This window comes from Saccopteryx bilineata, chromosome 7 (genome assembly GCF_036850765.1).
Source record: "Saccopteryx bilineata isolate mSacBil1 chromosome 7, mSacBil1_pri_phased_curated, whole genome shotgun sequence".
Lineage (NCBI taxonomy): Eukaryota > Metazoa > Chordata > Mammalia > Chiroptera > Emballonuridae > Saccopteryx > Saccopteryx bilineata.
In genome coordinates, this window is record NC_089496.1 from 4,551,321 (window position 1) to 5,128,036 (window position 576,716).

At 35.3% G+C, this 576,716-nt stretch overlaps 1 protein-coding gene, 2 non-coding genes and 1 pseudogene across 4 annotated transcripts; 2 read left to right on the forward strand and 2 right to left on the reverse strand.

The window, feature by feature from the left end:
- The first annotated feature begins 86,908 nt into the window (after positions 1-86,908).
- SEMA3A (semaphorin 3A) lies at positions 86,909-479,374 on the forward strand. Of its 2 annotated transcripts, none has more exons than XM_066239698.1 (18): positions 86,909-86,966; positions 228,050-228,243; positions 290,854-291,011; positions 304,447-304,509; positions 323,924-324,043; positions 376,334-376,427; positions 386,562-386,681; positions 430,400-430,542; positions 432,321-432,435; positions 432,531-432,600; positions 435,049-435,193; positions 440,516-440,735; positions 443,964-444,055; positions 454,331-454,372; positions 459,990-460,147; positions 463,440-463,504; positions 476,602-476,744; positions 478,000-479,374. In XM_066239698.1, exons 2-18 carry the CDS (start codon positions 228,132-228,134, stop codon positions 478,453-478,455), a joined length of 2,316 nt encoding a protein of 771 aa, XP_066095795.1. In that variant the 5' UTR covers positions 86,909-86,966; positions 228,050-228,131; the 3' UTR covers positions 478,456-479,374. The 2 variants fall into 2 exon arrangements, with proteins under 2 accessions (XP_066095795.1, XP_066095794.1); XM_066239697.1 differs by lacking the exon at positions 86,909-86,966 and adding an exon at positions 227,560-227,610.
- Positions 88,985-89,060, reverse strand: TRNAI-GAU (transfer RNA isoleucine (anticodon GAU)). The gene has a single exon. It is a non-coding gene; the product is annotated as a tRNA-Ile (tRNA).
- Positions 380,452-380,527, reverse strand: TRNAT-CGU (transfer RNA threonine (anticodon CGU)). Its single transcript has one exon. It is a non-coding gene; the product is annotated as a tRNA-Thr (tRNA).
- Positions 479,375-516,155: 36,781 nt separating the features above from the next.
- LOC136310951 (heterogeneous nuclear ribonucleoprotein A1-like) lies at positions 516,156-517,046 on the forward strand (annotated as a pseudogene).
- Positions 517,047-576,716: the final 59,670 nt, after the last annotated feature.

The window sequence follows — 576,716 nt, forward strand, 5'->3', positions numbered from 1 at the left end:
TGCCCCGGGCGCTAAAAATAGCTTGGTTGCAAGCATGGCCCCAGATGGGCAGGGCATTGGCCCCAGATGGGGGTTGTGGGTGGATCCTAGTCAGAGTGATGCAGGAATATGTCTCTGTATTACCCCTCTTCTCACTTGGAAAAAGAAGAAAAAAATGCATTTAAAGTCTACTTTTAAATGTCTATATATATTCATAGATATTTCTTATTTTATTTAAAGTTGTATCTGTTGAACTGTGATTTATCAAAGAAATATATACATACAGTATTGACATGTGTACACACATTTCTAATTCTCTGATAATGCTTTGAAACTGTGGAGCCTGCATACTACAGTGTGAAGATAAAATATCTGAATTGCAGTTTGCATATTTTATCACATTTAATCTTCGTACATTCTTAAATGCAAATTTCATCATTGCATGCTATGCTCAAACCTGCAATGTCTACCTTTGCCTGCATAGCACATTACTAACTAGTTTTTTAGATTGTTATTCCAGGGTCTCAATCTGGCGACAATTACCTTTTCTAAGATTATCTTCTACTTCTGTTCAATGAAATTCTGTGCTTGAGTCAGACCAGTGTATTCATTCTACCCACAACTCTGCAGACAGCACCCTCACCTGTATATTTGCAGCTTCCTTTCCCATCCGAGATGGGTTTTCACCTTGGACAAAGATTATACATCCGATATCCTTCATATAAAAGGTTTACCTTCTACCTGGTAGTATTTTTGGATAATCCCAGGCTGTGATTATCCACCAGAGTCATCTGAAAAAGTAATATCTTTATTATTAGTCAAAATTATTAATTTACTTATTAATAAAAAATTTGATGTTTTTTCTTAGTAAAGATTTAATTGTATAATAAAATAAGTGTTATAAAACAGGCTATTAGGTTGATTAATTATAAATTTTTATGAAGTAATAAAGTATTCTCTGAGTTATCTTATAATGTTATTTTTTCTCTATATATGTATAATATGAAAAATGAAAACAAAGTCAAATACTATATTATGACTTGCGGGAAGGTGGTATTATGATTTCTTATAACTACCAGTGCTAGCTACATCAAAGCCTCTGAATATCAGGAACTCAGGAGAAAGCTCTTTGCTGTTCAAATACTAATGGTTAAGACTGACATGTAACTGTATGGATCTTTTATACAAATTTAATATACCATTTTTCAATACCTCTACTTTTCTTTATTCCATTTAAGAACTATGATCTCTTACCTTGAATAGATGGGTTTCACTTTTGCCCCTACAGTTTAGTCTCCCCCAACAGCCAGAATAATCATATTAAATGTCGATATGATCATTTAATTTTATTGTTCAAACACTCCAATGACATCGTGTCATAGTTTAAGATAAAATCCAAACTTCTTGTTTATGACCATCATGTTTGAACTAGACTACCTCTGACCACTCCTCCTGCTGTTCATTTCACCTGAACAAGGCCAGCCTCCGGTTACTTCCACCAGAGCTATCAGCCTTGCTCATCAGTCATCTCTCACCACACATCCCCACATCCTAGAAAAACCTCCCTTAATCACCTCAGGGAGTACATCTCCATCATTTGCTATTCACTCACACTGCTTTGTTTGTCACTGTGACATTATTACTACCTATCATGATATTTTACATTTATTATGTCTTGGTAACTATTTTAGTCACAACACTGAAGTTACCATCTAGCGCAGGGGTCCCCAAACTACGGCCCCCTGAGGCTATTTATCCGGCCCCCGCCGCACTTCCAGAAGGGGCACCTCTTTCATTGGTGGTCAGTGAGAGGAGCATAGTTCCTATTGAAATACTGGTCAGTTTGTTGATTTAAATTTACTTGTTCTTTATTTTAAATATTGTATTTGTTCCCGTTTTGTTTTTTTACTTTAAAATAAGATATGTGCAGTGTGCATAGGGATTTGTTCATAGTTTTTTTGTTTTGTTTTGTTTTTGTGTATTTTTCTGAAGCTAGAAACAGGAAGAGACAGTCAGACAGACTCCCGCATGCGCCCGACCGGGATACACCCGGCACACCCACCAGCTCTGCCCACCAGGGGGCAAAGCTCTGCCCCTCTGGGGCATCGCTCTGCTGTGACCAGAGCCACTCTAGCGCCTGGGGCAGAGGCCAAGGAGCCATCCCCAGCGCCTGGGCCATCTCTGCTCCAACGGAACCTCTGCTGCGGGAGGGGAAGAGAAAGACAGAGAGGAAGGAGAGGGGGAGGGGTGGAGAAGCAGATGGGCGCTTCTCCTGTGTGCCCGGGCTGGGAATCAAACCCGGGACTTCTGCATGCCAGGCCGACGCTCTACCACTGAGCCAACTGGCCAGGGCCTCAAAGTTTTTTTTTATAGTCCAGCCCTCCAACGGTCTGAGGGACAGTGAACTGGCCCCCTGTATAAAAAGTTTGGGGACCCCTGATCTAGCATATACAACATATGTTCAGTTAACCTATTTTGAATAAGTGAATTAATCTTTTCAAACACCTAGATTAGAAATATACACATGTCCCTTTTAGTTTACAAAATTAGGATGTTGACTATGATATTTTTTAAAATGACTGCCTGGTCTAATATCCAAAGATGAGACTTCTCTTTGGTCTCAGGGCTGCAGCTTCATGCCACATCTCAGCATCTGTTTATGAAACAGTTGTAAATATTACTTGCTTTTTTCCTTGTCACTTGGGGTTATGAAGCTGATGAGAAAAATACTCTAAATACTGAGTCATTTTTTAGCAGCACATTATTATTATTTCTTGGGCATGACTAAAAACATGATTATTCTATTTAATTCCAAAGAATAATGATAGTGTACATTTGGTAAAAATCTCCTAGAAATAAGTTTATACAGAACACAGGATATTAAAATACATTTTTTTAAAAAGTTGCCAGACATACTAAACTTGTAAAATGTCTGGCTCTAAGCTGGTTTGAGGTTTTGCTTAGACTCCAAATATAGGCTGGTGAGTTTCATGTGTCCATCTCTATAATTACTGATTTCCATGGGGATGCAATTTTGGCAAAGTAGGTTTATTGTTTTCAGTGAGAACAACAATAATATTTTAAATAAGATGCATTAACATTGTACTCTAGTGATAGCTTCAATTTCATGGCTGGATACACATTTAAAGACTAAATTTAGTACATATCATTGAAATAAAAGCCAGTCACTGGGTAGACACAAGCATACACACAAAAAAGAAACAGAGAAATTTCCTATATATTAACCAAGGTAAGAACAATATAAACCAAAAAATATATAAACTTGAACAACAATAAACACCTTGTCATAATGGTTAACAGTTTCTAAAAAAAATAGTATAATTAACATAAATACTTTCTATTATTATCCTTTGGCCACATTTCTGAGATAAGAATGGATTCAATGAGCCTGACCAGGCAGTGATGCAGTGGACAGAGTGTCGAACTGGAATGCAGAGGACCCAGGTCACCCTTGAGACCCTGAGGTCACCAGCTTGAGCGTGGGCTCATCTGATTTGAGCAAAAAGCTCACCAGTTTGGACCCAAGGTCTCTGGCTTGAGCAAGGGGTTGCTTGGTCTGCTGAAGGCCCACAGTCAAGGCACATATGAGAAAGCAATCAATGAACAACTAAAGTATCGCAACAAAAAACTGATGATTGATGCTTCTCATCTCTCTCCGTTCCTGTCTGCCTGTCTGTCTGTCCCTATCTATCGCTCTCTCTGACTCTCTCTCTGTCTCTGTAAAAAAAAAAGAAAAAAAGAATTGATTCAATGATTTGAGTAACAAAACATCTCCAAATATAATTGCTGGATTTTTTATTTGTCACAGGTTGTGAACATATGATGTAACTTTGGGACACTGCCCATAACAACAACAACAAAAGTATAAAATGAATAAATCCCCCCCAAAATTTGTCCCAGCCTTGTTATATTTAAGTGATTGACAAAACAACTTCCTTGGTTATTTTCTTTTTATCCACATATTCCTCATTACAAAGGTAAATAACATACTTTAATCATAATTTATAAAAAACAATGATTTAATTCTATAAATAAGCTTTAAAAAAATAAAGGATTACATATAATGAAAAAATACTGGGTCCTAGTCAGAAATTCACTTTTTTGGTAAATTCACTAAAACTATAATGAAAAAAAATTTAATCTATTACTTAAGTTGTAAAGAAAAATAGACATTTTTTGGTTGCTCATCACTGACCTCTCATCATACATATTATACCCTTTTAAAAAAAAGTATTATAAAGTATCTGTAAATAAGCTTAAATTCTTTATGTGTTTAAGTTTTTCATAACACCTTTAATATTATTTCATGCTACTTTATTTGCTTGACTAAAACCATAAAGTCTCTGGGAGCATTTACTCTGCCTTAGTTGTTTTTATTTCCAGTACTACGAATAGATTACTACAGATTAGTTAAATGTATTACTAAGGTCCTAAAATTTTTAGAGACCCCTTTAAATAAACAAGATTGTAAATTTGGCTAAGGAAAAATGTATGGCTCCCAGAAAATTAAGCCAAATCTTTTTAGTCTAATCTGTTATTCATACTTGATTTCAACCCACATTTCTAACCTGATTTCTGCTTATTTATACATAGATCTTCTCATTATTTCAATGTATGTCATATAAACATTGTATTGTCATATAGACAATGTATGTCATATATATATATATATATATATATATATATATTTTTTTTTTTTTTTTTTTCCCATTTCATTTTTCCTGTCTGGAATGTTGCTTTTTCTCCACTGGTCTTATTGAAAGCTTAGACTCTATTAAACCTTAATTCAAAACCAGTCTTCTGAAATAACTAGAATAACAGCAGATAGCTAGACTAGATCAGTATCTATTTGGACCATCTATAGCAAATGTATAACCCACAGACATTTTTAGCAAAGTTACTATTTAGAAGTAATATTCTAAGAGGCTGTTCTTTATTTATGCACATACCTTAGCTCTTTAAGATTCTTAAATACATAAAGAAACATTACATAGATTATTTCAGAAAGTTTACACGCATACTTTAAGGACACTTCTTTTTAAAGCAGTTGTATATAACCTAATAAACCAACTGGAATTTATTAGCCTGTTTCTATAGATAGAAAATTAAGTATTAGATTAAATTATGAAAAAATCTTCATCACTGGTAATTACACACAGAGCCTATACATTTATTTATTATTAAAAACATCTTTTACTTACTTACTATCCACTGCTCTTAGAGGGGTTTTGGAGGATGCTTTCTGTGCCCTGTGTGGGTGTGGTCTGAACAGGAAGAAATAGAGAACAGTGCTAGTAAATGCATAGATGTAATTAACAGAGTTATTTTCAAGATCTTAGACAAGTTTCTTAAATTCGCAGGACCTCAATTTCTTCAGAAATTAAACTTGGAATGAGATGAGCCTCCCTTATAAGTTTTGTTTTGTTTTCTGTTTTGCAGGTTAAATGGATATATGTACACTATTTAGAACACTGGCCTGCTTAAGAACAAACTCTCCATTATTTTCAGCCATCAGTAAATAAGAACACAATGAAAACTCCTATATAACCAGGCAAAAAATTAAATCATCATTTTTGATAGGTTAGTTTTAGAATAACAATTTACTTGCTAGTGTGCCTGTCATTCTAAATTTCCTGGAAAGTGACATGTGAATTATCCTTGAGCAGAAAGACCTTTTCCGTTGTTGTTTATGGATGAAACCAGGGAATCTCTTGAGGGATCCTGAAGTAACTCTGCCTCGGAAAGCTCATCTGTTGAGGCAGAAAGAATACATGTACCATGCTCTGTACTGACTGAGCATGAAGCGTGGTTGCAGCCCACAGTCATACAAGGTAACATCAGAGATACATCTTCAACTAGTTCTCAGAACTCACAATTAAAAGTGTGGTTACCAACATGGCTAAGCATATCAGTAGAAACAATCACAGTATAAGATAGGCAAATTTAGTTCGGGAAAGAGGAATCTTCGCCAGTGTGGGGGACTGGTTTAGGGAATAATTTTTGGAGGCTAAGAGATAATGATTTGAAGCCAGATTTACCACTCTAGAGCTCTGTGATTTGGAGCAAGTTACTCTATCTCTTTTTGAACTATGAACTGGGCATAATTGTAATAAGTATAGAGAACACAAACCCAGTGCTATCAAATGGCGACTGCTTTGAACCATAAAGTCAACAAAATATTACTCTGGTAATTTTTAAAATTCTAGTCAGAATAATCTTATTATATTGGTTCCAAACTAATCACAGTCAAGCACCTCACATGGATGTTTCGGTAAATGACGGACTACATTTATGATGGTGTCCCATAAGATTATAATGGAGCTGAGAAACTTCTATCACCTGGTGATGTAGCTGTCATACTGTGAAGCAAAACATATTACTCACAAGTTTGTGGTGATGGCAGTGTAGACAACTCTATTTTGCTGCCGGTTATATAGAAATGTGGCACATTCACTTATGCAGAGTACATAATATCTGATCATGACAATAAATGATTATGCTACCAGTTTATGTATTTACTATGCTATACTTTTATTGTTATTTTAGAATATACTCTTTCTGGTTATAAAAAAATAGTTTGCTGTAAAATAGTACGTGATGAGGAGGCTCATACATCTCATGTTCACCATGTCTTTTGATAGCATCATTTTTCTCTTTTGCTTGATTTAATCTCATGTTTTATATAATAGCATGTTATACAGGTTTGTAGCCTAGGAGAAATAGATTGTACCAAACAACCTAGGTGTGTAGTAGGATATACCCATATAGGTTTATGTAAATGTCCTCAATGATGAAATTACCTAATGACAATTTCTCAGAACACATCCTGGTCCTTAAGTGGCACATGTCTATGGGAGGGGCTCCTTTCTGAGCATGAGTGTTTTGGTAAATTGAGCAAGACAATGTTTTCTGGCATGCAAGCTAGAGGGAACTCTCTGCTACATATTCTTTCCTGTCATGTCATTTATTTTCCTGTGAAACAAACCCCATCCGACACCCCTCGGATCTCCCAGCAGGGTTGAACCAACTCTTTCACCTCTCTCTCTATTCCTAATTATTATTACATAATTGTCATATGCTTTTATGCTTTTCATTCCTTTTGTAGTTCCATAACCAGAGGTAGTGATAAGTCAAGATACTATTGCTGGCCAGTGGGAATAGAATTAGTGCACCGGGGAGCTTTGATCAAGAATTATAATTCTACTTGGTTGAAGGCATTCTGTGTTTTTAAAGGCTCTCAGTTTGCATTCTTCCAGTTAAAAGAATGCAAACAATTCTACAGTCCCATCTCTTTTATTCCCCCTTATTCTGTTTTTTTTTGTTTTGTTTTGTTTGTTTGTTTTTCCCTCTTCCTCTTCAAGATCCCTCTGTGTACTTAGGGCCTGCCTGACTGAAACAGTTTATTCAGAATTTACTAAATTCTTTTGATTCCAAAAGTTACTCTTGATGCTGTTTTCTTTTTCTTATATAATAAATTTTGCTTCAAAGCCATAATTACTTAAAAACAAAAGGTTAAAAAAACAAAAACCAGCGGAGTGGTGGATAGAAAATTGTTTTTTTCAATTTGAAAAGATAAACACATAGGTTCTTCTTCTTCTTTTTTTTTTTTTTTACACAGACAGAGAGGGAGTCAGAGAAAGGGATAGACAGGGACAGATAGACAGGGACAGAGAGAGAGATGAGAGGCATCAATCATCAGTTTTTCATTGCTACACCTTAGTTGTTCATTGATTGCTTTCTCATATGTGCTTTGACCGCGGGCCTTCAGCAGACCCAGTAATCCCCTGCTCGAGCCAGTGACCTTGGGTCCAAGCTGGTGAGCTTTGCTCAAACCAGAGGAGCCTGCGCTCAAGCTGGCAACCTTGGGATCTCGAACCTGGGTCCTCGGCATCCCAGTCTGACGCTCTATCCACTGCGCCACCGCCGGGTCAGGCAACACTTAGGTTCTTATACCACACAACAAAATTAATCTTAGCATATAAAATACTTTGTTTTTTTATACCATACAACTATATTACATTTTTCTGCGACTAAAATGCAAATAAATAAAACATTAGAAACAAAATAAATAAATATATCTATAATTTAAAAATGTGATAGATTTCTAAGCTGAAATGGTAAGAAACATTTATAAAGAAAGAGGTGAATACTTGATAACAGAAAATTAAAATTTTTATTTAAAAACAATTTTTACATATTTAATCTCTAAATTTCTTATCTTTATTTAAATAGTTTTGATGTGCAAAGTAGAAATTAAGTAAAGTGTTTTCAGAAAATATTACAAAAGGTTATGTTAACATATTAAACTTTTTTATTTCAGGACTTTATTATATTTATTTAAATTATTTAGGACCTTAAAATATTATGTTTATATTTATCTATATAAAGTATAATAAAATTATAACAAAGACATTAAAATATGTATATATTACTTCATTTTAAGTTGTAATAAACTAATCACATGTTAACACAAAATATACTTCAATGAAAATATATTTCCGAAGCAAATAATTGAGAATTGATTTGTTTTCTATTTTTGTGCATTTGCTTAATAACTGGCCTAGCATCTGGGTTCTTGTATCTGCAATTATGTTTATTTTTTGGTGACAACATCCACCTGTAGCCTCTGGAAAACTGCAGTGTATACTCACCAGCAAACAAGAATGGAAGAGGCAAATTATATCTTCATATTATTGTAAAAGCAGCTTTGAGCTTGCAGAGCACCTGAAAAGTTTTGAGGAACATATGGTTCTTTAGATCAAGTTCTGAGAACTGTTATGCTAGGACAATTAGGGCCATACCACGAGGTGGGATTAATGACAGTATCACAAAAACAGCATAATTGCTGTATAATTAAGTAGAACTAGAATAGGTATGAAAATGACAGTTGCAAAGTCCTCTAACCAATGATTTTCTACATTTTCATACATGGGAACTGGTGAAAATAAAATTATTTCTGGGACTGCTAAGGTAGAAATCACTCTGAGCATAAGGAAATTCGACTGAGATCATTGGGTCTATAATCCTCGCACAACATGAAAGTGGCTAACTCTTTCATGAACCAGCATGAAATTTCTGACAGACCTGTCTCTGGATTGGAAGTTGAAAAACATTGTTCTAAATCAAAGTTTATTGTTATAGAGCCATTCAAAAAGGTTAACCACCTTAATGAAATGGAAATGTTTACATTATAAATTTAAGTATAAAAAGATACAAATTATATCCTTAAAATATCTACAGATACATCTATTAAATGGCTGGAATTTAGATCTAAATAAAGCCATTAAAACTTTTTTTAAAAAAGTTCTATAAAATAAACAAGAAGAAAATGCGCCCAGAATTATCAGTGATTGCCTTTGGGACATGGATGTGTATTTCCAAATGTCCAATAAAAGTAAGAATCCAGTCTCCGTCTCCTGGGCTATCATGGAATTTTAGGCCAGTGAACCCTTTCCTCCCAGGGTTCCTATTTCTCTCACTTAATGAATCAATTCTTTCTTGGTTAGAATTAAGTCCAGAGAGTCATTTCCCAAATAATTCATTTCCTTTATCTTTGATGAATGGAATTTTCAATAAGGTGTGTCAGAAACTTGTCGTATGATGTGACTTTGCTGAAAGAGAATTTCAGCAGATGTCTATAGAGAAACTCTCCCTTTGCTACTTTGTTTGACTTTGATGATCTGTGGCAGGACATGTCATCCATTTCCTTCCTCCAGCTGTTGCTCAGTAGTACACTCCCACACTACTGTTCAGTTTGTAACTTTACCATTTTTTCCTCATCCATTTGCCCTACAGTATGTTTCTTACCTAGATTAATGAATGAGCCTCTATTTCTGCAGGCATCGTGTGGGGCTCTGTCTGCTCAGTCATTGTAGTAACCCACAGTCCAGTATTTGAGTTTCAAAGAGTCTTTTTATGACACCTGGTAGGTTTTTATAGAAGAGTCTGCAGACAAATTGATTGCTTTTGAAGAAACACATTTGAAGCAAATCTGTACACAATGTATAAGGTTTGAATATAGAAATTAATTTGATTTTTTTATAGGAGTCTCGTGATATTCTAATTGTTATATTCTTTTTATGTGTGTGTGACAGAGACAGAGAGAGTCAGAGAGAGGAAAAGATAGGGACAGACAGACAGGAAGGGAGATAGATAAGAAGCATCAATTCTTCGATGCGGCACCTTAGTTGTTCATTGATTGCTTTCTCATATGTACCTTAACTGGGGGCTACAGCACAGCAAGTGACCCCTTGCTCGAGTCATCAACCTTGGCCTCAAGCTGGTGAGCTTTGCTCAAACCAGATGAGCCTGCACTCAAGCTGGTGACTTTGGGGTCTCAAACCTGGGTTCTCGGCATCTCAGTCTGACGCTCTATCCACTGAGCTACCACCTACCTGGTCAGGCTAATTGTTATATTCTTAAAATATGTTCACTGTACTACTGAATTAGTTACCTTGCCTCAGCTAACATTCATTTATAGTATAGTTTATTTCAATTAACCCATCTTTGTGTACTTAGACATGAAATGTTTGCATTACATTTTAATCTTTATTGGGTCACATTGTTATATGCATCCCTAATATAAAAAAATAGATAAATATATTGCAGTAGTTGTTGGAAAATAAAATTACCAATGAAGATATAACAGTTCCATGAAAGTATGCAAATATTAATAGTTAACAGAATTCTATTATAAATAGAGAAAGGAATTCCATATATGCTGGGCCATGTGAAACTTCAAGTGCATGGTATTTTATAAGAAGCCTTAACTGAAAGTTAAGGCTAAGAAATTTGATAAGAACGATCTTACAATGATATAGTTGCCCTCGGTAACCATCATATTCATTTTTATTTGATCCTGTCAACTAGTGTTCTGGTTCGTTCTGATAGTTTTAAAACAAATGGTCAAATGTGACTTTAATACTATTGATGGACCCAGAAAAGCCTGGAATAATGATAGTAAAATTAACATTTGTTAAGTATTTATTATGTGATTGTGATTGAGAATTCTTTACTTTAATTCTCTCTACTCCCCTGTGAGGTAGGTCTGATTATTACTTTATTTTATATAGATGGTAACTGATTCTTGGAGAGACTAAGTTATTTATTTAAGGCCATTCAGTTTAGTATGGAAGGAAGCACAATTATCTTAAAGATCACCCTCAGACCCCCCATTCTTTTTTTTTTTTTTTTTTTGTATTTTTCTGAAGCTGGAAACGGGGAGAGACAGTCAGACAGACTCCCGCATGCACCCAACCGGGATCCACCCGGCACGCCCACCAGGGGCAACGCTCTGCCCACCAGGGGGCAATGCTCTGCCCCTCCAGGGCATTGCTCTGCCATGACCAGAGCCACTCTAGTGCCTGGGGTAGAGGCCAAGGAGCCATCCCCAGCACCCAGGCCATCTTTGCTCCAATGGAGCCTTGGCTGCGGGAGGGGAAGAGAGAGACAGAGAGGAAGGAGGGGAGGGTGGAGAAGCAAATGGGCGCTTCTCCTATGTGCCCTGGCCGAGAATCGAACCCGGGTCCCCCACACGCCAGGCCGATGCTCTACCGCTGAGCCAACCAGCCAGGGCAGACCCCCCATTCTGAATCACTAATTATACCCTCCAAAACTTCGTGAGAATCATTTTAAAAAGTGAAAGTTAAATTATTTCCAAGAACTAATAAAATTATTTTAAAAATTGAAGAATGGAGAGCCTAGAGCCAAGTTCACCTTCCAGTTTTCTTTGCCTTGGAAGCATAGAAAGAAAAGAGCCTCTGTTAAACTTCAAGGGTTCTCCTCTGACTCTTTTGATAATGTTATTTGCATCCACGTAATTTAGCAATATGAAGTTTTTTTAGAGGATTTTCCTTGTTGTTCAGTCTACTCTTTCAGGAGGCTTATTTTCCTGCTCAGTGTCATGAGATTCATCATTATTGTGGCATTGTCATTATTAGTAGCAGAGTCTTTCTTTGATTCTATTTCCTACAAATCCTTCTCTCTAATGATGCCTATTTATTATTTTTTCTTTGAATATAGGGTATTGCTTCATATCTATAAGACCTAACTTTGAAGGTAGATATATTTATTTGTATATATGCATATTTTCATTGCTTTAGTGGTAGAATCTCTTCTACTATATCATAGCTTTTCATTTCTATTTTTCTGTTTTGCTATTCTTATTTGTTCCTCTCTTCCATTTCAGAATAGTGTAATTACTGGCTTCCATTTTGTATCACTTCTCAATTCAATAGGAATATTCTTTCTTCCAAGTTGTAAAAGTTCCTTAAGTCATTTAGTTAGACTCCTTCAAAACAAATTAAGCACTTCATGAGAATATATTTCTAGTTAGTTTGTTTCTCCTTTGCATAATCACTGCCAGTGGAACTCTGTGCCATGGTGGTTCTCCTTAATAACTACTTTAGAAATTATGGAAAACACCTTATTTCTTCCCTAGATCTAGTTATTCCAAGCTCTAAGAGTTCCTGATTATTATTAGTGATTTTTTTTCCTAGTTTCTCATATCCACCAGGAACCAATTAACAGTTATGATATTAACATGAGTTTTTGAAAGTCAATTAGTTGTGAAACACCCAAAAATAGAGTACAAGATCTTTAAAAATTATACAAAATTAATTAATCTCACCTTCCATGAAAATAAAGTCTTGGTTCCTGTAAAGCCAGTAGCCAGGGCTACCATCACAGCAGCCCAGCCCATGCAGGTTCGCATTGGATTCGGACAGTTGGTAAAGAAACAACGGAGCCAAAAGCTGATGGACCATCATATTTAATCCTAGCTTGCACCCGGCGGGCAAGTAAAAACACACACTGGGCTCCAAAACCCACTCACATTCAGTGCTCACAAAGCTACTGACTTAGCTGAATTTCCTAGAATCAAAGGTTTCTAGCTCACCAGACTTATTCACCTCTGTTCCCCATCTCCTTCCTTCTCCCTGCACAAACTCTGCACAAATTGGCTTCTCACTCAACACTCCGCCATCTTGGCTGCTTCTCCTGGCCTCCTCCACGTGGCCTTTCTCTGCTCTCTGCTCTGCTCGCTCTGCTCTCTCTGCTCTCTCATGCTAATCTCAGGAACCAAGAGAGCAAGCTCCTGTTCTGCCCCCATTTTATAGTGTAGATTCATAACCTTTAATCCAATATACAAAATAGGGAAGTTTCTAATACAAAGTCACTTATCTGGGGCATGATGGGATTGTACCACCCCACATCAAAATGGGTGGGAAAGGCTTAATCCTAAAACCAAGCCCCAGGCTACAAGGATCCTGCCTGCCCACAGCCCACAGAGATACACATTAATATCATCTGGGCAATGGCCTCCACGTGGGCAGCAGCATCATTAACAAAGTGAGCATAATATATTTTATCTGCTCAACAGTTCCTGTCAAATCTAGTAAGTTTCTATAATAGAATTGAGATCTTACAGTTTCTTCTGCTTCTGTGGTTTGACCACCCTGCCAAAAAAATAAATTATATAGATTGTACTCTTTGTATAGCTATCTCATTATCTCTGAGATGAATAAGTAAATTTCTTCATAATTAACATTTTGATTAATTTATTATATTAATGTGTGTAAGGCCAGTAGCTGGACCACCATCACAGCACCTGGCTCATGCAGGTTCGCATTTGATTCGGACAGACGGTAATGAAACAACAGAGCCAAACACTTCTTTTTCCATTCAGAGCTCCCAAAGCCACTGACTGATCCGAGTTTCCTAGAGTCAAAGGTTTCTAACCTCACCAGTCTCATTCACCTCTGTTCCCCATTCCTTCTCCTAATCCACCTGGCTGCCTCCTCCATGTGACTTTCCTGCCCTGACTCCATGGACTCTTTCTAGAATGTAATCAGTCTTCCCCGGAACAACGTGATCTCTCCTCCTTTTAAAACCTTTTGACCCAAAAGCCCTCCCCCAACACACATTAGTATAATCACGCCCATCCCAAGCAAGAAGGGCAACTAATACTGCCCTTCCTGCAGCCATGTGGGCAACACCATCTTACCAAAGTGAGCACAATATATTTTAACTGCCCAACAGTGTGGAAAAGGTTTCTGTTTCCTAAATTTATATATCTTTTTTACCATCTTTTAGTCCTGGATAATGGTTTAGTCACTGAAATAAAAGGATCACAGAAATTTCTTTTGCCCATCTGTAGTACTCTCTAGCCTGCTGGGAGCTACCAGTGTCATGTGGAAGAAACCCACTCAAGACACAAACTTATGTCAAGAGGAAGAGAGGGAGATCTGCCAAGAGAGGCAAAGAAGACCTCCTGAATCTCCTTCTCTCTTAGCTTTTATTGATCAGAAGCAGAACAGAGGTAACAGGATCACAAGGGTGGGAGGCCAGGTGATAAGGGGAAGAATGATTAATGGTCATTTGATGACATGGAGAAAGGGTCAGTATACTCTTTTTCTTTTGCTATTAACAAGCAAAACGGAAGGGGCAATCTAGATCCTCTAGACCAGGGGTCTCAAACTCGCGGCCCGCGGGCCGCATGCGGCCCGCCGAACAATTTTGTGCAGCCCGCAGACTAATCAATGAAGTTCAAAATATTTTGGATAAAATTAAGTAAGCCTAGGGGCCTACTTGTATTTTTCATTTCTCTAGCATCCTAGCTAGATATTAGCTTAGTTAACAGCAGTTGTGATGCGAACTACAGTTTCTGGTCGTTTTGTGACACTGAGTAAACTGCATGTACGATTGTGCTTGTTGTACTGATTTTTTTTGTTTTCAACTGCAGTGAGAAAAGTGTTGCGTAACAGTTGCCTTTTGTAGACCTAGTGCGGCCCGCCGAAAGGTTGTGATCTTGCTCTGCGGCCCACATGCTGAGTTGAGTTTGAGACCCCTGCTCTAGACTAATTTTCTAAAGCCCGTTCACATGCATTTGTGTCTGCACAGAGATCAGCCACTTGTTAATCCAAATTCGGAGGGACCTCAATTATGGAAGACAGAAGCAAGGTCCGTCGTTTACACATTAAAGCTTTATTGTCTAGCTTGGCCAAGCGGCGGGAACTCCAACAGAAATCTGACGGAGAGCGCGCCGGCCCTTTGTTCTACTTAGTTTTTATAGTTTTGTAAGTGGGAAGTACAGAAGCAAAAATTGCAATTAGGAGCCCCTTACCGCTATTGGTTATAGTCATATGTCCTTTAACATGATAGGACCACGTTCAATTTGCAAGCTGTACATTATTTTGGGGAAAACAAAGTTTACAAGCCAACACAATGGTAGAAAGATGTCTCTTTACATATTAAAGGCATTCCTATATTATCTAGTGTTTATCTGCTATCTCTCTGTCCAGAGTCACACACACATTTACATAGGAGAGGTAGTTTCGGTGGGGACAAATGCCCGCAAATGACTCATTGCTATAAGAAAAGGTTTATTTTGGCTTTTCTCTTCCTGCACCTGGCTAGCCATTCACCCCTTTCCCCACAGGTGTGGTGGAATGTCAGGGAATCCATGCTTCCTTCCCTTTTCATTTACAATACAATGGCAAGAGCCATCCTAGTTATGCTAATCACACAGCACAGAGACTATTCTCACAATTTCTCTTAACCCAAATTAATAAAATGTTCTCCAAGCCTCCTAAAATATTAATATTAATTCTGTAGCCTTTGGTACTTTACAACACCTGTGGGTGAAATGGCTCAGTGGCTCCTCACACTCACACAGCTTCTTGGTGTTTGCATCCAAGAGATACTCACTTGGGGCTTTTAACTAAAGTTCCCCAATCCAAGTCAGAGAGGGTTCAAGGTTAAATGGGAGATTCCATGCACCCTTCCTGTCAGTGCTAGGCCCAATACCTATTTTCTGTTTTCCCTCATTTTCATCATTGTTCTTTTCTTCTTTGATAGATTGCACATTTGTTTACATCAGTCCTCATGTCTCAAAATTTATTTTCAATTACACTTGATGTGGGAAAGAATGAAGACAGCCCTGTTCTAATTTTGTTTTTAATTATTTAATTTCATTACATTACTGCTGAGGAGATGGCAACTAACTGTGAATACCCTGTTTTACCTCATTCTTTTATTGTTTCTCTTCTGATTTATCATATTTTTATAGCAAAAATTAAGTATACTTATACAGGTTAATCTGGACTGCTGGAAACATTTCTCACAATAAAGTTTGTGATAAACATATAAAGTTGAACAACATTTTCAAGTATTCATGTGTAAGGACAAAATAGAAAAACAGTATTAAACTCTCAATTTCTGGTAAAATTTTAAAAAGATCTTTATAGATATACAATATAGTATAGGGCCAGAGGCCACTGCCATCATGGCCATTCCCATGCAGGTTCCCATTAGATTTGGGCAGATGATAAAGAAACAGTGGAGCCCAAAACTAGTAGGCCATTGTTGGTCAAGTAAGTTTATAAATATGATATATAGGTTTGCTCGCTTATAGTTTGTATTGGGGGTGGGGGACAGGCTGTAAGCAGGCAGGGTTGTTATACACTAAGGTCGTGATGGTGAACCTTTTTATAAAAACCGCCCATTTTCATGGTGGGCCAATTGTGGCGCTGTTTGGTTGCTCTGCTACTGCCCACCATGAAAGCTGGAACGTCCACTAGTGGGTGGGAGGGACCAGGTTGAGCAGCAATGCAAAAGTGGGTGGTTTTTATAAAAAGGTTCACCATCATGGCCCTAAGGCTTAGTTTTAAGAATAGGCCTTTCCCACCCTAAGTGACTTTATATCAGAGACTTCCTTGTTTTTATACTGGATTAAAGGTTTTGATTTCTACACTATAAAATGGGGCAGACCCGGAGCTTGCTCTCTCTCGGTTCCTGAGATTAGCATTGGAGGAGAGAGCAGAGAAAGGAAAGCAGAGAAAGGCCATGTGGAGGAGGCCAGGAGAAGCAGCCAAGATGGCGGAGTGTTGAGTGAGAAGCCAGTTTGTGCAGTTTGTGAGGGATAAGGAAGGAGATGGGGAACAGAGGTGAATAAGTCTGGTGAGCTAGAAACCTTGATTCTAGGAAACTCGGATAAGTCAGTAGCTTTGTGAGCACTGAATGCGAGTGGGTTTTGGAGCCCAGTGTGTGTTTTTTACTTGCCCACCAGGTGCAAGCTAGGATTAAAGCTAATGGCCCACCAGTTTTTGGCTCCGTTGTTTCTTTACCGACTGTCCGAATCCAATGTGAACCTGCATGAGCCGGGCAGCCCTGACTACTGGCTTTCCAAAGAGAGAGCAAAGAAAGGAGAGTAGAGAAATGCCACGTGGAGGAGATAAAAAGCAGCCAAGATGGTGGAGTGCTGTAAAGCTAGAAGCCAGGGCCACTACTACAGCTGCCTGGCCCATGCAGGTTCGTATTGGATTCAGACAGTCGGCAAAGAAACAATGGAGCCACAAACTGGTGGGCCATCATTTTTAATCCTAGCTTGCAAGCTAGGCAAGTAAAAACACACACTGGGCTCCAAAACCCACTCACATTCAGTGCTCACAAAGCTACTGACTTATCTGAGTTTCCTAGAATCAAAGGTTTCTAGCTCACCAGATTTATTCACCTCTGTTCCCCATCTCCTTCCTTCTCCCTGCACAAACTCTGCACAAACGGGCTTCTCACTTAACATTCCACTATCTTGGCTGCTTCTCCACTTGGCCTTTCTCTGCTCTCCTTTGCTCTCTCTGCACTCTCCTCTAATGCTAATCTCAGGAATGGAGAGAGCAATCTCCTGTTCTGCCCCTATTTTATAGTGTAGAAATCCAAACCTTTAATCCACTATACAAAATAGGGAAGTCTCTAATACAAAGTCACTTATCTGAGACATAATGGGATTGTACCACCCCACATTAAAAAGGGTGGAAAAGGCTTAATCCCAAAACCAAGCCCCAGGCTACAAGGATTCTCAACACACATTAATATCACCTGGGTGACAGCCTCCTTGTGGGCAGCATAATCTTTAACAAAGTGAGCATAATACATTTTATCTGCCCAACAATATATTTCTTGCCCTCTGGGTGCAAGCTAAGATAAAGATGATGGCCCACCATGTTTTGGCTTCGTTGTTTCATTACTGTCTGTCTGAATCAAATGCGAACCTGTATGGGACAGGCTGCTGTGGTGGTGGTCATGGATACTGGCCTTACAGCCCTTCCTTTATTAAAGTCTCGCACCAGCCGACAAGCAAACACACAGGAAAAACACTTCCCTTTTATTCACTGAGAGCTACCAAAGCCCTGACACAGTCTCTGGTTCCACAACCAGGAGAATCTTCTCTGGTTCCTCCTAGAATCAAAGGTCTCACCGGTCTCAGTGGAGCTCGCAAAGCCCCTCATGTCTGGTTCCCCATCTGCACACCTTCTCTTTCCCTGCCAAATGAAGGAGAATGGCTTCTCCTTTATCACTCTGCATTCTCTTCTCTCTCACTCTGCAAACATGGCTTCTTTCTGCCTCTCCTCCTTCTTCTCTCTATTTTCAAAAACTTTCTGGCTCTGGAAAACCTCTCCTCCAGCACACATTAGCAAAACAATGGCCCTTCCCAAGCAGGAAGTTAATTTGCAATTTCACAGACCACACATACCTGGCGCTACCCAGCCCCCAATGCAACTTTTAGCAAGCAAAAATAATATTTTACAAGTTTGTTTGACCAACATACATTTTAAAATTTTAGTTTTAATTATTAATAAGAGAATATTTAAAGGGTTATTTAAACTTTAAAATTTTTAAAAAAAGTGCTATAGATAATGATAGCCAGCCAAAAACTGTGGTTTATTTTGTTGATCTTTGACATTAAGATAATTCCATTACATGCTCCAAGTAAACTTGCACAAATAAAAAATATCTTGTAAAGCCAGTGGCCAGGGCTGCCATCACAGCAGCCCGGCCCATGCAGGCTCGCATTGGATTCGGACAGTCGGTAAAGAAACAACGGAGCCACAAACTGGTGGGCCATTTTCTTTAATTCTAGCTTGCACCCGGCAGGCAAGTAAAAACACACATTGGGCTCCAAAACCCACTCACATTCAGTGCTCACAAAGCTACTGACTTAGCCGAGTTTCCTAGAATCAAAGGTTTCTAGCTCACCAGCCTTATTCTCCTCAGTTCCCCATCTCCTTCCTTATCCCAGATACAAACTCTGCACAAACTGGCATCTCACTCAGCACTCCGCCATCTTGGCTGCTTCTCCTGGCCACATGGCTTCTTTCTGCTCTCTTCTCTCTGCTCTCTCCTCTAATGATAATCTCAGGAACCAAGAGCGCAAGCTCCTATTCTGCCCCTATTTTATAGTGTAGAAATCCAAACCTTTAATCCAATATACATAATAGGGAAATCTCTAATACAAAGTCACTTCTCTGAGGCATGATAGGATTGTACCACCTCACACCAAAAAGGGTGGGACAGGCTTAATCCCAAAACCAAGGCTACAAGGATTCTGCCTGCCTACAGCCCGCCCCCAACACATTGATATCACCTGGGCGATGGCCTCCACATGGGCAGCACCATTTTTAACAAAGTGAGCATAATACATTTTATCTGCCCAACATATCTCTTATAATAATCTCTTTCAATGTAAAACCTTTTAAATCTAGCAAAACAGGGATTCTGAAGTTGTTTATCTGTTTAGGAATTAATTTGTCAACATGAAATTTATAAAAAATTATCATATAATTTACCTTTCTGTTTCTCAGTTAGGCTTAATCAACATTAACCTGCTTTGTGTGATTACTGAAGGTTGTGTAATTACTTTTTATTAACTTGTAGCACAACATCCATACCTGAAATTTCAGAGCCTATCATTTCCCCCAACATTATTTAAAAAGCTTAAATATAATTGTGCAGGCTTATCAGAGCTAATTTATTTTATCATTTTAAAACTTTTTTAGTCAAGTAATTCTATTTCTTATATTTTTAAAATTGAGGACATTTCAAAACTCAAAAGAAATAAAGAGTCAGAATAAATGACCCAAATGAAATTCTTTTATAGTTAGACTTTCATCAGGTGCAAAGCTTACTTTATATGGAAAAAAGAATTGCAGACTTTTCAAACTGCATATATTTTTCTCATTAAAATACATGTTGTATAAGTCTTGATTTCATAATGATTTAGTTTTACTTTATGGAATTTGTTAGGATCCATGGGAGTCCAAAAAGACCAGAGTAACAGGCTTTATTGAAAGGAAGAAAGGAACCCTGCCAGGCACTTCTCTGGAGAGAAGAGCACTATTACAAGCTAGGGGGACAAATGTTATAGGGTAAGGAAGAATTTTGAGTATGTGGGTGTTGAGTCAAAAATCCTGGTATGTCCGTGGCTCCTCCTTGGGGCAGTTTGCCAGCTTCTTGGAATTCCTCTGTCTCAGGGACAATAGTCCAGTAAGGGTGAGGTCTGACAGATAAGTGGAACATCAAGAGGGCAGTTTAGAATTCCTGGTAAATTCACATATCTATTATTTCTCAACTCTGTGGTTACATATAAAAGAAAGGCAGTTATTAATTTTATAATATATGGTGAGGGGTGATGAGGAGAAAGAGGAGAAAAAATTGGAAAATTATTCCTTCTTCTGGAGAGAACTCAAGAAAAGAACCTTGCTAAGCCAAGTTCCCCATCCAGTTAAGGAGGTCATCAATTTCCATGTTGTAAGATCTGAACCAGGCGACGTTTTCAAAAACCTGACTGAGGAAGTAAAAAAAATTTGCAAGGTAATAATTGTTAGTTGCTTGCTGCGAGTGCTGAGTGGACAGAGTGACATGGTGATACATGTTCTCCAAGATGAGCCTCATGAGACGTGCTGGTCTGGTTCCTCTTGAATGGGAGGACATGTGGAGATTTTTAGAGACAGGGAACCTGTTGGTGTAAGTTTTAGAAGGACTGAATATACGTGGTTTAAAAGAAAGGGGGTTTGGAGAACATTCAGGAGGGAACTTCTCAGGCTGAGGGGTGGCTTCTTCCTGCTGTCATCCCTACCTATTTGATATTTCCCTTGTGAAGTTCCCCTTGGGGTATTGGAGAATAGGAGTGTAGGAGCATTTGATTGTAAGTAATCCTAGAGATTTCTCTCATCTGGGCCTATAGGAACTTGATAAGGAAGGAGGCAAACATTAAAATTAGGTACAAAATTAGGATTGTTCCTATAATTGATGCTGGTATTGAGAATAAGAGGTTTATCCACCATTGTTCATAGTAGGGGTCAGTACCAGCCTGGCCACTGTGGATTTGTTCTTGAAGTTTTTGGAGAGAGTTGATATTCTCCTTGACCAGGCCAGACTCGTTAATGTAGTAGCAACACTGTTCCTGTAAAAAAGAGGCAAGTACTGCCCTTCTCTGCTGTTAGTAGATCTAAAGTCCCCTCATTTTGTAGGGCAGTCTGAGCTAGAGAGGTCAGTTTTCTCTGGAGGGAGGCTAGAGAGGTGGCTGAATTATCGAGGGCCTGTTCTAGGTCTGCCTTTAGTTGGTTAGTAGTCCATATACTATGGCCTAAGCCAGCCCCGCCTATCCCTTTAGCTGCTATAGAGGTGACAAGGGTAAGGCCAAGGAGGACCGGGAGAAAGGCAGCCCGTTTATTCCTGCTTGTTCTCAGCTGGTTTGAAAATTCTTCCTCTCCATAATATGTTAGCTGTGGTGCAACTATTACCGGGACACAAGGGAGGGGGGAGAGGTGTTTAAGGTTTTAGAATGGTTTCATTGCACCAGAAATGAGTTCTGTTGGGGCTGGTTAGAGAAGTTTTGATTGGAATAGTCTTATTACATAATGAGGTAGGCTGATTGATGTAGCAAATTGAGAGGGTTGAGGTGGGGTCTTTTTGGAAAGGAAGAACTCCAGAGAGAGAAAAAGGGTCTGGATTTTTGGTGATGTTGAGTGGGTGGGGTAAAGGAAAAACAGAGATGGGAGGCTTGTTTAAAAAGGCACAGAGAAAGCAGTGAGAAGTGTTGTATACAGAAGTGAGGCTGAGAACTTCGATGCCCTGCTTGATGAGTCCTAGCCATGAGAAAGGTCAGGAGCAGGGATGTACTTATAGGGTTTCAGATTCTTCTGTTTTGTGAGGGCAGGTTTCAGGGTTGGTGTGTAGGGTTAGGTAGATTTTTCCAATTTTCTGATTGGCAAAGGTCTGCATGAGGTTCTGAAAGAAACTAGTGAACAAATGTAAAAGGCAGGGTCCAAAATTTAGAAAAATAAAAGGAGAGTGAGTGGACCAGTGAAAGGCAATAGTCAAGTCACCCAGTTTGTGCGAAACCACTGATTCAATGCTTACGAATTTGCTGGGCTCAAAGAGAGAGAGAGAGAGAGAGAGAGAGAGAGGAAATAAGACAGGGCAGTGGCCAGTCCCCCTGCCCCTAGACCTATTTTTATAGAAATTCTTAAAGTAACAAGAAAAGGAATTACCTGTATAACTCATTTGGTCCTTAGATTGACAGTTAATGTATTAGGAATTGAAAGAGGCTTATGGGGTGGGATTAGGTTGATATTTGGGGTGAGATAGATTAGGGTACAAGTTTCTGTCCAATTATTAGGGAGACACATATAGGTGTTGGTTCCACACAAGTGGAAAGCCCCCGATTGGTTGATACAGGATGAGAGGTGGATAGAGAATAGAAGGACAAGGGGTCAGTTTTGTTTCTCTGTTTCTGAGCTCCAGATGGTCAGGGTAGAGGAAAGAGTTGCCTCAATAAGTAGGGAGAGTAGAGGATTGTTAGCTAGGGTGGCATTAAATATTCTTTGAAAACCAGTTTTCTGATTGTTCAAATACTTTTTTATCTGTACAAATCTCCTACAACCTACAGATACCTTCTACAAATTACATAAACCTTCAGCTTTCATGCACTTTCTTATCCTGAAATAACTGGCCTTCATAACAACTTGCTTTTCCTTTTTCTTTCAAAAGTATTTCTATACATTATACCTTCTATTATTAAAACCATACAATTCCTTTCTAGTTAGAACCCTTGATTTAAAAATCTTTAACCTTTAGTGACAATTAAGTTGACTTTCTTTTTACCCTAGTTTCCCTTTTCCCAAAGTCTGATTAGAAAAGTTCTTAGTTTTTCATATATTTGGCATACAGAGACCAACCAGCTTCAGGTTCATGGTTGGAGTAAGGCATGCCATTTTTCTACTTTAGCAGCAGTGGGAATTGTCAGGATGATGGTGTGTGGACTTGTCCACGTAAAAGTCAGTCCTTGGGTGATGTACTGCTGGAAGTGCCTTTTGGACAGTCTTTGAATAGTTTGCTGAGTAACCTGTAAATCCTGCAAGTACTTAGAGAAAGGGTGGTTACATTTCTACACTTTGCAGCTAGAGTTTAAGTCCTAGTGACTACTGCTTCTAGCTGGAATTAGCAGCAGGTCCCAGCCTACAATAGGCATGGGGCATTGAGACAAGAGAAATAAAGGAATAAATAAAGCAACAAAGTGAGACTGTCAATACCCACAGTAGAGATCTTTCGAGGGATAAATAAAATTCAAATATTCAGGCAAGGCATTGTAGATGGCTCTTGTGTTCACAAGAAATGAGATTAGTTTATCTGCTACTTGGAAGAAATACCTTAGGATCATGAACAATGTCCTTGGGCCTTCAGTGGCAAATCCCAGCATGCTGGGCAAGGTCAGGTCACAGGTAGCTGGAGCAGAATTAGAAGAGACTGAACCCTCCCTCCATGAAGCAAGGAGGAAGCTTATCTTCTCGTGTCCCTCATTCCACAGCAATGATGTGTCCCTTGATGGGGCCGGGAAGCCTGGCAGGCTTCAGTTCAATGACCTTTCTTTCCACTCTGGAGCAGGGCCCTGATGAAACCCTATGAAGCCCTTCAGGGTGCTGGAGCCTTTAAGAACATATGCCAAAAGCTGATATTTCCTGACTTCTTTGGGGCCTTATTTGCCTTTTCTGTTACTTCCTTGGTCATTATAGACCTTAAAAAGCCATGCTCAGAAGATCTCACTGAGGGGCTTGACTAAGAAAGCAAAATTGGGAATCCAGTGTTTAAAGAACCCTATTAGATGGAGGAAAGAAAGGATTTGATCTGTGGTGGTAGATGCTTAGAGACTGTGGAGGATCTGAGTTCAAATTAGGGTGAGACCTCCAGTGGTGGAGGTGAATGAGAAAACAGAATCCTGCGAAGAAAGGGGGCTTTCTGGAGGGAAGAGACTCAAGTTGAAAAGATTTGCAGAGGGACCAGAGAGGGGTCCCAAGAGAGGGTTACCCCCAGGGGTCAGGCAGGAGGGGGAGAGAGTTGGGAGTCCGCGGAGAAGGAAAGATTAGGAGCAGAGGTTTTAGGTGAGGTTTCTCCGGCCAAAAATGGCCTACGTGTAGAACAAGCAGCACAGAAATTAATGACAGGAGCAAAGGTAGAAGGAAGCCTGCACGTAAGGAATTTCAGAAGGCTTTCTTGTCTGGTGGCAAAGATGATCTAGATCTCTCAGAATGTTGAAATCAAAGGTCCCATTTTCAGGCCACTGGGAGTCATTGTCTAGTTTATATTGTGGCCAGGCAGTATTGCAAAGGAAAATGAGTAGAAGACAGCCCAACAGGGTTTGGTCAGACAGCGTTAACTCTGAAGAGCCTATTGTGGAGATTAGTGATCTAGAGAGGGCGTCCCCCCTTCAATCACAATCTCAAAGGACAAAGCTCTCCTGGGAATGTGGAGTCATCCTGCTTGGGGGTCATCACTGCCCAAGAAGGAGCTCAAAGAGAATGTGGAGGGATTTGTCTAAGTGCTTAGACTTTTGGAATGTGCTGTCTCTTGAGACAGAAAAATGGCAAACCCCTCAAAATATGAGGCTGACCAGAGAAAACCATCTGACGATGGATTAGAGACTTATGGATTGAATTAAAGCCAACCAGGTGAGGGAAGAGAGAAACTCCTTACCTTTCTGGTTCAGCAGGGGTTCAGGACAGGGACAGATCGACGGCCAATCAACCTACAATTACATATCCAAACAGAATCAAAGAGTAAGCCCAGGACAAGCTACCACTTCCCATTGATTCCCTGGTTGTAAGTTTGGACAGCAAAGAGGGATCGTCCAGGCGGTTAGTACCCTGTCCCGGGTTTCAGCACCAAATGTTGGAATGCATGGGAGTCTGAAAAAACCAGAGTAACAGGCTTTTATTGAAAGGAAGAAAGGAACCCTGCCAGGCACTTCTCCGGGAAGAAGGGCACCAGTACAAGCTAGGGGGACAAATGTTATAGGGTAAGGAAGAATTTTGAGTATGTGGGTGTTGAATCAAAAGTCCTGGTATGTCCTGAATACTCCTCCTTGGGCAGCTTGCTAGCTTCTTGGAATTCCTCTGCCTCAGGGGCGATAGTCCAGTAAGCGTGAGGTCTGACAGATAAGCAGAACATCAAGAGGGCAGTTTGGAATTCCTGGTAAATTCACATATGTATCAGAATTCAATTTACATTCATTTAATAGGCATCTACTAAATCACTGGTTATAACTTAAAAACATATTTCAGAATCTTTCAAATTTAAAGATGTGTTTAAGATAACTTGTATTAAGATCCAAGGCATTTTATAATAATATGGGCTATTTTAAAAGTACAATGCTGTTTACACTCTTGGAACTAACATAAATACTAGTGATTAAGGTTTGCTTTTGAATTTGATTATGGCATATAATAGAAGTAAAATTAATGAGCAATGAGGTACAATAAGTTAAAAGATTATCTTACCTCTCAATTATTTTTAAAAGATTATGTTAAACTCATAGTGCATGTACTATAACATCAATGTGACTTAAAATTTACCCACTTTTAAAATATTAAAATAATTTTTAAAAAACAGTATTTTTAATATTTAAAGATCTATGGTTTTACTGTGCATAATAATTAAGTAAGGTCTGTAAAACCTAATCTATAAGTCCAAAATGTAAAAAAGATTTGTGTAGCATTGCCATGTCTTGTTAAAACCACTTTTGGAAACTTTTTATAAGCTATTTCCTTTCATTCTAGAATATTTCCATTTACCTTCATTTGTAACATGAAGGCCATGGGCACTTTAGACTGACTAGTTCTTTCATTTATGTTTTATTTACTAGGAAATATACATTAATAAATTATACTTTGAAATACTTACATATCAGTTTCTTTGTTAAAAAAAATTTGGCTCCCATATTTTTTAACTTTTTAAATTTCCTCCTTAGTTTTGTTATTCTCAATTAAGCAGACAGAATTTTTTTCCAAATGGTAACAATATGATATAAACCCTTAAGCAGAATAAAAAAATTTAATATTATATTGACAAACCTCTGGTAAGAGTAATTCAAAAGTTAGTCATTGATTGAATAAATTGAGGATTTTTGGAAAACATTTAGGTAGGTGTTGGGCAGATAAAATATATTATCCTCGCTTTGTTAAAGATGGCGCTACCCATGTGGAAGCCCATTGCCAGGTGATTGCTTGGGATGGGTGAGATTTTATTAATATGTATTGGGGGCGGGCTATGGGCAAGCAGGATCCTTGTAGCCTGGGGTTTGGTTTTAGGACTAAGCCTTTACCACCTTTTTTGATGTGGAGTGGTGCACTCTCATGAGGAATCCCATTATGCCTCAGATAAGTGACTTTGTATCAGAGACTTCCTTGTTTGCATATCGGATTAAACATTTTGGTTTCTACACTATAAAGTGGGGCAGACTGGGAGCTTGCTCTCTCTCGGTTCCTGAGATTAACATTAGAGGAGAGAGCAGAGAGGACAGCAGAGACAGGCCATGTGGAGGAGGCCAGGAGAGGCAGCCAAGATGGTGGAGTGTTGAGTGAGAAGCCAGTTTGTGCAGTTTGTGCAGGGAGAAGGAAGGAGATGTGGAACAGAGGTTAATGAGTCTGGTGAGCTAGAAACCTTTGATTCTAGGAAACTCGGATAAGTCATTAGCTTTGTGAGAACTGAATGAATGGGTTTTGTAGCCCAGTGTGTGTTTTTACTTCCCTGCTGGGTGCAAGCTAGAATTAAAGATGATGGCCCACCAGTTGTTGGCTCCATTGTTTCTTTACTGACTGTCCGAATCTACTGCAAACCTGCATGGGCCAGGCAGCTGTGATAGTGACCGTGGCTACTGGCTTTATAGTAGGCTTGGAATATCCAATATTTACAGAATTAATATACATACATATAGTATATATCTATACTTAAATATATTATAACTTTCTAGTTTATAAATGAATGACATTATTTTATCCTACCAAGCAGCTGAGAAATTGAACAAACACAAGAAGTTCAAAAGCAATTTTATTTTTGTTATACCAAACTTGAGAAAGAAATATTGAAAAACTTGGTTTCTGGTCAAAAGAGTTGTTTCTATTCTCATCTTGTGGCCATTCTAATTTAGGGCATTCCATTCTGTATACTTAATTTCCCTGAGAATCTGAACTGGAAATGATCTGTGTTGTCCCCTTCCAGTCATGAAAGTCTGGTATGCAGATGCTGTGTTCCATTTTAATGAAACTACAGTGGTCGATAACTTGATTTCGTGACTTGGTTGAAAGAATAAAATTTGCTATGATAAAAAGAATAAAAGGCCATATTTTTATGCCATTTGTGGAGGAATTACCTGAAGGTAGTGAGTCTAAGTTATTTTTATTTCTTTCATTTCCCTACCAAATACTAATTGTACATTTACTTGTTTATTGTGGTGATGTACACATAACACATGGACTCATAATATATAACATTTGTGAATAACCACATTGAAAATAGGCAGCACCAAATTCTTCTTTCACAAACAAGAATAAAATAAAACCATGTAATTGACAGAGAAGTTTCAATCCTCCTGCCCCAAAGGCTGGAAGACCCAGCAGTACTCTTTTTTTTTTTTTTGTCTCTATCAGTGTTTGGCAGAATTAAACCTATTGTGTATATGATTTACCATTCATTTACTGTGGCTTGCTTATATATTCTTTGTTTTAGAAAAATCTCTTAAAAAAAAACTCTATCCAAAATGTTGACAACTAATGGGGGGATAAAGAAAATGATAGAAATGGGAGGAAAGTAGAACTTAAATGAGTTGATAATGGTGCAGATATGGTCCTTCCTACAGTTAGTAGTACAATCTATTTTAAAATGCTGCATCTTTCTTGTGTAAAAAATGAAATAAGAAATGGTTTATTTGCTTATTTAAAGAGTAAGTTTAGAGTCATCTTACAACTTAAGGAACTAGCATCTTTTGAATTGAACACAAATCTTTGGTCTAAATTTTCTTAGCTCTATAGATCAAATGAAGAGTAAGCAATGACTTTATATAACGGGTAATACATTGCCAATGCTCTTTAGCATAGCCTTTCATGTTCAAGACCTCTGTGAATTTATTACATCATTATGTTTTGCTTTAAGTTTTAAATGTTTATAATATTATTTTGATGAAATTTTATTTTCAGCTAGGACATGGTGACATTTTTATTTATTTATTTTTTCAGAGCAGTAGGCTTATAGTGTATGACTTGAGAGTAAGCATTAGTGTGTCAAGATAGCATATGTTCTCAATAGGTAACTGACACATAAAAGAAGAAAAATGTGATTTAATGAAGCAGTTTAAGTATTTATAACTTAACATATGGTTTAAGAAGAGGATAAAATTGATAAATAATGTGGACCTAAAAGCTCACAGTCAAAACTACTTCTTAAGTAAGATTCCATGTTTTATGATATTTTAATGTTGTGATCATCAGGCTTTTAAATTCTCTTCCAAAATTATATTATGGGAGAAAACAACAATTCAAAATTTAATTTTAATTTTTTTTTTTCTGAAGCTGGAAACAAGGAGAGACAGACAGACTCCCGCATGCGACCGACCAGGATCCACCCAGCACGCCCACCAGGGGCGACGCTCTGCCCCTCCAGGGCATCGCTCTGCCGCGACCAGAGCCACTCTAGCGCCTGGGGCAGAGGCCAAGGAGCCATCCCCAGCGCCCGGGCCATCTTTGCTCCAATGGAGCCTTGGCTGCGGGAGGGGAAGAGAGAGACAGAGAGGAAGGAGGGGGGGGTTGGAGAAGCAAATGGGCGCTTCTCCTATGTGCCCTGGCCGGGAATCAAACCCGGGTCCCCCGCACGCCAGGCCAACGCTCTACCGCTGAGCCAACGGGCGAGGGCTAATTTTAATTTTTAAATAGCATAGCATGTCAATTTCTATTCTAAGATGACAAAAAGAAAATATTTTCTTTATATTTCATATTAACTTACTCATCTATGTTGAACTGTGCTTTACCCATCTGAGTCTTTATGTCCACGTATATGTTATGTAGGATCACATAACTATATTAAGCGTTTAGAAAATATACAAAGAGATCATTTATCTCATAGAGAAGAGTCACCCATGGTGCCTCATTATTTATAGATAATTTTTTTAATATCAAGATATTCTGAGAACTAATATAACTGATAACCATACTTCTAAAACACCTGTTATGATAAAAAAGAAAGCAAGATATATCCATGTTTCCGTATGTGTATGTTGGGCAGATAAAATATATTATGCTCACTTTGTTAAAGATGGCACTGCCCACGTGGAAGCCCATCACCCAAGTGATGGTACTGGTTGCCCTTCTTGCTTGGGATGGGCTTGGTTTTGGTACTAAGCCTTTCCCACCCTTTTTGATGTGGGGTGGTGCACTCTCATGAGGAATCCCATTATGCCTCAGATAAGTGACTTTGTATCAGAGACTTCCTTGTTTGCATATTGGATTAAACATTTTGGTTTCTACACAATAAAGTGGGGCAGACTGGGAGCTTGCTCTCTCTTGGTTCCTGAGATTAGCATTAGAGGAGAGAGCAGGGAGGAGAGCAGAGAGAGGCCACATGGAGGAGGCCAGGAGAAGCAGCCAAGATGGTGGGGTGTTGGAAGAGAAGCCAGCTTGTGCAGAGTTTGTGCAGAGAGAAGGAGATGGGGAACAGAGGTAAATAAGTCTGGTGAGCTAGAAACCTTTGATTCTAGGAAACTCAAATAAGTCAGTAGCTTTGTGAGCACTGAATGAGTGGGTTTTGGAGTCCAGTTGTGTTTTTATTTCCCCGCCGGGTGCAAGTTAGGGTTAAAGCTAATGGCCCACCAGTTTTTGATTCTGTTGTTTCATTACTGTCTGTCTGAATCTAATGCGAACCTGCACTTTCTAGGCAGCTGTGATGGTGGCCCTGGCTACTGGCTTCACAGTGTATATGTAACATATTAAATATATATTATGTATAATGCATATTTGTTATGATTCATTTGATACTTGTTCTTACCAATCGAAACTTTCTTACCTATTAGCTGCCCATATGACACATAATTCACCACTTATCTAATTTCAAAAAATATTTTTGGATATAATGAATGTAAATGAACAATGTGGCTGTCTGTCTCCAATCTGCTTACTTTCTGATAATTGCAGATTTTTTCAGGATGCAATAGCATATTGTTACAAAAATGTATCCTCCTTCCCCCACACTATATAGCACTATAGCCATTTTGCATAACCAAGTCGGTGAGACATCCCATATATCATCATGTCAAGCTCAGTCATAGCCCTTTAGTATGTCAGCATGAGCAAGCAGCTTCCTGTCTTACTGTAGAAAGGGGTCTACTTTAAGAGTCTTATTGAATTTTTTAAGATTTGTTGTATCTTCTGAAATAGAGGCAAAAAGATATCATAGTGAGTCATATGAAAGATCACAAAACCCTAAATTTATAATGTAGTGTTTGAAAAATGAAATATAGTGAATTTACAGTGCTATCTTTCAGAGCCCTATCTAAGATGTGATATCGCTAGAGACTGAACAAGAGTAAGTCCATGTGCAAATGTGAAAATGGATATTACATATAGCAAGGATGAGATGGAGTTTTCAAGGTCATCTAAATCATTAGTAGTGCTGACTTTGACTTTATATGATATAAGGACTATGAATACATGTTTGTCCTATACAAGCATCTGATAGCTGACCATCTAAAAACTACTTTTTAATGTGTTACTTTAAGTTGTGTCTGTGTGCATGCACATATGCTTTTCTGAGTTCACATAACTGTATAGATAGTTACATTATACATTAGTTGTAGTTATACAACTAATCTCTCTTGAAAATAATCTGGTTTCCAAGGAAGTTCACAAAATACACACAACCCATTATATCTTACTCTTTATCAATGACTAATCATTCTTCAAGGGTGCCAAGTGTTATGACTGATTAAGTTGGCTACATTTCAAAGGCTACTTAAAAATATTTTAAAACAATAAATGAAATAAAGATAATTCAGAAATAGAAATATGAAAATAAAATAAAAAACATGGTAATTAAGGATTTAAGAGCCTGTTGGAACTATTGTGCTCCAAATTATTATTTGGTTACTAAGAAGCATTGTGAATAATGTTTTCTAAGAATCCTTAATTTAGATTTTAACTATAAAGTATAATAGACGCTGTATTTTTAAACAAGAAATGAACTATGAGGATGAATTTATTCATTTTTACTAGCAAATACATCTCTAATATGTGGAAAATACAGAATCAGTGACCCCCCAAACAATGACTATATCAGTTTAATTTGGGCCATCGGTTTATGATTTTCATAGGGTACAAATCATAAAAAAATAGTCTTCCAGTTTTTAAAGAAATGAAGCTACTGTCCTAGCCAGGAGGCTCAGTGGATAAAGTGTCAACTTGGTGTGCCAGAAGTCATGGGTTCAATTTCTAGTCAGAGCACATATAAGAACTAATCAATGAGTACACAAGTAAATGGAACAACTATGTGAAACAACAAATTAATGCCTCTCTCTCAAGTCAATGAGAAAATTTTAAAAAATAAAACATAAATAATAAAATTACTAAATATACAAAATTTTTGTTGGATTAAAAATATATCATAGCCTAACCAGGCAGTGGCACAGTGGAGAGAATGTTAGACTGGGATGCAGGTTCAAAACCCTAAGGTCACTGGCTTGAGCACAAGTTCACCAGCTTAAAAGGAAGGTCACTGGCTTGAGCATGAGATCATAGATATGACCCCATTGTGGCTGGCTTGAAGCCCAAGGTCGCTGGCTTGAGCCAAGGTCACTGGCTTAAACAAGGGATCACAGGCTCACCTGGAGCCCCCTGGTCAAAGCATATATGAGGAAGCAATCAATGAACAACCAAGGTGTCTCAGTGACAAATTGATGCTTCTCATCTCTCTCCCTTCCTGTCTGTCTGACCCTATCTGTCCCTCTCTGTATCTCTGTCATACACACACACACAAAATATATATAGATATAGATATATATCAATATAGATGATATAGATAGATAGATATAGATTAGATATAAATATAGTTATAGATAAATATATCATAAGTGTATTGCTTATTTTTAGTGAAAATTTAATGTTGTATGTATGGTTGCAAGGAAACTCCTACTTCACCCCCCACGCACAGAAAGCACTTGATCAGGTAGTGTAAAATATCAGGAACTGTGAAAAATTACTGGCTAACATATTTGGGCACTATGAACAGGGTTTTGAGAATAAAAAGAGAAAGTACAGACTGACATGAAGGACATTGTAGTGAACAACAGAGTCTACATGGATAAACTGAAAGGTCCTGGAAATATATTGATGTGGAATATAGAAAAAAAAAAAAAAAAAGATGTCTAGGTTTCTGGCTTGTGTGACAAAACAGATGTTCCCTGTTTTAACAGGAAACACCAGTAGCACTATTTGGGGGACTCAAGGCAACAAGAATATATTTTCGATTAGGATATATTGATACTCCTGGAGATGTCAGAAAGGCAGACAGGGATCTCAATCTAAAACTCACAGAGCAGTCTGACCTACAGATGTCAGTATTTATTATTTTTTATTTATTATTTTAATTTATTGTGTTTACATAGAATCAAGTGTTCCACCGAATATATCTCCACTCACCCCCATATTCCCTCTCGCCCCCCCATGCCCGTTCCCCCCAATGCCTTCCCCTTTCCCTCCAGGATTTGCTGTCCTGTTCTCTATAATTCTGTGTTATGTATATATAATTTCACTAATCTCTATCCCTTCTCTGATCCCATCTTCTCTTCCACTTTCCATCTCTCTGCTTTCCCTCTGGTCCCTTTGATCCCGCCTCTGCCTCTGTTCCATTCCTCAGTTCACATTATTCATTAGATTCTTCAAATGAATGAGGTCATATGATATTTTTCTTTCTCTGACTGGCTTATTTCACTTAGCATGATAGTTTTAAGGTCCATCCAAGTTGTTGCAAAAGGTAAGATTTCCTTATTTTCATGGCCGCGTAGCATTCCACTGAGTATACGTACCACAGCCTTTTAATCCACTCATCTACTGAGGGACACTTTGACTGTTTCCAGGTCTTGGCTATTGTAAACAATGCTGCAATAAACATAGGGATGCATTTCTTCTTTTGAATCAGTGATTTGGTATTTTTTGTTGCAATAGTGAAGGGGATTGTTTTCTTAATTTTCTTTTAAACAGTTCATTGTTGGTGTATAAAAATGCCCCTGATTTCTGAATATTGATTTTATATCTTGCCACCGTGCTGAATTCATTTATCAGGTCCAGTAGTTTTTTGAATGAGACTTTAGGGTTTTCTTTCTACAGTATCTTATCATCAGCAAATAATGATAGTTTTACTTCTTTTCCAATTTAAATACCATTTATCTCTTCTTCTTGTCTGATTGCTGTGGCTAGGTCTTCCAGAACTATATTGAATATGAGTGGTGGAAGGGGGTACCCCCTGCCTTGTTCCTAATCTTAAGGGGATTGCTTTTAATTTTTTCCCATTGAGTGTGATGTTGCCTTTTGGGTTGTCATAGATGGTCTTTATCATGTTGAGGTATGATCCCTGTATCCCCATTTTACTGAGAGTTTTGATTATAAATGAATGCTAGATTTTATCAAATGCTTTTTCTTCATCTATTGAAATTATCATGTGATTTTTGTTCTTTCTTTTGTTTATATGTTGAATCACATTGATTTGTGAATATTGTACCAGTCCTGCCTCACCAGAATAAATCCCACATGATCATGGTGTATGATTTTATTAATGTATTTCTGGATCCGGTTTGCTAATATTTTGTTGAGAATTTTAGCATCTAAGTTCATCAGGCATATTGACCTATAGTTTTATTTCTTTGTGTAGTCTTTTCCTAGTTTTGCAATCAGTATTATGCTTGCCTCATAAAAGGAGCTTGGAAGTCATCTCTTCTCTTGAATTTTTTTTAAAAAGCTTGAGAAGAATAGAAGCGAGTTCTCCCCTGAATATTTGGTAAAATTCACCTGTGAAGCTATCTGGCACAGGACTTTTGTTTGTTGGGAATTTTTTTCTTTATTTTTTTTGCCTATTCGTTTGTGGACATCGTGTATTTTTTTAAATTAATTTTAATGGGGTGACATTGATAAATCAGGGGAAATAAGTTCAGAGAAAATTTGACTTTTGCTTATGCTGCATTCCCATCACCCAAAGTCCAATTGTCTTCCGTCACTTTCTAACTGGTTTTAATTGTACCCCTCCCCCAGCCCCCTTCCTCTACTCCCACTACCCCGTAACTCCCACACTCTTGTCCATGTCTCTGAGTCTCATTTTTATGTCCCACCTATGTATGGAATCATACAGTTCTTAGTTTTTTCTGATTTACTTATTGTGCTCAGTATAATGTTATCAAGGTCCATCCATGTTATTGTAAATGATTCGATGTCATCATTTCTTATGGCTGAGTAGTGTTCCATAGTATATATGTACCAAAGCTTTTTAATCCACTCATCTACTGATGGACACTTGGGCTGTTTCCAGATCTTCGCTATTGTGCAACAATGCTGCCATAAACATAGGGGTGCATTTCTTCTTTTCAAACAATGCTATGGTGTTCTTGGAGTACATTCCTAAAAGTGGTATAGCTGGATCAAAAGGCAGTTTGATTTTTAATTTCTTGAGAAATCTCCATACTGTTTTTTACAGTGGCTGCACCAGTCTGCATTCCCACCAGCAGTGCAGGAGGGTTCCCTTTTCTCCACATCCTCGCCAGCACTTATTCTGTGTTGTTTTGTTGATGAGCGCCATTCTGACTGGTATGAGGTGATATCTCATTGTGGTTTAATTTGCATTTCTCTAATGATTAGTGATGTTGAGCATTTTTTCATATGCCTATTGGCCATCTGTATGTCCTCTTTGGAGAAGTGTCTATTCATTTCTTTTGCCCATTTTATGATTGGATTGTTTGTCTTTTTGGTATTGAGTTTTACATGTTCTTTATAAATTTTGGTTATTAACCCCTTATCAGATGTATTGTCAAATATATTCTCCCATTGTGTAGTTTGTCTTTTTATTCTATTCTTATTGTCTTTAGGTGTGCAGAAGCTTTTTAGTTTGATATAGTCCCATTTGTTTATCCTGTCTTTTATTTCACTTGCCCTTGGAGATAAATCGGCAAATATATTGCTGCGAAAGATGTCAGAGAGCTTACTGCCTATGTTTTCTTCTAAGATAATTATGGTTTCACAGCTTAAATTTAAGTCTTTTATCCATTTTGAGTTTTTTTTTGTGAATGGTGTAAGTTGCTGGTCTAGTTTCACTTTTTTTCAGGTAGCTGTTCAATTTTCCCAACACCATTTATTAAAGAGGCTGTCTTTACTCTGTTGTATGCTCTTACCTCCTTTGTCAAATATCAGTTGTCCATTGAGCTGTGGGTTTATTTCTGGGTTCTTTGTTCTGTTCCATTGATTCATATACCTGTTCTTGTGCCAGTACCAGGCTGTTTTGAGTACAATGGCCTTGTAGTATAAGTTGATATCTGGAAGTGTGATACCTCCCGCTTTATTCTTCCATATCAAGATTGCTGAGGCTATTCATGTTCTCTTTTGGTTCCATATAAATTTCTGGAATATGTGAGCTATATCTTTGAAGTATGTCATTGGTATTTTAATTGGTATTGCATTGAATTTATAAATTGCTTTGGGTAATATAGACATTTTAATGATGTTTATTCTTCCTAACCATGAGCACAGTATATGCTTCCTCTTGTTTCTATATTTCCTGATTTCTTTTATCAATGTTTTATAATTTTCCTAGTACAATTTTTAATCTCCCTGGTTAAATTTATTCCTAGGTACTTTATATTTTTGGTTGCAATAGGAAAGGGGATTGCTTCCTTAATTTCTCTTTCTGACAGTACATTGTTAGTGTATAAAAATGCCTCTGAATTCTGAGTATTAATTTTATATCCTGCCACCTTGCTGAATTCATTTATCATGTCTAGTAGTTTTTTTTACTGAGATTTTAGGTTATCTATATACAATATCATATCATCTGCAAATAATGATAGCTTTACTTCTTCTTTTCCAATTTGGATGCCTTTTATTTCTTTTTGTTGTCTGATTGATGTGGCTAGGACTTCCAGAACTATGTTGAAAAAGAGTGGTGAAAAGGGATACCCCTGCCTTTTTCCTGATCTTAAGGAGATTGCTTTTAATTTTTGCCCAATGAGTATGATATTGGCTGTGGGTTTGTCATAGATGGCCTTTATCATGTTGAGGTATGTTCCTTGTATTCCCACTTTGCTCAGAGTATTGATCATGAATTGCTGCTGGATTTTATCAAATGCTTTTTCTGCATCTATTGAAATTATCATGTGGTTTTTCTCCTTCCTTTTGTTTATGTGAAGAATCACATTAATTGATTTGTGAATATTGTACCAGCTTTGCCTTACAAGAATGAATCCCACTTGATCATGGTATATGATTTTTTTCATATATTGCTGGATCCAGTTTGCTAATATTTTGTTGAGGATTTTAGCATTTAAATTCATCAAGGATATTGGCCTATAATTTTCTTTCTTTGTGTTGTCTTTGCCTGGTTTTGGAAGCAGAATCATACTCATCTAATAAAAGAAGCTTGAAAGTCTTCCTTCCTCTTGAATTTTTTGAAATAGCTTGAGAAGGATAAAAATTAGTTCTTCTTAGAATATTTGGTAGAATTCACTTCCATCCGGCCCAGGATGTTTCTTTTCTGGGAGTTTTTTTTATAACTGTTTCAATCTCATTTGTTGTAATTGGTCTGTTTAGGTTTTCTGATTCTTCCAGATTAATTTTTGGAAGATTATATGTTTCATGGAATTTGTCCATTTCATCTAGGTTGTCTAGCTTTTTCGGCATACAGTTCTTCATAGTCTTTTCTTACAATATTTTGTATTTCTGTTGTTTTAGTTGTTATTTCTCCAATCTCATTTCTAATTTTATTTATTTGAGTCTTCTCTCTTTTTTTCATGGTGAGTCTGGTTAAAGGTTCATCGATCTTGTTTACCTTTTCAAAGAACGAGCTCCTGGTTTCATTGATCCTCTGTATTGTTTCTTTAGCCTCTATGTCATTTATTTCTGCTGTGATCTTTATTATTTCTTTCTTTCTACTAGCTCTGGACTTTACTTGCTGTTCTTTTTCTAGTTCTTTTAGATGCAGGGTCAACTTGTTTATTTGAGCTTTTTTTAGCTTCTTGAGGTATGCCTGTAATGCTATGAACTTCTTCTCAGGACTGCTTTTGCTGTGTCCCATAAATTTTAAGATGATATGTACTCATTATCATTTGTTTCTAAGAATTTTTTAATTTCTTCTTTGATATCACTGTTAACCCATTTGTTATTTAATAACATGCTATTTAGTTTCCAAGTGTTTGAGTATTTTTCAGTTTTTCTGTTGTGGTTGATTTCTAGTTTCATGACATTATGATCAGAGAAAGTGCTTGATATGATTTCAATCTTCTTAAATTTGTTGAGGCCGCTTTTGTGTCCTAACATGTGGTCTATCCTAGAGAATGTACCATGAGCACTTGAAAAGAATGTATATTCTTCTGCTTTAGGGTGAAAGGTTCTGAAGATATCTATTAAATCGAGTTGATCTAGTATGTCCTTTAAGTCTGCTGTTTCTTTGTTAATTTTCTTTCTTGAAGATCTATCTAGTGATGTTAGTGGGGTATTGAAATCCCCTACTATTATAGTATTGCTGTTGATCTCGCCCTTTAAATCCATCAAAGTCTGCTTTACATATATATTTAGGTGCTCCTATATTAGGTGCGTAATATTTATAACGGTTATATCTTCCTGTTGTATTGCTCCCTTTATCATTATGCAGTGACCTTCTTTATCTCTTAATATAGTCTTTGTTTTAAAGTCCATTTTGTCTGATATAAGTATTGCTACCCCAGCTTTGTTTTCATTTCCATTTGCGTGAAATATTTTTTTTCGTCCTTTTATCTTCAGTCTATGTGCCTCTTTTGTTTTAAGGTGTGTCTCTTGTAGACAGCATAAATGGATCCTATTTTCTTATCCACATAGCTACATTGTGTCTTTTGATTAGAACATTTAATCCATTTACATTTAAGCTTATTATTGATATGTAATTGTTTATTGCCATTTTATTCTTTAAAGTTGTATTCTTCTTTTGCTATATTCTTTTTCTCCTTTGATCTGTTTACAACAGGCCCCTTAGCATTTCTTGCCACCTTGGTTTGGTTGTAGTGAATTCCTTGTGTTTTTTTGGGGTTTTTTTTTTGTCTGGAAAGCTTTTTATTTCTCCTTCAATTTTAAATAATAGCCTTGCTGGATAAAGTAGTCTTGATTGTAGGCTCTTGTTTTACATTACTTTGAATATTTCTTGCCATTCCATTCTGGCCTCAAGTGTTTCTGTTGAGAAATCAGAAGTCATCCTTATGGGGGTCTCTTTGTAGGTGGTCATCTTTTTTTCCCTAGCAGCTTTTAATATTTTCTCTTTATCACTTAGCTTTGTTATTTTAATTATGATATGTCTTGGTTTAGATTTCCTTGAGTTTCTCTTTAATGTAGTTCTCTGTGCTTCTTGTACTTGTGAGATGTTTTTCTGCTTAAATTGAGGGTAGTTTTCTGCTATGATATGTTTGAACAAAGTCTCTATCCCTTGTTCTTTCTCTTCTTCTTCAGGAACTCCTATGATGCAGATATTATTTCTTTTCATGTTGTCACAGAGCTCTCTTAGAGTTTCTTTAGACTTTTTGGGTCTCTTTTCTTTTTTCTGCTCCACTTCCATGCCTTTATTTATCTTGTCCTTTATCTCGCTGATTCGATTTTCAGCTTCATCCATCCTGCTTTTAATTCCTTCCATTGTATTCTCATTTCTGATACTGTATTTGTCATTTCTGTCTGATTCTTTTTTATTATTTCAATGTCCTTTTTTATATTGGCTCTTTATTTAGGTGTTTGTAATAACTATCTATTGTTGTTCTGATATCTTTGAGCATCCTAACAATTATTATTTTAAACTCTGCATCTGGTAATTTGGTTTTATCTGACACATTCAGGTCCTTTTCTGGGAATTTCTCTTGACTCATTTGTGTTGCATTTCTCTGCTTTCTTGTTTTGTTTTTGTAAAAGAAGGTTTTGGACACTGGAGTTTACTGTTTGTGTCCTCTGTGTTCCCTAGGTTTGGTCTGTCTGCAGGCCCTACACCCCCTCTACTGTTGCTGCCTAGGGCGTTCGGGTTTGGGCGTTGCCGGTGCCTGCCAACTGGGGCTGTTGCTGTGGTTCTGCCTCTCCTTCACGGGAGTGGCTGTGATCATGTGCTCGGTTATACAAGCATCATCGGAGGATTTGGCCTTCACCCCACCCTTCGGGTGGCCTTATGCTTGGCCCTGAGGGCAGCGGTGAGCACCTTTGTTTAGCTGGGAGTCTCCGCCTGTTTCTTGGCTTTCGCCCTGCCCTTGCAGGAGGAGCCCGCTTGTGCGATGGCTGCAAGCCTTGGCTCCACAGGCAAGCCAGGACTGTGTGCCCATGCTCAGTAGCGGGACTCTGCCTATCCTGGGCTTTTGGTTTCACTCCCGTGGGAGGAGCCAGCTCCCAAGCAGGCCACAAGCCTCGGTTCCACGGGAGGGGTAGGGCTGTGCTTCTGCGCCCTTGCTCAAGGGCAGGTCTCCACTCCTTTCAGGGCACCTGCCCTTCCCTGTTGGGAGTTTTTTGATAACTGTTTCAATATCATTTGATAAAATTTGTTTGTTTAGGTTTTCTAATACTTCTATATTGATTTTTGAAAGACTGTGTTTTGAGAAATTTGTCCATTATGCCTAGGTTATCTAATTTTATGTCATACAGTTCTTCATAGTATTTTCTTACAATCCTTTGTATTTCTGCTGTGTCAGTTGTTACTTCTCCTCTCTCATTTTTAATTTTATTTATTTGAGTCCTCTATCTTTTTTCCTGGTGAGTGTGGTTAAAGGTTCATCTATCTTGTTTACCTTTTCAAAGAACCAGCGCTGGGTTTCATTAATCATCTCTGTTGTTTTTTTTAGCCTTATGTCATTTATTACTGCTCTGATCTTTAGTATTTCCTTCCTTCTACTTCCTGTGGGTTTTACTTGCTGTTCTTTTTCTATTTCTTTTAGATGCAGGGTTAAATTGTTTATTTGAGCTTTTTCTAGCTTCTTAAGGTATGCCTGTATAGTGCTATAAACTTCCTTCTCAAGACTGCTTTTGCTGTGTCCCATAAATGTTGAGTTGTTGTATGTTCATTTTCATTTGTTTCAAGGAAATTTTGGTTTCTTCCTTGATTTCATTATTAATCCATTCATTATTTAATAACATCCAATTTAGTTTCCAAGTGTTTGAGTGTTTTTCAGTTTTTCTATTGTACTTGATTTCTAGTTTTATGCCATTGTGATCAGAGAAGATGCTTGATATGATTTCAATCTTTTAAAATTTATTGAAACTCATTTTGTGTCCTAGCATGTGTTCTATCCTAGAAAATGTACCATCAGCACTTGAAAAGAATGTATATTCTGCTGGCTTTGGGTGAAAAGTTCTGAAGATATCTATTAAATCCAGTTGATCTAGTGTGTTCTTTAAGTCCACTGTTTCATTGTTAATTTTCTTTCTTGAGGATTTATTCAGTAATGTTATGGGATATTAAATTCCCCTACTATTATAATATTGCTGTTGATCTCGCCCTTTACATCCATCAAAATCTGCTTTATATATTTATATATTAGGTGCATAGATATTTATAATAGTTATATCTAACTGTTGAATTTACCAATTTATCATTATTTACTGACCTTCTTTATCCCTTACTATAGCTTCTTTGTTTTAAAGTCTATTTTGTCAGATATAAATATTGCTATCCCAGCTTTTTTTTTTTCATTTCTATTTGCATGAAATACTTTTTTCCATCCTTTTACTTTCATTCTATGTGTATGTTTTGTTTTGAGGTGGATCTCTTGTAGGCAACATATGTATGGGTCCTGTTTTCTTATCCATTCAGCTACCCTATGACTTTTGATTAGAGCATTTAATCCATTTACATTTAAGGTTATTATTGATATGTAGTTGTTTATTGCCATTGTATTCTTTAAATTTACATTCCTCTCTTACTAAATTTTTTCCCCCTTTGTTCTGTTTACAGCCGACCTCTTAATATTTCTTGCAGCATTGCTTTGGTTGTAATGAATTCCTTGAGTTTTTTTTTTTTTTTTTGTCTGGGAAGCTTCTTATTTCTCCTTCAATGTTAAATGATAGCCTTGCTGGATAAAGAAGTCTTGATTGTAGGCTTCTGTTTTGCATTACTTTGAATATTTCTTGCCATTCCCTTATGGCCTTTCATGTTTCTGTTGAGAAGTCTGATGTCATCTTTATGGGGGCATCTTTGTATGTAATTGACTGCTTTTTTCGTATAGCTTATAGTATTCTTTCTTTACCTCTTAATTTTTATATTTTAATTATGATGTGTCTTGGTGTGGGCCTCTTTGGGTTCATCCTTAATGGGACTCTCTGTGCTTCTTGAACTTGTGTGACCTTTTCCTTCTCAATTTAGGAATTTTCAGCTATGATTTCTTCAATCAGATTTTCTATCCCTTGATCTTTCTCTTCTCTTTCAGGAATCCCTATGATGCAAATGTTATTTCTCTTCATGTTGTCAGAGAACTCTCTTAGAGTTTCCTCATACTTTCTGAGCCTCTTTTCTTCTTGCTGTTCTGCTTCCATGCCTTTGTTTATCTTGTCCTCTAAATCGCTGATTCAATCCTCAGCTTCATCCATCCTGCTTTTAATTCTTTCTAGTATGTTTTTCATTTCTGATCTTGTATTTGTCACTTCTGACTGATTCTTTTTTATTATTTCAATGTCCTTTGTTATACTTGCTATCTGTTTATTTGTGTGTTCATTATGTTCATCTATTGTTGTTCTAAGATCTTTGAGCATCCTAACAATCATTATTTTAAACTCTGAACCTGGTAATTTGCTTATATCTGACTCATTCAAGTCCTTTTCTGTGGATTTCTCTTGATTCAGTTGGGTTACATTTCTCTGCCTTCCCATTTTGTCTGTGTATAGATGGGTGTGGCCTCTGTGTTTCCTAGGTGTGGTCTGTCTGCAATTCCCCACCCCCTCTGCTGCTGCATTGGACATTCGGGTATAGGTGTTGCTGTTGCTTGCCATCTGCTGTGATCACTGTGGCTTCTGCCTCACCTCCGCAGACAGGACTGTGTTTGTGTTCCTGGGCTGCAATCCCTGGCTGGCCTCTGATCTCTGCCCGGCCCCCGAAGGCAGGACTGCATTCCCTCTTCTATGCTGCAAGCCTTGGCCAGCCTCCGCCCTTTTCCCATGGACAGGACTGTGCTGGTGCCCCTGGTCCGTAAGCCTAAGCCCCATGGGCAGGGCTGCGCTCTTGCACCCCATCTGCAGCCACAGCCAGCCCCCCAGCTTTCACCCCCATGGGTGGGACAGTGCTTGCACCAGGGTTGTGTCTGTGGCCAGCCCCTGGTTCTGCCCCAGCAGGCTGGATTTTGCTCGTGCACATGAGCCGCCTCTGTGGCCGTGGTGGTGGCCAGCCCCCACCTTCTGTCCTTGTCCAAAGGACCACGCTTCCACATCCTGCCACTTCCCACCCTCCACCGAGCACTCAGCAGTGTTGGGGTGGCAATGTAGCTCAGATCTCAGCACTCAATACAGTGTCCCTGATGGCTCCCTGCTTCTAAATGATTCTGCTCTAAGTGCAGCAGGAGAGCTTCTGTTTGACTGGTGACCTGCTTCCCTTTGCTGGTTTTGCTGGTTTAAGGAAAAATATTCACTTTAGATTTGGGGATTGACTCATCCCATGAGTTAGGATTGCTTTCCCTCAAAGTGTTTCTCCCTGCACCTCCTAAATTACACTCTCTTTCTGCTACTCTGGTCTTCTCCTCTCTCCCTGTCTCCTGGAGCCCCAGGTGTGTGGTTGTGAAAAAGGTTTTCTGCGTGGTCCCTTTAAGATGAATCCTGGGTCTGAGAAATCTGTTTCTTTCTTGTTTCACAGCTAAATACTGTCTTTATGCCTTTTCTAGGCTCTGGGGCTGAAGGCTGGGGCTTCAGTCCTGGGGCCCAGGATCCTCCCCTCTCCGCTAAACTCACTTCCCACCATGCGAGTCTCTCTGGGCTGCCACTCGCTCCCAAAGCGGAACTCTTTGGGTTTCTGCTTTTCTTACCAGTATCACTTTGGCTTCTTTGGTGATTTATAGATTCCTCTTGGTTTAGCCCAAGTTGTTTTTTCCAGATGATTGGTCTTAAAATTAAGTTGTAATCCACTTTGGTTCTGGGAGGTGGAAGTTGGAATGTCCACCTACTCCATCACCATCTTGCTGCCTTGAGATGTCACTGTTTAATATGATAATAAATACATACAAGACTGGAGATTACAGAGAAAAAAGAAAAGAGAGCTGAAACAAATTCAGGAGAAAATATTAATAAAGTCTAATGCTATTAAGATATTATGCTTATTTATTCAGAAAATTTTTTTGAACTTATATTCTAGTTCAAGTCTTCATATTATACACTTTTATAGGGCTATTTATTATTCTTCAATTTATGTTTGTTTTAAAATAATATTAGTCTGATTTTTTATAATTTAATATTTATAAGAGCAGGATTACAACTTATCTTACAGTTATTTTGCATTCCCAACATATAGCACATTTTGGGATATTGTGAGGGTTTAAAAAATATTTTTATTGAGAAAAAGGGAGGTGATAGAAAAGAAACATGAAAGTGTTACAAAAAGGAAAAGAGCTGTTGAAGCTCTAAAGTTTTATTCGCTAAGGAAACAAATGAACAAGAAGCCAACAGGAAAAAATTAAGTAGAAAAAATATTAAGTAGATCATGTAACTCCTATACAGAAAAAAAAAAAAAACCCTCAACATTTAAATACAGAATACATGAACTATGTGAATAATTCTTAATTATAAAACTTGAATTTTATAACTTTATATGCATGCAGATACACAAACACATGCACACACTTAGCCACGATGGAGATAAATATATAGTTCAGAAATATATAAAGGATTCTTTATGCCAGTAGTTTTGAGATAATATTCTATCAAATAAAACCAGCTGTCTGACTTTTGTCACTAGATTTAGTTTCTCCTTTCCTTAAATTCATACAAATGGGAACATGCTGCATGTACTTTTGGAGTATGGCCTTTACTTATAAATATGAAATATATTTTGATTATTATTTCTATATATAGTAATCAACTATAAATTTCAAAATGCCTTCAGAAATTTTAAATTATTATTAAAAATATTTTTATAGCCAAAGAGGAAAATAGAAATCCCAGTTAATGCTGAATAAATTTATATTCTGCAATGTATGTGGAAGAACTAATTTTAACTTTCATACATGTTAAGAAATATTTAACATTTTCTTTTATATATAGTAGCCCCTCAAAAATAATTCTTTTGATTAAAAATCTTATAAATTTTATTTATCTACTTCTTTTATAATACTAAAGTGTTAAGACTTTAGCAAAATCACATTATTATTATTATTATTTTCAAAGTGAGGGGAGGAGAGATAGACAGACTCCTTCATGTGCCCCAACCAGAATCTACCCAGAAAACCCCATTTTGGGCTGATGCTTAAATCTAAGCTATTTTTAGCACCTGAGGCTAACACTCTGGGACCAACCAAGCCATCTTCAGTGCCCAGGGCCAATGCTGGGACCAACTGAGCCACTGGCAGCAGGAAGGGAAGTGGGAGAGAAAGGGGGAGGGAAGAGGTGGAGAAGCAGATGGTCACTTCTCTTGTGTGCCCTAATCAAGAATTAAATCTGGGACATCCATACACTGGGCTGATGCTCTCTCCACTGAGCCACCAGCCAGGGTCCACATTATTGTTTTTTCATGGTGAAATTTAACTTTTAGCAGTATTTTTTTTGACATTAAAGAAGATAAATTCATTTTTTAGAGCAATTTTAGGTTCAGAGCAAGATAAATGAAAAGTGCAGAGTTCCTATAATTACCCTGCCCCAAACATATCCATATTAATTTTTAAAATCAGCTTTATTGAGGTATAATATGCAAATAATAAAATTTGCCAATTTTAAGTGTTAATTTTATGAGTTTTAACAAATGTATACAATTATGTAGCCACCACCACAATCATGATATGAAACATTTCCAACATCCCATTGGCCATCAATTCTAAACACTGGCAATCCAAAGCTTGGCATTTTCTAGGATTTCATTAAAATGGCAATGTAGTATATTCTCTTTTTGCTGGATTCTTCTCCTTAGAAAATGTTTTTAAGAATCAGTTTGGGGTCACACATAGTCTGTTCCTATTTTTGCTAAGTAGTTTTCTATTATATGGATATACTATTATTTGTTTAGCTAGTCACCAGTCGATGGAAATTTGTTTTGTTTTTAATTTTTGCCTACTAAGGGTTCAGCTATTATAAATTTTGAATAAACATTTGGATCAATGTGTCTTTTCATTACTTTTTGGTATATACCTAGCATAGACTGCTGTGTTGTATGAAAGTACTGTGTTTATAAGAAACTGCTGACATGTTTTTCTGAGTAGGCATATAATTATGAATTCTCAAAAATAACACAGGAGAATTTCACATCCTCATTTATATTTGGTGTTATTAGTATCTTTAGTAGTATCCATAAAATAATGTGTAGTGGTAGCTCAATGTGTTGATATTTTGCTTTTCCTTAATGACTAACGGTCCTGAGCCTCTTTCCCATTATTTTCAATCACATTTCTCTTTGGCAAAATGTCTATGCATATGATGTACACATTGTTTAAATAGAGTTGTTTACCTATTATAATTGAGTTGTAGAAGTTCTTTATATATTCTGGCTATGTTTTTTTTTCAGTTATTTGTTTTGAAAATACTATATCCCAGTATATATCTCCCCTCCCCTCTGGTTTTTCTTAACAGTTTCTTTCAAAGAGCAAAAGTTTTTGAGTAAGTTTAAGGATTCTACCTGGTACTTCATGTCCTATGAAGCCATTTCACTATGTATGATGGAAACGTGAACTATAACCCATTAGCTCTATGTATTTTTCTGTCTACTCCTCTTTAAAGTGATTTTTTTCTCCTTCCTGGTGTAAGCTTCTGTCATTCATTGGTAGATCACCAGTCAGTCCACAAAGACCTAAATAGACCCCTCTGCAGATATACAGGGGTCTCTGTTCTCCTATCAGTAGTTTTTTCTAGGACTATGACCAGCAAAATCTAACATCACTAGCCTTTCAGAACTTGGTTCTTTGTAACTTCAATTTGAAAAAAATTTTGTTCTGTGCTTGAGTCCTCTCCCCCTTTCTGCACTAAAGTCCAATATACTGCTCTCATGCACTAAGTTGATGCAGTTTTAGAACTTACTTTGTTAATTTTTCTCCTCTGAAAGACTACAGTCCTGGACCACCTGTTGTGCAATGTCTTCAAGCCATTATTTTATGTGTTTTGTGTTTTATTTTTCTAGTTGTTTAAGGCAGAAGGGTAAATCTGGTCCCTGCTATTCCACATTGGCCAGAAACATTAGTTTTTATCTTGCAAAATATTGAAAATATTGTAAAATATCCATATTGAGTGGATTAACAAATATTTCCATTTGAATAAATGTTAATGCCAGAAATCTGTTTATTCCAAAATATTCTAATGAATACTTTGCAAAAGTGTTAATGTCTTTTCCTAAAGTCAGATTATTTTTCTTAAATAATTTATATGTTTAGATTTTCAACTTTCTATTTGTATCCTGCATGATATCCTCTTCCCTGATTCCTACTGTTAACTTTTTATTGACAACTCCACTTGGCTGCCCCATAAACACAGCAGCTCTTTCTCAATGCCAGATTATCCTCAACAGACAAGTGTTTCCTTAGAGAGTCAGTTTTTGGCAGAGAATGAGGTAGGATTCAATAATCACTCTAGAGGGTTTAGTTTGAGTAAGACTGAATTAAATTACTTTTAAGTATCCTAGCTTCCCAGCTCAGTTCTAAGCAATTTAATGTAGTCATAGATAATTTAATCAATCCACCTTTATTAATCTTCCATATGTTCCACCATAGAAATCTTTTAAAAATTACATTGGATCATATAATCCTCCTGCTTTCAACCCTTTTAGTGTTTCAACCCTTAGTGCCTGGAGGACAAAGCTTAAAATTTTAAATATGGCATCCAACACCCTTCACAATCTGACTACAGGTTATAATTCCCTACTTAGTCTCTACCTCTGCTCCGACAGAGTAGTATTAGCTTGTGGTTAAGTTTGTGGGCTCCAGACTTCAGATGTTTTTTCTTAGATACACATTAACATGAAATTTATCAAAGTGCTGTAATACTGACTTTGGCGTAGTTAGGTATAGAAATCTTGGTAGGTACAGGAATGCCTACATTACACACTTATGAGAATTAAATAAGAGTGTATTTTTCATAACATATTATATGATGTCTGGAATACTTCTTCTTTTTATTATTCATTTACAATTATAAGAATTATGTTACAGAAAAAAATTTTATAACTATTTTTTACCAACGTCACTAGATTGTGTGCTCATTCAAAAGATAGGGAAAACTTATAACTACGAAGAGTCTACTTAAAGATCTTTTATGTTACTTGAAATGTTTATGTAGGTGAAATATAGAATTAGAAGATCTGTACTCTTTCTAAAAATATAATTTTTTTTAAAATTTTCTATTTAATGTATTAAACAGACCAGATTCTTGTGCTCATGACATTAAAAATGTAGGAGCTAAATGAGTTATCCTCAAAAATGTAATTACATATGTTGATAAGTATTCCAAAGAAAAGTAATAAAGTTTCTAAGGTAGCCAAGAATAAGTGAATCTGATTTAAGAGTTTAGGAAAGGCCTCCCTGAGATGGTAAATTATAAGATGGTATGTGAAGAACGAGTAGAAATTAATTTGTTTGGTGGTGGGAAGGTAAGACATTGTGGACAAAGGTTGTAAAGTGTGAGGGAGAGTAAACCTCAAAGCCCACAATAGATGCTTTTAGTTAAAGGAGTGTCTTTGGAATTATATTGACACTTTCCAGTCTTTAAATGGGTGATGAGCTGGAGATTACATTGATGGGAAGCTAGAGTTAATGAAAGAATTAAGGGGGTTATTTCAGCTATCCTGGCTTGAGATAATGGTGGCTTGGATGAGTGCTGTCAGTGGAGATGGACAGAAGTAAAAAGAATAAAGCTATACAGAAGGCATTATCTGTGGGACCTGCTGACAGACTAAATGTGGGCTGCAAAAGACTAAATAATGACTCTGAGATATCAGGCGCATAGATTTATTAACTCTAACTTGTGCAAGAATTGTCAAATTTTGCCTTAAAATATTCTTTGAAGATTGATAAAACAAATATACATACCAATATTTGAAGCAATATTTAAATCTCTAATATTATATATTTAGAAATTGCTTAATAAATGGGTGCTGGATGTAAATATTAAAGTTAGACACATGATTATGTTAACTGCAGGGAAAACAGAGTATATGTGCTTCCTGGTTGATATTGTGGTATTTCATGTCTAGATGAAATTAAATGAAGATTTTACTTCTCAGATCATTCCAATAATTATGGTCAAAGACCTAATTATTCAAGTGATCCTCTTATTCTTTTGAAATGGCCTCACTTCTCTATTTTACTTTGTACATGGAGCTATAACTTCCATAAAGATTAAGTTAAGAAACCTAACTAATATATAAAATATATATATTAAATATAATGTATAAAAAACTATCAGTTTTTATATATCATATAAATATATACATATAAAATTTATACATATAAACTATCAATATTATAGTTGACCTGACCCAAATATTTCTAATATATATATATACATTTAGATAAATTCACCTTGAATTTATTATAATCTATGGCATATAATCTGAATGCCCTAACTAGGATATAAAATTGCTAGAGTTAAAAAGTACTCTTCAATTACAAATGTTATTCTCAATAGGTAATAGATATCTTATTAGATTATTAATATATATTAACACATTGCTTAAAAGTTACCCAGCAGAATGTCACTTTACTGCATTTCCTCTTAAGAACATTGAGAATTCATAATTTATAATTATATTCACATAAATATTCAATTAAATAGACATTTAAATGATTCACTTTAATAATATCATCTAGAAATTATAAAAATATATTCACTAAATATTAATTTTTCTTTACTATATATAAACAATCTGAAAATAAAAATTTTTATATAGCATCATGTCAATTTTGAAAATGTTTTCTGTACAAAGTAAAATCCATTGAAGTTACTTTCTAAAGTGATTTTTTTTAATCCTTCCTGATTTTTTTCTCTTTAAAATGACTTTAAATATTTTAAGTGATGACTTGAATATTAGAATTATTTTTTCCTCCTAATTAATGCATGTAGGGATATAGTTCCTCAGAATGTGGAAAAATTTTTTTCAGAAATACTACCATTAATATGTTCTTTAAAGACGTTGTAGTATAAATGGTCATGTGAAGGCTTTGAAACTGCTATTGAAATCGAGAAAATAGAATATGCTTTAAACCAATTTCACGACATTCTTCTGTTTGCTGTACTTACAAAATATAGGTACAGTCTCAGAATATTTCCCCCTCATGTCAGTTATATGAATGGGACTCAAATGCCCCAATAAAAATTACCATCCTTATATTTTTGACTCCATACTTCATGTGTTCAGAACCACAACTATGGGAAAAGTTATACAAACATTCTTTAGATCACCAAACCCTTTCCACAGTTCTTGCCAAAATTCTACACAGTAGGAACTATAAAACCAGTGCCAAACCCTCACGTTCCTCATATAGCTTCTAACAGCTGCAAACCCTTAAGCTTCAAGAGCAGCTGCCTTGAGTAGAACTAGTGGAGGGACCCACAAAGGCAGATACACAGATTACATATGTTCAATAACTTGAAAGAATATGTGGTTGTATTAAGGCCATTAGACAAGGAAGAAATTGCACAAGCAGTCTCTAATTGACCTCGCAGGGAGAGTCTGATCTCCCTTATTGTGCCTGCATTAGTCCCCAAATCATCTACTTGTGTTTGGATTATGTATTCTTTCAACACACAAACCCACACAAAACAGAGTGCAATTACATTGCTTCAGTTAATGCCCACTCTCTGATTTGTAATTTTTCAAGGGAGCACTGTTTGAACAGTTAATTCCTGAAAAGTCTAAAGCAATCCATGGCACCAAATTATAACTAGGGACTCAATAAATATTTGATATATATACCAACATGGAGAATGAAACCTACCACAGACATTTGAGCATCCCATATAAAAACAAAGAGTAAGTTTAAGTAAAAACCCCACATCTGAGAGAAATAATTTAAACCATGTTACTCTTCCAATTTTTAAAAAGTAGACTTGATCTTTGTTCCCAATGATTAAAACAAGTTAAATTAATACTATAAATTTTATTCCATTTTGTTTGTGAAGTACTCATTGATTCTTTTAGTTTATAATTCATCTTATATAGTTGAATAAATACAATTAAGCAGGTCCATGTGAAGACAGAAATTGGCATCAAAAGATATTTTCATGGGGGGATGGACAAGCAGAATCCCTTTCTCTGCCAATTTATTGCATTACATTAATTTATGCCTAGTCTCTCTGTTTAAACTTTTCCATTTCTTCAAACATTCATTTATCCTTAGAGGCAAAGAAATAGTCCTTGAGTTAGAAATATACAAATTCATAGGGTAATGTAAATGTGAGGTGTGGCTAAAGTGTGTTGAAACTCTTGGGCATCATAAATTATAATTTATAAAATGTGAAAGAAAATAACATTTAATAATTCATTATTATTACTTATTCTAAGGCAAAATGGACATAGTGTTAAAATTTGAAAGGGAGACATAATTTTAAACAATTATTTTATGGTTTAATTTCACCTACCACTTAAACCTTAGCTATAGTTCAAAGGATCAGATTGTTTCTGTAGCTTCCTTAATGGATGTTCTTTACTCTCTTGTGCTCTATGCAAGCACTTATTTTCATTTATATTATATTTACTTAACTGCTTACCCACTACTGAACTATGTAGAACATTTTCCACTGTTACCTATCAAAACACATATGTAAACATAAATGATATATATATATGTATATCTACATATATAAAACACTATAATGAATATCTTTGTGAATAAGCTCTTGTTAAAGCTTTGCTAAGATCAGTATTTCTGAATGGTGGGGTTCATCATTCAATTTCTGCTTAAATTTTCTGTTACTAGAGTCTCACTCCTTCCTGATTCATTGTGGGGAAACATTACTTGCTGAGCGGCTCTGTATGCTTTTCTTTGCTCTCTCTCTCTTTTTGACAGTGGTTTGCATGCTATATATAGATTGAGATGAATATGGGCCAAGCCTCCTTTCCCATCCATTCTAAATGTAGTGAGAAGTGCTGTATGAACTCAAATCCTATCTACACAAGGCATTTAAGGATCTAGGGAGGTACTTTATCAAGAAGTTTCCAATGCTCAAAAAATGCAAGGTGAAGGGATTAAGCAAAAGCCAACAAAAACAAAAAGCATAGACACAGACAACAGTATGGTAATTACCAGAGGGAAAAGGGGTGAAGGGAAGTAGAAGAATGTAAAGGGGAGATGAATTAGTAACAGAAGAGGCTCGATTTGAAGTGTTGAACACACAATACAATACACAGATGATGTATTATGGAATTGTTCACTTGAAACCCATATAATTTTATTAACCACAGTCACCTCAATAAATTCAATAAAAATTATTTTTTTAAAAAAGAATACAAGCTTCCTTGATTCAGATCTCAACACAATGTTCTCTCCATCTAAACCCTTTTATATTAAATTGAATTTGAATCCATTCCTTGTTGAACTTGAATCTTGCACTAAAAATAACTTACTACTCCTCAGTCTTGGTAATTCTCTGTAGTTTAGATTCTGGTTTGAAGAATTGTCAGCTGGAGGTAGAGATGTGGCACACAGAGGAGTATGGGCAGAACAGCATTTGGGGAGATAAGATGAGAAGAGCTACCTGTCTTCTTTGGTGATAACTTCTCTAGATTTTCTTAAAATGCCATTTTAAGGGATGTAAAATATAAATCCAGATTTGAGCATGAGTCTGTGTCTTTTATTTGTGCATACATGTTTCAACAGAAATGTGCTGGACACAATATAACTCAATTTTAGTATTTTTCTTGACAACTATTTTGAAATTTAATCACATCTGGCCTAAAACATTCAAAATTTGCTCTTGAATTTCATAAAAATGTGAATTACTAAAATACATTACTGCTAACTACAATATATGCCAATCACCTCCACTTTCTTTCTGTTAACCCACATATCAATGCTTGGAAGTGGCACAATTTTGTCCTGCTTTGCAGGTGAATCAACTGAAGCTGAAAAAGTGTAAGTCACTTCTCATAAGTCATCTGGTGAGCTAGAATTCACACTCAGGCAATCTGCATAACAATCCTGGTTGCTAACCAAAACACTGACCCACTTCTATAGCAAACATAATTTTAAGTCTAGAGGAGGTGTTGGCTTAATATAACAGCTCGATATCCTTAGAAAATTTGTATTTTGGTTAGAATTGTTGAAGAAAATTAAGATGGTATATAACTTTTCATACTTTATCCTGGGTGAACTATGTTACAAGACCTCAAGGCACATTGTATATATGTGAGTGAGTATACTTATAGAAGGGTAACACTTACCATTCTCTCACAGGCCTGCCCTACTGGATTCTCCTCACGGAAGCCCCGGTTTCTGTGTCCGTGTTGATGACAAGGCCTCCTTGGCGTTCTGGTTCCTCTTCCACGGGAACTTTTCTCCTAACACTCCTAGAACACTGCCCTAATGTATGTTGATAAAACGGAGGTTGTGAAATGCAGTTCATGTCTTCATTCTTTCTTTGACTGAACATCTGCTCACTCAAGCCCAGCGTGTTCTAGTTCTATCTACTCATTACTATGGTTACCATAGTATATACTTCTCTATTTTAGGCCTGTGTCTATTGGCCTGTGCCCATTCTCTCTGGGAGGAAATAAAAAAGTTTACAGAGCCAAACTGGCCTTCTATTCCGTAAATATAGTAACTTTAGCCTGTGCTAAGTTTCCTCCCTTCCCCTCTCCTTTTATATTTGGTGTTCTTCTCTTTGGAAAGGATCTTTCTCTCCAACTTTTTTGGGTGGATTGAACTACACATTTTCTACCTAATTACTCCCTCTGTTTTGAAACGTTTCCCCGTAATTGTATTCATATAAGGTTTGTTTCTAGTTATTGTGATATTTCAAAGTGACAGTTGCCGCTTAATTAATTCTAAATATGGTATCTAGGAAGAAAAAGCTCTAATATTTCTTGAGATCATGTTCTTATTAGATTTTAACCATGCTATAGACTTGAGCTGTACAATGGGATAGAGAGCCAGTAGGCTTGTGTGGCAACTGACTTCTTGAATGGTGTTAGCATTAGTGGAGTTTTGTGGATATGAAGACTTAGTAAGAAAAAAAGAATGTATAATTTCTCAGTAATTTTGCATTGATTACATGTTGCTTACATGTAATAGTATTCATTTTATTATAGGTAAAATGTAATATATTATTAAACTAATTTTAGTATTTAGATATTTCATTCTTAAATGTGACTACTAGGAAATTTAAAATTAAATATGTGGCTCATATTATATTTTATTTAGACTTTGCTGCTTTAAACTACTTCTGAATGTGGTAAATAAAATGTCAGTATATAAAAAACAATAATTAGTTTATTATTTGGGGTTATGTTTGCATTTTTATTATAAAAATAATCATTCATTTGCCTAAATATATGTCTCCATAGTTAGTACGGTGTTTAATTTAAAATATGTTTAGTTTCCAAAAAAATGTGAGTCACTTTAATGTTTACTTTCCAGCAAATTCTAAACAATGTGTTTACATGGGTGTGCAAATGGAGATTTTTTTATATTGATACAATATCTCAATTGAATGAAAAAATTATTATCCCTCACAATTATAACCTATATTTACAAATACAAAAATACAATTTTTAGCAAGAGTAAACCTTCTTAATCAGAATATACATACAAAATAACTGAGAAATTAAGACATAAAATTCATGCATTTTATTATGAAAGAGAAGTGGCCCATTATCACATTAAAAACAATTTAAAAATTTTGTACAAATATAAATATATTTATTTCATAGCCTATTATATTAGGTTCTATATACAACCAGTATTAACAATAAGTTTGTAGTGAGAGAAAAGAAATAGTAAATAATCATATAAATTTAAAAAATCTTTTTCAGTTTATATATTTATAGAATAGACCCAAAATATTTCAGATAGTTGAAGTATATGTAAAAGGGTGAATCTGAGTCAGTAAAATTATTAAGAAATATTTATAAAAAGAATTATATACACTGTATTAGAAATTGAAAGACTTTTATCCAAAAGGATCAAAATAAATCAAACATTATAAACTATCTTTATTTAATTGTTTATCTATTTTAATTATGTTTTTAATTATAAATTGTAAATAAAATTTTATTTTCTGAAAGATTTTCTTAACTATAAAACATCATTTTATGTAAAAAATAAATTTTTCTAGAATTGATTATAAAATGCCTTTGATATTACTATGAAATGCATATAACATAAATATATTAATTAATATAAATAAAATTTATTAACAGTAAATGTATAAATAGCAAACATGTTTGTATGTCCAAAATAAAGATTTACTCTTAATAAAGATCAGTCTAGACCACTGGAATCAAGTAGACAGAACTTAAAGTGATTTGAGTTTAGTCTCTTTGATTTTATTTTTTTGCTACCTTTTAGTTTATATAACTTTTAAAAAGAAACTATTCCTTTTGGTACTTAGTCAAATGTATGAAAAAACAAGAATTAATATTTGCTATTTTTTTCAGTACACAAGGTTGACTTTAGATATCTACCAAAACCTATTAAATAAGGGAGCTAATACTGTTCAGAATGTGAAAATTATCTCTTCAGACATAAAGTTTAAATTTCTGATGAGACACAATGTATTTTGGAAAATTTAAAAGTTATTTCTCTTATGCACCAAAGCTTAAAAGTCTCTGTATGTGTATGTATGTATAAAATCTGTTTCTGAATGTGTACATATATATGTAAATATCTATCTATATATAAAATCTTGATAAACGTTACTAACTGAAAACATAAGCATGCCAATATATAGGCATTGCATTTTGAAACTTTTCTTTCTTTAAAACATTTCAAATTAGCATACTTACCAAACTATTGTCTGACTTTAAGTTAGCACACTTACCAAACTATATATCTTCTGAGATTCTGGCCTTGGCACTAAATTGTCTCATCTGAATTTCTTCTTTGGAGGGTGGGTATATCATGGCAAGCAAAAAGATTTTTACATTTTGAAACAGGAATAAATGTTCTTTCTATAACTTTACAATTATTAGAGGCAACTATCTCTCCTCATAAAAAAAAATTTTTTTATGAGTGCTGAATTTTTCAATAAATAAGCAAGTGAGGAGTATACAGAGTATAGAATCACTGATGTGGATAAAGTTCAACATCACCATTTTAAAGCTAGGATGTTATTGAGATTGAATATTAACAAGTAGAGTATTCCTTCCTTGTGTTATATTTCTACAATCTGGAAGTGTAAACACCAGATTAGGGACAATCTAGTGTGGTCTGATATGTGTTTGTGATAAGGAGCATGATATTAATTTCAACTGAGCATTTTGGAAGATTGTGTTTTTATATGTATTTCTTTTATTTTTTATTAAGTGAGAGGCATGGAGGTAGGGAGGCGGAGAGACAGGCTCCTGTCTGCACCCCAATGGGGGTTCACCCAGCAAACCCCATAGAGTGTCTTTATTATGGCATAAGCATGGCTTAGGTTCATATTTTTTAACTTTAAGTTTATATCTTTTATACTGGCTTGCAACTGAAAAACAGAGAGATTAGTTTCTTTATTTTAAGCCCATTTTAACTGATCTTTAAGAAGAAATTTTAGCCTTTGGATGCTGACTCCCAATTAAGCCCAGGATTTAATATACTTAATTTAGGATTTAATAGCTCTACCTTGTCTAGATTTCTATAAACTATTGCCCAGGACAACCTAAACTAGAATTAAAGACATCTCTTTTCATTGACATTGCAACTAATATGTGTACAATTTAAAAAAAAGAAAAAAAAGGAGGTAGGAACATCACTATGAAAAAAAATTCAGTTATTTACAATCACAGTTGATCACATTTTCATGTGCAGTGGATATAATGTCATTTCTTTCTTCTGGAAATGAGTCACTGGGACTTCAAATTTTGGGTTTATTTGTAATATCCTGCTGGGAACATCTGTTAGAAGCCACTTGTAAAAGTCATAATGCCACAACAATTCTCATTTTAGCGTTTTGCATGACTCAATGACCTATGCAGTTTGTGAATCCTTTGTCAGAACACTTTCTGAAAGAGTAGTAAGTAAAGAAGTAATGAGTTAGGCTAAAAACAAGTTAGTCAATGAAAAAGGAAGACAACTGATTCCTTCCTGTTTATGATCATTTTGTGAATAAACTGAAAAGATGCTACTAAGCCGTAGAGTTTATTTATTTACTTTTTCATCCTAAACATTTATTCACACAAATTAAATTCTCCCCATTTTGCCAGAATGTGTCATTAATAGCAGGGAAATACCTCATTGCCAGTGAGGTTGAACAGGTTCTGATCCACATTCCTGTTTTATTTCAGCAGGATGGAATCCCTGACTTCCATTTCTCCTCTTTGGCCACTAAGGGAGCATGCACACACACACACAGCAGACCTCATTCTCTTTTTACTTGCCAGCTGCCTGCCTGAAATGCCAAGCTCCAAAATGTGTTTTTTTCAGAACCTCAGCAGCAGCAACATCTGGATCTTTGCAACTTTAATCTTGGCCGGTTTCCTTCTTTTTCTTTCTAGCCTTCCAGGCACCTGTGAATGTCCTGTACATACACAATGAAATCAAACCATAGCTGGAAATCTGATTCTTTTGGTATGATGAACAATGATTAGTTAGGAACATATAAAACCACAAACTGCAAGTAATAAAGAACAAGTTCAGTGCATTATAGATAAGGGACAATGAAAACTTAACTTAAAAATTAAGTGAATTTAAACAGTTAATGAAAATTAGAGTACCTGACTCTTTCATTTTCAAAGTTTATTTAAAAATCATAGTCTGGGATGAAAAGCAGAAACACACCTTTTGTCTAAGGGGGAAAGCTCTTGTCATAAAATATTAAGACCTGAATTAAAGCGAAAAGAACTTTGGAAGGAAGCCAAAAAATTTTTCCAACCACCCCTGGCAAATTTCTTAATTATCTTAGATACTTCTGCTTTTTTTTTTTTTTTTTTTTTAATAACTCTAAGTTTCTGATGTCATTTTGAACTCCAAATTGAAAGACTGCAAAGTGAGATTTGGAAATTTTTCAGAAAAATAATAAATAATTACAAAAAGAAAAGCATGTCTGTCATGGACATTGACTGCTTGAAACCCTATTCTACATAGGTCATAGCATTCAAATATAAAACCTGAGAAACAGACTTTGATCTATAAAACCCAAAAGTGTATGATTCTGGTCTTTCTTTCCATGGCAAGGGCTCATCAGTTTATGTTTTGAATGCCTTGGCTAACTAACCTCAGATATAAATATCAAAGGGACAGATATAGGACAAAATCCATTCCAATACATTTAAGCCTCTTTGATTTAATACAATCTAAACCATTCTTATCTCAGAATATATTATAAAAGGAAAACCGCTGTAGTTGTTAGCATGAGCTCATGGAAGAATTGGATGAAACTTTGTGCTTGTAAAATTCTAAAAGATCCAGTCATTTTGAGTTTCCAAAAAATAAATTGCATTTCCCCTCCCTGCCCTGAATACCACAGGAAAAAAAAGATAATGTGATAGAAAATAAGTAGTACAACGAGTGGCAGGTGACTATCGTGGGTGGTAAGGAAAAATAAATTAAGTTATATCCTTTCAGTGTTAAGTACATGAAAGGGAACGTATCTTTTTCTCACTTTACTTCCTCACAGACTGTCCTTGCTTGAAAATGTTAGGTCATGATGTTTACCTAAACAAATTATCTTCCTTGGAAGCATTTAAATATCAGTACATCTTATTTCTTAATGTATACAATGTTTTGTTATATACATTTTCATTTTTTTAGATTTCAATATTTAGATATTAGGTTTTCTCATTGTTCAGCTACATTTAAAAAAGTTATTTATCTTATAGTCTGTATTTTTGATATTAATATTGTCATCCTATATTGTGAATTATGCTCTAAAATATTGAAGAACATGGCTTATATCATATTAATATTATAAAAATGATTTCCAGACTAAATTTGATTTCCCAAGAAAGAGTACTTTTTTAAAGATTTTGTTTATTAATTTTTTAGAGATAGGAGAGAGAGAGAAGGGGAGAATAGAAGGAGTGAGAAACATCAACTCATAATAGTTCCTTGCTGTATGTGCCATGACAGGCAAGCACATGGTTTTGAACTGGCAACTTCAGCATCGCAGGTCAGTGCTTTTTTCACTGCATCGCCACTAGTCAAGCTCAGTTAAGTGTACTTTTAACCCTTTGAGTAGTGCAAATGTTCACGTACATCCTGTGCCTCCTGACCATCCAGAGTATGATCGGATATGTACGTCTTTAAACTTTTTTAAACTTTTATTTTAAAAATATGTAAGGCAACATTTAAAAAAGACAAATGTATGTTCTTCTTGTTTTTATAAGTTGATTATTAAACAAATATGATTTTAAGTAAATAAAATTGTAACTGAAACTAATTTCATTTTTTGAAAAAAAAACCCTCACTCCTGGAGGTCAGCAAGCATGAAAAAAACTCATTACTCACTACTCAAAGAGTGAATAGACGAACCACAAAAGAGATCAATGCAGCTTATGTCCAGTATAAAATATGTATTCTTGCTTAATTTGAACCAGTGATAATGTAAAATAAACTGAATATTACTGCCTTCGTATTTGTTTCCCCACTGTAGTTACTTATGAGAATCTGTGTTTTCTATATCAAATCTTTTATCTGTAGCCATTAGGTAAGAATAGGGGTATCTGATACCAGTCACTATGCTTGGCCCCAAATAAATTATATATTAAGGCCCATTTTTGAAACTAGCAACTGCAAGCTCTAAATATGACAGAGAGATAATAACATAAAATTTTTGTAAGGTAGGACAGTAATTCATTTAAAGGCACTAAGACCCCATGTAAAAACACAGAGGAGGCCCTGGCCAGTTGGCTCAGCGGTAGAGCGTCGGCCTGACGTGCAGGAGTCCCGGGTTCGATTCCCAGCCAGGGCACACAGGAGAAGCACCCATCTACTTCTCCACCCCTCCCCCTCTCCTTCTTCTCTGTCTCTCTCTTCCCCTCCCGCAGCCAAGGCTCCATTGGAGCAAAGTTGGCCCGGGCGCTGAGGATGGCTCTGTGGCCTCTGCCTCAGGCGCTAAAATGGCTCTGGATGCAACAGAGCAATGCCCCAGAGGGGCAGAGCATTGCCCCCTGGTGGGCATGCTGGGTGGATCCTGGTCGGGTGCATGTGGAAGTCGCTCTGACTGCCTCCCCATTTCCAGCTTCAGAAAAATGAAAAAAAAAAACCCACAGAGGAGTGAAAACGTCACATAAAATAACACAACTTTCAGAATTACAAATAATATTTTTTATGAAACCATGTAATATATTGTTTATTTTAATTATTGTTGTTTAGAGAAATAGAGGATAATGTCATACTTCATAAGGGTTTGGTAAACAAAGATATAACCCCTATGTTATTCCAGATTCTCCTCATTATTCACATGGACCAATACAGTAGTGACCTAATCTAATTTAGTCTCTCTTCTAGGTTTCTGGGAGAGTGCTCTTCCTAAAATGATGCTCTTTATCTGTCTCTACCTACCAATTAAAATCTTCCCAAATCATTATTTATGACAGCCTCTCAAACCTCATCTTTCGTCCACTTGTTTCATTAAAACGTATGTTTTGAAACACAAACCTACATGCAATTCTTTGAAAATTCAACATGTTACTGCTGCACTCCTTTATAAATACTATGGCCTCTGCCTAGAACACTCTTATTGTTATATAACCCTGTTTCACTGCTTCTCACAAGCCTGGCACAATCTGATCAAAATTCTTCAAATATAAATGAAGATGAAATACATTTGAGACAACATGGATCTTGAGAGTATCTATCATGCTAAGCAAAATCAGACAGAAAAAGTCAAGAACCATATGATTTTACTTATATGTAGGATATCAAACTTAAAGCAGCAAAATGAACAAACAAGAAAAACAAAAACTCATAGACAAGACAATAGTATGCTGGGTACCAGAAGGATGGGGTCATGGGCGGTGAAGGGTAAGGGTGTTTAACGTACAATGAAAGAAGACAATTTGACTGGTTTGTGGGCACACAATGCAACATACAGATGATGTATCATAGAAATGTACACTTAAAACATATAATTTTATTAAACAATGCCACCCCAATAAATTTAATTAAAAATACAAATAATAAAAAATAAAAAGTAAAAAATACTTTCCTCCAGGAAATCTTTTGTGAACCTGGGTGAGAATTATTCACCTCATCCCACCTCTGTATCTTTGGTTTAGACACATTTTTGCACCCCTTTCTCTAATGAATTTACATTTTGTCTTCCTGTGGGATTTCGAGTCCCTTTAGGGCTAGAACCACAGGATATGTACACTTGTGTTTTCTGTGTCTAGTAGAGTGCCTACATACTTAATAACTGTTTATTAAATGAGCAAAGAAAAGTGAATGGGTCAAAATGAGGAAAAATCAATATAATAAAGAATATTTTAATTCTTTATAAACTCGACATAGGTCATTGAAATAATTCAATTGATAGAGCCTGGATAAGGGCCTATCTCATCATCTCTCTAAAAAAGAAACTTTGAAATTTTATGTATATCAAGTAATGTTTCCTTTTTCACAAATATAGACACTTTTACATATAAAGGCTTCTTATCCTAAAAATAACAATCTATTTTTCCTCTCTCTCCCTACTCCCCCTTTGTTGTCTTCTTTCTCTCTCATTCTTCTAAGAACTAAACTATTATTACATGCCAGAAACTCTTCTAGTACATGATGTTAAATGGGTCATTACTGTTTATTTATAGTTATCCAACTCCCTTGTGATGGTGCAAATGAGATTTCAAAGTGTTAAGATGGGGACACTAAAATATTTTTTCCACATAGACTGCCATAAAAATTAAGTGGCCTCTATTCTGTCTATTCCTTATTCACTTGACTCATTTCCGATTCTCTGAGTAATGTTCCTAAAGATTATACAGGCTTTTTTATTTCTTAGTAATTTATAAAACTACTTATTTGTATAAAAGGAATTATTTGCAATATAATAAAAACAGACTGTTTAAAAATAAATAGATTCACCCACCAATTAAAGATTTAATTTATAAAACTCAAAACTGTAATCAATCAACCATCACCCTAACAAATTAGAAAATGCCAGGAATGATCTTTGGGGTTTTGTGGTAAATGCATGAAAATAGTATGTTGTTGCCACTAATCCAGTTTTGAATTTTATCATAGGCTGAAAGGCCTTGCAAAAGGAAAAACAGCCTTGAGGGTTGTCCATTCATCAGAAAGTCTATGTACCATAGCTGCTTTTCTATACTGAAGGTTGCTCTATTTGCATGCTTTTAGGCTTGAAATTTGTGATTAAATGTTACATTCTTTACATTACCTAGCAGTGGTAAAAGTTATGATCCTGGGCCTAGTTCTAAACAAAACTACTTTGAAAAAATAAACTCATATTTTTAAAATGACAGTTATAATATGCAAATAACGATCTCATACACTTTAAAAAGATCTCTCTTATAGAAGTATTCTGCTAGCTTTCATAGGAATCAAGAGGATTATTACATATCATGCTTCCTCTGGTAGTAATTATGTATGGTCTTTGATACTACTTTGACTATATGCAAATGTACTTAGTACAATTCTTGGCATACATCAGGGGCTCAGTGTTTCCCTATTTTCTTTGCCTGCCTGCTTGTCTTTCTCCCTTCCTCCTTTTCCCTCTTTCCTCTCTCTACTCATCTAAACTACTACATGTAAACAAAGCCTTCCCTGATTATTCCAGTTGAAAGGGAACACCTGCTTCCTGCCTTTGAAAATGCCTAGACTTAAAAGTTATGAATTTTATTTGGAAAAAACCTTCTGAAATTTTCTCATATATTAATGTTTGCCTCCCTGGAAGTAATGTAAATCTATTGAGGGCAAAGATCAACATATTAGCAGATTTTGCAATTTCCTACTAGCTACATTTTGAAATAGGTCTAAAATATTGTGCCTATAACAGCCTCTGAAACTAGTTCAACACAAAAATAAAATGTGCATGTCATATAAAGTATCACAAAATGGAATACAAATTAATCAAATACCTATACATAAAACATTTAATAGAAACATAATCATAAATCCCATTTTTATTCTCATGAGGAAATTTTACAAAAAAGAATTAAATATATTGTACTTTTCCACTACCATCACTGTGACTTATGAATTGCCTAAAAGTTTTACTTACCTATATATCCCAAGCTAAATTAAGTCACAAGCGGATAATTCAAGAAAATACTTGTTGCCTGACCAGGTGGTGATACTGAGCACAGAGTGTTGGCCTGGGACACTGAGGACCCAAGTTTAAATCCAAGGTCACCAGACGGACTCATCAGTTTGAACACAAGGTTGCTGGCTTGAGCATGGGATCGTAGGCATGACTCCATTGTTGCTGTCTTGAGCCCAAACATCACTTGCTTAAAGCCCAAGGTTGCTGGCTTGACCCCAAGGTCGCTAACTTGACTCCAAGGTCACTGGCTTGCACCAGGAATCACTGGCTTGGCTGGAGCCCCTTCCCCTCATCAAGGCACATATGAGAAAGCAATCAATGAACAACTAAAGTGCCGCAACTATGAGTTGATGCTTCTAATCTCCATCCTTTCCTGTCTATCGGTCTCTCTCTCTCATTTTCTCACAAAAAGAAAAAAATTGTTGTTTATAGTTTATTAAAGCTTAATTTTAATTTATATTTTTCCTTGAATTATAGATTACCCTGTTTAGAATTTGGCCAGAAAATTTTATTTAACTCTTACCACTATAACTTATTTAACTCTTACCTTCATAGGCAACCAACATCTTTCCTGTGAATACTGTGATAAGTCTAAATGATTGCAATGACTGTATAGGAAGATCCCACAGTCCCTCATCTGCCAAGATGCCATTGTAGTCTTATAAAGTATGCCAGGTCATATCACTGCATTGCTCAAAACCTTCTGTTTACTAATAAGCTCCCTGTGGCCTGTCAAGTCTTTCAGAGTTCACAGGCTTCCTTATACATCTCTTACTTCATGTACCTCTAGGCCCCTCACTCCGGCCACTGAAGCCTCCTTGCTGTTCCTGAAATGCTTTCAACCTGTATTGATTCTCTGCAGATTATTTGCACAGCTACCTTGTGCTGACTTTCTTCCTAAATTCAGATCTCTGTGAAACTGTGACCTTATTAGAGAAGCTCTTCTTGACCTTCCAATCTAGAACAGCACCAGTCACCATTCTTTCTATCCTTTGCCTCATTTTGGTTGTTTGTTTTTATATCATATTTTAATGTATTTGTTCATTTATTTATTGTCTGTTTATTCTCCCGGGAATATAAGTTTTATAAGGCCAAGAATTTGTGTGTCCTTTGTCATAGCTCCAAAGTCTGGAAGTATGCTTGCCCCATAGTTGACACCATATATATATTCTGGTGTTATAAGTCTGTAGGTTTATTAAAGAAAACAATAGCAAATATAAATTATTACATATAAAGCATTTATTATATTAGCTACGATGCTCCTTTTCATAATCTTTAATTGGAAGTAAATATCTTTTTTTTCTTTTCACTCAAATATAAGCCCTTTAAAGGAAGTGGTTGGTTATGTCTACTTAATTTTAACATTTCCTGAAATACTGAATGCATGTTTTGTACATTTAATCAAAAATAATAATAATTATCTATTAAATGTTGAAAAAATATTTTTTTGCAAGAGAGACAGAGACAGGGAGAGACAGACAGAGAGAGGGACAGATAGGGACAAGGAGACAGAAAGGGAGAGAGATGAGGAGCATCAGTTCTTCATTGTGGCACCTTAGTTGTTCATTGATTGCTTTCTCATATATGCCTTGAATGGAGGGCATATATGAGTGACCAGCACAGTGAGTGACCCCTAGCTCAACCCAGTGACCTTTGGGTTCAAGCCAGTGAACATGGGGTCATGTCTATAATTTCATGCTCAAGCCAGCAACCCCATGCTGAAGCTGGATGAGCCCACGCTCAAGCTGGGGACCTCAGAGTTTTGAACCTGTGTCCTCTGTGTCCCAGGCCAATGCTCTATCCACTGTGCTACTGGCCTGGTCAAGGTAAAGAACATTATTTTTGTGATTGAGAAATATAATGTAGTGAGTGATATTGTGACTCTTCTTACTATTTTTACTTATATTGTAGTCTATTTAGCTAGTTATATTTAGCTATATACTTTATTTTTCATAAAAATAAAGAATGATATTAAGACCACACACTTTATGATAAAGTTCAATCTTTTTGAAAAAAATAAATGCAGGTATAATTTTTGAAAATTTTTGCTAAAGATAATTAATTACATATTTTCTTATTTAGAATTCTAACTTGCTAAAATATGATTTCCAGCATATAAAATAATCATCATCTTTTGGTTTAAGTATCAGCCAAAAAAATTTGCTTTGTTTCAACCATATGTTCTTTTCTTTTCTCTTGTAACAATCTTGTTTTTGTTCATTCATTAGAGCTGGCAGATAACTCTAAGGGTTTGAATTCCAAAGCCAATTCAGCATTAACTTTATATCCATGACCAATGTCAAATCTGAATTCTATCTAATAGAAATATCACGTAATCTCATGTTAATCTACTCCATGTACTAGTTCTGACTAGCACTAATTAACAAGGTTTGACTGAAAACCCCAGTAGATTACTATCATCCTATAGAGTTTGATCTTGCAAGAAATAGCTCTACAGATGTATCCCACCCACCTAAAGCAGGCTCCTGTGGCTCAACAATATTCAAAAAATCTTCATACACCCTATAATTAAAGAAATCCTTGAGTCATGGTGCCAGAATGTAGATGGTTCAACCATCAGCATACTACTAAAGACTAGCTTTCCAGATCATTTTATTGATTTAAACACTTAACATTATGTTGATTATCATTTTAAAAATTAGGCATGGTAATACATAATTAAAAACTTTAAAATAATTTACTTTAAACCACATTTAAAAATGAAAATGTACTACTCTCTTGTAGAAAATAAACAGACCATGCATGGTTTTAAAGTCACATTTAAAATTAAAATATTTGATATAAATATATTTTATTATGTAAATGTGCTCTAACAAAGAAAAATTCATAAGATATTACTTTTAGTCTAATACCGAAGACATGAAATGTTGAATTATAAAATAAAATTCTTAGCCTGTGTTGCATAAACCTTGAATGGTGGTAATCAACCATGATGCGTGACTAAGGCATACATCTGTCCACATGATTTATGACAATACAATCAGAGAATAGGCTTTCCATTTCTTAAAAAACTATAGTTCATTGTAAAAGTGGATCATGTTTGTTATAGTAGCATGGCAATATGTTTTATTTATAGTATTTTTGTATGCTTCTTTCTCTTTTCCCCCTCAAATTTATTCTTTTTACTCATTGCATGTTGCAAGTACCCCATGTGAACTTCCACTCAGGAAATGACATGATTTCTTCTCATAAGAGAAGTGTTTTCTTAAAAAGAAGCAAGTAATACTTATGTTCGGCTTTAGCTGAAGGTGGTCTGTCTGTCATACTTGGCATGCTTGATTTTGTGGTGATTAATGCCAAAAGAGCATGTAGAGTAAGAGCCCTACTAAAATGAATATTATCAAACTTAGCAACCATACTACAGTGAATTTTATCTTTGGAAGGAAGGATTCAAGCTCTCTTGAGTATTGATGCTTATATTAACATAACTATTACAGTATAGAGAAAATGCACCATTAGTTTAATGTGAATCTGTTGGTAAATAACCTTCAAAAATCATTTTAAAAAAAGGCTTATAATTGTTGTTAACACTTATTAAGCATTTGTTATGTTTAATTACATTCAGTATTTGAGAACCCTTATTTAAAGATCTATTTAATACTTATTAAAACTTGACAGGAGTCCTTCTCTTTCTAGGTTCAGAATCAAGCTAGAGTTATGGTCATTGTTAAAGACTGCCCCATGAGTGAAATAGTGGAGTCAAGTTTGTAATCTAGGTGGAGTGATTCTGTTGGACATGTTCAGAACTGCTATGCTACTCTACCTGAGTGTTAGGAACAGAGCTTCACTTCCCAAATAACATCTCCTGCAGGAAGCCCTACTGAGTTTAAATGTGACAGATGTGATTTCAAAGACATGTTTTTTTAAAAATACATATATTTGCCTTGAATATCATTAAAATATAAATGATAATGATGTTGAGATAATGATAGTATTTTATTGAAAGGTTTTATTTTTGACTGGCTTTTTAATATAAGTATTAACTCATTTATTGTCATACTATGAGGTAGTTGGTAATACTGTCCAAATTTTACACATGATAAAACTAAGGTCACACAGCTAGTTACTTATAGAGCAATTATTTGAACACAGGCAGTCTGATTTCAGATCATGTGTCTTAAAAGTTATTGTGTTATCACTATTGCTCAATTGTATTGTGGAGAAAGTTGGTACTTTACTTTGGCTCTGAAGCACTTTTACAAAGTAGTATCTAGATTATTGTTATTAATTTTTATTGAATATATTGAGGTTATATTAGTTAATAGTATTATGTAGGTTTCAGGTGTACACTTTTATAATAAACACCTTTACATTGCATTTTGTGTTTTCTCCCCCGCCAAGTCCCCTCCATCACCATCTATCCCCCTGACCCTCCTCCACTTCCTCCATGCCAAGTCCCCTCCATCACCATCTATCCCCCTGACCCTCCTCCACTTCCTCCATGCCAAGTCCCCTCCATCACCATCTATCCCCCTGACCCTCCTCCACTTCCTCCCCGCCAAGTCCCCTCCATCACCATCTATCCCCCTGACCCTCCTCCACTTCCTCCCCCTTTCCCTCCTGCATCCCCACACTGCTGTCTCCAGATTTTTTAAAATTATCACATTTTAATTTTAGTGATAATAAATTCCATTTGGTTTCAAAAATCATGTAAATATTATAAGAAAAACATACAATAAGGGGTGCTTTTATTAATTAAAATATTTCTTGAATTAAATGTATAATAATGCGATTAGAGTAACAATAATATAAAAGATAAAGATTATGAGATGAGATTAGAATTATCAGTTAGAATTGGCCTTAAAAACTATGGGTTCTCCATAGATTACAACTTGGTTTTGTATAGGTAAACTTGGTTTTATTTTGGAAATATGACTATAATCACAATTGTTATTATCAAAATAGCACCCTAATTCTTAAAATCCAGAATGAAAAGTGAAATTTAGCTAAATACATACTTGACTAATGTTAGGTAACTCAGCACTATTGATGGTCATTATGTATTTAGCACATCTGTGTTGCCAATATTTTCATGTCTTCACATTTAATCTTCTCAATCATCTTGAATGGCAATCATAATTATACTCCATCTTGCAGAAGAAAAAATGGAGGCAAAGATATATTAAATAACCTGCACTAGGGAATGCAGCAAATAAATGAGAAAAGTTCATCTGATATAGAAACTCCTGTGATATCACAACACTTCATCCTGAATAACACATACAAGTAAATAATTGTACATAGTTTATCTTTTTACTCTGAAATATAACTGCAATTGCCCAGGTCTTAATTTTTAAATGTAACTGAGTGACAACTACGAAGGTCAATGCCACTGAAAGAACAGTTTAAATTGCAGTTCCCCTAGTACTAGAAACATGCGCTCTACACAGGCCACAGAGGAACACCAAGACTTCTTGGTCAGAAGAAAGAAACAGGAGGGAAGGGAGAGCCTTAGAACAATGTTTTTTAAAGTTATTATTAAGTCTGATTGTGTGACATTGGTTAATATCGTCATATAGGTTCCAGATATACATCTCTATGATACATGAACTGTATGTCGTTTTGCGCGTCCATCACTCAAAGTCAAACCATCTTCCATCACCATATATCTGGCCCCCTTTACCTGCTGCAACAACCCCCACCCCTTCCCTATGGTAACCACCATACTATTGTCTGTATCTATGAGTCCAAGGTTTTTTTGGTTCTTTTTTTTAGATTTTATTTATTCATTCTAATAGAGAGAGAACAGGGGGAGGAGCAAGAAGCATCGACTCCCATATGTGCCTTGACCAGGCAAGCCCAGCTTTTGAACCAGCGACCTCAGCATTCCAGGTCGATGCTTTATCCACTGCGCCACCACAGGTCAGGCCTGAGTCCAAGGTTTTAATGGTGTTTCTACAGCTCAATAATACGGGCCAGAGTAAGAAGTTTAGGCTAGGCTAATTTGAATAATACTGGCAGGCTTCAGCCTATAGGAATAGTCTCTAGTTATCTGATACCTGGCCCTGGGTTTATTCAGAGCAGAAGAGATGTTGATTTTATGTGTGAGAGACAGATAAGAAAGCAGGTGAGTGTGAGGATCTGTAGTCTGGTGTAAATACTGTGTTCTAGGCAAGCTGTCCACCACCCCCAGGAATCAGCCAGCCCTGGGAGGGTCAGTCTCTCCCTGACTGTAAGACTCACACAAGATGTCAAAATATTAAGATAGAGAAATTTTAAAATGACAGTTATTACAGTAATGCCCATACACAAAAATCATAACTAATACTTTTAAAGTATGTAATATACTTTTCTTTTATGAAATGTAATAAAGACAACTCAACTGTTTGTGTTGCAGATAAAACTGTATGTTCCTTTTACTTTTTACAAATAATTCCATATATCCAAGTACTTGTAATTAATATAAGTAGCTGATGCCAGCAACATGAAATTTATAATATTGCTAACAATAAGAAACAACTTATTTTTAAAAAATGTTTTAAGTGAGAAATGGGGAGGCAGAGAGACATACTCCCACATGTGCCCCAACTGGGATCCACCTAGCAAACCCCCTATGGAGTGGTGCTCTGCCCATCTGGGGCCATTGCTCCATTACCCAGCAACCAAGCTATTTTAGCACCTGAGGTGAGGCCATGGAGCCATCTTCAGCGCCCAGGGTCAACTTGCATTGGCCAACTGATCCATTGCTGTGGGAGAGAGAGAGAGAGAGAAAGAGAGAGAGAGAGAGATATAAAGGAGAGTGGGAGAGGTGGAGAAGCAGATGGTTGCTTCTTCTGTGTTCCACAATCAGAATCGAACCCAGGACATCCATATGCCAAGCGATGCTCTACCACTGAGTCAACCAGCCAGGACCAAGAAACAATTTTAATTTGTTTAATATAACTTTAGGAATTCTGCTTGGGCAGAATTTCTGGTATAACTTTGCAATTTTTTTAGTTTACTGAATGGATCATATAATTTTTCTTGTGTGCAGACTCGTTAAGCACAAAATCTATACATAATACCCAGAAACAACAAATTATTTTCTTATGGGAACAAGAGGATTTAAATGTTTATCTCTAAGCATTGTTGGGACTAAAGCTATAATACTCGTTACCACATTGATGTCTGGGAGAGTCATCAGTGATTCATAATCTTAATACTAGCACAGGTGCAGGAGAGAAGAAAGAGAATAGAGGCGAGGTGATGTCACAAGGTAACAGAGAAGTGTTCTGACATTCTTGCTGCTGACTGAGCTTCCGGTGGGCTCGCCTGCTGTGGAGCTTCACCACTTTCAAGTCTTCAGCAGTCAGGTGAAGTCTATGAACTATTTCTTGCAATGGTTTTATTTATTTATTTATTTTTTAGATACTGATTACTTTATCTGTTCTTGTTAATTTTTTTATTATTATTATTCATTTTAGGGAGGAGAGGGAGAGACAGAGAGAGAGAAGGGAGACAGAGAGAGAAGGGGGGAGGAGCTGGAAGCATCAACTCCCATATGTGCCTTAACCAGGCAAGCCCAGGGTTTTGAACCGGCGACCTCAGCATTTCCAGGTCGACGCTTTATCCACTGTGCCACCATAGGTCAGGCCTCTTGCAATGGTTTTAAACACGGAAATCAAAGTACAATTTACCCTTGGCCAACACATGTTTAAACTCTATGGATTTTTTCAATACACACTACATATATTTCCTCTTTCTTATGATTTTCTTAATAAAATATTTTCTCTGGATTACCTTATTGTAAGAGTGCAGTTCTTAATACATGCAACATATGGATTAATTGACCATTTCTGTTGTTCATAAAGCTTCTGTGCAGCAGTCGACTCAGAGCAGTTAAATTTTTGGAGATTCAATGGTTATACACAGATTTTCAACTGCATGGGGTTGGTGCATCTAAATCCCACACTATTCAAGCGTTACAAAGAAAAGCAATTATATTAAAAATATAAGATATTAAAAATACTATATTTATGACTTAGTAATATACACCTTGTTAATTAAAGCATAAAAGAAGAGAATCTAGTGGAAAACCTAATAATATCGCAATTTGAAAGTAATTATGAATTAATGTCACTAAAATTTCTAAAAGAAATGATATGATATAAAAATCTTTGCTTGCTTCTGGTGATATAGTCACAAGTATTGCTAATACCACTGTGGTTTATTACCTAACTTCATAAATAAAGGAAATATTAAATTTCAGTTAAAAGTTTTTAAAATATATATATTTTTTTCAATACAAGTTTATTAATCAGCTGAATTTGGTACTAGATTCTTTGTGTTCTGTGAACTCCTGGTAAAGAAGCTTTGAGATTCTGAGAAATCTTTTTAATCATGTCAGTTGAGTATGTCTTTGACACCATCTTCTTTTGTTTTTATTACTGTTCCTCCATCCAGAAGTGGGTTTAATGGCAGGTGCACCAGGTGCGCGCCCTGGGCCCTGATTTCTGAAGGGTCCCACAAAACCCCAAGTTTACACTTTTTTCTAATGATACCAAAGTTTGGTTTCATATGTGCAATTTTAACATTAATGGTACATAATATTTTTTATTTATTTAAAAATATGGTCAACATGTATTTTTATTTTTCCTGTCTCTCTCTTCTTTTTAAGAGGCCCAATATTTTCTTCTGTGCCCGGGACCTCAACCGACCTTAATCCACCTCTGCCCCCATCCCTTCCCCTTTGGTAACCATCAACTTGTTCTATATCTCTATGAGTCTGTTTCTATTTTATTTTGTTTATTCATTTATTTTGTTTGTTTTCAATTTCACATATAAGTGAGATCTGGCATTTGTCTTTCTGTCTGATTTATTTCACTTAACATAATACCCTTATGTCTCTCCATGTTGTCAAAAATGGCAAGATTTTATTACTTCTATTGCTGAACAGTATTTTGTTCTCTTCTTCTTTACATGCTGCCCTATTCCAGCTCGTTGCTCCCTCTGCTTACTTGCTGCAGAAAAACCAATTAGATCTGTATTTTTTTCCCCACAAAAATTGCAAAATAGTTTGTCAGCAGTGAACATTTGTGTCAGAGCCTGAGCATTCCTGTTCTATTTGCACTACCAGCTTCCCTTCTTCTACAAAATATTGATTCTCATCAAAATATTGATGCTAAAAGACCACAGAGCCTAATAACTAAATCACTGCAATCAGATCAAATAATCTAATATCAGTCACTAATTATCTTGCTCATAGAGTTTCTTTCCCTCAATTTTCTTACTTATAAAATGCATTAAAAACTCAATTATTATCAGAATTAACATAGCTAATTGATAGAAAGTGCTTTGAGAAGACTTTGGATTATAGTACATGTCTAATAATAGTAGCTACTGTTATACTGACTTCTGGGATTTAGTGACTGATATATGATAATTTACTATACTAATCAGCATGTACATGGTAGATAATTCTTTGAAATTAGGATTAATGGTTAATGCTTAATTCAGCCTGATTCATTTTAAATATCTGGTGAGTGTGTAACATTTGTAATAATAATTATTTGCATAAATATATTTAAGCACTACATATTTTATTGATTTCCAAGTGGCTAGATTTCAAGCAAATTGATTTTGTTGATATCTGGGTCTAGTGGTATTGTATTTTATTACACAATTCATATACAAAAGTGATAAAGGTAGCTATATGAAAAACTGTACTGAGAAATGTAATGATACATGAGAGTCAATTTATGCCACCTGAACCATTTATTCTATTCTACATATTTTATTGAATATAAAAATAAATATTATAATTTATTCACACAATAAGTGATAAATACAGAGCTTCAAGTAATTTCTTTATTTAAACTATGCTTCAAAATTGTAAGAACAAATGATTTTTATTACAATTAGTTGGTCATTTTCACTTTGTCATTAACATTTAATAGCTACAGAAAATAGGGAACTAAATATGGAAAATTCATATTTATATATTTTTTAACTATTACCAGCATTTAAAAGCATAGAAAGGTGGTGGTGCATTGAATAGAGCATCAGACTGGGACACGGAGAACCCAGGTCTGAAACCCTGAGGTCACTGGCTTGAGCACGAGCTCATTTGGCTTAAGCACGGGCTCACCAACTTCAGCACAGGGTTGCTGGTTTGAGCGTAGGATCATAGACTTGACCCCATGGTCACTAGTTTGAGCCCAAAGGTCACTGGCTGGAAGCCCAAGGTTGCTGGCCTGAACTCAAGGTTGCTGGCTTGAGCAAGGAGTCACTCAATCTACTGTAGCCCCCCAGTCAAGGCACATATGAGAAAGCAATCAGTGAACAACTAAGATGACGCAACAAAGAATTGACGCTTCTCATCTCTCTCCCTTTCTGTCTGTCCCCCTCTCTGACTCTGACAAAAAAAAAAAAAAGGGCATAGCAATTTAAAAAAAAATTTATATTAGTTTATTGTGTTTACATGGTTTCAAGTGCCCTATTCAATATAACACCCTCTATACACCACATCATGCCCCTATGCCCCCTGCCCATGCACAGTCTTCTTCTACCCCCATATTTTCTCCTTTGACCCCCCACACCCTACCTCCACCTGCCCTTTCTTTCTGGCTATTGCTAACCAGTTCTTTGTATATATGTGTTATGTATATATGATTTTGGCTAATCCCTTCCCCTTGTTTGATCCAGTCTCCTCTTCCCCCTTCCCTCTGACAGCAGTCTATCAGTTCCCTCTGACCCTGTCTTTGTTTCTATTTTGTGAAAAAAATAGCAATTTTATAGTAAAATGCCTAAGAACTAGTTATCACTTATTCATTTTAATAGATGAGGAAAGGGAGTCTCAGATATGACCTAAATAAAAATGTAGCAAATATTACTAGATTTTTAAGAAACAAAGTATCTTTTAAAATATTTATTTCAATGCTTATTTGGAAACTAGGCATTTTTAATACAATTTTTCAGTTTCAGGATTTCCTGAAGTAATTGCATTTTCATGGAATTTTTCCTATGAAATACTGTCTACTAGAGAACACTTATTTCAGTTAAATAATTTATTGGCAACTCAGAGACCATAATAACTGATGAAATATGTTGAGACAAGCCATAATCAAGTGTGGTAAATGTGAAATGTACTACAAATTATAGAATAAAAAAAGCATATGCCCAAAACAATGAAGAACAATAGCTATCAAATAATAACAAATAATAAGATTATATTTGTATTTAATATTTTAAATTAAAAAATAATGATATTTAGGTAAAGATCCATTTTGTTAAAATGTAAGTTAAAACTAAAAGAGTAAAAGCTATGCCATGACAAAGCTCTATGCAAAAAAAAAAAAAAAAAAAAAAGGTAGTAGCTTATAACATTTAACACCTAGATAGAATGAATGGCAAAAATAAATGAAATGTGATAGAGTATGCTGTCACTGAATACATAATATCATGGGCAACTATCATATCACCCATATTAAATTTCTATACACAGTACACATATCTCTAGAAAATTAGGTAAAACTAAGGAAAATAAATCAAGAGGAAGAAATAAAATTCATGCTTAGATTTACCGTTTTAACAATCACCACCAACAACCCAGTGTCTGTCTTTTTCCCTTCCAAGGAAAGAATTTATACATTATTTCCACAAGTTTTGTGTAAAAGTCCCTCAAGGCTGCATGTGACTAATGCTTCTTTAGGACAAATGTAGCCCGAGGGATGGAAAGAGATTTTTACGGTCCAAAAGCTGAATCTCACATTAAGATGGAGAAATATCCTATTAGGTTGATGGGTACCAGCTAATAGTAGAACTTCATAATGTGTGAAAAAAAAAATTGCTGGTATCACGAGCTTCATGCTGGGTATACTAGTATATTTGGAGCCTGCTACTTGTGAAAGCTTCACTTTTTCCATTTTTAGAAAATGTGAGGCAGCAAAAAGGTTTTTGACAAACTGCAGACCCGGCACTGTTTAATCAACTTGATCGCGAACACTCCACCATTTCTTCTGGTCTCTTATTTTGTTTGACTACTCGCCATTTCATAATTTTTTCTACTACTGGATGATAATTTTAAAACAAAGTTCAAAAAATTGATTCTGGAAGATTAAAATTACGCTTTATAAAAAATCAGCAGGAAGTCAAAGGAAGATTCATACAATCTCCAAAATGGTAACTCATTCTCTTTCTGTACATCTCAGTGTTTGTATGTGTACTTTTAATAAACAGACTTAGAACAACTATTTTATCTTGTTCATGATTGACATGATATGTAGTAAAGTATTCTGTGTGATGAAAAAACAAGAAAGGCTTTTGTACGTTAGTGGATTTTTAGTTTGCATGCCTGCATTCTGTATGTTGTGAAATAAGTCATTTTCTCAGTTTAAGGACTTAAATGTATGATTATTTGAAAATACTGAGTACTTCCAAATCCTTTTTCATATTAGTGCTTAATTTTGGTTTTAGTTTGGTTACAATGATACTGAAAATTAAGAAAGGTATATAAACTTAAGGCAGGGGTCTCTAATTAGAACAATTTCATCTTAGTTAACTTTTTTCAATGCAACTTTGCTATTATCAGTAGACCTACTTTTGTATTATTTATGTTAAAGATAAACTGTGAGAAAAAAACTTTAATCACCAAAAATTGCTACATAATTGTTTAAGAATGAGATAAACTACTGCAAGACTGGTTTTAACTGAGACAATACAGATGATTTTCCATTATTTGTTTCTATCCTATTGTTTAAACAATTCAAATTGTATCAATTATTGTTACCCCCAATCCAAGGAGAATAGAAAGTGTATAGACTTTAATATCTTGGGAATCTTTCTTCCATGGACCTTGTGTCTAGCAATGGGGTGATTATAAAACCAAGATCTTCAAAATTTAAAACTATGTGGGGAAGAATAATTCACATCCAATCCAGCCTAATGATCTACATTAGCTGAAAAAATTGCCCATTGTATTTATCAATCTTTAAATTACAACTTGATATAATGTTTTAGAGTCTTTTGCTGTATGGCTGATTACCCGTTTGGAAATGAATGACTTCTGATCTGATCCCACCAGCTAGAAGAGTCAGTGTAAAATTATTTATAACAAACAAAAAATTTCTCCAAATAATATTTTTTGCAGTTCATTATTTATTTATTTATCGTAATTCTACAATAATGTAACAGATTTATTATAAGATTAAAATAATTCAAACTACTGTTTCCATTAGTGTTACACAGTTGTTTTTATATTCAGAGAAAACCAACTTTTACTCAGAAAAATGGCTTTGTGACCAAGTCTTGTGTGCCAGTCCCTGGCATTCCTGCTGTACTAAGGCAGACAGGGCATAAAGCAAGTCCTTTCTAAAGCAGGCATTGTTTGCCTGAGCAAAAGTGACTATTGTCTTTGACATGCTGTTTTCTCTACACCTTTCGCTTCTGTGCACTTTCTATTCAATCAGTGAAGCTGCGCTAAGTTGTGCTATGGCTAGAAAAAAACTGATCTCAACATCTAGGTGCCTGTATAATATCAGAGTTTATTTATTGCACATGCAAGATGTCTACCATGGGACACTTTAGGTTCTGTTCTATCATTCTAAAATGAAAAAGCAGGTCCTATCTGAGACATATATGTGTTACAGCAAAAGGGGAAAAAAGCAAAGCCAGAACCAAGAGCTGAGTTTTAAAGCTTCTGCTTAGATGTTGGACACTTTGGTTGCAGTCATAGGCCATTGCCAAAAGCAAGTCATATATCTATGAATAAAGTTAATGACACTGGAAGTCTAGTCCTCCTGCAGGGACTGGCCCAGTGGGGAGCAATGACACATAGTTGATAATAATATAATCTACCAAAATCTAGTCACAAATATTCAACTTCATTCTTTACATTCACCAAATTCCCATCGAGACACAGTTTCAGTTGCAACGTCTGGAACCTCATGATAGACCAGATGAGGTTCTTAATCTGGAGAACTAGGAATTTAGAGGACTTTTTATATACTCTATTCTCCCAATCCTCACACCTACACATATTTCTAATATTCTGAGGCGGAAAGCAAGAAATGTTTATTCAGAAAGAGGAAGGAGCACAAAGCAGTCACCCTATAGATCGCAGCACATCTGAAATTATAATGGGCATGACCCTTTCCTGGAGTGTTTCCTGATATGTCTCCAGTTCTGATGCCTGCCCCAAACTGCTTAGCCTACTACTCTCCACAGCTCTAGCTCTGCCCTCTGCAGATACTTTTCTGTATTCCTTGGCATTATCTGTAAAGGTCACTGTCAAATATCGCTCCCCCCCCTTTCCTGTAGGATAAACAGCTTTCTTAGCCTAATTTTATTGCCACTAGAAGTTCGAGAAGCCTAAAGTTAATGTTTGAAATCTCAAACACTCACATTCTCTTTTATTTCAGGCTGATGGCTCATGTGGCAGTACTACATTCTCCAAACATAGTAGGATTGTTATTTCTAGTATTTTATTTTATTCTCAACCATGTACCAATAGCCACATACTGATTTTCTTTCTAAACTTAGGTCCCTTGAGTTTACAGGGCTTCCAGAAGACTTGTACCCTTTTTTATTCTACTTTCTCTTAGCCATCCTGCTCAATGGAAAGTATTTACTGGCTTCTACCCTATTTAATGCAGATATTTTATATTTTTATTGATTTTATTGGACTCACATTGATTAATAATTTTATGTAGGTTTCAGGTATACAGTTCTATGATATACATCAACTGTGTATGGTATTGTGTGTTTACCACCTCATCAAGTCTTCCACCACCATTTATCTTCCTTACCCTCTCCTGCCTTCCCCCTTTCTTACTGTAATCATCATACTGTTGTTTGTGTCTGAGCTTTTTTTCTTTGCTTAATTCCTTTACCTTTTTCAACCAGTCCACCAAATCCTATTCCCTCTGACAGTTGTCAGTCTGTTTTCGATGTCTGCCAGTCTGTTTCTATTTTGTTATTTTGTATTGTTCATTAGATTCCACACGAGTGAAATCATCTGGTACTTGTCTTTCTCTGACTGATTTATTTTACTTAGCATAATACTCTCCAGGTCCATCCATGTTTAGTACATTGATACAATGTGATACTACTCAGCTGTAAAAAGGAAGGAAACTTATCTTTGGTGACAGTGCTGATATTCTAATGAAGAGTGAAAAATCACACCCTTGATTTGCTCTTTGCTAAGAGGTTGAATTGTAATTAGCTTTCATGACTCAAAGCTTTCAACAATTTTCTCTTTTACTGATTGGTGATAAGAAACAACATCTTTCAATGCTGCAGGACCTGAAATTTCAAGATGCTTTCTGTTTCTCTTTTTCTGTGCTTGCAAACTAGCCAGTACCAATTGAGGCGTGACCATAACTTGAAGCCACAGCTAATTTGGAACATTTTCCCCTTCCCAAAGAATTGCAGCTTACACTATTACCAAATGTTTTTCTGTTTCATTAATAAGTTGCCATCTTTCCACCTCCAATAAATTTTTTTATCACCAACTGCTTGATCTCAAATCTGATATTATGTAATTTAGATTTTTGTTACTGTAATACATTATTTCTAAACATCGAATTCCATATCAATTAGCATAGGCTATGTTATCCTGAGGTAATCAATGGCCTTACAATGACAATAAAGATTTTTCTTATATCATTCACATTATATATATTTAGTGTACTGGTTTCAGTTCTGTTCCAATATTTTTTACCCAGACTTAAGAATTAGCTTGTATCCCAGAAAAAAAGGTGATTGGCAGAAACACACTGTGGCCTCTACAACTTCTGCTCAGAAATAGCCATGTCATTTCCCACACATTTTATTTGCCAAGGCAAGTTACATTGTCAAACTAGAAGTCAAAGGAGTGTGAATTATAATCTTCCCAATAAGGAGGCACATGGTGGAGAAGGGATGTAATTATTTTGATAATAAATCAATCTTAAATATTTGTTTTTCAAGAGACAAACCTTGAAAATACATAGAAGTTGGAGTTATGTGACTGTGAACTGTTGCTTATTGAGTGAACAACATATCAGTTGCTTGATATTTTGGGGTAATCTTTTTTTCTAGTGGAGTTAAATAATGTTGATACAGTTTATAATATTTGACTTATTGCTATTACTAAAATGAGCATAACATAGATACCTGCTTTGTTCATATAATACTAGATAATCACTGGAGAAAAAGTGGAGTTTCTTATAATATGCGATGTACAAGGTTCCCAAATGTGCGTCTTTAATTTTTTATGTCCCTAATGTTTTCAAGGAATTAAATCAAAATGTATATCAATCTGTGTCTTAAATAAAGTTTTACCTCTTTATCTAATTGTAAAACTATTTACTGAGTGAATTAGGAGGGTTACTATTATTGCTCTACTGTTGTCGCTGTTTTATATATATAGACATAAGACTATTAAAATGTCTTAGGACAAGGGTAGGTCTAGAGTAATCTTGAGAAGCTATGGGACACACACATGAAGGGCAGAAAAGTTGAGTGTTATATTCATAAAATAAGATTATCTATTTTCACTCACTATAAACACCTATCTGGAAATACAACATACATTTCTAGGTCTTTCTATCATAAACTCATTTAACAAACATAGTTTTACTTATTATAATAAGTCTAAAATTGAATATGGTGCTATTCAATTTAAAAAGAAAAAAATACTTTCTTAGGTAATTTAAAGAATAAAAGTCTATTGTTAAGATGTTTAAACTACAATATAATTAAATTGATTCAAATAACTGTGAATCAATACTTTTGTTTATACAGAATTATAAAATAAATAGCTTAAGTAAAAGAAATTACAGACCTATAGTTTTGTTGTCTTTATAAATTCTATTGTTTTACTTTGAAAACTGGATTCTATTGATTTGGCTGGCAATAGAATTTCAAAGAAAATAAGTATTTAAAAGTATATCACAGCTGATCCTCCCAAAAAATAATGATTATATTAGAGCATGGTTTGATTAGAGACAAGTGGTTAATGTGGTCAAAAAGATCTGATATATTATTCACAATTTTTTAAAGTAAAAATAAATCTATATTGCAAATAACTTTAGATATAACAAATATATTAAATTGTGCCATTCAAAATGTTTGTGCCAGCACTGTTTATAAATATGACTAAGCAATAGTAGAAAGATTCAAAGCCTTGTTAGAAATAGTATCTATTCTACATAAGGTATTATATGTATTTAGAATAAAGAAACACATATAATAGGAAAGAAATAGCAATTCCAGAAATTTTGTTCATACTAATCAATTGGATGATTTAAGTTTAAAGTTTATCTAATAGAAGCATAAATTATGTACAACTCATAGAACGTTTCTGCAAGTAATGTGTGTGTGTGAGAGAGCACATATATGCATGTATATGCATGTGTTATATATAATGCTATATTTTTATCTAGTGCATATGAATGTAAATGGTGTGAATATATGATGAGATACATATGAGTTAAAGTTTACACAGTAGCATTATTAACTATGAGTAAACTCAAGTATTTAATCTGTATGTAATAATTCTGTAATAGTTTATAGAATTTGTTTATTTTCTAAGGTGAAAATTGTTTTCAGTGTAATATATATTTTTTAAGTTTTAGGAATAACATGTTACCATTGGGATAGTTTTGTAATCTGATTGAAATATAAAAATGATGAAAATTTTAGTTTCAAGTCTCTATTCTACACTTGAGAAGACCAATTAAATTTTGAAGTTTAGAAATTGCTTACTAAAAAGATAAATTTCATGTAAATATTTTAATCAAATTATATTTATTTTCAGCCTATGTCAGAACAAGTATAAGAGAGGTTATATGGCCTGTTTCAGATCTTATGAAGCCCAAGGTGTCATTTTTTTGTTTTGTGGAGGGGAGGGCTTCACTTCATAGTATTTGTCCCACGTTAAGCATTTCTTTGTTTTACCAATTTGAAAATATTTAATAAATATATCCTTTCATTGAATTAACATTTTCTGTGATTTTATTTGTTTGTTTGCTTGTTGATTCAGTGAGAGAAGGGGAGGCAGAGATAGACTCCTGTGTGTGCCCTGACCAAGATCCACTGTCAAGCCCACTAGGGGGTAAATGTTCTGCCCATCTAGGACATTGCTCTGTTGCTCAGCAACTGAGCTCTGCTTAGCACCTAACGTCCAAGTTGAGGCCATGGAGCTATCCTTATTGCCTGGGGTCAACTCGCTCTAATTGAAGCATGGCTGCAGGAGAGAAAGAGAGAGAGAAAAAAAGTGAGAGGGGAAGGAGTGGAGAAGCAGATGGGTAGTTCTCCTGTGTTCCCTGACCAGAAATCAAACCAGGATATCCATACACCCAGCCGACTCTCTACCACTGAGCCACCCAACCAGGGCCGATTTTTTTTTTTTACCTATGCATATCCAGTGATACTTGCAGAATGAGAGAACCTTAAGTATAAAATGTTTACAATGAAATAATACTGTTGAGAGGTGAAATTTAATAGGCATTTATTTAAATAGTCCTTAATTTTTTATTTGCATCTTTTTTCATAATTGCATATTTTTCTGAGACCTTGAAAAGTGTGTATTTTACCCAAGCAATTGGTTATAGTGACTAATGTTATGTCACCCCAGATATATATTCTCTGAATTTTGATTATGCACCTTTAATTCTTCATTCACAGACTTGGAGCATTCAGTACATATAACCATCATTATATTCATCACATTGGACTGTAATCACTAATTTATTGATAGTTGTTTGAATCTCAGTAAAAAGAAAGGAGATGGAATACACTTATTCATTTACTTAAATATGTACATTCACTTATATATACATTTATTTAAAATAGATACTCATTATTATATATATTTAAATGTTGGTCAAAGCTGGGCACTGTTCTATTAGGGGATGTAGCAGCAAGTAAAAGGCAAGTCCCTACTCCCTGGAGGTTCTATGTTAGCTTCATGCCTCATTTAATTTTGTATCTAAAACTCTGCCTGACATATTAGGTGTTTATTAAGTATTTAAAAATTATTAGTACATAAATAAAATACAGAAATTTTATAATTAAACCTAAGAGTGTTTGAAGTTACATAAATTTACACGCTTGAGTAAATTTAAATAACCAGGACAACACATATCTCAAAGGTATTTGACATGTATGTACTAATTCTAATCAAAGTCACTTGAAATTCTGCATTATAAATTAAATTAAACATCAATGGATTGGTTTTTAATTTATTCATATCCATTTCCCAAATTACCTTGCTTTCCCGTTCTCTCATGAGAAACAGACAAAAGGAGAGAGAGAGAGAGGGAAGAAGAATACAGAGAAAGAGATTTTAAATTTGTAATGTACTTTCCTAGAAATATTAATGCAATTTTAAGTCTTTCTAATACACTAACTGTTATTTTTAAAGAAAATGGCCAATGTAACTTTCAATTCAGCTAACTCCTAGTAAATTATTGTTTAATGTAAACAAGTACAGCAGAAAGTAGAGTATTTCATTTGTTCTTGTACATCCCTGTCGTCAGATTTATCAAAGCTATGACTTCTTTGGAGTTTTCAAGAGAACACCAGAATCAAAGAAAAGAAATAGATAAGATAAAAAATTACAATTTATTTTCAATGGGAGTTTCCCATTTAAGTTTCATTTGTTATTATCACTTTAAAGCAAGTTGAAAGTATGCTGGGCAGGCATCATTATCTGACACTAATGGAACCTTTTGTGACATATTTTTTTTTGTTGAATAATTATATGGTGTGAATTGAAAGAAAAAAACTGTCAGGTATGATCAGATATTTTGTGTCTGCAGGTGCCAACTTGGCTCATAATCTTCCCAACGATAGGTGGAAAATTTTATATGTGCCAGAAGTTTGTCTACATTATCAGTGAATATGAATATTTAATTTGGTCAAAGTATATTTTAATTATAGTTGTAACAATTATTAAATTAAACATCATTCTATGTGCTAGAATAAAATATTTTGATCAACATACTGGTTTCATTGTGGTCAATTTAATATAGAGATTAAGTGAAGTTCTGAAATTTTCAATGTTTAAGCTCTTTTAATTATACTGTCCATATCTATTTGTTCTTTTGTTTTGTTTTTTACAATATTTTGATTTGACCAATATACTGTTTTTAACTAAGAAATCATGTTTATGGTATAGGTTTTACCACTGTTTGCAGTTAAGGACCTGATTATATCAAATTTGTATATAGTTACAATTATATTATTTTTTGCCCCTTCAACTCCCTCCCATCACCCTTCCCTCACTCATTACTCACTGACTATATCACTGTTTCTTTAACAAACTATGCCCGATCTTGCCTCAGGGGCTCTAAATTTACTGCTCCTTTGTCTTGAATTTTCTTTCCCAAGATATCCACATGTTTTTTTTTTTTTTTCCTATAGACCTTGGGTAAAATGTCATCAACTCACAGAGGGCTTCCCTGACCATAACAAACAAATTCTTACCCAGCCTTTCAATCCTCTCATTTTATAGCCCTATCATTGCTTGACCTTGTATTATAAATTTGTATATTATTTAGTTAACTATTTGCATAAAATTTAAGTGCCTTATAGCCAGGCACTTCAATGACTTCTCACTGCTATCTAAAATAGTATCTGGCACATAGTAAATTATAAATATTTTCTGAATTACTAATAAATATCTACATTAGTTATAAATAATTATGATAGTGAAATTTCATGAAGCTCTTCATGAAATAATAAGAACATTCATCATATCATAATAAGAGAAAATTTAAACATAAAACATGGAAGCCCTTATATTTGTAACAAAACTTCTCTTTCTTTAGTCTTTCAGTAGCAGAAGTCAAGAGAAGGTCAGGATGCTAGCATATGCTGATGACCACACTGGAGATTCTTAGGCCTACCTACACAGGAGATTCAGAAACATGGTAGGATTGAGGCTACCATCCAGGGCTCAGAAGATTGATTATGCACTTGGTATAAGCTGACTGGCCATAGGATGCCTTCTGTGTAAATCAAAAGGAAGCCCACATTTAGTGTATGCTCCTCACCTTCAAACCATCACTGATGGAGATCAGGGGGGAAAAAAACCTCTTGTGTTAACTTGAATGTGTCCATCAGATGTGAAAAAGAATTCACATGTCTTTAGCTGGGTGAAAGAGCACTAGCACCAAGAGTCAAATGGACACCCCAAATCCCTAAACACTCTGACAAGACCCACACCACCTCTCTGGAAAAATCAGAATTGGATTCAGTCAGCTCATGTCCTCATTTCATGTCAATGACCAAAAAAACAAAAAAACTTGGAACTTCCGAGTCATTCTTCTTTCTTTTTAAATTTTTATTTATTGATTTTAGTGAAAGAGGAAGGGAGAGAGAGAGAGACAGGAACATTAATGTGTTCCTGTATGTGCCCTGACTGGGGCCCAAACTGGCAGCCTCTGCACTTTAGGGCAAAGCTCTAACGAACCGAACCAACCAACCAACTTATCTGGCCAGAGCTTCCAAGTCATTCTTTGTTTTACAGAGACAGAGAGAGTCAGAGAGAGGGATAGATAGGGACAGACAGACAGGAACAGAGAGATGAGAAGCATCAATCATTAGTTTTTCGTTACACGTTGCGACACCTTAGTTGTTCCTTGATTGCTTTCTCATATGTGCCGTTACCGTGGGCCTTCAGCAGACCAAGTAACCCCTTGCTTTATCCAGCGACCTTGGGTCCAAGTTGGTGAGCTTTGCTCAAACAAAATGAGCCTGCGCTTAAGCTGACGACCTGGGGTCTTGAACCTGGGTCCTCCGCATCCCAGTCCGACACTCTATCTACTGTGCCACCGCGTGGTCAGGCCCAAGTCATTCTTGATTCTAACATCTTGAAACCTCATCCTCTAATCCAGTGGTTTTCAATGACAGGTCCACAAACCAGCACCAGTCTGCCAGAAATTTCTTGTCAGTCTATAAAAGAGTTAATCATCCAGATGGAATCCGCAGACCTGTGGTTAAAAACCACTGCTCTCATCCTTTTCTGCCTCCTTTCACCATGTTTTCTAGAACTCACCAATAAAGCCCCTTTATTTTCAACCACTTTACATTTTTCACCTTATCTTCCTTCTAAATAAAGCCTGGTTCTACTTTGTTGACTCTGCATCTCATGCTAACTTCTAAGAGATTGCTATTTCCCTACTGCCCCACTGAAACCACTGATGTTGGAGATTGGGCAGTGTTTCCTTTGTTCCTCAGTGTCTCTTCTAGTGTAGTCTGCTTGCTCCTTTCCACACATCCTAGCTGTGATCTCATGACATCTACCTGCTATTCCTCTTTACACAAGTCTTCCAGCAACTTCTGGCCACTTCCCCTCTTCCATTAAGATTTCAGTTTTATCTCATTGTCGGGCTGTCCAACAACCTTGTCATCATATAGTCTGGTAATTTCAATATTCTACATAGATGAGTCTTCACAAATGTTAGTCTCTGAATTATGTGACTCCTCAATCCCAAAAATCTTGTTTCCTATCTTATTACTGCTGTGAATTAATTTCACCATCTTGTGATACATACATTTAATGAATATTTCACATGTTATTGTCATTTGAGTTTCAATATTGGCGTGTGCTCTTGAGTTAATGAATTATTTGTTTATTTTTACATATAACCTTGCATAAATGTTTTACTTAAATTAATTTTTTACATTATTTCTAATCCCATTACATAGTAAAGGATTAAAAAACATATTGTGGCCCTGGCCGGTTGGCTCAGCGGTAGAGTGTCGACCTGGCGTGCGGGGGACCCGGGTTCGATTCCCGGCCAGGGCGCATAGGAGAAGCGCCCATTTGCTTCTCCACCCCCACCCCCTCCTTCCTCTCTGTCTCTCTCTTCCCCTCCCGCAGCCAAGGCTCCATTGGAGCAAGGATGGCCCCGGCGCTGGGGATGGCTCCTTGGCCTCCGCCCCAGTTGCTAGAGTGGCTCTGGTCCCGGCAGAGCGACCCCCCGGAGGGGCAGAGCATCGCCCCCTGGTGGGCAGAGCATCGCCCTTGGTGGGCGTGCCGGGTGGATCCCGGTCCGGCGCATGCGGGAGTCTGTCTGACTGTCTCTCCCCGTTTCCAGCTTCAGAAAAATACAAAAAAACAAAAAAAAAACAAAACAAAACATATTGTGTAAATGCATGTAGGATAATATAGTCTATATTTCTCAAAAATATTGTAATGTTCAATAGTCAATATTTCTTAAAAATGTACAGTAAAAAATAGATTAAGAATAAATGTAAGAGAAATACTACTTCAGAACTTCTATTACTATAGTGTTTATTGACTAAAATAAGATTCATATTATTTAATAAGGTTAATACTTAGCTAATGAATTTCCATTGCATACATTTTTTTTTGTTTTTACCAAATTATATTTTTTCCCAAATGATAATATTAAGTCTTTGGCCCAGATTTTAATTGTCATTATTTTGTTTACAAAATTGTTTTTACTAATTATTCAAATATGAAATAGTATATGATTGATATGATTGATGTTACAAAGCAAATGTTAGAAAGCATCTATTTTAGTAAAAAAAAACATTTAAAGCATGTTTTAATATTATGTTTAAAGAGATTCAGTTATTTAAAATTTTTATTTACTTTTCATATATAATGTATTTTCTTTATTCATGAAAAAGAAAAGCTTTTGTTAAAATGAAATCTGGTTAGTTGTTAGCAGCTCCATGAAATTACTGCTTAGCTGGTTTGTCAGTGTAAGCCTTGCATCATCAGTAGTGAAAAATGTGAATGACATCATAGCATTATGGACAAATCAATAGAGCATGTTAGAGTTTCAACTGATTCTCAAATAAATTAGCTATTCTTTGACAGAGCAGAGCCTAAATAATGAATTATTTTTAAATCCCATTAGTGATTACAAATTGTAATTGTTTGAAGGTGCAAGAAATGAATGTAAAATATTTGTCACATTTGGTATCTGCTTCCCATAGTACATTCTTCTTTTCTTCTCTACATTTCCTTATGAAAGGTATTGAAGTTGTTTAAAGAAATTTAATTTAGAGAAGTCCCTGTTAATTTATTACTAATTGTTTGATTTTCATTGAATTCTAAGAATGGACTTGTTTATTTTTATAGGGTGCATAAAATAACCAGTTGGACTGAACAATTATATCTCAGAAATTAAGAATATTTCCTGGAAAGAGGTAAGAGATATTAAAATATACATATTTGTATATTATTGTTTTGGTAAATATTTTGCTTTGCTCATACAGTTCCTTGGCATATAATATAAAATATAATTTATAAATTTTAAAAATGAAGAGCACTTTCTGTTTTTACTTATATAGCCTTCTATGGTGTAGAATGATTTAGAAAATGGGAGGGTTCCAATATTAGGAAAAAACCCTGTTTTGTAAGAAAGCCACATTGTCTCTTCAAATAGTCAAGATCTGGATTGCTACTGTATTGTCTTGAATCTTCATATTTAGTAATTAGACATGTTCCCCAGGAGCCACAGAGCAGAGGTAGTTGGTTTGTGGGCAGATTGCCATCCAGGAAGATCCTTTGACAAGCCTTCCCCTTCTGCATTTCCTGGACCACGTATGGTTCCTATCAGCTCGAATCCATTCAAAGGCTTGAGTGTCAAGCACAAAGGGAGGAGTTCGTTTTTCATGTATTAAGCTATATTAATTTTGATCTAAGATGTAATACTGAAATATTACCCTTAAACTCAAATACAGTTAAGAAATCAAAATGCATGTTTATTATTTTTAAACCTCTTTATAACTGTTTCTCAAGATTCATTTGATTGTAAGAAATAGGAGGAAAATTTAGCAGCATTAAGCCTACTATTCTACTGGTATCTATATCTATCTATATCTATATATTCTGTTGTTATGAGAAGAAATGAACAAAGGAACTCAAACTTATGATTAAAATTTTATGAGTAGTCTATGGGACTGGTAGAAAAATATAAAACAATTATAAATATTTTTTTTTCCATTTATGGGTCTTCAAGTGAAATGAAAATTTTTATTAATTTTATTCTTTTATTTTTATTTCAGTAAAACTAAAGAGTTCCCAATTTTATCGGGTCCTTTGTATTTAATTATATTATTGTTCCTATTTAAAGTGAACAAATGCATTTTTATACTTTTCATATTTAATATTAAAATGATTTTTAATGAAAATTATATTATAATTATTTAATGGAAGCTCATTTACATTTGAAAAACATTTATCACATGTGAGAATTCACTGACTTGGGATGTACAGTGAAACTGCTAAGTTAAAATCAAATTAAAATTTTGAATTTTTTTACAGGATATATCTTAATATTTAGTATCAGTATAGAATAAAGCCTTCAAAATATGACTTGTATTGCCAGTTCTCTAATATATGTATATACATACATACATATTTATATATACAAGCATATTATACATATTATATATATTTCTTTTGGGCTAGATTTTTAGCCTCCCACAATACAGCCATTATTCAGTAATACATTATGCACACAAATACTAAAAATATGCTTTGCTTTAGCAAACAATAACCTTTTAATTTTCCAATTATAATTTTTCATAGACCATTACTATAGGAGGCAAGGTTCACAAAGTGAATTACCTGGGTATTAATTAAATACTGTTCTGCCCTGTCCAGATAGCTTGTAGAGCTCAGTTGGTTAGAGCATTCTCCTGAAGAGAAGAGGTTGTTGGTTTGTCTCTTATTAGACAGGGCACATACAGGAGCAGATCAGTCTTCCTGCTTCTCTCTCTCTCTCTCCTCCTTCTCTCACTAAACAATAAATAAATGAAAATAATAATAATAATTAAAGCCTGTTTCAAATTTATGAAGGCTAAAGTCATACATAGACTTGTTTTCAATGTCATTGCCATCATTACCTTCTAATGTATAATTATTATTATTATTTATTTATTTATTTATTTATTTTGTATTTTTCTGAAGCTGGAAACGGGGAGAGACAGTCAGACAGACTCCCGCATGCGCCCGACCGGGATCCACCCGGCACGCCCACCAGGGGGCAATGCTCTGCCCCTCCGGGGCCACTCCAGTGCCTGGGGCAGAGGCCAACGAGCCATCCCCAGCACCGGGGCCATCTTTGCTCCAATAGAGCCTTGGCTGCGGGAGGGGAAGAGAGAGACAGACAGGAAGGAGAGGGGGAGGGGTGGAGAAGCAGATGGGCACCTCTCCTGTGTGCCCTGGCTGGGAATCGAACCCAGGACTTCTGCACATCAGGCCGACGCTCTACCACTGAGCCAACCAGCCAGGTCCTAATGTATAATTAAAGGGTAAGCAAGTTTTTTTCAAAATTAACTTATTAAAACATCAACAATCCATTTGAATGAGTCTTAAATCACTGAATACAATTAACAAGATATACATTGAATTGAAATGGCATAGTGAAAGCTAGACAACTAATGAATATTTATAAAGGTCAGAGAAGCAAATTTAATTAAAATCTGTAAAATTTACTTCCAGATGTTGCATCTAATAGAACCACTTGAAGAATTTTATTTATGATTTAGGCTTTCAGTGATACAAATATAAATGAAGGTTGATAAATATCAGTGTGTTGAAAATGTGATGTGTCCATCAGAATTAGAGTCCCTGAACTTGTTTTATAATAATGTCCATATCAGTGGCCCCCTAATTTCTCCCCTTTTTAAACAAAAGTAAACTTGAAGAATTATGGACATCTCAAATGCATTATAACATATTGAATATAAATAATTATTTATATAGTAGACAATATATTTTGTTTGCCTTGCTAATTTTATTACTTTTTGGCTTATTTGCTTATGGAATGCCAATATAGCAAGATCTATGACACATTTTCTCTTCTGAATCAGAGGATAATTCTGCAATTATTGACTGTTCTCTAGACGTGGCTTTCCATATGTTTTGTTCTAAGCAAATTCTAGATTAAATATATACCAATACCATATGAGAAAGCTCATGATAAAGATATCAGTATCAAGATTTTTTTTTTTTTAAACAAGTCAATTAAAGGAGACTATAGTTAAGAAAAAGATTTACTGATTTTGGATGAAAGAAAGAGGTAAAATTTCACATTAACTAAAAACAAAAATTGAAATTATGTAAATGAGATAAAAGATACAAATCAGAATGTTAAGAAGATTAAGAGTAGTATATATAATTTGTTATTCTATTTGAAGTTCATTCTTATATGAATATCAAATAACTTTGGTCTGTTTTGTAGGGAAGTAGTTTTATATAGTAGAATGAAATTATACTTCTGATTCACATATCTGTGGATTTATAAGCTGAATCACAATGTCAACTTGAGAAAAATACTTTGCCTTATTTAACTTTCTCATTTACACATTGAGACTAGCAATACATAATTTTAGTTGCTTACAATTTTTACATATTATTAAAATAATTTATTTTTTAAAATTGGATTTTGAAGTATATATTTTCCTTATTATGAATAATTTTTAAACTATTGTTAATTTATTTTATTTTTCAAAATGGTTGTCTTATGTTTTCATTCTAGATTGTAAGTTTTTTAAAGGGAAAATGTTTTTCTTTTTTATGCTTGCTCCCCACCTGTAAGATTAAGGAACAGACAATATTTATTTAGTGAGTCATATTAAGAAAGACTAAGAATCATTTTTTAAGATACATTGTTTGTGAATTGAGTTAAAACAAAACTATTTAAAAGGTTTATAATGCATGCTTGCTTCGGCAGCACCTATACTAAACATTCATAATGCTCAAAAGGATGTCAATATTTAAAAGATAGGCCTGGGCCAGTTGGCTCAGTGGTAGAGCATCGGCCCAGTGTGTGGAAGTCGCCAGTTCAATTCCCGGCCAGGGCACACAGGAGAAGTGCCCATCTGCTTCTCCACTCTTCCCCCTCTCCTTCTTCTCGGTCTCTCTCTTCCCCTCCTGCAGCCAAGGCTCCATTGGAGCAAAGTCGGCCCAAGAGCTGAGGATGGCTCCATGGCATCCGCCACAGGCACTAGAATGGCTCTGGTTGCAACCACACATCGCCTCATATGGGCAGAGCATCGCCCCCCTGGCGGGCATGCTGAGTGGATCTCAGTCTGGCACATGTGGGAGTCTGTCTGCTGCTCCCGCTTCTCACTTTGGAAAAATACAAAAAAAATATTTAAGAGATAAAAACTTTTTTTTTAAATGAAAAGTTTTTTGATACAAAATGTTCCCCTATTAATTTAGCTTTTATTTAAGTTTGATTTTAAATAGGTTTTTTGAGTTTTTAGTTTATTATTATTTCAGTCTGCTTTGTAACCACTTCTGATATTTTCCAAGGAACTTGAATATCTTGTCCTTAACACAGAATTCTTTAAACATTTTTTAAAGACAGAGAAAAAGTTAGATAGCTGAGGGGTGCTAAGAAAATTATGCTGGAATCTAGCTCACATTCAGATATAATAACAGAAAACCTTGGTGACTTTGGCAACCAGCAAGCTCTTACCTCATGGCCTTGGCTGAATATTAGCACCCACAAGATCAGAAAGAGTGCTTGTAGATATGGCTTTGCTCCTAAAATAATTTAGCATATGCCTAACCTCCATAACAAGTGAGGGTGAGATGGGAGTGACCATGAGTAGAAGGGGAATGTTTCCTACCTTTGACAAAATTTATTGTCTGTATGTTTTCCCCAAAATTACCAATGATTCAGATTGAATCATTTATTTATTTTTCTCAAACAGTTATTTAATTAATTAATTAACTTACTTATTTATTTATTTATTTATTATTTTTATTCACTGAGAAGAGGGAAAGCAGAGAGACAGACTCCCGCATGCACCACTACCGGGATACATCTGGCTATCTCACTAGGGAGAGATGCTCTGCCCATCTGGGCCATTGCTCCATTGCCCAGCAACTGAGCTCTTCTCAGCACCTGAGGTAGAGGCCATGAAACCATCCTCAGTGCCCAGCGCCAACTAGTTCCAATTGAGTCATGGCTGCAAGAGGAGAGAAGAGAGAGAGGAAAAGAAAGAGAGAAGGGCGAAGGGGAGAAATGGAGAAGCAAATGGGTATTTCTCCTCTGTGCCCTGACTGGGAATAAAACCTAGGACAACCACATGCCAGGCCAATGCTCTACCACTGAGCTAACCAGCCAGGGTCAGGCAGTTCTTTTATTTTTCTTCTATCTTTTATAATCTGGGTTAAATATTTTACTCCACAGAAGTTTTGAGCCGAAAATATTAAAATATTATTCCATTGTTAACATAAAGAAACTAAGGGCAAAGTAAATTTCAAACATCTTAAAGAGACCAAGAACCCAAATCCCAAATACTAATTCTAGTGTTCTTTTCTTTGTATCACAGATCTTGCTCCAAAAATACTACTTTTCCCACAATACTCGTCTCCTTTAAAACATATACCTTGCTTTAAAAATACTCCTTTTTATCATTGATCTTGCTTCCAAGCCATTTCTATATTATATACTTTAGAATAATTTGTGGACAATTTCCATTATTTAGCAGTATTGCCTTCAAGTGCAATTTATTTTTTTAAATTTAATTTAGAAAATTAATTTTAACATGGTGATATTGAACAATAACAGTGCATAGGTTTCAGATAAACATTTCTATAGCATTTGAACTGTTGATTATGTTATATACCCATCACCCAAAGTCAAATATTTTCTGTCACCACATATTTGTTCATCTTTATACCTTTCCCCCTCCCCCACATCCACATTGCCCTGAGAACCACTTCACATTTATCTATGTCCATGAATCTCAGTTTTATATAACATCTATGTGTGAAATCATACAGTTCTTAGCTTTTTGTGATTTACTTAATTCATTCAGTATAACATCTCAAGGTCCATCCATGTTGTTGTAAATGTCACTATGTTATTTCTTATGGCTGAGTAGTATTCCATTATATACATGTACCACATCTTCTTTTATCCAATCCTCTATTGAGGAACACTTTGGTTGTTTCCATGTCTTGGTCACTGTGAATAATGCTGCAATAAACCTGGGGGTGCATATGTCTTTATGTACCAATTTTTTTGAGTTTAGGGGGTATATAACAGGTAGAGCAGAGGTTGGGAACCTTTTTGGCTGAGAGAGCCATGAATACCACATATTTTAAAATGTAATACTGTGAGAGCCATACAATATGTTTAACATTAAATACGAGTAAATGTGTGCATTTTATGTAAGAACAACACTTTTAAAGTACAATAAATCTCTGGATTCTTTTTAATAACACTGTTATGCCGTTGCTAACTATTGATGAATAAAGTACTTCTTACCATTAATGCGACTTCTGGTACTGCATGGTTTTGCTGATGGCTTTGTAGTCTGGTTGATATGTGGTGAGGTTAAGCTTCATGCAGGCGTTGAGACTTCCATCCGTTAAATGTGATCATAGGTTGGTCTTAACATTCTTTAGATGTGAGAAAGACTGCTCACAGGCATACCTAGAGCCAAACATTGTCAGTACAGCAATACTCACACGCTGCAGTGTGTGGTATGTGACGGGAAGCGCATTCCAAGTTTTGACAATCAGCTGGTCCGCGGGTTGAAGTTTTTTCATTTCTCCCCACTTGTGTTTGCTCGCCAACTCTGCTTGCAGTCTCTGTGCTAGTCTTTTTTTTTTTTTTCTGAAGCTGGAAACGGGGAGGCAGTCAGACAGACTCCCACATATGCCCGACGAGGATCCACCCAGCTTGCCCACCAGGGGGTGATGCTCTGCCCATCCGGGGCGTTGCTCTGTTGTGACCAGAGCCATTCTAGCACCTGAGGCAGAGGCCATGGAGCCATCCTCAGCGCCCAGGCCATCTTTGCTCCAATGGAGCCTTGGCTGCGGGAGGGGAAGAGACAGACAGAGAGGAAGGAGAGGGGGAGGGTGGAGAAACAGATGGATGCTTCTCCTGTGTGCCCTGACCGGGAATCGAACTCGGTACTCCTGCATGCCAGGCCGATGCTCTATCACTGAGCCAACCGGCCAGGGCCTGTTGTGCAAGTCTTTCCAAGTCTTCATTCAGTGACTTGAACTTATTCACCCACATGTCTGAGGCCTTCAGTTCAGCAACATGTAGCTCAAAATCTCTGACTGAGACACACCGGGGATGTAACTCAGGTTGGCGCTGTCCACTGCACACTGGTGTGGATGGGTGATGAACTTAAAAAGATGAGTGTGCTCACAAAATTCATGAAGCATGCTTTGAATGACAGCAAGAGGTTAGATGTGAAGCCCTCTAGCTGCTGGAGAGCAAAATGTTGGGCAGGGTCACTTGCTGTGCATGTATCTTTAAACTCTCCCAGTTTTTCAAAGTGTAGTAAGCGACTTGTTTCAATGTCAGCAATGAGGAGTTCCAGCTTGTTTCCAAATGCAAACACTGCTTGTTGAAGGGATAAGACTGTATTTCCAATGCCTTGCATTTTCACATTGAGCTGGTTCAGATGTTCAGTCATGTCCACGAGATAGTAGAACTTCAAGAGCCACTCAGTGTTAGCTAACTCAGGATGCTCAACATTTTTTATTTCAAGAAAAGTCATGAACAGACACTTCTCCCAGGAAGAAATACAAATGGCCAACAGATATATGAAAAGATGCTCAGCTTCATTAGTTATTAGAGAAATGCAAATCAAAACTACAATGAGATACCACCTCACCCCTGTTAGATTAGCTATTATCAACAAGACGGGTATTAGCAAATGTTGGAGAGGCTGTGGAGAAAAAGGAACCCTCATACACTGTTGGTGGGAATGTAAAGTAGTACAACCATTATGGAGGAAAGTATGGTGGTTCCTCAAAAAACTGCAAATAGAACTACCTTATGACCCAGCAATCCCTCTACTGGGTATATACCCCAAAACCTCAGAATCATTGATACGTAAAGACACATGTAGCCCCATGTTCATTGCAGCACTGTTCACAGTGGCTAAGACATGGAAACAACCAAAAAGCCCTCCAATAGAAGACTGGATAAAGAAGATGTGGCACATATACACTATGGAATACTACTCAGCCATAAGAAATGATGACATCAGATCATTTACAGCAAAATGGTGGGATCTTGATAACATTATACAGAGTGAAATAAGTAAATCAGAAAAAAACAAGAACTACATGATTCCATACATTGGTGGAACATAAAAACGAGACTAAGAGACATGGACAAGAGAGTGGTGGTTACCAGGGGTGGGGGGAGGGAGGACACAGGAGGGAGGGAGGGAGAGAGTTAGGGGGAGGGGGAGGGGCACAGAGAAAACTAGACAGAGGGTGACGGAGGACAATCTGACTCTGGGTGAGGGGTATGCAACATAATTTAATGACAAGATAACCTAGACATGTTTTCTTTGAATATATGTACCCTGAATTATTAATGTCATCCCATCAACATTAATAAAAATTTATAATAAAAAAAAAAAAAGAAAAGTCCAGGTTTCGCTCAGACAAGCTGCGAAACGGCTGAGCACCTTCCCTCTTGACAACCAATGCACATTGCTGTGCAGAAGCAGACCAGGATAATTATTCCCAACTTCATCCAACAGTGTTTTAAATTGGCAATCATTTAAAACTTGGGCAACAATAAAGTTTACCACCTGACTGACCAGCAACATCACCTCACCAAGCTGCTCACCACACATCTGAGCACAAAGCGCCTCCTGATGTAGGATGCAGTGAAAACTTAGGATGGGTCTCTTTTCACATTCACAAAGAAGTTCTGTGAATCCTCTGTTTTTCCCCACCATGCATGGAGCACCATCAGTACACACTAAAAATCCAACGGTAGATTTTTTTCTTTAGCAAACTCAGTGAAGGACTTGAATAAATCCTCCCCTCTTGTTGTCTCTTTCATAGGCAAAAATAGCAAGACTTTCCTCACACAGTAAGTCACCGGCAGCATACCTTGCAATCACGCTGAACTGGGATAAATAGCTTACGTCTGTTGACTCATCCTAAGCAAGAGAAAAGAATGGTGCTGCATTTATGTCCTTCACTTGTGTTGCTTCAGTTTGACTTGCCATCATGATCATATGATCATGAACAGTTCTTGCCTACAGAAGCATGTCTTTTATTCATTTGACTATCTTGTCTTTATCCAAAAAGTCATCAAATGTTCATTGGCAACATCAAGCATGAATGTTTTGGCATACTCCCTATCTGTGAATGGCTTTTCGCTTCTCACAATTGCTAAAGACAAGCAAAGCTAGCCAAATTCCAGTCACCTTGTTGGGTCCAAACACAGAGTTGTTGCTGACTAGCTTGCACTCTGCACAGTAGCTCCTGGCACGCTTTCTTTCTGCTGTCCCCCACTGGATATTGCAATGCAAATGTAGTGTGGCATGTGTTAAAGTGCCACTTTATATATATTTGACTGTTTCATCAATGCAATTTTATCATTGCATATTAGACATACTGCAGAACCTGCTCTCTCCACAAAGGCGAATTTCTTTGTCCATTCCTGCTGAAAAGTATGATACTCCTCATCTTTTTTTCTTTTAGCCATCTTCTTCATCAAAAAGGTTTCTGCAATTAGCTAGCTGACTACTTGATTAAAAGGAGGGAAGTTTACTTCCTGACCTCACAATGACCCACGTTACGCATTATCCAATAAAAATTTGGTGTTGTCCCAGAGGACAGCTGTGATTGGCTCCAGCCACCCACAACCGTGAACATGAGCGGTAGTAAATGAATGGATTGTAATACATGAGAATGTTTTATATTTTTAACGTTATTATTTTTTTAATTAAAGATTTATCTGCGAGCCAGATGCAGCCATCAAAAGAGTCACATTTGGCTTGCAAGCCACAGGTTCCCGAACCCTGCAGTAGAGGGATTGCTGGGTCATAAGGTAGTTCTATTCTTAATATTTTGAGGAACCACCATACTTTCTTCCATAATGGTTGCACTAATTTGCATTCTCACTGCAGTAAATGAGGGTTCTTTTTTCTCCACAGCCTCTCCAACACTTGTTATTACCTGTCTTGTTGATAATAGCTTATCTAACAGGTAGTAGGTGGTATCTCATTATAGTTTTGATTTGCAATTCTCAAATAGCTATTGAACATGAGCATCTTTTCATATATCTGTTGGTGATTTGTATGTCCTCTTGGGATAAGTATCTGTTCAGGTTCTCCCCATTTTTTTATTGGATTGTTTGCTTGTTTGTTGCTGGGCTTTGTGAGTTCTTTGTATTATTTTGGATATTAACCCCTTATTGGAGCTATTGTTTGCAAGTATCATCTCCCATTTAGTTGTCTGCCTATTTGCTTTGTTGTCAGTTCTTTTGCTGTGCAAAAACTTTTTAGTCTGATACAGTCTCATTTATTTATTTTTGCCCTTCTTTTGACTTTGGGGTCAAATTCATAAATTGTTCTCTATGGCCAAGGTCCATGAGCTTAGTACCTATATTTTTTCTATGTAATTTATTGTTTCAGATTTTATATATAGGTCTTTGATCCATTTTGAATTAATTGTTGTGCAAGAGGAAACACTGTAGTCAAGTTTCATTCTTTTGCATGTGGTTTTCCAATTTTCTCAGCACCATTTATTGAAGAAGCTTTCTTTTCTCCATTGTGTGTTTTTGGCTGCTTTGTCAAAGATAATTTGTCCATTTATATATGGTTTTATTTGTGGGCTCTCAATTCTGTCCCACTGATCTGTATGTCTGTTTTTCTAAAAATACCATGCTGTTTTGATTATTGTGGCTTTACAGTATAATTTGAAGTTAGGTAATGTGATACCTCCAGCTTCATTCTTTTTCCTCAGGATCGTTTTGGCTATTTGGGGCTTTTAATGGTTCCATAAAAACCTGGTAATTCTTTGTTCCATTTCTTTATAAATGACATTGCAATTTTGATGGGGATTGCATTAAATTTGTAGATTGGTTTAGGTAATATGGCCATTTTTGATTCTTCCAATTTATAACCATGGAATATTTTTTTATTTCATTGTGTCTTTCAATTTCTTTCAATAATGTTTTGTAGTCTTTAGTATATAGGTCCTTCATATCCTTTATTAGGTTTATTGCTAGGTATTTTTTGTTTTTGTTGCAATTGTAAAAGAAATTGTTGTTGTTTTTTTAGTTTACTTTCCGATGTTTAATCATTGATGTATAGGAAAGCAGTGGACTTCTATATATTAATTTTGTATACTGTGAGTTTACTGCATTGGTTTATTGTTTCTAATACTTTTTTGGTGGAGTCTTTGGGGTTTTCTATATACAGGATCATGGCCCCCACAAAAAGTGATAACTTTACTTCTTCTTTCCCAATATGGATGCTTTTCTTTCTTTCTGTTGCCTGATTGCTCTGGCTAAAACTTCCAGGACTATGTTTAATAAGAGTGGAGAGAGTGAGCCGCCTTATCTTGTTCCTGATTTTAAAGGAAAAGCCATCATTTTTTTCATCATTTAGTATGATATTAGCTAATGGTTTGTCATATATGGCCTTTATTATGTTGAGGTACTTTCTATTCTGATTTTAGTGAGTGTTTTACACATAAAGAGATGTTGTATCTTATCAAATAACTTTTCTGCATCTATTGATAAGATCTTACACATTTTTGTTCTTTCTTTGATGTGGTGTATTATATTAATCAATTTTCGTATGTCGAATCATTCTTGTGCTTGTGGAATGAATCCCACTTGATTGTGATGTATTATTTTTTAAATGTATTGTAGTATTTCGACTTGCTAGTATTATGTTTAGGCTTTTGTGTCTATATTCACTAGAGATATTGGTCTGTAGTTTTCTTTTTTTGTGTTGTCCTTGACAAGTTTTGGTGGAAGGGTTATGTTGGCCTCATAAAATGTTTTGAGTACTTTGCTGCTTCTTCTATTTTTTGGAAAACTTTGAGAAGGATACGTACCAAATCTTTTTTGAATGTTTGGTAGAATTCACCAGTATAGCAATCTGGTACTGGATTTTTGTTTTGAGGAGGTATTTGAGAGTTGTTTCTATTTCCTCTCTGCTTCTAGGTCTATTTAGGTTTTCTACCTCTTTGTGACTCAGTCTAGGAAGATTGGGTAGTTCTAAGAATTTATCGATTTCATCTAGGTTGTTGAATTTGATTGGCATATAATCTTTTATAATATTCTACTATGATCCATTATATATCTATGATGTCTAAGGTAATTTCTCCTCTTTCACTTTGAATTTTGTTTATATGAGTCATTCCTCTTTTTTCCTTATTGAGTCTAGTGAGTGGTTTTTTTATTTATTGATCTTTTCAAAGAACTAGTTCTCTGTTATATTAACTTTTTTTATAATTTAATTTTTTTATCTGTTTCATTTAGTTCTGTTCTATTTTTTACTATTTTCTTTCTTCTGCTGACTTTTGGTTGCCTTTGTTCTTTTTCTAGTTACTTAAGTTGTGATGTTAGGTTGTTTACTTGGGATCTCTCTTGTAATAATAAAAACTTCCGTCTTTTTACTGCTTTAGCTGCATCCCCAAAATTTTGATATGTTGTGTAGTCATTTTCATTTGTCTGTATATATCTTTTGATCTCTGCTTTTATTTCTTTTTTGTCCCTGCCATTTTTTAGAAGTATGTTGTTTAATTTCCCCATTTTTGTGAGTTTCTTTACTTCCTTTTTACAGTTGAATTTCAATCTTCCTAAATTTGTTGATGTTAGTTCTATGGCCCAACATATGGTCTACCCTTGAGAATGTTTCATGCATACTGGTGAAGAATGTATGATCAGATGTTTTGGGATGAAATTCCCTATAAATATTTCTTATGGCCTGACCAGGTGATGGCACACTGGATAGTGTCTGAATGGGATGCGGAGGACCCAGGTTCGAAACTTCAAGGTTGCCAGCTTGAGCACAGGCTCATTCTGCTTGAATGTGGACTCACCAACTTGAGCACAGGGTCACTGGCTTGAGCATGGAATCAAAGACATGACCCTATGGTTGCTGGCTTGAGCCCAAGGTTGCTGGTTTGAGCAAGGGGTCACTGGCTCTGCTGTAGTCCCCCAGTCAGAGCACATATGAGAAAGCAATCAATGAACAACTAAGGAGCTACAGTGAAGAAGTGATGCTTCTTATCTATCTCCCTTCCTGTCTGTCTGTCCCTATCTGTCCCTCTCTCTTTCTCTCTGTCTCTATTGTAAGGTATTTTTCCCCACCAAGAAAGAAGGAAGAGGCCAGAGCCACGAAGTGTGGAATAATAAAAAGCTTTATTGAGTACAGAGCACATTCCACCCAATGAGGTTCCCTAGCCCCAGGAACAGAGGCTAGGCAAGTCACAAGGATTAAACCGCATGAGGGATATTTAAAGGGTCCTTAGGGTGGGTGAGCTAATATGATGTGGTGAAATCTCACTGGCTGGCAGATGGTCGCTTTTTTCCAGAAGGCTCTTGGGAAGTTTCTTTTGGTGCACTTAGTTGTGGGAAGTCCTAGCCAAAGTTCCCAGGCCTGACCTTTCTCTATTATCTACTGATTTTACATCTATCACACAAAAAATGTTTATTATGTCCATTTAGTCTGGAGTATCATTTAAGATCAATAGTTCTTCACTGATTTTATTTGGATGATCTATCTTAAGGTGTCAATAGTGTGTTAAAATCTCCAAGTATGATTGTGTTTTTGTTTGCTTCTATTTTTAGATCATTTAGTAGATGCCTTATATATTTTGCTGCTCCCTGGTTCAGTGCATTTATATTAAAAAGTATTATTTTTTTGGTACAATGTCCCCTTTATCATTATGAAATGTCCATCTTTGTCTCTGGTTACCTTTGTTGCCTTGAAGTCAGCATTGTCAGTTATGAATATGGCTACACCTGCTTTTCTTTGGATATTATTTGCTTGGAGAATCATTTTCCAACCTTTCACTTTGAATTTGCTTTTGTCCTCGAAGCTTAAATGTGTTTCTTGAAGGCAACATATGGTTGGGTTTTGTTTTTTGATCCAATCTGCTACTCTGTACCTCTTAATTGATGAGTTCAGTCCAATTACATTTAGGGTCATTATTGACACTTGAGGATTTCCAATAGCCATTTTACATTTTGTTTTTTGGTAGCTCTGTGTCTTGTTTTGTTTGTCTCTTTTTTGTTTCTGACAGTTGTTTTTGTTTGGTAGTGTTCCATACTTCTTTCCCCTGTTTCTTCTTTTTTTAAGCTGTGTGTTTCAGTAGTGGCTTTTTTGTCAGTGGTTACCATTAGGTTAAGAAAAAAATGTTCATATGTACAAGAGTCCTTTGTCTTATGAATGCTTCTATACTCCGTCTTTCTTTACTACTGAAAATATTTATCCTCACCCCTTTTATGTTATTACTGTCACAGATTATACTTGTTTTAATTGTGACCTTGTTGGAGCTTTTACTTGTAGTTTTCATTTGTTTTGTTCTTTGTATCTGGTTGGATAACTCCTTTTGTATTTCCCACAGTGAGTGTTATCTGGTGATAAATTCCCTCAGCTTTTCTATGTCTATAAATGTTTTTATTTCTCCTTCATATTTGAAGGATAGCTTTAATGGATATAGTATTTTTGGCTGGTAATTCCTCTCTTTAGTACTTTTAATGTTGGGGTCTACTTTCTTCTGGCTTGTAGAGTTTCTGCTGAGAAATTTGATGATAACCTAATGGGCCTTCCTTTATATGTTATATTCTTCTTTTCCCTAGCTGCCTTGAAGATTCTTTCATTGTCATTGATCTGTGATTATTTTATTATGATGTGCCTTAGAGTAGGTCTGTTTGGGTTGAGGTAACTTGGTGTTCTGTTTGCTTCTTGGATTCAAAGCTCTAACTCTTTCCACAGTCATGGGAAGTTCTCATCAGTTATTTGTTTGAATACATTCTCTATTCCCTTTTCCCTATCTTCTTCTTCTGATATACCCATTATTCTTATATTTCTTTTTCTGATAGAGTCAGAAAATTCTTGTAGAGCTCTCTCAGTTTTTTTTTTAATTTGTGAGTCTCTCTACTCTCCATAGCATCTCTAGGTTCCTGTCTTCGATGTTACTGATTCTTTCTGCTATCTGGTTTGTCCTATTGCTAAACTTGCTACCTCAGTCCTCAATTCATGTACTAAACTATTCATCCCTGTTTTTAAAGTTTTAATCTCATTGATGAGGTATTCATTTTGTTCATTAATTTGTTTTCTGAGTTCATTGAGTTGCTTATGGGTGTCTTCCCATATCTTGTTGAGTATTTCAGACATTTAATTTTGAATTTTCTATCATTTAGTTCCCAGATTTCCATGTAATTGAGATTTTTTCTGGAGATTTAAATTTTTTTTTCTGAACTATGTCTCTGTCTTGTGTAGGTATTATATTTGATTTCTTCTTTCTTGATGGCATTTGAGAGTGGTATTGTTAAGAATCCTAATAAAAAATGCAACTTTGAAAATGAAAAATTAAAATAAAAAATACAATGAAAATATAAAAATTTAAAATATTATGACAAGAAAAACCACAGATAAAAAGAGCAAAAGCAATCAAAAAATTCAAAAACAGCCCTGGCCGGTTGGCTCAGCGGTAGAGCATTGGCCTGGCGTGCAGGGGACCCGGGTTCGATTCCTGGCCAGGGCACATAGGAGAAGCGCCCATTTGCTTCTCCATCCCGCCCCCTCCTTCCTCTCTGTCTCTCTTTTCCCCTCCCGCAGCCAAGACTCCATTGGAGCAAAGATGGCCCGGGCACTGGGGATGGCTTCTTGGCCTCTGCCCCAGGCGCTAGAGTGGCTCTGGTCGCGGCAGAGCGACCCCCCGGAGGGGCAGAGCATCGCCCCCTGGTGGTCAGAGCGGCGCCCCTGGTGGGCGTGCCAGGTGGATCCCGGTCGGGCACATGTGGGAGTCTGTCTGACTGTCTCTCCCCGTTTCCAGCTTCAGAAAAATAAAAAAAAAAAAAAGTGAAAAAAAAATTCAAAAACAAAACACCACAAAAAAGAATAAAAAGTGTAAAATTTAAAAAAGATAAAATTCAAAAGAGAAAAAAAATAAGGGAAAAAAAGAAAAAGTAAATTTTAATTTTAAGAGGTTTCTTCCAGTAGGTGTTGCTATATTACAACTTTTACCTCTGTGAAGGTCCCGTTCTGTCCACCGCTGAGATGTTTCTATCCCAATGATGTAGGTGGGGCCACAACTGCATTTGTAGATGGACCATGTTTTGAAGGCTTTATGGCTTTATGGCTTTAGCACAGGCAACCTCAGGCTTCTGAGTACTCCTTCCCATGTATGTAGAGATCTGGGGACCAAATATGGAGCACCTCTTTTCTTCAGGGGAGAAATTTGCTCTGCAGAGCTAGCCTCTCTGTATTGCAAGGTGAGGGAGGTGGGATTTAGGAGGCTGGGGGGCCACACTTTAACTTTCTCTGTCTCTGCTGAGTGCATGCTTCAGGCAGACTACAGGGACACTGGCTGTGACCCAGCACTCTGGCTGCTTTGATTTATCTTTCCCTCTGCCCCTCTATCTTATAGCTCCTCCCAGCAGAAGGAGACCAGTCACTCTGTTTCCTTCTCCATACCCCTCAGACAAAATCCAGAGAGCTAGAGCTTCCCTTCTCCTCATAGTGCAGCAGAAAAACAAACAAACAAACCATTCGTCCCAGGTTTGTCTTCTCTCCAACTCAGAGCTCACTGCAAATGCATTTTATTTTCTGCCCCTTTTGCACCTCATCCCACCTTTAGTCCATTCAGTGCATGGATCTTTTAGGTGTGCCTGCGAGCCCACCTGATGTTATTTTGCTGCATTATACTTGTTCAATTTGTTGACATTTCAAGGGGAGAGATCAGGAGTATATCACACAACTGCCATTACTCTTAGCCTTACTTTACATACAATGTATATTTGTGTAAACAGAATAAAAAGATGGCATCCTCTTCTTTCCTACACATACACACACACAAGCTTATCAGTGGATAAAAATGATTAAGAATAAAAGATTCAGAAGTAAGAGACAGACATACATATTACATTATTTCAGGGAACAACCCTGTTGGGAAAATGACATTTTATGACTGACTAAATTTACCTGTTGATATATATATATCAACACAGAAGGCAAAACATTGAATAAGAATTTTGTCTTTATTAAACTCTGTAAGATGTGTGTAGTTTCTTTGGGACAACTCTTTATATATTTTTTCTGCTAATTTTACTAAGGTCAATTTAGTTAATATAAACTTCATTATTTGAAAGGGCTCAATTCTGTGAGTTTTGATAGTGGTATATTTCCAGGAAACAACCATCATAAGCAAGATACAGAATATTGCCATACCCCAATAAGATTCATTTTGACCATTTATTTTTTATACTATGCATTAGTTTGCATTTATATAAATGGAAATATATAACTATATATTTTATATATGCTATATATCACTTATTATATATTTTAAGTGGAATCATATAACTAAATATATTTTTCACCTACCATAATGATTTATTTATATACTTATATTTATCAGTATTTTATTTCTTTTTATATCTAAGTAGTACTCCATTAAGTAGCTATGTTACATTTATTTCTTCATTTAAGTTGATGAGTATTTACTTGTTTCCATCTTTTGTGTTTTGTGAATTAATTTTATATGAGCATCTATACACAAATCTTTATGTGGACATTTGATTTTATTTTTCTTGGAAAATTCTATGGGATTCGAACATCAGGGTCATTTGTTGAACTTTTTAAGAAATTACAGTTTTCTAAAGTGGTTGTACTATTTGACATTCACCTGAGTAGTGTATAAGAGTTCCTGTTGTTATACATCAGGGATCTGAAAACTATAGGTCTAGAGCCAAATTTAGCATTATTTGTAAAGAAATGGTGTTTAGAACACAGCCACACTTATTTGTTTATGAATGAGCTGCTTTTATGCCACAAAAGCTGAGTTAGATAATTGTGACAAAGACCATGAGCACTCAAAGCTTAAAATACTATCTACCCCTTTAAATAAAAAGTTTTCTGATCCCTACTCTGCACACTTACAGAATTTCATGTTGTCAATTTTCTCTATTTATTCATTTTAATGTGTGTGTGTGTGTGTATATATATATATGTATATATATATATATCTATATGTAAGACTTTTTGTCTTATTATTTTTGAGTTATAATAACATTTTATATATTCAAGATACAAGTCCTTTGGGAGATATAGTGGTGTGTGAATAACTTCCCAAATTTAATGGTTTTATTTTTCAGTTTTAAGGTTTTTTTGGTAGCAGTTTGTTTATATTGATAAAGTGCCATATGTCATTTTTCTTATTTTTTTCTTCATTTATAATTTTTTCTGTGTGTGACAGAGACAGAGAAAGTCAGGGAGACAGGGACAGATAAGAACAGACAGACAGGAAGAAAGAGATGAGAAGCATCAACTCTTTATTGTGGTACCTTAGTTGTTCATTGATTGCTTTATCATATGTGCCTTGAGTGACCCCTTTCTCGAGCCAGCAACTTTGGGCTCAGGTTGGTGAGCCTTGCTCAAACTAGATGAGCTTGTGCTCAAGCTGGCAACCTCAAGGCCTTGAACTTGGGTCCTCTGCATCCAGTCTGATGCTCTCTCCACTGCACCACTACTTGGTCAGGCTTCGTTTATAATTTTTACCATTGGGTACTAAGAAATGTTTGCTAACCTCAACATTAAACTGTTTCTTCAATATTTTCCTGTAAGAGCTTTATTGTTCTTATTTTGAAATATTATGATCCATTTTGATAAGTTTTTTCAGGTATTTAGAGGTAAGTGTTGAGATTAATCTCTTTTTTTTTATTGTCAATGTCTAGTTGTCCTAGAATCATTTATTGAAAAAACATTTATTTCCCCATTCTTCCCTTAGGAACTTTGTAAAAAATCAGTGGCTTAGTTCTGGACTCTAATTACATTGGATTATGTTTACCTTTTTGCCAATAACATGATGCCTTGATTTTTGTAGATTTACACTAAATCTCAAAATCAAATTATATGAGATAACCAATTCAGCTGTTGGTACTTCTTTGGTACTTCTAGGGTGTTGTCTTCTCATATAATTCCTTCCCTCTTACAAAAAAATTTCCTAATATTTAGATTTGGACTTGTTGAATCTATAAATTTATTTATGCTTTTCTAGATATCAATTAATTTTTATTTTAAATCTATTGTGGTCAGAGAACATAGTGTGATGTAAATTATTTAAAACTTACAGAAAGTTGTTTTAAGTTCCAATGTATGTGCTGTATAGTGTTCTTTAGATCCACTCTGTGTTTACTGATTTATTTTTGCTTTGTTGTCTTAATATAGTCCTTCCTATGATCATGGAATTACAGTTTTCTTTCTTTAATTCTGTCAATTTTGACTTCTTATACTTTGTTGTTCTTTTATAGGCTCATACACATTTATGCTTAGTATATCTTCCTGCTGAATTGATCCTTTTATGTACTGTTTCTTTTTATCCTTGGTAGTGCTTTTGCTTTGACATCTATTTTCACTGACATTAATATAGTCATTACAACAGTCTTATGCTTAATATTTGCATCGATTCACTTTCATGTCATCTGTTTAATGCTGCAATTGAGCATTTAATGCATTCTAATCTCTGTTCCTTTGTAACATGTATCTCTTCCCACCAAGAAAAGGTTTTAAAATCTTATTTTGTTCTTGCCATTTTTGAATGTAGTAATGTTAGACACTTAAGGATGCGTTTTACTTTGTTATCATTGCTTTGAGTGATAAACAGCCCTTTTAATACAAAGTGTCACACCCTTCATTTATGAGACATTTTCTTGGTAGACATATAGGTAGATATAGGTATAGGAAGAGATATACCAACATATACATGAAATATATATCCAGATATAGATAGATATGCACAAGAATTTCTTTCCCGAGTATCCTGTCTTTCCATTAGTATGGTCCCCAAAATATCATATTTGACTACTTAATCCATTAATTTATATATTTTTTACTCTTCCATTTCATGTTATTACTGATTTATTTTGTGGCAATATTTCTTGACTCTGTCTGCTAACTCTCCTATTGAAGTTGTTATTTCAATTATCACTGTTATAATTGCGAAGAGCACTTTCTGATTCTCTGTTTCTCTTTCTTATAGTCTTATTTATTTACATGTTTGTTTCTAACAGATTAAATATCTTTTCTTATTTCTAGAGAATGTTCAATATTGTTTTGATATTTTTTTCCATGTCCTTCATTGTCTTTGTTTTCTTCAGGTTCTTTCAGTTGGTGATTCTGAGTAATTTTTTGTTTCTCATTAATGTGATCAGCTTTCCTCACACATCAAGTTATTCTGGGCTGTCCATTAGTATTTATTAGTGAGATATGAAACCATATGTGTAAGCACTGTCTAGAATGGAATTGAGTTAATAGAAAGTTTAAAGCATATTTTGTGAATCGTTAGACTATGCTTTATATTTACCAATAAACAAATTAGTCTTTTCACAGTAGACCACCAGGGGATAATATGTGGGGTACTTTCTCCAGTGCTATTTAGTATCTCTAGTAATTGGCAGAGGGAAAATACCTGCTGATAGCTAATATTTTGGGAATTAAGAGGTAGAAATCATGGCCTCCTAATCTTTTCTTCTAGTGCTGATCATCTCACAGTTTCCTTAGGGTGAGCAGGTTTGCTTGTCCTGAAAGGTCCTCTATTCCTTTTCCAAGTCAAATAAGTTTATATAAATTTAGCATCTCCAAAGTTTTTTGAAATCTTACATGGTGGTAACCATTTTATTATTCTCTTGGTCCTAGTGGTTTAGTACATTTCTGTTCATCCATTTTTTTTTTTGTTTCAGTTCTCTCATTATATCTTCAATAGGGTTAAGGGAGGGGAAGATGAAATTAGTATGTAAAATCTTCCTCACTTATTTAGTATTCACATATATTCTTAACAAATAAACTTAAATTGTTTAAGTATGTTGATTTAACTTAAATACTATTATGGGTGATATGGGTTATGGTGATATGTTTCCAAAGGTTTGACAGGCAGAAGGAAAATTTTCTTTGAGTTTTTCAGGAGCAGGTATCTAGACCAAATGATTAATCAGCTTTCCCTACCCCTACCTTGTGGCTTGGCCATATTTTCAGGTTTGGTTTATAATTTATTGATACCTTTGCCACAGGAAGAGAAGAAAACTCACATTAGTTTACACAATTAATGCCAAGATGTTCTAGAAAGAAGTTTTTTAGAGAAGGGAGTGGAAATTATTAGCTAAAATAATACTGTAGATTATCTGTAGATTTCATTATTCATGTTCTTTCTGTCCTTTTATTACAATAGTAATTGACTATAGTTTAAGTGGAAGTATATGCTGAAATTCAGTTGCAGCTCATCTGAGTTTCATCAAAAGCATATCCCTTTTGTGCCAAAACTAGACTTTGAAACAACTTATGTCTGGAAGTGCTACCAACAGTCATTAAGGATTTGCCTGAGGTCTTAGACAGTTACTATAGAAACTGTTCCACACAACTCTTCTTTAGTGAAACCTTAACCAACAGCAGTTTGCCAGAACTGAAAATAACAATAGGTGAAAAAAATAAGCATAAAGAAACAGAGAATTAACAATAGTTGGATTTGTACAGTATTATACATAGACATGTAGATTAGCTATTTTGAATGGAATTTCTGGAACAAATTAATCTACACTGCAAAAATGGAGACTCAGATGCTGAAGTTTTAATCCGATTTTATTCTAAATATGTGGTCAGAAGTACTCTTGAGCTTTCTTTATCAAGTGCAATTTAGTTTTGTTTCTAAAACAGAGAAATTAAAAAAAATCTTAGACCAAACCATAAAATTATTTTTATTCAGCAGAACACAGGAGTTCATATAAAATTCATAGCAGCCTGTATTTTAAGTAGTGATTTCCCAAATATTAATAGTAATCTCAGAAGGTTTCAAGCAGTATTCAGAAAACCATATTATTGAATAATATGACAAAACTGACACAATCTATAGTGGTATTAAAGTTTTAAATAATTGTCATATAGCGTCTTCAAACTCTAAATTTTTGCAGGGCAGATGGCAATATGTAGTGAAAAGATCTTTAAAAAGATTTAACATCTTATAGAATTTTTACTCATAATATTAAGTTCTCCTTGAATATTGATTAGAAAGCTATCACAAGCAGTATAGAGATACAAAGATGAATACAATAAAAGGCTATGTGATTATAAAAGATTCCTTTGATACCTAGGATCTACATGTTTATATAAATAGAAAATCAATTGAAGTTTTATAATTCTTTAAAGAACACCCTAAATATCTCTGTTAAATGGTAGAGAAGACTTTTTTGTGTAATCTAAAGAACACAATAAACAGAGGAACAAAATAGACACAGAGACAGGGTCATAGGGAACAGATGGAAATCTGTTAGAGGGAAAGGGGAAGAAGGGATGAAATCAAAGAAGGTGAAGGGATCAGCCAAAAATGTATATGCATAACACATATATACAGACAATAGGGTATCAACAGCCAGAGGGAAAGGGGAAGTTAAAGGGGTAGGAGTGGAAAGAGACTTTGCATGGGACATAAAGGGGACTGATGCAGTTTGTAGAGGGTGTTATATTGAATGGAATACTTGAAACCATGTCAATACAATAAATTAAAAATAACAAATTAAAAATATTATTATGTTGTACACCAAAAGAGAAGAAAAAGAAAACCCTCGGTACAATGACTATTCTACCTTAATATACAGACTGTTACTCTGCCAGTCTTACTAGATTCAGCTGGTAAAGAAACAATAATCAAATGGATTGAGACACTCACATTTTTGTTACCAGATAGTATGAAAAACATATGCATTTCTAACCATGAATCTGATCCAAATAGTAGATGAGTATGTTACTTGAAATCATAACTAAAAAGCAGGCACACTTGTTGAAGTGACCATATTAAAGAAAATACATTAAATGGTTGTATCAATTGGTCTGCCAAAATGCCCAATTTAAATCACATCCACTCATCAGCTAACTACATATAGTCCTTCACATCTCAATTAAACATTACTTTCACAATAAAAGTCTTAATATTTTCCATTACTTGTCACATTTATAACTTCTTGTTCAATGTTTGTCTCCTATAAATTATATTTTCTATTAAGTTGAAGATTGTGATTCTCTTTTTATTAGCTATTTTACTTACTAGATGTTGCTCAATTAATATATTGATTGCTTGATTACATATAGATTTTGCTTAATTATTTTATGGTATTTTACTGCTTTTATTAAAATATGCCAAAAGCCCAGAACAGGCAGAGTCCCACTACTGAGTGTGGACTGTGGAGTGAAGGCTTGCAGCAGTTCCATGAGTGAGCTCTTACTTCAGTGGCAGGATGAAAGACCGGAATCAGGGGGAGACCCACAGATGAGCAAAGGTACTCACGCCTGCCCTCAGGGCCAAGCATAACACCACCCATGGAGGCAAGGCGAAGGCCAAGGCCACTGAAGCTTGGAAACACAAGCATGTGATCTAAGCCACTCTTGTGAAGTAGAGGCGAAACCACAACAACAGCCCGAGTGGGCAGGCACTAGCAAGGCCCATACCTGAACACCCTAGGCAGCAACAGTGGAGAGGGGTGGGCCGGCAAACAGACCACACCTAGGAAACACAGAGGCCAAACCCAGTGGACTCCAGTTGGCAAAACCTTCTTTTACACAGACAAAATGAGAAGGCAGAGAAATGCAACACAAATGAATCAAGAAAAATCCCCAGAAAAGACCTGAGTGAGTCAGATATAATCAAATTACCAGATGCAGAGTTTAAAATAACGATTGTTAGGATGCTCAAAGATATTAGAACAACAATAAATGGTCATTACAAACACCTAAATAAAGAGATAGCAGATATAAAAAAGGACATTGCTATAATAAAAGAGAATCAGTCAGAAATGACAAATACAATATCAGAAATGAAGAACACAATGGAAGAAATTAAAAGCAGGAAGGATGAAGCTGAGAATCGAATCAGCAAGTTAGAGGACAAGATAAATAAAGGCAAGGAAGCAGAACATAAAAAAGAAAAGAGACCAAAAAGTCTGAGAAAATTCTAAGAGACATCTCTGACAACATGAAGAGAAATAACATCTGCATCATAAGGGCTCCGAAAGAAGAAGAGAAAGAACAAGGGATAGAGACTTTGTTCAAATATATTATAGCTGAAAACTTCCCTCAGTTAAGGCAGGGAAATGTCTCACAAGTTCAAGAAGCACAGAGAACTCCATTAAAGAGAAACCCAAGAAATCAACACCAAGACACATCAAAATTAAAATACCAAAGCAAAGTGATCAAGAGAAAATATTAAAAGCTGCTAGGGAAAAAAAAAAAGAATATCATCTACAAAGGAGCCCCCATAAGGATGACTTCTGACTTCTCAAAAGAAACACCTGAGGCCAGAAGGGAATGACAAGAGATATTCCAAGTAATGCAAAACAAGAGCCTACAACCAAGACTACTTTATCCAGCAAGGCTATTCTTTAAAATTGAAGGAGAAATAAAAAGCTTTCCAGACATAAAAAAACCTCAAGGAATTCACTACAACCAAACCAATGCTGCAAGAAATGCTAAGGGACCTGTTGTAAAAAAGATCAAAGGGAAAAAAGAATATAGCAAAAAAGGAATAGAATTTTAAAGAATAAAATGGCAATAAACAACTACATATCAATAATAACCTTAAATGTAAATGGATTAAATGATCTGATCAAAAGACATAGGGTAGCTGCATGGATAAGAAAACAGGACCCATACATATGCTGTCTACAAGAGACACACCTTAAAACAAAGGATGCACATAGACTGAAGATAAAAGGATGGAAAAAAAATTACTTCATGCAAATAGAAGTGAAAAAAAGCTGGGGTAGCAATATTTATATCAGACAAAATGGACTTTAAAACAAAGGCTATATACTAAGAGATAAAAAAGGCCACTACATAATGATAAAGGGAGCAAACAGGAAGATATAACCATTATAAATATCTATGCACCTATTATAGGAGCACCTAAATATATAAAGCAGACTTTGATGGACTTAAAGGGTGAGATCAACAGCAATACTATAATAGTAAGGGATTTTAATACCCCACTAACATCACTAGATAGATCCTCAAGAAAGAAAATTAACAAAGAAACAGCAGACTTAAAGGACATACTAGATTAACTCGATTTATTAAATATCTTTAGAACCTTTCACCATAAAGTAGCAGAATATACATTCTTTTCAAGTGCTCATGGTACATTCTCTAGGATAGACCACATGTTAGGGCACAAAAGCGGTCTCAACAAATTTAAGAAGATTAAAATCATATTGAGCACTTTCTCTGATCACAATGGCATGAAACTGGAAATCAACCACAAAAGAAAAACTGAAAAATACTCAAACACTTGGAAACTAAATAAGACAATAAGATCAAACAATGAGATCAAAGAAGAAATTCAAAAATTCCTAGAAACAAACAATAATGAGCATACAACAACTCAAAATTTATGGGACACAGCAAAAGCAGTCCTAAGAGGGAAGTTCATAGCATTACAGGCAAATGTCAAGAAGCTAGAAAAAGCTCAAATAAACAACTCGACCCTGCATCTAAAACAACTAGAAAAAGAACAGCAAGTAAAGCCCAGAGGTAGTAGAAAGAAGGAAATAATAAAGATCAGAACAGAAATAAATGACGTAGAGGCTAAAGAAACAATACAGAGGAATAATGAAACCAGGAGCCGGTTGTTTGAAAAGGTAAACAAGATCGATGAACCTTTAACAAGACTCACCAAGAAAAAAAGAGAGAGGACTCAAATAAATAAAATTAGAAATGAGAGTGAAGAAATAACAACTGATACAACAGAAATACAAAATATTGTAAGAAAATACTATGAAGAACTGTATCCCAAAAAAGCTAGACAACCTAGATGAAATGGACAAAATTGTTGAAACATAATGTTCCAAAAATTAATCTGGATGAATCATAAAACCTAAGCAGACCAATCACAACAAATGGGATTGAAACAGTTATCAACCCTCCCCCCCCTAAAAAAAAAGTCCTGGGCCTGATGGCATAACAAGTGAATTCTACTAAATATTCAAAGAAGAACTAACTCCTATCCTTCTCAAGTTATTTCAAAAAATTCTAGAAAAAGGAAGACTTCCAAGCTCCTTTTATGAGGCGAGCATAATTCTGATTCCAAAACCAGGCAAAAACAACACAAAAAAAGAAAATTATAGGCCAATATCCCTGATGAATTTAAATGCTAAAATCCTCAACAAAATATTAGCAAACCGGATCTAGCAACATATGAAAAAAAATCATACACCATGATCAAGTGGGATTTATTTTTGTAAGGCAAGCCTGGTACAATTTTCCAAATCAATCAATGTGATTCATCACGTAAACAAAAGGAAGGAGAAAAACCACATGATAATCTCAATAGATGCAGAAAAAGCATTTGATAAAATCCAGCAGCAATTCATGATCAAAACTCTCAGCAAAGTGGGAATACAGGGAACATACCTCAACATGATAAAGGCCATCTATGATAAAACCACAGCCAACAGCATATTCAATGGGCAAAAATAAAAGCAGTCCCCTTAAGATCAGGAAAAAGGCAGGGGTGCCCCCTTTCACCACTCTTATTCAACATAGTTCTGGAAGTCCTAGCCACAGCAATCAGACAAGAAAAAGAAATAAAAAGTATCCAAATTGGAAAAGAAGAAGTAAAACTATCACTATTTGCAGATGATACGATATTATACATAGAAAACCCTAAAGTCTCAATTAAAAGACTACTGGAAGGCCCTAGCTGGTTGGCTCAGTGGTAGAGCGTTGGCTTGGCGTGCAGGAGTCCCAGGTTTGATTCCCGGCCAGGGCACACAGGAGAAGTGCCCATCTGCTTCTCCACCCCTCCCCCTCTCCTTCCTCTCTGTCTCTCTCTTCCCCTCCCTCAGCCAAGGCTCCATTGGAACAAAAAGTTGCCCTGGGTGCTGAGGATGGCTCCATGGCCTCTGCCTCAGGCGCTAGAATGGCTCTGGTTGTTGCAGAGCAACAACCCAGATGAGCAGAGCATCGCTCCCTGGGGGGCGTGCTGGGTGGATCCCGGTCAGGTGCATTCGGGAGTCTGTCTGACTGCCTCCCCATTTCTAACTTCAGAAAAATACAAAAAAAAAAAACAAATAAAAAAAAAACTACTGGACCTGATAAATGAATTCAGCAAGGTGGCAGGATATAAAAGTAATACTCAGAAATCAGAGGATTTTTATACACTAACAATGAACTGTCAGAAAGAGAAATTAAGGAAACAATCCTCTTCACCATTGCAACCAAAAAAATAAGGTACCTAGGAATAAATTTACCCAGGAAGATTAAAGACTTGTACTCAGAAAATTATAAAACATTGATAAAAGAAATCAGGGAAAATACAAACAAGTGGAAATATATATCATGCTTATGGTTAGGAAGAATAAACAACATTAAAATGTCTATATTACCCAAAGCAATTTATAAATTCAATGCAATACCAATTAAAATATCAATGACTTACTTCAAAGATATAGAACACATATTCCTAAAAATTATATGGAACCAAAAGAGAACACAAATAGCCTCAGCAATCTTGAAAGGACAAACAAAGTGGGAGCTATCACACTTCCGGATATCAAGTTATACTACAAGGCCATTGTACTCAAAACAGCCTGTTACTGTCATAAGAACAAGCATATAAATCAATGGAATAGAACTGAGAACCCAGAAATAAACCCACACTTTTATGGACAACTGATATTTGACAAAGGAGGTAAGAGCATACATTGGAGTAAAGAAAGCCTCTTCAACAAATGGTGTTGGGAAAATTGGACAGCTACCTGCCAAAAAAATAAAACTAGACCACCAACTTACACCATTCAAAAAAATAAACTCAAAATGGTTAAAAGACTTAAATGTAAGCCATAAAACCTTAAGCATCTTAGAATAAAACATAGGCAATAAGCTCTCTGACATCTCTCACAGCAATATATTTGCAGATTTATCTCCATGGGCAAGTGAAATAAAAGACAGGATAAACAAATGGGACTATATCAAACTAAAAAGCTTTTGCACAGCTAAAGACAATAAGAACAGAATAAAAAGACAAACTACACAATGGAAGAATATATTTGACAATGCGTCTGATAAGGGGTTAATAACCAAAATTTATAAAGAACTTGTAAAACTCAACACCAAAAAGACAAACAATCCAATCAAAAAATGGGCGAAAGAAATGAATAGACTCTTCTCTAAAGAGGACATACAGATGGCCAACAGACATATGAAAAAATGCTCAACATCACTATTCATTAGAGAAATGCAAATTAAAACCACAATGAGATATCACCTCACACCAGTCAGAATGGCGCTCATCAACAAAACAACACATAACAAGTGCTGGCAAGAATGTGGAGAAAAGGGAACCCTCCTGCACTGCTGGTGGGAATGCAGACTGGTGCAGCCACTGTGGAAAACAGTATGGAGATTCCTCAAGAAATTAAAAATCGAACTGCCTTTTGACCCAGCTATACCACTTTTAGGAATATACCGCAAGAACACCATAGCACTGTTTGAAAAGAAGAAATGCATCCCATATTTATGGCAGCATTGTTCACAATAGGAAAGATCTGGAAATAGCCCAAGTGTTCATCAGTGGACAAGTGGATTAAAAAGCTTTGGTACATATATACTATGGAATTCTATTCAGCCATAAGAAATGATGACATCGGATCATTTACAACAGGGGTCCCCAAACTACGGCCTGCGGGCCACATCGGCCCCCTGAGGCCATTTATCCGGCCCTCGCAGCACTTCCGGAAGGGGCACCTCTTTCATTGGTGGTCAGTGAGAGGAGCATAGTTCCCATTGAAATACTGGTCAGTTTGTTGATTTAAATTTACTTGTTCTTTATTTTAAATATTGTATTTGTTCCCGTTTTGTTTTTTACTTTAAAATAAGATATGTGCAGTGTGCATAGGGATTTGTTCATAGTTGTTTTTTTTTATAGTCCAGCCCTCCAACCGTCTGAGGGACAGTGAACTGGCCCCCTGTGTAAAAAGTTTGGGGACCCCTGATTTACAACAACATGGATGGGCCTTGATAACATTATACTGAGCGCAATAAGTAAATCAGAAAAAACTAAGAACTATATGATTCCATACATAGGTGGGACATAAAAATGAGACTCAGAGACTTGGACAAGAGTGTAGGGGTTATAGGGTGGGGAGGAGGAGAGGGGATTGTGGGAGGGGAGGGGCACCAATAAAACGAGTTAGAAGGTGACGGAAGACAATTGGACCTCGGGTGATGGGAATGAGCATAATCAAATGTCAAAATAACTTAGTGATGTTTTCTCTGAACATATGTACCCTGATTTATCAATGTCACCCCATTAAAATTAACTTTAAAAATATGCAAATATTAACTATAAAAGTGATTTTAATATGTGCATTTATAGCTATAAAACCCAATTATGGTAATAGATGTTATGTATACAAAGATTATTCTTATTCTCAGTGTGTTGGTTGACTTATCTTCAGAATCATAATGAATTTCTTGATTATAATTAAGAGTTAAGTGCAACCGAGACACGATGCACTATAGAATAAAAAAAGTATTATCTAAAACTTTGGCTTGATTATCCATCAGAGGGCATAATTATAAATTAGTTGACTTATAGTTGAATTATTTTACCTAAGAGAGCAAAGTTATTACAAGAAGAGTTTTAGAGATAATTCTGTGAAATTAATTTAAGTATAAGAATGAAAAAGGAAGGAGAGAAAAACAAAATGGTTTTTCCTAAATAAACGCAATTGATAGAATGCCTAGAAATAATAATTTTTAAAAGCTATAAAGACCCTTTTTCTACTGCAAGCACATGGACTCTATTTTAGATATATTCTGCCTGAAAACATGTATTCCTTTGAAGAGTTTTGCCTCAGGAAAAAATAAATTACAGTATACCAGTCACATTTTGTGAATGAATGAAATCTCAACCTATTGACTTAGTGTAAGAAAATCCAATAAAAATAACTATCCTAATATCACTGATTTAATAACAATATGATATTGTCTGCATTTTGATTAATATCTATTTTCAATCAAGAGACCATTGTCTTATAGAAATATTCTTAGACCAATTGTGAGTCTAGACTCTGAAGTTAGGTGGAGGTGCCTTCTACATTAAGTACTTTCATATCTCACAGGCTGAGGTCAAGCACATCTGAGATGTGTTAGATGAAATTCCACACAATACTCAACTGCCAAGTTTGGATGAAATGAATATAATACTAAAAGTAAGAAAACTAAGCAAAATTAACATCCTGAAATGTATACAATACTAAATCTTACAGAAAGCAGTAAGAAGTGAAAGGCCCCTAGCATTCTACACTCACAGATGTAAACTTAAAGCTCTGGGGTGGAACTGTGAATGTAGGGAAAAGGGTTTCAAGATTGAGCAACCAAAAGTATATTGTCACATAGAGAAACACAAATACTATATGATATTCTTATATATAAAATCTAAAACAGCTACACTCATAGAAAACAGAGTAGAATGTTGGTTTCCAGGGTTGGAGGTGGGAAAATAAAAAGATTATAGGTACAGGGTCCAAACTTTCAGTTACAAGATGAATAAGTTATGGGGTCTAATGTTCAGCATGATAACTACAGTTAACAATATTGTATTAAATCCTCTAAAGTTGATAAGTAAATAGATCTTAAATATTCTCATCACAGAGACACAGGATGGTATTTATGTGAGGTGATGAATATGTCAACTAACCTTATTGTGGTAATCATTTTGTTATACTACATACATATACTGCTCACAAAAATTAGGGGCATTTCAAAATAAATATAAAGCTATAAAATATCCCCTAATTTTTGTGAGCCATGTATATTAGAACAGTAGGTTGTACACTTTAAATTTACACAATATTTTATGTCAATTATACCTCACTAAAGCTAAAAAAGAGATTGAGCAATCAATTAAGAAGTTTTTTTTTTTTTTTCTGAACAGCTTCCTGTTGGGAATACACAGATATGAAATATGATTCCTTCCTTCAACATTTGGCAGTTTGATCAAAAATGTTCTCTTCTAATTGTTTTAAGAGCTTAACTTTTACTTCTGGTGTACGTAGAGTTTACCAGGTATTATGATAAAATAGAATTAAAAATAAGTGCCCTACAATCAAAAGAATGTCATTAGGGAAGCAATATAGTAAAATTTTCAATAAACTATATTAAGTACTTAATGGTAGGGTGCTTACTTCTCAGTTTTTTCTTAGCCTTTGTATAGCTCCCAAGAGAAGAACATAGAAATTTAATTTATTTAATTATGATGATAAATATAGACAAATAACCTAATATAAAACTGGCTGAAGCATATAAACGGGGAACTGCAACAGACCAACCTGTAAAGTGCAGCAAACATATGAAACAATGCCAAGCTTACTAGTAGGGGACTTCCAACCATAGCAATAATTAGATATCATTTTTCTTCCATTAGCTTGGTGATAATTAAAAAGAGCAAAGTTGGTCAATGTTTTCTAGGATGTCTGGAAGTGTGCATACTCATTGCTGGAGGGAATCCAAATGGCCATGAATTCATGATAAGCAATCAAGAAATATCAAGTGCAATAAAAATACATACATTTTAATAAAATAACAACTAGCAAGCAGCTAAGACAAATAAACAATGACAAAGTAAATACCCTATCAGCATGAGTATCCAAATGTTTACTGGGGATGAGTTAAGTCATGTGGTTTTAATCCATACTGTTGAATATTACATGTTAAGTAACAGCATGGGTCAGAGCTACACATTCAGCTAGAGGCTTATTTGTGATGTATGTTTCATGAAAAAAACACTCTACAAAACAATATTTATATTGTTACATTTTTTCCAAAAAATTACAAAATTTAATCTATGATATATATGTGCATATGTTTTCATCATATGAAGAAAGATGTAGAATATGTCTGATAGGGACTAATAACCAAAAATTATAAAGAACTTCTAATACTCAACACCAGGGAGGTAAACAATCCAATCAAAAAATGGGCAAAAGAACTGAATAGACACTTCTCCAAAGAGGACATACAGATGGCCAATAGGGATATGAAAAATGTTCAATGTCATTAATTATCAGAGAAATGCAAATTAAATCCACAATGAGATATCACTTCACACCAGTCAGAATGGTGCTCATCAACAAAACAACACATAATAAGTGCTGGTGAGGATGTGGAAAAAAGGTAACCCTCCTGCACTGCTGGTGGTAGTGCAGACTGGTGCAGCCACTGTGGAAAACAGTATGGAGATTCCTCAAAAAATTAAAAGTGGAATAGCCTTTAGACCCATCTATCCCACTTTTAGGAATATATCCTAAGAATACCAAATTACTGATACAAAAAAAGATATGCACCCCCATGTTTGTTGCAGCATTGTTTACAATAGCCAAGATCTGGAAACAGCCCAAGGGTCCATTAGTAAATGAATGGATTACATAGCAGTGGTATATATACACAATGGAATACTACAAGGCTGTAAAAAAGAAGAAAATCTTACCTTTTGCAACAGCATGGATGGATCTGTTAATTATTATGCTACGTGAAATAAGCCAGGCAGAGAAAGTCAAACATTATATGATCTCACTTATATGTGGAATCTAATGAACAAAGTGAACTGAGGAGCAGAAGGCAGGGTCACAGGGAGCAGAGGGATACCTGTTACAGGGAAGGGGGGTGAGGGGATGGAATCAGAGGTGAAGAGATCAGTGAAATTATATATACATAACACATAGATACAGATAACAGGATAGCAAATCCCAGAGGGAAAGGAGGAGTGAGTTTGGCAGAGGGGAATTAAGGGGGGATATTGGGGAGCAATAGGGTGGGAGTGAAAAAGATATTGAGTGGAACACTTGAATACATGTTAACACAATAAATTAAAATTAATAAAAGAAAAGAAAGATGTGAAAGAAGCTGTTGTTGACTTTAGAAACCTGAGGCATGAGGAAAGGATTTAATATAGGGAATTTAATTTTAATTTTTCCCTTTATGTAGCTTATTATATGTTCACTACTTGAGGTAAACACATACTGATTATGTTTGAAAATACTGATTATAACAAAACATACAGATATTCTAGAAAATAATATGAATGTACTTAAATTCATAGGCTTTTCCCTATTCATTGTATAAGTATTCAAGAAATTGATAATGTTACCTTAAATTTAAGATATTTTAAAGAAAATATAATGTTTTTGTCTTGGGATTTTTTTTTTCATCTGTGAATTAATTTGTTATATTTCATCCACCTTCTGGTAGATAGGTTGGAATAGGTATTATTGTGTCATTTTTCAAATAACTTTCCCTAGTTCACACAACAAATATAAGAAACTATATTGGTTGATGTACAGAAGGAAGCCATGACATACCTACATGAGTTAAAACTGTGAGAAAGCAACTCCAACTCCTCTGAGAAGATATTCTTTCAAGAAATTGAAGTGCTGCTAGCGTGGCCCTGAGTAAGTAATTATGTCAGTCCATTGCCAGTGCACTACCAGCACACCAGCTAACATGAGGCTTCACAGAAAAAACTGGTCCAGATGTTTGAGTTTAGATTATGTTTGATATGGAAACATTCAAAACTATGTGCTTTAATTATAGATGTGGAAATAATTGTTTTTCTGCCTCATCCATCTCCCTGCCAACACTGAGATTTTTGTAACTACTGCTTTGTCCAATGCCTTTGTAAACAGACATTCCACAATTTTGCTGGAATTCTTTTCAAATTGCTACTTGTATATTGTTTTCTTCAAAAAATATGTAAATGAATATACCCTTACATGCATTAATATATTTACCAGTTAGGTTTCTATGAGCTGGTTCTCATGAAAAATTTTCAGAGAACCAGGCAAGATTTTTTCACAAAATAAATAACCTACAATACAGGCAATAAACATTCACTTTTAAACTGTATTGAAGGGCTCTTGAAAGTTACAACTATTGATAGTTATAATTTTAATAGAAAACAATGCAAGTCAGTATTATTTTTATACTTTTTTTATTGATGCAGTCTTGCAACGACCAAATATTGTGAATCAGAAAGTCACTACTGTCACCTGTGATAGTTTCTTGAGAAGTTACTGATAGGTTTTGGTTGATTCTAATTATGTGTTTAATGCCTCCTACATATTTTTTACATGATATTGACTTCACTTAAATAAACTACTGTATTGATCATTGCCTTTATTTTTCCATTAGGTTTTCTCTTAATGTTTTGAGTTTTATCTACAAAGGTGATTAAACTGGATCCAGGGTTTTCACCAAGGTATAGCTACCTGAATATTGTAGTTATGAGTAATTTTTTTGATTCAGTATACTTCAGTCTGAATAAATTACTTACAAGAAATTAATTATATTACCCATATTGATAGCAGCAATTCTAAAATCAAATCGTAGTTAAACCTTGTATCATTCTCAGCACATAGTCTACTCTCCCCCCTTACCTTCAAAATGAGCACCAACAATTACGCAGCATTTTGTATTTATCATGCTTATCTTCACAGCTGCAGTGGCACTAAAAGGTGGCGAAGAATAACAAGAGGAGTTTTTTGTAGAGTTAGAAAGAAAGGGCAATAGTGATTGATTCTCCTTTGCTTATCCAGGCTTGGAGGGAGATAAGCGGATTTGTAGTGAGGTCATCAGTCACAATTGGATGGTAATTTGAAAATGGATTAGCCTAGAAGTAGCAATTTCTGCTCCACGGGTTTCAGTGAAAAAAGTCTGCTTAATTCTTTAAGAGACCTCATAAACTGGCAGAGATCAATGCCTACCTAATGTGCCATTATGCACTGGGCACACGCCAGTGATTACAGCACAGCTGTGGCTGGGGTGGGCTTGATACTTCTTTAGCACTTGCACCACAGGTGCCCCAGGATTATTTTGCCCAGAGGAGTAAACTCCTTAGGAAATTAAAATGGAAGAGAGGCTTTTCCTTCCTAAGAAGCTTTTCATTTTTAAACTGAAGAATGAACAGTGTCAGATGTCAGCAATGTCAGCCTGTTAACAAATAAAGACTAAACAGCTTAACAAGAAGGAAATAATCATCCATTAATACTGAGATCACATTTCAGATGTGTAAAATTTTATGACCTAAGACTGTTTGCTATTATTACTTGAAACAACATGGTTATATAAATTCCAAAATTGTAAATAGTCAATGTTTTAAAGAGTATAGTTTCATATTAATATTTAAGAGAGAGCATTAACTAATACTTACATTTTTTAGCTATTCTTATGGGCCTTGCAAATTACTTGGCAATAAAGAATAAAAAAGAATGGTCAAATGAATTGACAACAAGAATTAAATTTGAGAGACTCCATTGATAATTCTTAGATTCTGATGCTCCCTAGATTTCTTCACTGTTGCTTGCAAATCTTATGTGGAGAAACAATGAAGAAAATATTAAGGACAGGTAAAATAATTTTAAATTCAAATTTATACATTGTAAATTAATACAATATGCTTTATACTTTTCAACAAAGGAATATGGGTAATATTATTCATCTGAATATTTTTATTTCATAGCTCTTTAAATTTGACATGATATATAATGCAGTGGTATGAACAACATTCTAGGGCAGTGGTTCTCAAAGTGTGTGTCCTAAAAGATTTCCAGGTGCGTCCCATGGTATTCTAGAGAAATATGTGCCTGTTGTGGACCAAAAAACCAAGAGAGTTTTTGGAGTTTAGATTTTTGGTGGATAGAGGTGTGGGGAATTGGCTGTAAACTGGTAGTCTGCCCAACCCCCCACCTCACTTACCTGATTAGGTTGCAAAAGGCTGTTAAACTGTGGTGCTGGATTGTTTACACTACTCCCCATGTTCCCTGGAAAGACTGGAGGCAAGTTTCTTCTATCCTTTGTTTGGATTAAAGTTAAGATGATATGTATGGTGGGGGTTTTCTGCACTCAACACAATTCAGAGTTAAAAGAGAGGAATTCTTCAATGTATTGACGAGGAAATGAGAGTTTGCCTTTCAAATATATGCCCAAACATTGAAGAAATTGCTAGGACACATCAGGCTCATGATTCTCAAAAACACAAGAATGAAAAAACTTAACACATTCAGGCCGGGACCTGATAAATTTACTAAATCTTACAAAGAATGTATCTATATATATATAAAAATATAATGTTTTTGTCTTTTTTTATTTTTTAACCCCTCATTTTTATGAATTCTAAAAAGCATATCTCAAAAATGTAACATGAAAATGTTTTTTATGTCAGAATAAATTTAATTTTGTCATATTTATTTTGTTTAATTACCATAAAAGCATGCTTGGACTTAATATTTTTTTCTTTAATATTTGACTTAATTATTATAACATTTTTCTCAGAAGTTTGTATATAGTGTGCCTACAATTACTTGTAGAATTTTAAATGTGCCCCGACTTTAAAAAGTTTGAGAACCACTGTTCTAGAATATAATGCTATACATAGAAAGAAAATTATGGAAAATAAATTTTAATTCCTTGTCTAAACTATATCTGGCATATTGTTCTAAATCCTTTGACGTTTTTATTTTTTTTCTTTTATGTAAGATAGATGAGGTGTTTATAGGAAATAACCAAATTTATCAGCAATATCATATTTAATTCTGCTGCCTGACCTGTTCCTGGCAAAAGGACTACAACACAATTAGCTAAACAATACTCCTTATGATTCTGAGAGCAAAGAAAAGGGTTTTCCATCCCAAATAATTGCTCAATCCCCTCATGTAAAATCTTTTCAGGAAGGGACATTTATCTAAACCACAGTTAAAAGTTACTCTCTAAATGAAATACTCTTAGTAGAAATAACATACTACCTTGAAGAATTTTATGTAGCAAGGATGGTGAAAGTCCTATTTAATACATCCAAAACATTATGTTCATACTTCAAACAAGTAATTTTTTTTTTTTTTTTTTTTTTTTTTTTTTTAGTGAGAGATAGGAAGAGGAAGAGATGAGAAGAATCAACTCATAGTTGCAGCACTTTAGTTGTTCATCAATTGCTTTCTCGTATATGCCTTGACTGGGGTTCTTCAGCTGAGCCAATGACCCTTTGCTCAAGCCAGTGACCTTGGGCTCAAACCAGAGACCTCAGTGTTTTGAAGTTGAGTCCTCAGCTTCCTAGGTCAACATTCTACCAACTGAACTACTGCCTGGTCAGGCCAAATATTAAATTTTAAAAAGGGCTTAAAGCAGAAAATACCTGTTACCACAGTATCAGAAAAAGAAAAACAAAATTCACTGAGACAATTAGAGAAAAGAGTCAATTCAAAGGCTATCATATGAAGGAAGGTGAGGCTTTGCTAATCTATTAAGGAATACTCATATACTTTGGCTCCTTAAACACAATTTAGATAAATAGGAAGGATAACTTTTTAGCTAATAGAACAATCTAAAAATGAGCTATCTTGAAGTTATTACACAAGGCTGCCCTTCTCCAGTGATATGGAGTTCCTAAAAGAGATCCTTGAGTTCTGGACTAGCCAGGGAAACAGACACATTCTTTAATATTCTCATATATAATTTTTTTAATTTATAAAATTAGTGGATTAGACAATCTTCCATGTCCCATTTTAAAATGATAAAATTTACTCCATAGGCACCAGTTACTAGATATATTGGGTAACCTAATTTATGATTTAAAAAAATTAAATACTTTAAAAGTAAAATTTTGATTACATTTGCTTAAAATTATATAAATAGATAAACATTTTATAATATATTTAAAAATAATCAAGATGGAAAAAATGGGAATAACCTGAATTATAGGAAATCAGACTCCACACATGTTTGTGTATGGGGGTGATGATTTTCAAAGACACTGGAATACAGAAGGTAACTTTTATTTCTATTTTTATAAAGCCAGCATTGTTCCTTATTATCATTTTTATACATTGTCTTAAGTTTAATAAAGTTAATTAAGTTAAAAAATCATTCTTACTGTCTTATAATAGTTTTCTATTCAAGACACACCTTAAGACATAATGTGAGCTCGCAGATATTATGACAAACCTGTTGTGAACAATGGGCATTTGAAGTGCTCATTGTAGTTCGTTTGCACAATGGCACACGGAACAGATACTAGAGGTTCTAGTTTTTCCAAACTTGCCTCCATTTAATACACATACCCATAAATCTGCAGTAATTATTTTTGGCCTACCTTTCAAGGTAAATAAATATATATACAAAGATTAGTATAAATAACTTTTAGAAAATGTTATAAAATATAGTAAATCAAATGCAGATTTGCATTATTTGAGAAGTAAGAGCTTCTGTTAAAATGATGACCAGAGTTGACAGTTCCTCAAAATTTATTCATAGGACGACTTCTCAAAGACAGGCACTTTTGAAATTATTAAAAAATGGAAAAGAAATACTTCATATTTAAATCCAATGGAATACCACCTAAAAGAAAGCAAAATAATAATAATAACAAATGTAGCAAGCACAACAAGAGTTTTCAAAAACCAATTTATCTGGGAAATTGCAATGAAGAACATAAAGGAATCAATCCTGGTAATAGAGGAATAATTTTGGAGTGATATATCCAGCAGAATAAATTTAAAAATACATCTTGTGAGTAAAGTTTGGATTAAGAGAATGATAAAAGAAAAAGAGATGATGGTGTATTAGGAAAAGAACCAAAACAGATGGTTCTTTTCAGCTTTAAAAATTCTATGATTATAAGTTTTAGATGATTTGGAATGAAAAATTGAGAGATCTTGGCAAGTTATTCATACTGAACTAAGTAGTATAAACTTTTTGTGTTTTTATTTTTATTGAGATATAAAAGTAACATGTTGATAATTTAGATGAATAGAATCTAGGATGATGCCTATGTTGATGGGCTCAGTCATTTTTTTAATGAAATTGTTCCATTAATTTTAGTATGTACTGAGTTGAACACATAAGGAACTTCTTTTCTCTTCTATGTGAGTTACAGAAAATAAATATATTTTTAAAAAATTGCATAAGTATGCATTATATATGTGGATTCTTTTAAATATTAAATATAGATTATTGATCATGGCTTTGGCCAGTTGGCTCAGTGGTAGAGTATTGGACCAGTGTGTTGATGTCCCAGGCTCATTCTCAGTCAAGGCACACAGGAGAGGTGACCATCTGCTTCTCCAACCCTCTACTCCCCCTTCTCTCTCTTTCACTCACTCTCTTCCCCTCGCAGCCATGGCTTTATTGGTTGGAGCGTGTTGGCCCTGGGTGCTGAAAATGGCTCCATGGAGCCTCTACCTCAGGCGCTAAAAATAGCTCAGTTGCAATTATGGTCCCATATGAGCAGAGCAATGGCCCCAGCTGGGAGTGGCCACGTGGATCCTGGTTAGAGTGCATGTGGGAGTCTGTCTATCTCCCCTCCTCTCATCTGGAAAAGAAGAAAAAAATAGATTATTGATTATATGAATGATATTGAATATTAAGATCCTTGAACATATTATTTCAATTTCAAAGGACACAAATGTATTTCCTTACATTTAAAATATCAAAGATAGTCAGGAATCTAAAACAATATAGCATAGCATTGAAGAATAAGAGCTCTGGGGCAGGGGGTTCATGGAGAAGGGGATCAAAAGTTGCCCACCATTGAACTCTGGATATTTGAATTCTGCCTGCTATTTTATTAAACTTTGCTCAAATTCTCTAAGCGCAATTTTCATAAAATGAGAAAAAATAGTAGTTTATGTATCAAGGAGCTATTCTGAGGATAAATTGGTTAAAATATTAACATATTCTTTGAGAAATGTTAGCTCTTGATCTAATAAAATGAGAATTCAGTCAAACTAAAATTAGTGAGAGAACTTATAATAATACCCTTTTCTTTTTTCTCTCCTTGAAATTCATATTTGTTACTTATTTTTTAATCAGTGGACTTTTGTAAATAGAGCTCTTTCAAAAATTCCTGAATGATTTCTTTAAAAAATGAAAGGTATTATACATCAAAATGAAATTCTAAACCCAATCCTTCCTTTATCTACCTTCCTCCCTATCTGTCCCACATTCATTCACTGTTTGGCCCTGAATTCAATGCTACTTCAAGATGTGAATAAAAGAGTTTGATTTGGATGAATGTCAAACCAAAGTCACCACTGCAGTAGGAGGTACCTCATATTTCTTTTTTCCTCCCTTAAAGTAACAAATCCACAGCTCTGCAATTTTTTTTCAGCTTTTCAGCTGAGGTAAGGGAGGAAATGAATTAAAACATTTTTACAAAGTTTAACATGCCAGGACAAATCATTATAATGTATGCATATATAAGGGCTATGCTTTTACTAATGTAAATAGCTATTTGTTTTTCTTTTTCAACAAGTTGTCTGTTATTGTCTATTATCAAAGAAAATATTGTATGCATATTCTTGTATGAGAACCATCTTCACAGTTAAAGGAAACAAAACATTCAGTGCAATTCTTAGAAAATAAAACATTTTATGCTAGCAATTATATAAGCCACTTAAAATTGTTGGTATCACCAGCCTTTATATCTTAATATTTAGTTGAAAAGAAATATAACTTTCCTATTAAGTGAATTGGTTTATTACTTGCTCTTGCCACAAACACACATTTTAGGGATTCAACTGTGTGTGAATCTGTGTATGTACACACACACAGTTATTTCTTTGACACTTTTGTTATATCTATATTGCTTTCCTTTCCTGGAAAAAACCTTCAGTAGAATATATATGGTCAGAATTCTTTGGATTTGCTTTTCCTTTAATGTCTTCTTACAGATTTTCAGGCACCTGCTATAATGTCTTCTGTATTTAAATAGTGAAGGAAATAGTCTCAATACAGAGGAAAATTTCATTTTCTTCCCTACACCTACCTAAGAACTATAGATACACAATATATAAAATGGGAGAAAAAAATTTTGGTTCCACCATAACCAAAATAAAGTTTGGTTACATTGTCAATCAAAAGTGTACAAGAGAATAGCAGAGTGTGCCCCATCAAGCACACACTTTGAACTGCTGTTTTCCCTGTTGGTGTCCACCTGGCTTTCATTTACATCTAATTGTAAGAAAACACAAACATTGGCAAAAGCTTCACTGGGTGTTTGGTGAGCCCACTGTGTTAAATAGGACTTGAATTTGAAGTGCCTGAAGACAACCTCTGTATGATGTGTTTGTTTGGCTTTTATTCCCAGAAACTTAATAGGTCCATCAATCACAAAAGAAACATCATCTAGAAAATTGGAAAAGAGTTTTGATAGGGAGATTAAAAAATAAACATATTTGCCTTCCTCCTGACCTTTACTATTAATAAGCTTGAAAAAGTCATTTCATTCATAGGACACAATGACTTAAGGGACCCAGTATTCTGATTGAATTGCTCAATACCCTGCAGAGTAGGCCACTCAAGTGGAGGGTAAAGAGTTGTTTACATTTTTGATGAGTGTGGGGAAATGAAACATTTGACCATCCTGAGGTTAGTTATCTACCTAGCCTTTTTGGCTCTCACCTCAAAATTTTATCGGTTAAGTTCAATGATATTAGGTGGTGATATTGTCAATTATGATAAATTTAGGGCTGTGTCTTCTAGTTTGTCTGTGGTTCAATATCTCAGAGACTATTTTTCAGACACTCCCTGAAATGTAATACTCAAAAGAAGAGAAAATATAATAATGAGATGGTGGTAAGAGAAACTAGTCTCTAACAATCAAAAAAACCAGTTTAAATATTCCCTTAGCAGATGGTCCTTTCACTGTTACTAATAATCAGGGTCAGCCAGCAGTTAAAGCAAACACCTGCTCAAAGACAGGTACATACAGTGTTTACTTTAGAAGAGAATGCAGGTGCTCAAATATCACTTAAAAGTGGATTTTACTATAAATCAATTATCTGTTTCCTTGTATAATGCAAATAGAATTTTTAAAAGGAAAATATTCTTATTTTTAGAATTGATATAAAATCTCATTTAAATATTTTGAATGCACTTTTGCATTAATTTCTTCTCAAAATCTAGAATAGTTAGAGATAGATTACTGCCATATCCCACCATTGGCCAAATTTTTTATATTCTCCTCTAAAATGTTATATTTTTCCTGTAATTATATTTTCATCAATAACAGCTTTCTGTAGACCCTTTGCACCTTTCACTTAATATAATAGCACTCTAAAATTATTTTGTGCATTTCCTGGTATTTTAAGCCTGGGAAGATAGTGCATGACATTAAGACTAATAGTGAAGGCAGAAAAATTGAAAATAAAATGAACTTAGTTTTGACCAGATTCCATTTGATATATTCATTTAGAAATAGCAATATATAGTTTAATACATGCAGGTATTTGTATTTGCATATCATGGAAATAGTCAGCATGTGTTTATTTGTATGCTGATACTAGAATGGTACAATCTAATAATCTTTAGTGTTCTGAGAACAAAGATTTAAGTGTTTAGCTAGGTTTGGAGGACAAGCTACCATTGTAATTCATGAACTTTATATACACACACAATTTTTGAAGATGAACAAGTTGTATTAACATATTAAAAACTATGTAGTTTTACTATTTTATTTACATAATTTTGATCACTATTTGCAAAATGTATTTTGTTATGGTAGTTTATTTTATATTATTTATTTTTTTTTTTATTCAGTGAGAGGAGAGGGGGCAGAGAGACAGAATCCTGCATGCACCCCAACCCATATCAACCTGGCAAGCCCACTAGGGGGCATGCTCTGCCCATCTGGGGTGTTGCTTCATTGCTCAGCAACCAGGCTCTTCTTAGTGTCTGAGGTGGAGGCCATGGAGCCATCCTTAGTATCCAGGGCCACCTCAATTCAATCAAGCCATGGCTGCAGGAGGAGAGGGGATAAAGAGAGAGAGAGAAGTGAGAGGGGGAGGAGTGGAGAAGCAAGCAAATAGGTGCTTCTCCTGTGTTCCCTGACCAGGAATTGAACTCAAGACATCCGCACACCAGGCCAATGCTCTTCTACTGAACATACCGCCCAGGGTCATATATTATTTTTTAAAAGAGAGAGAGAGCAACTGTTACTACATAGAAATAAAATCATTTTTCTTTTAGGAAATACTGGTTAAAGGTTACCTAGTGAGTAGAGAAGGCAGCAAAAAAGAATTAGAGAAGATATCTCCAAGCTTTAAGGGTAGGAAGATGACAGGAGATATTTTAGGAAGGAAGACTTAATTTTGCTTGTTAATAAATGGAGAAAGTCAATAGAGACCATGAAATTTCAAAAACTTATGAGGATGAGAAAAAGATCATGAAGATGGTTATAATAGAAAATATCAGTTTAATCCGAAATGTGAAAATGAGTTTAAGAAGCTTTTGGAGGGGTGCTCTTCTGGAGGTTGGCAAAATGAAGTGCCAAGTTTAACCTGATTGGGAGTATTTTAAAACAATCACAACTGGAAATGCAACAAGCAGTCTACTAGGAAATTAAGGGTACAGAAAAGAATTATAAATCAGCTTCAAGAGTCTAGCAGTGATTTAAAAATGTGAATTTACTGTGGAATTAATTAAAAGTGGTGGACTTATTGTAGAAAAGGATAATGCACTGATGTGGGCATGATAGAGGTTTCTCTACGTGTCACCTTTGGCATTGCAAGGTGGGGGTAGTCAAGGACTCAAATGAGTTTGAATGTTGTGAAAAAGATGATTTAAAACAAATAATTAAAATTTTTCACTTCAATACTAGTTTTTCGGTAGCAGCTGAATGACAACCTGTGTTTGGTTAAATATCCAAGGAGATACAAAAGTAAAAGAAAATGGCTCAATGCTATCGAAAAGCATTGTAATAAGAACAGTGAACATTTATTGAGTTCTGATATGTAAGCCCAGCATAGACATATGTATTGACTCAATTTATCTTTGCAAATGTTTTATTGTAATCCATAAATTATCCCCATTTGAGAAAAATACTCTAGGTTGCAGACTTAGTGAACAAGAGTTGACATTTGAACTTAGTATGTGTAGCTACAAAGTCTAGTCTTTTAGATACGAAATTATATTGTTTAATATCAAAATTTATGAGAAATTGGTAATAATTTCTAGTTGGAACAAACTGATAAAAATACAGTTTAAACAGAGAAATCCAGGCTTTTGTTGATTATCTAAACTGTTTATCCCTTTTTCTGGGAGAGAGGACTAGGTCATCCCCATCTAGTCCCATCCAAGTAGAGCCCACGTGTGATGTAACTTGATTGTCAACTACTTTCAGATCTTGACTAACCTTCCCACAGCTGCTATGAGACATCCAGGGACTAGAATGGGACATGTGCAGCAGTCTCCCCAGGCTGCCTCCTCTTTTCAAGTGGTCATTCTAGGGATGGCCCCTTCTTCTAGCACTGCACACTTCTATGAGTAACTATACCAATCTCACCTTCTTCAGTCCAACTCATAGTAATGGACATGCAAGGAGCAATGAGAGTATAATTTTATATCATAATTGACATGCAATCCAAGAGATAAAACTTACTGTCAACAAATAGAAAAAATGGTAGTGATTTTAAAAATACTTATAAAAACTTAAGAGAAATTACTGGCAAATTTTAAATATGGCACCCATCTTCTTACATATCAGAGAATTTGAAATCAAATTAAAATAGCCCATACACCAAAACTACAGGGAATGTTAAGGATGCATGGGATTAATAAAAAAGACAAAGAAGTATACCAGTTATAATAATAAAGTGAGAAAATTCCCTCTTAAAATGTAGTCTCTCATTTAGGGTAAAAAACTGAATTCAGTTATATGCTGTTTGGAAGATCAAACCCTAAAATAATGTATGATAAAAATTTTGTTTAATTTCTTTTCCAGCTTCCTGGTCTTCCTCCAAAGAATTCTTTCATTAACAAAAATGAAAAGCCAAATAATAGGTAAACAACAGTGCAATTTTATGATTTCTATGTAAACATTTTGACAACAATAAAAAAGGTTAGATGGGACAATGAGTTAGTTTTACATTAATAAAAATATAAAATTTACTTTGTGGATGAAATGTAACTAACTATGCCAGGCATTACAATGTTATAGTGTGATATTTTGCAATAAAATGCTTACCTCAAGAGCTCAGATCTGACCTTAACAAACAGTAAGATTCATGCTGACAGAATTATACACAGAAGGCTCAGGCAATATTGAGATGATTTTCATTAGAAATAAACTACATAAGTATGAGATTGCTTGTCAATATACAAAAGAGAAAGATATAACCATGAAGAGTATGCAACAGACCAGTATTAAACATTCTTTGTGAGCACACTGGCTTCACATTATGATATATTTGACTAACTGCAAAAAGTTAGTATCATCTATTGTTTCATATTATTTTTAAAAAATGGCTCTTTGGTTTTTTTTACCTATTTATTAAAAGTAATTTTACTTGGAAAAAATTAGACTTATCAAAAAATTACAAGAACACAAAGAGCTGCACATACCCTTTACCCATCATTTATTTTTGTCAACTGCTGAGGAAATTCTCCAAACTGAACCTCACCAGGGGTGGTCTTTGTACTCTGTGGTATATCATTCTTGTCCCTTTTAGTGAGAGCAAATTCTCAGTTTTCCCTTGACTTTCACAACGTTGACATTTTTAAAGATTATAGGTCATTTTTCTTATTTTTTTTTAGTGAGAGAGAGACAGAGAGAGGGACAGATAGGGACAAGGAGACAGGGAGGGAGAGAGATGAGAAGCATCAATTCTTCATTGCAGCTCCTTAGTTATTCATTGACTGCTTTCTCATATGTGCCTTGACCTGGGGGGCTACAGCAGACCAAGTGACCCCTTGCTCAAGCCAGCAACCTTGGGCTCAAGCCAGCAATGTTGTGCTTCAAGCCAGGGACCCTGCTCTCAAGCTGGTGAGCCCACACTTAAACCAGACGAGCCCATGCTCAAGCTGGGGACCTCAGGGGCTTAAAACTTGGGTCCCCAGAATCCCAGGTTAATGCTCTACCCACTGCACCACCACCTGGTCATGCTAGGTCATTTGTTTTTTAGAATGTCACTTGATGAGGGATTGTCCAGTTTCTTCAAGAATAAACCTAATTTATGCATTTTTGGAAGGAATATACAGCAGTGATGCTGTGTCCTCATTGCATCTGATCGGTTAGCATATGAAATTGATGTGTCCCATTATTGGTTTTGGTTACTTTGATAACTTGATTATTGTGGTTACTGCCTGTGGACAAGGCCCGCCAGGGGTGAGGATGATGGAGACGCAAAGACCTGACTCCAGGGACCAGGTTCAGTGATGCAGATCTGATTTATTCAGGAAGTAAGCTAGCTTATATACACAGGTTCAGCCTATAGGGTATTACAGCGTGTTCTTCAAAGCCAATGGCTAAAAAGATCAGAGAGCTGCGTGGTTGGCACTGAGTCCCTTATAGCGAGGGAGCAAGCGAGCTCCTGGGTATGCCTAGGAGGGTTTTAGGTGCTGGAGTGTTCTCACAGCAGTGCATCAGCCACAGCTGCTAGGAATGCGCTCTGCGCTCCACCTGCAACTGCTAGGTGTCTCCACTACAAAGTTATATTCCTTTTTTTTTCTTTATAATCAATAAGAACTTTGGAAGGAGATATTTGGAGTATAAATAAATATCCTCTTACTTATCTCACTTCATTCATTTTAGAAACTGTTGATATTTCTTTCTATATTATAATTTTGATGATTGTTTTCTAATTTCGGTTACCTCAGTGCATTTGTTAGTTGTCATTTTCTGTAAGGAAAAGATTTGTATTCTCTCAATTTATTTATTTATTTATAAAGATGTGAAGTAATGGATTCTAATGTTATTCGGTGTGTTATAATCATTGATATAATTGTCCAGATTTGGTCAGCAAGAATCTTTCAATCTAATCTTTATTATTTTGATATGCCCAAATGATTCTTTTAATACTAAATTACTTTCTTGCACAGCACTTGTGCTAGAATCATCTTTGTCTTTCTCTGCTGCATCCCAGCTATCTAACATTTCTTCAAGGAACCCTGTTCTTTGAAAATGAAAAATAGTACGTAGAAACCAAGATATGAGTCCTAGCTGTGTTTTGTTATTGGGATTTTACTATTCACAACCTCTTTCAGTGGACAGAGTTAAGAAATATATGCATTCACACACTAACACACACACAACTTTACATCTATATATCTGTAACTATATTTATATCTATATATTAAACCATGACTCATGACTTTATACTAATAGATTCATTTTTTTACTTTATTATTTAGAGAAAATTTATATTCACAGGAAAATTGAAAAGAAGGTACAGATTCTCCATGCACTTCCTACCCTACATGTAGAACCTTCCCATTATCAACATCCCCCACAATAAAAAGTGGAACATTTATTGCACCGATTAAGCTATATTAAAACATCATGGGCCTGACCTGTGGTGGTGCAGTGGATAAAGCGTCAACCTGGAAATGCTGAGGTTGCTGGTTCAAAACCCTGGGCTAGCCTGGTCAAGGCACATATGGGAGTTGATGCTCCTGCTCCTCCCCCCTTCTCTCTCTCTTGGTCTTTCTCTCCTCTCTCTCTGTATCTCTCCCTCTCTCTCTCCTTTCTAAAATAAATTAAAAAAAAACAGCAAAAAACCCCGAAAACATCATGACCACCCAAATTTCCAAGATCACTCATATAGATTGTGTCTTTGGAGTTTTATTGCCATTTCCAAAGTCATCTAGGTTTTCTCCTATATTATTTTTTTCAGAGTTTTATACTTTGAATTATACATTTATGTCTGTGATCTATTTTGGGTTGGGTTTTGTGATGAGTATAGATCTATGTCCAGGTTCGTTTTTTTGCATGTGGTTGTACAGCCGTTCCAGCCCCACTTGTTGAAAATGCCACCTTTTCTCCATTGTATTCCCTTTTCCCCATTTGTCAAAGATCAGTTGACTATATTTATGGGGGAGGGTATTTTTGCTTCTCCTGTTCCATAGGTCCATCTGTCTATTCTTTCACTAGTACCACACCTTTTTTGATTACTATAATTTTATATGAAGTCTTAAAGTCAGGTAGTTTCAGTCCTCCAACTTTGTCTTTCTCCTTCCATATTGCAATTAACTATTCTGGGTCTTTTAGCTTTTTTTAATGATGGGTATGCAACATAATTGAATGACAAGATAACCTGGACATGTTTTCTTTGAATATATGTATCCTGATTTATTGATGTCACCCCATTAAAAAAATAAAATTATAAAATAAAAAAAAAATTTTAAAAACTTTAAAATCAGTTTTGCAAAATTTATAAAATTACTTGCTGATATTTTTATTAGATTGCATTGATTCTATAAATCAAATGACATCTTGACAATATAGAGTCATCCTATCCTTAAACATGGAATATTTCTCCATTTACTTAGTTTTCTAATTTTGTTCATTAGAGTTTTGTCATTTTTCTTATATAAATCTTGTGCATATTTTGTTAGACTTATATCTAAGTAGTTAATTTTTAGAGGGTACTAATGTAAATGGTATTATGTTTAATTTCAAATTTCACTTGTTCATTGCTGTAAATTGATTGATTTTTGTATATTAACTTTGTATGCTGCAACCTTGCTAAAATAACAATTGTTTCAGGAGATTTTTGTTGATTTTTTTTTTATTTTCTACATAAAAAAAGCTTTGAGTTTTTCATTATTCAGCATAATGTTAGCTATAGGATGTTTTGTTTGCTTGCTTTTTTGTTGTTGTTGTTGTTGATTACTTTATAAAGTTGAAGAGGATCCCGCTATTTCTAATTTACTGAGAGTTTTTATTGTGAATGGATGTTGAAGTTTGTCAAATGCTTTTTCTGCATCTGTTGACGTGATCATGTTACTTTTCTTCTTTAGCCTATTGATTTGATTGATTTTCAAATGTTCAACAAGCCTGTCATATTTGGAATAAATCCCACATGATCATGATATCTAATTAATTTTATACATTGTTAGATTAGATTTGTTAAAATTTGGTTGAGGATTTTTGCATTTAGAATCATGAGAGATATTGATCTATAGTTGTCTTTTTATTTCCTTATAATGTCTTTGTGTGGTTTCTGTATTAGGTAAATGCTACTCAAGTAAAATAAATTAGAAAGTGTTCCTTTTGTTTCTCTCCTATGAAAGAGATTGGAAAAGTGATATATATACTTTCTTAAATGTTTTGTTGAATTCATGAGTGAATCTATCCTGGCCTATTGCTATTTTGAAAGTTTATTAATTATTGATTAAATTTACATATTGTCTATTTTTTTCTTGTATGAGTTTTGGCAAATGTGTCTTTCAGTGAATTGGTCTGTTTCAGCTAGGTTATAAAGTTTATATACATAAAGTTGCTTATAATATTTTTATTATATTTTTGTATCTTTAAGATATATAAAATAGATAAATTTTAATATATTATTAGTCATGCAATGACTTTTGAACAGACGTGAAGAGAGAGATGAAAAATGAAAGAAAAAAATTAAAAAGTCTGTCTTTACTTAATTTTTCAAGAATTCATCATCATCTCCAAATATTCATTGACTTTTAAGCAATGAAAGAATGTCATTTTATATTTACTTACTAAAAAAGAAATAAAATGACTAAAAATTCATATTTATTGGAGGACTGCTATAAACTGGGCATTATGTCATGGATTGAATCCTTCAAACTTTTCAACAAAAACATGCAGGTAATTAAAAATCCATTTTACTAGTGGGGAGACCAGAAATTAATTGCTTAAGGTCTAATTAGATTATAAGGTATGGCTCAAATTTTACTGAATTGACTCTAAGTCAGCTGAGAATAATAATACCTCACTACATAAGGTATTTGTAATAACAGAAGAAGAGCTGAAGTGAGTTGTGCTCAATTGCAATCAAATTAAAATAATCATTAATTTAAAAAATAAATTAGATCTTGTGAGTGACTGATGTTTAAAATTTTTTTACCATTTTATTTGTGAAATAATTATTAATCCACATACAAATTGGTTTAGTAAGCCCTTATTAACTGCTACAAATTGTTCTTTAAATAAAAGATATACTGATGATTAAATTATACCATCTAAGACTTAACAACTTATATGTGGAAAAACATATTGTTAGTACAATATATGATATATTAGGCATAATATAAGAAAATAATTTTTTGTGAATTACATACAAAATAATATAGAAATACAGATTATGGAGCCAGCAGGTACTTTCAAAAAAGAGAGGGATGTAAAAAATAAAACATTTTTTCTTTGGTAAAATGAGAAGAGTTAGTTAGAAACAATATGTTTAATAAAGTTAGGCCATATCTATCCTTTGCCCTGTTATACCCTCATTACCAACTAGTATTACCTGGTACAAAATAGATACTCAATAAGTGTTTATTGAATAAAAAATGTAAATGAAAGAATAGATGTTGAGTGAACGTAAAATAGAAGCATAGCCTGACCAGGCAACAGCATAGTGCATAGAGCATCAGCTTGGGATGCTGAAGACCCAGGTTCAAAACCCCAAGGTTGCTGCCTTGAATGCTGGTTCACCAGCTTGAGTGCAGGGTCACTGGCTTGAGGGTGGGATCATGACATGACCCCATGATCACGGGCTTGAACCACAAGGTCACTGGCTTGAGCAAGGGGTCACTGGCTCGGCTGGAACCCCACAGTCAAAACGTATATGAGAAAACAATCAGTGAACAACTAAGGTGCCGCAACTATGAGTTGATACTTTTCATCTCTTTTCCTTCCTGTCTGTCTTTCCCTGTCTGTCCTTTTCGCTTGCTCTCTTACTTAAAATAAATAAATAAAATAGCATCATATATCTGAAACTTAGGGCATAGAATGGGGAATGATGCAGGCAAATATTAATTAAGGCACATGGTAAATGTTTTCACTGTCCTATTTAACATAATCAGGTCATTATTCTGTGATCCGGAGCAGTGGTATCCAATAGAAATACAATGTGAGACAAACAATTTAAATTTTCTGGTAGTTATAGGAAACATTAAAGCATCTATACTCTATATTAAAAAGTATATGTAATAGGGGTCAAGATTATCAATGTAGCATATTGATATTGAAAGTGTTTATTAAATATTTTACATCTTATTTGTACTGTCTTTAATATCTGATATGTATTTTACATTTACAGTAAATCTGGACTTACATTAGTAACAGTTTAAATGCTTAACAGCAACATGTGGCTAATGGTTACTGTATTAAACAAAACAGAACTGGAATTATTGTGGTCCTTATATCAGCAACACTTGAAAAGTTGGTAGAAATGTAGAATCCTGAGCCACACTCCCGGCAACATATATCATAGCCTGCATTTACTCAAGAACTTCAGCTAGTTAGTTGTGTGTATGAGGCAGTTTGAGAAGCACTGGTCTAGGTAAAAAGCTCTAACATCGGGTGTGTAACTTTCATGCCATACTAGGGATACATGCTATTGGAGTTCAAAAAAATTACTATTATTTATATTAATTTTTTGCTAATTACATCTTAAAAGTACAAAATAAATTAAACTTTACATATATTTAATATAATATTCATACTGGTGCCTTTATTTTGTGCAAATTTCTGATTGTCTTGTCATTAATATCTGGTAACCTTAGGTAACAGTTAAACTTCCACAAAGAGGAACAGTATATAGTTTCTATGATCTATTCCTGGTAAATGGATTTAGGGATTTGATCATTTATTATGTTTCCTAGCATTAATTAAACTAACAAAAACGGACACTATAGAATATTTTTGAAAATCCTTTTTTGCAAATATAAGAAAAAAAAAAAAAGGAAGATTTAACCCTTCTAATTCTTATAGAAAATCTTCCTCAGTGTCCATAATAGGTAAAAAATAATGATGATTCACTCATTATTATTAAGTAATCAGATTTGCCAACTAGGGAAGAAAAACTTCTAAAATTATCCAAGTATCTCCTTGAAGTATTGATTAACATATCCATCGCTAACAGTGAATTTTGCTTGCAATGTATATTGCCCTGCTTATCACGTGCACTTACGTGTCTTTTGGGTACTTTACGATGTATATCATGCAGAAGTACAGTAAGTAGAACACATACATAATTTTAAAATGGATGATCCTATATTCTGGTAAAGATTTCTTTTACTGATTTATTTATTTTTGGTTATGTTGGAAATCACACGGTGAAGGCCTGACCTGCGGAAAGCTGGAATGTTTCCCAGGTTCGCTGTTAACCCCGTGCCTAATTGTTCTCGGCAGCCCTTTTCAGGCCGGGAGTACGTGTTCCCTCTCAGGCTGATGCAAAGTGACAGTCTAAGCAGAACTGTGTATTTTTCTCTACCCTCTCTCTCTCTACTACTCCTCCTAATTGTGGGAAGAGGGTAAATAGTGGTTAGGAATTCCAGAGGCCCTTCCTGCAAGGCTGATCGTTACTGACCAAAGGAAAGACAGCAACTTCAGGGAATCCAGTGAACTGCAAAGTGAGTCAATCACTAATGGTTCATTTGGAATACGTTAAAGACACTCCGGAAATGGGAATATTTTTGTGTAAGCAGAAACAAGTAAAAATTAAATTTAAATGTTTAAACATGAGCCCCGATGTCAATAACTGATGCTTATCTAATCTCCTAAAAACTTTTGGAGCTCCAAGGATCTATATTAAGCAAATAAAGTTTGCATAGATGTATTTTTCCATTTCATGTAAATATACTACTTTAACATATAAACTGAAGAGACTAGATTTAATAAATTTGGGCCTGACCAGGCAGCAGCACAGTGGTTCAAGAGTCAGCCTGGGTTACTGAGGACCCAAGATTGAAACCCTGAGGTTGCCAGCTTAAGTGTGGTCTTGCCAGCTTGAGTGAAGGGTTGATGGTGTGAGTGTGGGATCACAGACATGACCCCATGGTCCATAGCTTGAAACCCAAGGTCACTGTCTTGAGCAAGGGGTCACTGGCTCGGCTGGAGCCCCCCAGTCAAGGCACATATGAGAAAGCAGTCAATGAACAACTAAGGTGCCTCAACTATGAGTTGATGCTTCTCATCTCTCTCCCTTCTTGTCTGTCTGTCTCTCTTTCTCTCTCTCAAAAAAAAATTAAAAATGTGTGATGAAATTTGAGTGGCCCATAAATGAAACAGAGAAGACATTTGTGAAGGAGACACCTGAACTAGCAATTATATGCCCCTGAAATGTGGCAAAGAAATGTAAGGTTATCTATTAAACAGAACTCTTTTAGATTTATGCTTATAAATATATATATATATATATTATATAATACATAATATATTTTAAAAATATAAATATATAATATATATATTTAGAAAATACCTAATCATAATCAATTGCTCCCTCAGCATCCTCAGCACTATCTATAACAGGTTTTGTTATTTTTCACATAATATTGTTTAAATGTAAACAACTTTTCTCAAAGAATATTCCTTAGAACACTTGTTTTTCCAATATGCCTTGAACAAAAATGCACCACATTCAAGTAAAAATAAGAAAATTTTCACATTCTGTTACTGTCCTAAAATTCACAATGCACGTCTACATAATTAATGATTTTAAAGTTCTTTGAAGGACCTAAATTAGTTGTTAAACTTTGTTTATTTGACTACTTAAGCATCTTAAAATTTCAGAAACTTTACTGTAGTGACATCTATTAATATTACAGGAATCTAGTGTCCTGCACAAAACATTTGGGGAATTGCTAGCCTGGAGGAACATTGCTGGGCGTTGCTGTTCTTAACATACTGTTGGCCTTGATTACAAATGCCTAAGTTTAAAGAACATCAAAGATAATATTGAAAAAGCATTTAAAAAGGTTTTATTTGAATTTGGATTTCCAAAGCTCAATTATTTTTAACCTTTCTTATGTTATTTTCACTCTTCTTTGTTGTTGCTGTCAATTTTATTGATTGATTTTTAGAAAGAGGACAGAGAGAAAGGTGGGGGAGGAGCAGAAAGCAACACCTCTTGGAAGTTGCTTCTCTGTGCGCCTCTGCATTCCAGGTCAACCTTGATCCACAGCTCCACCACAGACTCGGCTATTTTCACTCTTACATTAATGTATCAGCAAAGGACCTGGCTTACAAAGAGCCTGACAAATAATATTGAAATATTCTCAAGTATGAAACCTGTAATTTTATAATGGCTAGGTATTTCTGAAATAAGATAGACATACCCTCATTAGTACAATGTAAAAAATCATCATTGCTGCTCTTTGGATGATATAAATACTGTTTGAAAATAGTTGCATTTACATTTCAGCTCAAAATTATTATTTATTTCTTAAGGCGAAAAAGAAAGCTGGGCTGGAAAAACAGAAAATTCTCTAAAGAATTTTTTGTAGGTTTCTGGGCACAAAATAGTGTAAGTTTTCCAGATGCTCAGAGATAATGGTGTAACCTGACCTGCCTAGACTAGGTCGAAGTGTGGGAAAATATCTTTCAGCACTAGACTTTGTAATCCTCTCTCATTTATAATCAATATAAATGTACAGCTTGAAGAATAAAGTAAAGTATTGATGAAGGAAGTGATATTTAAAATATTCCAAGACATTGTTAGCAATACGATCATATTTTGTTGCCTAGTTCCTCAGGAAAATTCTTTTAGCCAAAATCATTTAACGTATGTGAACTAAAAAACAGTTATATTTATGTTATTACTGTTATTTCTCAGCTAATTTAGTATTAATTACTTATAATAATGTATATAAGAAGTCTCTCATATAATAATAAAGTTAAAATAATTGGGGTAACAACCTGTAGAGAAGCAAATAGAGAAGTATAATGTCTTTAATTGTCACAAAAAAAAGAAAAGTAGATTTTAATTTCCATAAAATCTGCAACAGGTGCATGTGAAATTACCTCAGAACAGATCTTGATTTCTTTTTACAGTTTCTATATATTCTGTGGATTTTCAGTCTTTTTCTGTAATTCTAATACAAGCTATGATATTGATTTTACCATGCTAATGAAATATTTTGCTTCAGTTATTTTATTCATTCATTCCAACAAATGTTCAATTTGTGGCAGCCAGGAAACTATACATGCTGTGTATATCTATCAATAAACCATGGTACCTGCTATAAAGAAGCTTAGAAACTGTTAAGAAATGCAATGACAAGTACACAGACTAAGTAATAGCATATTGTAATTGAGTGGAGTGCTATGAATTACAACATATTATTATCTCACATCAAGGACAAAGGTTGAATTTTTAGAAGCATGTTATTAAAATCGTACATTTGCATTCTTAGTGTGTTTTCCTGAATTTCTGAATGTATTAAAATGGTACATGACCTTTGAATAGTGTTGACAGATTTGTGTTCACTCCACCTGGCCCTCCTGTATCTGTCAGGGTTAAAGTTAAAGGTGAGGACTGTTCTGTAAATTAAAGGACCATCAATGGCTTCTGTAAGTTTGTTTATAATTGTGTTTGTTAGTATCTGCTCACATATCAGAATTACCTGAATATTTGACACAATAAGTTTATAATAATACTCAGATACCAGATAAAATGTTTCTATAAGGCTGATGACATATCTAATTTTTTCTTTATTCACATTTATGTCTCTATTTAAGATGTAATGAAAGCAATTGCCCAGAAGTTATAATTCTGATTTGAGAGAAGCAATTCTGACTAGAGTGAAAACTGCTGAAACACTTTTGTTTTGGAGGTCTGTTTTCTCAGTAGCTTCAAATGTATGTGTTTTGGAGTCTGAAATCATACACTTCAGAGGAGGTAACTAAAAAATAAACAGAGAAAAAAGGAGAAAAGAGAAATCAGAATGCTATTAGTAAGAAAGATGATAGGGGAGTCAAGAGGGACTAGTATACAGTGATGTAAAATGATTTGACCTTGGCTGATGGGCACACAACACACTCAACAGTTCAAATGTTACAGAGAAATTTACCTAAAACCTACCTATGTCCTCTTATTAATCAATGTCACTCCATAAAATTAAATTTTCTAAGTAACATATTTTTAAAAAGAAAGATGATATTATCTGCAATATAGAGTATGCAAAACACAGCTTATTCTTATTTTCCTATTTATTAATTATTACATTATTTTTCATATGAACAACTGTAAACATAATTTTGCCCCACCCTGTACACACTCTCTATATATTTGCTACAAAAGTTAACAATCTTTAAATTCGTCCAATAGCAATGTGAATGTGAATGAATGTGAATAAAGAATAGCAGCAGAGAAATTGGATACACAAGTCTAAAAAATACCAACCTATTTCCAGCTGACTTAGTGAACCCCAGTGATTAAGAGAAGCAATCTACCTAAAAGTGCATTTTATAGAAATTTTCCTGTTGCTAGAAGTCATGAAATAAAATTTCTGTTTATAACCTATGATTCTCCCATTTTTCTTTTTAACTTTTTTCTGTTAATAGACTTTTAAGGTTTAATATATTCAAGTTTTTTATTCACCTAAAAATAACATGGTCTTAATGTATCCCTAAAATTTAACAAACAGGCAAGCAAACCCAAACAATAAAGGATGCATGAATATAAGATTAGAAGCAAAAAAATAATTATGGTTCAAACCCCCAAAACAGCACAGTACATCCAAACCAGTTGGAGCTGTTCAAACCCGCTGGGAGTAACTAAGAGAATGAGATTTATTTCTCCATTTTGTCTTCTTCCCTTGGTTCACCCCCTTCAGTTGTATCCTCTTGCACAGCCGGTCAAATAAAGGTCTGATTGTGGGATAGGCTGCAAAGATTCTGCAGGCACAAGACTCGTATTTGGCACACAGGTGTTTGAATCTTTTTTTTTCCTGTCATGCCAAGAGCACATTTTTAAAGGAAAATAATTTATGAAAATTCTTCTAACTAGTCTGCAGAATCAAGCCCACCCAAGCTGAAGAGTAAACTAAGAGTGCCACCTGGGCTGTCTTGGCTGGTCAGACAAGCAGGTAAACCATTTGAGAAGATTTCCAAGCTTAATTCTTTGAAAACTGATCTTACCTCAGGGGAATACCAAATCATGTTCTCCATCTAAATACTCCTGCTTTAAACCACACTTGCTCAACAAGTTTTGTAGGGGAGAAAAATGTTTTTGTTTTGAAGCCCTGTGAATGCATTATAAAGAAAATGTTTTATCTGTATTTTCAGAAGCTAAATTGTGCTGCCTTGAAAATATTGCTTTTTACTCTGACATGATTACTATAATGTGCTTGAATTCTATGCAAGTTGATAAAGAAAAGCACACATCTTTTCATAGACACTAATGTAAATATATTAGCCCAAAGATTTTTCTGCTAGAGGAAAATAGCAATGAAAAAGCAAACAATCAACTTTTTTCTTTTAAAGAAAGTAAAATCCCACATGGATAGGCTTGTGCAAACTTTAATAATATTAATAACAATAATGTAATATTTCCTTAACATTATTTTAGACTGTAACATAAAACATGATACAGAAGCAAGTTAACTTGTGAGATATGTGTCCCCAATTCTGACCTGTACTCTGCCATCAATTAGCAGTTTTATTTTAAGAAAATCCCTTAACATCTCTTGATTTAAATTCAATTATTTTTACAATTGGAGATTTCAAGTAGATCCCTGGAAGCTCAAAAATCTCTATAATGCTGAAAGTCCAACCTCACATAATTCCAATCTCCATCAGTTCAGGTCCCTCTCTCTGGACCAGTTGTGATCAGGGTTCATATGAACTAATGACATGGGTATTGTGTCCAGAGATAAATTACTTCAAAGCTAGGCTTCACTTCTTAGGTTGTCTTTAAATGTGTTTTAAAATTTATGTGTCAAATAATTAGCATTTTAACTCCAAAAATTAATCCAATTAAGAATAAAGTGTTCTGGCATGTAGGACAATAAAGATTGCTAAACAATTAAGGATGGATGTCTGTATACATGATGTATGTGTGCATGTGTGTACATATATAACCAGTGACATTTTCAGGCTGTTTAATGATCCAGAATGCCAGAAGGAATAAGGAAGAATTTTCAAAAATATGAGAGGGAGAGAGGGCAGAGGGAGTGAAGGAGGCTCAGGGAGAGTAAGAAAAGCCTTTTACTTACTGGTTGTACACTAAAGCCCCCTTTGTTAGCAAGAGGAGTCACTGATGCTGCTTATTGATTAGCCATGTGTTTCAGTACAAATTAAAGCCATTCATTTCTCTTGAGCTGGTGTCACAATTCTCGAGTGGTGTGGAAACACTGATGGGTTATGATTAGTTGGAGGTGAATTTCCAGTAATTTGATATTTCTCACAAGAGCAAACTTTGCAAAGGATTTTCTTTAAAGTAAATCAGAACACTTTTAGGTTAAGCCTATAATAATTACCCCTTTGTTTCCATTCAGACATTCTACCTGGAAAGGAAAGAAAAGATAGAATAATAAGGACTGTAAATTGTTCATAACTCTGATAGTGAATGCTTGTCTAGCTAAGAAAGTCAAGGACACTTTTGGGTTAAAAGTACACAAACCAACGTCTACTTACCCTAAAGATATAGGCAAAATACAGGAAAGGAGGACAGAAGTTTGTCTCAAACTTGATGGAAGCAGGCACTCAAGTATCCCTTTGAATTTTTCTTCCTCGTTTTCACCTGGCCCATCTGGGGTTCACTCCTGTACTGCAGACCATGTAGTCCCCAAGCTGGTAGGAAAGCAAACAAACTTCACAATTAGCTGATCCCAGCTTGGGGCTCTAAAAGGAAGAATAGAGTTTACTCTCTCAGCAAATGTATAATATGTAAATATTTAATAAAAAAATTAAATATTAACATATATCTAATACTTACAATTTCTTGGGTTGGGTAAAGGATTTAGTTTATTACTATTTACTAACAAATATACTCAGTGTTAGGCAAAAGGACTAAGTCCTGGGAATTTAAAAAATTAACGATTCTTATCATTGGAAAGTTGAAAATCACACATTTGTGTGTGTGTGCGTGTGTGTGTGCGCATATATGAAGGGGAGTCGGATAGAAATAAAAGTGTTTTGAAAACATACTATTTTAAAAGGTGCCATTATACCTTTGCTAAAGCTGAAATTCATTGGATAGGCATTTTTACTCAATATATTAAAAATCTAATTAAAGAATATGAAATAAATTTCTTAAATTTAACTATAATTTACTTAAAATATCTGTTATTTCTATGTGTATGATAAACAATCTGTAACTGAGATTTAATAGGCACATTAATAATTAAGTGATGCTTCTATTTAAGGTTGTAAATGCTCTCAATAAACTCTTATTCTCAATAAAGATAATATTCACCACATTCCTGAAGTGTTCTGACAAGACTTGTGGTGACCAAGTCTCAGCTAATTCATCATTCTTATTTTTTCACTCACCAGCCAAAGCAGTTTCCTCCAGTGTGTGTGCCAGTTGGCACTTTACGTTTCTTTTCAATTATGTCTCTTAATTTCTGAGTTGTATTTGGCCTCCCACTTCATTTCAATTTCAGGTAATACCTCTTTCTCACTAGATGATCCATAAGTCATTCTTTTTTTTCCCATTGTTCTTAACTCAAAAACCTAAATTCCCCAAATTGCCAAAATATAATGATTTCATATCCCACAGTTACAGACTCACACCAAAGCGGTTTAATTTTCAGTCACTTCTCATGTCTATTCCCACCTGTACTCAGTAATACTGCAATGACCTTTTGCTTTTCCTGCTACTGTGATACTACATACTAGAATGTGTTTGATAAAACACTACTTTGACCTATCCAAAACTAATTAAATTATGTTCAAGTCTTAGTCTAGCCTTTAAGAAAAATCATTGATGCCTTGATCCATCAATTCTATAGCAATATTTTTACTACTTAGTATATATAGCTTATACGTCAATTATATCTGTGCATTAAACATGTGGGTGTTGCTTGCTTGTAGGATGCAAAATGGTAAGAGTTTGGGACAGGAAGATGGTTAGGGAGGTGACAAAGAAAAGACCAATTACTAGTATAGATTACTATGCTGAAGTGATTAGTGCAGACAGAGCCATGTGAAGGGAAGTTTTCAACTAAGTAGGCACAGTTATCTGTTAACAGAGTAATATGGCCCTCAATGCCTAAAGGAAAGAACAATACATGGTAGCAGTATATTCATGTTAAGTTAAAGATCAAGTTTTAGGCAGTGTCTAAGGGGGATCCCATGGGTTGCAGAGCTCCATTCTGGGGTTAGGCTTAGAAGACTGTCTTCTTTTATTCATGTACAGAGAGACACAGCTAGAGCAAATCCAATAGGACAGAGAATATGTACAGGGACTTTAGAATTAAATGAATATGATTAGATGTCATTATAAACTCAGCTTTACTGTTTATCAATCCTCATTTCTGGGGTAGTTCTTAAAATTTCTAAGAAATAGTTAAAGTTTTGAAAACTCCAAAACAAAACTCAAAATCTTAAACTATGGAGAAATCTTGAACTTTGGGCTTGGAACTGGGTGCTATTTGGTGGGGACATCAGCAGAGCCTTACGATTGCTAGGGAGATGAGCATGTAGGCTGATGGCTGACATAGAAACTCAAAATAAAGGCCACATAAAAAAACTGGTTAAAAAAATTGGGAGAGGACCTTGGACAACTTCAACTCTTATAAGAACCTAGGAACAAGCTAGTCAAGATGGAGATTCTATGACCCAAGGCAACTTACCAGAGACACTGTCTTGGTATCTAAATTTCCACTGCAGAGTGAAACAAAGATGGAGAAGACTGAGTGTGTCCTGGCTCCAGTGAGTCAGTGTTCCACAGTCTAAAGAAGAGCTCCTATAGCCTCCCCACTGCAAATGAAAAACTGGGTTTGGGGTTGTTTGTAGGCATGACTGTGGCTCATTCTCATAATGAATAATGCTCCAGGGCACTAGAGTTCAGTTTGGTTAGGATGAGCATCTCAGATCTTTGCACATGAATGCATTTTATCTGAACCACATGGATCCACAATTGAGTTAGAAATTTAATGAAAATACGTTATCTTAATATATCTGATATTCCTGAATTTATTGCTGTTACAGGAGCCAGCAAAAAACCACAGGAGTAACTTTTCCTGTAGAAGTTTGGCTCTTCTACTGGCATCTTTAGCCAAAAGCAAAATGCATCACTATTCAGAAAAATGAAAAAGAACAGGGCAAAGAGTTATTCAAATTGTTGTAGGCCCCCCAAGTAGTTTGTTTGAGGTTATTATTTAATCAAGTCAAATATTTACATTCTTCCTAACACATTTTGAAATCATTACACAGAATTCAGTATTCCATCTATGTGAAGATTTTTGAAGATATTAGTAAGTTTACATTGGCAGGAAGACAGATGAATGAACATGTAAAATATTCATTATCTGATTAAAACAAAAATGAAGACTAAATTAATACAAGAAAAAGAAAAAATAGTATAATGTCATCAACAGTAGTTGAGGGTCAATCATTCATGTTTTTCTTTAGTGGAAGTGGTGATAATGTTTACTCATTTATAATTTGTTTATGACTTTCATTTAAAAAGAAATTAGTTTATGCTATGTTTTACATTTATGATACATTTCAGATATGTCAGATTTTGTTTTCATTATTCACTGTCAGTTCTAACACTATTCAAAAAAAAGTTCACTGTTAATTAGTTTATATTGGAATGCCTTATTTCTCTTTTAGAACCAAGATTCATAATTATTATTATTGTATATATCTAACATGCATTCTCTTTTTAATAAACACTAAAGAGATGTAGGATTGATTACCTGCTTTCAAATACTGTAAGAAAATACTGATGCAAAAAATAAGAAGTATGGAACATTATTTCTAGAGATAACTATTAAAGGCTGTGTGTGTGTGTGTGTGTGTGTGTGTGAGAGAGAGAGAGAGAGAGAGAGAGAGAGAGAAAGAGAGAGAGAGAGAGAGGTAGAGAGAAATAACAATAAACACATGTCCCAGTCATGTTATAAATGTTTTATATATTAACTAGTTTAATCCTCACAACAAACCAGGGGTGGGATTCAGCCAGTTAACACCGGCTCAGCGGAACTGACACATAATTTTTTGTTGAAGTTAGTGAACCAGTTGCTAAAATGGCACTTATATTCAGGTTCTCTCTAAGTTGGGTGACTGGGCAGCCACCCAGTGTGGAAATCACAAATTTACATTCCTTACTCTTTTTTAACATTCATCTGCACAACAGCATATTCTAAGTATCTGTAATTGTTAATCCTAATCCGGAGGGACCCAAAACATTGAAGACATGAACAAAGTCCGTCGTTACACACCAAAGCTTTATTGTCTAGCTTGCAAGTGGTGGCAACTCCAAACAGGAACCTGAGGGAGAGCACGCCGGCCCTTTGTTCTACCTAGTTTTTATAGTTTTGTAAATGGGAAGTACAGAAGCAAAAATTGTAATTAGGAGCCCTTTACCACTATTGGTTATAGTCATATGTCCTTAACATGATAGGACCATGTTCAATTTGCAAGCCATACATTATTTTGGAGAAAACAAAATTTACAAGTCAACACAATGGCAGAAAGATATCTTTTACATATTAAAAGGCATTCCTATATTATCTAGTGTTTATCTGCTATCTCTCTGTCCAGAGTCACACGTGTTAACCACACGCATTTACATAGGAGAGGTAGTTTCCATGGGGACAAATGCCCACAAATGGTTCATTGCTATAAGAAAAGGTTTATTTTGGATTTTTTCTCCTTGTGCCTGGCTAGCCATTCACCCCTTTCCCCACAGGTGTGGTGGAATGTCTGGGGATCCATGTTTTCCTCCCCTTTGCATTTACAATACAATGCCAAGGGCCATCCTGACTATGCCAATCACACAGTACAGAGACTATTCTCACAATTTCTCTGCACACCTTAACCCAAATTAATAAAATATTCTCCAAGCCTCTTAAAATATTAATATTAATTCTATAGTTTTTGGTACCTTACAACACCTGCGGGTGAAGTAGCTCAGTGGCTCCTCAGTAATAACATTCATTCCGTCCATAGGTGAAAAAAATAATTGCAGTAGCAGACACCAATCAAGAAGCAATATGAAAATATCTTAAACAACAGTTTGATTGTTTTTGTTAGGTATTATTTAATATTTTTTCATTAATATTTTAAAACATTTTCTTGTAACAATACAGTTTTGTGTACCTCTTTTATTATTCTTATACTAGAAAGCCCGGAGGTCATACAAAATGTCCGCTGTTCTAGATATTATATATTGTAATTAAAATGATTTGTGCAAAGGTGTCTGCTAATTCAAACTGAATTACCCAGGGCAGGCAGCGAGGATGCCCTTTTGCTTACTGCCCCACGGGGTTTCCCCCTTCTACTTGCTTAATTGCTTAAAGTAGAGTGCAATGAAGGAAACCACTGGCGGTATATTTCTTAAGAGCCACCACTAGCTCAATAAATAAAGGTGATTTAAATAATAAAATGTTAATTCACATGTCAAAGATCTCTTTGTACACATTTCTTGTGTAGATCTTTCCATCATTTTTAAGCTTGCCTTGCAGAGGACCATCAATTATTTTTAATTTTACGTCTGTTCTTTCATGAACTCTTGAACAAGCAACATAAAGTTGACCGTGTCCAAATGCAGGCTCAGGTAAAAAAATGCCAACACGCTTAAGCGTTTGGCCCTGAGACTTATTGATGGTCATAGCAAAGGCAAGTTTTACAGGAAATGGTCTACGTCTCAATTGAAATGGCAACCCTGTTTGAGATGGAGCCAAATCAATTCTTGGAATGACATGTATTTCACCTTTAGAGGAGCCAGTCAAAGATTTAGCTATTATGACATTATTTTTCAATTGGAGAACCTCTAGTCTTGTACCATTGCAAAGACCCCTTCTGGTGTTAAGATTTCTTAACAGCATAATAATTGCTCTAATCTTTAACCTCAGTTTGTGAGGTGGCATGCCAGAAGGTGGGACTATTTAAATGCCGTGGCAACTTCACCCCATTGGCTAGTACAGTTATGCAAGCAACCAATAAGCTATCGGCAACAAACAGACACTTAAGCCGCATATAATAAAGATAAGTATTAAATGCATGAAATAATAAACTACCTTTCAGTATATCTTTTTTTATACTTATAAACAGTCATTAGGGCAGAGAACTGGTGTTAAATTATTTGAATCCCACTACTGCAACAAACTATGTATTAAATACTTTAATTAGACCCATTTTATAGCTACAGAGGCACACATGGTATGAACTATCCCAACAAGGGAAGCAAAACATAACTCAAAGACAGTAAAATACCACATATCTTATTGCCAACATTAAAATGAAAGGCTCTCATTTCTTTTGCCCATTTTTTTCATTGGATTGTTTGTCTTCCTGGTGTTGAGATTTACAAGTTCTTTATAAATTTTAGTTATTAATCCCTTATCAGAAATACTGTCAAATATGTTCTTCCAGTGTGTAGATGGCCCATAGGCATATGAAAAAATGTTCAACATCATTAATCATTAGAGAAATGCAAATTAAAACCACAAGGGGAGGAAGGAGAGGGGGGGAGGTGGAGAAGTAGATGGGCACTTCTTCTGTGTGTTCTGACTGGGAATCGAACCCGGGAATCCTGCACACCAGGCCGATGCTCTACCACTGAGCCAACTGGCCAGGGCCTAGGAATGCCCTTGTTGAGCAAGCTACCCAAAAGAAAATTATATGGAGCAACCATGACAGACCAAGCAAGTCAGTCTCATACTATTCATCACCAGAATGCTGCAGCCCCGTGTAAACAGTTTCAACTTTCTTGGGAAGCAGCATGGCAGATTGGGAAATCCTGTCCAAGGGGTCCTATACTGCCCCTTCATTTGGAGTTAACCCTCAAGGACCCCTACCAGGACAACTTTGGCAGATGGATGTAACTCATATACCTTCATCTGGTAAACAGTCGTATGTCCACATTATAGTGGATACATATTCCAGATCTATAGTAACCTCTGTCAGAACAGGAGAGGCTGCTAAGCATGCTATAGCTCATTGTCTGTATGCATTGTTCTATTATTGGATTTCCTAAACTGGCTAAACTGAAAATGCTCCTGCATATGGAGCAAAAGCATTCACTGTATTTTGTCATGCTTACAATCTTTAAAGTTAAGGTATTATTAAAGTGTACTCATCAAACATTTTAAGGTCAATTTAAAAAAAAATTAAGAGGGGGTAGTCATATCCTGGAAATCCTACGGGTCTACCATATCATGTCTTTTACTAAAAAAAAAAAAAATTACATTTCTTTGGAATGCTGATGAACAGGAGACACCAAATCTTTTTCGCCTGCAAACTACTACCCTCTTTATTAGATCCAGCTAATAACACTGTTTTGTCTCTTTCCAAATAGCTCCAGATATATGGAAAAGATTTATATAGGCGGATGGGGATCCTCAAACCCCTCAGCGAGATCTTCTGAGCATGGCTTTTAAGATACCTAGAGGCAGAAAAAGCCCAATAGAGATCAGGGGAACTACCAGCTTTTAGGATACACCCTTAAAAGCTCCAACGCCCCAAAGGGATCTCATAAGATACCATCTGGGTCCTGCTTCAATAGTGGAAAGGAAGGTCATTGAGCTAAAGCCTGCCAGACTTACATGCCTCTGCTGTGTGAAAACAGGGACACTGGAAGGTAGGCTTCCCCCTCGCTCCTTTAAGGGAGGGTTCAGTCTCTTCCAGCCCTGCTCCAGCCACCTATGACCTAACCTTGCTCAGAAAGCTGGGGTTAGCCACTGAAGGCTGAAGGTGCCCAGGGCCGTCAGCCCCATCTGTGACACTGTGGACGAGCCTAGGGTATTTCTTCCAAGAAGCAGCTAAACTGATCTCATTTGCACAAGGGCCACTTAACTATGTTTTGCCTGAATAGTCAGGTTTTTTATTCTTCCCTCAAAGATCTCTGTTGTAGGTGTTGATAGTCCTATTTTCTGCTGCTTTGCTTAATATATAGTGTTTCCTTTATCCCTCCTACCTCAATGCCCCACTTATATTTCAGGCTGGGACCTACTCCTAATTTAGAGCTCTCTTTTCCCCTTTTGCCAACTTCTATTATGAATCTACCTTTGCCACCCAGCTTAGTGTATCCCAAGGTTCTCTTTACCATGCCACAGTCACAGAGCTCCAGGGAAAAGCAACCTGGTCTCATCTCTCCAGGCAGAGGAGAACAGAAGCTCCATATCCATGCATGCTGCAAATGTCTTTTCCAGTCTACCTGAACCATTACCAGCTAGAAGCAGTGGTCATTGGGACTTGGACATGAGCTGCAAAGTATAGAATGGTAACAACAATTTCAGTGCCATGAGGACTTTTCCTGGATGTGGACTTTTCCTGGACTCCTGCTCCCTGTGACAGCTCCTAACAGACTGAACTGTGGTTGGGTTCCATTTTTCAGGGATTTGGCATGGTGATGGGGCCAACTTGGACTTGGTGAACATGTTAAGGACACTACTCTTTTATGGATTCTTGCTGTATTGGCCAAGAGTTTGCTTAAAGGCTTTTAATCACTGTAAAAAAAAAAATAGAAGACTGGATAAAGAAGATGGGGCACATATACACCATGGTATACTATTTAGCTAGAAGAAATGATGACATCAGATCACTTACAGCAGAATGGTGGAATCTTGATAACATTATGCGGAGTGAAATAAGTGAATCAGAAAAAAACAAGAACTACAGGATTCCATACAATGGTGGGACATAAAAGTGAGACTAAGAGACATGGACAGGAGAGTGGTGGTTACGGGGGGTGGGGGGAGGGTGGAGGGATACGGGGAGGGGTACAAAGAAAACTGAATAGAGGGTGACGGAGGATGATCTCTCTTTGGGTGATGGGTATGCAACAGAACTAAATGACAAGATAACCTGGAAATGTTTTCTTTGAATATATGTACCCTGATTTATTGATGTCACCCCATTAAAATAAAAATTTATTTATAAATTAAAAAAAAAACCACAATGAGATATCACCTCACACCGGTTAGGATGGTGCTCATCAACAAAACAACACAGAATAAGTGCTGGCAAGGATGTGGAGAAAAGGGAACCCTCCTGCATTGCTGGTGGGAATGCAGACTGGTGCAGCCTCTGTGGAAAACAGTATGGAGATTCCTCAAAAAATTGAAAATCGAACTGCCTTTTGACCCAGCCATCCCACTTTTAGGAATATACCCCAAGGACACTATAGAATGGTTCCAGAAGGAGAAATGCAACCCCATGTTTATAGCAGCATTGTTCACAATAGCGAAGATCTGGAAACAGCCCAAGTGTCCGTCAGAGGACGAATGGATTAAAAAGCTTTGGTACATATATACTATGGAATACTACTCAGCCATAAGAAATGATGACATCGGATCATTTACAATAACATGGATGGGCCTTGATAACATTATACGGAGTGAAATAAGTAAATCAGAAAAAAACTAAGAACTATATGAACCCATGCATAGATGGGATATAAAAATGAGACTCAGAGACATGGACAAGAATGTGATGGTAACAGGGAGTGGGGTGGAGGGGTGGGGAGGGGATGATGAAGGAGAGGGAGAGAGTGGGGGGAGGGTAGGGGCACAAAGAAAACCAGATAAAGGTGACAGAGAACAATTTAACTTTGAGTGAGGGGTATGCAGCATAATCAAAGGTCAAAATAATCTGGAGATGTTTTCTCGGAACATATGAACCCTGATTTATCAATGTCACTGCATTAAAATTAATAAAAATAAGATTTAAAAAAATGAAAGGCTCTCGAGCCTTGTATTTTCTAATTTTGAGGCAAGTGGTCCTGACCTTGTATTCTGCCCTAAGTATAATATTTTCTAAGTGGAAATGACTGGGACTTCCAGATTTCTGCCTGCAACTGCCTCTTGGGGTCCACGAGATTAGGTAAAAAGCACACATTTCATCACATATTTTATAATATATTATATTTTAAAATTAAGGGATATCCTTAAAAAATTCGAATCAGTTGGAAAATAATGTTGCCCAAGAGCTAATAAAAAGGGAAGATACTATAAGTAATTAAAAAGTTTCTTTTGCTAAAGTGTATAGTTGCCATAATTTATTTATGCTAAATCTTCAAATACCTGTATCTTTATAACTTATATGTAAATAGTGTATCTTCTTAAAGACAGTCCCTTTCATTTCTTCCACAATTAAACACGTTTTTCTCTTTCCATGCATCATCAATGAGATTCTTTTCTCTCTGTAATCTTGACCTGGACACTCTGAATAAACCCTTGGAGAGAATCTATATACTCTTAGTCTATAGCTTGTGAGATATCATCTGACTAGTAAGACTGATGGAATATAAACAGGAAAAAATAATTTAGATGTTTTTCATCCATTAAGCCAATCTACCGGGATTGTGAATTTAAAAATTGGTTTAAGATTAAAAGTTACTACTGTTTATACTTTAAAAAGATTGTTTCATCACTTATATAGTTGTAGACAAATATATTTCTAAATAGATTTACAGATATAGCTTAAGGTACTGATATGAATATAGATTTTTTCCTCTTCTTCTTAGAAAAATAATTTAATGCAAAAGAGTAACCATGTTTTTAAAATGTTGAATGTATTTCGCTGAATACATAAATTAGTATAATTATATACTGAAAATATAGCTGTCCTGAAAAGTGTGATGGTTGTTATGTAAAAAGCATATTTACTATGGTTTTTTAGTTAATATAAAGCCATAGAGATATATAACAGAGTTAAATATATAAGCATATCATGATTGAAGTACCATTAACTTAGAGATGATCTCTTATCTACGTGTGCAAAGTCTTCATAGGAAGACTCAGAAACATGGATCTTTGTTCTCATAAATGCTATTGGATCAAGGGATCTTGCATATCTATAAAAAGAAGAGCTCTTCTGTTAAAAGAAGCTTACGATATTTACTTTAATGAATGACAAGATTATAAAAAATATTAATATTATATTGTTACATCTTCTATAGTGTCTGGTACAGATTATTTATTAAACATATGTGACTATTATTTTCACTATGGGGAGAATTATATTTTATATATCATGTTTTCCCATGAAACTCTTAAAGATATGCTAAACTTAAAGGTTTCATTCTCATATCTTTTTATTCATTTACTATGTTTTTAATTCACTTGTTCACTTAACACATATTTATTGACTACCAACTAAATCTTAGGCTCCATTCTATTTTTTGTAGACGCAGTAAAGTATAAAAAAAGACTTTGAAGAAAATTTAAACAGATGATGACATAGAGCATTAAAAACTTTTGCAGTGTTTTCACATCCTCAGTGAGCTTTGATCTAAAGTACTCCCACCAGAATCAACAGGGGGCCTTGCCCTCATTTTATGGCATATACTTTCAAGTATTTCACTTCCTTTGTTACTGGGCTAATCTCTCAGTTCTTCACTTACAGCTTCCTTTAATGTCTTGTCCTAACTAATATCCTCATTTATGGCATCTTCTCCTCCTGGACACTTGACCTTTGCAAATAAAGATTACATTTCTTTCCCAGCACCAAAATATTGCTGGGTTTTTTTTTTAAATAAGTTACTGGGATTTAGAACAGGACAATTAAATAAAAATTGTTTATTTTCATGCTCTTCTTTTTTTCTGAGTAGCATATTCAGGTCACAATTTTCCAAAACCTCCCCAGACTTTTCCTCTCCCATCTCCCTAATACACATATAACACACATGCATATCTCAAATACCTTTCACCTGAGAAATCAATCTGGCATAACTGTAGGAAATAAATTTCTGTTTTCAGAATAAATAGGGTGGGGTAGGAAATTGGCCCATCTCCTAGGTGGCAATTTATTCTGGAGAGGGTATACTGTCCAGATCAAATCCATAACAAACTCTCTTTTAAAATTAGACATGTTGCATAGAATTAATAGAAAAACAGAATAGTGTTCCAAATAACCTATCCTGTGTTGTATATATAAACTGAGTAAGAAATATTGCTGGTGATCATTACTGATGAGTTAGAAATACAGTGTTGTTTCTAAATGTTTAAATGCTTTATTTTAAACTTCTTGAAAAAACCAATTCATTTGAAAATGAGTAAAATGCAGGTATCTGAATATTGAGATGATCTGTGAGATCATCATAAGATATCCTATTTCTTTGCCAGAACTTTAGTTTCTTGGTCATAAAAACCAGTTTTGTGCAACAAGGGAAATATAATAAATGGCAAAGCCACAGCTCAGAAAAGAAAAAAATAATCACCCCTTATGGTTTAGATAATCCCTAGAGTTTTGCTTTTGAAATAAGACTAGTTTCCTATAGCAGAAAGAAGAATGAGGTTTTGATTGGAATTTATGACTAGAATCAAGGAATCCTAGCTTGTAATTTAGGCTGTAGCATTTATTCATTGTCTCTGGAGAAGTTAAATGGCACTGATTAATAAATAAATATTGACTAACTGTTTCTAAGGCTCTGTAAAAAGCATACTAAGTAAGAATTCATTGTCCCCAGAAATATTTAAAATATCATTATTGAATTATCAGATGGCAGAAAAAGGAAACATGGAAGAGATTATTTTCATCAATCTGAAACTATGTAAAATCTGATAGAAATCAAGAGTAATTGTCTGGTTTGTTTTTTTTTTTTCTCACAAGGTTGAGAGAATTATATTGAAAAGAGTAGAATTATCTTCTCAAACTACAGCATATAAATCTTTCTTTGGATTACTATGTCACATTTTCTCTTTCTCTTGAACTTTTAAATGGTGGAAAAGAATTCCTCAAGTGTTCTATAGAAACATCACATTACTAAACCTCCATTTATGAATACCCATTGTACATGGGAAGTGAGGTGAATTTAATAAAACAGTCAAAACTAAGAAAGAGCAATAGTTGACCTTTGGAAAGAGGAGCTTATAGTCAGAAGTTTAGTTTGGGAACCTGAAGTTCTCATTGGCCTATTGACCTCCAGGAAGAAACAACCTAATGAAGTGCTGGATGTGAATCTAGATGATGAAAGAGGTGGAACCAGTCGTGCTCTGACCCTGTGTAAGGAAGTGTTGTCAGAAGAAAGCTAGAAAACAGTGCTTTGAACACAAAAACTTGAGCTCAGAGCTTTCATGTGAAAGGCTGTTCTCTTTTGGGTCAGATAAATCAGGAATCACTGCAATTGCTTTTGAGTTGTCACAGAAATGGTGCAAGCACACAAGAAGTGAAGTACCATTCTATTTAATATGTCTAAAATAAGACAGGCAATTTTGATCATATTTTATCTGATTTTTATCTGCAGGCTTTCTTTATTATGCTTAGTCATGACATTTATTCCATCTAAATCATGATCTTTAAATTTATGACTATAAACACACACATTTGTTTTCACCAGAATGAAGCACTAGCAAAAATTAGTGTCTTTTTTAAATTGTGTGCTGGGTCTTTATCACTTTTAAGTTTCGTTTATGAGAGCCAATGCACACACTGTTGATGAATCAGATTAGGAACTCTCACAGCAGGCACAGTTCAATTTCTACTGGGAAGCCCTGGCTATACCCAGTGAGGATTAGTGTTTCATAGCACTTGTCCTAAAACAAATGGTTTGAGTAATGCCAGTGCTGTATGTTTACACATCTTGGTACTTTAAGTGGTACTTGATTACATTGTATGAAATTCTAAATATATACCCAGGAAAATGAAAGGGAATAGAGATCTATATTTCAGAATATATTATGGCCCCAGTTCATAATGCCCTGTTGGAAAGATGAAAGTTTTAAACAGGTAACATGGTAAACTAGCTTTACAGTAGATTTGAACTACAGATGGGTTACTTGTTACAAGTTCAAAGAATTCCAATAAGACTAAAATAAAAATTAAAAAAATTTAAATGCCCAGCCTGTTTTGAAGAGTGTTTGACATTTATTACTTCCTTTGGCTTTTTTTTTTTTTTGAAAAATCTTGTGTGATTTAAGAGGACCAAACTTCTAACTGCTATAAAGTCAGAAATCAAATTAGTCAGAAAATGATATTCCCTTGTTACCAAATTTGATTCATGGAAAATTGTGGAGACACTCCCTTTCCCCAAATGATTTTTGACAGTTTTCTAAATCCGCTTTCAACTATCTTAGCTCTGAAGGTCTGGAATAGCTATGCCATGGGAAAACTCAGAAGGGAAAAAAGAAGAGCAAAGTATAATATATTACCCTTCAGCTTTTGGTTTCTCAAGCATCCATTCCTGCTTCACTAGGGAAGGAAAAACGTGTCAGATAGTCAGCCAGGAAGAGGTAGTGTTTGGCCCCTCACGATCAAGTTCCCACTCAGGGAGAAATGTCATTATAGGGTTTAGAATACATTTTATTTATGCCTCATAAACAAGTTTAAAAATAACACCAATAAAGAATGTTAACCTTATGCCGTCTCACAGTTTGTGACTAAAGGGGATAAGGTTACCAAAGCTACCTCAAGCCCTTTGAACTTGAGAGCCAGTGTGCATTTTTCTTTTCATTGTACAGTACAATAAACAGTAACCCCTTCCTTGCTACTCTAGAGTGTGTGGTAAGCTCCCTTTGTACTAGAATACTTTCAAACATATACTTACATTCACTAGGCTTTTGTTTTTCTTATTTGCCTTTAAAAAAATACTTTTAGAAAAACCATGATTGTAAAATCACAGGTTAAAGAATGTCCAAAGGATTTTTAGAAGTCAGAACAGTGATCAGATATCAGGAATTTTAAGAACTTTAACAATAGATTCATTATTAGAAATGAACAAGTTAAAGTAAATCATTACTTTTAAATAACAGCACAACTTTTATTATTATAGGGCATGTAACACAGCCACCCATACTGCCTTCATTTCACAAAGTTACATATCATTTATCAAGTCCTAAATACGGTGGAACAACATTCTTCAGTCTACCTTAACATGTTATTTCTTGTAAAAGAGAGTCACATTTATTGATTTTACTCTACATTTTGTATATATTTAAGTAGGTAAAGGGACTGCAAGTTTACAAAACCGCCATACAGAGGCTTCAGTCTGGATGTGATGTTGCCATCATCACATCATCACTGTCACCCCCCCCCCCAAACCACATGGTATTCTAATAACTCAAATGCTGACTACATGTTGCATTTTATTCCTGTGCTTTGTGAAAGGATTATAGATCTCTAGATACTCCACAAAGCTAAATAAAAAGTGATGGAAGCAGGGTTGTTTCATTGGCCATCATAATAAAAAGGACATTACAATTTTAAAAGTCTTGCCTATTTTACCAGTTGGCAAGGATCAGAAAATGGCAGTATAGCATTGCAGAATGCTTCTGGTTTTATTTTGAGCAAATAATTTTGTTATGGCTACTAAACTCTACACCATCTCTCTCTTTCTCATTCACATAATGAGACTGATAATGAATGTGACGTCAGAATAAAATCATAGGAGTTTTGCAATCAATGGAAATCACACAAGGACACAGAGGAGATCAGCCACTGAAGTTTTCTAGATTAGACCAAAGAGAAGGAAGAATGTAGACCTTAGAAATAGTCACAAAAAACTATCAATTTAAGTAATCATTCAGGTTTCAAATTTCAACAGAGTTGCTATGGTGTAACAGATGTGTTCCTGTACATTTTTAGTTAGAAATCAACAAGCTTTGCAAAAATGTCAAGGTTCAGGGTAGAAAGAGCTTGGCCATGAGTGTTGCCTTTGAGTGCAGATGATTTGGACGGAAATCCTAGGTGGAGACAGGTATAAGCTTTCCACAGTCTCACTTCTTTGTGCCTCAGTATAAATGTCAGCTATAATGGGGGCAAAAGACCCCCATTTTGACCTTACAAAATGGTTGTGAAGGTAAAGGAGCTGATTTATCTGCAGCTATTAAAAGAATATCTGTATTATGATAAATGATCAAAAATATTATTTCTACTTGCTGTATTCTTATGCACCTTTGAGCCAAGTCTTGTCCATGCCAGGACCATAATGTTCATGGGTCCTTCACTTCATGATGGTGATCTACTTTTAGGTTAAATGTTTAGAACTTCATCTGCATTCTGTCGATCCTTCCCTTAGATTTTGTATCCAGCAGTCAGAAATAGATCTGGGCAGGTTACCTTGCCAAATTTTACTTCATTAAAATTTGAAGAAAGCTATTAGAAATAATGCTGTCATGAATGTCATATAAATGTCTTTTGCTACATATGTGTAAGCCAGAAGACACAATCAAACTATTCATGATAGGCACGCAAAAATGAAGAGTTAATCCATGCTAATAAAAGCAGATTAGTATGGGTAAGTAATGACTGGGAGGGAGCATAGAACAAGCTTCTGAATATTGATAATCTTGTATATCTTGACTGGGTGGTGGTTATCTGATGTATCCATTTTATAAAGATTTATCAACTGACACAAAATGTGTACACTTTACAATTGTCAAACTAAAATAAAAGTGTTTTTAAAATGTTTGAAGAGATATCTAGAAGAAAGGATTTTCATAAAATACATATTATTTAAAATTCACATTGAGATATTATGAGCCATTTTTCTCTGAGTTCAGTGCTCAGAGAAGTCCCTAAGCCATTGTACCTCAACTGTCAGGTATAAGCCCCTCTAGATGAGGCCATGCAGTCAGCTCTATCTTCTTCATTCTTTTGTCTAGTTAGTTTCACTGACCTTCAAATTATTTCTTAATATTTACTGAAAACTTTAGTACTCATCTCATCTTTTCTTTCTTTATTACCCACTCAAATTCTATTGCAGTCCTATGTAAATTCAATGACTTTGTGTTTGCTCAGCTGACAACCTGCCCTTTCAATTCCTTTGTCTCATCTCCATTTGACTGGACTTCAGTGACTAAATTTCATAGTCACATTTGGGCCTTGTCATCACCAGGAGGGGTTTGGAATAAAAAACTGAGACAACTAAATCAATGACAGCCTCCTTCCTTCTGGCCTCTCATTCGGCTATTCCCAGTACAGCAGTTCAGTTGTTTTATTCTCATCCACATACCTGAGAGCCTGATGTTTCTATTTTCTCAATTGTTATCATTTATTTTTTCATTTCTTTACAATTTCCTTGTTTAGTTTATAATTCACTTTCAGGATTAATACCTCATTTTCCCAGACCAATTGAATTCCTTTGCATCTTTCTGCCAGACCCCAGTCTTGGAAAATCTGAACCACCTGTCATCTCCATGCTTCCACCAGAACTACTAGAGAAAATCACAAAAGGATGAAAGTTTATAACAGTACACTTTCACAATGGCCAACATCCTCAGGGCCTGATGCTTCCCCGTGATCCTTGGCTTTCCTCATCCTCATTCTCTGCAGTCCTCTATATAATTATTTCAAAGTGTGCTTACCTTTCTCACTGACAGCCTTTCTCAGCCTTTATTTCTCCCTCTCAAAGAAAATTTAACCACCTACTGCAGTGAAGAAAGTAATAACCATTGAATGAAAACTATCCCAACTTTTTGCCACCTAATGGATAAATGTAACTATCTCATCAACTATAATTTTCATTTTCTCTCTTGTTATAGAAGATGTTTACTTACTCCTATTCGAAGTGCATTCTGGACGTCATTTTCTATTTCCTTCTGTCGCTCTCACTCTAGTTTATATATCTTCACTCTCATAACTTTAACTCTCATTTCTGTATTGTATAATTCTTACAGTTATTCTACAAAAACTATCCTCCATACAAAATATCTTCTATCCCACACCCTTTTCTAGCTACTTCCCTCCTTTTTTAGCTCTTCCTTTCACAGTAAATATCTATATATCCATCTATATCTATATATATATATAATGTACATATATGCATACATGTATTTATATATAAAACATGTATAATACATATAGGCATGTATAACACATACAGTGTACATCCATATCTAACTATAATGTGTAATATATATGCATATATATAATACATAAATTATATGTCTATGTCTTACACACTTTTTGTCTGTGTAAAACTGATTTTACAAAGTTGCAGATAAGTAAAAACTAGGTAACCTAATCTCATAGACACTTTGCAAACCTTATTATACTTTATTGGGGTTTTGAACATTCTCTCTACCAGACTAGGAACTCTGCAAGGTGTGAGGGCTGGAGCTAGACATGTCTTTCTCCTTCTGTATTTCCAAACCTCTCGTGGTAGATGTTCAGTAAATATTTACTGCAGGGTTTAATTAATGTTATAAAATTCATTTCATGTTCTTTACCAGAACTTGCATTTATAAATATATTGACCTTTGTAGAAAGTATAATTCTAAGTTACATAAGCATGAAGGAAATATTTACTAAAGCTCTGAGAGCCACACTTTCCGATTCAACTTCTCACCTTTAGCATTCGAAAGTAAGCTGTTGAGTTTATATAATGCAACTTTTGAAAATGGGTAGGAGAGTAAAATAATGTATTTTATAATATCCAAAATATCTTGATTCTTTATAACAGAAGCCCTCAATATTTGAATGTTATCCTAAATAACTCAGGAGATGAGCACTCGTTTCTTTAAATGTATGGGGAAATATGGTTTTTAAAAATGATTAATATTCTTCAAGAATTAAAGAAACATCTTAGGTAAGCAGTAACTCTTTTGGCAGGTACATAACTATGAAGAAGAAACTGTTTTCGGCAATAGATCTAATATGTGTAACCTATTTTGTTGTATATGCTACAACAGATTCAATTTACCACATCTGGAAAAATGATCTTATTTTTTTCTTTGTTATTCTGAGGTTTCCCTTTATATGGATGTCAGTATTCTTCTACTTGGGTATGAATGGTTTTTCCATCTTTCATCTTTCACTAATGATTATCAATCCTACCTCTCCATGTCTGACTATTAAATTATATAACAGTATATGTTACAGAAACAGAATCACTGCCTACCAGGTAACAGTCAAGTGGTCTAATGCTGATCTTACTCCTACTTGATAATTTCCAAAATCTCTGCAGAGAGCAATGACATTCAAGAAAAATAATTGCTTTAAATATTTTATTTCCATCCATTCTAGCATCTAATCTTAGATTAATCTGAATACCAAAATAGTTACATAGCATTCTGTTTCTTTATAGGGTATTCTTTTTGCATTATAAAATACTTTTAAAGCCATATTTTTCTTAGAACTTTATTTATTTTAAGAATACTTAAAATCAAATTTTTCAGGTGATAACACAAAAATCTCTCTATTTTCAAAACTAAAAACAAGTATTTGATATGTTCTCTGCAATTGGTTTATTTTATTTTGCGGAACTTGATTCACATTTTTTATTATATTAACTCATTGTCTAAGTAGCAGCTCACAGTAGGATGGAAAGAAAGTCTAGGTTCTTTTGTTGTTCTAGATGAGAAGAGAGCCCCTATTTCTCGCAAGAATCCTATAGAGGAAGCAACCCAGGAAATTTTACCAGTTGCTCTGAGGATTTAAAAAAAAAAAACTAAACAAAATTGATTTTACTGCTTAGGAGAAGCCCAGCATGTGGTGAGGCTAGTTGAGTCACTTAATAATAAGTTTTGTTTAAAGAGTACTGGGGCAGTCACTAGATGTGTAGCATGGTTTCTGTGGGACTTCTGCTCCAAGGATAGCCTTTCAAGCTATAAAGAAATATAGTTTTCTTGAGTCAGCCTTCTGGCTCAAAAACAGTCTCCCTGTCTTCACTTAAGCATAGATGTCCTCACTTAAGGATAAATGAGAACAAACTGCTTTTCCTGGAGTCAGTTCTTCTGACCATGTGTACTGGCTTTCAGTCCTCTTGTCCATTTGGAAACAGAATCTTGGCTCCCAATCATGTAAATCAGCCCTCCTGGTTTCTAACCTGTTGTTTCTCAGTCAGAAGTCCAACCCAGATGCTCTGCTGATTACTTAACAAAGCATAGTACCTTATATCAGCAAATGATACTTTCCATTTTAACCAAAGCTCCTGTAAACCCCAAAAATCATAAACATGATAAAATTAAAGATAACCAGTTGCATAGCATAAAGAAAACCACAGTGTTATTGAAGCCATTGTATGTTAATATTTGACACACATTTCTCTTGTTGCTTAAATGACTTAAAAGACATCAGTTATATTTGAACCTGTTTATATTGTTACATTCTTATGATAAGAAAAGCACTATAGGAAGAGTAAACTCTATGAATTAGTTATGGTAATCTCATCTCCATTTCTTAAGAAGTCTTTAACTCTTCAGATTAGCTCACATCTGGCCATGGGTGTTTTTGTCAAATTAAACAGAAAACAAAAATAAAAACCAAATATCCCATAATCAACAAGTAAGAATTAATTCCTAATAGATTTGTAGCAAGTGATGAAATCAGAACAGCATACCATAACTCTGGAATTTTTCCATCATTACATATTTTTAAAATAACCTATTGGTAGAGGTAGGCATTTGAAGAAAGGTTCCAAACTTAGAAATAGTGAACTGTCAACTTATATTGAATTGTGAAAACAGATTAAAATGAAAATATAAAGTGCCAAGCTTGTTTTAGAGTTAAAAAAATAATACTGGCCTGTGGCCAAAATATTTGCTTCCAAATGTCATCTTTAGAACAATTTTTTAAACCCACTGTGATTGCCTCTCCCTCCTCTCAATTCCCAGCAGGCTAAAGCAGACCTCACATAGCCCTACGCAGATGTAGACAGAGAAACTGCTCATTATCAATCAACGAACACAAACAAGTTGAAGACTGCTCAGTTCCCCCTGTTAAAGGTAAAGAGGCTTAAAGCCTCCGAAGAGTTTATTATTCTGGGACTGAGATCGTCAAAGTCATTTGATTTTTGACTTGCACAGTAGCTACAAAGGTTAAATTGGGGTTAAATTTCCCAAACAAAATGGAAGCAATTAAACAGTTAAATAATGTTGCTTTATTTTTTGTTCGTTTTTAACACAGGTACCAAAAAAAAAAAGTATTAATGTCATCAAAATGTGATTTTTAAAAATATCTCTAACAAAAGTTATATATCAACAAATGCCTTTTGTTTTTAATTATGTTTTTACATACAATTTTTCACTAAAATTAACATCAGAATAGTATGAGAATATTCAGCCAATAATTTTATAAGTATTTTCTCTTTATAAGAAGATGGCTAAGGACCTCTGAAGTTTATAATTCTTGATTAGGTTGGAAAAACTTAGGCTTGTTGAATAAGATAATAATATTTGTTATGTTTGAATATGGTCAGTTGGAAAGAAAACCAGTCATAGAGTGAGAAGACCTGGATGTAATATGTTATACCAATTATTTCACATTCATTATCTCACTTGATTTCTAAGTAGAGGTAATGTACGTAATGTAGAGGGACATTTGACAAATGACAATTAAAAAAAACATAGATTATGTGATTTGCCCTATGACCACATATTTAGTAAGAGTTGGAGTCAGGCTCAAATTCACTTTCATTTCCATATATTACATGAAATCAGAACTAGAATTATGTTTTCTTAAGTAATATGGTATATTTGGCTTTATTGCTAATTTAAAAAATATTTTGATCGCATTATTAAAGAATAGTATTTTAGGACTAGAAACAAGTTGACATACTATCTGCTGAATCTTGTGTATCTGAAAAGAAGTGTCTTAACCCATCACCATGGGAAACAGAAGATCTGAATATTATGCCTGTATTTGAATATATTGACAATTTTTTTTTAATTTTACTATGACTAACGTAAGTCCCCTCCTCACTAAATCCTTTTCCAGATTGGTCTTAATTGCTATTCTGTGAACAGATACTCCCCTGCCTTAAGTTAATTTAATCAAAAAGAGTTTCAATGTGGAGGGTTAATAAAACAGGAAGAGTGGGTTAGAAGCATGGCTCCTTCTGATTCCCTCGAGAATTGGAACTCTACAGGTATCGAAGCAGGAAAGGGTTCCTTAAAGCAGTGGTCCCCAACATGTTTTGGGCCACGGTTCCGTTTAGTGTCAGAAAATATTTTCATGGACCAGCCTTTAGGATGGGATGGATAAATGCACAAAATAAAACTATGCGACCAGTGTTAAAAACTGTGGTATTTTTAAATATAATTGTTGAACTTACGATATTTATTAGACTAAGTTAAAGGAGGAACGAGCATGTCTACATTATTCAGGCTGTATTTAAATTTGTTATTCTGACAACGTTTCATGTCTGACATCAGTATGTAATATGATAGGTTCAGGCTCGCTACCAATCATGAATCTACGACAATAAAAATAAACATGAATCCACTGTGTACTCATATGCAACTTTATTAGAAGCGTCCTCTTAACATCACACCAATAACATAACATGAGTAACATCCTCTCTGCCTCCAAACACTTTCCAGTCACTATGGTAATGTTTAAACATGCCTTAAAAATAAGATACAACACAAAACCAAATATAAAATGAATGAAAAATACAACTCACCATTGTTATGAATATTGTAAGTTAAGGGTTATTTATTATAATTATATAGAATGAGAGATAGTAGCCTATTTCTCAACAACCATAACGCTAAATCAGTGGGAGCCCTGAGCTTGTTTCTCTGCAACGAGGCGGTCCCATCTAGGGGTAATGGGAAACATTGACACCGAAGTGTGTTGCTTATGTCCAGTCTATTCCATAATTTTGTTTTGGTTGCTGTCACTGCAGAAAATCCTGCTTCACGAAATAGGATGTCGGAATGGCAACAGGGTTTTTAGTGCTTTTGTGGCGATCTTGGGGTATTCTGCCATGACTTTAATCCAGAACACCGGCAGAGTTGTAGTCTCAAACATATTTTTAAGGCCGTTGTCATTTGCGATCTCCAGTAGTTGATCCTCTTCTCGCATAGACACGCTGGATTCACCTGGTTTGTTGACAAACCAGGTAGTTGGGAAGTAGCATTCAAACTCTTTTAAAAGCAAATACAGGTGATCATGCACCAGCTGGGACAATGAAGGCTTGGGCTCAGTCTCTTTCAAAATTCCCGCGAATATTTGAAATGTCAAATATACCCCTGTTCACGCGTCGTCCCCACACATCCAGTTTGGCTTTAAATGCAGCTACTTTATGTGCCAACTTGAAGACAGTTGTCATTTTCCTCTGAAGTGACCCATTGAGTTCATTGAGGAGGTTAAATATGTTGCACAAGTAAGCAAGTTTTGTGACCCGTTCCTCCTCACTGATGTGCTGCTAGCAGTGACTTTTTTCTGAGATAAATCTCTGCAGAGGCTCTCATAATTCAAACACACTGGCCAGGGACCTCCCTTGGGATAACCATTTATTTCTGTGTATAAGAGAAGGTGTCTGTGCTCCGCATTCAGTTCCTCACAAAGCTGCTTGAACAAGCGCAAGTGAAGGGCGTGTGCTTTGATGTGGTTAATAACTTTAACGACATCATTCAATATACTGTTAAGTTCCAGTGGTATATTTCAGCTAGTCAGCATTTCCCTGTGAATGATACAATGCGTAGACTTACATTCAGATGCAACCTCCTTAATCCGAGTAGTTAAACCAGATATACTTCCGGTCATGGCAGCAGCTCCATCTGTGCATATGCTGACACAAAAAGACCATTTCAGTTTTCCTGATATATAGTCATCCAGCGATTTATCAATAAATAGTTCTACGTCTGTGGTTTTGGTTGGCAATGATAGTGCACATAACATATCCTCATGCACATCCTCTTGATAAAGATAATGCACGTAAACAAGTAGCATTGCCTTGTTATCAATATCTGTAGATTTGTCAACCTGGAGAGCGTACCACGATGATTTATTAATCCTTTCCAACAATTGTGATTCAATGTCCTCTGCTACTTCCTCAATACGCCATGTGACGGTGGTAGCCGAAAGCGGCATCTGTGCTATCTTTTTAACCGCAGCCTCTCCTAGAAGTTCACGACAAATGTCTTTAGTGGCTGGAAGGATCAATTCTTCACCAATGGTGAGTGGCTTCTTAGCCTTAGCAATATGATTAGCCACCAAGTATGATGCTCTCAGTGTACTCACATTTATTGATGTAGTGGCCACCAGTAATTGTTTCTGTCCTTCTTGTTCATGCTTTTTTCTTTCGAAATACTAGAAGGCTTGTCTTTTAAAGTAGGGTGCTTGGTCTCCAAGTGGCGAAGCAGTTTTGAAGGCTTCATTGCCTCATTACTTAGCTGGTCACCACATATTATGCAGAGTGGCTTTGGTGCGCAAGAATCACCAGTTGCGATAAATCCATACTCCAAGTAGGACTCCTGGTATTGTCTGTTAAATAAAGCCTTCTTTTTCTCCGAGGTCATAGGTTCCTCTTCTGTCTCCTCACTGGCCCTTTTCCACTTCGCAAAAAACTTACGATGGAATTTTGTTTTTCACTGATTTTGCTAGTTTAAGGGTTTAATTTTAGCGGCAACATATCACATGACTGAGACAAGCATCAAGAGTGAGTCTTAGACGGATTTAACAGAGGGAATCTAGTCATTTTTAAAAAATAAAACATCATTCAGACTTAAATATAAATAAAACAAAAATAATATAAGTTATTTATTCTTTATCTGCAGACCAGTACCAAATGGCCCATGGACCAGTACTGGTCTGCGGCCCGGGGATAGGGGACCACTGCCTTAGAGGACCCTCAAGACTGGCACTCAGTCAAGTATAGAGAAGCACACTATTCCTGAGAAATAGGAAACAGAAAATAACAGCTACGTAAACTGTTACATATGATTTGCTAATATAGACACACCCAGGTTTCCTATTCCACATGAGGTTAGACCCTGCATTACACATGGCCAGATGTGGTGTTGCTCTGAACCAGATCATGCCATGAGGAAAGGACCAGTTACTCTGAGAAGCAGTTCTTTTTCTGTCTTTTTCTTAAGCCCTACTCTTCCTTACAGTGGGAACCCTGCACTATTAGACTATAAGTCTTAAGGAACCTGTTTCTGTGTCTCCTAGGTGAAGACCCTCCCAACCCACACTGTGTAATAAAAACAACCAAACAAAAAACAAAACATCAAAGAGTGAGATATTTTTAGGTGATATGTTTAAAGAAAATCTTTACCACTATAAACAATTATTGACATGCTGTTTATTGAAATGTGTTTGGAAGAATATGTCAACTCTTGTAGATAATTAAGTTAAGAATGCAGTTTTTATCTTTAGGCAGAATAACTAAAGACAAATTCTAGGGTAGTAACCTAAATTTACATCTGTTGACTCATAAAAAGACAAGTGAGGCTTCAGTTTATGTGAAAATATTTGCTTGGCTGGTGCCACAACCTCCCAGCAAAAGATTACACTTTTTCAGTTTCCTTCTGTTGTTGTGAAGTATTTGCTCACTGGAGGATGCTAGTCAAACACATGAGTGATGCAGAATGTGTTCATACTTCATTTGTCAGATGGTTTGGTCAAGAATTGAATGTTATTTATTTATTTTTAAAGATTTTATTTATTCATTATAGAGAGGGGAGAGAGAGAGAGAGACAGAGAGAGAGAGAGAGAGAGAGAAGGGGGAGGAGGAAGAAGCATCAACTCTCATATGTGCCTTGACCAGGCAAGCCCAGGGTATTGAACTGGCAACCTCAGCGTTTCCAGGTTGACGCTTTATCCACTGTGCCACCACAGGTCAGGCCTTATTTATTTTTTTTAACAGAGACAGAGGGAGTCAGAGAGAAGGATAGACAGGGACAGACAGACAGGAACGAAGAGATGAGAAGCATCAATCATTAGTTTTTTGTTGCGTATTGTGGCACCTTAGTTGTTCATTGACTGCTTTCTCATATGTGCCTTGACCATGAACCTTCAGCAGACCAAGTAACCCCTTGCTCAAGCCAGCAACCTTGGGTTCAAGCTGGTGAGCTTTTTCTCAAACCAGATGAGCCCACGCTCAAGCTGGCAACCTCAGGGTCTCGAACCTGGGTCCTCGGCATCCCAATCCAACACTCTATCCACTGCGCCATTTCCTGGTCAGGCTTATGTTCTTTTTAATTCCATTTAAATAATTTTCTCTCAAACAAAACATTAATAGCCTTTAAAGAAACAAGCTATAAATTAAAGAGAAAGGAGAGAAATGGATGGGGGAAATGGATATCAAAAAACAAGGGTTAATTATATTTATTAAGTGCTAGTTATATCTGTCATTTACCAGAAAAGAGACCACAAATTCCAGTTTGTATCTTTATTTTTATTTATTTTTTTGATAGAGACAGAGGGAGAATCAGAGAGAGAGAGAGATAGGGACAGACATACAGGAAGGGAGAGAGATGAGAAGCATCAATTTTTTTTGTTGTTGTTGTGTCACCTTAGTTGTTCAATGATTGCTTTCTCATATGTGCCTTGACCATGGGGCTACAGCAGAGCGAGTGACCCCTTGCTCGAGCCAGTGACCTTGGGTCCAAGCCAGTGAGCTTTGCTCAAACCAGATGAACCCACGCTCAAGCTGGCGACCTCAGGGTCTCGAACCTGGGTCCTCTGCATCACAGTCTGATGCTTTATCCATGGCGCCACTGCCTGGTCAAGGTCCAGTTTGTATCTTGAAGTGACAAAGATAGATAGCATGTAAGGTTATTTATCAGATGATGGCAAGGACATAACTATACTGTCCAATACAAATTAGAAAGTAGTTCATTGCATCACTTTGTTTTCCCAAGTGTAAATGTGCAAGATAGTCAATTTGGGTAGATGCAATCCAGAAGATAAATCATGTCTATTTCTATCATGTTGAAGAAATAATTTAAACTCAACACATATTTCACCTTCTACACACTGAGTTAGTAACCATCTGCAGTTTTTCAGTTATTCTAAAACTTGGACATTCTGAGCAGCCGCACTCTCTTGTGAAGAGCTACCTGGAGGCAGAGCGGTGGGTAATGTGGTCAGAAGTTTGGTGGCTCTCTGAGTTTATTCAAAGAATTTAGGGGCAGAAAAACTATTTATTCAACAGCTTGCAGATATTTCCCTGCTGTCCTTCCGCTGTTGATGAGCCAGTCAAGATATTTTGCTGTTTGTTAGAAAACTTTATCACTCTTTATTGTCTTACCTCTTCTTAATTAAAGGGTTTTGTTATCGAAATGTATTTTGTTTGAAAATCAGATAACTTTCACCACAATTACAAATGTTATACACACCAACTTTGGTATATCTGTTAATTCTAGAAACAGAAAATGAAAGAAATAGTTGCTACTTTGTTATATACTTACTTTTTCCACTGTTCTAAAATCTAAAATATGACAGCAAGGGCAGGAGCAGATATGTCAAGATGTTAAGGTTGGTTTAATCTTAATGGTGGCTATCTGAGTGCATGCTATATATAATTTTTTCTGTAAAGTTAAAATACTTATATTTTAAAACTTTTTAAATCCAAAAATCTCATTTTGCAACACCTGGACATTAAAAACATAACAACTAATTCACTTAATATAGGTGCCATTCAGAAGTACTTTAAAACTTTGAGACTAAGTCATTTTATGTTTCCTTTTAAAATAAACATTGCTTCTATTATTCTTTTTGGGGTTTATTTTGTATTTTTCCAAAGTTAGAAGCTGGGAGGCAGACAGACTCCTGCATGCACCTGACTGGGATCCACCCGGCATGCCCACCAGGGAACGATGCTTTGCCTCTGGGGCGTGGCTGCATTGTGGCCAGAGCCATTCTAGCGCCTGAGGCGGAGGCCATGGAGCCATCCTCAGTGCCCCGGCCAACTTTGCTCCAATGGAACCTTGACTGCAGGAGGGGAAGAGAGATACAGAGAGGAAGGAGAGGGGGAAGGGTGGAGAAGCAGATGGGCGCTTCTCCTGTGTGCCTTGACCAGGAATCAAACCTGGGACTTCCACATGCCAGGTCGATGTTCTACTACTGAGCCAATCGGCCAGGGCCTGACATCTATTTTTGCTGGATTGTTTTACTTTTTACAAAATTTTTATACATTGTACAATTTGATATTTTAGTCATTTTTTTCCTTAAACTTTCATGTCACCAAATTTTGCCACCATAATAATTTATGATGTCATTAATTATACTTAAAATCATAATGTATAATTATATTATATTGTATCATTTTATAATAATTATAGATCTAGTCTCCTATTATTGACATAAACATTAGTTTCAATCATTTTCTACTAAAAACAGCACTGTGATAAATAACTTTTTCAAAACCATCCTGATAACTTCTTGAAGACAATTTTAGACATTAAATTACAGGGTCAAACACAATACACACTTACAGTTCTTGTACATATAAAGTTGTTTTCTAGGATGTTATAATTTCTCCTCTGAGAAGATTTTGATAGTACTTAACTTAGCACACTCTACTAAACTAAGAAAAATAAGTAGTGTTTGAGATTTTTGTCAACTTAGAGTTAAAATATTAGCTCACTTTTATTTACATTTATTTCATTGCTTTTCAGGATGAAGATTAAAATTAATTTTGTATTGTTTGGTTCCTTGAATTTCTTATTTTAGAAATATCTTTGCTATAATCCAAGTGTTATTAATTTATATATGGATTATTAACTCTATGTTATATTTGTAACAAAGCAATGTTAACAATTCTTATTTTATTTTATTTTTGGCATAAATAAATATAAGATATGTAAGTAATGTTTGCTTGTTTGTTTTTACCACTTTTTCTTTGTTTTTGTCCTTTGGAAGTATTTGTGTTAGGTCACACTTCTTTTAGAGGTTTTAGGAAAGAATCCATTCATTGCCTTTAAAATTTGTTGGAGCTGTCTTCCTTGGCTCATGGTCATTTCTTTCATTTTCAAAACCAGAAATGTAACATCTTCACATCTCTCTTCTACCTCCAGCTTCACATGGCCATCGGCCTTCAGAGTGTGCCAAATCTCCCCAGCCTCTCTTTTATAAGGACTCTACTGATGGCACTTAAAGTTCACCTGGGTTAACTCAGGGACTCTCCTCATCTCAAGGTCTTGAATCACATCTGCAATGCTTTGACCACATAAGGTGACATTCACAGTTAGGACCTGGTATCTTATGATATCTTTGAGTGACCCTGATTCAGACTATTATAATCCTCTTTTAAAAACTATTTTTAATGAGCTGAATATTTATTTCTATATTTTGGGGGGCCTCATAATTCTCTCTCTTTGAATCTGATATATTTAGACTAGCTTTGGTGTTTGTCTTATAATATTCACAACAAATACTACTATTTATTTTTGGATACTGCGTATTTACTACTTACGTGTAAAAAGGTTATTTAAAACATTTGAGAATCTATATGACATATTTTTATTATAGTACATGTACTATTTTTAATTAAACACTTATTATTAAGATTAATAATACTATTAGGAAAAAACATGAGTTCTTTCCAAAAAAATTTTAGAAAAAGTAACTATTCTACCATATGGTATCAAACCTTAATATTTACTTGGAGACTGTAAATGTTTCTATAACTTTTTTTTAAAATCAGAATAGTCTTTCTCTAGACTCATAATGATGAATATACTGACTGTGTAAGGATCTGTGTCATGTGTGGAAACAAATTCATCCAAAGGTGGATTCACAAGATGATGGAAGTCAATAACGTTCTGTCTTTCATTCTAACTCATTGGATTTAGTGACTCAAATCTCATTATATTTCTAAAAATATATTAAAAAATACTATATAACCACAGTTATTGTTTTTGATGACCCAATATTTAAAATATGAAAAGAACCTTCTACCTATAAAATATAATTGACATTGTATTTTTCATCAGAATTATAATCAGATACTTCAAAAAGGTGAATTTATTATACAAGATTCTCAAAACTTATTCTGTAATTATTTGATCAAGTAACAGTTTTAACATTTAAAATATGTTATTAATTATCCATGTCTAACATTTTCATTCAGTGTTTGAGTGTAAAATGAGTGTATGACGTGGCTACATAGAATGGATTACTTTTAGTGATTAAAATTGCCTCTGGACAGAAGAGTATAACTTATTTGCAAAAGTCTTTTGCTGAAATTATTCAGATAAAATGTCTAGTGTTTCATAAATTAAAAAAATAACGTTTTTGTTTTACCTAAACAAAATATTTGTAATTGTATTATTTTGGGATTGAGCAGAGTATTCTGAAATATGTTCTTAATATTATTATCCTAATACTTTCCTTAGTCTGCATTCTTTAAGTTCTTGACATTGAAAAATACCTTAAATCATAGTTTTCACAGATAGTTAAAAAAGACAGATTCCATAGTATGTACTTTTTAAAATATGCTTATATATGTGGTAAAATATTTAAAATATTTTTGAAATACAGAATTAGCATATAAAAGCTCTGCATTTCTATTTTTACTTTTAAAAATTGTTATTTAGTATTACATATGAATGAAAACCAGTAATCTATTCATAAGCTTTACCACAAACCAAGGGATTTGAGGCAGCTGATTGAAATATATGAATACAAATTACACAGTGGAGAAAAATGAAAGTGTTAGTTTAAAGTGGTTAGTAGTATGTATTAGTAGAAGTGACTCTACAGTTGTTTACCTGAAATAGTATGCTGAACATGACAATTTAATGGAGGTGTGATAACAGAGACAACTAGACTAAAAATCATAAAATACTAAGATTAGTTGATATATTAATAACTACTGAAAGATATAGATAGATAGGCAAAAATATAACTGATACATAGAAAGGTATAGATATACAGATATAGATATCTAGAATAATACACTGATATATAGGAATAGCAACAGTGTATAAGTCAAAGTGAAAAATATGGTTACTGCTGTTGTACAATTCAATACTGTATTTTTAACAAAGCACAATTTGTACTATATTTGTTAATTATTCCCAGTGTAATATGAATAGTTAGTTGATTTTTAAATATTTTAATATAAAATTAGCATTTGCATTTCAAGTGTTCTTTTAAAATATGCTTCATAGCGTTTATAGTATTTAGATTTAACATAGTATTTTCAAATATGTTAGAACCTGATTCACAGGAAGTATTTTTCTTTATCAGGATACTATAAAAAAAAAACCATTGCCCTGGCCGGTTGGCTCAGTGGCAGAGTGTCAGCCTGGCGTGCAGAAGTGCCGGATTCGATTCCCGGCCAGGGCACACAGGAGAAGCGCCCATTTGCTTCTCCACCCCTCCCCCTCTCCTTCCTCTCTGTCTCTCTCTTCCCCTCCCACAGCGAGGCTCCGGGAGCTGGGGATGGCTCCTTGGCCTCTGCCCCAGGCGCTAGAGTGGCTCTGGTCGCAACAGAGTGATGCCCTGGAGGGGCAGAGCATCGCCCCCCCCCCATGGGCGTGCTGGGTGGATCCCAGTCGGGCACATGCGGGAGTCTGTCTGTCTCTCCCCGTTTCCAGCTTAAGAAAAAAAAAAAAAAAAAAACCAGATAATTCAGTTTACTTTCAACTCAGTCATTACTCCACTAAATAATTCACTTGACTAAAAAGTTACTCTGACTTTTAGAGATATCTTACCACTAAAGTGGTACATAGTCCAGTATTTCACATTTTTCTAATATGAATCACATAATGATGGATTTTCTATTATTACATAAATCAAAAAGAAAATGAAGCATGCTTAGCCTTGCTCATAGCTGCATTAAACAGGTTATACCTGTTAAACTGATGAGAAAAACAAGACGGAATGATAATAATTGACTTGTCTTTTGTCATATAGCCAATTAGGAATGATGGAAAACTGGAACTTCAATTTCTGCCTTTAGGTCACATAATTAGTAAGCAGTGGGCCAGTTTTAAACCCATATTATTTGCCTTAAAATCCAGACCATTTAGTCTCTGACATGCTTTTATTATTAGATCTTGTAAAAACTCAGATGTCCAGAAAGCATAGAGCTAAATAGTCAACCAATTTGTGGGGAATAAATTTTAAAGTTGGTTGAAGCATATTTCAACATACAAATTAGAGGCATTAGACCTGTTTGACCAGGTGGTGGCACACTGGATAGAGCATTGACCTGGGTTGTTGAGGACCCAGGTTCAAACCCAGAGGTCACCCACTTGAGCGTGGGTTCACTAGATTGAGTGCGGGATCATTGGCTTGAGCAAACAGTCACTGCCTCCGCTGGAGCCCCCTGGTCAAGGCATATATGAGAAAGTAATCAATGAACACCAAAGTGCTAAAACAAAGAATTGATGTTTCTCATCTCTCTACCTCTCTCTCTCTCTCTCTCTCTCTCTAAAGAAAGAAAAAAAGATATGACTCAAAATGGCCCATTTATTTTTAGTTTCCAGTTTCTTTAATCACACCAAAAACATGTTAGCATATAAATTAATATTTTAATAATTATACTTTCATTTGCCTGTTGTGGGAAAAACAGCTATATTTGGCTTGCTCGCTTGTGTACTGGCTAAAAGCACTTTGCTTAATTAGTGCCCGAGGACACGGCAGAGGTACGTGTGCATATCCGTAGGCTGTGGGTGCTTGTGCTCAGGGGAGACTGTGGATGGCGGACTTCCTGCCTGCCACTGTAAGGAGTTGTTTTTGCTGTTCGTTTGCCTGAGAGGCAGTTTCCCCTGCTTGTTTGTTTGTCCACCATTGCAACACTGTATTAAATGGGAATGGCCCAATGCTTTCTGGCTCTGAAGATTCTCTACCATCTGCCGGAATCCAATGTGGACCTGCCTGGCCTTGGCCACCAGCATTACACCTGTATAATGGTTATTCTTGTTCTCAATAATCAGCTTTCAGAGAAATATTAATCAGTGCTATCTAACAAATCATTGCCTCCTCACTTCTTCTAAAAAACCCATTTATACTATTATCTGTCCCTAATGGTATATAGAGTTTTCTGTTGCTACTCTATAGGGTGGGGCAAAAGTAGTTTTACAGTTGTGTATATTCAAAACAATTTATTCTTGTATTATTTATTAATTACTATATTATTTTTATATGAACAACTGTATACCTACTTTTGCCCCACCCTGTAGATTACCCACTGTTCTGTACTCAAAAACAATTGAAAACATGATCAACAAGCCTCTGAAGCACTCAAACCTACCTGACCCAGAAAAATCACCTACGCTCCACCACACCTGACTTCACCATACAGTCCTGCTATTTGTTCATCTAGTGACTTGTGATATCACTGTCTTCTTTTTATGAATGTGTTTTCTTATAATATTCTTAGCCCCATTGCCATTGAAATTTTAAAAGAATCCCAAAAGCCAGTTTTTATTAATTGTATGTGGGTCTCAGTGTTTTAACTGTAAGGTACACCATAGTAACTAAAGGCATAGACTTTGGAACATGACAATCATGAGAATAGTGAAAAATTAATAAGAATTTATATTCCAAGTGAATACCAATCTCCTTATCTTGGTCAAATTAATATCACAGTTGGAAAAATCCAGGTATTTTAGAATAATGTGGCTCTTTAGTTGTGGCTAGTAGAGTATTGAGGAGATGAATATAACTTGTGAACGAAATATGAAGTTTCAAGGGAAGGTGAAAATGACAGCTTGGAGAAAAGGCATGGAATGTCAAGATAGTAATATTCTTCCTTTCTTGCAAAAGGAGGCCATCACAATCAGAACTTTTGCAACTTAAAGTTGACTATGTGACTGAAGGAAAAGAGAGCTAGAAATCTCTGGTAGGTGACAATTTTAGATATCTTGTAGAGAGGTGGCCATATAGGCCAATATAATTGGAAATGTAAAGGAAATAAATAGCACATCATACAAAACTGACTTCATTTGTCCATTGACAAATTTGTGATAGGCATATAATCAACACAGATATGGTGACTAGCTATGAAGCATCAGGAAGTAGAAGTTCAAGAAGTCTGAAGTTTTAAATCCAAAGCAAATAGAGGATAGTGATACAATTTAAAACTGAAGAAATAGAAGAATGAAGTAGTAGATAGTTTCTATACATTTAATCTTCACAATAACCCTATGAAGTAAGTACTCTTCTGCATTTCTTTATGGAAAAAATAAATACAGAGAGGTTGTATAAGTAGTGAAAATCATACCCAGTAGGAATGTGGGTTTTGAGTTGAAGACATGTTTAAAAGCATTTCTGCTTGCTAGAGTATCCACCAGAAACGTAATTTTTATCCAAGATAATATATGCATGCAAGATAAGTTTTGTTCTTGACCAATGAGTATTTTTTTTTGTTTTTTTTTTTTTGTTTGTTTGTTTTTGCATTTCTCTGAAGCTGGAAACAGGGAGAGACAGTCAGACAGACTCCAGCATGTGCCCGACCGGGATCCACCCGGCACGCCCACCAGGGGCGACGCTCTGCCCCTCCGGGGAGTCGCTCTGCCGCAACCAGAGCCACTCCAGCACCTGGGGCAGAGGCCAAGGAGCCATCCCCAGCGCCCGGGCCATCCTTGCTCCAATGGAGCCCCGGCTGCGGGAGGGGAAGAGAGAGACAGAGAGGAAGGAGAGGGGAAGGGGTGGAGAAGCAAATGGGCGCTTCTCCTGTGTGCCCTGGCCGGGAATCGAACCCGGGTCCTCCGCACACTAGGCCAAGGCTCTACTGCTGAGCCAACCGGCCAGGGCCCGAATGAGTGTTTTGACGATTAAAAAGAGAATAGATAACTGAAGAAAGTGTCGTATGGTTGAGAAATTTCACATTGCCCTGCCTTTTATCTTTTGGTCAGACCAAGTCTTTAGGTCAGCAAATAGGACAAAGAAGTTCTAATCAATTATTGAAATAACCTGAAAAAAAGAGTAGAGGAACTCCAAGAGCATTTCATCTTAATAACTTGTCATTTTCCTGTTTTAAACAATGTTCTACATTAAATTCATTCTTTGTTACTTAGTATACCTAAGAAGGGCTTTGACAAATATCAAAAGCCATGGATCCTACTCTAAGGATAGGGCTGGCCCTTGGCACAGACTGCTGGCAATAATCTGAGGTGATGTTGAGAAAGGAAAGCACCTAGAACAGCAGAGATGACTAAATGTTTGTGAAACAGGAACCTGTGTTTGTGTAAAGCATTCTTTTACATTTAAACAGAACTTGGAGGCATTTCAAGAAAATGAATGAAAATGCAAACATCAAATGAGTTTTGTAAGAAAATTAAAAAGAAAAAAAATAAGAAGGAAAATTTGTCTCTCGGCCAAGTTCTGCAGGGTTGAATGCGGTGGTTTCCTAGGTACTGGGGTTTAAATGAAGAACATTTTAAAAGAAGGGATAGTATTGCTCTTGCAAGAGTATATTTGTGGGGTACAAGCTTGTTATTTTTGTTGCTCAAATCTATATATTTACAGATAATGTGTGTGTGTTAGTGTCTGAACAATATATCACAGAGATGTGCTCAAATCTGTAATTCTTGTCATGAATTCTTACATTTCTGCTTGGAAAACTGGATGTTGTAGCTTTCTATACTTTGAAACAATACTCTCAATTGGACACAAATTTAAAAATATTATATTTATTGAACTGAATATTTTGCAATATTTGGTAAACCTTCTTAAGTGATGCTTTTTAATTTTTATTTTGTCAGATACCAAAAAGTTATGCCAGCTTTCTTTTAATAAGTATTTTATTTAATGATAGCATACATATATACATACATATATTTATAGTCTTTTGTTTTCAACACTTTTCCATCTGTCTTTCTTTCTCTCTTTCTCTGTCTTCTCTATTAAGAATCAAGGCTAAGAACCAAGACTAGGAATTCCATTAAACCCCTATGGGAAAAGTATTTTTCTATTTCCCAAAGTGACAGCATCACTTTTCAGGATCGGAGGTGATTTCCTACAAAACCTGGCCTTGACTTTGTCTCCTGTCCCGTACGCTCAACCCATTAAATGCATACTCCTACTTAGCGAGCACAGGCTGATGTTCCCAGGGCGCTAATTTATCTCACAGGATTTAGACTTTCCAGTCCTTTCTGGCCTCAAATGTTTTCTCATTCTGTCCACAACATTTTTGTCAATCTATCACACTGGAAACTTTCCTAGGACATCTGGTATGTCTTATTAATTAGCATTTAAATAGTGTAATAATTCTCTTCTTAAAAATTAAATGAAGAAGATGAAATCTCATCTTATTTTAGAGTTGGAAGCTATAAACACTTTGTTTGTTATTTTCACTCCTTGAAAAATTATCATCTAAGCATTCCTCTTCCTTCTGATCATCTTCCATTTGACAGCGACTTATCTCGAACTAGCCTCATGGATTCTTACTCATGGCCTACATTGTGTACTATTACAAGATTGTAATCTGTCTTCTTTCTATATTCTCATACTCTGTGGATAGACACATATTTATTGAATACCTCTATGATCTAGGAACTGTGCTTGGAACTGAAGTAATAAGACCACTAAATCACATTTTGATGTTTAAGAACATCAAAAGATATTTGGATAATAATATGTTAAATTAACCATTTCAGTAAAGTGAGATATGTGCAAACAAATATATTTAGTTGCACCATGGTTGGTGTGATTCCCTGACTTTGAGATTGAGGGATGGGCTCAGGGAAGAAGTATCAGGTAAAAAGATTTTGAAGTATAATTAAGGCTTCTCAGTCAGAACCAGAACAATATGGAAGTCCTGCCAAATGGTTAGATTGTTCAGAAATGCTACACTGTGGTACTCTAAGATTTGGGGTAAATTATAAATATGTTGAAATAACTGGAGCAGACCACTAATGAAAAATATTAAAGAATAAAATTAAAAACAATGACAAGAGCCAGATTATTAAAGACTTTCTTAGAAGGCTAATGAAGAAAGCAGTAAAAGACTTTGGGTAAGAAAATAATTATAAATTTTCTTTTTAATCAGATAATTGTTTAATCAAGGCTACAATATCTGAAGTTATTGTAAAAGTGTAACCTGAGATTGCTAAATCAAGGCAATGGTAAAGGATAGGAGCAATGCCACACAGAGTATGGTTAGACAATGAAATCAGAAGAAAATGGTGATTGATTCGGTAAACTATATTGAGACAATTAAGAACTAAGATAACTGAAAGGATATGATGACTTGGGATTATTATGCACCTTAGTTAAAGGTACAAGTGAAAGAGGAGTGCTTTATTTGGCATAATAATCAATTAAAATTTGCCCCTTTTGAAATTGAGTCCCATAGAAGGTATCTTTGTGAATATGTCTCCAAAGCAGCTACAAATATGAGTTTTGGAGTTTGAATGAGAGGCCATAAGATTCCATTATGATAATTACCAGGAAGTAAAAAATATTTTAAAGAGGATCCAACTGGGAAACTAAAGTCTGTTGAGTGACATATGATGTAAATCAGCAATCCAAGATTAAATTTGATTGATAATAAAACTGAAGGAAAAGAGTATTTTATCTATGATATTCTAGTAACTGTCATTTCACTAACTGTGTATAAAAGAAAAATTACTCATAGGCCTTAATTTTTAAATTTTATTTATTATTTTAGTGATATTAAACTTCTAAAAAATGGCATATAATTATCTGCGCTAATAAATTTCTGAGTTATAGTGCTCTTTCTTATTCTCAAGATAACTCAGGAGATACATTCCAAGATCCCCAGTGTATGCTTGGAACCACTGATAGTGCTAAACCTTATATATACTACTATTTTTCTTGTACATACATATCTTTGACATAGTATAATTTATAAAATAGTCAGTGAATAACAATTAATAATAAAATAAAAAATTATACTGTAATAAAAGTTATGTAAATGTGGTATCTTTCCCTTCTATCTCTCTGTCTCTGTTTCTGTCTCTGTCTGTCTCTCTCTCTCTCTCTCTTTCTCTCCCTGATAACCTAGAGGACTACTGAATGACTAAGGGGCAGGTAGTGTATACATTGTGGATCCTTTGGACAAACAATGATTTTCTTGCTGAGTAGGACAAAACAGGACAGCATGACATTTCATACATTACTCAGAAGGTACAAATTCTAAAATTTATGATTTATTTCTAGAATTTCCACTTAATAACACTGTTGAACCTGGGTAACAGAAATCTTGGAAAGGCAAACAGAAGATAAGGTGAGGCTACTGCAGTTGTCTTTATTGTCAGGTGAAAATGCTACTTCTCAAAAGGAAACTAGAAAAAGTAAAACTGTTTTTTGCCAAATATTAAAGCAACTTTGCAAGTATCTCCATATTTGTCTAGCCATATATTGTGTGACTTCCTATCCTGCTAGTTAACTATTATGGGGAAATACGTGATTGAAAAGGCAATCCCAAATAAGTATCCAAGCAAGCTATGAACAACACATGTACTATATTATAAGAGGCAAGGTCTTGGAAGAAACAGCACACTCAAAATGGGTAATTTGAGGAAAGTTTAACAAAGGGACATTTACAAATATGTGGGCAGGGTGCAGAGGAATCAAAAGGACAGGGTGGAAGGTGAAAGTGTTTACAGAACTTGGAAAAAGAAGAAGAAAGATAGGGAAATAAACACAAGACCTTCCTCTCCATTTTTTCCCTGAGCCTTTCTGATGCTGGTAATCCCCATGGGCAAGCCCCAGATAGAAACCAGAGGACACAGACCAACTGATTGAGTGTATACCTGTACTCTTAAGCACCTTGAACACAAAGAAGAGAAGATAGAGTATTTGAAGGGTCAAAGAGAAGATTCTAACACATGTATAGTTTATTTTTTAACACTAACAATGATGTAGCATTTAATTTAAAAAAACACCTTGGTTTCTTATTAACTTGAATTCATTAGTGCAAAATAAATAACAAAAGAATATCAGGTCAGTTGGGTATTGTTGCAGGTTCCTTAAGGACCCTAAATCTTGGTCCAGTGTTGATTAAAAATATTTCTATTTTCTAGTTTGACATTCACTATACTTGACACTTCCTAATCCACCCATGACTCAGATCTCTATTTATTCCTGGCTCACGTTCATGCAAGCTCATTGCACTTTGCATCACCCCATTGTAGAGCACATCTGTGTTGCCATATATCTGCATCCCCCAACCCCAGCCATATTTTGCCATTCATACAGTAGAACAGAAGTTCTCATTGAAGCATTAAAGGGGCATTTATGTTTAAATGAGTTTTTCTTTGTGTCTCATTATCTGTTGCCTTTTTTTTTTCCAGTCTCATGCAAGTTTTCAACTCTCCCCTGGCCTCACACACATAACCTACCAGCCCCAGTAGGGAAGAGAAAGGAGTGACTCAGAGGTGAAGGTCTCAGTCTGGACAGAAGGCAGCATTTCTATAGTAGTCTGATAGTGGAATTACCTATGTCCCCATGTATAAGACACACCTTAGTTTTGGGGCCTGGAATTTGAAAAACAAACAAACATGTATTACATAAAGTTATTGAACTCAAGTTCTATTCATCATAAAATTCATACAACTCTTCATCATTTTCAAAATTCCCATCCATTAGCTTGCCCTCATCCGTGTCTGATGACGAATCACTATCTTCAACAATGAGCACTAAAACATGCGTGAAAAAGCAAAAAATGCAAGTAAAAAAACTACAACCACTGTATAAGACAGACCCAATTTTTAGACACCAATTTTTTTTGGAAAAGGGTGTGCCTTCTATACGTTGGGAAATGTGGTACTTTGTGTAGGCAGGGTCTTTCTAGTTCATGCAATTCAAATCACACCTGTGGTACTACTCAGTAAAGAAATAATCCCCTCTCCTGGGCATCAGGGCTAATACCTTTAAAAAATGCATGTGCGGTTACTTACCCAGAGTTATTGCAAAAAGACTCCTGACTATGAGTCCTGTTTTCAAGAGTGAACTTAACTTAGTAATAAAGTATCTTTCATTTACTAGAGTTCAATAGAATAAAATGAGGAGATAGAATATTTCCAGTAAGCTATTTCATTAAAATTCATTTTGTTTCTTCACTCATCACACAAGTCATATATATAATATATATTATCTGATATAATATATATATATTAGTTTTGCAGTTGTTTCAAGAAAGGAGATAGCAAATAAATGCTTGTTGTGTCCAAATCAAGATTACAAATCTGACCTGCTTTGAGATAAAAAATATCTTGATGGACTCTTAATCTCTCTTGAGAAAGACTTTATAGAACAATCACTTGTATTTTCTTCTATGCTATTGACTCTCTCTTTTTAAAAAATAAAACCCAACTGAACAGAGAAAACTTGTTTTCTACCAAAACCCGTCTAACTTGTAACCTATACCGTTCATTTGAAAGCCTTCATTTATCATTCATAAATTAACTTTGCACAGGATAGCTCCTCTCATTCCCATTGCCTTTCTGTTCTATGAAGAATAAACCTCAAACATTAAACAAATAATGAGACTTGAATCTATGAGGCATGTTTAATGCAAAAAGGATTTTAATGACATTTCTATAATTAAAGGCATTAATAACTGACTATAAATCTTAATTCCCAAATGCCACAGCCATTAGGAGTAGAATGATATGTAATTTGTACAAAATGTTTTTAAAAACCTTATTCCAAAATCATCTTACATTCTTTTATAAAGCTTCAAATATTGGTTATTGAGAAGTAAATATCAGATATTGATTATAGAACATAACTATAAATATATTATGCAGAATGATTGTATGTCTGAGTATCTGATTTTTCATTTGAATGTGGTTGTGGTACCACCACCATAATATTGGCTATAAATCTTTTCCCAACTATTGAGTGCACTTTAAAAATCATTCTTATTTTATATAATGATACATCAAGAATTTTGATTTCTGGGCAACAAGCTACATTGAAAAACTATATAGATGTGAAGATGTGATTTTTACTGTATAAATACATATTCTTGTAAACTATGCCTTATAACTTTATTGTAGACAAATGTTTAAAGTGCTTCAAAAAATTCTATGGAATTTTGCAAGCCTGTGTTCTCCCAGCTCCTGCTTTTTGTAAAGCTTTATGGGCTCAGCTTGTACATTTAAAGACATTTTCTTTAAAGACTTTCTTATAGGAGAGTCCATAGCAAAATGTGTGATTTCTGACACCTTTCCTGTTCCCAACAGCACCATTCTGAATTTATGTTCTCGGTCCTGAATCTTTCTCTCTAGGGACAGAGAAAACAGAAAGTCTCATTTAATAGTTAATTTCTGATTTGCCACCCCTTTAATACTGAAAACTCTTAAAGATTTGGAGAGATATCATTTCAGACTTCTACTTTTATGGTGATTTACTATCTTTCCAAATACTCTCACACAATTAAAATCTACCTTATATACAATCTGTATATTGAAATTAAATAAGAAGATACATTTTTGTATGGCTTTCAGTCATGTTCTCAGGGGAAATCTACCTCATAGCCAACTAATAAATAATAATGTTTAAACTTGGCATCCACCACTGTTTAAGTGTTTCTCAGAAATTAGTCCATTAATCTTCATGTGACTGCTTATAAAGTAGACAGCAAGTTATCTTTAAAAAATTTTTTTTTGTAAATGAGAGGAGGGGATTCCTGCATGTGCCCCAACTGGGATCCACCTGGCATCCCCTGCCTGAGCCAATGCTCAAATCAATCAAGCTATTTTTAGCACCTGAGGCTGACACGCTAAGACCAAGTGACCTAACCTCAGCTCCCCGGCTGATGCTTAAACCACTCAAGCCACTTGCTGTGGAAGTGGAAGAGTGTAAGAAAAGAGAAAGGATAGGGAGAGAAGGAGACAGTGGCTTCTCTTGTGTGCCCAGATCAGGAATTGAAACCAGGATGTCCATATGCCAAGCTAACATTCTATCCACTGAGTCAACCAGCCAGGACCAACAGCAAGTTATTTTATTCTTCCCACTTTCTTCTATTATTCCACTCTCGCTGCCTAGTATTTTGTACTGTTGTACCCACATCATTATAGGCAGGTTTCTTGCCTTTATCTCCAAAGAACAGTGCACAAAGTTTTTTGAGCCTCTGTGCTCCCTTCTGTGAGATGTTCCAGGATGTTCACATCAGGCTTTCAGGGTCTGTTCAGATGGTGAGGCACATGATTGGTTCATATAAAGTCATTGTGTATACTGTATGAGCTCTGAGTCAATGGCAGCCATACTCTGGGCAGGTAAAAGAGGACATAAGAGAGAAAATGGTGATGGCCAGAGACTTAACTTGGAAAGTGAACATACAATATAGTGTACAGAAGATGTGTTATAGAATTGTGCACCTGAATGAAACCTTATCATTTTACTAACCAGTGCCACCCCAATAAGTTCAATTTTTAAAAATTGGTAACTAAAGGCTTGGCCAGGTATCTCAGTTGGTTAGAGCATCGTCCTGATATAACAAGGTTGCTGGTTTGATCCCCAGTCGGGGCACATACAAGAATCAACCAGTGAATGCATAACTAAGTGGAACAACAATTTGATGTTTCTCTCTCTGTCCCCCTCTCTCTCTAAAATCAATATATAAATATTTTTTAAAAAGAAAGAAAATTACCTCTCCATTTTATAAGCAGAGCCTTGATGCTCTTAAATGAAATCCTGACATCTCTTCTGCATTTATTCTTTGCTAGTTGTGAAAGAGATATTCCACCAATGGTAGAACAACCCTTAAAAACCTGCTTTGTTTCTGTCTTATGTGTCATTCAATAGGAATAAACTTGCTTTCCTAAATAGATAAACTTGTTTGGGATTTTTAATTTCTTACCACAACTCTGGATGTATTATTTTTGTTTCTCAGGAGAAAAATCAGTAGCATATTGAGATCCAGCACAATGAATAAAAGGTTTATTTAATTATGTGTTGCTTATATTCAGAGCTATGACCACAAATTCAGATATTCTGATCATGGTTCATTTTTTCTTTACAGAATATGTGATGCATTTCTAGAATTATATTAAATCTGAAACTGAGAATAACAGGATATATAAATATTAGAAGTCTCTGATTGATTATAAAACCAAAAAATTAATTCCATTTTTTCTAGAAACACATTAAGTACTCTTTTTAAATATTTTTTATTAGGGCTATAAGAAATCAGTTCTTATACTTCCCAATTCTTTTATTCATCAACTTCCTTCTAATGACTTCGACTTCTAGTACATATTCCTGAGCAGAATATAAAGCAGGCTCATCTTATTTTTATACTAGGAATTGGACTATTACCTTATTATATACAGTACTGATGGCTCACAATCCCCACACATCCACAGATTCAAGGGGAAACCAATGACTCAATTAACTTCTACTTGAGTAGTTACCAGCTGTTGGCGAAAAGGTCTGTGTACTAAAGAAGGCATTATTCAATATAAGAGTGACACATGAATAAGCATGAAGTCACATCCACCTCCAGGTGAGTGATGTGACAACAAATATCATTTATTTTATTACAGGTACTTGAAAGGGAGTTCAAGGTGTCCTAAATCTCTTTCTTAATACTCACAATGCTAAAGAAGAAACTAGAATGGACATACATGGACCTGTTTAATGGATTGTGTATAGTTCTTACGGAATATTTTCATAGGAATGTTTTAGTTCTGTGTCAATGCTCATTCATCATGTTGTTTGTTTTTTGAAACCTAAATAGAACAAAAGATTAACTGACCTCTTACACTTTGGTATATTTACCAGACAATTTCTTATAAATAATTAAATCTGGAGAATATGGGGGAGTTATAAAAACACCTTAATTCCTTTGTGTCATGCAGAGAATACTATTAGTACTACAATGCTTAATTTTTTTTAATTTTTCTATAATTCACAAAGTGGTAACCTTTAATTGTAGGCAGAGTCCATGTCCTTTAAGTTACACCTTCTGATCAAGAAAATATGAATAATTTATTGAGGAACATAGTCTACCATAGGTCACTTTTATGCTCTCTTTTTCTTTTAGTATAAATTAGTCACCTTTAAATTAATGTGAATACAACATGAAGAATAGAAAGCAAATATTGCCTTCAAATAAATGATTAAGTTAAAGATGGAGAAAGGTGCATGAGAAAATAATATTTGGTTTATACTTAGCATCTGAAAAATGTACGGTTGTGGTAAGTTATTCTATTATCTTTAAGAATTTTTAATATATACCTATAGATGCATTTTAAGCTACTTCTTGGCCATGTACTTTCATTAACATATTGGTCCCTGCTTTTGGCAAGATTTCATTTTTGTAATTAGGCTTATGTATACCTGAATATATATTTCAATAGAAGTAGTAATACAAGTCTCAAGGTTTTCTACTGGTGAGCCCTGCAACTGGGTTCAGTTAAGATAAGATTTGTATTTTATTTCAAAACTATGATATCATCTTATCTTTCCTAAAGTTCACGATATCTGAAATTCTCTAAATGTCATGTTAATTTTATTATCTTTGTTCCCCATATTGGTTTCATATGTTGAAGTCTTAGCTTTTCACTTAGATATAAAGTATTCCCTTTCAGAGCTTGTCTCATGGAGTTTTTTAAATCTCTATTTTAACTGGCAAACTTTTATATCTAGAAATACAATATTTGAGTTGAATCTTGAAATATAAGTAACTTAATTCTTATTTTTGATGTAATTATATAAATCTCATCAAAAGAGTTTATTTTCCTCTTGAATGTAAAAGAATCAGAATATTTGGAAACATATTGTTAGTAAGATATGGGCTCCATCAATGGGTTAATTTCTGTATTGATCACAAAGAGAACAGTTTACAGACCAAGGTGACATGTTGGATAAGTGTACGTGCATACGCAAGAGCGCACGCGCGCACACACACACACACACACACACACACACACACACACACAGAGTTCTCTACAGAGAATGGAGACAAGCCAGTTTCAATACTAGAATAGTTTTTTTTTCTGCTTCACTTCTGAAAACCTTAAGTCAACTTGCTATGACTATAATCTATGTTGGTTTTCTTATTGTCAGCTGTCTCCTTCCCTTCCTTGTCTTTAGTTCTTAACCTTTTAATAAAAGTGCAGCTCTCCTCTTAGTCCATACCTGCTTCCTAGGTTGCCATGGTGAAGGATTCTGCTATAAAATATTTGTTGCATAATGTGTAGAAATTCTGTTATGGTAAGGAGATGTTATATTCAGAAACATTTTCAACTGACTTAATGTTTGTCTTTCACATAAGATTAATCTGAGAAATTTATTGAAAACACAGTGGATTACAATTCACATCTTTGGATCTTGAGTCAGAAAGTTTGGAGAGATTTCTATGTATTGTTGTGTTGAACAAACATCCCTGGTGACACCAATGCACAGGCATGTATGAGAAACATTGCCCTGGTGCACATGGTAGGCATTATGTGATTACAAATGATTTAATGGATAAATAAAGAAGACTAAAAAAGTTAGTTTATAAGCAATATACCCTTATATACTGAAAATAATATAATGCATTTAAAAAAAATAAATGGGACATAAAAATGAGACTCAGAGACATGGACAAGAATGTGATGGTAACCGGGAGGGAGGGGAGGAAGGAGAGAGAGGGGATGGGGGAGGGGAGGGGCACAAAGAAAACCAGATAGAAGGTGATGGAAGACAATTTGACTTTGGGTGAGGGGTATACAATATAATCAAATGTCAAAATAATCTGGAGATGTTTTCTCTGAACATATGTACCCTGATTTATCAATGTCACCCCATTAAAATTAATAAAAAATAATAATAAAATAAAAACAAGAAAAAAGTAATCATGTTGTTAAATAAAATTTGTACATTATTCTTTGAGAAAAATCTATATTATGCTTACAGTCAATATTAAGTTTTGCAACAAAAATAAAGTTAATTCCTTGTAGTTTGTTTTGTCTGCAACTATCATTTCCAAGCCTTAATTTTTCCAAATTATTGATGGCAATAAGAGATTTTTTTTGTCATTTTTTTCATTGTATTAAAACTGATGAAATGTCCTTTATTGATCTATCCTTATATGTGCAGTCCTCCATATTTATTTTGATGTGTACAGTGGTACCTTGAGATATGAGTTTAATTTGTTCTGTAACCGAGCTTGTAAGTCAGTCAACTTGTATATCAAACAAATTTCTCCCATTTAAAATAACTGAAATAAATTTAATCTGTTCCAGCTCTGTTAAAAAAAATCCCCAAACCATTCTAAATTATGAAAAAAGACATTTTCAATTAAGAAACACATATGTATACTTTACCAATGCATAACAAAATATGTGAAATAAAAGAAAAAAGTGTTGTTTAGTACTATATTCTTACCTGGGAGACAGACAAATGCAGCTAACAGAGGTGAATGGCAGAGAAGGAGGGAAGGAGGAAGGGATGCAGGCACTGTAGACTTGCAAACTAAAAAAAAAAAACAACTGCACTTTCTTAACACTAAATATAAACTAAAACTGCATTTTTTAAACTTTAAACAAAACTAAAACTGCACTTTCTTTACTTAAAATGAAACCACAAAAACTTAATTGTAAAATAAATGTACTTGCTTAACTTTAAACTTAACCTAAGCTTAACATTACGTATTTTTCATTTAATCATCACCTCTTTTTGCCTTTTGGCTGCACTTCCGGCACTTCCACTTGCAGGACTTTTGAATAAAAATCTATCCAAAGAGGTTTGCTTTTGCCTGCCTTTTAAAATGTTACAGAAGTGTAACAAACAAATGTCATTAAAAAGTGCTGAAGCACTACCAGTTGAAACTTTTTCTGGGTGTTTCTTTTCAATGAAACTTGAAAGCTTCTCCCACATTGCTAGCAAGTCTTTAATTTCACTTGTAGAAATCATTTCCTCCAACTCTACCTCCTCCTCACTACTAATCTCTTGGAAAAGCTCCGTATGTTGCATCATCTGTAGCTCCTTTAACTTCTAAGTTGAGAGTTCTTTCTCATGTTCCTCGACAAGCTTGTTTATGTCACCCTCATCTACCTCCAGACCCATCGACTTTCTGAGGGACACAATCTCCTCCAACGCTTCTACCTCAGTCTTGATCTCCGGTTTGAATCCTTCAACGTCCCTGTTTGCAACAACATCAGGCCATAACTTTTTCCGTGCCGAGTTCAAGGTTCTTCTTGTAAGCTCTTGCCATGCCAAGTCAATAATGCGTAAACATATCATGATGTTGTAGAGATCTTTCCAAAACTCTCGAAGGGTTAGAATTGTATTCTCAGTCACCTCAAAGCAGCGGAGGAACAAGTGCTTTGTGCAAAGCTTTTTAAAGTTGGAAATGACCTGCTGATTCATAGGTTGCAAGATTGAAGTCGTTTTGGGTGGGAGGTAGAAGACTTTCACAAATTTGATCTCATCGAGAATGTCATCTTCAAGACCAGGAGGGTGGGCTGGAGTATTTTCAAGGATTAGTAATGCTTTCATCAGGAGTTTATTTTCTTGAAGATATTTCTTCACTGCAGGACCAAAGACGAGATTTACCCATTCAATAAAAAACTACCATGTAACCCCATGCGCTAGCATTGGTGCACCACATAACCTGCAGTTTTTCTTTAAGAATCTTGTGAGTCTTAAAGGCTCGAGGATTTTTGAAATGATACACTAGCAGTGGCTTTACTTTATAGTCAGTTCTAGCATTTGCACACAATGCAAGGGTCAGAGATCCTTTATGGGTTTATGGGCTGGCAGCTTCTCCTCTGCAGTGATGAAAGTCCTCTGAGGCATTTTTTTTTCCAAAACAATCCTGTTTCATCACAGTTGAACACTTGTTGGGGGATGTAGCCTTCCTTTGCGATAAGCGCAGCAAAATGTGTGATGTACTCCTCAGCTGCCTTAACGTCAGCACTCGCACCTTCACCATGCCTCACCACCGAGTGGATGCCAGATCTCTTCTTGAAATTTTCAAAACAGCCATGACTTGCCTTAAACGTATCTTCTGCTGCCTCTTTTGAGGTTGATGGTTCTTTCCTCTTCAAGTCACTGTAAATAATATGTGCCTTTTCGCATATTACAGTCTCCATCACTGTATCTCCTGCCAGCTCTTTCTCTTTCACCCACACCAGCAGAAGCTTCTCCATTTCTTCATGGATGTTTGTCCTTAATTGGGACAGAATTGTAGCTCCTCTCACTGGATTTGCTCTTTTGATGGCATCCTTTTGTTTAAGGATGGTACAAATTGTAGATGTATTGTGGTCGTACAGCCTTGCCAGTTCAATCACTCGTACACCACACTCATGTTTTTCTATTATTTCTTCCTTTACTTTTTTTTTTATAAATACATTTTTATTTTAATGGGGTGACATCAATAAATCAGGGTACATATATTTAAAGAAAACATTTCCAGGTTATCTTGTCATTTAGTTCTGTTGCATACCCATCACCCAAAGAGAGATCGTCCTCCATCCCCTCTATCCAGTTTTCTTTGTACCCCTCCCCCTCCCTCTCCCCCTCTCTTTCCTCCCCTCTCCCCACCCCCCATAACCACCCCATGCCTGTCCATGTCTCTTAGTCTCGTTTTTATGTCCCACTAATGTATGGAATCCTGTAGTTCTTGTTTTATTTTTTTCTGATTCACTTATTTCACTCCACATAATGTTATCAAGATTCCACCATTCTGCTGTAAGTGATCCGATGTCATCATTTCTTCTAGCTGAATAGTATACCATGGTGTATATGTGCCCCATCTTCTTTATCCAGTCTTCTTTTTTTTTTTACAGTGATTAAAAGCCTTTAAGCAAACTCTTGGCCAATACAGCAAGAATCCATAAAAGAGTTGTGTCCTTAACATGTTCACCAAGTCCAAGTTGGCCCCATCACCATGCCAAATCCCTGAAAAATGGAACCCAACCACAGTTCAGTCTGTTAGGAGCTGTCACAGGGAGCAGGAGTCCAGGAAAAGTCCACATCCAGGAAAAGTCCTCATGGCACTGGAATTGTTGTTACCATTCTATACTTTGCAGCTCATATCCAAGTCCCAATGACCACTGCTTCTAGCTGGTAATGATTCCAGTAGACTAGAAAGGCCATTTGCAGCATGCGTGGATATGGAGCTTCTGTTCTCCTCTGCCTGGAGAGATGAGACCAGGTTGCTTTTCCCTGGAGCTCTGTGACTGTGGCATGGTAAAGAGAACCTTGGGATACACTAAGCTGGGTGGCAAAGGTAGATTCATAATAGAAGTTGGCAAAAGGGGGAAAGAGAGCTCTAAATTAGGAGTAGGTCCCGGCCTGAAATATGAGTGGGGCATTGAGGTAGGAGGGATAAAGGAAACACTATATATTAAGCAAAGCAGCAGAAAATAGGACTATCAACACCTACAACAGATGTCTTTGAGGGAAGAATAAAAAACCTGACTATTCAGGCAAAACATAGTTAAGTGGCCCTTGTGCAAATGATATCAGATTACCTGCTTCTTGGAAGAAATACCCTGGGCTCGTCCACAATGTCACAGATGGGGCTGACGGCCCTGGGCACCTTCAGCCTTCAGTGGCTAACCCCAGCTTTCTGGGCAAGGTTAGGTCATAGGTGGCTGGAGCAGGGCTGAAAGAGACTGAACCCTCCCTTAGAGGAGCGAGGGGGAAGCCTACCTTCCAGTGTCCCTGTTTCCACACAGCAGAGGCATTTAAGTCTGGCAGGCTTTAGCTCAATGACCTTCCTTTCCACTATTGAAGCAGGACCCAGATGGCATCCTATGAGACCCCTTTGGGGTGTTGGAGCCTTTAAGGGTGTATCCTAAAAGCTGATAGTTCTGCTGATCTCTATTGGGCTTTTTCTGCCTCTAGGTATCTTAAAAGCCATGCTCAGAAGATCTCGCTGAGGGGTTTGAGGATCCCCATCCGCCTATATAAATCTTTTCCATATATCTGGAGCTATTTGGAAAGAGACAAAACAGTGTTATTAGCTGGATCTAATAAAGAAGGTAGTAGTTTGCAGGGGAAAAAGATTTGGTGTCTCCTGTTCATCAGCATTCAAAAGAAATGTAAATTTTTTTAAATTTTTTAAATTTTTTTTTAGTAAGAAGCATGATATGGTAGACCTGTAGGAGTTCCAGGATATGACTACCCACTTTTAAATTTTTTTTAATTGACCTTAAAATGTTTTCTGAATACACTTTAATAATACCTTAACTTTATAGATTGTAAGCATGACAAAATACAGTAAATGCTTTTGCTCCATATGCAGGAGCATTTTCAGTTTAGCCAGTTTAGGAAATCCAATAATAGAACAATGCATACAGACAATGAGCATGCTTAGCAGCCTCTCCTGTTCTGACAGAGGATACTATAGATCCGGGTTATGTATCCACTGTAATGTGGACATACGACTGTTTGCCAAATGAAGGTATATGTGTAACATCCATCTGCCAAAGTTGTCCTGGTAGGGGTCCTTGAGGGTTAACTCCAAATGAAGGGGCAGTATAGGACCCCTTGGACAGGATTTCCCAATCTGCCGTGCTGCTTCCCAAGAAAGTTGAAACTGTTTACACGGGGCTGCAGCATTCTGGTGATGAATAGTATGAGACTGACTTGCTTGGTCTGTCATGGTTGCTCCATATAATTTTCTTTTGGGTAGCTTGCTCAACAAGGGCATTCCTAGGCCCTGGCCAGTTGGCTCAGTGGTAGAGCATTGGCCTGGTGTGCAGGTTTCCCGGGTTTGATTCCCAATCAGAGCACACAGAAGAAGTGCCCATCTACTTCTCCACCCCTCCCCCTCTCCTTCCTCTCTGTCTCTCTCTTCCCCTCCCGCAGCCAAGGCTCCACCAGAGCAAAGCCACCCCAGGCACTAAGGATGGCCCCATGGCCTCTGCCTCAGGTGCTAGAATTGCTCTGGTTGCAACAGAGCAACACCCCAGATGGGTAGAGCATTCCCCCCCAGTAGGCATGCCAGGCGGATCCCGGTCAGGCGCATGTGGGAGTCTGTCTGACTGCCTCACCATTTCCATCTTCAGAAAAATACAAAAAATAAATAAAGAAAAGAAAAAATACAACAAAAAAAAAAAAAAGAAAAAAAAAGGGGCATTCCCTTGTGCTAAAACTCCAGGGAGCATGGAGTGAGCTTGAGTATGTCCTATGAAACATGGAGCTCTATGTTGACATATAAGTCTTTGAAGAAGGAGGAACTGCTGAAATAGTTCATCAGCATTTGTCCCTAAGACAGCAGTCTTTATAGTAGAAACACCATAAGTAAATATTTTCTGTCTGTCTATAGATTAAGGGGGTAATATGGCAAATGCTGAAAAGCCATGATCTTTGTGCCCCTCCCCTCCCCCAACCCCCTCCCTCTCCTCCCCGCACCCTGTAACCCCAACACTGTTGTCCATGTCTCTGAGTCTCATCTTTATGTCCCACCTATGTATGGAATCATATAGTTCTTAATTTTTTTTCTGATTTACTTGTTTCGCTCAGTATAATGTTATCAAGGCCCATCCATGTTGTTGTAAAAGATCCTATGTCATCATTTCTTATGGCTGAGTAGTATTCCATAGTGTGTGTGTGTATGTATGTATATATATATATATATATATATATATATATATATATATATATATATCAATCAAAGCTTTTTAATCCACTCATTCTCTGATGGACACTTGGGCTGTTTCCAGATATTTGCTATTGTGAACAATGCTGCCATAAACATGGGGGTGCATTTCTTCTTTTCAAACAGTGCTATGGTGTTCTTGGGGTATATTCCTAACAGTGGTATAGCTGAGTCAAAAGGCAGTTCGATTTTTAATTTCTTGAGGAATTTCCATACTGTTTTCCACAGTTGCTGCCCCAGTCTGCATTCCCACCAGCAGTGCAGGAGGGTTCCCTTTTCTCCACATCTTCGCCAGCACTTATTCTGTGTTGTTTTGTTGATGAGCGCCATTTTGACTGGTATGAGGTGATATCTAATTGTGGTTTTAATTTGCATTTCTCTAATCATTAGTGATGTTGAACATTTTTTCATATGCCTATTGGCCATCTGTGTGTCCTCTTTGGAGAAGTGTGTATTCATTTCTTTTGCCCATTTTTGGATTGGATTGTTTGTCTTCCTGGTATTAAGTTTTACAAGTTCTTTATAAATTTTGGTTATTAACCCCTTATCAGACGCAATGTCAAATATATTCTCCCATTGTGTAGTTTGTCTTTTTATTCTGTTCTTAATGTCTTTAGCTGTGCAGAAGCTTTTTAATTTGATAAAGTCCCATTTGTTTATCCTGTCTTTTATTTCACTTGCCTGTGGAGACAAATCAGCAAATATATTGCTGTGAGAGATGTCAGAGAGCTTACTGCCTATGTTTTCTTCTAAAATGCTTATGGTTTCACGCCTTACATTTAAGTCTTTTATCCATTTTGAATTTATTTTTGTGAGTTTTGTAAGTTGGTGGTCTAGTTTCACTTTTTTGCAGGTAGCTGTTCAATTTTCCCAACACCATTTGTTGAAGAGGCTCTCTTTACTCCATTATATGCCCTTACCTCCTTTGTCAAATATCAGTTGTCCATAGAGCCTTGGGTTTATTTCTGGGTTCTCTGTTCTGTTCCATTGATCTATGTGCCTGTTCTTATGCCAGTACCATGCTGTTTTGAGTACAATGGCCTTATAATATAACTTGATATCTGGAAGTGTGATACCTCCCACTTTATTCTTCCTTTTCAAGATTGCTGAGGCTATTCGTGTTCTCTTTTGGTTCCATATACATTTTTGGAATATGTGTTCTATATCTTTGAAGTAAGTCATTGGTATTTTAATCAGTCTTGCATTGACTTTATAAATTGCTTTGGGTAATATAGACATTTTAATGATGTTTATTCTTCCTAACCATGAGCATGGTATATGCCTCCACTTATTCGTGTCTTGCCTGATTTCTTTTATCAATGTTTTATAATTTTCTGAGTACAAGTCTTTAATCTCCTTGGTTAGATTTATTTCTAGGTACTTTATTTTTTTGGTTGCAATGGTAAAGGGGATTGATTCCTTGATTTCTTTTTCTGACAGTTCATTATTAGTGTATAAAAATGCCTCTGATTTCTGAGTATTGATTTTATATCCTACCACCTTGCCGAATTCATTTATCAGGTCTAGTAGTTTTTTCACTGAGACTTTAGGGTTTTCTTACATACAATATCATATCATCTGCAAATAATGATAGTTTTACTTCTTCTTTTCCAATTCGGATGCCTTTTTTTTTTTTTTTTCTTGTCTGATTGCTGTGGCTAGGACTTCCAGAACTATGTTGAATAAGAGTGGTGAAAGGGGGCACCCCTGCCTTGTTTCTGATCTTAAGGGGATTGCTTTCAATTTTTGCCCATTGAGTATGATGTTGGCTGTGGGTTTGTCATAAATGGCCTTTATCATGTTGAGGTATGTTCCCTGTATTCTCACTTTGCTGAGAGTTTTGATCATGAATGGGTGCTGGACTTTATCAAATGCTTTTTCTGCATCTATTGCAATTATCATGTGGTTTTTCTCCTTTCTTTTGTTTATGTGATGAATCACATTGATTGATTTGCGAATATTGTACCAGCCTTGCCTCCCAAGAATAAATCCCACTTGATCATGGTGTATGATTTTTTTCATATATTGCTGGATCCGGTTTGCTAATATTTTGTTGAGGATTTTGCATCTAAGTTCATCAGGGATATTGGCTTATAATTTTCTTTTTTTTGTTGTCTTTGCCTGGTTTTGGAATCAGAATTATGCTCACCTCATAAAAGGAGTTTGGAAGTCTTCCTTCCTCTTGTATTTTTTGAAATAGCTTGAGAAGGATAGGAATTAGTTCTTCTTTGAATATTTGGTAGAATTCACTTGTGAAGCCATCAGGCCCAGGACTTTTCTTTTTTGGGAGTTTTTTTATAGCTGTTTCAATCTCATTTGTTGTAATTGCTCTGTTTACGTTTTCTGATTCTTCCAGGTTGATTTTTAGAAGACTATATGATTCAAGGAATTTGTCCATTTCATCTAGGTTGTCTAGTTTTTTGGCGTACAGTTCTTCATAGTATTTTTTTACAATATTTTGTATTTCTGTTGTGTCAGTTGTTATTTCTCCACTCTCATTTCTAATTTTATTTATTTGAGTCCTCTCTCTTTTTTTCTTGGTGAGTCTCATTAAAGGTTCATCGATCTTGTTTACCTTTTCAAAGAACCAGCTCCTGGTTTCATTGATCCTCTGTATTGTTTCTTTAGCCTCTATGTCATTTATTTCTGCTCTGATCTTTATTATTTCCTTCCTTCTACTACATTTGGGCTTTACTTGCTGTTCTTTTTCTAGTTCTTTTAGATGCAGGGTTAAGTTGTTTATTTGAGCTTTTTCTAGCTTCTTGAGGTATGCCTGTAATGCTATAAACTTCCCTCTCAGGACTGTTTTACTGTGTCCCATAAATTTTGAGTTGTTGTATGCTCATTATCGTTTGTTTCTAGGAATTTTTTAGTTTCTTCTTTGATCTCAATGTTAACCCATTCGTTATTTAATAATGTGCTATTTAGTTTCCAATTGTTTGAATGTTTTTCAATTTTTCTATTGTGGTTGATTTCTAGTTTAATGCCATTGTGATCAGAGAAAGTGCTTGATATGATTTCAATCTTCTTAAATTTGTTGAGACCGCTTTTGTGCCCTAACATGTGATCTATTCTAGAGAATGTACCATGAGCGCTTGAAAAGAATGCATATTCTGCTGTTTTAGGGTGAAAGGTTCTGAAGATATCTATTAAATCAAGTTGATCTAATATGTCCTTTAAGTCTGCTGTTTCTTTGTTAATTTTCTTTCTTGAGGATCTATCTAATGATGTTAATGGGGTATTGAAATCCCCTACTATTATAGTATTGCTGTTGATTTCGCCCTTTAAGTCCATCAAAGTCTGCTTTATATATTTAGGTGCTCCTATATTAGGTGCGTAGATATTTATAATGGTTATATCTTCCTTTTGGATTGCTCCCTTTATCATTATGTAGTGACCTTCTTTATCTCTAACTATGGTCTTTGTTTTAAAGTCCATTTTGTCTGATATAAGTATTGCTACCCCAGCTTTTTTTTCATTTCCATTTGCGTGAAATATTTTTTTCCATCCTTTTATCTTCAGTCTGTGTGCATATTTTGATTTAAGGTGTGTCTCTTGTAGACAGCATATGTACGGGTCCTGTTTTATTATCCACGCAGCTACCCTATGTCTCTTGATTGGATCATTTAATCCATTAACATTTAAGGTTATTACTGATATGTAATTGTTTAATGCCATTTTTTTTCTTTAAAACTGTATTCCTCTTTTGCTATATTCTTTTTTTCCTTTTATCTGTTCACAACAGGTCCCTTAGCATTTCTTGCAGCCTTGGTTTGGTTTCAGTGAATTCCTTGAGTTTTGTTTTTTTTTTTTGTCTGTAAAGCTTTTTATTTCTCCTTCAATTTTAAATGATAGCCTTGCTGGATAAAGTAGTCTTGGTTATAGGTTCTTGTTCTGCATTACTTTTTAATTATGATGTGTCTTGGTGTTGGTTTCTTTGGGTTTCTCCTTAATGGAGTTCTTTGTGCTTCCTGAACATGTGAAATGTTTTCCTGCCTTAATTGAGGGAAGTTTTCTGCTATGATATGTTTGAACAAAGTCTCTATTCCTTGTTCTTTCTCTTCTTCTTCAGGAACCCCAATGATGCGGATTTATTTCTCTTCATGTTGTCACAGAGCTCTCTTAAAGTTTCCTCAGACTTTTTGAGTCTCTTTTCTTTTTTTCTGCTCTGCTTCCATGCCTTTATTTATTGTGTCCTCTAACTCACTGATTTGATTCTGTGCTTCATCCATCCTGCTTTTAATTCCTTCCATTGTATTCTTTATTTCAGATATTGTATTTGTCATTTCTGACTGATTCTTTTTTATTATTTCAATGTACTTTTTATATTTGTTATCTCTTTATTTAGGTTTTTGTAATGGCCATCTATGGTTGTTCTAATATCTTTGAGCATCCTAACAATCATTATTTTAAACTCTGCATCTGGTAATTTGGTTATATCTGATTCACTTAGGTCCTTTTCTGGGGATTTATCTTTATTTGTGTTTTATTTCTCTGCCTCCGCATTTTCTCTTCACGGGAGTGGCTGTGATCACACGCTCGGGTGCACAAGCATTGGTGGCTTTGGCCTTTGCCCTCGGGTGCACAAGCGTTGGTGGCCTTGGCCTTTGCCCCGCCCCCGTGTGTGACGTTATACTCGGTCCTGAGGGCACTGGCGAGCACCTTTGCTCAGCTTTGGGTCTCTGCCTGTTTCCGGGCTTTCACCCTGCCCTTGCAGGAGGAGCCCGCTCGAAGAAGGGCTGCTAGCCTTGGCTCTACCGCTGGGCAGGACTGCATGCCCAAGCTCAGCTCAGTAGCGGAACTCTGTATCTTCTGGGCTTTTGGCTCCACCCTCGTGGGAGGAGCTGGCTACCAAGTCAGACCGCAAGCCTGGGTTGCATGGGCGGGGCAAGGCTGTGCTCCTCTGCCCTTGCTCAGGAGCTGGTCTCCACCCTTTTCGGAGTTCCCACCCTTCTCCCGCAGGCTGGATTACAGGCTGCCGGCAGCTGTGCTTGACCGCTTTTGCACTCCCCCTTCTCCCCAGCTGGGCAAGATTGAGCTCACACCTGTGCCCAGTGGTGGCCAGCTGGCTTCCGCCCCTGCCAGCAGAACCGCGCTTTTGTCTCCCGCTGCTGCCCGCCCTTCGGCACGCCCTCAGCCACGTGGGTGGGGGCATTGCAGCTCGGACCCTAAGACTCACTACTGTAGACCCAAAAGCTCCCTCCTTCTGTGCGACTCTGCTCTGAATGCCGCAGGGGAGCTTGTTTGGCTGCTCTCCCACTTCCCTTTGCTGGTATTGCTGTTTCCAGGGGAAATATTCACTTCAGCTTTGGGGAGTGACTCGTCCCAGGGGTTAGGGTGGCTATCTCCCAAAATGTTTCTCCCTGTGCCTCCTAGATTACACTCTCTTCCTGTTACTCTGGTCCTCTCCTCTCTTCCCCCATCCCCAGGAGCCCCGGGTGAGTGGCTGTGAGAGAGATGTTCTGCGTGGTCCCTTTAAGAAGGATCCTGGGTCTGAGAAATCAGACTCTTTCTCACAAACAGTATCCTGACTTGTTTCTAGCTAAATACTGTCCTTATTCCTCTTCTGGGCTCTGGGCTGCAGACTGGGGCTTTGTTCCTGGGACTCAGGACCCTCCCCTCTCTGCTAAACTCACTTCCTGCCATGCAAGTCTCTCCCTGCTGCCGTTCGCTCTGGGGAGCTGGGCAGCGCTCTCTGCGTTTCCGTGTTTCTGCTTTTCCTACCAGTCTCGGTATGGCTTCTTCAGTGTTCCTTGGTTGAAGAGTCCTCTTAGTTTAGTCATAGTTCATAAAATTAGTTTGTAATCCACTTTGGTTCTGGGAGGTAGATGTTGGTACATCCGCCTACTCCAGTGCCATCTTGTCTCTCCTCTTGCTTTACTTCTATTGACATAATTTTCTTCTTCTCACCACGGTCCTTTATACTCACTTTCTTTGGCCCTATGATAGCACACAAAAAAAGTTAGTAAAAAATGCAAAAATGATGCAAGAACAAGTACAGTGCACAAGATTCAACTTGATTCTGCGGGTAACATGTGAGAAAGAATAAGATGCTGGTGTTGTGCTGCTGATACTGGACCCATGCGCCAACGTGCCAACTAGCAGCAGCTTTCCGAATCACAACACATATCTCGGAATTTTGCTTGGATCTCGAACAAAAATATGAAAAGAGTCGCAGCTCATATCTTAAAAAAATTTGTAAGCTGTTCTGCTTGTATCTCAAGGTACCACTGAATAAGAAAAGTCTTGGTGACTGGGTTTGCATCAAAATAGTTATTATTGATTATATATTCTAATTAGAGTCTATGGTTATAGTCACAGCTATATAAACTGACTTTAACTGTTTACATATTTCAGTATAATTTTTTTTTGATCACTGTAACACTGAATAACAGAACCTAAGCATCAGAAGCAATGATAACTTAGTGGTTTTTCTTTTTGACATAAATCTATTGTCTTCACAGGTCTCTCAGTAATATACAAGTAAATTTTGACAGCAATGACTAAGTTGTATTAGTAATACTGCAGAGAGTCACATCATCATGGCAGAATCTTTCATGTTGATATATATGTTGAAGCCGAGCTACATTAGAAAGTTCTATGTCTAGTTTTACAAGTGCTATTATCACTTACAACTTCCATTATATATACAGCTTCAACTTTCACTCTGAAAAGTTCATACTTTTTATAGTGAAGCTACTTAGAGACAACAAACAAGTAATTACTTAAATAATTTTACCAAAGATCTTTAATTTTCTATTAAAGATAATCTTAATTATTGGTTTATCAGTCTTCTGTTAGTGATTTGAAGTCATTACTAAAACGTAAAGAAAAAGATTCTGTACAGTCAGAATGTTTTGGGTGGTACATTGATTGAGTGCTTTGTGGTCCCTATACCAATATTTTTCTAAATAGCTCCTTTGCAAACAAATCCTATTCAAAACATTTTACTTTGTGTATATCCTCAATATGCTGTTGGGATCCTAAGACAAAAAGGCATGACATGAACTTAATTGAAGATAGGTAAGAAAGAGTTATGTGATAGGGAGCTTAAATATAAATATTACTTACAATAGAGTTGTTTGTTCTAAGTTATGAAAAATTAAAGGAACAAGTCATGGAAATCAAATCATACTAAATGCTAGTTATATTACAATTTACTATTTAAATCCATAATTATCACCAATGCCTCATTTCTTTTTCTTTTTGCCTATTTTTAAAGAAATTACACTAAATCAAGAAATTAAATTAGGCCTGACCTGTGGTGATGCAGTGAATAAAGCGTCAACCTGGAACGCAAAGGTTGCTGGTTTGAAACTCTGGGTTTGCCTGCTTAAGGCACATATGGGAGTTGATGCTTCCTGTTCCTCCCCCTTTCTCTCTCTCTCTCTCTATCTCTCTCTTCTCTTAAAATGAATAAGTAAATAAATAAAAATTGAAAGAAAGAAATTAAATTAAGTTTATTTTTATTATTTCGTGAAGGCTAACTAAAAAGAGTATGACTTGGTAAAGCCACAAAATAATTAACAGATTTGGGGGTTTCAACATTCAATTTTATATTTGAAAAAATATAAAAATTATGAAGTATTGTCTCAAATATATTAAAAATTTTTTTTGACAGAGACAGAGAGATTCAAAGAAAGGGACAGATAGGAACAAACAGACAGAAAGGGAGAGAGATGAGAACCATCAGTTCTTCATTGTGACACTTTAGTTGTTCATTGATTGCTTTCTCATATGTGCCATGACCAGAAGGCTACAGCAGAGCAAGTGACCCCTTGTTCAAGCCAGCAACCTTGGGCTCAAGCCAGCTACCTTTAAGCTCAAGCCAGTGACCACATAGTCATGTCTATGATCCCACACTCAAGCACGTGACCCCATACTCAAGCAGGTGACCCCACACTGAAGCGGTGAGTCCATGCTCAAGACAGCAACCTGGGGTTTTGAACCTGGGTCTTCCACATCCCAGTCCCATGCTCTATCCACTGCACCACCACCTAGTCAGGCTCAAATTTATAAAATGTTAAACAACTTCTATTCCTTAAAGTTAAATGATTTTTCTGGACTATTTTATTTCTGATATACATCACATTGTATTGGAAAGCAGGAGAACTAGTGATTACTTATTAAGTGCTGGAGACGTGATCATATAATTTCATATAACTTTTACCAATTCAAGAATCATACTTTTCTTTATTTAGTTCTCTAGATTTAATTGACATATATAACTTAGTTGTTGGGAAACAAGTTTGTTTTAGAGGCAAAGCATCTCAAATGTTCTACTCGTTATTTCTGCAAATACAGATCTAGGAATCATACTATAAATGTTTTAAATTATGGGTATTTTGAACAGAAATAATTAAAAATAGGTATTTCTTAAGAACTATAAAATGATTCTCAAATTAGCTAAGATGGGCCAGTAACAGTATAATCAGTTATCTTAAGCTTAAAAATGCTGCTGTAGGCCTGACCTGTGGTGGCACAGTGGATAAAGCATTGACCTGGAAATGCTGAGGTTGCCGGTTCAAAACCCTGGGCTTGCCTGGTAAAGGTTCATATGGGAGTTGATGCTCCCAGCTCCTCCCCCCTGTCTCTCTCTTCTCTCTCTCTCTCTCTCTCTCTCTCTCTCTCTCTCCCTCTCTCTCTCCTCTCTAAAATGAATAAATAAAATAAAAAATTAAGGCCCTGGTCAGTTGGCTCAGTGGTAGAGCATCAGCCTGGCATGCAGAAGTCCTGGGTTCGATTCCCAGCCAGAGCACACAGGAGAAGCGCCCATCTGCTTCTCCACCCCTCCCCTCCTTCCTGTCTGTCTCTCTCTTCCCCTCCCGCAGCCAAGGCTCCATTGGAGCAAAGATGGCCCAGGCGCTGAGGATGGCTCCTCGGCCTCTGCCCCAGGCGCTAGAGTGGCTCTGGTCACAACAGAGCGACACCCCGGAGAGGCAGAGCATCACCCCCTGGTGGGCAGAGCGTCGCCCCCTGGTAGGCGTGCCAGGTGGATCCTGGTCGAGCGCATGCGGGAGTCTGTCTGACTGTCTCTCACCGTTTCCAGCTTCATAAAAATACAGAAAAAATAAAAAAATAAAAAAATAAAAAATGCTGCTGTAATAAAAAACCCAAAATCACAAAAGACTTGTTTTTTGTTAATACCTTATTATGATCTATGTCTCTCTGTTCCAAGTATTCTTCACTTGGGTTACAAATTGAAAGAGCAACCTCAACTGAGACATGAAAAGGGAGATGATGGAACCATAGGATGATTATAAAAACTTTTGTTTTTATAGGAGTTGCAGCAGTTTTGCTCATTTTTCATTGACCAAAACAAATCATATAAGTAAGCCTAATATCAATGGGGTAGGATATTATAATCCTCCATTTTTCATTGGCCAAAACAAATCATATAAGTAAGCCTAATATCAATGGGGTAGGCTATTATAATCCTCAATAAAAACAGGTAGCAAGTAATTGAAAAACATACTTCAGTTTGCTTTCAAAAATATTTCTCATGGACACAGACAACAGTGTGGTGATGGCTAGGGTTGGGGTGTGGAGGAGAATACATGGGCATAAATGGTGATCAGTGGAGACTTGAGTTGGGTGGTGAACACACAATACAGTGTACAGAAAATATGTTGTACAATTGGGCACCTGAAACAGTCATTCCAATACCTTTAATTTTTTAAAATAATATTTCTTCTTGATGGTATTCTGAAATACACAGTTTACCTAAAAGTTTGTTATAAAAGTTCAACCTTTTCCCAAATAAAAATTATATTAATTTATACATAAAATGGCACCTGGACATTTTGATATAAAAGTATGTTGCAGAATTATGTACTTGAAACTTGTATAATTTTGTTAACTAGTGTCACCCTAATATATTTAATAAAAAGAGAGAAAATAAAGATAAAAGTCAATTAAAATTGGGTAAAAAATGTTTTCTTGTAATTAAGTACAAAAATTTCTTGTTATATTTTTCAATTCCATAAATATACTTATCTGACATTATTTTAATGCAGAACAACCTTTAGCTCAATTTATCTACACTGAGATAAAAACAGAAATCTGATATATTGCTCTTTTACAATACACAACTGTGACTATATAGCACGGCACAAATATCCTTAATAACAATAATAACAGCAACACATATAAATGCAGGCAGCAACATTAATGAAAATATGTAAGTACAAAGATTTTAGATTAAGGTAAATTTGCCTATGAATATCATTTTTGTGTTATAGAGAGAAAACAAAATCTTCTATTAATTTATAAAAATCATTATATTTTTCATCATTAACATTTCTCCATGATTGAATTTCTTTTTAAGATGTCTCTATCAAGAAAATACACTGTACAAAATCTTACTTTCTCTATTTTTCAATCATTATTAAATAAAGATTTTTAAAAATATAATAAATAAATAAATGACATCATTTAAATATTCTTTTATTATTAACCATTGTGAGGTTTTCTTTAAAATCTTCAGCAAGTTTTAAGTGTCCTTTGTAAAAGCAATTTCTAAAAATATTTGTAAATTAGGCTATTTGAATAACACACATGAATGGAAAATATTTTGAAGTTATTTATATTAAGTAATAGTAATAAACTATTACTAGGTATAGAAATTAGAAGCTCTAATCAAAGTCACAAAATTAGGTGTAATTTTATTCAAAACTGTTCTACTTGTAAGAAGAATGGGTATATAAAAAAGATAAAGGATGGTTCTAAGATCCCAGGAAAAAATATTATTTAAATAAGATTTTAAGCCTAGCATTGTCTTCAACCTTATTCCCTCCATCCTTCCCTTCCTTACTTTCCTCCTTGGCTCTCCCTCCCTCCCTCTCTCTTATTGGAAATATATATCCTATTTAAACAATACAGCATATGGTACAACTAGCAAGCAATACTATAACATAAAATTCAGAATGGAAGCTGAATTTTTACATACTTGAATTTTTACAACTATATTCATTATCATAAAAATAGGCCTACAATTTATAAATAATGACTTTGTTCCCTTTTAATGATAGGAGACAAAGCACATCTCCACGCACCATCAACATGGATTTGAGCGTTCACTTTTTATTGCTAATTTCTCCTCATCTGAAAATATTTTGGTATTTTTAAATTATTAGAGAGGAGGAAATTATAGTACAAAAGGAATTAATTAATTTTTGCTTGAATACTTATGAATGAAATCAAAATTCCCATCTGAGTCTATCAAAGAGAAGCATTTGTTTTATTCCATTGAATACTGGTTTCAGGAGGATATGGAATACCACTAAAAACACATTACAGCTGTGCCAATCTTTCTGCAATTATTTTGAATAGTTGGCTATTTGCCCCATTTGACAGTTTGTGAACATGGTGAATAATTTAGCATTCATGCTGCTGCTGTTTTGGCACAATTAACATGAATCATATAACCGCTGCTATTCAAACTGATTACAGTATGGGGGAAGAAAATCACTGCCTTAATGTTCAGTTCTTTGTCCTGTATTTTTCCAAAAATGGCTTGTGAGGCAATGCTAAATAAATCACAATGAAGACCACTTTGTGTGATGACCTAAAAGACTCAGAGAACATCCCTTTCTATTAAATTCCTGATACCAATTTAGATCTGGTATCTAATTTTAGAATTTTCTTGGAGAGCCTGTCAACTGGGTGTCCATGTATTCCAAGCATGTACAAAATATTTATGGACCTCTGTCCAAAGCCAAAGACTGTCATGTCATTATGGATGTCACCATCCATTTGTCATTCTGCCTTACATGAGTCAGAGGCAATGACTATATACAATTTCTTTCTTAGTCTTAGTGACTAAATTGAGTTTAGTCTTTTGTTTTGATGCTTTTTTTAATTTTACTAAAAAATATCAAGCAATTTAAACTTGAAAAATAGAGTCAGATCTTGGAAAAATGCCCTTGAAATATATTTGCTATAGATACTTAATATCTTAATAAAAAGAGGTTTTTCATAAGAAAATTTGAGGATATTTTTCACTACCAGGAGAGTTAATTTTTAAATAAAAGACAAAAAGGACCATCATCATTAAGTATATGTCCAGTAAAGGTTTATTTGTGTTTAATAATTTATCTGTAGATTCAAGATAATAATAATATATTGACAAAACTAATAACACAATTTTGTCTCAGCCTTATTGTAAATGATCGCATATTTTCTGTATGACATAGAAAACATTATTTGTTTCAGAATGAAAAAATAATGAATTCACTAGTTTTCCACAGCGACATTTCTGGCTATGTTATAAATGTATTAACTCAATAAATATTTAGTAATGCCTACCATGTACCAAGTACTACCCCAGGTGCTAGGGATATATATAGAATAAAACAGACTAGCCATGAAGAATACTTTCTAAAGGGAAGAGACGAACAGAATCCACATAAGTAAAGTGTATATGTCTGAAGGTAGTAAGGGCTCCAAAGGAAAAAAAAAAAGATGACAGAGAACAGACATAAGGCTCACAGTTTTAGGTGGTCAGGGCGAATGCAGCCTCACTGAGAATGTAACCTTGGAGGGAAGCCAAGAAGCAGCCGAGGGAAACACACGGCAGCCACTTGGGGAAGAACATGCCAGGCCAAAGGCACTTAACTCCTTGGCCTTGATTACTGACGTCCAGAATGCAGAGCTTAGCGAAACTCTTCTAAGGTGAGAAGCTGACTTTCATAAAATTCAACTATTTTCTTGTATGAGTAAAGGTAAAATAAAATATCCTCTTATCTTTCCAGTTTTGTGAGTATAAGATGTTACCATTTTTATAAGTGTATTTAAATGAAAGGCAATGCTGGTATCATGCATGTCTATTTTCATACTGCAACTGAATTTTAAATAAACATACATCCTTTATATATTAATGTTGTCATCATGTTACCTGACTAGATATACCAATGTAAGTTCAACAGGGTTGTAAGTGTAGAGAGAAATAGTTTAAAAATGTAATGTGAGATATGTTGTCAGATATCAATTTACTTAATTTGTCCAGGACTCAGTTTTGTCATGAGTGAAATGGGTAAAACATTCTTGTGTTGCAGGGTACTGTTGTGAAGATTTAAGTTATCATATGTGAGGATATATACTTTAGCATCTGCCTTCCTGTGGGCCATTAGAAATTAGTGTGTGTTATCACTATATAATCAAGCAGAATGCTCATTATTAAAGTACAAGGTGGACCTTAAATGTCAGGAAACCCATAATGCTCATATGTTTATGACAATCACATTCTATACTTACAAGCATACTGCTTTACTGCTTGGAGCTAGAAAAAGAGAAAGTAGTAGCATAGATAGTAGCCTGCATACTTGGACGTTGAAAGGCATCATGCTGAGGGCATAGCCCAATGCAACTAAAATCACCCTTTTCAGAAGACGAATGTCAGGGGAGATTTACTTGCTGTGCACAGTCATGAGTTGGCTTAGAGTCTTTTTTCTTGATGCTTCCATTACTGTCCTACATCCTTGCGATTTGCACATTTTTATGTTCACTATGATAATACATTCGGGCAGATTCAGTTCAACATTTTTGGTCTTGGGTGTCGTGTGATATTTTAGAGGTGATTTTGTGACACGACTCCAGAGCATTCTTCCTCGGACACTTTTTCTGGCCATCTCATGCCATCAATAGAAATATAATCATCTTGGATGTAAAGTATTTAAAATAATTTCAGAAAGTCAATTATCCCCATTATTCGCAGTTTTCATGCAAATGACTGCTTCATTTCTTTATACACCTTAGTTTTCCAAAAGGCCTTTATTGAGTATCTTAAGAAGGCTTCCTTCTTTGGTTATTTGAAAAAAGGTAGAATTTCTCTCTGTGAAGATAGAAAGAAAGCTGATTTATAAAAAATTGACCTGCAATTTTACGCAGAAGTTATCTCATGTCACCGACTATTTTTTCGTAATTGAGTATGAAAGTGAAACAATCTAAATAAACTTCAGTATACTTTATTTATATATAATGAATTTAAATGAAACTTGGTACATATCTGCTACATATTATATTTTATACATATTATATATGTCAATAACTTTTTGGTATGGTATACTATAGCAATCACCTACGTGTAATGGTACGAACACGTTTTGCAAAAATATCTGGTTTCGCTGTGCTTTCCTTTTGAAAAATACACTGTACACGTTCTAGTCTAATTGAGCATGACGAAGAAAGATTTTCTAATATCCTTGATATGTATGTTCAAACTGCGAGCAGTTAGAAGATAGTCCAAGTTTAGAAGGCTGGACACTGTGACTGTTTTTGTGTACTACCTTCGATTTTGCGGTCTCACGCCTGGAGGAGTGGGAAGAAAAGGAGTCCGCGTGAGAATATAGAATGGTGTGCTGTTTTTCAAACTTCAACCCTCAGGGCGATGAGTCACAAATAGAATAATCCAATATGACCCAGAATTTCAAAAATTGAAATAGCTAATGCAAGTGCAAACACAAGTTAACTCGGCAGTGGTCGACAATGTGTTAATATCTATATTTTGAGATTCTATTATAATCACTAAGAACAGATAGTGTAGAAAATCCCTCCGAAAAATGTGTACAGACAATTGTCTAGAATTTTAAGAAAAGATTAAAAAAGAAGATGACATTTGAGATGGGTCATGAAGAATGAGAAGGGACATAACTAATTAGAATATTTTGGTATTTCTTATTAAGAAAATAAAAAAGCAGCTTTTCTTAGTTCTGATATCAAATCTCCTTCTAAAATTCTCATACCTATACTCAAACTATAAATGCTCCATAACTTTAGGTGTAATCTGCATTCTTTTATTTCCACTTGCCACTCTTCACACTATTCTTAGGAAATTCTGTTCAGAAAAAATGATGCCAAGGGCAGCACACACACATAAAGTATGCTTACTATTGGAAGAGAGTGTTGTAAAATCAGTTCAAATTAGGTAACAAACTCAAAATGTTCTAAATGAAGATAAATGAAAGAAATATCACTACTGATATTTGTATTAATTGGCAGAGGACTCAGGATTATATATTTAAACAGTAAATGTAAGCATAATAAATTAATAGTTAATGGTTTTCAAACCAGAATTAAATTCTATTATGTCTCTTTCCTTAGTACTACGGGTATAAAAAGAGAAAAAATAATAAATAAATAAATTATAAAACATTTTTAATTAAAATAATACCCAAAATAAGTAAGTCTTCAACCAATACATGCATAGAATTGTGTGAAAGGAAAAAGCGACTTTCCAAAAAAAGGAAGCAAAAGTGAAATAAAAAGCTGACCAAATACTGATTACTATCATTACTATCTTATTTTTCTTGTTAATTACACTTCTTATTCTAATACTATTTGAAGAGGACTTCAGTTAACAAATATACATTTGAACGTACAGGCATGATTAAAATTGTGTAGAATAAGAAAATTTATAAAAGAAAAGAAAAGGAACTCTGCAGAAATCAGGTAGGAACTGGAAAAGCTGGTTTCTTCAATGTGAGCATTAAATTTCATTTTAAACTTCTCATCAACTGAAGGTAAAAGAAAAAATGTTTCTGTTGACTGATAAAAAGAAGTATATCAGTTCTTTATTATAGAAAAACTTTTCCTGGCACTAAATTCTGGGAGGAATTTGTCATTTGTAAAATTATTTGAGATACTGACTAGTATATAACAAATAGTATTTTTGTAAGTGTTAGAAGAGTATTCTTCAAAAGATCATTTGTTATATCAACCTACAATAAAAGCTAAAGGTATAGTATTACATTGTGATCCATGAATAAATTTCTATGAAGATTCTATAAAACAACGCAAGGGAAAATGGAAAAACAAATCATTTTCAAGAAAAGAGAATTATTTTCCCCAATGTAGTAATAATAATAAAAATTGTTACATGTTCTAAATAATTTCCAATTTCATAGTAAATATTTCCATTTTTATTGTGAATTCAAAATTCTATTATGGTAAAGAGAGTTGATTAATCAAAAATAGGCTAATTGTTAGTATTTATTTCTCTTATAGTTGGTCTTCCTGAAACTCACTGCAAATTGGCATCTATTCCTACCACACACTCAGGTCTTGTATGGTGTAGACATGATTTTCATCCCGCAACTTCAAATAGAACTTGTATTGCCTAATTTCCACAATCTCTTTCCCTCATATGGCTGACCTTCTTAAATGTTTCTATCTGGACACCCACAGCATTACTTTCCTGTCTTTCCCTGGCTATTTGTCTCATTCTCTTGTGGGGGGCCCTCCAGCTCCTTACTGTCGCCCAGAGTTCTGTCCTCAGCCTGCTTTTCTTTCTCTGCATTGAATTTAATTCCCACATATACCCCAATCGTGTCTACAGTATTTGAGCTTTAACCTAATTTATCAAACTGCTAATGTATACCTAAACTATGAACTAAGTAATTTATTCAAATAACCAATAAACTCACAACTGAAATCCCTTCTCTTTTTCAGGCATATCTGCTCCTCTTCTTTCCTTGCCAGTATCAATCAATGGCTCTAATCATCTGTGTCATAAGCATAAAATTTATTGTAAATAATTATACAACTTACAATACAATATTTGCCATATTGTAATAACAGCATGAGAAATGTCTTAAAATCCTATTTTTCCATCCTTCTCTCTATCAAATCTTTCATCAGGACTAGCCTGCCTCCTTTGTCTTTCCCTCCTGTGATTTCTCTCTCCTTTTCATACCCGTATTTCCCCATGTATAAGACGCACCGCTTTTCAAAAAATTTGGTTTCTAAAAACTAGGTGTGTCTTATGCAGTGGTGGTAGATTTTTTTTACTTGCATTTTCATGCTTGTTTTTGTTCTAATTGTTGAATACAGTGATTCATCATCAACACAGATGAGGACAAGCTAATGCATGGAAGTTTTGAAAGTGATGAAAAGTTGTATGAATTTTATGGTGAATAAAACTTAGGTTCAATAACTTTATGTAATACATATTTTTTTCAAATTTTGGCCCCAAAGTTAAGGTGTGTCTTACACATGTGAGCATCTTATATATGGGGAAATATAGTTGTAAGGCCAGGGACCACGGCCACAGGTGCAGGTTCCAATTAGATTTGGAAACAGCGGAGCCAAAAACTAGTGAGCCATCTTTTATTCTAGCCTCGCACCACTGGGTGAGTAAATACATACTGCAGGAAAACACTTTTCTTTCCATTCAGGGCTCCAAAAGCCACTGACCTTCTCTTGGTTATCCTAGAATCAAAGGCCCCCCAGCCTTATTCACCTTTGCTCCCCATCTCCTTCTCTCTGCACAAACTGGCTTCTCCTTCAGCACCCCGCCATCTTCTTTGCCTGCCTCTTCAGCAATAACGTGATCTCTTTCTCTTAAATCTTTTGGCATGAAAGCCCCTCCTCCAAAATATATTAGCATAACCAAGCCCCTTCCCTTGCATGAAGGTAATTAGCAGTGTCATGTGGCAGCAGCATCATGTGAGCAGTGGCCATTTTTAACAATAAAAGTGAGCAAAATCAAATAACACAAATATTACAAACTTATTTGCCCAACAACGGTAACCTACTGCCATGTTTCAGTGCTTTGTCACTTCAGGTCTAGATTGTTGTAATAGAAGCTTACCTGGCCTTTCTGTCTTCATGCTTGTTGCTAGTAATTATATCTTTCACACTGCAACCAGTCTCATTTATCTCAAATGCAAATCTACATATGGCTTTCTCCTCTTTAAAGTTCTTCTGTGTCTTTTCACTACCCATATTAGAATTACAAGCATATCTACATAGAAACATTTTGATTTGGCCCCTGCTGATTTCTCCCTCCTCTCCTCTTTGCAATTGACACCCTGTTAATAGCAAAATTGCTCCAATTTCCTACACTCACATATGCACTCCTATTTTGTGGCTTTGTACTTTGGTTGAAGCCCTGGAATGACTGCCTCATCTTTCTTCACCTGCTCTTACTCATCATTTAAGACCCAGCTCAGCCACCATCTCCCACAGGAAGCCTCTCTAAAATCCTCATGGGCTAAATGCTGATCATCTGTGCAAGCTGAGGAATTAGTATACTGTGTTTGTATTTTTTTTTTAATGTAACTTTTCTCTTATTAAATCAGGACCTCCTCAAGGGCTAGATCACATCTTATTCATTTTTTTTTCTTCCCAGTAGCAATTAGTTTAGCATCTCAACATGATTGCTAAATATCAATCAAAATAAGTTGAAGTAAAATGGTCATTAGTAGTATTGTTTCTTTTCTATCAAATGCATATTATTGTGTAACTGAATAAGAAGACTGTTAATTGAACATAAGTATTATAATCTCTATTAACCCTCTCTGAGGCAGACATTTAACTTTAGTTCCTAAAATGATAGAAGTAGTAAACACTTCAGAAACCTTTATTTCAACCAAATCCTTCTGCATCGTGCCAACTACATTTAACATCAGAGCCATGTAATTAGATTTTTAACCCCAAATTTCTACTTCAGAGACTAGGATAAGAAAAATATTTAAAATATATTTTACTTAATAAATTAATATTTTGATATTGTGGCAAACATAGATATTTCAAATGTTTTAATAAGAGTGTTATAGAATATGTTTTTATATTTTATTACCCAACTAAAATTATAATTTTATATGGAGCATATTACATTCTTATTTCTAACTAAAATAATTAAATATTGTTAATATTTTAAATGGTAAATTTCAAACTATGGTTTGGAAATACACTTTTGAATACAGTACTTTGGGCACCAGAAAGAACCACAAGTAGAATATATCTAGGCCAGCTAACTTATTTATTGAAGTCTATTAGGCCTCCAAATCCCAAATTAATTATCTAATAAAATGTACCTGGTTTTTACTCAAGCTGAAAATAGGACTCAGTTTGGGTTTCTCTTAGCACACTATACTGTCTACTTAGTTCTTATTTTAAAGTGTAATGCCTGTGTTTGAAATCAAACATGAGCCTGCATGCACACACACCACTACAGGAGTAGTTAAGAAATGAAATATTTTTGTTGTCCTTTATACTTGCACTACAAAGGAGTGTGAAAGCCTCATCTCTAAAATTAATATAATCGACCAGAAACTGTTACAGAATGTTCAACTCTGTTTTGCAGTTTAATTACAGATTCTCTTTAGGTATATCTAACAAAATGAAAAAGTGGCATTTCCTCCCCAGTAAACATGAAATAAAACACTCAGAAGAACAAAATTAAATGCAATTATTAGTTACAACAAAATAATTATATTGAAATATATAATTGAATCAAGGTATGTGCAGGCCACTAGTCCATTAGAGGTAGAACAACATGCTATTTAGATGTTGAACATCATTTAAGAGCATTAAATATACATAGTATCCATTTCTTGTATGAGACTCAAGTGAAGGTATTTACCTTTACACCCATTTACAATGCAGTAATCAGAAACCTGCAGTTTTCTATATCCTAAGAAACTTATTTCTGAAAATATACTTTATCACTTTTTCCAAAACTGAAATCTGGGAGTGATTTTTCAGAATACAGAAGTGAGTCAAAGTCAACTGTTTCAATTGTACATAAAATGCCAAAAATCACACATGAGTTTGTATGGTTTCCAGAGAAAAGAAAAATATTACACATTATTGAAAACTACCTCAGCCTAACTATATACTTTAAAAAGATGGAGTAATTATATTTGTCTACATTTTAAAGTTTATAATTGCATGGCATCTAGAAGCTTGTTGGTATATACTCCTTCTCAGTTTCATCTTATATTTCCTCTCCAACTCAATTGCAAATCCTTGATGGTGAGGCATGTGTTCACTTGTCTTGGAATCCTTACAATTTTAGCACAATGCCAGACACAGAAGTTCAATAAATGTTTGTTAAATTAATGGGTACATATATGGTGTATGTACTTATACACACAGATGCATGCATATATATATATATATAATATGTATGCATTTATAAACTACGTAAAACTTAATGCTTTATAAGCTTGGGAGAGAAGGAATTAACTTGACTTCAAACTGCCCATTGTCTTACTGTTTTAAGCTCCTCATTATATAGAGAGCCTTTTTCTCTCATAGCATGTTCTTAGCATTTGGAGGGAAATGTGCCTCCCCTGCCAATAGCCCCACCAACCTCCTAGGAAAAGGGTGACACATTGTTCCCACACCTACTTACACAGGAAGAAGATTTAGCTCTTAAATGTTGTAACACCTGATATTTAGCTTATGGGTCAAAGAACTGGGCAAATGAAATTCATTTATGTCAAATCCATACCTAATGAAATTCTATTATTTAAGTATATTTCATCACCCTACTACAAAATACTTTTCTATATATTCTAAACTGGAACATCATAACTCCTTTAGTTAAACATCATTTTTAAAGCACAATTAATTTCTTTTTTCTTTTTTAAGTAAGCAAATGGTTATTGACCAGGGTTTTGAATTTCAGTATTTGTTTTTCAAACCAATCTACATAGATTCAGGAATATGTGAAATTCTTCGAATCGGGTTTTGACAGAATGAACAGAGTTCTTTTGAAAACCTACAGATTTCTTTCAACTCGTATTTTTTTCTGTTCATCTCAATATAAGAGTTTTGACAGCCAGCTTTGTCTCTTGCTGCCAACCTTGTCCTGCATCTCCCAGGAACCATGACAATAGTCAGGAAGTCATTCCTTGCATTTATTGAGGACCCATTGTGTAAAAGGAGTTGCACTAGGAACTTCACAGGAAACAGTCCATGTGAGACTCACCATTGAAGATATCCTGTAATTAAAACAGTACTAAAGATGAGTATATTCATGATATGCGCATTTTACTGACAAAATGAATTCATAGAACATGCCCCCAACACAATACATATGTGTAAAGATTTAGTTCATAATGCAAAATAAGTGTTGGTGTAACTACAGTTATTATTTTGCAAAAATTTGTAGGGATTTAAATATGAAGAAGGGAAAAACTAAATTACAGAGAATGAACTAGGAAAGCAATTCTTACTGTTATATTATATTTACTATAATATATAGATAGAAAAAGATATATTACCCATTTTTTTACACTATCCAATCACTCATTTTTTAGTTGAAAGAAGTATGGAAAATATCACAAAGTCCATTTAATGAAAACACAAAAAGTTTAAAAATAACAATTAGGGAAAACATTTAGAGTAAAGGCCATCTTGTTTGCAGAACAAACTAAACTCAAAATGACCAAAGTAAGACTGCTGGTTTATTTCTCTTTCTTTTCTAATGCTTTTAACATAAATGTATTGCGAAAATATAACAGTTAAATAAATCAGGATGGGAAGAACGCTTTAGTGTCAATCATGTAATTTTTATGAAATTGTATGAGGCAAAAGAAATCTGATCTAGCCACTGGGTGGCAAACAGCCCACCACTGTTAGATAGCGGGAGTGCCACGTCCTGCATCTTGTTAAATGTAACTCAATCATCTCTATTTCAGCAGAGGGGTCTTTATTTTCATCCTAGCACTCTGGTCCTAAAGTACACTAAAGCTGAAGTTTGTTTAAAGCTACAACATGATTATTCCTATAAAATAATTAGTGACATTTGAAACACTTTCTGACATACTCCATGTAGTAGGAGACTAAGTGGCTTTACCATTTATTCAATTCATATTTGAAAATGCTGCTAACTATATTTAAAACACAGCATTTTTGAGGTAGAACAACATAATGAACTTTTTAAAATTTTTGTATGTTTATAAAACATGATTCTTTCTTTAAAAATTGGTGTAACCTATCCCATTACTTATTGCCAATAAACCTAGAAAATTTTGTCATGGACTGATACTTAGGCAAAAACAGAAAGTGTAATTCTATTCAGATTGTGGCAATTATATTTTTATACTTTGTTATGTTTTAACAACTGGCATTTATTATGGAAAGTAAATACAAAAATTGACTCGTTTTGTGAATTAAGATATTCACAATGCATTTTGTGAATCTTAATGACATTTTGTGGGTATCTATCTGTAAATTTGAGAACCTGTTTAATGATAGTTGTGTAATATTAATCATTATTATAGTGTAGCCAGTGTATTTTAACAGTGGTAATAAAGGCAAAGGGGAAATGTTCCTGTTGAAACTATTAGAGTAAAACATTCCACTAGGATGGAAAATTAACTTATTTACCATCCAATCAAGAGTCCCTAGTGTTCTGAAAGCAGCATGAAACAAAACTTGTTGAAGAGTTAAAATACTAAAGAGTGCTATTGACCTATGAGATGTAATGAATTAAAATATAAATAGTAGCAGGAGATATTCCCATAATAGTTGTACAGGTGTTTCACCTGTTGACCTAAACTTCTCTGCTTCCTAAAGTTAAGTATAACACTTATCTGGGAAAATAATTTGCTCTGAATCATGAATACTAACTCATGAAGCTTGCAACTTAGATTATTAAAAACGTCTTGCATGTTGAGAATTTGGTGCTGGTAATGGGTCCTCTACTAATTTAAAGCTTGATTTACCATAAAAGATACATTTCTTTCTATACTGTCCAAGCTGTGAAAGGTGGAAGACTTCAAATCCACATCTGGCCAACTGAATGACCAGCAATTTGTTAACAAGTGAAATGCTGTTCTCCTTTAATTGGAAGCTGACTACAGTCACAGGGCTATTAGTGAAAGCAACCTCAGGTTCCTTTGTCTAAGCCATGTTTTCTCTGCTTGCTACTGCCTTCTCTACTCTTCATAATTTAATTTAGATATTTGTCATGATTAAACCTCCTTCACTTGATATGTAACTCTGGTGAATAAAAATTTAACATGACATACTTAAAAGACAACTTTTCAACCTATAAAATGAACAGCAACCTAGAGCATTCTTTTTTCATTTTCATCCAACTTTTATATGCATACGATGGGCAAATAAGTTTGTAAAATTTGTGTTCTTTGATTTTGCTCACTTTTATTGTTAAAAATGGCTACTGCCCACCAGAAAGGGCTAATTACTTTCCTGCCTGGGAAGGGCCATTGTTATGCTAATTTGTGCTGGAGGAGGGATTTTAGCTCCAGGAAGTTTTAAGAAGAGAGGAAGAAGGAGGCCATGTTTTTTGCAGAGTGAGAGCAGGGAGGAAGTACACTGAGGAGAAAAAGCAGCCAAGATGGCAGGGTGCTGAAGGAGAAGCCAGTTTATAAAGATAAGTAGAGAGAAGGAGATGGGAAACCAGAGGGGACTGAGTCTGGTCAGGGGGCCTTTGATTCTAGGAAAACCCTGATGTGTCAGAGGCCCCTGACCTTACAGCATACTATAGTATTCTCAAGGGGTTGTATTTTCTTTCTCCAAAAGAGCATTTTTGAATTGATGTTGTATTTTTATCCAACAATATCTACATGATAGATATTGACTATGGCTCCCCATAGTCAATTCTGATGCTGGACCAATCTCTTTGATTATAGTGTCCAACCCCGTGGTGTTTGGAAGTGGAAACTCCACCTGGGAAGACCCACTCCCGAGATGCCCTGTATTAGGCAATGTCAAATAGGACAGCGCCATTGGGAAGCAGGGCAACAGCCAATTTTATTTCTAGACCATGAAACAAACATTTCAATTAGATTGCTTCAAATGGTAATCTTGTGATTTAAATACAAATGTCCTGTCTCATATAATACATGCATTATTTCCATTTAGTGAATTGTGAATTTCTTTCTGGGAGTTTTATAACCACTATTCTGAATTATTTTAATGAAAAAAAAGAGAACTTGTTGCTTTCTGGAAACATTGTGTAATGCTTATTTTTATTAACATCTATGATAGCAACATACTGTAATAATAAAGAAGACTATAGAAAATCTAAAGATAGGTCTTTAATTTAAAAAGAAATATATAATTAGATAAAAATAATAATTAGAAGAAAACAATGAAATTTTCCATGCTTTGAAGGCAAAACAAACATTTGATTTTATGGACTATAATATGGTTACTTTAGCTGAATTATAAGGGAAAAGAGCTCCCAGAATGCTCAGAAAAATTCTGGAAAATATGCAAGGTTTTTTCTTTTTCTTTCTAGTAAGCAATTTTATATCCTGAATCCCTAAGCAAAATCTTAATATAGGCAAATTAACTTTAGTGGAATACAATAGTTTATAATCATGAGTAACCCAACAAAATATGTAGACAATCTAGCATCTTCTATAATAATAGAGAATATATTACTAGAATAAATGAAAGCAGAAACAGGCTTTGATGAAAAGCAAAGAGCAGGAGAGATGTATTTTCTTATTTTTTTTTTTTAGGAGAGATGTATTTTTAAAAAAATAAATAAATAATGTACTCTAGGCCCAAAATAGATACAGAAAGCTTTGTAGACAGTTTTATAATATTATGATTTGTGGTAGGAAGTTAAAAAAAAAGATAAATTGGCATTAGTTACCAGGAATATACATCATTATTCTCAAAAAACGTGTAATTTGTTTTACAAGCCATAATGTTTGACACCTAGGCACCTCTCAAAATTTTGTTAACTGAATGGGTAAACATTAAAGAAACAATGCAAGAAATATAAGTAAAATGTTTTCAAAGGTGACTGGTTTTGAAAGTAAAAAAGAATATATTTAGAATTACGTCTCTGGGACCAAATTATTTGTGTTACGTTACATACAGTAACATACACCTATAGATCTGTGGTGACAGCTCAAGAAATAGATTACCACATTTAGCTTGATTCACATAAATTTAGCTTTCTTATTTCTCTAAGAGTCTTTGTTTTTTTGCTTAACAGAATTGCAGTAGGTTTCACGGCTTCTGAAATCTTCTTTAATTGTTTCATATGTCCAAATAGCACTATCCAACTATCTGATTCTATTTAAAAATCAAATGGCATTCCTGTAAAGACACAGAATAAAAAATAAATTTTTGTTCAAAACTGCAGGTTCAAAAAATTAATAAATGTTTTTCTTATGTATAATCAGCCTTACAGTTGTTGCAGTTCATTGCTAAAGTTCTTTAATTGAGATAGTAGAGTAAAAAACTGTGAGGTTACAATTGGATATTGTGAACATTATTTTTACTGTCTCAAAATGTGTTCTATAAAATTCTGCCTATTAGATGATTGGGGGTCTTTAAAGTGTTTTAAGTTATAAAGTCATGTAAAAAAACAGCAAGGGAATAATCACATTGTCATTTAAGTCCTCAAGTCAAACCATTTTCAACTTGGATCTGTAATTTAAGAAGAGTCAAGGCTAGATGTATTGGATGCTGTTTTTTTCCCCATGAATAATCAGGAGGGAGAAAATGAATTTATGTTGATTGATTTTCAAAGAGATTAGTTCTATGGATTTTCCCCGAGGAATAATGGGGAAGACTTGAATTCTCTTCATAAATCATTTGTTAATAATAAAAAAAAATTGTTAACTAATAAACAAGCCATTCCCTAATCACTCCCATAAGGTAACAGCTGCTCCTGTAACCAATGCAGTGAAATGAAACCTTGTATATAATTCTAACCCACTCCCATGCCACAAAAGAAAAATGGGGGTTCATAGACTGGACCAAATAATATTTAACATTTGAGACCATACAGAATATGAAAGAAAATAATTTAAATCTCTTTTTCCTTACACCTGAAATTTGGAGAAATTGTACCCTTAAAAAGCAGAACGCACTATAGTTTTGGAGTCACCATGCACCAAAAGGTTGGTTTTGCCATTATAATAAACTCTTTTAAAGAGTTTTAATTCTAGATTTCAGCATTCTTATTCCCTATCATTATCAATTGCAAATTCTTCAAAAACACTTTTTTTTAAAGAAAAGGGTTGCTTTTAGATAAGAGAGATTTTATTTAACTTACATCTGAAGGACAACCTTCTTTTCAGTGAGTAACAAAGGCAAACTATATGCATCAGCTTTGCCTGAGTCAGATGTAAAGTAAGCCTTTAAACAATGCTGCCTAATTTTTTTCACTTTGCTTGGTATAGATCTGTTTATTTCTTTATTCAGTTAGAAGGTGTGTGATATGCTTTTAATAAAAGTGAATAACTAATAACTTCATATCCTGAAACACTCAACAGCCAACTTGCTTATTTCATTTGTATTCTACGGATGCCTCATTTTTTCCTCCTCACTGCCTATCCTGTACTGATCAGTATGAACAATGGGATTTTTGTCTTACTTGAAAACTTTCTTGTTCCATTTGAGTTGAGGTGGAGACACTCTCACTTAAATAAAAAGTCAGGTATTTTCGTATTTTCAATGTCTTATTATTTCAATATGTTAATTTTCAGGAATGCTGCATTCACTTATCAGATGATCTAATAAAGAAGCTGTAAATGGTGACTAGCTCTTTAAATAGATGGGAAAAGAAAATAAAAAAATTCCATGCTTAAAACATTTTGAAATGCTGAAACATATGATTGATTTAAGCAGTCAAGAAAAAAATATTTATCAAAAGAAATGATAAATCATGTTCTTATAGCTGGATTTTAGCCACTTTTGACAACATGGATACTAAACATAAACAAAATTTTATACCTCTCTTGTTTAGTCACCCTCTGCCATCACCTATTTGAACTTAGTAACCCTAATAAAACTCACCTACTAGCCCCACGAATCAAATTCTCGATGAAAGGGAAATATATACCTCACATTACCACTGAAGAGCTCCCCCTATAATTTTGAAACCCTTAAATGTTTAAGTTCTTCTTAAAACCTACAGATAAAAACAATGTGACTGGTCAGTCTGGTCTCTTTCTGCATTGATTTAACATTTATTACTTCAATTCACTTGAAAAACTAGGAGTCTTTTAAGTACCTACTTACCTTAAAGTAATATCATGAACACTGCTGTCACAAGAGAAAACACAAAACTGGTTGTTTTTTTTTCTAACTGCTACAAATTCAGTCCAGAAGAACAAGCTTATTTTACAGAAATTTGTATTCATGGATTCATGAGGGGAGGGGGAGGGTGTGGGAGTGGCAAGGAAAAGGGTTGAGTGAATGCTTCCCCGGAGACTGAATTCCCTGTGCCTTTACCAAGTCTTCCTCTCAACTCATACTTTTATATGTTGCTTATACTAAAAGCATTCACAACAGTCAGATTATGAAAAGTTTACTAATTTCTTCAATATTACTTTTCAACTGCCACCCCCAGTGTCCAGTGACTACTGCAGTCGTTCTTAAGTAGCTATCATCTTTGGCTAGAATGAGTAAAACATCAACCATTTCATTTTTCCAATTAATAGGATGTCTTCTGATATTCTATAGAGTATTTTCACCCAAACAATTCTTTTTTAGAAAAAAAAAGAAAGTTCAAATAACTTGTACCAGAAAAACCCTCATTAAAAATGAATTTCCAACTTGAGATGTTAGAGCAAGGGCAAATGTTCGACTATGCCATTTGCTTTAATTCTGTTGATCATTGGCCGTTCTCATACACTAATGAAGCATTCCTTTGAAGAAAAAAAATAGGAAATAACAGATGTTAGATAAAGCTAATATAAGTTTTTACATAACTCAACTGAACAACATCTTGGAAAGAACACTGATTTTTTTAAATCTTTTTTTTATTAATTTTAATGCAGTGACATTGATAAATCAGGGTTCATATGTTCCGAGAAAACATCTCCAGATTATTTTGACATTTGAATATGCTGCATACCCCTCACCCAGAGTCAAATTGTCTTCCGTCATCTTCTATCTGGTTTTCTTTGTGCCCCTCCCCTCCCTCCACTCCCTCTCTCTCCTTCCTCACCCCGTTCCCCCCCCAACCCTCTCCCCCCCCCCCCCCCCGTTACCATCACATTCTTGTCCATGTCTCTGAGTCTCATTTTTATGTCTCATCTATGTATGGGTTCATATAGTTCTTAGTGTTTTCTGGTTTACTTATTTCACTCCGTATAATGTTATCAAGGTCCATCCATGTTATTATAAATGATCCGATGTCATCATTTCTTATGGCTGAGTAGTATTCCATAGAATATATGTACCAAAGTTTTTTAATCCACTCGTCCTCTGACGGACACTTGGGCTGTTTCCAGATCGTCGCTGTTGTGAACAATGCTGCCATAAACATGGGGTGCATTTCTCCTTCTGGAACAGTGCTATGGTGTTCTTGGGGTATATTTCTAAAAGTGGGATAGCTGGATCAAAAGGCAGTTCGATTTTCAATTTTTTGAGGAATCTCCATACTGTTTTCCACAGAGGCTGCACCAGTCTGCATTCCCACCAGCAGTGCAGGAGGGTTCCCTTTTCTCCACATCCTCGCCAGCACTTATTCTGTGTTGTTTTCTTGATGAGCGCCATTTGACCAGTGTGAAGTGATATCTCATTGTGGTTTTATATTTTTGTCTTTAATTTTTTTTTTTTGGTGATGTTTCTTAGAAAAAATAGTAAAGTAACTCATTTTGAAGGTCTCAACTCAGCTATTTATCTTAAGGAGGTCATCTTCTTCATCGGCACATGTTTTTTGAGGGTGTTCCTCTATCTAACCACAATAAAACAGTGGTGAAATGATGTTGCAGGGAGAGACAAGGGTGTTTAATAAAGTATGCCATAACTTTAAGTGCATTTAATACAGTAAATCTTCTAAATACATCTAAAATATACATACATTTCCTATATTCTTTTATACATGTATGTAGCAAATGTTTTCACCTATTATTTACAGAAAGAGTCAGAGTATCTATTACAAGGGGGGAATATCTGGAAGACTATCTCACAAATGTGAACAATTTCTGCTTTTAAATTGCAATGTTTATTGTCATCCCAATTTGTTTTATGACAAAGAGCAAAATTTAAGAGTAAGCCTTTTAAATACATAGTATATACACATTGGTTTTGTGCAATTAATCAAAAGGTCAGAAATACATTTCTAATAGAGACAGCTTTAATATGTATCTTCTATGACTATACAATTTTTTTTAATGAAAAGCAAGAGTTAACCAACCTGTTGTGAGGCTGGAAGTGTTGTTTCTCTAGACAATCAAGCAAACCACGGCTGTTTTTGTAATCCACTTCAATATGGAGTGGGGTGAGGTTAAAAACCACTGATTCATTTGACAGAAATGTATACAACAACGTAATCATCATATTAAGCACCTGCTCAAATTTGACTCAGTTGTAGGAGTTAATCATTTGAAACTTAAGAAGATATTAGGAATTCAGTTGCAAGTAGACTTAATTATAACACATGATATAGACTGTGGGTTAAAAAGTAATAGAAAGTAGAGAGATTGCTTTGAGAAAGAAGCAAAATAACATTTTCATTGTTAACTTAAATAAAATTCAACATTAAAAGGTCAATATAATTTTTTCTGACTTTTAAAAAGTAGTAAATCCAGTAAAATTAATGATTAAAATGACAAATTCATCAGGCCTGACCATGTCAAGGTTGAGTCCACAGACTCTTCGAGCAAAGAATGATGTTCCTTGAGTGAGAGAAGGGGTCGGGTGGGGAGGGGGTGAACCCAAATCTACATGTCATTTCTGCAGCCAGATTCCATAAGTTCTGATAAACACCCATTCGGGTCCATCCCTCTCTGTTGAGAAACAGCTTAAACCTTGATTATCCCTCACGTCTTTGGTGATATAAAAGAAAAGTTGAAAATGACCTTATTTAACTCTGACCAAAGTCAAAGACTGAAAGAGGTGATCATATGAGATTCTTAATACTATTAAGTATTTTATAGTTATGTACTTTCTTTTTCCTTTTTTTTTTTTAATCATGGTTAAAACATCTATATGGTAGTACTTGATGCTTACCTAAAGAGTTTATAACTTTTACGTTTTCTAAAATTATACAGATAAGTAAATATAAATGTGAATTTATTAAACTTTCAAACATCTAAAAAACAGAAAGTTAATAATATATCAAATACAAATAAATATAACAAGGTTTTATTTTGTTTTTTAGTTTTTTAATTACATGTGTGTATCTAAACACGGGGGTGTCTATGTTATCAAATTATAAACTTCAACATTAATTTAAATTATTTATTTTACAAAATGAAGTAATTCTGTCCTGATTTTGTGGTTCAAAATCCAGATAGAATGCCTTTGTTCCTTGTGCAGTCAATTTTGAACGTCTTTTAACTAAATTTTACCTATAATCTTTTATTTTCCTGGAACACATAAAAATGTTTCAGGATTAGTCATTATGCTAGTGAAATAGATACATTTCTAAATTTGTTTATCCTGTTTAGTTTTGACAAATATAAACTTGCCCTTTTACTCTAGGTAATAAGAGCTAGAGAAAAATAAATATTTTAAGACATTTAAAATATGTATTAATGAAAATGCTACAACTATTGAAAGCATTCAAACTGATTATTTGTGATATTTCAATAGGATAATTCATTAGTGCAGTCTTCTAAGTAATCCCAGAGGGGCATAAATTCCTTTGCAGAATGAATGTCTATAGATAATAATCCATGGAAGACAGACAAGCCTCTTGTCATTTGTAGCCTTAATCCATTGCCTAGAGCATGAAAAGTGCTCAGGGTAACAAGTGTGGGAATCAGTAAAATCAACATTATTTTTGGATTTTATTTTCTTAACAATACTGACTGATCAATAGGCTTGTGGTAACCGACAAGTACAATTCGGTCTGTTTGATGAATCAATCTAGTGAAGTAGAGACAGTTCCTCTGCCCGTTATCCGGTTTCCCTCCTACCTTAAATCCTGTTCATTCTGTCCATCCTACTCCTTCTCCACCTACACACACACACAAACACACACACACAGAGAGAGAGAGAGAGAGAGAGAGAGAGAGAGAGTTGAGGGGATGCTCTTTATGGGTCTAATGAAAGCTGCAGTGACAATGCTCAGATCATTTTTTATAAGACTACTAAACCACTTTCAATGAGTGTTTTTGTTTTCAATTGTGAAATTCACCCTTTTCTTTCAGCTGAGAAATATTTGTATTATTGAAGAAGAGTTGGAGTAGGGGCCAGAGAGAGTACAGGGCAGAAAAAATTGGGAAGTAAAGAAGTGAAAGTTCTGTCCTCTTAACTTTTATATGCCTCACCCCCCCCCCACACACACACACACAAAATCCTACAAGAATATCAGCTTTAGGAAAAATTAAAAGAAGAGGAAGTTTAAACACCTAGGAAAGAGCTAATGCAATTATATGACTGCCTGAATACAGAAAACATAGTAACCCTTATCAGCTCAGGAAGACAGAGATACCCCTTTATATTGGTCCTTGCTACTCAGCAGAGACTTCTGTGAACTTTGTCATCTTCCTCTGCCCTTTAAGCCAAAACTCTGGAAGTGGCTTTAATTAATGAGATCTGATGCATTAAAAACATTAGCCAGAGCACTCCAGAAGCTGGAAAACCATAGATGTTTTTAAATTCTGAGTATCCTTTTGAGAATACCCTGTTGTTATTTATAATTCTCAGTGGACCTGTATTTGTCTTGAACTTATTGTTGAAATGGGCTTTACTAGGAATTTCTCTGCTGAAATTTCAGTGGGGCGGAGAAGGGGGTGGTGGAGCCAAGTGGACCTGTAGGGAGGAGGGAAGGATTTCTAACAAGGCTTTAAAACCTTCAGTGATTAAAGTTATATTAATGAAAGGATATGCAGATACACATATATACATATGCATATATTTACCTATACATATACATATAATGCACAAGTGGAGCAGAAATATATAATGAGCATGAGTTATAAATTACGTAGGTAGCAGAATTCAGATTTTTTAAATCAAAATTGCACCTAAAAATGGCTATAAAACAACGCTTGCCTTGGGAAGTAAATTTATAGCTCCATGCCTTTCACAGGCACGCTGGAGGGTTCTGCTCCCAGCTCTAATCGCCACGAGATGTTTTTTGCATGTGTTGTGTGACAGGAGGGAAGGGGAGTGGGTTGAGCTCGCCTGTTCTCCCATTGTCAGCCAGTCTAGTGAGTGTTGGGAAAACCTGTCTGTGGGATCTTGTGTCATCTCTCCCTACATGTGTACAGGAAAAGTCCGCGCTGCTCACGGTTCCTCTCTCTCTTTCTCTGTTTCCCTTTCATTCTGCTTCCCCGGAGCCGAATGAAGCAGGGAGCAGGATTAGAGTCTGCCACCGGCAATCAGAAGAGCCCAGATAAAAGGAACTGCTTCTTAAGCACCACTGCCTCAGCTCCTCTTAGTTTTTTGGTTTTTTTTTTTTCCTTTCCACACAACAGTTGTCCTTCATTATCCGGTGCCTAGCTCGATTTTGTTTTTCTTTTTCTTTTTTGGAGGTTTTGAAGTTTCTGTGTTTCGGTGGCTGTTACAGAAGAGGTGTTCGTGTTGCGGAGAAGTCTTGATTGTCTGCATTTATGAATGAAACTGACCTAAATCACCTGTTACCTCCAGTTTTCAGATTGTTGGAACTTCTCTGGCCACACAATACAGGAGGGAAGACTGAAGCAGCCTAGGGACCTCCCGCGTCTGCAGCATGGGCTGCTTCACGAAGACAGTCTGCCTTTTCTGGGGAGTGTTACTTACAGCAAGAGCGAACTATCAAAACGGGAAGAACAATGTGCCAAGGCTGAAATTATCCTACAAAGGTAAATCTTTATTTTTTTTTCTTTTATTTGGCTAGTTTTGTGATGTCCCCAATACCCTCTCTTTTCATCCCTTGAACTCCCTCCCTACCCAAATCATAAAACCTTTAGTTTAACCTGGGGGACCTATGTGACTGTGTGTGTCTTTCTGAGATGATTTAAGCACTTTTTTACAAAAGCATGTCTTCTGTTTGATATGACAATTTAAATGCAAACAAAGAACATTTAATCACATTTGCAGAGAGGAGCTGAATGCCTGGAAAATGCTGATCTGTAAATGTGATCCTATGTTCCGTTAATTTTTCTGATCCTACTTCTTTTACAATATTTTTTAAAACTACTATTACAAAAATGATCTCTTTGTAGATGTTCGTGGCTCACCTATAATAATTGTTATGATAAATTGTATTTTCTTAGTTTTAGACACTAAATGGTTAATCATCATCATGAATATTCAGTTTGTTCGAATCTGACAATCAGATGCTTAACATAAGCAGTAGATAGATCATGGTTTGCCAAGAGAATATAAACTGGAGAGAACAGACTAGTTTTTTCACAGTGCGTTATGATTGTACAAAAGACTGTATTTGGCTAATTGGTGTAAAGCTAAAACCTTTGAAATACAGTGTTATTTAATTCCATATGTACTGCAGTGTGAAGTGAAGACACGCTACTTCCTAGTTGTAGAAGTAGTTGTGTGAACTTCTTTTATAAAAAATTATAGATTAAAAAGAAAGCTTTATCACATAGTTGTTAGTACTTTATTGGTTATAGTTAAAATGTATGCTTGTCTTTTAATGAAGGTTTTAGAGAAAATAAATGTTCCATGTTTGTTTAGATACATTTTTAAAGGTAGATGTATAAAATAATGTTACTTTGATTCCAAAATAATGCATATAATTTTAATGAGAGATATATTCATACAACTGAAATGTTATTAAAGTGGAGTTTAAGATTAAACTATTTTAATGCAAGTAGTGTTACTCCCTAAGGTGTTGCTTTCTTATGAGTTTCAGATTTCTAGAATTGGGGGTGGGGCAATGGGAAGCTTCAATTATATTCTGTTTCAAGCCTATAATGTGAAACAAATTTACTGAATCTGAGATGTGTGTATACTGTATGTTGCTCTTCTGCAAGAAAACAGATTCTTTAATTTTCACATGAAGGAGATGATCTCTCTGAATGCTCTAGTGTAAATTAGGACCACAAATAGGAAAAAGAGATGTAATTTTCACACTTTGGATTAGAAAATTAGACACCTATTAAATGTGTTCATTTGGACTTAATACTTGTTAGATAAAATATACTGATTTGGAAAATACTTTTATTTTTGGGTAATATTTTCTTGATAATGAAAATGAATTTTAAACAAGAGCAAAAGAATTGCAATTGTATTCATCTAAGATAATTTAAAAAACAGGCTTCATTAAATATTTAATTAAATCTCTATTATGACTCTAGTAACTGTCTTTAAATTATGTGTAGTGTATGATATTATGGCATTTGTGTTTTCATCAGTGTTTGCTCTTTATTTTCACTCTTTGAGAACATATCATCAGATAATTCTCAGGTTGATGGTCTACTTTATGCAAGTTTATAATTCTTATAAGTAAGTTTTGCATACAACTTTACTTCTTGAAGATGTGAATGACTATAGGCTATTATTTTAAGATAAGTTTGAAATATAAAGTACATTTTAAAGATCTATTACAACTTCAGATACTTCTCTAAGTGCTAAATAAATTGTAAAGTATAATGAAATTGAGAATTATACTTTTTTGCAATAATTTTATTTCCCTGTTAATAGATTGCTTTCCATTATGGAGGCACCAGTACTTTGTGCATGTGAAAAAGATAATCCTTAATTAGACTAGCCCTTTGTTATATACATATGCTTTAAAATTGTCTGAAAAAGTAAGCTGTATATATTAACAAGGTGTTTGTATTTGACACTGTCTTTATAAGCTCTTATTAGTGATGGCATCTATTAGAATTACTTTTGCTTTCCTTTATTCCAAAAACTGCCTGACAGCTACATATCAATTCTATTGATGAACCTAGAGCTTGACAATTGGGTAAAATAAACTGTGAAATGGACAACAGCAAAAAGAATAAAAGGAATGGCCCAAGCAATATTTCTTGTCACTTAACTGGTCTGTCATTACCTTTCTGTCTCTGCATGCTCACTTGTTTCACCAAAGCAGAGGCCTGGTAGCCAATTGTCAATATTTTTTTTCTAAACTAAAATAGATATTTTTTTTAGCTGCTTCTTTTTCTTCCTTAATTAGATGTCAACCACAGTTAAAACACCCACTGCCTTTAAAAATACTCCAGCATGATTCATGAAGGGTTAAATTCCTGCTAACTCTAATTTCCCATGGTCACTGTTGTCAAAGATCCACCATTAACTCTCTCACTGCTCAGGTTGCCAAGACAAAGTTTCAGACAATCACTGTGCTTACTTTGTGATAGAAGATAAAAGAGATTTGATGTGTTAAATCTCTTTTAGAAATTTGAGGAAGAAAAAGAAGAGCAAGAAAGCAGCTTTTGTAGTGAGCATACATAGATATTAATAAGGCACTTTACTTTCTAGGAAAAAGGAATTCAATAGATGTTTGAGAACCATCTGGAGAAGTGATAATATTAGAAAAATGGGGTATGCTGGCTTTTCCTCTGAACCAATCTGATTTAGAATCCTTGTGGGGGAAGCAAATGTGAGAACTCTGTAAATCTAAGCTATCACTTACAAATCATCCTCAAGACACATTCACTCAGAGATACTTTGGCCTTCCTTAAATTTATGTAATATAGCTAAATGTGAAAATGCTTCTTTTTTGAAATGGTGCATAACAATTTATTTCCCCTACCAAACTACAAGTTTCACTTTTCTCATGAAATATCAGAATATCTTCTAATCTTCCCTTTGGAATGTGTGGTACAATGAAGACTTCAGAAAAAGCTGTGGAAATCACAAGGAAATAAATTAGGTTTGAGGTTTTAAACAAATGACAAATGTTCCATCACTCAGTGTAGTGAGCTTTTCCAGGACATTGTGTGCTTCACTTTTAGTAGAAATCAGACACATGTGAGTCTGAATGTCATGTTGACCGTGGGGATCCAAGGTTAACTCAGTGCCTGCAACTTTCCCTTTGTAGGGGGACTTAGTAAATGGTACTTAAATACTAAAGGCTTTCTTTTCATACTTTGTAAAGCTGTGTTTCCCAGAGTCAAGTAGTTTCCTTCTTTTAAGAATAAGATGATCAGTTAAATCAAAATTGTAATACATCTCTTTCTGATACTAAAAGATAATATTAAATTAGAAATTATGAAGTAAAATTGACAGAAGCTTTTTTATTTGCCATTGTGCAATATATTATGATCACTTTGCAATTTAATATAAATAATGATTTATTTTATTATTTATTACACAGGTTGACTTTTCAGTTTTCTTTTACTTCTACCAAAACACAAACACACATTCACACATATATACATATCTTTATATATGAAAATATGAATATGTGAGTATATAAACAAATTTTTATTTTAATATTTTATAGTTAAGAAAAGTAATCCTGGCAATCTATAGGTTATGAATCAATAAAAATATTACAAATAAAATTGTTATTGATTTAAAATAAAATCTACATTTAAAATTATATATATGATCTTTTGAGTCACATAGAAAGTTTTCATGGATATCTTGTATTTATCATGATGGTGTAGAATGAAATTAGACTTATACTAAAAATCTCTTCACAGTTAAAATGGGATGCATATTTATAATGTATACATATATGTGTACAATATACACTAAGAGCAAAGAAATTATAAAGTTTTTGCCATAACTTTAGTCCAAAAATCACTGCATATTTGGCCTCAAGTCTCTGACTTGCTGATTCTTATATAACACGGCCTTTTCTTCCCAAATTCTATTAACTTTAAAAATTATATTGGTTCTGAAATCTTCAGTTTAAGCACACTGAAAGCTATAACATCTATTCATTTACTCAGCAAGTACTAGATCCTGGCAAAATACTAAAAAATGAAATAAAACAAAATGCTTAATAACACATCTTATGATACAGTGCTGGTCAGCTCAAATGAGGACAAGTGTAAGTCCCAGTTGTGGCTCCTCTGTTGAAAGCTGCCAACCATATTGGCCTTTGCAATAATAATTTCTACAGTGTAGACTTTAGCAAGTAAGAAAATAACAGACCACAAAACCATCCCATGTAAGTCTCTAATCCACCCAGTTTTGATATGATATTCAGTCATTACTAGCTAAGGAAATCTCAGAATGGAAGAGATCATTTTTCTAATTCTAACTTTTTAATATTGTTACTTCTTTTTACATAAATTATTTCCAAAACTCCACTTCTGTCAGCAAAGTAAAATACCTGGATGTTTACATAACTAAATAGATGTATAGATCTGTGGTCACTAATTTCTCTTTGTTTTCTTATCTTAATTATCACATATAAACAACATAACTAACAAATATTTTGTATTTTAGGTCAATTATATATATTTAAATACTATGTTTACAAATAAATGTAATTGGAGAATCTTTCAGAAATAAATTTAATTATAATTAACCAATATGATTGCATAGTAATAAAATTAAAATTTGACTGTCATTTGAAGAGCATTATCTGTTTATGTTTAATACGAAAAAATAATTATATTTTAGTTGTGTGCTCTAAACTTATAAAGTTATCAGGAACTTTAAGTGAACTATAAAAAATTATGTGGTAAAGTTCTTATCCCGATTTTCTCATTAAACTTCGGAGGCATGGCTACATATCATAGTTCTACAGGTCAGAACATCACACCTTTACACCTTTTGCGTAATTTTGAAATCTAGAATCGTAACTATTTTAAATAGTATTTATAGTTAAAATTTTCTAAAAACCTTCTAGAGAGACCAGGACCAATACACATTTGGATTGATTTTTATCAACAACGTTCAGTTACAAAATCATGATATATCATGAAGAGTTACACATTAATTGCTTGAAACATTGCACTTATCAAAACATTACTGAAAAATCTAAGATAGATGATTCCTTAATGTTAAGTTGTAGGTAAAATATCCAAAACTCATGACAGTATCTAAGTTTAGTACATGTCGTGAAAACTTATTTTTAAAAGCCCAGCCGCTGCAAACATGAATTAGAACAAGTGTTTGTCTTGGGATTTTACCCATCATAACTTCTTAGGTGCTATTTAAAGGCATTATCATGATTTGCAGTACTATGCTTCCACTAATAGGTGGCGCTAGCGATTTGTGACAGCTCTTTCATTTAGAAATGGGCAGGCTGCTAGGATAAACAACCAGAGTCATGTTTGGAGGAGGCCAAGCTTGGAAAAACTGGTGTAAGTCAGGAGATGTAATATGCACAGAACAAGAACATTAGTTAAAATAAAACTTGCTAAAGGTTTTGATATGCTCTTTGCATACCTTTATTGGTACAGTTTGACCCTGAAAAATAAATGGTTGTAAGTAAAAAATAAATAAATAAATCTTTTTACTTAAATTATATGTTACATGTGGAATTAATCTATAAAATAGAGAACAAAATAATAGGTAAAAAGTAGTTCTAAAGAAGCAGAATGCTAGAGAACAGTTTTATGTGTATGAAATATATATAAAATATTTCATATATATTCACATATGTAACTTCTTTCTGCATCCCAAATCATTAAGTATATTTAACAGTAATTAGGCAGCGTGCTGTGGTATGTGATTGCCATCGTTTTAATGGAGATGTAATACATCGTTTTAACTGAGAAGATAAAATAAAGTTCAGAAAATTATATGTGATGTATTTTTAAAAGAATAACACCTTTTTGTTGGTAGGTTGTTTTTAATTATTTTTATAATTAAACATATGGATGAATCAATAAATTTGGTCTGACACAAATGTCCTGCTATAGCCAAGACATAAACATCAGTAAAAATAAAAAATTTGTACACTATTTCTAAACAGTAGCAAAGCTGGACTTTATTAAAGTCAGGATAAAAAAATATATAATTTATACTTGAATTAGGAAATAAAAAGATAAGCTAAAATCAGATTCTGTTGATTAATATGAAGAATGAATTGGTCTTAGTATTTTCTACAGTCTTTGGGTAAAATTTAAAGGGACTACCAATTTAAGGAGTCTTGTCAGCTCCTGAATGAGTCATTAAACTTGCATTTCTAGGTTTCCTTTGCTTGGAGAGACCTGGTGTGGGAACTGATATTGACCAAACTTTACAGTAACTTAGTTTGCTGCTGCAATCATAAACATGTCTGGAGAAAAAATATAACAGCACCCTCTTGAATCTCCATCTGCAAACTAAATGAAGTTTAGTTCTATTGATTACATCCAGTAACTTCGTTAGTCTGTAAAACTACTTATGTGGGTCATCTTTTTTGTGCCAGATTGTAAGGTTTTTAAGGCTGCATTATTGTTCATCATCATATTTTCAATGGCTAGACAAAGTCACTCATTGTTGAATGAGTTGGTGGTTCATTTGACACACCTGTTTTTTAAACAGATACTCTACCTGATTATAAGTGAGTGTTAAAAGAATGTAAATTCATAATACGCTATTCATTATGAGTAAGTTGTAGAGAAAATGAACTCAATGCTATGCACTAAGCTACGAGGATATCAGGGAGGCATTCTGGAGTACAGAAAGGGTATGATAGTAATGGTATATCCACCATGTCTCCTCTAAATACAGCTCTTCCAGGACTGAATCAGAAAGTTTCTGGCTCATCTATGCTTGCCTGCAAGTAGGAGATGGAGAACATATAATAAGACATACCTCTTGGAAGACTATAGGAACCAGGTTAAGGAATTGTTACATTCTTTTGGATTAATACCTTGGTTTTCCTTAATATTGTGTCTCAGTACACACATCCAGAAAAGAAAGTAAGCGAGACTATTCTAAGACCAAATAGTGTGGCTAAAATTTCTCATCATCAGTCTCATTGTATCTGAACCTTTGTGTAAAACATACCAGTCCTACCAAACAAAGTTGAAAGTACAATCCTTTAAAAATTTAAGTTGACTAGATTTCCTGGTCCACACATTGGAGAGAAGCCTGGCTTTGCACTCTGACGGTTTACACAGGTTTAGTATTGAAGAAACATCTTGGTTTCTCTTCTCCTTGATTCCACTTATTGATAGCAGCAGTTCCTCATTGTCCTTTGCTTTTCATTTTAGCTTCTTCTTCACTTGGCTTTGTGCTCCATGACCTGTGAGCACCACCCACGTCCATCCCCAGCCCTCGCTTCCAAGCCCCCACTCTACCAGGAGAGTAAATGTGATAGAAAATAGCCCCAAGAATCTACTGAAGTTTAAATATTCAAAATACATTATGAGTTGTGTATTTAAGATCCTAAACTCATATAATTAAGAGGGAAAGGGCACATAATAGACTAATTTCCCAAGTGCACTTATTGGTCTATAACTGATGCATAGAATATAAATTAATTGACAATGAGTAATTTTAGATTCTTATAAAAAATATATGTCAGTCTTGTGACAAAGTAGAAATATCAACAGTAAAATACAGTAGGACAAGAGTGCCATTTTGTACAAATGATAGCTATTAAGGGGTATTTTAGAAAAAATAAGGCCTAGTTCCAATCCTTGAGTAATATATCTGAGGAAAGCCAAAACAAAGATGGTTATACCTGAGGTCAGATTCAAACAGTTTAAGTAGTTGTGAATCTTTATATTAAATATAAATTTTAATTTTTAACTTTAAATTAATTTGAGGTTTCAAGAAAATAAACTGTTGTGATCATCTTATAAAATTAGTTTAAATGAATCTAGGTTTTTATCAGCTATGCAAATTTTAATTATTTACAAATTCAGTTATTATAATTAACAAATATTTTACTTGTGGGCTATGTGAAAGACAAATACCCCCACACACACCTACATAACCATGTTGTAAATTTCCTCTTGAACAAATATACTGCTCACAAAAATTAGGAGCTTTTCAAAATTAATATGAAGTGATAAATTATCCCCTAATTTTAGTGAGCAGTATAGATTATTGGATTATAAAGTGAATGTAGAAGGATGTCTGATGACAACAGTATCACATCTTCTTAAAAAATTCAGAGGGCTTTTGAAAATAAGTGCAAGAAAGGAGAACTTTGAAAGGCAAGAAGAATGTGAGAATTCAGAGACAGAGAAAAGTGGTAATTTCCACTATCAAAAACTATTTTTTTGTGATTTGTGTTTCTTTTTAAGAGAATAATACATTTTTACATAGCTTACATGGTAATATTACTACATAATTTTTCTATATTAAAATGAAACCTAAAAACAAATCTGTTCTTTACCAAGGGGACATTAAGTGTGCACATCAGACTGGGAACATTATGGAGTTAATATGTGCTGTCTAGGTTTGACTAAAAATGAGATCAAAAGGGTATATCCTTGTCAGGATTTTCCACAGTGGTCACAGTAGTAATTTGGGTTTATTCATCTCTCCTTTGGGATTCGTCTATAAACTACACTGGCCAGCTTCTTTCTAACCAATGCAGAAAAGAAAAGAAAGCTGAGTTTGGTTATTCAGTGTAGAAAATACTGTGATTATAGTTCCTAGAGGTTATAAAATATATTGGCTTTTCTTCTCTGCCAAGCTAATTTCTATTTATTTCTCTTTTTCTTTGCTTTACCCTATTATTTCTTTAACCAACCCACCAACAAGTTGTGAAAAACCAAATGCTATTTAAAATCATGTTTGATTTTAATATAAAGACATCTATGTCATCTAAATCAGTGGTCCCCAACACCCGAGCTGTGGACTGGTACTGGTCCGTGGGCCATTTGGTACCGGTCTGCAGAGAAAGAATAAATAACTTACATTATTTCTGTTTCATTTATATTTAAGTCTGAACGATGTTTTATTTTTTAAAAATGACCAGATTCTCTCTGTTACATCCATCTAAGACTCACTCTTGACGCTTGTCTTGGTCACGTGATACTTTTATCCATCCCACCCTAAAGGCTGGTCCATGAAAATATGTTCTACATTAAACCGATCCGTGGCCCAAAAAAGGTTGGGGACCACTTATCTAAATGATGAGAAATAGATATTGAAATATCTGTTTCACTGTGTATTCTAGTTATATACCACAAATCCTTAAACGCAAAGTTATATATTGCATATATTTTAATTCACTTAGCACTTTGTTATCATTCAGGATGATTCTCTGGCTAACTTAAAAATAAATTAGCTTCAGAACAAACAAGCTACTAAAATCTTGAAATACTTTATAATATATTAGACAAAATTGTAAGTTTGTTGTATTTTTTAACACAAACAGCAACAAGTCACTTCTAGAAATTGGCCATAATAATGTAATCTCTTGTTTAGCAAAATTATATATACTAAATAAAGAACTATATAAATTAATGTGTTATGTGCAGTGTGTATATAGTGCTTACAACAAAGGTATATTTAAGTCATTGTTTTTCAAAATCATATTACATTTAATTGGGAAATACCGAAAGTGAAATGCCAGTAACTAGAGCACAGGATTGAATCAAAATGTGTTGAGGAGAGGATCTCTCTCTTTGCTTGATGTCAGATCTTAAGTGGTCCAGGACTGTCTGTGATCTCCTGTCCTGTAATGGTTGACCTTCGCTGAGCGTCTCCCACTGTACAGTGCTGCTGTCCAGCTGAGTTCTCCGCTCTCTCAGGCTCTGGGAGGTTGCCAAGATGCTCATTTCAGCAGCCATTCTATTGAGCTTTCTTAGCATCTTGGCTCCAAGCCATAATGCAGTGTCATTGCCTCCACAGAAATGCAACGATGCACACAATGTTTTCCCTCTCAAGTCCTTCCACTTCCAGAGTGCAGGGTGTGAGCCAGACACAAGTCTCCCAATACAAAGTTAACCTTCTGTCTTTCCAGATTTGAAATATATAATTTTTTTATTTAACTGATCCTAACCACCCTCCCCTCACACTCTGTACTCTCACCCCCACCTTTCCTCTAGAAATATAGTCTTGAATTCTTTCATCTTGTTTTATCTAAGTAAATTTCATGTAAGTTTCTTGTTTTGAAAACAAAATCCTGTTTATATTGCTCTCGGCATAATAAAAAATTTTCTCAGCCTCGAAAATTAAAAGCCCTTAGGTCTTTCTTGGAAGAGATCAGTAATCTTTCATTTTTAGCTCATCAATCTACCGAAAAGCAAACAAAATGACATTTTTTTAAATTAGGTAATCTTGCCACTTTAAAATGTCACTAAATTGCCCTCTTACCCACACATACACCTAACAAACTACACTAGACACCGTGCCTGATACGGAGAGTGTGGTTCAAATAATTAATCCAAATGTCTCACCTTTCCACCTATGAAATATATTGGATTTAGGAAAAATTAGTCTCTTTGACCCTTGAGATATAGAAATGTTGCCCAAATGACAACTAGGAAGGGGAAATAGCAGAAGGCTCACAGAACGGGGAAGTCTGTGCTAGTGTTGATTACTCAGGGAGCACATCTCCATTTGGCCATGCCCATACCCGGAAAAAGTACTTTCCCAGATGCTGCAAGGTCTGGGGACCAGTGCTAAGCCAGCTGGGGACTTTGTCATGTATCTCTTCCACATGTCAAAGGACACAGAATATCTACACTTGGATCTCTCACAGGCAACTCCAGCTCTACTTGTTGAAAATTGAACTCACTGTCCTCTCTACAGATTTGGTTTTCCTTCTAATCCCAGTGTTAGGGAATGTTGTCCTTTTCTCCCAGTTGTGCAAATAAATAACATCTTTGCCTCTTCTGTCACTGGCTTACCTTATATCTAACCAGGTATCCTGTGGATTCTACTTCTTGAGTCCATTTCTCAAATCTGTCTTATCTTCTCCTCCAGGTTAAATCAGGCATTTATCATTATTTTGCAACAGGCTGTGATTGCAACGAATTATAATCATTCTCTTTTCTTCCCTTCATTACTGTCTACAATTCTTTCTGAAATTTAAATCAAATTACACTTTTCCTAATTTTATATTCTTACTGATTAAAGTCTAAACTTCTTAGTTCAATTTATAAAAATGACTGGTCTAGGCCATGGCCAATTGGCTCAGCCATGTAGAAGTCCCGAGTTCAATTCCCTGACAGGAGAAGCACCCATCTGCCTCTCCACCCTTCACCCTCTCCTTTCTTTCTCTCTCTTCCCCTCCTGCAGCCAAGGCTCCATTGGAGCAAAGTTGGCCCGGGTGCTGAGGATGGCTCCATGGCCTCTGCCTCAGGCGCTAGAATGGCTTGATTGCAGCAGAACAATGCTCCAGATGGGCTGAGCTTCACCCCGTGGTTAGCATGCTGGGTGGATCCCTGTCAGGCTAATGTGGGAGTCTGTCTGTCTGCCCCCCCACACACCTGCTTCTCACTCGGAAAAATACCAAAAAATAAGATTGGTTTAAAGGAGTCTAAGGTGTAGAGGGAACTATTTGGAGGCCCTGCAGTTATTCAGGTATGAGGAAATCAATACCTGCATCAGGATCATGGTAATAGAAATGAGAAAGAAAGGCTAGAGTTGAAGCACATTGAACATATAGAAAAAGTAAGATTATGTGTAGGAAGGATTTGAAGAATTTGAGAACAATAGGCTCTAAATTTTTGCAACTAAGAGTGTGCTACAATTGTTAATAGTGATGGGAAAGTGACTTCAGCTTGCATCACCAACAGTGCCGCCACACAGTCATCTCTTCTCCCCCTCACACGTCACACCTGTTAATGTCCTTCCTGGCTGGCGTTCTTCCACAGGCGCATTTTCTTACTGATTCTATTCTCTCTGGTAAACATTGACTTGAGTATTTTGCAAGGCTTTTGAAGAGGCAGAGAGGTATATAAAGTACTATCACAACTTTCCTGAAGAACCTTACCATTCAGAAGAAGAGAAGTATTAGATTGTCAACTTTTTGACAACACAACTGTCTTTTACATGTCTTATATTCAGTCAAGTACAGAATCTTGTACATGATAGGGTTCCACTAAATACTTTCTGAGTGAAGTGGTTGAAGGAATAAGTGAGGAGATTGCAGATTATTATTCCAGGTGAGAGGGCTAAGGCACAGAAATGAGAACACACGTACCCTAGTTTGATGTAAAGATATGTAAAACAGAGCAGTGAAATGTTTTGTGGGAATGAAAAACATTTAAGTCTGCAGAAACAATTGAGAAATGGATAAATGTAAGAAAGTCTGAAACAGGTAATAGCGTTCAAACTTTAGATTTGAATAGATGATAAAACTTTAAAGTTTATAAATCAGTGTTATGTGCCAAGCAATGCTTTAGGAATCCAGAAACCTGGGTGTTGGCCTTTTAGTTCAGGGTTACTGAGTCATCACCTGCGATGCTGAACAACATTCTGCAACAAAAGTCTGCAGTTCAGATTAGGCCTCGCATAATGACCTTTCTCCTGGTGTACAAACACTTCACATGTGGGCATGTAGCTTATACTTATCTACATAGAGCAATATCTTTTCATCTGTCCAGAAAAGGGCAAGTCATATTTAAAAAAAATACTGCAATGAGTTATGCTTTTGTATAAAATTTTAAAATCCAACAATCAAGTGTCATTTAGGATACAGTTCTGTACCTAAAAATATTCTATTTTACATACTGCTTCCTTCATATGTTCTTAGGTTATCGCAACTGTACAATTGTGAACACATTTTATTTCATTACAGTGACTCTATTTGGGCAAAGCAAGATATCAAGGATGAGTTTTTTTTGTGTGTTTTGTTTTTCAGCTCACTAATATTATGTGCATTCATCATTGTTTTGAGGGACATCTTTTCTCCTTGGGCTAGGGTGCAAAGAGTCACTCCTTAGCATTTGATTCTAATTAGATAAAATTGGAAGCTGTGCTCCAGCAAAACAACTACTCCAAAAGCTCCACTTCCCTGTTAGACTAACATACCCTGGTCTGCAGCCCTGGAGTCTCTTACTTTCACTGCGTGTCTCCCACGTTCGGTAGTCTCAGCCATCTAATGCTTCCCGAATGCTTATTCAGAACAGACTTAAAGGCCCCTCTGTACACTAACAGAGTCGACATCCTCTCCCTATCTTTTAACTTCTTAGTCCAGGCAGCTTCTTGAGAAATATTTCTAGCAAATGAGACCAAGTGACTAGAAAGAGCTTTCATCTTATATGCATAAAACCACTGAGCAAGGCAGAGCCAATGTCTGTTTTACCCAATGTTGTTTCATCAGAAATGTGAATGATGCTTATTTGATTGGTTTTGCTCTTGAGCTGTCCAACTAGAAAAAACTGCCTCCTTTATGACAGAGTTTCTGCTTACAACTATGTAAACATCAGCACACTAATTTCAAAAGAATATATTTAGCCTATTTTAAGTAGATGCCATATAAGGAAGTAAAATTAATAATTCTATAACCATAGAATAAACTTCCAGTCTATAATATTAAGCTGTACCACACGTGACACACACTGTGCACCACATTATCCCAAATGAAGTCTTCATTGTACATATTTCACTATCTTTTTTCAAATAATTTACTTTTCTTAATAGAAAGAGATGATGGCTAAATGTCTCAGGTATGCCCCACCTAAACCACCAGATGTACTGCCTCTTCATATTTCTAAAAGAATAAAATTGCATATTCTTGGAATGAGCAAAATGATAGCATATATTCAATTAAAAATAAATATGATAATAATATACCTTATCATCATTAATGCTATTGAATATTAAGTCATGTTATGTTTATAGTACTTGTTGCTTGTTGGCCTAATGAAAGTTAATGACTTTTTCCAATGTAGCTACTGGAACAAAAAATTCATGGGGATAAAAGAATCTTAGCATGGTGAAGAAAGCATTGAATTGATTCTGGAATTTTCTAGGTTTAAGGATTTGGGCATATTATTAACTTTATTAGCCTCAAGATGCTCTTCTCTAATGTAGAAGAATAGCTGTCTTATAGTAGCTATTACAATGACAGTAGATATATAAGGTGCCCAATTGGTGCTTAGTACATCTAAGATATTCATTGACTATTAATTACTTGAAACAGATTAATCACTGCATGATTCTATATTTCTGTACTTTGTTCATTTGGGGTGGGTTGGCATGCATGTGTTCTCTAGCTGTTATTTGTGTATTACATTAATAATTATAATACAAAGAACATCACAATTGTATTTTTTGTGTGTTCTTTCAAAGACATGTAATAGTGCGAATGTTTGAAAACATGAGTTGTGTCACCAGACCATGTGGTAACACAGTGGATAGAGCATTGGCCTGAGAAGCTGAGGACCTAGGTTCAAAACCCTGTCATTGCTGGCTTGAGCACGGGCTCATCCTGCTTGAGCACAGTCTCATCCAGCTTGAGCTTGGGCTCACCAGCTTGAGGGCTGAGTCACTGGCTTGAGTGTGGGATCATAGACATGACCCCATGGTGTTGGATTGATCCCAAAGGTTGCTGGCTTGCAGCCCAAGATCATTGGCTTGAGCCTAAGGTCACTGGCTTGAGCAAGGGATAACTGGCTCAGCTGGAGCTCCCTGGTCAAGGCACAAAGGAGAAGCAATCAATGAACAACTGAAGTACAGCAACTATGTGTTGATGCTTGTCATCTCTCCCCTTCTTGTCTATCTGTCCCTGTCTGTCTGTCTCTCCTCTCTCTATCACTAAAAAAAAGATAAATCAATTTAAAAAAAACATGAATTTTGTTAATATCAACTAGTCAGTAAACATATGAGGCTTTGTAAAAAGCTAATGTTGCAAGTAAACAATTGATGAAAAATTGCTGCATCTAACATTACACTTTTCAGTGAAATTAAGTGTTTCGAATCTGGCCTATTGCTTGAGACTGTATTAAGTGTAATTTCTATGAAATCTGTGTAAGTGTGGACACGGAGCAAGTAATGAGGATGAGAGAAGACCTGATTTTGAGATCTAATGGCTGTGAATACTCACTGAGTCGGGCTGAGCAAGGAAGCACCTGTTCCTTTAGGAAGGACTTGCCTGCATCTCACAGAGTGTAGGTTCACATTCATGTTTTCAACAGAAACCAAAACCAGTCATTTCATATTCAGTAAAAATAACCAGGAAATGACTAGTTTTATTTGCTCCTGTACTTACATCATATCCTCTCAAATGGTGTAATGGTTGCTTTGAATGTTATTTTGCTATGACTTGATCCATGAAGACACAACATCCTTCAAGACAACTTAAAGAGTATTAATTCCACATAGGAATTAACATAATATTTTTATTTAATGTGTCCCCAAGTCTTAATGAAACTTTGTAGATATAAAGTCTCAGTTCTTCTGACCAATTCTATGGACCACCTGTGATGACAAATAACCCATGTGCAGGAAAGAGGATATGCAGTCACTCAAGAAAATAAACCTGCAATCTGAAGCTAGTAAATAGAATGAAGAACATGTTGAGCATTACTTAAAGGGGCTTTTGTCTAACTGAAGACACTTGGAAGCCAGACTAAGAAATCTAGACGTTGTTAGAAAGGTGACATTAACCACAGTCAGCTTTTAAAGGATTTTTCTAGAAGGTAGAATTCCTTTGGAAAACACTTTATATACCAGCATGAATAAAATTCTGTGGTACTCTAGACAAAGATGATTTTTATTTTATTGTGGTTTTAGCCATATTAAAATGCTCATAAACTATGTTACCTTATACCATACATGTGGAAGCAATCAGTATATGTAAATGATATGTGAAGGTGAGGTATGTTTTTAGCTTAAAAACTTAGACTGTCTGTAGTTATAAATTATAACCACACCACAAAGAGAAAATGCCTTTTAATAGTAACTTAAATGTAAAAATAATCAGTGATGAATTTTTTAAAATACTACTTGGGTATTTTTAGTAAAGTACAATAAATATAAAATATAGTGTTACTTTGTGCTGTTACATTATTTTTAGAATAATATCTAAAGGCAAATATTTTTTACATTAAATTGTTAAAATGTAAGTATTTATAGTTAAACATTGTTATGTCAATCTATCTGTGAAAAAGTACTTTTGCCAATGGTTGCATTTTATTTTTTTTATTATGGGTATATTTGGCATACAACATTACATTAGCTTCAAGTATACAACATAATGTTTTTATTATTATTATTATTATTATTATTTAGTAAGAAGAAGAGAGGTAGAGATAGACTCTCTCAAGCGCCCCTACCAGGATCCACCTGGAAAGTCCAATAAGGGGCATTGCTCCATTGCTCAGCAACCAAGCTCTTCTTAGTGCCTGAGGCAGAGGTGATGGAGCCATCCTCAGCACTCGGGGCTAACTTGCTTCAATAGAGAGAGATGGGAAATGAGAGGGGGAGAGGTGGAGAAGTAGATGGGTTCTTCTTCTGTGTGCTCTGACCAGGAATTGAACCCAAGACATCCACACACTGGGCCAATGCTCTATTACTGAGCCAACTTCCCAGGGCAACATAATGATCCTATATTCGTATACATTGCAAAATGATAACCACAGTACATCTTATTAACATCTGTCACCATACATAAGTACTGACTATTTTTCTTATAATGCCTTTCAAGATTACTTTCTTAACAATTTTAAAATATGCAACACAGTACTATTAGTTGCTATACTATACATTACATCCCCATGAATTACTAATTTAATAACTGAAAGTTTGTACCTAAGGGTTTCATTTTAGACTTACTACAGTTATCCTTTATTAAAATAAATGTTTTCATCCTTTTTTATTACCATGAAATCAATTTGCTTTTTTGTCTATTATATACTCTATGTATAAAGATGTATGTATATATGTATACATAAGTTTCATAACATTTTATGTTTTGAATATATAAACCTGAATCAATCAAATTTCCTTGAAAAGGGAATAAATATAATAAAAATAAATGTTTTTCTCTTTTTAAATTTAAAACAGTGAAACTTTTAGTCTCAATATGATGGTGCTATGTCTTTAAAATATTTCTACCATCTGCTATATGTAAAGCCGGATATTAAAATAACATGAATTCAGAGAAGTGTTACTAGACACACACATACACACACACACACACAGAGGAAGGGAAATAAAATAAGACAAAATAAAATAAATCAAAGATGAGTATTTAAGTATCTTATCTTTTCAATAGAAAAAATGCACAAGGTCATGTTTTGTTAGACTGAAATCAGATCTTTTTTGTATAGCCTATTTGTTCATAATAAAACAATGCAACACACCACTCAGGTAATATTTTACTTGAATAAACCAAGAAATAAATTATTATACTAAGTATTTAAATAAAATTCACTGATATTTAAAGAAAGAGTCTCCAAACCTGGCTCAACATGCCATCTTTAATTCTAAGCATCTTCTTGGCCAGGGCCTCTTAGAGACTCAGAGATAAATGACACAGTCCCCATGCAGAAGTATCTCACTCTCTATGTCAACCCAGACTAATCAGGGTTTAGTGTATCAAGGGGATAATAAAAAAAATAATGGAAGTTTTCAAAAGTAGAATTAATTCCACCATTAGACAAGTGCAAGTTGCCATTAGAAATGTATTCCATGCAGTAATGGTAGAAGACTATGAGGAGAAAGAAAGACCAGAAATAGAGTAGCTAAGCAGGGAAGCACTGACTGAGCATGTCATACATGAAAAATGGAGAAGAGAGGCAAATCCTTCAATTCAGATGCATGTGCATGTGTGTACGTGTGTGTGTATGTGTGTGTGTGTGTTGTCATCACTATTCTTTCAGTTTGGTCTATGGTTCTGCTGTAACTCTGATTATTCTTGGTGTGTATTTCTACATTATTGTGCTCTTTCATATTTGTTATTCTTTTTTTATCCAGAAAGTTCTTTTAAATTTTTAAATTTATTTCTAGTGAACAATTTACTAAGTATGACTATACACCAATCATCATAATGATAATAAGAGCAGAAAAAATGTATAATTAATCCTTTTTCTCAAAAATCTCACCACACAGTGAAAAAATACCACTCTGAAAAGGCAAACTGGTCTATCATTTAGATATAAAAAAATGCTATGAAGTTTAGAGGTGATAATGATTTGTTAATCATGCTATGGCATGCTATTCAGCATGAGGAAAATGTGTTTTACAGAGTAAAAATTAAGCTGGACTCATGAGAATGAGGAAATTTTGCAAGAAATAATGGAAAATAGCTCTCTTGGAGAAGCATAGCCTGGGGACATGAGGCATTAATTTATATAGTTTATCTAAGAAACAGCAACATTAATTTAATCTTAAACAAAAAAGAGTAAAGGATTGTGAAGCAATGGAAGCTAATTCTGAACATCTGAATATTTCAGTGATCAATGATTCTTCAGAACTTTTTATTATTCTTCTAATAAGTACTAATACAGTGTGGAATGGAGTACACTATAAATTATGGAATCTGTATGGGTAAAGATGACATGCATTCTGCCCCCAAGGAGCTAATGTTTAGTGAAGAAAGTATTCAAGTATGTCAAAACAGACATTAGAGAACAAATGTGCAAAGGGTAATTTATCCAAACAAACTACTGCGAGAATTCAGAAAATAAAGATATCACAGAGTCCAGAGATCAGGAAAGTCCTTGTGTGAGAAGCAGCCATCAAGGTGGACATCAAACCGCCTCCTGGTAGGAAGGCATGGAAGCGAGAAGAAGAATTGAGGACATTTTAGGTGATGAGAGTCAGTAAATTACAAGCAGGAGAGAAAGTATGAAGGGCGTATCATAAAATATTTAGTATTTTAATTTACCTAGGCATATTTAAGAAAACTGTATAATTTCAGGTATTAATGAATGAACCATAGATAACTGATGTTCCTGAGCACCCAAAGCATGCCACAAACAAGGTGACCAATAACTTCTATCTTTCACTGTTCAGTTTTCAATGGAAATAATTAAAATAATTTATAAAATAGTCATCAACATTATTTTTTGATTCAAGTATTTGAACATGTTCTGGGTGCATGAGAGCAAGCCAACAATCACAGTCTGGTTGGAATCAATAGTAGTTAATAATATGGTTTTAGTATTCAGAGAGATCTGAGCTCAAATCTAGCACTTACTATCTGTGTGAACTTAAAAAATACACCTCACTAAAATTCAACATTTTTTTTTTGTAAGAAAGAATAATAGAAGACCTATCCTTTTAAATGGTTCTATAGATTACATGAGGCTTGGAAGATGCCTTTTTTAAGTGTATGAGGACTGATACAAAGGAACACTAAACAAAATGGTTGTCATAGTGAGTGTGCAGTATTGGACATTATAGAAGATATAAGAATAGCTCACAATGTGAAGTGTCAGGTCAAGTGATGAAAGTACAAAACAGGCAATAAGTGAAATTGAAAAGAAAAAGAATGGAGCAAGATGAGAGCTGAGGATTGAAGAAAGAGTCCAAGGAAGATAAGTTAAGAGCTGAGATAATGGTTTGAGCAATTATGTAAACACCCAAGCTATATTTTGAGATAAAAAATAATTTGTTTGCTTGTAGTTTCCCTTTATTGTACTAACTATTGGATTGAATGCATCATTTCAGTCAGTGTGGCTATACTTGGTGATGTAGATACTAATTATGTGTTTGACTTTCTATTATTTTTCCTGTTTCCTAAAAAAATTGATAAGTAGTGACAAGGCCAAGATATATAAAATCAGAGAAAGTTAAAAGAGCAATATGACTAGATGTTACAGTAGTTATAGCTAACAAGAATAATTTGTAATAACAATGTATCCAGAAGTTTATGAAGAACTTAAAGGGATAGAATTGAATCAGATTGGAAGGGTAGAATTGAGGTGAACAAATAGGTGCTGTGCGTTGTGATTGAGAAAAATGAAACTTTACTTAAAAACATATTGATTAACATTATTCGTTTACAACTCTCATTTACTGAGACAAAAAATAAAAAATAACTCTAGCTTATAATATTAAACTTTTGCAAAGAATATTGAATGGCAAAAACTAATAACTAAATGGGGATATTTTTTAATATACTTAGAAGTGAACATAATGAAATGTCATACATAGGATGCATAAAAATAAAGTTATTACCAAATGATTACAGTTTCTTACTATCTCATTACATTGTATTTATTATTGAAATTGTGTCTAACAATACATAGTTTCTTTTAGCTCAGGAAAAGAACAGAAATTTTACCTTATGTGAAAATAATGGCAGATGCTGTAGCTGAAAGATTAAGATGATATTATATCACAGCCATTTAAGAGAATAAATTACAACCTAATCTGTGGTGGCGCAGTGGATAAAGTGTCAACCTGAAAGTCTGAGGTTGCCAATTTGAAACCCTAGGCTTGCCTGGTCAAGGCACATATGAGAAGCAAGTAGTACAAGTTGATGCTTCCCACTCTTCCACTTCTTTCTCTGTCTCCTCTCTCAAAAATCGATAAATAAAATATTAAAAAAGAAGAAGAAAAAAAGAGTCAATCAGGGAAAACCAAAGCCAGGAAACCTATGTATAAATTGTTTATTATAATGAATCTCCTGATATGTAATATGTCAAAATATGCTTATGAATAACAGCTACATATAGTAAAGGCTACATACATATGTGTTGTATGCTCTGCATTTCTCTCTTCCAATAATACAGTTCTAAAGACATTCCACTGAATTATATAGTTCTGTGCTTTTAACTGTTTTTCACTTAAATGACTCATATAGGAGACTAAGCTGTATGCAAATGAACATGCTTTATGTCCTTTTAACTTTTTGAAGTAGCATTTTTTCACTTTTTCCCTGAGTATTTCTAATAACAGAAGACTATTCCAAAAATATTTTCAGGAAACTTGATAGCACCCCTGAAGGAGTCCAATTTTATGCCTCAAGGCTACACATTATTATGCACTACTGAATGAAGGCTAAGACGGTGCCATTGTGTTCAGTTTCCAGAGTCAGCTATTTTCACTACTGAATTAAATGTTGCACACTCTACACTTAATGCACACCACTAGGAAAGATGACTGTGGGCTGAATTATCTAAATTGCTTACTAAAGTAAATCAAAGTCATTGGCTTTCAGTTCACAAACCAACATTGTCAGAGTGGCTAAGAAATGTGAGTGAATAGGGAATACTAGGAATTGCTGCCTGTCACATCTGAAAGGTCTCCTAGCTTAAAGAAATACTTAACCATTCTTAAACACTACCCTTAAGTCTTAGATGTTAAGCATAGGAAGAACAGCTGGTTACTTGGTTTACAGATACTGATTTTTTCACTTTTAACCTTGGCAAAAAAGGGCTCATTTTTAAGCCACCATTCTAGGCACTAATGGGCATTAATCTGGCATCCAAGTGGGTTGCTGTGCCATCTTTTATAAATAAGTAAACTCACATATATTAGGAGATAATAGATGTTTTTATTTCTTTTTGATAGGTATACATCAAACTCATGGTATGTTTTCCATTAAATACAGGAAAAGAGAGCCATTTGTGGTACAAATTCCAATAGAAAACATATTTACACCCCTCAGATCTTTATTCCAGTCTGGATAATAATTTTTTGAATGGCTGCTTCTTTTTTCAAAGTTTTTACTTTCCCCACTAATTGGGACCTTCATTTAAATTGCTTCAGCAATTTACAACATACCACAGAATAACTCCTTAATGTGCATTTTGTACCAAGATTTGTATCTACTTAAATATAAGAACTGCATCTAAATTAATCTATAAGTGGAAGGAAACAAGATATTGTATCTGTTTAAAAAGGAGCAACTAAATAGAAAATTTTTTCTTAGATAAAAATATTAAGAGTTTTAATTCAGAATTGCATTTTTAGGCTGTCACAGATTTACCATTTCCCATGCCAAATAAAGTGATAGGAGCGCTGTGAAAATTTAGTGCTTGTTAGTGTTGGTGAATCACTGTAGCCATAAATAAATCTGCTATAAAACTTCAGAGCATTCTTTTGTGGGGCAGGCAAGGTTCATGTAGAGTTTGCTCCTTTGGCTACTTCTAGACATTTAGGATCCACACGTTAAGCTTTTAATATTATGTGCATTCACCTGATAGAATGTTTATCAGATTTTTTATTCAAAACAGTAAACATAATAAGAGTGAAAAAACTGTTGTAGGTTTCCAGTCTAAACATTTGTCAGCTATTATTTGAATACCCAAAACCATTTATCTGTGTAGTTCATGCTTTGCCTTTAAGTCATCCAGATGACTCAAAAACAAAACAAAACCCAGAATGGAATTTGTTCTCAAGAAAATTCTAATTTTCACTCCTAGAACCAAGGTCCCTAATAACACAGAACCCTGTCTGTGCACTTCCAAGTGGTGATCTAGCATGAGTCTAAAGCAGGGAGAGCTGACACTCAACTGGCATAGATACTACAGTGAGGGGCTGGTCTGGGATGGACTTACTGTTCCTTTTTACTGAAGAGGCTGGCATTCCCCAACTCTGGTGTTCACTGATGTTTGGAATAAGGTCAGGTCTAAAACCATTGTTTTCAAAGATACTTAAAAAAATAACTTCTATGTTTTTGCTAAGATAAATAAAGATGAAAATAAAAATAATAGCAATAATTGCCATTTAGTGACTATTTATTATTGGCCAGAAATAGTGCCAATAATAGTTTTTGTGTAAAGTATCTCATGTAATTGTTACAGCCTTTCTAGGTGGTGCACATTTTTCACCCTTTTATGGATGAGCAAACCACTGCCCAAAGTAGAACAAAGAGTGAGAGAAACTGTTTAGTGTCTGTTTGACAGCAAAGCCTTTTCTTTTATGTCTTTAATTGTAGTAAGAACACTGAATACGAAAACTACGCTCTGCATACATCTTTAAGTGCACAGTACATTATTGTTGATTAAGATACAACATTGTACATCACATATCTAGGACTTATCCCCCTTGCTTAAATGAAACTTTATGCCCCTTGATTACTAACCTCCCATTTCTCCTCTCTACCACCCCTACTAACCACCATTCCACTTCTTTGATTCAATAAATATGATTATTTTAGATACCTTATATAAATGAAGTCATTACTTTTAATTAGTGCTCTCTATTAAAGAAGATCTGATTCCAGGTGGTTGTAAGAAACCACTATCCAAGTGCTGTCACTGCAATTGTACATAATTATTACAGTGGAAAGCTGACTTTCTAAAAGAAATAATTACAAATCTTACAGTCCTAAAATTCTTGACATAAGTTATGGCTACTGGGTTCTAGATGCTAAATATTCAGAAACTATTATATATTCAAGAAGTTAACTAGAGATTGTTTACTGTTTCCTAACATATAGCATACACTAATACCTAAAATCTTTAAAAAATAAAATAATTTTCTCTAAGGATATGGGCTACATGTAAAAGTGAACAATTCAGACAATAAGAAGATTAATTTCAATTTTAGGTCTTCAGTCTCTATCTTTATTTAAACCTGATATGGGTTTTCATAAAATCTGTCATTGTTTTTTAAGTGAGTCATAATGTATAGTTCTCTAGTAATGCATAGCTAATCATATGCCATTATATAATTAAGTTTACTGAAATAAAAAAGGTAATATATAAAAAGTAGGTTTTGCAAAAGCAAACTCTATGAGCCTCTGTTCTTTATTGTTGATGCTTAAGATGTTTCAGCATACAAACCATTATTATAGACTTTAAGAAAACTTTATGCATAACTCAAGTGAAACATAGATAACATGGCTGGTTGTGGCTGAAATAATGCAAAACCTCTGGGTGCCACAGGATTTACTCTCCAAACCATAAATCCTTTCCTAACATCTAAATATTACGATAGCATTGCTGGTGACTTGGACCTGGTTCACATAAAGGTTCCTAAGCTCTGGCAAACTTTTGACAAATGAATAAAATCGGAGACTATAGCCAATTGTCACTTTCTATGGCAGATGCTTTATTGGAGGCTTTACTTCTCAGCATAAATGAAATGAGCAGTCTTTATGAAATGTTAAGAGGCTCATCAATCTTTCAGAAGAAAGAGAAAAACTGTGTTTAGATAAGGTGCCTCTCTAGTTTTACAGTTAAGTGATGAAACAAGAACAACGTGGCAACAATGACCACCACAAGTAATGTTTTAGTTTTTAGTTCAGCTCTTTCACGTAAATGTTTTGAGTGTGGTACTCTAATGAACAAATGCAATGCTTCGTTATAAAAATTAAAGCACTTGCCCTCTCTAACACAAACTTAAAAATTTATAAAGGATTAGTAAAAGAACAGATTGTACACTATCACAGTATTTCTGGACCCCAGGATTTGATTTGTTTATATATTTCTGCTTGTGAATCTCAGATACATGTATCTCTTTGTGTCCTAGGTCTCTCCTGGAATCCCAGTTTGAATTCATGCGTAAATTGAATATATGTCAACTTGAGTTTATTAGGGCTTCCTCCCTCTCAAATTCCTTCCTATCAACTACCACTCAGTGTATGGCCCCATCATCCCTGCAGCTGAGCTGAGAACTTGGGTCTGGCCGGGTTATCTGTTATATTAAGTGTATTTGATAACATATTTTCAATAAATCAATAGCAATTTTATAATAGTTTTTATGGATAGTTCAGAGGGTTCAATGAAACACTCTCACTTTTCTATGATTAGTAATATAGCCTTATGATAAAAATAGGTCAAACACCTCATTAGAGAAAAACTTGAATTAGATAATTACTAAAATATTAAATAATAACTATACTTCTGCTTCAACAAATAATTGCTTCTCACTATATTTGCTTTTGAAAAAATAACCATTAAGTGTTGGGAGAAACAAAAACTTGTTTTACCTTCTGATAGAGATAGAAGAGAATTCAGAATTCAGTCATCAAATTAATATTTACATCCAAACTCATAGGTATATATCAAAAAGTATATCTTAGGTTGAGACATTAGGTAAATAAAGATACATAACTTAAATACTTTCCAAAACAGAAACAATAAAATGAATTCCCAATTGGGAAATTTATGTCCAGTGAGCTATATTCTGCCTCCAGCCTGTTTTTGTACATCAAAGATGCTATGTTCAGTGGTAGAGAAAAAAAGAGTTTTCACATATCTAAATAGTTGGAAGCAAAATTTAAAAAATGGGTAATATTTGTGATATAAAAATAATTATGAAATTCAAAGTTAATTTTCATTAATAAAATTTTGAGTTCTGTCAATAAAAATTATGTGGAAATGTGTTGTTGTTTTGTCTTGTACCTACACAAAATCCTCAATGTTGCCTTACAATGTCAAAAATATTTACTATATAACCTTTCCATGAAAATGGTGGCTAATCACTGAACTAAATTATACTTGGAAATGACAAAGTGATTCACTTTTGCTTTTTAGAAATCAAAGGTCAGTTTAAGCCCAATGACTGACAATATGAAAATGTACAAAATAGCCTGACCTGTGGTGGCACAATGGATAAAGTATCGACCTAAAATGCTGAGGTTGCTGGTTCGAAACTCTTGCCTTGCCCGGTCAAGGCATATATAGGAGTTGATGCTTCCTGCTCCTCCACCTCTCTCTCTCTCTCTCTCTCTCTCTCTCTCTCTATCTCTCTCTCTCCTCTCTAAAAATGAATAAGTGGGCCCTGGCCAGTTGGTTCAGTGGTAGAGCATCAGCCTGGTGTGCAGGAGTCCCAGGTTCAAATCCCGACCAGGGCACACAGGAGAAGCACCCATCTGCTTCTCCACCTTTCCCCTTCTCCTTTCTCTCTGTCTCTCTCTTCCCCTCCCGCAGCCAAGGCTCCATTGGAGCAAAGTTGGCCCGGGCGCTGAGGATGGCTCTGTGGCCTCTGCCTCAGGCACTAGAATGGCTCTGGTTGCAACAGAGTGATGCCCCAGGATGGGCAGAGCATTGCCCGCTGGTGGGCATGCCAGATGGATCCTGGTCAGACGCATGCAGGGGTCTGACTACTGCCTCCCCATTTACAACTTCAGAAAAATACAAAAAAATAATTAAATATATAAAAAAATAAATAAATAAAAATGAATAAGTAAAAGCTTAAAAAAAAGGAGAATGTACAAAATAAATATATTGGTTGATTAACTCAGAAATCGGACAAATTTGGTTATAGAACTTAAGAATGTGTTTGAGATTTAAGAAAATGAAATCTTGTTTTGATCATAGCTTTTTCTTCTCTACCACTGAACATATAAGTTAATAGTTATTTTCTTTTTCTTTTTGATTCTTCTTTGAAGTAACTTGAAATGACTTACAGTTATTTCCATGAAGAAAACCTTAAAAAGTAGTGTTCTTATGTAAGCAAAATAAAATATGTTAATATAAGTCTTCTTAAGAGATACATTATTCTTATCAAAGCACTTTATTTAATGTACAAAAATTATATTTTCTCATAGTAATTTCATTATATTTTTATTTATTTTTTTCATTTTTATAAATATAACATGTAGCTACCATTTTGCTGTTCAAAATATTATTTATCTAAACTTCTATGATAAACAATAGAAAACAGTTGAATAAAATATCAATATCAACATGAAATTAATTTGCCATATTATAGTAATTGATATCTTTACACTATTGTTTTGAAAAAGTAAATGTTTCTAGTAATTTTGTGCATTTAAAAATAAAATACTTTCAGGGCAAATGTGAAAATTTAAATTTACATATTTATTTGCAATTTACATATATAAACAAGCTTAACTGATGTCAAAGTAGTATAAATTCCCCAAATCTGAAGACTCAAATTGTCAACTAGTAAGCAGCTCTCCCACCCAAATAAGGAGATACAATACATCTTTTTCATTAAGCCACCTGCGAAAAGCAACCTTTCCTCTTTATACGATGTCATGTCTTAACACTAGATTGTCATAATTTGAAACTGAACTCAGTTTATTTTTATTGAAAATATTGTGTTGCTTCAGAAATAAGCAGTATGTGTGGAATTTTTACCCTAACTGAAATAACTATTCAGGAGATTGGAGCACCATTCTTTATAATTCAGTGCGAGAGTTTATCCATCACCCGGCAGCTCAATTTCTTTCTTTCACCATCTGTTCTTTCTTTCTTTCTTCTCTGCCAAAAATCGATAGAACTCAGTGAGAAAAATTGAACAGTTCCATAACCCAACCATACTGGGATTATTTTGTTCATAATACACTGACCTAGTTCTTACACTGGTCCAGTTTAATTAGGTAAGCCCTCTGTTTATAAAAGTACACATTTACTAAACTGTAAACATTAAATGAGTGCTATAAAAGCAGCCAAAATGTTATTGTTTCAACAGTCAAGATTTTAAGATGGCAACACTTGGCAAACATAAAGCAACACACTGTCTGTTTCCAGACTGAAAAATCTCTTCATGCAGCAAGAGCTTTTCATGAGGATCACGCGTACACATCCAAGGAGATTCAATAATTTAATTTTTAACTGTAAGGAAATATTATCAGAGATTTTAACACATAATCTCTAAAACCAAGTCTATCATAATATTCACAAAAACCTAGAATAATTATCTATTGCTCTGCTGCATTTGAAAACTTTACATAAAGTTTTATTGCACACATGTCAATAAAACGCATTTGACAATACATCTCATGATTGTCACAAACATAAATACACCAAATAGTAGGAAAGAAATATGATGGCATTTTCTAATCATCCGCAATTGCCATAGCATTTACTATTGTGCAGTCTTATTTGCTCAAAAAAATAAAATAAAATAAAATAAAATCCTATAGCCAAAGACCAATAACTTTTATTTTAAAAAATCACTCTAATGTTGAGAAATGTCAGTAATTGCACTCTGCATAGACATTTTGTGTACTTTATGTACTACAAAAAAAAATCAACTTCCATTTGTTAATGGAATGTTGCCATTTATGAATATGAGTATGGGCAAGATGTAAAACAATGCATATATAAAAATGTTTTATCTTTACAAGGTAGTGAGTCATGGACCTTCCATAACTTACCTCAAGCTGTGCTAACCAAATTGTTTTTACCTGATGTCTCATTTATCTTTGCAAATTTAAAATTGAAATTGCAGAGTGATTGATGACACATATTTGTCTTTTTTTGTTTGTTTGTTTTATTACTGGAATTCTGATTAGTGGCAGGTACTTCATTTTTAAAATAAAAGTAGCTTGAAAAAAAGCAGAACTTTAGATTTTAATAAAATCTAAAAAGCTTTATAGAATCATACAAAGAAATTATTAGCAGTCATGGTCATTTTTTAACAAATATTTTATTTTAAAATTGACTTATCTTAATATGTGCATTAGTGACAACATTGCACTTTGTGATTTCAATATTTAATACTACTTACCAAGAAAGTGTCATTTTTTATGATTTAGTCATTGTAGGTTATTCATTGTGATCTAATAGCAAAATGATAGTACTTTGTAGACAAGAAAAAAATTCTGGAATTTTTTTAGTATTTATGAATCTTAGTTTCACTATCTGAAGAATAGAAATTATAAATTTTTTTATTACAAAGCAGTAAACTTATCAATATTAATTTGAAAGCCATTTACTACCACATATATTTTGCTGCAGAAATCAAGGCTTATAATGATGAGCATTTATGTAGATACATAAAAGGAAATAATTATTTTCAATGCCCAAATTTTACAATAGTAAGTCAATGATATTAAATAACCTGTAGGCCAAATTATCAATTTTGTTAATTATAAAATTGAAGCCTACAATAATCTATTGGCTTTCAATCTGAAAGTTTTATGACAAATATGGGACAAGAGTCCAGGGCTTGCACCACAGAAAATGTTTTGAACACATTATGCTGCTCCATTATTCTCACAGATAACATAAGTAATGGAGAAACCTAATGCCTCTAATTTCTCCTCTATGTGTTTTTATTTAATAGAAATGCTATTTATAATTTATAATAGATGTTATTTTCATCACAATATTTTATGTATTTGAAGATAATGTAGTGTATGCAGTACTGATTTTTCATTAAAATCACCTTGTTGAATTGATAAAAAAAATAAAATAAAATACTGACACCCGACCTCAATGTAGAATCAATTATATTAGCCTCTACATTTTTTTAAGCCTGACAGTTGACAAGAATGTAAGATCAGGCTTGATATCACTGCTCTAGTGGTACATAGTTTAACACAAACTTGAACCCTCAAAAAAATAGTTATATATTGCAGCCAAGTAGAACTTTAAACCATTATCTGATAAATTTAGATACACAAAGATAATCCAAAAAATATATATTATAAAGACTAACTCAAATGACTGAAAGATCATACATGTTGTAAACTAGTAGGTATTATGTTAAATATTCCAGTTGGCTCCAATCAAATTCTGAAATAAAATCCCACTCTATTAATCATCTAATTTGCTTATAAAATGGTTTAAATTGATAAAGTACATAATTTCCATAACTAGACAGTCATCATTCATTTCCCTCTGGTTTAAAAAAAATGCAATTTTTTTTATTTGAAGCATACATTTAATCCTTCTGCCAGTTAAGTTAATAGAAAGTCTCTTCCTTCTTTTTAATACTTCTACATATATTTGTACTATTGTTCTTATCATCATTAATGAAAGAAATCAAGCAATCCACAGTACAGTAGCTTAGCTGTTTTAAGTGTAAAAATAAAACAATAACGCATAATTTGCTGTGTAGGCATGTAAGCTGCAAAGAACAAGATTTTGTAAATACACCATGCACTAAATGAATAAAAAAAGAGGGTGATGTTCACATTTATTTAGTTTGATTCCTTACAAAAGTCACTTGAATGTAGGACAAAACAACCCAGAAGACACATTCTTTTATCTTGTTATCTCTGTTTATTCTTCATTATCTTTCTTCAGAAGCAGCGTTTTCTAATTGGAGATCAGCCTGAATGAAACATAGAATTTCAGAATTTTATTTCACTTACGTATGAATTATCCTTGATGATAAACCAGGATACTTTATTTATTATTAAGTAATGCCTCAATTACTGAGGGAGATTTGATTGTTTAGTCTATAGGAATGAAAATAGTAAATATAATCAAACAAAGCCAACTAGGCTCTGTCACCTATTTCTTCTAATATCTTACAGCCGTTACTTGTTGGTTTAGCCTGTGGCCCACTTCTCTATCTCATTTTCTGCTTCAAAACATTGTGGCCATCACAGCAAAGCTTTTCAAAATAACACTGGTTTAAAAATCAATCTCAATATTAATATTTTTGTTTGTTTCTTCTGTTTGTATTTGAGAAGAGTTATAGTAACTTTTATCTTGGTTCTTTTTTTTAAGTGAGAAGAGGGGAGATAGAGAGACAGACTCCTACATGCACACCAACTGGGACCAACCCAGCAATCCCTTGTCTTGGGCCAATGCTTGAATCTACCAAGCTGTTTTTAGTACCTGAGGCTGATGCACTTAGACTAACTGAGCTATATTCAGCACCCCGGTGAACGAATAGAGCCAGGACCAACTTTTATCCTCTTAGAGTGATGTTAAACTAAGAAATGAAGACATTAGAATTCTCATACTATATATTTCAATGACATAGAAAGATTTGCACCAAATGATTGGCATTTCTCTTATTCTATTAATGCCACTTACAAATTCATCTGTACTCTACTCTCCAACTGATAGTTTCTGCCTTTTAGTGACTTTATTGTCTTAGGTTCTTCTTACAAACTTCTCTCTGTGTGTCTATTTGCCATTTCTGTTAAAATGGTATAAAATGAATTTAATAGTATTCCTCTCTCTTTCTCTCTCTCTCTCTATATATATATGTATGTGTATATATACACACATAAATATATGCCAATGAAATAGATGGTTCAATAAGAAGATGATTAACTATTTACAAATAAGTTTTTCCCAACTATTGGTCATACTGAATTTATGAAATTCAGAAATGTAGAAACTATATTTTATACATTAATTTAAATTGAGTTTTAATTATTTAAAATTACATATATTTTTAATGTATTGTTGTATTCAATTTGCTAGTATTTAGTTTAGTATTTTTGCATCTGTATTCATCAGGCATACTGGTCTGTAGTTTTCTTTTTTGCGTGTTGTCTTTTCCAGGATTTGATATCAAGGTTATGTTGGTTTCATAAAATGTGTTTGGAAGTATTGATTCTTCTTCAGTTTTTTGAAAGACTTTGAGAAGGATAAGTATTAAGTTGTTTTTGACTGGTAGAATTCGCTTGTGAAGTCCTGGTCCAAGACTTTTACTTTTGAGGAGGTTTTTGATGATTGTTTCAATTTACTTACTATATATTGATTTTTTTATGTAGATTTTCCAGTTCTTCCTGATTCAGTGTAGAAAGGTTAAATAACTCTAGAAATTTATCCACTTTTTCTAGATTATGAATTTGGTGGCATGTAGTCTTTCATAGTATTCTAACGTGACCCTTTGTATACTGTCACGTATGTGGTACCATTTTTTCTTTTGTTTCTGATTTTGTTTCTATGAGTCTTTTCTCTCTTTTCCTTATGAGTCTAGCCAGGAATTTGTCAATTTCATTAATCTTTTCAAAGAACCAGCTCTTTGTTATATTAATTTTCTGTATAATCTTATTTTTTTTCCTATTTCATTCAATTTTGTTTTAATTTTTATTAATTCCTCTCTTCAGCTAACTTTGGCTTGCTTTTGTTATTTTTCTAGTTCTTTAAGATGTAATGTTCAGTCGTTTACTTGGAATTTCTCTTGTTTCTTTAGATAGGCCTGTAATGATATAAACTTCCCTCTTATTCCTGCATCCCAGAAGATTTGATATGTTGTATTGTCGTTCTCATTTATCTTTACATGGTTTTTTTTCATTTTTCCATTGATTTGAGAGAGAGAAGAAAAGGGTAAGAGAGTGAAAGAGAGAGAGAAGCATCAAGACATTGTATCACTTAGTTTCATTTAGTTGTGTATTCATTGATTGCTTCTCATACATTCTTTGACCAAGGATCAATCCCACAACGTCAGTGTGCTGAGATAATGCTTTATCCATTGAGCCACCGAGCCATGGCCTGTCTCTATATCTTTTGATCGCACCCTTTATTTCTTCTTTGACCCAGTCGTTTTTTAGTAGTATGTTGTTTAATCTCCACATATTTGGGGTTTCTTTACTTCCTTTTCACAACTGATTTTTTTAATTTCAAAGTCTTGTGAAGAGACAAAATGTTTAGTATGGTTTCAATCTTCTTGAATTTTTTGAGGCTAGTTTTAACTTATGGTTTAGCCTTAAGAATGTTCCATGTGCACTGGAGAAGAATGTGTAACCTAATGTTTTGAGATGAAACCTCTGTAAATGTCAGTTATTTCTTTTGGAACCTAATGGTAGATATTTTTCTCACTATTCACTCACTGTACTGCTTCTTTAAGTGTACTCAACAATTGCATTAATTAATTCCATATATTCTTTGACTTAGGTGTACAACTTGTAGTGCAAGATCCCAGACGTCATATAGCAGCTGTTTCCCTAATTATTTATCAAAAACAAATCTGCCCCATTAGCATAAACTTAGACCAGGTCATGCTATGATTTAGCTCTGCACCTCAACTCTCCCTGCCCCTGTGGCACCACGGAGACCTAACTGTAGCCCTGCCAAGCCATCATTTCCTGAGATCTATTCTAAAACTCTTCAGCAAGGCATTGTCTCTAAACCTTGAGGTTCCAAAATTCTGACTGTTTTTAACTAAACTGAACGTAATGGTTTCCTTTCAGTCTAACATTCTGCTATAGAGAACTGTAAGTCTGTATTTTGAAACGTGTTTTTAAATGAAACATCTTTTCATTTTTCCTTAAACTTCTCTTTTTCTAGGAAAACAATACCAGTCCAGAAGGGTATGGGCCAAAATACAAGTTGAATGACAACTTGCTGTTCTGAGAATCATCCCTGAGTTTTTATCCCTGAGAATTGTTAGGGTTTTTCTCTCTCTTCTCTCCCTATACCCATGTCCTAAATCAAATGAGGAGTTCTCAACTTCAGTTTCTGAAATTATCCAATTGTGGATATCATGCTGGCTCCTGCAGGGCCTCCTGCCCTGCCCACATCTAAATTCACAAAATTTTACTAGAGTGCATCAACTCTAGTAAACTAGAGCATCAACTCTACCTGCAATTCTCAGAAAGAAAGAGCATCAAATTGCTTCTCTAGTGACTCTTTTTATTAAAGAAAAATAGATGTAATAAATGACACTTTGGAGAAAATTTCATGCATATCAAAGCTTCTGCACATTAATACAAAGATAAATTATTAAGATATTATATTTGTAGCATTCATTTGGCATTATGTAGAGCTGAATATCCTTGCTCTTTCAGCACCACTTTTTTCCAAGTAAATCCAATAAGACTCAATATTGAACACTGTATACTTAAGGAGGTTAAACTCTCAGGATACGAATTCAGATCAGGATTAAAGTTAATACTGAGCCAAGAAGTTTTGGACTATATTGTTGTTGTTTCTAAAGATAAACATGTAAATAAGCTACAATGAATATTAAATGCATTTAAATATTAATTTTTCTAGAGTGTTTTAGAAATAGAATACATTAATATTATCTCTTTGGATGATTGACTTGTCAATATTTTAAACATCTGTTATTATCTTAATTAAAGTCATTATGCAAAAATATTTTACATGTGAGTGAGCATTCTTACCCTGCATCTGCTTTGTGCCAGTTCCAAAATTAGACCATCGGGATCTCTGTAAATCAAGGTATTTCTGCAATCTCCAAAGCAAGAAAGTTTATACAGAATACAATAAAATCATTTCACATGTCACTTCAAGCCACTTTATTCATGGGCTTGCCGATTACTTTTATGGTTTAGTAGAATAAAAATTTTCTTCCATTGATTTTCCTAATCTAGAGGAGCCAGGATTCCTAGTGTCCCATGAGTGTACTTGGGGTGATTTGTGCTCTAGGCCGTGTTTGTGACAGAAAGATTGTGTGTTCACATTTTAATTTCTGATTGAATTAAAAAATTATTTCATCAAAAAGAATGTTCCTCTCCTACTCCTGCCAAAACAACTTTTTGTCCTACTTCTGGTGGAGCAAGCAAAAAAATCGGTTGTGATAAAGGTCTGCTGGACATTAAATTCTGATAGCTTTGATACATGCTGGTTCTGAGGTCTTATCCATGGTTCTTTACCTCCTTGAACAGGAGCCTTCCCATCTGTAAACATGGCATAACTACCTAACTCATGAAGTTATTATAAAGATAATGTATATAAAGGGTTTCAAAGAGAAGCTTTCAAAGGATAGGATAGAAGTAAATACATATTAATATTATTTTTTCTTTTACCCTACAAAATGCTCTATAGTCAAAAATATTTTAATATCAATATTTGGTAAAAATTATGTTAATAAGAAAAAATGTGGAATCACTATACTCATTAACAATAGTTAATACTCTAAGTTTACAATACCTCAGATTTTACTGAGAGCTCATAGCTATCTCCTGAGGTTTATAAAGCCATGAATTATTTCAGGAATAGTTTGGATTATGAATCACATTTGCAAGATCAACTTATGATCTTCATGTATATTTTTATTCCATGTAATGTGAAATTGGTGATTTCCACTCACTATTTTTAGTGTTCCATTTCTGGTTTTCTAATAACAAAGTATTCAAATTATGAAACTAAAAATATTAAACTCATTAGAACACAGTTGTCCACACCTAGCTTGCACATAGGCATTATCTAAAGCTAATGGTTCTTTCCAGTCCTGAAACCACTGGAAGCATTAATGCTTAGATTACTTCAGAGCTAAAATAGTTTAACCATATTTTTGACAATTTATTCTGTCATTGAATTATAGTATCACTAAGTAATGCACTTCTCAAACTGAAAATTGCCTTATGTTAGAGTGCTTTTTTCTAACTGGTGTGAAGAGGTGGTGTACTAATTTTATTTCCCCCACAATTACTATGTCAGCTCCCCTGGAAATACAACGAGGGTAGACTGATAAATTCTTAGATAGAAATTTAGAATCTGAGGTGTTTTACTATTTAACAGGAGCTATGTGTAATGTTCTTCCAAAAAACATCACCCTATTTATTTTATTTTTTATTAAATTTATTGGAATGGCATTGGTTAATAAGATCATATAGCTTTCAAGTATACATTTCTATGATACATAATCTGCATATAACATTGTGTAAATTACTGTAAAGTAAAATAGGTACTACAGAACATTTTTTCCTTTTTTTAAAATTTGCTTCTCCTGAAGGTGTAACAGTTTCAGATAAACTGGCTACTTCTGCAGGTGTAGAAGCAATCTTTCAGTGTTAACATAACTGTATCAAGCACTAAAATATTAACTAGAATTTCATGAATACTGTACCTTTAAGACCTTATTAAATGACTTGAATGGCTGTTCAGCATGTACAGTTGTCATATCATTCTAATGGGTTTCTCCGCGTCCCAGTCCAACACTCTATCCACTGCACCACCGCCTGGTCTAATGGGTTTCTATAAAGGGCTATGGTCCCTTTGTTTAAAAAAAGTACTGAAAAAAGTAAACCATTTTTTAATTAATAATATGCAAAAGGCATTGTTTACTAGATCCACAAATCAAATGAAGCTTCTTTTTAAAACTGCAAACTCTAATAGAGACTAGCTTTAAAAATTAATTCATAAAATTTACTGTAGGACCTCACTGTGACCTATAACAGATGTTTCTTGATTTACGATGGGATTACCTTCCAATAAACTAATTGTAATTTGAAAATATCATAAGTCAAAAATGCATATAATACATCCTACCTACCAAGCATCATAGCTAAGCCCAGATTAACTTAAATGTGCTCAGAACATTACCTAAAAATCACTGGCATTGTAGATTCACTGGGGAACAAAATGTTTGTTGCATCCACAAAAACACTTGTTCTTACCTAATTCGAGTGTGCTGATCTCAAATCTGACATTAGTTATTCTCTGTAAGCTACAGTTTTATTGCAATTCAAGATTTTAGGTTTTCATCTTATTGTAAAATTTTCAACATTTAGTTTAATATAATGAAGTAGAATGTCTTCTTGGGCATCATCTTTGTGAAAATATAATAATTTATATAATGCAGTAAATACACTAACACACTAAAAGATATGATTGCATCAAAACTTGTTTACTATTTAAAAATAAAACATATTAGAACACTTAATTTAATCATAAAATTTGCACAAAACTTATTTAAATTCTATTCAGGCAAAACTTTGCGTTTGTAGCTCTAGCATTTCTGTACTTGTTGAGAACAATCTCGTTTGATGCTCCAGCAGCAGTCTGCTCATCACTAACAGCTCCAAGATATTCAGAAAACTTATCAAGTGACTGTTCACAAAGTGAATCTTAATGCTCATGCTACATCCAATGTTGCAGAAAGCCAACAGCATCCTTTGAACCAAAAGTTCATAGTTTTCTGCTCTTTTGTTGCCAAGGAAGTTCTTTGTAACTGCCACAAAAGACTGCCATGCTACTTTCTCCTCCTTATTCATCTTCCTGGCAAATTCTTCATCATGTATGAGGGTTTGAATCTGAAGTCCATCAAATACACCTGCTTTTATCTTCTTGAAAGACAAGCCAGGAAAAGCAAAAATAATATGTTGAAAGCACTCACTTTCTCTATTCAAAGCCTGAACAAACTGCTTTATTAAGCCAAGTTTGATATGAAGTGGGGGGAAAATGATCTTGTCTCGATTAACTACAGGTTCACTCACAATATCTTGCATCCCTACTTCCAGAGCTTCACGTTTTGGCCACTCCTTCTGTGTCCAGTGTTTCTCCTGAGCTCGGCTGTCCCACAAACACAGAAAGCAAGGATACTTCGTGAAACCTCTCTGTTGTCCTAGCAGAAAATTTACCATTTTAAGATCCACACAAATGATCCAGTTATGCTCCTCATACTTCAGAAAGTCAAGGACAATTTTTATGTCATTATATTCTTCTTGCAGATGAGTTGAATAGCCAATTGGAACTGCTGCATAAACATTACCGTTGTGTAGGACAACACATTTCAGACTCTGTTTAGAGCTGTCAAGAAATAGCTGCCATTCTGTTGGACTGTAAGTGGTAACACCTAGCTGGCTGAGAAGACTACTGATATCATGACAGTAAACAAAGTGTTTGTCTTTAAAAAAAAAGTCCACAAAAATTTGTTCATGCTTCCTGAAATGGGATACTTTAACTGACCAGTGAAGTACATTCTTTTTTTGAATCCTGGAAGCTAATAACTCAGTTGCTTTCTTTGATATGCCCAAATCTCTTACTAAGATATTCAATTCAGGTAGGCTAAACTGCTGAGGGGTTAATGACTGCTTGGCATCAGAAGACCCTTCAGATTCTAGATCCATTTCCTATGCATCTTATCAAAATATACTTGATCACCATGATCACTTTCTTCATCCTTAGAAGAAATAAAACCATTGAAAACTGGAACCAGGAGTGTCTCAGAGTGTGGGATAGGTTGTATCGCTGAAGAAATATTAGAATATGCAATCATATGCCTTTTTTTCTTGCCAATGCCCATTGTATGGATCAGACAGAAATAACAGTCACTGCTGTGGTCCTTAGGTTCACGCCAAACCATGGGAATACCAAAAGGCATTCCTTTGCATTTTCCCTTTGTCTAGTCACGAAGCATTTTCTCACAATTATGACACACAATACAAAGAGCCCAATTCTTGTCTTGATCACCAAGGGGAACTTGAAAATAGACAATATATGCATGTGTCACAAATGATGAAATATTGCGCCTTTGATGCTGAAGTATTTAACAGCCACATATATAACAGAAGGTATCAGGACTATTCTTACATTTATGCCTACTCCAAGAATACATGATTCAATCTTAAAACAAAATAAGAGGGTGTTTTTATCAGATAATAATTTTTTACATTTAAAGCAACTACAATTATTTAAAAGTGATGTTTATAAAACATTAATTGCCTTGTGGTTTTCTTCAATCCAAGAGTCATTGCCCATTTACTCCAATTTAAAACCAATGCATGCCATTAACTGTAACAAAAAGAAATTAAAATTTCCTAAAAACTAGAGCATGCACCAAAAAACAAATTTCAGATTTGGAGTCAGCGATGCAGATATACATATATATATATAAACAGTTCTAAAACCTCATGCAACAGAAAATGAAAAAAAATTTGTTCTCCGGTGACCTGTTGTTTATCCTCATGGACACATGTCTGACTCAAAGCTGCAGCTCACTGCTGCCTAACATCATGAGTGGGTACAGTACCATGCATTGTTAGCCAGGGAAAAGATCATTGCATATTGTCTTCACTCATCTTAAAGTTGAATTATCCTAAGTCAGGGACTGTCTGTATACAACTTCATAATGACTTGTCATATACAAAAACTACTATATACAATTTTATTCTTTAATGTCATCTTGTAGAATTATTATATTCTATCAGAACCATAGTGTTAAAAGTTCTAGGGAGAAAAGTAAAATTCAGGTTATTATAACATATGTTAAGGATTAATGGAAAAATAATTAGCAGTGAAACATATAATAATATTTTTAGCTTTTGTTCTTTTTATTGTGGTAATATGTATATAACATGAAGTTTACCATTTTGAAGTATATGTATATCATATTTTGTTTATCCACTCATCAGTTGATGAACACGGGTTATTTCCACCCTCCAGCTAGTATAAGGATGCTGCTATGAATATTTGTGTACAGGTTTCTCTTTGAATCCTTGTTTTCAGTTCTTCTGGATACATATCTAGTACTGATAATTCTATGTTTATGCTTCTGAGGAGGCACTGAACTATTTACCATAGGATTGTTACCATTCACATTCCTACCACCAATGCTCAGGTTCCCATTTCTCCACATTTTCACCAATGCTTTGTTTCTGGTTGTTGTTTTTACTTAACAGTCATCCTACTGTGTATGAAGTGGTAGCTCATTTCAGTTCTTTCTTTTCTTTTGGAAACACCACTGTATTTAAGTATAATTCATATACAAAATCTGCACATATTTAATGTGTACAATTTGATGAATATGAACATATGCAAGCCCCTGTAACACCAGCACGACAATCAGGGTAATAAATGTATTCCACAGATTGCACGTTAAGTGTTCTTATCACAAAAACAGAACAAGAGGCACAAACATATATTTTCTGTTTTTTATTTATATTTTATTTAATCAGTATTGGTGAGTACCAACATTGTACTAAGTGCTGTGTTAGTAGAGGAGACACAAACACAGATAGCATTACCCAAAGGAAAGTTAGAAACAGTAAACAAAATTTTGACAAGAGTAAATTATAGAGAGAGAGTTCCACTCTCAGATAAATGCTATGAAGCAAACAGAAAATCATGTGAAATTTAACAGTGGAACCTGGTATAGATTCTCACATCATGTAAGACATCACTGAAATAGAAACATTTAAGTTGAAACATAGGGTTCAAGTTACCCAAGTGGAGAAGAAGGAGAGGGGAGTAGAAGATTCCAGACCAAAGTTACAGTATTTGTTAAACACCGAAGACAAAAAAGCACTATAGCCCTAAATGTGGTGAGGGAAGAAGTATTCAGTAAGACACTGGCCCTATTGTGGCAGGAACTAGAGCAGAGGAGTAGCATGATACAATCCATGTTTTAAGAGGCTTGCCCCAATTATTCTGTGTCCAGCGCATTGAATGGCCGAGTCATATTTATCTGGGATTCTGTTGCATTAGACCAGGTAATGGAGAAGGATGACTTGAACTAGGTTGGTAGTAGTGGCAACAGAAAGATATGTGTGGTTTTGAGATGTATTTTCAGGGTAGTATTAACTGTGACTTTCTGAATTGGGGTGGTTGCAACAACTGTGTACCCTACTATCAATTTCTTGATAATTCAAATCTCAAAGATATCTTAGAATATTAAAATTTTCTGAACTAGCTATATGCTCTAGACCTTCTGGTAAAGACTGTTAGTGCTGTTTATACACCCCCCCCACACACACACACTTCATTAAAATAGGTAAGAAATCAAAACCACCTTATAATTTTTTCCTAGCGGATATGCTCTTAAGAGTTCCCTTAATCTTATTAGACATTAGTTAGTGTGTAGTCATTGATAAAACCTGATATGTGAATTACAAAATTTGCAGTTAATAGATTATGAATACAAGGTTTTTGAGATTCCTGCAGATATCATTCAATAATGAAGTATAGCATTTCAAAACATGTAGGTATTTTACAGTATGGAAAACAATTAATAGTTAATAGATACCTGCATTTTTGTAGGTAAACATGCATATTGTAAAATATTGGTACTGTATAAGAATTTTGGAGAAGTAGAGAAACCAGTGTTTAAGAAAAATAAAAACTTTTAATTTTCATAAAAATGTAATGATCAGATCTGCTTCTAATGCCATTCAAAAGAGTACACTTTGCCCATACATATATTTCAGAAAATGTTGAAATTGCATAGAGTTTTCAATCAGATGCTCAGAATGTATAAAGCTTGGAAATTACAATACTGATTGCTAATTTTGGGAGGGATTTAAAAAAAAAAAAAGGATTCTATACATGTATTTCAAACCAGTGCTGGCATGCATAATAGACATTTTAAGTCTGTTCATCCACCTTTAGGTGAAAAGGTTAGTTACAAATAAGGATTGGGGCTTGCTAATGTTATACAGAGTTACTTAAACAAAAGAAATTGAGACGTTCTTGAAAGGATTAACATTTTATGGGTCAGAATGGAGTACTATTCCATTCAAATAAATATATAGAGAAAAAGTCCTATGGCTAGAACACACAGCTGCTGAAAACATAATATTCCCACATACATTTCATGTCTTTTTGACATGTGTATCTTCACTGTATACAGACTGAGATACATACAAACTTTCTCACAGAAACATGCCACATACGTAGAATAGAAATGTATATTTTAACAATAATTCTTCTACAGACAATTCAGGCTATAGATACTAAGCAAAGTTATAAAACTATATTTCCTGTGTCTCAGTCAATTATGCAACATTAATCTAAAACATTTTTTAAAATATTATTTTGAAGATAAAATGACTCACAAAAACTTTCATAACCCAATTAGCATTTTAAGTGTCAGTCTTTCGGGGGTTTGTAAATTACTTGTTAAAAGAAGTTTGGAAACTCTACTTTTTCTGCTATAAGGCTTAGAGGTGGAGACTCAAACTTGAATTGAATCCAAGTAACTAAGTACTTTTCATAGTCTGAGCAAAAACAGCATACTTCTGTCACTTCAAGTAGTCAGAAAGTAAAAACCCCATAATTTCTATTTTTTCTTGATGCATTTTAAACTTTGATAACATTTGATTCCAGAGGATATAATAAAATTAATTTTAAAATTATATAATTTTAAAAATTCTAACTAGAAAGAATCATATAGAAACTTCTAAAAATTGGAATCACTGTAAGACCAGAAGGAAAAGTCTTTAAAGAGAATCAGACATTACATCATTTTTTTTTTCAAACTTTCCTGAGAAATATTTAGGAGCAGGTATTTTATATGTGGTCTAAAGAGACAAAAAAAGACATAGTATTTTGCCAGTAGTTCCATCATAAATCAAATGTAGGATTAATACAGTATTCAGAATCTAAGCTTTCTGATCTTCCTTAAACCTACAATTAAATGGCATGTATTTAATAGTATTTATGACTCTATGTTGCTTAAATATAAGAAAAATATTAGTAATATAAATTTAAGAAAATCTCAGATCTTATCAGAAAACAGAATACCGTACATGTTTTAATAACTTGTATGTTGAGTAGAAATATATTTAAAACATTATGACTTCAACCTTCCTCATCCTTCACTATATAATTACAAGAAGATAATGATTATAAAGGAGAAAGAAGTATTGAAGCCAAGAAAACCACATTTGCTAACTTCTTAAAGCAATGTTTGATACAAGTTGACACAATTTCTAGTCTTTGACCCAACAGAAATTCCCAAAGTGGAAAAGATGGCCTGTTTGAGGTCATGTGTTTTTGTAAAATTGTTTAGGAAGAACAAGACACACCTGCCCAAAAAACATCAACTTTTTAAAATGTAAAAGCTGTCAACTAAGAAGGTATAGAGATGGTGAAAGCTAAAATACCACAAACTTTGAGTTAAATTTTTTTAAAGCTGTAAAAACCTATTGGGAGTTAAACATATTTGACTCTAATTAAAAGAGACACTATTTTATGTTGTCCTTGATTTGCTGATCCAATCATAGAAGGATCTGGCATAATGAAAATCTTGCCTGGGAAAGAGTGTTGATAGATAGGTCTTGAGTTGGAAGTATGAGGTCACTGGTTTATATCCTGAGGAAAAAATCCTGGACATATTCCATGAAAAACAGCTGCTTTTGTAAAATGTAATTAATGTCTTGCACACAAATGGAATCAAACTAGCTACTGTCATTTTAAAGGTTCCACAACTCTCAGAGAGAGGTGCACATTCAGACTCAAGCATTTCAGATATGCTACTTCCACATGAAACAACAATTTCCCCCAAATAATTCAATAACAAAAAAATCCCCTTGCACTCAGAGAACATATTTTATGACTTGAATTATTTGCATTTATTAAGATTTGCTTTATGACCCAGAATATGAGCTTTCTTATGCTTCATGAGTACTTGAAATGAATATATATTGTATTATTGTGGAGGATTCCACATATGTCAAGAGGGTTGATAATATTGTCTAAGTTATATAGATGATAGATAGATATATAGATAGACAGATAGATGATAGATAGATTCTATCAATTATTTGAAGGATTGTTGACATCTCTGAATATTAAAGTGGATTTGCTTGTTTCCCTGTGCAGTTCTATAGTTTTTGCTCCATGAATTTTAAAGTCTCTTTATTGGTAAATAAACATTTCCTACTGTATGACTACCCATAAAAATAAAAAAATAAAAAACAGTGTAGGTAGCTTTTTCCACCCCCTTGGCCTCTGTAAAATTCCCAAGATTACACCAGATCGGGCTTCCTCAGGGCAGTGAGTTCCCAATGCACTAGACCTGACTCTGCAATTCTCTGAGCCTTCCCTGAACTTCTCAGTCAACCCACCCATCCTCACCCTGCCGCTACTTTTATTTTTAATAAATTTAACTGGCTTATGGTTTTATTATTTTTATGAGGATATTATTTTATCATTTTAAGAAAGATTTTGAAAAATCAAGACACTTCTCATCTCCCAAATTCAGATCCTCAAAGAATGTGTTTATTAAAGCTAGCTGACCCAGAGGGCCCAGACCCTTTTTGGCCCAGGCCAATGCTCTATTTAAAGAGCATGTCAAGGAAGCTAACCTACCCTTCCACAGGCATGACCCAGAATTTGATCCGATCTGAAGGGGCCAGGAGGGGCAGGACATGGAGTAGTGTCCTAGGCATGAACTCCAAACCTCACGGGCCACTAACACCCGCAGCATCAGAGCCTGGCTCCAGCAGTAGTGTCCCTGAGCTCACTGTCCCACTGTGCAGGCAGGGACAGTCCCCACCCTTCAGAAGGGACTGCCTGCTGGCATGAGCATTCTGAACACAGTAATCGTTTAACCATGTCTGCCCCGGCTGTCATGAGAAAGGAATGGCTGCACCCCTGCCAAGAATTTGTCACTTCCCACCTAACTACCTGGTCACCATCCCCCACCACTTCTGCCCACCGGAGAGTGAGCTCACTAGTAAAGCATCACTATACAAGGACATCAGCCAATGGCCCGCAGACGGGCTTGCTGCCCCAGCCCTGTGGACTGCCCTGGAAACTAGCAGGCCTCAGCAGAGCAGCAGGTGTCGCTTCCATTGGGCTGCCCTGGGAAGGGTTCCGCCCCCAGCAGAGCAGATGGACACTCTCCCCACCCCAAGCCAAGTATATATCAGAGTAATAATACATCTGCATATATACCTGATATATATTAAATGTATACAATAGTTATATACACTATATATCATTTTACAACAAAGACTTAGCCAAACATGTACCATAGATATAGTTTAAAACAAAACAAAAAACTCTTGAAACATATAAAATAGAATGACTTACGGGTTTTTTAAACTTAAATAGTTTTTTTATTTTATTTTTCAATTACAGTTGCCATACAATATTATATTAGTTTCAAGTGTACACCCAAGTGATCAGACATTATATAACTTACTAAGTGATCATCCAATAAATCTCACACCCACCTTAATTTTTTAGTTTTAGGCATATAATTGAAATTATAGAAAACTGTCTAAATTTTTTTCAGATAATTCATATTAACTAGTTTCAGCTAAATTAGGTAGTAAATATTTGTTGACTATTTTTATAACTTTTATTTTTGTATTTTTCTGAAGTTGGAAACGGGGAGGCAGTCAGACCCCCGCATGCAGCCAACCGGGATCCACCCGGCATGCCCACCAGGGGGCGATGCTCTGCCCATCTGGGGCATTGCTCTGTTGCAACCAGAGCCATTCTAGCACCTGAGGCAGAGGCCACAGAGCCATCCTCAGCGCCCAGGCCAACTTTGCTCCAATGGAGCTTGGCTGCGGGAAGGGAAGAGAGAGACAAAGAGGGATAGGGGGAGGGGTAGAGAAGCATATAGGTGCTTCTCCTGTGTGCCCTGGCCGGGAATCGAACCCGGGATTCCTGCATGCCAGGCCAACGCTTTACCACTGAGCCAACCAGCCAGGGCCTTTTATAACTTTTTTCAGTGTTCCATTTACCTGAACTAGATCAGTTTTTTTAATTTGGAAATCTACATTTTTAAATTACATTTTAAAAATAAGTTAAATTTAATGATGGAATCTACTGAAAATATGGATTATCATTCTTACAGTACTGTTATCCTCCAAAAATATAAATAAATTGTGAATAATACTAGAGTACAAAGAAAAAAATTAGTCTGCATTTATTTTTTAGAATAGTGTGACATCTGATTTTAAAATAATTCTCACGAAATATTTTTCCCAAGTATTTTATTATCCCAGTATTTATTTATAAGTTATTATATTTTTAATAATCAAGGTCTGACATTAATATTATAGTAAATCCCTAAATAGTCCTTGAAAATATATAAGGTTGGGAAACTCTGGATTTAATAGTTTTCCTAAATAAATACTATTACAGCTAGACCTCCAAAAGACATTAATGTCTTAATTTGAAATATAATATAGGGATATAGTTAGTATTCTCCCAAATAAATTTTCTCATGGAATCTTTCATTCCATTTAGCATCAAAGTAAAGTAGTCTTTTATAAATCATACTAATATAGGATCATTCATAAACATGCATATTAGCTTTTATTACACAGACAGAATATGAAGTTCCTAATATATAGATAATATCATGTAAGTGTTACCAAAATACATTCTAATTTTTGTTTGGATTGTTTAAAATCTTATACACCAATGATTTTCCTGTTTAGTTTTTGATTACTAACCACAGAAATAAGGTAGAAGGTAGAGAGAAAATAAAAGGCTATATAATTAAAATAAAATTTCACTAAAGTAACATTTCAACATCACATACTATGTTGACATTAAAGGGGAAGTTCATGGTAGTTAACAAAATTAAAATATTTTTAAGAAAAGATAAGCCACAAAAACAGTGTAAGACCAAGCTAAGGATTCATTTAAAAAAACACAACCTTTCATATTTTATGGTTCTTTCTTTAAGAAGAAAATATTCATTTTTATCTCTATTTTGTTGCCCTCACAAAATTGTAAGGTAAGAGTTGTAAGGTCAATTATAAATCTGCTGCAGTGTATATTAAATCAATGTGTGTACTTTTTGTGGATGTTACAAGTCAACTATTGATATTGCAAACGATCTCTCTTTCTTTGATGTCTACAAAGATGATAACCAACTGTATGAATGTAGATGATGTATTTTTACGGATACAGCCCCTTTTGACTTCAAGTCTGTTGGTAATTGGTACTTTTGCAATAATACCATTTTCAACTACCTGAATCAAGACTTTCATAGCAATATCACTTACTGCTTCTTGACAGCTAATGAAGTGGCAAAGCAGGGCTGATAAACTCCAGCCTATCAAGAGGGTTGAGTGTAGCTTTTTTTAGATTCTGATTTACTAAATGAAGTGGAAGTCATTAAGTTCATCAAACAAACTCAGCTATGAACTTTTAAACTACTTTTTTTATTCTTTAAGTAGAAGTAATTTTTCCCTTTGAGTGTTTAGAAATGATAAAGCAAGTGATAATTGGGAAAAGTTAGATATTTTTCTCAATTTTTAATTATAATAGTTTACTTTGAGTTTTATCAGTAGTTCCATTTAGCGTAATAAGAAACAAATGCCTTTTTAAAAATAATTCCCTTACAAGAAAATATAAAATTAAAATTGAATTTTAAAATCTTGGAATCATATTACAAGTTATTGCCACCTAAGAATAGCAAAATATATAACCTTGGCTTTAAAGCAAATTTTGTGAGGTGAAAGTTCATAGGTCATTATTTCCATAACGATTTACTAATTTAAAGAGAAAGTTCAAAAATAATACCTAACATGAGTCTTCAAAGAAACAAACATTTTAATATTAAAGATATAAAATTATTTTTAATTATTTAATCCAAAATTTTATAATAACAATATTATTATAAAGGAATGGCAGAGATAATCTTTTAACTATTTATATGCAAAATAACAAGTATCAAGAAAATGAAAGAATTAAGAAATCAGTGGCCTTAAAAAATGGTGTGAGACTCTTTCAAGTTGCTCATGTTAAACCCTCTGAGGGTTTCATTAGAACTTAACAGCTCTAACACTTTTTTCCTCTCATGTCTGGAGGAAAATTTTATCCCTGTTATTCTCAGCATTTAGAATAATAGGAGAGTCTTATTCTGAATGTCTGCTGTGGTCAGCAGGGGTTAAAAGGAGATTGAATTTCATTGTAAACATTTTATACCATATCTAACATTGTTATTTTCATTTTATTTTATTTTGTGGTTGTTGTTGCTTTGCAAAAACAATACAACAATATTTTTTCATGAAGAAATATAAAGAGAAATTTAATAAAACATTGACTTATGCTACTTTTTTGCCTGTTCCTGAAGGAGATGTAAATCTGGTTCTGAATCAGGCTTTTGTGCTGTGGCAAAAAATGTCTGTGTGTTCTTCGCTGGTCTAGAGCAGCTTGAGTCTGCTGTCCTGTGACCCTAGAAAAGCAAAGATTTTCAACCACCCTCTTGGATTGTTAGTGTCATTCTAGGGAATCACTGAGTTGTCATTAGGCCTCTTAAACCAAACCTGGCTCACACTATATCTAACTTCAATCTCAGAACAATTCTAAACATGACCCAGTATTAAAATATATTTATAGCATAATGCATTTGGGAAAGAAAATAGAACAATTTAAACTTGTCTTATTTAAGATAAAATTATCTTTTCTATATAAGATAAAATTATCCTATTAGTTTCAGTATAAACTACATTTTAGAAGTAATATCATGAGATAATTTTTGCAAAAAATAGTGGGGAGCAAAACAGAATATAAGAAAAGAAAATTTGTTCCAAATTATTTATATAATAATTCCATTTTCTTTATTTTTACTTATGTATGTCAAAAAATTATAAAATGTCAATGAATTGTTAGAAACTGGTTTCTCTAGGGCAGGGATAGTCAACCTTTTTATACCTACCACCCACTTTTGTATCTTTGTTAGTAGTAAAATTTTCTAACCGCCCACCGGTTCCACAGTAATGGTGATTTATAAAGTAGGGAAGTAACTTTACTTTATAAAATTTATAAAGAAGAGTTACAGCAAGTTAAAGCATATAATAATAATTACTTACCAAGTACTTTATGTTGGATTTTCGCTAAGTTTGGCAGAATAAATCTTTATAAGACAACTTACTATAGTTAAATCTATCTTTTAATTTATACTTTGGTTGTTCTGCTCTCACCCACCATGGAAGCTGGAACGCCCACTAGTGGGCGGTAAGGACCAGGTTGTCTACTACTGCTAGAGCATCTGACTTTCAGTACTTAATAAATTCGGACATACATCCACTCCAAAATTAAACATATTATTAGAAGAAAACATTTATAGTGTCCCATTATAAATAAGATATTATCATCACTAAGATTAGAATACACCCAAGCCCTGGCCGGTTGGCTCAGTGGTAGAGCATCAGCCTGGAGTGCAGGAGTCTTGGGTTCAATTCCCGGCCAGGGCACACAGAGAAGCGCCCATCTGCTTCTCCACCCCTCCCCTCTCCTTCCTCTCTGTCTCTCTCTTCCCCTCCCACAGCCAAGGCTCCATTGGAGCAAAGTTGGCCCGGGTGCTGGAGATGGCTCTATGGCCTCTGCCTCAGGTGCTAGAATGGCTCTGGTTGCAACAGAGCAATGCCGCAGGTGGGCAGAGCATTGCCCCCTGGTGGGCATGCTGGGCGGATCCCGGTCGGGCGCATGCGGGAGTCTGTCTGACTGCCTCCCCGTTTCCAAAATACAAAAAAATAAAATAAAATAAAATAAATAAATAAATAAATAAATAAATAGAATGCACCCAGAACACATTGTATGAATTTATCTATAAATTCTTTGAATTTATTGGTTTTCAACACTCTTGTCTCCCATATCCCTACCACCCTTCTGCAGGGAAATCTGATTCAAGCAAAATCCTTTTATGGGTCAATTAGAGACTTTATTATCAAATTGTATATATTCTAGTTGAAGGAGTAAGACATACCTAGACATGCCATATGAATGCCCTCTCTTCTTCCTCCTTCTCTCCAAAGAGTCATTATAATAACCTGTCTGGTCAACAATTTGAACATTTTTAACTGACATATGCAAACTATGTTTGTCTATGGCACCCAGACATGTTTAGAGAATAAAGAGACTAGAGAAGTAGGTCAGGAGAAAAAGGACAATTTACGGCTTATCTAACCCACAGGTGCTGTTAAGCACTCATAAGCGTATCCATTTTATCCACCTAATCAGGAGTCCATTTCTTCATTCATTTGATAAAAATATAGTAAATACCTTCTGTTAGCCAAATCTAGGGTTTGATTACTTCCTTGTGACCTTTTCTTTACATTCCAACTGCAAGGATGAGACAGATATTTCTATGAAAACTGAAATGTTATCCCATTTGTTTACACTCACATAAATGTGTCTTATGATATAAAAATGCTGATGAAATGCTCAATTTATTTCTTCAATAAAAGCTCATTTGCTCAGTATTAGAACATTTCAAATAAATCACTCTAAAGTAGTTGTTAAGAAAAATTTTTATAGTGGCCATATGCAACAGATAGCAGGTTACTGAGTGGTTTATAGCTATTTAATTCTCTGTATGTGGAAATTATGTGTTACTGAAAAAAGGAAGCATTAATTTTTAAATCTCAAAAAACTATGCTTTTTTATAGTTATGTGGAATACAATAGTAATTTGAAGAACAGATATAACAAATATAATTGACAGAGACTACCTGAAAGGAAAAAACCCGACAGACTTTATTGTGTTAATCAGATAGCCTCCACCCTGCCCCCTGCGTAGTTTGTCTGCTTGTTTGTTTTTACATGGCTTATCTAATACAATACTTACCATTCAGGCAGTTAAGGAACACTTGCTGATGGGCTGGCTGATAACAGAGACCCCTGTAAAGGAGCTTTCTAAGTAATTAGAACGCAAGACAGAGGGTCCTGGCTGGGTAGTTCAGTTGCTTAGAGCATCATCCTTATACCCCAAGGTTGTGGGTGGGATCCCCAGTCAGGGTACATACAACAATCTACAGATGAGTGGTTAAGTAAGTGGAACAACAAAGCAATGTCTTGTCTCCCTCTCTTTGTCATTCTTTCTTTCTAAAATCAATTTTAAAAAAGACATAAAACAATGAAAAACTAAAAGTTTTAGTCTCTGGATTACTTTCCTATCACAAAGCACTAATTAAACCAATGTGAATTGTACAAGAAGGATCTATATTTTAATTCTAAAGTTTTACTAACTAGTCATCTTACATAGAAATAGTGATGATCAATTACAATACTTGTATTAATCAATTTAGTCCACCTTACAACATTTAGTTGCTTTATGTAATGATATTTAAACTTATTGTTATTTGTCCAAGAAATAAAAATTAACATTATGCATTAATTCTTTTCTAAATTGATTGCAACTTATATTTTTTCAGCATATACTTGAACCAAAAAACTTACTAATGTCAGGAATCAAGCAGCAAAAAAAAAATATAGAGAAAAATTAAAGTCACATTTTCCTAGAGATTTATTTAGAAAGAACATTGAACTGAGAGCTAGGGGAACTAAATTTAAAACTGACCTCTGCAACTGTTAATGATAAAAGTTACTTATGCTTTGTTGTAAATGGCAGTAATCAGATCTTCAGTCTAAAGATTTTTCTAGATCTCAAATTCAATAATTGATTATCTAGTTAACCATTCCTCCACATATAATTAGACCCTTATGGCCTGTGCTAACTTTATATGTAAGAGAACTGAAGCATGTACCCTAAGGCCAATGCAGATGAGTGGCAGGCAATTAATGCATTAGTGCAGCTTATGATCAAAGCAGCGGGAGGGAGCATCAGAGGAGGGAGTAATACCTGCTAATTCTCAAGGCTTTCATGGAAGGGATGGCTTCTAACTGCACCCTGAACCAAAAGAACAGGGAAAATACCCTAGAAGCAAGAGGAGATAGGCCAGGTTTAGAGAAAACTAAAACTGGCCATTTCTGATAAAATTGTGAGAATTTATGGAAACCAATAAAATACAATATTAAAGGAAGATTAGGGACTGCAACTTTTATTAGGAAAATTAGGAGAAGGTAATGGTGGTAGGTGAAAGTACTATTTGTCTGTTTGTTTTAAATAAAAGCATTACATCAATTTATATGGTGACACTTTGAAAAATATATTAAAGGGATAGAAACTATAAATATATTTACTATACTATATATATAGTATATATATATTTACTATATATATTTACTATATATTTACTATATATATATTTACTACATATATATATAGTACTATATATATATTTACTATAGTATAGTAAAGCAAATACTATTGATTTGCTTTTTATTCAAGGACTCCAAATTTATTATCCTTTAGTCAGTTCATGGTACTATTGCTATTGTTTATAGCAATAATTTAATGGGTCCCCTATCTTAATTTCTGTAAAATAGTTGTACTATTGTTATTGCAATAGTTTTGGTGATTAATATTACTAAACAGAACTCTTAAAACTGTTATTCATGTGATTATATGTAAAATGACAACAGTGCTTAGTACATAGACTTTTAAAATTAGCTATTTTATTATGATTTTATAACCGTGTTGTAAATAATTTAGAATTTAGATAGCATAATTTTACTGGTCATTTGAATATAATATATAACTAACTAGAAAAACCAGTATATAATTTTACATACAATATATGTTGTTACACTTGGTTTTTTCTAGATATTTGTCATTACATTTACGTTTTCTGACTTTCTTGTTGCATTTAAGAAAAATAAAAGGTGTTTCAAATAATATTTATTGAAGCATTTACTTCTATATTAGATGACTAAGTATATTCCAGGGAAAGGTTTTAGGCCTAGGAATACAAAAGTATATAAAAGCAGCATATTTTAATTATAGAAGAGGGAGCTAAATAAAGTAGTAGTTAATCTACATTTGTATATAGCTCTGTGTCTCATAAAGGAAGGAGAAGTCACAGGAGAGGTTTAACTGTTAGCATAAACTTTAAGAGATTTACCTAAGCAAGTGAGGGTGGAAATTGGAGAACATTGGGTGAGAGGGGAAGATAGCATTCTTAGTTGTGGTAAATAGATAGCATTTCAATGTGTAAAAATATATATATATATATATATATATATATATAATATAATTGCATATTTAGTTATACACACACTTATATAGTATTGGTAATTGAGGAAATTAAACAAGTATAGAAAATACAAAAAAATCAAATCATATAGACATTGCATATTTTTAAACAGGTTATTATTATTATTTTTATTTTAGTGAGAGGAGGGGAGGCAGAGAGACAGACTCTCTCATGCACCCAAGCAGGATTTACCTAGCTAACTGACTGGGGGTTGATGCTCTGCCCATATCGGACCGTTGCTCTATTGCTCAACAATCAAACCATTTTTTAAGCACTTGAGGTAGAGTCCACGAGACATCCTTAGACTCCCAGGCCAACTTGCTCAAACCAATCGAGCCATGGCTGTGGGAGGGGAATAGAGAGAGAGAGAGAAATGAGAAGGGGAGGGGTGGAGAAGCAGATGTTCTTTTCTTCTGTGTGCAGGGAGTTGAAACCGGGACATCCACACACCTGACAACACTGTACCACTGAGCAAACTGGCCAGGGCCTAAGCAGGGTTTTGTTTGTTTGTTTTTAGTGAAAGGAGGAGAGGCCGAGACAGACTCCCACATGCGCCCCAACTGGGATCCACTCAGCAAGACCACCAGGGGGTTGATGCTCTGCCCATCTTGGGCATTATTCTGTTGCTTCATTGCAACCAATGTGCCTGAGGCGGAGGTAATGGAGCTGTCCTCAGTGCCCGGGGCCAACTCATTCCAATCAAACCATGGCTTCAGGAGAAGAGAAAAGAAAGAGAGAAAGAAGCAAGAGGGGAGGGCAGATGAGCGCTTCTCCTGTGTGCCTTGACCAGGAATGGAACCCAGGACATCCACACACTGGGCTGATGCTCTACCACTGAGCCCACCAGCCAGGGCCCTAAGCAGGTTTTAAAGAAGCAAGTGTGTAATATCTGTGCTCTTAATTTTGAACCATGCCTTGTTTGAATGCACTTTAAGTGGCTATTGCTGTAGTTTCTTAACGTTCTGTATTTTTAAAACTTGCATGTTTGAGAATATTTGATACTGCAACTGTTTTCTGAAAGACAGTCTGCTAGGTATGAACACACTGAGTCAGTCATGCTTTCACCGGAGTATTTTCACATGTGCCACTTTCTTTGTGTCCTGACATTTAATGTTGCTCTGAACAAGTATGAAGCCTCTTGATTACTTCCCTTCTGTAGATGACATGCTTTCTAGTCAAGAAGTCCAAATATATTCTTCCTTTATTTAGTAAGCTCCACAATTGATCCTTATGAACATTTAGATTTTCCTGATAGTGACATTTTAGTCTGCAGATGTCTATTTTTAGATTTTATTTCCTATCTTTCATTTTTGTTATTTTCTCATTAATCAATTTCATCTCTTTCAAAGTAAATTTTATTTTATTATTAGTTTCGAACTTTGACAACTGGAATGAACTCTCTTTCCTGGGTCAATTCCTCTTTTTTTTTCTGTGCTCTTGTATTGCATTTTGGTGACCATTTTATCTCCTGACAGTGAGGTGTGAGCTGGAGCAGATTACAGATGACAGTTGTTTTGACTTGAAAAGAAGCTCAAAATTTTTATATATATTTTCTTCTGGAAAAATATATTTTTAATCTTTCCTATATTGTTGATTGGTGTGTTTCCTGTGAAGCCTCATCAAAAACACTCTGTGGAGTAGTCTGATGTGCACCCCTTCCACTCGGGCCTCCCCTGTACTTAACCTACAGTAGTTTCCTTTGATAAAAGAATAATGTGTGTATGGGTTTCATTAAAACGGTACCTGGCATGCACGTGTTAGTCATCATGATGCTGCCTCTGCACTTTAGCTCTACTTCCACTCTTTGTAAGCATTTTCCAATAATATTACAGTCATATAGACTTCTAGATTTGTTTCTGTATCAAAATATTTGCGAATGTAACTTTACAGTTTTAACCGTTTTATTACTAATTCTGCCCTACCTGGAATATATGGATATGTGCTAGATTTCAACCTTCTATATCAAAATATTTTAGGCTTCACTATATTGGCTATATTCTCTTAAATAATTGTGGCTTGATATTCCATTGTTGTGATTTCCTCTCTTCATTTAATATGGATATTTTCTTGCTTTCCCCCCCCCCCATGGGATTCAAGGGAAGGGTAATAAAATAAAAGTGCTTTCCCTTTTACATTTACCTGAAGAAAGTCATATTTGTTTTGCATAGAGATTATTTGGAGGCAGTGCATAACATTGTTTATTGACGTAAACATAAAGAAAAAGTTCAGTTGGAAGGTAATTATAATAATTAACTGAAGAAATCTGGAGGATTTGAACTGTAACAGTGACAAAGAACATGAGCAAAAGAAAATGTAGGAGAACTTGTTATAGTGTTAAACGATACTGAAGTGATGAATTGGATCTGTGGATGTTGAAGGGGCTATGGTCTGCATGGTGTTTTAGATGAGTGAAATTTGTAACCAATTTTAAAACATACAGAAAGATGATGTCGGTAATGGACAAAAGAAAAGGGAGTGAGTTCTGTTTGTCATGGAAATTCTGAGATTTTAGTGCCATATCTAACTAGAGGTTTTTAGTAAGTCTTTGTTTGGCTTTTGGAGGGAAATTTGTCTTGGAAGATATACATTTGAGACATGTTAAAATACTTCTAGTGGTGATAACAATAGTTGCAGATAAGATTAGTTGCAAAGTTATATTGTGTAAAAAAGATTAAATGCATAGCAGATAGAAGAATATAAATATTAAAGAGACTATTAACTAAGACAAGTTATGTGATAATTAGAGGTAACCAAATTTTTCAACATTCAATCTTTGTATTTCCCAAAATGTATTCTTACATTTCTCACATTTACTGTTCAGCAATCAATTCATAGTATTCTAAAAAAATCAACCCTCCTGGCAGTAATCTGGAGCAAGATATACAGGGCCTGGCTTCCAGTGTCAGGTGGAAGTGGACATCTTGGCTCCACATCACACCAGCTCTGGAACCTGGAATATTCCCAGTACCTATCTGCATCAGTTTCCGCATGAGATAAAATGGGGATGAAAGTTTTCACCTCGTAATGTTGTAAGGCTTAAGTGAATATACTTATATACCACTGAGCAGGTTGGGACACATAGCAAACACTTAAAACTTGTTTCTTTTGCATTTTTCCTTATTTCTATCTTCTGGTCTTTCTTTACAGCCTCTACATGGAACGTTCTGCTGCCCTCTTTCTGCTGGTGAAAGTCCTACCCATTTCTAAGGCCAGGTTTCATCGCCAATCCTTCCTAAGGATTATTCACTTCTTGAAACATTAATTTTCCCCTCTTGTTAGCTTCCTTAGCTCTTCTTATTCTCTTTGTTGTTCATTTAGTGTTTGCTTCTCTGATAGCATTTATGTAACTTCCCATCAAACAGTTTTTAATCTTTATATTCCACAAACTTCTTAGCCAATGCCTAATGTTACACAAGTTGAGTGACTCCATTAAATAATAACGATCTCCATCATCAGATTAGAGTGTAAATGTGTATTTTTCACATTATGCAAAGTAGAAAACAGATTAATATCACAGATAAGTCTGCTCTTGCGGTTTATATGCATATTAAGGGAAAATGCATTGATCTTCCCTCACTATGTGGTTCAGGGCACTTGTGTATTACATGGGGTCTAGGAGTGTGGAAGGTAGGCTTAGGCTCAGAATGAATCTTTACTTGTTCTAGGGCCAATTTTAGGCACTTGGTACCTGGATCACAGAGGCTTCCCAAATCAAAAAGCTGGTGTTTCATGTTAACTATGAATAAGAAGCATCTGGCAAAGGAAAGTCTTGGCATAAAGTCAATGTGATGGAGATATTAGATATTAGACTATCAGCAAATGCAAAGAAATAGGTTAGAAAAAGAACTTGAAGAAATAGTCTAGGCAAAGGTGGTGAGACTGTGTTTTATGGAGAATCATTGCTTCTGGCATAAATTGGAAAATGCAGCTTAGGTAAAATTTAACTTTGGACTAAAATATGTAATTTTGATGCATATTTTGTGTGTTTACTGCTATCAAATTTAGAAGATGGATTTGTCTAAGTATTTTGAAATATTTCTCAAATGCTGTAAATTGAGAAGATATACTCAAGATCATCAAATAAATAAAAGCTTGTAGACACTCACCAATATTGGCTCTGTATCAGTTCTATGCCAAGATCTACCAGCCAGGAGAATTCACACAATCCAACTTAGAGCAATATTTTCCAAACTTAAGTCTGTGGAAAGGTACTTATCTTCTGTGTCATAACCTTTAAAAACCAGTCCTTGGTGAAATAAAAATAAAGCAAGAAAAATTGAGTAAATTTTTCCACAATAAATTTATTTTTCTCTAAAGAGGATTCTTTGTGTGTGTTTTTGTCCTTTCTGAAACTTTTTGTTCAATAACATGCCCTCTCCCTTTTGGTTGAAGTTATTATGTTAGTAAATAGTACTTGTTTTTGCAATTTTGTTTTTAATATGCCATAAAAATGTGCCTACTTTCATATCAATCATATTTTGCTTTTGGAAATATTTTTAGTTTATGAAATTTGAAATATAATCTAGAAAGTACAAATATAGGGTCTAATTTTTTTGGATATTGATGAACTTTCCAATATTTACAAATATCTGGATGCAGTTATCATTTAGTCAAAGTATTTTAGTATAATATGGAACCAGTCTCTGACTGCTTTAAATAGGATCTTTGAGTAGACTATGAAAACTAAAACGTTTGAGTCATGGAAAAAGGATATAAATCAAAAGCCGTCAGTAAATACAAGCAATTAATTTTAGTCCAGCCACTTGTAATTTCTCATTACCTTTCATGTTATAACACAAAGGATAGAAAGGGAGAAGATGGAGAAGGAGAGGAAAGAAGAAAAGGAGAAGTAGAAAGAGAGAGGGTGGGAGGAAAGGAAGAGAGAATATACAACAGAAGTCAGAGGCATAAAGAACAGGGTGGCTATTGTTTAGATTTGAAGCTCAAATTATGCAATTTTTCATCCTACTATAAAAAGCTTAATTCTGGTAAATCTTGCATTCTAAAAATTAATATTTATTTTATTGTCTTTTTAGAATTGGACCCAGTCATTGTAATGTAAATATCTGTGTGAATGTGTATTTATTCTAACGATAATTATAACACCATAGGAACCATATAACTTTACTATGTAGAAATGAATAATCATGCATGATTTTGATATTTTTTCCATTTTTCTTTTCATGTATTAAAATAAACATATAAGGAGAGTACTAGTTTCTACAATATTATGAATAATGTACTGATAGCAATTCTTGACAATGTCTTTTCTTTATTCTTTATTCAAATAGAGCTACATTAAAGGTCATGATGAATTCAGAAGAAAAGGATAAATCTAAAAATAAATTAATAAAATTAAAGTTAAAATTGACTCATTAGAAGAGATCATGGTTTACCCCCCATTATTATTTGGTAGGATATTTTGGTAAAGAATAGATCAATCATAATTTATTTTCTTCTTTTGATGTATATTATTAGATCAAAAGGAAATTATTAAATAGAGTTTATAAGTGCCTTGAAATTCATAAGACTATTTTTTGAAATATGTCACAAAAGAGTACAATTTATTTATAACTAATCCCACTGCTGCTTGAAATTATATGAACTGAAATGATTTTCCTTTTAAGAATATCTATATACTTAAGTTTATTATCTATGTTGTCTTATATTTTATAATAATAATAATAATGGTGATAACATTTATTGAGCACAAACTATTTGTCTTACCATATAATCAGTGTATTTTCTATTTTTGTCATTGAGCAAATTATAGAAACACTAAATCATTTGGTGAATCTGAAATACATAAAATGTTTGTTCAACCATATTTCAATTAAAAGAATACAGCCTGACCTGTGGTGGATAAAGCATTGACCTGGAATGCTGAGGTCGCCAGTTCAAAACCCTGGGATTGCCCTGTCAAGGCACATATGGGAGTTGAAGCTTCGGGCTCCTCCCCCATTCTCTCTCTCTCTTCTCTAAAATAAATAAATAAAAATAATTTTAAAAAAAAGAATACAGAGTTCATTAATGAGAACTTGTCTGAAATGGCACTTTTGATTACAATTCTACATTTATTTCCCTTGATATTTGACACAGAATGTAGAAGTAACATCTTCCAGAAGAAAACTGAATTATACCCAGAAGGAAATTGTGCTTTATATATTTTGGCCTACTAGGATTCATCATAGTCAAATTATTTCTATAGAAATGTAAGAATTTTTCTGTTTTTTAGTTTTGTTTTGTTTTGAGAGAGAGAGACAGCCAGGCAGCTAACCAGGGACAGACAGACAGGAAGGGAAAGAGATAAGAAGCATCAATTTATAGTTGTGGCACCTTAATGGTTCATTGATTGCTTTCTCATACTTAACTTCAATGGGAGGGTGGGGCGGGGGACTCCAGTTGAGCCAGTGAGACCCCTTGCTCAAGCCAGCAACCTTGGGATCAAGCCAGCGACCTTGAGCTTCAAGCCAGTGACCTTTGAGCTCAAGCCAGAGACCATGGGGTCATGTCTATGATCCCACACTCAAGCTGGTAAACCCACGCTCAAACCTGCAACTTCAAGGTTTCAAACCTGGGTCCTCAGAGTCCAAGGCTGACACTCTATCACACTGTGCCATCACCTGGTCAGACATAGGTTGTTCTTTAAAATAACATGTGTTGTTGCTTGGCTGATTATGAGCAGAGTAAAGATGTGAAAAGGCAGTGGAATATTAAATATCTCACACTACTGAATATTTATTTTAGTTCTTATCCTAGTTTGTGTTATGGTATGATTTCCATATTAGAGGCTGAAAAGAAACACCCAAAATTGTGAAGGAGTAGAATCAAATTGAAGTTTTTTAAATGTCAGTTGCCACTGAGTATGTCACATATAGGAAAAACAAAATCATAAGTTTAAATACGAAAAACAGGATATTAAATAATGTAAGATCTAAATTTAGAGAAAAGGTCTCTAATTTTAACATAGATAATTTTGTCCTGGGAAGTGGTGAGATGACTTAAACAATTGAGAATTTGCCATGGCTCACTGCCATGAGGGTCTCAGAAAGGCTCTTCTCAGTAATAAAGCAATGTAAAGAGTCCCTGAGAGAGAGGAGCATCTAAAGAAATTGGAATAAAAGGAATGATGAGTCAAAGTTAAGTACATTTAAAAGCAATGGAAAACAGCTGCTAACGCATACTTCGGGAAGATATTATTATTGTTTTTTTTAATGGAATGATCCAGGAGTAATATATTTTGAAGTGTAGTCTGTTTCTAGAGTGTTTCATGCAAAAAACCATAAAGTCTTTTCTCTAAGGTGTTTGTACCTAGGAATCACTACTTCTCCCTGAATGAAATACAAAATTCAACCTGTAACGTATTTTTCAACTGGAATAATATTTTTGTTGTTTGGAGTTTTGATACTGAAATTCATTATTCAGGATACATAACTGACAAACGAAAATATTTCATTGGTCTTAAAATGACCATAATATTTAATATACATGTAAATCAGAGAGCATATTGCTTTTCTTATTTATCTGTTTATCATGTAAAACTACTAATGTTAACAAATTAGCATACTTGTTAAGATAGGTAGAGAAGTATTTTTTTTTATGCTCCATTTGGATTCTAATTTCCTAGTTATACAAACAAGTATCAATTGGATGCTTACTATACCAACTATCATTCTAGGTATTTTTGTTTGTTTGTTTATTTATTTATTTTATGACAGAGACAGAGAGAGGGACAGATAAGGACAGACAGACAGGAAGAGATAGAGATGAGAAGCATTAATTCTTTGTTGCAATACCTTAGTTGTTCATTGATTGCTCTCATATGTGCCTTGACCAGGGGGCTACAGCCAAGTGAGTGACCCCTTGCTCAAGCCAGTGACCTTGGGCTTCAAGCCTGTGACCTTTGGGCTCAAGCCAGTGACTTTTGGGCTCAAGCTAACAGCTATGGGATTGCATCTATGATCCCACCTCAAGCCAGCGATCCCGCGCTCAAGCCGGATGGGCCTGCACTCAAGCCAGCGACCTCAGGTTTTTGAACCTGGGTCCTTTGCATAACAATCCAGTGCTGTATCCACTGCACTGCTGCCTGGTCATACTCAGTCTAAGTATTTTAGATGAATTATCTAATTTAACCATAGCAATAACTTTTGAAAGTTATATTATAAACTCCATCTTCCAGGAACTGAGCCCTGGGTATTGTAAGAAACTCATCCCAGTTTGAACAGCTAGTAAATAATTAATAGCGGTGATGCTAGGGTTTTTATCTATAACTAAATGACTCCATATATAGCTTTAGTGTTTGTCTTCCTATAACTTTTTCCACTTGATGCTTAGAACTCCCTTACCCTGTGTCTTTTAAATGACTGTCTCATTGATTAATAACTTTATGTAATAGTCTGTTTAGATTCACCTAACCTTTTTTATTTTTCCAGTTGCCTGCTTAACTAATTTGGTCTCTGGTATTAGGGTAGAATTGTAGAGTTTAGAATTGGAAGAAAAAGTAAAGCACATCTAGTCTATTTGATGAATATCTCTCCTTAAACAGTCATTCAATCAATGCATGAACATATCCATCAATATAGCCCTGCCTCTCATAGTGGCCCCTTTTATCCTCATAAAGCTCAGAGTGCCTGAAATTTTTGTCATGTATTGACTCTCTGTAGCATGGTCCTTGGCAATCATTTGGGCACTGGTGAGAAGAATACATGCATTTATTTATTTGTTTGATTAATTAATAAAATTTTTTAAAATAAGAAATGACATTTAAATTCAGATATTATATAGTAGATTCCCTGTTCTCTCTTTCTCTGGAGACAAATAGTTTTTATTTATTTCATATATGACTCACATAAATAATACTCATCCTCCTGATCTATCCCTTTCTTCTTTCCTTCTTTTCTTCCTTTGGGCTCTCTTTTTCTCAATTTGATTTGTTTTTTTGACAAGGGTGAAGGGTGGCTTAAACCAGCCTCAACTTTGTCTTGATTCTCATGTGATTTTAAAAACATATTTTAACAATTCTTGTAAGGTTTTGTAAAAGATGAACAAATGGATAAATAGGATGAATACATAAATACCATATTTCCCCATGTATAAGATGCTCCCATATATAAGATGCACCTTAATTTTGGGACCTGAAATTTGGAAAAAAAAAGTATTACATAAAGTTATTGAACTCAAGTTTTATTCATCATAAAATTTATACAACTCCTCATCTGCACGAAAAAGCAGGAAATGCAAGTAAAAGAAATCTACAACCACTGTATAAGATGCACCCAGTTTTTAGACCCAAAATTTTTCCAAAAAGGGAGTGTCTTATACATGGGGAAGTACAGTAGATACACATTCAATTTAATATTACTAGCCTGGTAAAATGGAAAATATGCCATGTGAGTTGTGGATGATAAACTATTAATAATATATTTTCTGACATGAAGAATGCTAATTCTGGTGGATAAGCCATTTATATAAATGATTGTAATAATTGACAGTGTGATACAAGTTCTGAGTAATTCAAACAAAATGAGAAATTAATTTTTGAGAATTTCTTGGAGTTTACATTTTGAACTAGCTTGTAAAGGTAGCCGCTGCTGTGTTGAAGTAGCAGAGAGTTGCAGATGTCTAGTACAATGGTAACAAAGGCTAATAAGTGAACAACTGCAAAGCATGTTTTTCTGTAGAGCAGAAGATATGAGCAAGAAGAGTATTGGGGTGAAGTCTAAACTCAAATGATGAGACCAGACCTTTAATGTTAAGTTAAAGTGTTTGAACTTTATCCTCTATTAAATGATTTATTTAATAAGATTGGAAGGCAGTAGGAGAAATACATAAATCAAAGAAATTAATAAAATGGCCAATGTCATGGAGTCAGGGCTGGGACAGAGGAAGGATCTACTTTGCCACTTACTCTTCTTGGAAGACACATTCTACGTTATATGAATTCTGGGGAAAGGGTTCTATTTTGTGTGCACTGGAAAAATCTGAATCATTGATTCAGGAAGTTTGGGATACTTTTCAACATTTCTAACACTTAGGAGGGGTGTTGTGGTTTAAATATACATAATTTTAATTGAGGCAGACATTTAAAGAAAACTTCTTTGGTGATTATCAATAATTAGCTTTCTCTTCAAAAGTAAACTTACAATTAATGTTATTTTTATATGGAAATCTTTTTTTTCACTTAAGGTATAAGTCTACAATTCAGTACTTGCCAAATCACACTCAAAGCAATTGGAGAGTGATAACAAACTGAAAAATTGAGGTTAGATAATAAAATTAATTTAACTCATATTTATAAAAGCCTAACTCAGCTTATTTATGTATTCAGATACAAAATATTACAAAGTATTTAGATGTTGGAGTTAATGAGTCAATGGTCAAAAAATTAAAATTCTGCAATAAAATAAAGCCTCAAACAACCTAGAAGGCTAAACAGTGTTTTCCCACTTTACCTGCGCTCAGTTGGTCCTAGTGCTTACCCACCTCACAATGACCTGGAACAAATAAAGCCACTTACACTAGTCTTTATAAAATTGAGGACATTTTGTATATACTACCTACCACTCTAATCCATTACTAAATGCAAAGATATTCTATCAGCCCACTTGTGTAGACAATCATTTTTCTCCGCCTTTTTTCTATTGGTGGGTGTGGTCTTGAGTACACCAGCAAACTAATTAATATAATTCCCATTTCAACAATATGTAAAAAAAAAATGGCTCCTGTATATTCCTTAGTACTGCTATATAAAGATAAACCATTGATTGGCAACTGTAGCAGGTAGTAAGTAGTAAGATCACCATGTAAAAAGTCAATGCTCACATAAGGCCTCAGATTAACACCCAATGTCTTGCTTTGTTACCTTGCAGAAATGTTGGAATCCAACAATGTGATCACTTTCAATGGCTTGGCAAACAGCTCCAGTTATCATACCTTTCTTTTGGATGAGGAACGGGGCAGGCTGTATGTTGGAGCAAAGGATCACATATTTTCATTCAACCTGGTTAATATCAAGGATTTTCAAAAGGTATCTTTATTCTAATATATGCACTGTAGTACTTTTTAAACATTTCAAGAATTCTCTAGCTATATAGCAGTGTGAAAACTGAGAAATTGTTTAATATTTTATCTTTTCAGATGCAAACAAAAATAATACATTGATTTAGCTATCACAAATCACTGGATGTAGTAAACCATAAAAATCTTTGAAGAAGATACTTTAGAATTTTTTATAAAAGAGTTAAATTGTTTGTCCTGCATAAAAGTAAATAAATACCTGAATCATTATGGAAATATATTATAATCGATTTTATGTACTATGTGTATTTGTATTATGTGTATACTATGTGTGTGCATGTGTATGTATAAAAATAAATGTAGAAATCTCTATATTAGAACTCTTGCCTAATCTGGTGCCAACTGTGCTTGTAAATAAAACTTATTGGAAAACAAACATTCATTTACGTATTTTCTATGTCTGCTTTCATTCTTCAACGGCAGAATTGAGTAATTCTGATAAGAGATCATCTGGCTTACAAAGCCTAAAATATTTACTATCTGGCCTTATAAACATAAAGTTTACCGAAGTTTAATCTAGAAGATCAGTTTCCAATGTCAAAGTTGTGCATATGAGGTCATTTATATACTAGCCATTTACCAGTTTTATCCTTATTCTTCATAGTGTTTCTGGCTTATTTAATTAATAAGTTACATAGTTTAGGAAATAAACATTGATTGAAAAATTAGTGGAAATTGTGCTACTGAGTCTATATGCTATAAGTCATCCATTTCCCACAGTCAATATTTCTAGTCTTAATTCTTTGAGGAACAAAGATATTTATGCAATAGATTTAACAAAAGTGATAGTCTAAGATGCTTTTTTAGAGTACATACACTTCAGTACTTATGAATGTAGTTTTGCTTCTTAACACTTCGAGCTTTAAAGTGGTATGCCTCAAATTCTTATCAACTGTAAAAAAATAATAGCTTAATTGTGTAATAAATTTTTGTCCTGTTTCAAGACTATTGATTCAGGGATAAAATGAAATTTTAAATTAATACCTGATTCATATTTCTAAAAGAGTACACTACTAAACCCAAGACTTTTACTTTGCTTCTGTTACCCCAAAACCAAAATGCTAACTGTAAAAAGAGATTTGATTCATTACATATAGTCATATGAAATGGCAATACCCATACTGATATAGCTTAGGTAATTTTTTCCGATTTTTTAATGTATTTGATTTCTAAGCCAGCTCAGTAAGAGAAGTATCTTAAGGTTATTTATAATCAAAGAAAGTTGGTTATTTATGTTTTTCTGAAATGATAAAAAAAAATTTATCTGAGGGTCTTTGTTAAAGGTCACAAATATTTTTCTTGTTTAAGTGAAAATAAATTATCTTTTACAAATGAATGAATAATCAAAGATGACTAAGAAAAATTTGACATTTTAATAATAGAAGATTATGTCAGTTCAAATTTAAGGTGTTTATAATATTTTGATTATTTTGTAAAATTTATATATAAATATAAATATATGTGTATATATCTATAGATAGAGAATACATGAACATATAACATTTCAGAATGTATATTTAATGTATTTAGCATATTCTTCTAAATAGTCTTAATTTGGTTTATATATTCAATTCTAAAACTGAATAAGACTAAATTATAATATAAAATATTATGTTATAGATGAGTAAAATCTCAGAGCCATTTTTGTGCCCAGGATATATTGTGGTATCTCTTCTACCAATTAGAGTTATAGTAAATAGGGATAGGCAAAAGTAAGTTTACAGCTGTGAGCACACAAGAAACAGTTTAGTCTTGTATTATTAATTATTGTATTATTTTCTATATGAGCAACTGTAAACCTACTTTTACCTACCCTGTATATACTGAAAGAATTAATTAATTAAAGTTAGGTAACTTACAAAGTGTCATAGTGTTCTTGCTGTAGCTCCTGACTTTGTTTAAAATCATTATTTTAGTAATAGACATAATTATGATATAATTTTAAAACATTTCATTTTAAACATATTACTTAATTTTAATTATGTCATATTGCCTATCAGAGTAAATACAAATGCCCTGTGCAGATAGGTAGTTGGTTGGAGCATTGTCTTGATACGCCAAGGTTGCAGGTTCGATCCCCGGTCAAGGCACATACAAGAAGCAACAAATGAATGAGTTAGAACAACAAACTGATTTTCTGTCTCTCTCCCTATCTCTTTAAAATCAATCAACAAAACTTTTTAAAGAGTAAATGCAATTTACTTAAATATCTATATATCTTTGAATGTATTAGTCTCATTAAGTTCTTTTTACTCTATTTTTAAAGTTATTCAACTTCTCTCTAAGTATCTTCTATTGTGATAAATTCTATAAGAGATAATATAGTGTCATAATTTTGAGGAACTTACAAGATAATGTGAAAGATAGGGTGTATAAACATAAAGTTAAATACTAGGCCGGTCCTTGTTAAATATAAAAACACTTTCTCAGGCTAGGAAGACAATGGACAGATTGTTGGCCATGATAAAAGATTAAAATCTGTTTAAGGCATAAATGCTTATTAAAAATTACTTAAGAGAGGCTACCATAATTAGAATCAAAGAAGCATAAGAATGACAGTGTAAAATAGATCATAAAGCACTTTGAATATTCAGATAATTAATTTAGGCATTGTTAGTTAACTGAGAAATTTTTGAGCAGAGAAGAAAAATTATTAACAGGCTAACAAATCTAATCAAAAAAAGTTATGAATGGCCCTGGCCAATTGGTTCAGTGGATAGAGTATCGATCTTGTGTGTGGATATCTCAGGTTCGATCCCCGGGTCAGGGCACACATGAGAAGCAACCATCTGCTTCTCTTTCCTTCCCACTTCCCCTTTTATCTTCTCCTCCTGCAACCAGTAGCTCTATTAGTTCAAGTATCCACCCTGGGCTCTGAGGATAGGTTGGTTGGCCCAACCATCGGCCCCAACAAGGTTTGCCAGGTGGATTTTGGTTGGGGTGCATGCAGGAGTCTGTCTATCTCCCCTCATCTCACTTAAAAAATAATATTTAAGAAGAATTTATATTTTAGATTTTATGTATTGATTTTTGAAGACAAGGGAGAGAGAGAAAAAGAAAGAGAGAAAGAGGGAAAAGAAGTGGGAAGCATCTACTCATAGTAGTTGCTTCCTGTATGTACCTTGACCCAGCAATCCCCGGGACTTGAACAGGCGACCTCAGTGTTCTAGGTCAACACTTTTATCCAATGCACCACCACAGGTCAGGTGAAAATTCTTGATGGAAATGGGTACTGTTGGGAAGAATCTAAATAAAAGGTAAATATATAATATATATATAATAATACATATAAAATATATACTAAATTGTTTTTCCAACGGTATCCATTTGAATATATATATATTTATTTATTCCACTTATTTATAATTATTACTTAAATTGCTTTCCAAAGGAGCATTTTCTACCTCAAAATTTATTTTACTCATGCCAGATTTTTAAGTGAAAATTTCATATATATATATATATATATATATATATATATATACACACACACACACACACACACACACACACACACACACACACACACACTCTGGAATTCTAGGAAGATGAAAGTATATATACTCCTCTAGTATGAGAAAATTTAGCATGAATGTTTTCAAAATTATATTACTATTTCACATTAGAGAGAAATCACAAAATGAAGCCCATACTATCTCAATATAATAATCAAGATACAGGAGGGGGGGGAACTTCCTTTTTTTTTTTTTTTGTATTTTTTTGAAGTTGGAAACGGGGAGGCAGTCAGACAGACTCCTGCATGCACCTGACCAAGATCCAACAGGCATGCCCACCAGGGGGTGATGCTCTGGCCATCTGGGGCATTGCTCTGTTGCAACCAGAGCCATTCTAGCAACTGAGGCAGAGACCACAGAGCCATCCCCATCGCCCGGGCCAACTTCGCTCCAATGGAGCCTTGGCTGCGGGAGGGGAAGAGAGAGACAGAGAAGAAGGAGAGGGGGAGGGGTGGAAAAGCAGATGGGCGCTTCTCCTGTGTGCCCTGGCTGGGAATCGAACCCGGGACTCCTGCATACCAGGCCAATGCTCTACCACTGAGCCAACCGGCCAGGGCCAAAAACTTCCTTTTTTAATTAAAAATTATGTTTCAATAAAATTTGAGTGTTGCACAATCTAACTGGAAAGCTAAATAATTTTAGCTCTGCTATATATTATTATTATTATTGTATCTAAGAAAAACTTAGATTTTATCTTCCTCTATTGTAAATTTGAATTAAGAATAGATCATTAAGTCTCCTGAAACCAATGCAAAGATAAGGCTGAAACCTGAAGAGTGCAACTACCAGCAATTCCTCTAGTAATTGAGGAAGCAAGGTATGGTAATGGTAAGGGTATAGATTTATTTTTTCTTTGTGTGAGAGAGAGAGACAGACAGAGAGACAGAGAGAGGGACAAATAGGGACAGACTGGCAGGAAGGGAGAAATGAGAAGCCTCAGTTCTTCATTATGGCATCTTAACTGTTCATTGATTGCTTTCTTATATGTGCCTTAACTGGGGGACTCCATCAGAACAAGTGACCCCTTGCTCAAGCCAGCAACCTTGATCTTCAAACCACCGACCTTTGGGGTCAAGCCAGTGACTATGGGGTCATGTCTATGATCCCACACTCAAGCCAGCAACCCTGTGTTCAAGCCGTCGACCTTGGGGTTTTGACCCTGGGTCCTCTGTGTTCCAATCTCATGCTCCATCCACTGTGCCATCGCCTGGTCAGGCTGCATTTGTTATCTTTTTTTATAATACTTTTATTTTTTTAATGGGGTGACATCAATAAATCAGGATACATATATTCAAAGATAATATGTCCAGGTTATCTTGTCGTTCAATTATATTGCAACCCATCACCCAAAGTCAGATTGTCCTCTGTCACCTTCTATCTAGTTTTCTTTGTGCCGCTCCCCCTCCCTCTTTCCCTCTCCCTCTTCCCCCACCCCCCTTAACCACCACACTCTTATCAATGTCTCTTTGTCTCACTTTTATGTCCCACCTACGTATGGAATAATGCAGTTCCTGTTTTTTTCTGATTTACTTATTTCACTTCGTATAATGTTATCAAGATCCCACCATTTTGCTATAAATGATCCGATGTCATCATTTCTTATGGCTGAGTAGTATTCCATAGTGTATATGTGCCACATCTTCTTTATCCAGTCATCTATTGATGGGCTTTTTGGTTGTTTCCATGTCCTGGCCACTGTGAACAATGCTGCAATAAACATGGGGCTGCATGTGTCTTACGTATCAATGTTTCTGAGTTTTTGAGGTATATACCCAGTAGAGGGATTGCTGGGTCATAAGATAATTCTATTTTCAGTTTTTTGAGGAACCACCATACTTTCTTCCATAATGGTTGTACTACTTTACATTCCCACCAACAGTGAATGAGGGTTCCTTTTTCTCCACAGCCTCTCCAACATTTGCTATTACCTGTCTTGTTAATAATAGCTAATCTAACAGGTGTGAGGTGGTATCTCATTGCAGTTTTGATTTGCATTTCTCTAATAACTAGAGAAGACAAGCATCTTTTCATATATGTTGGCCATTTGTATTTCTTCCTGGGAGAAGTGTCTGTTCATGTCCTCTTCCCATTTTTTTTATTGAATTGTTTGTTTGTTTGTTTGTTGTTGAGTTTTATGAGTTTTTTGTATATTTTGGATATTAGGACCTTATCTGAGCTATTGTTTGAAAATATCATTTCCCATTTAGTTGGCTGTCTATTTTGTTATCAGTTTCCCTTGCTGAGAAAAAACTTCTTAGTCTGATGTAGTCCCACTCATTAATTTTTGCCTTCACTTTTCTTGCCTGTGGAGTCAAATTCATAAAATGCTCTTTAAAACCCAGGTCCATGAGTTTAGTACCTATGTCTTCTTCTATGTAATTTATTGATTCAGGTCTTATGTTTAGATCTTTGATCCATTTTGAGTTAATTTTAGTACAGGGGGACAAACTGTAGTCCAGTTTCATTCTTTTGCATGTGGCTTTCCAGTTTTCCCAGCACCATTTATTGAAGAGGCTTTCTTTTCTCCATTGTGTGTTGTTGGCCCCTTTATCAAAAGTTATTGTGGTTTTATTTCTGGGCTTTCTATTCTGTTCCATTGGTCTGAGTGTCTATTTTTCTGCCAATACCATGCTGTTTTGATTGTCGTGGCCCTATAATATAGTTTGAAGTCAGGTATTGTAATGCCCCCAGCTTCATTCTTTTTCTTTAGGATTGCTTTGGCTATTTGGGGTTTTTTATAGTTCCATATAAATCTGATGATTTTTTGCTCCATTTTATTAAAAAATGTCATTAGAATTTTGATGGGAATTGCATTAAATTTGTATATTGCTTTGGGTAATATGGCCATCTTGATTATATTTATTCTTCCTAACCAAGAACAAGGAATATTCTTCCATCTCATTATATCTTTTCCGATTTCCCTTAAAAATGGTTTATAATTTCCATTATATAAGTCCTTTACATTCTTTGTTATGTTTATTCCTAGGTATTTTTTTTGTTGTTGTTGCAATTGTGAAGGGGATTATTCTTTTGAGTTCATTCTCAAAAGTTTCATTGTTGGCATATAGAAAGACTATGGACTTCTGTATGTTAATTTTGTATCCTGCGGCCTTACTGTATTGGCTTATTGTTTCTAGTAGTCTTTTTGTGGATTCTTTGAGGTTTTCGATGTATAGGATCATATCATCTGCAAAAAGGGATACCTTTACTTCTTCTTTTCCGATATGGATGCCTTTTATTTCTTTGTCTTGTCTGATTGTTCTGGCTAAAACCTCTAGTACCACATTAAATAGGAGTGGAGAGAGTGGACAACCCTGTCTTGTTCCTGATTTAAGGGGGAAAGCCTTCAGTTTTGTGCCATTTAATATGATGTTAGCTGATGGTTTATCATATATAGCCTTTATCATGTTGAGATATTTTCCTTCTATACCCATTTTGTTGAGAGTCTTAAACATAAAATTGTGTTGTATTTTATTGAAAGCCTTTTTTTGCGTCTATTGATAAGATCATGTGGTTTTTGTTCTTTCTTTTGTTGATATGGTGTATTACTTTAACCGTTTTACGTATATTGAACCATCCTTGAGATTCTGGGATGAATCCCACTTCTTCATGATGTATTATTTTTTTAATATGTTGTTGTATTAAATTTGCTAGTATTTTGTTTCGTATTTTAGCATCTGTATTCATTAGAGATATTGGTCTATAGTTTTCTTTTTTTGTGCCGTCCTTGCCTGGTTTTGGTATGAGGGTTATGTTGGCCTCATAAAATGTGTTTGGAAGTATTGCTTCTTCTTCAATTTTTTGGAAGACTTTCAGTAAAATAGCAACCAAGTCTTCCTTGAATGTTTGATAAAATTCGCTGGTATAGCCGTCTGGGCCTGGACTTTTATTTATGGGGAGGTTTTTAATGGTTTTTTCTATTTCTTCTCTACTAATAGGTCTGTTTAGGCTTTCTGCTTCTTCTTGACTCAGTCTAGGAATGTTGTATTGTTCTAGGAATTTATCCATTTCTTTTAGGTTGTTGAATTTAGTGGCATAAAGTTTTTCATAGTATTCTACAATAATTCTTTGTATATCTACGGTGTCCGTGGTGATTTCTCCTCTTTCATTTTGGATGTTTATATGAGTTCTTTCTCTTTTTTCCTTGGTAAGTCTTGCCAAGGGTTTGTCAATTTTGTTGATCTTTTCAAAAAACCAGCTCCTTGTTTTATTAATTTTTTCTATAGTTTTTCTTTTCTCTATTTCATTTATTTCTGCTCTGATTTTTATTATCTCCTTTCTTCGGCTGGTTTTGGGTTGTCTTTGTTCTACTTTTTCTAGTTCCTTAAGGCGTGAACTTACGTGGTTCACTTGGGCTCTCTCTTATTTGTTCATATAGGCCTGAAGTGATATGAACTTTCCTCTTATCACTGCTTTTTCTGCATCCCATAGATTCTGATATGTTGTATTGTCATTTTCATTTGTCTGTATATATCTTTTGATCTCTGCACTTATTTCTTCTTTGACCCATTCATTTTTTAAAAGTATGTTGTTTAGTTTCCACATTTTTGTGGGATTTTTTTCCTCTTTTTTGCAGTTGAATTCTAGTTTCAAGGCTTTATGATCAGAAAATATGCTTGGTACAATTTCGATTTTTCTGAATTTGCTGATGTTGTTTTTGTGGCCCAACATATGGTCAATTCTTGAGAATGATCCATGTACACTGGAGAAAAATGTATACTCAGTCACTTTGGGCTGAAATGTCTTATAGATGTCTATCATATCCAAGTGCTCTAGTGTTTTGTTTAAGGCCACTATATCTTTGTTGATTCTCTGTTTGGATGACCGATCTAGAGCCGTCAGCGGTGTATTGAAGTCTCCAAGTATGATTGTATTTTTGTCAGTTTTTTTTTTAGGTCAATCATTAGCTGTCTTATATATTTTGATGCTCCTTGGTTTGGTGCATATATATTAAGAATTGTTATGTCTTCTTGATTCAGTGTCCCCTTAGCCATTATGAAATGGCCATTTTTATCTCTGAGTACTTTTGCTGTCTTGTATTCAGCATTATGAGATAAGAGTATTGCTACACCTGCTTTTTTTGGATGTTATTTGCTTGGAGCATTGTTTTCCAACGTTTCACTTTGAATTTGTTTTTATCCTTGTTGCTTAGATGAGTTTCTTGTAGGCAGCATACAGTTGGACTTTCTTTTTTAATCCATTCTGCTACTCTGTATATTTTTATTGGTGAGTTTAATCTGTTTACATTTAGTGTAATTATTGACACTTGTGAGTTCCCTATTGACATTTTATTGATTGCTTTCTGTTAGTTTTGTGTCTTGTTTGATCCTTCTCTTCCGTTTTTATATCTTTTGTTTTTCTTTGGTTGTATTCCATACCTCTTTCCTTTGTTGCTATCTTTTTAAAATCATGTGCTTCTGTGGTGGTTTTTTCAATGGTGGTTACCTTTAAGTAATGAAAAGGGTTCCTACCCTGTTCATTGTAGTGCACTATTTTGTGAGTACTTTTGCACTCCATGGTCCTTTGCTACTGTTAATCTCCATCCTCTCCCCCCCTTTCTTTTTCTTGTTGTCACAGTTTAAATTTGGTTTTATTGTGTTCTTGGAGCTTTTACTTGTGGCTTTGTTTTTTTTGTTGTTGTTGTTGTTGTTCTTTGTATCTGATTGAAGATCCCCCTTTAGTAATTCCTGGAGTGGGGGTTTTCTGATGATAAATTCCCTCATCTTTTCTGTATCTGTGAATGTTTTTATTTCTCCTTCATATTTGAAGGATAGCTTTGATGGGTATAGTATTCATGGCTGAAAGTTCTTCTCTTTCAGGACTTTAAATATTGGGGGTCCACTCTCTTCTAGCTTGTAGAGTTTGTGTTTGAGAAATTGGATGATAATCTAATGGGCCTTCCTTTATATGTTGTATTCTTCTTTTTCCTGGCTGCCTTGAGAATTTTTTCTTTGCTGTTGGTTTCTGTCAATTTCATTATAATGTGCCTTGGAGTCGGTTTGTTGGGGTTAAGAAAACTCGGAGTTCTGTTTGCTTCTTAAATTTGAGGCTTTAGTTCTTTCCACAGGCTTGGGAAGTTCTCATCTATTATTTGTTTGAATATGTTCTCCATTCCATTTTCTCTCTCTTCTCCCTCTGATATACCTATTATTCTTATGTTATTCTTTTTGATAGAGTCAGATAATTCCCGTAGGGCTATCTCATTTTTTTTAATTTTTGAGTCTCTTTCTTCTTCTCTCTGTTGTGCCTCAAGTTGCTTGTCTTCTATTTCACTAATCCTACCTTCTATCTGGCCTGTTCTATTAGCTAAGCTTGTTACCTTGTTTTTCAGCTCGTGAATTGAGTTTTTCGTCTCTGTTTGATTTGTTTTTATAGTTTCAATTTCCTTGGTAATATTTTCTTTGTGTTCATTGAGTTGTTTTCTGAGCTCCCTAAATTGCCTTTCTGTGTTTTCTTGTATATCTCTTAGTATTTTTAGGATTTCTATTTTAAATTCTCTGTCGTTTAACTCCAAGTTTTCCAATATATTAAGTTTTCTCTCCATAGATTTTTCCTCATCTATCTGTGTTACCTCTCTTTCTTTTGTATCCATGATATTCGATTTTCTTTTCCTTAATGGCATCTGAGGGTGGTTTTGTTGTTCGTATTAATGAGATTTAATAAAGAATAAAAAGGTAAAAAAATAAAAAATCAAAGAGTTGTTTTTTTAAAAAATTAATAATTAAATAAAGAAAAATAAAATAAAATAAAAATGTTTTAAAAAGGAAATTATTCCCCCCTCCTTTTTTCCTCTCCTCTCCTCTCCCCTCTTTCTTGAGAAAATCTTGTGGTGAACTGTGAATTATATTGTACTAAATAGAAAAAACAATGCCTGTAATGGAGGGCCTGAATTGAAAAGAAGTAATAAAGGGGCAAAAAAAAAAAAAAAAAGAAAAAGAAAGAAAAAAAAGGGGGTATGGACCCACAAAAAGCTAATAAGGAAAAAATTTGGGTCAAGAAGAAAATGATTTGCTTTTAGGTATTGGTTGACTAAGAGTTATGATGAGAGGAATAAGAGGAAAACAGGAAAATGGGGGGACAAATTAAAAAATTACTATTGTATTTAGTGGAACAAGAACTAGATAAAATGGAGAGCCAGAGATGGCAGCACTGCTAGTGAGTTAAAAAGGTGAAGTAAACCCCCCCAAAATGCCACAAATATAAGTTTGAGTCCCAGATAAGATAATTTGTTTGTTATTGAGGTTTGAATGAGAGGAGACGTAAAGGAGAAAGGAAGAAACTAATATAGAGGGAGAAAAAAAGAAAGAGAGAAAAAAAAGAGGGAACCACTAAAAGAAGAAAAAAGAAAGGAGAGAGAGAGTTAAGGGTTTTGGAGTGCAACCCTCATAGAGAGAAAGGAAAAGGAAAGATAAGATAATGGGAGATGTAACACTTATGGGTAGTGTAGTTCAAGGAGAGGAGAGAGTTAGACCAGCAGAGAGTTAAACAACCAAATTAGAGGAGGAGAAAAAAAAAATCAAGAATGAAGATAAGAGAAACAAACGAACAAATATAATAAAATGGGATAGGTTAAAAAGTCTGCGGATTATTCTTGATTTTGAGAGGTTATCTTCTTGCTTTTTCTTTTCTCTTCCTCTTCCTGGTCGGTGACTCTGTACCCTGGGTTCTGCCCCTTTGGCACGCTCAGGTAGAGGTTTGCAGTTGATAAGTCTCTATGGTGATGTCATGTATTGTGCTTCAGTCTTGTTGGCAGTCAAGGCTCATTAGCATTTATAGGCTCCGACAGTGAGAGAGTCTGTGTTCCTGAAGCCTCTCTCCTAGTCTTTTCTTCCTCAATTAATAGCCTGATAATCTAGCTATGGGGTTGCTGCTGCCTCTGCCTGGATAGTAAGAGGCTCAAAGAGCTGGCAAATCCCCACTCTATTCCCACTCAGCACAGGGCTCTGGGTAAGGCTCAGTCAGTCAGAGCTGCTAGCATAGTCAGGTGGGGCTTCTGCCCCCTCAAAGACCTCTGGCTCTGCCACTCTGTCCGGTAACACGGCCGTGCACTGCCGAGGCACTTGGAGGAAATTCTCGCTCACTATCTGCGCGCACAGACCAGGATATCAGGCCGGCTGCCTCACCCTCTGAGTGAAACCCTTGCCCGCACAGATAAGTTCCAGCATTGGAATTGGCTCTCCCTCCCTGCCTGTGCGCGGCTTTTTCAGGGCGCTGGGGCAGCCCGAGATTCCGCTTTTGGCCCACACAAAGGCCCCTGACTCTGCCCCTCTGTGGGATAACATGGGCGACCACTCCTGAGGTGCTCGGAGGAATCTTTTGCCCACTCTCCATGTGTGCCGACCAGGATATCAGGCCGGCCGCCTCACCCTCTGAGTGAAACCCCCGCCTGCTCAGAAAAGTTCCAGCATTGGAATTGGCTCTCACTCCCTCCCCATACGCAGCTTTTTCAGGGTGCTGGGGTGGCCTGGAGATTCCGCTTTCAGCCTACACAAAGGCCCCTGACCCTGCCTCTCTGTGGAGTAACACGGGCGCCCACACCTGGGGCTCTAGCAGGAATCTCTCACCCACTATCTGCGCACGCCGACCAGGAGATCGGGAGAAAATGGCTGCCCCACTTGTCTTTCTTTGTCTGGGTTTGGCACAAGTGTTAGCTTGTATTGCCTGGGTTGCCACAAGCACAGTTTTTCCTCGGCTTGGATCTCCGTGCCACAGCCTGGTTCTGCCGTTTGTGCCATGGCCTGGATCTATTCACCCCCTTTGCCCGCCTTAGTTTCTATACTCTCAGTTCCCAGTGAAAGCATCCCTATTTAGGTTAGTGAGGAAGGTGGAGCATTTCTTACTCCCTATTTCCTTCAGGGTTTCATTATATATTTAGCCAATTTTTCGCTTGACCATACCTTCGGGTGTATTGCGAAACATCTGGAGGCTCCAAGGATAGGTTTTTCTGTTTCTGGTTGAAGATCTTGTTGAGTTTTGGGGGAGATTTATCGGTATCGCTTCCTACCGCACCATTACTCTGACGTCATCTCGCGTTTGTTATTCTTGAATCTTTTTACTGTGTGACTACTTTGTAAAAAGCTTCTGAAACAAGCCAAACAACAGTTTTAATTTAGACACACAGACACATATGTAAAGAAAAACAACTGAAAAAGAAAAGAATACACATACTAAGGGCTTCAAATGGTGAAAATAAATGTCATCCAAAAACATTTAGAGATTTATATTACCACGTGGACCTGAAATACATTTGATTCATCGTAAGTTATTTCAATATTTCTTATATTCTTGTTTATGAAGTGGTACATTTTGCTTTTTAATTTCCTAGATTGTATATCACAGCCTTTGTCCAAATTTGTGACCATATATATTTAATTTTCTAGAGGGTCACAAGAATGCAAATCAGTCATTTGAGACTAAAGGTTTTTTAACAGACATGAATGATTAGCGGCACCATCTCTGGATATTTCTTTTACATAAGATTTTTTTTCCTGAAATTAACTGTTACCAGAAGAGAACAATGAATAAAAAAAATTAATCCAGAGCAACCAATGTTAAAATTTATATATATGAAGTGTAATAAAGCAAAGCACAAGAAAATAAGGCATGCCTGTATTGACTGCATGGATTTCTGTGTTGTGCAGCTTCATATATAGCAAAGTCACATGGGTACACCAAGAGCAAATGATTTAAGTTATACCAGTTAACCGATGCCACTGCACAGTCTAAACTAAAGGGTTTAGACGGCCATGGAATGCCTTATAGAACTTTCTTTATCTCAGTTGTCCCAAAATGGTATAACTGACTATAATGTTGAATCTAGTGTTAAGAGAACTTAATTGGCATAAAAGACTGTTTCTTCTCTACCCCTAGATTGTGTGGCCGGTAACTCACACCAGAAGGGATGACTGCAAGTGGGCTGGAAAAGACATCCTGGTAAGTATCAATCTATTAAATAATGCTATTATTTGCATAATGTAACGTATTACTCTGTTATTATTCTTTCTTGTGTTATATTAACACCATTCTATACTTCTGGTTTTAATCAATCTTTAGAAACAAAATGATAGTTAACTTTGGATATTTACATTTTTATGTAAAGCATATAAAGAAAATAGGTAAAAATAATAAGCCTAAATAAAGCAAACAGTGTTCCGTTTGATGGTGTATATATGTGCAAAAGATAACCAAGTCAGTTTTGTAGTACCTATACTTACATTCAATAAATCAACATCTTCATACAGATTGGTTTTAATGTAATTTTCTTGAATTCCTTCTAAATGATATAAAATAATTTTACCTCTGAGTTATCATGATTAAATTACACCTCCTTTCTTCTTTCTACTTCCTTCTTTTTCTCTTCCTTCTTATTTCTTTCTACCTTCCTCATTTTCCTCTCTCCCTACTTTTCTTCCTTCTCTCCTTCATTTCTGCCTTCTTTTCCTCCTTTCTTCCTTCTTTCCTTGTACTAATTTCTTTAAAAAATATATGGGTTGAGAAATGACTATGTAACATGCTCTAAAATATATAAAATTGTTTCATTAAAATAAAAGAAGTGACTCTGTAGCAGGCATAGTTCTGGGCACTGTGGAGATTATTGTAAAAAATTATTGTAAAAAAGATAGAAACCATTTTTCCAGATGTAAATTTTATCAGTAAAATTAAGTGGGCCACTGGTTTTAGGTGTAACCAAGTATCGGCATAGACCGTGAACGTCATATATAATAATTTAAATCAATAAATTACAGGGCCTAAATATATAATTTGTATTATTTTATGTTTTATCAGACATTTCTGATAGAAATAATTTAAAAAGTTTTGTCTATGTACAGTATTAGCATTTATAAGAAATTTATAAGTATTTTAAGAAATTTATCCTTTTTGCCTAAACATAAATCAAATCGTAAGCATATATATAGATATATTCAAGGGAAAACTTGATAGATTGCTTGAATGATTGATTAATAGCAGTTATCTAAAATGATATCCCTAAGAGATATTTCAGATTCAGTTCCAGACCATGGCAATAAAGCAAGTATCATAATAAAAAGAGTGGTCATCTTTTTTGCTGGTGGGGGCTCTTATCTTCACTTTTTTTTTAAATGTAACTTTTCTGAAGCACAATAAAGCAAAGCAGAATAAAATGAGTTGTGCTTGTACATGTTTAGAATGATTTAGATAGAATCTGAGTTCATGGAAAAAGAATGGCTCAATCTGGTAGCAACAGTGACTACAGATAAAGGAAGGTAGATAAAGGAGCCTGAAGAACAAGTGTTTTCCATCCTGATTAATTACATATCAGCAAACATGGAAAGTTCATCCTTATAAATATAATTTTAAATATAGTGATTATAAGTCACATTACACCTTCATAATACAGTAAACGTTTTTGTGGTTATACAAAATAGGACAAAAAATAAGTGTGTTTTATCAAGTATTATACTATCCCAAATTGATGCATATATTGAGAGTATTGAAAAGGAGTAAATATGAAGAGTCCATAGACATCAAGAATTTTATGTTGGTACCCATAATTACTCATTATACCTAAGCAAGCACTTAATTTGGGGAGTGGAGAAGTTGTATAATATCCATTAAATTGAAAATTACATATTTTATAATTGTGAAATTTATTTAAAAGTAGAAACTATTTCAAAAATGTAAGGCAAAACGTATAACCGAGTACATAAATACTTATTAACATAGAATTCCATATTTACTGTTAACAAATTTTATTTAAAGATTTTAGTGTGGTAATAATTATGGGTGGCTAGAAATAAAGATATTACTTGTTTATAGCTGTGACTTTTAAAAGCATAGACTTTCTGCCTAACCTGTGGTGGCACAGTGGTTAGAGCGTTGACCTGGATCACTGAGGTCGCTACTTCATAACTCCGGCTTGTCTGGTCAAGGCACATATGGGAGTTGATGCTTCTTGCTCCTCCCCTCTTCTCTCTCTCTCTCCCTTCCTCTCTCCCTCCCCCCTTGTAAAAAAAAATTGCACAGACTTTCCCCCTTGCTATAAAAGTTTAATGGGTAAAAACATGCAAATTTATAATAATGGAGAATCTTTTCTGTGCCAAGCACTATAATAATTTAATACATTATATTTTAAAATTTAGTTTTAATAATAACTTTATAAAGTAAGTCTTATAACCCCCATTTTCTTGATTAGAAAATGTAATCATTTAGAATATTCATTCAAAAAAGGATTTTTATTCAAAAGTTTTGAAACATTTGGAATACTATTTAAAAGTTGAGATCAAACTTTCTGTGTCTCCTATGAAGTTTTTAATGTCCTGTGGTATATATGGGTTTAAATTTTCCTATTAACACACAGATATTTCCTAATAAACAACAGATATTTAAGTAAGTACCTTGTATACTCTGGTGTTATCAAGGGTGTGTGTATAATAATAATAAACTCACAAAATTTGTGACTCAAAAATTTACAAGTAAATATAATACAAATATTAACTATTATTATTTTTTTTACATGGTGCTTAGACAGTTTTTAAGTAAAATTAGTTTGGCCCTCTGTAATGATCATGACTATTCTAGACTCATACTCTTCTAAATTCAATTCAATTTGAAAATTGAAGATTGTAACCAGACTTATCTGACAAATTATCTGAATTTTATAATAATATAAAATTATAATAATTTTATAATAACCCAAGTACTGAACATATTTGATTGAACGATTGAATTTGGTTATTCAGTTTCTAAGATAGCAGATATTCTTCTGTGTTTGTGGTTTCCAAAGTTCATCTCAGCACATTTTTCTTATGTTTCATAACTCTGTTCTCCTCCCCCTTACCCCCTCTCCTCTCTCCCCACCCTGCCCTCCCACGCTGCTGTCAGTACTGTATAATGAGAGATTCTGGTGTTGGCCCAGATGCAGTTAATTCAGCAGCTGTAATAAAGTCATGATCACCAAAGTGCCCTACGGGTAACCCTGCTCATGACCTCAGAGGTTTCTTCTCTAAGAAGGGCAACTTTATTGTATTTTCCAGGCTTACTGAAATTGCTTAGGGGTTTTATAAAGCTAAATTATAAGGAACTAAAACATCATTTCATAGCACTGTGTAGTAAATATTCTGAAAATTTATAAATTATGTTTTGTAACTTTATAATAGAGATGGGTAATTATGTGTCCATTGAGAGATGTAAATTTTTGAAAGTTTAAATGGTATCGCAATGTTAGCCATACTAATCTTTTCAAAATCAACTAATTAATGCAATTTGATAAAATATGGTTTGATTATTCCTTTATATTGTGCATTGATTCAATTGTGGATTTTAAGTTCTCTTTTTTAACCATTATTTAATGAAAGGAAAACACAACAGTTTTCAGACATTTTAGTTCAGTAAAAAATGTATTTTTCTTCTTGCTCTAAACACCGAACACTAAAGTATATTCAAAGAGTAAAATATACTTCATACTATATTACTTTAATATTGCTTTTTATTAACCTATTATTCAAAATATATTTTGTGCACTTAAAATTTGTTTTATTAAATTTATTTTATTTTCTGATAACCTCATTTATATACTTCAATTTTCATATTTATTTCATTTAAGTCAGATAAATGGCATTGATTAATTACTTTTGGACTATTTATGTACAGACTCATTTTTTTCTATTTCCTTCTTATATGACTTTTTTAGAATAGCAATTAGGCGGCTCCCTGAGATTTGCAACAATTCTTCTTTGATAAACATTTAAAAAAGAAATAGCATTAGTATTTTTACAAATAATTTCTTAACCACTTAAAAAGGAAGCGTAAGGACAAAGCATTTTTTGTAATTTGCATTCAACACCTGATTTTTCAAGTGACACATGGACAGTTTGATGAAATTCTTCACTATCTTGAGTAAATAGTAGTCAGCTGTGACTTATGGACAATAATTCTTTTCAAAGAGCTCTTGAGATGCTGAAAACCACAAGAATGAAGCGTGAGTGTATTTTGCAGCCATCAGGACTCCAAAATAGAATTGTAACCAATATAGGAACTGACCTGAACATATATGGAAGAGTAAACTAATGACTCCTTGAGTGCTCTTTTTGGTTTCTAGAACCCGAGTTTACCCTTTCTCTTCTGGCTCTAGTGTTCTCCTTGGAAATAAAACTCATTTAAGCAAATGATCCTTGGGGAATAGTTCTCTTCTCAGTATTAGATTTGGATGCAAGGATAAAGTAGGAAAATAAAATAAGAAAAGCGGGGCAAAGACACTGGCTAATTCTATGGACATTGGGAGTGGGTAAAGAATATGTCAACGAGTATAACATCTTACAGAAATTGAACCCTTTCTCCATACTCCCAGGGAACTGGGAAGGTACAAACCATCATTTCTCATGGCTCAGTTTTGCATCAAACACATATGTTAAGTCAGCAACTGCTACTCTGCAAAGATGGGCTTTGTAGTAAAGAGAGTATATGCAACCTAAGACATAATTATTTACATTCCCAAGAGAAACAGAGGGAGAGAAACGGGGGGGGGGGGTGTACATAAATGTTTCTCAGGCTGCTGGTGACATTCATTTCTGACAACTTTAATCTAAATTTATTTTCTCCTCTTGTAAAAGTGAATATACAGGATATATATACGCCTTCTTTTCTTTGTGTTGTAGGTTCTAAACCCTTACACTGTATAACATTTCTATATTAGAGGAGTGAACTGCTCATGAACTTTTCCAATGTTGTTACTTGAGAGTTGTTTTTGAAAAAAAATTTATAATATATAATATTATTGGACAGAGATTCTAAATAAAGAGATAAATACAATCTACATATCTCTATTCTAACTGCTATAATCCACTTTACTTTCATTTTTTATATTTTTCTGGTGCTTAAAATCCACTTTGTTATTCACAGTAACAGTTCTATTGAGGCATTAACTTCCTTGACCCTGTTTTACTAATGAAAACTTAATATATGCTAAACTGGTAAAAGAATCTGTTTCAAATCAATAGCTCTCTGACTCTTCTTTGTTTATCATATTTAAAAAAATCTCTCCTTGCACTGTTTCAATAAAACCAAATGGCAACCGTATGACTATTAGAAATATTTTGAATATCATTGAAAGTAAAAATTTCAACCATCTGAGACAAAGAAGAAAATCAGATTCTCATAGCATCCCAATTTTTAGATACATTTCAAAATGTAGTATCATACAAGTGAATTTTGGGACATTTTTGTCCTTAAATGTTATTCACTTTTTACTCTATGATATGTTACAGCATGTTTGTCAAATAATTCTGGCTCAAATTGCAGGGCCTCAACAACACTAATTTTTGACAAGTGAATGAAATTGATACTTTGAAACTTCGTGTATCTTAAGTTGCAGTGCAGTCCAAAATGCATCTTAGCCCTAGAATTTTGTTTACTTTTTCAAATTCAACGTTGACAACGAGTTTAATTTTTTGTCTTATTTTAAAGACATCAAGGAACTTTTTAAATGAATAGCAATAATTACCTCCTAATTCTACAGAAATCATGTTTTCGTTAAATCTCTAAACCTTCTATAGTTCTAAGAATTTATCCATTTCCTCTAGGATGCTGCATTTGGTGGCTTATAATCTTTCATAATATTCTTCTATGGTCCTTTGTATATCTTTGATGTCTGTGGTAATTTCTCCTGAAATTACCTGTGATGTCTGTGGTAATCTCAACTGAAAGGTTGAGTTTTTTTGTTTTTGTTTTTTGTATTTTTCTGAAGCTGGAAACGGGGAGAGACAGTCAGACAGACTCCCACATGCGCCCAACCGGGATCCACCTGGCACGCCCACCAGGGGTGACGCTCTGCCCACCAGGGGGCGATGCTCTGCCGTGATCAGAGCCACTCTAGCGCCTGGGGCAGAGGCCAAGGAGCCATCCCCAGCGCCCGGGCCATCTTTGCTCCAATGGAGGCTTGGCTGCGAGTGGGGAAGAGAGAGACAGAGAGGAAGGGGGGGGGGGGCGGTTGAAGAAGCAAATGGGCGCTTCTCCTGTGTGCCCTGGCCAGGAATCGAACCCGTGTCCCCCGCACGCCAGGCCGATGCTCTACCGCTAAGCCAACCGGCCAGGGCCGAGATTTTTTTTATATTTAGTCCTTCCTCTTTTTTCCTTAGTGAGTCTAGCCAGTGGTTTGATTTTATTGATATCTTCAAAGACCAAGTTCTTTGTTGTATTAATTTTTTCTATAGTTTTTTCTCTATTTCACTTAGTTCTGCTCTAATTTTTACTATTTCCTTTCTTCTACTGACTTTAGCTTGCCTTTGTTACTCTTTTTCTAATTACTTAAGATATGATGATAGGTTGTTTACTTGGGATCTCTCCTGTTTCTTGCTATAAGTCTGTAAGGATATAAACTTCTTTTTTATTTTCACTTTCGCTGAATCTCAGAAATTTTGATATGTTGTGCTGTGCAAAGAAGTGGAAAAGCTAAGTAGATCTACAAGCAAGGAGAAAATAGAAACAGCTATCAAAAATTTCCCAGAAAAACAAAAGTCCAGGACCAGATGGCTATACTAGTGAATTCTACCAAACAGTCAAAGAAGATTTGGTTCCTATCTTTCTCAAAGTCTTCCAAAAAATAGAAGAAGAATAAATACTCTCCAAAACATTCTTTGAGGCCAACATAACCCTCATACCAAAACCTGGCAAGGACAACACAGAAAAACAAAACAACCAATCAATATCTCTAATGAATATACATGCAAAAATTCTAAACATAATACTAGCAAATCAAATACAACAACACATTAAAAAAATAATACATCCTTATCAAGTGGGATTCATTCCAGGAGCACAAGGACAGTTCAACATACAGAAATCGATCAATGTAATACATCACATCAACCAAACGAACAAAAACCATATGATACTAGCAATAGATGCATACAGGGCATTTGATAAGATACAATATCCCTTTATATTAAAAACACTCAATAAAATAGCAATAGAAAGTACCTCAACATAATAAAGGCCATATATGATAAACCATCTGCTAATATGGTGAAAAAATGAAGATTTTTTTTCCTCTAAAATCAGGAACAAGACAAGGCTGCCCACTCTCTCCATTCTTACTGAACATAGTCCTGGAAATTTTAGCCAGAGCGATCAGGCAAGAGAAATAAATAAAAGGCATCCATAATGGGAAAGACATAAATGTATCTTTTTGCAGAGGATATGATCCTGTATATAGAAAACCCCAAAGATTCCACCAAAAAAGTATTAGAAACAATAATTCAATACAATAAAGTCGCAGGATACAAAATCAATATGCAAAAGTCTATTGCTTTTCTATATGCCAATGATGAAATTTTGGAAAATTAACTCAAAATAAACAATCTTATACAATTGCATCCAAATAAAAACATCTTATACAATTGCAACCAAATAAATAAGTAAATAACATACCTAGGAATAAACTTACAAAGGATGTAAAGAACCTATATACTGAAAACTACAAAACATTATTGAAAAAGATACAATAAAGTAGAAAAATATTCCATGTTCATGGATTGGAAGAATCAACATAGTTAAAATGGCCATATTACCCAAAGCAAAATACAGATTTAATGCAATCCTCATCAGAATACCAATGTCTGCCTGACCAGGCGGTGGTGTAGTGGATAGAGCATTGGACTGGGATGCAGAGGACCAGATTTGAGACCCCGAGGTCGCCAGCTTGAGTGCGGGCTCACTGTGTTTGAACAAGGCTCACCAGCTTGAACCCAAGATTGCTGGCTGAAGCAAGGGGTCACTCAGTCTGTTGTAGCCCCCCCCCCCCCAGTCAAGGCACATATGAGAAATCAATTAGTGAACAACTAAGGAACCGCAACAAAGAATTGATGTTTCTCATCTCTCCCTTCCTGTCTGTCTGTACCTCTCTCTGACTCTCTCTGCCACAGGAAAAAAAAAAAAAAAGAAGAATACCAATGTCATTTTTTAAAGAAATAGAACAAAAAAATCTCTAAACCCTACATGTAATTTTAGGAGAAAATTTCTCATGGGTATCTCACACATCTGTACATCTGTGAAAGAGGAACTACCTATTTTTCAAACTATTTTTAGGGATAGTTGTACAGTGAAGGGACTTGGAAGGTAGTTTCTCCTTGTGAAACCAATGCCCAGTTTGAAGACAGCCTTGAGAAGTAGAGATAGTGTCTCCTTTGGCACAGAAGACAGATATGCTTACTTCTCAGAACAGTGAAAGTAACATCTCCCTGAACATCCAATATGCTTTTGGTCATTATGAAATATTTAGATTTCCTTACCCAGGGTTCCTCTTCTATAATCCAAGTCAGTGCAATTGCCAGCATCACTTGGCTCTCTTCTTACTGCCCGGGGAACTGAGCTTAGGGAGCTGGCATGAAGAATACTGATACTCCGAATATTGCTATTTCTGGAAGTAATAAAGTATTTTATCTCGGACACAGGTGATATATATGTTCTGCCAGCATCAGTGAAACTGTGCCAGGGTAACTTATCTTACCAGGAAGGCAAATTTACAGACCCTTTTACAGTTCTTAACAGTATCGATTACAATTGTTTTCTGTAGACAGTCTGGTGGTCTCACGAATGAAAGACTGTAGCCAGTTTACTCACTTTAAATAGGGTTCTCTAGATAGAATCTGATGACACTTCAGGCACACAGACAACTTGTGTTTTGATGAAGGTCAATGAGTACCTTGTCTTATGAAATATCAGAAAATAAGCACAAATTTCCACGTGTATGTGGGCACCTTGCTGCTTGGGGTGAATTTCAGGTAAACCAGAAGGATTACAGGTTTACTTTAGCATTCAGAAGTGATGGTAGTAATAATAATAGTTAACACTTACTGAAAATTTACTATATAAACTTGGTACTGTTTTAAATGCATTACTTTTATTAGCTCATTAATGTAACATATTTGGATATAAGATACACATTTCAAAGCAATTGGACAAACCAGTATCTTATTTTAGGTAAGAAATACATGGGAAATAAAGCTTTAACCATTAAAATTACTTTAGAAGTGAGGTTTTATTCATATTTTTAATTCATATAGTTTACCAATACAACAATATATTATGGTAATCATTGTGTTTGAATTGTTATATATCAGTATCATATATATATATATATGATATATATGATACACACACACACACACACACACGCTTTTTTGGAAAACTTTTAGATTCAGGATTGAAACAAATGTATTTTAAGTTTATACTTGAAAAGTAAGTTTAGCACTTATAAAAGAGACATTATATAAAAACATTCAGAAGGCTTAGAGATTTTGAATTGTGCTCCTCTTTATTAGAACTTTTAATTTTGTCTTTGAATGGCTGAAATGAAATTCAAATATTTGACATTAACTGACAAATTAATATTTAGCTTTGACTGGACACCATTTATCACCCACACATCAGTATGCATACTTTTTATTTAGACTACAGTAAGAATTTTATACTTTGTAAATTTTATGGAAATGATTTGAACAGTTCCTCTGGGAACAGGATTTTGTCCAATGTCTTCTCACTACATAGCAGGTTTTGCCAAGTCCTTGTAACATGTAGTGCATAGTAGTTGTCACTGGTATTTTGCTGATTTATGCACTTGTTAATCTTCATGAAGGAAATTCTACTTGTTTCTGATGATATACTAACCATCATATAATAGATTTAACATAGACTCTGCAAATATTTTTCTTGGATACGCTCTCAATGCCTAAAGGCAAATAAGCTATGCTTAACTTGTATCTATTTAATTTGATTGTGAATATCGCAAATAAAATCACTCATATCTACAAGACATCAAGAAACTTTCCTGAAGTTTTATTTACATCATTTAATTTTCATATATTTTCTACTTACTGCATTTTTAAAGGTGGTAATGAAAACAGGATGCAAAGTTATAGTGTCTCTAAATATTTAACATTATTTCAGGAAACTGTGAATCTTAACTTTATTTTTAGCTTGTATGTATACAGAGGAGAACAGTCTTGAAGATTATTATAACTAAAATTCAAATTAGATACTAGACATAATATATTATACTCTATACTGTATGCTATACAAGGTATTAATTATAGACTATATGTATGTATATATGTGTATATGTGCATTATGTGAATGTATGTAGATGTGAACTAAAAGACAGATTTTTAGTATTATATTTGAAATAATACCAAAATTAATATCTTATTGATTCTAAAACTTAATATGCCCTTAAAAAAGAGAAACCACTTACATTTAGAAATAACTAAAATGATCAACTAGTAACCCTGTGATTTTTAAAATATGTGCCAAATTTTTGCTCCCCTTATTACATTTACAATTAACTATTGTATAGCAGTAAGATATATCCTTTTGTTAATGAAGATTGATCAAAAACCAAAAGCAGGCCCTGGCTGGTTGGCTCAGTGGTAGAGCGTCGGCCTGGCGTGCAGGAGCCCCAGTTCGATTCCTGGCCAGTGCATACAGGAGAAGCACTCATCTGCTTCTCCACCCTTCCCCATCTCCTTCCTCTCTGTCTCTCTCTTCCCCTCCCGCAGCCAAGGCTCCATTGGAGCAAAGTTGGCCCAGGCGCTGGGATGGCTCTGTGGCCTCTGCCTCAGGCGCTAGAATGGCTCTGGTGGCAACAGAGCGACGCCCCAGATGGGCAGAGCATCGCCCCCTGGTGGGCAGGGCCTTGCCCCTGGTGGGCGTGCCGGGTGGATCCCGGTCGGGAGCATGCAGGAGTCTGTCTGACTGCCTCCCCGTTTCCAACTTCAGAAAAATACAAAAAAAAAAAAAAAAAAAAAAACCTAAAAAGCAGTATGAGTGATATGGAAAACATTTTTTAAAAATTTTTATTGAATTTAAGGTGACATTGTTTAATAAAATTATACAGGTTTTGGGTGTTCCATTCTATAGTACATCATCTATAAATAGTATTGTGTGTGTGTATAACTACCCCAAGTCAAGTCTCCTTCCATCACCATCTAGCCCTCCTCTAGTCCCAGCACCTCCCAGTCCCCTTTCCTTTCTGCGGTCCCTACAACTGTGTTTATAAATTGTTTTTTTTCTTTGCTGAATCCCTTCACCTATTTCACTCAGTCCCTCATATAGGGATTAGACCTTATACAGTTGTGAGAAGTAGTAAAGAAATCACTGGAAGGCTGTTGTCTTTGAAATGTGTAATGGGACTGAGGTTGCTATAGGTCATCAGGTTGACATTAGGGAAGGAAATATGGACATAAAGTTGAAAGAGCTAGGACAAATTTATACTCACGAAGACAAACTAGAACCAATGCTTTTTTCACTACCTCCAACTTTGATAATTTCGGTCACCTCCAGAAGAAGCTGGTGCCTTTCGCCATGAAGCTACCCAAGGACCAGGACCAAGTTTTGTAGAAGCTAACAGATGAGATCTGGTGGAAGCCAGAGAAGCTGTGGGCAGGTGCTACCTCGGGCTAACAAGGTGGCCTGCAACAACCTTGGAATTTTATAGTTGCAGCTAAACTTCTGCCTCCCAAATCTCATGAAAATTTATTTTATGGTCAATCTTAACCAATTTATAGGAAAAGAAATTATAGGAAAGTGTAGTTTCAGTGTATCTGCATTGACACAATACTAATCTGCCACACTATTGAAAAATACTTCTTGTATTTTCTGTAAGACTGAGACACTGATTCATGCCATCTACCACTTTGATAAATAGAGTGATTATAATATCAAGTTTCCCAGGAGGACTAGAGTTTTATGAAAATTCTAATGAACAAAATGTAATCTTTCTTTGTAACAAATGGGCACATTAATATTGGAAACCAATTTAATAAATTCACCTATCTTTAGCATTAATTATGGGCTTAAACTCTGTTAACTGTCTGTATGAGAAATAAACAATTCATAATATGGTTCTGGCACAGTGTGGTGTGAGACTTCAACAGGCATAAGTATATTCAATCCAATATACAGATGATTGTTTATTTTAAGATAAAGATAACCAGTTATTAAACAATTAATAAGTGTTTGGTATCATATTTTACATAGATATATCACAAATCCATTATTAATTGATGAGACCAAGGCTTAGAAATTCTAAGTTTCTGATAGTCACACAGCTATTGGAAAATGATGCCTGCATAATTATAATCCATGAATAACTGACTTGTAAAGCATCAGATTATTGCAAAGATCTGCTTTATTTTGTGATTCCATTACTTTTGCTCTATATATTTTTTCTTAAATTGTTTTTTCATTATGATTTTATTACTTTTGCTTCATATGCTTTTTAAAATTTTTTTTGAAAATACCGTTTCAAATATAAATCCCTTACTTAGAATAAGTAATATCTCCATTAAAAGTTCCAAATTGTAATTGTATTCAGAAATTATTTTAAAAATTAATATGTGTATACACACATATACATATGTGTGTTGTGTATATACACATGTATATATAAGTATATGCATATGTGTATATTAATATATACTATATATAAATTATATATTATAGTTGGGTTATTATAAATGGTTAAGGTGTCACCAATTGCAGAATTGTTAGAGGAAAAATTCGTATTATTAATTATATTGAATAACAGTATTTAGTACTCTGATCAAACAGATTTTCACTTTTGATATTAGCCAAGGCTGCGGGTAGAAAAGAGGTATGTATTTAAGAATGAAACCAAGAATTTTTCTAAAATCTGAATTTCATTTTTGTTTCTCCTTTCTCAAGGCTACATCTAATATATAATTCAAGATGCAGTTCAGTTTCCATATTAGAATATTAGATTATATTGTGATAAATGCATTTACATTAGATTAAACATGCCAACTAATTCCAGCCATAATAAGTCCCTTTAGATTATAACTGTACCTGCTTGATATAAATCATTGACTTAGTTGCTTTAAAGCATAAGCACTAAGAACTCAAACTTTGTGTAAAATTAGAAACAACAAAATATCATTATTGAAATTAAAGTAAGGATTTTGACTAATAGTTTTTTACAGGAAAAATATTCAGATTGATTTCACATAATATTATACAATTATGTGCATTCATTTGAATATGAGATAAAGAAAGACTATACTAGGTACATATGGAGTGCCTACAATCAAATAAAACCAGTAAATGGTGAAAATGTGATAATTAGATTGATAGCACAATATAATTGAAAATATAGGCAAAAAAAGTAGATTATTATCAAGTACTCTGGCCCATTTAGAATTTCAAAGTGATATTGTTCAAAGTTTCTTTAAATAGAAGAGAATCACATCAGGCAACTTTTACTAATATCTTGGTCTGTGGTAGCCATATGTATAATCATTCTGACCAAGTTTAAAAGTTTCAAGTAATTTGAAGAAAAATATTTATAAAATCTTAAGCAGTATTTCTAGAACTTTAAAACAAATAGTCAATCTGGAGGTGAAAAACTAGTCAAGTGGGCCTTAACTGAAATGAGCATTTAAGTAAAATGGTCTGGTAGCCTAGTGCAGGAGTCTTTATTTAGCTTATCATGTCATTTATGGCACTTTAAATTTATTTTGCAATTAGCATAGGTTTAAATATAATATAATTCAATTAATATAAATAGATTTACACACTTAAATAACTAGCCATGAAATAATGACAATTGTGTTATCCTAGTTGAAACAAAGCATTAAGCTGGAAAGGTCACTTGATTTTATTATGCCATCCTTAATAGTGAAGATAAAAATACTCTTAAAATAAACAAAACAGCCTACTCACTATTTCATAAGGCAGTTGTTTAATAAACCCAAGTTACAAATTCAACATTAGATGGCTAATGTTATAATTAGAAGACAGTTAAATCTTAGTTTTACTAGATATATCCTTTTGAGAAAGAGATTTCTAACAACCTTTAGTGAATGTTGAGGAATTAGGAGGACATGATTATGAATGATCTGATGTCAGCATAGTGTTAAAAGAAAAAGATATGATACATTACTGTTAGATAAGTATGGGACAGCTTAAACAGAAAGAGGGATGAAGTGAGTGATAGGAACAATCTCATGGATTACTGCTTTGGCATAATGATTCTAGTGTTCAGCTAGCTTGCCAAATCAATTGACCAGAGAAAAAGAGTCAACAGATTAACTTCAGGAATTAAACTTATTAATAGATTTTCATGCAGAAATTAATCCACCCATCATGACAGGAAAGGCTTTCCCAGCCGCTAGATTATACATTAAAATATTTCTGCATAAACTACAGATAGGACATAGACTTCTTTTCCTTTTAAATTAAGGTTTATTGACCGGAGGCCATGCTGTGCTATATGCCCCTTCATTTAGGGCTAATTTATATTTGAACCAAAACAAATTGTTAGATCTAATCATGAACTGAATATATTTGAATGAAGATTGTTGATCTTCACAGTCTTCTCTTTTCTCATATTAAGAGTAAAATTTCATTGTTCCATCCATATTTTAAGAACATGCAAGGAGGTAATTGAAACTGGAGGTAAATTATGTTCTTTTATAAATAGCATAATTATCAGAAGTTACTTAAAAACACCTCAGTTCTCTTTTAATTGTCATGCATGGAGCAGTTGTTTTGACAGATGGATGGACTTTATTTTTGTAATCATCCGGGAAAAGACTATGTAACAGTCTAATCAGTGCTATGTGTTTGTAATGTTTGTTTTTGGAATCACTGTGCATTTGGCTTCTCTATCATTTTCTGGGGGTAGACATTTTCTTTCTAATTTATTTTTCCAGGCTAATATCTCTATGTGTAATTCCTCTGAAATTATGCATTTGATCTGAAAGCACTAAAAATCCTTAAAAAGTAAGTGCAAATGGTTTGTCACTAAGGATGATGAATCATTGCTCCACAGGTGTGACCCTGGGGTTTATTGGTTTATAGCAAACTTTTATTTCTAGGCTAAGTTAACAATTTATAATGTTGTGGGTCTGGAGTATATTTCAGTAAAACAAGAAGTCAGTATGCTTGCCTGACTCACGGGAAGCCAACTTGTTGCTAAACTTGTCTAGGTATATCAACTTAAATTCCAAAATGGATCAAGGTCTGAAAAATGAATTAATTTTGACCTGATTACATTCTCTTTATTACGTTGTAAATCCGCCAATGCTGAGCAAAGCAGTGCCATTGTTTTATGCCAAAAAGTACATTACATTCTCAGTTTTAAGAATCATCATGGTTCAGGAAAAGGTCAGAAACACTCTTCTTCTGTCTCCCTACAGCAGAAATGTGTGAAGTGTGTTTCCTTTTCTGCACGCTTCCTTCTTTTATAATGGAATGACCAGGCTGCTTCCAAATAAAATGTATATCCCATTTTGGAAAATCAAAAACCTTGGCAGTAATAAGCTAGAGAATAAAGGCTAATGAATGATAGGATTGATACTCTTTTATGTAGGTTGTCTGTTTAAAGAACAAATCCTTAGTAACAATGTCTTTTTCTAGTTTGGGGGTATTTTTCTTTCAAGTTCTTTTAATTCACTGTTTTCATCTCCGTTAGTATTGATGAGTTTTCTTGAAGCTATTTTAACCAATTTTGAAAGTATTTAATTCAATTTCTTTGTTTCATTTCAGTCTTAATACACTGTACACCCAAGAAATTCCTCTCCGTTTTATTTGTGTCAACCTCACTTTAAAATAATGATGGGCTAGCCCCTGGGCATGGCAACAATACAATCTGCTGCCAATGGGGAGAGTTCAGTAGAGAAATGAAAGGGATCATTCCAGGCCTTAGGCCAATAGGGTGGGGCTAGTTGCTTTGTAGCACAGATAGACTCCATTATCAGTCCCTCAATGGCGAAAATGGTGTGAAACATTTGCCAGGTTTCACAGCTATAGTTCTGCCATTGATTTTCTTTTTTTCAGCTGCTCTGTAGAGCAGAATAGTTGTCATATTATAGAAGTTCTTCTTTGACAGTTAATAACAAATTAAAATTATGATATTCAGTGTGGCTCTAATCCATAGTTTACAAGAATCCTGAGAGTTTTTCAGTCATTAAATTTTGCCAATCTGTTACTCAATCTATAAGAGATAAGAACCCACAAATTCTATGATGTTAAAACTCATAGCAGTTACAGAGCTGATATGGGTTTTTATTTCTGTTCACAAATATTTATGCTTATAAGGTATTTCCTTCCTTTTATTTATTTATTTTGTATTGTGAAAAATTACAGTCTATTCTCAAATATCTAGGATGCAATTTGGTATTACTAATGGAATTAGAGAATTTGTATTTATATTCAGAATTGCATGAACATCTTTAAAAGCATGGCAGACAAACTGAAATCCTGTTCTTTTCTGAAATGAACAAGAATCCATCTGGGACTACTACTAGAATATCCATTTGCTTACCAATATATATGCAGCCAATTTCTTGCTTTCAACATATGTTAATGGAACTGGTTATTTATTATCTTGATTATTAAGTCTACAGTCAGGGATGGCTGTCTTTATGTATAAGCAGAGTGTGTGACCACCTACATGTTTCCAAGAAAGGGATGCAATAAAACTTTTCCTGAAAATGAGTTCTTCATAAATGACTGAATTTTCTTAAAGGTACAAATAAATCCTTTGGGTAAGACTCATGAATGCTTCATTTGTAAATAAGTTTGTCAGCTGTTTCCCTTTCCACAACCTCTTTCCTCTGCCCAAGCATTCATGTCCTTTTCTCTTGGGAGAAGAGGAAAAACTGTTACAGAATGGGGAGTTTGTTGCTAAATATCTTGGAAGTTAAATTATATCTGTTTTACAGTTTTGCTTAAGATGTACCATGAGCTAAGGGAAACATGGCTGAGATCCATGTACCCTTTATGCTAGAATAGTTTTCTTCATAGCAACTTGCAAAATCAGTTGATTTCAGACCTTAATTTTATGTTATAATGCCTTACCAAACAAAAGTAAAATTCAGAATTTAAGAAGCAATAAACAGTGGGAGAAATTAGATGTTTATTGTAATTACTCTCCTAAACTACTCAGCATATGTTGAGAAAACATGAGGAGTCATACCTTGAAAGTTATATATTTTACTTTAAATAGGTCTAATTCACTTTTAAGACATTATATTTATAAGACACTTTCAGGTTCCATCCTAGAAAAATCAATGAAGATGGAAAGCAATTATTTAATTTAAATATAAATTATTCTGCTTGAGTTTGGTGGTCTGATCAAACTTTCTTATTGAGACAGTAAACACCAAAAGCATTAGTTGCAAACACAGAATAATATGCCATGTGAAATATACTTAATTTATTGTAACACCTCAGTTATAAACTCCTACTGACTACATAAGCCCTAGTGCATTCTTAGCTTTTACTTCGTAAGTCATAGAAAGTAACTTTTGGAATGTTACACACCTAGAGGCGTCAGGACCAACCCAAGCCTCTATTATTCTTCCCAACCTTGCTTGCACTATAGTCTGCTTTTGGTCTTTATCTGCACTTCTAGTTACATATCTGGGTATTAATTCCAAATGTTTATAGACAAAAACACAAAACTATTTAAGAAAGTCTATGATAAAATAAAAAACTAATTTTCAGTGTAGTTTTCTTTACCACATGAATACTCATTTGGATATTTTCAAAATGGCTATTATGTATTCCATGATGAACTCATCTTTTCTATTTATATGTATTTGATTTTTTTTTGTTTTTTTTTAAAGATTATATTTACTCATTATAGAGAGGAGAGAGAGAGAGAGAGAGAGAGAAGGGGGGAGGAGCAGAAAGCATCAACTCCCATATGTGCCTTGACCAGGCAAGCCCAGGGTTTTGAACTGGCAACCTCAGCATTTCCAGGTTGACGCTTTATCCACTGCGCCACCACAGGTCAGGCTATGTATTTGATTTTTAAGATTTGTGATTTGGTTGTAGATTATACATTTTTTGAAGCTACTTTGAGAGTTTAAATTTTTCTTTTACAATATTGATATTCATTTATTAAAATATTTGCAAACAACTAAGTCATTCTTACTCAGGATTTTTTTTTTGGAACATATACTATGAATATTTGATATTTTCTTTTAAATATTTCCTCAACAGGGACAAAAGATTAAGATTCCTATTTGGTCATAGAAAAATATTTTCTTCAATAGGATTTACAGAGAGATTAGAATATATAGAAAAAATATAAATAGTTCTTTCAATTTCATTTCTTAGTTGATATTTTATTCAGAAAATAGCATAGCAGGAATGGCTAATCTTCTACAAATAATAATAAGAAATTATTCTAATTTACTCATTACTAATTGTTCTTTCCCTAGGGGACTCAAGGCTCATTAGACAGGAATTTCATGTATGAATTCAGGATGTTCATGAACCTCCTAAAAGTATTATGTAATTATACCTGCTCTACAGAACATCCTTTAGTTTAAAGATACTCCAAACTCTAACATTTTCTTTATCTCATCTTAAATATTCCCAAACAGTCTTTGAGGTTAAGTGACATTTTCAGGGGGAGGTAGCTATAACTTCTTAGGGTCTATAGAGCTCATTATCAAACAGCACATCTTAAATTCAAAGTCAATTGCCCATCATCACAGGTTACTACTGATATTTAAACTTCATTTTTAAGAGAGTTTCATATTATCTTTAATTTTATTTTCCTTTTCCAAATTTAAATTCAAAGCTGATTTTGCGAAGAAATTTTCAGCAGTGCATAGCTAATCTAATTTATCAATTAATCAAATAATGTGTTGTTCTCATTTCTAGAAAAGGCACCTTTGATTGTTGGTTATTTATAACTTTACTTTTGTATAAATAAATTAGAAATAGTTTTATTTATTTTTTATTTTTATTTATTTTTTGTATTTTTCTGAAGCTGGAAACGAGAGAGACAGACTCCCACATGCACCCGACAGGGATCCACCCGGCATGCCCACCAGGGGGTGACGCTCTGCCCCTCTGGGGCGTCGCTCGTTGCGACCAGAGTCACTCTAGCGCCTGGGGCAGAGGCCAAGGAGCCATCCCCAGCGCCCCAGCCAACTTTGCTCCGATGGAGCCTTGGCTGCGGGAGGGGAAGAGAGAGACAGAGAGGAAGGAGAGGGGGAGGGGTGGTGAAGCAGATCGGCGCTTCTCCTGTGTGCCCTGGCCGGGAATCAAACCCGGGATTTCCGCACGCCAGGCCGACGCTCTACCACTGAGCCAACCAACCAGGGCCAGAAATAGTTTTCTTAAAAGAGTTAGTGAGACAAAATATTTTCTTTAGTCCCCTAAAGAGTAATAATTTCTATGTTTTTGTTCATATAATATGAGAAAACAATAGAATAATAAACCCTAAAAATGTTGTGAAAAGGACACAAAAAAATCTGTTTAATCCTACTTAGCACCCTAGAGGATATCTCTGTCATGCTGACTGCTAGGACTCACTGTTTTTCCTCTTGTCTTACAGAAAGAATGTGCTAATTTCATCAAGGTGCTTAAGGCTTATAATCAGACTCACTTGTATGCCTGTGGAACGGGGGCTTTCCATCCAATTTGCACCTACATTGAAATTGGACATCATCCTGAGGTAAAGCTGGCTTTTTCAAAATAATGTTTGACCATGACCGCTTCCTATTCAAATGTTTCATTACTAATTTCTTCAGCTCTTTTAGCTCTGGTTCACTATTCAGTGAGACCTACTTCAAATTCAGATGTTGTTATTAATTTTAATCTGTGAATGCAAAAAAAATGAGACCATCACTCAACAATAACTGTGGAACAGGAGGAAAGAAGAAAAAAAGCACTTGCTCTTGTTCTGGATTACAGAGTCAAATCCATTTTGCATGTGCAGATGTCAGCAGGCTGAATGCGTACTGCTTTCTCCTTCATTTGTATATTTCCAGCTTTCCCGTCCATTTCCAAACTCAGTCAGAAGTGTCTGCACCCTAGTTGTTTTCTTCTGCGTTGAGATTATAAAAGGATGCCATACATGTGCACAATGACCTGCTCTCATGTTTGACCTAAATTACTTAAACATGCGTGTTCTTGCTTAGCTTAGGGATGCTTTTATATTTTTGGCTATTATTTTGGTGATATGAAAAAAATTTTTTCTTCAATGTATCTATGATTCATAGAAGCTGTTTTAGTAAGAAGATTAAAATTAGGTATATTTAAGTAAAAATTGAAGTTAGAAGAATATTTAAAGGAAAAGTTGCTAATATTGAAAGCAGTTTCATGAGTTAAATTTACCAATAGCCTTCCATGATAAGCTCGTTTATAATTTCTGGCTCATAATCCTAAGAATAAAAGTGTTCATGTAGTGAGAAAATTATTTTTGACAGAATTTTCTTCCAAATTGGAATTCAGAAATACTCAACAAATGAAGGATTTGTTCCCAGAATATTTCGGGAACCCTAAAGATAAATATAATTTATATGTTAGCCACTTCTTTATAATTTAAATACAAATTATCTAAATATTCTTAAGTTGTCCTATCATGATACAAATGTGTTCTTTCAACCCAAAGGCTTAGAAATCACAACAGTGTTGTACCTTTTTTGTATAAGATACCTTAGAAATGGTGTGTTTTCTAGACTAAGTACAGTTATTACCTTCCAGGTGAGCCTCTTTAGACTGTTTCCCTGCCCATCATTTCTCTCCCTTACAAGCTTGTACTGTACTTGCAACATATCCAAGAGGTTTAAGTAAGAAATTAACTTTAAGGAAAGACAGTTTTCTTTAAAGCACTTGTTTCATGTTGGTGAAATTAGGAATGATTTCCTGCACATGGTCCTAGAGACTTTGTACACTTAATTTTTTAACATCTTCTCAGAGGCTGATTAAGGTTGGTTGAGGCCCTGGGTGCAGAAGAAAATATTGAGCCCCTTAAAAAAAAGAGAGGAAAAAATACGTGTTAACCATATTTTTAAATAAATAAAAAATATTTTGTACTATTAATGTTAAAATTGCACATATGAAGCAAAACTTGCGTCATTAGAAAAAAAGTATAAAGTTGGGGTTTTGTGGGGCCCTTCGGAAGTCGAGACCCAGGGTGCACACCATTAAATCCACCTCTGCACCTTCTGAGTGGTTCTGCCTCTTTACCTTCTTATCAGCCATTTCCTGAAGTCAGATGCCCTACATGGACCCACAGTGCTTGTCCTACTTTTTTATATTCTGGAGATAGCTCTAGAGAATTTCCGAGTTATGCCATACGTTTTGCATCTTCCAGGCGTCATAGTTTGAGAGCAGTGGGGTCAGGAGTGCTGAGCTTCTAGCACAGCTTAGTGGAAAAAACGTGGGCTTCGGTGTCACATCTGGCTTTGATATTGTTCTACAATTTACTAGCTGTGGAGCACTGGAAAGATTACTTAACCTCTCTGAATCTCTGTGTCATAACATGTAAAACAGAACTAAACAAATCCTCTTTGATCCTCAGTACTCATATGTTTTAAGTACTTACCTCCAACTGCCTTCTAACCCTGTTAGCCGGCCCTGACCCACTGATGTTTTTGCTATAGACACTCACGGAGTCCTAATTCCATCATGGTTGAAAGCATGTCCCCTGGCCTCAGACTGCAGGGCTTTTGTCCAACCTCTATGTGCTTGAAATGGAGCAAACTACTTTTTTTCTCTGTGTTTCTGTTTCTAATCTAGAAACTGATAAGAGAACGGTTGTCCTCATACAGTTATTAAGAGAGTTTAACATTGTCTAATAGGCAGTAAGTGTTGAAAACATCGGTTACCATTTTTTAAAATATAAGTCTGCGTCTCAGGACTGAAAGCCGTTGCTTTCCTTCATGTTCATAATGAAGTGTCACCTTGCCTCTTAAACGCACTTCACTTCATCGGAGGCTGTAAATTATGGCACTAGGCTCTCACTGTTGGCAGGTGATTCTGCACTCATCTCATTTCCCTTCATTTTTAAATCTGCAGTGTAGATGAGCTTAAATGAAAATACCATATATTGTTCCCATATTTTTATCATTTTCCCAAAAATGTCCATTTGGTTTTCTCTTTGAAGTAGCTGTTTAGTAGAGTTCACAGCACATTCCTTCTCAGCTCATCAATTAATTACACATTGCCGACTTACAGGGGTGAGGGGAACGGAAAGGTACAAGTTTAGAAGTCAGGCCATTTACTCAGGCAAATGGAAGTAGCCATTTCTTCAACTGAAAAAAAAAATTCCATACGTTCTCCTTTGATGTAGAATATTGGGACATATCTCTCTGAAATTCTGAAGCTCAGAGTTTTTAAGAGAGGTCTTCTTTTAGAAGCTCAGTGATCTTGATTTGTGTGGCCACTATATATTTGGAAATACCATCCCAGACTGTTTAGAAGATCAGCAAGAAGATGATTATGCAGTTACCTAGGGGATTGGGAGCAGTCTAGACATTCTATCTAGGAAATTCTGGAAAAGAAATTATCAAGATAGTTTGTCTAGGTGACGTAAAATTTAATTTTCAGTGCTTAAGCTTCCTTAAGAGAGAATCTGTTTTCAATTGATCTGTACTGGTACTTAGAATACTACTCTTGAATTTAAACAGTTTCACTATTGTGAAGTTTAGTAAAAGAGACAATGTGTGCTTCAAACAGTTAGGAAAAGAGTGAGGGTAATGGGAAGATTGGAAGAGTAAGAGATAAAATAGCAATCAGACTGAAAGCAGGGTTTTTAGATTAGAGTTCATAAGTTTTCATGAAGCCTTAATTTGGTAACTTTTACTTACAAGGATGGTTTTCCATACAGGAACAGGACACATCTTTATCCAAGATTCTAGTTTACAAGTAAAATGTGTACTTTGCTGTTACCTACCTGACACTACATAAAATAATGAAATACTTTCTTTTAAACTCAATCTAGCCTTTACATATTAAAAATAATATTATCATACAAAAAGAGACATTTTGGGTTTTTGTGGGTTTTTTTGCTTTTATCATGGCTCTCATGCTCATTTTAACATTCTTTTTTTTTTTTCTCTGTGGTGTTCTTCCTTTAAAATAACTCATGGCTTGCCCTGGCCAGTTGGCTCAGTGGTAGAGCGTCGGCCTGGCGTGCAGGAGTCCTGGGTTCGATTCCCAGCCAAGGTACACAGGAGAAGCACCCATCTGCTTCTCCATCCTCCCCCTCTCCTTCCTCTTTGTCTCTCTCTTCCCCTCTCGCAGCAAGGCTCCATTGGAGCAAAGATGCCCCTGGCGCTGGGGATGGCTCCTTGGCCTCTGCCCCAGGCGCTAGAGTGGCTCTGGTCGCAACACAGCGACCTCCCCGGAGGGACAGAGCATCGCCCCCTGGTGGGCGTGCCGGGTGGACCCCAGTCGGGCGCATGCGGGAGTCTGTCTGACTGTCTCTCCCCATTTCCAGCTTCAGAAAAATACAAAACAAAACAAAACAAAACAAAACAAAAAAAACCTCATGGCTTTACATTGAGTTCCCAACATGGTTGAAACCTGTTGTTAGAAAATGACATTATGAGCTTAAGATTCTGAATGGCCAATGGTCACTGAAATAAAGACATCACTTCTGAAGTAAATCAAGACTCCTTTCATCACTTAAGAACTTTAGATCTTGTTGGAAGAAATGAACAGTTCAAGAAATGATAAACAGTTTGCAAAATAGCTATCTCCTCTGCTCTCTAGTTAAATAGATCTTATTTTACTTTTCTAGCATTTTAATAGCAATATTTACACTCCTGAATTCTGTATTTCAAAACTCACTCTTGCTGTATAGTGAATACCTCCTGACCACACACAGTATGTCATTGATTGCTGCATTAAATAGATATTGTTTCCTGTAGTGCATTGGGGAATTGGTAGACTTATTAATTAATTCTAGTTCTATAAGATGTGTGTCAGTCAATTCTTGGGTAACTGCCAATAGTTTGACACTGCATATAACTGCCAGTGAGGTCACATACTTCATACACATGTATGTGTTTATTATAAAAATGCATTCAGAATTCATAGAAGGAATGATTCAGAACTAGAGTACAGATGAGTTTTTAAGCTGTTAGCATCCATGCCACTCAAATGAAAAAGTGTAAGTTATCCTTAAGAGACAGAATATTCCCAAATGGCTTATGGTATATGATATTTTCCCTTCTAACTCTTATCTGTTAACAAAAATATTGTATGGATTTAGGACAAGTATAGCTTTTTGAAGAATTCTCTGGATATTTTATTAAATTCCAAATGGAATTTCTATGTATTGAGTAGAAAATCTAGAAAAAGCTGGGCCAAAGGAGTCTGGAAAATATTACCTCTGTAAATACTCTCATACTGTCATGATCTTAATTTATGATAGAACCAAAGGGACATTAAGAAATGCAATGAAGCTTAATGGTTATCTGTAAGGTCATTTCTACAATGACAGCTAATATATCCAGATATAAAATATCATGTTTGTCAGGCTCTTCTCTTCCACCAAGAACTAGAGTTTGCTTTTATGCAAAACTTTCAATCAAATGCTCTTTGTAACAGTCCCCATGTCCTAAGTACTATTTAAGTGGTAGCTGGTGTTCTGTTGCCTAATTTGTACATTTAAGTAACCTCTTGTAATTGAGTCATCCATCAATATTTTAAATTATTTAGTCCAATGGACATAAATTTATTTTTATGAGGGAATGCTAAAGCTGAGAAATTTAGCTGTCTTGACAAAGCAATGAGGAGTTGGTTTTGGGTCGGTAACACTTTCCATCTTCCTCAGCTCATACATTGGAGTCTATACTTATTTTCTAGTAGGCTAACCTAGGTGGTAAAGCCTAGGGTTCATTGGTGATTTCTTCTCAGCTAATCATTATCTCCCCAGAGTCAGTGTATTCTTCATCTGCATCAACAGCTGAAGCCAAATGTATGTAGGGAAATTCCATAATAGTTTCTAGGATTTTCTTCCCTTATCTTTTAATATTTGAACCACATTGGAAGGTATACCTATACAAGTTACTGTGCTTAATGAACTTGTTCACTCTGAATATGTCATACCTAAACACCATAATTATGAGATTAATATCATTTTACCCTCTACCACTTATTTGATTCAGTTGTAAAATTTTTTTCTCAAAGTATTTTATTTCTGAGGATAGTAATTATATGGCCAGGGACCACCCTCATGGCCATTCACATGCAGGTTCTCATTGAATTTGGGCAGATGATAAAGAAGTGGCAGATTCAGAGGATGGATAGGCCATTCTGTTTATTGGTGTCTCGCCAAGACAGGCAAGCCACAAGAGAAACCAAGGGAAAAGCAGAAAAACCTGTTTTTCCCATAGAGGGCAAGGGATCAGGGAGGCCTCTGCAATGCTGATGGCAGGAACCAAAAGAGAAAGCCCCTGATCTGTTTCATTATATAGTGTAGAAAATTAACGCCTTTAAGCCTATATACAAATAAGGAAGTCTCTGATAATAAAAAGCCACTTATCTGAGGCATAAATGGGATTCCTCATAAGAGTGCATCACCCCATATCATGCAACAGTCAAGGGTGTGAGTGAAAGCTTAGTTTTGAGAAGACCTTAGTATTAGAAGGGAGGGAAAGGCTTAGTCTTAAAACTAAGCCTTAGGCTATAATGACTTTGCCAGCTTACAGCCTGTCTCCCACACCCAAAGTGAACAAATATTTACATCATATTTACAAACTTATTTGACCAACAGTAAGATTTAAAAATAGATATGTTTGCATTCAGTTTTTAACTTGTAAAATATTTAGCTTTATGTTTTAGCAGATCTAGTTTACCTCTTGCCAGAAAAATAATTTGAAGAAAATTAAAAAGTTTTCTAAAGGACATATTGGTTCAATGATATTACTATTAATTACTTATTAAAAGTTACTTTATGTATGTAATTCAATACCTAAACAGTATCTTCATTCATAATGGAGCAACATAAACAAAAGGACTAAACCATATGCAGCCACTAAACAATATATTACATATTTTTCTAAACTTTATGAACTACCAATAGCTAGGTCGAACACTTGGCATTTACTGGAGCTATCCAGTTACTGGGCTAACCTCTCCAGCTTACTCTTCCTCTTATTGTGCCTTTTTGATTACTCAACACTCATTCCCCCATCTATTTTAAGAGGAAATTTCTGTGCATAAAAACTTTAATTTATTTTTTATCAATATTACATTATACAAGAAACACAAAACCCCATTGCCTGCTTACTTGCTTTGTCCCTTTTTATCTTCTCACTTGTTCTCTGTCTTCCATCATGACCCTTTCTTTGTTCTTGAACTCTAGTTCTGTGTTTTCTTTCATTTATCTCTCTGTCTCTTTGCCTAAATGTCCTTTGGAACCAAAGTGTAAGATAGTGGAATACGGAGGTGAGAAGGAAGGTGTTACTTTGATGTATATATTAAAAAAATCAGAAAAATAACAGAATAAATTTAGACTAAATTTCTTCAAGTCAGAATACAATTGTCTCCTCTTGCAATGTGTTTCAAATGGGCATCAACAAGTTATGTTGCAGATTTCTTTTAAACCAAGATGATTCACTTTGATGATAATTTGAAAAGAATTATGTAATTACATTCTAAATTATTTGGATCACCACCTAATAATCATGTAAAATCTGAAGATTTTAATATCTTTCTTTACTTGAAGCTTATGATCATGTGAGTGCCAAGAATACTCCTTTAATTTTCTTAGGTTAATGAGAAAGAAAGAGAGGTTTACTCAACAAGCAAAAGCTATAGTCCTGCCAAGTAAAGGCCAGAGTGGCCTCTCTGGGGTAAGATTTTGCTGTGGTTCATGTAGAGATAATTGATTTCAGAATGAAATCATCCCAGAGCACAGAGAAAGATAATAACTGCCAACCCTGGAGACTGTAGTTTCTGGTCACTAGAAGCATGTTAATATTGCAAGAAGTTGTTTGCTTTTCAGAATTCACAACAGTACCATTCTCCTGTTACATCACCATTGCTAACTTTAACTGTATATGGTTACCAATTTTGTTATTAATTAACTTTAACCATGAGGTACATAAACTTAGATTTATAATTTTACAAATTCAGTTACTAATAGAAAATATGCAATGTACTATAAATCTGATAGCACACTAAGAAGATATCTTGTGGTGCTTTTAAAGCAGGTGGTTCCACCTGTTCCTTATTTTTGTACTATTCTGGAAATTTAGACTGTATTTTACACTTACAGCTCAACTCAGTTAAGGTTAGCCACATTTTAGTTGCTCAATAGCTTCATGCAGCTTGTGGCTACTATAGGGGACAGCTCAATTGTAGAAGGTAAGGCAGAGATAGAAAGCAGGATGACTAATTATTATTTTATCTACATTGGAGATGGTGCAAGAAATGTAATATCTGATAGTTGAAATCAAATATTGTTGCTTACGATAATATCACTTAAACTGTTTTACATTTATCCATTAAAACATTGTCACAAAAATTTAATAAGACCTAGCCATTAAAATTAACTGGAAAATAGCCCAAGGAATCTTTCCTATTACACAATTGAACTTCAAGACTATGAAAGAGAACAAAATATTGTTTTATAATTGCACAGCAATTTTAACACCATAATAATTTTTTGGAATCTTTTATGTTAAGTGCTAAACATTTTACACTATTTGTTGTCATTCACTAATGTATAAATATGTAATGCAGGTCGCATTTCCAAGAGGAAGGGAAAGAAATTACTATTGTTCTGGGGTATTGAGAAGGTAAATCTGATGTCATAGCTTTGTTTGTATCAAACTCTGGTATTCTGCTTCAGATTCATACAGATCTCCTGAAGACAGTTAGACTTTTCAGATCAGAAGGACCTATTCTTATAAATCTTGAACAGTATCACTGTGAAAGCCAACATATGCAATTATAGCAAGCCATGAAGAAAAATCATGATGTAAGTTGCCAAGATGTACTGGGCTGCACCAACTATAAATACAATAAGAATTATAAAGGACAAAAAGAAAGATCATGGGGTACAGTGGGAGAGAAGTCAGAGTAGTCAGTTGAAGTTTGTGAAGATGAGACTGGATCTCAACATTGCACAAGGAATCAGTTTAGACAGGCTGAGAGTGGGGACGTAGCACAAAGACCGGTGATAAGAATCAGTGTGACATAATAAAAATAATACCAAGTGGAAAGAAAAGAGAATGGTAAAGCTAGACCTTCTGGAAAAGACATTTTATTAAATAGATTTGAGGGACTACTAGAATATAATGGAGGTATTTATATCTAGGGTTCTTCAAATCTATAGCTGCAGTTCTGCTCAACTGCTACAATTTATACCCAAGTGATATTGGAAGCAATTTTTATTCAGATAAATGATTCAGTGAAGATAAATTTGACTAGTTAAAACACAGGAAGCACTTTTCCTAAACAAGGTCCTAATAGTAGTGTTGAGCAATAGAAATGCAAATGTCTGCCTTATATGGCTCACATATACATAAATACCAAATTTCAACAGGTAAAGACATCAGTAGTACTCACAACAACTGCAAGTTTTGGCCAATTAATGTATGTACTATACTGTCTACTTTGAAAATATTACCAAAATTAATCTTCACAAAATTTGTGAAGTACTCTTAGTATCCTCCTTTTACTGATAAGAAAATTAAGGTTTCCATGGGTATTTTGTAATGGGGAAAGCATGCTATTTGGTGATTTATGTCTGAGTCTACAACCCTCTCCTTTACAAGGAAGCACCAGCAGCATACAGTGAGAGATAAAGGGTAAAATCATTAGTTTTTATTTTTTCTTTTTTTTATATTTATTCATTTTTAGAAAGGAGAGAGAGAGAGAGAGAGAAGGGGGAGGAGCTGGAAGCATCAACTCCCATATGTGCCTTGACCAGGCAAGCCCAGGGTTTTGAACCGGCAACCTCAACATTTCCAGGTTGACGCTTTATCCACTGTGTCACCACAGGTCAGGCTCATTAGTTTTAATTTAGAGGATTAAGTCATGGATTTTGGTATCGTCATTATTTTGTGCTTCAACAATTCTTAATGCATCGCTAGGCTGAACAAGATAAGGAGTGTAAATAAGGAACTTGATGAACGAATGCCATCTCATTTAAGCTGGACTTTGGCAAACGGGTGAAGTATTGATGGATGTGGAAGATAGTCAAGATGGTAAAAACAGTCAAAGAAAGACAGATATAAAAAGCCAGTGAAAAAATGATATATATATTGTATTGTACAAAGAGTATAATGATTTTCAAAAAAAAAAAAAAAAAGGAGGCTTGAAAATAAGGGTCAAGTTGAGTTTGGGAAAGCTAGTTAAGAGTTATACAAGTTTTTTGTTTGTTTGTTTGTTTTGTATTTTTCTGAAGCTTGAAACGGGGAGAGACAGTCAGACAGACTCCCGCATGCGCCCGACCGGGATCCACCCAGCACACCCACCAGGGGGTGATGCTCTGCCACTCCGGGGCGTCGCTCTGTCGTGACCAGAACCACTTTAGCACCTGGGGCAGAGGCCAAGGAGCCATCCCCAGCGCCCGGGCCATCTTTGCTCCAATGGAACCTTGGCTGCACGAGGGGAAGAGAGAGACAGAGAGGAAGGAGAGGGGAGGGGTGGAGAAGCAAATGGGCGCTTCTCCTGCGTGCCCTGGCCGGGAATCGAACCCGGGACCTCTGCACACCAGGCTGACGCTCTACCACTGGGACAACCAGCCAGGGCCGAGTTATACAAGTTTTTAAGAAGAGACTAATATTATTGCCATTATTGGTTTTAAAACGTATTTTTTGGTGTAAATGTGGGAAAATGAATGAACTTGTAGGTACTGTAAGGTATTTTTCCCCAGCGAGAAAGAAGGAAGGGACCAGAGACATGAAGTGTGGGATAATAAAAGGCTTATTGAGTACAGAGTGCTTCCCACCCGACGAGGTTCTCTGGTCTCGGGGGGCAGGGCTCAGAGAAGTCGCAAGGAGTGACCCGTGTGGGAGATATTTAAAGGGTCCCTAGGGTAGTTGAGTTAATATGACATGGTGAAATCTCACTGGCTGATGGAGGTGTTGCTCTTTTCCAAAGGGCTCCTGGGAAGTTTCTTTTGGCACGCTTGGTTGTGGGCGGTCCTAGGCAAAGTTCCCGGGAGGGCCTGAGTTCCCCAATGACCATCCCCATTATCCACCGACTTTACATTCTTTTTTTTTTTTAAAGATTTCTCTTTTTTTTATTTTTTTATTCATTTCAGAGAGGAAAGAGAAAGGGAGAGAGAGAGAGACAGAGAGGGAGAGAGAGAGGAGAGAGAGACAGAGAGAGAAGGTAGGGAGGAGCTGGAAGCATCAACTCCCATATGTGCCATGACCAGGCAAGCCCAGGGTTTCAAACCAGCAACCTCAGCATTTCCAGGTCAATGCTTTATCCACTGCGCCACCACAGGTCAGGCTGACTTTACATTCTGACCTTTTGTGTTAAATAGAATAGGGGTACCGTTTATTCATCTGGCTACTTCCTGCTGATTAGGGGCATCGTGGGCGGGGGGAGATCAGAAGATGGTGGCTTTGAGAGGAGTCAGGAGGAACATCTGTTTGGCTGTGAGTTGAGAAACTTCGTGGATGCAGTCCTGTAAGGAATATATATATATATATATATATATATATATATATATATATGTAATAAGGGGGATTTTTAGGGTCCAGGCTTTTGGTGAGCTTGAGATGGATGGAGTCCAGTGGTTCCAACTGCCAGTGGTCCTGCATGGAGGCAAGTTTGAGGCAAAACTGCATGTCAGGAGTGGCATAAAAAGAGGAAAAGAAGGGGTGTCCCATCCATTCCCATTACCGAGACCCATGAGGAAACTAGAGGTCCAGAGTATGATGACAAAACAGAGAAGGTAGCCCCCATGTCCACAAGAAATGAGATGGACTTACCCACTAGTTGCAGCATACCCTGGGTTCTCCGAGTCCAGGCCGTGTCCTACGAGTTTGAGAGATGTGCCCGCCTGGCTGGCTTGGCCTCCCATTTGGGTGGTTTGTCCTCCACATAGAGGCACTGAGGAAAAGCCTGTTGCCCAAAGGGGCAATTGCTCCACCAGTGACCGGGATGCTTGCAGTCAGGGCAGTGCTCAGTGGGCAGCTGCGGGCAGTGGCCCTGCTGGGAACAGTGGTCCTGCTTGCCACACTTAAAGCAAGCTGCTGTTGGGATTTCTCTTTGCAGCTTGAACTTGTGTCAGGTACTTCCTGTGCCTTGCCTCTGTTGCTCTGCAGGCCTCAGGGCTGCCACAAGAGCCTGGGTTTGGAGAGTTACCTTCTGCTGCTTGTGGGCCTGGCAAACAGCCTTAGCCTGTTTCTACTAGTTGAGACCATTAAAATCTTTAAATGACATGTTCACAGGTCCCGGAGTGGAGTTTAGGGGTTGAGAATAAAGGGGGGGGCTTGTGGGGAGCCTGGCACCTAGATCCAGCAGGAAACGCTGGAGCCAGAGGCAGGACAGGGCCAGAACTTCCTGTTAAAAAATTGGGGTTGGACTTTGGGGTCCTGCAAACCAGTGTAACAGCCAATAGTAGGTGGAGCAAGGCCTGATGGAGGAGGGACTTAAGAACACAGTGGAGAAGGAAGGGGCCCCTGGCCAGCAGGGAAAGAGAAAGAGAGACTGGTAGTGGTGAATAAGATACAGGATTTTGCAAAGGGTGGGGAAAGGGCTCTTGGAGAGAAGAGACTCGAGCGAGAGAGGTCCGCAGAGGGACCAGAGATAAGTCCCGAGAGAGAGGAGCCCCCGGGGGTCAGGCCGGAGGGGTAGAGAGTTGGGAGTCTGCAGAGAAGGAAAGATCAGGAGTGGAGGTTTTAGGTGAGGTTTCTCTGGCCAGAAACAGGGCCTGCATAGTGGGACAGACAGCAAAGAGATTAAGTACGGGTGCGCTAATAAGTTGAAGCCTTGAATGTAAGGGATCTCCAACCAGCTCCCAGGTTTTTTGGCAATAGTTAAATTGGTGAGTGTGTTAAAACCGAAAGTCCCTTCAGGAGGCTAATTCAGTGGGTTCTGTAGCCTGGCCACAGCGGAGAAGAAGAATAGTTTCTTCTTCTTTTTTTTTTTTTTTTTTTTTATATTTCTGAAGCTGGAAACAGGGAGAGACAGTCAGACAGACTCCCGCATGCGCCCAACCAGGATCCACCCGGCACGCCCACCATGGGGCGACGCTCTGCCCACCAGGGGGCGATGCTCTGCCCATCCTGGGCGTCGCCATGTTGCGACCAGAGCCACTCTAGCGCCTGGGGCGGAGGCCACAGAGCCATCCCCAGCGCCCGGGCCATCTTTGCTCCAATGGAGCCTTGGCTGCGGGAAGGGAAGAGAGAGACAGAGAGGAAGGCGCGGCGGAGGGGTGGAGAAGCAAATGGGCGCTTCTCCTGTGTGCCCTGGCCGGGAATCAAACCCGGGTCCTCCGCACGCTAGGCCAACAGTTTCTTCTTCTTTAGGGAGGGAGATTCCTGTGCCCCCACGGCTGCCCTCAGTCCTCGGAGTGGTCGGAGTTGAGTATCAGTGTCTCAAAACTCAAGCTCTGGCCACAGACAGATAAGGTAAAGTGGATGTGCTTGGGATGTCTTCACGGGCACACGCACTCGGAAAGGAAAAGATGTTTTCGTTCCTTGACGTCCTTCCCTGAAGTAGCTACGGTTTCGGACAGGGAGTCTCGGAGGAAAGAACTCAAGTGTGGCTGGGGATAGAGAACTTGCTGCACCGTGTGCCGAAGTGGGTGGAAGGTCCAGGATCCTGGTTCTTTCTCAGAGGAGACTGGAAGAGGAATGGCCCCAGCGGGTTTCTAACACGGCCTGGGTTTTCGGCACCAAACTGTAAGGTGTTTTTCCCCAGCGAGAAAGAAGAAAGGGGCTGGAGCCATGAAGTGTGGGATAATAAAAGGCTTATTGAGTACAGAGTGCTTCCCACCCGACGAGGTTCTCTGGTCCCGGGGGGCAGGGCTCAGAGAAGTCGCAAGGAGTGACCCGTGTGGGAGATATTTAAAGGGTCCCTAGGGTAGTTGAGTTAATATGACATGGTGAAATCTCACTGGCTGACGGAGGTGTTGCTCTTTTCCAAAGGGCTCCTGGGAAGTTTCTTTTGACACGCTTGGTTGTGGGCGGTCCTAGGCAAAGTTCCCGGGAGGGCCTGAGTTCCCCAATGACCATCCCCATTATCCACCGACCTTACAGGTACTACATTTATTTTAAAACTATTTAGTGCGATATTATGTGAGCTTACACTGACAGTGAGTGAAAGATACTGAGTATAACTTAAAATTCTCATAGGAAAATAATAACAAATCAAAATAGTGTTCAAATTTCCCAAATCACCATTTCAAACACAACTGAGATGATGACACTGTTAAAACTCCTCAGTGGAGAAATGGTTTTCTAATTCTTTGTGATAATTAGGCAAACATGTTTTGTAGCATATTGTGGCTCATACACACTCAATTTTCACTTCATGAGTCTGCAAATATGCTGAATTTATGTTGTGCATAAAACATCAAGCTATCATATGCAAAAATATGTGAATTTCTCACCCATATCATATCACGGAAGTGTGGTTTCTTTGTGCTTGTAAATCCAGAGAATACTATTTTGTGTAATGCATATGAAAAAACAATTAAAACATACTTTGTTTCAAAAATAAAAATAACAAAAAATAAATAAACAGAAAGAAACAAGATATCAGAATGGGGGAAAGTAAGTTTACAGTTATAATAAAATAAATAATACAATAATAAAAATAATAAAGAATAAACTGTGTTTCATGTACTTAAACTGTAAGCCTACTTTTAGCCACCCCTGTATAGTACTTAGTGATTTTAAATTAAAAACATATCTCTGGCCTGACCAGGCGGTGGCGCAGTAGATAGAGCATCGAACTGGGATGCGGAGGACCCAGGTTCAAGATCCCAAGGTCTCCAGCTTGAGTGCAGGCTCATCTGGTTGGAGCAAAAAAAAAAAAAGCTCACTGGCTGGAGCCTAAGGTCTCTGGCTCGAACAAGGGGTTACTTGGTCTGCTGAAGGCCCATGGTCAAGGCATATATGAGAAAGCAATCAATGAACAGCTAAGGTGTTGCAACATGCAACGAAAAACTAATGATTGATGCTTCTCATCTCTCCGTTCCTGTCTGTCTGTCCCTGTCTATCCCTCTCTCTGTCTCTCTCTCTGTAAAAAAAAAAAAAAAAAAAAAAAAAAATCTCTGCCTATAAAGATATTAAAATAGTAACATGTTTTTAAGGGGGGAGTTTCATTTTTACCTATATTTAATTTTTTATTTATAAGTCTAGAAATTTTAGCTAGAACATATATATTTGAAGAAATATATATTTATATGAAGGGACAGCCTTTAATCATTGCCTAAAAATTTGAATGGCATAGACCTTCAATTTCCATTTAATGCAATTAATTCTTTCTTTGCATATATTACTATTATACTTTAATAATTTGAATTCATTCCTATGTAAGTGATAGAAAATTTGATAATGCTACCTGAATACAACTTTGAGATTTGTATATTTACATATATCATTTCAAATTGTCAGATATCAAACCACACAGAATAACTACTTTCCATTTTTATTTTATTTTTATTTTCCAGTCTGCCTTTTTAATTCAATTGTGCATCTTTGGTCACTAAAAGCAATCTCAGGAATTGCTGAGTGGTTAAAAAGGGAGTCTAATGGGATCTAAAATCAATTCACAGGTCTGTCTCTGATTTACTGTGTGTGTGACTTTTGCTGCCACTAAAATATCATGAAGCTGATTTCTTCAACATTATTATACCTCAAGATTTCTCTGTGACTTAAAAGTACTCACCTAATACACACTATGCATATTCACTTTAAAATAGATTTCTGATTAAGAAATACAAGACTAGCTTCTATTTCAATGAATTAGTTCACTTAAGATTATCACAAAGCTTTATACAGAGGGTAAAAGTCTGGATCTTTCTAGTGTTACTAATGCAGTTTTGTATACATGCCAGGGTTCAAGCTCCTTTTAAGTGCTTTTATCCTGGCAAACTTTTCTTCTTTTGATTTATATTTTGTTGGCATTAAATAGCTGTCTTACCTCATATTCAAACTACTTAACCTGGTTAGGGTGGATGCATAGTGTCCTAAATTTACTTGCCCTTAGCTGGACAACATTTTGAAGACAACTTTAAGATCTATAGGGAAAAATACCTATTCTTTGTATTCTATCATACTAGATAGCAATCTTAGATACTGCTTTGATATTACAGCAAATTTTTGCTGATAGAAATATAGAATTGTTTGTAATTTTTGCTAAAATTGCACAGTATCTTAAATATATGCAAAAATATCTTTTTTTTTCCCCTAGCATAAGGTGTAGTGTCTTATCTGACAGAGGAATGGGGCTCGGTTATATAACTGCTAAGCATAACATTACCTTTTTATCATGCAAAAATCCAAGACATTAGAAGTGAACCAATGCACCCTGGTTTATAAGCTGAAGCAGAGCAATCAGTTGTTTCCAGTCTCTTGATTAATATCAACTTCAGGTGAAATAATAAAAAAAAAATGATGAAATGTTGTATTTGCCGTATGAATGACAAAAATTTTATTATTTTATTCCTACTCACTTTTCTACCTTGTTTTTATTAAAGTCTGAAATTGTCAGTAAACTCTTAAGACTTATTTTTCAATTATGTTGCTAAGAAAAATAGTGTGATTTGGAACATTTTAGTACAAAAAAATTAAGTTGGAAAAAGCTGATATAAGTATTTCAGCACAATACTACACTGAACACAAAGCTCAGCAATATATAATATCGTATTTTTTAAAAAATTATATGTCCAGAGTTTAACTGTGACCACAATTTCCATAAAATTCTTGCTCAAAATACATGCTCAAAAAAGCTTACAGTTACTGTATAGCTCTTCTAACTCCTACTTTTCACTTTATAATACAGGAAATTTAAACTCAGATTGGTTAAATAGTATTCTCAAATTCCATGACTACTTACTGGTAAAAACTGAGCTTAAATTCAAGCTCCTGACAGCTAATTCAGTCATTCACTTTCATTGCCAAATATGTAAAACCACATGGAAGCCACAATTTCCCATGTACTCAAGGTGTTTGTAAAGTTTTCTTTTTACACAAAATTAAAATAAAATAAATAAACGTGTGACATTAGAAATTATTTTTAAAAGATGATTGTCTTTTGTTTTATCTCCATGCATCATGGTCTAATTATTAAGTGTATCATGTAAATTCAGGGAAAATTTTTATGATATTTTTCTCACACACACAAAATAATATCTATTGCTAATGAATCCATTGTCTCTTCAAAATAGGTAAAATTGTAGTGAGTTGTCAATACTATACATTATTTTTTTTGTATCCTAAAAGTAGCTGGATTTAAGATGATTTCTATTGAAGCAATCAACACATATCAAATATTATCAAAGAAAATAACTAAAAACATTAAGAAAGCATCCTGAACACAGGAAGCATGCAAAATTTCACCTACACACCTCTGAGTACAATGGACAAGAATGACTGAATGCTTTGATCTCTCCTGGATAACATGAAAGAGTAAAAGGGAAAAGGGCAACATCTGTTAGAGGAAAGGTTTAGTGAACAAGGTGAATTCTAGTGGAGTGTTGACACAGAGCATGAGAAAAGAAAAAATACAGAAACAAAGTTATTAATAATCACAGACATCAATAGGTACAAAGAGATAAAGTCTGCTTTAGAAAGAAAGGTAATAAATGCAATTTGATTTATATTTAAAGTATTTATAATTCCTATAGTATTCTCTACAAGTGTTTTCAATAAAATATTTATGTATAATGTATATATATACAATCTTTGCATATAATATTATATATAATATTATTATATGAACTCTGTTTATACCCATAGTGGATAGAAACATCTTAGAAAATATATATGATGGTATGATATAAAAATTATCTTAATTTAGGTTGAGCATATATTTATAATTATAGACTTTAGTCTGTTGTCCATTTAAGAAGGAATATTTATTGTGGGCAAAGTGATTGTTTTGAAAAAGATCAGTTTTATATACAGATGGAATTTGCCTGGGCATTGTCCATCACTCAACTATTGCAAATATCCAAAGCAAACATCTTTTCATCAGTGCTTTACAAATATGAGACTTTCAGGTTTGTGAGTTTTTATATCCCAAAGGGTGGTGCTGTTGTTGTTGGTGGTTTTGTTTTTAGAATCAATATCATATTATGCTGTTATAAATATAAATTTTTCTATCACATAATTTAGTGTTTTCTAAGATTCTGAATATTCCAGCAGCTGTTCCAAACCTTATGTCTGGTAGATAACATGCACATGTGTGACATTCTTTTGTGACCATGCCTGTTATCATAAACACAAGAAAATTTTGGAATACACATGGATAGAATAATGACATTAGAGCCTTAACCTTGACAATTAATGACTGAGGAGTCTTAATCTTAAATTGACCATAATTTCTTTTGAAATATAATAAAAAAAAGAAAACTTTTGAAAGCATATATACTTTAACCTTAGGAAAGTGATCCAAGTTTGAGGTCAGAGAAAGTGAATCATTGGCAAAAAAAAATGGCAAGAAATCATGATCTTAGATGTAGTAAAAAGTGTTTAGAAAACAATAAAAGGAAGATATTTGCCTCTAAAATCATGCTTGTATGTAATAGGCACTTTTGCTGGACACTAGACCAGAGGTGTAAAGGTCACCCAGAAACATATGGTAACACTTGATGAAATAATATTCTTAACTCACATCCCACTCTACCTTCCCCTTCCTCACTGCCACCACTTGCCCTGTTCAGTCTGGAAGACATTTATGTATCTTCAGAAAGTAAATGGTAGCCCATCACCTCGGCATTCCCTGGCCTCCTTTTAATCCTAGCAGTTAGGGAAATCTGCTTTTGGTCTTGCTCTCTCCTACTTCTGTATCCTTATTCAGACCACTCTCTCATTCCCCTCTCCTGACACTGTGGGGTCCCCTTTCCTCTTTCAGCTGCTTTTCCTTCTATACTCTCTTCTGGTCTTTGCATTTACTGTTTCTGGTTCCTGTACATATCTTCCTTCACATTTGCTTTAATAAATTCACCTCATTCCTCTGATCTCAACTCAAGCATTGCTTCCTTAGGGCAAGTTTCCCCAACTTCTTTTGACTGAAGGTAATGCTACTGTTGTACATACTTTTATAGCAACATGGGTGAAGAGGCAGTTTAGTAAATATATACATGTATTGTAAGAAGTCTTGTAATAACGATTATAGAAGTATTTAATATATGTATTTGCTGGTAGGATTCATGTCACAAACTCTGAACTGTTGAGGATCATCTTTATTTCCCAAGGGTTAATTATTCTTATGTTTTTCCTGTGCAAAAAGCCACAAGGTACAAATTAGAATGAGAACATAAAGTGAAAATTCAGCCAGTTTTAAACCCTTAAATAACACTAAATAGTCTCTTTAAAAGTTAGTAAATACACATACTTCAGTACTAGCAGTTTTATACATTCGACTTCTATCTCTACTTTCATGTCAGGAATAAGCCATAATGATTAACATACAAATATGCTGAAATTCTAGCCCTTTTTGTTGTTGTTGATAAAATTGTTTTATCCCTCATATGTATATGGCCTAACTAGAGAATAGATTTAAGTTAAATTTTCACAATAACATTTTCACAAATCTGCTATTGAAAATTATTCTGCTGTTAGAAGCCTTATGTAGCAAGTCAGGAGAAAAATATTTGGGTGGTATACATGACCAAGCATAAAGGGCAGGGGTAACAAAGGGAAGGAGAAAAGGTGAAGAGGAAAAGACAGAAGGAATTAAGGAAGAAATATGCTACAAAATCCATTTTGATAAAACAGGTTGGGTTAATAATAAATTGACTGCATAATAATAGTAACAAAAATAACGTTTATTAATTTTTACTTGGGGCTCTTTGTTCAAAATAGATAAAAAATTCTTTGCAGATTTTAATATTCTGAGTCAAATAGGGTACATATTCTCTGGATGCTGTCACTCATAACCTAACATGTTAAAATCTTCATGTCACTCCTGCGGACTGATACACAGGAAGCAATAAATATAATGAGCGATGTTCACAGCAGTCTTCTTCCTGACAGTGTAGGGAAGTGGGAGTTGTAAGGTGAGAGGGCAAAGGAGACAAGTAAGAAGGAAGGAAGGCAGAAATATGTGCACGCTAACATTCAAATGATAACTGAAGGTAGTATTACAAGAAAACTGTGCTCTATTGTTTGAGTTTCGAATTAAAGCTCTCTGAGGATAAAGGCAAATTTTATTTTAGTAAAAGAACTGCCTTTCATCTTCCCCCATCAGAATTTAATTGGCAGGAGATGACACAACCCGCATAACAATCAGGTATTTCAGAAGTTGAGCAATTTGACAGGGAGCAAGTTTCCTTGACTCTTTTTAAATGCCTTTGTCTCTTCTTGGTGAACAGCATGCATTTGGCATGTGTAAAACATGAAGTCACTAATGCTGTCAGAGAATAGATGTTGGGGTGACTAGAATTCAGACTTTAGTATTTAGCAAAGTGTACAGTTATATAAAAATGCAACCTAATGTTTGTCTATTGGGGAAAAATGACATAATATTACGGCATTTAATTTTATTCATAACCTACTGATATTGATTCTAGATAAAGCATCTCAGAATTCTACAATGCTTCGCAGGTTAGAAAAAGAGAATTATAATCAAAATCACTACCTGCTTTTGACAGACTCAAAATACTGAAGAAAGCTTTTCACTTTTGTGTTACTAAAAAAATTAATTTCTGGATATTCATTGTGACAAATTTATAGCTATTACCTAAAACTTGAGTCAAAGTAAATCAGTTTTCTCTAAGCCTGGTTGACTTTTTAGAAACTACTTTAAATTAAGTACAGTATTAGCTAGATCAAGATTTAATTATATTGTTTTACCTCAAAGATATATTGTAATCCAATGTGTTTAACCTCGTAAAGCACTCTGCTGAATAAATTCTGAATTGTGACATGAAATACTTCTCATTCTAATCTCCTCCCACCTCCTTAATCTAGCATCCCACCTGGTAAAATGTGTTCTTTTAGTTCAGAGGTTTTCCCTTCATGGTAGATATGAAATATACAGTATGTTGTGTAAAAGCATATATATTTTTTACCTACTTACACAAATTATACAGCACAATGTCTGATATATTTTAGATACTTGCTAATATTTAATAATTATAGTAAACAAATAGCCACTAGTATTGGTTATTATAACTTTAATAGTATTGGTCTTAAATAGTCTTGTTTATAATAGGAAAAAATCACAGTTAAAAGCATGCATTTGATTCCACTTTATTTTCTTTCTTCTAGATAGGTATAACCTTAAGTGCCATTTTACTTTCCTTCTTCAACTCTATGTTGTGTATTTCCTTTTCTTTGAATTTGGGTTGAATCCATCTTCCTTGCATAGAAAACACGCTATTTGCCATTTGGTTAGCCATTTCTACACACATATTTAGGCAAATCTTATGTAAATAGATTTGCATTACCTTTCCATTTTTTAAGGAGAAAGCATAAAAGAATACATGTTTTAGAAATGAAAAGGGACTTCTCATGACTTAGCAGTATTGATGGTCAAATTTCTAACTATTTATTAAACACAAATGTTGATCTTTCCTTATGAGATACTTAAACTGATTTACCTAGTTCCTGACCTTCCATGATTTTACTTATAAAGTTCTTACCAACTGCTTTCCATTCAAACTTCAAATCTGAGTACACTTATAGCTCCACTGCAATCTAAAAAGTAAAAATTATATTTTATGATATTGGAATTATTTTATTCATCAAAGAATATATAAGATCAAACTTCAAAAATTTTCAAAATTTTCTTAACACAATTTTCTGGCTTATATTCTATGACAGACCTAACATAAAATATTTTATGTCATAATAATAATAAGATTTTTAAATGTATTATCCTAATATAAATTTTTAAATGCTCTACTTACTCTGACTTATATATCTCTTAAATAGTTCAACTTTATAAATCAAATTTGCATTATCGGTATATTACATAACTTTTCTTTATAGCTGCAATCAATTTGTAAAGTATACCTTATAATGAGTTTATCCTAAGAAATTCTAATAACTCCTTTGAAAATGACTGTTTTTATTAGATATTTAGATAATATGAAATCAGAGTATAACTATGTAATTTAGGTATATATCATCTCAGTCAAGTAACTGAAGGGGGATAGATTGATTAATGGGTATATTAAAATCTATAATTGCACTAATATCAGTGAGTTTACCATTATCTATTTTTTATCTATAAAATAATAATACTCGAAGTCTGGTATTTGTCAAAATACTAATAGCTAACAAGTTTTGTAGATTTTGTACCTATGAAGTTAAAAATACTCTTGTTGAAGGATTTACCACCAATAAAGAATTGCTTTATTTTTTAAATGGCAAAATTTGTACCAGTTATAATAATGACAATATGTATAACATATATTCTTCTGAAAGTGGAGTAACAAACAGAATACTAAGATCTTGAGAATTCTGGTCCTTCTTAAGGAGAAGAATTTTACACTGTTCTGAAAACATGCTGCAAAATAGTGCTTGAGATAGTTGTTTACATATAATGGTTCACCTTTCCGACCAGCTCTAAATTGACTCATCATTGGGTCTTAGAAGAATCTTTACTCCAATGTCTATTTCACTCAGTCTAAGCCCAAAACATCAAGAAAATAACTTTTTTTGAACAAATAAGACCCTCTTCTCATTGTTTCAAATGCTGAAAAAGTTGTACCATTAAACATTATTCAGAGAAACACAGAGCCCTCTAAATAATGAAGAGATAATTATATCTCATTTTTTTTTAAATATAAGTTCTCAAACTAATATTTCATATTATGGTGGTTTCGTTTTGGGGGCAGAAAGTTGGTAAAAATAAATAGGTTCATGCATTCAAAAAAATTTTTTAATATTCAATTTTATAGTCAAAGGAAGATCAAGTATTCTAAAATCTTTAAGTAGATGTGAAAATGTATTCATAATCAGCACACAACACACACAGAATACCATTTGTGTCATATTAAGAACAATGATAAATAAAATTGAACTACACACAGGAATCTTACCCTCATTCCTAGTCAGAGACATAAAACCATCATGATCAGCAAACATATTTTCAACAAATACTTTTTGTGCTCATTTGATAATGCTAACAACATCATGAATTTACAGATAAAAAGTAAATTTCTGCCCTCAGAACTGCATGGGCATATGAAAAATAAATAATCTGTAACATAAAGCAATGACTTGTTATAATATAGTTATGAATAACGTACTACAGAAGTCCTGATTTTAGAATATACAATTTTGACTAAGAGTATTTGAGCTACTTCCAAAGAAGACCAAGCCATGAATATGGTCATTTCAGAAAATGGGATGAACACTTCAAGTCACAGAGGAACAGGTATAAAACAAAATACAAAAACATGGGTGGAAGCCGACGATAGTGAAAGAATACAATACTATAGTGCAACAGGTTTTCAAGAACAGAGGTCAATGGGAATGAAGTGTTCAGGAAAGGTTTTAAGAGAATAGTAATAATAACAATTAAGCAACAACTATAAACGACTATTTTGGTGTTATTCTTGAACACTTTTCTAACATAAGTGCTGTTTATCCCCCAGATCTCTACTTAGCTGTCCTGTCAGGGAAGTTTTCTCTGGCCAGGCCATTCCCAGTCTTCACCCAAGTTAAATCACCATCTTATTTTTCATAGGATATTGTCTTTTAGAAATACTATACATTAAAATTGCAGGAATATTGTATAAGTATTAGTTTAAAGGCTATCTTTTCTACAAAACTCTTAAGTGCCTGAGGAGAGTACTGGATCTGTTTTGATCAGCTTTGCAACCTCAGCCCCTGGCATCAAGTAGGATCAAGAAAAATACTGTAGAAATTAAAGATTATTCAACCTGTTGTATTATATATTCAAACCTGTTTCTCCAGTCTATCATTTACACAAACCTCTCATTATCATTTTTAAGCATAGGAAGAAACAAGTTAAAACAAATTTTGGTAGAGCAAGATTTGGAAATAGTAGTTCCTTGTTCTTAGAATGTTTTTTTAGTACACTAACCACATCATTTCTGTTATGAATTTTAAAAATCATGTTTTATGTAGCAACAACTTGAACAGTTAACCTTACTATCTTCTAATATAAGACCTTGGCCATGCTTATTATTACTGTAAATTCCAGTTTTGTTCATTATTGGTTGTACGACTTGGAGCATAAGCAGTCTCCTTAAATGTCAAATGAAGAAAAAAATGTCAACCACATAACTCATTTTTGAGGAATAATAAATATAATATGGTATAAAAATAACAATAATAAGAATAATGACAAAGATTTTATATGTTGTAGTCATATAGGAGAAAACAGCCTTGGGGAGGGGAAGGTCAAAGTCACACAATTACAGAGCAACAGAGCCTGGACTAAAACCCAGGTGGTCTAGTTCAGAGACTGTGAAAGTGTCCAGCACAGGAACTAGTATCTTCCTATGTTCTCAATTTATCTGCTGTAATTTAATGCTAGTTCTGGAGAAAGGGCTGGCCAAGTCAACACGGGTAGTAGGGACTGTAGTAGCTATATCAACAGCAACAGGCTTTATGCCTTTGATATTCATGCTCTGGTTCTATGAAGTTATGAAACAAAGTACACACAGACAATTTATAACAGCAACAGGAGTTGGGAAAACAAGAAAAACAACATTGCTCTGACCTCTTCTCTGATCTCGTGCAGCTGCTTATCTTTGAGTGTTGAGGCAATTATAATGTACCCAACAATAGCAAAGAAAAAACCCAGTAAAGTTAAATGGAAGGCAAGTAGTCTGGGTTGACCATATATTTAAATTTCAGATATAATTGCCTTTTACAAAAAACAGGTTGCCAAAGCTTCTAACAACCAGCTGTGATTCCCTGTTAAGTCATTCGTATGTATCTTTTCCTTTTCGTGTTATTTATTTTTAAAAGGGCAAGGGGGATACAAAATATTAGTGGAGATGATGGCTTTATTTATTTTTAAAATAGTAAAAAAGGTACAAAAATTAAGAGTAATAAATAAGATGCTTAAGATAAAATTAGTTTTATAATATAAGTAGTTCCGCAAATGTATTCCGTGTTTTCTAATTGGTAAATATTATTGAACTTTTATCTGCAAAAACATTCATAATTTCAAAATTTCAAGTTATGCTATAATTTAGAACGTTTAACCCACAATTCAGAATATTCCTCAATTTAGTTCCTCTCGTTTCTCTTTACTTGATCTTGCAGCAGTTTTTCATTTCCATTTGTGTTGACTTGCTGCCCTCATCCCAGTCCATTACGTTACTTTTTTCTTCCAGAAGTGTCTAAGATTTTACAATCAGTTTCAAAGCTCTGTGTAATATGATATCCTCCTACTTCTATGTTCTCATTTCCTAAGACTCCCCCTCTCATCCTTCCTTTGGTCCTCCTAAACTTCAATATAGTCAGTCCATTGATGCTGTTAGCCAAAAATACCTCATTCCAAATGTAGTATCCTCCCTCGCTACTATTGACATATACTTAATTCTTCACATCCCTCCAGAAACCCACTTTGTTAAGCATCATATTACATAGGCATTTCCTGTAACTTTATTTTTTTTCAGATGGTAACATCTTTGACAATGGATAATAATGGTGAGAAGCAGTTTACAGTAGGTTTCAGAATATTTGACAGTCTGTATCTATCAAGACAAAAGTAATTCACTTGCTGTTGAGAATATACCCACACCTCAGTTTGCTCGTATTCAGAAATTTTGACTTCAGTGTTAGAATATTTGAAGCAAATGAGTGTTGTGCCTTTTTATAAATCAACTAGATAACTGCCTAATTTTCCATCTTTGCTTAAGGCTCTGGCAAATTTGAGTATCTTCAAATAACAATGAGCTAGACTTCTAATATATACCATATCTGAGCTCATGAATGTAAATGATCAGAGGCTAAACTCAAATTTAAAAAAAAAGTTTTATTTTTTAAAATCACAAAATAAAACAGCTTTCTAAGAAAATGTTTTGCCTTTTGGGGGAGGATTTTGAAATATCCTCTAGAGCTGCAATATTACACTGCTAACTAATGTACTAGATGAATAACCCCCTTTAAAAATTCTTGCGATTCTATATTTGCTCTCAGATATTCTAAGCAACATGGGTTTAAATAATTTTTTTCTGATTTTTGATAAATTCAATAACTATTTCATGCTATAAGCAATTTCACCTAATTTTTAACACATTAATTCCCAGTTCACTGTCTCAGTTTAATTATCCAGCAAGCTGATTCGTCTGCTTTATATTCTCAAATGTTTCTGAGTGAGAATTTTTAAAGCAAAATATACAGAAAAACAATTCATTAGTTAAGCAAAATATTCCTACTGTGTCACTATCTTAATTTTATAATAACTTTTAGATAAAATATAAATATAATATTATCTTAGATCTACTTCGTTAATTTACTTAAAGTATGTATGATTATTTTGAAGATTGTATGGAGACATTAGCCAGGTAGTCAGGTTTAGGTCATTATAATTCATTTTTTAAAAGCATTATTAGGACAATAAATAAAACTTAGATGCATGAAAGAGGTAAATTGAGAACTTTTAAAAGTGTAAATCCATCTATCAAATTAAAGTCAACTAAAAAATCCAAAAGACATTACATGATAATCGCTGAAATTGCACTGAACTGGTTGTGCCTCTAAGCCTACCACACAAACCACCGTTTGATGAGCACTGGTACTCAGACAAGCAGAATTCCCAGTTTACAGAGGGTCAGCCAACAAAAAGAAACATCAGATAATTTAAATGACAACTGGTATATAATTGTATATAGAATGATGTTTTGTATATAATTAATTATTAATATAGGAGTAAATATTGTAACAGTAACCCACAAAGGTTAGATGAACAAAAGGCAGGATTATTTGGTGGAAAAGGTTCCAAACTTATAATGTTGAATAATCACTTGTTTCTCTCTGAACTTCAGTGATTATATCTATTTTAATGTATTATAAAAATAGTAATATTAATAAATTTAAAATATCTAGAAGTTATGGCTATTACCTTATATTTGAATCAGTAATCATCTTGGTTTTACTTATATTTATTAAAAACAATTTTTTAAAAATATGCACATTTTAAAGAAATATAGTCTTGTTATTTTTAGTTAATTATATTAGTATATTAGTAATAATAAATACATAAATTATATATAATCTATATAGTGAACCATTTCTTTCAACAGTTTCATAATTTAATGTCTTTTAATATAAATTTAAAGGCAGAAAATATTACCAGAAATTGGTTTATTTAGCAAAAAAAATTTTAAGTGATCTGTTTTCAATCAGGTTTGAACCATTTCAACAATTATGTTTTTAAATGATTCTATATTTTTTTATGAAGAAAATGTTCAACAGCTTAAATTTCAATATCAAATTTGAATATGATTTTTTATTATAACTACAATAACAGTAATGTATATATAGCATTAGTGATTAATATTACGTTATTTAAGTGATTCTATGAAAATCAGGCAGTATTTAAATATATAATTTTTAAAGTATAGATGACTTCACTGACATTATGATATGTATTATTTTAATTTTGCCACAGTATCAAAGTGTAATTTTTCTGTCCATGTGCAGATTTTGGATAGCTTGACTTTCTTGTGATTTTGAGTTCATAATTCATCTATAAGAATTTCTTTAACTCAAAAGCTAATCACATTATAGACTTTACCTATAGATTTTCTATATTCTTTACCTATAGATTTTCTATATTCTTTACCTATAGATTTTCTATATTCAAGATGCTTATAGATTGTCCTTTGTCACTCCTCTAGTGGACATGAGATGTAAATTTTAATAAGCATAACATAAATTTTCTTTAAAAGTTAGGGAGCACTATTATTATGTAATATCATAAATAAAATGAATTAAAGAAAATATATTTCTCAAATACCTTTACTTTTTTAGTAATATAGGATTCTTCAATGATGACAATAACATCAGAAATCATCTAAATTTATTAGGACTTACTATTCCACAATTAACCCAATGCATTTTCATTATCTTTCCCACTCTCGTTAAATCATCTTGAGCTCTTTCCACTTTTCATTTTTTCACAATAATTTGCAATTTGAAAATGAATAAGGCCCTGGCCAATGACTCAGTGGATAGAGCATTGGTCTGGCATATGAATGTCCTGGGTTTGATTCCCGGTCAGGTAACGCAGGAGAAATGATCATCTGCTTCTCTTCCTTTCCCTCTTCCCCTTCTCTACCTCTTCCCCTCCTGTACCCAGTGACTCGATTGTTCAAAAATGGCCTGGGGCACTTAGGAAAGCTCCATTAAAGCATCAGCATCACACACTAGAAATGACTCAGTACTTGAGCACTGGCCCCAGACAGGGATGCTGGGTGGATCCCGGTCAGGGAAAAATGAATGAAATACATGCAATATATTCTACTCTTTCAAAGCATAGAACTCTTGCCTTTGTATGCTGGCATACAACAGTACCACAGATAATTAAGATGACAAAACAGAAGTAAAGGAAGCAGCATTAAAGTTAAACTATGGCACCTGATCTGTGATGGCACAACAGATAAAGATTCGATCTGGAATGGTCAGCGGTTTGAAACACCAGGTTTGCCAGGTCAAGCACATAGGAGAAGCAACTACTATGAGCTGATGCTTCCTGCTCTTCCTCACCCTTCTCTCTCTCTTTACAAAAAAAATAAAATAAAAATAATAATAAAAAATAAGAAAGCAAAACTGTGGAGCAGAGAGAGAAGATACTCAAAAGTTAGAATCGTTTTTAAATGCATTTTTATTCTAACCATGGGAAAAGCCATCCTCAAAAGTGTTCTCAATAGTGTTAGAAAGAAAAAAAAGGAATGAGGCAGAAACTAAGACAGGGGACCTTTAATTAATCTCAAAATTAAAGTGTTGTTTTCTTTTTATGTTTGTTTCTTTTTGTTCTTTTTTATTGTTTTTTTTGTTTGTTTTAAAATATTTATTTTCAAACTATTACATTTTCCCTTCATTTAAATAGAGGTGAGGATGTGATTTGGTACGAGTGAAATAAACATAGACTTTGGACTTCAGTTTAAATTTCAGTTTCCTCCTTTTTGAGTGTAAAGTTTTAGGCTGGTCTTGTAACCTCTGTTAGCCCAAGTTTTCATTTTTATTTTATTTTACTTGATTTTATTTTTAATTTTAATGGAGTGACATCAATCAATCAGGGTATATAGGTTCAGAGAAAACATCTCCAGGTTATTTTGACATTTGATTATGTTGCATACCCTTCACCCAAAGTCATATAGTCTTCCGTCACCTTCTATCTGATTTTCTTTGTGACCCTCCTCTTCCCCCCAACCCCTCTCTCTCTTCCCCCACCTCCTTCTTTCTCCTTCCTAACCCCAGTAACCACCACACTCTTGTCCATGTCACTGAGTCTCATTTTTATGTCCCACCTATGTATGGAATCATATAGTTATTAGTTTTTTTCTGATTTACTTATTTCACTCAGTATATTGTTATCAAGGTCCATCCAAGTTGTTGTAAATGATCCAATGTCATCATTTCTTATGGCTGAGTAGTATTCCATAGTGTGTATGTACCACATCTTCTTTATCCAATCATCTAATGAAGGGCTTTTTAGTTGTTTCCATGTCTTGGCCACCGTGAACAATACTGCAATGAACATGGGGCTGCATGTGTCTTTATGTACCAGTGTTTTTGAGTTATGGGGGTATATTCCCAGTAGAGGAATTGCTGGGTCATATGGTAGTTCCATTCTTAATATTTTGAAGAACTGCCATACTTTCTTCCATAGTAGTTGTACTACTTTACATTCCCACCAACAGTGGATGAGGGTTTCTTTTTCTCCACAGCCTCTCCAACACTTGTTATTACCTGTCTTGCTGATAATAGCTAATCTAACAGGTGTGAGGTGGTATCTCATTGCAGTTTTGATTTGCATTTCTCTAATAGCTAGTGAAGATGAGCATCTTTTCATATATCTGTTGGCCATTTGTATTTCTTCCCAGAAGAAGTGTCTGTTCCTATCCTCTTTCCATTTTTTTATTGGATTGTTTGCTTCTTTGTTGTTGAGTTTTACGAGCTCTTTGTATATTTTGGATATTAGGCCCTTATCTATGCTGTTCTTTGAAAATATCATCTCCCATTTAGTTGGTTGTTTTGTTGTCAGTTTCTCTTGCTGTGCAAAAGCTTCTTAGTCTGATGTAGTCCCATTTATTTATCTTTGCCTTCACTTCCCTTGCCTTTGCATTCAAATTAATAAAGTGCTCTTTGTAACAAAGGTCCATGAGTTTAGTACTTATGTTTTCTTTTATGTAATTTATGGTTTCAGGTCTTATGTTTAGGTCTTTGATCCATTTTGAATTAATTTTAGTACAAGGGGACAAACTGTAGTTGACTTTCATTCTTTGGCATGTGGTTTTCCAGTTTTCCCAGCACTGTTTGTTGAAGAGGCTTTCTCATTGTGTGTTGTTGGCCCCTTTATCAAAAATTATTTGAGCATATACATGTGTTTTATTTCTGGGCTTTCTAGTCTGTTCCACTGGTCTGAGTGTCTATTTTTTTGTCAATACCATGCGGTTTTGATTATTGTGGCTCTATAATATAATTTGAAGTCAGGTATTGTAATGCCCCCAGCTTCGTTCTTTTTCCTTAGGATTTCTCAGGCTATTCGGGGATTTTTATAGTTCCATATAAACCTGATGATTTTTTCTTCCATTTCTATAAAAAATGACATTGGAATTTTGATGGAATTGCATTAAATTTGTATATTGCTTTGGGTAATATAGTCACTTTGACTATATTTATTCTTTCTATCCAAGAACAAGGAATATTTTTTTATTTTATTATATCTTTTTCAATTTCCCTTAACAGTGCTTTGTAGTTTTCATTATACAGGTCCTTACGTTCTTTGTTATGTTTATTCCTAGGTATTTTATTTATTTTTTTGTTGCAGCTATAAAAAGGATTGTTGGGGTTTTTTTGTTTTGTTTTTTTTTAGCTCATTTTCTGATGTTTCATTGTTGGCATATGGAAAGGCAATGGACTTTTGTATATCAATTTTGTATCCTGTGACCTTACTGTATTGGTTTATTCTTTCTAGTAGTCTTTTTGTGGAGTCTTTGGGGTTTTTGATGTACAGGATCATATCATCTGCAAAAAGTGAAACCTTTACTTCTTCTTTCCCAATATAAATGCCTTTTACTTCTTTCTCTTGTCTGATTGCTCTGGCCAGAACTTCTAGCACTACATCGAATAGAAGTGGAGAGAGTGGACAACCTTGTCTTCTTCCTGATTTTAGGGGAAAAGTTCTCAGTTTTATGCCATTTAATATGATGTTAGCTGATGGTTTATTATAGATGGCTTTTATCATGTTGAGATATTTTCCTTCTTTACCCATTTTGTTAAGTGTTTTAAACATAAAATGGTGTTGTATTTTATTGAATGCCTTTTCTGCAGCTATTGATAAGATTATATTGTTTTTGTTCTTTATTTTGTTGATATGGTGTATTATGTTAACCGTTTTACATATGTTGAATCATCCTTGTGATTCTGGAATGAATCCCACTTGCTCATGATGAATTTTCTTTTAATGTGTTGTTGTAGTCTATTTGCTAGTATTTTTTTATTATTTTGCATCTGTATTTATTACAGATAATGGTCTGTAGTTTTCTTGTTGTGCGTTGTCCTTGCCAGGTTTCAGTATGAGAGTTATGTTGGCCTCATAAAATGTGTTTGGAAGTATTGCTTCTTCAATTTTTTGGAAGACTTTGAGTAGATTAGGAACCAAGTCTTCTTTGAATGTTTGATAGAATTCACTAGTGTAGCTGTCTGGGCCTGGACTTTTATTTTGGGGGAGGTTTTTAATAGTTGTTTCTATTTCCTCCCTACTATGGGTCTGTTTAGGCTTTCTGCTTCTTCATGACTTAGTCTAGGAAGATTGTATTGTTCTAGGAATTTATCCATTTCTTCTAGATTGTTGAATTTGGAGGCATATAGTTTTTCATAACATTCTACAATAATTCTTTGTATATCTATGATGTCTGTGGTGATTTCTCCTCTTTCATTTTGGATTTTGTTTATATGAGTCCTTTCTCTTTTTTCCTTGGTGAGTCTTGCTGCAATTTTGTTGATCTTTTCAAAGAACCAGCTCCTTGTTCTATTAATTTTTCTATAGTTTTTCTGTTCTCTATTTTGTTTATTTCTGCTCTGGTTTTTATTATTTCCTTTCTTCTGCTGGTTTTGGGTTGTCTTTGTTTTTGTTTTTTTCCCTAGTTCCTTAAGATGTGAAGTTAAGTGGTTTACTTGGCCTCTCTCTGTTTGTTCATATAGGCCTGTATTATATGAACTTCCCTTTGCTGCATCCCAAAGATTCTGATATGTTGTATTGTTATTTTCATTTGCCTGTATATATCTCTTGATCTTTGTGCTTATTTCTTCTTTGACCCACTCATTTTTTAAAAGTATGTTTTTTAGTTTCCACATTTTTGTGGGTTTCTTTACCTCTTTTTTGCAGTTGAATTCTAGTTTCAAGGCTTTATGATCAGATAATATGCTTGGTATAATTTCAATCTTTCTGAATTTGTTGATGTTATTTTTGTGGTTCAACATATGGTCAATTCTTGAGCATTTTCCATGTACACTAGAGAAAAATGTATATTCTGTCACTTTGTGATGAAGGTCCTGTAGATGTCTATCATTTCCAATTACTTTAGTGTTTCATTTAAGGCAAATATTTCATTATCAATTTTCTGTTTGGATGAACGATCTGGAGTTGTTAGTGGTGTATTGAGGTCTCAAAGTATGATTGGAATTTTGTCAGTTTTTGTGCTTAGGTCAATCAGTATCTGTCTTATATATTTTGGTGCTCCTTGGTTTGGTGCATATATATTAAGAAGTGTTATGTCTTCTTGGTTCAGTGTCCCCTTTATCATTATGAAATGACTGTTTTTGTCTCTGACTACCTTTGCTGTCTTGTAGTCAGCATTGTTAGATATTAGTATTGCACACCTGCTTTTCTTTGGATGTCATTTGCTTGGAGTATTGTTTTCCAACCTTTCACTTTGAATTTATTTTTATCTTTGTAGCTTAAATGTGTTTTTGTAGGTAGTATACAGTTGGATTTTCTTTTTAAATCCATTCTGCTACTCTGTGTCTTTTTATTGGTGAGTTCAAACCATTTACATTTAGTGTAATTATTGACATTTTAAGGTTTCCTATTGTCATTTTATAAATTGCTTTCTGATAGTTTTGTATCTTGTTTGATTCTTCTCTTTTTTTTTTCTATCATTTGTTTTTGTTTGGTTGTAATCCATACTTCTTTTCTCTGTTACTTCTTTTTTCAAGTCATGTACTTCTGTGTTGGTTTTTTCAGGGGTAGTTACCATTAAGTAATGCAAAGCATACATATCATGTTCATTGTAGTACATTATCTCATGAATGCTTCTGCACTTCGTCCTCCTTTGCTACTGTTAATCTTTGTCCTCTCCTCTTTTTAATTTTTTTGTCACAGATTAATCTTGTTTATATTGCCATCTTGATGGAGCTTTTACTTGTAGTTTTGTTTTGTTTTGTTCTTTGTGTCTGGTTGGAAAACCCCCTTTAGTATTTCCTGAAGTGTAGGTGTTCTGGTGATAAATTTCCTCATCTTTTCTGTATCTGTGAATGTTTTTATTTCACCTTTGTATTTGAAAGATAGCTTTTATGGGTATAGTATTTTTGGCTGGAAGTTCCTCTCTTTCAGAACTTTAAATATTGAGGTCTACTCTCTTCTAGCTTGTAGAGTTTCTACTTAGAAATCTGTTGATAATTTTTTAACAGTTTTTTTAAATTTATTCATTTTAGAGGAGAGAGAGAAAGAGAGAGAGAGAGAGAGAAGGGGGGAGGAGCAGGAAGCTTCAACTCCCATATATGCCTTGACCAGGGAAGCCCAGGGTTTTGAACCAGCAACCTCAGCATTCCAGGTCGACACTTTATCCACTGCACCACCACAGGTCAGGCTAATCTGTTGATAATTTAATTGGCCTTTCTTTATATGTTGTATTCTTCTTTTCCCTGCTGCCTTGAAAATTTTTTCTTTGTCATTGATTTGTGCCAATTTCATTATGATGTGCCTTGGAGTAGAATTTGTTAGAGTTAGGATAACTTGGTGTTCTGTTTGCTTCTTGAATTTGAGGCTTTAGTTCTTTCTATAGGCTTGGGAAGTTCTCATCTATTATTTGTTTGAATATGTTCTCCATTCCATTTTCTCTCTCTTCTCCTTCTATATACCCATTATTCGTATGTTGCTCTTTCTGATGGAGTCAGACAATTCCTCTAGGGCTATCTCATGTTTTTAAATTTGTGAGTCTCTCTCCTCTTCTCTCTGTAGTACCTCTAGTTGCCTGTCTTTTATGGCACTAATTCTCTCCTCTATCTGGCCTGTTCTATTGGCTAAGCTTGTTACCTTGTTTTTCAGTTCATGAATTGAGTTTTTCATCTCTGTTGGATTTGTTTTCATAGTTTTAATTTTCTCAGTGAAGTATACTTTCTGTTCATTGAATTGTTTTTCTGAGCTCCCTAAATTGCCTTTCTGTGCTTTTTGTATATCCCTTAGTATTTTTAGAACTTCAATTATAAATTCTCTGTCATTTAACTCCAAGGTTTCTAAGCTATTGAAATTTTCTTTCTATAGATTTTTCCTCATCTATCTGAGCTACATCACTGTCTTTTGAATCCATGATATTCAATTTCTTTTTCTTTAATGACATTTGAGAGTGGTATTGTTAATAACACTAATAAGAGTTGCTAAAAATTTTTTTTTGAGAAAATGCAGTGGAAAATTGAAAATTCTATTGTGCTAAGTATAATAAAATTACATAGAACAGAGGGCCAAAGAGGCAAAAAACAAGGAGTGACAAAGAGGCAAAAAACAAGGCAAAAACCCACAAAATGCCATAAGAAAAAAATTTGGATCAAGAATAAAGTAACTTGTTTGTAAATGATGGTCAAATGAGAGAAATAGTGTAAGTGAAAAGAAAAAAATAGAGAAAAAAAGAAAATATACAGTGAAAAATGAAAGTTCTATTGTATTAATTGGCACAAAAACTATAGAATGGAGAGCTGGAGTTGGGAGAAATGCTAAAGAGATAAAAAGTGAAGTAATAAGAATACAAAATGCAACAAAAAATTTTGAATCCAGAATAAAATAATTTCTTTATGGGTGAGATTCGAATGAGAGAAAAAGTGAAAGAGAAAAGAAGAAACAAAGAGAGAGAGAGAAAAAAAATTGAGTTAGGTTTTTTGGAATGAAACACTCATAGAGAAAAGAAAAAGGAAAATGTAACACCTATGGATAATAACATTCAAAATGAAAGGAAAAGAATAAAACAGAAGAGGATAAAATGATCATGGTGAAAGAAAAAAGATAAAAAATACAAGAAAAAAATGAAAAAAGTTATAACACTGTGGATTTTTCCTGGTTTTGAGAAGTTATCTTCTTCCTTTTTCTTTCTTCTCTCTCTTTTTGGCCGGTGGTGCTGTACCCCAGGTTCTGCCCCTGTGGCACTCTTAGGCATAGATTGCTGTTGTGTTGCTATGGTGATGACATAAACTAGGCCTCAGTCCCATTTGTAGGCGGGGTTTGTTAGCATTTGCAGCCTCTGACAATGGGAGAGTTCGTTTTCCTGGAGCCTCTCTCCAAATCTCTCCTTCTTGAACCACAGCCTAGATCCAGCTGTGAAGTTGCCCAGACACTGCCTGGAGAGCAAGAGGCTCTAAGAGCTGCCAAATCCCCCTTCTATCCCCACTTAGTGCAGGGTCCTGGGTAAGGCTTTGCCAGCCAGAGCCACCAGCATAATCAGGCAGGGCTTGGAGCCGATTGCCATTCAGGTGTCTTTCTATGAGCCCTAGGCATGTCTAGTATGCCTCAGCACTCCGCAGGTCTGCTTTCCAGAGGCTGTCTGCAAGCTGCCTGCATGCCCCTCCCCCCACCATTTCCACAGTTCTCTTCCCCAGGAGTGTGCTTTGTTAGCCTGTATGGCTGGTGGAGGCATCGCACCCAGACAGGTCCAGGTGTAGGGAAGCCGGCTTTTGTGCACTTCCCGCGCGCTGTTGTCTGGGAAGCCGGGATTATTCAGAAACTCTGGTCACAGCCCATGCAGTGGGTCACTACTGACAGTATCCAACCCAGCCCCTTCATCCAGGAATGTGGGCACCCACGCCTGAAGCACCAGGTGGATCTATTTGCACACTGCCCGTGCTCACCGGCCGGGATACTGGGAGTAAACAAGGAAACTGCTTGCCCACAACTGCTGGGGTCTGCTAATGGCATTAGCTCCACATGGTTTGAGCTGTGGGCACACTCTCCCCTCGGCTTGAATGTCTCTTCCCTAGCCCCACTTTTTCCACACCCCTAGCCCTCACTTTCTCTCAGTTCCAAGTGAAAGTAGCCCTTGCTCAGGTCAGTGAGGAAGGTGAAATACTACATTCTCCACCTTATTTCCCTCAGAGTGGGTTATATATTCAGCCACCTTTTCACCCAGTCATACTTTTGTTTGATGTATGTGTATTTCCGATGCTCCTGAGATTGTTTTTCTGTCTCTAGTTGTTAAATTTGTTGAAGTTTCAGGGAGAGGTATCGGGAGCACTCCTCACGGTGCCATTTCTCTGATGTCACTGCCAAAAGTGTTGTTTTCTTAATCTTTAAAGTATACATTATAGTTTTTATGTGTATATATCTATATATTTAAATAATTTTAAATCAAATAGGATGATTAAAACATTTTAAAATATAATATTAAGTAGCATACAGATTATTTATATGTAATAAGTAACACTGAAGTCCAATACATAAAATATATTCATATGTGTGTATGTATACATATATATGCATATTTATAAGTTTATATGCATATATAGATTTAACTAGTCATCCAATGTAACTTTTTTTTTTTCTGTATTTTTCTGAAGCTGGAAACAGGGAGAGACAGTCAGACAGACTCCCGCATGTGCCCAACCGGGATCACCCGGCACACCCACCAGGGGCGACGCTCTGCCCACCAGGGGGCGATGCTCTGCCCCTCAGGGACGTCGCTCTGCCACGACCAGAGCCACTCTAGTGCCTGGGGCAGTGGCCAAGGAGCCATCCCCAGCGCCCGGGCCATCCTTGCTCCAATGGAGCCTTGGCTGCAGGAGGGGAAGAGAGAGACAGAGAGGAAGGAGGAGGGGGTGGAGAAGTAAATGGGTGCTTCTCCTATGTGCCCTGGCCGGGGATCGAACCCGGGTCCCCCGCACGCCAGGCCGACACTCTACCACTGAGACAACCGGCCAGGGCCCAATGTAACTTTTTTATACCTGTATATTACTCTTCAGTTTTATCACTTGCATATCTATTTATTTAGAGGTTTTCTGAGTGTAATTATGTGTATTCCCCATAAACATTGATCAAATATAGACTCAAGAAAATACTGACTTTTTAAAAACTTTTTTTCATTGACTTGATAGAGAGAGAAAGAGAAAAGGAGAGAGAGAGGAAAAGAGAGAGATGGAAAGAAAGAGTGAAAAAGAGAAGGATCAACTCATTGTTCTTCTTAGTTGTGCAATCTTCTAATGATTGCTTCTATTGAGTGCTTCTCGTAAGTGCCCTGATCAGAAATTGAACCCTTAACTAGATGAATCCTTGACCTTGGTGCACCAGGTCAATGCTTTATCCAGTAAGCCACCTGGTCAAGGCCTATATTGATTTTATTTTTATTTAGCAGCGCCTAAACAATTAGAAAACACAATTCTGCTAGTTTTCTTTCCTGTTATTTCTACATCAGTCCAATGTTAAGATTGAGCCATTCTTCTAAGTATGCCACAAATTCATCATGCACAATTTGCTTCAACTTACTTAAACCATCTCTTCCATCCCTCCACCTTGAATTTTCATAATATAAAGTATGTATGAATATGTTAACTTATAGTAATTTTTAACTGTTCTCAATTTTTATTTCATAATCTCACCACCTTTAAAATTTAAAAATTTTTAATTACAGGGCTTAAATATATTTTTAAGGATTGTAAATGGCTATGGATAAGCTGGCAATATATTAATTGAGCTATCCACTACTCTTAAAATGACTATAATAGATTTATTATGTTTTCTCTAATAGAAAATGTCATTTAGAATGAAATAAATTCCTAGTCTTTGTGAATGGTAACCTTAGGTGTTTTCAACATCAAACATTCTGATTAATAAATCAAATAAAAAATGCTCTATTTATTCCTGATTACATAGGTATAATTGTTTATTTGAAAACAAAGAAGTCTTGGCCCTGGCCGGTTGGCTCAGTGGTAGAGCGTCGGCCTGGCGTGCAGAAGTCCCGGGTTCGATTCCTGGCCAGGGCACACAGGAGAAGCTCCCATCTGCTTCTCCACCCCTCCCCCTCTCCTTCCTCTCTGTCTCTCTCTTCCCCTCCCGCAGCCAAGGCTCCATTGGAGCAAAAATGGCCTGGGCACTGGGGATGGCTCCTTGGCCTCTGCCCCAGGCGCTAGAGTGGCTCTGGTCGTGGCAGAGCATCACCCCCTGGTGGGCAGAGCATCGTCCCCTGGTGGGCGTGCCAGGGTGGATGCCGGTAGGGCGCATGCGGGAGTCTGTCTGACTGTCTATCCCCGTTTCCAGCTTCAGAAAAATACAAAAAAAAAAAAAAAGAAAAAAAAAAGTCTTGCTTTTTAAACAGAAACTAACTTCTACTAGTGATAAAAATTTATTTATCAATAATTCAGTTGTTCACTATAATATATTAGAGACAATAACCCAGAAGTCCATTCAACATGATATAGAATGTCTCAATGCTCAATTAATTTGAAATCAGAAGAAGCCATCCAATATCTGGGTATTTTTCTGAGGACTCTCTTCCTGTGTATTTTAATAGTTAAGGACAGTCTTAAAGTTCAACTTTTAAGGATTACAGAGAATTTAGATATAAATATTTAGTACAGTCAATATCTTTTCTAATAAAACAGAAGCATATTGTTAAATAACAGAGCATATATAGATCAATTTAATCACATAAATAGAATGAATGAAAGCAATGGATATGTATGACACTATGACAATTAGAGTTTCAAATCACTTTGAAGTTTCCATTAACTTCTATGTTCAACAATGATTAATTGCTAACCATTGTAGCACTTCCAATGTGAATTGAGACCATGACTACAGCCCTTTTGAGGACATTAGTATTCAAAATGAATCTGAAAAATATAGAAAATTAGATAGTAAATGCAATGTAGATGTTGGTGATCAAGTCCGTTACAGAGCTTTCTAGGGACTGCAAACTCAAATGCCCGTAGTGGCCATCATGTGGGTAACATAAAAAGACGGAGAAAGAAATATTAAATAAATAAATAAATAAATAAATAAGGAGTAAAAGTCCTAAGTCCCATAAAAGGCATTCAAATTCAAGATTTCAAAATCCTGTGTCTAGTACATATAGCATGTCTGTAGGCCAGATTCAGCTCATGTAATCTGAGTTTAAATATTTACTTAAATAATAGTCCCTGTTTTTTAATGCATGTGCTGCAAGATCATTATATAAAATATTAAAAATAGGGAAAAACAATATATATAGAAAAAATACCCAAATAACATAAACTAAGGACAAAATTTTAATGCATTTTCTTCAAGTTTCTCTTATTCATCCTACATAGTAGTTGCATTATTGCATATTACTTTCAATGATTTAGTATATGTATTAATTCCAGGAATATTCAGCACTCTATATTGTGGTTGCTTCAATATGCTATTGGTTAAATCCATGGATACAGACCCGCAGATGTGGAGGGCCCACCAAGGGCTTGAGCACCCTCAGATTGCTGTGATCTTGAGACTGCTGCAACCAACCCCTGACGCATACTAAGGGATGGCTGTATTCTAATATATTTAATATAAACATCTATTTAATACCCACAATACATACAATTCTGTAGATATACCATAGCTTATTATTTCCTTCTTATTGGCATTTAAATATTTTTCTAGAATTCTAAACACTGTGATGAACCTATCTTACTTTATAGTTTTCCTTATTTTTTCTTTACATTTGTATGTATTTTCTAGAGCAAAATAATCAAGATAAAGTGTATGCACACTTTAATAATCTTTCTAAATCCCAAAATATTCTCTAAAATTTATACTCTCACCAAGAATTGACAGGATTGTCTCTTTTACCTTTATGTAAATAATAATTATTTTTAAAATATTTGCTAATTTGCTGAAAGAAAAATCATATATCTACATCATTTGATTATGACAACAATTGAATGACAAGGCTTTGCTAAAACAAAGCTCAGTACAAATAAAGTGTTGATTCTTTTGGCATATTACTTCCCAGTTGGTTTCTATAAAAAGAAAATCTTAAAATATAAAGTAATCATAGAAGTAGATTTACAGCATATGCGCACCTTTAATTGCCATGTTTGGATTTAGATTGATAAAATGTTCCAGTGTTGTCTAATCATGAATGAGACAAACACATTTTAAAAAATTAATGAAAACTAATAGTTGGTCTTTCAAATTTTAAGTTAAAAAATACTCTGAGGCTTTATGAAATTATAAGATGGGAAATAAAAACTTACTATTTTTCAAACATAGAAGACTTAATATGTAAGTGAAAATAGCAAGTGAATTGTTTTGCTTTTTCTTTTTTGTTGGATCATAGATTTTTCTCTTTGACTGATCTTACTTTACCAGATCTCAGTGGGGCAAAACATTATGGAGTAAATTGTTCATGTTCTGGAATTTCTCATTCTAACCAGATTGAATAGTTTTCTTTCATTGTTATATACCTTGGGAGTTAGCAAGCATTCATAGCTGAATAATTATACCATGACAAGACAGGTATGCAATATCTGTATAAACTCAAATTAAGCTTTTATTAAAAATATAATCTGCATGAAGTATGAACACATATGCTTTCTCTTTTCCTTGGTTTATACCATTAATTCTAATGATGACCAAAACCAGATGAATTATGTCATTGTTGTTTGTTTGGGGAACCCAGATAAACTCATGTCCCGTAAATGTAGAGGGAAAATCCTATTTCATCCAGCTGTAAGGACTATATATATGTATATTTTGTTACTAGGAAGACAATGAATAAAAGGATACTAAACATTCACGCACTCAAAACAAAGTGACTTCACATATTTTTCTGCAAATAAAGTTAGAAATTGTTTAATTCCTTTTACTTATTGTTATTTTCAGGATACCATGAAAACTATATTAAATACAGTGTTATCTGTCAAGGTCAATTCAAATGCAAAGTTGAGTTGAAAGATATTATGTATAACAATAGTTTATGTATGTTGTGTATTTATAAAGTAACCTGGCTGGGTAAATCAAGCACACGAAGTATTAGATTTTTAATTCTTCTATTTTTATAATTTCTGGAAACATGTTACCTGACTCTGCTATACATTATCTATGTCACATTAAGCAAGTCCTTTAGTATTTCCTGGAGTGGGGGTTTTCTGATGATAAATTCTCTCCTCTTTTCCGTATTTGTGAATGTTTTTATTTCTCCTTCATATTTGAAAGATAGCTTTGATGGGTATAGTATTCTTGGCTGAAAGTTTCTCTCTTTCAGGGCTTTAAATATGGGGGTCCACTCTCTTCTAGCTTGTAGAGTTTCTGCTGAGAAATCTGATGATAATCTAATAGGCCTTCCTTTATATGTTGTATTCTTCTTTTCTTTGGATGCCTTGAGAATTTTTTCTTTGTCATTGGTTTGTGCCAATTTCATTATGATGTGCCTTGGAGTAGGTTTGTTGTGGTTAAGAAAACTCAGTGTTCTGTTTGCTTCTTAAATTTGAGGCTTTAGTTCTTTCCACAGGCTTTGGAAGTTCTCGTCTATTATTTGTTTGAATTTATTCTCCATTCCATTTTCTCTCTCTTCTCCCTCTGATATACCTATTATTCTTATGTTATTCTTTTTGATGGAGTCAGACAATTCCTGTAGGGCTTTGTCATTTTTAAAATTTTTTGAGTTTCTCTCTTCTTCTCTCTGTTGTGCCTGAAGTTGCTTGTCTTCTATGTCACTAATCCTACCTTCTATCTGACCTGTTCTATTAGCTAAGCTTGTTACCTCATTTTTAAGTTCATGAATTGAGTTTTTTATCTCTGTTTGATTTGTTTTTATAGTTTCAATTTCCTTGGTAATATATTCTTTGTGTTTGTTGAGTTGTTTTCTGAGCTCTTTAAATTGCCTTTCTGTGTTTTCTTGTATATATCTGAGTATTTTTAGGATTTCTATTTTAAATTCTCTGTCATTTATCTCCAAGGTTTTCAATATATTAAATTTTTCTCTACAGATTTTTCCACATCTATCTGTGCTGCTTCTCTATCTTTTGTATCGATGATATTCGATTTCCTTTTTCTTAATGGCATCTGATGGTGGTCTTGTTAATAGCACTAATGAAAATTAGTAAAGAATAATAAGTAAAAAAAAAATTAAAAAATGGAAAAAATTTGGAAAAAAAACCAATAATAATTTATTATCCTCCCTTTTTTTTTCTTCTCTTCCCCTCCCCTCCCCTCCTCCTTAGGAAAATATTGTGATGAACTGTGAATTATATTATGCTAAATGGTACAAAAACTGCCCATAATGGAGGGCCTGAATTGGGGGAAAGTGTTCAAGGGGCAAAAAAAGGAGTTAGTGACCCACAAAATGCAAAAAAGGAAAATGTTTGGGTCAAGTATAAAATGATTTTCTTGTAAGTGATGGGCGACTAAGAGATATTATGAGAGGGTTAAGAGGGAAACAGGAAAAAGGAAAAATATAGCTATTGTATTAAGTGGAGCAAAAACTAAATAGAATGGAGATCCTGGGTTGGGAGGAATGCTAATGAGTTAAAAAGCAAGGTAAAAAGCACCCAAAATGCCATAAAAAGAAACTTGAGTCCTAAATTAAATAATTTGTTTGTGATTGAGGACTGAATGAGAGGAAAAGTAAAAGAAGAAAGTAAAAAACTAATAGAGAGAAAGAAATAAGAAAAAAGGGAAAAGCAAAAGAAGAGAAAAGAAAAAAATCAAAAAGAGGGAGAGAGAGAGTTAAGGGTTTTGGAGTGTAACCCTCATGGAGAGTAAGGAAGAAGAAAAGAAATAAAATGTAACACTTATGTGTAGTGTAGTTCAAGAAGAGGACAGAATAAGACAGGCAGACAATAAAAGGACCAAGTTGGAGTATGTAGAAATAGTTATAATAAAGGCAAGAAGATGAAAGAAACAAAAAAATAGTGGAACAAGTTATAAAATCTGTGAATTTTTTTTGATTTTGAGAGGTTAACTTCTTTCTTTTTCTTTCCTCTCCCTCTTCCTGGTCGGTGACCCTGTACTCCAGGCTCTGCCCCTGTAGCATGCTTGGGTAGAGATTTGCGTTTGATGAGACTCTATGGCAGTGGTTCTCAACCTGTGGGTCGCGACCCTGGTGGGGGTCGAACGACCAAAACACAGGGGTCACCTAAAGCCATCGGAAAATACATATTTATTATACAATAGATTTTTAAATAAAATATGTATTTCCAATGGCTTTAGGTGACCCCTGTGTTTTGTTTGTTCGACCCCCGCCAGGGTTGCGACCCACGGATTGAGAACCACTGCTCTACGGTGATGTCATATAGTAGGCTTCAGTCTCGTTGGTAGTCAAGGTTTGTTAGCGTTTGCAGGCTCCGACAATGAGAGTCCGTTTTCCCGGAGCCTTTCTCCTAGTCTCTCCTTCCTGAATTAGCAGCCTGATGATCCATCTATGAGGCTGCCACTACCTCTGCCTGTAATGTAAGAGGCTCAAAGAGCTGGCAAATCTCCACTCTATCCCCACTCAACGCAGGGCTCTGGGTAAGGCTCTGGCAGTCAGAGCCACCAGCGTAATCAGGCGGGGCTGGGAGCCAATTGCTCTCAAGGTGACTTTCTATGAGCCTCCAGGCCTGTTCAGCACACCTAGCACTCTGTGGGACCACTCTCCCCAGGCTTTCTGCACTTTATAACCTGTTTTGGCTGAGAAGAAGATGCTCTAGTCACTACCTGCAGTACAGGAGGTCTTAACATCTGCCAAGTCCCTCTTTAGCATATATCCCTGAGTATGAAAGCTCTGCCAATCAGAAGTTGCCCCCACCCCTTTAGCAAGAGGCACTAAAAAATATCACGCCTCTTGTCTTAGATCACTGAACTGAGAGAGATCTTGTCAATTAGAGCCGCATAGGTCAGTTGGGAGGTGTGCTGACTGTGGGTTAAGCTAATTTCAGCGATTGGATCCACGGATCTGCCCCAGAAAGGACTGCAAGCTGCCTGCGCACCCCTCCCTGATGCTTGATTGTTAGCTTTAATGGCTAGGTGAGGCACCCCACCTGCCCAGAGAAGCTTGGGCATAGGGAAGTTTGCTTTGGCACACTCCCTGCACGCCGCTGGCAGCTGCTGCTCATGGCGTGGGTGTTTGCCTGCGTGGGGTGATTCACCAAAGGCACACTCTTTCCTCAGCTTGAACAAATGTCCGTGCTGCAGCCTAGCCTTCTCCACACCCTTAGCTCCCCCCCCCCCGACTCTCAGTTCCAAGTGAAAGCAGCCTTTGCTCAGGTTAGTGAGAAAGGTGGAGTGTTTTTTTGTTGGACTTATTTCCTTCAGGGTTGATTATATATTTAGTTAATTTTTCGCTCAACCCTACCTTTGCCTTCAGTGTGTGGAACTCCTGGATGCTCCAAGAATATATTTTTCTGTCTCTGGTTGATGAACTTGTTGAAATTTTGGGGAGATTTGTCGGCCGTGCTCCTCACGGTGCCATTTCTCTGATGTCACCTGAAATTGTAGTTAGATCTAAAGCAGGGCTAATAAATTATAATCAGGGTAGAAAATTGTGCCTGCTTTATTCACATAGCATTACTTTTTAAATTTCTTAGCACTCACTGACAAAGACCAGAATACATTTCCCTTGTATCTTCTCACAATGTATATTGTTCAATAACTATTTCTGACAGAGTAATTTGGGGGGGGGGGTTATTATTCATAATTGCTCCTGTATTCTTTTGAAGAGCCAAGGACTCTTAATAGCTCTCAATTTTGAAACAACTGTGGAAAATAAGCAAATTCTATTCAGACCTAGAAACTCAAGTTTGAATGACTAGAATAGCAGAGGTATTGGGGCTGAATTTTAATAGCTGAAGTTGTAAAAATTAATGACTTTCACATATTAGTATGTAGAGAATAAAAATAAAAATGAGTTTTTAAATCTGATTAATCCTTATATTTCTGTTCAAGTAGGGGGACAAAAAAAAAACAGAAGCCATTTTCCAAGGTCAGGGTGATAGGAAGATTGAATTACATCATGTTAGAAATAAAAAGGTCTCTGGAAGATACCTAATTTGAAACCTCTTACCATGACTACATAAAGTCATAAACCCTGAAGATTGTTTATATACTGTATGTGTGCTTAGCTTCAGTTTTCACGAGGAAACAACTCATAGATTTGCAGGAATATCAAAGGGGATTCTGCTGCAACAGAAGAAACATGAACTACAAAGAAGCTAAATTATTTTACCAAGTCACAAAATCCCTTTAAAACATGTAATAAAATCAAATTCTCTACCTTTCCAGGCTATGGCAATAGTTCTTTTCCTGCCACCAGATTGGTATGTCTCCAAATCATCCTACACCTCACTGTCAGATTCATCATGATATTGTACCTCTTTGATGCTACTGTTCTCCAACTAAAATTATCACTGTCATTGACACCTTCTGAATCCAGACTAAATTACTTATTCTGGCAGAGAAAACAGTCCGTAGTTTGATTACAAATTTTTATTCAGCCACATCTCTTAATATATGTACATGTGCTTCGCTGTCTAAACTCAATTTTGTATTATACCATAAATAGAATTGTATTTAATTTTGAGAGGCTTTTGTTCATACTGTTTTCTCTAAGTGGAAGAGTCAGGCTCCCTGCTCTTCTAAGTCTCCCTGCGCTCCTCTGGCTGCACCACCACCTGCACACACACACACACACACACACACACACACACACACTTGCGTACTTGCAGATATCTTCATCTCCCACCAAAATAAATCTTTCGAGGACAAATCAAATAAAGCTGTTTTTCATATACTGAAATAGAAACTTCTATTTCCTCATTTTTGAACTCCTGTGACTGCCAGTTTTCACTGTTTTGGGATACACTCACATAATATCAATATTTATGGTAAACTACTTTTTATGACTGAAAACATGGATTTAGGTAAAGACAGCGCTATTATTAAATTCTTACTCTATCCCTTATTATCCTTACAATTTTAAGTATTATTTTTTTACATGTCTCAGTTTCTCATCTGTAAAACTGGTATAATAATTATTATTACGGTTGTTTGACTGTTAAGAGGAATAATATATTGTATGTGAAATCATAGGACATCTTTAGCACTTTGTATGTGTTCAATGTTAGGTGTAATAGCTACCAAAGACTCTATAAAAATGTAATATCATATGTATTATCATTATATAATTTTATTGTAAGTTCTTGTATGCTCATTGAGTTAAACAATTAACATTTCATCTTCCTATTCCAAATATAATTCTTACATAGTCACGGTTCATTACTGTACCAGTTAACATTTATATTAGTGTTTTAGAAAATGTATAAATTAGAAATTTCTAAAATAAATATGAATATGAGAATACCAATAAGTAATTACATATTTTGATATGTAGAAAATTACATTTGGTAAGCTCAGAAAACATCTCCAGTTCACTTTTACACTTGCTTACATTCAGAAGCCTAGAGGCCAGGGCTGTGTCCTCACCATTCCTTGGATACAGTTTATCTATCTTTTAGTCACATAGTCACTCATTTATTTATTGATTCCTTTTTTTTTTTTTTTGTATTTTTCTGAAGTGGGAAGCAAGGAGGCAGAGAGACAGACTTCCACATGCGCCTAACCAGGATCCACACAGCAAGCCCACCAGGGGGCGATGCTCTGCCCTTCTGGGATGTTGCTCCGCTACAACCAGAGTCATTCTAGTGCCTGAGGCAGAGGCCATGGAGCCATCCTCAGTGCCTGGGCCTACTTTGCTCCAATGGAGCTTTGGCTGCAGGAGGGGAAGAAAGAGACAGAGAGGAAGGAGAGGGGGAGGGGTGGAGAAGCAGATGGTGACTTTTCCTGTGTGCCCTGGCTGGGAATTGAACCCAGTATATCCATACACCCAGCCAACACTCTACCCCTGAGCCAACCAACCAGGGTTTTTCATTCATTCTTTTATTGATTTTTTTTCAGATTAAGTAAAAAAGTTAATTTACTTTATATTTTATTTTTATTTAGAAATTAAATGTAATGGGGTGACATGGGTCCATATATCAGTCAGGTTTCAGATGTACATCTCTATGCACTTATTGTGATATATCTAATGCAATTTCATATCTTAGTATTGATAGAAATGTACTAAATAAGATTTGTCCCTCATCTCAAAATAATTTAATAGGAAAATCAGAGCACCTGTAATATTGAATTTCAAGTTTGAAGGCAACAAATGACAGAAAGAGTATGAACAGGTTGCTATGCAAGTTCTAGGGATAAAATACTTTTATGTGGGGAAAATCAGTGAACATGTAGTGGACTGGGCATCATAACCTAAAATGTAAATTATGGGTAAAAATTTTACCTGTATATATTAGGGGAAAATGATTCAAATTGAAAAAGAATTACATGCAAAGAAATATAGAACATTTATTTGTTCTTCTGACTGCATTAAATATTACTTAGCATAAACCCTAGTTAATAAAAATAGAAAACTAAACTAATGTTTTTAGTATAATTCCTCATATAGTCATGAACTTTTTATACTGTGACTATATTCTAATGACAAGTTTTCTGGCCCTGGAAGCCCTGTGGTTTCTGGTTCTACTCTTTCCTGTTAAAGGAAAAAGATTCAGTATCTGGAGCTATGTTGTCCCATAGAACTCCTATGACAGTGAAAATGTTTGTACCTATGTGGTATTGTATTTACAAAACTCTGACCATTCAGCACTTGAAATGTAGCTAGTGTAACCGAAGAATGGAAATTGTAATTTTAACTAAGTAAATTAAATAGTCACATGTGGCTCATGGCTATAGTATTGCACAGCATAGATCACAGAGTCACATTTTTAAGAAAAATAAATTCTGGATAAATTGGATCCACAACAAGATCTCCTCTGGGTAAAGTAGAGCATGCCACAGTATTTCCTGTGAGATCCTATTACATCACTTCCTTGCTGAAGCCAGTTTTACCCAGCATAGTCATTGCCTGTGTACTATTGGTAATTAGGATATGCACAAAGGAAACTAATATATTATATCTACAGGAATCTCTGAAGAATTCTCCTAGGAAGTGACTTTTGAACTTACTCTTTAAAAAAAAGAAATTCACCCTGGGGTTGAGAGCTGAGAGTTGGTGGAGGAGAAGGAGGAGGCGGTTTCTGGCAAAATTAAGAAAAATCCATGGCATGACCATTGAGTACTTGATAATTCAGTATAACGCAAACAAGGTATCTTTTTGTGAGGAGCATGATGGGAGAAAGAAAATTTTGGAAATGGTATATATTTTTAAATACAAAGTATTGATTTTGACATAGTTTTATAGTTTCCCAACCAAAATGTTTATTCTATTTCATCTACGTATGATTTTCTAATCTTTTCCATTTACAAATATTATTTATGTTTTAATTATTACATAAAACAACTAAAATTGCTACTTTGTTACCTAAATTTATTACTTGGACAAGATTGAGATTTAGGAAATATATTGCCATGATGTCACCCATGGTTTATAATTTATAAGACTTTGGATTAGACATTAACACAGTTATTATTTCCTCTAATGACTTACCTCACCACAGTCTAATAACATTCAGGAAATCCAAAAGACAAGAGGGAAAGAGTGGTCTTGAAAGCTAAAAATATTTGCTGAAAACTGATGCAATCATGTAATAAAATATGACCCAATAACTTATATGAATGCTCATAGTATCTGCTAAAACAATTAGAATCTTTGCAGTAGAATTTTGTTCATGAATTACTAGAAATGAAAAGAGTTTCAGCCCAAATAAGACAAACAGGATATGCAGTTTAATTTTATACGTTGTTCTTAAGATTTTTAGTCTTATTATTTATTTGCATATGTGATCTATTTAACACTTTTTAAAACAGAAAATTATTGAGTAGCAATAAGATTTCAAAAGGCCTAACAAGTACAGCCAGACAGTATTGTATCTGACACGTTACATATAACAGCATAGGATGCTAATAATCAATTATACTAACCCAGAGAACTTATACAATTTGTTAATATCTTCACATATGTAATAGGTCTCATAAGATAACAGAAAGAGCAATATTTGTGTCTTTTTATATCAATCACTTTGCATTTATCAGAGATATTAAAAAAGATTTTTATTAATTAAGAATTTTTATACACATTATATTTAATAATGTTTTTCAGGAGAGCTTTTAAACTAGACTGCAGTCTAGCTATAAGAAAGAACAAAATTTAATGCATTTTCAGCACCCTAATATTAATGTATATTTTAAATATATGTCCTAACTTCCACTGATGAAAATATAGGCAAATAGTTCCACTGTGGAACAAGATAAATCCATCAGGATAGGAAAGAAAGATTTTATCATGCCAACTGTAAACAAAACAGTAAAAAAATGAAATTAATGTTTTTCAAGGGCATACTATTATTTTAAATACTTTATTACAGTACATCTTCACATCAACCATAGGAGATTTTCTTATACTGTGTTTACTGATGAGGAACCTGAGTTCAGAAAGGTGTAAGAATTGCCTGAGGCCCAGGACTAGTAAAAGGCAGAGCCAGGGATAACACCCAGCTCTGTCTGATTGCAACACCCTTGAACCCCATTACTACATGTAATGGGTATGAATTTTACCCTATGAACATTTGTATATAAGAAATGTCTTTTACTTCTCTATTCAGAAATCAAATTTATTTCAGGCCCCACTAGACTGGAATCGGAAATTAAATTCCTTACCTTTCAATAGAATCATATAAGAGTAAAAAGAATTACATGGTAGGTATGCAGAAATTTGGATAGGAGCTACAATTAAAGGAGGAAAAAGAGGAAAGGAAAAGTAGGTCAGCTTTGAACATACTGCCTGACACCAAGACAAAGGATAGATTTCCATCTTCCCTTGAACCATAACTAACATGCTTAACCTCTCTTCCTATGAAGTCTAATCCTTTACTTTGTAAATCAAGTGTTAAACATGAGATTGGAAGTACTTCTTATCTACCTTGATATTGTCTTATTAACTTGGACACATGATTCCAGATATCAAGTGTCTTATACTTTGAGGGGTAATTCCTCCATCTTTGTCAGTATTGAAAAATGTCTTATGAAAACAAGATATTTTTAATAATATTTATAACAACATTTTCAGCCACACCACCACTTCTTCCTGCTGTAACCTCTAACCTGTGATATTCATATGTACAAACTTTAATAATTTTTTATGATATGTGGAAATATAATATGTATCTTTTACTAGCATATTTTTTAGATTAGTTCCTAGTTTATATTAAAATACATCTAAATATTTCTTGAGTTTTGTCTATGCTTTTTTTTTAGCATATGCCAATAAGTTTCATACTATAGTCTTAATAATCAAATGGCTATGGTAAATTTATACTTGTAAACAAGTTTGTAAAAAAAAAACAAGTTTGTAATTTTGTGACTTATATAATAACTGTCTGAGTAATAGTTCTTTCAAATTATACTAGGAGAACTGACAATGATAATGTGTTACATTTTTATATTCTGTTGTTATAGTGATGATATGAGCAGTATTAAGAGAATAAAATTAAACTGCATTGTTTTTTATTTTGCTGCTTTAAAATTAAAAGCTTTATTTCAGTTCTTAAAATTTTCACAATAAGCAAGTCAATTATCAGTATTGATTTTTTTGAAACTAGAGGCAGAAAAGGTATTAAGTGGTTACCAAAGAACCAGAGCTAATCATTGCCCTAGCAGTTAGGGCAATGTCTGGCCCCTGAACTACTGTCCTTCCCACTATAATTTTGTGCAATTCTGAGAAATCCCATAAATTATCACACTGTAAATTATAGATCCCAGCTAAAGAACCATCACTGCTGGGGGAAACTACCAAATACAGAAGCAATGTGAAGAAAGAATAGAATCACTAATTCTCTCTCACAGTAATGAAAATGGAGAACACTTTTCGTTTCCCTTTTATTTCACTCTCCCTCCCTAACTCAAATGAATTTTAAGAGTCATAATTTGAAACTCTGCCATTAGCTCCATCAGAAATATTAAACTTTGAATAAAATATTTCATTGGCCATAAAATGAACACCATTTACTATTCTAAAAAGATAGGCAATACTTTTATGTGAACAGCAGAGAAATTGCCAAAGAAGCTATTTTATTTCAGCCCGTGGACAAGTTAATGTGCTCCTGGAAAAATCATATATATTCCAACCTAATTTATTCCCTAGTGCACCTGGTTCTGAAAAGAGTGCTCAGAAATACCCCTTCCACACCCCCATTTACTTTACTGTCATGTAGGAATGTCAGGAGCTAGACACATTCTGAGGGTAGTGTCTCAGGCATGAGTGAGTTGCTCCCTTATGAAGGATGCTGTTGTAGTGCCTCCTAGCACACTTTCTATCTCAGACCTTATATATAAATATATTTCTGTAATAGTCAAATGTTCACTCCAGTTTCTGGGGACTTGGGTCAAATGAGCAGACTTCCCAGTGATAAAAGTGCTACCTATGTGTTCTTTGTTCTAATGATACTACCTGTGGGCACACCTTCCCTAACATACAGCTTTTAAATTCTCACTTAGAGAAATTGATTAGGAAAATTTTAGATAGCCTCCACTTTCTGATGTGAGTAATTTCAAAATGCTTAAGAAGCATGTGAGCTGCAAAGTTGCAGGAATGGCAAGAGTGAGGCAAGTGACTGCTATGGCTATTTAACATTTCCTCTGGAACATAAAGAAAAGTTAGATAGTGTGTTTTATTCTAGAAATCTAATATAGTGGGGTGCTTTTATTTTTTTGTAAAGGACTAAAATAAGTCATTTAAATTTAAAATTCTTTCCCTCAAGAGTGACTAGGCTAGCTCTTGGCATACCTATGTGATATAATGATCCTGCTAGTCTTATCATGACCAGTCTTGTCTTTAGAGTTCATACATTATTACTTGCAACATGCTAAATGATACTGAAAAAATCACTGAGCAAAGTAGCTTTAGACCAGGGGTCTCAAACTCGCAGCCCATGCGGCCCGCCGAACAATTTTGTGCAGCCCGCAGACTAATCCACGAAGTTCAAAATATTTTGAATAAAATTAAGTAAGCCTAGGGGCCTATTTGTATTTTTCATTTCTCTAGCATCCTAGCTAGATATTAGCTTAGTTAACAGCAGTTGTGATGCGAACTACAGTTTCTGGTCGTTTTGTGACACTGAGTAAACTGCATGTACGATTGTGCTTGTTGTACTGATTTTTTTTGTTTTCAACTGCAGTGAGAAAAGTGTTGCGTAACAGTTGCCTTTTGTAGACCTAGTGCGGCCCGCCGAAAGGCTGTGATCTTGCTCTGCAGCCCACATGCTGAGTTGAGTTTGAGACCCCTGCTTTAGGCTAATAATAGCTAGAGTTTAATTCTCTCAAATAATTTTGCCATTAGTTTATGCAAATAATAATACTTCTTGTAGCAAACATGAATACACAAACTTTCTGATTAACTGCTATGTTAAAATACTCCTTGCCTAAAAAAGTTCAGTCTTTATTATTTTTTTATCTACAGGAAAACATTTTTAAGCTGGAAGATTCACACTTTGAAAATGGCCGTGGGAAGAGTCCATATGACCCTAAACTGCTGACAGCATCTCTTTTAATAGGTGCGTAGTCAACAAACAGTGAATTTTCTATAGATAACAACTAGATTGCCTGTAATTTATTATATGCTAATATTTTCCATTATTGATTATAAACTATTTTAGGAGAATATAAATTGAGATATTTTCAAATATTTTGAAAATGAGAAAACACTAAATGCTGCTTTGATGACTGCACTATATAGACTATGATTCTTTTTACAAAAAATGGTTTAATAGTATCTTTGAAGTTGCCAACACAATCAATATATATCCCCTCTTCAACTTTAAAATTTCTGCTTTGAAAGTAATGGTTTTGGTAATCATTTCATGAAAAACGTGTTTAAATGGAGAAAAATCAAAATGAAAGAATATTTTATTAATTGTAGTTTCAAGATTTGTCACACTGTAACATTTGGGAATATAATCAGCATAATCAATCTAAATGGTGGTACAATTTGAAGAGATCCCATTGTGTTATCTTGAGTTGATGTGGGCCTTCTATATTTATCTTTATTGACTTTACATCTTTTTAAAATAAAACAAAACATTTTACATACTACTACCTTTATCACTAACCACATTCTTTTCTACTTTTTGTCTTTCTTTTTTTCCTTCAAAATTGAAGATGGGTAGTGAATGATTAGTCAGATTTCGAGAAAAAAAAACTAAGAAGACAGAAATTGACAGAAGGAAAATAATTTGTATTGAAAGATAATTTTTCCATATTTTTCTTACCACTTTTGAATTGGAATTAAATAAAACATAACCAAAAAGTTAACATTAAATAATTTTTATTCTTATCTTTTGAATATACCAACAACCAAAAATACAAATTACAGAAATTATTTGATAACATACACAAAGTAATATAACTTTTCAAGTGTAAAATTTCAAGTTGAAATTTGAATAATAAATCTAGATTTTTTTAAAAAAGTAGATTTAGATTATTTGTTGTCAAAAGTTTATAAAGTTTTGTCAGTGTTTTCCTTTTTAAAATATTTTTTTCTACTCAAAATAAAACTAGTCATGTTGACTACTGTACTAACTATGAAGATATATTTTTCCAGTATTGTCTAGTGTTTACTCCATCACTACATTTCACTGATCCTTTTCCTATTAAGATTAAAACCACTACAGCATGAATTATCTCTTCTGTTGCTTTTCAAATGTAGAAAATTTCAGTCCATTTGATGCATTTATGGAGCATTTTAACAAAAGTTTAAGACCTGAAGAAATGCAGCAAATATAACACACTTATAATTTTCTTATTCATGGATGGCCCATTGTTAACATGTGAATGACTTTCTTAAGTGCACACACAGAAATTTAATAGTTCTTTGAAACAAAAAGAGAGAATCCAGCCTTGTTCAAACTTGCAGCCTATCTTTATTTAAGTTGCATATTGAAAAAAAGGGATAGATTTTCCTCAAAACACAGTACATAAAATTGAGTCTAAAGCAGCTTTAATTTGTGGTATGTTCCTCAGTAGGCATTTGCTTGATTATTTATTTGAATATTCCATTGAGAAAGGATGATGACAAGTAAGTGTTACATAGTCCATTTGGTATGCAACCACACAAAGTCCACAAAATATGTAACTCCACACTTTACATTAGAAATTCTCTGGGGGGAAAAATACAACCTGAATAGGTTTATGAAAAGGAGAAGAGAACGGAGGAAGTATTGTGAGTCACAGAAAGGATGTACGACTGAAAAAACAATAGGCATTTCAGAAAAGCAACTTTAAAATGGAGTCCAGACCTCATCTATCTAATATGGTAAAATAATTGAGTAACTTTTACAGATTTTAGTGCTTACTTACAAAGAAGGTTATTCAAGTCAACCTAAATTAATTTCTGAATCAACTGAAGAGCAATATACAGAAAAATCAGCAGGCCACATTAGACCTAGTAAAGTCCCTCAAAATATCTGCAACACCAATTCAAGAGCTGTGACTTCCTTTATTGAGGTTATTTACTTCTTTTATTTCTGTGCCATAAATTCTTTTACAGTACATTTAATTCTCCTTCTTGGATTTCTCTTGGCAATTCCTATTGTACTGCTTTAATAAGAATATTTAATAATTTAAATGGAGGGTTTTTTTTTTGTTTTTTTGTTGTTGTTGTTGTTATTGTTGTTTTCTGAAGTTGGAAACAGGGAGAGATAGTCAGACAGACTCCCGCATACGCCCAACCGGGATCCACCCGGCACGCCCACCAGGGGAGACGCTCTGCCCACCAGGGGGCGATGCTCTGACCCTCCGGGGCGTCGCTCTGCTGTGACCAGAGCCACTCTAGCGCCTGGGGCAGAGGCCAAGGAGCCATCCCCAGCGCCCGGGCCATCTTTGCTCCAATGGAGCCTTGGCTGCGGGAGGGGAAGAGAGAGACAGAGAGGAAGGAGGGGGGGTGGAGAAGCAGATGGGCGCTTCTCCTATGTGCCCTGGCCGGGAATCGAACCCAGGTCCCCCGCACACCAGGTTGATGCTCTACCGCTGAGCCAACCAGCCATAAATGGAGTTTTTTAAAACATAAATATTTTCTACTGCACTTACCAAACTTTTACCTATAAGGGTGACTACTGTCACTGAAATATACAGGTGATACATTATATTTTAGAAAATGACTGTTGGAAAAACTTATCTACCCAAAAGATTGTGAAAATATTTTCTTTATTTTAGCATATAAGATAAATTTTCAATGTGGTTCTGGACTGCTTACTTTCCCAATACTGAGAAATGAAATTTCATGTTTGGCACAAACCACTTCTAAAGCAACTGGATGGGGTTGTCAGCAGATACTTTTTATACCCTCTAATAAGCAGTTTCAACTAGTAATACACTTTAAAACAAAATGATAGCTTAAAAAACTTAGTTTATGAAATCTATCAAGGTTTAGTATAAGCTCTTTTCAAAATGCCATGGAATCTTAAGCTGATGACCATAGAAAATATGGATTATCTCCTGAGGGCATAGCTGCTGAACTAAGTCCCCAAATCCTATAATTTGTCTGTTTTTAAAATCACAGTAGTAAAGTTAGTTTTTCAAATCTCTTTTAATCTAAACCATTGTCAATATGAAATTGCTCTAATATTTTTTAATGTATCTTATTGCACCCACTAAGAAATATGTTTATAGCATTTTTAAAAAGTTCTTCTTTAAAAATACTAGTTTCTGTCCTGCTCAGAATAAATACCAAGTATAAACACAATAAATGAATGAAAATTAGTGTTTTTGCACTAAGTATCATCTCATATTTTCATGACAAGAGAGAAATAGTCAACTTGTAAGTACTTGTATTTCCTCATTGAGATCTTCTACAGTCATTGCAGTGCTAAAAAATTAGAAATATTCCATCACTAACAGATATTATTGAGATCTATTTCAAGGGTCTGGACTGTTAGGTAAGGTTTGTTTTCTTGAGTTAGAATTTTGCCTTGCTTTAAGAAAGATCATAATTTTGCATTGAGAAATACTCTTACTGTAGAGCAGATGTAGTCAACTTTTTTATACCTACCGCCCACTTTTGTATCTCTGTTAGTAGTAACGTTTTCTAACCACCCACCAGTTCCACAGTAATGGTAATTTATAAAGTAGGGAAGTAACTTTACTTTATAAAATTTATAAAGCAGAGTTATAGCAAGTTAAAGCATATAATAATAATTACTTACCAAGTACTTTATGTCGGATTTTCACTAAATTTGACAGAATAAATCTTTATAAAACAACTTACTATAGTTAAATCTATCTCTTTTTTTTTTTTTCTGTATTTTTCTGAAGTTGGAAACAGGGAGGCAGTCAGACAGACTTCCGCATATGCCCTACCGGGATCCATCCGGCATGCCCACCAGGGGGCGATGCTCTGCCCATCCGGGGTGTTGCTCTGTTGCAACCAGAGCCATTCTAGCGCCTGAGGCAGAAGCCATAGAGCCATCCCCAGCGCCCGGGCAAACTTTGCTCCAATGGAGTCTTGGCTGCGGGAGGGGAAGAGAGAGACAGAGAGGAAGGAGACAGGGAGAGGTGGAGAAGCAGATGGGCACTTCTCCTGTGTGCCCTGGCCAAGAATTGAACCCGGGACTCCTGCACACGAGGCTGACACTCTACCACTGAGCCAACCGGCCAGGGCCTATCTTTTTATTTATACTTTTAAATATTGCTCCACTACCACCCACCATGAAAGCTGGAACACCCACTAGTGGGCGGTAGGGATCAGGTTGACTACCACTGCTGTAAACAAGGTACTCCTTAACTTAATTAACTATAATTGAGAAATCTGAACCTTTCTGAGTGTCAGTTTTTTTTTAATATATATTGGTTTTGTTAAGCTATTTCCAGTGGTTTACTGTGAGACTTAAATACGACAGTATAATAGTATGCTATTACATTTTTGTAATTACATATTCTGAAATATATGTGAAAATAAAAGCAAACAAAAAACCACTGGTAACAATGGTTGCCTGTATAAAGTCTTGGAGACAGACTTGGTACCTTATACATTTTTATATTTTAGTAATTTTGTTCAGTGTGCACATATTAATTACCCAAAAAATGTTAGTTTTAAAGGACAACATTGGTAACAAAACCAACACATTATACAGGGTGAGGTAAAACTAGTTTTACAGGTGTGAGTACGCAAAACACAGAATTTATTCTTATTTATTAATTATTGTATTATTTTTCATATGAACAATGGTAGGCCTACTTTTGCCCCGTTAGATCACCAAAGGAGGGACGCACAAGGCCTGATGAGTTTTATAAGACATTTATTTATTTATGTTTTATAAGAACAGATGGGCTGAGATCCTAGAGCATGGGTCCCCAAACTTTTTACACAGGGGGCCAGTTCACTGTCACTCAGACCATTGGAGGGCTGGACTATAAAAATAACTATGAACAAATCCCTATGCACACTGCACATATCTTATAGTAAAAAAACAAAACGGGAACAAATACAATATTTAAAATAAAGAACAAGTAAATTTAAATCAACAAACTGACCAGTATTTCAATGGGGACTATGCTCCTCTCACTGACCACCAATGAAAGAGGTGCCCCTTCCGGAAGTGCAGTGGGGGCCAGATAAGTGACCTCAGGGGGCCGCATGCGGCCCGCGGGCCATAGTTTGGGGACCCCTGCCCTAGAGGCTCAGCTGTGAGAAGAGAAGTCTTAGAGAGAAATCTTAGTATATAGCAGTGGTCCCCAACCCCCGGACCATGGACTGGTATCAGTCCATGGGCCATTTGGTACCAGTCGGCAGAGAAAGAATAAATAACTTACTTTATTTCTGTTTTATTTATATTTAATCTGAATGATGTTTTATTTTTAAAAAATGACCAGATTCCATCTGTTACATCTGTTTAAGACTCACTCTTGACGCTTGTCTCAGTCACGTGATACATTCATTTATCCATCCCACTGTAAAGGCCAGTCAGTGAAAGTATTTTCTGACATCAAACCAGTCTGTGGCCCAAAAAAGGTTGGGGACCACTGGTATATAACAGGGTTTGGTGGTTCCTGCTGCAGGCGAAAACTTCTGTTACCTATGGTAGGAAAACAATGGGAGAGGAGGGTGGTGCTAAGTAACAGAATGTGAGGGTTGACTAGCTGCAGGATGTCTGAGGTATCAATCCGGATTGCTCAGGTGGAGAGTTACAGGAACTCCCAGGGTTGGGGCAAGTCACCTAAATTCATTTCAATCTGGCTAGTCATGGCTTTTGGTAGGAAGCTCTGGACCTGGACCTAGCAGCCCCTGCCTGTATTTATTGGTATAAAATAAAGGTGCTCAATAAATGCAAAAATGTGAAATTATTCCCATAGCTTTCTATTCCCAGAAAATAGATTTTATCTGTGTGTGTGTGTGTGTGTGTGTGTGTGTGTGTGTGTGTGTGTGTAAGAGAGAGAGAGAGAGGGAGAAATTTCTCCTTTGCCTCTGTTTCTAATTTGCTACTCTGTGAGTGGAATTTACTTAAGGTGTTAACATAATGGCTTGGTCTTTAGGTTTGTTTGATTTCTTGCTCATATCCATGTCACACTTTACACCTGTGTTAGTAATGCTTCGATTTCATCAGGAAATGTTTTCTCACCTTCTGTTTCTCCTCACCACACCCTTCTTAGGAATTTTAATCTAATGCATTAACTGATCTAAGCCACATTTTTACTTCACTTTGACTTGTGAACAGAAAGTCGAGAGGACAGGTGAGCTTTGGTTTCTAACACATGTTGCTTAAATAACTCAGCAATCGTGGAAATGCAGTCCACTATACGTTCTGTTCATCTCAGTAAAGAATGCTTTCTTTAGAGAAAGTTTAAAAAGCTGACAACAGTTAAGAAAAAATGGCAGTGTATTCAAATAGCAACTTTTATATTTGAAAATTTCTGAATAGTTACTTACATCTGTCAGCACCAATATATATTATTTCAATGTATTATTTCTGATATATCAAAGAGCTATATTTTCTTTTGTATAAGACTTAAAAACCTTGTCAGACAGTTTCCACAATAATTTTTTAATATGTATAAAAATTCCTTTGGTATATGTTTCTATCATATATTTAATAAAATTGAACAAATATCATATTTTCTTTCACTAGTAGCTTAGTATATATGGAAAACCAAAAGTATCTATCTTAATTATAATGTTATTTTATTCTAAAAATTACATTTACTAATACACTACAGTCTCAAGAAGACTGGCATATTATCATTGTGTCCAAGGATCAACATATAATTTGAAAACTTCACAGTTGACCTAGAAACTAAAAAAGAAATTTGGCAAGTAGGCATTTTGTTAAACATAATTGTAAATATGCCAACTGAAGTATATAGTAAATTCCTTACACTCATATATTATTCAATCATTTCAGATAACCATAGAATGTACAAAGTCTTTAACACATGGTGAAAATGCACAAGTAACGAAATATACTCTGAGTTGATATTATATTTCTGCCTAATGAGAATGCAAGAGTAGATTTGTCCACCATCTATAATTTTGCATCAAAACAACAAATATGTCCTGTATTTTCTGGAGCAATTATTCTTGAAAAGACCCTGTAGAAACCTCAGAAGGAAATCTGATCTAAGGCCTGTTGTAAAGGATTGTTACTGATACTGAGCACCAGCACTATGAGAATGCACCCTTCACAGCCACCTAATTATCTAGTGCCCTCCAGCTCACAGAAACCACTCTGACTCTTGCCAAAAATAATATTCAGGTGGGAGGTAATTTCCTATAACTAAAGGCAACTATTGTCCAAACCAAAACCTTCCTTTAGTTTATAAGGCAATTTAATTTAATTCTGTTTTTTAAGTAATAAATTAATAGTCCTTGTACTAGATGGCTCTTCTACTTTCATTGACAACATAACCAACCTATTGTTAAAAGAGAAACAAATCAGTCATGCTTCCCTTGCCTTCATTTGTATTGATTTTTGCCTTACTCTTGTAGGAATGGATAACAAAAAATAAGTGTAACTTATAAAATCATTAACCAAATAAAGAAGAGGAACAAATACCTGTTTATATCTAATTAACAGTTTCTTATGTTGATGTTTTGTTATTTCAGCTCTCTCCTGAATAGAGTTTACATGTAATAACAACCATGATTATAGATTTTACTCACACTAAATCAAGCTAAAAGAAAAAAAAGATAAATTAATGACATTTATTACATTTCTAATCATACCTACTCTTGGACATGATCTGTCTGACTCATTCTGATATGATGTTGTCAGTTTCTACCTTTTGGGGGTTCTTATTTTCACCTTGCCTGATTTTCATCACCTAACATGTGGTTAGGAGAGCAATGAGGTTCAACTAATAATTTAATATTTTTGATTTTTAAGGTAGAGAGGATATAAGGCACCTCGTGACAGATATTTCAACATGAAAATATTTAAAATTAGAATGAATATTTTAGCTTTTACAACCCATTGTTACACTAACGTTCTATTATCCACACAGAAGAAGAAAAATAGTCCACTAGAAGTTTTAAAATATATCATATCTATAGATCAATTATTTGTAAAATGATAAAACATAAACCTTAATAAAAACGGTACATCATTGAGGATGTACAAACCTCCCATAGGGACAGCAATTGAATATAGGTTAAAATTTAAGGCAACAATAGGCATTTAAACATTTCAATGTAACTTTCAAACCTATTGTTAGCTTAGTTATAGCATTTTTGTGCTTTTAGAATAGGATTATTTCTTTTTCTTTAAATTAACTTTATTGTAATGACATTGGTTAAAAGGGTTATTTATTTTGTGGTCAGATAAAATATTATTGCAGCTTGCTATGGTGGAAACAAGTCAGATGTAACTTAATATTTAATTAAGTAAAGAGGGCATTGGATGCTTTTGAATCACAAAGACACTATGTTGTGACAATTTGGGAGATTGTATGAGTTCTATTTATTTAACTTGTTATCTGTACTTAATATTTTGTTTAACCATCAAAATATTTTTATGTGAATTGATTCACAGCAATCCAAAATAAGTGATTATTTTTTAAAAACTTTTTTTTCAAGATAAGGTGTCTTTATATTTTAAATCATAACTTGGAGTTCTTCAATGGTCTCTCTGTATAACTATTCTTCACTTCTCTGGGGTTTCTCAGAGTCTGGGCTGTGGCATTCAAACACATCACAGAACCACGAGTTCTACCGAAGGAGCTGATTTGGGTTTGCCCCTGAGAGTCCATTTCATATTGCAAAGCCCTTATTTGCTAGTGAAAATTGAAGGTGTTATCAAAGTATATAATACAAGAATAAGATTAATAAAACTTACACAAAGGCATTTATAACTAAAGTCACAGAATGTTTCTCATTCGTTTATATAATAAGTATAAATGTCTTTTGAAAATGAAAATAGTGTTATTTAATTGGCTGCGTTATAATTTATCTATGTATGCTATTTTCTGAATACATTTCAAATAAATGAATTCTAAAACATTAACATATCCAAATAGTCAACAAGATAGTATATATTTTTACTGTCAGGGTATACTATTTGGAGAAAAGTTTATAATTTTTAATTATTTTGTTTTGCTGATAATTCACGGTAAGTTAATGCAACAATGCACTTTCTAAATGAAATAATATGTGACACTTCCTGTTTACAGGGGAAAATTTTACAATTACAAACTTCAGATTCTTAAAGTCATACGTTTCGCTGTAGGAGGCTTGAGTTTAAACAGGCCTGTGTTTGAACTTTCACCTTGACTTGCCTAGTCATTAGCTGAGAAACCTTGCTTTCTTAAACTGTAAAATACAGACATGTTTATGTAATGGGGTTATTGACAGAACTAAATGAGATAATTTGAAAGTGCAAAGTCAGGGCCTGACTGTCTAGCAAGCACAGAGAGGTCTTCAGTAAATATGAACTTCTCTTTCTCTTCCCTTTTTCCTATTCCTTTCTACCCTTTACCTTCTGAGTATCAGTCTTCCCTCATTAAACTCTGACCTAGAGTGAATTCAGTTTAAGTTGGAGTGAGTCTAAGCACAACAGATTTTGAACTGTAGTGACTGTGAGCTGTGTTTGTCAAAATTTCCTCCTCTTTAAACATATCTGTTATATCTGAGGTCATGTGGTAGACTTTTTCTTTTCAACTGTATCATAGCTGATACTAAATTAAAACACTTTTCCAAGTTGATATATTAAAATATGCAAAGGAAGAAAAATATTGGCAAAGGAAATATTAATACTTTCAAAATTATAGCAAAATATGATTCCATTAAAAAGTAAAATATTAGGTATTTCATTTTTATAAAATAAGAATCATAAGCATGAGTTTACAATGATTCCTTACCCTTAATAAACAAGACCATTAGAATCATAGTATCTTTATACATATAAACACAAACAATGCATGTACTTTGTAAGTTTGTCTCTGGTTATAGTGGAAAAGAATAAAATTTCATGTTTAATAATATCCACTGAATCATATTTTACTCAATTTTTCAAAGTTAGTACTAAAAGAGTAGTCAGATACTACATATTAAAAAATATGTAGCTTTACATAATAATATAGACAAATTTGTTTTCTTTTTAGCATGGTCTTAACATCAAACTTGCATTTTGTTGGTTTATTTATTTTTTTTTTTGCCTTAATTGAATTAAAGTATGTGTATGTGGTTTTATTTTGTCACAACACAGATGGAGAATTGTACTCTGGGACGGCTGCTGATTTTATGGGGCGAGACTTTGCTATATTTCGAACTCTTGGACACCACCACCCCATCAGGACAGAGCAGCATGACTCCAGGTGGCTCAATGGTAGGTGGCACTTGTAAGAACATAAACACGTACCAGGTGTAACCATAGAAAGCAACTGGAGAACTTTCATTTTTTAGTACAAACAATATGACGAGATTTAGTATGCAGTTAAACTTGTGGCGGTGAGAAAGTTGGTCAAAAGTGAGATTAACAATTCAGGAAAATATTTGCTTTGTGCCAAAAGTGAAATTTCTCAATAGTTAACTATGGAAAGAAATAGATCTGGGCTGGAGCTACGGAAGGGAGGCAATGGAAAATGATAAGAGGATTTACCAGTCCTTTCTTACACGAACACCATAACAAAGCTCATGACACAGTCTGGGTTTTCCTTCCACACCTCTCATATTGCTTTGAGAATATCATATAAAGTCTTTCACTTTTTGAAAGTGTGCTAATGAAAAGCCACATTGAAATTATTTTTAAAATGTCAAAGGATTTTTATATCATTTAATTTGATTCTCCTTTAATCTTTCTGAAACCCTGTCTCCCTTTTTATAGGTGAGGAAATTGAACCTAATATCTTACCTGAGATTACATCTAACCCAGTAGTGGATTTGGAACAGGAACACAATTTCTCTAACGTTAGCATTGGCTTCACTACTTGATCAGTACATGCTTTTTTCTTCTCTCTTTCTTCAGTGAATAAATAATTTTAACATAGGAGAAAACATACAATATTTATATGCCTAAAATAATTAAATGCTATTTTCATTCAGATTTTGAACTAAAATAATCCCCACATGTTCTTATATCTAGAGTTTGATTTCATTTTGGTGATTCACTTACACATTCATCAAAGGTTTTTATAACAGTCCCCACAATTTGTAATGGTTATATTGTATTTAAAATAATTCTCTCCACCTTCATCTGCCTTCGGCCTTATAAAATATAGCTGCCCAGTCCCGAGTCTTCCATCCATGAACCTTTGCCTGGCTTCTTATGCCTCATTTTAATAAGGCTGAAACTCACAGTTGATAGTCCATCTATGTTTCCAGCAAGATACTTAATTCTCATTCTTTGCACTTCTACCACGCTTGTTTTTCCTGCTGTTTCTTCTGGAGAAACTAAAATTCATTTCACCATTTCGTACTTCATTTATTTATTACAGAAAAAAATGAAAATATTGCCTCTGAACCTCCCTGAAACATCAGGAGATCATGATTTGCCTGTGACAATCTTTGTTCCGATATATCTCATACTTTAAAGTAACCAAAACAAAACATACCACAAATAACCTTAATCAGCATCTCTTCCCTCCTGATCATATTATTTTTCATGTACTATTGTGAATGGTGTGCCTCTTACCTTCCACATTTCACTCTCTGCCTTTGCTCCTAATTGCACTGAAGATCTTTCTTAAATTTACCCAATTTACATTTCTTTTGCTGTCTTTATCTCTTCTTCACCACCAGATTCTTCCTCTGACCTGAAAACTTGCTCATCTATCTTCTTCATACTCTCCCTTCAGTCACGTATACCATGAAGTCCATATACAGGGAATATCTAAGTTTATAGCCTGGTTACAGACTTGTTTTCTAAGCATTTACACCACTTTATCCACTTTGAGCCTGACTTTGAGCCTGAGAAACTGGTCTTCCAAAGGTCATTGATGAATTTTCACCACTTTTTATCAAACTCCATTTAGAAAAACCTCTCCTGTGCTATTTGTCACTCTTAATTAGACTTTTTTTCTTTACAAGTTATTTATTTTAGCTTCTCTTTTTTCTGCTCTCTCAAGTTTTAAACAAGATTGACATTGCTTCCCTGTTGTTGTTCTCTTTAATGTAGATGATGCCTAACATCATGCATAATTAAATACAAACACTATGGTAATCAAAGAAGATTGGACATATAGTCAAATACCTCCCCGTGGGGACAGAGGAAGTGTGGTGATAGCTGCGTGACCATCAGAAAAACTGTGTCTCACTAAGAAAGAGAAAATACAGTGAGATCATGATAAGCCTGTCTGTGCAAAACTTTAAGTGATCCTAACTCCAAAATCCCAGAGGGCAACTTTGGAATATTCACAGTCGCTATCTGGTCTATTCTCGATTTGAAATATTTACTTAGGAAGGAAAATGTTTGTTTTTATTCTGCAAGAAGGAGACTTTGATCTACTATGCACTCTGTCCCTGAGAAAAAAAACCTCATTAGGAGATGGAATAACATAAAGGAGAGTACAGTATCCATTTCATTTTTATGGCCTTGGAAGAAAAAACGTCATCAAGTGAAAGCTGCTTTTGTGCTGCGCACACTCACATGTTGACAGCTGGGCCTGAGGACTTTACACTGTGGGAAAACAGTCATTGTCTGCAGCTCTGTACTTCATCTCTGCAGAAGGGTAGTTGATTGGAGAATTCAGTTATCAGTCTCTCAGCACTGAATGTGAGAACTGATTTTACCAAATTAGCACAAAGGTTCCATTTGACAGGGTGCAGACACCAGAACTGCTGCAAGATGAAGGAGACAGACGCCTTTGAGAGAGGACCGAGAGGCTGGGAGACTAGCAGGCCTCGCAAAATTAAACACCAGAGCAGAATAGAATGAGAAGCATAATGATCACATGTTCATGCGTAAAACGGATGAATTTTGAAGCATGAGCATAGACTACACAATCATTTGTGCTGCCTAAAGTTTTAAATTACCTTACAAGACACTTTATGAAAGCTCTATTGGAATTAGTTTTGGCATAAGATTTACATTATCTTTCTCAATTCAAACAATTTATTTCTGGAAAAATAAGTTGTCCTATTTTCATAAAATTTAATATCCTTCTAAATAAAGATAAAACAAAACAGTTGTATAGAATGGGATTGTGAATTATCTTGATTTCTAGTGGAATTTCATTATTTTTTATTTTTATTTTTTATTATTGATTTTAATGTATTGTGTATACATGGATTCTAGTGTTGCTTCAAATGCATCCTCCCTCCCCCATATGCCCCTCAACATCTCCATTGCCGCCCTCCCCCCCTTCCCCTCAGGTTTATCCCCTCCTATCATCCCCCTTCCCTCTGTCCTCTTTTCCTCTAGTCCCTTTGATCTCTCCTCTGTCTCAATTCTGTTCCTCAGTTCATATTGTTCATTGGATTCCTCAAATGAGTGAGCTCATATGATATTTTTCTTTGTCTGCCTGGCTTATTTCACTTAACATAATAGTTTCCAGTTCCATCCATGTTGTCACAAAAGGTAAGATTTCCTTTTTTTCATGACCTCATAGTATTCCATTGTATATATGTACTACTGCTTTTTAATCCACTCGTCTAATGATGAACACGTGGGTTGTTTCCAGATCTTCGCTATTGTGAACAATGCTGCCATAAACATGGAGGTACATTTCTCCTTTTGAAACAGTGCTATGGAGTTCTTAGGGTATATTCCTAAAAGTGGGATGGCTGGGTCAAAACACAGTTCAATTTTTAATTTTTTGAGGAATCTCCATACTATTTTCCACAGTGGCTGCACCAGTCTGCATTCCCACCAGCAGTGCAGGAGGGTTCCCCTTTCTCCACATCCTCGCCAGCACTTGTTATGTGTTTTGTTGATGAGCACCATTCTGACTGGTGTGAGGTGATATCTCATTGTGGTTTTAATTTGCATTTCTCTAATGATTAGTGATGTTGAGCATTTTTTTATATGCCTATTGGCCATCTGTATGTCCTCTTTGGAGAAGTGTCTATTCATTTCTTTTGCCTATTTTTTGATTGGGTTATCTTCATGGTGTTGAGTTTTACAAATTCTTTATACATTTTGGTTATTAATTCCTTATCAGACGTATTGTTGAATATGTTCTCCATTGTGTACTTTGTCGTTTTATTCTGTTCTTATTGTTCTTAGCTGTGCAAATCTTTTTAGTTTGATATAGTCCCATTAGTTTATCTTGTCTTTTATTTCCCTTGAGCATGGAGATAAATCAGCAAATATGTTGCTGCAAGAGATGTCAGAGAGCTTACTGCCTATGTTTTCTTCTAAGATGCTTATGGTTTCACGACTTACATTTAAGTCTTTTATTTTTGTGAATGGTGTAAGTTGGTGGTCTAGTTTCATTTTTTTGCAGGTAGCTGTCCAATTTTCCCAACACCATTTATTGAAGAGGCTGTCTTTACAACATTGTATGCTCCTACCTCCTTTGTCAAATATCAGTTGTCCAAAGGTGTGGGTTTATTTCTGGGTTCTCTATTCTGTTCCATTGATCTATATGTCTGTTCTTATGCCAGTACCAAACTGTTTTGAGTACAATGGCCTTGTAGATAATTTGATATCAGGAAGTGTGATACCTCCCACTTTATTCTTCCTTTTCAAAATTGCTGAGACTATTTGTGTTCTTTTTGGTTCCACATAAATTTTTGGAAAATGTGATCTATATCTTTGAAGTATGTCATTGGTATTTTAATTGGTATTGCATTGAATTTATAAATTGCTTTGGGTAGTATAGACATTTTAATAATGTTTATTTTCCCTCACCATGAGCATGGTATATGTTTCCACTTTTTTGTATCTTCCCTGATTTCTTTTATCAATGTTTTATAATTTTCCGAGTACATATCTTTAATCTCCTTGGTTAAATGTACTCCTACGTACTTTATTTTTTTGGTTGCAGTAGTGAAGGGAATTGTTTCCTTAATTTCTCTTTCTGACTGTTCATTGTTGGTGTATAAAAATGCCTCTGATTTCTGAGTATTATTTTATACCTGCCACCTTCCTAAATTCACTTATCAGGTCCAGTAGTTCTGACTGAGACTTTAGAGTTTTCCATATACAATATCGTATTATCTACAAATAATGATAGTTTTACTTCTTCTTTTCCAATTTGGATGCCTTTTATTTATTCTTCTTATCTAATTGCTGTGGCTAGGACTTACAGGACTATGTTGAATAAGAGTGCTGAGAGGGGGCACCCCTGCCTTGTTCCTGATCTTAAAGGGATTGCTTTTAATTTTTGCCCATTGAGTATGATGTTGGCTGTGGGTTTGTCATAGATGTCCTTTATCATGTTGAGGTATGTTCCCTGTATTCCCACTTTGCTGAGAGTTTTGATCATGAATGGGTGCTGGATTTTATCAAATGCTTTTTCTGAATCTATTGATATTATAATGTGGGGTTTTCCTTCCTTTTGTTTATGTGATGAATCTCATTGATTGATTTGTGACTATTGTACCAGTCTTGCCTCCCCAGAATAAATCCCACTTGATCATGGTGTATGATTTTTTTTCATATATTGCTGGATCCAGTTGGCTAATATTTTGTTGAGGATTTTAGCACCTAGATTCATCAGAGATATTGGCCTATAATTTTCTCTATTTGTGTTGTCTTTGACTGGTTTTGGAATCAGAATTAAAAATGCTTGCCTCATAAAAGGAGTTTGGAAGTCTTCCTTCCTCTTGAATTTTTTGAAATAGCTTGAGAAGGATAGAAGTTAGTTATTTGAATATTTGGGAGAATTCACTTGTGAATCCATTGGGCTCCGGGCTTTTGTTTGTTGGTAGTTTTTTTTTTTATCTCATTTGTTGTAATTGGTCTATTTAGGTTTTCTGATTCTTGCAGATTGATTTATAAAATATTATATGTTTCATGGAATTTGTCCATTTCATCTAGGTTTTCTAATTTTTTGGCATACAGTTCTTTATAGTATTTTCATAATTAGTAGCTAAAATTTATACATTATAATAGTATCAATAATAGTTTATATTTTGTTTCATTTTAACAGGAAATACTAAGAATAAGTAATAGTTTTAGAGTGAAGAAACAAAAATGGTGTTTTCAGAAGAGAAAATAGTGTTTTGAGATTAGGTATCTGGTACCATGTAACATTAATTTGTAATTTATTTGCAATCACATATTTCAGAAGTTTTCATTGACACTAGCTCCTTAGTTTAAGACTGATAAATGTTAGTTAGAATAACTGTGATTTCAGAAAATGTACTGATATGGGTTTGCCATGATGCGCCTTTATTCAGAATTTTTTTGTGTGCTTCATAAATTTTCTCAATATTATATATTTTTAAAACTTTAGCTCCATTTTAAGGGTACTTTAACAGTATGAGAATTGGGTAAAAATGTTTATTGTATATTCATAGTAAGGATACAAATACGATTATGCTTTTTTATACTCACAATTTCTTAACATTTAGTATGTAAAAATTATTACCTAGTTCTTGTACATATTAACCATTCATTAAAGCAGAAAGATGTCTAATCCACATTCATTTTTCTATTTTATGGACACTATTTTCAGTATTGTTTACTTCTTGGGCTAGTACTAGAATGCTATATGTTATGGAGGAAAGACCATAATCTTTAGAGTATGATGAAGTTTCACCTTACTTTGGATTATACTACTACCTACCTCTTACACTTGTGAAAAAATGACCATGTGATAATCTATAAAAAGTACTAAGCAAGGGATTGGCATATTATAAGTACTTAATAAATATGAATTTTCTATATATTTTTTATTCCACTTTAAATAGATGAAGAATGCTTAAGAATATTTGTTATATTCATTCTGTAAGTGATTAAATTTGAGTCAGGGTGAAAGGGCAGTCACAGTAGGGTCTAATATATGAAACTACATGGATCCTTGTGAGAGCCAAGGCCCAGTGGACACAAACAGACCTAATTACAGTCCCATATTATGAGGCATTCCCACTCATTTCAGGAAGACCTGTTTTCTTTTAGTGAATTTCCTAAAAGTATTGTGCCTATGGATAGACCTACTCACTTGCTTTTTCCTGTAATTGAAATGGTATACAAGTCATAATTTTACTTCCTCTCACTTGTAACACTTATATTATTTTTGCCTGCCCTTATTAAAATGAGCATAGCTTCCTCCTGTGGTCATGCAGCAGGATATTTCTTGTTCTCTAAAGATTCAAATTTCTCCACAAGTTATATATTTTATATAAATAGAACCAAAATATGTTATTGCAAATAAATTACAAATTAATGTTACATGGTACCAGATACCTAATCATTTGTACAACTCTTTTCTATTACCTTTAAAGGTATAAACTATGTCAGAGTATCCAATTAGATTTTTTATAAGTAAAACAAATTATCAGTTTTTTATACTGTCAGACTCCTCAGTGATGCCATTTTGAATTATTTCTCTGGCTTAAGTAAGTTAGTAATATATTTTGCTATACTCAGAGAAAAAAGCTTTCTGGAAGCCTTATTTTATGGTTATATAAGCAGATGAGTTACAGAAGAAGAATGACCATTTAGTTGAAGCAGCAACAGAAACCACAGATGTCTTCTTGGTTTTCATAGCCTGTGAAAGATACAACAAGGATGCAGTCTTTTTAACTTTTGAATTTCATCTATGAATTACACTCTGTTAGTAAACAATTCTGAAGTATCATTGTATAGAGTCACAAATAATAATGATCATATTTTTGGTTATTTTTTGCTGCAATTATGCTGAAACATGAATATGTAATATTTTAAAGTTGTTCATACCTACTAATCACTATGTTGTACACTTGAAGTCAACACAAAATATTGATAATATAGAAAGTAAACTGTAATTGAAAAAGAAAAACAGATCTCAAAATCATATTTACATTTACATAAAACCAAAAGTAGTTACCTGTTTTTTTCTCATAAATCTATTACCCTCCCCCAATTTTATATCCCAATGAAGAATGCATACCCTCAACTATAATCTCTTTTAAAAATATATCCCATGGAATTATTTCTACTCTTTATATAATAATATATTTAAAAAGTTCACTAAACATGCCTTTTTGATTTCAAAAACAGCAAAAAATTACCAATACATACTTTTACTTCACATCCTTTTCAGAGGACCTAATTTCTATTTTACTTTGTCTAAGGCACATAATCACTTTCAACAGGTTTTGTTTGAACGTACATGGCACTAATGAGGAAAAATGAATACAACTTTGCAAAAAAAGTTAAGGCAATGTTTGGAAGATAATTTTATGTTTCTCAGAGCTCTAAGAAAATGTACTTGAATAAAATAGTTAGGATATACTATTTTAACATTATTTAATGGTGGGCTAAAAAATACATCTCTCAAGGATAGCGTATTAGTCGCAAATTTTGAACCAGAATTTATAGTTGAAGGTAAGAGTAGAAAAATAACATTTAAAGGTAATCATTTAACTCATTTAAAGGGAATCTGACTTTTAAATTGAAATCAATAAAAATGAGACGTCTTAGAAAACTCTTTAAAGCCACCTCTCTTTTTTTCTTAGTTCTTAAAATGTTTCTCTCTAGTCTCACCATCAGTTTAATGAATACAGAGCCTGTCTATACCAATTTCCTCTTCTAGAGTCACTACATTCAGAGCTCAGAAGGCCTCAATAGGGATTTACTGCTGACTGAGTAATCTGGGTTCATGTGTGCAGTGACATCAAGCAAGAGATTTACCCAGAGAAGTGGATGCCATGACAATACGTGTAACCATGGTGTGATTGGCCTCTCTGACATGGCTCTCAAAAGATTTCCCTCTGTGAAAACAGAAGCCTGTTTGCAAATTAATTAGTTTCTGGCGGCAGCTTGATTGTTGACCCAGAGTTTGTAGAGTGGAAAAACAATCAGATTAGTGTGCTCAGGGTAAAAAACCAGTGTGCAGTTGCGTGTGGCTTGCTCAACTATTGAAACTATGAATGGACTGAAACAAATTCTTTTCTGAGAAGTCTAGGCAGAGGTTAAGTGTGATGAGCCCAGAGCTCCCCAACAGCAGGGGTTGTGGAATTAAAGGATTTTATGCCTTTGAGCTTTAATGGATGGATAGTTTTGCCCAACCTCATTCTCTGACAAAAAAAAAAAAAAAAGAAAAGAAAAAACCCTTACTATGTTCTCATCACCTCAGTGGAAAGAATAAGTTTATAGTATTATTAAATGTAGTCTGACACAAATAATTCCATAGTGGTAGATTTCAGAAGCTTTCAAACTGGAAGGATTTAATTACTATGTCTCAAAAACTAATATGATAATATATAAATGAAAAAAGGTTATTAAATAATGACTTTTTGGGTTGATAAGATGTTCATATGTTTCCCCTAACATTTTTGAGCTATAATTTTGAAATGCTCAATAAAATTAATCCTGAGTCAAAAACGTTGACTCATCAAAATTTATTTCAGTCAGTAAACTGACTGAATATTGCAGGTGTCCTGCAGCCACATCCCTGTGACTCTGGCTCTGACACAGGAAAGGTTTGGTGTCCTTTTTTTTAAACCTTTTTTAAACTTTTTAAAAAATTTATTTCAGTCATGTTTAATTTTTAAGACAGCCTAACACAATGAGTCGTACATATTTTTCTTTTGTAGATACCACAGGCAGAGATCTTCCTAAATACAACTCTGATGTTTATCACAACACTTTTCCATTCAAAAATCATTTATGTCTCTCAATTTTGAAGTGAATTAAATCCAGATTTCACTCCCTGTCAAGTCCTTTGACATCTAATCTTAACTGATCTTTCCGATATTAAATACTAACAAATTCAAATCAAATAGAGTTGGTTGTCCTCAAATTGACTATATTTTTCATTTAACCATTCCATTCTCCCAGTGTATTTTAATCTTTCCCAACTTTCAATATCTTTGACTATCCCAAGAGCACATAAATACATGTGTGTATTTAATACAGTGCCTTACACCCTAAACATATCACATAAGAAACAATTCAGTGAATCTGATTCATAATTTCTGGGTCAGTTTGCCTGAGTTTATCTTCAAGGTCCTCCAGTTATTTCCTATGTGGCTTTTACTTTACTTATTTTCATCACCATTTATGATTTCTAAAATGTAGTTAATTCTAATATAGTGTTTTTATGATGTCTGTTTAACATCCATAGAGTCGCAGTTTATCAAATGTATTTTTAAACACATTTAAGAATGAATGATACAATACAAGAAAAAGGATTAATGAAAAAATTATACCCTTGTTTTGCAAGATAAAAAAGAAATTTTGCAAATAAAACAAAAAATTAATTTGGAAGAAAGGAAACCAATCTTTTGTATTACCACAAATATTACTCATTTTGGGGTGAATTAAAGGGAAATCTAATCATGTTAGCAATTCAAATTCTGAAATTTGGGCTTAAATGCCTAGGATAAACCAATAAGGTACAGGATCTTTGTTTAACAACCTTTATGTGTTTTCTGTAAACATATTAAATATTTTCATTGAAAAGAAATTACTGAAGTAGTGGGGTAGTGGTGCTTCCCATAAAAATGCTAATAATTAACCTCCTTGTGTTATTTCTGTTGATATCCTTTAAATTTAAAAAAAAGTGAAAAAAATGCATTCTTCATAGATATCAAAGTAAATATAACCAACACTGATTAATCAATCAGTGCTCAAATTAGGAAAAGTATAACATAATTGCCTTTGGCAGACCTTGAGATCATTGTGTGTTAAAGAATCTCAAAACGTGAACTAATTTTCCAAACTGGAACTACTTGTATTTCTTTCCTTGTTTATTTCTAATTACTATGTGAGAGCAACTTGTAGAAGGCAACTGAAAAGCGCTGCTGGTGCTAGGACTGTGGCGACAGGAAGGTGAACTCTCGGGCAGACTTGGCCGGCCCAGCAGTGTGCAGTCACTGGTAGTGGTGTCACAGTGCCAGCTCCAAAGACAAAGGTAGCTATGTTGTGAAGATTTGCAAAATCTCAACAAATTTACTTTGATTAATTTTGTCTTTTTGATTTTGTATAAATGTGCTGTGCAAAAACTTTTTAGTTTGATGTAGCCCCATTTGTTTATTTTTCCTTTTGTTTCCCTTGGACAAGGAGATCCAGCAGAAAAAATATTGCTACAAGAAATGACCAAGATTTAATATCTTTAAACACCCATAAAGGGGAGAGGTACTATCATCTGTTTTTTAAGGAAATATGAATTTTTTGATTCATTTGATTTTCAAGCATTAACTCAATATCAGAACCACTGATTGATACTTTCACTATAAAATGATAGAAAGATATAACAACATATGAGAAAGCATCTTTTGCCCACATACCTTCAATCTGCTCTTAGACAATATGTGTATGTGAAAGTCCAAAAAATAAAAACCCAAATAATTGGAAACCATTTTTTGAGGTTTTGAAAAAATAGTTGAAAATCATTGTAACTATAGATAATCTATAAATTTTTAGATTTTATTTTATTTTTTTTTTATTTTTATTTATTTTTTTTTTTTGCATTTTTTTCTGAAGCTGGAAACAGGGAGAGACAGTCAGACAGACTCCCGCATGCGCCCGACCGGGATCCACCCGGCACGCCCACCAGGGGGCGACACTCTGCCCACCAGGGGGCGATGCTCTGCCCATCCTGGGCATGGCCATGTTGCGACCCTCCTGGGTGTCGCCATGTTGCGACCAGAGCCACTCTAGCGCCTGGGACAGAGGCCACAGAGCCATCCCCAGCGCCCGGGCCATCTTTGCTCCAATGGAGCCTTGGCTGCAAGAGGGGAAGAGAGAGACAGAGAGGAAGGCGTGGCGGAGGGGTGGAGAAGCAAATGGGCGCTTCTCCTATGTGCCCTGGCCGGGAATCGAACCCGGGTCCTCCGCACGCTAGGCCGACGCTCTACCGCTGAGCCAACCGGCCAGGGCTAGATTTTATTTTAATGGCACACATTCCTAAAAATAAAGAAATTTTTAAGAGAGAAAGTCATTCCCAAAATAATGAGACATAAAAGACATTGATGGTATGGGAGAAGTAAGGAGATGGAAGAAACCGGAATCAATATTCTTGTATATTCAAGGTTCGCAGTGCTTTAATAAGAGTAGATGCTTCAGGCTGTTTTCTAATAGATAAGTAATTAAGGACTTTTTCACTGGTTCCTGAGCTTTAATAAACACACAAAAATAATTATTAACATTAATCATGATTCTTCATACAAATATTTTTCTGAGAGTAAAAGCATTTTATCTTTGCTTAAATTTTAGTTTTTAGTCTGATTTAAAGTAGTTGAACAAAAGTTTAAAAATGCATGTTCTGAATATCTCCTTACGTAACTTTTATGTCAATACTATTTACAATAAACTTTATACATAACAATAGTTATACAGCCTTCATTTTCTATATTAAACAAAAACAGTATTTTTTTCAATTTGGGGGGGGCATTTGTTATTTAAATATGTAAGTTGTGTTGTCATTTTTTTCTGCCTTTCTAGTTACAGATAATCTACAAGCATTTCTTTTCTTGGAGAGGGGCTCAGTCTTGAGGAATATTACTTAAAAAGATGGGAAATCTAGTTTTCCTTGGTGTTTTTAACTATTATATATATAGCATCTTTTTGTAAGCATCTTTTTGCCAAAAGCATATATATATAACATTTCTTGCTGTGTGGTAAGACATTTGTTATAAGAATATGTAATTTTATAAGACTCACCAGAGTATCATTCAGGTAATGATTCTATGAATGTTTTACTACATATATCATGGAAGAAAGTAGAAATAGTAGGTTCACCAGAAAATAAAATTAAATATATTTTAAATGTTATTAAACTAAAGTGGCAAACTCTACAATAGACTATTTTGAACTATCAGATTGGTTTAGAAAACATTATTATTAGTCTTGATTAGATGTTTATAGGAACAATTCTATATTAGCACTCAAAATACATAATCATTCTTAAAGTAGAAACAGTAAGAAAGAGTTGCAAAGAGAAATGTAAGGAATAGACTTAATGGAATGCTTTTGTTGAACAAAGACCAAAAATTAATTTAAGCATCAGCAACAATTTTAAATTGCATCCACCAAACTATAAATGCTTTGACATTTAGCATGATTACAATAAATATTAGAAAGTTTTAATAATTATAGAAATGTTTTGAAATATTGATATCCTTACATAAAGAAATAAAATGACTGTGAAAAATGGAAATCCAATAGTGTTTATACCCTTCAAAGTGCTTCCTATAAGATTCACTTCATCTTCCCCAAAACCTTGTGAAATAGAATACTGCAGTAATAAAATTAAATAACATGCAAGAGCATAGTAGTAACCTGATTTGAGTGAAAACTGAGACTAAATCCATAACTTCTGAATTCTTTATTTGTTCTTTTTAAAATAATAAGTCCATTTTAATATTTTCCATTTAAAAAAATTGCATAGTTCTGTTTTTATTAAAGATTTTAAATGTAAGAAATTTTTTTCAAGTTAGATTTTGTAAAACACAAATGCCTGCATTTTAAAAAACAAAGATTTGTCAGAGTTAAAGACTGTCCTACAGTGGTTTCCAGAATGAACTGTGCTATTTATACATAGCTGAAATTACTAAAAACTCAGCTGGTATAAACTGTTGCTACTAAGAGTCTGGTTCTTGGACTAGTTCAAGTGCACCTCCTGGGAGGTTGTTAGAAATGCATATCTTAGGGCTCATCAGACATACTGACTCAGAACCTTCACTCTATTAAGATCATACATTAAAATTTGAGGACTAGACTAAACTACCAAAATATATTACATATTTGATTGTTAAAGAGAGACACAGAGACATAATGGTTGTGTTTCTGAGTAGAGTATTTCATGTTTCTGCTTAAATTGATGCCAGCTCACAAGAATGTCAGAGTGAATGTGTTTGTTGTTTAGAATCACTTTATTGCACATGATATGGTCTAATTCAAACTGAAATGTTTCTAAGATTGGCCTTCTTAAATTAGTGGCTTTTGCTTTCATTTAAACTTGGAAGATAAAAACACTAAGCATATATTTTTAAATAGAATGGTTGCAATTCAAGCAACAACCAGTGAAAGGCCCCCTATATAAGCTACTAAAACTCACCTTATTTGCCTCGAATCATTTTACTGAGCAAGTGTCACCTTGTTACAGACGCTTGCACCTTCTGATAACCCATAAAATCTCCTGCAACTCCATGTTAAATGTTAAGATTTTTTTTTAATTATGGTAAAGGTGTTGACTTCTAAGATTCAAGGAGCCTCAAAGAAGCCTCCAGTGTTTATTTTTTAAAGTTGTTTTCAAAACAGGTTAAGATAAATTAACTGTCTTTCACTAGAACTAGACTAGAACTAATACAATTCTAAGTGATAAACTGGATGATAAAACAGCAACATAGTATTAAATATATTTGATAACTGACTATTACTTCCCCGTAAGCAACTTTTTGCCAAAAGAATCCAGTAATGAAAACTAGGTAGATTTTCAGTGCAAAGAAAGAGTATTAAACTCAAATTTAAAAATTATACATTTCATGTTACAACATTAAATTTGGAATTGCAGCCTTAAATTTTAAGATTGTGATATGATCATATATCTATATATAACATAGCTTTTCTGATATTAATAAACTTCCACCTGGCTTGGGATTGCACAGTGGATAGAGCATCAACCTGGAACACTGAGGTCACCAATTCAAAACCCTGGGCTTGCCCAGTAAAGGCACACACGACAAGCAATCAATGAACAACTGAAGTGAAGCAACTATGAGTTGATACTTCACATCCCTCCCTCTTCTCTCTGTAAACTCAATAAATAAAACCTTAAGTAAAAAAAGTTTCTAAATTTATGTAACTATAGTTGACAATTTTTTCACTATTCAGTTAACGTCGATGTAATCCTAAAAATAAAAAGACCTCAAAATAAGAGAAAGTTGTATTAAAACAATAATTATTGATTTTAAACACATTGAGATTAGGGAAATTCAAAAATGATAGCTAAATTTGAATTTTTATTTCTTAAAGGATAATGAGATCTTACAGATTAAACAGGGTTTATGATAAGAATTGTTTTCTGCAAGCTCTAATTACTTTGAGAATTATGCTAAAAATTATCTTCCTTTTTGCTTTGAATTTCCTTCCCATGTAATTAGACATTTTAAAGAATCAAAACTATTATTGTCTCTTAAGAACAAAAGCCATAGAAACTGCTAATTATATCACAGTTGAACATGTTTTTTCTTTTTTGAAGAGATCCTGAATTTCCGGCATTTTTCCTGATGATAGAAACATTAAAAGCTCCATTGGTGTGGCAACCATTTTAATTAGTTTCTATCTATAATAATATTTAAGTTATTAAAAATTTGCCAATGTCTGTGTCAAATAAAACTGACCTAAATCTTCCCTGGGGCCTAAATCATTATTTTATTTTAAGAATCAGGCCACATTCTTACAGGTATTTCCATTTCCCTAGAAGTCAAGGGCCTAATCAGAGGTGACTCGGAGGAAAAGCTCCCTGTCAATGTGGACCTTGAATTAGGGCTTAGATTATTACTGTGTTCTAGGAAATGGGCAAATATCAGAAAAGAACCTTTTCTATTTTACTTATAAAATTGACTTTTTATTTTACAAAGGAAAAATTTTGAGGTCACATATTTAGAAATGTTTTAAAAAATTTTATGATCATATAAAAGGTAGATTTTTAAATAAATAAAACTGGCACTTGTATTCACAAATACCCTTTGCCATCTGTAGATTTTAAACTATTTTTTAGAGAAAAAAAATTAAGGGCACATGATACATATAAATTTTAAGAGAATTTAATAGAAAAGAATGAAATTGTTATTACCTATTTGCTTTTGATTTTATTTTGCTTAGGGGTCCTGTTTGTTTTAGACCAGGGGTCCCCAAACTTTTTACACAGGGGGCCAGTTCACTGTCACTCAGACCATTGGAGGGCCAGACTATAAAAAAACTATGAACAGATTCTAATGCACACTGCACATATTTTAAAGTAAGAAAACAAAATGGGAACAAATACAATATTTAAAATAAAGAACAAGTAAATTTAAATCAACAAGCTGACCAGTATTTCAATGGGAACTATGCTCCTGTCACTGACAACCAATGAAAGAGGTGCCCCTTCCGGAAGTGCAGCGGGGGCCACATGTGGCCTGCGGGCCGTAGTTTGGGGACCCCTGTTTTAGACCGACTTTCAATCCATTAATTTAACTTTTAGTCATATATAGAATATATGGTAGAAAATTGTATAAAATCTTTAAGAATTGCTGAGAAGATAGAAAAAGATAAAAGGTTTTTAAGTCTTTTAATTCATGTGGAGTGATGGGAACCCCAAAAACAATATTGGACAAAAAAAAGCAAACTAGAAAGAGATATATTTCTGAGTATCCAAATATTCCCAGTAAATGTATGAAATAAATTTTAATACTACAAGGATGATTCAGTAGTAGGAAATCTCTTAATTCATTACCTTAATAATTTAACAACAAATTATATGCTTTGACTTATTTAATGTTGAAAAATAAGATAAAGCAAATTACTTTTTATAATTAATTTAAAAAATGTTAGCTAGGAGTAGGAGAAAATGTTCTTAATCTAATAAAGAAGAAAGAGTTGAAGAATTGAAATTAAAGCTCCTAATGCTTAGAGAAACAATATTAATATAGGCAATGCACAGTTAAAATTATTTTTTAATAATAGACTTTATTTTTAGAACAATTTTAATTAGATTCACAGTAAAATTGAATGGAAGGTACGCAGATTGTCCAGATAATTCTACTTCCAAACATGCATAGCCTCCTGAGTATCAATATTCCCCACCAGAGTATTACATTTGTTACAGGTAATGAACCTACACCAACACATCATTATCGCCCAAAGTCTGTAGTTAATATTAGGGGTTCACTCTTGGTATTGCACACTCTGAGTTGGGATATATATAATGACATGTATCTACCATTAGAGTATCATGCAGAGAAGTTCCAGTGACCTAAAATTCCTCTCTACTGAACCCATTCATTCCTCTCTAATCCCTAACCCCTGGCAACCTTTGACCTTTTTACTGTCTCCAGAGTTTGCCATTTTCAGAATGTCATATAGCTGGAATCACATAAAACATAACATTTTAAATTGGCTTCTTTTAATTACTGATACACGTTTCAGTTTCTTTGATGTTCATGGCTTGATAGCTCATTTCTTTTTAGCTGTGGATAAATATTTCATTTTCTGGATGTACCAGATGTACCACAATTAATTTATCTATTCACCTACTGAAGCACATATTGATGGCTTCTAAGTTTTGACAACTTTGAATAAGCTACTATAAACATCTGTGTGCAGGTTTTTGTGTGGTGTAACTTTTCAACTCTATTGCTGAGCATTCTGGAGTGCAAGAAGCCACCAGTCTTCCAAGGTCAATGTACTCTTTGGGATTCCCACCAATAATGGAGGAGAGTTCCTATTGTTCCAAATCCTTGCCAGAATTTAATGTTGTCAGTACTCTGGATTTTTGCTATTGTCATAAGTGTGTAGTAATATCTTATTGTTGCTTTAATTTGCATTTTTCTAATGACATAGAATATGAAGTTTCTTTTCCTGTGCTCATTTGCCATTCACATAACTTTTTTTAACTTACAATAATTTTTTATTTTTCAGTTACAGTTGACATATTGGATTATATTAGTTTCAAGTGTACAACCCAGTGATTAGACTTAATTATATAGATTTAATCCAGTGATAAATTAATAAGTGATCACCCTGATAAATCTAATACCATCTGACATTATACATAGTTATTACAGTATTATCGATTACATTCCCAATGCTGTACTTTACATCTCCAAGACTGTTCTGTAACTATCAATTTGTACTTCTTAATCTCTTCACATTTTTTACCCATCTCCTAAATACCCCTCCCATCTAGCAACCATCAAAATGTTCTCTGTGTCTAGCAGTCTTTTCTCTTCTGCTTGTTCATTTATTTTATTTTATTAGATTTCACATATAAGTAAAATCATATGGCATTGTCTTCCTCTAACTTTTTTCATTCAGCACAGTACCCTCTAGGTTCATCCATGTGGTTGCAGATGGCAAGATTTAATTATTTCTCATGGCTGATTACTACTTCTTTATTTATTCATCTATTGGTATAAACTTAGATTGCTTTTGGCTATTATAAATAATGCTGCTAAGAACATATGAATGTATACAACTTTTTGATTTTAGTATTTTGGGTTTCTCCAGATAAATACCAAGAAGTAGAATTGTTAGGTCCTTCTTTGTCGTTTGTTATATAGCTTTTGTTTTAAAATCTATTTTGTCTGATATAAACATTGCTTCCCCAGCTTTTTCTTTCCTTGTTATTTTTAATTTTCATGAAATATTTTTCCATCCTTTTGATTTCAGTTTGTTTTGTCTTTCAATCTGAGATGATTCTCTTACATCACATGTAAGAGTCTTGTTTTGCTTTTCATTCAGCCTCTATATATCTTTTGATTGAAACATTTGATATATTTTTATTTAAAGTAATTGTTGATGAATGTGCATTTATTGTCACTTTATTATTCATATTTTAATCTTTTTTTCTTCTTTTTCTTAAAGAAGATCTTTTAATATTTCTTGTAATACTAGTTTGGTGGTAATGAACTCCTTTAGTTTTGTTTTGTTTTTTTTTTGTTTTTTTTGTTTTTGTCTGAGAATCTATTTGTCCTTTTATTTTAAATGATAGCTTTGCTAGATAGAGTAATCTTAGTTGTAGGTCCTTCCTTTTCATCATTTTGAATATTTTTGTTCCAGTCCCTCTAGCCTGCAAAGTTTCTGTTGAAGAATCAACTGACAGTCTTATGAGAGCTCTTTTGTAGATAACTAACATTTCTCTTATTGTTTTTAAGATCTCTATTTGTCTTTAATGCTTCACATTTTAATTATGATGTATCTTGGCATGGGCTCTCTGGGTTTATCTTGTTTGTGACTTTCTATGCTTCCTGGACTTGTATGTCTATTTCCTTCACCAGGTTAAGGAAGTTTTCCATCATAATTATTTCACTTAGATTTTCAATTCTTGCTTTCTTTCTCCTACTGACCCCTTCATGAAACAAATGTTGGTACTCTTGAAGTTGTCCCAGGAGCTTCTTATACTGTTATACTCATTTTTAAAATTACTATTATTTTTTTTACTGTTCTGATTGGGTGTTTTCTGTTTCTGTATTTTCCAGATCTCTAACTTGACCCTCTGTTTTGTTTACTTCACTGTTGAGTCCCTGTGATGTATTCATCATTTTAGTTAATTTATTCTTTACTTTGACTGGTTCTTCTTTTATGTTTTATACCTCTTTCTATGTATTCTATTTCTTTGTTGAAGTTCTCACTGAGCTCATTGAGCATCCTTTTAACCAATGGTATTAATTGAATCTAGTAGATTGCTTGTCTCTGTTGTTTTTAGTTCTTTTTCTAAAGTTTTGCTCTTTTTTTATTTGAGACAAGTTTCTTTGTCTCTAAGTAGAGCTGCTACATCGCCTGTGCTTGGTAGAGTCCCCTTATATAATAGGAGTCCTGTATGGTCCAGTGACACGATATCCCTGATCACCACAGCTAGGCACTCAAGGTGTATCTCAACCCCTGTGTGGGTTGTATACAGCCTCCTGTGGTTGTTGAATCTTGTTTGATATTGGCATCTGAGAGGTTTACTCCCAGGTTGATTGGCCATGATGACCAGCTGTGACCTTGCTGAGGATCAGCTGTACAGAGATGTACTTCACAAAGCAGGACTTGTTCTGGTGGAACTCTGTTGCCTGTGTAGTATGCCTCTGGAATGTGTCCCTTGTGGAGGAGATTCAGTTGTGCTTCAACGTGGTCTGAAGCTATCCAATGGTTGTACTGACTCTGGGGCTTCCCAGGAGATGTAGGCCAAGGTCAGCTGCAAGCTGTACCCTGCATGGGGCCACCCAACATGAACTACAAAGTGATCTGCAGATAGCTACTTCTTATGCTGGTCTTGAAGGAGCCCAAGAGAAGCTAAGCTGTGAACTGAGGTCAGCTACCATTATATGCTGGCCTGGGACCACTTAGCAATAGGTACAAAACACTATGGCCAGATGTTGCTTGTGTAAGAGATTTTAGGAAAATCTAAGGCATGAGCCACGACAGTCCAGTTATATGGAAAGTCCACTAGAAATTACTTGGTTTGGGCCTGCGAGTTGGATGGGGTGGGGTCAGGAAATAACTATGGTGAGTCCAAAAGTGTTAGCCAGGTAGAAGGAGACTTAGACATGGTGCCCATTCGTTGGCCATGTTGGTGGAGGGTTAGCAAAGGAACAATGGCCTCTGCCAGCACTTCTGTCTGGGAGAAAACTGCCCCTCTAGCTCTTTGCTTAGATGTCAGACAACTCAATTCCTCCCCATATGTCCCTTCTTCCACAGTGCTATAACTCAGAGCAAGGGAGTTTGAGCAAGTTCATGTACAAGCCCTTTAAGAGGAATACCTGGAACTCCAGGAACACTTTGTTTCACTCAGTCACAATCCCCACTGGTTTTCACAACCAGAAGTTATAGGGACCTCTCTTCTTGATACTGGAATCCTGGGATAAGAGACCTGGTATGGGGCTAGGACACTTTGTTTCTCAAGACCTCTGAATCCCAGATATCTTTCCTAATTTTTATCTGCCACAAGAGAGTATATGAACAGCTGGTTCTTTATCTCCACCCCTCCTACCAGTCTTGATGGAAGTTTTTATTGTAGTCTTAATTTTAAGACTTCTGTTCAGCAAGATTTCAGGTGGTTCTGAATAATGATGTTTTCTCTACACTTTAGTTGTAATATTAACGGAGCTGTAAGGAAGATTCAAGTAACACAGTTACCTATGTTGCTATGATTATCAGAACCCTGAATATCTTCTTTGATTAGATTTTTGTTAAGATCTTCTGTCCCGATGACAGTGGAGTAGGCAGACATACAAACTGCCACCTCATGAGACCAAACTGGATTACAAATTAATTTAAGAACAATCATTGTAAAAAACCAACTTTGGACTAAAAGAAAAGGAATTGAAAACCAAAGAGCACAGAAGAAACCACACCAAGACTGGTAAGAAGTGCAGGGATGCAGTGGGGACTCCCCCACTCCCAGCATTGATGGGCAGCTGAGGGTCAAGAGGGATTTTTATTGCAGGAAGAGAGACCCTGAGAGGCGGTGGTCCTCAGTCTCAGGACCAGAGCCCCAGCCTAGAAACCCAGAGACTGGAGGAGACAGCCTGACAGCATTGAGTGGGGAGAAGAGTGGGATTTCTGTCTGTGGGAAATGACTGGCAAAGAAGTTGCATCCTTAAAGTGCCAGTGCAGAAAATATTGCTCACAACCACCTGCCTAGGGTTCTGGGGGTAAGGAGGGATGAGAGAACTGGTCTTGCATGAGGAAAGTGGGAAAATTGAGTCAGGGGACAAAAACATGATAGAAAAATACCTGAGCTGAGTCATTCTCCAGTGTCAAGGCAACCATAGCTTGGGGGAGAGGGTTGCTCCCTAATCCAGCACAAGCCTAGTGTGGAGCCAGTTGACCCACCTACAAAAAGCTCTCCAACTCCAACCAACATGAAAGGCAGGCCAATTGAAAAGGAGGAAGTAAAGGGGAGAGGCAGTGACTCAGGTTTCCGGGGAGACCTGAGCTACACCTCCCCCTTGTGATATGGAGAATGCACCCCGCCCCCAGAGAGTAACTGGGAAACCACACTTCTGGTTCTCAGAGGTCACACCAACCACATTCCTGGATAGAGTTTCAACTGGGGCTAAAGAACAAGACATGCCCACTACCCCCGTCCTAAACACAGAAGTTTCCTGCTGGGCTCAGCAAACAAACAGGAGGGAAATTAAGACTTTTAAATGTTTCTCTTGTTTAGGAGAATGAAAAATCGAGCAACCAGCAGAGGCTGAGGGATAAAGCCCTGGAGGAGGGGTCACATTCCATATACCAACCTCAGACCCACAGTCCCAACAAGCTTGCAAACTGCACACAAAAAAATGGGAAGACAGAGAAATGTAATCCATATGAATCAACAAGAGAATCCCCAGAAAAAGAAATAAATGTGATGGAAGTAAACAAATTACTGAATACAGAGTTTAAAATAATGATTGTTAGGATGCTTAAGAATCTCAAAGCTAAAGTCGATGGACTTAATGAGCATCCACATCATAGGGGTTTCTGAAGGAGAAGAGAAAGAACAAGGGATAGAGAACCTTAAAGAAATCATAGCTGAAAACTTTCCTAAACCGATGAAGGAAAAGTCACACAAGTTCAAGAAGCACAAAGAGTCCTGGTATAGAGAAACCCAATGAGGCAAAGTTAAAAGGTAAAGAAAAAATAATAAAAGCAGCAAAAGAAAAGAAGTCAATCACCTATGGAAGAGCTCCCATAAGGAAAACATCCAACTTTTCAACAGAAACACTTGAGGCCAGAAGGAAATGGCAAGAAATATTCAAAATAATGAAAAACAAGAGCCTACAACCAAGACTTTTTATCCAGCAAGGCTATTGTTTAAAATTGAAGGAGAAATAAAAAGCTTCCCAGACAAAAGAACCAGTCAAGGAATTCATTACACCCAAACCAGTACTGCAGGAAATGTTAGGGAACTTGCTGTAAAAAAAGCATAGGAAAAAAGAAATTGAGAAAAAGAGGATTATAGATTTAAAGAATAAAATGGTAATAAATAAGTATCAATAATAACCTTAAGTGTAAATGGATTAAATGCTCCAATCAAAAGACATAGGTTAGCTGCATGGATAAGAACATGGGACACATACATATGCTGTCTACAAGAGATACTCCTTAGAACAAAAGATACATTAGACTGAGAGTAAAGGGATAGAAAAAAATATTTCACACAAATGGAAAGGAATAAAAAGCTGGGGTAGCAATACTAATATCTGACAAAATAAACTGTAAAACAAAAGCTATAGCCTGACCAGGTGGTAGTGCAGTGGATAGAGCATTGAATTGGGATACAGAGGACACAGGTTCGAGACCCCGAGGTCACCAGCTTGAGTGTGGGCTCATTTGGTTTGAGCAAAGCTCACCAGCTTGAACCAAAGGTTGCTGGCTCGAGCAAGAGGTTACCCAGTCTGCTGTACCCCCACGGTCAAGGCACATATGAGAAAGCAATCAATGAACAACTAAGGTGTCTCAAGAAAAAACTGATGATTGATGCTTCTCATCTCTCTCCGTTCCTGTCTGTCTGTCCCTATCAATCCCTCTCTCTGTAAAAAACAAAACAAAACAATAAAACAAAAGCTATAGGAAGAGATATAGAAGGTCACTGCATAATGATAAAAGGAGCATTACAACAGGAAGATATAACTATTATAAATATATATGTTCCTAATATAAAAGCACTTAAATATGTAAAACAGATTTTGATGGACAAAAAAAGCAAGATTAATAGCAATACTATAATAGTAGGGGATTTTAATACCCTACTAACATCAACGGATAGAACCTCCAATCAGAAAATTACCAAAGAAACAGCATCCTTAAAAGACACACTAGATCAACTGGATTTAATGGATATCTTCAGAACCTTTCACCCCAAAGCAGCATAATATACATTCTTTTCAAGTGCTCACAGTATAGTCTCTGGGATAGACCACATGTTAGAACAAAAAACAAGTCTTAATAAATTTAAGGAGATTGAAACCATATCAAGCACCTTCTTTGATTACAATGGCATAAAACTAGAAATCTACTACAATAAAAAATAAAAACCATTCAAATACTTGAAGACTAAATAGCATGCTATTAAAAAATGAATGGGTTAACAATAAGAACAAGGAAAAAAATAAAAAACTTCCTTGAAACAAATGAAAATGAACATACACCAATTCATAATTTATGGGACACAGCAAAAGCAGTCCTGAGAGGAAAGTTCATAGCATAACAGGCATACCTTAAGAAGCAAGAAAAAACTCATATTAACAACTTAACCCAGTACTTATAAGAACTAGAAGAAGAATAGCAAGTAAAGCCCAGAGGAAGTAAAAGGAAGGAAATAACAAATATCAGAGTGGAAATAAATAACATAGAGGCAAAAACAACAACAACAACGACACAGACGATCAATGAAACCAAGAGCTGGTTCTTTGAAAAGGTAAACTAAATTGATGAACCTTTAACCAGACTCACCAAGAAAAAAAAGAGAGGGGGCTCAAATAAATAAAATTAGAAATGAGCGTGGAGAAGTAACAACTGACACAGCAGAAATTCAAAGGATTGTAAGAAAATACTATGAAGAACTGTATGCCCCTAAATGGGACAACCTCAATAAAGTTGATAAATTCCTTGAAAAATATAAACATTTAAAAATCAATCTAGAAGAATCACAAAACCTAAACAGAATGATTACAACAAAACAGATTGAAACAGTTATCAAAAAACTCCCAACAAACAAAAATCCTGGGCCTGATGGCTTCAATGGTGAATTTTACCAAATATCCAAAGAAGAACAAATTCCTATCCTTCTCAAGCTATTTCAAAAAATTTAAGAGAAAGAAAAACTTCCAAACTCTTTTTATGAAGCAAACGTAATCCTCATTCCAAAACCAGGCAAAGACACTACAAAGAAAGAAAAGTATAGGTCAATATCCCTGATGAACTTAGATGCTAAAATTCTCAACAAAATATTAGCAAATTGGATCCAGCAATACATGAAATAAAATCATACATCATGATCAAGTGAGATTTATTCTGGGGAGTCAAGGCTGGTAGAAAATCTGCAAATCAATCAATGTGATTCATCACATAAACAAAAGGAAGGAAAAACCCACATGATAATATCAATAGATGAAGAAAAGCATTTAATAAAATCCAGCACCCATTCATGATCAAAACTCTCAGCAAAGTGGGAATACAGGGAACATACCTCAACATGATAAAGGACATCTATGACAAACCCATAGCCAACATCATACTCAATGGGCAAAAATTAAAAGCAATACCCTTAAGATCAGGAACAAGGAATGGGTGCCCCCTTTCAACACTCTTACTCAACATAGTCCTGCAAGTCCTAGCCACAGCAATCAGACAAGAAGAAGAAATAAAAGGCATCCAAATTGGAAAAGAAGAAGTAAAACTATCATTATTTGTAGATGATATGATATTACATATGGAAAACCCTAAAGTCTCAGTCAAAAACCTACTGAAACTGATAAATGAATTTAGCAAGGTGGCAGGATATAAAATCAATATTCAGAAATCGGTGGCATTTATATACACCTACAACAAACTGTTGAAAGAGAAATTAAGGAAACAATCCCCTTCACTATTGCAACAAAAAGAAAATAAGGTACCTAGTAGTAAATTTAACCAAGGAGGTTAAAGACCTGTACTTGGAAAATTATAAAACAAAAGATATCAAGGAAAATACAAACAAGTGGAAGCATATACCATGTTCATGGATAGGAAGAATAAATATCATTAAAATGACTATACTACTCAAAGCAATATATAAATTCAGTGCAATTCCTATTAAAATACCAATGTCATACTTCAATGATTTAGAGCACATATTCCAAAAATTTATGTGGAACCAAAGAAGAACACAAATAGCCTCAGCAATCTTGAAAAGGAATAATAAAGTGGGAGGTATCACACTTCCTGATATCAAGTTATACTATTGTACAAGGTCATTGTACTCAAAACAGCTTGGTACTGGCATAAGAACAGGCATACAGATCAATGGTACAGAACAGAGAACCCAGAAATAAACCGACACCTTTATAGACAATTGATATTAGACAAAGCAGATAAGAGCATACAATGGAGTAAAGACTATCTCTTTAACAAATGGTGCTGGGAATATTGAACAAAAACATGCAAAAAAAAAATAAAACTAGACCACCAACTTACACCATTCACAAAAATAAACTCAAAATAAATAAAAGACTTGAATGTAAGTTGTGAAACCATAATCATCTTGGAAGAAAACTTAGGCAGTAAGCTCTCTGACATTTCTCGCAGCAATATATTTGTTGACTTAACTCCACTGGCAAGTGAAATAAAGGACAGAATGAACAAATGGGACTATATCAAATGAAAAAGCTTTTGAACAGCAAAAGACAATATGAACAAAATAAAAAGACAAACAACACAATGTGAGAACATATTCACCAACATGTCTGATAAGGGATTAATAACCCAAATCTATATATAAAGAACTTTTAAAGATCAACACCAGGAAAGTAAACAATCCAATCAAAAAATGGGCAAAAGAAATGAATAGACACATCTCCAAAGAGGACATACAGTTGGCCAAATGGGTATATAAAAAAATGTTCAACATCACTAATTATTAGAGAAATACATATTAATACCACAATGATATACCACCTTACACCTGTCGGAATGGTGCTCATTAACAAAAACAAAACAACATATAACAAGTGCTGGTGAGGGTGTGAAGAAAAGGGAACCCTCTTGCACTGCTGGTGGGAATGCAGACTGGTGCAACCATTGTGGAAAACAGTATTGAGATTCCTCAGAAAATTAAAAATCATATTTCCTTTTGACCCAGGTATCCTACTTCTAGGAATATATCCTAAGAATAACAAATCACTGATTCAAAAGAATATATGCACCTCCATGTTTATTGCAGTATTGTTTACAATAGCCAAGATCTGGAAACTACCCAAGTTTTCATGAGTAGACAAGTGGATTAAAAGGCTGTGGTACATATACACAATGGAATACTACATGGCTGTGAAAAAGAAGGAAATATTACCTTTTGCAACAACATGAATGGACCTGGAGTCTATTATTCTAAGCGAAATAAGGGACGCAGAGAAAGAAAAATATCATATGACCTCTCTCATATGAGGAATCCAATGAATAATGTGAACTGAGGAACGGAAGAGAGGCAAAGAAGGCATTAAGGAGTCCACTGGAAAAGTGTTCAGAGGGAAAGGGCAAGAGAGGAGGGGATCAAAGTAAGGAAAGACATTAGAGAAAATATATACACATAACACAGATAGAGGGCAGGATAATAAATCATAGGGAGAAGGGGGAAAGGTGGTGGGGGGAGGAGACAAAGGGGATATCATGAGAACTTGAAGGGGAGAGGAAGGGAGATATATTCAGGGGAACACTTGTAACTATGTAAACACAACAAATTTAAAAAAAGATCTCTGTCCTACATTTTAATCAAGTTATTATTATTATTGACTTTTCAGAATTTTTGGTACATTTTTGGTCACAGTTCTTTATCAGATGTCTTTTGCAAATATTTTCTCACAGTCAGTGATTTCTGATTTCATTCTTTTTATATAATTGTCTTTCAAAAAATGTGTTTTTTGGCCTGACCTGTGGTGGCACAGTGGATAAAATTATCCACCTGGTTGCTGAGGTCACTGGTTCAAAACCCTGGACTTGCCTGGTCAAGATACATATGGGAGTTGATGTTTCCTGCTCCACTCCCCTTCTCTTTTTCTCTCCTCTCTAAAATGAATAAATAAAGATCTTTTAAAAATGTATTTGTTTTGTGAAATGTATAAACTTATATAGTTCTCTTTATTTTAAATACTACCAATGAGTGAGAAAGAACTGTGGTTTTAAGAAAGAGTTGAAAGAGGGCACTGGCATGTTTTTCTCAGAAGGGTTAAATTATACCTGTACTATATCTCTTTGGTGTGGTGAATTTTTTTAGCTCATTGCTTAAGCACTGGAATTTTTAGAAAATAAATCACACACACTTAATTACACTTGTTTCATCTCATTTAATAAAGCACAGTGAGCACACTGTCTAAAAAAATTGATAAAATTTTTGGCAAAAGGAAGAAAAAGTGCTATAATTTAAAATAAGGACAGTTAGGTAATACCATGTTTCTTGAACCTCTCCCAATTTTCTCTTTAAGAGAAAGTTTTAGTGTGCAGGCGTTGATTAAGATCATATAAATTACTTATTATGGAGCAATGACTTTTCTAAATATAAAGTTCTACCTTCTTTAGAGATAGGAAAGGCAAGTTTGCTGCCTTGGTTTTATTCATGCTAGTCCAAAAATAATTTTTAATTTGTACTATATGCAAAACAGCACAATTACTTTATGAACAGGGACTCTGTTGATAGCATAATTTTATTTTAAGAACGTACAGTTTATATTATGCATATTCTATTTAATTTCTCTCCATGGTGACATTCCTTGTAATGACAATGTGAAAGATTAATTGCTTTTTTCCAAAACTTTCCAATGTTTAGAACTTTTCTGGAAAAAAAAAATTAAGTCCTTGATGTCTTTAAGTAATCAAAACTAATATGCAAATTATTACCTGCAAAAATACATATATTATATATGTGTGTGTGTGCAGTCATGTGTGTGCATAACCATATGAGGTCACAAAAATATTCTTTCTGGAGATTATTTCCTTCATAAAATCACACCTGATTTCAAAAAACAAATTATTTAATCATATAGTGATTTATACTTAACATAATTCATAAACAATGTAAATGATAAAAATAGTTTATGATGATAAATGAGTGCATTAGTAGAATGAATTTATTCACTGAAGACCTAATATAGGAACTAATTTATAAATATTGTAACTTTCTGCTATTAGATGGGAATAAATGTCAAAAATTATAGAAATGCCTAGAAACATTATAGTTGAGGAACCTGGACTAAACCTAAAGATACCAACATATTTTTAATTTATATTTATCATTATAAAACATAGACCTCTAAATCATTACATATAGTGTTTTTGTAAATACCAGGATATTATATACAACTCCCAAAATCTGCAATGGAAAAAGTCATTCTAATATATAATAAATAAGATACATAATTATATCATTCCCACATTGAAATTTTGAAGAATTTGCTTCTTTTATAACCCACTAATAAAAAGGACTACATATTTACAAGATAAGAGACCACATTTTGGGAGATAATTATCAAATAATAACAAAATAGTCATATGGCTTAGTGATATATCCGTTTAGTTTAAATGAGATTTATATTCCACTTACATTCCTAAACCCTACTTTGTGCTCAGCACCATGTTCCTATAATTTGTGAAAATCACCAAAATAGAGAAATGATTGGAAGATAAACAGGATAGAAATAAATCAGTCAGCAAAACAGAGAGACAAAACCAAAATACAAGATGAATTTTTTTAAAAAAACACACGCACACACACAGACTAAATATTTATTTCCAATTTACTTTCAAAACATAATTATACAACATGTAGGCAATTATGTTATGAAAATATTCTTATTTGAATAGAAGATGTTAAAGACTATAATATTTAAGTAAAAGAAACATAAAAGATTATCTAGATATAAAAAACTGACCAAATATTGAAGATTATATTATATAAAATTTGCATGTCTATGAAAAGCTAAGTGATTCTTAGTTCTCAGGCTCAGTTATATGCTTGAATGTCTTTATTTTTCTCTAGTTTGAGTTTCAGATGGAGCCACTAAGGTAAGTATTAGTGAAGAGTAAATGATTCATTTACTACTTACTATAATTACTGTATTTACACATTCTGTTTTTTTCAATTTATATTAATACTTTTATCTACCTAAGCTCACTTTTGCTGAACTTAGAAAAAAATGACTTTTTGTTTCAGGAGGCATAGAAAAATTTCAAATTCAGGAAGTTAAATGAATTTTCCAATAATACCTAGATATGATAAATTTATAAATTACTATAATTTATCACTTTTCTATTTATTCATTTATTTTTCTCCATCCATCAACCATTTTTTAATAAAATCAAAGTAGATATCAGACATTAGCACACCCTTAATATAATTAATAGTGATATGAGTTCAATATTTATTCATGTGTTTTTCTATTTTTATAACATTTATATACAATGAAGTGCCCTAATTTTAAGTGTACTATTCATTAAGTTTTGACAATGATACAGCTTTGTAATCAGAATACCTATTAAGGTTGGGAACACTTCAGACAGTTCTATCTTGCCCTTTTCCAGTCAGTTTCCACACCCGTGCAGCTGAGGAACACACTGTTCTGTATTTTCCACATTAGATTACTCTTGCCTGTTCTCGAAACTCATAGAAATGGAATTGTACATATGTACTCCTTTGATGTATTATTTTTGAAATTCATCCATGTCACTGCTTATATCAGTAATTTTATTTTGTTTTATTTCCAAGCAGTATTTAATAGTATGGATATATCACAGTATCATGTTCTTTTATTGATAGATACTTGGACTTAATAAACCAGCTATAAACATTTTGTCTTGTTGTGGACATATGTTTTCATTTCTCTTGATTAGCTAGAAATGGAATGGCTAGATCATAGGGTAGGCATGTGTTTGGTTTTATAAAAAACCGCCAGACTATTTTATACTCCCACCAAAAACAAACTGTATGAAGGAAGATGTTAAATAATAAATTGGCATAAACAAATTGAATATTGATGAAATCACTCTTGGCATTATGAGAGAAAAAAATGAAGAAAAGTGAGACTGATAAGAAGTAACTTAAAAAGATATTGAAAAGATGGATATACTTTAAGGACCTAAATTAAGACATGAATGATAAAGATAGATATGAAAGATATTTGGAAGAGAGATGGAAATAAAACTTTGTTGATAAAATGTCAATACAGAGGAAGGAGAAGTCAAGACTCATGCCAGGCTTCTGAGTTGAGTGACTCTAATATATAAGGTGGCATGGAGAAAGATGAGGTTCCAGGATGAGCAAGTGTAAAAATGATGGAGATCAGTGAGTTTTACTAAAGAACTAAATATGCAATACTACATGAGCATGGTCAAAGTCAACCAACAAATGATGCTCCAGCAAAGAAGAATAGCCTAGGAATAAAGCAATCAAATGGATTAAGATAACCAAAAAAAATTTTTTTGCACGAAAAGGAAAGAGGCAGCAACCATCGAGTGGTATATTTTCAAGTGTTTACTTTTTCTATTTTTTATATACTTTTATTTAGCAGCCAAAATAATGTTAAGTATTCATAATGGTTATACACACATATCATTTTACCTATACTTAATATAATTAAAAGCAATAGTAACGTAAATGTTGCAAAGATGCTGAGTACACATATGGTATAAATTAATTTGTCGACAAAGAATACAAGGGAAGTCCTCAAAACATTACAGCACCCCTAGTGTTGCTTGACTAACAGCGTAGCAACTCAAGCCCCAGCATTGAGAGGAAACCTCTTCTTGAAGCTTTTAAATACATGTATCTTTCTCTAAGTCAGTGTAGAGAACGATGTTGCTGCTCTTTTTGGTTTCTGGTTCATTTTGATAGTCTCTTTCATCATGCCCATGTGATATGAGAAAGGAGCTCATGATTTGCTTTTTGTTCCTGTCCTTTATCTTTACTCCAGTTTTTATAAAAATATTTGTTTTATGTTGTTGTTGACTTTGATGATGCTTTTAAATGATTTCCAGTGAACAGTACAAGGCCATGCAATGTTGTCACTTTTACATTGCACACATTAAATTAATATAAATATTGTACCAACCACACTGAAATTTCAAAATAAAAAAGTAAATAAATAAATGAGTCTGAATTTAATTATTTAGCCACTAGAAAACCAATAAAATTGAGTGTGTATTTAGAAAGTCATACAGGCAAAATTCTGAAGTGTTGATTGAGAAGAATGATTTGAGGTAGGTGGATCTTTCAAAAAGACAATTCAATACTTTAGGAGAGAAATGAGAAAACTTTAATTAGGACAAAATAAGTAAAGGAAAAATACACTCAAAAATGCGTTCAGGGTAAAATTGGTAAGAGAAGCCAGCTAAGTAGTTATGGGAGATGAAACTGAAAAGGTGAAAGTGGACGAACATTGCCTCTGACTGCAGGATTCAATAAGGGCAACTCTCCCTAAGGTCACTAATTTGGTTTGACACATACAGTTGGAGGCGTTGCACACCACAGCGATGTCTGCGATGACTTCATATGTTTCTTCTTGTAAATCCAATATCCCGAAGGCTTTTCACTTCCTCCCCAGAATTTCCCTTCAGTTGAGAAAAGCTGCAGAGAGTTTGATTTGGTTATGACCTTTTAATTCAAACAGTCTTATTTTGCAGTGGTAAAATACAGCAAGCTTTTCCACTAATTTTTTATTAATGTTAAAAACGGATTTCTTTGTTGAAAGAGTAAACAAAATAAAAAAATAACATCCAAGCATATGCAACGCGGGGATATAGTGCAAAATGCATGTGTAAATACTTGGTGCCATGTGTCGCAATAGGAAGAACTCAGCTCTTGTTTGTGTACTAGCTTACACTCTGGGCATTCGCTGGACTTTAGTGTCAGGTTTTCCTCTGGGATGAGTATGGATTAGAATAATGTATAAAGAGCCAGAGGAAAGAGCACAGTAAATAGTACTATTATTTACTTACCATTCAGGCTCATCTTCCATCATAATCAGCCCTTCTCTCCTTCGTGACATGACTCATCTTCAACCTTTCTTCGGGTTAAACTATCCCAGGAGCCGTTCATAGTTTCCCAGCCAGCTAAGCATCAAAAGTTTTTCCAGGCCTGTTCCTTGGCAGCCAGAGGTTTTTCTATTCCGCAGCCAAAAATGATATATCCATTCTGCGTAGGCTGTTAGCTAGGAATGCGGGATGACCTTGTGCTGCATTCCCTGCATTCCCAGTGTGCTTCAAGTTCCCATTCATGGTCTTTTGATTTGGGGGACACTTTCCCCCTATGTTGCAGCAAAGCTGAAAAGGGAAATAACCGGTAAGGGTGGCTGGCTGTCACCTGGGGATGTTGTTTCCCCATCACCAATTCCCGCTCTAGATAGCTTCTCAGTGTTTTGAAACCTAAGGCTGTGATATTTAAAATATATTTAAATTTTTTAAAAATGGAGTTTTCCAGTTTACCTAAATTGCAATTTGTTCTTCTCAGTTGTCTTTAACAGATTGATTGCTTCCCCATCAGCTGGCTACTGATTCAACTTGCTTTCATTAATAATCAGTTTATGTTACCATTAACTTTTAAACATATATTTACATAGAATTTTCCTCAAAGTTTTATGAACAGTGTTATAACAACAGCTATCAAGTTTGAAGGCCAATGATATGCTGACATAGGCAGGCAGGTAGGAAAAACAGACAGAAAGGAAGGGAGAGAAGGAAGACGTATATGCAGATGTAGAGATTTTATATATGTCTCTCCCAATGTAATGCTCTGAGCACTTCTCAGAGATGTGTATGTAAGGCCAGTAACCGTGGCCACCATCACAGCTGCCTGGCCCATACAGGTTCACATTTGATTCAGACAGATCGTAAAGAAACTGTGGAGTCAAAAACTTGCGGGCCATTTTATAATTAATATTTCTAGCCTCACACTCGTCCGGTGAGTAAAAACAAACACATGGGCACCAAAACCCACTCATTCAGCACTCACAAAGGTACTGACACATCTGAGTTTTCCTAGAATCAAAGGCCCCACCAGTTCAGCGGAGCTCAGAAAGCCCCTCCCCTTTGTTCCCCTTCAGCTCGCCTCCATCTTGCTGCTTCTCCTCCACCCACCACGTGGCCTCTCTCCCTGCAAAATGTGGTCTCCTCCCAAAAAAATCACCTCCTGGCTCCTCCTTTTAAAACTTTTTGGAGCAAAATCTCCTCCTCTAGCACACATTGGCATAACCAAGCCCCTTCCCAAGCAGAAAGGCAATTAGCTGTATCACCTGAGCAATGGCCATTCACGTGGACAGTGCCATTTTTAACAATGAAAGTGAGTAAACCCCAAAAATACAAATTTCACAAACTTATTTGCCTAACTGTACTTGGGTACTTCTGACAGGTAAGGACACTAAGGCTCAGTGACATTAATTAACTGTTTGAAGTTACAAATCTAGTTAGTGGGAGAAGCTTTGTTTCTACTGTTTTCTCTGATTCCTATGATAGAACAGCTTTATTTTTAAATTTTTTAAATTTATTTTAAAGAGAAGAGGTACAGAGAGAAAGAGAGAAAGAGAGAGAGAGGAGAAGGGGGGAAGAATCAGGAAGCATCAACTCCCATATGTGCCTTGACCAGGCAAGTTCAGGGTTTCAAACCAGCAACCTCAATGTTCCAGGTCGACGCTTTATCCACTGTGCCACCACAGGCCAGGACAAAACAGTTTTTATATAATTACAGTGAAGGGAGATTTTTGGGTATTTGAAGATGTGTATTTAGTAAGGATTTCCTTTATAAATAGTCATAACATCAGTAGGATCACCTTTTAATGTGAAGAAAACTGTGTGTGTGTGTGTGTGTGTGTGTGTGTGTGTGGTGAACAATACAAATTTTTGAGCCTTCCTTTTATTCTTGTACACTATATCAAAAATGATTCAGAGAGATAGGTAATTTGGGTTGTTTTTCCACAGTGAGTTTATGATTTATGTTCCTTTTTCTCTGCTCTGAAACCTCCTAACATGCCTTACAGAGAACTGTTCCATTGGGTGAAACTAGTCCTCATAGTAGTTACACAAGGCAGCTTATAATTATTCATTTCATCCTCTATTCTAATGAACTACATATAATTTATATTCTAGAAACCCAATATATGTCCTAACTTTTAAATTTATATATACTCTAAAAGCCTTAACTCATCATCATTTAAATTTATTTTCAAAAAAAAGGTATTTCTACAATTTTAGCTATATGCTCTTGTTCTTTGTGGGCTTGCCTGTGGAAGAGACGGGTCCAGCCAAATGCCGGTCAAAACGTTGCTGTACACGAGAGATTCAGATTGATCCTAATACTGAGAGTAGCAAAATGTGTTCATTATTTAAATAAGCTCAAGCTGCCAAATGAATCATAGAGCAGCGTGTCCTGTGCCAAGGTGTCATTTTCATTAAGTGTGAGATCGCACCTGAAGGACAGTTTAATTTGCAGCTGCTAAAAGTATTTCGACAGAGTGGCACTGTTACAAGTGGCAGGTGCTGCCCAGACGTGAATTTTGCAAGAAATGCCATTTGTGAGATGAGATGGGGAAGAATGTCAAGGGGGTGGTAAAGAAGATAAAGGGGAAGAGGAAGAAGAAGTATATGTACCCAGTGTTTGTTGCTATTATCTTGACTATAGATTCAATGCTTCACATTATAGCATTGGCCCAAGATTATTAAGTATGTTTATTTGTTCAGCTTCTGCTCAGGGCATTGCAAAAGTACCACAATACCTGTAAAGGCAAAGTTTCTTCCCCAAAGGCATACCACTTAAGCTATCCAGATGACAGAATCCTTTCCAATTTTATTTATCTTTCATAGTGTTTGTATTGCAGTTTTGTGCTGATGAGATTAATGCCCTTTGATCTTGCTTAAGTGAATTTTGCCACTTTCTTTTGAAGTCAACTTCAATATACATCCACATTAACTTCCTGCTTCGCATCACAAGAAATATTTTCAAATCGTACAGTCTCAAAGATTTTGCTAAATAATTGTAATTTTACAGAATAGAGAACATTGCAATGTGTCAAGGTATCTAGGGGCATTGTAATTGTTTACATTATAAAAAGATCTATATCATGCATGTTCTTTCAATGAACTCATCCACATTGAAATCAGAAATATGTATCCAGAGACTGGAAATAGGCATTCTCTGCTTTAGCACATTACAGACACAACTTTAAAAGAAAAAGGAACAAATAAATTTGATTTTTCATTTCTGTGTGCCATTTGATGAAAGCAACTGGAAGTAAAATAATTATTTTTGGAATGCACTGAACTTTCTTAGGTTCCTAAAGAAAAACTAATAGAGTAGGTCAATCTGAATGACTTTGGGTAAAACTTTTCCACAGGGAATTTTTGATAACAGGGCAAATTATTAAACTGCTCCTAGTTTTTCAGGACAGTGATAGTCTGCTCTCTAACATATGCATTGCTTTTAGATACATACAATAGAGAAATATGCTTTCTGTACTTTAATCCTATCAGTGGAATCTAACTTTAAAAAATTGTAAACATAATTAATTTTATTGCATTAATTGTCTAACACAAAAGGATACAATCAAAAAAGAAAGAAACACTTTTGCCAGATTAAAAGAACATTCATAAAATTTCAGAAGACCATTTGAAAAACTGTAGTTGTGTAATAAATCTTAGAAATAATTGCAGTTTAAAAAAAAATGTCTAAGCATTTCTTTAACCAGAAACCTAAACATTGTTGAACCTATAGTAAGTTCTCCAGAAGTTTTAATAAACAATGTCAAAAAAACAAGAAAAGAGCCCTGGCCGGTTGGCTCAGTGGTAGAGCATCAGCCTAGTGTGCAGGAGTCCCGGGTTCGATTCCCAGCCAGAGCACACAGGAGAAGTGCCCATCTGCTTCTACACCCCTCCCCCTCTCCTCCTCTCTGTCTCTCGCTTCCCCTCCCGCAGCCAAGGCTCCATGGAGCAAAGTTCGCCCGGGTGCTGAGGATGGCTCCATGGCCTCTGCCTCAGGCACTAGAATGCCTCTGGTTGCAACAGAGCAATGCCCCAGATGGGCAGAGCATCGCCCCCTGGTGGGCATGCCAGGTGGATCCCGGTCGGGCACATGCGGGAGTCTGTCTGACTGCCTCCCCATTTCCAGCTTCAGAAAAATACAAAAAAAAAAGTTTCATTCTTTCTTTAAAAAACCAAACTATGCACATTTCCAGTTATAATGATTGTCACAGGGAAGTAAAGCACAGCATAAGGAACATAGTAAGTCATGTTGTAATAGCTGTACATGGCGTCAGATGACAACTAGTCAGATCAGGGTGATCACTTTGTACACTATAGAAATGTTTAATTGTTATGTTGCACAGCTGAAATAATATAATATTGTATTTTAACTGTAATTAAAAAATAAATTTTGGGAAAAAAGTTACAGCACAAAAAGAAAAAATCCAATACATTTTAGTTGAAGAGATTATAATTCATTCACTTCTTAAGAACAATGTTCTGTTCCAGAAATTGTGCTTAGCCTTGGAAAAAATAGCAAAAATAAAAAAGGTCAGCTTACGCAAAGAAAAGGGAAAGAAAAGAAGTGAGTCAAACAGAGCTTTATGAATTTTAATTGAGGAAGATGCACCAGGAGCCAAGGAATGATTTGTGTGTCAAAAGGCAATAGAAAGTACTAGATGGTTAGAAAGTGAGACCAGAGGCAGGGAAAACAGATTGCATGTTACTTCCAGGAGAGAAGGGATGAGGACCTACATCTAGGTGGTTGCAGAGGGGTAGATTCAAAATACGCTTAGGGGACCCCCATGTTTGTGGCAGCACTGTTTACAATAGCCAAGCTCTAGAAACAGCCCAAGGGTCCATCAGTGGATGAGTGGATTAAAAAGCAGTGGTGCATATACACAATGGAATACTATGTGGCCATGAAAAAGAAGGAAATCTTACCTTTTGTGACAGCATGGATGGACCTGGAAACTATTATGCTAAGTAAAATAAGCCAGGCAGAGAAATAAAAATATCATATGACCTCACTCATATGAGGAATTTAATGAACAATGTGAATTATGAGGAATGGAATAGAGGTAGAGGTGGGATCAAAGGGACCAGAGGAAAAGCAGATAGGTGGGAAGGGGAGGAGAGGATGGGATCAGAGAAGGGAAAGAGATTAGTGAAATTATATACACATAACACAGAGTTATAGAGAGCAGAACAACAAATCCTGAAGGGAAGGGGGGAGGGGTGAAAGGGGGTATCAAGGGGAACATGGGGGTGAGGGGAAAGGAGATATATTCAGTGGGACACTTGAATCTATGTAAGCACAATAAATTAAAATCAATTAAAAAATAAAACAAACAAACAAAATACGCTTAGGGGGATAATTGTTCTATGTAGGAGCTGAAGGCGCGAGAGGAAGAAATATAGGACAAATGCCTCTGATAATAAATAGAAAAATGAGGATAAAATAAAAAGGATTAAAAGAGAGGTAGAAGCAAACGCATGTTATATGAACTTCATGCCTATAGAGATAGTAGATATGGTGCTTTTAAGAATGATAAACAGTTTCACTCAGGGATTAAAGAAGGAACAGTGCTCAATTCTGCTGGAAAGAGAATTCAAATTTAGTTTATGGATGACACTGATTGCCCTTAGTTTATTTTCTATATTAGAGACACTGTGAATAATGTAACTGACAAGGTTTTTTATTTCATCTTGTACTAGAAAACTCGGAGGTAAAAGTGTGGCTCGTCTTGAGTGTATGTATTGATGAATGTGCTAACTGCTCTTAGCTTTGTTTCTGGCTCAGAGTAACATCAGCTTTATTGTCCTTTCTGCTTAATTTATGTTTAATATGTGCTACTTTGTCATATTCTATGGCATCTGAAATCTGTTCTGGAAAATATATGGCATAAATGCATTCATACTTATTTCTGCAGCACTGTATAGATGGCTTAGAAGAAATAGATAATACATATAGAAAACCAGTTAGATGATTCCAAAAGTATAATTGTAAATTAGAAAAGAAATGAATTGTGAGAGTAACATTAGGACTATAAAACAGGGAAAGGTAATGAAAATGATAGCAGGAATATGTTTAATGATAAATGTAGAGTGCTATGGAGAAGCCCTGAAGGAAATGGAGGTAATTTAAGGAGAAATAACATTTTATTTCCAGTTGTTGATGTTAACATTAAGCAAAATGGAAAGATAGGAAGGAGAAGAAGCATTTTTAAGAGACGTAGACAAGTTTCTTGATTGGTATGATGAATTAAGGTACAGTGAGAGACTCAGGCAGAAAATTTTAGTAATAATTTTTAATTTTGAGCTCTTTCTTCCTAACTCTCAGCTCTATTCTTCCTGGAGTATTCCCTATCTCAGTTAATGAATTCTCTCCAACTAGTTATTTAAATCAGATGTTTCTTTAACTTTTCCGTGATTTTTGTCATTATTCCTTATATTCGACACCTTATCAATGAATGTATCCTATCAATTCTACTTTCATATAACCCCTGCATATGTCTTCTTTTTGATAGAGCTCAAGGTCACCATTATTTCTCAGCAACCTTCATTCTAATCTTTTTGTTTTCATTGTTGCCTCACTAGAACTTTTTTCTCTACAGCAACCAGAATGATCTTAAAATAAAAATCTGACCATGGAATTACTAGGTTTAAAACATTCAAGGGTTTCCCTCAAATAAATTAGAAAATAAACTGCTGAACACACTTTCTTTTTATCCTGGACTCTGTTTAACTTTCTCTCATCATCTTTGACCACTGGCTGTGTGCACAACATGCTCTGCATGTACCTTCTGCAAACCTACCTCTGCACATATCCTCCTTCTACTTGGGGTATGCCTGCTTATTCCTCAGGGCTTGAATCACGGGTCATACCTTCTAAGAAAAACCTTTTCTAATTTCTTCAAGGCAAGATTAACTGCCCCTTCTATTTCCTACTGCGTTCTTCCCAAGCTTGGAGCTTTGCTCTTTTTGTGCAGTTTCATAATTTCTCTATTTAATTGTTGGTATTTTCTCCCAGAAATAACCCTTTTAACCACAATATCCCTTCATCTTCCATAATCCAGAGCACAGAGTAAGTGCTTAGGAAATATAGCCCTGGCCGGTTGGCTCAGTGGTAGAGCGTCAGCCTGGCGTGCGAGAGTCCCAGGTTCGATTTCCGGCCAGGGCACGCAGGAGAAGTGCCCATCTGCTTCTCTACCCCTCCCCCTCTCCTTCCTCTCTGTCTCTCTCTTCCCCTCCCGCAGCAAAGGCTCCATTGGAGCAAAGTTGGCCCAGGCTTGAGGATGGCTCTGTGGCCTCTGCCTCAGGTGCTAGAATGGCTCTGGTCACAACAGAGTGATGCCCCAGATGGGCAGAGCATTGCCCTCTAGTGGGCATGCTGGATGGATCCCGGTCGGGCACATGCGGGAGTCTGTCAGACTGCTTCCCCGTTTCCAACTTCAGAAAAATACACACACACAAAAAAAAGAGTAAAAGGAAATATCTGATAAGTGAAAATAAAAATGAGTGATTGCATGATGAATAAAGGTTGTTGTTGGTGTAATAGTCTGTAGATAATTGGGTTGAGAACAAATAGAGAGAGGCCCTAGGATGAGAATAGATTATTCCTCCACAAAAAGCAAGAAAAGTTATGTGTATGTGCTTGGCGTGGGGGGGGGGGGCGGTGAAGGAAGAAAAAGGAGGAAGGGCTTACTAAATGGCTTTGGTCTTATCAATATAGCAAACAACAAGTCTGTCTTTGGAAAGTAAAGAGAGGGATGGTAGTACCTTATTGATTTTAAGACAGAATAAATTTAAAACATTGTTGTTAGTACATCTATAATGAATAATCTATAATAGTTCCTTAGAGAGACCAAGTTTCTTATTTAAGAGAAATGAAGTGAATTTATATCATACCTATTTACTATTATTATATGATTTTAAAAATCCTTGCTTAGTTACAAGAGCAAACCAAAGAAAGTTCTGGGATCTCGGCCAGCAGGTACAGTGAACATTCATAAAGCTAAGAAATCCCAGGGTCATAGGGGAGATAATTAGAATGGCTGATTAGGATGTTTGGACTGACAAAAGAGGGGAATTCATCCATGAGGTGAGGCCCAGACTGAGGGACTAAGAGAGGGCATAAGAGAACAAAGTAGCACAAGAAAAGAGAAGGCAAAATATGGGTATTGAAGAAGTAAAAAATGAATAATGAGCAGAGGTTTTGGCCAAAGAAAAGAATTTCTAAATTTGAAATATTAGAAGAGTATTTCTTTTTAAATTTTGGAAGAGATCAACTAGACACCTATTTTATTTTGAAATAAAATGAATGTTTTTTTTTCAGTATAAGATATAACCTAAATTTCTTGAAGACAAGTAATAATAAATTGGCATTATTATTTTGTATTCTGTTTATCTATTTTAATAAATTTGGCTGTATTTTCTATGTATAATTTCATTTTTGGCTATATCTGAAACTATGTCAAACTTTTATTAATTTGCCTACAATATCCTCCATTCTTGTAGTATCAGATACTGAAGGAAAAATTAGGACTGAAGGTCCTTTCACTAATTAATACACTTAATAACCTGCTTGAATTATTTCTCACTAGAGTCTACATTTCTAAGGTGATAATTATCTTGACATATTTTAGACAGATAAACATGATGCTTGATAATGCCTCTCTCATGCCCAATACCTAAAGAATATTTCACATGTAAAATATTGTTTGCTTTGTTGTCATTTTTTTGTGCTTCTAATATCACTTTGCTAGATTGTAGTTTTCTGAGAACAGGGGATATATATTATTCAATTTGTTTTTTACATGGTGTCTTGCATGTATATGTAACAAAAGAAAAGGTAGTTGGATCTACCTTTTGAAATTCTTGAAGTTATTTGTTTATATGAAAAACAATCCTGAAGATGACAAAATATATTTTTTCTTCCGTGAAAATGCAATAGATGGAGAACACACTGGAAAAGCCACTCACTCTCGAATAGGTCAGGTATGCAAGGTGAGGTAAAGAAAAAAAATGAGGATACTGTTCTATCACAGTTTTAATTCTTTTTCTTTTTCACCTATGCGTAAATACATTTAAAAACCCTGGCTAAAATTCTTACTGATCACTATAAATATTTAAAAGAAGTTGGTAATATTAGACCAACTTCTTCATTGTCCAGGTCTAAAGTTGAGGAATGTATGATTTTTATTGTTGGAATTGAAAATTCTGTAGCTGGGTTATAATGTGGACCCTTAAACTTAGCATGTGACTGAGGCTTCCTTTCAGTATCATTTATTGAGGAGAATAGAATGCATTTGTTAACATTTTACAAAGTGGTTTCACATGCACTATTTAAGTTTAAAATATCTGTTTTTATATAACCTATGACATGCAACGTGAATAGAACCCAATTTGTAATAACTAAATTTGAAATAAACCTGATTTGAAAATTAGGCATCTGAGATCTGAGAAGTGAGAGTATTGTCAAAAATCACAAAAGTTGCAGGTGACTGAACTGAGTTATTTTGTGTACACACAGCTCATTTCTAGGAGCATAACTACACCAATGAGGTAATAATTCTTTAGTTTGTACATTAAAATTCCTACCTTGGCATATTAATTATTTTTCTCACCATTTCTCATGACACAAACATATATATACAAATATATTTATGTATATGAACAAGTACCAGTTTTTGATGACAGAGTTTGCAACAATTATTAAGGTTAAAGTAATGCATGTTTTATGTATCTTTAAAAAAATTCTGATGCAAAGTGATTGCAACATTTAAGTCACTATTTTCCTACTCTTATTCCAGAGGAACACTGAACTTTAAATGTGAATGGGTAATATTGCATATGTTTTACATTACTTACAAAGTCTGTATAATTTGCCTAAGAAGGATAGTGGAGTGCAGTCCTGTGAAATACAGTAGGTGCATGGTCCCAGAGCAAATGTTGAAGAAAGGCTACAATCATGGAAAGCATGATAACAATGATTATCCACAGGTGTAAAGATTAGGACTCAATAACATGAATATATCTTATTTCAGGATTCTGAACTGTTTTCCTGGTCTCTTAAGTATGATGCTGACTTATGTGTATATATTTCATTGTTAACGTAATACATCATGGGAGTAAAAATAGATTACTGTAAGAATTTAAATACCTGCAATGTCGTATGTGCTTTCAGTGAGAGAAACTCGGTTTCTTAGTATATCACATATTAAAGTCAAGAATCTAGTACATATTTCTATACAGTTTGTATGAGCCACAGCTGTATCAACCCAAATGTTTACAGAAGTAGTTTTTAAAGTAGGGCCCTAAATATTGCTAATATATCTTATGCATAATGTAGGTCATCTCATTATTTTTATTTCCTTCCCGCCTAGCACAGATATTAATTGAATGTTCACTATGTTTTAAAACTCTAGAATCATAGCATCAAACAAAGCATGCCAAGTCTTGTTCTTATGGAATTTATGTTCTATCAGGTGAAGTGGGAGAAGATAATGAGCATGATGATTAGCTGTAGAGAGACACAGAGAAATGTATCATAGCAGGTAATGGGAAATGTTAGGAAGAAAAGTAATGCATAAAAGTAAGTAAAAAATGCCCTTGAGTAAGGATTTCAATGCTTTAAAGAGAACAGTTAATAAAGACATTTTTGATAATGTAATGTCTGAACAAAGGCCTGAGTGACAAGAGGCCCCCAAACTTGAAGACAAATAGAGCAGAGAGTACACAGGGAGAAAAGATCTGAGGTGGGGCTGACAGTGTTTGACTTGTTTGAGAACCAGAAGGGGGAGGCATGGCTGACCAGGACTGAGTTATGGAAGGAAGGGTAGGTAGAAGAACATAAGTGGCTTTTGGTCACTAAGAATTCATATTTCATTGTAAGTGATTTAGAGAGATATAGGAGGATCTTGAGAGAGTAGTGACATATCAGAGTTTCACTGACTGTTGTATGGAGAAGTGGGCCAAGGATGGGAAGATGGAATCAAGGAGGCTATTAGGTGTCTATTGCTGGCCATGGGGGGAAGCTGGACTTAAGGAATGTGGTAGGAAATGGTGATGAATAAGGATGTGCTGTGATAGAACATGGAATGAGAGATAGAACATGGAATGAGATATGGTTGAGTACCTAGTAAATGATGTTGCTATTTACTGAGATGGGGAACAGCATGAGAAGATTTTTTGTTGTTGTTTTATGTGGATCTCATTTCTCCCCTTCCACCAAATTTGTGCTAGAAACTGGAGTAGTCTAATTGGTAGTTTGATTTAAACTAATTCATGCTTGAAAGGAAGAACAGTGGTGATGGCAATAAGAAGTTATAGATAGCACTTAAAGTTTGCAAAAATTTTAATACCCCATAATGAATTTGCACCATATAGTGGATTTTGGCACCTACTCCTAACATTCTGGAAAAAAAACCCTGATAAATGTTTTTATGAGCTCTAGGCAATGTATATCATATTTTAAAATGCACAAAGATTGGCTCACATATACTGAAAAAGTGATCTAAGAAAAGATTGGTTATTGAAATATGTCAAGTAGAAGTTAAGAGAAAGTAAAAATGGACTGTAATGAATGTTATTATTTGTCAAACTGTGAATTAATATATATCCCATAATTTGTTTCTCAGATCCAAGGTTTATTAGTGCCCACCTCATCCCGGAGAGTGACAACCCTGAAGATGACAAAATATATTTTTTCTTCCGTGAAAATGCAATAGATGGAGAACACACTGGAAAAGCCACTCACTCTCGAATAGGTCAGATATGCAAGGTGAGGTAAAGAAAAAAAATGAGGATACTGTTCTACCACAGTTTTAATTCTTTTTCTTTTTCACCTATACGTAAATACATTTAAAAACCCTGGCTAAAATTCTTACTGATCACTATAAATATTTAAAAAGGAAAAATTTGTTGAAGCCCTGGCAGTTTGGCTCAGTGTATAGAGTATCAACCCAGCTATGGTTGTCCAGCTATGGTTCAATTCCCAGTCAGGGCACACAGGAGAAGTGACCATCTACTTCTCTTTCCCTCCCTCTCCCTATTCTCTCCTTCTTCCCCTCCTGCAGCCAGTGGCTCAATTGGTTCAAGCATCAGCCTCAGGTGCTAAAAATAGCTGGGTTGGTTCAAGCATCAGCCACAGAATGGGGTTGCCAGGTGGATCCCAGTCAGGGTGCATGTGCATGTCTGTCTCACTATCTCCCCTCCTCTTGCTTAAAAATAAAATTGATTGAAAACATATTATCATTACTTCTGAGTAACTCTTCATAGTCAAACAAGCAGGTAGATATTGTGAGGCATTGCTTCAAAATTACATTGAATGATCTTAGTTTGAAATTCTAGAGAAATAAAATGTTTATTTTACCTAGGAGGTAATATACTTTTATATTCTCAGACCTAACACACATCCCTACAATGTATATATTTTGAATGAGTATTTGTTTAGGATAATTAAAGTATTAATAGAAGAGAAAAGAATTAAAGTTTGTTTTATATTTGTAATTATAATATCCTAAGTACATACACACATAATTTTGAAGCTCTAAACTTTATCTGAGTCATTAATTTACTGTGTGGCACAAAATTCGATGTAATATTGCATTATAATGTTAAACTTACAGAGTAAAACTTGACCAATACTTATGGGTTAATTAGTGTGAAGATATAACAGTATTAATTTTTCCCTTTACCACTGTATAATACAGTATATATGCAATATAAACAAAGTCAACTAGTCAATATAAACAAAGTCTAGTATATTAAATTACTTTAAAATTAAAAGTTTTAACAGTATGGAAAAATAGAAATAATATGTGAAATGTATGAGAATCTTTTTTTCAAAAAATACATTTTATATTTAAAAGCACCACTTATAAGAGTTAAAAAATCTTTAAGGCATATAAAATTGCATAAACAAAATATATATCGTATTATATTTTTGAAGGGACTCTTTCAAAATGTTTTACTGGGATGAGTTTTTTTTTATTAAGGTTTATGCAAATATAGTTTTCAACATGCTACATGTTTGTAAGGTTGGCATTTCTGCAACTGTTTAAACATAAAATATTCAGTGCTAACATACTTTTATTTGTGATCTATTTTCAGTATGAGTTATAAGGCATGCATTTATTCTTTAATTCAGGACATACTTATTAAGTGACTACTATGTACCAACACATTCACTACTGTGAATCAACTTACTTAGATACAGCTCAAGAAATGCATCTGTAGGAGAGAAAGATTTAAAATAAACCAAACCAAACACAGGAGTAAAAAATGATTATTGAAAAGTGGTAAGAGAATGGAAAAAGTGACTTATTAATGTTAAGGGAAGTTTGTTGAAAGTCATTCCTTGAATAAAGTTTGAGTAAATATTCAATAGATTTGATCAACTATATGATTTAAAAAGCATAGGTACTTTTATACCTTGTCATTTAAAATTCCTCATTGTGAAATAGGAGAGTTTGTATTTTGTATCTATCTCAATATCAGAGGAGTATTTGATATTATCTTTTGCGTGCAGTTCCTAAAACTTGTGTTCTCTTTTTTCAGAATGACTTTGGGGGACACAGAAGTCTGGTGAATAAGTGGACGACGTTCCTTAAAGCTCGTCTGATTTGCTCAGTGCCAGGTCCAAATGGCATTGATACTCATTTTGATGAATTGCGTAAGTTCAGCTGATGATGTTTTACAGAGAATATTTGTTCAGACTTTGCCATAATCATCAAAAATATAACTTTTCTCCATTTTGTATTCAAACAGAGGACGTATTTCTAATGAATTGTAAAGATCCTAAAAATCCGATTGTATATGCCGTGTTTACAACTTCCAGGTAACAACTTTTTCTTCTTATCATCATAGAATCTGCACATCCTATAGGTGTTTTCCAAACATCCATAATTATACTTTTGAGCCCTGGCTGGATGGCTTGGTTGCTTAGAGCTTCATCCCACAGTGCAGAGGTTGCCAGTTCAATCCTCCATCAGGCCACATACAGAAACAGATCAATGTTCCTGTCTCTTTCTCTTTCTCCCTCTCCCTTCCTCTATCTCTAGAATCAATAAATAAAAAGTAAATTTTAAAATATTATATTTTTGAAAGAACAATGTTGGCTTAACGTTTGAGTAGATATTGTGCTTTATTGGGTGGTTGAAATCAGTTATAATCTATTTTTTTAATAAAATTTAGCAAAAAATATCATCACAATAAAAGTAATGGTGAAAAGTGTATGTCATGCCCCATGTATACTTTTGACTTTAAAAATTTGAGTGCAAGGTAAAATATTATAAGAAGAAACATGTGAGTTTTGATAAGTTTATAGTGATATAAACTAAAGGTATAAAACTCTTTCCCTCCCCTCTATCTCTTCTTTTCTTCCCTCACTCTGTCCTTCCCTCCTTTATTTCTCTTTTTCCTTCCTCCCCTATGTGCCCTTTTTCTCCCCATTCCACATTCTCCAAGGTTCTTGCTGTAAAGCAAGCAGCAATTATATTCTATTACATCCAGTATCAAGTTTACATTACCTAGAATTGGTAAAGGAAACATATATTTACATGCACATACATAGGAATATGCATTCCTATATGAATAAAGTATTTAAAAGAAAAATAATTTAAAATCAGAAGTCAGGGAAAATGTTGCAAGGGACTCTGATAGCATAGAAAGAAAGATTCACTGCAATGTCTAACACCTATTTGTTCTATAAATATTAAAGTCATTACAAATTGATTGGATATATACTTAATAATTTTTAAAATAACAAGTAAAAATATAGACACCAATATTACTAAAACTATTTACAAACTTAAATATTTTCCCCCTTTGATACGAAAATTAAAGAATGTGAGAGGTCCAAATCAAACAAAACTTTAACCATTTCCCTACTTCTTCAATGCCTGTACAGTGATTCTCAGACTTAAGCATCCATTGACTCATCTAGAGAGCAAGTTAAAATACAGATTGCTAGATCCTGACCCCACAGTCTCTGATTCAGTAAGAATGGGGCAGGACCTAATAATTTGCATATTTAACAAATTCCCAGGTGATGCCCATGCTGTTGGCTAAGAAGTACACTGAAAATCACTGGCTTAATAGGTAAAATAATTTCACCTCCCTACTTCAGTGAGATGGATACCATGTCTGTGAGTTAGTCTTCACAGCTGTAAATCATTATCAAGTTTTTCCATAATGACTGACTTCATCAAAAGATGAGTAAAGTATATAACAATGGAAAAAGGTATATATAAGCATTATAAACTATAAGTATCAAATGTGTAAATTCAACATCTATTTTCTGAGATTGACTCTGTGTCGGTTGCCATCCAATATGTAATTAAAGTTACAGAAGAGAAACCAGGCATGTTTCTTCCCTCATGAGGCTTGCACTCTACTAGACATTATCTATAAGCAGCAATTTCTAATAATACATTCTTATAAACTATATATACATGTTTTTCATTTGGTCTGATTTATATGTAATTTTCTATGGGAAAGAAAGATTGGTTAAAAGATAAGCATTCCATATTTTAAATGCACACAACTGTTTTATATCATTGTTTAATCTTTCAAGTGGTATTTATACAAGTAAAATAAAATGGAAAATTGTGGCAGCTCATGGCAAACTTCCAGTTTGCTTCAATTTCCTGTCTTTTGTCTAGCGAAATAATGGAGATAATTGCTATAATACTTCACTTTCAATAGGGTATAAAAGCTACTAACTTAAAATGATTTTCTATATTAGGAAGAGATGATTTTTAAATACTTTCTCCAAAATTAGTTGATCTAATGTTATGGTAGTTTGGGAGTTAATATAATGTAACACATCATATGATATTGATTATTCATTTCCTGCACCAGTTTGGGCTTATAAAATGAGTTCTTAAGCATTTTAGTTTAAGTTTCCTAGTTTCTTTTATGATGCTTGAGGCTTAACATATTACAAAAGTTTATATTTTTATTCCTAGTTGATATCAAAATTAAACATTACTTTTTAGAAGATCAGTATTTATATTTTTCCTATCAAAGTTTATATATAATATGAATATTTATATAATATATGAATAATCAAGATGATTTTATCCATGCCTTCTATGTTTGAGAATCACAATTTGTTCTCTTGTGAATTGTTACAACATAGAGATATATTTTAATAATATCAGATACTGAGATTGCTAAGAATTTATGTTTCTTTTGATTATTGAAATTTAGGAACTCAGACCAACAGTTCTCTTGCCAATGTAAAAATAAGAAAATCTGTTTTTGTTTTCTCTCCCTTTTTTAGTAACATCTTCAAGGGGTCAGCTGTGTGCATGTACAGCATGAGTGACGTGCGCAGGGTGTTCCTTGGTCCGTATGCTCACAGGGACGGTCCTAACTATCAGTGGGTGCCTTTCCAGGGAAGAGTCCCCTACCCACGACCAGGAACTGTAAGTGCTTAAAATAAAAATAAATAAATTTCTGCTGAAGGTTAATAAAATAGCAACCATACACAGATATAAAATACAGATCATGTAAAACAAAGATTTCAAGACTATCAATGAAAGCAAGGCAAGGACTTTCTGCTATACCATGGAGTTCCATGCTTGAATTCATGTTCTTTACAAACATCAGTGTTTAAATTCAGTGCCTACCAGCTATTAGTACCCATAATTTTTGAGAAATAGAAACTGAATGAGTAGGCTTATTTATTTTCTTTTCTGATTGGGATATAGTGAAAAGTACCTTAATGAAGTATTGAAACAATTAAGGTACAACTAGCCTTGCTCTCTTTAATCACAGAAAAGGCTCAAGGGATGTATGTTAAATAGGGGAAAAAGAGATTTTAAATTGATATTGGAGGTAAAGAAGATATGTAAAAAAATCTCAGAGTGAGCAGGGTTTATGAATTGATCAGGTCATCAGCCTCCTCTTTCCCTTCAGCGACCCCGGACACACTCAGACTTAAAAAGAAATTGGACAGAACTCAAAATAAAACCAGCTTTTAATCTTCAGTGTATAGTAAGGAGAAAGATAAAAACAAAAGACTTCCGTGCTATAGAAAAATGAGTCTAGTCATCATCAATATGATAGTACAGCTAATAGAATATTTTGATAGGATCATCCATTTAAGTGTGACATATTTTAATCCTAAAATATTTAAGGATATAATTTTATCTGATGAAAAAACTTGTTTTTTAAGTCTATTACTTTAATTTCACTTCAGTTTTTAATTCTGTAAAATTCAAGTAAATTGTTCTGTATGATTTAACTAGACATATATTCTTTTAATATTTCTATTTTTCTTCTGTATTGCTAAACTTATGAGAAAATTGAACTTTTTTCACTTTACAAATATTATTTCTTTCTAATAGATCATATAGATTTAAAAATAGAACTAAATAGACTTTCAGAAGAATAAATGAACAAGATAAAATATCTATCGGTGTAAAAAACCCAGTGGGTTTTATAAAAAGCTCAAGATATTTACTCCATAATCAACTGTTTTTACTTTAGTGGGGGACATTTTTATATCCCAATGGTTATTTATATCTCTATAGCTAATTTTCTCTGTTTCTAAATATAAAATTTTATGAGGGTCACTTCAAAAAACTTGGAATTACTTTAATGTGCTAGGTATTGTGCTACTATTTGGAGCTATAATGTATGTGATCTGAAGATGTGTAAAATGTATTTGAAATTAATAATAATAATTAGAAATAATTGTGTGCCAGACCCTGTTCTAAGAGATTAATACCTATTCATATATATATTATACATAATAGCTCAATTATTGTTCCCGTTTCACAAACGGGACTCTGAGCTGAGGATTTAGTACAGGCTGGTAGTACAGCCTGTGTTCTCACCCAGCATTCATAGAGAGATATTACAGCAACAAGCACCAAGGGCTAAATTCTAAAAGCAGAAACTATTGCCTAATGTTTGAATTAGGGGAGGGATGCAAGGAGGAGATAACACCTAATGCCATGAGTCAAATTTACTTGAATAAATTCATTAATCCCAAAAGATGACAGCTGAGAATTTGTAATTTCATCAACATTACTGGAGAAAAATATATTGTGACCTTCGAACAATGGGTCAGTAGATGGTATTTATTTTTAAAGAAAACTCTACAGCTAAGTAGTACTAGATACAAAAATAAAAGGCCAGAAAGCCAAGAGAATAACACAAATATAGGATAAAATAAATATAAATACATTTTTTACTTTAACTATTAATCACACATTTCTAAATTTTTGCAAGCTATATATAAATGATAGAAAAGCAAAACAAGCACTGTAAATGTCATAAAATATGTTTTATTGCTTCTTCTAAGCATTTATATAGCTTTTTGCTATTTCTATATTAAATAAGTAATTATATAATTTACCCAAATAAAGAATAATTCCTTAAATCATTTAACTGTTATATTAGAGAATGTATATGTGTGAGTATATATATATGAAACAAACATGTACATACATATATATTCACAATAAATAGTCTCCCCATTTCAAAACAGGTTTATTTATTTTATTTCTCATGAATTATTAATGCTTTATATCAAGGTAATTACAGACAATTGATTTCTCCTTGTAAGCCTCTCGTAAAAACCTCTCTACATTCCTTTTAGCTCCAAAGCTGTTACATTAAGTGGCAGAAACTACTTAATTGTAAGACAAAAGGCAAGAGACTAGAGATACTCTATTCTGAATGCTTGTACCACATAATTAAATGCAATAAAAAGAGACAGTGAAATCTGACTTTACGTTTTTGTTTTTTGCCTGATTTGGAGTGCTTATCCAGAGATGACATTTTGCCAGTGTGCTACAGTGCATTACTTTCACTCTCTATGCCCCTAATTTATTCTACTTGGTCTGTTCTGATTGGTCAGTTTCTGTATCCCACAGATTAAACACTTAATAAGACCTCTCCTTATCCCTAAAATAACGTTAATTATTAAAGAGATAGTAATGTTGGTATGTTTTATGGGAGTTTTTCAAGCTTATATCAGAAGCAAAGCAATAAAGACTAGTTTATATTAGCTTTTAGTTTGAAAAGAGCTTTTGTATTTTAGCACATGCCATAGGAGAAAAATCAAATATATCTAAGAAAATTATTTTGAGTTTTTCATATCTAATGATAAACTATGTGTAGTTTTAACATTTTATTCATTATTTTAAACACTTCATCTATCACATCAATAAAATATATGATGTTACCACTAATAAAGGCATCAGATCTGTACACTGAATTTGTTAGATGCATTTTCTTTGTTTGATAAAAAAATGTGACATAACACTGGGGAACAAATTTTTTTCATTTTCTGTTGCATGCAGTTTTAGAACAGTTTCTATATATTTCTGCATTGCTGATTCCAAATCTAAAATCCATTTTTTGGTACATGCTCTAGTTTTTTATGCAATTTTAATTTCTTTTGTTACAGTTAATGGCATGCATTGGTTTTTAAATTGGAGTTAAAGGGCAACCACTCTTGGATTGAACATAACCACAAGACAATTAACGTTTTACAGTTATCACTTTTACATAATTGTAGTTGTTTTTAAATGTAAAAAATTATTATCTGATAAAAAACACCCTCTTATTTTGTTTTAAGATTGAATCATGTCTTCTTCGAGTAGGCGTAAATGTAAGAATAGTCCTGACACCTTCTGTTATATATGTGGCTGTTACACACTTCAACGTCAAAGGCGCAAATATTTCATCATTTGTGACACATACATATATTGCCTATTTTCAAGTTCCCCTTGGCAATCAAGACAAGAATTGGGCTCCTCATATTGTGTGTCATAATTGTGCAGAAATGCTTCGTGACTGGACAAAGGGAAAATGCAAAGGAATTCCTTTTAGTATTCCCCTGGTTTGGAGTGAGCCTAAGGACCACAGCAGTGACTCTTATTTCTGTCTGATCCATATAAAGGGCATCAGCAAGAAAAAATGGCATATGATGGCATATCCTAATATTCCTTCAGTGATACAACTTATCCCACACTCTGAGACATTCCTGGTTCCAGTTTTCAATGGTTTTATTTCTTCTAAGGATGAAGAAAGTGAACATGGTAATCAAGTGTATTTTGATAAAATGCATGAGAAAATGGTTGTAGAATCTCAAGAGTCTTCTTCTGATGCCAAGCAGTCATTAACCCCTTAGCAGTTTAGCCAACCTGAATTGAATGATTTAGTAAGAATGACATACAAATTGTCCTCGACTTTCTGAAGTATGAGGAGCATAACTGGATCATTTGTGTGGATCTTAAAATGGTAAATTTCCTGCTAGGACAACAGAGAGGTTTCACGAAGTATCCTTGCTTTCTGTGTTTGTGGGACAGCCGAGCTCAGGAGAAACACTGGACACAGAAGGAGTAGCCAAAACATGAAGCTCTGGAAGTAGCGATGCAAAATATTGTGAATGAACCTGTAGTTAATCAAGACAGGATCATTTTTTCCTCCACTTCACATCAAACATGGCTTAATGAAGCAGTTTGTTCAGGCTTTGAATAGAGAAAGTGAATGCTTTCAACGTATTATTTCTGCTTTTCCTGCCTTGTCTTTCGAGAAGATAAAAGCAGGTATATTCGATGGACCTCAAATTTGAACCCTCATACATGTCGAAGAATTTGCCAAGAAGATGAATAAGGAGGAGAAAGCAGCCTGACAGTCTTTTGTGGCAGTTACAAAGAACGTCCTTGGCAACAAAAAAGCAGAAAACTATGAACTTCTGGTTCAAAGAATGCTGTTACTTTCCACGACATTGGCTGTAACATGAGCGTTAAGATTCACTTCCTGAACAGTCACCTTGATAAGTTTCCCAAATATCTTGGAGCTGTTAGTGATGAGCGGACTACTGCTGGAGCATCAAACGAGATTGTCCTCAACAAGTACACAAACACAAGAGCTACAAACGCAAATTTTTGCCTGAATAGAATTTAAATAATTTTTGCCCAAATTTTATGATTAAAATAAGTGTTTTAATATGTTCTATTTCAAAATTGTAGACAAATTCTGATGCAATCATATATTTTAGTGTATTAGTGTATTTACTGCATTATATAAATTACTATATTTTCACAAAGATAATGCCCAAGAAGACATTCTACTTCATTATGTTAAACTAAATGTTGAAAATTTTACATAAGATAAAAACCTAAAATCTTGAATTGCAAAAAAACTGTAGCTTACAGAGAAAATCTAATATCAGATTTGAGATCAGCACACTCAAATTAGGTAAGAAGAAGTGTTTTTGTGGATGCAACAAAAATTTTGTTCCCCAGGTTTGACCTGTGGTGGTGCAGTGGATAAAGCGTCGACCTTGAAATGCTGAGGTTGCCAGTTTGAAACCCTGGGCTTGCCTGGTCAAGGCACTTATGGGAGTTGATGCTTCCAGCTCCTCCCCCCTTCTCTCTCTCTGTCTCTCCTCTCTCTCTCTCTCTCTCTCTCTCTCTTTCTGTCTCTCCCTCTCCTCTCTAAAATGAATAAATAAAAAAACCCAAAAAACAAAAAACTAAGAAAAAAAAATTTTGTTCCCCAGTATAATTAATTCCTATTGAAACTTTATATATTAGGAAATATATAAAATACATTAATTCTACTAATTTAATTGGCATTATTTTTAGTTAATTGGTTACTTAACTTTAAAAAAATAATTACAGGTTTTGATTTCCAGATCATTTAGGTCACATATTATTATATAATTTATAATCCTATTTATTATATTTTAATCAAAATATATCTTCTTCTCTCTATCTTATTAGTGTCCCAGCAAAACATTTGGTGGATTTGACGCCACTAAAGACCTCCCTGATGACGTTATAACATTTGCCAGAAGTCATCCAGCCATGTACAATCCAGTATATCCTATTAATAACCGCCCGATAATGGTCAAGACAGATGTAAATTATCAGTTTACACAAATTGTAGTGGATCGAGTGGATGCAGAAGATGGCCAGTATGATGTCATGTTTATTGGAACAGGTAAATGTTTAACTTCAGCTCTACATTTTCTTCAAGACCATTGAATTTAACTGATTAAAAATAATAAAAATTAAAGGAAGTTTTTATAGTCATTTTCAAGATATAGTTGAACTCTAATAATAGACTAAAAAACCTGAACGTTCTCTATTATAATGTTATCTTTTTAAGTAATTTGACATATATTAAATTTTTATTTCAGTTGCAAGGTGAAGAATATAATTAGGTAACACTAAAGATCAGGTGAACAATCAGTGTCTATAATTGAATCATAACTTTTTACTGAACACTGGCTTTTTAGAACAAAGATGTATTGCTCACACGGTATCTAAGATTGCCAAGACATTCAATAATGGTTTCTGAAAAACTTGATGCAAAATTATCCAAACTTTAAAATTATCATAGGGGGCAAATCTTTCAGCAAATAAGTTTTGGCAACAAAATTTGTTCAGTGTTTTTGCTATTCTGATATATTTTATCAGAATAAAAACAACAAAAGGACCTAAGAGATCATCAGATACATTTTAGATATATTTCTACAAAAACTTAACAACTTACTTTTACTAATTTTATGATTAAAAACAAACTTCTTTTCAGGTATATTTTCAGAAAAAAATCCATTGCTATTTTTACATATTTTATTTTTCACTTACTCTCTTTAATAATACTATTTTGAAAGTACCAGTTACAAATCTGAAACTTGCTATTTAGGGTCAGGTTCCAAAGTAATAAATTCCTAGTCTCCATTAGCATTGTTAACTGACATAAATCACTGGATAACGGAGTGAGTGCTCTCCTGAAACCTTGTGTAATAACATTTATTTTCCCTTGGTGAGAAACAGAAAAGAATTGCATTAACCACAGAAGAATGGCAACTTTAGAGTAAGTGCTCTAAAGATTTAAAGTTTTATAACAAAGTTGTGAAATACTTATGTTATCAGGTATAACAGTGTCAGGTTCTGAGCAATCAATTACAGTCTACTTTTATAAGTAAAAAAATTTCTCTATCAAGTAAAAGAATCCCAATGAGACTCAGTGTTCAATAAAACTCAATGAATTACAAGTATCAACTTCTGATTATAAATATCTTTAGAAATTATAAGATGGGTGAATTTCTTTTCTATCAATTTTAGTTCATCATTTAATGTCAAATTATAATTCAATTGCTCCACAAAATAATTAATTTTTTTCAATAATGTCACACTTGCTTTTTCCAAAACCTTTGGTTTAAACATGTTGAGAAGTCCCTCGCTCATTGTCAGTGCAACAAAAATTTGCTTTTAATTATTTGACCAAAGAAACCCAATTGTGAGTTTTTAATTCCACTTGGACACAAGCTGTCCTTAAAGGAACCATTTTACGAGCATGTTGCATGTCTGATGATGTGGATGACTATCGGTCAGCACAGACCAAGGTCATCTGTCAGCAAAGTAAATTGATGACAGTAATTTTATCTTTTAACTAAGTAGCACATCATAATGTATTGATCCTACTTGAGTAATATGATTCAATTTGTGTGAAATTGTTTGAAATACTACTCAGTAAAACTTGATCTGGGAAACAGATAAAGTTTTGTTTGGATATTGGAGGCCAATCAGAGGCCCTCAGAAGGTTAACCTAATTTACCTTTAATCTTTAGTGTTATGAGGAGTCTAAGGTCCTGTAAACATAGCAGGGTCCTCTTAAAAGAGGATTTTTTTTAACTTTACAAGGGAAACATTAGCAACCTTTTTTTAAAAATCTCATATAACAACCCATATTGATCTCCTGAAAATGGCTATCAATGAGATGAATACATTAAATTATTTTTCTGGTGTGACTTATTTTTACTGACAAGATTTTCTTCTCAAATAATGAGTTTGTTAAAGTTGATTTTAATGAGCTAATTGAAGCCAAATATCATTAATCAGCTACTTAGAATTGAAATGTTGAAAATTCTTTTTTTTTTTAATTTAATAAGGCCCCGCTCTTCATTTTATTAAGAAACAGTAATGTGTCTGTAAGTACTGGAAAATTAATATTGCTTAATTCCACTTGGGATAAAAGTGACAGCTCTTGCCCTGGCCGGTTTGCTCAGTGGTAGAGTGTCGGCCTGGCATGTAGGAGTCCCAGGTTCGATTCCCGGCCAGGGCACACAGGAGAAGTGCTCATCTACTTCTCCACCCCTCCCCCTCTCCTTCCTCTCTCTCTCTCTCTCTTTCCCTCCCGCAGCCAAGGCTCCATCGGAGCAAAGTTGGCCGGGGTGCTGAGGATGGCTCCATGGCCTCTGCCTCAGGCGCTAGACTGGCTCTGTTTGCTGCAGAGCGACGCCCCAGATGGGCAGAGCATCGCCCCCTGGTGGGCATGCCGGGTGGATCCCATTTGGGCGCATGCGGGAGTCTGTCTGACTGCCTCCTCCTTTCCAACTTCAGAAAAATACAAAAAAAAAAAAAGTGACAGCTCTTGTGGTTGAAACAATGTCTCTTTTAACAATGAAAACTAGAATAAACAATGCTTGAAATTGATATACAATGTATTCAATGTAACTTTTATGATTTATGCTTCTGAATTTTAAATTCTTTAGTACTCTAAAACTAATTTAGTCATATGTTAACAAATATTGAATAACCAATTATTGAAAAAAATACTGTGGTAAGTAACTTAAGGTGTTTATTTTGAGAAATCAAGTTATTGTCATTCATCTTTTAATGGTCATTGAGCTGTCTTTGGGGACTCTGAAGTACTAACAGCCTTTAGGTGACTAGGATGAGCAGCCAGGCTCCATAGCTCTAACTACTTCTCTCTGTTGCTTGACAACACTCTTTGCTTTTTGCATGTATATTAAGTCTTTATAGTAGTCTTTGGTTTCATTTTAAAAAAAGTAGGAAAACCTACTCAAAACTGATATTTTTAGTTTTTTTTATTTCTGAGACACCTGACAATTATGATTAAAAATAATAATGGTCCAACCTAGTGATTATTATATATTTTTAATAATATCAGGATAATATCATCTTCAAAGGTTGTATATTTCTAAAAATTCCACTTAAAAATTTTTATGCTATTCTTATAGTTTATCTAGTTGCAAGAAATGCACATGAATATATATTTTACTAATGCTGTAACAAAACAATACAAGGAACATTTTGGTCAAAATTGTTCTTTCTGATCAAGTACTTATTCCATTCATTAACATTAAACTCTGTTTAGATCTATTTAAATTGTATTCTTTTCCTCCACTTTCTTTCAAAGATGTTGGAATGGTTCTTAAAGTAGTTTCAATTCCTAAAGAGACTTGGTACGATTTGGAAGAAGTTCTGCTGGAAGAAATGACAGTTTTTCGGGTGAGTGCTGCTTAATTTCAAGTGTCAACAAGTTCACTTGTATGTCTTTCCCCCGGACAGCTGCACACTATACTGGTATGGACAAGTAGTCTTTCATGCCCTTCTAATTAGCTTGTCAATTAGAAAGCCAGACACTAGTCAAAATAAACCTGGAAATTTTCAATGCTAGTTAAAGCTAAATAATGTAAAGAAATATATTCTTGGCTCATATTTTGTTTCCTCAATGATGATATACATGATTTACATCTTGTATTATTTATGTAAGTTACTTCAGTGAACAAACTTCATAAGCACGCCATATCCAAAGTCTTCTCTTTCACACTGTGCAGTGTAACTGAGATGATAGATAACATCTATGAATGTATTAAAGGAAATACATTCAGAATGACAAGGGAATGAATACATTAAACCATTTTTAAGCTTGTTCATGAATTGTTTTATCATATTTTCTTTAAAAAAATCATGTTAAAAGAAAATGAGATATTTTTATTGACTTATGGTAAATGTTATATGGATTCCTAGTCTACACATTTAGGAACTATACAAATATTTGTCTCTTTGTCCTGAATGACAAAAGACCCAGGTAAATTATGTAAGGTTGAGGATAGAGGCAGAAGGATATGGGTTGGAGCCAGAGAGGTAACCAAAGTAATATAACATATATCACAATGTCTGCTTCTTCTGGAGAGCTAGCTAATAGGAAGAGTTTGAATTGGTGTAAAACTATAAAAAGGTGTTACTTCAATTTTTTGGTAAAATAACAAAGCAATTATATAAGACTGCAAAATAAACTGGAATTAGACTTTTGTGGACAAAATGAGAAAACAATGGATTTAGTCTTACAACTCAAAATTATCTAACTTAGTCTCCAGGTGTCTCAGATACCTAATGTATAAAATAAAGCATCTGGATCAAATTTTTCAGTTGATTAACTATTTTATTTGTAAGGAAAGTTTTTCTAAGACCTTTCTTTGCCTTATATTGCTAAACCAGTTTATTAGTCTAATCAGGTTCTTGCTCCTATTCAGTACTATTTTGAACAGAAAATGAAGTACCTTATGGCAAACTTCTGGTATATATTAATTCAATTCGAGTTAAGATTAACATTGAAACAGTAACTGGTAAATCGTGACATAGATATTTTCTAATAACAATTAAACAATGATCCAGTTGAAAGAGTTTAGGCTATTCAGTTATTACTACATGGCACTCTGTTAGGAACACTATACAGTTCTTCTGATATTTCTCATCAGTAATGTAGCGAGAATAATATCTACTTCACAAAGAGGCTAGAAGAATTAAAGATTGTATATGTAAAGCATTCAGGACAGTACTAGGTACTGTGCTCAAAATTTTATTGTTAATTTAATTTTGTTTTAGTTTAACTGTACTGAAAATAAGCCACATTTCCAGTAGAATCTTATAATAATTCTTGGTTTAAGTCCTCAAAATAATAAGATCATCACAATTATGTCCTGATTTTTTGTGTGTGACAGTGACAGAGAGAGAGACAGGGACAGATAGAGACAGACAGGAAGGGAGAGAGATGAGAAGCATCAATTCTTCATTATGACACCTTAGTTGTTCATTGATTGCTTTCTCACATGTGCCTTGACAGGGGTGGGAGGATACAGGAAAGTGAGTGACCCCTTGCTCAAGCCAGGACCTTGTGCTTCAAGCTAGTGCCCTTTGGGCTCAAGCTGGATGATCTTATGCTCAAGCTGGCAACCACAGGGTTTCAAACCTGGGTCCTCTGCATCCCAGTTTGACACTCTATTCACTATGCCACCACCTGGTCAGGCACATCATGATTTTTTAAATCAGGTACTTAGGGGTTTGTTTATATATGCTTGGTATAGAGCGATGTCTAATTCTTATCATTCACTAAGTCCTATTTCAGTTTTTACATACTGATACTTTAACTTACATATTCAAAAATATAATTATCCAAGTAGACTGTATTAGCAATATAGAGTCCATCTAGAATTAACAAATAAGTTACAGGCACTGAAGTGTGGAAAAATTGCTATGTTATGTCAATGGTTGTGTCTTTCAAAGCCTAAAATATGTTTTCAACTAATGTTAGTAATTAAATAAGGGGGTCAATATTGATGGAAAATGCAATATGAGAAAGTAAAGAGTTTAACATCTTCCTCAGGAAGACCATGTTAAAGTGAGGTACCAATGTATGAAGAAAATAAACTGTGAGCAAAAACAAGTTATGCTGCTGATTATATTCCACATTTCTCTCTAGTAGGAAAAAGTACCAATTCTATATATTAAAAATTAATATTGCCACCAGCATTGCAAATGAAGTTATAGGAGACACTAAAATATTGTTAACTTAAGAATTTCTTTATTATTTATAGAATTTCTTACTTATGGATTTGTTGTGATTCATTTCCATACTTACCTTTAGTTATTATATATTTTTAAGTTTTTTTTTATTAATTTACTGTAAGCAAATATATTTTACCTACTATGATTCTGGCATAATGTTAAGTTCTGATGGTTCAGAGTTGAGCACAATGAACATGGTTTCTGACCTTGGGAGCTTATAGACTCATGTGTTCTCCCTCATAGTTTCAAGGTCTTAATTAATTATCTTTTAGTACAACTAACTTGTATCTTGTAGAATTGTATCAACCCATGTCATGCCATTTTTAAATTAAGGTTTTTTGTTATTTAATTATATTCTGGGATTTTAAATCAGAACATGCATAATTTTCAGTAATATTGTATTCTAGCTAATTTTAATTCCCCTATCTCTGGAATTTAAAGTTTACATTTTTCCTTTTAGCTATGTGCTTTAGTACATGAATTAAAAAGTTTAGTTTAATACAATATTAATTTATGCTGCTCATAAATGACTTCTAAAAAACTCTTGAGTTATTGCAAGCACAAATATTTAATACTTATTAATTTTGTTAGCATGTTACAGTTTCTAGAGAAATACACAACTGAATTACACCTATGATATTTATGGAAAGACATTTGTGTAATTTTTAATATATCATGAAACAGGTTTTGGTTTTTTTTGGCCAGTTTTTAACAATTAAGTATAAATAATATTGTGGTAGCCTGAAAATAATTGTTTATTAGTTTATGATTTTGCAAAAAGATTGTTAGCATTTTGGAACACAACTCTTTCCATAGATAAATGTTCCAGTTTACTCCTATATTCTCTGCTATGCATTATTGTCATTATTATTTCTCTGGTCCTCAAGTAGACCAAACATGTTTGGGCAGAGTTTAGAGAAATATTTACTTTCAACATTCTGTTCTATCAAGCAAAGTTCATACATATATGTGGTTCATACAATTGGAATATTTCACTGTCAAACTTTGTTTAATTTTGCAGTGAGAGGAAAAAACACAACACATTAAAGCAATTGCTATATGCAGTTTTAAAAAGGCAGAGAAATGTTACCATTCTCTATATTTCTATTTGAGCCTTGTGAGTCATTGCATTTAACAGAAAATTAAATTAAAAAGGGTTAACCTGAGCATTACAGTAGTTTGACAAGGTATTAAATAGGAAAAAATTTAGGGTCATAGTAGTATCTGATACTCTTGGATTTTACAAAGAAAGATATTTAATTTCATTCAACCAGTTAATTTTACTATAATATCTCCAGGAGACCATGTTCATTATGTGCATTTACTAGACTGAATAACCAAATCTCATGAAAAACCCTGAGTTAAAGCCAGGATTATGTCTGTCACCATCTTGAGGTTGGTTTTAGGAAAACACCCTGGCTAATGACAGAACATTCCAGTGGTTTCAGTTACATCCAAGATACTTTTATTTGGGTGAAATCAAATCCCAATCAGAGTATATAAAAAAATGTTCCTCTATAATAAAATTTTCCATTTTAGAGTAAAATTTTAATAGGTAATAAGAAGTGAAATAAAATTGGCATTGTTATAGGACTCCAGAAATGACCTTGAAATGCCCTTATATATTCAAGGTTATATTAAAATATTAAGACAAACTGAATTCCAAATATTATTGTAGCCATAATTCTGTATTTAAATCATATTTACTACGTGATCCCGAGCATGTCAGACACAGTCATTTGATTCTCAATCTCTTCCATTCATATTTTTTATAGATAAATTTTTATTAATGTTAATGGGGTGACATCAATAAATCAGGGTACATATATTCAAAGAAAACATGTCCAGGTTATCTTGTCATTCAATTATGTTTCATACCCATCACCCAAAGTCAGATTGTCCTCCGTCACCCTCTATCTAGTTTTCTTTGTGCCCCTCCCCCTCCCCCTTCCCCTCTCCTCCTTCCCTTCCGTGCCCCCCTCCCTCCCCCCCCCCGTAACCACCACACTCTTGTCCATGTCTCTTAGTCTCATTTTTATTTCCCACCAATGTATGGAATCATGTAGTTCTTGATTTTTTCTGATTTACTAATTTCACTCCATATAATGTTATCAAGATCCCACCATTTTGTTGTAAATGATCCGATGTCATCATTTCTTATGGCTGAGTAGTATTCCATAGTGTATATGTGCCACATCTTTTTTATCCAGTCTTCTATTGAAGGGCTTTTTGGTTGTTTCCATGTCTTGGCCACTGTGAACAATGCTGCAATGAACATGGGGCTACATGTGTCTTTATGTATCAATGTTTCTGAGTTTTTGTGGTATATACCCAGTAGAGGGATTGCTGGGTCATAAGGTAGTTCTATTTTCAGTTTTTAAAAGTTTATTTGAATTAAGATTACTAGTAAGTGGTAGCTATTGTTAACTAGTTATACAAATAAAAATTTTTTTTATTTTATTTTTTTGTGACAGAGACAGCAAGAGAGACAGAGAGAGGGACAGATAAGAACAGATAGTAAAGGAGAGAGATGAGAAGCATCAATACTTCATTGCAGCTCCTTTGTCTCCTTAGTTGTTCATTGATTGCTTTCTCATATGTGCCTTGACTGGGGGGCTACAGCAGAGTGAGTGACCCTTTGCTCAAGTCAACAACCTTAGGCTTCAAGCCAGCAACCTTTGGACTCAAGCCAGCGACCATGGGGTCATATCTATGATCCCACGTTCAAGCCAGTTACCCTGCGTTCAAGCTAGTGAGCCTGCACTCAAGTCAGTGACCTCAGGGTTTCAAACCTGGGTCCTCCACTTCTCAGTCCGAAGCTCTATCCACTGCTCCACCACCAGGTCAGGCTAAAAATATATTTTTAAATGCTTGAAAATTCCACATCTATATCTTGTTAAAAATTATTCCAAAGTTATAAAAGCCAGATACGTGTTGATTTTTACTTTATTCAATGTGGAATTTTCTTTCCAGTTCAGTCAAAAATATTTTACTTTCAAGACGGTGGAGTATTACATCAAGTTGCAGGACATTTAGTACAATGGGCTTTATTTGTAGTTCTACTGACTGCAAGGGATTGCAAGGCAGTTATGTCAATAACACATGTATTTTAAACCCAATTTATGCAATATTCCATGAACAGCTGAGAAACTGAATGAAAGAGTTTAATTTTCATTCAAATGTAAAGCATAATTGATGCTTTCCAAAACCTAGACTGTTATCTCATTCTAAAGGAGTGCCCATCCAGGGAGCCATATCAAATTCTCCTAGGATCAGCAGGTTGAAAAGCTAATCAAGTGCAAAAGTTTAATAAGAACTAGATTAAAATATCTGAAAAAATATAGTAAAGTCATAGAAAATCTTGAAAAGCTTCTAAGTTTTTAATCTCACTTTTACTTGAACACCAATAGAATTTTTGCTTGAACTAGTTTGCATGAAAAAATGCTTATGAAGCTACATCTGCTTTAAATGGAAATCATATTCACCACCAGCTATTTCTCAGAAGAGAAACATAGTTTATTTAAATGGATGTCATCTTAATATATTATCTGTTAAAACTCAACCACCAGCAGTATATACTGCATCTTAGTCCAAACTGTCATTAATTTCCTAGTCTAAAAAATAAATAAGATTCTTTTAATTAGAATATTCTAAAATCTTCAATTTAAGAATGTTGAAATCAGAATGTGATATAATGTGAATTTGGTGTGGATTGGGATTTGTTTTGTTTTATAATTAATGGATGAAATAATTCATTTTTATCTACCTTATAGATATGTAATTCAATGAACTTGAAATGTATGAATATTAATAAGCTTCTCTATAATATAGTTTCATTTAAGCTTTTAAAATAACTTAGAAATATCTCTCACTTCATTTATACTAAGCTGTTAATATATAATTCTCCAAGAAGCATTTTGCTTTCAGCTTGACTATAAATTTCATGAAAGTCTGCTTGAAGTTAGCTGCTTACATAATCACTTCTCACATAAAAGTTTTGGAGTGGAAGTAGGTGCAGTGGAAAATTTTTCTAACTCTTCAAAATTCTCTGTTTGGGTCCATTGATTCCAATATTATATTAAACTAAATAAAATAGTCAGCTTTGTCTTTTAGGTGAAAATCAGTGATAAATTATTCCCTCGATTTTTGTAATTTGATGATGCTAAATTCTAAAAATTATATCTCTGCATAGAGAAAATTGATAGACATTCCTTTCATCTGAGTTGTCTTTTTTTTGCAAGAGAGAGAAAGGGACAGACTGGAAGGAAGAGGGATGAGATGCATCAACTCGTAGTTGCAGCACCTTAGTTGTTCATTGATTGCTTTCTCATATGTGCCTTGACCAGGGGGCTCCAGCTGAGCCAGTAACCCTTTGCTCAAGCCAGCAACCTAGGGTTTAAGCCAGCGACCTTTGGGCTGAAGCCAGTGACCATGTTTTTTTTTTTGTTTTTTTTTTCTGAAGCTGGAAACAGGGAGAGACAGTCAGACAGACTCCCGCATGCGCCCGACCGGGATCCACCCGGCACGCCCACCAGGGGCGACGCTCTGCCCACCAGGGGGCGATGCTCTGCCCATCCTGGGCGTCGCCATGTTGTGACCAGAGCCACTCTAGCGCCTGAGGCAGAGGCCACAGAGCCATCCCCAGCGCCCGGGCCATCTTTGCTCCAATGGAGCCTCGGCTGCGGGAGGGGAAGAGAGAGACAGAGAGGAAAGCACGGCGGAGGGGTGGAGAAGCAAATGGGCGCTTCTCCTGTGTGCCCTGGCCGGGAATCAACCCGGGTCCTCCGCACGCTAGGCCGACGCTCTACCGCTGAGCCAACCGGCCAGGGCGACCATGGGGTTTTGAACCTGGGTCCTCTGTGTCCCAGTCCAACACTATATCCATTGCTCCACTGCCGGGTCAAGCACATCAGAGTTGTCTTTATGATTTATAATTCCCATATGAAATTTTATTTTTAATGTCATTAAATTATGAAAATGGGAAACTGGGACATCTCTAAATTATTCCAATTAAATTAATTTACATGCTAAATAACTTGTCTCGTTTGTGTTTTACGTAGGTTGTCTTAAATTCGTTAAGAAAAACCTGTGCTCAGCTCACAACATGAAGTGGAATATTTCAGTTCTGTAGTACTTAGGGGTAATTAAAACCACAGAGTAGATGAGCTCTCTAGGAAGAGAATGCAGCATCCAAAGGAGAGGGGAAAGGATTCTGCAAGGAAAGGTTGACATGGAACAGCTAGACGTTGAGAAGACTCTGAAAAAGGCTAAAAATAAAGAGTCAGTAAATTTCCAGGGCATAAGGAAATTTAATCCAGGAGGCAGTCAAGAGAAAATAAGTGGTCAGTAGTGCCGTATAAAACAAAGTCCAGATGTAATAGTACAAGGTGAAAGTGTCCACTCAGCCATGCAGGTCTTTGGTGATTTCTGCCTCTGAGACTTGCAGGCAGCCTCTCTCCAGTAAGAACCAGGCTCAGAGGCAGAGGACTGAGTGTCACTGAATGGAATATGAACTAGTAAAGGCAGTGAGGATAGAATATTTAGATTATTTGCAAAGCAATTCCTGCTAAGCTTGAAGAATGAAGGACTTTTTAAATGATAGCTGCTTTTATCACATATATAAATTCAGTGAAACAGATTATGCTGAGCAAAATAGAAGAGCTAAGAAAAAAAGGGAAAAATTGGTAGAGCATTTATTTATTAATTTACCAATTCATCCACTCAGTCAATAAATATGGAGAACTTCTAAAAGCCAGGAACAATTCCAGGAGCTAGGAATATGGCAGTGAATAAAACAAAAATCTCTATCTTATATTTGTTGGGGGTGGGCGTTGAGGTTGGGGGAAGACAAACAATTAAGAAGACATATGAGATTCTTCTGCTGACCCTCCTCACATCCTGTCACCCTACTTCTAATTCCCACTGTGTGTTTTTCAATTTCTGCCCCAGGACATTGCTAACAGCAGGCAAAAGGACAAACAAGAGTCACAGCTGAGAGTGTGGGTGATTTAATATCCCCATGGTCATCCACTGAGTAATGGAATGAATAAATACTTCTTCTGGTACAAACCTCAGTGAACGGTTTTAACAGTCACTGTCCACTGTTCTCAGATTTTCTCTCTGTGGTGACATCTGTGACACAACTTTTTACTGACTTTTCTCCTTCCTCTCAGCTCTTACTTCCTCACTCCTGCTCCCCACTGCAGATAGGAGCTTACCTCTGACTCTGCTGTGGGACGTTGCAGGGAACTCATTTCTCTTGTGTATGTGCATGAATATTTCTAGACAGTGATATGCACTACAGAGGAAAAGAAAGCAAGAAGAACAGTCAGGGGAGAGAGTGTGATGTGTTTGAAAGAGAAACAAAAATGTTTGTAAAGTGTTTTGCATTTATTAACTAATTTAATCTTTTTGACCATCCTATGAAGATGATACCATCATAATCATTATTCAGATGAGAAAACTGAATTACAAAGTGGTTATGCATCTGCCCAACACCACACTTCTGTCCAGGTTTGAGTTACTATTGGAATCCATAAGTTTGGCTTCAGATTCCAGCTCTTTACCTTTGGTTTAGGGCTCAGCTTCACCTATACAGTGAAGCCTTTTAAGATCATTTTTCCTAGCTAAACCTCGTTCTCATTAGCCTCCTCTGAAACCACCCAGCAATCTCATTCTTAGTGTTGTGTTTGTCACTGATGAAAGACACAATTGAGCATAGTTCAATAAAAGTGAATCTAAGGGGAATAGCTAATGTGTTCAGGTGAATGCTAACTACATATATTCATGACAGGCTTCATAGAACACTTAACAGTGTTTTGTTTTGTTTTTGGTTGTTATTCTTTTCCAAGTGAGAGGAGGGGAGATAGAGAGACAGACTCCTGCATGCACCCTGACCAGGATCCACCCAGTAACCCCCGACTGGGGCCACTGCTCTGTCCATCTGGGGCCATGCTTACAACTGAGCTATTTTTAGCACCTGAGGTGGAGGCTTCCCATAGCCATCCTCAGTGCCCAGGCTGATGTGCTTGAACCAATTAAGCCATGGTTACAGGATGTGAAGATAGAGAGAGAAGGGGGGAGATTGAACCTGGGCCATCCACACTCCAGGCCGACACTTTACCACTGAGCCAACCAGCCAGAGCCACTTAACAGAGTTTTCATCCCAGCTGAGCTCACATAGTCCTTGATAGGTGGAAACTAGCCCAATACTATTGGCTGGCCATTGGTGGTATTAGGAGTTGGTCTGGCACCCTCAGCCATGCCATGGTATTCTCAAGGTGAATATTCTTATTTTCACAGAACACCAACATCAAACAGGGTACTCTGAGACCATGATAAATGAGAGAAATGTGAGTCCATTCTGTAATTATGTCTGAACAAAGACAAGAAAATAAACATTGTCCAAACCATATAAAAATGACCAAATCCCCCTATACTATCTATGAGTGATTGCTGTTTTCCAACCACTGCTTTATTCTCACTTTATTCTTCCCTCCTAAATAAGGTTTCTAAAGATGCTTAATTACATAAATACCTCTGCCTTTTGAGAGTATCCAATGCAGAGCAAAGCCCCACTTCCTTAAACCCACTAACAAATCACCTAACACAAACCTGAAAGATGTAAGTCCTTTCCAACACTTAATGAGCCATTCCATGGCATCCCTTATTGCAATGAGCAATAAACCCAACTTGATCAACTACAGGTGTGTTCCTCATGGTCTTTGGCTGGAGGACATTAACACACTCTTATTGTTTATTCTACATATTTAACAATTATCTGTGCAATTTCTTTCATGTGTTTTATTTCCCAATTATATTGCTTCTTATGGGCACTGAAGTTTTTGCTCTGAAAACTTATGTTTGTGTTCTATGTTAATTAATTAATTACTTTTATAATTGACCAATGGTTCATATATTCTTTTTCTCCTTTAGGAACCAACTACAGTTTTAGCAATGGAGCTTTCCACTAAGCAGGTACTATTATTATGTATTAAAATCAATATTCTATATTTTGTTTGTCAAATATGTTTATGATCCATCAAATTTTACAATTTATTAACAATTGTTCAAAAAAAGAATGATTTTACAACAAGCTAGTAGAATGAAAACTAAAGATATTTTCATTGCCCTCATGTTATAACCAATCTCAATAGTCCAGCAAATAATTTTATTAGTCTGTCAAATGTATTTTGCTTATACATGCTAATTAACTTAAATTATAAACTTATATTTTGAAATATCCGGCACTATTATTTTTAAATAACAGATAAATGAAAATAATTATTGAGTAAATTATATTACAATGACCAAAAATGCTATAAATAAAACTTACAACAAATAATAATCTAAGAAATACAGTGTGTCCTTAAAGTCATGGTGCACTTTTGACTGGTCACAGGAAAGCAACAAAAGATGATAGAAATGTGAAATCTGCACCAAATAAAAGGAAAACTTTCCCAGTTTCATACCTATTCAGTGCAGTTTGATGTGGGCTCATGCACAGATTTTTTAGGGCTCCTTAGGTAGCTATCCCGTATAGCCTCTACAGACTTGTCACTGACTGATGGCCTACCAGAATGGGGTTTCTCCACCAAACTGCCGGTTTCCTTCAACTGCTTATCCCACCGAGTAATGTTATTCCTATGTGGTGGTGCTTCCTTATAAACGCGCCAATGTTCACATTGCACTTTGGTCATGGATTCGAATTTAGTGAGCCACAGAACACACTGAACTTTCCTCTGTACCGTCCACATCTCGACTGGCATGTCCATGGGCTGCTCCGCTGTCCTACAGAAACTGGGAGGGTTTTCCTTTTATTTTGTGCAGATTTCACATTTCTATCATCTTTTGTTGCTTTCCTGTGACCAGTCAAAAGTGCACCATGACTTTACAGACACACTGTATTTCTTAGATTATTATTTGTTGTAAGTTTTATTTATAGCATTTTTGGTCATTGTAATATAATTTACTCAATAATTATTTTCATTTATCTTGTTATTTAAAAATAACAGTGCTGGATATTTCAAAATATAAGTTTATAATTTAAGTTAATTAGCATGTATAAGCAAAATACATTTGACAGACTAATAAAATTATTCGCTGGACTACTATTGTTTGGAGATCTTCACTCCAAAAGTGTTTTTATTTTTTCAGTATTATTATATTCTAAAAAAAAAACATTTAGTTTGGCTAAATATGAAAGGAAAACAGCAGACAGGCCACTGCCAAGTGATGTTATTAAGTCCATGAGTTCATAGGTCGCCGACAGCATGTCAATAGTCTTCCCATTCACAACGAGTGAGTGATCTGGTAGGACAGTTGGACACAAATGACTTCTAAATGTTAAGTGACGTGTACAAAACAAATATAATTTTAACTTCTAACAAATGATCTCTTCCTCATAAATGTTATTTAGTCTTTCTATCTAATACATAACTAGTAACTACCTATTTTTAAAAGGCTTGGATATTGAGTTGAATTAAAAACTAATTACTAACTAACCTAGAAGAAAGCAGAACAGAAGGGAGTGGGGAGCCCTCACCTGCTGCAGTGAGAACTCACATGCACACAGTACTGTTTAATGTGAGAATCATTTGGCTAATCTTATCTCTGAACTGTTTTTATCTCTGACCTTGCATTACCCTGTGTGGAAGACACTAAAACACTATGCCAATAAAACTCAGTGTATAGCCTTTCCACATATCAGGTCAAAATAGATTGATAACCTCCAAGATATTTTACAGAAACTCAGAGTGCACATGTTATTGATGTGATACTGTTATATTACACTTCATCGGTATGTGTTCACCTGTTCTTATAACCAAAATTTGTCAAATGTTGGCAGGCAAATCTGGGGATTTCCAGGATGGATGTGAGACTGGGATATTCTTTCCTGTAATGATTTGTTAAGTTATTTATTCTCTGCTGGGTTTCATTGCCAATCTAATTACATTATATCCAGTACTGTAAAACATTACTTACTGTTTAATAAGTTTTAAAGCTGCCTTAAGAATTGCTTATTAAATGTAATACATTTCACCGAAAAAAAAACAAAAAACAGTTTCTCAATTTACAAATACCGTGATAGAAGAAAGTGTCCCTAGTCATTATTTTCCAATGTGGAAGTTTAATTTCATTAAGATGTGACTCATTTTCTTTCATGCTCCTGGGAATTTTAAAAGTGAGGCAATAGTTTCAAGAAGGACAAGCAGTGTTGCAACTAATTTTCTGGATAAATGGACTCATCTCCTACTTTATGGCCTGCAACTTGTTAAGGAAGACAGTGAGAAAGCCTATGGTGATGTTAAATTGGGCAGAAAAAGCACATCAGGTTACTACTTGCCAGTGACTGGATTATGCTCCCTGGTGCCTGCAAGCCTCCCCTGCAGTTCAGTTAGATAGCAGAATTGCTCTTTCTAATCACTAATAGTACTGCAGAACAACTGTGAAATATTCAATATAAGCCAGCCATTGAGTTATATTTAACTTTTGGCATTTTACCAACTTTAGGTTGTTATTTTAATAATTTTAGTTGCCATACTTGTGGTTTTCTTCTTCCCATGTATTAATTTTCTGTTTTCTCTTAAGATATGACAGATTTAAATATTACTTAGATAATAACAGTTCTTTTTCTACTCAAATACCATATTCTTTAAAATCTATAATCATACTTATATAAATATAAGTATGAATTTTGCTCATGCTTCTTAAAAGCTATTGGACAAACATAGACCTCTTTGATTATGTATGGCCAACTTGATCAATAGCTTTTCAAATAATTACAGCCACAATGTATGGTTTGGCATGTCCATATTCACCAGTGCCAACTGTGCTACCCATTATAACTAAGTTGCTATTTAAATATTATTGTTTCCTTTTTAAATTTACATTGTTGATTGCTTGCTCTTTTTTTTTTTTTTTTTTTTTTTTTTTTTTTTTTTTTGTATTTTTCCGAAGCTAGAAACGGGGAGAGATAGTCAGACAGACTCCCGCATGCGCCCGACTGGGATCCACCCGGCACACCCACCAGAGGGCGATGATCCGCCCATCCGGGGCGTCGCTCTGCCGCGACCAGAGCCACTCTAGCGCCTGGGGCAGAGGCCAAGGAGTCATCCCCAGCGCCTGGGCCATCTTTGCTCCCATGGAGCCTCGGCTGCAGGAGGGGAAGAGAGAGACAGAGAGGAAGGAGAGGGGGAGGGGTGGAGAAACAGATGGGCGCTTCTCCTGTGTGCCCTGGCCGGGAATCTAACCCGGGACTCCTGCAAACCAGGTCGACCCTTTACCACTGAGCCAACTGGCCAGGGCCTTGATTGTTTGCTCTTAATGAAAATCTAAGTTGTTGGGTTTTTCAAATGATGCTTTTTGGAAAAGAGAAATAAAAGCTAGGAAGGGGAAAAGCATTCTTTCCATTAATTAAATTCTTTGTTAATAGTTTTCAAATTATGATCAACTGTTATTGCATACTGTAGATGCTTTAAGAAGATACAATTTGGCCCTGGCCGGAAGTGGTAGAGCGTCGGCCTAGCGTGCAGGAATCCCGGGTTCGATTCCCGGCCAGGGCACACAGGAGAAGCACCTATCTGCTTCTCTACCCCTCCCCCTCTCCTTCCTCTCTGTCTCTCTCTTCCCCTCCCGCAGCCGAGGCTCCATTGGAGCAAAGATGGCCCGGGCACTGGGGATGGCTCCTTGGCCTCTGCCTCAGGTGCTAGAATGGCTCTGGTTGCAACAGAGCAACGCCCGGGATGGGCAGAGCATCGCCCCCTGGTGGGCATGCCGGGTAGATCCCGGTCAGGTGCATGTGTGAGTCTGTCTGACTGCCTCCCCAATTCCAACTTCAGAAAAATACAAAAAAAAAACAAAAAAAAAAACAAGAAAGATACAATTTAATCAATTAGCTCTCAATTGAGAGACAATACTTCATCTTTTTCTCCCAGGAACTTATTATTTCTTAATTTGTTGTGATTTCTATCATCTTTCATTATGAAAGATGAATATAGTAAAAAGTTGATCAGCTGTAATATATACTCTATACTATACTAGAGTATACATACTATAAATAGTTTTCCTTTACTGGAATGAAATAAGCAATATTTATCAGGATAACTGCTTCCACAATGGTATTATTGTATTACTTCTTTTCCCTTAGTTCCCTTTCTTGTATTAAGATTACAGTTAGTTCATTAGCTTGAAGCACAGAATTATTTTCTATATAAGTACTTCTTACAACCTTAACAAATTATTTAATTCTATTAGATATTTCAGTTTTTATTCAACTTATTTTTTTATTCAGATATGTAGTCCATCTTTGAAAGTCATTTGGAAATGGAATTTTATTTATATTCATTGATGCCTGTCTGAAATATTTAAAAGGACATACATGATTCAAAGACCAGCTTTTCTGTAACTTATTTTTTTATTTATAGAGTTGAGAAATAAAAATACACTTTTAAGATCTTTTCCATGCAAACTGTTACGTGTCAGCATTTATACAGCTTTTATTCATTCCTTTAGTGCAAGAAAAGAGGGCTATGACACCGATTACAGCAAAATATAAATAAAACACAAAATAATTTTATTCATGTTTCATTTTGTGTTCAGATAAATTTGTAGCTGATTATACTATGTTGGCTCACCTTTGTTAACGACTTTTATTATACTGTACTATAATCCTGAATTAGTTGCTTCTAGAAACCTCCCCCCTCCCATATTCTGCTTTATTGTGTAACTCCAAATTTATTGAGAATATAGCATTTTAGAACATTTCGTCTGGAGCATATTTTAAAGATTTAGTTAAACATGATAATTTTATGAATAAGTCTTAGAAAAGTTATGTGAATGTCCCAAGATCACACAGAGTTATGTAGGGCAAGCCCAGAATGCAGGTACACTGTGCCTTCCAGCCCTCTCCACAGTAGCTGAGCTTTTGCACTCAGTCTACGGTACCAGCCAGAGTGTGCTTGATTCCCCTCTTTGCTGACCTTTCAAATGAGAAGTAATTTAGTGGTTTTGTTTAGAGTAGTTCTCCTGGAAGCAGTACCAGGACAAAACAGTTGCTGTTAGGCAAAACGAGTCACAAATCAACCCTGAACCCGCATCCCAGACCGTGTTATCGGGCACCGGGCCGGAGGCAGACGATCCCTGCCTCCAGAAGGCGTGGTGATGTAGGTAACATGATTAATCAAAACTGTGAGCAGCAGAAGTAAAATCGCTCACACTATCTAAGAGAGAAAAAAATACCTGAAGTTTTGAACATAAATTTCTCAATGTCTTACTGTCTTAAGATTTTTTAATTCCGGTATAATTGACAGATAACTATTACTGTCTTCCTCTATTTTCTTTTGCCTTTATACCAAGAAAATACACCCGTTTCAATCAAATATTTAAATTTGACCTTGCTCTGTATTAAATGGTCACATTTATCTGCCAGGCCTTTGAAGAAACTAGAATAATAAGAAACTTTGAATAATGAGAATTTTTAAACCCACAAATATAAACTAATCTTTGATGAGATACATAAAACCTTTTTATAAGGAAAAAAAAAGGATTTGAAAAACAAGATAGTTTTTGTCATAACCTTAAACTCTTTCTGCAGCAACAGCTCTACATTGGTTCGGCGGCGGGGGTCGCGCAGATCCCGCTACACCGGTGTGATGTTTACGGCAAAGCCTGTGCCGAGTGCTGCCTGGCCCGGGACCCTTACTGCGCCTGGGACGGCTCTTCCTGCTCCCGCTACTTCCCCACTGCCAAGAGGTAGGCCAGACGCCAGAGATCAACACACGTGTTTGCTCTGGATCCTCCCTGACTCCCCGTTTGTGAAACAGCTTTCTTCCTATAAGTATACCGCATATGTGATTATTAAAAAGAAATTTATAGGGTTATTTTTTTTTCCTTTTCCTTAAATCAAGAAAAATCAGAAAAATGTATAATAGATAGTTGGGTACAAATATAATGGGACCTATGCTTTTAACAAATTACTGAGGGGAATCTGAAGCATCACAATCATACCCTTGAATGTTTGTACTTGGAAAGTGCAGTTTTGTAACTTCATTTTACACAGGGTTAAAAATGAAGGTCAGAGCATCAGGAGAATCTAGACTGGGTCTGGTGTTTGTAATGAAAATGTTCTCTTGTTGAAAAATGGTCTTCTTCTTATCCAGGAACATTTTATCCTGGTTTTAAATTTTAATAAGGCAATTTACATCCTTGGACGAACAGAAAATTCTCAAAGAAAAGAGTTGATTTACCCTTACAATCTTAGAGAGTTCACAGAGATCAAATTATAAAACTAATTGTTTCTAGGTTTGACGATATCACGTGTTTGTATAAGGATGATAAACTAGCATCAAAATACATCTTTATTTGACCCAAATAATGTTGTTATTTGACCCCTCAAATTTAAAGGCTAAGATACTATCATAGTTTCATCTTGTATGGTCAGGATTTGAAGTTGAAATATATAACTATATAATAAAATACCTACTTATCAATCTGTATGTATTTATGATACAGATATTTTACATATACTCTTGATAAAGATACTTAAAAGCTTTTTTAGGTCATTTTTGAATAAAAGCTGCTAAGGTATGCATGGAAGTTATATAAAACAACATAATTACATTAAACATAACTAAGTTTCTGTCTGGGAAATTGAATGCATTAGGAATAGTCATTTGATCATTTGATATAATGTTATTTCCAGGCGGCTCTTTTCTACTTCATGGAAACTCTTAGCACCTCCTACAAGTGTATAGAAATTTGATTTACTTTTGCTTTCAAATACAAAAACATTTTTTTATTTTGACAAAATAGTTATCTCAATATGTTCTCAACTACTAATGATGGCTTCCTTTCTCTGTGATATTTACCACTGTTTAAAAAATAAGCAAACGTAAATAAAAGTAATATACACTATCTTGCTAATATAAACCTGAAGACTAACAGTTTGCACATTAAACTATTGAAAGATAAAATAGAAGCCAGCATTATCAAGCCACTACATTTAGGAGCAACAAAATTTGTTTTTTATTATTATACTTAATGTTTTACAAGAAGTTATGAAGGTGGATATTTTTGATGGCTAATGAGGTGTATCTAATCCACAACTTTGACTCTATTTTAAATGTTTGGAAAAAAACATTAGGGGAAAGAAATAACCCTAATGTGTACTAAAATCTATTGATACACACTTTAGATAACAATGATTATAGTGACAGATCATCTACAACTATATGTATTAAAACATAATCTTGTTAATAATATTAAATGTAAATGCATATTAGCCTATTCAATTTAATAAACAGTTTTTTAATCCTTTAACACTCAGAACTGAGATAACATATTTTTATCATTTTCATATACCTATTGATTTTTGTTGAGAGTTTAAATTTAAAATAAAAAGTGTGGAGATAGCATGTTATTGATTAAAGAAATCATAGAAAGTTTAATAAATAACAATGTATAGTTTCTAACAGCAATCAAATTAATTTCTTAAAATGATTTAGCTCTACATGGTTTTTAATGTTACTCAAAAAATGTGAATTTATGTTTGAACTAAAATTTAATATTATTTTCTTTCCATGTGAGAATGTATAACATTGTTTAACTTAGTAATTATCTATCTTAATTTTAAGTTGATTTTAATAAGAAGGACCTACAGCTATCATACATATTTGAAATGTGTTTATTGCATACCTACAATCCACGATTGAAAGAATTATTGCTAACACATTTTGTTGTGCCTTGCAGATTTTATTTAATCCCATTTCATGTGCCTTTGAAAAGGATGTTTAGAGACTTCACATTCTTTGTGATGGCATTTTTCAAAAGCTTAAATTGCAGTAAAAAAAAAAAATGCCTTCCCAAGTGCTTTCTGGTTCCTGTTTCACAAGTTCTCTTGTTGGCTCAATTTTGAAATGTGCAACATCTGTTGATAGTGTTACCAATTCTACAAATAGGAATCTATAAATACTTTGGACTTCTAAATTTATGAATACAGTAACAAATTCCATGTTTGCAATTCTCAATGGCCTTTGTGAGAGCTTTTTTCAGGGATGGTAACTAACTTTCAGAAAGACAATACCCATAAAATAGATGCAGAAAACAGTTGGGCAAGTGTCTTCAATCTTTTCCAGTCTGTTACACATAGCCAACATCCATTTTTAACCTCTTTCTGGAACTACTCATCTTTTTTGCACCACAATGGCTAGAGCCAACCTACTTCTTCCCAGTCAACCATTAGTGATGTGCAGACAGGACACTCAGAATGCTGTGCAACTAACATGATCTGAGCAGTAGAATGTAGGAGAAACTCATTTAGATTTTTGAGGAAATTTCGGGGTTTTTTTATAGGTAAGTTTATTGTGTTCTCTCTGGCCTTGCTCCTCAATATTAGTTGTTGCTTTTCTACTTTTATACACTTCACAGATAAATCAGTTTGTAGTCATAGCCCTATATCACAAGAGAAATTGTTTTCAAAAGGTTGACATAGCAACCATAAAGGAAATTTAAAAATAGAATGTATAGTCTTGATACATTTAAACTTAACAGAAGTTTATTTAAAAAATTATGTATAAATGTTAAGAGAAGGGGAACATTCATGTGAATTTCAATTTTCAAACTCACTTCTTCATTAATGATCAAAAAACATTAATTCTATTTATTGAGGAGATGGTTTGCTATTCTACATTTTTTGCTTTTTGCTCAGAATCAGAATTTAAGATGTGAAGAATTTAGGACTTTCTAGATTTTAGATTCTTATTAACTGATAACCAATAGCAAAAAAAATAAATTTTCTGTTATCAATGATTTTGAAAGACTTTTAGTATATTGTTAATATATTTATATACTGTTTCCCATTTTGATCATCTTAGATACTGCTCTTACATGTATAATAAGATACCTTTAAAGAATCCTTTAGTCAGATATAGATTCATCTTTTTCAATAAACTCCTAGAGTGTTTGATTTTTATTTACTTTGATTCTTATGACAAATTCCCAAGAGGGAATAGAAATACAATAATACCTTTTAAACAAATTGTTTTAGACGCACAAGACGACAAGATATAAGAAATGGAGACCCAGTAACTCACTGTTCAGACTTACAACATGGTAAGTTACAACATTTTTTATTTTTCAATCTGCTAACACTGGTATAAAAATTACAAGAAATAATGCATATCCACATGCATGCAGAGCACACACCTCTCACACAATACTTATAGTAATGCAACAAAAAAGAAAAAAAATCAAGATGACATAAAATTCTAAAGCACACAAATAAATGAATTTTGTGTTATTATTGCAGGAATGATATATTTGAGAGTTTAAATACTGCTGAGTTTTAAAGTTCAATTTTCTCATATTACAAAGAAGCTAGTTTAAGTACATGCTTTCAAATATAGTAGTGAGAGTAGAAGGCAACAAAAGTATTCATTCGAATATATCAAAAAAGTATATTCTTAAAATAAGTCGTGTAAAACATTTATTAATATGCTGATGATATAAAACCAATATGTTGTTATTGGATATTGATTAGATCATTATTCCGATGTCTTCACACTGAGTTGCTAATATGATATTCTGTTCACCTGGAGATTTTGGATCAAGTTAATATTATGCCTCTAAAAAGATGTCAAGGCCTATTTAATGTCAGGTTGCTTTTTAAATACTGAAATACCAACCAATCTTCATTTAAAATAGAGTAAAACTGTAACATTTCTCATTCCCTTACTTTAACTCTTTACAAAAATAATAATGAAGCGGTGCTTCCCTCTGCTGGGGAAACTTATCAACGACATCACTGTTGATGAACAATTCATAGTTAAAAATAGCTAAAATGTAACTGTAAACATTTTACATCTAATTGAATATAATTATACATTTAACTTTTTTGGTGCCTTTTACATAATCCTAAAGGAAGGTCTAATGTCTTTATCAGTTAACTTGGATTAGATCTACTAATTCTGCATGTAGAATATTCATGTGTCATAAATGTTATAAAAGAACACACTGCACATAGCACCCTAGCGTGTATTCCATAACCCAGCTACTTTTTCTGAAAGTCTGTTCCGCGTGTATTCCATAAGCCAACTACTTTTTCTGAAAGTCAGTTCCTTTGTTATGTTATGTATCCAGTACATATGTACTGGTATCTGATTCACGAGTTGTTTGAAGGATGCCAATATCAGGAAACAGGTAGCCATGAAATTAGCCTATATTTTGGATGCATTTTGCTTGCACATCTTTCTTGACAAGGATTTTCCTGTCTGTTATTGTTAGTACTTTCTTAAAAGATAATAATATATTAGAGCAAATGTTATGAATTTTTTGTTGTACAAGTATAGTGCATTATTGACCTACCCTCCTTAAATTTTTCAAATGGCAATATTCAGTTGGACAACGAAACATTTACTAGTGTTCCATTCATCTATTTCATGTAAAAATTTCAAATTATAATAAGCACCATTTAAGTTATGCAGTCACAAAATATTAACTCATTTTATGAAATAATCTATTTGCTTTGCTATGGAGAAGCTAATAATAATAACTGGAAATAAAAGAAATAAGATGATAAAACTAGAGCTTGTTTTAATCACTTTAATCTCCAAACTGATATGGGTATTGTTATTTTGCTCATATTATAACAGATGAAATATCATCAATATAATGATAATAAATATCATGTCAATATTTAATAAATATTTGTTGAATGAATGATCTAAGTATTTCAAGCTATAGCATAGATACTCATTGTTGTGGTTTGTCAGTGAAGATTTGAACTAAATCACAACTATTGTTTTTTTGTAAAAATGATTTATGTTATTCATTGTTATTAACATCATCATATTCAGAAATAAAATCTCTTAAGGAATCAATTGGCCCTATCAATTGGCCCTGACCGTTGACTCAGTGGATAGAGCGGCAGCCTGGCATATGGATGTCCCAAGTGCAATTCCCAGTCAGGGCACACAGGAGCAGCAACCATCTGCTTCTCTCCCCTCCCTTCTTCCCGTTCTCTCCTTTTTCCTCTCCACAGCCGGTGGGTTGATCGGTTCAAGCATGGCCCAGGACACTGAGGATAGTTCCATGAAGATTGACAGCCTGAGATGCTAAAAATAACTCAGTACTGGAGCATTGACCCCAGACGGGGTTGCCAGGTGGATCCCAGTCAGGGCACATGCAGGAGTCTGCCTCACTATCTCCCCTCTTTTCACCTAAAAAAAAAGAAATACAATCAATCAATTAACTAATAAATAATTATTATACACCACTATATGTAGGATACTATGCTATATTTTGAAGATTGCTAGAGAATTTTATATATAAATATATTAAATGTATATTTACATTTTACTGATAATTAATTTTTAATATGATATATTTTACAATTTCAATGCAATACAGTTTCTAATTGAATATTTTACTGATATATCCATTTGTTTAGCAATCCAGTTCCTTCATAGACCCAGTTAGTATTTTTTATTTATATATATGCTATAATTATAAGTGTACCTATACAAAAAAAAGCTGACCAAAGACATAATTAGTTTTTTAAAGTTAAACTGTGAATAAATTATTGCTGTTTACTGTTAATTAGCTAATCATTAGAGAGTGTTTTAGGTTTTAAATTTGTGTTTTGATGAAATCAGATTGGCAAAAGCCTGTAAAACTTGGTAATATAAAATCGCTTAGTGCCTGACCACGTGGTGGCACAGTGGATAGAGCGTGGGACTGGGGTGTGGAGGACCCAGGTTTGAAACCCGGAGGTCACCGGCTTGAGCACTGGCTAATCTGGTTTGAGCAAGGTTCACCAGCTTGAGCCCAAGGTTACTGGCTTGAGCAAGGGATCACTCAGTCTGCTGTAGCCTCCTGGTCAAGGCACATATGAGAAAGCAATCAACAAACAACTAAGGTACCTCAGCAAAAAATTGATGCTTCTCATCCCTCTCCCTTCCTGTCTGTCCTTATCTGTTCCTCTCTCTGTCTCTGTCACAAAACAGACAACAAACAGAATTGCTTAGCTATAGATGGCAAAATGACCACGAATAAACTTTTCTTCTGACACTTCTATGAAATGCATACTATAGAGAGGAAAAGTAGTTGCTGTGGTTCAGTGTTGCTGGTTTGTGTGTATGTGGTGTGTGTGTGTGCGTGCATGTATGAACAAATCTAAGTAAATGCTTGTGATATATGAGAGAAAATGATAAAATAGGCCAAGGAGCTTTGTAGCAATAAAACATCCTTTTTTTGAAGGCCTCTTTATTCCTTGTCTGCTTGTTTGATAATTGACCAAACATAAAAAGTATACACCAAAGATTTTAGTAAATTTTAAATGTTTGGAAACTAAGTCAGGCATACCCATGTGACCCCGCTGAGTCTCACCATTGGGAATCAGTGAATTATCTTGGAATAGGTGTTACCAATATTTGAAAGTAAAATGTTAAAAATCCAGGGCCTAGCCCTATTAAGTCATATGTTGTCTTGTTAATGTCACATCTCACATGGAATAAAATATCTGCGCTCATATGGAAACATATAACGATATGAGATGTTGTCACAGAAAGCTGCTAAGCAACTTGAAGCCAAATTATACTCTTCAGGACAATCAGTTCCAGCTGTAATGGTAAACATATTTTGTAACACTCTATATTTTACACGTCCTGGGGTTTTAATAGAGAGCCTATATAAAATAATCCAGAATTAAGTGGAAGGAATTTCCCTCTCCATGAAACCTTTAACACTCACTCAGCGCTCCGCTCCCTGGGTGTGAAGACAGCACTACTGGCAAGCTGGCCTAGGTGGACAGAAAACTCCAGCTCCCCTTCCCCTTGATCCTGAACGCTCCCTCCCCTCACTGGTGGCCAGTCACCTAGGGAAATTTTAGTATAAAACCCTAAATTATATATGTGCTGGCAGATCTTCTTGTCTTCCCACTCACACCTCATACAGAATGCTAAAGACAAACCTCAGGTCTTTGCAATATGTTTCCTTTCCAAAATTGTTATGCACAAGATTGGAGCTGGTCTGGCTGCATTCAAGAGCATGAATGGCTGAGTCAATTTACCTTTAAACTACCTTCCATCTCCCCTTCTTTAACAAATAAAGACGCATACAGTGATCCAGAAAAGAAAAAGCTACACAATAAGTAACATTTTTTTTAACTAACATCATTTAAGATTTTGAATCTTTGGAATATTTTATAGCCTGATTTTTTTTACAGTCATCATTGAATTTCACTTTGTAACAGTTCTCTTGGCTGTTCTACGTATGTGCATTTCCTTTCAAGGGTCCCACAGTTAAACATTTCACAGAATTCAGTCCTCTTAATTATCTCCACAACTAGCTCAATTTATGTCTTGGTTGGCATCAAAACTTCATAAAATATCTTTGGCAGTGTCATTTTTATAGTCTGCAGAGTTGTAAATTTAGTATTTTGTAGCAACGCTAATCTGGTCTGTGCTTTGGCTTCTTTTAGACATGCAAAAAAATTCAACTAGGATTCTGAACATTTAGCCCCAAGAGAAGCCTCAAGATACATGTGCATGATGTCAGCCCTAAAAAATTCCCTAACTTTAATAAATTACCAAATTGTATCAAGTCTAAGATGTCAGTGAATGTAAGATACACCATTATTTTATGTACTGCTAAAAAAGAAAAACTGCCCAAGATGGGCAGTCTAATAGAGGGTCCCAGTATTGAGCCAGGACACAGTATGTTTCAGTATTAGCATAAAGGGGAAATAAATTCTCATGCAGAAAAAGATAGCAAAGAAATTTATTTGTTTCAACCATAATTATGGATAATGAGAAGGGGGGAAAAATACTCTTTGGACCACAAGGTGGTACTCATGAAAGCTTTCTTTCTGGATTCCCCAACAGGATGGATCAAACATCTCAGACAATACTTAATAATTTAAAGAGGTATCAGATTAGTAAAGTCTCATCTGTCTTGCAGATGAACAATTTCTTTTTGAAGAAAGCAACTTCAACTCAGATTAAGAGCAACTGTAAAATGCATTCTAATGTCAAAGAACTTAAAATTTAAAGAAGTATGCATCTAGCCCTTTCCAGTTAGCTCAGTAGGTTAGTGTTGTCCTGAAACGACAAGGTTGTGGGTTCGATTCCCAGTCAGGGTACACGTAGGATGCAACCAATAAATGCATGACCAAGAGGCACAACAAATGAATGCTTCCTTTCCCCCTCCCCTCTCTCTCCCTTTCTCTCTCTGTCTCATAAATAAATAAATAAATAAATAAATAAATAAATAAATAAATAAATAAATATTAAGCCCTTGCTGGAAAGCTCAGTTGGTTAAATTGTGATCTGGAAGTACAGAGGAAAGGTTACCGGTTCGATTCCCAGTTAGGACACATACAGGAGAAGCTTGATGTTTCTGTCTCTCAAAAAAAAAAAAAAAAAAAAAAAATGAAGGGTGCACCTAGAATGAAATTACTACAGTATTATCTTCTGTGATTTTGTAAACCCTTTTTAAAACTATGTTCACTACAGATAATCAATCATCACAATAATCATCTTCTGATAGTGCCTTAAGCAAATAACCCAATTATTCATAGAATATGTGTTCAAGATGTGCACATACTACCTAATTAAGAAGTTTGAAATTCTTTTTTTCTTTTTTATTAAGTGAGAGGGAGGTATAAACAGACTTCCACATGTGCCCCAACAAGGATCTGCCCAACAAACCCACTACCGGGCGGTGCTCTGCCCATCAGGAGCCGCTGCTCTGCTACTTGGCAACCAAGCTATTCTAGCACCTGAGATGAGGCCATGGAGCCATCTTCAGCACCCGGGGCCAACATGTTCGAACTATTAGAGCCATAGCTGCAGGAAGGGAAGGGGCGGCAGAGAAGCAGATGATCATTTCCCCTGTGTTCCCGGACAGGGAATCAAACCCGGGACTTCCACACGCCCAGCTGAACTCTACCACTGAGCCAACTGGTCAGGGCCAAGAAGTTTGAAATATTATATGCCATCAATTTTCTTTATTAAAATTTTTAATATGTCATCAGGGATCACCCAAGTGCTTTTACACTTATAATTTAACCACAATAAACAGAAGAAATTTAAGCATACTGTATTTTTTTTTTTTGTATTTTTCTGAAGCTGGAAATGGGGAGGCAGTCAGATAGACTCCCGCATGAGCCCCACCGGGATCCACCCAGCATGCCCACCAGAGGGCGATGCTCTGCCCATTGGGGCATCGCTCTGTCGCAACCAGAGCCATTCTAGCGCCTGAGGCAGAGGCCAAGGAGCCATCCTCAGCGCCCGGGCCATCTTTTGCTCCAATGGAGCCTCGGCTGTGGGAGGGGAAGAGAGAGACAGAGAGGAAGGAGAGGGGGAGGGGTGAAGCAGATGGGCGCCTCTCCTGTGTGCCCTGGCCGGGAATCAAACCTGGGACTTCCGCACGCCAGGCCGATGCTCTACCACTGAGCCAACTGGCCAGGGCCACATGCTGTATTTTTTAAGTTACAAAATTATAAGGAAAGCATTGAAATGGAAGATGATACATACATTATTGCTTATGGAAGATTTCTTCTTCAACAAATGGGTATTTTTCATTATCTATCATAGCACTGGGGAAAAGTTAAATTAAACATTAAGTCTATGTTTCCTGGTTTTAAATGTAAACATTCCTATGATCATTTTACTCTGGCATATAAATTGTGTTTTTCTGTTAATGACTTGCTATGAAACTATGAAAAAAGACAGACATCAGATATTTGATATAGAATAAATTAATATTACAATAAATAACTTTTATATTGGTGTTGCTTTTTAAGTGATTGAATTTCAGCTTGCTTTAGGCTAATAAGCATTGTAGCCTCTGGCATTATATCATATTAAGCACAGTATTGACTATATCTATTCAGATGGCTTCAGAGTAACTTCATAGTACCTCAATTTCATTTATATATTTTAAATTAATAAATCTTGGTCCTGGCTGGTTGGCTCAGTGGTAGAACATCGGCCCCCATGTGTGGATATCCCAGGTTGAATTCCCACCCAGGGCACACAGGAGAAGTGACCATCTGCTTCTCCACCCCTCCCCTTCTCGCTTCTCTATCTCTCTTTCTCTCTTCTCCTCCTTTCCTGTGGCCACAGCTTTATTGGAGCTCGTTGGCCCAAGTCACTGAGGATGGCTCCCCCTCAGGTGCTAAAAAAATGGCTCTAGTTGAAATGGAGTAATGTCCCAGATGGGCAGAGCATCTCCCCCTAGTGCTCTTGCTGGGTGGGTGTAGGCACATGTTGAGTCTGTCTCTCTGCCTCCCCTCCTCTCACTAAAATAAAAAAAATAAATAAATCTCTAAAAAATAAAACACTAAAATAAAAATCACCTGTGAATAGTAAAATTAAAATACCCTGGTCATATCTATCTGTCATTTATTCATCTACCTATCCATATACCAATAAAAACATTTTAAACACAAATCCACAGGAATCTGTGGATTCAAGGAAGATTGGAAACTAATTATATTATAAAATTTTAAATACTGTATTCTGGTTGATAAGTACTTCCTGGCACCAGAGACAATCTTAATTTAAGGTATAAAAGAAAGTAGTTTAAAATTTAAATTTTTTTGCAAGTTAATAAATTGCAATTTAAAATTTTTTTCTAAAGTATCATTAATTGAGTCTTTTTGAACTTGACAAATAGATGTGTTAAGCACTATACACAAATACATTCATTTCTAGGTGCATGCATGCAAACTAACATTCAACAACATTTATAGAGAAACTAGTTGGTATAAGCATCATGCAAAATACTGGAGAAGCATTGTAGTAAGCATTGTATTATCTTGATAAATAAACCAACAGGATCCCTGTTATATAGCTTAGCATAGACTACAGAATTTAAGTGCACTACAGTATACGAAATTAAATCAACTGTTAGCCACTGTAACAGTCAGATCCAAAAATATACATGAATGTTAAAATGAGTGAAATTGCATTCTTTTATTTTAATTTTTAAATAATTTATATCTTTTCAGCTACTACTAGTTAAAGAGATACATTTATCCACTTGAAGCCAAATTAGAGCCTTTTCTATTAATAAAGTGTCTGTTCTATGTCTGGAGAAAATCATCTAGAATCTAGTAAGGAAAATCTAAGTAATGATGTTTATATTCAGGAAGTGCATATCTGCAATTTTCTGTGTCACCGAGAATTGATGGAAAAAACTTTCTTTCTTTCTCTGCTTGACCTTCAATGGTAAATGTTATTGAAAATAAAAATGTATACTGTAAAATATTAAAATTAGAATGATAAAACAACTGGAATTTGATGTACCTATCTTTATGTACTTCAGCATTTAACTGTATTTGCTAAACATTTAAAATAATCTATAACCATTTACCTCTCCCACAAATTGTTTTGCTTTTATAGTCATTTATGAAATTCAACTTTTCAGTAACATAAATGGGAGGACACCAAAAATGATAACAGATCAAATAGTTGAATAAATACATGATTCACTAAATCACTCATCTTTATCTTTTCGACATGTCATCAAATTTTTTTAAATTCTTACGTTAATAACATCTCAATCTTGGAAGACATTTATGGGGTTAAAATGGAGAGTGAAATAAATGAGAAGCTGAAATGTGATGCCTTCTGTCTCTGCGTTATTGGAAGAGAATCAAAGAATCAGATACTAAACAAGGCCTTTGGCAATATGATACTTCTGGCCAAATGATGGGTATCATGACTTTTGTTGTTACAAAAGGAAGCAATTTATTTAACTTCTTTCTTTCCTCCCATTCTTTCTAGTTTATTAGGCTCATTTCATTTCCATAAATTATCCCACTAAAAGGGGAAGTGATTAATTGAGGATTGCTTCCGTAAAAACATTATTTCTTGTCATTAACAGCTACAACATATTGTAACATGGTATTATTCAAACACACTGTGGTGCTTTTAAAATTATTTTAATGTTTGTTGTTCTCAATTATTTTACTCTAAATATTCAATTCAACTCTTGAGAATTCGATCTACAAGTTTAACAACTATACTCTTCTTGTCTATGGGTAATTTTCATAACAAAAGTTTATATTCAAAACAGCTGCTTTCAAAGTATGAAATGTATTTTTAAAAAGATTAAATTGAGATTACTTTTTTCTAGAAATCTACAAGATTATTTATTGGCAAGTACATCCTTTACAGATTTATTTATTTATTTTATTTTTCTGAAGCTGGAAACTGGGAGGCAGTCAGACAGACTCCCGCATGTGCCCGACAGGGATCCATCTGGCATGCCCACCAGGGGGCGAAGTTCTGCCCTTCTGAGGCATTGCTCTGTTGCAACCAGAGCCATTGTAGCACCTGAGGCAGAGGCCATAGAACCATCCTCAGCGCCCGGGCCAACTTTGCTCCAATGGAGCCTTGGCTGCGGGCAGGGAAGAGAGAGACAGAGAGGAAGGAGAGGGGGAGGGGTGGAGAATCAGATGGGCACTTCTCCTGTGTGCCCTGGCCAGGAATCAAACCCGGGACTCCTGCACACCAGACCGACGCTCTACCACTGAGCCAACCGGCCAGGGCCTACCTTTACAGATGTATCTGTCCTTGAGGATATGAGAATGTATTCAAATAATTTATTAAATTTTTTTCTCTTATTATCTTATATTTGGAATTCTTGATTTGCGGTATATCTAATTAGTCATCATTTTTTCCCACCATATCTCAAATCAACTATTGTAACATACAAAAAACAAACTTCTTAGATTTGAAATGTTTACATTTAACAGTGGTTTAATAATATATTCTGTCATAATCAAGGTTATAAACCCTATGCCCTTGTTAACTGATTAAATTTTAAATCATTTTTAATAAAATTGTAATAACCCTTTGTCTTGAGGATGTCAAAGTTAAATGAGATTTCAGCTTTTAAATGCAGAATAAATAGTTCAGCTAATGGTTAATGATTGTCTTATAAAATTTACAGTGTGGACAAAGATAACCAGATTAAGAAATAATTATAATAAGACTAAAAGTGCTCTAAAAATATAAGCCAAAAAAACATTTTTAGGGATTATAAAAGAGAAATACTTTCTTTGATGGTGGTAGGGGAGCAGGATTGATGTTGAAGGAGTTTATAATCTATCTACTATAAATTCTCAATAAAAGATTTTAAGTTTTGAATGAATTAGCAGTTGAAATTCTCAGAAGAACAGCAATAACAGCAATATCACCTCATATATTTATGACTATTTCTATGTCCATTCATTAAACTGATATTTTTATGTAGATATATTTTAAGAACAACAAAAAAGAAATTTTAAATGGTTGTAAATATTTTGTTATCTGTAACTGTTAATAGCCTAATATATTTCACACAATTTGCAATTATTTGATTAAAAAAATATAAAATTGACATAGCAATAATGTCACACAGGCCAAGCAACTTTGCTGACAGAGAACAAAAGCAGACATGCAGGAAGCTATGAGAGTAAGACATAAATTCTTAACAGATTTCTTTTTAGCCAAAGATGATCAACTGATGAGTTTCAAAGTACATAAAAAAAATAAATTGTTCAAGAAAATTGCATTAATTCCTAAAAAACTAACACCAGAAAGAAAGAAAAAATGTTAAAGATGAGCATCGAGAAACATTACAATGAGTATAATGAACACCATACTTAAAATATAAAATTATTTGTTTTAGTACATTGTTTTTTACTTTTAAAATTTTTTATTTGTATGAGAATACTTAACATGACATCCACCCTCTTAGCAAATTTTAAGTGTACAGTGTAGTGTAATTTATGATAAGCACAATTTTATACAACAGTTCCCAAAATCTTACTCATCTTGCATAACTGAAACTATATACTCATGATTAGTACCTCCACATTTGTCTTTTCCTCATCCCTGGAAAACTTCACTCTCTTCTCACCTTCTATGATTTTGTCTATTTTAGATAACTCACACAAGTGGGATCATATAGTATCACTCAGTATGTCCTTACAGTCTATCTATGTTATTGCTTATTGCAGATTTCCATTTTTTTAAGACTTACTAATATTCTAACTTAAGGGATTTTTAAATCAAAAGATTTTAACTGCAAAACAATTAGCAGAAAAAAATATTCAATGTGAACTTTATTAACCTTTATGATAAGGCATTTTAATCATTCATTATGGCTCTTGAATCACAGGACAATGTCCAGCCCCTGCTGGGCATAGAAATTCAATTTAACTCTACCTAGGGAAGCAGATGTCTCACAAACTAGTACAGCAGCATGTGCCATAGGTATTTAATCAAAGAAATACTAAATCTCAGAGAAAAAATAATGCTACCATACTCAATGTAGATATTGACAAAGATATATATCTCCAATGTGAAAAGAAGTGACCTTAAATCAGTTAAATATTAGCCCTGGCCGATTGGCTCAGCGGTAGAGCGTCGGCCTAGCGTACGGAGGACCCGGGTTCGATTCCCGGCCAGGGCACACAGGAGAAGCACCCATTTGCTTCTCCACCCCTCCGCCGCGCTTTCTTCTCTGTCTCTCTCTTCTCCTCCCGCAGCTGAGGCTCCATTGGAGCAAAGATGGCCCGGGCGCTGGGGATGGCTCTGTGGCCTCTGCCTCAGGCGCTAGAGTGGCTCTGGTCGCAACATGGCGACGCCCAGGATGGGCAGAACATCGCCCCCTGGTGGGCAGAGCGTCGCCCCCTGGTGGGCGTGCCGGGTGGATCCCGGTCGGGCGCATGCGGGAGTCTGTCAGACTCTCCCTGTTTCCAGCTTCAGAAAAATGCAAAAAAAAAAAAAAAAAAAATCAGTTAAATATTGTTTCTTTACATTTCAGTCATTTCTTGTTGTTGTTTTTTCCCCTATTTCTAAGAGATTGAGCTTTAAAATAAGAAAGGACAGATAATTGCTCAATATTAGAAGAGTTTTATTTCACAATTCGGGCACTAGAGAAAAAGACGCTGGGGTTGACATCCTGGAGACAGCCAACGGAGGCAGAAGGTTGATTGTAGGCAGCGTGCGAGTAGGAGATGGTGGACATCGCCATGTGCAGGGATTGGATGGGAGCAGTCTTTTGGAAAGTTTTAAATGTAGTGAGAGCAAGTCATGCTGTCTAAGACAGACAAAAGTACTCCATGGATTATGAGGAAAGTAAAACTGTCAAAGTGATGCCAAAAGGGGGGAGGGTTTGAACTGCTTTTTAAATTAAAAATCTAGCTAAGTTTGAAGTGGAGAGCAAAAAAATTTCATCTGTCTACACTGTCAGTCCTCTATTCATGTGAAAATATATTTATTATTTTCTAAATTAATTTAATAAGTTCCAGATTGTACAGGATGTCATAATGGAAACAGGATTATACAAGATAATAAGGAGGGTTTTTTTCTCTAAATGAGTTTTACCTACACTCCCTGAGTCGTACTTTTGATCTTAACTGTGTTTCATTTACCACATTGAAGGAGGTTACATAAAGGGTAAAATAATAGAAACTTAATCAGGAAACAGGATTTATTATTGCTGAATTTTATTATATAGTCTTGCCATATTTCTTAACCTAATTCTTAAAAATATTAAAAGATGTGTCATTTAAAAATAAGGACAATTGAAACCACATTGCATTAGAACTGTGCATCTTTCTTCTGAGCCATCTGAAACACTTCACACCAATTGGTCTTCAGAACAAATCTGTGGATTATTTAGGCATTATTTTCAGGGAATACAAGCTTTCTGACTCTACCTTAAAAAAAAAAGCTTGGTAAATATTAATTGGTGAATTTAATTTTACAGATTAAAAAACTGAAGAGGAAAATCTTATTTTGAAAAGCCCAGTCAAATAACTTCTCTGCTGGAAAACAGTACAAATGAACTGACCCCATTAATTGGCATAGAGTTTTACAATGAAAATAACTTCTTGGCACATATAATCATGGCACATAAAAAATGTATAGTTATACTCACACATGACTGATTTTGTTACTGTAATGCTATTTTCTGCTAGACAAATATCTATACAAGCCTTAAATAATCCATACCAAAAGAATGTCTATTTTGATAAGTACTTGGGTTCTGGAACCTTACATCCTTGACATTTCTGCCATCTCAATCAATTTGGAAACAATTTACAAGTTGGCAATAAATTTATTCTCCTGAATTTCCAAATAAATACTTTGAAAAGTTGAGTTTATTTCTCTAACATTTCCTCATTTTGTTTCTTCTTCACTGAACAGATAATCACCGTGGCCACAGTTTTGAAGAAAAACTCATCTATGGAGTAGAAGATAGTAGCACATTCCTAGAATGCAGTCCAAAATCACAGAGAGCTCTAGTCTACTGGCAATTCCAGAGGCGAAATGAAGACCCAAAAGAAGAGGTATAAGAATGAAATTGACTGGATTATTTCTATCTAACATATACTAAGTGACCCCAGCGTGGTTGACTTGGGGGGGGGGGGTTGTACTGGGAATCATTATCCTTTTCTTAACTCAATAATAGCTTAATCATTAAATATTCATATGATAGGCAAGGTGAGTTTGTCCCAGAACCATTATGTTATCTGTATTTGTGTCCAAAAAGAAACAAATTCTTCTAGTAACTTTAACTTTTGTTCAATTAATTCTGCTATCCAAATGTGCCTTTCTCTCTCCACTAACTCCCCCTCCAATGGTAAAGGAAGGCTTGGGAAAGCACATTGTAGATTTAACTTAAGATGAAGTAGCTGAGGTCCCAGTACGAATTCTGATATGAAACGTACATGTAGCATCAGACAAAGCTTCTTTCCTCAGTTGACACATCTATTCCTCTGTAAAATTATTGTGCAGAGAAAATGTCAGTAAGAACTTTGAGCTTTTTAAATGTATTAAATAAAGACAACCAGAACATGTAGGTGATTTTTAAATGCATTATATGCAGATAACTTTATAAACATAATCTAAATTTAAAGGTAAACATTCCCCATTATATATTTATACAGTCTTTAAATATATAATCACAGCACACAAATGTCAAGGTTGATTTCACACATTACCAACCTAGGCTTTCAGAAATCTCAGTCGTAAACTGTATTCAAAATAAAAGTGAGGTTAGACATATTCAAGAATGGATCAGCATTTTTATATCACATCTAAGACCAAGGAACTTGAATAAATAATTATTAATATGTAATAATACCATGATGTTTTTTCTGCTTGCCCAACTGCTGATTTTTGCATTTCATTTTTAAAAAATCTTATTATATGTTCATTCTAATGCTGCATTATTTTGTGATATCATGGTTCTGTATTTACAATTTCAATATTTAGTGTTAACTTTCTCTTATATGTCTTCCTTCAAATGTACAAAATAAAAAATATTTTTATCCTTTCCTCCCATTATCTTGAATATTTTAATTATTAGAATGAGAAATTTTATTAAAACCTTAGGCAACCAATATTTTACAATGCATCTTAAAAACAAATGACAGAAATTTATAACTTTTTTCTGATGGCAAAATGTTATATCTCTTAAGCTAAAAATTTTATTAACTGTTAAAATATGCCTCGACGCATAATCTAAATTTTTACTGAAACAGAGTTTCAGAACTTATATTTCTTTTAAATTTGTATATTTTACTGCCCTTTCCTTTCTAGATTAGAGTGGATGACCACATCATCAAAACAGAACAAGGCCTTCTACTGCGTAGTCTACAACGGAAGGATTCAGGCAATTACCTGTGTCATGCTGTGGAACATGGATTCAGGCAAATTCTTCTTAAAGTGACCCTAGAAGTCATTGACGCAGATCATTTGGATGAACTTCTTCATAAAGGTGACGATGGAGTTGGCCCTAAGATCAAAGACATGTCTAACAACATGACACCTAGCCAGAGGCTCTGGTACAGAAACTTCCTGCAGATCATCAACCACCCCAACCTGAACACAGTGGATGAGTTCTGTGAACAAGTTTGGAAAAGGGACCGAAAACAACGACGGCCCAGGCCAGGACATACCCAGGGCAACAGCAACAAGTGGAAGCACTTACAGGAAAATAAGAAAGGTAGAAATAGGAGGACCCACGAATTTGAGAGGGCACCTAGGAGTGTCTAAGCTGCGTTACCTCTAAAAGCCTCAAACAAGTAGAAACTTGCCTAAGACAGTAACTGGAAAAAAATGCAATATACATGAACTTCTTTCATCGCGTTATGTGGATGTTTACAACGGTGGGAAATGCAACTGAGTTCCACCAATTATAAATTAAGTCCATGAGTAACTTTCCTAACAGGCTTTCTTCCTAATACCAACACGTGATAGAGGTCAGGTGAACGCAGATGTTCACTTTAGCAGACTTAACATTTCCTATGGGATTTCACTGTATAGGTTTCATTTTCTTCTTTGCCTGAGAAATAAAAAATGTCATTTGCCATATTTCCATCTAAAGAAGAAAAACTGCATCAGCAAAGCCATTTTATTGAACTGAAACTTTAAAATAAACTGCATGGAATTACTAAGCTGATGAATATTCCAAAATGTGGTTGGATTCAAGGATACTTTTTGTCTACCAAGCACTCGTGTTTATATGTTCTGGAGGGTAAAATGATACTGAATGAAATGGTCTGCAGAAATATGAAAAACATAAACCATCCGTCATCCAGAAGAAAAATGGAATATACTGATCTACTACTGATGTCTTCTTTCAGCTTTGATCTAAAGATGTATTTTATTAAAACTATAATTTAAATGTACCATGACAAATATGCAGTAAAATTTAGCTCATTTCTAAGCTAGAGTAGGTTTTTGTCTTACATTATTGTGCTATGTAGCTTTTCTTTTTAAATTCTAATTCTGTGCTGCTTTTCTTCAACATTTTGTTTTCAGTTCTGCAAGAGAAATAGCCAAAACTGTTTTAGAAATATCATCAGCAGTTAATTCCTAAAACCTGGATATAAATTATGCTTTATTTCTCTGAGGTTTTCAAACAACACCTCCTCATCTTTAATTATGACCTAAATTAATTTTAGCCTGCATACTGTACTTAGAAAAACAGAGCATTTGGCACTTAAAAAGGGGGAAATACAAAACTGATCTGTTAGATGCATTTTGTTGTATCTAATGAATCAATGAGGAGAAAAGGAGCTGCATTTTTCATGAAATTCATAAGCATTACTTTACTATAATATTAATAGAAAATGTCTCAGTACTGTGCTTGAATCCCTGTGTGATATTTGAGACCTAAAAACTCTCTCTCAAGATTCCATTAGGAATTACATGTGTCACCTAATCATTTTTAAAAACGGAGATGAGTAAAATTCAGAACATCTTAAAAGCAAATTTCTCAACTTCGTTTACATCTGCATCATCTGCCTCTTATCTCACATTAAGACAATTATCTGTCTAATGAACAGTAATTCTTTTTATGTCAGTGGGAGTGACTTTGATTCAAACTATTTTCCAGGACACAGTCCATGCTTAAAACATGTAAAACTCTGTCTCCTGCAACAACTTATAAAATAAGGTAAAAAATTGTTCATTAAGAGCTTGCCTGCTTTATTATCGTAAGGCAATTCCTTGAGAATCATTGACTTCAAGGTGTAAAAAACCATCAGCATTACAACATTTTCTTTTTTTGTGTGTGTGTGTGTGACAGAGACAGGAACAGGTAGAGACAGACAGGAAGGGAGATGAGAAGCATCAATACTTCGTTACTGCGCTTTTAGTAGAGAGAGAGAGAGAGAAGGAGAGAGAGGAGAGACAGAGAGAGAGAAGGGGGGAGGAGCTGGAAGCATCAACTCCCATAAGTGCCTTGACCAGGCAAGCCCAGGGTTTCGAACCGGCGACCTCAGCATTTCCAGGTCGACGCTTTATCCACTGCACCAACACAGGTCAGGCTACAACATTTTCTTTCACATAGCCTTCCTCCTACCAGAAATCCCCCCTTAGGTCCGTCAACATGCACAAAAAATTGCAAAAGAAACATCCTATTACTACTTAATGAAAGAAGCATTGAAATTCTAACTTTGTTTTGGGGTTCTAATTAGCTTAGCTTTAATTTCTCACCTTAGAATACAGTGAATTTTCTAAATTTTTCTATCAGCTGAAAAATTTCACAGATGCAAGCTCATGTTTTACTGATTACCTTGAATAAACAATTTGTTAATATTTGTTTCAAATGAAAGCCTGTAAATATTCTATTGAATACATTCAATTTTAAGCTCTATTGATTAATACAGTATTACTTTTAGAAATACATCCTCAAATGCTAGCTGAGTTTTAAATTATTTAAAGAATACATTAATGTAGAGGGAAAAAATGTGAAATATCCATCAAAGAACAAAGAGTATTCCAAAAATAGGTCATTCTTTTCTTTGTATAGAGTATCATAACTGTACCAAAACTTGGAATTGCATTTTATTCTATATTTGCAACTGAAACAAAATTATTTGGAATAACAGAAGTGTCTAATTTCTTATTAGTCTTCAAAAATAAAGGATTTGGAAGGATAGAGATTATATAATAACTTTAGGAGGTCTTTAGATACCTGAAATGCATTTTGTTTCCCATTAGGAAATACCCATAGAAAGAAAGTCTAGACGTCAATTAAAGGAAACAAGCCAACAAATGCTGGCTTAAGCCATCAAGTGTAAGTTTTCAAAGATAATTATGGTTAGAACTTGCAGGTAGATAACTCATATTACAGTCATAATCTTCTGCTAATGTGTATTGAAAGGGGACAGGTTGCACGAAGTAATGTCCCATTTAATTTAGTTGTAATAGACTGACATATGCATGGATCATCAGAGTTGAAACTATGTTAAGAGACTGGTGTGTCCTTAAGCAAATTATGATGGGAATCTTAAGGTAGAAAAAAGATGCATTGCAGCAAAGTATGGCCCTTTTGAAATCAAATGTAAAATGTAAATGCATGTAAATGCACACTTAATACTACTTTTTATGTATTATTTAGTGATTTTCAATGGTATTTGTTCAATATTTTTGCTACCTACACATTAGGAAAGGAGATGTAAATAATTTTGAAAGGAAGAAGAGTGTAAAATGCAACTTTTTATAGATACTCCATTTCTGAGTGTTCAACATCATCTTCAGATGCCAGATTTTCCATACAGGTGACAAGGTGGTTTATGTGCTATTTAAGGGCAGAAGGTGTGTGCCCATTCAATAAGCATGTTTTTTCCAGGTAGTAAATATGTTCCATATCTGTATTTATCATTGCATTCAGATGGGAACTACAAAACTGGAGAGAAAATGTAATGAAACTGCTGCTGTAAATTATTTCTTTTAGCATGTATTCAGTTACTAAATACACATTTCTTCAAAATATTTGAATTCAGATGTCTTTACTGTTCCCTCTAGCATTTGGAGTCAAGGAACATAAGTTTCAAACATGTTGAGAGCCAGTCAGGGTGCTACATAATCAGCTATCAGATTTCTGCATTGTAGTCATCTGTAAACTGGGTTTTATATTTATGGTGATGATGTGAATTTTTATGTCCTTTAAATTAAATATTGTTATTTATATGTCATATCCAAAAAGAAAATATGGGGATGAAATTCTATAATGAGTCATTATCATAATCAGTTTGGTTTCATTCAGGATCAAAGATGCCTGATAATTTGTTATTGAAATTGCCTAACCTGAAGGTCATAAACAAGCATTAATATGAAATGAATAGTATAATATTTTTAAAACTTTTTTTATGAATTCATTTTTTACACACAATTTGTTTTCAGCTTAATAGAAATCTATCAAGTTTATGGCTTCAAAGACACGCTTAAATCATCTTATTGAGTTGTAAGGTGTTAAGTATATACTGGCCTAATGCCAAAGAAAGCCATCCTTTCTATTTTAGCTTTGTAATAATTATCTAAAGTCAACGTTTATATTTACAAAATACATACTTCCACAAATAAGAAACATTTGCCAAAAAGTGTGCAGAATCTTACATTTATTTTATTTTGAACAATTTTCTTATACTAGTTAATTAAAGAAACACATTTTTAAGTTAATACATTGAGGAGCTATAAACAAAAGAGAGAATAAAGCCACAGAAATCATGCTTCATATAGTATCACCAGTCTTACAGTCAAACTAACCAAAGAAAAGAGCTTGGTTTTCGTTTCAAGCATGCAAGCACACACAGGCAGAGGCAGAGTTAGCAAATGAAACCAAACCAAACAGATGATTTTGAATAGAAAGAAATTGAGCTTCTAGACACTTTGCCGTTTAAAACCAAATTCCTACTTGTTTGATTAAATTATATGGAAAGATCTCCTTGGCTCTCTACTATGAACTAGGTACTGGTAGGTGATGATTATTAAGGTGAGTAGGACTTAACCCCTGTTCTCAAAGACCTTCACGATAAAATTGAGGAGACAGATTGTGATATGACTTACCATCATCTTATCTGGCAAGTCTTTCCTGACCCTCCCATTCCTAAAATAAGCTAGCCACCTTCTCAAAACTAAATTTGGGTCTTGTATATATTTTTATTGTTACACTTAATACAAAGGTGTAGTTTTTTAAATTTATATCACTGTCTCACTTTCTAGAATGTTAACTCCTTGAGAGCAGGATTTGTATATATTGTCTCTGACTCTAGAGCCTAGCATGGTGCCTGGCTCAGGGAAGGAGCCTGACAAATCATGTTGGAAAGAAACAAGTTATAATGTGGTAAGTTCCAAATGCAAGCTCACAGTAAAAGTGCTATGGTATCAAAGAGGAAAGGGGAATTAATTTGGTCAGAAAGATGTAAAACTTCAGAATAGAAGTAACATGCCAGCTATAAATTAAAATATAAGACAGATTTGTCCAGATGAAGTAAAAGAAGGGAGATTTGAGATCAGGAAAATGGAGAAAAGATGTAAAAATGCTTTTATTCTAGAAACAAGTATTCCAAATGGATGGAGCTGTGGTTGATAGAAGTTAAATGTCCCCACTACTATCAGTCAAAATGGTGTGTTTATTTGGTTTTTCCTGGATTTCCTTCTCTGTGTCACACATTCTCACCACTGGTATGTCGACCAGATAAAAGCTTGACTCAGCTGAAGTCAGTACTAGACAGTGTTCCTACAACCATCTTCAAACTAATCATTTTGCCATAGTCTCCACTCTAGGTTGCCTTACTATGCTTCAGATGGAATTAGGAATTCCACAGACGAATGGCTGGGAGAAGACAGCTTCATCAGGTTGACTTCTCTGGGCTCTAACAGTTGAACAGACAGCTTCTCTTCTATTTCACCTCCCTTTAGCACTAATTACCTCACTCATCTAGTATTAGACTGCTCAGCCTTGCTAACGTGCAAATAGTTGATTTGGTTTAACAAGACTTCAAAGATATTGTCAAAATATAAAGCTTGTATTTGTTCCATAGTTACCCTAGATGGAGTATTTCATGTCTAATCAATGATGCAAGTTAGGTTAGATTTTAGAACATATAGTCAACAAGCAACGACCTATTTTTACACACATGTTTCAAAAGTCTTAAAAGAGTGAGGTGACCTAGCTACATTTGAAATTGTGAACTCCATATCACCATTATATTAAACTGTCAAGTTTTTGTCATATAACAAAAGGATGTATTTTACTTCTTTTAAGCTAAACATTATACTTGTAGACACATTGTTTATACAGTACCTACATAAAAGTTTTCATGAAAGTGCTCAAGTCATCACAATTTGGGTAATTTTGAAGTTTTAACTTCCATCCTTTCTTTGTACATTTCACTGAAACATTATACCTCAATTAAATACATTTTTAAAATCCATATCATTTGTGTAGCCCAATTCTTAATGTTTTAACTGTATTTTTTTAATAACTAAGTCCAGACAAGCATAAGCATTTTCAGACAAATTGTATGTATAAAATAAAACAGCTTTTTCACTTTAGGACTTTTTTTTAATACACTTCAATTTTCACGATGTTTGCATCTTTGAATTTCAAAAAAACTGACAGTTTAATCCTTCAATATTTTTTTATTTGTTTTAAAATCCTGATAAATGTAAGAAAATTAATATAGGTGTCTATGTACCATTTAATAAATTCTACTTGAATTTATACACTGAATACAAATAATCCATCTATGTTCAAATTTGCACTGTTGGCATCTACCAATTTCCCAAACATTATTCATTTTCTCCTTGCACTACCTTTGACCCTAATAGGATGTAGGTTGAAATTAGCTATATTTTGTTTGGTTTGGGAAGCCAGTTAACTTATTATCTAGTACATAGTATACTATATTAAAAATAAAATTTGGTGTCTGAATGGAAAAGTATACTAACAAAAAATATATTGAATTCTTACAATTATGAAATCTATTTATTCAGAAAAGTTTAAGTAAATACTTGTCAAATATTATATTTTGATCAAAATAATAGTGTAGTCATTGACATTAGCAACATGCCACAATGAAAGTTTCTCCTGTAACTATGCAACATCTCTACAGTTAAAAAATCAAACAACCAATACCCTAGATTAAAAAATCCCTAATCTTTCAAAAAATAATATATCCTATTATCCTCAAAGGAGATTGGAATATACTCTGCAATTGTTTCCATAGTGGTTTCTTTCTAAACTCCTCTTTGTCATTAGACAGTGTTATTAAGATTATGCAAATTTAGGTAGCTCTATATTTATTATTGAGAAGTAATGTTTTTGAACTTGTTTAAAGGAAATGTTTATACATATTTATAAAATTATCTGATTAACATCAGTGTATATTAAACCTAACAATAGAAACTTTATTATATATTGCATTACATTATAATTTAATATAATATTAAATAAAATCAGTAGAAGTAGAAGTATAATAAAGCTTTACTAAAGCTACTGCTGGATGATAATATATTACACTTTTTCTATTACTTTATAATTTTTAAGGTATTTTCATGATTTCATTTAATCTTTTTTATATGAAGTAGGGTAGTTTTATTATCCTAGTTTTATAAGAGAGAAATATAATAAATGGTTTGTCTAGATCTAAATTTAACAAATTTTAAACACCAGACTAAAAACTTATTTTTTATCTAATTAGAACAGAACATTTTTTCACCATGTTGCATCATAGAGTGAAAATAAGAAATCTATTACACTTTTAATAAATTACCAATACAATAGCATTATTTTAGTTTAGATCATCTAAAATCAATATGTATTTAAGGAAACAATTTGTTGACTTGGCACTTGGTTATATAAGATAGTGATTATTTGAAAAATGAATGAACAAATGAAATGTTGGTCAAATATTCAGTTATAAAACGATTGATGTCTATAATTCGCTTCTTACACCAAAAGAAAATAAAAGAAAAATTATTGGTCTCTTCATGTATCTTTATTAAACAGTTGAAATTAGACCAAAAAAAGAATATTTTAACTGATGCAAAATGAGGTTTCTTCACATATTTGATTACGTAAACTAAAATTTTAAAATATATATATTTGGATTTACAGATGCACTTACAAAGTTTACTTTTAATTTGAAAATTATTTTCTTATAAAATATTTCAACTTTTAATAATTTGAAATGAGTCTGTGAAGCAAATTTCTAATGATATCTTGATAAAAGTGTACATCTAGATCAACTTTATAAATACTTTGAATTGCTACTTCTATTATATAATAATTATCAGTACATGATTCTCATTCATCAATAGTAGTAATTATAATCATCCCATGTACATAAATTCAACATATATATATATAAATTATGTACTATATATAAAGTATATATTTACTTGGTACATCTATCCAGATGAATTCATTTAAAAACATTAAATTAAAAGAGTATAACAGATAATTCAGAAATTCTAAATTGTAACAATAACAATTTCAGTCGTATCATTCATTTGAGCTCTTTTCTACATGCCTTTTCCATAAAAAATCTCAAAAGAAATTTTAATTTTTTTTATTTGTTTATTTTTTTACAGAGACAGTGAGTCAGAGAGAGGGATAGACAGGGACAGACAGACAGGAACGGAGAGAGTTAAGAAGCATCAATCATTAGTTTTTTGTTGCACATGGCGACACCTTAGTTGTTCATTGATTGCTTTCTCATATGTGCCTTGACCAGGGACCTTCAGCAGACCGACTAACTCAAGCTGGTGGGCTTTTCGCTCTAACCAGATGAGACTGCGCTCAAGCTGGCGACCTCGGGGTCTCGAACCTGGGTCCTCTGCATCCCAGTCTGATGCTCTATCCACTGCGCCACTACCTGGTCAGTCAAAAGAAATTTTTTTTTTTTTTTGTATTTTTCTGAAGATGGAAACAGGGAGAGACAGTCAGACAGACTCCCACATGCGCCCGACTGGGATCCACCCGGCACGCCCACCAGGGGGCGTCCACCAGGGGGCAATGCTCTGCCGCGACCAGAGCCACTCTGGCGCCTGGGGCAGAGGCCAAGGAGCCAACCCCAGCGCCCGGGCCATCTTTGCTCCAATGGAGCCTCGGCTGCGGGAGGGGAAGAGAGAGACAGAGAGGAAGGAGAAGGGGAGGGGTGGAGAAGCAGATGCGCGCTTTTCCTGTGTGCCCTGGCCGGGAATCGAACCTGGGACTTCCGCACACCAGGCCGACGCTCTACCACTGAGCCAACTGGCCGGGGCCTCAAAAGAAATTTTAATGGACACACAGTTACTGATAAAAACAACTTAAGTGTTTGACTTTTATCTTCTCATAAAACTCCCATTCATTGAGATGCCAGCCCATTTATCTTAATTTTTAATTAGGTTGACTTTTTTTTTTTTTTTTTTTTGTATTTTTCCGAAGCTGGAAACGGGGAGGCAGTCAGACAGAATCCCGCATGCGTCCAACCAGGATCCAACCGGCACGCCCACCAGGGGGCGATGCTCTGCCCGCCAGGGGGCAATGTTCTGCCCATCCGGGGTGTCGCTCTGTCGTGACCAGAGCCATTCTAGCACCTGGGCAGAGGCCAAGGAGCCATCCCCAGCACCCGGGCCAACTTTTGCTCCAATGGAGCCTCGGCTGCGGGAGGGGAAGAGAGAGACAGAGAGGAAGGTGAGGGGGAGGGGTGGAGAAGCAGATGGGCGCTTTTCCTGTGTGCCCTGGCCGGGAATCGAACCCGGGACTTCCACACGCCAGGCCTACACTCTACCACTGAGCCAACCGGCCAGGGCCTAATTAGGTTGACTTTTAATTTTTAATTCTATGGGCTACTGTCTGCCATCATCACCCCATGGATACATTCTGAAGGTAAGTTAGCCAATAGGTCTGTACAAAGTACATATATATATATACACACACATGCACATATATATTTTAAACAGTTTTTCAAAGTTAACATTTTCAAGTTTAGAAAGAAAAAAACTCTATGTATTATTTTATAAACTATCTTCCAAAAAGCAAAATAATTATTTTAAAGTAAGCGCAAATCAACTTCATTACATTGTGTGCTTTTATATATAAAAAATATTGAGGCATAGTCTAAGCAATTGCAAAGTGCTGATGAAAAACTGTCAAAAATAGAATTGAGTTCAGAAACATATATGGTATAGAAGAAATTATATTTCTTATAAGAAGATACAATTTAAAGGAAGAAAATGTGAGATCAGGCATTTATTCATAGTCTCTAAAGAACACATGAAAGAGATCACTACCATAATTCACACCTAGAAAGATAATAATTTATGCAAAATCACTCCCTTTTGAAAGTAGAGATGAAAAGAGACATGACACCAAAAAGCCCTGCCAAGCTAAGGATAAACATGAGAAATAAACCATATGTGTTGTGGGAGGCAAAGCCACAGAGAAACTGTTAGGCAAAAATAAGACCAAACTGTGACATGATCCAGATGTTCTCTAATATGAAGGTCTCAGCAAACTCTGACAAACTTCAAGGTCTGGTAGGAGAGGATAAAAGTTCCAAAAGTGTGAACACTGATCGGCTTCAATTATTTAGTAATTCTTTTAAAATAATTCCTTTTGTTTGAAGTATTGTCATCTTTCAGCTTTAACTATCTTGGATATTGATAAAAAGCAGCATAAAGAGATGAAAAACAATGTAGGCTTTGAAGTAGAATTTTTCCACTCATAGGAACTTTAAGAGACCACTTGGGCTGGTCCTCAGTATATACTACTGCATATATTAGACAAACTGGTAAGTGGAAAAAGAATGATTGCACAAAAACATATTATACTTAACAGGCATAAAATTATATATATAAATGAGTATTCAGAACATATATATTTAAGGTAGCATTAAAGGTAATTTTCAGAGAAAATTGAACTAGACTTTCTTTTATACCTTTAGTCTAGGTCTCCTCTCTTGATATCATTTGTGTGTGTGTGTGTGTGTGTGTGTGTGTGTGTCTCAGAGACAAAGAGAGTCAGAGAGGGACAGAGAGGGACAGAGAGGGACAGACAGACAGGAAGGGAGAGAGATGATAAGCATTAATTCTTTGATGTGGCATCTTAGTTGTTCATTGATTGCTTTCTCATATGTGCCTTGACCAGGGGCTACAGCAGAGCGAGTAACCCCTTGCTCGAGCCATCAACCTTGGGCTCAAGTTGGTGAGCCTTGCTCAAACCAGATGAGCCTGCACGCAAGCTGGTGACTTCAGGGTCTCGAGAAACTGAGTCCTCCATGTCCCAGTCCAAAGCTCTACGCACTGTGACACCACCTGGTCAGGCCTCTCTTGATATCTTTTTAAGATCTGTTTCTCTGTGTTCTGGTCAGACCAGCTATGTTTAAATGTTCTGCACTGAATTCAACACAGCTTACCTTGTCCATTCAACTTTCACATATCGGCCACATAATGGCATAACATATCTAACAGTTACAAAAGGATTGGAAGAGAGTGCTCAAAACGGAGAAATTGTAAAAGCTTAAGGAGCAGAAAAATCTCAAAAGCTGTGAGAGTAAGAAGAAAGAAAGAATAGGGGCTGGAGAAGGCAAGGGGAAGAAGTATATTGATCTTCAAAGAAGTGAAAGTATAAAGGCACACAGCCATTATGTCTGACTGCATATATCACTTGAAAGCTTAAGAGAAATACAGACAACTAAGACCCACCCTGGACTCCCTGAGTCAGAACTGTTCAGAATTAGCTAAGTCCCCAGGTGATTTTTGCATATATTAATGTTCCAGCAACAGTGCTCTGAATGACTCATTCCTGTAGATTTGGATCTCATTCTCTTTCAGAGGCATACGTTTAGGTAATTCTATTTTTATTATTATTGTTTAGAAAACTAAATTTAATGGGGTGACACTGATCAATAAGAGTACATAGGTTTCAGGTAAATATATATTTCTAGCATTTCAACTGTTGATTGTGTTGTGTCCCATCACCCAAAGTCAAATCATTCTCCATCACTGTATATTTGTTCCTCTTTATTCTCCTTCTCCCAACACCCTCCCCTATAATCCCCTCCCCGCTGATAACTACTTCACTTTTATCTATGTCCATGACTCACATTTTTATATTCCACTTATGTGTGAAATCTTAAGTGAGTGAGAAGCAGGGAAGCAGAGAAACAGACTTCCGCATACCCCCTAACCAGGATCCACCCGGTGAGCCCCCTGTGAGGTGATGCTCTGCCCAACTGGGGCATTGCTCTGTTGCTCAGCAACCAAGCCATTTTAGGCCTGAAGTGAGGCCATGGAGCCATCCTCAGCTCCCAGAGTCAACTTGCTTCAACCTAGCCATGGTTGTGAAAGGGGGAGAGAGAGATAGAAAGAGAGAAGGGAGAAGGTGGAGAAGCAGATGGTCACGTCTCCTGTGTGCCATGACCAGGAATCAAACCCAGGCCATCCACATATCAGGCTCGATGCTCTACCGCTAGCCAATCATCCAGGGCTGAAATCATGTAGTTCTTAGCTTTTTCTGACTTACTTATTTAATTTAGTATAATGTTCTCAAGGTCCATTTATGTTGTCATAAATGGCACTATGTCATCATTTCTTAAGGCTGACTAGTATTTCATTGTATGTACCACATTCTTAATGAATTTTACGGTTGATTTCTTAAGACTTCCCTAGCCTAGCACATCCACTCAGGCTTCCTCCTGTCTGTGTCCTAGGAGGGCCAACTTGCCTCCAGAGTCTGGTGTCTCCAGGGGCAGAGGTCAGATACGAAGATATCTGGGCCCTGTTACACCAGGTTAAACTTATTTAGATTATTGAAGAAAAAAACTATTACATATTTTGAGAATGACTGTCATGAATATTACAGAAATGTATTGGATTTTAAGTACTATTTACCCAATAATGACAGAGGCTGAATTACAAATGGGGAAATTCCACTTAGAAGATATTTCTACTATTCAGCTTTTTAAAAGTGAAGCTTCCTGGGTTTGTTTGGATTATTGTTATTGTTGTTTTAGATTTAAAAAACTATGAAAACCCTCAACTGTATAAATAGTTTTATCTCTTTTTAAAATAACATTGTTAGGAAAGGTGGTATAATGCAGTCAAAGAATATACTTGATTGATAATATTGTCATCCCATTTCCTTTTGGCTTCCTCAAATTATGAAGGCAAAAATTTTTTCTAATATTCCAGTATTAGGTTCCTTGAAATTTGGCAGCAGTAGAAAAGTGGCAGCTTGACTTTCTCAACCATATTTTCCCATAACTTTATAATATCTTATTTCTGTGAAGAGAATATAGCAATTTAAATACTTCCTATAAGTAGAACGACTTGGATTTCTAACAGAAAGCCTTCTAAAATTAAATATGTAATTTAGCAGAAACAGTAATCAAACTTATTTCCTTAAAATATTTTGGTGCCAATTAAGCTGCAATGATGTGCAGAGCCAACACATAAAAACACAACCAACATTAAGAGTGTATACATGTGTATATGCCACTTCATCCTAAAATATTTTTACACTTCAGCCTGGGTGGCCTTGCTACTGTTTTTTACACTACCACCAAATGATCTCAGTTCAGGGTTACTGAAAAGCATCATAAATAAAATCCATGTGTGCATTGTTTCAGTACCAGATGATACAAAGGTTTCAGCAACTTTGCCAGTTTGCTACCAGTAAAAATTACCAATGTCTACCATTAGTTGTACAATCACAAAGGTTTTTGTAATGTTAAATTCACCCTGACCATTTTTACTCCAGAATGACTTTGCAGGAATGAAATTATTTATGCTGCACTCATGGTTGCATGTCAGAACAGAAAATACTATGTTCGAAGTAGCTCACAGCTTCCTGTTAGACTATCCATTGTTGCAGGTATATTCATTCTTATCAACTGTAGTATTTGTCCTTAAGAAAAGAAAGAAGACACTATGTTATTGTTTCTATGAAATAGTTTATTGGTTAGTAGTAGCATGTGGGCCTATTAAAAACAATTCCAAAAAACCATTTAGGACTGATGTACCGGACGTTTTATGTCAATGAGATTTCAAAAAGCAGGAACTTTAAATTAAAGCTCCTGGGAGTTTCTAGCCATGGAGTTCGAAAAGTGCAGTTTTCACTTAAGCAATCTGTAAATCATCTTAAAATACTGCTGATTTGCTAATGTGTAACACAGACTCCTCAATTTCTGTTGGGGAAAAAGAATAAATTGGAAGCAATGGGAATGGGAGTCTGGGGGCAATTTCAGGTACAAGAATGTTTCCAAAGCAGATATGATACTCCAGTTGAGCAGCTTTTAAGGTAAAAATAAAGTCACTACCAGAAAGGTACAAGTTTACTGTGCCTAGGTTGGAAAACGAAGCATTTTATTTCATACCATTGAGTATCAGCTTCTTGACATGACAACCTATTTTTCATATTTTTAGCATAAAAGAGTAACCCTTGTATAAAATCTCAATGCCTCTCACAAATATCAGAGAAAAAAGGTAAACCAAGTAAGTCTCTCAAGACAGACTGTAAATATTGAGGACTGTTTTAAAAATATTTAGTAATGTGACTCTAACAACCTCCCAGTGTGAGCATATTAACTTCAATAAGTTATTTGCTGTAAATGAGGGAAATGCAAAAAATCTAAGTGACAATATCAAACATTGAAAGAGATGTTTGGAGAGGCAGGGAGGATCTTTCCCCAAATCGTACTATTCAGATTACAGGCTCTGTTGTCTGACTACCATGTATACTTAACCTCTTCTTCTCCCCACATGATTGACCTCTTCATCTCTGCTTCTAAGTGTGGGTAGGCAGGCTTTTGTACTGTGGTTATAACCTGAGCCCACTTTAAAAATAAATCAACCCAACCCCAATGATACATCCATACCATCACCAAACTCAGGCAATATTAACATTGAGCTGAGCTCTATTAATCAGTAGCAAATGCATATATGAAAAAAGTGATAAAGAAATAAATGTCATGGAATTAGTGATACCAGGAAGGTGAGAAGACATTTATTTATGTCATTCACTCAAAAACTATTTACCAAGTCCTTACTATGTGCTGTACATAAGAGATACAAGCCTGACTTCTGGAAAGACACAGCCTATAAGTTAAGGACTGATACCGAAATATAGAAGAGGAAATAATATCTCAAGAAATTTATGTGTCATGGCAATTCATAGATCACATAGTTTTAAACAAATCACAAAAGCATTCTGGAAGAGTTCCCTGTCTTAGGAAGATCTAGCATTCCTACCCCCATTATATAGAGCAGGGGTCCCCAAACATTTTACACAAGGGGCCAGTTCACTGTCCCTCAGACTGTTGGAGGGCCGGACCTAAAAAAAAACTATGAACAAATCCCTATGCACACTGCACATATCTTATTTTAAAGTAAAAAAACAAAACGGGAACAAATACAATATTTAAAATAAAAAACAAGTAAATTTAAATCAAGAAACTGACCAGTACTTCAATGGAAACTATGGGCCTGCTTTTGGCTAATGAGATGGTCAATGTGCTCCTTTCATTGACCACCAATGAAAGAGGTGCCCCTTCTGGAAGTGCAGCGGGGGCCGGTTAAATGGCCTCAGGGGACCGCATGTGGCCTGCAGGCTGTAGTTTGGGGACCCCTGATATAGAGAAATGGGCAAGCAGCGGAAGGCTTTCATGGTAGACTAGAGTTCATGTCTCCTTACAGAATACTTTCATACTAAATATCACTATATTTATGATGTATGGAGATAATATAAATATTTCCCCATGGTAATTAAAATATTTATACAAATTCTGTCATATAAAATGTTTTTTATGTAAATAGTTTGAATATTTCAGAAATATATACTTCTGCCTGATAACTTTCTGCTTTTCTATTTGCCTGCTATGACTTCATACCTATTAATCCCTGTTTAATCATTGTTTTGTGTTTATGTAGAAAGATCCTAAAAGTTTAGATTACTCATTTCCTTCACATAACTCTGATGTTATGCACAATTTATATTTAGCTAAGTTTGTTCACTTTTTAAAAACATACTTCAGGAGATTTCTATCTTGAGAATGGGTTTGTACTTGGGAAAGCAACAACAGGCTGTCAACATCTCCTGGAAAAACAGCTCGGTGCATGAGCGTCAAGGGGTCTGCGAAGGCTGCTCTCACATCATAAAATGTCTCAGTCTGAATTTCTTGGCAAGTGTTGCCTTTGACATTTTGTTTTTCAATTCAAAGACATTTCAATGTGTCATTGTCCTGGAGACTAGAGCATGACGAGAGTCCAGGTGAGCAGAGAAACTTTAAAAAGTGCACGGTTCGGTTCAAGCCAGCCTGCACCTGCCCTCCACCCAGGAGAGCACTCCCGCGGGCACTCTCCACACGAAGGGAGAGCGTTCTGTCCGCCCACCCACCCAGGAGAGCACTCCCGCGGGCACTCTCCACACGAAAGAAGAGCGTTCTGTCCGCCATACTGCAGTGATTCCCAACTGCAGCAGAGTGCTGAAATCCTGTCATTGTTTGATTTTTTTTTTTCTTTGCCTTCCACCTCCAGCGCTTTGGAAAAATTTTAATTTTAAATTAACCTTATCTTGTTGGGAAAAAACACAATTTAATTAATTAATTGTAAAGTTAGTATCAACTCCTTTTTTTTTAAATTGGATTTGCATTTCTGGGCAAGAATTGCTTCTGCATAGTTCTCCTTTTATACCTCTGATCCATTTATCATTGCTCCAAGATAACATATTTCATTCATTCATTCATTTATTCATTGAATGCCTAATGATCACTATTGTGTGTCAAGAATAATTCTGAAGTGCTGTATATTCAGTGATATAAAAGACAAAATTCCAGCCTGACCAGGCAGTGTGGCACAGCGGATAGAGCATTGGACTGGGACACAGAGGACCCAGGTTCGAAACCCTGGGGTCGCCAGCTTGAGTGTGAGTTCATCTGGTTTGACCACAGGCTCACTAGCTTGAGACCAAAGTCACTGGCTTGAGCAAGGGGTCACTTGGTCTGCTGTAGCCCCACAGTCAAGGCACATATGAGAAGGCGATCACTGAACAACTAAAGTGCCGCAACAAAGAATTGAGGCTTCTCATCTCTCTCTCTGCCTGTCCTTAACTGTCTCTATCTATTTATCTATCATCTATCTATCTATCTATCTATCTATCTATCATCATCTCTCTGTCGCAAAATAAAAGACAAAATTTCTACACTAAAGGGAATTTCTACACTAAAGGTTTTTACATTTCAGTTTGTGAAACAGACAATAAAACTTTAAACAAGTAGTGTCTAATAGCTCACAATTTTCTTTAGCACTAAGCAAAGTGCTTTGTACATAGCACGCCATTTAATAACTGTTTGCTAAGCAAAAGATGTAGCATGAATTTGCTATCTCCTAGCAAGCTACTTATCTGTCTTTCCTAAATGAGAATAACAATAGGTATCTATAGGGTTTCTGTAAAAATGTAAATACATAATGTATTTATGATGTAAGTCACAGTATCTTGCATGTAGTAAATAGTAGAAAGTGTCCGTTTACTTTAGCATGAAGTTATAGACAATACATTGTAAGTGCTGTTAGATATAGCTCAGTGGAGTTGGCTGCACCTGAATGCATCATGAAGGATGAAATAAAGACATGTTATCCCTGAGCCCTGGCTGGGTAGCTCAGCTGGTTAAAACGTTGTCCCAATAACACCAAGGTTGTGGGTTCGATCCCTGGTCAGAGCAAAAACAGAATAAAACTAGTGAATCCGTATATAAGTGGAACAACAAATTGATATAGTTTTGCCTCTCTCTCTTTCTCTTCTATCCTTTTTCTCTAACATCAATAAATAAACAAGTAAAAATAAATTGACTAATGATTTGAATCAGCATGATGATAGCTTTGTAAAATGGAAAATATGCCAGTATTGGTTTGAAGGCTATAATGGTTAACCAAGCAGTTCCACAGCTGTGGCTGAAAATTAGCCTTTTCCATGTGGCTTTAATATATAAACTAAACTGATGAATGTACTCAGAATGGCAGATGTACCAAGTATGCGAATAAAATGCATTCAGAGTACTAAAACTGATAGTTATATTTTTTGAAAGTTCTACCAGTTGAACTACATCTCTTCCACTTTACCATTATTAACAATTAAATTTTGATTATAATATATACTTTAGTTAATTAATCCTACAACCATTGAGTACCTCTAATGTGCTAACATATGTATATATACTTTAAACTGGAATATCACACAGAAATCCTTTCAGATGAGACAAACTCCTCCTGATGTTATCATAATATAAATTCTCAGCTAATTGACTTATAATCTTTCCACTTAAACTGCTGCCTGTTGTCCAACCACACAAATGCTTTCACTTGCAAATTTTGTGCCATAATATAGAATCGACTAGAAACCATTTAATGGAGAACTGGTCCCACTCAGTTTGAATCTCAACATCTGTCCATCTTCAACATCTTCAAATTAGAAAATGTTCAGGGGGAAAAACTTACACATTGTAAATCTATGATAGTGTCAGTTGGTAGAACTTAACCAATGTTATTTGAGGTTTTAATTACGTGAATAGAGACAAAGTGTTTGACATGTGTGGATTCCATACATGAAGTTAGTTCATTTACTAAATTCACCTATTTTTATTAAAAGGTAAGGAGGTGCCATAAATCACAAAATTATAATCCTTCACTCCTGGAGAACACAAATAAACAGGTGAATAAGTATACTTGCAAATACTGAATAATTAAATCTTCACCCAAAAATATATTTTTTTTTTGCCTCCAAGGCCTTACTTGTTAGAAACCACATCATGAGAAAATATGCTTTTTTTTCTGAACTTTCTCATAGGTTATAGAGAATAAAATCTTGTTCAATAGGAGAAAGAAAGTAATATTAAATCCAGTGAATAAATGAAATAGGTTAACATGGAGAAATGTGGACAATCTACTTATTCAGGGATATTATCTTAACAGGTCCTATTTGCTTCTATCTCTTAACTCTAAAATCCCAGTGGAGTTGAATATAATATTTTCTTATTTGGATTGATTCCTCAAATTCTTTTTTAATTGAGAAAGCTGATATTGTATGAATTTCTGAAATGACTGTTGTTTCAAATGAGTGGTACATACAATTGTAAAAGAATTTTAATTCCTCTACTTTTGAAATGAGAACATTATTAATCTTAATTACATTTATTATGGCACCTAATATTTTAAAATTGAGGTGAACTTTAAAAAAAGTAAAATCTAACTGTTTGAAAAAAAGACTTTCCCAAATTACGTTTTAAATATGGCAAATTTTTCTCTAAAGTATTTAAAGCTTGTTTTATTTCTAAATATTGGGCTTCTTATTCATCGCTAACTCAACTATGATAATTAGCCAGCTATATATCTGCAGTTAAACTGCATAATAAAAATATCTACTATTAAAATATTTGGTCTCCTGACCAGGTAGTGGCACAGTGGATAGAGCATCGACTGGGACATGGAGGACCCAGTTTGAAACCCCAAAGTCGCCGGCTTCAGCACGGAATCATAGACATGACCCCATGGTTGCTGGCTTAAGCCCAAAGGTCACTGGCTTGAAGCCCAAGGTCACTGGCTTGAAGCCCAAGGTAGCTGGCTTGAGCAAGGGGTCACTCACTCTGCTGTATCCCCCCAGTCAAGGCACATATGAGAAAGCAAGCAATGAACAACTGAGGTGCCACAACAAAAAATTGATGCTACTCATCTCTCTCCCTTTCTGTCTGTCTGACTCTGTCTCTCTCTCTCTCTCTGTCTCTGTCACACACACACACACAAAAAATTGGTCAAGCTGAACCTGTAATTAAATAATCTAAGTTAATATTTCATTTCACAGTATCTCAACCATCTTTCAATTTTGGCACTACTTTCTAATTAATTTAATAATTTTTATTACCTTGATTACATATATAGCACATTAAATGCAAAACTAAAATGGAAAATCATAGAAATAAATATGTATGCAAAAACAATAAAAAATATCTCAGTAGTATTGTGGATTATCAAATAAGAATTTTAAAAAGGTACAGTATATAAAATGTCATAAAAAACAGCAATTTACAATGATGTCATGTGAAAGTTTCCATTTTTCTGACAGTTACCATATCCCAACTTATTGAAGAGATGGAAAAGGAAACTACAACATAATGCTTTCATATAATTAAATTATAACAATCTTTGTTTAAAATGTTTCCATTAATTTCAAATAGAGAGAGGAAGGGAGAGAGAGAGAAAAACACATCAACTTGCAGTGCGTTGGAATGATGCTTTGTCCACTGAGCCATTCAGCCAGGCCTTATAACAATCTTTTAAAATGAAGTTTTCTTCTAAAAAAAAAAAAAAAAAAAAGATGCATGAGACATCTATACCACACATGAGAAAATACAAACAGGATTCTCCAATAAGATCTGGCTAAAAAAGAAAAAGAAAAAATTAGTCCTGCCTAACTGGGTTTCTTTACTCAAGCTATTTTGGGCCAAGTGTATATAAAGAATAGTAGTAACAGGATGATTTCTAAAATCAAATACAGTGACCCCTGCAGAAAACAATGTAATTAACTTATAGAGGACATGCACCTGTTACACAGATTAGTCTCCAGTGAGACAATGGCAAGAGGCAGGTCAGTTTGACAGTGAGCTAAGATAAAGTGACATGTTTAAAAAAAAATTCACACAGCTCATAAGACAAAGAGGTGGAGTCAATGTCAGATTGTATAAAGGATGGAAAACCAACCAAAAGACAGGATGTGCTCAGATAACATGACCTAGGAAGCCAAGGGACTCAAACTATGAAGCCTTAAGCAAAGAACCACTTATGCTCCCAGGAAGAGTCCCTGAATGCAGACAGAAGACACAGAGGAAACAGTGCACACAAACGAAACAGCACTGACAAGTATGGAATATTGATCCTTAAGGTACAGGTCATACTATTTATTGTTCAATCTTTGAAAAAATCTTTCTGAGTATGTTTCTATGCTAGCACTCATTGTATTATATAACAAATATACTCTCTGTATTTTTATCTGACCAGCATAGTAACCAAATGGTGAGCTTTTTGAGAGAAAATAAGGCATTTTCTATTTATCTTTAGATCTGCAGCTTCCAGTTTAGTTTTAGAAATATTGTCATAAATTCTCAACAGATGTTTAATTAATTAATTTGTAGTTAAAATAATTCTAAAAAGATTTCAAATTTTCTTAACAAGTGTATTAAAATTAGTAGTGCTGTCTTTGAGTATGAATGAGAAATTTGTGTGTAATAGGTATATTAGTATCAAGTACATACAGCAGTATTATAACTTTGCATTGAACAAAAGACACACTGAGTACACACAGTCTTCTTCCTTTACATTATATCCTAGAACTGAAAGAAAGCATATATTTTTTAGTTGCATAAATGTAAAGGCGTACTCACAAATGGGAGGAAAGTTTCAGAAGACCAGAACTGAGTTATTCCTAGGAGACTGCAAGCAGATAAACTTTGATCAAGTATAAGAATGTCTACTCTAGAAACGTCTGGAAGAGTATGATTTTTTAAATTTGATAGGAGCAGAGCCACAGAAACTCCACAGTGGATGCCTAGTGTGGGAAGTAAGTAAAGCAGTCGTAGTGAGATTAATTGGGGTACCACATACGGAATAGCATTCCTGTACCCCATGCACGTCTCCTGCCCCCCGCCATCCTACACAACTCATCCCTCTCCACCAAGACGAGCTATATTATTAGTGTTTCTCCCACTACAGACTTCCAGCATTGGTGACGAAAGACAGAGCTCTAAGCACCTAGCAATGCTAGAGAAAAATGAGGGGGGAAAGTGCCAGAATAAAAGAGCAGAAACACTTCTACATAATATTAACCTTGCCCTACTACCAGAATCATTAAAAAAAATTGAGTAGTAAAAGGGCCAGCTCCAGTCTGAGCACTCAACCTTTGGACAAATTTCATAAGCTAAAAGAGCTAAACACCCAAAAGACAGGCTGAATGACTAGTAGGAACGCTAATGGATCACAGGACACCTTAGGAGAGCCAGCCTCTTCAGAGAGACAGCAATCAGAACTTGAACCGGAGAGAAGGGATCAGATACAGCAGTGATTACCAATTCTTGCTGTATTGGAATCTCTTGATTGAGACCTCAGTAAATGAGGGTTTGATATTATGATGCATTTGGTCCAAGGGCCTACCAGGGAATCAGGATTTTTAAGTTTCTCATGTGATATTAACGTACAGCCAAGGATGAAATCTTTTGTGAATATGTATTGATAACAGGAATTCAAAACACATATATACCCTCATAGAGTTAAGGGAGAAATTGAATCTCTGTTATTCAAAGATCCTCTCAGGAGTTGTGATATTATCTTTACCTTCTGCTAGTTTTCTTCCATTACCACTGACTGTTACTAGGGGTGAGAGGGGTTTGGGTAAAGAGTAGTTCTGTGGAGTTAGGGATTTCCAAGGGATATCCTAAAGAGTAACCAAACAAAGGACACATAAAGTAGAATTACCTTCTTGTATTCAACAAGGTGCAATATCTGGTTTGACATGCTCAGAAACTTAATCTGCCAGATTAAATTAGGCGTACGTTGACCAGGTGGTGGTGCAGTGGATACATTGGGCATGTGCCTCACATTAGAGAGCCATATGCCTCAAATGTCTGAGCATTTCAGCTCTGAGGATTGGAAGCATCATTTTATTCATGTATTGAAAAATGAAAAGGGTTTCCTAAAATACTCTAATGTGTCAGTATAGCACATAAACATGTAGACAATGTTTCATATCTCAGGGAGCAGGTGGGGGGGATAAATAAAATAATAAAGGACTCAACAGATCAATCATGACATTATCAAACAGTGAATAGAGTGAGTTTAACAGTGTCCCTCAAAAATCCATGTCTACCAGGAACCTCCAACTGTCCCTTATTTGGAAATAGGGTTTTTGCAGAGATTATACTGGATTGGGGTGAGTGCTGCATCAAATGACTAGTGATGTTGTAAGAGAAAGAGAAGATAGAGAAAGGCACACAGAGAAGAAAGTGTGAGAGGCAGAGGAGGCTGAGATTGGAGATAAGATTCCACAAGGCAAGTAATACAAGGGGCCACCAGAAGCTAGAAGAGAAAAGAAAGGATTCTCCCTCCCCACTCCAGAGCCTCCATAGGGAGCATAGCCCCTCCAGCACCTTGGTTTCAGACTTCTGGTCCCCAGAACAGAACACCTAACTTGGAACAACTTGTATGGTGGTCATAGGAAACTAACACAGCAGTGATTCATTGTAGAAGAATTCAAAAGAAAAAAGTATGATAGAAAATCAATGAATGCTACTGATTCTGGAATTGAAAAGTAAAAAAAGAGCTAGCCACAAAAAAATAAAATTAAAAATGAGCCACAAGAATGTTCAAAGCAGAAGAAATGGTATAACAACATGGAACAGCATCTACATTCCAGGAACCAAAGTTAGGCTATTGCAGCTTGAAGAAGGGTAGGAGAGCAGATTAGGGAGGAATTCAAAGTGCATCTAACATAAGAATTTATATTGGTTTTAATTTTAAGTGCAATTTGAAAATGTTGGAAAATCTTAAAATAGGCAGGAAATGAACTCAATCTGATTGTGGATGTTAAAAGATCCTTCTGGTTGCTCTGGAGAGAATGTATTTGTTTGGTCAGCACTAAACAACTAGGTAGCATGGTTTCATACAAGAAGGATAACTCAGGGTAGGCAAAACATGTTATTTCCATATCTAACTATTAGTCTAATCACTGATAGAATATTTCAGTATCAATGCTATGGCAGCAGGAAAGCTGACTAATACCGAAGGAGGACGAGATCAAACCCACATCGTCATTAACTACTAACAGGGCTCTTCTCCATATGCTTTTCTTTCACTCTCATTAGTCACTCATTTTCTTTCTTTTTTTTTTGTACTTTTCTGAAGCTGGAAACGGGGAGAGACAGACAGACATCCGCATGTGCCCGACCGGTATCCACCCAGCACGCCCACCAGGGGGCGATGCTCTGCCCCTCCGGGCATCACTCTGTTGTGACCAGAGCCACTCTAGCGCCTGGGGCAGAGGCCAAGGAGCCATCCCCAGCGCCCGGGCCATCTTTGCTCCAATGGAGCTTCGGCTGCGAGAGGGGAAGAGAGAGACAGAGAGGAAGGAGAGGGGGAGGGGTGGAGAAGCAGATGGGCACTTCTCCTGTGTGCCCTGGCCAGGAATCGAACCCGGGACCCCCCGCATGCCAGGCCGATGCTCTACCACTGAGCCAACTGGCCAGAGCCTATTCACTCATTTTCTAAACTGAGATTGAAGGGCTAAGACCGTACTTATCAGTTGATGTTGTAATTTTCTAGAGCTAAGAATCATTTTTTAAAGTCTTGTTCATTTATTACATATACTTATTTCTCACAGTAACACAGCTAAAGAGCAGAAGTATTTCTACGTCATTACATCTGAGAATCTGAGCTTTCCTAAGAAATGACAGAAGAGAGTTCTCTCAAAATGATGTTTTCTAGATATTTAGTTCAAAGAGCAAGTTCTCTTGTATTATATAAACAAAAAATAATAATTTACTTGTATATATTGATTAATATACTTTAACATTACATATATGTATAAACTTTCCTGATAGTGATCCTAATGTTTATAACAATCCTGAAGGTTTTCCATTTATAGCTTCAGCATTTATATAATCATTAAAAGAAAAATGAATAGCAGGTAAACACTCCATTCCACTAATAAGAAGCAGTGGTAGAGACAGAGACACACAATACATTGTGCAGCAGTGAACTTGCCAGCACATTGAGAATAACAGCTAGTGAAGGCATGATTCTTTGGTCACCTATTTCAGGGGGAAAAAAATCTGGAGAACTTATGCTCACCTGGGGAACTTGCTCTCATCAGCTAATTTTGAAAACAGGAAAAAGGAAATTGCGTCCCAGGCAGCTTGACATGAGATAGTGGGGCAGTCTCCTTATTGCTTAAACATACAGAATAGTGCACAGCCATTCTGCACCTTGCCTCGTACAAAAAGCAAAATCAGCCTCAAAGACCAGTGAAGATATTGCAAAAGGAGGATTTATTGAGCTTCGTTACATCTTGAAAGGATTAGTTGCACCTGCACATAAAGTATCTCAATCGATTCAGATAAATATGCTGAAGGCGCCTTCTTATATGTTACTTGCAAGGGAAGATACGTGACTGATCTTGTGAGGAGTTTTAAAGCCTCGAAGTTCGCTGCTGAGGAGCAAGAGCGCCATCTTCTGGTAAATGAGTTGAGACTCAACAGGCTTTCCTTGAACTTTTTAGGAAACAGTTTTAAAGAGTTTCAGTTTCTTGTAGCTAGATTACAGAATAGTTGAAAATATTTCCTCCTTAGAGTTTTATTCCACTCTAAATTACATAAAATAAGGTAAGAATGCACTGTAAAAGGTTAATTGGGAAGAAAGGGTGGGGGAGAGATAATGGGATGTGTTTTGATAAAAAATATTAACAAGAGAAGTTCTAACATTTTACGATTAAGAAAGAGGGTTTTTGTTCATTTTTACGCCTAGTTATTTATATTTTTTTGAAAATTTAAGTAAATTGGCTACTTAAAAATCTTAACATTTTTGATACTTTAAATATAATGGTCTCAAGAACATTAATATCAACATTTATAATTAAAGCAAGCATAGTACCTTTATTAATGTCAAACTACTTCAGTAACTTTTGTCCCACTTAAAACATTACTCACTTATGCAGGATAACTTTACACTTTTCTCTTAACTCTTGACTTGGATATTAATAATGTTCTAAGCATTCATATAATTTTAAGAAACCATTATATTGAAAATATTACGTTTGCTCTACAAAATGTACTTAGTTCCCAACTATATTTACCAATTTCAGAGTTCTCACTTAACTAATGTTTCACATAAATTGACTATAAAACTGAACTGTGACAGACACAGAGAAACACTTCCCAGGTGGCCCTTCAAAGAAGGACTTGTTACCCCCACACTTCAGCTTCCAGCCTTGTCAGGGATTCCTCAGCTAGCCCCACTGCCTCTTCCAACTGCTCCAGTTCCCCATGGTGTACACCAGTGACTGGTGGACAGAGAACAGAAAGGCCAACTGCTTCAGGCCTAACGTTGAACTACTTCTAAGGGACCTTCAAAGCCCCAGAGCAATTTGTTGGGTTGGCTTCTGACAGCCCTCAGCGCTTGAGTTCAGTCTGCCTGATCCTGCTTCCTTGCCCTCCCTCCCATGGGGGTTAATACCAATGTTCCCTGACGAACACTGGCAGGCTCACTCCCGCTCTGAGGCTCCTTCCAGGGGCTCGAAACAGCGACTCAAGCTAGAGAGCCTCATGCGACCCTTAACTTTGTTTTGTCCTTTTTATGGAAAAAGACTCTATTTTTCAACAAAATCAAACTATTTACCTCATATTAAATTGTATCAATACATAGTATATTCTGAGATAATTAAAATCCTATAAGATGCTGGGTGTGGGGCAATTATATCTATTTTATATCATTGAAATATCTTTGAACGTGTGTGTATTTATATATTGATCTAAATTAGAAAGAAAACAATTAAAACATAAGATCATTTTTTCAAAATTTTAGCTGGTTTAACTATAGTATATGAATGCTTAAAATATGTATTTTAGAGTAGTAATATGTGCCACAGAGCATATGTGCTCCTAATAATTGGAAATGATTGATCTGAAATACTTTATCTTTGCAAATTATTAAAGTATACTTAGTACCTCCAGGTTAAAAAAGACAATGAATAAGATTTTTAAATGGAAAGAAATGCCCTCTAGTGGTAAATATTAATGAAATATTTTATTTTGAAGCATTAAACTCAATACCTTGTTTAACAAATAAGTGTCCGCTCTGCTCTGGGTACTGTGCTGGGCCCAGGATGCAGTGATAAATAAAATAGGAAAAGTTAGAAACCCTGTTCTAATGAGCATTCTAGTGAAAGAGGCATACTATAAAGAAGAAAACAATTAAAATAATTGTATATTTAGTGAATAAGATGAAGGGAACAAACAGAATTCTGAGAGAGAGAACAGTAACAGGAAATGTGCTTTACTCTCAGATAACACTTCTCCGTTTGTAGAAAGCTTCACTCTCCCAATTTATACTTTGTGGCCTAAGGAAGGTTGTCATCACTGCTGCTGCTTTGTTTTAAATATTTAAGGCATGTACGGGTATGAAACTAAAACCTCACATTTTAAAGAGGACTCAGAGATAAATCAATTGTCAAGCGCAGTGACTTTTCAACCTTTTTAATCTCATGACACACATAAACTAATTACTAAAATTTTGTGGCACACCAAATTATATACATTATTTTTTTTTTTTGCTAATCTGAAAAAAGAAATAGGTATAATTTTGATTCATTCACACTAGATGTGCTATTGCTGTGTTGGCTGTTATCATTTCTTATTTGGCAATGTAAGGGTAAAAGGGTCAGTATCCCTGACTAAATAATCAGATATGCATGTTTTAAATACTTTTGTGGCACATTGGTTGAAAATCACTAGTGTAGAGACACTCTGGATCATTAATTCATGCATATAACATCTAAAGTTTTATATAGCAATTTTGCAGGTTTTACAAAATAACAAAGTAGTAAGGAGAAACTTACTGTATTACCAGTAGAAGAAATGCACAAATAAATAATAATTTAGAGCCTTCTTTTCATTACAGAACATAATCTTATTATTAAAAATAACAATAACTTGTGGAAATTCTTCAAATCTTGTTAATTATATAATCATTGGGCAAAAGAAAAACTTCAAGTTTCTACAAGATGCCACTGCTTTCCTTATTGATGTTCTCTGGACTCTCAAATTCTGTTACAGGTAGAGATCTTTCACACAAACACATAACAAATAACTGAGGATGAATCACATACCTTAATGTAAAATGCAAAGCTATGAAAATCCTAGAATATAACATAGAAGAAAATCTAAACAATTTTGGCTTCAGTTATGATGTTTCTAGATAAATAGGATCCATCCATCAGAGAAATAATTGCTAAACTAGATTTAGTTGAAATTAAAACTTTCTGACTTGTGAAAGACAATATGAACAGAATAAAAATGCCCTGACCTGTGGTGGCACCGTGGAGAGTGCCAGCCTGGAACCCTGAGGTCCCCAGTTCAAAACTCTGGGCTTGTCTGGCCATGGCACATGTGACAAGCAATCAATAAAAAACTGGAGTGAAGTAACTACTTCTTGTCCAACCCTGCTTCTGTAAAATAAATAAATAAAATCTAAAAGAAAAGAGTACATAGGTTTCAGGTATTTGAACTAGTGATTTCATTGTGTTCCCATCACCCAATTATTAAAAAAGAGAGAAATAAAGAATGAAAATACTGTAAAAGACATTATCTGGTAAAGGACAGTTCTCCAAAATACACAAAAAGCTCTTAAAATTCAACAATAAGGAAACAAAAATGGGCCAAAAACCTTAACAGCCACCTCACCAAAGAAGATATATAAATGCATGTCAGCATGTGGGAAGACACTCCATGCCAAATCCAAACCCTGAGGACATCAGAGACTAACAAGGATGCAGAGCAGCAAGAACACTCACTCATTCATTGCTGATGGAAAGCAAAATAGTACAGTAACTCTACAAGAAGTTTGGTGGTTTCTTACAAAACTAGACATACTCTTGCCATCTGTGCTACTTGGTACTTACTCGAGTAACCGAAAATTTATTCCTACCCAAAAGCCTGCCACAGATGTAGCTTTATTCATAATAGATAAAAATTGGAAACAACCAAGATGTGTTTCTGTAGGTGACTGGATAAATAAACACTGTGCATTGAGACAATGGAACATTATTCAGTGCTAGAAAGAAATGAGCTATCAGGCCCTGAAAAGACATGGAAGAAAAATAAATGAATATTAGTAAGTGAGAGAGGCCAACCTGAGAAAGACTCACACTGTGTGATTCCAACTGCCTGACATTCTAGGGAAGGCAAAACAAGAGACAATAAAAAGACCAGCGGCTGTCAGCTTTGTGGGAGAGAGAAAGGACGCATCAACAGAGCACCGAGGATCTTTAGGGCAGTGCAAGTATTGTATGATATTACAGTGATGGGTACATGTCCAAATCCATAGAGTGTACAGCACCAAGAGTGAACCCTAATGTAAACTATGGACTTCCGGTGTAATTATGTGTCACCACTGTTGGTTTGTCAATAATAACAAATGTCCCACTGTGGTGGGGTGTAATAATCAGGGAGACTGTGTTTTCGAGGCCAGGAGGGAAATGGGAACTCTCTCTACTTTTCTCTCAAACTTGCTGGGAACCTAAAACTTCTCCATAAAACAAAAACAAAAAACACCTTTTTTTCCTTTTCATTAAGTTTATTGGAGTGACACAGGTTAACAAAATTATACAGGATTCAGGTGCACAATTCTACAACATATCATCTGTGCACGGCATTGTGGAATCTAATGAAAAATAATTCTTTTGAAAAAATAATTTAAAAAGCACATTGATGTAGGCTGCCTTTAAGGGGGGTTTTGTTGATGCCCCCTGGGAACTGGCTCCGCCTCAAGGTTAAAGTAAATACGAAACTGAATGTCTTCTTCTCATGAATGTAGTCATCTCTGTGCTCAGCTGAGTGCCTGAAACAGCATTGAGAGTTATTAATAAGTAAGTGATTGATTAATAAATCCATGATAATAAATAGGGGAAAAGTTTATTATCACATCCAAAAGTTAACTGATTTTCCTTGTTTTGGGGACCATATCTGTCCCTCATGTGTTGCATCGATACATGCTTTCTAATAAATGTCGTTCTTTTCCATCTGCTCTGAATAAGAGTACCATTTTTTTAATGATTCATAAAAAATGTTATGCCACTTCTAGTTTTCTGGTTTACAAAGCATTCAAGTGAGCACATAATTCTGGTATTAGGTCAGTTAAATAAATAATTCACAGCACACAGTATTATTGGTAAAGATAAAAGCAAGTGAAGAGCATAGGGCCAGACACACTAGTAATATGAGTGCAAAAGATATTGGAATGAAATATGTATGGGCATTTCATTTTTTAATTCATTTTTTTTCCCTCTGGATTTTGGTAATTGTATTTAGAAACTAAATATTCTAACAGGACTCTGACCAACAGAACTGAGGGCAGAGAACAATTTGTCAGTAATCATGGAGAAAATTATTTAAAGTACACACTTTATGACCAGCCATCCAATATTTTTCCTTTGTTTTTGCAGAGAAAAAAAGAAGTGGCCCCAAGTTTCTTCAAAGAAATTATGGACAACTTACTACAAATAGAAAGTAGGTGACAGCTTGAACAGCTAATGGAAAACTTAACTCCTACCATAATGAGTTTTTATTTTTTACAAAAAGATGTTTAACAAGTTTGAAAAGCTAAGAACATTAGTATTTACCAACTATGGGTCAGAAACCTAAAGAATAAATTGCTAAAGATCAAGGCAATAAAATTTTAACACATTTCGTCACTCAAGTATTTGTTAAGAAATTGGGATTTCTTAAGTTGCTCTGAAGTAAAATAAATACAAGCTGGAGTTTATTACTGTCCTTTCCCCTCATGCTAAAAATTGGGAAGGACAGCTTAAAGTGAAGAATGATGCCCTTGCCATGCTGGATAGTTGGTTGTTTAGAGCATCCTCTCGAAGCACAGAGGTTGCTGGATGGGTCCCCAGTCACGGCAGAGACAGGAAGAGATTGATGGTCTTTTCTCTCTCTCTCCTTTCTTCTCTCTATAAAAGCAATTTAAAAATTTAAAAGAATAATGTCTTTTATCACTTAATAATCTGAGCATATACAGACAAATAAACAGTTTGTATGATTCTCTTCTTTACTGTCACTCTAGTCCACTCTATTCAGTAAACTTTTATCTGTTGTTCCTTGGAGAAAGTTTCTCAAAGTGTTTCCTGTGAACTCCTTGGGAATCTCGAATCCCTTTCATGGGATCCAAAAGCTCAAAAGCGTAGCTACTTGAACAAAAATCAATTTGAACTGGACAGTGCCCAACTGGAAGTGGTTAGGAGGGCTTTCCCAACAGGTGTCAGGGGAAGACTTCTGTGGAGAAATAGTGGAATCAGAGAAAAGAGATTATGTGACTGGTGATAGCTTAAAGCTTAGTTGGCTGTTTGTGACTGTCTGTCCCTAGTACTCTGATGTCAGAGCCTTGAGGCGTTTCCAGGCTTGGATTTCGGTTTGCTTACATGGGCCGCCATGGCATTGGAGCCACTTCAGTTTAATGGCCTCTTTGTTTAAATAAGTGAACAAGTGCCCCATTTTGCTCACCTTCTCACACATGAGAGATCGACCACAAATGTGTTATTAGCGCCACTCTCTTCCATCCTCAGAGTTAGGCTGCTCCTGTCTCCTCAGGCAACTGAAGCCTGTGATGTCAGACCCATGGGAAGATTCTTTTTTCTGTTTATCTTGTTTTTCTTTCTCCAAGCCTAGTGAGACCATCTGATGTGCTGCTGGTGGCTGGGAATATGTATTTAAGGCCTTTGAGGGAATATAGTGTACCTGGGAGGCTACAGTGATGATTATTAGGAAGACATTACCAGGAGACTGAAGTATATATACTCCCTAGTCAGAGCCCCGGTGAACCAAACCAGTTAGTATCAAATAAGTCACAGAATGTAGCTGAAGGAGCATTAACCTGTTTTAGCTAAGTGACTGGTTTGTTAATTTCTTGTATTTGTTACAATACTAAAAAGGGTGACCTGTGTGCAGCAAGAATTATTTGCTATGGCCCAGACTTCTCTTTGTTCAGCCAATAAGTAGTCTAAAACAGTGCTGTTATCTAAAACAGCCTTAGCAAGAAAGCATAGGACTTTTTCTTAGTGGTCTGACACAATTCTGATATTGTTTTTCATTACATTTTTGGTTGTATACATTTTGATTACTTCTTCATTTAACAATAATTTTGTAATAGATTTTACTGTAGAGATAATAGAAGAAATATCTATTGAAACTATTTTAACCTCACAATTAATATCAATAAATATCATGTAAGTTTTGGGGATTGTTGTCAAATTGTGGAGTCATCAGCCCTGGCCAGATAGCTCAATTGATTAGATGTTGTCCCAAAGCACAGAGGTTTCAGTGTGATCCCCTCTCAGGTACATACAGGGACAGATTGATGTTCCTCTCTCTCCCTCTCTCTCTCTCTCTCTCTCTCTCTCTCTCTCTCTCACCCTGCCTCTCACTAAAATCAATAAATAAAAATATTTTTAAAAATTGTGTAGTCATCTATCAAGTTTCTTTCCACAGAAGCCAAACTATTATAAAACCAATCAGGGTTTCTTAAATATTCAATTTCTTCATTATAATAGTGTATTACAGCTTTTATACTATTTTTATAATCAGTATTTTCAAATGTGTTCATATGCTTGACTTATCTTGAATAAATTGATTATCATATAATCAAAGAACCTATTCATTACACTAAAAAATTATCTCTTCCCTATAAATTACTGTTTTAATATTGATCTAAAATTTATTTGTTACAGTTTACTTCTGGATATCAGAATGATTTCTACTGATGTTATTGTGCATCCCTATTATTCTATTTTATCTGATTTTCTCTCAGCAACTTAATCAATAAACTTTAAAGTAACAAAGAAAGTGCCCTTCCAACATGTCCACGTCAGGAATCTGTCATTCCTCTCTGTTGTATCAAGCATCCCAAGACATCTTCCCCAATCACAATGAAAATAGCACACTTCAGTTTTATCAACTTTTAAATACATTTTCATATTTTGCTTATATTCTGGTTTCACTTTTAAATCTTCAAAAATACATTTACAACTTCATAATAAGGAGCAGATTTTCTCTTTAGAGAAAAAACCAAATTGTCAAATGCATTTAAGAAAAACCAAAAACAAAACTTGTAATTATGGCAAAATACCAAAGCAGTGTTTCTGGTATCTGAGCAGTAGCTTTTACTTTAAGGACATACAGGTTAGGAATTTATGACACATTTTCTGTGTATTCAGTGCTTTTTCTATGGAATGCCTGCAGCTGTTAAAAGTAACATTTGGATCACTATTGTATATACACTTTATCATAATTTTAATTAATCTTAAAATATCTTAAACCAGTTACATATTTTCCTTTTGATACTTTCCAAGTGCCTATGAAAATATGACTCAAAATCAGCAAGTAATTCAGTATTTTATATGAAATTTCCTTTTTTTTTTTGACAGAACATCACTTTTCACCTTGACCACTGAAAGAAAACATATTTTGCCTAAAAATGTGTAAGCAAAACTTTCTCTTCAGTATTTCAAAATTAAGTCTGTGTATTTAAAATAGTTTATACAAAACAAGAAAGGCAACCTTTGGTTCTGGGTAAAACCAAATAGAATCTCCTAGAAGTTCGATAAGTTTAAAATGTTATTAAAAATAATATATAAAAATAACATTTTAGTAAATTCTGTGTTTTATTTTATTCTCTAAAACCATTAATGTGATCATAATCATAAAAACAAGCTCTCTTTTATTAAATAACTTTGAATAAATTTATTGCTCAGCACAACAATAAGTAATAATGATGATGTTTGTTTGTCATCTTTATTTGTCAAAGTCAAAGTTGAAACTCACTTTTGTGAATGCTTTATTGACTGTACTCATTGAGAGCATTTTAAAAATTAATAACTTTATATTTTCTACTTTAATATTTCTTGCTTTGTACATATCCTGGTTCTCATAATGATTTTAATTTCTTGTTATCATTTTTCTTACCTATATTTATATTGACCAGCATTTTCCCCAAATGTTATATATATACATATGTATATATACACAAACATATTTACAACACAATAATCAATAAATACTCATAGTAATGATAATCCTCTTTTCTGCAATTAGTCACATAGTTGTAGCTATTATTTATAACTGCCTTTTCACTACCCTCAGCAAACAGCAAAGCTGGCTGTTATTGTTTGGGGAAGTGACTCAAATCTTCATTTCTGTAGGGTCTGGGACATTAGTTGTCCTTCATGAATTGGATAGTTGCAGTTAATTATCCATTGACTTCAATGACAGGGCATGATAGTACTGAGAAACACATAAGGGATCTCCTATCTTTCAGACATGCTCCTCCTTATTTCTGTAGCAGAGTAAGAGTCCAATTTCCTATTGGTAATCAGGAGCAATAACCTCAATAAGTACATTAACTTTTATGCCTGTAGATCAGAGGCTGAGGAGCTCAAAGTGGGTAGGAGGCAGTCTTAACTTTATTTCAGTGGAATTATTGGTGTGCCTCTGGGTGGAAGCATTCTCCCTTTGGTACTAAAGCCTCTAGACCAGCAGCAGAGCATAAAGGTTTAGAAACAGGAAGAAAACATTTTGCTCGTGGATCACCAGGTATAGTAGTGAATGGTGTCACTCCCATTTCCACCTCTTTTTTCTTGGACCTGAGAATTTTGACTACTGGTAAAACAGCAACGTATATTGGTAGTTAATTTAGAGCATATACAAACTCCTGGAGAGCATTAACCAAGCCCTAAAAGATATTTCCTCTCATCTGGCATTGTAACTAAGTCTTCCAAAAGCTATTTAATCATCCTATCAAATCAGCTGCTTCAGGATGATGGGGAACATGGTAAGACTAACTGATTCCACAAGCATGGGTCCAATAACCACTCCATTTGCTGTAAAATAGGTTCCTTGATCAGAAGCCATGCTGTATAGACTACTACGGCAGTGTATAAGGCATTCTGTAAGTTCATGGACAGTAGCTGTGAAAGAAGCATTGCATGCAAGAATGGCAAATCTGTACACACAGAAGAATATATTCCAGTAAGAACAAAATGTTGCCTTTTCCATGATGACTGGCAGTCCAATGTAATCAACCTATCACCAGGTAGAAGACTAATGACCCTGGGGAATTGTGCTATGTTGGGGCTTGGTGTTGATTTCTGTTCCTGGAATACTGGAAAACATGCAACTGAAAAAAACATTTCCCAGAATTACATTCCACAGCACACAAACTATCTTAGCAATTTTATTAAAAGAGCTGTTTGAGAATGATTGCTTATTTAATATTTTAGTATTAGTATATGACTCGGGCACATTATAGCAGTGAATATTTTAGAAAAATGTATGTTATCAGAATTGAGAATTTATGCAATTCTGATCAATTTTGAACCACTGAGAAATTAAAATTTGCAGAGTATGTAAAATAGCTCTAACAAAAAAATTGTACAAATATTGTAGTTGTTAATATGAAGGAATCACAAACATATATGATTTTGTGATATTCACAAAAGAATATTATGAGAGAAATTCTCTAGGACTTAAGTATAACAAAGAGACTTCGAGGCGTCATGAAGAACTTTTTGATATGTTAAACCTTAAAACTTTCACTGGAGAAGATGGTTGGGGCTTCCTTTTCTGAAGATCTAAATGAAAAAGTAGAGCGGATTTCGTCTTTCAGACTTAAAACCCATGTAGAGAGTATGAGGAACCCGTACAGATGACCCCTCCCATCTATGATTCCATTATTTGAACCGTTTGTGAAATCCTAGCCCTTCAATTGCTTTCTGGTGCTTGTCTCCTGTTAAGTCCCATAGGTATATTTTCCTCCCAGGCACCAGCCCACTTAAAGCAAAGCAGTCATGGGAGTTGCCAACTCATCAAAAGCAGGGTCTAGTCCAGCATTAACCTAATTATATGCTGCAACCACTTCTCTTATGCATCTGGGAGTAACTCCTTGGCTTCCAGCCAGCATCTCCGGGATTTGATTTTCAAGTGACATAGCCAGTAACTTTAAAATGTTTACCTCCTGAATGCTGAAGGTGGAATGCTATCATCACAAAGGAGCAGAATCACAATTAGATCAAAAGCCCCTGCTCATGTTAGCCAGCATGGCTTTGCCAATAGGCAGAGAGCCCCAATCTCCGGTTTCTCTGAACTCATATTTTCTCAGTAATTAGCGGGATCTTGTTCATTATGACTCACTCTGAGATGATGAAGTTGCTATGTGCCTTGCATTTTTCTTCACAGAGCATTGGTAAGCATTTTTTAAGGAAAATTTTATATAAATCTTCAAAATTTCTGGCAAGGAAATTAGGCAGACATCTGGAAAAGAAGCAGCATCGCCTATCTCCATCCAAAATGTATTTTTGCTTCACATCTCTTCTTTTTTCAGAAAACAATATACAAATTCCTTAGCCATGAGCCCCTCTGGAGAAAAAGTATCTGCACAGTCTATTGGTTATCTTCTGTAGCTAAGGAAAAAGAACTCTGCTTCTCTTCCATCCCTACATTTCAAAGGACTATAGTGTGATGTAGAGCTCACATTAAATCGATAGCATTTACTGTTGGCAGAAAAGAATAATCTGCACCCAATAAGTAGAAACATAAATACAGCCTCACAAGGAACTTAGTCAATAAGTGCATTTCTCCACCATCTGTTGCTGCTGAGTTTGGCTAGTTTCCCCTGATGGTGGTTTGTAGTATCTGTCTTCTGATATATTCTCCTTGGTAGAGGTTTTATGGGATGGTTTCCTGAGCTGTTATAAGACTCTTTTCCACACTCATTGAGTGGCTGCCTTGATTGATCTTAATAGCACCTTTGAAAATTCTGGTGGAAATCTTTTCTTAGTTGAGGTTTTAGATATTGGCTATATAACTAAATAAGGAGTTCCATATTTCAAAGTAGTGTGTTTGGAAGGGTGCCCAGAGTAAAGAAAACATTAATAGGCATAAAAAGCGAGCATATGGATACTATAAGAAGTATGATGGAAAATGTCCAAATAAAGTAGTGGAACCTTCCAATCAAAGAGTGTGAGGGGCAGTAAGGAAAATATGTTCCCTCTTATGTTTCTGCCAAAATGTAAGGACAATACAACCTACAGAGTAAATTCAGCAGATGCTGGAAACTGCAAAAAAGAACTCCAGTTGAAGCCAGCTTAGTTTAAAATAACATACTACTTATGTCTGAATTTGATTGCAACTATATTCTGTTATTTAATATATTTTATTGTTATTTTATCTGTGTTATTTGGTCTATTAAGGCCACCTTAAATTTATATAGTTAGATTGTACTAAAGTGTCCTCACAGAAGTCATAGTATCATTTCTTTAGAAAAGCCTACCTAAAAATGATCTATACTGTGTCCTGAACTCAATCATATGGCAATTGTCTTTAAGTTCCTTATTATGCATCTAGACATATGTAAGGCTTTTATATGTGAAATATGGCATAATTGCTTCTTTTAAAAAGATTCAAAGTTAGTTTAAAAATGGTGGTAAACTATACATTTTCTTTGTTCACTCTAGGACAGTTATTTCAAGGTTTTTGATAATAAAAGTTTTCTGTTATTGTTGCCAAATTTTAATGAACACCTTTTTATTTAGAATCCTGAATACAAATGCTAAATTAATTATTTTCATTTGACACACATAGCTTTTAGGTAAGGGTTATCACTTGTTTTATAAGGTTTAACGATTCTTTTGATGGTCAGAAATAACTTACTAACACCAGATAGATGAAAGGCAGAACTTTTTGTTACTTAAAGATCCAAACTAGTGAAGGCTGCCAGGCAGGGCCACACAGGGATTTTGCACCCAGGGATGTGGTAACAAAGAGCTGGAGGTGATTAGGGTGATGCACTGTGACCTCAAGTGTGTATGCCCAGTAAGGGAAGTAGTTGGGTGAGTACATGACTCACTCAAGTTCAACAAGAAAAGCTGATTGACTTCTGTTTAGTACCTCAAAACTGGGTCAACACAGCATAATTAAAAAAGAAACCACTATAATATATGATACTAGTCTAAACTGAAAATATTCTTCATAATTCATTTATACTTTCAATAAATATTTAATGAATATACATTATGTGTTGACTCCAAGATTGACATTGAGAAAATACAGATGAACAAATGGATGCAAGTTTAGTGAGAGACAAAAGAAATGATGACAATGTAGTTATAAATCGAAGAGAGTCATAATGTAAGTTGTTACTGGAACACAAACGTAGATGTTACTTCTATAGTCCAGACACTCGGAAATTTTTCAGACATTGGATGCATCATTAACAAAGATATAAAAGCTAGTTGTAATTTAATAAGCATCTAGCTTAGAAAAAAAGTCTAAATAAATAAATCAAAAAATAAATAAATCAAAAAAGTCCCAGAAAGATAAAGAAATTTAGTTTATGTCACAGAGAATATAGAAAACAGCCTTGAATAACTTCCACACCCAGAATTCACCTATCTTTTCCCTCTTATGAGCAACATCAACTTTGCTTAATTGCAAATTTCACATATTTGACTATCTGAATATGGTATGTAAGCATTGTAATAATCTGGCCAGAGGGACTTATAACAAAGAATAGATTTAGAATTTCATTATTTTAAAATGTATACATTTTTAAATGTGTTCATTTAAATAAAATGAAATTTTTTTCCCTATATCATTAAAGTCTCCCTTCCTGCAGTCGTCATGTCCAAGTCAGAGTCTCCCAAAGAGCCCGAACAGCTTTGGAAGCTCTTTATTGGAGGTTTGAGCTTTGAAACAACCGATGAGTATCTGAGTGCTCCAGAGGCTCCGGGTTTGTTACAGGTGCCATTGTAGAGGAGGTGACTGCAGCCATGAGTACAAGGCCGCACAAGGTGGAGAGAAGAGTTGTGGAGCCAAAGAGGCCTGTCTCGAGAGAAGGTTCTGAAAGACCAGGTGCCCACTTAACTATGAAAAAGGTTTTATCGGTAGTACTAAAGAAGAAACTAAACATCACCTAAGTGGTTATTTTGAACAGTATGGGAAATTTGAAGAGTTTGAAATGATGACTTACTGAGGCAGTGGCAAAAAGAGAGGCTTCGCTTCTGAACCTTTGATGACCATGACTCTGTAGACAAGATTGTCATTCAGAAATGCCAGATTGTGAATGGCCACAGCTGTAATGTAAGGGAGGCCCTGATCTAAGCAGGAGCTGGCTAGGGCTTCCTCCAGCCAAAGAGGTCACAGTGGCTCTGGAAACTTTGGTTGTGGTCATGTGGGTAGTTTTAGTGGGAATAACAACTTCGTTTGTGGAGGAAATCTCAGTGACGGAGGTGGCCTTGTTGGCAGCCATGGTGGTGGTGGATAGGCAATGGGGATGCCTATCATGGATTTGGTAAAAATGGAGGAAGTTTTGGAAATGGTAGAAGTTACAATGATTTTAGCATTTATAACAATCAATATTCAAATTTCGGATCCATGAAAGGAGGAAATTTTGGAAGTAAAAGCTCTGGCACCTATGGTGGTGGAGTTCAGATCTTTCCCATACCACAAAACCAAGTTGTCTGCAACGATTTCAGCAGCAGCAGTAGCTACAGCAGTAGCAGAAGGTTTTAATTTCTGCCAGGAAACAAGACTTAGTAAAAGGCGAAAGAGTTATACGATATGAAGAGAAACAAGAGTATGGAAACAAGACTTAGTATGAACAGAGAACCAGAGAAGCTACAGATTACAATAGACTTGTAAGCTCAGCCAAGCACAGTAGTGGCAGGACCTAGCTGCTATAAAGAAGATACATTTTATGTAGACAATACTCACGTATATGGGCAAAAGGCTTGAGGACTGTATTTGTGACTACTTGTATCAGTTATTTTTATTTTAGTTCTGTGGAAAGTACAAAGCATTCAACAAAATGTTTTAATGTAATTATTTTTTGCACTCATTCCTTTGCTTGCTAAAATAGGCTGAGCACAACACTCAATAAATGTGTCTTTTTAAAAATAATTTTAAAAAATATAAAATGACATTCTTCTCTATTGGACAAGTGAATATCTAGGCCCTCACCTGGTCTGGGAACCTTAGACCTGAGCTTTACGGTTGTTAAAACTAGGGATGTGCTTCGCAGGAAAGTATAAAACAAAGAGTAAATTAAGTTGTAGTCTCATGCAGAGACCTACATGAGTTCTCAATAAGTTCAGTGTTAAGCTCAAAGAAAAAGTCAGAGAGCAAATGCCTCACCCTATGGAGACTGGGTCATTCTGAAAAGTCAGCCAGGAAGCAGGGGGCATGTCAGTGACTCAGTTTTCTGGTGTTGAGACCGGAGCTTTCCCCCACATGCTAAGGAGTCTAGGACTGGTGCTTCTACCTCACAGGAGACTCAGTAGAAACCATCCCAAGTGCAGGCAGACCACACCTCTGGGTCTCAGAGACCACACCCACCAGACACCTGGGGCCACACCCTACTGAGGTCTATGTAAAAAGTCTGGACAGACTGACTCCTGGGGCCAGGGGTGGAGCCACACCCACCACCCTTCCTAATCCCTCATTGGCCACAGGCTCTAGACTCTGGCAGAGGTTTTACAGTGGCTGAGCACAAAACACAGCAGCAGGATGCAGGACTCAGGGAACCTTGGCCTTTTGCTGACATTCTCTAAGGTCCAGTGTGGTAAAAGATAGCCTAGGTGCGCAGCTTGGTATTTCTATGTGCACCTGGGCCCAGAAAAGGTTCTGGTTTGCTTGTAGCTCCAAAAAGTTTGCTGAGAGCTTGTCATGGCCATTGTCTCCCACTGGTCTGTGCCGGGTTCCTGCCAGAGAGGCCCAGGGCTGGCATATCCAGTAGCCAGCTGTGAAAAGCATTGGTTCAGGACCTAATGACCCTTGCTGGTGGTATGTCTTAAGGGAGAACTCATCAGACCCAGGGCCCAGCTAGGCAAGTTCCACTCTCTGTGATCAGCATTGGCACAGCGGCTTGTGTGCATTGGACAGGGTAGAACTTCACAGTCAGTTGGCCTGGGTGCTGCATATCCTACTCCACTGGGCTATGTTCTACAGGAGGGAGGAAGAGAAGCTTGGAGCATGGACATTTAAAGAGTGGGCTCCCATGAGCCTCTTTTTGGGTCTGGTCAAGGGGCTTAGCCACTTTGTGGGGGGGCATAATCAACTTCAGGGAAGGACTCTCTTAGTCTTCCTCCCTGAGACCAGGGGCTTCCCAGCTTGGAAGAACTTCTACAGAGGTAACTATCAGTCCCACTCAATGTGGACGTGTTGCTCACCTTACTGGGGAGAAATAAAATTGGAATACCCAACAGTGTCTGAGGGATTAGGTTCTGAAGTAGAGGCCACTTTCCCCATACTGAGCTCATGACTAAGAGACTCCTGAAGTAGGGGGTCCCACTAATGTTGTATTTCCAACCTCAGCTGCCTTAACCCACCAATCTTGTACTTTATAGAGGGGTTGGTGGGGTGAGGCCAGTCTGAGGCCACACTACAGCCTTTTTACAGAAGACTCTGTGGGAAGACCATGCAGCTTCAAGAGGAGTTGGAGCAGCTGAAAAGTGTAGGCAAATCTTATGGAGCTTGGGGTTCTTATAGAGCTGCTATCATCTCTAAGCAGGAGGAAGATAATCCTTATACATAGGTTGGCCCCTCCCGCACTACCCAGGCACAGGGAACACAGCCACAAGCAGCAAATAGAGCAGTAGCTCCAGACAAATAGCCCATGGAAGGTTATAAACAATGGTTGATGCAAATCCAAGAAAACTCAGAACAAGCACAAACAGTAGTGGGTGGCAGATAGCCCCAATGCTAGACTCAGCTAGCTACACAAGCAGCACGCCCATAGGAGGAGTCCAGCAGACACCAGACACTGCAGAGAATAAAAACACCCAACAAGACAGACTCTGCACAGTGTCTAATACTCATGATCAAGGTTGACCCTTACAGACAGTCAACCTGTAGGGATAACTGCACTCATGAAAGGACCAACTGTATTCAATACTCACATACAACAGGAGGGTAAACACTACCCTCAAGAAGCATACCTAGGACTGACCTGTGGTGGCGCAGTGGATAAAGCGTTGACCTGAAATGCTGAGGTCGCCGGTTCAAAAACTTGCATTTTTCTGGTCAAGACACATATGGGAGTTGATGCTTTCTGCTTCTCCCCCCTTTCTCTCTCTCTCTCTCTCTCTCTCTCTCTCTCTCACACACACACACACACACACACACACTCTCTCTCTCTCTCTCTTTTCCTCTTTAAAATGAATAAATTATTTTTTAAAGTTTTTTTTAGAAAAGAAGCATACCCAAATGAATGAACAAGAAAAATCCCTAGAAAAAGAACTAAATAAAATGGAAGTAACCAAACTACCAGATGCAGACTTTAAAATAATAATATTTAGGATGCTCAAGATTCTTAGAGCAACGATGGATGCTCACAATTGGATGATCACAATGAGACCTTAAACAAAGAGATAGCAAACATCAAAAAGCACATTGAAATCATAAAAAATAACTAGTCAGAAATGATAAATGCAATATAAGAAATAAAGACTGCATTAGAAGGGATAGAGTGGGGATTTGCCAGCTCTTTAAGCCTCTTACTCTCCAGGCAGTGACAGGGGCAATCTCATAGCTGGATCACCAGGCTGCTAATTCAGGAAGAAGAGACTAGAAGAGAGGCTCCGGGAAAATGAACTCTCCCATTGTCGGAGCCTGCAAATGCTAACAAGCACCGACTACCAATGAGACTGAGGCCTAGTGTATGACATCGCCATAGCAACACATAAACTGGAAATTTCTACCTAAGCATGCCACAGGGGCAGAGCCTGGGGTACAGTGCCACCAGTCAGGAAGAGGAAAAAGAAAGAAAAAGGAAGAAGATAATCTCTCAAAATCAAGAAAAATCCACAGTCTTTATAACATTTTCCACTTTTTTTTATTTCTTTCATTTTTTTTAATTTTGTTTCTTCTTCTACTTTTGTCCTTTTATTCTCTGCTTGTCTTATTTTTTTCTCTTCATCTTGAAATACATTGCCCAGAGGTGTTACATTTCCCATTGTTTTCTTTTTTTTTTCTTTCTCTCTATGAGTGTTACACTCTAAAATCCTTAACAGTCTTCTTTTTTTTTTCTTTTCTTCTTTTTTGTCTTTTTTCTGCCTCTATCTTAGTTTCTCCTTTTCTCTTTCACTATTTCTCTCGTTCAATCTTCACTCAAAAGCAAATTTTATTTTGGATTCAAATTTTTTCTTTGTGGCATATTGTGTGCTTTTTACTTCACTTTTTAACTCATTAGCATTCCCCCCAACCCTGACTCTCCATTCTATGTATTATGTTCCACTTAATACAATAGTATTCTTTTTTTCTTGTTTCCTTCTTATCTCTTTCCCTATATCTCTCATTCAACCATCAATTACAAGCAAATAATTTTATTCTTGATCCAAATTTTTTTTCTGCATTTTGTGGGTCCTTGCCTCATTTTTTGTGCCTTTGTCACTTCTCCTCTACTCAGGCCCTCTGCTATAGGTAGTTTTTGTCCCATTAAATACAAAATAATTCTCAGTTTTTAATGGTATTTTCTCAAAGAAAAAAATAATAATAATAATTTTCTATTTTATTTTATTTTTTTACAGAGAGAGTCAGAGAGAGGGATAGATAGGGACAGACAGACAGGAATGGAGAGAGAGAGAGATGAAAAGCATCAATCATTAGTTTTTCATTGCAACACCTTAGTTGTTTGTTGATTGCTTTCTCATATGTGCCTTGACCATGGGGTTACAGCAGACTGAGTAACCCCTTGCTCAAGCCAGGGACCTTGGGTCCAAGCTGGTGAGCTTTGTTCAAACCAAATGAGCCCATGCTCAAACTGGCCACCTTGGGGTCTCGAACCTGGGTCCTCCATCGGACTGAGCATCTCAGTCCGATGCTCTATCCACTGCACCACCACCAGGACAGGCTAAATTATTTTTTATTGTCTATTTTTTTTACTTTTTATTCTTTATTAATTCTCATTAGTGTTATTAATAAAACCACCCTCAGATGCCATTAAGGAAAAGGAAATCAAATATCATGGATACAAAAGACAGCAATGTAGCACAGATAGATGAGGAAAATCTATAGAAAAAAATTTTAATACATTGGAAAACTTGGAGTTAAATGACAGAGAATTTAAAATAGAAATCCTAAAAATACTCAGAGATATACAAGAAAACACAGAAAGGCAATTTAAGAAGCTCAAAAAACACTCAATGAACATAAAGAATATATTACCAAGGAAATTAAAACTATGAAAACAAATCAGAGATGAAAAACTCAATTTATGAACTAAAAAATGAGGTAACAAGCTTAGCTAATAGAACAGGCCAGATAGAAGAGAGGATTAGTAACATAGAAGACAGGCAACTTGAGGCACAACAGAGAAAAGAGGAGAGAGACTCACGAATATAAAAAAATGAGAAAGCCCTACAGGAATTGTCTGACTCAATCAAAAAGAGTAACATAAGTATAATAGGTATATCAGAAGGAGAAGAGAAAGAAAATGGAATGGAGAACATATTCAAACAAATAATAGACAAGAACTTCCTAAGCCTGTGGAAAGAACAAAAGCCTCGAATTCAAGGAGCAAACAGAACACCGAGTTATCTTAATCCAAAAAACATACTCCAAGGCACATCATACTGAAATTGGCACAAACCAACGACAAAGAAAAAATTCTCAAGGCAGCCAGGGAAAAGAAGAATACAACATATAAAGGAAGGCATATTAGATTATCATCAGATTTTTAAGCAGAAACTCTACAAGCTAGAAGAGAGTGGACCCCAATATTTAAAGTTCTGAAAGACAGGAACTTCCAGCCAAGAATACTATACTCATCAAAGCTATCTTTCAAATACAAAGAAGAAATAAAAACATTTACAGATACAGAAAAAATGAGGGAATTTATCATCAAAAAACCCCCACTTCATGAAATATTAAGGGGGTTTTTCAATCAGATACAAAGAATAAAACAAAACAAAACCACGAGTGAAAGCTCCACCAAGAACACAATAAAATCAAATTAAACTGTGACAACAGAAACAAAAAAGGGGAGAGGACGAAGATTAACAGTAGCAAAGGACGATGGAGTGCAGAAGCACTCATAAGATAGTGTACTACAATGAACATGGAAGGTACCCTTTCCATAACTTAATGGTAACCACCCCTGAAAAAACCACCACAGAAACACATGACTTGAAAAAAAAAGTAACAGAGGAAAGAAGTATGAATTACAACCAAACAAAAACAAATGATAGAAACATAAAAGAGAAGAATCAAAAAAGATACAAAACTAACAGAAAGCAATATATAAAACACTCAATTGTCAATAATTACATTAAATGTAAATGGATTGAGCTCACCAATAAAAAGACACAGAGTAGCAGAATGAATTAAAAAAGAAAATTCAATTGTATGCTGCCTAAAAGAAACACACCTAAACTACAAGGATAAAAAATTCAAAGTGAAAGGCTAGAAAACAATACTCCAAGCAAATAACATTAAAAAAAGCAAGTGTAGCAATATTCATATCTAACAATGCTGACTACAAGACAGCAAAGGTAATCAGAACAAATATGGCCATTTCATAATGGCTAAGGGGACACTGAATCAAGAAGACATAACACTTCTTAATATATATACACCAAACCAAGGAGCACCAAAATATATAAGACAGATACTGACTGACCTAAAAACAAAAACTGACAAAAATACAATCATACTTGAAGACCTCAATACACCGTTGATGGCTCTAGATCATTCATCCAAACAGAAAACCAATAAAGAAATATTGGCCTTGAACGAAACACTAGGGCAATTGGATATGATAGACATCTACAGGACATTTCATCCCAAAGTGAGAGAGTACACATTTTTCTCTCGTGTATATGAAACATTATCAAGAATTGACAATATGTTGAGCCACAAAAATAACATCAGCAAATTCAGAAAAATTGAAATTGTACTAAGCATATTTTCTGATCATAAAGCCTTGAAACTAGAATTCAACTGCAAAAAAGCGGTAAAAAAACCCACAAAAATGTGGAAACTAAAGAACATACTTTAAAAAAATAATTGGGTCAAAGAAGAAATAAGCGCAGAGATCAAAAGATACATAAAGATAAATGAAAATAACAATACAACATATCAGAATTTCTGGGATGCAGCAAAAGCAGTAATAAGAGGGAAGTTCATATCACTTCAGGCATATATGAACAAACAAGAGAGCCCACGTAAACCACTTAACTGCACATCTTAAGGAACTAGAAAAAGAAAAGCAAAGACAACTCAAAACCAGCAGAAGAAAATAAATAATAAAAATCAGAGCAGAAATAAATGAAATAGAAAATGGAAAACTATAGAAAAAATTAATAAAACAAGGAGCTGGTTCTTTGAAAAGATCAACAAAATTGACAAACCCTTGGCAAGTCTCACCAAGGAAAAAAGGGAAAGGACTCATATAAACAAAATCCAAAATGAAAGAGGAGAAATCAGCATAGACATCATAGATATACAAAGAATTATTGTAGAATACTATGAAAAACTATATGCCAACAAATTCAACAATCTAGAAGGAATGGATAAATTCCTAGAACAATACAATCTTTCTAGACTGAGTCATGAAGAAGTAGAGAGCCTAAACAGATCAATAAGCAGGAAGGAAATTGAAAAAACTATTAAAAACCTCCCCTAAAATAAAAGTCCAGGCCCAGATAGCTATACTAGTGAATTCTATCAAGCATTCAATGTCTTCCAAAAAATTGAAGAAGAAGCAATACTTTCAAACACATTTTATTAGGCCTACATAACCCTCATACTGAAACCTGGCAAGGATGGCACACACACAAAAAAACTACATACCAATATCTCTAATAAATACAGATGCTAAAATACTAAAAAAAAAAAAAAATACTAGCAAATCAAATACAACAACGTATTAAAAAAGTAATACATCATGATCAAGCAGGATTCATCCCAGAATCTCAAGGATGGTTCAACATACATAAAATGGTTAATGTAATACACCATATCAACAAAACAAAGAACAAAAACCACATGATCTTATCAATAGACACAGAAAAGTCATTTGATAAAATACAACACAATATTATGTTTAAAACACTCAACAAAATGGGTATAGAAGAAAAATATCTAAACATGATAAAGGCCATTTGTGATAAACCATCAGCTAACATCATATTAAATGGCATAAAACTGAGGACTTTCCTCCTTAAATCAGGAACAAGACAGAGTTGTCCACTCTCTCCACTCTTATTTAACATGGTGGTAGAAGTTCTAGCCAGAGCAATCAGACAAGATAAAGAAATAAAAGGCATTCATATTGGAAAAGAAGAAGTAAAGGTTTCACTTTTTGCAGATGATATGATCCTATACATCAAAAACCCCAAAGAGTCCACAGAAAGATTACTAGAAACAATAAACCAATACAGTAAGGTTGAAGGATACAAAATTAATATACAAAAGTCCATAGCCTTTCTATATGCCAACAACAAAACATTAGAAAATGAACTAAAAAAAAATCCCCTTTATGGTTGCAACAAAAAAAATAAAATACCTAGGAATAAACATAACAAAGAATATAAAGTACCTATATAACAAAAACTACAAAGCATTGTTAAGGGAAATTGAAAAGATACAATGAAATGGAAAAATATTCTTTGTTCTTGAACAGGAAGAATAAATATAATCAAAATGGCCATATTACCCAAAGCCATATACAAAATTAATGCAATTTCCATCAAAATTCTTTTTTTTTTTTAATTTTTTTATTTATTCATTTTTTTTAAATTTTTTTTATTGATTTTTTTTTTTTAGAGAAAGAGGAGTGAGAGAGAGAGACAGAGAGAGAGAGAAGGGGGAGGAGCAGGAAGCATCAACTCCCATATGTGCCTTGACCAGGCAAGCCCAAGGTTTCGAACCGGCGACCTCAGTGTTCCAGGTCGACGCTTTATCCCACTGCGCCACCACAGGTCAGGCTCCATCAAAATTCTAATGACATTATTTAAAGAAATGAAACAAAAAATCATCAGATTTATATGAAACTATAATAAACCTTGAATAGTCAAAGCAATCCTAAGGAAAAAGAATGAAGCTGGGGGCATTACAATACCTGACTTCAAATTATATTATAGAGTCATGACAATCAAAACAGCATGGTATTGTCAGAAAAATAGACACTCAGACCAATGGAACAGAATAGCAATCCCAGAAATAAAACCACATATATCTGGTCAAATAATTTTTGATAAAGGGGCCAGCAACACACAATGGAGAAAAGAAAGCCTCTTCAACAAATGGTGCTGGGAAAACTGGAAGGCCACATGCAAAAGAATGAAACTTGACTACAGTTTGTCCCTTTGTACTAAAATTAATTCAAAATGGATCAAAGACCTAAATATAAGACCTGAAACAATAAAGTACATGGAAGAAAACATAGGTACTAAACTCATGGACCTTGGTTTTAAAGAGCATTTTATGAATTTGACTCCAAAGGCAAGGGAAGTGAAGGCAAAGATAAATGAATGGGACTACATCAGACTAAGAAGTTTTTGCACAGTAAGAGAAAATGACAACAAAATAAACAGACAGCCAACTAAATGGAAGATGATATTTTCAAACAACAGCTCAGATAAGGGCCTAATATCCAAAATATACAGAGAACTCATAAAACTCAACAACAAACAAAGAAACAATCCAGTAAAAAAAAAAATGGGAAGAGGACAAGAACAGACACTTCTCCCAGAAAGAAATACAAATGGCCAACAGATATATGAAAAGATGCTCATCTTCATTAGTTATTAGAAATATGCAAATCAAAACTATAATGAGATACCACCTCACACCTGTTAGATTAGCTATTATCAATAAGACATATAATAGCAAGTGTTGGAGAGGATGTGGAGAAAAAGGAACCCTCATCCACTGTTGGTGGGAATGTAAAGTAATACAACCATTATAGAAGAAAGTATGGTTGTTTCTCAAAAAACTAAAAATAAAACTAGTATATGACCCAGCAATTCCTCTACTGGGTATATACCCCCAAAACTCAAAAACATTGGTACATATAGACACATGCAGCCCCATGTTCATTGCAGCATTGTTCACAGTGGCCAAGATATGGAAACAATCAAAAAGCCCTTCAATAGATAACTGGATAAAGAAGAGTGGTACATATATATACTATGGAATACTACTCAGTCATAAGAAATGATGACAGCGGATCATTTACAACAGCATGGATGGATCTTGATAACATTATACGGAGTGAAATAACTAAATCAGAAAAAACTAAGAACTGCATGATTCCATACATAGTTGGGACATAAAAATGAGACTCAGAGACATGTACAATAGTGTGATGGTTACGGGGGAGGGGAGAAGAAGGAGGGAGAGGGGGGAGGGGAGGGGCACAAAGAAAACAAGATAGAAGGTGACAGAGGACAATTTGACTTTGGATGATGGGTATGCAACATAATTGAATGACAAGATAACCTGGAGATGTTTTCTTTGAACATATTACCCTGATTTGTCAATGTCACCCCATTAAAATTAATAAAAAAAAAACCTTAAATGTAAGTTCCAAAACTATAAAAATCTTGGAAGAAAACATAGGCAGTAGAGCTTATATCTCTTGTAGCAATATTTTTGCCGATATAGCTCCTCTGCCAAGTGAAATAAATAACAAAATAAACAAATATCAAACTTAAAAGCTTTACACAGCAAAAGACACTATTAACAAAATAAAAAGACGGCCCATTTAATGGAAGCAGATATTCACCAATACATCTGATAAGGGATTAAAAAGCAAAATTTGTAAGGAACTTCTAAAACTCAACACCAGGAAGACAAACAATCCAATTTAAAAATGGGCAAATGTCCTGATTAGATACTTCTCCAAAGAGGACATACAGATGGCCAATAGGCATATGAAAAAATGCTCAATGTCACTAATCAGAGAAATGCAAATTAAAACCACAATGAGATACTAACTCACATTTGTCAGAATGGCTCTCATTAACAACTCAACAAAATACAAGTGTTGTCAAGGGTGTAAAGAAAAGGGAATCTCCCTGTACTGCTGGGTGGGAATGCACTCTTGCAGCCACTGTGGAAAACAGTATGGAGATTCCTCATAAAATTAGTAATGGAACTGCCTTATGACCCAGCTATCTCACTTCTAGGAATATATCCTAAGAATCTCAAAACACTAATTCAAAAAAAGATATGCACCCACATGTTCATTGTAGCACTGTTTACAATGTCCAAGATCTGGACACAGCCCATAACCTTCAGTGGACAAGTGGATAAAAAAGAGGTGGTACATTTACACAATAGAGTGCAATATGGCTGTGAAAAAGAAAACCTTACTTTTTGTGATGGCATGGATGGACCTGGAGATTATTATGCTAAGCAAAATAAACCAGGCAGAGAAAGACAAATTTATATGATGTTGTTGGGGACCAAAAAGCCAACAGGGTTTTGGAGTTTAGATTTCTTGGGGACAGAGCTGTGGGGAACTAGATGTAAGCTGACAGTCTGCCCAACCCCCCACCTCACTTGCCTGATTAAGTTGCAAAAGGCTAAGCCCTTCCCCACATCTCCATGTTAGCCAATACTCATCCCATACCCCATGTCCCCCAGAAAGACTGGAGGCAAGTTTCTTCTATCCTGTTTTGTGTAAAGTTAAGATGTTATGAATGGTGTGGGTTTTCTGCACTTGGTAAAATTCTTGGGTTGCCTTGGAAATGTAATCAGAGATCTCATTGATTTGCTAATGGCCCACTTTGTCCTATAAATAAAGCAAGATGTGCTTTTTGGTGTGCTCTCTTCTTGCCAGCAGCAATTGTAAAGCCCTCCCAAACCCATTCTTTAATTCTTTAAGTGTATTTTCTTAATTCTGCACTGTTCCCACTCTGGACCTAGAATTACTAGTTGCGCTGGTTTATGACATGATGTCACTTAAATGTGGAATCTAATGAACACAATAAACTAAGGAACAAAATAGAAACAGAGGCAGGGTCACAGGGAACAGATGGACAGCTATAAAAGTAAGGGAGAAGATGAAGCAGGATCAAAGAAGAAGAAGGGATTAACCAAATTATATATACATAACACATAGAAACAGACAACAGGATTGCAAATCCCAGAGGACAATGGGGGTGTGTGTGGTAGAGGTGGGAGGGGAAAAAGGGGGTGAAATAGGAATGGCATGGGGAAAAAATGTGTGGGTATGAGTGTGTTATATTGAGTGGGACCCTTGAAAACATGTCAACACAATAAATTAAATATAAAGATAAAAAAAGACTTTTGTGCTTTCAAGCTTCATTTTATAAAAGCTACTTCTTCCTTGAATATTTCTCTATTTCCTCTTTTGGGGAGTATATTTCCCTTTTTTAAATTTTCATCTGATTTTATTGAAATGTATCACCTGCTGTTGTTCTCAGTGAAGTTGTTTTCCCCATAGCTTTTAAGGTCCCAAAATAATGTTAAATTCTCATGAGGAATCCTAATCAGCATGTTCAGGAAATAAGCTTCTATACTCAGATAGTTTTATAGCTGACTTAATCTTAATTTTAAAGAATTTAGCTTTAGTTCAAAACACATCTTTCATAGATTTGTCAAGTATAATGTGTGTTCCTTATATATGCAAATACAGTGGATGAGTATTGTTAAACCTAATCCGGAGGGACCCGAAACATGGAAGACACGAACAAAGTCTGTCGATTACACATCAAAGCTTTATTGTCTAGCTTGGCCAAGCAGTGGCCAACAGAAGTCTGAGGGAGAGTGCGCTGACCCTTTGTTCTACCTAGTTTTTTAGTATTATAAGTGGGAAGTACAGAAGCAAAAATTGTAATTAGGAGCCCTTTATCACTATTGGTTATAGTCATATGTCCTTTAACATGATAGGACCATGTTCAATTTGCAAGCCATACATCCTTTTGGAGAAAACAAAATTTACAAGCCAATACAATGGTAGAAAGATGTCTCTTTACATATTAAAAGGCATTCCTATATTATCTAGTGTTTATCTGCCATCTCTCTCTCCAGAGTCACATGTGTTAACCACATGCATTTACATAGGAGAGGTAATTTCTCTGGGGACAAATGCCCGCAAATGGCTCATTGCTATAAGAAAAGGTTTATTTTGGCTTTTCTCTCCCTGTACCTGTCTAGCCATTCACCCCTTTCCCCACAGGTGTGGTGGAATGTCTGGGAATCCATGTTTTCCTCCCCTTTGCATTTACAATACAGTGCCAAGGGCCATCCTGGTTATGCCAATTACACAGTACAGAGACTATTTCTCACAATTTCTCTGCACACCTTAACCCAAATTAATAAAATGCTCTTCAAGTCTCTTAAAATATGAATATTGATTCTGTAGCTTTTGGTACTTTACAACACCTGCAGGTGAGGTGGCTCAGTGGCTCCTCATTCCCCCCCCTGAATGGGAGGATAAGACATGGTATCTACTGAGGGGAGAGGCTGGTAGGTGGGTGGTTAGGCCCAGCACCTGTCCTCTGGATATAAAAAAAACACCCTGTTTATATTTCAATCCCCAACAAGTTCCCCTTTTGTATTTATTAAAATTTCAAATTTGTGTGTTGTGATTCATACTCATCTGAATTCCCATGTTAGGATTTGGAGGCAGACTGGAAAAATGTAAAATAAACAACAATATTAAAACAGCCAATGCTAATAGATATTATAACAAGAGTCATAATACAATGAAGTGATTAAAACCTATTGATTACTAAGCAAAGTCTTAACTAATACAACAGAATTTAAAATAAAAATTTTAGTCTTAAATGTCCTTAATATGTTAATGTAATTTCACCAAGTCCATGTTGACACTGTCACTGCTTCATATTATTTGTAAATGTAACCCAACCCCACTTCAGTCTGAGAAGTGTCCCAAGGAGCAGGAGTCACACACATTCAGGAAAAGTTCACAAGGCCCTGGAGTTGTGGTCACATTTCCATGCTTTGCAGCTAGATTCCAAGTCCCAATGACCACTGCTTCTAGCTGGTAACAATTCAGGTAGACTGGAAAAAACATCTGCAGCACATATGGAGATGGAGCTTCTGTTTTCTTTAAACTGGAGGGTGAATCCAGGGTGCTTTCTCTGTAGCTCTGCAATCATGGCATGGTGAAGAGAAACTGTGGATACACTATCCTGGGAAGCAGAGGTAAATTCATCTAAATTAGGAGTAAGTCCTAGCCTAAAATAGCCATGGGGCATTGAGGCAAGAGAAATAAAGGAAACACTACATATTAAACAAAGCAGCAGAAAATTAGGCTATCAACACCCACAACAGATATCTTTGAGGGATGAATAGAAAAAACCTGAATATTCAAGCAAGGCATAGTAAGTGGCCCTTGTGTCCATAGAAAGGAGATCAGTTTACCTGTTACTTGGAAGAAATACCCTAGGCTCATCCACAGCGATGTGAGATGGGGCCGATGGCCCTGGGAACCTTTAGTCTTCAGTGACAAGCCTCAGTAGGCTGGCAAGGTCAGGTCACAGGTAGCCGGAGCAGGGCTAGAAGAGACTGAACCCTCCCTTGGAGGAGTGAGGAAGCAGCTTACCTTCCAGTGTCCCTTTTTCCCATAGTAAAGACATGTCCCTGGTGGGGGCCGAGAAGCCTGGCAGGCTTTAGTTCAATGACCTTCCTTTCCACTCTTGAAGCAGGGCCCTGATGGAGTCCTATGAAGCCCCATCGGGGCATTGGAGCCTTTATGGGTGTATGCCAAGAGCTGGTATTTTGCCTGATCTCTTTTGGGGCTCTGTCTGCCTTTTCTGTTCCTCTCTTGGTCATTATAGACCTTAAATGCCATTCTCAGAAGAGCTTGTTGAGGGGTTTGAGGGTCCCCATCTATCTATATAAACTTTTCTGTATACCTAGGGCTGATTGGAAAAAGACAAAACAGCATTATTAGCTGGATCAAATAAAAGAGGGTAGAAGTTTGCAGGAAGAGAAAAGAAGTTTGGCATCTCCTGTAGGATTCCAGAGTCTCTCAGCTGCTGAATAAACCTGTACATCAGCATTCAAAAGAAAATTTTTTTAAGTAAACAGCATGATAAAATAGATTTGCAGGAGTTCCAGGATATGACTCCTTCCCCTCCTTTTTTAAGATTATTTATAATTGACCTTTAAGCATTTGTTGAGCACACTTTATAATACCTTTACTTCAAAATTGTAAGAAATACTTGTCTTTATGTTAATTTAACAAAACATAGTAAATACATTTTCAAGTAACATTTCCATACTTATTAAAACATTTCTACCCCATTAATTAACAGGCAAATTAAAGAGCACAATAAGGCTGGAAAATTCCAGTGTGGCTTTTATTATTTTCCTATATTATTCATGAAAATCTACACCTTTGTTAGGTAGATCTACTCTGCTTCAAGCTTTGCAGCTTGCAGCAGCAGCTTGAAGTTTGAAACAATTTAGACAAAATTAGCAAGTTTTTAGGATTCACATTCTATTCTATTTAAATTTAAATGAGTGTGCTATATTTATTCCAATTAAAATTAGAAATTTGTAGGGATGATATCATCTTATTTTTTCAATATTAAAGCCGGCATTTCCAATTTTTGCATGCAAGAACTTAAGACATCATATTTAGATAACATTAAACAAAGACCAAACACAAACAAGAATCAGACAAGGTAGACAAATCAGAGAGAAACCTGGGATTTTAGAGATTAGAACTTGGCTTGCTTGATCTTTATGCAGGGTTATTATGATAGGAACAAAAAGATAGAAACTAACAGAACTCTCTCAAAAAGGTTCAAGATCGACCATTTATGAGAATCTGTTTAGCCACATCCAAACAGGAATTCCCTTCGCTTTCATTTCAGGCATAGAACAGTAAAGAAATAAAATGAGTTTAGAGAAAGAGAATAATTGGAAAAAAATCTGTATTTTTCCCAAACTCTAAGTATTTCTACTTACTAAAGAAAATCAGATAATAACACAACTTTAAAAAGCATCTTAGTCTTCTAATCATTCATAAATTCTAATAGCTGCTACAACCAGAAGCCAAAATTCCTCAATTTCAACCCCCGCTGAAAGGCAGGTTTAGCTTATTTGGGAGGGGAATATTTTCCCGCTCCTCTTCTGGGACTGAGATTCCCTGGCAAGGAGGACAAAGGTCAGCCTGCTTGCTTCACCTTGGAGGCACAGGGCGGGGCAAGCCGTGAGGCCAGCATGAACCCTAGTCTGCGGGCGGCCTTGTCCCTGCCACTTTACCGGCTCTCGGCTCATCGCCCCTGCCTGGGAAAGCCAGCCTTCTGCTCTTTGGAGCCAAGATTTCCAAGGGCTGGAGACAAAGGCTTTGGGAGCAGAGGGCTGCAGAGCCACAAAGTTTAAAATGGCCATAGCCGCCTGGCCAAGGCACATGTGGGAGTTGATGCTTCCTACTCCTCCCCTCTTTTCTCACTGTCTCTCTCTCTCTCTCTCCTCTAAAATGAATAAATAAAATAAAATAAAATGGCCATAGCCGTGATATTCCTATCTTCTGAGTTACTCTCAGATTCCAAGCTTTTACATTTACATTCCTCTGTTTCTACCTCATTCTGATTAAACAACTTATTCTCAAATAAAAACATTTGTACAAAAAGAAAAAGGTTCCTCACTTTTGAACCTAGTACTGCCATAGTTATTTACTCCCAAATTATTACTGTACTTAAAAGCTTCACTCTCTAAAAAGCTTCCCACCACATTGTACTTAAAAGCTTCACTCTCTAAAAGCTTTAACTTATTTCATGTACTCACTCCTGGAGGAGTTTCATTACTCTTCGCTTTCCCTTCTGCCACCCATGTCTGGCTGTGGGGAGAATAGAGCCAAGACAAATGCAGTGACAAAAAAAAACCCAGACAAACAGCAAAAACAGATAGACAAACAGGCGCCACTCTTCCCTCGAGCTCGGAATATCTAAACTCAAACGGGGTTCTCTAAAAGCAGGATGCCCTCCCAAATCTCCTAACCTCGCGTCCGAGGGGTGATGGCCACCGGCCCCTTCCCGGCCTATCAGCCAGGGCTTACGTGGCAACCAAATGGTCATGACCTTGTTCTACTTACACGGGATTGAACAAGAAAGCTCCGGTGTGCAGACCAACGGCGGTCCCTCGATCACGGATGAGCCCCCAAAATGTTAATCCTAATCCGGAGGGACCTGAAACATGGAAGACACGAACAAAGTCCATTGATTATACATCAAAGCTTTATTGTCTAGCTTGGCCAACCGGCGGCAACTCCAACAGAGGTCTGAGGCAGAGCGCGCTGGCCCTTTGTTCTACCTAGTTTTTTATAGTATTGTAAGTGGAAAGTACAGAAGCAAAAATTGTAATTAGGAGCCCTTTATCACTCTTGGTTATAGTCATATGTCCTTTAACATGATAGGACCATGTTTAATTTGCAAGCCATACATCCTTTTGGAGAAAACAAAATTTAAAAGCCAACACAATGGTAGAAAGATGTCTCTTTACATATTAAAAGGCATTCCCATATTATCTAGTGTTTATCTGCCATCTCTCTCCAGAGTCACATGTGTTAACTACACGCATTTACATAGGAGAGGTAGTTTCGTGGGGACAAATGCCCGCAAATGGTTCATCGCTATAAGAAAAGGTTTATTTTGGCTTTTCTCTTCCTGCACCTGGCTAGCCATTCACCCCTGTTCCCACAGGTGTGGTGGAATGTCTGGGAATCCATGTTTTCCTTCCCTTTGCATTTACAATACAATGCCAAAGGCCATCCTGGTTATACCAATCACATAGTAAGAGACTATCACAATTTCTCTACACACCTTAACCCAAATTAATAAAATGCTCTTCAAGCCTCTTAAAATATGAATACTGATTCTGTAGCTTTTGGTACCTTACAACACCTGCGGGTGAGGTGGTGCAGTGGCTCCTCAAGTATGTTAGTCTTTTCTCATTAAGATAAGGTATCATTAAAACAATCAAATGTTACAATGAACAGCAAAAAAACAATGGCTGCAGGGGCAAGTAAACTGTTAAAATATGTTGAAAATATTAACCTTTCTGCCTTTCCATGGAATGACCATGGAATTCTTGGAATGTTCTGTGTGGTTTGATTTTTGTAAGTATTCTTTTTCATTCACAGGTAGCTGTCCTTATCCAGGTGCTGGGCTTCTAAAGAGCAAGACTGTCTCCATCACCATAGCTCCCCTTGCCCCACTCAAGGGCATGTCTTTGGTCCCTCTGCCGCAGCAGCTACTGAGGTCATCCTAATCCATTTTTCTTATTTACTCTTAATAAGCTCCTGTGTGCTGGGCACATATCTTATCAAACTTTCAGGAACTTTGCTCAAAATTATATTAGGCTCTAAATCAATATCTAAGATATTTTTCTTAGCACATCAACCTCCTGACCGCAACATTGACTTCTATGTTCCTGGAAGCCTTCTGGATATTTGAGGTTGCCACATTAACAAATGCAATGTGTTCAGGCAGTTTGAGTCATGTGGGTTAGGTGTAAATATATCTGGTTTGTTTAGATATTACAGATATTTTGTAAATTAAACAATGCTGTTTTGGTAACTGAGTTTTGAAGTGTTGTCTTTGAAAGCTAGTTTACATAAAGCAATAAATAGTCCAGATAGGACTAGGAATCTTTTACTCCAGTAATAACATTGCCTATTTCCATTTATTAAATACTAACTACCTCAACTACTTGGTTTTGCAATGATTTCCAATGAAGCACAGTACTCCTGATTTCTTTAAGACATATAACCAAAGAATAGGTGGACACCCATAGCTTTTCATATAGTTTCACTGTCCCACATCAGAGCTATGACTTTCATATTGAAGATTTTTTAGAAATAGATAACCTCTATTCCCTTTTGAGACTTAAGATGTAACATACCACATGAGAGGTTGACAGTTGTCATTGTTTCCTTACTAAGATACATATAGCATTATTGATTATTATTAGGTGGTCAGAATTAGTTTTTAATGCTGAAAGAAGTAGAATATTTCCTGCTTAATGTTTTAGCACAGAACAATTATACAATATACTAGAAGATATATGTGATAGTAGAATATAGTATTTATTTTCATACATACTATATATATATCCTAACCAACATATACATATACACATGCATACATATATCTTACTTTATAAGAAGTAGGATAAGAAGCAATCTATATGTTTCATAAGTAACATTTTTCAGCCAGATGCTGATCTTGAAATGTATTCATTTCCACCTGACCCACTTTTTCAAAAATTTTTTCTGTAACAATTTTTCTAAGCATTCATAACTTCAACACCCCCTAAATCGATATACAGATATACAAAAAAATGCTTTAGTAATATTTTTCATGCCTGCTAAAAGGATTAGTTCAATAATTCTACAGAGATAAAACAGTGAAATCTGTAGTTTCTGCTCATACCAAAGCCTTTGCCACCTGCTAAAGAAAAGGCACCGCCCTGGCCAGTTGGCTCAGTGGTAGAGCGTCGGCCTGGCGTGCAGAAGTCCCAGGTTCAATTCCCGGCCAGGGCACACAGGAGAAGTGCCCATCTGCTTCTCCACCCCTATCCCTCCTTCCTCTCTGTCTCCCTCTTTCCCTCCCGCAGCCAAGGCTCCATTGGAGCAAAGGTGGCCTGGGCGCTGGGGATGGCTCCTTGGCCTCTGCCCCAGGCGCTAGAATGGCTCTGGTCACGACAGAGCGATGCCCCAGATGGGCAGAGTATCACCCCCTGGTGGGCGTGCTGGGTGGATCCTGGTCGGGCGCATGCAGGAGTCTGTCTGACTGCCTCCTCGTTTCCGGCTTCAGAAAAATGCAAATAAATAAATAAATTAATTAATTAATTAAAATGAAAAGGCACCAAAGGTACTGGGGGGCTTAGGTAACAGCAAGTGTGATGGCTTCCCCTGCTTTTCACGGAAGGACAGGTCACATCCTTTCCAGAATTCACTCAAGTTCTGGTCCATACAATCAAGGAAACTGTGGTGTTGGTCACTTTATAATCATACACTGAGTTGAGCTTCATATTTTTCTCTACAAAATCAAGGACTATGACCACAGTATAGTGAGTGACAGGGAGAGAGAAGACTGAAAAAAACAAAGAGAAAAAAGACAGCATTATAATGGACTTGGTGTGATTATTATAAATCTGTGTTTATAGAGAAATCGTAACACCACAGGCCTTGTGAGATAAAATTTTTGTTAACTCACTCTACTCCAAAAGGCTGAAGATTTTTGTTATTGGAAGAAAGAAGATAGACACAATCTTTAATTCAAGATATGCAAATAGTTTAAAATATATATATGGCCTTGGCCAGGGGCCTCAGTGTATAGAGGGTCAGCCCAGCACGCCGAGGTCACAGGTTTGATATGCAGTTAGGGCACGTACCAAAAGCAACCAATGAGTGCATAACTAACATGGAAAAATGAAGTGGAACAATGAGTTGATACTTCTCTCTCTCTCTCTTTTCCTTCCCCTCCCTTTATTTCTTTCTCCCCCTCAAATCAATGGAAAAAATTTTAAATATATATGAAACCCTTTCATATTTATTTATACTAGAAAAGATATTTAAGAATGTTTACAGTAGCACTTTTATAAAAACCAAGAACTAGAAATATGTTAAATATCTATGGATATCCAAACTGATAAATTAATTTGGTCTTTTTAAATAGTGATTATGCAGTAAAAATGAATGAAGTGGAGCTACATATAACATGGATAAATCTATGTAACAAAACATTAAGGGAAAAGGCATGTTAAGATGACTACACGTGGCCCTGACCAACTGGCTCAGTGGTAGAGTGCCAGACCAGCATGTGGATGTCCCAGGTTTGATTCCTGATGAGGGCACACAGGAGAAGTGCCCATCTGCTTCTCCACCGTTCCCCCTCTCCTCTCTCTTTCTCTTCTTTTCTTCCCTTCCTGCACCCATGGCTTGATTGAAGTGAGTTGGCCTGGGGTGCTGAGGATGGTGCCATGGCTTCACCTCAGCCGCCTAGAAGAGCTTGGTTGTTGAATAACAGAAAAACGCTCCAGAGGGACAAAGCATCACCCCCTAATGGGCTTGCTGGGTGGACCCCAGTCGGAGAGCATGCTGGAGTCTGTCTCCCCACCTCCCCTCCTCTCACTGAATAAAAAACAATAACATAAAATAAATGACTACATAAAATGACATATATCATATATATATTATTTATAAAAAATATATATGGCATACATTTACAGATAGTAGTTAAGTGGCTACCTCTGGCTAGGAAGCAGAATTAAGTGATAGAAAGAATCACATAAGAAGGAACATTATTGGTAATTTAAACACACACACAATGTCACTCCATAAATTTAATTTCTAAATTAAAATATCTTGTGAAAAATGAGTAATAAACATATACACAAAGGTAAATGCACAAACACTCAGGCATTCATAGGCCAATTTAAATACTATGTCAAATATGATTGGTCTAATTGTACATATGTGTGTATTGAAAATAATCTAACACAACCAGTTTTTAATTTATTTTTTATCAGTTCTGCAATATTTATTAAATCTATTACTCTTTTCTGAACTTTTTTTACTAATTCATTTTTACTTAGGTAAATAATTGTTTATTCAAGCGTTTTATTTATTATGGTTTTTTATTTATTTACTTATTTTTAGAAAGAGGCGGGAGACAGAGATCTGAACATCGAGCTGACCAGGGTCAAACCAGCAACCTCCGCACTCAGGAGTATGATCCAGCCAACCAAACTATCCAGCCAGGGCTTAATTTGTTTCTTTTTTTGAGAGACAGAGAGGAAGAGGGGGAGCGAAGCATTCATTTGTTGTTCCGTTCAGTCACGCATTCATTTGTTGCTTCCCATGTGTGCTCTGACTGAGGATTGAACCTGCAACCTTGCCCTTTCTGGATGAAGCTCTTAACCAACTGAGGTAACAGGCCAAGGCTGAATATTTTTCAATTTTAATGAGTCAAGAAGAGGAAAATATGTTTTTTAAAAAAACTCTTATTCTATAGTAAGATGTTTAAAGTTGCTTTTCACTTTTTTCTTTTCCCTCTCTATCTTCACCTGAATATCCACCTACTTTTGTTTATATGCTAGCAGAAAGTAAAAAGTATAGATGAAATGTAAACAAGTGGGACCCCCACCATTTTTTTTTTTTTTACAGAGACAGAGAGTCAGAGAGAGGGATAGATGGGGACAGACAGGAACAGAGAGAGATGAGAAGCATCAATTATTAGTTTTCCGTTGTGACACCTTAGTTGTTCATTGATTGCTTTCTCATATGTGCCTTGACCATGGGGTTATAGCAGACCAAGTAACCCCTTGCTTGAGCCAGTGATCTTGGGTCTAAGCTGGTGAGCTCTGCTCAAACCAGATGAGCCTGCGCTCAAGCTGGGGACCTCGGGGTATCTAATCTGGGTCCTCTGCATCCCAGTCCGATGCTCTATCCACTGTGCTACCGCCTGGTCAGGCTCCCCACCATTTTTAAAATAATGTCTGACTTCATGTCTTTGTACCTTTCACTCTTTCCACTACTGTCACCTCACTGTGATTAGTAGGAAGCCCAGCTCTAACACAGGGAGCACCCGGGGCATAAACTTCTCTGAGTATCACCGTGAGCTGTCGGCTTCCCCCACTCTCACCCTGTGTTCTGACCACTATGACTGAGGGTCTCCTTCACCACTGCTTCACACCGAGCTCCTCTCGTTTCTGAATGTTATTCTCCAGAGGATCAGGTCGCTGAGACTTGCTGTTTCTCCAGTCCATTATCAGAACACCCTCAGCACAGCCACATCAATTTCTCCAGGCATCTATTCCAACAGATGACTTGTACACTGAAAGTAGTATATTCCTTACTATATTATTTTAGAAGTATCCTTGGAGGCATGTTCTTTCTTGTATCTTTCTCCTAAAACAACCTCTTTTAGGTTTCTTTTGTTTTAGTTGTCGTTGCCTCTCTTTACCACTACAGTATCTGAATATCTGTGAAAGCTTTTTCTGTGTGTTGGATCTCAAAGTCACCAGAGTCCTACTCTGCTGTATATGTGTGTATACACACACAGGCACACACATACACACACACATATACATATACATATAATACATACATATAGATATACATACACATAGATACATACATATAATACATACATATAGATACACAAACATACATATACAGCAGAGTTGAGTATTTGTTTTGAAAAAATCTTTAAATAAATTTGTATTCTCTATGTATAAGTGTGTTTCTATTTTATTTGTTAGTTAATTTTGTTCATTACAAAAAAGTCTAAATGCATTAATGACTTAAATGGTAAACACAAAACTATGAAAATCCTAGAAGAACACATAGGGTAAAATCTCAGACATTTCTCATAGCAATTACTTTACTGATATAACATTGTGGCAAAGGAAACAAAAAAAATTGAACAAATAGAACTATATCACATTAAAATGTTTTGGCACAGCAAAGAAAACCATCCACAAAACAAAAAGACAACATACTGAATCAGAGAACATATTCGGTCATACATCTGATAAAGGGATTATTATACAAAATTTATAAAGACCTTACACAAGACCAATAAAACACACACTCTTAAACAAAAAGGGGAGCAGGACCTGAATGAGCACTTCTCCAAAGAAGACATACAGATGTCCAAAGACATATAAAAGAGATGCTCAGTGTCACTAATCATCAGTGAAATACAAATTAAAACCATGATGAAATGTCATCTCACACCTGTCAGAATGGCTATCATCAATAGACCAACAAATAATATCTGTTGGTGAGAATGTGGAGAAAAGAAAATCCTTGAACACTATTGGTGGGAATGCACCCTGGTGAAGCCACTGTTGAAAGCTGTGTGGAGTTACCTCAAAAATTAAAAATAAAATTGTCTTATGACCCAACAATTTCATTTCTGGCCATATAGCTAAATAAACTTAAAACACTAATATGAAAGAATATATGTACCCCTATTTCATTGCCAAATTATTTACAAGAGACAAGATCTGGAAGCAGCCCAATTGTCCATCATGAGATGAGTGAATAAAAGTTGTGGTGCTTTTACACAATGAAATACTACTCAACCATAAAAAGAAGGAAAACTTACCCTCTGCTACAGCATGAATGGACCTCAAAATTATTATGTTAAGTATAGTAAGCCAGTCAAAGAAAGACAAGTACCATATGATTTCACTTATATGTGGAATCTCATCAACAAAATAAACTAACAAACAAAATAGGAAGAGGCTCAGAGAGAACAAACCGACAGCTGTCAGAAGATGGGGCTTTGGGGGGCTGGGGAAAAAAAGGTGAAGGAATTAAGTAAAAAACAAAGAAAAACTTAGACAACAGTATGTGATTCCCTGAGGGAAGGGGGGTAAGAGAGGTAAAACAGGGTAAAAGTGGGGGGGGGAGTAGAGGGGACAGGAGCTGATTTGCTTAGGGGTGGTAAGCAATATGATATATATGATGTATATAAAAGTGACAAGAAAATTATAGAAATTCTGCTTTTTGTCCAAATTTTAAAGTTAAAATGAAAACAAAATCAAATTTATTTTTAAGTGGTTGCAGAATGCCTTCTTTGGATATTTTTTAGAAAATACTCCATATCATAGATACTCGTGGTTGTGAGTATGCAGCACTGTAAGCAACTTTTATTATATTCCCTGTGAGAGAAAAACAGACTGGCTTAAAGAGAAATTAATTTGTTTTCCTTTAAACTTGTATTTTTTAAAAAATTGAAAATGGAGATGAAAATACTCATGTGGCTTTAAAAGTATTTAGAAACACTATTAAAAAGAAAATGAAATAATTGTTAATATTTTATGGATAAAATACACATCCTTAAAGCCTGCATGTTTTCAATGATTATACTTTTCTCCTAACAGAAGAACTATATAACACACTTTGTAAAATTAGCTGAGAAATTTGATGACTATAACTAACAAACATTTTTAAATGAACATTTTAAATAAGATAATTTGCATATCCTTGATAAGAGAAACATTTTCCATTTGTATTTGGCCTACTTGTGACAGATAAAATGCATTCTAAGCACCATTGCAAACCAGTAATCCTGAGAGTAAGTTCAGTAAAATCCACTGTCTCCCCTGTGTCTATAGATCAGGACTGCTCAATAGAAATACCATGCAAAATCAAAACGGCAATGAGATACCACCTCACACCTGTTCGATTAGCTGTTATTAGCAAGTCAGGTAATAGCAAATGTTGGAGAGGCTGTGGAGAAAAAGGAACCCTCATACACTATTGGTGGGAATGTAAAGTAGTACAACCATTATGGAAGAAAGTATGGTGGTTCCTCAAAAAACTGAAAATAGAACTACCTTATGACCCAGCAATCCCTCTACTGGGTATATATCCCCAAAACTCAGAAACATTGATACGTAAAGACACATGCAGCCCCATGTTTATTGCAGCATTGTTCACAGTGGCCAGGACATGGAAACAACTAAAAAGCCCATCAATAGATGACTGGATAAAGAAGATGTGGCACATATACACTATGGAATACTACTCAGCCATAAGAAATGATGACATCGGAACATTTACAGCAAAATGGTGGGATCTTGATAACATGATACGAAGCGAAATAAGTAAATCAGAAAAAACCAGGAACTGCATTATTCCATACGTAGGTGGAACATAATAGTGAAACTAAGAGACATTGATAAGAGTGTGGTGGTTACGGGGGGAGGGGGGAATGGGAGAGGGATAGGGGGTGGGAGGGGCACAAAGAAAACAAGATAGAAGGTGACAGAGGACAATCTGACTTTGGGTGGTGGGTATGCAACATAATTGAACGACAAGATAACCTGGACTTGTTATCTTTGAATATATGTATCCTGATTTATTGATGTCACCCCATTAAAAAAATAAAATTAAAAAAAAAAAAAAAAAAAAGAAATACCATGCAAGACACAAAAGTGAACCACACATTATTTTACCTTTTTTAATAGCCACATTGAAACAAAAAACATAAACCAATACTAATTGTAATAATAAACTTTATTTAAACATATATGTTAAAATGTACTTTTTTGCCATGTGTTTAATATATAATTATTGAGACATTTTACATTTTTTTCTTGCTAATTTGTGACGTATAGTGGATGACTTATACTTACAGGGCATCTCAAATATCAGACTAATCCTACAAACGCTCAAGGTCACGTGTCTAATGGCTTCCCTATCAAACAACATAGCTCTTCTATTTAGCTCCAGTTTTCAACTGGTACTGATAAATCACTTGATTAAAAATGTACAAGTTTGATCCTGCATAAGCATATAAGTGTAGAGAAATGAAAGCATATAAATGTAGGTAAATTAAAGCTTTCTCTTGCTGAAGTAAACAGTAGATTCTGGTTTTGGTTAAATTCAATAACTATTTTATTATATTTAATTTTAAACCATTACATTTTTACTTGATGCCACTGTGATTCTATATTAGGAAACCCACCTACTTTCAGATGTTAACTGAACAAAGTTCCTGAAGTAACAATACATTTTTGTAATTTCCACAATAAAAACTACTATCCTTCTAACAGAAAGTTCAGCGCCATGTTTAAGAGAGATAAGCTTCATAATTTAGATCAGAATAGAGCTTGCCTGTGTCACAGGCACAGAGTCATCCTTTTAATGAGGAAGCCTTAGAAATCTTAGATAATGGTTGGCAAATAGAATGTCAACAATCTGAAGAGTACTTACAGCATTTACCAATCTCTACATTATATCTGTTTGGTTGATTGATTGGGTTGTAGCATGCTGACATGTTATATTTAGAGTCCTACTGACTTCCTGAAGACTTCTTAATTTTAAAGAATGTCTTTTTTGAGTTTTGCCATTTTATATTTCTTTAATATTGTATATAGTTGTTTTTGGAGAATAAATTAAGTAAATATGCCCAGTATTTCTGTGTTTATTTAGACAACCTAACTAAGCTATCATGTCCCAAATTTTGTGATCAACCATTAAGTGCTTTAAATGTTACTGGTTCGAGATTTAAAGCAATTAAGTGAACAGTAACGTATCAATGGCCACACTGGACGTTAAGGTGAGCACACATCTCAGCTGTAAGCAACAGGTTAGAAAACCTCTGAAACACATTGTGTGTCATCAAGAAAAACATGTCCATGGAGGTCCATGAAACTGAGCATTTTAATGCTCTAACACTTTAAGTCAAAGACTATTATTTCCACATGATTAAAATACTGACAAGCCTGACCTGTGGTGGCGCAGTGGATAAAGCTTCGACCTGGAAATGCTGAGGTCGCCGGTTCCAAACCCTAGGCTTGCCTGGTCAAGGCACATATGGGAGTTGATGCTTCCAGCTCCTCCCCCCTGTCTCTCTCTCCTCTCTCTCTCCTTCTCTCTCCTCTCTAAAATGAATAAATAAAATAAAATAAAAAAATAAAATAAAATACTGACAAAACAAATTTATGATCATTGTGCAAAACTAAATAAGGGAATCAATCTATTATATGTAATGTAACTTTCACCTTAAATGTGATTATTGAGGTCATTTCATGACTACACAAGACACAGCTGTTATTTTTGTCAGGAAATATCATTTTGTTCATGGTTTAATACTTTTTTCCTGAAAGTGTCATTCCCCCTAATGAGAGCACAGGGGCACTGTGCCTTGAGTGGCTGAGACATTAATACACAAGTTTATCAGGAGGTAGAAGCCAAAGTTCTTCAAATACTGTTTTTAAGATTTTTTTCCCCGGATATTTCTGTTACTTTTCACGTTCTCTATTTTGAAGATCTTTGGCCTCTGGGACCCCTGGAAAGGTGCCCAGGGACTGACAGAGCAGGTGCCCAGGCGGGGTGAGGAATGTCAACTGGGGGCTCCAAGTCCTGAGCACTCCTTGCATGGTGGCCCATCTGATGCCAAACACCTGCAGCCCATGGGGGGTGGGGGGCCCAGGCTCTAGGAAGGCCAGAGGGGTGGGTAGGGCAGCCATTGAGAAGTGGCACTTTGCCCTCTGCCATTTTCTCTTCACACATTGAACTTCTGAGTGCTGCCCACACCCCACCTTCTGAAGCTTCCCTTTCCCTTCCACATGCCCCCCATGTGCCCCGCCCCCAAGTTCTGTTCACTGTGACATCACAGGCGCATAGCTGACGTTCATGCCTTCAGTGAGGGCTAGCACTGCAGACGAGAGGCAGCGTAAGAGCTCAGCTCCTACCACCAACTCTGTTTCTGGGTTTGTGTCACTCACAGTCAGCCCGAGATGGGCCATTTTCTTTCAAAATTGGCTCTACCTTTCTTTGCCACCTTCCCTCACCCAGTGGCTGTTATGAAACTGCTTCCCCTGCTGGCAGTCATCATGCTCCACCTGCCTGGGGCCACCTCAGTGTGTCTGCACCCCGTCCCCTTACTTACGGGCAGATCTACCAAAACCAGGTGGCTTTTACATCACCTGGGTATGTGCAGCAAACGGGGTGGTGTCCTATGTCACAGACCAACTACTCCCCTCTGAGAGTCCTCCCTCTAATTACCCAGGACCCTTCACAGACATCTGCTGGTGCCACACGTCCTGCGACTTGTTTCTCCCCACCTGGCTCCGTGATCGTCCGCACTCAGCCCTGGGCCAATCAGCCTGCGGAGATCCCGATTTCCATCAAAGCCAGAGCCTCACCAGGTTTGTCATCTGAGCCTCCTGTGAGTGCTCACATCAATGAAATCAACACGCCTGCGTCTTCCTGCCCTGTCAGAACATCTGCAAATCTTGTAACACCTGCTGTTCACATCAAGGACCCTTTGCAGGCAGTGCTGTCCCACTCTGCCCCTGCCGCCAGGGAGAGCGATGCCAAGCCGACAGGTCCCACCACTCCTGCCATAGTCACCAGTGAGACAGACAACGGACCACTGAAAACCACACTGCCTCCTTCCACTGCTGCCCGCAGGAAGCACGGTGGACAGCCAGTGGATACAAGACCTCCTCCTTTCGTTCCCTCCAGGAAGCATGATGGACAGCCAGTGGATACAAGACCTCCTCCTTTCATTTCCTCCAGGAAGCATGATGGACAGCCAGTGGACACAAGACCTCCTCCTTCCATTTCCTCCAGGAAGCACGGTGGACAGCCAGTGGACACAAGACTTCCTCCTGCTGTTTCCTCCAGGAAGCATGATGGACAGCCAGTGGACACAAAACCTCCTCCTGCTGTTTCCTCCAGGAAGCACGGTGGACAGCCAGTGGATGCAAGACCTCCTCCTTCCATTTCCTCCAGGAAGCATGATGGACAGCAAGTGGACACAAAATCTCCTCCTGCTGTTCCCTCCAGGAAGCATGATAGACAGCCGGTAGACACAAAATCTCCTCCTTCCATTTCCTCCAGGAAGCATGATGGACAGCCGGTAGACACCACCTCTCCTGTGGCTGCCGCCAAGGATGACAACAATGAGCCGATGAACACCACTTGGTAGTCTATCTGTACCAGTCTTTCCCTCTTACTGATGAAAACCACTCTCCACTGTCCATGACCCAATCTAAAAACCCTTTAATACTGGATAAACGAATGGCCCCAGCCCAAGGTGCAGGCCCAACTTCACCTGCACTTCAGCCAGGGGGCAGCACAATGCACTCCAGTACTGTATGTTTGCAACTGCCAGATTCCACACTTGACACCATTGACAAGACCAGCTTGCCTTTGGTGACAATCCATGTATTCTCCCCGTTAACACATCAACTACCGCCCACATTGGAGTTGCCACCAAGAAGACTCACTCTGGTGACAGTAGCTCATACTTGCCAGGCCCACCTGTCGTGATGGTTCCTCAGCAACTATGAATTGTAGGAGCTATGGGGGCCATATATCTACCCCAGGTCCCATTCATTCACAAGCATCCAGAGCATCAACATTAAAGGTGGACTTAGGATTCATGAGGCTGCTGGACGTGAAGCTGACAGATGCCTGAGTTAAACTGCAAAGTGATCATTCAGAACCTAAAAATGGAACATGGGATGTGGAATTCTATATTATTATTCTTTTTCTCTTTTTGCTGATTTTTCCTTCTAGAATATAAGTTGGTTGAGTAATAAAAGTTCTTATTTATTCATGAAATGGCAAAAATGCAGTCTCAGTCTGCATTAATATAAAGAGAATGTCTTGCCCTGGCTGGCAGCTCAGTCAGAGCACTGTCCCGGGGCACAGAGGGTGCTGGTTTGGTTGCACAGACAGGAACAGGCTGATGTTTCCATCTCTTTCTCTCTCCCTTCCTCTCTCTCTGAAATCAATCAATAAATTAAAAAAAAAAAAAAAAAGATAATGTCCTTATCTAAGAAATCCTACCACTGGAAATAGTAGCCAGACTTTAACTTTTACTGATCACCTTACTTACCTCTACACACAACTCTGATATCACACTTTAAGGGCAACATTAGTAAATTAGAGGGAGAATGTGAGCAGCAGAAAGGGTTTGGCATCACCTGTTAAAAGCAGTCGTTGAAAGAACTGAAATGTCTAGCGTGGACAGAAGTCTCCGTGTCCACCCCAGGCCCTGCTCATTCCCAGGCATCCAGAGCATCAGCAGTAGAGATGGGCTTAGGAGACACAGGCACTGCCTCTGTCTCATTTTGCCCATACAACTGGGGACCCACTGGCCACAGCACGGCTGCTGCAATAGGAGGAGCGGGCGCCCTCTCGGTGCTCAGATACACTGCTGGTCCCACCTTAAATCCAATCACCCAAAGCCCACCTGTCCATAACACACGGATGGCACGGTGATGGGGCAGTATGACACCATCCCCATGACTGGAGGTGCTAGCGTTCACACTTGCCACCAGTGCACCTGGGCCCACAGGGACATAGAAACCTCTCACACTTGCAACAGCACCACCGTGGACAGTAAATGTATGTCATGAGACATGTCTGCTTCCACATTTACCAGACCACCAGGGGGCTCTCCTGGCTACGCATTATCGATGCCAGTCACAGCTCCATTCCTGTGTTTACACACACTCATAGTCTCATTTTTCCACCCCAAATACCTGGAATCCACCTCTGCATAATCCAGGTGATATAATGGGAGGGTACAATGTCCCTCCTAAGACAGGGGGACCTGTTATTCCCACTTTCCATCAGTTCAGCTGGGGCCGACCGGGCCAAAACACAGGTGGTGCACTCACAGGCAAAATGTCTCGCCTGTGATGGGAGGCCACTGTGTCACCACCTGCCATCAGGACACTTGCAGCCCAGCTATCCAGAGCACAGGAAGAGAGATGAGGGACAGCACAGAATCTGCAGTGACTGGATATGCTCATGGACCCCCAACCCCACTCATACAAAATTCCTGGGCCCTCGTGACCAAAACAGTGGTGCTGTGGGCGATAGTGCTACGCATGCTCAGAGAGATATGTGTCTTGTCAGTCAAAGCACCTGCTCCCATCCTCCACGTTATAGTACTCCTCTCACTTTGGAGGGACCAGGACTGTGTTTGGAGGCCCCTGCTCAGACCAACTGTGTCTATGCTCTGGGCCTGGCAAACGCTGGCCTCACATTTGGGACACCTGCCCAGGGATTCATAAGAGCCTCCAACTAATTTGATCCAATATTGACAAATCTGGAGCAGATCTTCCTCTGCAAACTGTGTAACCATGAGTAAACTTTGCTCCACTGGGAAAGGACTTAGGCCCTTTAAGTAAAAGTTAACTTGATGATTTTTCTACATTACATCAGAGGACCACACCTCTAGGGTTTCAGTGTGTATGGTGGGGGAGGGGGGTATTTGAGGGTGAGGGGCAAGTGACCCCTGTTGAGAAGTACACTGGACTTGATGTTCTAGGGTGGAGAATAGAAGATTTCTACATATTTCAACTGTCCCATTTCTGGCTAAATGGCTATTAGGTCAACCCAAGCTCTAGGCCAATTTCCTCTAGTTTTGGAACTGTCAGGATGCCCTACCCATTTGCCTCAATGGGCCTAGTTTACACACACACACAAGCACACACACACACACACACACGTGAAATCTTGTCAATGTACTTCTCTTGTGTCCTTACACAGTTGTAAAGAGGAACCGCCACATGAATGGTGATGTCTTGAGCCAGATGTAACTATGCAAAAATTTTCTAAGTCCCTCGGACTAGGATTTGAAAGTAGCCACACTTAAATGACAGCACGTGTTGTCTTGTTTTGAGTGTAAGTTTGATAATCCAGGAGGAGTAAGGTCCAGAGGAGGGATAGATGGGGAGACCCACCTTTGTCCCTTCCTTCTGTGCATCTGTCTTCTCTCCCACCACTCTGACCTCAGTGGAGACTAGGTTATTTCTGATGTATCATAGAAAACCACACTTTGTGGCTTTAGTTTTTCAAGATGTTTAAATGGTTTTGTGTGTGTGAGAGTGTATGTGTGTGTGTTTTCTTATTTAATTTAGACTTAGGCCAGTCATTCTCACACATTCGCACTTCACCCAGAAAGTTTGAAATTAGCATGTAAGTTTTTGAGTCTGGAGGAACAACATAAGAAAGAGCCCAGGCCTGCTCTGTGATTATTGAAAATTCACATTTGCTTAGAATTTATCAAGTATCAGAACATACCCTCTTTAATAACCAGCTGCTTAAAAGTATCAGAACATACCCTCTTTAATAACCAGCCTGGCTCTAATCTAGACAGCTAAGATGTTAAGTCATACAGGTTAACATGTGCCCAGTTCTGGCTGACCATAGAGTTCTGGGTCTCCACTAGATGTAATAAAGGCAAAATCCTGACTTTGTGGAGCCTACATTCTAGTGGAAGGGGAGAAAAAGAACGTGTAAATTATCTGCTGAGTTAGCTAGGAAAATTGCTATGAGGAATAAAGCAATATAGAGAGGACTGAGAATTGGGGAAGAGAGAAGCAGGGTTTTTAGTTTCAACAGTGGACAAAACAAGCCTCACCGTGAAGATGGGGTTTGAACAGACTAGAAGGAGGTCGAGTCAGACATTGAGGGAAATACAATACATTCCAGGCGATGGGAATAATCACTGCAAAGGCCCAGAGGAAGGATGTCTTCTGTTATCAGGGAGCCGTTAGTACACAGAGGGAATAGAGTCGAGGGAGGGAGGAGAGAACAGAGATGTGTTATATTTCCTGCACCACTATTTATTGGCTGCGTAATCACAGATGACTCAACCTCCAAGTAACTCAATGAAATTGGTGTTTTTTATATGGAATATTTACCTTACAAGATTTTTGTAAGGATAAAATAAAATAATATAAGAAAGTGAATTGTAGGCCATCTCATGTTATTGTGCCTTAAGGATAGATAGATATACAGACAGATATAGATTGATAGATAGCTGGTAGAGTTATATAGTGAATATTTGTGCCCTCCCTCATGCAAATAAGAAAATGCAGACATTGTAGCCCTGACTTCCAATGAGATGGTAGTTGGAATCCTGGCCTTTGGAAGGCTGTCATGTTTGAAAGAGGTCATAAGGGTGGAGCCACCGTGATGGGATTCGTGCTGTTAAAGAAAGAGGAAGACACATAAGAGCTTTCTCTCTCTGCCCTGTGAGGACACAGCAGGGAGGTGGCTATCTGCCTAGAAGATAGAACCTCGCTGGGAAATGAATCGACCTTGACTTTGGACTTGTCCGTCTCTAGAACCGTGAGAGATAAACATTTCTTGTTTAGTTCCCCCCTTCCCTCCCTCTAGGATATTTTGCCACCACAAACACATGTGCCTTTCTGCACACACACACTACACTATCCCCTGGACCCCAGCTGTTGTTCACTTCCAGCACTCTGCAGGCAGAAGGCATTGTCTCTGTGTGTGCGCTGGGGATTAGAAAACACCCACCCTTCTCTCTGGACAAACCACACACCAGTAAAACACACACACACACACACATACACACACACACACACACACACACACACACACACCTTGTTCCCTTGCTGTATGGCCAGTAGTTGTGGCCACCATCACAGCAGCCTGGCCCATGAAGGTTTGCATTGGATTCAGACAGACAGTAATGAAACAATGGAGCCAAGAACTGGTGGGCCATTACCTTTAATCCTAGCTTGCACCTGGTGGGCAAGAAATACACACAGTGGGAAAACACTTTCCTTCCCATTCAGGGCTCCCAAATCCCTGGGTTAGGGTTAGGGTTAGGGTTAGGGAAATTCGGGACTCATCCGAATTTCCTAGAATCAAAGGTTTGTACCTCACCAGCCTCATTCACCTCTGTTCCACATCTCCTTCTCTCTGCACAAACTGGCCTCTCCTTCAGCACTCTGCCATCTTGGCTGCTTCTCCTCTCCTCCACGTGGCCTTTTTCTGCCTTCCTCCAGCATGGGCTTCCCTGCCCCATTTTATAGTGTAGAAATCAAAACCTTTAATCCAATATACAAACAAGGAAGTCTCTGATACAAAGTCACTCATCTGAGACATAAATGGGATTCCTCATGAGAGTGCACGACCCCACATCATGCAACAGTCAAGGGTGTGGGGAAAAGCATTAGGCTATAATGACTTTGCAGGCTTACAGCCTGTCTCCCACAACCAATGCAAACTATAAGCAAGCAAACATATATATCATATTTACAAACTTATTTGACCAACACTTGTCAACTTCTCAGCCTCTCTGTTGTACACTAACCCGTTTTTGCCTTTGGGATCAAGGCAAAGAAGTGCACCCACTAAAGAAATACCTTGCAATGTCCTCTGTATAGACAATCCTCTGTAGAACATAATTCAACACATACTCCCTGCCTGGTACTCTGATAGGGAGCAATGTAAGGCCAGGGGCCACCATCACAGCCATTCACATGCAGGTTCTCATTGAATTTGGGCAGATGGTAAAGAAATGGTGGAGTCAGAGGATAGTGGGCCATTCTGTATACTGGTGTCTCACCAAGACAGGCAAGCCACAAGAGAAGTCAAGGGAAAAGCAGGAAACCCGCTTTACTCATGGAGGGCAAGGGATCAGGGAGAGGAGAAAAAGAAATCCTCCTGCACCTCCCAGTGGTGGGGGCAGAATCTCCCTTCCAGAATCATTAGTAGGACAATGACCCCTCGCAAGCAGGAAGGTAATTAGCCCTTTCACCTGGGCAACAGCCATTTTTAACAATAATAGTGAGCAAAACCAGAAAATACAGATTGTACAAATGTATTTGCCTAACAAGCAGGAAGAACACAATGTGATTTAACCTCTGCCTCTGAGGATGTGAAAATGGGGGCAATTGTTAGGTAAAGGGTCACAAAGGGCATGGAGGAAGGGAGCTGGGAATACGGAGGAGACTGGCACTAGCCCTGGCTTGTTGAGGGTGGATCCAGAGAAAAGAAAAAAAAACATGATATTTGAGCTGAATTTGAGCTTCAAGGACTGAGCTGGAGGTAAAATGCCAGATACTTCCTGGGAAGCTTCACCTTAAACTGGCCAGAATTGACATCTTACTTCAGTAGTGAAAAAGAAAGTTAGAGTTAAGAAGTTTCTTTGGAAATAATAGAGGTGAGGACTGTGGGGTGAACGATGCAGAAACCCAGCCTGTGAAGGCGGTCAAGTCTGAGGTTGGTTCTGCACTGTTTTTATGTGGGGATTTGCCCATGGGAAGGGAATCGGTCATTGAAAGGGCTCAAAGACCCCAAAACAGTAGCAGAAGAGAGGACCCAGGGAATAAGAACAGAGGCTTTACAATGCACCTGCCACTGGCCAGGTGCCTACAACACATCACCTGTATACTGTTTGTGTGTTCACCTCCCTAAGTCAAGTTCCCATGACAATCCTGGAGTAAGTAGGGCAGGATGGTCTCCTGGGTCTCAGAGAAGGAAGCCAGTTCTCAGAGAGACTGTATGACTGAAGTCCCAGATCTTACCAGGGCAGAGCAAGATAACAACCCAGGGTGATTCCTGAGCTCCTGGAGAGACCTTTCCCCACAAAATTCCCTTCCCTGCATGTATAGACAGGAGGACAAATGTCAAGCCAGGTGGGTGGGGCACTACACCAAATCCTCAGCAAGGACAAACACAGAAGGTGGAAGTCAGAGACATCTCGGTGCGATGCTAGCTCACAGGCACTTGCACTCCTCTGACGTAAATGCTTTAGTATACCCATGAACCCCCCTTGACAATGGACACACACCTCTGCCCAGGATCCCATGTTGGCACCTTCTGAGTGGATGGCAGAGGGTGGCCCTGTGCTCAGGAGTCTCCGTTACACTCTGATCAGCCACAAGGGTTTGGACCCAGCTCTGACTGTGACATGTTCTGAACTTCCCTGTAGTTGGAAGGCACAGTAAGTCAGCTCTTGTGGTGGGGAACTTCAGGCAGTTCAGGAAAAGGAAGAGGAGTCAGAGAGGGGAGCCTGGGACCGAGTACTGGCCTCGGGACACTGTCCTCAGGGCCCGTTAGCAGACCCGTATCAGCCGATCACAGCGATGCCCTGTACCTGGACCAGCGTGGGTGCTGGAAATACAGCTGAAATTTACGATCCTACCTGCTCAGGGCCCCCACCTGAAAGGAACCGTGGCACCATGTCTGCAAACCCTGCAGAGGGGCAGGAGGTGGGCCGGCACAGAGTAGTACCAGGTACTTCCTTTCTCTGCTAGTATATGGTAGTGGCTGACCAGGGACCACCGGCTCTTGATGCCACGTAGGACCAGAACTGCCCTATAGCTATCTGAGAACCTACTGTTTGGCTTCAGCCCCTCCGTATACCCTGGTGGGAGAGCAGCTCCTTGCCCCTGGCTCCTCCCCTCTCCAGCATCCCCTCAGCTCCCACCACCGCCTGCGCAGCTCTCTGCCACCCAATCTGCACTGGCCCTCGGGCCTCAGCCTTGTGCTGCTGCTGCAAAGTCCTCCAGCCACCTAGCGCCACCCCCCCCAACACACACACACCCTTGCGAAGCTGCTTCACCCAGAGCTTCTTCCTTCTCTGTCCTGCTCCTGGATGCCTTCCCCTGCCTCTCAGACCCTGTCTGCTCCCCTGCCCCCACGCCATCCCACAGTGCACCTGCCTGCAGTCAATAAGTGCCTTGACTTTTAGATCAAGTCCGGCATCTTGCTTGGTTTTTATAACGTGCTGGAGCATGTGGGTGACCGTTTGCACTAAATAAATAGAATTCGCACAAGTGCTTGTCACTGCCCTGTCGCCTCTCACTGAGTTTGCTGGAGTGGGGAGAGAAGAAGCCGAAGTGAGGGTGGGACACACTGGGCAAGGCTGCTGCTGGAATGCTGCCCACGGGGCAGCTGCAGGGAAGCTGGGCTCTCAGCGGGACACGGGCTTTCAGAAAAGGGTTTTCCTTTGGGTTTGGGGTTTTGATAGTGATGATCTGATTTGGCGTGATGGATAGCTTCTTTCTCCTGAGCCACAAACCAGTCTACTCACTATAGGCTTAGTGTCCCCACACCTCCTCAGCATAGTGTCTAATGGGGTGGAGTGGAGAGCCAGTCTGCCCTGCCTGTCAGGACTGCACACCTGGTCCCCAGCCCTGTCTCTAGCTCTGGGCTCCAGGAATCCCCACACTGTAGGGCTTTACCCTCTCCTCACCCAGAACTACTGGGCTCACAGGATTCTGCTACATAACCGTATGATCACAAGCCATGTGTCCCGTGTTCTGCCTGCCCACCTTTTCTCTCCTCTCTGTTTAATGACCTGCCCCTGTGATTCAGAGACAAAGAGAGGCAGATTTCACCTCACCTCTCTCTGTCTTTGGCACTTCTGTCTGGACAGACAATGCTTCAAGTCTAGCTCTTTGGGTGCATTTTGTCCCAAGAGTCTTGGTCTGTGGGGTCTCAGGATGCCAGGTGGAAGAGAAGGGGCTGGCATGGACACAGGTGCCAGCTGTCTTTAAGATCCCATTCAATTATGTATGCAAGCTTCTTGTGATACAGTTGACCCTTGAACAATGCTTGGCTTAGGAATGCCGAGATTGTGCAAACGTTCACGCAATGCAGATTCTCAGCTGCCAATTGGCCCTTGAACAATGTGGGTTTCAGCTGCGAGAGTCAATTAAACTGGGTGGGTCAGCTGAACTGAGATAGTCAATTAAAACTAATTCTCTTATAAGTGGACCCATGCAGTTCAAAACCACGTTGTTCAAGGGTCCACTGCACTTCCCTAAAGAGCTGGTGTCTAGCTGGACCGTGAATGTATTGGGGCATCATTGAATCTCACCAGAGAGGTGCTCGTGGGTCAGAGCAATGTTTTATATCTCTATATTTTTCATTTCAGGATGGGTCTGTTCAAAATATCCTTAAGTTACTGTCTAATACTATGAAGAAGAAACATATTGTATTAATTATAATTACTATTAAAAGTATATATGTATCCAACAACATTATGAAGTTACTATTTATATATGCTCAGTTTCATGCAATTGACCACATAAAACAGGGCATATATGACCAATTCAACACTAAAATATAAAACACACGTGTCAAAATATGGATAATACATGAACACATTTATAAATCACTTGAAAGATAGACTGTATGATTTAACTTCAAGGTGTGTCATTTCCTAGAATTCATGCTGTTTTGTAATAATATTGGCAGCATTTGGGGATATCCTGGTGGCACCCACAATAATGATGTCTTTGATTTGAAGAAATAATGTAAAATATATTTTCTTATATTCATTTGATATCGAAGGAATTACAAACTATTTATGAGTACTTTTAGACTTAAATATCCTGCTCACAAAAATTAGGGGATATTTTAAAATGAATATAAAGCAATAAAATATCCTCTATTTTTTGTGAGCAGTATATATACTTTAATAATGATGAACCAAATTTTCTACTACATTTAGTCTTTTTAGCAACCTTCTTAAAATGTTAACTAATAAAAAGTGCAGGTGAAAAACTGTTAATTTTCTCAGATCCCATCATGAGTTTATCTCTGTATGTGGAAAGAGAACAATAAACTAAACAGTAAGTAATAAAAGAGCATCTTCTACAATGACCGAAGTTACCACGATGCTATAAAATCAAATTCTCAGCGCATGAGGAGTAAAATCCCTCTAAAATGATATGACTTTCATGTGGGTTCTAGAGTAAGGAATAAAAATCATAACTTTTTCTGTCTAATATAGAAACTTACAGTTGTAAAAATTAATGACAAAGCAAAAAGCTTAACAAACTAGCTAAAAGAAATGTGTTTCTAAAACTAGGCATTTGACCAGTTGTGATTGTTGTCTAATGAATTGGAACAAAATAACCAGAATTACGAAATCGTCTATAGAGGCCGTGAGCCTTGGATCCTTGGAGATAATCTTACATTAAGTTTTGTATTGTGTCCAAAGAATGTTACAACATTCTCTAGTCACATTGTCTTCCACTGGTTTTCTCATCACAGTTTTACCTTTGGAAGGATGTTACCTCTGGACAGTACAAAGCCTAGGCAGTCAACTTATTTATTTATAATTTCCATTAAGTAATGAAAAGGGTTCCTACCCTGTTCATTGTAGTGCACTATTTTGTGAGTACTTTTGCCCTCCATCGCCCTTTGCTACTGTTAATCTTCATCCTCTCCCCCCCTTTCTTATTGTTGTCACAGTTTAAAGTTGGTTTTGTTATGTTCTTCTTGGAGCTTTTACTTGTGGCTTTGTTGTTGTTTTTTTTTTTGTTCTTTGTATCTGATTGGAGAACCCCCTTTAGTATTTCCTGGAGTGGGGGTTTTCTGGTGATAAATTCTCTCATCTTTTCTGTATCTGTGAATGTTTTTATTTCTCCTTCATATTTGAAGGTTAGCTTTGATGGGTATAGTATTCATGGCTGAAAGTTCCTCTCTTTCAAGACTTTAAATATTGGGGTCCACTCTCTTCTAGCTTGTAGAGTTTCTGTTGAGAAATCTGATGATAATCTAATGGGCCTTCCTTTATATGTTGTATTCTTCTTTTCCCTGGCTGCCTTGAGAATTTTTTCTTTGCAGTTGGTTTGTGCCAATTTTATTATGATGTGCCTTGAAGTAGGTTTGTTGGGGTTAAGAAAACTTGGAGTTCTGTTTGCTTCTAGAATTTGAGGTTTTAGTTCTTTCCAGAGGCTTGGGAAGTTCTCATCTATTATTTGTTTGAGTATGTTCTCCATTCCATTTTCTCTCTCTTCTCCCTCTGATATATTTATTATTCTTATGTTATTCTTTTTGATGGAGTCAGATAATTCCTGTAGGGCTATTTCATTTTTTTTTAATTTTTGAATCTCTTTCTTCTTCTCTTTGTTGAGCCTCAAGTTACTTGTCTTCTATTTCGCTGATCCTCTCTTCTATTTGGCCTGTTCTATTAGCTAAGCTTGTTACCTCATTTTTCAGCTCATGAATTGAGTTTTTCATCTCTGTTTGATTTGTTTTTATAGTTTCAATTTCCTTGGAGATATACTCTTTGTGTTCATCGAGTTGTTTTCTGAGCTCCCTAAATTGCCTTTCTGTGTTTTCTTGTATATCTCTGAGTATTTTTAGAATTTCTATTTTAAATTCTCTGTCATTTAACTCCAAGGTTTCCAATATCTTAAATTTTTTCTCCATAGATTTTTCCTCATCTCTCTGTGTTACCTCTCTTTCTTTTGTATCCATGATATTCGATTTTCTCTTCTTTAATGGCATCTGAGGGTGGTTTTCTTGATAGTATTAATGAGATTTTATAAGGAATAAAAGGATAAAAAAATAAAAATAAAAATAAAAAATTGCGTGTTTTTTTTAAATTAATCATTAAATAAAGAAAAATAAAATAAGATAAAAATTTGAGGAAAAAAAGGGAATTCCTTCCCCTCCTTTTTTCCTCTCCTCTCCTCTCCCCTCTTTTTTGAGAAAATCTTGTGATGAACTGTGAATTATATTGTACTAAATAGAACAAACAATACCTGTAGTGGAGGGCCTGAATTGGGGAGAAGTAATATAGGGGTAAAGGAAAAAGAAAAAAGAGAGAAAAAAAATAAAAGAAAAAAATATTTATATATAAAAAGGGGGGAGCAGTATAGACCCACAAAAAGCAAATTAGGAAAAAATTTGGGTTAAGAATAAAATGTTTTGCTTTTAGGTGTTGGCTGACTCAGAGTTATGATGAGAGGAATAAGAGGGAAACAGGAAAAAGGGGTGGAAAATTAAAAAATTACTATTGTATTTAGTGGAACAAGAACTAGATAAAATGGAGAGCCAGGGATGGGAGCACTGCTAATGTGTTAAAAAGGTGAAGTAAAAACCCTCCAAAATGCCACAAACTTAAGTTTGAGTCCCAGATAAGATAATTTGTTCGTTATTGAAGTTTGAATGAGAGAAGACGTAAAGGAGAGAGGAAGAGACTAATATAGAGGGAGAAAAGAGAGAGAGAGAGAGAGAGAAAAGATGGAACCACTTAAAGAAGAAAAAAGAAAAAGGAGGAGAGAGAAAGAGAGAGTTAGGGGTTTTGGATTGCAACCCTCAAAGAGAGAAAGGAGGAGGAAAGAAAAGATAATGGGAGATGTAACACTTATGGGTAGTGTAGTTCAAAGAGAGGTGAGAGTAAGACTGAGAGAGAATTAAATGACCAAATTGGAGTAGAAAAAAAAAAATCAAGAATGAAGAAAAGAGACACAGACGAACAAATATAATAAAATGGGATAGGTTATAAAATCTACAGATTATTCTTGATTTTGAGAGGTTGTCGTCTTGCTTTTTCTTTTCTGTCTTTCTGGTCGGTGACTTTGTACCCCGGGTTCTGCCCCTGTGGCACGCTCTGGAAGAGGTTTGCAGTTGATAATTCTCTATGGCAATGTCATGTATTGGGCTTCAGTCTCGTTGGCAGTCGAGGTTCATTAGTGTTTATAGGCTCCAACAGTGAGAGGATCTCTCACTGTGAGAGTGTTCCTGGAGCCTCTCTCCTAGTCTTTCCTTCCACAATTAGAAGCCTGATAATCCAGCTATGGGGTTGCTGCTGCCTTTGCCTGGATAGTAAGAGTCTCAAAGAGCTGGCAACTCCCCACTCTATTCCCACTCAGCACAGGGCTCTGAGTAAGGCTCAGTCAGTCAGACCTGCCAGCATAATCAGGCGTGGCTTCCTCTCACTCAAAGACCTCTGGCTCTGCCCCTCTGTGGGATAACTCGAGTGCCCACTCCTGAGGCGTTTGGAGGAATCTCTAGCCCACTCTCCGTGCACACCCACCAGGATGTCAGACCAGACAGGTCACACTTCGAATGAGATCCCTACCCACACGGAAAAGATCGGGCTTTGGAATTGGCTTTCGCTCTATTCTCGTGCGGCTTTCCCGGGCTAGGGCTGCCTGAGATTCCGCTCCTGGCCCACTCACAGACCTGCTCCTCTGTGGGAAAAACACGGGCGCCCACCTCTGAGGAATTCGGAGGAATCTCCTGTCCACTCTTCCTGCGTGCGCACTGACCAGATTATGAGGCTCAGGCGGGACGCCTCTCACTCCGAGAAAGCCCTCTGCCCACACGGAAAAGTTACTGGGTTGGAATTGGCTTTCGCTCTGTCCCCGTGCGGCTTTCCCAGGGCACTGGGGCTTCCGCTCCTGGCCCGCTCACAGGCCTCTGACTCTGCTCCTCTGAGGGAAAACATGGGCGCCCACCCCTGAGGAGTTCAGAGGAATCTCCTGCCCACTCTGCATGCGTGCGTGCGCAAAGACCAGATTATGAGGCTCAGGCGGGATGCCTCTCGCTCCGTGAAAGCCCTCCTCCCGCACAGAAAAGTTCCGCCATTGGAGTTGGCTCCAGCTCCCTCCCCGTGCCCGGTCCCCTCAGGGCGCTGGGGCTCCTAGGAGATGCTACTTTTTGCCCACACAGAGGCCTCTGACTTTGCTTCTCTGTGGGTTAGCACGGGCAGCGCCCACCCCTGAAGTGTTCGTAAGAATCTCTTGCCCACTAACCACGCCAACCAGGAGATGCGGAAAATGGCTGCCCCACTTGTCTTTCTTTGTCTGGGTTTGGCACGCACGTGTTAGCTTGAATTGCCCAGGTTTTTCCACGGTTTGGATCTCCGTGCCACAGCCTGGTTTGGCTGTTTGTACCGCAGCCTGGAACTATTCACTCCCTATGCCCGCCTTAGTTTCTATATTCTCAGTTCTCAGTGAAAGCCATCCTGTTTGGATTAGAGAGGAAGGCGGAGCATTTCTTACTCCTTATTTCCCCCGGAGTTTGACCATATATTTAGCCAATCTTTCACTCGATCCTACCTTTGGGTGTGTTGTGAAGCATCTGAAGACTCCAAGGATAGGTTTTTCTGTTTCTGGTTGAAGAACTTGTTGAGTTTATGGGGAGATTTTCGGTATCGCTTCCTACCGCGCCATCACTGTGACGTCATCTCTATAATTTCCAGTTATACAATAGAGGAGGAGACTGCACTATTGAAATGCTTTTAGAAGAAATGATGTGCCTACAAACAAAGCTTTAAGAAAAGAATGAAATACACGAGATTAAAAATTAACAGTACATAAAGAAGCTTATACTTACTTCAATAACCAATAAAAATTAGCATTAGAGATCGGAATTTTCAACATTGCAAAATAATACCATGCTGTTTTGATTGTCATGGCTCTATAATATAATTTGAAGTCAGGTATTGTAATGTCCCCAGCTTTATTCATTTTCCTTAGGATTACTTTGGCTATTTGGGGTTTTTTATAGTTCCATAAAAATCTGATGATTTTTTGTTCCATTTCTTTAAAAAATGTCATTGGAATTTTGATGGGATTTACATTAAATTTGTATATTGCTTTGGATAATATGGTCATTTTGATTAGATTTATTATTCCTATCCAGGAACAAGGAATATTTTTCCATTTCATTGTATCTTTTTCAATTTCCCTTAACAATGCTTTGTAGTTTTTGTTATATAGGTCCTTTACATTCTTTGTTATGGTTATTCCTAGGAATTTTATTTATTTTTTGTTGCAATCATGAAGGGGATTATTTTTTTGAGTTCATTTTCTAATGTTTTGTTGTGGGCATAAAGAAAGGCTATGGCCCTGGCCAGTTGGCTCAGTGGTAGAGCATCGGCCTGGCATGCGAAATTCCAGGGTTCGATTCCCGGCCAGGGCACACAGGAGAAGCGCCCATCTGCTTCTCCACCCCTCCCCCTCTCCTTCCTCTTTTTCTCTCTCGTCCCCTTCCACAGCCAAGGCTCCATTGGAGCAAAGATGGCCCAGGCGCTGGGGATGGCTCTGTGGCCTCTGCCTCAGGCGTTAGACTGGCTCTGGTCACAACAGAGTGACACCCCGGATGGGCAGAGCATCGCCCCCTGGTGGGCGTGCTGGGTGGATCCCGGTCGGGCGCATGTGGGAGTCTGTCTGACTGCCTCCCCATTTCCAGCTTCAGAAAAATACAAAAAAAAAAAAAAAAAAAAGGCTATGGACTTTTGTATATTAATTTTGTATCCTGTGACCTTACTGTATTGGTTTGTTGTTTCCAGTAATCTTTTTGTGGAGTCTTTGGGGTTTTCAATTTATAGGATCATATCATCTGCAAAAAGTGAAACCTTTACTTCTTCTTTTCCAATATGGATGACTTATTTCTTTATCTTGTCTGATTGCTTGGGCTAGAACTTCTATCACCATGTTAAATAAGAGTGGAGAGAGTGGACAACCCTCCCTGTCTTGTTCCTGATTTAAGGGGGAAAGTCCTCAGTTTTATGCCATTTAATATGATATTAGCTGATGGTTTATCATATATGGCCTTTATCATGTTGAAATATTTTTCTTCTATACCCATTTTGTTGAGTGTTTTAAACATAAAGTTGTGTTATCGAATGCCTTTTCTGCATCTGTTGATAAGATCATGTGGTTTTTGTTCTTTGTTGATATGGTGTATTATATTAACTGTTTTACATATGTTGAACCATTCTTGAGATTCTGGGATGAATCCTGCTTGATCATGATGTATTATTTTTTTAATATGTTGTTGTATTTGATTTGCTAGTATTTTCTTTTAGTATTTTAGCATCTGTATTCATTAGAGATATTGGTCTGTAGTTTTCTTTTTTTGTGCCATCCTTGCCAAGTTTCTGTATGAGGGTTATGTTAGCCTTATAAAATGTGTTTGGAAGTATTGCTTCTTCTTCAGTTTTTTGGAAGACTTTGAATAGAATAGGAACCAAGTCTTCTTTGAATGTTTGATAGAATTCACTAGTATAGCTGTCCGGGCCTGGACTTTTATTTTATTTTTATTTTTTTCTTTTTAATTTTTTTTAAATTTTTTATTTATTCATTTTAGAGAGGAGAGGGAGAGACAGAGAGAGAGAGAGGAGAGACAGAGAGAGATGAGGGGAGGAGCTGGAAGCATCAACTCCCATATGTGCCTTGACCAGGCAAGCCCAGGGTTTCGAACCGGCAACCTCAGCATTTCCAAGTGTATGCTTTATCCACTGCACCACCACAGGTCAGGCTGGACTTTTATTTTTGAGGAGGTTTTTATTTAGTTTTTTATTTTCTCCCTGATAATTGGTCTGTTTAGGTTTTCTGCTTCTTCATGAATCAGTCTAGGAAGGTTGTATTGCTCTAGGAATTTACCCATTTCTTCTAGATTGTTGAATTTGGTGGCATATTGTTTTTTATAGTATTCTACAATAATTCTTTGTATATCTATGATGTCTGTGGTGATTTCTCCTCTTTTATTTTGGATTTTGTTTATATGAGTCCTTTCTCTTTTTTCTTTGGTGAGTCTTGCCAAGGGTTTGTCAATTTTGTTGATCTTTTCAAAGAACCAGCTCCTTGTTTTATTAATTTTTTCTATAGTTTTCCATTTTCTATTTCATTTATTTCTGCTCTGATTTTTACTATTTCCTTTCTTCTGCTGGTTTTGGGTTGTCTTTGTTCTTCTTTTTCTAGTTCCTTAAGGTGTGCAGTTAAGTGGTTTATGTGGGCTCTCTCTTGTTTGTTCATATAAGCCTGAAGTGATATGAACTTCCCTCTTATTACTGCTTTTGCTGCATCCCAGAGATTCTGATATGTCATATTGTCATATTCATTTGTCTGTATATATCTTTTGATCTCTGCACTTATTTCTTCTTTGACCCAATTATTTTTTAAAAGTATATTGTTTAGTTTCCACATTTTTGTGGGGTTTTTTTACCTCCTTTTTAACATTGCAAAATAATAAATTGATAAATTCTAAGTTGGAGTCTCATGTTTTAGCAGAACATTTCCTCTCAAAAGAAATATTTTAATCCTTCTGTACTTGCAAAATTGGAGTAATATTTTTCTTAATTTGAGATAGATATGCATCTAGGTATTATACAATGTTTTATATGCTATTGTTTTCTAATATGAAGTTATGCTTTTATTAAAAAATACTTTTTAATTAATAAATTTAGATATATTACTACTTTCTTGTTTTGATTTGCATAAACATTTCTTTCTGGTAAATATTTGTCTTACACTAGACTTTACGTTCCTAGAGATAAAGTACAGTAATGAGGTCATCTCTACAAGAACAGGAGCATGTGTTCACAAAGTAGTTAGCCCCACCTGCTCGTCCTCAGGACCCTCCATCCTCTCCATCAGTGCTACTCCTAACTGGGGAGCACTGAAGAAGTCTTAGTCTGACAATCGAGCATCAGATGACAACACATCAGGTGTCTTCGTCTGGCATTATTCCAGCTTTTTTTTCATTCCCACTCTGGTTTTTTATTTGTCATTTCTCAAAATTGAATTCCTATGGGAAAATCTTTTGCCTTTATCTCCTATTCTTTCTACTGGACTTAACATTGCCCATCATCATCCAGGTTCTGGTCATTTCGTACTTATTGAGTACACTTTCTTCATCACACACTGTTCTAGCACTTAGTCTATATCTCTGGAGGAAATACTGATCACTTCCCTTATACAGTTTACACTTAAGTATGGGATTTCAAGGCAGACCATTAACAGTAAATGCAAAAAAAAAAAAGAAAAAAAAAGATGATTAAATTATATGCTAAGAGCAGATAAGTGTTAAATAAAAAAAAATAAGCCAGAGTCTAAAATATATAAAGTAGGGAGAGTCAGGTGAGTTTTGATTGGGGTATTTATTTATTTATTTTTCAAGTACAGTTTACATCTAATATTATTCTGTATTAGTCTAAGGTGTACAGTATAGTGGTTAGACAATCAAATAATTTATAAAGTGGTCCCTCCAATATTTCAAGTACCCAGCTATCCCCTACATAGATAATACAATGTTATTACATTGGATTTTAAGGAGAGTGGTCACTGAGTAGGTGATGTCTGAGCAAAGAAAGGATGTAGTCTCAGAGCTCCTTCTTCACAGAGGCGGCACCCAGTGCAGAGCCGTGCCTAGCAGATTCAGAGTGAGCAGATGAAGAGCAGAACAATCTGAGTGAGAGGAGCAGTCGTATGAGATGAAGTCAGAAAGGGGTTGGTGTTGAGTTTAACCAAGATCTGGCCCATTACAAAGATTTCTTTTCATTTTGAGTAAAAATGAGACAAGGCAGGGTCCTCTTCCAATATTCCAGATATTTGCTAACCTTTATCTTTATTTCCCCTATTAATGTTTCTACCATTTAATTTGATGTGTTTCTGGAAAATTACTTGAATCAATAACTGTGGTGTCTCATCAGGGAACAAAGTTTTGAGATGATCCCCACAGAGACGTGTGCATGGTGCCAAGGGGAGAAAGGAAGGAGGGACCGAGGTGAATGTCCACTATCATGGCTACAGGTAAGTACCCACTCCTGTGTTGTTGAGGAGAGCTGAAACCTTTCATTCCTTATCGGAAAAAAACAGTATTTTTTCATGACTTTAAATCTCATCAGATAAATATAATAAGTACAATTTATTAAATTCCCAGATTGTGGGTCTCTGGGTTCATAAGCTTTCTGTCTCATTGTTCATGGCAGCACCCACTCTGTACACCAGATGGCACAGTCTGCTCTAGCAACAGAAGCATGAGTCACCCAAAGGCATACTCATGAGAAAGAAAATGATACTCACTGTTGATTTATCTCTTTTGACTCACAGTATCTAAACATTTATTCTGTCATACACAGAGTTATTTACTAGAGTATATTTGTGCATGCCAAACTGAAATATATTCATGCATGTGATTGTGAAACCCCATAAAAATTAGCATTGGAGTTAATTATTGTATTAAATACTTCATATGCTCATAAAAGTTAGCACAATTGAGAAGTGATATTGAGGAAGTTATAGACATTTCACCTGAAGCAGATACATTGTACATAGGGCCAAGTGGCTACTAAGAATAGGATGCTATGTTTGATAACAACCACAATGTGACATTCTTGTACCTCCACCCCAGAAATTCACCAAAATGCTTAGTGCTTTTAATATCTCCTTGGCTGTTTGTTAAAAGAGTGACTAGCTCTGTTCAAATCTCATCTCCACCATTTAGTTAATGTGTGTCACAGGGGGTAAGTTATTGTAAAGCCAGTAGCCGCGGCCACCATCACAGTCACCTGACCCATGCAGGTTCGCATTTGATTCAGACAAATGGTAATGAAACAACACAGCCAAGAACTGGTTGGCCATCATCTTTATCCTAGCTTGCACCCGGTGGACAAAATATACAAACAGTGGAAAAACACTTCCCTTTCCATTCAGGGTTCCCAAAGCCATTGACTCATCTGAGTTTCCTAGAACGAAAGGTTTCTACCTCACCAGCCTTATTCACCTCTGTTCCCCATCTCCTTCTCTCTGCACAAACTGGCTTCTCCTTCAGCACTCTGCCATCTTGGCTGCTTCTCCTCTCCTCCATGTGGCCTTTTTCTGCCCTCCTCCAGCATGGGCTTCCCTGCCCCATTTTATAGTGTAGAAATCAAAACCTTTAATCCAATATACAAACAAGGAAGTCTCTGATACAAAGTCACTTATCTGAGGCATAATGGGATTCCTCATGAGAGTGCATCACCCCACATCATGCAACAGTCAAGGGTATGGGGAGAAGGTTAGTCTTAAAACTAAGCCTTAGGCTATAACAACCCTGCCAGCTTACAGCCTGTCTCCCACACCCAATGCAAACTATAAGCGAGCAAACATATTTCATATTTACAAACTTATCTGACCAACAGTTATCAATTCCTGTTTATTTATCTAGAAGATAGGCATGATGATAATTCTACTACCCTGATAGGATGTTCTAAGAAATCAGTTATGTTGCACATATCAGATTTAGTATTTAAAAACATACAATAAATATTAGCTGTGACTAGTAATAGCAGTAATAAAAGTGACTACAGTAGCAGCATGGATTCTGAAGATAATAAAAAGGAAGCAAGAATAAATTTTAAACAATTTTAAGAAAAGCAGAGTATATATTTTTACATGACAGGAAATCACAGCCAATATATTTGATTTTAACTGTTTTAGAAATCAGGATATTATTACTCAAGACTAAGTAGAAATTCCAAAAGCAATAAGCTTTCCTGCCATAGAGTTCAGTTGTCTAGGAACTCTAGTTTGTGGTCTTTGTTTCCTAGTCTATTAGGGTAATGATGTCAAGAAAAAGGCTTTCTAAAGTCAACACATGATCTGTCAGGCAATCACACTGATACCACTAAAACTACCCTAAATAACAGTTGTGAAAAAGGTACATATTACTGTGATTCATTATTTAAAAAAACATTAATTCAGGAAAACTTTGAAAGTGAGACTTAAGTGTAATACAATACTTCATGGTTTAATTTATGAATGAGATTTTTCTAAGGCAACGCAAAGAATTTGGTATAAAATGCCTCCGTTCGTGTGGACTTTTAATAAAATGTTGCCTTCTTAGTGACAAGAAACCATTTTTCATCTTTGGAATCTTTTTCATATAGATAATTTCCTTTAAATACGAAAAGAATTTGACTTCTGCATAACTAAGGAATTGTTTGTTTATATCTTTCTAGTTGGTAAGGCACTGAAATGGCCTTACAATAATTGTGTTATAAAACTAAAAATGTGATGTTAGAATCAGAAATAAAAAACACATTTTTTTCTCAGACAGCAATTCCCATGTGATGATTAGATAAAGCAGATGTATTGAAAGCCCTTACTTGTGTGAAGCAGAAAGTAGAAAAATATGGGTGTTAAATTAACCTATATGAATGCCAGTAGCCCTGTTGGTCAAACAAGTTTGTAAATATGATATATATTTTTGCTCGCTTATAGTTTGCATTGGGTGTGGGGGACATGCTGTAAGCAGGCAAGGTCATTATAGCCTAAGGCTTAGTTTTAAGACTAAGCCTTTCCCTCCCTTTTAATACTAAGATCTTTCCAAAATTAAGCTTTTCCCCACCCCCTTGACTGTTGCATGATATGCGGTGGTGCACTCTCATGAGGAATCCCATTATGCCTCAGATAAGTGACTTTGTATCAGAGACTTCCTTGTTTGTATATTGGATTAAAGGTTTTGATTTCTACACTAAAAGTGGGGCAGGGAAGCCCATGCTGGAGGAGGGCAGAAAAAGGCCACGTGGAGGAGAGGAGAAGCAGCCAAGATGGCAGAGTGCTGAAGGAGAAGCCAGTTTGTGCAGAGAGAAGGAGATGGGGAACAGAGGTGAATAAGGCTGGTGAGGTAGAAACCTTTCGTTCTAGGAAACTCAGATGAGTCAGTGGCTTTGGGAGGTGAATGGAATAGTAAGTGTTTTCCCACTGTGTGTATTTCTTGCCCACAGATGCAAGCTAGGATTAAAGCTAATGGTCCACCAGTTCTTGGCTCTGTTGTTTCATTACCATTTGTCCGAATTAAATTCGAACCTGCATTTGCCAGGCGGCTGTGGTGGCCGTGGCTACTGGCTTTACAATCCCCATATCTGCCAAAAAGTTATGGCCAAAGCAAAACCTATCCTTTTGCATATATACAAGGTAGGGCAAAAGTAATACAATAATTAATAATAATCCAAGAGTAGACTCTGTTTTGCATACTCATATTTGTAAACCCACTTTTTCCCACTCTCCCTAATAATTGAAGAAAGAATCTTCCGTAGGTAATGGCAACAGTGCGCTTGAGATGACTGGTGGGCCAAGGGTATTGGAAAAATGACACAATATTTCACTTACAAAATTAACTCTAAAACTCATTTAATATTCACAATCTAGACTTTATTCAAACACACAAACTGTTTAATGGTCCTGTGATTATATACAATGAATAACATATTTGATCTTTAGCCTATATTAAAACATCATAAAAAATTTATATATAACTGACTAATAAAAATGTCCATACATGTTTCCCTGAATTGAGGATAATTAGTGTAACTTCTAAATCTTATTTATGACAAATATTAATAGACAGTGTCAAAAGAAATTATAGAAAAATATCTTACTTCAGTTTTAGTTAAATAAAAATCTAGGTCTTTAAGCACCAAACCTCACAGTCAGTGAAAATCTCTTGAGTTAGGGTGCTATCTCGAGGAGAAATTAAGATAGATATAGCAAAATTAAAATGAGATGTCATAGCATAGCCGTAGGAGTGAATACATTAGAAAATTTCAATCTTCAGCTTAGTGAGCTTTTACTTTATCCATTTTGCACAAGTTTTACTATTTATAGCAGAATAATTTTGCATTTATGGAGTAAGAAGGTAGAAAAAAACAAATAAGTTTTGCTTTATATGAGCACTTCTTTCCTTTTTTCTGTTCTGGTGAAATTTATAAAATTTATATGCAATCATAACACTTCTAGATGAACATAGTAACTCTTTCACTTTTGCTTTCACTTTAGGAGTTGCCCAGGTTGAAGTACTAAATAGTAATATCATCACAAAACTGATTCTAAGTAACATTATCAAAAGTAATATACAATAAAAATCAAAACTGGTATAACATACATTTTGACAAAATACTATATTGTCTCTGAGCAAAAGAACATTTCCAAATGATGTTTCTAACTTCACCACAAGTTTCTATGTAACTGGAACCAAATATATTCAGCTTCCTAGATGGTAATTTTTAATAGCCAATTTGTAAGGGAATATTATTATAACATTGGTGAAACTAAATCCTGGGTTTTAGAAGATTTTATATATTAGTGTTAATTTCTGTAGAACTTAGATATTATTCTATGTCACTATGTAAAATAAAACATTTAGATTAAAATGGGTAAATCTTAGTTCTAGTTTTACTTTCAGTTTGGAATTTTAAACTGCCACTCAAACCTGCTCTGTAGGTTTTACATGTGCATTCTAGTTTTTACATAATGGTCACTAGGGTGTATAAATGCAAAAATACCAACTAATTTTTAAGATAGCTACAATAATAGCTTTTTCTACATTTTTTTAACTTGTTTCCAGACTTTTAATTTGTCCCACAAAATGTTCTCATCATTTCAACTGGTGTGTGTGATATTACTAAATGAGAGAGGAGATTGTGATGATAGGAAGAAGGTGACCCTATTAAATCTAATTAGAAGATTTTGTTATTTTTAAAAGCTCATCCTTCTCTGTCATTTCTCTTGCAATTCCTCAGAGATTTCACTGTGGAGCCTAAAGGATTTGAAGAAGTTAAACTCCTTCTTCTTTTCTGATTTTTATCATGAATCCTTTTTTTAACATAGCCAAGAAAATAAAAACTCCTGTCCACTCTCCCAAATGGGCATCCTGCACACCAGCTCTTTTGAAATCCAGGATACATTTAAAACCACCGTAGCAAAATATTTATTCTTAAAAGAAAGTTATATTAGTATACATTTAGCTACAATTATGAGACTAAGACATGAAGACAAGAGGCATAAGAGTTGTCTTTAATATTAAAGTGCTACCACATAAAAAAGGGATTACAAGAATTTTGAGATGCATTACAGAGAATAAATTAAGCCAGTGGATAAAAAGCTCATAGCCTATGCAGTGAAGACATTCTAACCATTAGACTTATTCTTGACCAAGCAGTTGCTAATTTATAGCTATTTTCTAGAGATGCATAGAAAAGAAAATTAATTAAAAGATCTCTAAACTTTCTGCATATCTGAGATGATGGTGATTAAGCCTCTGGTAAGCCAAAAGAGAGTCTTAAATTTTTTCTGCAATACCATAATGTATAGCACATTTCCTCGTATTTCATTAATACTTACCATCTGATGACATAGGTTGTTAAGCCAAAACTCTGACACCAGAAAAAATATGCATATTCACTTATAAAATTGGCTCTTTTGATATAGTCAATCTCAGTTTTACTTTATGTTCCTGATTGGTTTTATTGTATTTTCTTTTGTTTTATTTTTATATTTTATTTAAAAAATTAACTTTAACATGGTGACTGTTGGTCAAATAAGTTTATAAATATGATGTATATGTTTGCTCACTTTTGATGTGAAAGACAGGCTGTAAGCTGGTAAAGTCATTATAGCCTAAGGCTTAGTTTTAAGACTAAGCCTTTCAGCCCTGGCTGGTTGGCTCAGTGGTAGAGCGTCGACCTGGCGTGCAGAAGTCCTGGGTTCGATTCCCGGCCAGGGCACACAGGAGAAGTGCCCATCTGCTTCTCCACCCCTCCCCCTCTCCTTCCTCTCTGTCTCTCTCTTCCTCTCCTGCAGCTGAGGCTCCATTGGAGCAAAGTTTGCCTGGGCGCTGAGGATGGCTCTGTGGCCTCTGCCTCAGGTGCTAGAGTGGCTCTGGTCATGACAGAGCGACGCCCCGGATGGGCAGAGCATTACCCCCCCCCCCCCCCCGGTCAGGCGCATGCGGGATTCTGTCTGATTGCCTCCCCATTTCCAGCTTCAGTTAAATACAAAAAAAACAAACAAACAAAAAAAAAACTAAGCCTTTTCCTCCCTTCTAATACTAAGATCTTCTTTAAACTAAGCTTTTCCCCACAACCTTGACTGTTGCATGATAGGGGGTGGTGCACTCTTATGAGGAATTCCATTTATGCCTCAGATAAGTGGCTTTGTATCAGAGACTTCCTTATTTGTATATTGGTTTAAAAGGTTTAATTTTCTACACTATAAAATGAAGCAGACCATGACCTCTCATTCTCTCTCGGTTCCTGCCATCAGCATTGCAGAGGCCTCCCTGATCCATTGCCCTCCGTGGGAAAGCAGGTTTGCCTGTCTTGGTGAGACACCAATAAACAGAGTGGCCCACTATCCTCCAATTCCACTATTTCTTTACCGTCTGCCCGAATTCAATGAGAACCTGCATGTGAATAGCCACGATGGCAGCCCCCAGCCACACAGTGACATAGATCAATAAGAGTACATAAGTTTCAGGTAAACATTTCTATGGCATTTTAACTGTTTCATTGTATTTTCTTCTGACAATAAGCAGAAGACACCACTGAGCATGCAGTCAGGCAAGACCTCACAGAGGAGCTAAGATAGTTTATGCTTTGACAATAAATTATACACAACAGTAGAGAATACAAAAAAAACAACACCAATAGTGTCTATACTGTTTTAACAACTGAAAAATAATAAGGGGAAAGATAAAAATACCTTAGTTTTACAACTACGTATCTTGAGAGACTAGATATCACAGATATAACAGCACTGAAATTCACCTTTTTAATTAAATTTTATTTTTTAAATTTGCTTTATGTAAAATTCAACATTCTTTGTATTCATTTGTTTTACATATAAAAAAATATGTAAAGTAGTTTCACAACTCAAGATTTCAAATTCCAGAAGCATCCCTAAAGAGCATGCACTGGTTACTGGGTTATAGATAAAAGGCTGTGTGACTCTCTTTTTCTTAAGACAACAGAAATCTTATCAACAAGAGCAGCATCAAACACATGAAAATAAGTACACACAAAGAAGTATGCAGGTTTCTTTGATGCTCCTTTGATTAGACACATTGGACTATTTAGTACCATCACCCACAATTCAAACTGGGTCAGACAATTTCATTTCAACTATGGCTTTATTTTTTCATGTGCATATTGACAGAAGTTCCTGAAAAACAAAACAAAACAAAAAAGTATAATCTTTACCTGTTGGCATTAAGGTTCTTGCTTGCTGGTTGAGAATTTCATTAACAATTTTAAAATCCATAAAGAAAGAAAAGAAACATGAAGGTCAGATGCAAGTCAAATTGTGATTTCTCTTTATCCTGTAATTATGTGAAGGGTTTGGAGAGTAAATTGTTGGCTATTCTTGGAAATGAATGGAAGTGTGGTACAAATACTTCTGGATAGAAGATAAAGAGATTTTGGTTTTAGTCTTGGCTGTCAAACAACTACCGGTATGACCTTGGAAATTCATTTTATTTTGTTATTAAACTTCAATGAAGGATTTATTAGATATTGTTTTCAAACAGTTTTTCTTATAAAATTCTGTGGCTGTCATGTAAAGCACACCACCCAGATCTTCCTTCAAGTAAAAAACTTTCTCCAAAGAATGTAGTTGGTGGACAGTTCGCAGCTGCTGCCCCGTTAGAAACTGATGTGATGTGTATGCTTAGCCCAATTCCTTCCTGGGCTACTTCCAAAGACTGACAGCAGTGGGAGTACAAGAACTGAGTCATTGGAACTTAGTGAATGTAATGTCCTCTATCATGCAATCTTGCTCGTTTCTCCATCAGGCTAATGGGAGTTTCTCAGAGCTCTACTGTAATTTGAGTATCAAATTTATCACTCAGTTCCTTTCCCTTGCCTCTCTTTCTTCAGAGGTATTAGATTGGCATTGTAGCCTGACACTCACCCATGTGGAAGCCATGAGACAGTATGTCACAGACTTCCAACTACAGAGAGAATTAGTTGACTAAGGGCCCTCTCTGCTGTGCTCTGGCTTCCATTGCAAGTTTGCAAGAACTTGATATCATATGGTTCTTGATTTTTTTCTCTCTGATTTATTTTGCTTAGCATTATATTGTCAAGCTCCATTGACCTTGTCACAAATGACAGTATTTCATCTTTTCTTAGAGCTGCATAGTTCCACTGTAATATATGTACCACAACTTCTATAGCCATTCATCTATTGAAAGACCCTTCAATTGTTTCTCTGTCTTAGCCATCATAAATAATGCTGCAATGATCACAGGGGTCATATATTTTATGAATAAATATTTTCAAATTTCTCAGGTAAATACCCAGAAGAGGGGTTGCTGGGTCATAGAGTAACTCTAGTTTTAATTTTTTAAAGGACCTCCATCTGCTTTCCCTAAAGGCTGACCCAGTTTATGTTCCCAACAACAGTGAATGAAGGTCCCTTTTTTTTTCCAACTTTTTTTAAAAATTAATTTTAATGGGGTGACATTAATAAACCAGGGTATGTATGTTCAGAGAAAACATCTCCAGGTTATTTTGACATTTAATTATGTTGCATTCCCATCACCCAAAGTCAAATTGTCCTCCATCACCTTCTATCTAGTTTTCTTTGTGCCCCTTCCCACCCCCACTCCCTCCCTCTCCTCCTCCACCCCTGTAACCACCACACTCTTATCCATGTCTCTGAGTCTCATTTTTATGTCCCACCTATGTATGTAATCATACAGTTTTTAGTTTTTTCTGATTTAGTTATTTCACTCAGTATAATCTTATCAAGGTCCAACCATGTTGTTGTAAATGATCCGATATCATCATTTCTTATGGCTGAGTAGTATTCCATAGTACATATGTACCACATTTTCTTTATCCAGTCATCTACTGAAGGTTCCTTTATCTCCACAACCTCTTCAACACTTGCTATTGTCTTGATAACAACCATTCTAACTGGTGTGCGGTTGTATCTCATTGTAGTTCTGATTTACATTTTTAGTTTGATATAATCTCATTTACTTATTTTTGCTTTTACTTCCCTTGCCTTTGGAAATAAAATGCTAAGACCAAGGTCCATGAGTTTAGTACCTCTGTTTTCTTCTATGTAATTTATTGTTTCGGGTCTTATATTTAGGTCTTTGATCCATATTGAGTTCATTTTTGTACATGGGACAAACAGTAGTCTAGTTTAATTCTTTTGCATATGACTTTCCAATCCTCCCAGCACCATTTATTGAAGAGACATCTCTTCAGGAAGAAGCTCTAGGTTTTGAGTTCCCTCCTGATCATGGATCACTGCACTGAGTGGGGTTTATGGTGAGACTGTATTCTAGTATTTCTTGCAGAATTTGTTTGCCCAATCCGTAATCTTTCTCAGCTAGCCTTTAGATTTTTTTCAGACAAAATTGTTCCATATGTAACTATAAACTTGATGTGTCTGTCATAGTTGAGTTCAGGGTTCTCTTCATTGAACGATAGTGAACCAGAACCTTTCTTTCTCTTTTAAGTGAGAATTTTTTATGTGATTCAATCTCTTATGTCTATATTAGACTTTTAAAGTATCCTGAACCTACTTATTCTTTGTCTCTATCTATGGTTTTGAATATCAGGCAGATTTGTTAAAAATGATATAAAAGACAGTAAAAGGAGGACAAGAGGAAAAAAATGTATGTGGCTGTAATGTAAAAATCTCATTTGGAGTTATTGTAGACAACCTTTTTCTGTAACTTGAAGGGAATTGAGTAGAAACCACTACATGAAAAGCATTTTTTTCTGTGGAAAGCATTATGTTCAGTATCTAAAGTGATCCTTACTGGTTAATGATTACCCGAGCCTTACATTAGGCTAATTCCTATTATAAGAAAAATAAAATATTATTTATTTGTTTATCTGTTTCTGTGATATATTTAGGTATGTGGAGTGGGGTTGAGGCAGAAAAAGGACAGGAGGAAAAAATGAAAGAAACATTTCTGAATCAGGTAGGTGGCAATGTCAATATAGTGTAGGACTAGCATGGCAAATAGATAAACTGGGTAGATATATAATAAAGCAGGTTTTAAAAAAAACTGTCCTAGTAATATAATCATTAAGAATTTTAATAAAAGATAGCAACATAATACAGCCTGACACCTGCAAGTGTCTAATTTTCAGATTCTTTGATTATCAAGGATCAAATTTGAAGATGTATTGATGTTACTGATCTATGAAGCTTTTGATTAGTTTCCTCTTCAGTTTAATCTGGAATGCAGATTGCTCAAACCCATTCACTATTTTAAGTGTTAAAAGACCTGTTTGTTCACATTATTCTGATATGTCATCACTTTGGGGAGGAGGGTTATTAGAAACATAAACATGGTTTGTACCTGTGAGTTATAGTCAACTCAGAAGGCATTTATTTATTTTTTTTTTTTTTTAATTTTTTTTTTTTAATGGGGTGACATCAGTAAATCAAGATACATATATTCAAGGATAACATGTCCAGGTTATCTTGTCGTTCAATTATGTTGCATACCCATCACCCAAAGTCAGATTGTCCTGTCACCCTCTATCTAGTTCTCAGAAGGCATTTAAAACATTAAAGGTATGTGTTTTTCTTCCAAGGAGAAGAAGCTGTGCAAGCAATAACTTTTTGTGTCTAGAGAAAATAGGAAGTATTATGTCTTTGTGGTAGTCAATTAATCACCTGGATTAATCCTGGCTGGATTAGAATGTTTATTTATGTTATTCATTCTTTTTTCTATTTTTACTTTGAATAGTTAATATGAATTAATTTCTTAATTTGGCTTTTATTATGCATAATTTAGGAAAATGTTTACATTTCATTGATACTTTCCTACCTCTTCTAAGGAAGCTACAAGAAACACATCTAAGCAACAAGGATAAAAACAAATTCAAAGTGAAAGGCTGGAAAACAATACTCCAAGCAAACAACACCCAAAAAAAAGCAGGTGTAGCAATACTCATATCTAATAATGCTGACTACAAGACAGAAAAAGTACTCAGAGACAAAAATGGTCATTTCATAATGATTAAGGAAAGTTGAATCAAGAAGACATAACAATCCTTAATATATATGCACCAAATCAAGGAGCACCAAAATGTATAGGACAGCTACTTATTGACCTTAAAACAAAACTAACAAAAATACAATCAACTTGGAGACCTCAATACACCGCTGATGGCTCTAGATCGGTCATCCAAACAGAGAATCAATAAAGATATAGTGGCCTTAAATGAAATACTAGAACACCTGGATATGATAGACATCTACAGGACACTTCATCCCAAAGCGACAGAGTATATACATTTTTCTCTAGTGTACATGGAACATTCTCAAGAATTGACCATATGTGGGCCACAAAGACAATATCAGCAAATTTAGAAAAATTGAAATTGTACCAAGCATATTTTCTGATCATAAAGCCTTGAAACTAGAATTCAACTGCAAAAAAGAGGGGGAAAAACCCACAAAAATGTGGAAACTAAACAACATACTTCTAAAAAAATGAATGGGTCAAAGAAGAAATAAGCGCAGAAATCAAAAGATATATACAGACAAATGAAAATGAAAATACGACATATCAGAATCTCTGGGATGCAGCAAAAGCAGTAATAAGAGGAAAGTTCATATCACTTCAGGCCTATAGAACAAACAAGAGAGAGCCGAAGTAAACCACTTAACTTCACCTTAAGGAACTAGAAAAAGAAGAACAAAGACAACCCAAAACCAGCCGAAGAAAGGAGATAATAAAAATCAGAGCAGAAATAAATGAAATAGAGAACAGAAAAACTATAGAAAAAATCAATAAAACAAGGAGCTGGTTCTTGAAAAGATCAACAAAATTGACAAACCCTTGGCAAGACTCACCAAGGAAAAAAGACACAGGACTCAAATAAATAAAATCCAAAATGAAAGAGGAGAGATCACCACAGACATCATAGAAATACAAAGAATTATTGTAGAATACTATGAAAAATTATATGCCACCAAATACAACAACCTAGAAGAAATGGATAAATTCCTAGAACAATACAACCTTCCTAGACTGAGTCATGAAGAAGCAGAAAGCCTAAACAGACCAATCAGCAGGGAGGAAATAGAAAAACTATTAAAAATCTCCCCAAAAATAAAAGTCCAGGCCCAGACGGTTTATACTAGTGAAGTCTATCAAACATTCAAAGAAGACTTGGTTCCTATTCTACTCAAAGTCTTCCAAAAAATTGAAGAAGAAGCAATACTTCCAAACACATTTTATGAGGCCAACATAACCCTCATACCAAAACCTGGCAAGGATGGCACAAAGAAAGAAAACTACAGACCAATATCTCTAATGAATACAGATGCTAAAATACTAAACAAAATACTGGCAAACCGAATACAACAACATATTAAAAAAATAATACATCATGATCAAGTGGGATTCATCCCAGAATCTCAAGGATGGTTCAACATACGCAAAACGGTTAACGTAATACACCATATCAACAAAACAAAGAACAAAAACCACATGATCTTATCAATAGATGCAGAAAAGGCTTTTGATAAAATACAACACAATTTTATGTTTAAGACTCTCAACAAAATGGGTATAGAAGGAAAATATCTCACATGATAAAGGCCATATATGATAAACCATCAGCCAACATCCTATTAAACGGCATA

What these genes read in the sequence shown, in the direction of transcription:
- SEMA3A (XM_066239698.1), top strand. Translation starts at nt 228,132, where the DNA reads ATGGGCTGCTTCACGAAGACAGTCTGCCTTTTCTGGGGAGTGTTACTT. An exon ending in CCTACCCACGACCAGGAACT is followed by an intron (nt 435,194 to 440,515) that starts GTAAGTGCTTAA and finishes CTATCTTATTAG; the next exon opens with TGTCCCAGCAAAACATTTGG. An exon ending in TGGAGCTTTCCACTAAGCAG is followed by an intron (nt 454,373 to 459,989) that starts GTACTATTATTA and finishes CTCTTTCTGCAG; the next exon opens with CAACAGCTCTACATTGGTTC.